Source organism: Oryctolagus cuniculus, chromosome 1, assembly GCF_964237555.1.
Source record: "Oryctolagus cuniculus chromosome 1, mOryCun1.1, whole genome shotgun sequence".
NCBI lineage: Eukaryota > Metazoa > Chordata > Mammalia > Lagomorpha > Leporidae > Oryctolagus > Oryctolagus cuniculus.
Window position 1 is genome coordinate 219470637 of NC_091432.1, and position 514490 is coordinate 219985126.

At 41.3% G+C, this 514490-nt stretch overlaps 2 protein-coding genes and 1 long non-coding RNA gene across 11 annotated transcripts in view; 1 reads left to right on the top strand and 2 right to left on the bottom strand.

Annotated features, from left to right (window-relative positions):
* Positions 1-209941: 209941 nt before the first annotated feature.
* On the bottom strand, positions 209942-211444 carry LOC138847498 (uncharacterized). The gene is made up of 2 exons (XR_011385335.1): positions 211268-211444; positions 209942-210088 (listed from the first exon to the last, which is right to left on the bottom strand). It is a non-coding gene; the product is annotated as an uncharacterized lncRNA (long non-coding RNA).
* A 613-nt stretch (positions 211445-212057) lies between these two features.
* Positions 212058-477756, top strand: PAPPA (pappalysin 1). The gene is made up of 22 exons (XM_051855823.2): positions 212058-212632; positions 252555-253617; positions 276398-276543; positions 280790-281083; positions 288280-288472; positions 295950-296071; positions 303956-304454; positions 335777-335905; positions 341568-341659; positions 370641-370834; positions 398914-399027; positions 399950-400085; positions 402310-402523; positions 412659-412827; positions 415445-415628; positions 424481-424691; positions 425406-425577; positions 436554-436701; positions 440899-441008; positions 450391-450462; positions 457048-457146; positions 472019-477756. Exons 1-22 carry the CDS (start codon positions 212212-212214, stop codon positions 472124-472126), a joined length of 4890 nt encoding a protein of 1629 aa, XP_051711783.2. The 5' UTR covers positions 212058-212211; the 3' UTR covers positions 472127-477756.
* A 25154-nt stretch (positions 477757-502910) lies between these two features.
* Positions 502911-514490, bottom strand: part of ASTN2 (astrotactin 2) — a 1032549-nt gene continuing 1020969 nt past the window's right edge. For all 9 annotated transcript variants that reach the window (XM_070066427.1, XM_070066421.1, XM_070066416.1 and 6 more), the window contains one exon: positions 502911-503758. In XM_070066427.1, coding sequence (XP_069922528.1) covers positions 503521-503758 — 238 coding nt within the window. In that variant the 3' untranslated portion in view covers positions 502911-503520. The remainder of the gene's footprint in view (positions 503759-514490) is intronic.

Genomic DNA, 514490 nt, shown 5'->3' on the forward strand with positions numbered 1-514490 from the left:
AAGAACCAAAGAAGAATATATAATCTTAATATACTATGCTTAAATAGAAAACAATAACACACTTTTTTCCCTCTGTATCCCACATACTTTTATACACATCATAAATAAGGAAGGAGCAAATGACATATATTCAATTTCTTTTCAAATGCCTATTATATTAATGAGAAATAATTAGTAAATTAAGAAACAAATGCACAAAGTGATATTAGGTAACAATAAATATTACTAAAAAAGACAAAGCAAGGTGAGAAGTAACAAGGTAACTGATAATGGACTCTATGTAGAAAAGTAATCAGAAAACCTTTCTGTGAGAAAATGATATTTTTAATTGCCTAAATTATGTTAGGAAATGAGGCAAGTTGGAAATCAGGGAAACATATTTCCATTTAGAAAGATCAACAAACACAGAGGACCTGTGGCAAAAATAAGCTTAATTGATGTTCAAAACTGCAAGATCAAAGTCTAATTGGTTTAGACTCTTAGAAGACAGAAGGTAAGAACCAAAGGGATCACATAAACAAGAATAGTGTCTGCAAATACTAGCTGATAGAATAAAAAAGGGAGAGAATGGTCCAACATGGGAAGTGAGATACACAGCAGACCCATAGAATGGCAAATGTCCTAACAGCACTCTGGCCTCATAATCAGCCCTTAAGGCATGCGGATCCGGCTGAAATGCCCATGAGAGTATTTCAGGCATGGAAAGCCAAGACACTCTGGGGGAAAAAAAAAAAAAAACCTAAATGAAAGATCTCCACGAGTGAGATCCCAGTGGAAAGAATGGGTCATCAAAGAAGGAGGTACCTTTCTCTGAAGGGAGGAGAGAACTTCCACTTTGACCATGGCCTTGTTTAAAAATGATCAGAGTCAGTGAACTCAGGGGGCTTCCATAGCCTTGGCAGCTCATGACAAGAGCCTAGGGTGATTACTGAGGCCATAAACAAGAGTGTCAATTTGTTAAGTCAACAACAGGAGTCACTGTGCACTTACTCCTCATGTAGGATCTTTGTCCTTAGAGTGCTGTACATTGAGATTTAATGCTATAACTAGTACTCAAACAGTATTTTTCACTTTATGTTTCTGTGTGGGAGCAAACTGTTGAAATCTTTACTTAATGTATGCTAAACTGATCTTCCATATATAAAGAGAATCGAAAATGAATCTTGATGTGAATGGAAGGGTAGAGGAAGTGGATAAGGGGAGGGTTGCGGGTTGGAGGGACGTTATGAGGGGGAAGCCATTGTAATCAATATTCTGTACTTTGGAAATTTATATTCATTAAATAAAAGTTAAAAAAAAAAGAAGACAGAAGGTAAGGAAGTGAAAATAGTGAACATTAATAATCTTTTGAGAATTTTCTTTAAAGAAATATAGAAAAATCAGTTGATAACTGAAGGAAGCAAAGGGTCAATGAAGGTGACACGATTTAATTTGCCAGGAAGCAGACATTCAGATAGAGACTGGCGTGTAGGGAGTTTACTAGGATGTGATTTTAGAATAAACATTGTGGACAGGAATGTAAGATTGGAAAGAGTAAGATCTAATGTGTCAAAGAAAAAAATCATAATGGAATTTAAAAAATATCTTGAGACAAACATCAATAGAATCACAATATACGAAAACCTATGAGATGCAGCAAAAGTGCATGTAAGAGGTAACTGTATAGCAATAAATGCCATATATAAAAAGAATAAAGTTCTCAAATTAATAGACCAACATTACACTTCAAATAACTAGAAAAAGAAAAACAAGTTAAACTGAAAGTTATCAGAAGAAAGGAAATAATAAAATCAGATAAGAATTAAATCAAGTAGGGAATAGAAAAAACACAGAAAATATCCATGAAACTAACAGATATGTTTTGAAAAAAAATGATAAAGCCTTACCTGTACCCACTGTGGAAAAAAAAAAAAAAGAGGACTGAAATAAATAAAATCAACAATAAAAATGGAGATATTATAATAGATGTCTCAGAATTTAAAAGAATCATGACTATTATGAACAATTATATGCCAACAAGTTGAATAACCTAGAGTATATGGATAATTTCCTAGAAAAATAAAACCCACCAAAAAAGAACCAAGGGCTGGTGTTGTGGTACAGTGAGTTAAGTTGCTGCATACAATGTTGGCATCCCATACCCGAGCACTGGTTTGAGTCCCAGCTGTTCTGCTTCCAATCCAGTTCCCTGCTAATGTGTCCGGAAAGACAGCAGAGGATAGTAGACCCCCGATGGAGCTCTAAACTTCTAGCTTCAGTCTGGACCAGCCTCTGCTATTGTAGCCAATTAGGAGTGAACTCAATGGGATGGACAATCTCTCTCTCTCCCTCTCTCCCTCTCTCTCTCTCTCCCCCCTTCAAATAAATAAATAGAAGTTTAAAAAGAAATTGAATCTATAGGAAGTAGAAAATATGAACAGAACAATAAGAAATAAAGAGATTGAAAAAAATATCAACTTCCTCTCAATAAAGAAAAGCTCAGATTAACAGATTAATTCTACCAAACAGTAAAAGAATTAATATCAATACTCTTGAAACCATTTCTAAAAAAAAATAAAGCTAGTGGGGACAATTCCAAATTCATGAAGCCAAAATATCTTTGAGAGCCAACCCTGATGAACAACACACAAGAAAATAAAACTACAAAGTTCTCCGATGATCATTGATGCAAAAATACCCAACATAATATTAGCAAGCTGAATCCAAATTCACATAAAAAACATAACACGTCATGACTGAATGGAATTTATCCTTAGAATGCAAGTCTAGTTTAACATATTCAAATCAAATAATGTAATATATCACATTAGCAGAATAAAAGGTAATAGCCACATGATCATTTTAATTGGCATTTGATGCAGAGAAAGCATCCAACAAAATTCAACACTCTCTCGGGTTTAAGTATAAAAGGAAAGTTTCTCCATGTAAGAAGGCATTTTTAAAAACCACTTCTGACCTTACAATCAATGGGGAAAATGGAAAGTCTATCTACTACGACCCAGTATAAGAGTACCTATTTTTTATTTATTTATTTATTTATTTATTTATTTTTAACTTTTATTTAATGAATATAAATTTCCAAAGTACGGCTTATGGATTACAATGGCTTCCCCCCCCCATAACGTCCCTCCCACCCGCAACCCTCCCCTTTCCCATTCCCTCTCCCCTTTCATTCACATGAGGATTCATTTTCAATTCTCTTTATATACAGAAGATCAGTTTAGCATACATTAAGTAAAGATTTCAACAGTTTGCTCCCACACAGAAACATAAAGTGAAAAATAATAGATGATTTTTTAAATGATGATGAAATCAGATCAGACCTATTGTCATGTTTAATCCCAGTGAGAGTCAAGTTGGGAATTGATAATTTCTTCTTTTTTTTTTTTTTTAACAGAAGATCAGTTTAGTATACATTAAGTAAAGATTTCAACAGTTTGCACCCCCATAGAAACACAAAGTGAAATATACTGTTTGAGTACTCATTATAGCATTAAGCCTCAATGTAGAGCACATTAAGGACAGAGATCCTACATGAGGAGTAAGTGCACAGTGACTCCTGTTGTTGACTTTACCAATTGACACTCCTGTCTATGGCATCAGTAATTTCCCTATGCTCCAGTCATGAGTTTCCAAGGCTATGGAAGCCTTTTGAGTTCACCGACTCTTATCTTGTTTAGACAAGGTCATAGTCAAAGTGGAGGTTCTCCCCTCCCTTCAGAGAAAGGTACCTCCTTCTTTGAAGACCTGTTCTTTCCACTGGGATCTCACTCACAGAGATCTTTCATTTAGGGTTTTGTTGTGTGTGTGTGTGTGTTTTTTTTTTTTTTTTTTTTTTGCCAGAGTGTCTTGGCTTTCCATGCCTGAAATACTCTCATGGGTTTTTCAGCCAGATCGGAAGCCCTTTATTTTTATTTATTTTTTTGACAGGCAGAGTGGACAGTGAGAGAGAGACAGAGAGAAAGGTCTTCCTTTGCCATTGGTTCACCCTCCAATGGCCGCCGCAGCCGGTGCGCTGTGGCCGATGCACCACGCTGATCCAAAGCCAGGAGCCAGGTGCTTATCCTGGTCTCCCATGGGGTGCAGGGCCCAAGCACTTGGGCCATCCTCCACTGCACTCCAGGGCCATAGCAGAGAGCTGGCACGGAAGAGGGGCAACCGGGACAGAATCTGGTGCCCTGACTGGGACTAGAACCGGAGATGCCGGCGCCGCAGGCAGAGGATTAGCCTATTGAGCCGTGGCGCCAGCCAAGGGTATGGTACTAGAAGTGTAATCAAGAGGAAAAGGTATAAAAATTGAAAAAAAGGTAAAATCATTTGTTTTCAAAGGACCTGATATTACATATAGAAAATCCCAAAGACTACACCAAAAAACTATAAGAATTAATATAAGAATTCAATAAAGCTGCAGGATACAAACCAACATACAAAATTAGTGGGCTTTTTATAAATATTTAATGACCTAGCTGAAACATGAATCAGTAAAATAATTCCACTTACAATTCCATCAAATACTGAAATGCTTAGGGAAACAATGAGCAAAGGAGGGAAACATCTGTACACCAAAAACTTTAAAACACTGATGAAAGAATTTGAAGAAGATAAAAATAAAGAGAAAAATACCCCATGTTCATGGATCAGAGAATCAATATTGATAAAAATCCATATTATCCAAACTAGATGCATATTCAATGCAATCCCTATCAAAATTACAATGATTTATTCAGAGAAACAGAAAAAAATCCTAAAACATGTTTGAGAGTACAAAAGACTCTGGATAGACAAGAAATTCTGAGGAAGAAATATGGCATTTGGGGCAGTACACTTATTGATTTAAAATCATTACAGGCAGCCAAGATAGTTGCTAAGTAGTAATATCCAGTGAACAACTCTCTGCAGTGACACCAATTTGAGCAGCTGTACATACACTAAGTCACCTTCACTTGAGCTACAAAAGTTAGGTGAGAGACCACAGTACCTTTTTTCTTTATAATCATAAGACAAGTATTGAAGAATGCAAGAATGAAAGAGTTGTCCTTGTCACTGCTCCCAAAGCTCCAAAGAATATAGTGTGGAATGATGGCTCCTGGTTGGGAGAGGGTGGGTAAACTGAATTCCAATTCCAAACCTACTGCAAAGATGAAAATTCAGTTGGGCCAACTCTACTGGTTCCTGCCTTGCAAACCTTTACCTGTAAAGTGAATATTTATAACATTGACAGTCAGGTAGCCTCTGCCACTTCTCCCCCAACATCTAGCCAAAAACAAAACTTTACATCTGTGGAGAGGCCAGGAGAAGGAGCTTAGGATGATGAATTGGAACCAAAGTAAGGCCTATTTTGCTGGAACCCAGCATCCTATAAAGCCCAAAGTCCTCTACCACTAAGCCACTGCTCACACACTGAAGCCCTATACTTGCATGGCAGAAGATGGACATGTGCATTCCTACAGGAAATGTTCATTTTGGTGTGTGTCACTGCCAGCCTTGGTGGGCCCGGAGGGCAATTCCAGGACTTTGTGGCAGAGACTATGGAATCCACATATAACCAGCTTGGAGCCAATCTGAGTGGTCAAGAACATCTTTTATCATCCAATTCCAAATTTGAGGATACAGCAAAGGGCAAAGGAAATATTACTATACTGGAAATAATTTCCAGGTTGCTAAAGCCAAATACATAGTAGATCCTTACATGGTAGATCCTAACAGTTTCTATCCCTAGGCCATTGCCTGTGGACACTCTCTGGACTTGTTCCAATGTCAAGCAGAGGCATGTGACCTAGGTAGACAAATTTGTGTATGTTGCACCTCCAGCCTATACCAGATGTGGCCCACCTAGGGTCTGCTGAATGGTAGAAAGGGCTAATTCTATCACATTCCTCCTACAACATTGGGAGGCAACAAGGTTTCACAGAACTGTTTAGGAACTCAGTTCTAAGCTAATGAAACCGAGCATTACATCTAATGGTCCCTATCCTGAGAGCAGTTCCTGCAGAAAAAGCAGGAACCTACCTCAGTGTCCAGTGAAGTTCCACGGTCCCAGGTGAGCAATCTTATTCAGTAATCAGCATTGTTAGTGGCTGATAAGTGCACAGTTGGGGAATGAGCCCACCTCCATAGTAGAATAGAGTCCTTAGAATTTCTAGAAGTATAGCCACAAAGTAAGCCAGATTGCTAAAATTAATCCTTCAATGTGCATATGACATTTTACTCTATCAAGCATCAGGAAGTCCCAGGGATTCATGACCTCACCTAGAGAGAAAAATGAAATGTCAGAGAGCAACCCTAAAGGACTTGAAATTTCCAAATACTAGATGAACATTTCAAAATAGCTATTTTATAAAAACTAAACAAAAGGTGCCAAAGCTCACTTGGCTAATCCTCCGCCTGCGGCACAGGCACCCTGGGTTCTAGTCCCTGTTGGAGCGCCGGATTCTGTCCCAGTTGCTCTTCTTCCAGTCCAGCTCTCTGCTGTGGCCAGGGAAGACTGTGGAGGATGGCCCAGGTGCTTGGGCCCCTGCACCCCCATGGGAGACCAGGGGGATGCGCCTGACTCCTGGCTTCGGATCGGTGCAGCGCACCGGCCATGGCAGCCATTTAGGGGGTGAATCAATGGAAAAGGAAGACTTTTCTCTCTGTCTCTCTCTCTCTCTCTCAATGTCTAACTCTGGCTGTCCAAAAAAAAAAAAAAAAATCAAGAGAATACACAGGAACAATTCAGTATTCTAACAGAGATGTGATATAGATGAAAGTAATTAAACAAAATCAAGCAGAAATCCTTCAAATGAAAAAAATACACTAAGTGAAATTTAAAACAGAATAGAATACATCAATAGCAGAACAGATTAAATAGAGTTAGTATTCTTAAAGACAGCTACTTGAAAATACGCAGTCAGAGGAGAAAAAGGAAAAAATCAAGAGGAATGAAGAAAGCTTATGGGAAATATGTGATAGCATGAAATGAGGAAATAAATAAGTTACAGAAATTCAAGATGGATTTGAGAATGCCAAAAAGATGGAAAGGATATTGAAAGAAAATGACAGAAAACTTCCCAAATCTAAAGAAAGATACAACTATCCTGAAATAGTAAGGTAAAAGTCACCAGTAAATTTCGACCCAGCCAAGTCTACCTGAAAACATATTATGTTCACGCTCTCTATGGCTAAAGGTAAACTGAGGAATCTCAAAGCTGCAAGAGGAAACAGGCAAGTAGCACATAAAGGGGTCCCAATATTCTTGGCTGAAAACTTCTCAACAAAAACCTAACAGGCCACGAGGGAATGGAATGGGACTTTGAGAGGACTGAATGAAATAAAAATGCCAAGACAATGTATACAGAAAAGCTCTCTCCAGAGATGAGGCAAAGATAAAATTGTTCCTAGACAAACAAGTTGAGAAAATCTACCATCACCTGACCTATCTTAAAATATATTAAAGGAGGCTGGCGCCGCGGCTCACTAGGCTAATCCTCCACCTTGAAGCGCCAGCATACCGGGTTCTAGTCCCGGTCGGGGCACCAGATTCTGTCCTGGTTGCCCCTCTTCCAGGCCACCTCTCTGCTGTGGCCAGGGAGTGCAATGGAGGATGGCCCAAGTGCTTGGGCCCTGCACCCCATGGGAGACCAGGATAAGTACCTGGCTCCTGCCGTCGGATCAGCGTGGTGCGCCGGCCGCAGCACGCCGGCCGCGGCGGCCATTGGAGGGTGAACCAACGGCAAAGGAAGACCTTTCTCTCTGTCTCTCTCTCTCACTGTCCACTCTGCCTGTCAAAAAAAATATATTAAAGGGGATCTTCAAACAGAGGGAAAGAGACACTAACAAGTGAAAAATAATCAAATGGTGGAAAACTCACTGGTATGGCTATCTCTGCCAAAAGGTTTAGAATTCTATTATATTGTAAAAATGATTTTCAAATCATTTATAACTTTACTGTGAAGCCTAAAAACATTGTAATTGCTACACTAAAATTATGAGAGTCTAGCAATATGGAAGGAGGTCTAGTGTAACAAGAAAATTTCAAAATATGAGGAATAGAGCACAAATATAGAGTTTTGTGAGGATTTCTTCTCCCTTTGCCTTTTGTCTGTCTCTTTTCACATTTTTATAATTAATGTTAAGTTGTTATCATTTCAAGCTAATTATAGCCAAAAAACGTTTTTATTTTCTAAGTCTCAAAGCAACCACAAAGCAAAACCTACATTTATGCAATTACCAAAACGAATAAGGAAGGAATCATAGAGTGAATAAATAAATTAAAGACTATGCCCCAACTATATGTTACTTAAAAGAAATTAACTTCATCTCAGGATACTCATAGGACATTGATAGGATGAGGATAAAAGGATGTAACAAGATAATCCATGCAAATTGAACCTAAAAGAAATAAAGAGTAGCTCTACTTTTATCAGATAGGATAAAAACTATTTTTAAAAAATCAATAAAAGAGACCAGGAAAGTCATTGTGTAAAGTAAAGGGTTTAATCAAGCCAGAGGATATAACACTTATAAATATGTGTGCACACAATATTGAAGCACCAACACACATAAAGCAAATATTAATAGACACAAAAGGAAAGACAGACTCAAATACAATAAGAGTTTGGGATTTTTAACATCCATTTTTATAATGGACAGAATATAAACAGAAAATCAATTTAAAAGCAGCATTGTTAAATTGCACCTTAAATTAAGTGGACCTAACAGATATCTATCTAGAGAACTTTCCATCGAGCAGCTGCAGCACACTTTCTTCTCAAAGCGCTTGAGATATTTTCCATGATTGATCATATGGTAGATCACAAAATAAGTCTCAACAAATTTAAAAGAACAGAAATAATGTCACATATCTTTCCTGACCACAAAGCAATAAAACTAGACATAAACAAGAAAAATCTCAAAATTATACACCTACATAGAGATTAAACAACTTACTCCAGAATAACCAATGAATCAAGGAAGAAATCAAGAGTAACTGTAAAAGTTTCTTGAAACATGAAGCACAACATACATCAAACCTATGGGATGCAGCAAAAGCAATACTAAGAAGCAAGTTTATAGCAGTGCTTGCACCAACAAAAATAAAACTAAATAGAAAGATTCCATATAAATAATTCATCACTGCACCTCAATGAGCTATACAACAAAATAAATCAAATGATAAATTGGTAGAAGGAAAGAAATAACTAATTTCAGAATACAGATAAGTGAAAAAAGATTTAAAAATACAAACGCAATGAAACACTGAGCTGTTTAAAAAAAATGGACAAACTCTCAGCTGCACTAAGAATGACAGAAATGTTCCAAATAGAATTAGAGATGAAATTGGAGGCATTGCGACTAACATAACAGAAACACAAAGATTTGTTAGAGATTACTGTGAACAATATAGCAATAAAATCAATAACTTAGAAGAAAGAAAGATTCTTAGAAACATGCACCTTACCCAGATTCATAAGAAAACAGAATACCTACACAGACCAACAATGAGTAATAAGATTTAATCAGTAGTGAATGATCTCCCATCAAAGAAAAGCCCATAACAACATGGCCTTACTTACGAAATGTACCCGATATTTAGAGAAGAATTTATACCAATCCTTCATAAATTATTTCAAAAAAGTTGAAGAGGAAGGATTTTTTCCAATTTCATTCTATGAGGTCAAGATTACCTTTATTAAAAAAAAAAAACAGACAAGGATCAACAAAAAAGGAAACAACAAGCCAATATATTTGATGAATATAGATGCAAAATCCTCAACAAAATACTAGTTAATCAAATCAATCAAATAGTTTGTATCCCAATTATTCAAGGATAGTTTTACATATGCAAATCAATACACTCATCAACAGAACAAAGGAAATATTGTATCATCATCTCAATAGATGTAGAAAAGGCTCTTGGTAAAATTGAACAATGATTCATGAGAGAAACTCAGACCAAATTAAATATAGAAAGAACATGCTTCAGCATAACAAAATTCATATGTAACAAGGCAATAGTTGGCATCATATTGAATAGGGACAAAATTGAAGGCTTTCTCTCTAAGCCTCTGGAACAAGAAAAGGATATCCATTTTCTCTGGTTGTATTCAACATAAGAGTGGAAGTCCAAGCTAGAGCAATAAAGCAAGAGAAAGAAATGAAGGTCATCCAAATTGAAAAGGAAGAAGTCAAATCATAAATTTTTGAAGTCTACGTAATCGTTTATATGGAAAACCACAAAGACGTCACCAACAGCTATTGGAACTAAAAAAATTCAGCAAAGTTGCAGGATACAAATTCAATGTACAAAATCAGTAACATTATTATACACTGAGTGAATCATCTGAAAAAAGAAATCAAGAAGGCAATTCTATTAACAACAGGTACAAAAAATACTTGAAATAAATTTAACCATATAGGTGCAATTTCTCTACAATGAAAACCATAAATCACTGAAAAACTAAATTGAATAGGACAGAGATAAGTGAATGGACAACCTATGTTCACGGATTAGAGGAATCAGTACTGGGGCCGGTGCTGTGGCTTGCGGTGCCAGAATCCCATGTGGGAGATGAATTAAGTTCCTGCTGCTCCACTTCTGATCCAGCTCCCTGCTAATGTGCTGGGGAAAGCAGCGAAGATGGCCCAAGTCCTTGAGCTCCTGCACCCAAGTGGGAGACCTGGAAGAAGCTATCGGCTCCTGGCTTCAGATTAGTCCAGCTCCAGCCATTGCAGCCATTTGGGAAGTGAACCAGCCATTGGAAGACCTCTCTCTCTCTTTCTCCTCCCCACTCTTTGCAACTCTGCCTTTCAAATAAATAAATCAAAAGTTCATATTACTCAAAACAATGTATAGATTCAGTGCAATTCCTATGAAAATCTCAGTAATATTCTTCACAGAAATAGAAAGGGCATTACTAAAATTTGTCTGGAACCGTGAAAGATTCCAAATACCTCAAATGATCTTGAGCAAAGAGTACAAAGCAAAAGGAATTACACTACTGAATTTCTAGTTTTTACTTGTTGAATATTATGGTTAATGGTGCACTAAGCCTGCAATTATAAAGTAAATTAAAATTATGCTTTTTCAAAAAATAAGGAAAAAAAGAAATGAAGGAAGGAGAGGGTTTGAAGGAGGGAGAGAAGTATGGTTGTCTTCTTAGATTAGTATGTATGTGGGGCCGGTGCTGTGGCATAGTGTGCTAAGCCTCTGCCTGTGGTGCTGCCATCCATATGGACACTGGTTGGAGTCCCGGCTGCTCCTCTTTATGATCCAGATCTATACTATGGGCTGGGAAAGCAGTAGAGGATGGCCCAATTGCTTGGGCCTCTCATCCTCATGGGAGACCCAGAAGAAGCTCCTGACTGCTGGCTTCATATTGGCTCAGCTCCAGTTGTTGCAGCCATTTGGGGAGTGACCTAATGTATGGAAGACTTCTCTCTCTTTCTCTCTCTCTCTGCTTCTGTCTGTAATTCTACCTCTCAAATAAATAAATAAAATCGTTAAAAATATTCAAAAAAAAGTATCATATGTGTGTATCTGTTGTCTTTATAATAATAAAAATTTTAAAATAGACCCAAAGACCAGTGGAGCAGAATCCATGCATCTGCAGCCAATTTATCTTTGACAAAAATGTTAAGATCATGCATTGGTAAAAGCAATTGGTAAAAAGTTTTAATAACTGGTTATATACATGTGGAAGAATAAAGCCAGAATCCTATCTTTCACCATATTTAGAAATCACTCAAGGTTTCAACATTGTAGCACATGGGGTTAAGCAGCCACTTGCAAGGTTAGTATCCCATATGGACACAGGTTCCAGTCCTGGCTGCTCCACCTCCAAACCAGATCCCTGCAAATGTACCTGAGAAAGCAACAAAAGATAGCCCAAGGCTTGGCCACAACTATACACATGGGAAACTCTGATAGGGTTCCAGACTGCTGGTTTTGGACTGCTCCAACCTTGAGCATTGCAGCCATTTGAGGAGTGAGCCAGCAGATCTCTCTCTCTCTAACTTTCTCTCTCCTCTCTGTAACTCTGCCTTTCAAATAAATAAAACATTTTTTAAAAAATAAATCAAGTTAGAGCCATTATTATGACACAGCAAGTAAAACTGCTACCTGTAACACAATAGCTAGGAAATGGAATCAACCTAAGTGCCCATAAACTGATGAATGGATAAATAAAATGTGGTACATATACACCATGGAATATTACTCAGCCATAAAAATGGATGAAATCTTATCATTTGCAATAATGTTGCTGGAACTGGAGATCATTATGTTAAGTGCAATAAGCCAAGTACAGAAAGAAAATATAGCATGCTCTCTTTCATATTTGGAGACTAAAATTAAAGGACAATACAGCTCACAAGAATGTCACCCTTCCCTCCCACCACCCCCCACCATAGGAGAGCTGCTCATGCTTTCTCTCTCTCTCTCCTTCTCTCTCTCTCTCTTTCTCTCGCCTGCAAAACAGCTTGCAAAACTGGATAAGCAATAGGCCTCCAAGGCTTCTGGAGAGCCCCTGGTGCCAAGTTCCCTTGGCAACCAGACCAGATTAAAAACCCAGCCCTACATGCACCCTGTGTTCAGTCTCTTCACAAGAATAGACTGTTGCTCCTCCTTGCTGCAATAAAGCAACCTGTCTCTGTTGAGGATAGCTTCGTCCCATTTTTCCATCTCTCTTCCTGGGGATTGTGAAAGGTCAGAACCCTGAACTATACTAAACTTAACAAAAATAATAAGTGATCTCATAGAGGAGTCACTGTGTACTTACTTCTCATGTGGGATCTGTCCTTAATGTGTTGTCCAATGTGAAGTAATGCTATAACTAGTACTGAAACAGTATTTTACACTTTGTGTTTCTGTGTGGGTGCAAACTGATGAAATCTTTATTTAATATATACTAAATTGATCTTCTGTATATAAAGATAATTGAAAATGAATCTTGATGTGAATGGAATGGGAGAGGGAGCGGGAGATGGGAGGGGCGTGAGTGGGAGGGAAATTATGGGGGGGGAGCCATTGTAATCCATAAACTGTACTTTGGAAATTTATATTTACTAAATAAAAAAATAAAAAAAATATAGTGATGGTTGCACAGACTGGGAGGGAAATGGGGAGGGGGAGTTGGGGAAATGTTGACTTATGATGCTAGGTTATAGCTAGATACAAATAAGAAGTTCTGGGGTTCCATTGAGAACTAGGGTAAAGATACGGTTAGTTTACTACAAATTTCTCTATAAAAATTGGGAGATGGGATTTTTGAATGTTTTTATTATAAAGAGATGCTAACTACTTGAACAGATAACTTTATTTACTCCAATTGGACATTATATAATGTATACATGTAAAGAAACACCACAGAGTTTCACATAAATGTGTATAATTTCATATCTATAAAATTGTTGAAATAAAGAATTAAAAAAATAAATAATATTACAAAATCATATGAGACTGGCATAAAAATTAATATAGTGATTGGTGGAATAAAATAAAAAACCTAAAAATAAGTCGAAACAAAAAACAAATATGGTCAACTAATTTCTGACAATGGTACCAAGAACACACAATTAGGAATTGATAGTCTCTTTATGTTTTAAAAAAACTTTGTTTCTTAATGTGAAATACAGAGAGGGAGGGAGCAAAAGATCTTCCATCCCCAAATGCATACAATAACCACAGCTAGTGGAATTTTACTGGATTTGGAGAAAAGCTGAAAGTAGCCAGTTTTACTGGACTGTTACTGATCCACATCAAAAGTAAGGTGTGAACATTGTAAAATGACAGTGGCTACTGAGCTTATCTATAAAATTTTAAAAAGGTGTAGTTGATTTAGACATGTTTTAATTGATACACCTCATTTTTTTTCACATTTTCATAAAGAGATTTTTTCCTGCCTGATTTTTCATTTTCATCTACATGGCATATGAAACACTCTTTGCAATTACAAAGGAAAATACACTTTTGGAGGCGGTTGATATGTTTGTCTATTGGGGTGATGGCTTCATGTTTATACGTATATATCCAAAATCACCTGGTTATGGCTGCAGTTCATTCCATGTCCACTACACCTAAAGAAAGCTGTTTAGAATTAATAATAACAAAATAATGCAAGGAAAAATCTTCTTTGGTAAACTTTCAAATAAATTTATTGATTTTTAAGCTTATTTATTTATTAATTCATTCATTTATTTGAAAGGCAGAGTGACAGGATAGAGACAAAGAGACAAAGAGAGATCTTCCATCTGCTAGTTCACTCTCCAAATGGTTATAATGGCTGGCTCTGGATCAGGCCAAAGCCAGGAGACAGAAATTCCATCCTGGTCTCCCACGTGGGTGGCAGGGGCCCAAGTACTTGGATCTGCCACTGGCATTTTGATATGGGATGCCAATGTTGGAAATGGCAGCTTAACTTGCTGTGGCATAAAGAGACTTTTTTCCTGCCTGATTTTTCAGTTGTATGTACATGGTATATAAAACATTCTTTTAAATTACAAAGGAAAACACCTTTTGGAGGTGGTTAGTATGTAAATGATTTGGTGAGAGTTACCCATCTCTCCTTGCATGATGAGAGTGAAGACATCAGCCAATGTTTTGTTGTATTGAGTACAAATAGTTCTCCCTACAATTTCTGTCACCTGGTTCTTGCTATATAGTCCCAGATAAGGATAATTTCTCTTTTACAAGAGTGTTTTTCAGATATATACATAATGTTCAGTCCATTTTCCCTACCTACCCTCAATATTCTTCTTCTGTTACCTAAATGTGTCCTCCATACTCATTACATTTAGTCAACCAACCCAATATTGAGTCATCTGCCCTAGCCTAACCACATGGTTAAATTTTTGGAATATATATAGTTATTTCAAAAAGTTTATGGAAAATACACATTTCATGAAAAAGTTATTCATGGATTTAAGAATTGTTTGCACCAAGATAAACTTATCTTTTAATTCTATTGTCCACAAATGTCTTGAAGTTCCCACATATATACTCAAGTATCAGGAACCAGTTTCTAGTGTTTCCATGATGCCAGTTGCTCTCTTTTGTCATTTCTAACTAAATAGGGTGCTTCCTCTTGGATGAGCATTTATTCCTTTTCACACTCATTCTCTTTATAGAAAAGCTTAGCCAACAGATATGTGAATGTCTACCTATAAAAGGTGCTACATTAAGCACTTTACAATAATTCATCATTTAATATTTAAAAACCTTGTGGTGAGTACTTTTGTCATCTCTTTTTAACAAGTGAGGAATCTAAGTCCTGAAAGCTTAGGCAACTTTCCCAATGTCTTAGCCATTGGTGGTGGAGTGGAGAGTCTATCACTTCTCTGTTTGATTCAGAAACTGTACTCTTAACCACAAGGTTATACTGCTGTGTTGTCTTATCTTCAAATAACATCCAAATATCAGGAACCTCCAGCTATAGATCTCTCTTGTTATGAGTTGAATTAGGGCGCTTCCAAAGAAGTCTTAACATTAACACCACTAATTTTTTTTTTTTGACAGGGAGAGTGGACAGTGAGAGAGAGAGACAGAAAGAAAGGTCTTCCTTTTCCATTGGTTCACCCCCCAATGGCCACTGCAGCCGGTGTGCTGCGGCCGGCACACCGCGTTGATCCAAAGCCAGGAGCCAGGTGCTTCTCCTGGTCACCCATGCGGGTGCAGGGCCCAAGGACTTGGGCCATCCTCCACTGCACTCCCAGGCCACAGCAGAGAGCTGGACTGGAAGAGGAGCAACTGGAACAGAATCCGGCGCCCCGACAGGGACTAGAACCAGGGGTGCCGACGCCGCAGGTGGAGGATTAGCCTATTGAGCCGCAGCGCCGGCCCATCACAGTATTTTAGGATGGGACTTTATTTGGAAATAGAATTGTTGCAGATGTAATCAGTCAAAATGAAGTCACATTATAAATAAATATATTATACACATTATAAATAAATGAAGTCACTGTGATAAAATAAAGGTCATTTGTAAGTCACTCAGTGTATGATACTTTATTATGGTAACTCTGGGAGATTAATACAACCCATGAAGCTCAACTTGGAGCTTCCAGTTCACATTTCCTACCATTCCTCAACACCTTTATCTGACAGCCTCCTAGAGAGATACCATTTTGCATGTTCTCTGCTGACTTCACCACCTTGCCCACCTGCCCCACCTCTGCTCAGTACATCGTGCCAACATTCACAGTTACCCACACATAGAAGACTGTCATTTACTTTCCATTCATGTTCATTCATTGGGTGGTTCTTATGTACTAGTCACTGGGAGAAGTACTAGGGACAAAGGAGAGAAGAATCAAAGTAGATATCACTATAGCACTGTTTGCTATAAATGGTTTTCTTTTAAGAGCTTCCCATATATTACTTAGCATATTTCTCATGAAGACCCCATGTGGTAGGACTAATACTATATCCATGTGATGAGTTAAGGAACTGAGGCACACAGAAATTCAGTAATTTTCATGTCATCATAAAGGAGGTGAGTAGTAGAATCAAGGTTTGAACACAAGAATTGTGACTCCAGAGTCCGTGTACTTCGTGGTTGAGATTTCCTGTCTCTCGGGAGGAAATAGTTCCTGTTGTAAGCGTTATATGGCACTGTAGGGTAGCCAAAATATTAAAGAAAGTACTTTAAGTGGGAATGAATATAATGCCATAAACTGTGAAAAGTGATACGAGGAAATTAAACAGCATTAGGGGAGAGGTCAGAGGATCAGGTTTCCCTGGAGAAGAGACATTCAAGCTGAGCTCTGATGAGGCAGTAACATTTTGCCTGCTAAAGAGAGGAGATAAAGGAATTTTAGGCCAAAGAAACAGCATATACAAGACCTTTGTAGGGAACTAGACACTCCCCTGCTACATCCATCCAAGTGATCACAAAGTATACTGTTGAACCTATTTTCTAAATAGTTCCCAATTTGTCCACTTGTCCATTGCCATTTCTAGACTTCAGTGCTTCCTAACTACTGTTTCTGCATACAGTCCTGACTCTCCAGATTGCCACAAGAAGCCATAGTTTGAATTCATGTGAAACTCTGATTAGATCTCTCTCCTGTCACAAACTCTTCAGAAGGTTCCCATTGCATTCATCATGAAATCCCCAGAATGTTCCATGATGTCATGAACATCTGCAATTTTAGTCTGTCTTGTATCCAGTCCTCAGCTCCAAAGAAAACAACCTCTTTATCTACCTGGGCCTTTGAAGAACATTTTTTTTCAAATACTTCTGAACATCATGGGGGCTCTATCAGATGTGGGACTTTGCTTTCCAGGTGACACAAGTAAGCCTGTCCTTAACGGTTTATCTAAAACAATGGTTTCAAACTCTAGCTGGTCCTCACCTCAGAGTTTCTCACCTAGTAAGCATAAGTGGGGCTGGATAATTGACATGAACAACAGTTTCCAAGGTGAGACTTCCTGGCTGATGTTGATTCTGATGATCAAGTATAGGTCAGAGGTCAGGCACTGAGGTTTACATGTTCATGCTAGAGAAGAGAGAAGTTTTTCCTTCCTTTGGAATCTGTAACAGGTGAATTGTAGAGCCAACAATGGCCAAAGTCTCTCAACCCCTAACATCTGAAAAAGTCCATGTGTAGAATGAGTTAACATGGATAAGTAAAAAGAAAAGCAGATGTGAGAGTTGAGATACTAGGTAAAAAGAAGTGGAGTCTTACATCTGGTTAAACCCAAGGCTGGTGTTGCACCTATGTTTTCTTTTTTAATTCCAACATTTTTGCTTTGTTGTTGAATACTTGGCCTTCTATGCCTTGTCTGATCTGTTCAGGACCTAGCCCACTTTGTTCCATCCAAATTCGGCAGCCTTTCCTATCTCCTTCACCTCCTTCATGGTCTTCACAGATCTGTGTGTTTGTCCTGAAAACCTCTCCCACAAAATCCCTTATACCTATGCCCACTTAATTCCTGCTTAACTAACCTTTGTATCCTTGGGAGGTCGTCCCTCTCCAAAGAGACAAAATATGTTTGTTCTATGCACCAACACCATTAGCTTTAATTATCACACAAGAAGATAATAATTTGTGCAATTACTTAAATTATGCATCTTCCACTAGAATGAATATTGTATACAGCCACCAATCTTACAACGTATTTAAAATTCAATCTGAAAAAATAGATAAAACATAGTTCATCAAAATATTTGATTCAAAGAACAGTACCAACAGTTAAAGTTGAATCTGCTAAAAACTAATTAGAAATTAAAGCAAATGTTTTTTTTTTGTTTTTTATTTTATTTTATTTATTTATTTATTTATTTTTTGACAGGCAGAGTGGACAGTCAGAGAGAGAGACAGAGAGAAAGGTCTTCCTTTGCCGTTGGTTTACCCTCCAATGGCCGCCGCGGCCGGCGCGCTGCGGCCGGCGCACCGCGCTGATCCAAAGCCAGGAGCCAGGAGCCAGGTGCTTTTCCTGGTCTCCCATGGGGTGCAGGGCCCAAGCACCTGGGCCATCCTCCACTGCACTCCCTGGCCACAGCAGAGAGCTGGCCTGGAAGAGGGGCAACCAGGACAGAATCCGGCGCCCCGGCCAGGACTAGAACCCGGTGTGCCGGCACCGCTAGGCGGAGGATTAGCCTAGTGAGCCGCAGCGCCGACCCGCAAATGTTTTAAAAAGGAAACAGGGGCCAGTTCTGTGTCATAGTAGACTAATCTTCTGCCTGCGGTACCAGCATCCCATATGGGTACCAGTTCGTGTCCTGGCTGCTCTTCTTTTAATCCAGCTCTCATTGCCTGGGAAGGTAATAGAAGATGGCCTAAGTGCTTGGGCTCCTGTACTTGCATGGGAAAGCCAGAAGAAGCTCCTGGCTCCTGGTTTCAGATCCACTCAGCTCTGGCCCTTGCAACCCTTTGGGGAGTAAGCCAGCAGATGGAAGATCTTTCTGTCTCTCCCTCTCTCTGTGACTCTACCTCTCAAATAAATAAGTAAAATCTTTTAAAAAAATATAAAAAGGTACAACCACATAACTAGACAGAATATTTAACAACCATATATTTGATTAGACATTAGTATGGGAATTAGTATTTAGGTATATAAAGAACTATAACTCAACAACAAAGAAATAACTTTATTAAAAAATGGCTAAAGATTTGAATGATTTCTCCAAAGAAAGTATACAAGTATCAATAAGCATGTGGAAAGATGTTCAATTTTCCTAATCTTTAAGAAAATACAAATAAAAACCATCCCTATTAAGATGACAATTATTTAAAAATAATAGAAAACAAGAGATGGTGAAGATGTGGATATTATTGGTGAGGGTAAAAATGCTACAGCTACAGTGGAAAACAACATGACTTCCTTAAAAATTGAACATAGAATAAACCTATTCAGTAATCCTATTTCTGGATATATACCCCCACAGTATTGAAACCAGAGAATGGAACAGATATCCATCACCCATGTCCTAGCAGCATTATTCATAACAGCCATTGTGGAAGTATCTCCAACATCCATCAGTTAATAAATGGATAAACAACATAGAATTGTATAAGAATAATAGGGTAATAGTCATCCTTGACAAGAAGTTCTTTTTAAAAAGATTAATTTATTATTTGGAAGTTAAAGTTACAGAGAGAGGAAGGGGCAGAGACATCTTCTATCCACTGGTTCACTCCCCAGGTGGCCACACAGCTGAGGCTGAGCCAGGCTGAAGCCAGGAAACAGGAGTTTCTTCCTGGTCTCCCATGTGGATAGCAGAGTCCAAAGCATTTTTGCCACCCATTGCATTTCTCAGGCCACCAGCAGAAAGCTGGATTGAAATGAAGCTGCCAGAACACAAACCGGTGTCCATATGGGATGTGGGCATTGTAGGAGGCTGCTTTCTCTGCTATACCACAATGCTGGCCCTTTTGAAAAGAAATTATGACACATGCTACAACATGGATGAACTTGAAGACATTAACCTAAGTGAAATAAACTGGAAACAAACAGGACAAATACTGTGTGATTCCACTTCTAGGAGATATCTAGAGCAATAAGGCTCATGGAGGCAACAATCAGATTTGTTGTTTTCAGGGACTGAGGTTACAGAGTGTCAGAGATGGTGTTTGTGATTTCACAAAGTATATACGCACTTAGTTACCATATATGTGTGTGTATGTATAAAAATGCCCCTATTGAATCAGCACATATAAAGGTTGGTGCATAGCAGGTGCTGAATAAATACTGTTGAAAATGAGAAAATCCAGGCTGACACTGTGGCGTAGCAGGTGAAGCCAGCCACCTGCGGAGCCAGCATCCCATGTGGGCACCAGTTCGAGACCCAGCTGCTCTCTTCTGATCCAGCTCTTTTCTATGGTCCGGGAAAACAGTGGAGGATGCTTGGGACCTTGACCCGCATGGGAGGTCCAGAAGAGGCTCCTGGGTCCTGTCTTCAGAACACTCCAGCTCTGGTAGTTACAGCCTTTGGGGAGTGAACCAGCAGATGCGGGATGTCTATCTCTCTGCCTCTGCCTCTCTATAATGCTGCCTTTAAAATAAATAAATACATATTTTACAAAAAGAAAATGAAAAAATAAAAACTGATAAAGCAATAAAAAATAAAAGTGAGTTTATAACTATTGAAGAGAAAGAAAACACAACTAATTTTAAAGTCATAACTAGACTATGTGTATTGTATATGTTAATGGAAACCTATTATCCTAAGGAAAGAAAATTAGATAGTGAAACATACCCAGAAGGAAAATCTGTAAATTCAATACATTAATCATGGTTATTTCTGGGTGGAATTATAGATGATGGACTTTTAGGTTTTACTTTTTATATTTTGGTCCTCTTTGAATGTCTTAAAATGAACATAAATTGCTTCTTATATTAAAGAACAATCAATATAAATATATTTTTCTTTTGAAAATGAAATAATGCAGAGCTTTAAATGAGGTGCAAAACTTTAGATGTAGCCTGACCAGAGCAGGTTGATGATGGCTATCACTTGCCAAGTTTGAGGAGCTGAGATTCTAATTTAAGATGAATATATCATATGCCAGGCTCCCAACAAGGTGTATTCTGGCTTCAGGTTAATTCTGGAAAGATAATTACTCCCACAACCTGGCAACCCACTCTCTGGCTATTTTTCTGGACAGAGTGTATTTTTTAATATAAAAGAAAGGATGAGGAGGTTGGGACTTAAGGAGACTAAGCTTAGAAGTAACCTTTTGTGGTTTGACTATTTTAACTCTCCTGCATCCATCCCACACATTGCACACAAGTTTGTCTAACCAGGAAACCAGACACAGGAAAATCAGGACTCAGGTGGAAAATGAGAGGTGGCACTCAGCTGGGAGGAAGGATGTTATGGTTGGTGAATCACATCCGATGGTAGTTTAAGGGGCAGCTGTGGCACCTCCCTCATCTTGACTTTGTCACTGATGTGACATGAAGTTCACAGTGGGATTCCTGGGACTGTTTTGGGGAAAATGACTATGCAGAGGAAGAGGAGCCTTCCTCAATTACGCTATGCTTTGTAGTAGATGGAAAGTGTGCTATGGACGTTGGCTTGGTTATGGATTTGCTTTGGAGAGAATATGGAGAAGAGTGGATAAGAAGGAGCCTCACCAGTAAATCAGATACAACTGTGCTAGTTCCACATCTGCATTAAGCTCTGGAGTTGTATGAAAATAATTTAATCTCCTGAACTTCTGTCTCCTCTATAAAAGGAGAAGATTAAACTGAAAAATTTCAAGATATATCTTGTAGAGAGAAAATCCTAATGGACTTTGTCTCCCAGCTGTGTCACTTATTAGCTGTATGTTCTAGAGTTAGTCCTCTTGCTTAATGAGGAAGCTCAGGCATGGAGCCTGGTTCACTGCAGGTGTGTGTGTTCACAGCAACACCCTTCACACAACAATGAATATTTTTATGTCTTACTTATGATGTTGACACATTCTTAGCATCGACACTTTTCACGTGTATTTGGGTAAATGGAGCCTACAAATTGCAGCTGGCCATGGGCATTAAATATAGACCTGCCTGTGATTACTCCTGTAGGAGTCATTCTAACTCATCAACTAAGTAATGCGCACAACGATAAATGAATTGCTCCAAAGTCACACAGCTCATGAACATAAAACTGGATTTGTTTTCCAAATCCCTTGTTCCTAACTACCATGTTATACTGCATCTTCTGAATAAAATGTATTGGAAATCAAGGGTAATTTGTTGTGAGGAAACAAACGTCAACTATCTTGACGCTTGCGCTACTCCAGATCTTTCTGAAAAGTATGCACACTCCATCCACTTTGGAATCATGCTGGATTGGTGTTTGCATTTAAGAAGCACCTGCTTGAGGGGACGGCGTTTTGGCATAGCAGGTTAACCCACCACCAACATGCCATATGGGCACCAGTCATGTCCTGGCTACACCACTTCTGATCCAGCTCCCTGTTAATGGTCTGAGAAAAGCAGTGAAATATGGCACCTGGTGTATGGGCCCTGCCACCCATATGAGAGATCCAGATAGAGTTCCTGGTTCCTGGTTTCAGCCTGGCCCAAAGCTGACTGCTGTGGCCACCTGGAGAGTGAACCAGGAGATGGAAGATTCTCTCTTCTCTCTCTCTCTCTCTCTCTCTCTCTCTCTCTCTCTGTGTGTGTGTGTGTGTGTGTGTGTGTAACTCAGCCTTTCAAAATAAATATTTAAAAAGAAGCACCTGCTTGAGTCATGGCACACATTCAGTGTGCATTTCTGAATATGTGGGTGCTTTTAAAATATTCTAAATCAATTTCCTAAGGAAAGAAGACAGGAAATGAACAAGTTGTTATGATTAATATTTGAACATAAACAATTATTAGGAAAGCGGGCAGTAAATTTGAACTGGAGAACACATTTGCCTCATCCATTGTGTTTCAGTCATGGAAGCTGGCTTTCCTTTCTATTTGCTATGTACCCTTATTTTGGTTTCCCTGCTGCCCCAGCCAAAGATTTAGAATTAATCTTCAACACAATGCCCTCATGATTGGTTTTCCCTCCTTTACTAGGCCAACATTGGTTGCTGTTGAATCCTTGGTTGTCAATTATTTGTTCCAGAGACAGCCACATTCCCCAATCTCTATAAATGCTTGATCTTTGACACTCAAGGTGTTTGTGATCTAGTCCCAAGTTAACAGTCTGTATGTAATATCTACCTATTTTTTTTTCTTTACCTATTCTTTGCTCCAGCAAAACTTGGTCATCTCTGTTCATCTAACATGTTATTTATCCTTTATGTTTGGTATATACTGTTTCTCTCCCTGAGAGAGCCCTCTAAGAGTGCTGTGCCTTATGTGGTCCCTTGTGAACAGGCTCTGCCACTGAGTGCATCTCTCAATATTCTATTTCCCAGTCCACTTGGCCAGTTCTCCTGACATAGCTCTTATAGTCTGTGTGTGCCCTAATTCTCCATCTAGCTGCAGTCCCCTCCCACACCCAAGGTAGAAAAGAGACCATGATAGTATCCAGGTAAACTGGACATAGGACACATAAATTTTGTTGTTGCTATCCCTGTATCAGGGAAATCTACTTATCATGCATTCAATACATACTTATTGAGTACCAAGAGCTGTTCTAGAGTCTGCTAATTCCCCTCGGACTAAAAGCCCAAGGACCTATACTGTCCTACAAAGTCACTGTTTCCCTGTGTGATCTGAGTATTATCTGCTCTGATTTATCTAGCCACAGGGCTTCCTTTCTGTTCCCTGAATACACATGTCATGCTCCCCATTCTGTTTTGTACTTGCACCTCCTACACTGGATAATCATCATCTAGTACCCAAAACTGCTTCATCCCTCAACTATTCCAAGTTTTCCCCTAAATGCCCCTTGAGGTCCTTTCTGACTACACAAGGTCCAATTTTAGTCACCTCCCGACCTGATATTCCCTATCTTATATTTGATTTCCTTTCCTCCATAATGCCTATTGTCTTCTGATTTATTCTAGATTTTGCCTATTTATTTTTTGTCTGATTCTTCCTCTAAAATATGGTTTGCTTTGTTCATTGTTGAACCCCTCTTGGCTAGAAAAGTATACTATGCATAATAGAATACCTATCAATATTTGTTGAATCAATAACTAAATTCAAAGTCAAGCTAGATATGCTAAGTCTCTACCCTCCTCTTGTTGCTCATGGATCACCAAGTGGGTGTGACTGACTCAACACCAAGTATTCTGGTAGGGAACAAGAGGCAACCAATTCAAATCAGGACGGCCAGAGCAAAGAAGCAAGTCACTTTCTCTGCCAATTAAGTCATAATTTTCCAGCAGAGCAAGTAGATAAATTAACAAATGAATAGATAATGACACAAAGTGATTTAATCAAAATATAAAACAAATTTTCTTTTTGTGTACATCTTACTCTTCCCACTTGTCTATAAGCTCATTGAGGACTTAATCCACAGCTAATGCATCATTTTACATTACTACCTCCCACTCCCAATTACAGGAGGTGCTTGAAGGAATGGATCCTGAAGCAATATGCAAGCTTTTGGTCCCTTTCCTCCTTAAGCATTATTAAGCCAATGGTGATTTGGCTGTAAGATGATTGTATTTTCCTGTTTATCCATTTGGCTGGCACAGTAAGGAGGGATTTCACAGCCATCCATTCACTAATATATGGTGTGATAAAAGCAGGCGTCTGTGAGGAGCCATTCTGAGAAATACAGGTCCAGTAAACTGAGCTCACACCCATTACTGGAGATGTCTCCAAATTTATTACTGGAAGTGATATTAAGAAGAGAGTTGACACAATCTTATCCTGGTCAATTTTGTCAATGGTGATTTGGAGAGCCTAAGACCATCTAAGTCATGGAAAACTTGTTGCCCTCATTCACCTACTGGTAGGCACAATGCAGGGTTCTGGATTTGGAGAGGACATTGTCTCCTTTAAGAATTTGTCTACAGAGCAATAGATGATAAAACTGGAACCCAGATGTGGAAAGTGCTTTGCTTAAAGTCACACAACTGTGTGACTTTAATATTCTTAAAGCTGTGTCAAGTATAACCCATGCCTGCATTCTCAGATTACAGGAGTTTGCTTCACCAATGTGCCTCTAGTTATAAGATTTTCAAAATAGCATATGACTTGCATTCTTTATTAAAAAATCCAGTTATATGATACTTGCATTAAATTTCCTTCCAAAAATAAAGATTATAATGATTTTTGAACTCATCTCTCACACCCTTACACACAGTCTCTAATAATACTGTCTTAAATCACTCTGGAGTCAACAACCAGGCCACCATATAGTGGTTCAGAATCATAGACTCTCATCCTCACAAAGGACAAACGTTAAGGTTATTTATTCTAAGTCACCATCTGGTATATATTAAACATGGCTTACTTATCTCCAAGGGTAGAACTTAACACCCACTGGAAGCTTCCAGTTTCTATACTGATGTGACCAATATAGTTATTTCTTAATATTTCATTGAAAGTCTCAAACAAGAGGTTAGAACAAAATAATGCAAGTACAGAAAAATAATTGAGAGAAGATCCAATGGCAGTGTGATATTAAATTGATCAATTTTTCTTTTCATCTATTCAACGTATGTTAAATATCTTGGAACAAGCATTCAGTATAACGGTTAAGATGTCACTCAGAAAGCCCACATTCCATATCCAAACACCTGGATTTAAGTCCCTGCCCCATTCCTCATTCTAGCACATCCTGCTAAAGCACACTCTGGGAGGTAGCAGGTGATGACTCAAGTAGTGGAGGCCTACATGGGAGACCTGGATTAAATTCCTGGTTCCCTTGCATTTAAGAAGTGAACCAGCAAATGGGAAATCTCTCTCTCTCTCTCTCTACCTTTCTTTCAAATAAAAAATACATAAAATTTAAAAGCCGATATTATATACCTACCATCGTTCTATTTCAGAGTTGAATCCCAACATACGTGTTTTAGACTTCAAGTGTCAATAAAAGGCAGACCCAAAAACTTATTGAGGGATGGAAAATCAAGAGTGATGTCTTGGAAGGGGTAGGGTTTGTGCCAGATTTTCACTCACGATGATCCTTCTCATCTCTTTGGTGATTTATAATGCATTTCTGTATCCACAGTGTCAGTCTAGCTCACAAACTGTGAAGTGGGCCAGGGTTATTCCTTACTCCTCTATTGGGGGCAAATGATCCTTGAAATGATTCACCCATACATGTGCCTCACTGCAGAATTATTTGTCCTTTCACAAGACCTATGCCATTAATATATTATTTCTTTTTTTAGTTTCATATTTTATTGGCTAATAAAAAGTACACTAGAGATAAAATTTTCCATTCAGGAATTAATTTAATGCCGTTTTAATATACATATATAATCATTCATAACTATGAGGAGCAATAAGGGACTTTGATTCATGTGTATTCTGTATGATGATAGAATCAAGGTAATTAACATCATTATTATCTTAAACATTTGTAATTTTTTTGTTGTGTGTTGTGTAGGTAGCCTCCCAGCTACCTGAAATATAGCTACCTGAAATATGTGATATATTATTGTTAGCTATAGGCCCTCTACTGTGCAATAAGAAACAAGAATTTATTCCTCCCATCTAATCATAACATTGCACCCATTTACTAGCCTGGCCCCATCTTCCCCTTTCTCCTATTCCCACCCCAACCCCCAGCCTCTGGTAACAACTATTCTATTCTTAACTTTTATGAGATCAATGTTTCTAGATTTCACAAATGAGTGAGGTTATAGTTCATTTGTCTTTCTGTTCCTGGCTTACTTAGCATAATGTCTTCCAGTTCCATTTTTGTCACAAATGACAGAGTGTCATCCTTTTATAGTTGAATAGTATTCCAATATCTTTTTACCACATTTTTCTTTATTCATTCATCTATTGAGGGGCATTTAGCTTGATTACATATCTTGGTTATTATGAACAATGCTTCAATAAACGTGGGAGTGCAGATGTTTCTTCAACATACTGTCTCAACTTTTGAATATATATCCAGAAACGGGATTGCTGGATCACATAGAAGCTCTATTTTTAATTTCTGGATAAATGTCTGCTGAACTAAAATAAATTTAACCTAAACCATCCTCCATACTTGAGTGGTAAAATTTAGATGAAAAGGACCTCCATATGTAAACTCCAAAATGAACTGTAACCTAATTAAATATGCAGACAGATCCTAATCCTTATAACAAAGAACCGAGCCATAGCCAATCACAGTAGCAGACTCCTCAGCCAATCACAAGCTGAAAACTCTCAACTTATGCACAAGTAAAGCAGACACTGAACTGTACCAATCAGAAAATTTCTGTATGTTGTGTCCTTTCTTTCTCACGAGAAAAATATTTCACCACATTGCAAGAAACGGATTCTGAACCATCTTTAGACTGGATTCTACCAGCTATAGAACCTTTTTCTTTCTCAAAAGAATGTTAAATTAAACTGGTTTCAATGTTTTTCTTTTTTTAAAATTTTAACACCCCCATAGTTGCGTTCCACAATGACTATACTAATTTATATTCCCCCCAATAGTATTTAAGAGCTCCCTTTTTTCCATATCCTCTCCAGCATTTGTCATTTTTATGTCTTTTAATAACAGCCATTCTAACAGAAATGAAGTCATTTTCATGGTGATTTTGATTTGCTATTCCCTGATAGCCAGTGATGTTTAAGTCCCCCCACCCCACCCCCCATATACTCTGTTTTCAAGAAAAAGCAATATATATGTGCATGTACATAATGTCTACATTTGAAATGAATGTGGAAAAAATGTTAAATAATTAATTATAATAATGGTTAGGGGCTGGCACTGTAGTGTAGTGTGTTAAGCTGCTATCTGTAGCGCAGCTCCCCTTATGACAACAGTTTGAGTCCCCACTGCTTCACTTCTGATCCAGCTACCTGCTTGTGCTTCTGGGAAAGCAGTGGAAGATGGTCCAGGTGCTTGGGTCCCTGCTCCCATCTGAGAGAACCTAAAGAATCTCTGGGCTCCTGGCTTAGGTCTGGCCGAGCTCTGACCTTTGAGGTCATTTGGGGAGTGAATCAGCAGATGAAAGATCTCTCTCCATGCTGGCGCCTCAGCTCACTAGGCTAATCCTCTGCCTGCAGCGCTGGCTGTCCGGGTTCTAGTCCTGGTTGGGGCGCCGGTTCTGTCCCGGTTGCTCCTCTTCCAGTCCAGCTCTCTGCTGTGGCCCGGGAAGGCAATGGAGGATGGCCCAAGTGCTTGGGCCCCTGTACCCGCATGGGAGACCAGGAGGAAGTGCCTGGCTCCTGGCCTCAGGGGATTGGCGCAGCAACGCGGCTGTGGCGGCCAACCGTTGGGGTGAACCAACGGAAGGAAGACCTTTCTCTCTGTCTCTCTCTCTCTCACTGTCTAACTCTGCCTGTCAAAAAAAAAAAAAAAAAAAAAAGTCTCTCTCCATCCCTCTATTTCTGTAATTCTGCCTCCCAAATAGAATAAATAAATCTTTACAAATTTTGAAAAGGTTAAATTTTAAAACTAAAAGAAATATTAAAAATAAAATAAATTTAAAAATAACTATCCAGATGTTGTGTTCATTTAAATTTCTTTTTGCTATTGAGTTGAGTTTCTTGTAGAATCTATATATGAACCCTTTGTCAAATACATAGCTTGTAAATAATTTCCTCCATTCTATTTGTTGTCTCTTTAATCTGTTTCATATGCTATTTAGAAACTTTTTAATTTAAGCAATTCTATTTATTTTTGCTTTTGTTGCTCATGTTTTTGAAATCTTGTCTAAAATAATTTTTGCCCAAATTGATGTCATGTAGCATTTCCCTTATGTAGTATTCTAGTAGTTTCATAAGTTTTTAATCCTTTAAATTAATTTTCACACATGGCTAAAGGTATAGGCTTAGTTTCATTTCTTTTCAGGTGGATATCCAGTTTTCCTGGCACCATCCATAAAAGAGATGGTCCTTTTCTTTATATTCTTAAAAGTTTGAAATTGAAAAAACATCAAACCATGTAGTAAAGAGTTTGCAAAGATAGTCACAATAACCCTATCACCCTTGTATGCTCACCCTTTTCAAAGTGCCCTTTTTAAAAAATGCTTTGTGGAAATACAGTATACATACTGAGAAATGCACATAAGTGTACAGATAAATCAGGTTTTTTGTCGTCTGATCACACTCATAACCAACACCCAAATTAGGAACAAAGCATTACTATTACCCCACGAGCCCCTCATTATTCCCCATTCCATTTGTTTTTTTTTAACCTGTGAAACAAGAGTATGTTACCATTTACATAGTATGATTCAGTGAAGCGCTGTTTATCACTGTTATCTAATGATATGACATCACACAATTTTTATATACTAACCATAACGAAAGCGAGAAAACACGTGGTAATTGTCTTTTGGGTCTGGCTTATTCGCAGTGCCTTTGCCGCAAACCGCTCTCTTGAAGAAATGGTTTGTTTCAGGGGCCAGCGCTGTGGCGCAGCGAGTTAACACCCTGAAGTGCCGGCATCCCATGTGGGTGCTGGTTCTAGTCTCAGCTGCTCCGCTTCCAATCCAGCTCTCTGCAATGGCCTGGGAAAGCAGTAGAAGATGGCCCAAGTCTTTGGGCCCCTACACCCATGTGAGAGACTCGGAAGAAGCTCCTGGCTCCTGGTTTTGGATTGGCACAGCTCCGGCCACTGCAGCCATTTGGGGGAGTGAACCATTGGACAGAAGACCTTTCTCTTTCTCTCTCTGTCTCTGTCTCTCTCTCTCTGCCTCTCCTTCTCTTTCTGTGTAACTCTGACTTTCAAATAAATAAATAAATCTTAAAAAAAATGGTTTGTTTCTCCACCTATAGATTTTGATCTTGGCCAAACTGCAAATCACTTTATCCAATAAAAAGTGAGTAAGTATAATAATAGCAGGGGCCTCAAAAGTGCTTTTAACAGCATATCACCTGCATGAAAAGGGGAAAACTTAATCTAAGACTTTCGTATGGCAAATTGGAGAAATCATGCAATTTTTTAATGAAAAAGCATAATTTGCAACTAACTACTGCATCCTTTTCATGGTCAGGCTAAGTAGGTGGATTAGTCTGGAAAAGCAGCCTCTTTTGCTGTTGGGAAGTCACCACAGCAAGTTATTTATGTAGGACCATTGTGGTTAGCATTCAATGAAACCCTCATTTCAGAGATTCTATTCAACCAGAAGTCTACAAACACAAGTTGGAATAGGGCAGGAGACAACATCTAGAATTGACTTGGGGGAAAACATGTTTAATTGCATCCACATTTGTCACCACAGATGGACCATAAATAAGTCTGGCCTTAAGATATAGCATAAACTGGTCAAAAAGATTGAAGAAAGGGGGTATTATATGAATGTGTCCCCCAAAGTGCATATGTAGAGAACTTAACCCTTAATGCAGCAGTGTTGAGAATTGGGACCTATACAAGGAGAACAGGTCACAGGGCTCTACATTCATGAGTGGACTAATGCTTTTATCACGATTGTAGTTTCATTATAAAAGTGAATTCAGTCTTCTTGTTCTCTCTCATCATGGGATGATGTAACAAGGAGATCTTCACCAAATGCTGGTCCCTGGATTTTGGACTTTCCAGTCTGCCAAACTTTAAGAGATAAATCTCTGTTCTTAATAAATTACACAGTCTCAGAAATTCTGTTACAGCAGCACAGAATGGACCAAGACAAAAGGCAAGGGGAGTTTGAATGGCAATAACCACATTGTTTACAGTGCTCTCTAGGACACTTCTGGGAACAAAAGGAACATTAAAACAATTGTATAAGTTTTAAAATATTTTATTTATTGCCTAGCAAATTCATTTTGTTACGTTGGTGAAGCAAAAAAAATGTTCTATATCTAAGTTGGTTCAAAAACCAATTTGTTTTAACAATAAGCTATTTATAGAAAAATATACAAGCTATATATATAAATATATATGTAAATAAAATAGAGAAAATTTTTAAGGTTTTATGTGTTGCTTATCTGGAAAAAGAAAACTAACTTTTATCAATAGATATTTTGCTAGTATAACAACTTTCTCAGTCATATCTAGATTTAACTTAATATCATGGGTTTTTTAAAGAAGTTTTTTTGTTCTCAGTATGACATTTTTATCCTTTTAAAAATTTTATTTTTTCATTTTTATTTTATTGGAAAGGAAGAGATACACGCAGAGAGAAAGACAGACAGAAAGAAAGAACATCTATTCACTTGTTCATTCCCCAAATGCCCTGCCAGGGCAGGAGCAGGCCAATCCAAGTGGAAGAAACTCAATCCAGGTTTCTTACAGGCAGAGGTGACTCAAGTACTGAAGCCATTATCTGCTACCTCCAGGGTGCACATCAGCAGGAAGCTGGATCAGAAGTAGAGACGGGACTTGAACTAGGCACTCCAATAATGAGACATGGGAATTCAAAATAGAATCTTAACCACTGAGCCCAATACCTCCTCCTAGTTTTGGTATATTTACTAAATTGTTTGCAATCATTCTCAAAATTCTGCAGTATAATCAAGAAATTCATAATTGGTTAAGCCTACAATTGAATCTTCTTATAGACCATGGATTAAGAAAATACTCTTTTCAGATGCTAAGGTATCTGGGAAGCTCAGAGTAATTAATGTAAACAGCAGAAATTATCAAGTCTACTTTTTTCACATTAAAATGTATAAGCTTTCCAGCTCAAATATGTTTTTTGTCTACTGTTTTCCCAGAACTTAATCAGATGTATCTTAACAGATATTTTCACAAGAAAAAAAACTCATAAAATCCTATTTAGGATGCTAAATGTAGATGCTAGAAAATCGTACATCTTCTTCAATCCAATCCAGGACAGAATATAAACTTACCCAATAATGATAGCTTCAGCTTCAACAGAGTGCTGTTACAAGTCTGTGTGCTCCAAAACGATACTTGACTTCATCCTCAGCAATTGTCCACGTTCAGCCGTCACCATCGAGTGAAAACAATCTTTTCAAAACAACCTTTAAAAATTCTTTGAGGTCAAATCTTTAGTCTTTGTTTTTTATGTTTTCCTTTAGTTTTTAAGAGGCAATGGCTGGAGCTGCGCCGATCCAAAGCCAGGAGCCAGGAGCTTCTTCCAGGTCTGCCACACAGGTGCAGGGGCCCAAGGACTTGGCCATCTTCAACTGCTATCCCAGACCATCACAGAAAGCTGGATTAGAAGAGGAGCAGCCAAGGACTAGAACCAGCGCCCATATAGGATGCCAGCACTTCAGGCCAAGACATTAACCCACTGCTCCACAGTGCCGGCCCCACTCATATGTTTTTAATAAGTAAATACATAAATGGATGAATGAGGCACTTGGACCAATTTAAAGAATCTTCAGAAATATAGTAGGGCGAGGCACATTATCCAACTTAAATGAGATCACATGAGCAAACTGCATAGAATCAGACTCAGAGATTCCCTCCCTCATCTCCCCAACACTTTGGCATCCTGTATCTCAGTGTATCACAGGAGAGAAGGACAAAAACAAAAGTCAGAAAGTGGCCCTGATCTCATATCATTTAATCATCCTTACATTGCTTCTGGAATGGGAATTTGGCATAACAGTGATGCAACTTTTGCTATTCACATCCCATGTAAGAATGCCTGGGTTTGGTACTTTAGCTCTGTTCAAGTTCTAGAATCTTGCTAATGTACACCTTAAGAGGCACAGGTGATGGATCATTTGGTTGGATCCCTGCCACCCATGTGGGAGATCTGGATTGAGCTCTTTGTTCCCAGCTTCAGCCTAGTCCAGTCCCAGCTGATATGGGCATTTGGGAAGTGAATCACCAAATGGGAACCACTCCCTTCCAAATAATACATAATATGAATAAAGAAAAAATACTTAAAAACTTAAAAAGCAGACAATGGTCTGATTATAAATGGCAAAATAACTAGTGGAAATCCATTCGATTTTAAAGGATAGCTTTAAGTGTCACCTCTTCCAGGAAACCTTCATACACAATCCCACTCCGAAATGTTGTGATTTCTCCTGCCTCTTTGTCCTGCACAGTATTTATATCCACTTTTATTTTATCATTTATTTATTATTATCTTGTGTTAATTAATTCATGGCCCCTTCTTGTCCTTATATCCTTTTGCATACTGTGAGCTGTCTGAGGACAGGGACAGGACTCATTTATGTTTTGCACCACAACATTTGACAACATTTCCTTCACATTCCATAATTAGATTGGAAAATCTAGTCTATCATTTGGATGCATTTTAGCTTAACCTCTTTCATCAATGCTGCAAAATGTAAAACTATTATTTCTTTTACATGGGCAAGGCTTTCCAGTCCCCTCTTGTCAGTCTTCAGCTACATCAGCCTCTGTTTGTTTCCTCAAATACACCAAACTCTTCATTTACTTTATATCTTTCACACAAATTAGTTCTTCTTTCTGAAACATCAGTCCTTTTTCCATGGTGTGTACAAATGCACACATACACACCACACACACCACACACACACCACACACACACACACACACACACACACACACATCCCTTCTGCATTCTGGCTTCCTCAGCCTTCAAATTTTAATTTAGGTGTCAACTCCTATGGTAGGCCTTTCTCTATTGCTCTATACAGATTCCCTACACTATTGTGCTACCCAGTGCCATGACACTCAAACCTCTTCAATACACTTTTTGGTTAACAAATATATAGTCAATTTAGGCCTCCATTATATACTATCTGTCTCCCCAGTTGTACTATAACTCCTATAGTAGCACATATGGATCTTTTATTCATCACTGTATATGTAGTGGTTTGCATAGTGTTTGTCTTACAGTTAGTGTTTAATGTATATAAGCATTTATAGGATGCATAAGCTTCAAGACACTTGTTCCATTCCTTGTAAATGGAATAAGAGACAGAGACATTTGTATTTCACATAGAAAGATGTTGAGCTGCAAAGGAATTAACATACTGCAATGAATCTAGGTAGAAGCTTTTTTACTCCTGACTTGTTGCTCTTCATCTATAAACCCAGGCCAGGTCTCATGCTGTGTCTCCAGCTTGTTTCTAGTTTGGAAACAAAGTTAACAAGTGCCTTTAGTATGACTTTGATCAAGGTCTTCTCAGGAGACATTCTGAGGGATCTCAAATGCCCACTTGGGCAAGCAGCCTTCAATCTGAAGCAGGCAAGCACTGCGGGCTCTGAAAGGGGAAACCTGCTCTGTGTCACAGCTGAAAGCACCACTCTGGATATTTAAAGCAAGCCCTCTTTTTAAAAATTAATGGCCTGAAAGGGGAGAGAAGAAGCTGCCTATGTAATGCAGAAAGAGGAGCTGAATGACCACAGTCCTGGTCCCTCTCCAGATGATGTCATCATTTGTCTAGATAATAAATTTGTAACAATGTGGCTGAAAGAGATGGGACACAATTCCAATAATCCGAAGAAGTTGGTAGCAGTGAACTTAAAGGAAGGAATTTTTTAAACCTAGCTGGTTTAGGAAGAAAGTACATTCATCTCTAATTCTGAGAGTATAGGTGTTCCCAGCCCAACAGAACAAGCAAGTGACAAATGGACCCATCTCCATTTTGTATCAGCTTTGTACAAACTTAAAGTTTTAAAGGAGGAAAATGAGAGGATTATTTTCTCTAGAAACCACTCACATGCATCACTATCTAGGCATTCTCATAGATCCTCATAATTATAACTTTAATGAGTAAAAGAAGGAGTTGATAGATCTGCAGGGCTGAGTAAATGAGTGAGGTGATGATATTAACACTGAAACACATATCATTCCCTCCTTCATGCTTACCACAACGTTCTCTGGGCTTTACCAAGCCCAAAGATAGACTGGAAGGCAGCAGATACATAAGCTAAGTTGGAGATTTGGTCTTAGCTGAACACTGCCTAAGGGATACTGACAAAGTTTACCCTTCTCTGTTGTCATCTTTGTCCAAGCCACTGTCACTTTCCTCCTGGCCAGTGTAAATAACCTTAGGACAGTTTTCCCACTGCCATATTTGGTTCCCTCCAAAACATTTCCTATAACCAATTTGATATTTAGAAACATTCATTTTTTTCTGTTTCCTTTCCTAAACACTTAAATAATTGTCCGCTGGTTTTTGGATGAAAATCAAAATCTTTCCATGGGTGGCCTATAAAATCCTGTGTATTCTGAATCTCCCACTTTTCCAATCTCCCCTTACACTCGCACACCTTTTTCACTTTCTTTAGTTGCATTGTCCTTACATTGTGTTGAAAATGCCACGTACTTTTTTAAAGAAGGATTCATTTTATTTCAAACGCAGAGTTACAGAGAGAAAGCAAGAGACCGAGAGATGACTTCCATCTACTGATTCACTCCCCAAATGGCCACAAAATCAGGACTGGGCCAGAACAAAGCCAAGAGCCAGAAGCTTCTTCCAAGTCCCCAGTATGGGTGCAGGGGCTCAACTACTTGGGCCATACTCCATCACTTTCCCAGGTACATTAGCAGGGAGCTGGTTCAGAAGTGGAGCCAGTGGGACTCAAATTTGCACCTATGAGATGCCTATTTGTCAGGAGTCAGCTTAAACTGCCATTCCACAGTGCAGCCCTAATTCCATGTACATTTTTTTTTTGACAGGCAGAGTGGACAGTGAAAGAGAGAGAAACAGAAAGGTCTTCCTTTACCGTTGGTTTACCCTCCAACGGCCGCTGCAGCTGGCGCGCTGCGGCCGGCACACCGCGCTGATCCAAAGCCAGGAGCCAGATGCTTCTCCTGGTCTCCCATGGGGTGCAGGGCCCAAGCACTTGGGCCATCCTCCACTGTACTCCCTGGCCAAAGCAGAGAGCTGGCCTGGAAGAGGGGCAACCGGGACAGAATCTGGTGCCCTGACAGAGACAAGAACCCGGTGTGCCTGCGCCGCAAGGCGGAGGATTAGCCTATTGAGCCGCGGGGCCGGCCCCATGTACTTTTAATCTCTGAGCCTTTACATTTACTGTTCCCTCCTTTCACCTCCTCACTCAAACCTAATTAATTCATGTTTCAGGCTTTAATTAAAAGTTATTATCTCAGCGAAGTCTCTTAACCCACTCTGTCAAAATTAGAGATGTAAACCACACACACACACACACAGTATCCTTTCTTGTAACAACCTAGCACCCACCTTCCACATGATAGAACATTTTGGATCTATAGCCATACGTTAGTTTCTATAACTAGTTGTCCCGTTAATTGTTCAGTCAAAAGAGTGTCATGTTCATTTTATGGACATTATTTATTCTTAGAGATGAAAGAAGAGGATATGGTCATCAAACACTGATTAAATAAGTTTAAGAATATTTACCAGGGCCAGCGCTATGGCCCAGCGGGTTAAAGCCCTGGCCTACAGTGCCTGCGTCCCATATGGGTGCTGGTCCGAGTCCTGGCTACCCCACTTCCAATCTAGATCTCTGTTATGGCCCAGTGAATGCAGTAGATGACCCAAGTTCTTGGGCCCCTGCACTTGCATTGGAGACCTGGAAGAAGCTCCTGGCTCCTGGCTTCAGATCAGTGCAGCTCCGGCCAATGTGGCTAGTTGAGAAGTGAACCATCAGATGGAAGACCTCTCTCTCTCTCTCTCTGCCTCTCCTCTCTCTATGTACCTCTGACTTTCAAATACATGAAACTTAAAAAAAAAGAATATTTACCTCCATTTTTATGATCCTGAGAAGTCAAAGACATGAATTCAATTCTGAGGAAACTTGGTGCATCCCAGATGTTATCACAAAACAAAGATGGTGTGATGATAATGATGATGATGACCACTTACAATTTCTTGAGCCCCTACTAAGCATTAGGAACTAAGGAGGTTGCTATGTATTTCTCAACTAACTGCCAAAAACTGCTGAGAAAATGGAGGTTCAGAGAAGTTGAATGGGTTATTTAAGGTAGTATAACTAGAAAATGTCAGAATTTTGATTTAGAACCAGATCTTCCCAACTCCACCATCTGCCTCTTCTGTAGTTCACTACAGGATATACCCTTCTGACTCTAGCAGTAGTTTCTTTGTTGCTTGGAATAGGACAAGAACATAACAGGCATAATCCATACTTCATGAATATATGGTAGAGAAAGGATTCTTATGGATGAAGAAGAGAAAGTTATGAGTAGGAAAACATCACAGGAGAAAGAAGTTCCTCTGTGATATTGCTTTCCCTCTGATGCCTAGGAGTAAACATGGTGTTCATAATAAAAAGAACCCCGAGTTATGACGGTGTGTTAACATTTAGAAATGTTATAAAAAGAGTGTAGTTTGTAAGAAAGGGATAGATATCTATCTTTTGAGAATCTTGCCAAATGACTGGTGGAGAAAAATCTAGCTGAAGGCAAACATCTGGTGGAACTTTCCTCTCATTTGTAGCCCTCCACTAACCACTCCCATCCAGAGTCAGAAAAGTTCCTCCCAATGTCCAAAATTGGGGAGAAATCAAGTATTTGAAAATAAAACAATAACCTTCCTTCTAGGCTATTTTTATTCCTCAAAAAGAGAACTTCATTAATTTATTTTTTCAATTTTTAATCTAAAATATGTATATGAGGTGTTCAATGAAGACTTGTGAATGAATGAAGTTTATCACCACACCCTTTAGAGACACAGAATTTGCTTAACCTTGATATCATTGGAAAGAACGTTAAAAACCATAAGAGAACAAGTTACTCTCAAGCAACTCTCATACCAACTACTGATAAACTTATTACGAATCACTCCTCTTTATTTACTAAGATATTTCCCTAGAGACACCTACTTGGCAGCTATAGTTTGAGTCAATTTGTCTTCTTTAAAAGATAATCTACATTTATTTTTATCTTGAGTAATTCAAAGCATTACAGATTTATAGCAATAGATCTGCATTTGTCAAAATTAGGAAAGCTTCAGAGTGTTTTCACAATGCCTTCCATTTGGGAGTCTAATGAGTGCTGTGACTCTGAAAGCTCTTTTTTGAAATTTTCTGTTTCCTTTATAAAGCACATATCATGTCTTACAGCTCAATTTTTAAGTTCTAAAAAAATGGGTTATCATTTTAAAAATCTTATCAGGATGTAGTGGTAAGCTGTACACCCTACTTTTTGCCACTGAAGAGAGATAAAGAAAATATAATGTCTCTACATTTTTAAAATCTTACTCTTAACAGGGAAACAAGATATTACTATGTATATGGAAATAAATAAGTGGGGATTTTGCCTCCCAGGGAGATTTGGCAATGTCTGTAGATACTCTTTGATTGCCTCAACTTAAAGAGAGGTATACTGACAATTAACAGATAGCAGTTAAAGGTACTGCGCAACGTCCTACAATCGCCAGGATGAATCCTCCCTCACCCCAACAACAAAGAGTTATGTAACCCAAACTGTTAAAGAGTGCTTAGGTTGAGAAATTTAGATATAGGTACAGATATAAATTCACAAAAATATGGTATCTTTAAGAGTGGGCTCTTTGTGGTCTTCCTTTGAACCAACAGAGTTACATAAAGAACTCCGCATATGTAAGCGACTATTAGGTGTTCAGTTGATGTATGAATGATTCAGTAAGTGGGTAAGGCATAGAAAGTAGGACCACTAGTCAATATTCTGTCTCCAAAAACTAGTGTAAGAGATTCCTTTTTGTATAAAGCTTAATTCCAGAACACTGTTCTTGTTACATCTTCCATGAGAACGGCTAACACCTTCAGTTGGAAGTAACTATTTGCCAGGTACTTTACACCATTTTCATCCTCATATAAAGAAATCCCAAATAACGAGCAACTCTCTCTATTTACAGTGAGAAAATTAAAATAAATTTAACTAACTGAAAAATATTAACTCTAGCGATCTAGATCAAATAGTTAAATTTCTACTTATATGAATATAATTTATTTGCTTAGTTACATAAATGTATAGTTATATTTTCTATAAAGCAATATATAAACATTCCTTTATTTTATTCAATTTTATGCATATTTTCATTACCACTTGATCTTCAGTGAATCATCTTTTTAAATACTTTGAATCTTAGTTGTTTGAGATACAATACTTTTTCAAAGTGTATATAATACTGTTCACTGTGATTTTTCCTAAGTCAAAAACATTCATATATGTGTGATTATGAAAGAGTGATTATTCAACTTTTGCACAGTGGCACCACTTAGTGTATTTTTAGATTGATTGATTTTTAAAGCATTTTTATTGCAAGTCTTGCTAGTATAAGGACATCTTCTCTTACACTCCCTTCTTCCACCTTCTTCCCCCCATCCCACCACAGATGTGGGCTTGTTATTAAATATTTGGTACATTTAATTGCCTTTAGAAACCTGTTTCTCTTTGATGACTTCTGTGAGCATTCAATCCTATAACTGATGGAGAAAATTTGGGAATAATGTTTCTTCCCCAAACTAAATTTTTTACTTGAATTGTGGGTTGTTGAAAGATTATTCTACCTTATAGGCTTCATTTTGAGGGAAAAACTTATTCCTGTTTTTGAGAATGTGGACTGCATTCCTTCATTGAATTCTAGCCATTTCTCTGTAGGTCACCCTGGTTATTCACATTATAACTTTATGAAGTTCATCAGTGCTGCAAAAGGACACAGTGAAAGCCATAAAGCTAAGAAGAATTCAAGCACAGCCCATACCTTTCTCCCAAGCTGCAAAGACCAACCTACTCACCTTTTACCTAAGTTTTCATTAGTGGAGACTAACTAGAAACGTAATGTAAAGGGAAAGTAAAAGCTAACCAAAAGAATGACTAAAATTTCCTGTTTTGAGCTTCACTTCCTTTGCTCCAATATCTAAGGCACTTGCTGAAATGAGTAACAGTTGCCTTTGCAGTTTTACAATGCATCTGATTCATTGAACAACCCTTAGAAGTTAAGAAAGAATCAGGGTGATGTTGTGGCACAGCCAGGTTAAGCTGCTGCCTTAGACGCTGGCACCACATATCAGAAGGCTGGTTCAAGTCCCAGTTGCTCTGCATCCCATCCTGTCCCTTGCTATTGAGCCTGAGAAAGCAGTAGAAGCTTGCCCAAGTGCTAGAACCCCTAGGATCCATGTGGGAGACACAAATGGAAATTCCAGATTCCTGTTTTGGCTTGATCCATTGCCTTGCCCCTCTCCCTCCCCCAGCCATTGTGGCTATTTTGGGAGTGAATCAGCAGGTGGAAGATACTCTTCCTCTGTCTCTCCTTTTCTCTCATTTTTCCTTTAAAATAAATTTTAAAATAAGTTATTAAGGACACATTGAACACTTAAGATATATTTACTAAAGTCCCCAAATCAATGTGAGGCAAAAATATTCAAAGTTTTCTTTTGTAAAAGAAAACAAGCGAAAGTAAAACATTTAAAACAAATCCAAGATACTAAAATGTTATGGTCATTAAATCATTTGGGTAATCTTTTTCCAATCATAATCCTATTCATTACAACCTCCCTAAATATAATTTTGGTTTGAGTTTTTCTCATCCATAAAATTCCTATACCACAATTCTACTGTGAGGGTTAGAGAAGATAAATGATTTGAAGCACATTGCGCTAGGCTGGTTCACAGAAGTCTTCAGTCAATGTTAGTGTCAACGTTTTTTTTGTATTGATTTCTGTTCATTTCAATGTTCCAACCAAAAATGCTCTTTGAATCTCAGTGGCAACAAATGAGGCTGAAGATAGTCTAATGGCTCCTGATGGAAACAAAATAATCAACATGAATGTGCTTTGTAAAGTTTCCATGAATGTTAGTCATCAGCCAGTGAGGATCTTAGAGGATCCCTGATAGAGAAGCCATCTCCACAGCCTCAGAGAATGGAGCTAACTCACTTAAGTTCATCAGCTGTTAAAGGGTAAAGCTCATGAAAACTTAGCTCTAAGATATTAATGCTGTCATAATTTTCTTGACAAGTCACTTTCAGAAGATCTACAGTGACCAAACACTTGATTGAAAATTATTATCTTGGATAAAAATTGCCACCTGAAAAATTCCCCTTCACCATTGGATTTTGGTTCCTGATTCCATGCTGCTTCAACCTGGCCATAATCAACCAGCAGAAGGTAACCCAGCTTCCTTTCTTCTAAATTCCATGATAGATTGGCATCAGTGTCAAACTTTGATTAATGCAGACCTGTCTTAGGCAGTGCTAATGAAAGACTGAATAGGTCCATCGATGACTAGTCATGCTTTCAGAAGGATTCATCAGTTCCTTAAAAAGAATGAAATCAATGTTACTTTCACCCATGATAATTAAGAAAACTAAGTTGATAAAAAAAAATCAGATTATGACACAGTCCCAGTGTAGATGGGAGAACTGATGTCTAGAGGAGAGATATAACTTGTCCAAGGTCACCTAATGAATCATTTCAGAGCAAGAACTAGAATTCATATCCCTTGGGTCTTAGTAACTGAATATGTATAAATACAGACATGCACACATACATAACCATTCCCCAAGAGAGCACTCATAGGACAGCCACAGTTTTACTTTACACTGTCTTTATACAAAGCCTGTTGTATTATCATGACCTGGATAGGAAAAAGTGACGTCACCTCTAGCACATCTTCCTCCAGTGGGAAGTATTTGAAATCCTAGCCAAGGACACCTCTGATCTACTTGGACATGCTTGTTCAGCTACTTGCTTGGCTGCCATCAGTCTGACTCACAGCTTCCGAAATGACAAGATGTGCACAGTAAGGAATGAAGCAAATTGGTGCCCAAACCTGGGTCAAATTTGCCAAAATCATCTCGAAATCCCTTTAGCTAATTGGAAATTTCTGGAGAGGACCTCCATTTTTCAGCTGAGCAACAAAAATGCCTCACCCGGAGGTGAGCTGAGATCATTTCTGGCACCGTAATACTCCTTATTTATTTTTAGATCAATAAAAGAAAAGTCATTGATTGACTGCTGGGCACACACACATTTAGAAGCTACAGCTCTAAAGAGGTCTTCCAAATGAATGCTCATTAATTTGTCCTTATTTACATTATTTTAAAAAGAGATTAGTATACCCACCAACTGTGTTTTGTTATTTTGCTCCACAAATAACAAAGGTACTGTAGAAAGTTCATGGAACATGAAATTAAAAGATAAATTTATTTTCATGCAAAAAATTAAAATCCATTCATACAAGAAGTGTTCAGAAAGTCCATAAAATTGCATATTATGAGAAAAGCTTTTTGACATGCCCTTGAATTTGTTGAATAATGTTCAATTTGCCAGACGCTTTGCTAGATGTTAGTGTATATAAGAAGATCATATTCAGTCTCTTCTATGTGTCTGTGGAGATGGATCTTTGATAATGCAGTTCTGTTCTTTGGTCTATGAAGAGGGGATCGTGGCAGTGCCACGAGAGATGAGAACACACAGTAGGATTACCAACTATTCTAGAGGGTGGTGGAAAAGATTTTATCATGAAAATAACACCCAGTATAAAACCTGCAGGGGAGAGTTAAGTGAAGAGTGTGGAAAGGAATGTTTCACCTTGGGGGGCAGGATATAAAAAACAAAAAACTTTAAAAATTCAAAGGTGAGAAAAGACCTGAAAATTTGGGGAACTGAAAGTTCTTATGCTCAAAGTAGTGAGAGAGATGGGGAAAAAAAGCAGGTACCAGATTGAATGAAACCTCGAAGGTCACACTAGAAACTTTTGACTAACTCTAAAGACAAATAAAGGTGAAGAATGGTGGAGTGAGGCATGGGGCTTGTGGTGTACTAATAACAATACCACTTGGTAAGCCCACAACTCATTTCAGAATGCTTGGGTTCTGTGTTTGAGTCCTGACTCCACTTCTACTTCTTGGGAAGCAGCAGGTGATGGCTCAAGTACTTGGGTTCTGACACCTATATGGGAGGCCTGGATGGAGATTTTGCTCCTTTCTCCCTCTCCTTCTCCCTCTCCCTCCCTCCCTTTCCTTCTCTTCTTCTCCCTCTCTCTCTCCCTCTTCTTCTCTCTCTCCATACACACACACACACACACACACAAAATAAATGATTAGAAGCTTGAGCAGTAGAATGTTCATTATGCAAAGGTCAGTTGAACTGCAGGGAGAGTTTAAACTGTCCAGCAAAGGACACCAGTTAGGAGCCCCTGCAGTCACCAGGGAGAGAAATGTCAGGCAGCACCCCCGGGACCAGGCATGCAGGGAGGATGACACCTCCAGGGTTCCTTCAGAGCCAGGCAGACAGGAAGAAGCCAGCTTCAAAGAAGAAGATTAAGACCAGAGAGAGGGAAGAGGAACTGGGGAAGCTTGCTGGCAGAGAGATGCTAGCATGGACCTCATGAAGCAAGGGAACAGAGGGGACTGGGAGCACATTACAAGCAGGGGAAGCAGGAAAAGATGTTCCACACTGTGCTTAGGGAGCAGCAAGTAGTGATGTTTTGGAAATGTTCTTAGATGCCAAGTCTAGAAACTTAGATGATAACTTAATAGATGATGAGTGGTTCATTTAATAATAAAGAAATAACAAATGATTTTGTTATTCTATTTCCTGTTTTCTTCCATGTGTTTTTGAGTTATTGGCAAATGTTTTGTCCAAAATTTATTTTTAGACTTTTTGAGCCACCTTAGTTAGGGCTAACTCTTGTAAACAGTATATTAATAAGCTCTCCTCTTTTTAAGTCAACTTGATAGTGCTTTGACTTTTTAAAATAATTTTTGAGGCTGCGGCATAACAGGTAAAGCTGCCACCTGCTACGGCATTCCATATGGGCACTAGTTCATATCCCAGCTGCTCCACTTCTGATCCAGCTCCCTGCTAATGCATCTGGGAAAGCAGTGGAAGATGGTCCAAGTCCTGGGTCCCTTGCACCTATGGGGGATACCCAGAGGAAGCTGCAGATAGATCTCTCTCTCTCTCTCTCTCTCCCTCAGCTTCCCTCCCTCTCTTTCTCTCTGTAACTCTGCCTTTCAAATAAACAATCTTTTATAAAAGAATTTATTCAAGCTGTACTACTGTCACATTTTTGTTTCTATATTTCTTTAAAATTTTATGTTCTTTTATTATTATTATTTATTTGACAGGTAGAGGTATAGACAGTGAGAGAGAGAGAAACAGAAAGGTCTTCCTTCCGTTTGTTCACTCCCCAAACGGCCACCATGGCCGGCGCTGCGCCCATCTGAAGCCAGGAGCCAGGTGCTTCCTCCTGGCCTCCCACGTGGATGCCCAAGCACTTGGGCCATCCTCCACTGCCCTCCCGGGCCATAGCAGAGAGCTGGACTGAAAGAGGAGCAACCGGGACTAGAATCGGCGCCCATATGGGATGCCAGCGCCACAGGCGGAGGATTGACCAAGTGAACCCCGGTGCCGGCCCCTAAAATTTTATGTTCTTTAGTGCTTATGTATTTTCTGAAAACTTAGTACAATGGAAAAATATGGGCATGTATTAAAATGATTAAGTTTATGTAATTCACACACCCAATATCACATTCAATGCTGCAGTGTTAATAGAATCATTTTAACTTCAAAGGATATACCCACTGTAAACACTACTGCTAACATTTTTGCAGCCTTTAAAATATATAATGAACTACTAAGATGACCAAAAAAATTTTTTCACACATTATATGATGGCTAACTTAGAAAATTCAAATTATCATGTTAGTAGTAAATTGGCCCCCTTTCATAAAACTCAGTTTGTTTAACTATTAGAAAAAAATAAAGTTAGATTCTGACTGTAATATTTAATAAAATATAATTAATTCCACTTGGATTTAAGATTTCACTGAAAAAATATGAACATGATAGAGGAAGGGAAGAATGAAAACAGGAGGGAGACTGGAAGGGAGCGGGCAATGAAGAGATGAGTGATTCTTACGATGTTTGCATTCTAAGACATTTTTCTGTGACACCAGTGGTAGAAATCATAAAAGGAAAGCATGATAGATATGGCCATATAAAATTTAATTTTCTTTATTGCTAAGAAAATACAAACTGTCCTCAACATACTTCAAAGACAACAAGTAGCTACTACTGATTAAAATTAAGAAACAACACTCAAAAATATGATCACATTTATAAAATAAAAATGCAGCATTTCAAAAAGTCTGGAAAGAATTTCAATAAACTATGAAAGAATTATCCTTAAGTTATAATATAATTAGTAATTAAAAAGAAAGTTATGTTTCCTGTCTTAGTCCATTGGGAATGCCTGAACAAAATGCCTTAGCTTGGGGAATCTAAAAACATTCTGGAGGATAGAAGTCCAGGGATCCAGCAGATTCAGTCTCTGGAGGGGACCCTGGCTGGTTCATGGATGGAAATGTCTCTGTGCATTGTGTAAGTAAACTATCTCAGGCCTCTGTTATACAGGCACTGACAAAAACGTCTGTGCCTTCAGACCTAATCGCCTCCTAGAGCCGCTTCATGAGAGCTTAATTGGAAGTTCTAGCAGGGGTGCACAGCTGCTCATTCACCCTTGACCAAAGATCTGTCCTCCTCTAGAGGGAAGGTCGTCCTCTTCAACGGAGTGTGCAGATTCTGGAGGGATGTGAATGGAGTGGTGAGGGAGGAACAGGACACCCTCCTAGCCAGCCAGATCAGCCAATCGACAGGGTGACAGATGAAGCAGCCAGATTGCCCCCACATTCCTACAGCCATTTCTTAATACCATCTCGCTAGGGATAAAATTCCAGCATAGGAATTTTGGAGAGAAACAAGTATTCACATCATAGCGTTCCCTGACCTGTATTTTCTATTGTATTTTCCAAAAAAAACCACTGTGATGTGAACTTTTGTATGTGAATCCTGGGCTGCTTCAGCAGGTTGAGATGATGTAGAGAAGAGAGATGGCTATATCTCTTGCATTCATTCATGAATTCATTCAGTTATGTAATAAATGACTACTATGTGCATTTCTTTTTCAAAAAGATTTATTGTATTTATTTGAAATACAGAGTTACAGAAAGAGAGGGAGAGACAGAAAGAGATCCTCTATCCACTGGTTCACTCCAAAAATGTCCGCTGTGGCTGGGAGCACAGACAGGAGCCTGAAATTCCGTATGCATCTCCCACATGGGTGACAGGGGCCCACCTACTTGGACAGTTCTCTGCTGTTTTCCCAAATTCATTAGCAGGGAGTTTGAGTCAGAAGTGGAGAAACTGAGCCTCAAACTGGCATTCCTATGAAATGCCAGCATCCCAGGTGGCAGCCCAATTAACTGTGCCACAATGCCAAATCCTATATATGCATTTCTCTATATGAGGTAATCAAGAGACATTAGCTAAAATACAATTTAAAAAGTCATGGGGCCGGTGCTGTGGCACAGTGGGTTAACGCCCTGGCTTGAAGCGCCGGCATCCTATATGGGCACCGGTTCTAGTCCCAGCTGCTTCTCTTCCAACCCAGCTCTCTGCTATGGCCTGGGAAAGCAGTAGAAGTTGGCCCAAGTCCTTGGGCCCCTGCACCCATGTGGGAGACCTGGAAGAAGCTCCTAGCTCCTGGCTTCGGAGTGGCGCAGCTCCAGTCGTTGCGGCCATCTGGGGAGTGAACCATCGGATGGAAGACCTCTCTCTCTGCCTCTCCTCTCTCTGTGTAACTCTGACTTTCAAATAAAATACATAAATCTTTAAAAAAATTTTAAAAAGCCATTGAATAATCCCCATAATTAATGAAACAAGCTTTTGCTAATCACTCTCTACATGACAGATGTTGCACTAAATTCAGGATATAATGATAAATAAGAGTTCCAGCAATGGAAGAGGGCATAATCTGGTGAGCGAGGCAGCTATGCAAAGAAAAAAAGCATAATACAATGTGGTAAGTGATAGAACAGAGGCTGCACAGTGTGCTGGGTGATCAGAGATTCATGAGGAATTACCTCTGCTTGGGGAAATTAGGGAAAGCTTTCTGGAGCAGGTGACAACTGGTCTTTGTTGTCCCACGAGGTTAGGAGGGACAAAAAGATAACAAAGAGCTTTTCAGGCAAAGGAAACAGATCTGCTTTTTTCTGGGGGGTGAAACTCTGGGGAGAGAAAATCTGAGAAAGCCCCTGAAGATAGCCTCCAGACCCATGACCTAAAAGGCAGCCCCTATGTTTCCAGCATTCTCCAACTGGGTGTCTCACACAAGTCTAGGAAGCACAGCTGTACGGGAATAAAAATAAGGAGCTAACATGGGTTTGGAAGGTGCTTTACTGCTGAATCACCACTCCACAACACCCAAGCAGAACCTCAGACAGACACACACGGGGTTTCCCTAGCTGGAGCCAAAATAAAGGCTTGTTCAAACCTAAACGTCAAAGAGGAAAAATGAAGACTTTGTATGTTTGGTGCTGCTATAATCAACCTCACCTTTTTCAATTCAGTGGTGCTGTTAGTACACCGATTTCAAAGGAGAGTAGTGTAGCTGGTGACCTTCCCAGAAGCAGGATTCCAGAATTAAGAAAGCTGTGAGTTGATCTCTAGACTGAGATTTTGGAGGTCTTTATTTTAATGTTGGTTAACATTTGCTCTAAACATCATTTTCTATTTCAAAAATGGTTTATACTTCCATTCGTTTTAGGTTTTTATTTATTTGAAAGGGAGTTGGGGTAGGGAAGGTGAAGAGATCTTCACAACTGCTTAACTCTTCAAATGCCCACAGTAGCTGGGTCTGGGCAAGGCTAAAACCCAAAGACTGGAACTCAACCAGGGCCTCCCACATGAGTAAGAGGGACCTAATAATTGGCTCCTCACTTGCTGCCTCCCAGGGTGCACAATAGCAGGAGGCTGGAAGCAGCAATGGAGTGAGAACTCAAACCCATTCCTCCAATATGGGATGTGGATGCCTCGCGCTGTGCAAACACTCACCACGCCTGTGCCTTGCATGACTCTTTTTTTTATTTTTTTATTTTTTTTATTTTCGACAGGCAGAGTGGGAAGTGAGAGAGAGAGACAGAGAGAAAGGTCTTCCTTTTTGCCATTGGTTCACCCTCCAGTGGCTGCTGCGGCCACGCTGATCCGATGGCAGGAGCCAGGTGCTTCTCCTGGTCTCCCATGGGGTGCAGGGCCCAAGGACTTGGGCCATCCTCCACTGCACTCCCTGGCCAAAGCAGAGAGCTGGCCTGGAAGAGGGGCAACTGGGACAGAATCTGGTGCCCTGACCGGGACTAGAACCCCTGTGTGCCGGTGCCGCAAGGCGGAGGATTAGCCTAGTGAGCTGCGGCGCCGGCTGCATGATTCTTTAAACTAGGATTCTAGGAGTCTGGGTGCATTGCAGAAATACTCACTAGGAGACCCAACCATTTTGGTCAGACCATGATGAGTCCTGGCTGTACAGGAGACTGCTGAGCTCCCAGGCACTGATATTAGACTGCATTATTTGTTCACAATTCTTTCCCTCCCTGTTCAGAGTGTGGCTCCTGTTCCAATCACTAGGATTGAGTCTGGTGTCTTATTTGGACCAGTAGAATGTAGGCAGAGGTAAGAATCCGTCAACTTCAACCTGAGACCTTAAGCGATATGGCTCATTTATGTTAGCATTTTTTCAGTTTTGTCCTCCAAGAGAACAGCTTGTCTCTAAGTACCTATTGCTTCTTCAGCCTGGATCCTGGAATGAAGACTTGTGAAGCTTACCTGAGCCCAACCCTAAGCACAGAGCCCAGGATAGCGCAGCCACACCAGCTGAGCCATGTGATGACATGCACACTGGTATATTTTGCAACTGAATTATAGAAACCTTGGTGCCTAACATGTATTTTCATTGCTGTGAATCATAGAGAGTTGAGGGTTGTCTGTGAAGAAGAAGAATTATTTTAGTGAAGTGCAGATTGAGGAAGTAATCCTTTTCAGATTAGACTCTATAGATTAATTACCCTATGGTCTTATAAAATAAGGCACAAGATTAGTTTTCTATTGCAGCTAAAACAAATCACTGCAAACTCATGACTTAACCAACATAAAGCTATTTTATTAGAGTTCTGGAGGCCAGAGGTTTGAAACTGGTCTCACTGGGTGAGAATAAGGTGTTCACAGAGCTGCATTCCTTCAATAGTTTCCAATGGAGAATGCATTTCCTTGAATTTTCCAACCTCTATAAACTACCTGTATTTCTTGGCTCCCTTCTTTCCATCTTAAAGTCCAGTAAAGTGCTTTTCTTTATATAGGTAGGTAGATAAATGGCTAGATATAGATATATGGTTTAATTTACTTTTCAAAACTTAAAAATATTATTATTAACTATAATTGTACATATTAATAGAGTACAGTGCAACATTTCTAGACATGTATACAATGTGTGCTGATCAAATCAGAATAGGTAACATTCATCCTCCTTTGTCATGTTAGGATGAAGCCTTGGAAATCCTCTCTTCTATTTGCTCAGAAAATCATAATAGATTATTGTGGAGTGTAATTTTTCCACTATGCTGTGTGACACTATGATCTTATTCCAACTGACCTTGATTTGATACCTGTTATCCAACCTCTATCTACCCCCTGTCATCTCTCCCAGCCTCTAGTAATGATTACTGTATGTTCAGATTTGAGGATTTTTAGCTTCCAAATATAATATTTATATAAAATATAAATAAGCTTCCTTTTCAACTTACCATCTAATTTTCTTCTGTCTTTGTCTCTCAGATATGAGAACACCCCTGATTATCTGGGTGGTTCAATAATTATTGCATCACAAGATCCGCTACCAATAACCTTAGTTTCATCTATAACATCAATACTTCTTTGTGGGGCCGGTGCTGCAGCATAGTGGGTAAAGCCACCACCAGCAGTGCCGGCATCCCATATGGGCGCCAGTTCGAGTCTCTGGCTTTTTGCTCTCTGCTATGGCCTAGTAAAGCAGTGGAAGATGGTCCAATCCTTGGGTCCCTGCACCTGTGTGGGAGACCCGGAAGAAGCTCCTGGCTCCTGGCTCCTGGCTGCGGATCAGCAAGCACAGCTCTGGCAGTTGCAGCCAATTGAGGAGTGAAGCAGCGGGTGGAAGACTTCTCTCTGCCTCTCCTCCTCTCTCTGTGTAACTCTTTCAAATAAATAAATAAATCTTTTAAAAAATACTTCTTTGAACTATCAACTCCCAACTTGACTCTCACTGGGATTAAACATGACAATAGGTCTGATCTGATTTCATCATCATTAAAAAAAATCATCTATTATTTTTCACTTTATGTTTCTGTGTGGGAGCAAACTGTTGAAATCCTTACTTAATGTATAATAAGCTGATCTTCTGTATATTAAGATAATCGAAAATGAATCTTGATGTGAATGGAAGGGGAGAGGGAGTGGGAAAGGGGAGGGTTGTGGGTGGGAGGGACGGTATGGGGGGGAAGCCATAGTAATCCATTATTCGTACTTTGGAAACGTATATTCATTAAATAAAAGTTAAAAAAAAATACTTCTTTGTGTATAACTTAACTCATTTGCAGGTTTAAGGAATTGGAAGGTAGACAAGTTTTTTGTTGTTGTTGTTGGGGAGGGGCATCTATTATTCTACTCACAGAGGAACCATGTAACTCCTGGAAAGACTCGAGTTTAAGAAGTATTTATTCTGGGGTTTCTGCTGATTTCTTCAGACCCCTGGCTATAAATCAAACCAAGCCAGATACAGAAAATTCTTTAAGTGCCTCATATTGTATAGTTGAGTCTATTTCTTTCCTTAGTGCAGCTATGATGGACGTTTAAAACGCACTCAAAATGCAACAATAATCAAAACTCACCTTTAAAGGTGTACCGCAGTAGCTTTCAACTTTTGCTCCTCGTGGTATTTTCTGGAACTGCAGGCACCTGCTCAGCTCCTTTGTGGGTACAATTTTGACCAGTTGGGTGGAATCTGATCTGATCAACAAATGCCCCAGTGGTGAGAGGGCTTGGATGGAGGCTTGGTTTACATTGTTCCTTCACGATATCATCAGGACCTCTTCTTCATTTCCTGTCTCTCACAACTCTAACTCTTACTTCCAGGAATCACCTCATTATTAAATTACCTGACACTCATACTTATCTCCAACACTGCCTTTGAAGGAAATCAAGCTAACACTCAAAACACTTGCTATTTACAGGACAACAATGTGTTTAAACATATTAATTCATTTATTTTGAAAGGCAGAGAGTGAGAGTGCTGTTCCATCTGCTGGTTCACTCCCTGCGTGGCTGCAAAAGCCAGGGTTAGGCCCGGCCAAAGCCAGGAGCCAGGAGCTTCATCTTCATCTCCCATGTGGGTAGCAGGGGCCCAGGCACTTGAGCCATCTTCTGATGATTTCCCAAGAACATTAGTAGGGAACTGGATTAGAAGTGCAATAGCCAGGACTTGAAAAGGTGCCAATATGGGATGACAGCTTTGCAGGTGATAGCTTAACTCACTGTGCCAAAACATTGCCTCAACCATGTCTTAAAAAACATCTAGGGGCCAGCGCCATGGCTCAATAGGCTAATCCTCCACCTGTGGCACCAGCACACCGGGTTCTAGTCCCAGTCGGGGCTGCAGATTCTGTCCCAGTGGCTCCTCTTCCAGTCCAGCTCTCTGCTGTGGCCTGGGAGTGCAGTGGAGGATGGCCCAAGTCCTTGGGCCCTGCACCTGCATGGGAGACCAGGAGAAGCACCTGGCTCCTGGCTTCGGATCAGCGCGGTGCGCCGGCCGCAGCACACCGGCTGTAGCGGCCATTGGGGGGTGAACCAACGGAAAAGGAAGACCTTTCTCTCTGTCTCTCCCTCTCTCTCTCTCACTGTCCACTCTGCCTGTCAAAAAAAAAAAAAAAGACATCTAGGGGCCAGCACTGTGGTACAGTGGATTAAAGCTCCATCCTGCAGTGCCAGCGTGCCATATCGGCGCTGATTCAGGTCCCAGCTACTCCAATTCAGGTACAGCTCCCTGCTGATGTACAAGAGGATGTCCCAAATTCTTGGGTCCCTGTGCCCACGTGGGAGACCCAGAAGAGGCTCCTGGCTCCAGGCTTCAGATCGGCTCAGCTCCGGCCTTTGCGGCCATATGGGGAGTGAACCAGCGGAAGGAAGACCTCTCTCTCTCTCCCTCTCTCTCTCTCTCTCTCTCTGTGTGTGTGTGTCTACCTACGTAACTCTTTCAAAATAAATAAATATCTTTAAGAAAAAAGACATATAGCCCAACTTCTACAGGCATATATGGTCCAGTTTGTATTATACAAGAGAGTTCCCTAGTCTGTAACATCTCTTCCCAGTGATTGTCTAGTCCCTGCTTATTTACCTTCAGGGCTGGAGAAATCATATTCTCAGGAGGCATACAATTCTAATGTAGGACAGCTTGTAATGAAAATTTGCTTCCTTGGCAAATGTTCTCTTTGCCCCCTCAATTAATCATATAAGCAGCATATAATGAACCCATTATGTCATATATTCTTCCTTATAAGTGCTCTGAGATTTAGAGAACAGAAAACAATGCAATCTAAAATGTTTCTTTTTAATACTTATATTAATGCCCCAGGACCTGTAAGTAAACCACACAAACACAAATGTTCTTACCCTTGATGGAATCCTCTTTGTCAATTTACATAAAAGCTCATAACTAAACAGACCATAATGCTTCATTTTGAAACAAAGAAAATTAATTAAGCAAGCTGAGTTCAGGTTTGGCTATGTCACTTGTCAGGTCTGTGTCCCTGCAGAAGTCAGTTTCACTCACTACACCTCAGTCTCTTCACCTATAAGTTAGGTTAAGGAGACTTACACCAGAAAGTTGTCACGAGATGAAAAATTGTTTACTCATGAAGAGTTTGGAAAAGCCCCAGAAATATTGCCTTGTTTGAATAAATGATTCAACTTTAGTTTAAACCTCTGTCTAAACAATGGAACATTTTCACAGTGAACATGGAAATAGAGGCCAGATTCACAATAACTTATGTCTTCACTATGAAATGACTAAGATATTCCTTATAGAAATGACAAAGGCCATGGTAAATTATAGTGCTAAATGTCTAATGTGTCTTTAAGTTTCATCTCATTATTTGACAATATGAATCACTTCTATTATATGGAAACAAAATGCTGTCTGTGTGCTGACCTTTTTGCAGTCTATAATTCTGGATCCTCTCCACACTTGTCTAGGTAGGCATTCCCCTTTATAATAGAAGTGTAGCAAATGTTCTTGGAGATTAACTTACAGAAGGGGAAAACTGAGGCTCAGAGAGAGAAAAGCACTTAATTGATTCAGAGAACTGGTGGCAAAAAGCCAGATGAGGATATGAGGCTAAGCAGTACTGGCCAATGGTGTAGCTTGTGTAAGACCCTAAAACAGACCTAATTCTGTTCAGAATAGCACAAACTCTGATATCTCTAGGCAAGTGAGCAAAGGGGCAATGACAATAGTTGAGCCAGAGAAGTCTTCAGGGGTTAGATTATATGGGACTTTTTAGGATTTAAGAAAAAGTTCATTTTTTTTCTTTTTAAAATAAGAAATCTTAGAAGGTTTCTGAAGAGGGGAGTTGCATGATCTGATTTCTGTTTTTCATATCATGCATTGTTGTTAATTGACTGCAGAGAGTGAGTATCTCCCAGAGAGACCAGTTACAAGGCAATCACAATCATGTATGTGAAAGACAATGACAGCTTGGAATAGGACTTTGGTGGTAAAAATGGTCAGATCAAGGACATATTTTGAAGGCAATGGAGTTAAATTAGACATAGAGTATTAGGGAATTAGAGGAATCAAGTATGACATTTTAGGACTGAGTAACGAGGAAAACAGTGGTACCATTCATTGAAAGTAGAAAAACTATGAAGAAATCATGAGGGGCTAGGAGGGGAGGACATGGAGGGAGTGAGTAGAAATCAGATGTTTGCCCATAGAGATAGTCCATTGGCAGTGTCTGTTACACATTATGTATATAATATATTTTATATTTATGTAAGTACATGTCATTTACATAATGAAGAATTAATCTGGAGATAATTGGTGAGATCACAGAAAGAGGAAAAAAACATGGAGTCATCAGCATATACAGAGCATTTAAGGCCCATCAAGCCAAGGTGACCACCCAGTGCATTGTGCTCCTAGTTTAGGGGAGGGACTGAGATCAAGGTCCTGTCTCTCCAGATGCGGAAGAGGAAGACAAAGCTAATGAATGATGCTCAGAGATGGTGGCCAAGAAAGGAGGAAGGGACAGAGGTTCTAACTGGAGACATTATTTCAAGGAGGGAGTGAGTGACGATGTTAAATGATGATGATAGAACAAATGAGAGAAGGACTGGAGTTGGATAATATTCATATAGTCAAGAAATGTGCCCATTAGGGGAAAAATAAAAACCTTTTTTACTTTATTAGACCCATATCCAAAATTTATTAGAATTTTTTCTTATTAATATCAATTGCTGTGCCTGAGAATATTCAGTGTGTAAAATGTTGATCTAGATATAAGAAAAAGGGAAGAGCTGATTACCTTTAACTTCCATTTCCACTTTTCTTTTTCTACTCTTCATAAAAGAGTCCCAGGGAAAATTATAAAAAAGATGTTTTGCCTTCTTGCAAATACGTGTGGCTTTTCTGTCTGATTTCGATTAGGCAAGGCCTGCTTTGTTGGGGATGAGACGATCTCACATATAAAAATTAAGCCACAAACAAAATCCAAACCACAGCACTCAAAGGTTTTCTTGCCACAAACCAGGTCTGAACCTTGGCAGTGGTACCCAAGTGGACTTCATAAAGAGTGGGCAAGACCTTGCCTCACCTCAGTGCTACTCTCTTTTCCCAAAGCCCCAAGTTCCACTCTTACTTAAAGAAAACTGTCAGGAAAGATTTTTCTTTCCCAGATCATTGGCAAATGTTTGCTCTGATCTATTTTGGGGGCATTAGCTCAACACTGCTGTGTTTTCTTACCAAGGAAGTAGAAAAGTATTTTAAAAACATTTTTATTCGTATGCTTCTTTTTCATCCTTCTGTGGCCCTCTGTTTTCTTTCCTCACTCTCTCCTTCTTTATTTTTTTACCTGTTGGATTCAACGTGGAGAAGGCCAGTGTAACTGAATACAAATTGTATACAAACAGCTATGGTGAGACAGGATCTTTGCTGAGGATCAAAGGAAAGGGGCTGGACAATTGTTGAAAATATAATGCCCAAATTTCCACATGGATTGCTGTAGGACCATTCTTATTGAACCCTTAAACGCACTCTGAAAGGTAGTTTAAGCACCATTAGCCCCATGTTAGAGTTAAACACATGGAGGCATATGGTGGTGAAGGGACTTGTCCAAAATCAATCAGACCCATCATCCCAGGTCTTTTCTTCTCTGTGGCTCAGTATTTCTACTTATGTTGCCCTATACAAAATAGAGAGGAGGAAAATAATTGCTCTCTTGCAAGAACATGCACAGGATACTTCATGAAGTTCATAAGGAAAAAATGATATTAAAAAATAAGTACAGGATTTTCATATTACAAAATTTCCAGGAACTTTTTTTTACTTTGTTTTTATTCTTTTTTTTATTTAATAAATGTGAATTTACAAAGTGCAACTTTTGTATTGTTGCGGCTTTCCCCACCCCAACCTCCCTCCCTCCCGCGGCCTTCCCCTCTCCCACGCCCTCTCCCATCCCGCCCTTCATCGAGTTTCATTTTCAATTACCTTCATATACAGAAGATCAACTTAGTATATACTAAGCAAGGATTTCAACAGGCTGCCCTCAAACAACCGCACAAGGTATAGGGTATTATTCAACTAGTAGTGTTGTTTTTAAGTTTCATAGTAAAACACATTAAGGACAAAGATCCTATGTGGGGAACCTGTACCCAATGACCCGTTGTTGATTTAACAATTGGCACTCTTATTTATAGCATCAGTAATCACCTGAGGCTCTTGCCATGAGCTGTCTAGGCTATGGAAGCCCCTTGAGTTCACCAACTCTGGACTTGTTTAGTCAAGGCCGTATCACAGTAGAGGTTCCTTCCTCCCTTCGGAGAAAGGCGCCTCCCTGCTTGATGGCCTGTTACTACCAGGAACATTTTTTTAAAGATTTATTTATTTATTTATTTATTTGAAAGTCAAAGTTACACAGAGAGAGGAGAGACAGAGAGAGAGGTCATCCATCTGCTGGTTCACTCCCCAATTGGCTGCAATGGCCGGGGCTGTGCCAATCTGAAGCCAGGAGCTGGGAGCCTCCTCTGGGTCGGTCTCCCATGCGGGTGCAGGGGCCCAAGGACTTGGGCCATCCTCCATTGCTTTCCCAGGCCATAGCAGAGAGCTTGATCAGAAGTGGAGCAGCCAGGTTTCGAACCAGCACCCATATGGGATGCTGGTGCTTCAGGCCAGGGCGTTAACCCGCTGTGCCACAGCTCTGGCCCCTCCAGGAACATTTTGAAGAATTCTCATATTTTAGAAGAAGTTTTAGAAGATTTATTATTTGAGAGTCAGAGTTGCAGAGAGAGAGGGAGTACAGAGAAACAAAGATCTTCTAACTGCTGATTGATTCCACAGATGGTTGCAATGGCCAACACTGGACCAGGTGGAAGCCAGGAGTCAGGAACTTCATCTGGGTCTCCCATCTAGGTAGCGGGGGCTACCTAACATTGGCCATCTTCCACTGCTTTTCCCAGCCCATTAGTAGGGAGCTGAATTGGAAGTGAAACAGCTGGGGCACAAACCAGTGCTGATGTGGTATGCCAGCATCCCTGGTGGCAGCTTTTCCCTACTATGCCAAAATACTAGCCTCCAGAGGGAGAATTTATTTAAATATATGAAATAATATAAGATGTAACACATATTACCATTTTGGCTGAAATAGAATTCAAGTACATCCTTCTATTTTTTTTTTTAATTTTTTCAATAGACGATTCATATATACTAGGTTCTATGCTGGATATATTGTATGATACCTGAAAGTCAAAAGAACATTGTTGTGTGATTATTTCGTGTAAAAAGAAAATGTATACTTTCTTCCTTATGATCTCATTCTTTTCATTAAGTTCCCCTCAAATGTCCTTCTCAGCATCATGGATTATATTCATGATCAAGCTGACCCTAGACAAACATATCCTAAAAGAATAGTCAGTGCTTATTCCCAAATTACTTTTCCCACATTGGAAAAACTCTCCACTATTCCAATCTAACACCTAAAAATATCAGGTGAAAATGACTTTTTTTTAAAAAAGTTGTATCACTGAAAATGGCACAAAAAGAACTTTTCATATCATCTTAAAGCATTTCTCCAGTGCTTTCCCTATTCCTGAGCCAAAAGGTCTCCCTAATTTGGCATCACAAAATGAACACAGATGGAGGAAGAAACTTTTATTTCTCATAACAAAATATGGTCTACTGATGTTTTGACTCACTTTAAACAATGGGACTTTTGGTCCTACAAAGTTGTGTTTCAACTGAGAAATGCAAGGATGTCACCATCCTGGTAAAGCACAGTAAATATTAGATTCTTTTGGCTGCCTTACTTCTCAACTCCCACCAGCAGCCTCAGTCCTGGGCCAAGCCATATTTTAATCTAAGGCTGTCAGCCACTGTTCCCTCCAGAGTGCCCACTCAGGCTACTCTACCCACCCAATCCCACAAAGGATAACACCTATGGTGAGTGTGTAATACCCTGTGCATTCCCTCTTGACTTCATAAATAAGGCAAGGGATTAGATATGACCATGGCATAAATGTGAAGTGGCCAAAGGAAGGAAGGGAGGGAGGGAGGAAGGTGGGAGGGAGAGAAGGAGGAAGAAGAAAGAAAGAGAAAAGAACAACAGTCCAAATTTCTGGTAAATTATAGCATCATGGGGCCAGTGCTGTGGTGCAGCTGGTTAAAGCCACGGCATGCAGCACTGGCACCGTAACTGCACCAGCTTGAGTCCTAACCACTCCACTTCCAATCCAGCTTCCTGATAATGAGCCTGGGAAAGCAACAGAGGATGGCCCAAGTCCTTGGGCCCCTGCACCCAAGTTGGAGCCCAGGAAGAAGCTCTTGGCTTATGGTTTGGCCTGGTCCAGCTTGGCTGTTACGGCCATCTGGGGAGTGAACCACCAGATGCAAGATATCTCTCTCTCTGTATCTCTCTCTCTTTATCTCTCTCTTCCTGTAACTCTGTCTTTTGAATAAATAAATAAATCTTTAAAAATTTAAATTATGACATTGCCACTTATCAAGAGATCCATTACACATATTGTTAGAAAGAAATGAAAATTGGAGCTAGCACTGTGGCACAGCAGGTTAAAGCCCTGGTCTGCAGTGTCAGCATCCCATATGGGTGCTGGTTCAAGCTCTGGCTGTTCCATTTCCAATCCAGCTCTCTGCTAATGGCCTGGGAAAGGAGCAGAGGATGGCCTAAGTCCTTGGGCTCCCGCACTCATGTGGGAGACCCAGAAGAAGCTCCTGGCTCCTGGCTTTTGATCAACTCAGCTCCAGCCTTTGCAGCCATTTGGGGAGTGAACCAGCAGATGGAAGACCTCTCTCTCTCTCTCTCTGTAAAACTGCCTCTCAAATACATAAAAAAAAAAAAAAAAGAAAGAAAGAAAGAAAAGAAAAGAATGAAAATCACTGGCTTACTCATTCAGGAGGAAGCTTATCTTCTTTAATGGCTGGTGCAAGGATTTGTTCCTCTCCCATAAGTTTTGGGTTCCACTGAATTATACTAGATGCATCAAATTAATTATATTAATCAGCTTATCCTAGAAACCTTTAACCAAATGCTAATGTATACACATTCACTGGCATAAAAGATGTCCAGCAATTTTAGATATTTCTCATTGGGGCTGTAGTTACATGGAAAAATGAACCAGTCTCTGATCTTTCTGCATTGCACAATGTTAAATAATCAGCTAAATAGTTGCAGCTTTTTTACGAAAAAAAAAAAAAAAAAAGATGCTGCCTTCTCTCTTATCCACGTCCTTCATCCAACTCTACTGCTAGTCTGGAATTTGCCTTCAAACCAATTGCAGAACCCACGAACTGACATGGGCAAAAGCAAGGGATGCAAGACACAAGATCTTACTGAAGACTAAACAGAAAGAAAATCCTGGACAAGCTGTGTGTGCCTCTCCCACTTCCTTTGCTGCCCCCTACTGGCTTCGCCCCTTCTCCCCTTGACCCCCTCACCTGCTGGGGCACGCATTTACCTTTCACCTTGCTCTCTAGGAGGCTTTCCCTGAGCATCTGCCACAGGTTTATTTATGTGTCTCTTTGTTTCCTTTCATCATATTGTGCTTACCTCTACCACAAACAATCATAACAGTAGCAGCTAGCATAGATTCCCTACAATGTTCCATATACTCTTTTTTTTTTATTTTATTTTTTTTGACAGGCCAGAGTCGAAAGTGAGAGAGAGACAGAGAGAAAGGTCTTCCTTTTGCCATTGGTTCACCCTCCAATGGCCGCTGCGCGCCGCGACCGGCGCACTGCGGCCGGCACACCGCGCTGATCCGATGGCAGGAGCCAGGTACTTATCCTGGTCTCCCATGCGGGTGCAGGGCCCAAGCACTTGGGCCATCCTCCACTGCACTCCCTGGCCACAGCAGAGAGCTGGCCTGGAAGAGGGGCAACTGGGACAGAATCCGGCACCCCGACCGGGACTAGAACCCGGTGTGCCGGCGCCGCAAGGCGGAGGATTAGCCTAGTGAGCCGCGGCGCCGACCTTCCAGATACTCTTGTAAGTGCCAGATATATATTAATTTACTTGATCTATGAATGATCCTACAAGATGGTATTTTTTCTTTAGTTTTTTTTCCCAGAAAACTTTTTATTTAAGGTATTTTATAAACTTCATGCATCTTATAAATACAACTTTAGGAACATAGTGATTCTTCCTACTGAACCCGCCCTCACAACCACACTCCTACTCTTCTTCCTCCTCCCTTTCCTATTCCCGTTTTTATTTTTTACTAAGATCTATTTTCAATTAACTTTATACACATAAGATCAACTGTATACCACATAAAGAGTTCAACGAGTAGTATGAAAAAGAAGTTCCTCAAACCAATTTATTAACCCAATTTATATGTAGGGAAATGGAGACTGAGAGTAGTCCAGTAACTTGCTCAGGAACATACTATTATATATTAATGTTAGCTGTCGCAAAACACACCGGACACCGGAGTAAGGGAAAAGGTTTATTGGGGAACACGTTACAGACCAGAGTGAAGGGGCAGCGAAGGAAAAAGAGAGAAAGAGAATATAAGAGAGAAACAGAGAGAAGAGGAGCCAGCAAGGAGAGAAGATAGAGCAGAGAAGAGGAGAGAAGAGAGCAGAGCCAAGAGAGAAGAACCAAGAGCCAAGAGAGAGGAGAGAGCCCAGGAGAGGAGAACCAAGAGCCAAGAGACCAGAGGAGGAGGCTAGAGAGGCACTGAGAGAGAAGAGTCAAGAGAGCATGTGTGCAGGAACAGGCCCCTTTAAAACTTCACCTGAGGGCGGGCAGGGAAACAGGAGCAGTGAATCCCATTAGGATGGGGGTGGAGCCTGGCTCAGGTAGCTGGGCCATGCGGCAACCTGGCTAAAACTGTGCCAGTTTCCTAACACATAACAATCGGTGGGTGGTGGAGTGTGGACTGGACTCACGCAGGCAACCTCATCCACTCATAAAAAATAAGGCTGCTGAGTGCTGCTTCTGAACAATTGTTAAGTTGTTTGTGTTCTTTATCTCATTTCATTTTCCTAGCACATTTGTGCATCAGATTTTAAATAGTAGACCCATTTTACAGACAAAAACATAAAATAATTTGCTTGAAACCATATACTGAACCATGCTAAAGCCAGGATTCAAAATCGGGCTCTCTGTTCCCAAAGCCCAGTCTCTTCCTCACTGTGTTTTAGTATACAGCTTTGGAGTTACTCATCTCTTTTCCCCTGGGATGTACTTGTGGGTGTTCACAATATAATTCATCCTCCTGTGCTGACCCTCTGCACAATACCTACAATGTGCCACTTTTTATAAATGCTACACACACTCACCACGACTGAATGTATTTTGAGACTTAACCCTGTAAATTTATCTCATCAAGAGAAAGAGAACTTTAAAGGATAGGAGATTATTTATTTTAGCTTTGTCTATGTGTTTTCTCTCTCCACCTTTATAACATCTCTTCTCCTCCCATGAGAGTGTGTAGCAGTGCTCCATCATATACTTACAGGACGAGACTCCTGTGGTGTGGCAGAGAAGTCTCTTGGGACTGACCTCCGGCACAGCAGGTTAAGCCTCTGCCTGCAGCACCAGCATCCCATATGGGTGCTGGCTCAGGTCCTGGCTGCCCCACTTCTTATTCAGCTCCCTGCTAGTGCATGAGGGAAAGCAGTAAAAGATGGCTTAAGTGCTTGGGCTAGTGCACTCATGTGGGAGACCCAGTTGGAGCTCCAGGCTAGTGGCTTTGGGCTGGCCTAGATCCAGCCATTGCAGCTATTTGAGGAGTGAACCAATGGATGGAAAAAATTTCTCTCTCTCTCTCTCTCTCTCTCTCTCTCTCTCTGTAACTCTGCCTTTCAAATAAATGATTAGATCTTTTCAAAAAATATCTGAATACCTAGGGGTGAACAATTATGCCAAAATTTCACCAAGAAGTCTCAGGAGACTTAAAGATCATTACAACAGACTTTAGAACAGCAAAGGCTGTAGAATCAGAAGCTCCTTCATCTGAGTCTATTCTCTGAGTCTATTAGATTCCTGATACAGATGTCTTACTCTGCATAAATCACTTACTTCACATGCTTTGATTGCCTTGTATTAGAAATGAGAATTGTACATATCTTATAATAATCCATGGAGCATAAATGAGATTACAGTCATAAAGCCCTTAACAAAGAGACTGGTACTTACTGAGCTCTGTATAAAGGTAACAACTATCACAATTATTCATAGCTAAGCTATCTTTTCTTTTCTCTGTCTCAACTCCTAGACACTTTCTCTGCTGCCATACACACAAATATATTAAAAGCACTAATTTTCATGTAGAGTGATTTATTTGTAAAAACAAGAAACTATTTTAATGATAGCCTTATGTTAACTGAACCCTTACTACGGGCCAGGCAATGTGCTGAGTGCTTCAAGTAGATTAACACACTTAATCCCCACCACACCCTCTAAGGTCGACACAGAAGTTATCATTCTCCCTTTTACAAATGGTAAAACAAAGGATGGAAGAATCTAAGCAACTTCCCCAAGGTTATGCATTTAGCAAGTAGCAGCAATAAGGTTCCAACTGAGGCAGTGTAGTTCCAAAGACAGGTCTCTCAAACAACCAAACGTTCTTCAATGTAATCCTGAGTTGAGTCTTTTGTTTTCAAAATGGGTGACAAAGAAGAACAAACACTTGGGCAGGTCAAATTTGCCCAGCTGTAAGCAACATTTGGGACTTGGCTTGCCAGTATGGAAATCTGTTTGTTTGCAAGCTTTTATGAGAAGGGTTGCTGAGCCTCTTCACTGGCTGTCTTCTGTGTATTCCTTACAGATGATCCTCAGTGAAATTCTGGGTTCTGGAAAGCAGCTGGAGAGTTCATGTAACTGCCTTTGCACTGTTTTGGCACAGATGTCAAACATTCTTCAATTGGACACAGATAAAATCTAGTGGCTATTGATTAGATCCTTGATACAGCGTGCTCAGGTTTTCTTTCCATCATATTTTACTTTATCTCACAAGTGATGTGGCTGAGGCTCTGAACTTTCTTTGACATAACATTGATCGTGTAATAAAAAGGCCTTCCAATGTATGTCAGAAATCAAATTTAGATGAAGCTCCCCCTGCCTACTTCATACATACTGTTTTGATCTTTAATTCCAGATAGATGCCCTTCTCTGTTCAACTGTCATGCTTAGAATGGGTACAGGGCTTGAAAGGATAAGTTCAGCATGGGTCAGAGCCTGCTTTACAGGAAACATGCCAGTATACATCTTCTCATATGTTTCTCCCATTTCCAGGAAAGCACTATTCTGATTTTTAAATAGTTCCACATTCAGAAGGCAGTCCAACTGGAACAAGAGACAAACATTCCAAAGTGGGCTTGCAACTTCTCAGAGGCATTTGTTCTTGCTCTACATGGCAATATGGCTTAGCGAGGAACCCAAAGGACCCAGGAGGAAACCATGGTTTGGAAGATGGTGAACATACACTGCCTTCCTGTTAATTATTGGGTATGTTACATGTTTCTACAAGGACTGTAAGGGGAGGAAAACACAGCAGTTAAGATGCTTTTGGGATGCCTGCATCCCATATCAGAGTGTGTGAGTTCAAGTCTCAGCTCTGCTCCCAATTCCAGCTTCCTGCTAATGTGTACTATGGGAGGCAACAGACAATGGCTTAAGTAGTTGAATCAAGAGATCTAGACTGAGTTTCTAGCTCCTGATTTTAGCCTGGCCTGGTCCCAAACATTACAAACATTTGGATAGTGAACCAGCAGAGTTAGGAAGATTCTCTTTCTCTCTTTCTCTCTCTTTCTCTCCCTTTTAAATAAATACAATAATAAATAAATTATTTTAAATAATTATAATAAATGAGACATGGTAAAGTAGGGAAAAAGAATCAGGAGTGTTATGAATTTTAGTCTGCCATAACTCCTTCTATAATACCTGTAGTTTAGTCATCTCAGGCTTTTGTAATAAAGTATAATATAGTGAGTGGCCTTAACAACAGACATTTATTTCTTACAATTCCAGTGGTTGGGAATTTCAGTGGGGTACAAGATACCAGAAAACTCCATCTGGTGAGTACCCAGTTCCTATTTGTGAGTGGTTACCTTCTTGTTGGATCCTCTTGTCTTGGTCTTCTTATGAGGACACTAACACCATTGCCAGTCTCACCTCATACCAATTATAAATCTAATCACCTCCCATAGACCCCCTTCTCCAAATGCCATTGCACTGGGGGGTTGAGATTCAACTTGTGAATTTGAGAGAAATACACTTCAATTCACAGCCGTTGTCAAGTCCTGCCCTCTTTCTGGAGCTCAACTTTACCACCTATAAATCAATAGCATGTGTCCTACAAAAATAAATGTTTTCTTCTGTATAAGGCCTCTGAACCCAGAACAACCCTCAGCAGGATGCAAACTCCATAATTACTAAGAATAAGGAAGAAAGGAATGACTTTCAGCTCTGTTTTCAAGGAGAATAACTTCACTACTCAGTGGCCCAAAAACAAAGCCCATGTTTCCCAAGGTCTGGTTGTAACTGATCTTAAAGCTGAACCCTTGTGAATTATACAGTCAATTATCCAATCAATTCCAACTGAAATTTAGGATGTTTCTTAGGGTCTGGTGAGCAGGCTGAGATGCAGAGCTACCAGAGTTAATTCTTATTGCCAAGTTCTGGACCCAGAGCAAGTCTTACTAATAAAATAAATAAATAAATAAAAAGTACTGGCAATATTGCAGAGTAAAAATAAGAGTAATCCAATCTGGACTTAAGGAATGCATTTAAGCTCAATTCCAAGTCAGAAACATGCAGGCAGAGTTCAATCCTTGATGTATTTTTAACATCTTATAAAAATCTATTGCATTTGGTATTTCAGTTGTTTTTTAAAAGAAGGGATATACACTTTGTGTATAATTCTAAAAAAATTTAAAAAAACAAGACTGGAAACAGGAGAGGGAAGAGGAAGAGGGGTAAGAGTGTGGGTGGGAGGGCAGATTAGTATGTATTTAAAGTTGTATTTATGAAATGCATGCAAAATAAATAAATAAATAAATAATGTTAAACGGAAATAATTCAAAATTAAAAGAAAGTTTAGGGACTGGCACTGTGTTGTTGCAGGTAAAGCCACCACCTACAGTGCTAACATCCCATATGGGCACTTGTTCCAGTACTGGCTGCTCTACTTCTTCTCTACTATGACCTGGGAAAGCAGTAGAGGATGATCTAAGTCTTGGGCCCCTGCAACCACATGGGAGACCCAGAAGAAGCTCCTGGCTCCTAGCTACAGATTGGCCCAGCTCCAGCTGTTGCAGCCATTTGGGGAGTGAACCAGTGGATGGAAGACCCCTCTGTCTGCCTCTGTCTATGTAAATCTGCCTTTCAAATAAATAAATAAATCTTTAAAAAGGAGGGGGGATTATACACACACAAGCAAGGGCAAAATTTTTCTCCAATGTGGAAATAAGTTACAAAGAGATTTCTGATGCTGGTACACTCAACTAGTAGTTAGTTTTGCCTTTTATTGCTGTTATTTAAGATTATTATTATTATTATTTAAAGATTTATTTATTTTTCCTAGAAAGTCAGAGTTACACATAGAGAGAAAGAGAGGCAGAGAGAGAAAGAGAGGTCTTCCAACTGCTGGTTTACACCCCAGTTGGCTGCAGCAACCTGAGCTGCGTCGATCCGAAGCCAGGAGCCAGGAGCCTCTTCCAGGTCTCCACATGGGTGCAGAGGCCCAAGGACTTGAGCCATCCTCCACTACTTTCCCAGCCATAGCAGAGAGCTGAACCAGAAGTGGAGCATCTGGGACTTGAACTGGCGCCCATATGGCATGACGTCACTTTAGGCGGTGGCATTACCCGCTATGCCATAGTGCTGTTCCCTATTTAAGATTATTATTTAGAAATTAAGACTCCCCAACATCATGTCAGTGCAGGGCAATTCAATAGCTCTTAGAAGCAGTTCAAAAAATCTATAGTTCTAGTAGTATAAACCAATAATTGAACACCTACTATTTATATATAATATATATAATATATAATATAATATAATATAATATAATATAATATAATATAATATAATAATGGTGGCCTTTTCATGTAGACCTCTCACTCCTTGGGACATCATGGATAGCTATTACTATCTTGTTTCATAGAAGAGGACAATGAGACTCCAAGTAGTTAATGTATCCATCCAAGAGCCTATAATGATAAATTTGAGATTTGAACTCAGTTATTTCTAATTCTGGAAATAATGGTGATTGTGGAACTCAATGCCATTCACTACAGAATGCTCTTTTCTGTGGTTATGAATCTGACTCCACATATGACTCAAGGAATCATCCATTAAGGCCAGCTGTTCACTTAGAAATGGGGCAAAAATAAAGTTATTGGACATTTGATTGATAAAGACAGATATGCCATCTGGAAAGTTTTGTTTCATTTAAACAATTTAAAATGTAATATATAAATAATATTTGTGGTTATACAAGCAATATGTACTCATTGATAAAATTTGGGGAAATCCAAAAATCACAGAGAAGAAAGTAAAAGTTATCCCTCATCCTACAACTATGAAGGAACTATTGTTATTATTTATTTTCCTGAATTACGTAATGGATAGATATTCAAATTCTGGAATCTGACAGGCTTAGGTTCAAATCCTAGCTCAGGTGATTAGTAGCTGAAGAGATTTGCACAGAAAGCATTTATCTTTTGTTCAATTTCTTTTAAACAGACACCCTAACGATTACTTCACTTTAAAAAAATAAATCAATAGTCAATACTTCTATAACATTTACTCTGTGCCAGATAATACCAACACCTTGGTCAGATGCAGAGGGAGATAGTGGGGGTGAATGAATGTTTGATGAGCAAATTGCTATCCATTCTAGAAAAGGCAAGGATTAGGAGGAATAGTGGAAGTGGAAGACTGGGAATTTTATTTGCAAGATGATAATCACTCTTTTATTTATTCATTAAATAGCTATTTATTGAGCATTTACTATATGCAGTCACTCTTTTAGAAGTTGGTAATACAATAGCAGACAAGAGAGAGACAAAAATCATATTCTCAGGGGTCTGACAAAGAATGGGTAAATGCAAAGAAACTTTCAAAAGCTTGTGGAAAAATTGAACTACATGGCAAGATTATTTTGGTGCAAAAAGATTGAAATTCATGCATAGATATTCCATTATATTTTTTTTCATTAACTTATTGATGATACCATCACATATACTGATTTCAGATTAGGGGCAGCAAAATAAACTTATCTTTTAAATCCATTTTCTGCACTTGTTTAAGTAGCCTCATATGTAAGTAAAGGGATTCATTTCAGATAGGAATAAATAGACCACAAAAATAAAATGATAGACATGACAGTACATGGCTGGGTAGCAAGCATGGATTGGGTTGTCAGAAAAAGCTTATCTGAAGAATAATCATGTGACCAGCAACCAGAAAAATGAGAAAAATGGAACTGTACTAAGATAGTGGAAGATTACTTCTGGCATGGGGAATAGCAGGAGTAAGATAAGCGCAAGCTCAGTATGATGATGGGATAGGAACAAAATCAGTGATGCTGAAAGATAGGAAATGAGAAGGAGAGGAGAGAGATATGAGGTTGCAAAGATGAACTAGATACATAAGCCTTATACAATGGAAAGTTATTTAAAGGTTATTAGTGAAGGAGTGATCCAAACTAGGGCTTTTTAGGCATACAGATATACAGAGTCATATAGAGCCTCAGAAACCAACATTCCATTCCCCATTGTACCATTTCCCAGCTTTTTTTATTTGAAAAGCAGAGTTACAGAGAGAGGAGGAGAGACAGAGAGAGAGTCTTTCATCCACTGGTTCACTCCCCAAATGACTACAATGATCAGGGCTGGGCCAGGACAAAGCCAGGAGCCAAGAGCATCTTTTAGGTTTCCCAGGTGGGTGCAGGGGCCCAGGCACTTACACCGTCTTTCACTCCTTTCCCAGCACATTGGCAGGGATCTGGATATTAAGTGGAGTAGCCAAGTTTCAAACCAGAGCGCATACTGGATGGTGGCATAGCAGGCAGAGGCTCACCTGCTATGCCACAACACCGGCGCCTATTTCCCAGGTTTATGATGAGAAAATCACCTTGTATATCTGTTACACACCAGCTTACGACTGGTGCTAGAGATACAGTAATGAAGAAAACAGACATTGTTTGTTTGTCCATGGAGACTTGTTTCTCTGAAGACTGGGACGTTCACCGAAAATTATGTTGATGATAATTATATAAAGATGTTATAATGATAGGACAGATAAGACAAATGACAAGAGTCAGATACCTACTTCAGTGCCTGGTGTTTAGAAAATTTTCAATAAATGTTGAGCGCTTCTGCCTTCCATGATGAAATCATCATTCATGAGGCCAGCCTGAGGCTTTTTTCTATTTTTAGCTAGTGGTATCTTAGCTCAGCTCAATTAAATTTTCAATAACAAATCCCCCAATTGATGAAATAAAACACTGATACATTGATACTTTTCTTACCCCCCTAGAGTTCCAATGGATGATAATTCAGTTCAACCCCGGATGTGATCATCTTAATTCTGCTTTTAAGAATTTAATTACATTGGAGTCCCCTGGTATGTTTCTAACTCTACCATTTGGGGCAAGTCAGCTTGAGCATGTCCCAAATTATATATCTCTTCCCTCTCTTATTCCTACTCTTATGTTTAACAGGGATCACATTTCAGTTAAATTTCAACACTTAAGAATAACTGTGTATTAATTACAGAATTAAATCAGTCATATTAAGTAGAACAGACAAAAAAACTACTAAGAGGGATAATGTATTAAGTTGTTCATTAACAGTCAGGGCTATGCTGATCAAGTCACCGTTTCCCATAGTGTCCCTTTCACTTCAACAAGTTTCCTTTTTGGTGTTCAGTCAGTTGTCACCGATCAGGGAGAACATATGGTATTTGTCCAAGGTGGCATGTACCAATGCCATCTCACTAGTCCAAGTGATCAATTTCAGTTCGCAATTGATCATAATGAAAGGACTAAGAGTCAAAGGGAGCACATAAGCAAGTCTAGTACCTGCTAACACTAACCGATAGAATAAATAAAGGGGAGAGTGATCCAACATGGGAAGTGAGATACTCAGCAGACTCATAGAATGGCAGATGCCCTAAATAGCACTCTGGCCTCAGAATCAGCCCTAAAGGCATTCAGATCTGGCTGAAAAGCCCATGAGAGTATTTCAGGCATGGAAAGCCAAGACACTCTGGCAAAAGATCTCTGTGAGTGAGATCTCAGTGGAAAGAACAGGTCTTCAAAGAAGGAGGTACCTTTCTCTGAAGGGAGGAGAGAACCTCCACTTTGACTATGACCTTGTCTAAATAAGGTAAGAGTCGGAGAACTCAAGGGGCTTCCATAGCCTTGGAAACTCATGACTGGAACATAGGGAGATTACTGATGCCATAGACAGGAGTGTCAATTGGTAAAGTCAACAACAGGAGTCACTGTGCACTTACTCCTCATGTAGGATCTCTGTCCTTAATGTGCTGTGCATTGAGATTTAATGCTATAACGAGTACTCAAATAATATATTTCACTTTGTGTTTCTATGGGGGTGCAAACTGTTGAAATCTTTACTTAATGCATACTAAACTGATCCTCTGTAAAAAAAAAAAAAAAAAAAAGAATAGAAACTATCAACTCCCAACTTGACTCTCACTGGGATTAAACATGACAATAGGTCTGATCTGATTTCATCATCATTAAAAAAAATCATCTATTATTTTTCACTTTATGTTTCTGTGTGGGAGCAAACTGTTGAAATCCTTACTTAATGTATACTAAGCTGATCTTCTGTATATTAAGATAATCGAAAATGAATCTTGATGTGAATGGAAGGGGAGAGGGAGTGGGAAAGGGGAGGGTTGTGGGTGGGAGGGACGGTATGGGGGGAAGCCATAGTAATCCATTATTCGTACTTTGGAAACGTATATTCATTAAATAAAAGTTAAAAAAAAAAAAAAAAAGAATTTAATTACAGGGGCGGGCACTGTGGTGTAGTGGGTAAAGCTGCCACCTGCAGTGCCAGCATCCCATATGGGCACCAGTTTGAGTCCCAGCTGCTCCACTTCCAATCCAGCTCTCTGCTAAGGCCTGAGAAAGCAGTAGAAGATGGCCCAAGCCCTTGGGCCCCTGTACCCACGTGGGAGACCCAGAAGAAGCTCCTGGCTGCTGGCTTCGGATCAGCACAGCTCCGGCAGTTGCAGCCATCTGGGGAGTGAACCATCGGATGGACGACCTCTCTCTCTCTCTCTCTCTCTCTCTCTGCCTCTCCTTCCCTCTCTGTGTAACTCTGACTTTCAAGTAAAATAAGTAAATCTTTTATTTAAAAAGAATTTAATTAAAAAGTTGGAAATATAAGGAGGGTGACCTATGGTCAGCAAGTCATCAGGCATCCTGGGTACTGATAGCCAAGAGCAGTGACACACACATGCACTCAGTGTAGAAGCTGAGGCTGAAGCAACTGGCAGATGAAGAAATTTGGTTCATCATTGCTGTTTACGCAGCATCTACTTAGCTTACTTCCTGGAACTGGAATTATGCAGGATCATGCACTCTATTCTAGTTATCAGCAAAGTTCACGTTACCAACTCTGTGCCTGAACCAGAGGCACAGCGTTTCCAAACGAAGCCATCTTTGTAGTCATGTCTTGCATTTGCTTCCTCATGTTCAAGAATTCTTTAAAAAAAATGAGTGATTAATGATAGAATTCAGAAGTTCTTCCACCTTAGGTAAACTCCAACAGCATTTAGAACTTTCTCCAGCCATGTAGGTTCTCAGCTTTGGAAATCTAGGATCATCAAGCAACCACTTCTCAAATCCTATTACGTGCCAGGTAATACAAGGCCAGGGAGTGGTTACAGAGATTATATGAGTTAGAAATCTACCTTCAAGTCATTTACATTCCAGGAAACATGGCTTCCCATGGCTTCAAGCTACAGCTCGAACCATTGAGTGAAGCCCAGGAGGCCCTTTCCAAGATGCCTCTCTTCCACCTTCACGCTTCCACTTCCTCTTCTTCCTCACCAAATAAAGGAGTTGTCCCTGGGACTTCTCTTGTCCTTTACAGACAATGAAATCATGTCTTTTGTGGAATTTGTCCCAGATGACTTCCCACATACTATTTGATGAAGTGAAAAATAAAACCACAAATATCAGGTCCAGGCTCTGCACCTCATTTTGCTGGGTATTTGTCAGCAGGTCAATTTCCTTCTCCGGGCCTCAGATTCCCTAGTTCTTACATGAATTAATGTGACTATTATCACCTCTGATTTTCTATATCTGATATTCTAGGATTATGGAACTAAACGTGGAATGAAAGGGACATGTCAAGGAACTTTGCAGGATGTCTGCTCAGATACATAGAGAAGGGATATTTTCCTTACGTTCATTCAATCCAATTTGCCTAGAGTGATAAACATGAGATCAGCAGAGCTGGTCCAGCACCCTGTTTATCTGCTTATATTTCCTAGTGGACTTTTAATAACACTTGTTGGAGACTTGCTCAGCACCCACATTCCTATACCAATACTGAGTAGTATAGATTATTATTTCCCGGTTACATGTGGATAGACGGAAGCTCAAGCAGAAGAGTTGATAGAGGCTGCACAGGAAAGTCATAGAGTGAAGATGCAAACCAGAGCTCTGGCTTCTTCCAGGGTAGCACAAAGCCTCCCCTATTCAGTCCAGGTCCAGTCTCCATGCAGATGCAGCTGCCTAAGGAGACCGCCTGAAAAGTCTTTGCAATGGGCTGCTGTGCCAGCACACGTTTACACAGACTGGCTTCCCTCTCCACAGGGGGGAGAGGCTGGCTCTGTATGTGATATAAGGAAACCACAAAAAGGCAATCCTTGGAACTATAAAATCAAATTAAATCATGGGTTCTGGCTGGGGATTTAAACATCTTAGCCGCTCTAATTTCTCTAGAGAAGCTAGAGAGACCAAGCCAACTCTCATCATGCACTCTCTCCCCAGTCATAGTATGTTTTTGCCCCAGGTTTTGAATCTGGTTTAAGTTGGCATTTGGAGGGGAGAGAGCTTCCTGGACTCAACAAAAAGAGAGCATTCTGAGAGTAAGGAGGAATTTAGTCAGCCAGTCTGTTATGCTAACCATGCTGAGAGAGCTGAGATGCTGTTGGGCTGTAAGGGTAAATGTGGAGGATGGCTCCTGTTTTCTGAGCATGGGCTACACCTGTTAATTTCCACAGCAATGCCAACCTTCCATAAGGTATGTGTTGTCTCCAGCCCCAACTAAAAGATGAGGGGACTGAGGCTCCGACAAATAAAGTAACTAATCTAAAATCACGCTGCTGGTAAAGATGGATCCATGATTAAAACTCTAGAGTGCATGACAAAAACAGCTCTTCTTTTCAATCACATGACAATATCACCTCCAGCTTCCTTCCGAGTATTGTCTGTGCCCATGAGGACAAACAAAAAGAACAAACTTACCACAAAGAAGACATTAGTTTTATAGTTATTTGATCTTGGAAGTGGGACAATTCACAAGTTTTCAGAATGACGCTAGCACTCATAATAAATAAAAACTACTACCACAAGCTATTTGGCAGAAGGAATTGAACAACCAGAGAGGAAAAGGGGACAAACTAGAGGAATTACATGTAGCATTTTGTAATTGATAAGAGATGATTCAATGTGGTAATTAAGCATGGAGATCCTGCACCAGTATAACAGGATTGGAATCTCAGCCTCATTTCTACTCAAATAACTTGTGCAAATATCTAGTCTTTCATCCTCTCCTTATTCAGGATGAAGAAACAAAAATATTGCTAGCTAACAGAGTTGCAATGAAAACTAAATAAATTTATATTTATAAAGAGTTTTTAAAAGTATTTGACATATTTAATTCTATGTGCCAATTATTTTAAATATTTGTATTGATGTGTAATTTATATTCTATATAGATCACCCATGCAAATTGTAAAAATTCAATGTTGTTTAGTATTCTAGTATTCAGTTTTTCATCAAAACCAATCTTAGAACAGTCTCATCACTCTGAGAAAAATTCTGCTTTCATTAGTAGTTATTGCCTATTTTTCACAACTTCTGGCCCTAGACAAAAACAAATTACATTCTATCTCTACAGATCAGTCTGTTCTGGATGTTCATATAAACAGAATCCTACAATATGTTTATTTTATATTGGCTCCTTTCATTTAGAATAATTTCTTCAAAACTTATCCATGTTGTAGTATGTCTTACTACTTCTTTCTTATTACCAAATCATATTCCACTCTGTAGATGTTGATGGGCATTTGGATAGCATTTGAGGTTATTATAAATAATACAGCTTAGAATGTTTGCATCCAAGTTTTTTGTGATTTTTAAAAAATGTTTTGTCTCTTAAAGATTCTTTTTACTTATAAGTCGAAATTAGAGAGAGAGGGAGAGAGATAGAGAGAAAGAGAATCTCCCATCTGCTAATTTATTCCCCAAATGGCTGCAAGGGTTGGGACCAGGCCAGGTCAAAGTCAGGAGCCGGGAGTTTCTTTCATATCACCCACATGTGTGCAGGGGCCCAAGCACTTGGACCATCCTCCACTGCTTTTCCAGATGCATTTGCAGGGAGCTGGATTGGAAGTGGAGCAGCTGGAGTTTGAACTGGTGCAGGGAACTACTTGGTCGTACAGCAATTCTAATTCTAAATTCAAGAGGAGCTACTAGACTATTTTCGTATATAAATTAACAACTACCTGCCAGTAATATATGAGGGCTCCAATTTCTACACATCCTTATCTACACTTGTTATTGCTGTTTCTTTTATTTTAGACATATCAGTTTGGAGAAAAGGGAGGGAAAGTTAATTGTGTTTCTATTTACATTTTTGTTAATAATGTTGAAGATATGTTCATGGTCTTATGAGTTATTTTTATAACTTCTCTAATGTAATGTATATTTAGATACTTACCCACATTTTTGAGTTGTTGTTATTATTGAAGTGTAATAACTTTTTATGTGTTTTTGTTTTAATTTTTATTAATATAAAGACAAAAGATTTCATGTATTTTATAGATAAAATTCTAAGAATATACAGATTCTTCTGTTCTTCCCTCCTCCCTTTCTTTATTTCTATTTTCGGGATAGCATATTTCACTCTACTTTATAATGACAGGCTTAAATCTCCACTAAATAAAGAATTCAACAAATAAAAAGTAGAAAGACCACTGTTCCACGGGAATATACATAAGGGCTATAAACAACAAAATAACAAGATGTCAATTCACTTATATACATTAAGGTTTTTTGTGTTAATGCATTAATTAGCTATAACAAATCAGAGAAAACATGTGATATTTGTCTTTTTCAATCTGGTTTATTTCACCAAACCGAATTGTCTCCAGTTGCATCTATTTTGTTGCAAATGACAGGATTTCATCCTTTTTATGGCTGAGTGGTATTCCATTGTGTATTTATACAATATCTTCTTTATCCAGTCATCAGTCAATGAACATCTGGGTTGACCTCATATCTTAGCTATCATGAATTGAGCTGCTATAAACATGGGGTACATGTAACTCTTTCATGTGCTGATTTGTTTTCCTTTGGGTACATTATCAGGAGTAGGATGACTGAGTCATAACCTAGATCTACTCTCAGATTTTTGAAGAATCTCCATATTGTCTAAAAAAGGTGTTGGGAAAATTGTATCTGCATGCAAAAGTATGAAACAAGACCTCTACCTTGCACTCTGTAAAGAAATCAGCTAAAATGGAAAAAGGAAAACATGTGAGAAGCACTGTAAGACACTGGTTTAGGGAAAGACTTCCTAGATAATATCCCAGAAACACAGACAACAAAAACACAAATAAACAAATGAAATTACAACAAGCTAAGACGCTTCTGCACAACAAAGGACACACTCAACAAAATGAAGAGGCATCTGAGAAAATGGGAGAAAATATTTGCAAACTATGCATCTTATAAAGGATTAATATCTAGAATATATAACAAACTGAAGAAACTCAACAACAACAGAGCAAACAATAGAGCTAAGAAATGGGCAAATGGGGGCCGGCGCTGTGGCTCAGGGGGTTAATGCCCTGGCCTGAAGCGCCAGCATCCCATATGGGTTGCTGCTCCACTTCCAATCCAGCTCTCTGCTATGGCCTAGGATAGCAATGGAAGATGGCCCAAGTCCTTGGGCCCTGCACCCGCATGGGAGACCCTGAAGAAGCTCCTGGTTCCTGGCTTTGGATCAGCACAGCTCTGGCCCTTACAGCCAATTGGGGAGTGAACCAGTGGATGGAAGACACCTCTCCCTCTCTCTCTTTCTCTTTCTCTCTCTCTGCCTCTCATCTCTCTGTGTAACTCTTTCAAATAAATAAATAAATCTTTTTAAAAAAAGGAAATGGGCAAATGACATGAACAGGCATTTTTCAAAGGATGAAATACCAATGGCCAACAGACACGTGAAAAAATGCTCATGATCACTAACCCTCAGGCAAATGCAAATGACAACCACAATGAAATTTCACTTCAATCCAGTTAGAATTGCTATCATCCAAAACTCAAAAAATAACAAATGCTTGTGGGAATGCAGAGAAAAATATACCCAAATACACTGCTGGTGGGAATATAAACTAGTACAATCATTGTGGGAGTCAGTATGGAGATTCCTCAGAATTCTGAAAATAGATCTACCATAAGAGTGTGTAAATATTTTATTCAATTGCTTGGAATGTCTCCACGTTCTTTTGGTTTTCTTTTTCTTTTTTGCCCAGAAACCTTTTATTCAAGGTATACAAACTTCAAGCATTGCATAAATACAACTGTAGGAACATAGTGATTCTTCCCTCTAAACCCACACTCTCAATCAAAATTTTTATTTTTGGTTTTAATTAAGTCCAATTTACATATCTTTTTCTTTTGTCATAGCTCAGAAATCATTATCTAACCCAAAGTCATGAAGATTTGCTCCTATATTTTCTCCTAAGAATTTTTACAGTTTTAAGAATTCCACTTATGTGTATAACTTACATCTAACTAAGTTTTGTGTATGGTGTGAAGAAAGGGTCCAACTCCTTTCTTTTCTAATTTGATATCCAGTTATTACCCTCGTGCATTTATTGGAAAGGCTATTGAATTGCCATGGTACCTCTATCAAAACCAAAATGAATATAAATACAAAAGCTTTATTCTGTATTTTAAATTTCCTTTCATTGGTCTGTATTCCTATTTTCATGCCAGTACTACAATGTCTTATTTGCTATAGCTTTCTAAGTTTTGAAATTGATTAGTATCAATCTTTCAACTCAAATATTTTCTTTTTAAACATTGCTTGACTTTTCTAAATCCTTTCAGTTCCACATTTTATATTATTGTCTGCTGCTGGGGTGTCGTATCTGTAGATCAGCTTGAGGAGTATTGCCATTATAACAGTAGTGTGTCTTCTAATCTATCAACATGTAACATCATGACATTTATTTAGTCACCTTTGATTTTTTTTTCAGAAAAAGTTCATTAAATAGGAAATAAGGGTAGATTATTATGTAAAGTGAAGATATTTATAATTTATAATATATTAACTTATATATTTATAAGTTTTATAAGTATATATAATATGTATTTGTATATATAATAATATGTCACATGTAAATATACACATGTGTGTATATATATAGTATTTATCCCAGTGGTTAAGAAAGACTTCCTAAATTGTTTAGAGCTGACACCCAAAAAAGAATACCCACCTCTAAATTCATAAATTTGGCATTTGTCTGTGTGGAAGGGTTTTTTATGTAATCTTCTGTCATGAATTACTGAAAGAAAAAGGAATTATTCTTATTCTTTTGATTTGTGAGCTATGGATTCAGTTCTAAGTTTGATATGTAATATTGCCAATTACTATTTGTCTGACTTTAGATTGATTATTTAATTTTTCTTTTGTAAAATGGGACTTCTAATTCTAAAGCCTCAGTTTCTGAGGATTAAAGGAGCTGATTATGTATATTGCAAATGGCTCATTGTCAAGCATATATGAGGCATACAACAACCAGGATCTGTAATCGCTGTATGGTTTAGCAGAGTTCAAAGCTTTTTTGTGATAATTGGCTCATTTTATTTTCAAGACAACAATGATATTCAATAATACATTGGTTATTACTAAGACTTTATAAATTAGGTCAGTTTTTTTTCAGGAGGTTAAGCAATACGCCAAGAAAGATAAGGGTTACACGATAAAAACAGCATTCAAATTCTTATCCTCTGACTTGAAATTTAACACTGTACTCAAAGGACTTGATGGAATGCACAATGTTTGCATGCATGGCCAGAGAACGGAAACATTTGGGAATTGAAGTAGTGTTCCAAATAGGCAGGCTGCAAGTAAATCAACAATCAATCAGTCAAAATCACTTCTGGCTACAATAGTGTCCATCCTTAATGCTATCTTAGAGTATCATTCCCTTATCAATAGGTAATGCTCATTCCCCTTCATTTAAAGCTGAGCTGGCCCTTTCATTTGATTTACCAACTGATGTAGTGTAACTTTCAAATCTCTTTGAAGAGCTCTATAGCATCTACCGTCATGGTTTTAAATTCTTTTTTCTAAGAAAATAGCCACCATCCTGTGAAAAAACCTACATGGCCACATATAATATCCCACACAGAAGAGATTAATGATTCTTACCTGATAGTTCCAGATGAGCTTCTAGCCAGAAGCCAACACCAACTCCCAGCCACATAAATGAGGACATTTTGAACCATCCTCAGCCATTACAAAGTGAAGCAGAAGAACCACACAGACAAATCAAGCCCAAAATCTTGATCTGAGTTATGTCAAAGTTACATTGTGAGGGAGATTGGCAGAGGGGGAGTGGGGAGGTTATTGCAATCATCTTTGAAAAACAACATTTTAAAACATATATCAAAGTACTGTTGTATTTAGATGTTCAAAAATAGGAAATATAATTTAAGTCCTTAATTATGTGATTTAAAATCACTCATATGCTGAAACCACTTAAAGATTTAAGTTTCTGTATCTCTCAGTTCCAAATTTCCTTGAGAAGCAGAGTTCAAGTCTAGTCAATAATAGAGGTCCTTCCTAAAAAAGGATCACGAAGGTCTGTCTCAGTAGTCTTGATGACACAATAGGACAATGGACTTTCTATCATAGCTCCTGAAAGAAAGCAACTATTCAAATTAAAAGATGAGTTTCCGTGAGAACATATACTTGAGGAATTCTGAAATATTAATAGGCCAAAAGGCATTACCGTAGATACATCAAATTTATCTTCAAGAAATCTTCTCAGCATGGCTTAGAGGGCTCAATTCTATGCCACTCACTAAACTTAGAAGTATCCATCCCCACCAAAGCATGTACCCAACACATTGTGATTGGCTTCTATTCATTTTCCTTCTCCATCAGTCTACGAGCACTCTGAATGCAGGGCCTAGGTCTTACAAAATACTAGATCCTCAACATCTAATTATCAGATTTCTTAGAAGGCAGTAGTATTTAATAAATATTTGCTAAATAATTACAGGATATTTTCAACATTAAACTTTTGAAATAATGGTAAATATTACATCCTGCTATCTTTTGCCACTAACTTTTGGATCCAAGTTCTACTAGCCATGATATGCCCAGTGAAAATTTTCCCACTAGGACTATCAAAATCATCAAAATTTCAAGGGAAAGAATAGCTGATTCTATAACAAAGACAAATAGTCAAATAGTATATAAGATTATTTTTGGAATATTCTGGAATGCCAGAAAGTAAGGAAGCACTCAAAATTTAAATCTCACAATGATGCAGGTGTGTAAAATGGATACAGAAGTCAATCGCAATGATCAAAGCTGTAACAATATGAGCAACAGGGGCCGGCACTGTGGTTCAGTGGGTTAAAGCCCTGGCCTGAAGTGCCAGCATCCCATATGGGCGTCGGTTCTAGTCCCGGCTGCTCTACTTCCAATCCAGCTCTCTGCTATGGCCTGGGATAGCAGTAGAAGATGGCCCAAGTCTTTGGGCCCCTGCACCCATGTGGGAGACCTGGAAGAAGCTCCTGGCTTTGGATCAGCATAGCTCCGGCCATTGCGGCCAACTGGGGAATGAACCAGCAGATGGAAAACATCTCTCTCTGTCTCTACCTCTCTCTGTAACTCTGTCTTTCAAATAAATAAAATAAATCTTTAAAAAAAGAAAATATGAGCAACAAACTAAAAAATGTAGTACTGGAGCATAACCCAAGTTTAAGATAAATATCCATGACTATATATTGGTGTAAATATTTTATCATATAAGACCGGTGCCGCGGCTCAATAGGATAATCCTCCAGCTGTGGCGCCGGCACACCAGGTTCTAGTCCTGGTCGGGGCACCAGATTCTGCCCGGTTACCCTTCTTCCAGACCAGCTCTCTGCTGTGGCCCAGGAGTGCAGTGGAGGATGGCCCAAGTCCTTGGGACCTGCACCCGCATGGGATACCAGGAGAAGCATCTGGCTCCTGGCTTCGGATCAGCACAATGCGCCAGCCGCAGCGCGCTGGCCGCGGCAGCCACTCGGGGGTGAACCAACGGAAAAAAGAATACCTTTCTCTCTGTCTCTCTCTGTCTCTCTCTCACTGTCCACTCTGCCTGTCAAAAAAAAATATTTTATCATATAAATAAATAAATTCGAGAGAAAAATTTCAAATAATTTATGTAGAACTGCTCTCAAGGAGATGATGTGTAATTCCTTCTTTTTAAATGTGTGCTAAAGGCCGGTGCCGTGGCTCAATAGGCTAATCCTCCACCTTGCGGCGCCGGCACACCGGGTTCTAGTCCTGGTCAGGGCGCCGGATTCTGTCCCGGTTGCCCCTCTTCCAGGCCAGCTCTCTGCTGTGGCCAGGGAGTGCAGTGGAGGATGGCCCAGGTGCTTGGGCCCTGCACCCCATGGGAGACCAGGATAAGCACCTGGCTCCTGGCTCCTGCCATCGGATCAGCGTGGTGCGCCGGCTGCAGCGGCGGCCATTGGAGGGTGAACCAACGGCAAAGGAAGACCTTTCTCTCTCTGTCTCTCTCTCTCACTGTCCACTCTGCCTGTCAAAAAAATAAATAAATAAATAAATAAATGTGTGCTAAAAAAAATAATGTGTTCTGTGCAAAGTGACTTCCTTCCAAAGAGTGCATATGAAAAGGGTGTAAACAAGAGAATAACTTTCCCATGATGAAACCTGACAAAAGGTAGATCAACGTTAATATCAATAGTAACATCATCTTAAGAGTATGTACCCGTGATGTGATGTGATGTGATGTGATGTGATGTGATGAAAATGACCCCTTACTTCTGTGAGTTTCCTCCCAAGTGATACATCTTGAGACAAATCATGAAAAAAAAAAAAACCTGGCACAAAGCCAAATTGAGAGACATTTCACAAAACTCCTAACCATCAATCCTCAAAATTGTCAAGATCATCTAAAACAAGGAAAGTGAAAAAGTGTCACAGTCAAGAGGAGCCTAAGGAGACATGAGGACTAAATGACATCACAAGTCCTGGATAGGAACCTGGAACAGAAAACACACATTAAGTAAGAACTACAGAAATCTGAATAAAGTATGGACTTTAGATTGTAATTATGTATTAATATTGGTTCATTAATTATAACAAATCAACTATACCAATGTAAGATGTTAATAATAGGAGAAACTGGTTGAGTGATATATGACACCTCTGTACTGTATTTCCAATTTTTTATAAAACTTCTAAAATTAATATTTTGATATCTGTGAAACCTTTTTTAAATTTTTATTTTAATTTTTAATCAGTTTTTAACAGATTGAATGTGATAGATGCAATTCTGAGAACATAACAATATTCTCTTCTTCTGTCTCCTTCTCTCTCCCTTTCCCCCTCACACTCTTTTCTTCTCATTCTTTTTTTTTAGTTTTTGAAATAGGATATTTTAAAATTACGTCACAATAAACTGACTTTGCCAAATAAGAAGTTTAACAAGTAAATAGCAGGAAAAAAAACCAGGATAGTGGGAATGTAGATAATAGCTATAAACAATAATTGAATGGAAAAATGAGAATTTCACCCATAGGCAGTAAATTTTAAAGTAATCACAGATCATTAAAACAATAATAGTATAACATTTTAAACCATTGGTTTGACAAAGTTATGGAACAGTTTTATAAAACTATTTGCAGCAATACTGATATACAGACATTTCTTTCTTATTTTATCTTTCTTTTTTGTTTGTTTTTAAATTTTAGCTCCAACATACAAGGGAGAATATTAGGTATTTGTCTTTCTGGGTCCAGCTTATTTTATTTTTTAAATATTTAAGGAGCCATATATATTTAAAATGCTGAGTTTTTCACTTGCTAACACAATCACATAAGCCAACCACATAGCAAAGCCAGTAAATAAAGTGCTCTTAAAGTTTTTGAAGATGATGAAGCACTGGCAGAATTTGCATTCATATTCTTATCTTGTTTGTTGAATGAATTGCAGCAGGAGAGAATAGAAGGTGGGCATGAAATTGTCTGAAAACCTTTGCCTTAAAGTCTGGTGCAAAGCTGTTGAAATCCTTACTTAAGGTATACTAAGCTGATCTTCTGTATATTAAGATAATCGAAAATGAATCTTGATGTGAATGGAAGGGGAGAGGGAGTGGGAAAGGGAAGGGTTGTGGGTGGGAGGGACGGTATGTGGGGGGAAGCCATTGTAACCCGTGAGTCGTACTTTGGAAATTTATATTCATTAAATAAAAGATAAAAAAAAAAAAAAGTCTGGTGCAAAAGATTGACTGAAGTCTGGGTGAAAAACAGTTTCAATCTATGTAAATATCAGGAAATTACATTCCATATGTTGCTTGCCAGATGCTTTCAGCTGTCACAGCTGTGCACAAATGGTGAGCAGGCAGCTTAGAATTGTCAAGCAAGAGAAGTGTCGTTCTTTGCAAAGAAGAAGGCCCTGGCTGCCAGCTGGGGGTCAAGGGGTAACATGTATGAGTGACTTGATTCCATCAATCTGACAAGTTAAATCACTGGACGATTGGGTATTCCACACGAAGCTTCAAGTTGGATGAAGTTGCTAAGGGTATCAGAGTCTTTGTAAACAAGGATTGCCTTTGAAATATGCTGTTCACTCAGAAATCATATCAAAGCAACAATGTGTATGATAAGGACAAAAATAGAGGGATACTTTTCATTGTAATTAAATGTGGATGGCCTTTGTAGAAAAAAAGAACACCATCAAAATATTTTTTAAAAAACATAATAAAACATGCCTATGGTGATAAGGTATAGGTAAAGTTGGTTCATATGGAGTAACTGTTAGCTTTCAATAGATGTCTCAACTCTCTCTAATTCCCGGCCATTTGTTTGTTTAAATGCTTCTTGAACCCAAAAAATAGCACAAAATATGGACGTTCTGAATGAAATGCTTCATAACTTAAATCAGGTATCCCACATTTATAACAGGGACTCAAGTACATTTATTTAACTGTAAGATTTTTTGTTTTAAAATTTAACAATTTTTAACAATTAACATTTTACTTCCTTCATTTATAATGCATACATTATATACATACACATACTATTTTTGAAAACAAATATTAATATCATAAAGTAAGGGGTTAGTGACAATGATCATAACATGGGGAAGGAAGGGTATATTGCCATATATGTGGTATGATTCAGGGAAGCAATTTTTGTAACTGTGTTCCAAATAATATAACTTCCACACAATTTTTATACTATATATATATGTGAACTTCCATAAATAAAAAAAAATTATGATGTTTGTCCTCTCTGAGTCTGACTTCTTTCACTTAGCCTAATAGTTTCCGATCCCACCCATTTTGTTACAAATGTCAGGATTTTATTCTTTTTATGGCTGAGTAATATTCCATCATGTATTTACTATCCAGAATATGAGGAGCTCAAAACACTCAACAATAATAAATAATCCAGTTAAGAAATGGTCAAATGATATTAACAGACATTTTTTCAAAGGATGAAATATATTTGGCTAACAAACACATGGATCTCTAGCCTTCAGAAAAACGCAAATAAAAACTACAGTGATGTATCACCTTACTCTTGTTAGAATGGTTATTATCCAAGAATCAAAAATTAACAAAAGCTCATGAAGTTCTAAGGAGTCCAGTACCTGAGTCGTCACTTGTTGGCTCCCTCAATGTGTAGATGTAGGGAACAGAATCTAGACTCAAACCCAAGCGCTCCAATTTGGGATGCAAGTGTCCTAAGTGGAGTCTTAACTGCTATGTCGAATGCCTGAGCCAGATCCTAGATTTAATGTGAAATAAATCAATATCACAAGGTCAGAATGGTTCTGTAGATTTGGGTATAGATAGCGAAATAAGAAACCTAAGTCAAAGTCACATTTCCAATGCCACAGTCACTTGATTACATTAATAGGGTGCCTGACCATTATACAGTCAGAATACACTCACATAATTGATTTTAACTTTCAATGTCTCATTTTAAAAGACATATTGAAAATATAGAGCCCCCAAAAGAGACTGAGATCATTAAAAATTATGAAAATCATGTTGCCTGAAATAGTTGCTAAACAAGTTTTATCAGGGAAAGCAGATGATTGATGGGGTACATGAAAATCTCCAAATTTTGGGAAGTATCTATGCAGACAATTATAAGAACAAGAAGAGGCACTTTCAGCAACACGTTTGGAATAAATACAAAACATCCTCCATATCCTATTTTCTCTTCTAAAATCTCCAGGCTGTCTTAATTCTTTCTCATTCTCAACTTGTATTCTTTCTTGCTACTTTATTGATAAAATAAAACCAATCAGGAGATGATTTTCACATCCATCCTTCTTCCTCTCCACATATGTACCAATAAAAGTTATAAAATTGGTTGTGTTCTAGCCCATGATGAACAGGTTGTCATCAGAGATCTTAGCCAAGTCAAAGATTTTCACCTATCCAATAGACTCTATTTTCTATTTCATCTGGTAGAAGACATTTCTCAAACAATTGTTCCTTCCTTTCTCCTGTACCATTACTTTTGTCACTCTCTGAAATTTCCATTAAGCACTCAAAAGTGCCACTCTGATTATAGGAAGAAAGAAAAAGGCTGTTTTACCATATTCTTTCTTCCGTCATCTACCCATTTGTCTGTTTCCCTTAATGAAAAATTTGAAAGTAACCAGTTTCTCTCCACTCATTCTCGCTTGAACTCACCTTAGTCAAACTTTTACCTTTACCACTCTACAAAAACAACTCTTAACAAAATAATCAATGATTGTCATGCCAGAACTCCAAGGATTGGCCCTACTCATCTTATTTTGCTTATCAGCAGAACTTGATAATGCTGATCTCTCTTTCCCAACCCTTTCTTCATTGTCTACCAAGGGATTCTATTCATCTGGTTTTCTTCCTTCCTTTTTTGCCACTCCTTAGCCTCCTTTGAAGATTTTCTGAATCACTCTGATTTCTAATCACTGAATAACCCAGGACTCAATTCTGGGAGTCTCTCTTTATCTATACTCATTCACTTCTTCATTGTATGCTATTTCAACCTGTAAAATGTCATGTCCATGAAAATTTGTACTTGCAGGCTGGCAATATTACACCTGAATGACAAACTTCTATAACCAAATGCCAATCCAACATCTTAACACAGATGTCTCATTTTGGATTTAAAATAAGCTTTTCAGGAGTGGGCATTTAGCCTAGCAATTAAGATGCTGGTTAAGACTCCAGTTAAGACACCTGTATCCCATATCAAAGTTCTGAGGTTGGCTATCTGACTCCAACACGTGAGTCCAAATTCAAGCTGATGTAGACTCTGGCGGCAGTAGTGATGGCTCAGGCAATTGGGTTCCTGACACTTGTACAGGAGACCTGGATTGAGTCCCCGTTTTTTGCCTTCAATCTGTTCCAGTCCCAGCTGTTGTGGACACCGAGTAGTGAACTACTAAATAAGGGAGCTAGAATTCTCTCTCTCTCCACCCCCCCACTTCCCATCTACTTCCCTCTCTCTTTTCTCTCTGACCCTCAGGAAAGTAAATAGCACAAATATAATAAATAAATGCAAAATCTACATTTAAAATAAATAAATAAATAAATAATATAAGCTTTTCAGAACTCAACTCATAATATTGCTCCACTATCCTTGTACTAAAACTACCTATCCATAATTTTCCACATTGCAATGCATGGAAACCATATCTTTTTCTTTTGTAAGACAAAAGAACTTACATAGTTGTTTCATATAGACGTTCATCTTTTCTCTATGTGTACCTCCCCTCACTTTCTAATCAGTTGTCTTGACTTTATCTTTAAAATATGACATCATGCCTCACCATTACCTGTCCTGTATCCTTGTTCCAAGCTGCCATATTACTCTCACCTGAATGATTCTTCATCTATTTATCCTGCCTCAATCCTTCGCTCTTTCAATATACACTCAAAGAATCACTGGGGAGTTGGGGGAGGAAGGTTGAAATTGGGTTGGAGGGAGGGAAGTCCCACTTTGTTCTTAAATCTATATATATGAAATACATGAAACTTTTATAACTTAAACAAAATTTTTTAAAAAGAGTAAAATAAAACTTTTCTTGTTAATAAACACTTATTGTATATATTGGCTGTATACAACATGACGTTTTGTAAAAAGTCATGTGATAGGTACATGGAGGTAATTAGCATATAAATCACCTCACAAATTTATCATCTTTTTGTGATAAGAACACCTAAAATCTACTACCTAAGCAATTTTAAATAATGCAATTCATTATTATTAAATATCAGCATCATGTGTATAATAACTCTCTTGATAATGTTGCTATGTAACTTAAATTTTTTGTCTTTCAACCAACACCTCCTCAACCCCCTGCTCCTGTCCCTCCAGCACTTGGTAATCACCTTTCAACTCTCTACTTCCATGATTTCAAATTTTTAGGGTCTACATATAAGTAATATCATGCAGTATTTGCCTTTCTGTGACTGGCTTGCATCTCTTAGCATACTATCACCTCTACCACCACCCACCCACACACACACACACACACACAAACAGGCTCTTCCATGTGTTAGCAAATGAGAATTTCCTCCTTTCTGAAGGCTGGATATTATTCTATGTCTTTATACATACTATGTTTTCTTTACCCATTAATCCACTAATAGACACCTAGGTTGACTCCATATCATGGCTATCATGATTAATGCTGCAGTCAACATGATAGCACAAAGTAGTATACTCTGGGGGCTGGCACTGCAATGTAGCAGGTAAGGCTGCCGCCTACAGTGCTGACATCCCATATGGGTGCCAGTTCAAGTCCTGACTGCTCCACTTCTGCTCCAGCTCTCTGCTATGGGATGGGAAAGCAGCTCTGGCTGTTGCAGCCATCTGGGGAGTAAACCAGAGGATGGAAGATCTCTCTCTTTCTCTCTCTCTCTCTCTCTCTCTCTGCCTCTGCCTCCCTGTAACTCTGCCCATCAAATAAATAAATAAATCTTTTTGAAAAATAGTCTACCATGGTCTGAATATGATTTGGTTCCTGAACTAATGCAGAATGTTAATCCCTAAAGTCATAAGTTAATAGTACAGCAGGGTGGGAATGTAATCTAATTACACTGTTTAGGAGGTGTGGCCAAATAGTAGTGCCTTAGGTGATTGGGAAAGTACCCTTGGAAAGTAGTTCTCACAAACAGGATGTTATAAAAGCCTGAGTTTGAGCCCAGCCTCCCTCTTTGATTCTTGGCTTAGCAATGTGTTTGTCTCTCTCCATATTCTCCCAGTTTTTTGCTATATAATGCCCTGTGCCACTTCAAGACTCTGTCAGCAAGCACAACATCACCAGAGGCTGAGCCAATGAGGGTAACTTGATCTTGGATTGTGAACCTCTAGATCCATGAGCCAAAATAAACCTCTTTCCTTTATAGAGTAGCCTGCTTCAGGTTTAGTTTTGTCATAGTATTGTTAAAAATGACTAATATAATGTTTTTTAAAAACATAATTCAAGGAGCTGGAGCTGTGGCTTAGTAAGTTAAAGCCCCAGCCTGCAGTGCCTACATTCCATATGGGCATTGGTTTGGGTTCTGGTTGCTCTACTTCTGATCCAGCTTCCTGCTAATGTGCCTGGGAAGGCAGCAGAAGATGGCCCAAGTTCTTTGGTCCCTGCACCCATGTGGGAGAGCTAAAAGAAGCTCTTGGCTCCTTCTGACTGTTGTGGCCATTTAGAGAGTGAACTAGCAGATGAAAGATTCTCTTTCCCTCCCTTTCTCTCTATCTCTAACTCTGCTTTTCAAATAAATAACATTTTTGAAAAAAATATATCAAATCATATTACTCCTTACTCAGAACCCTCCAGAGATGACCCCTCTCTTTCAGACTATGAAAGTCATTGGTCAGGGACTGGCACTGTTGCCCAGTGGGTTTAGTCAGTACTTACAATGTCAACATCCCATATCTGTGTGCAAGTTCAAATCCCAGTTGATCTGCTTATAATCCAGCTCACTACTAATGCACCATGGAAAGCAGCAGAGATGGCTCAAATAGTTGGGTGACTAATAACTATGCGGAAGACTTTGGCTATTGAAGACATTCAAGGAGTGAACCAATGGATGGAAGATCTCTCTCTCTCTATCTATCTCTATATCCCTTTCAAGTAAATAAATAAATCTTCAAAAAGAGAAAGAGGCCAATGGCCAAATCATGATCCACAGGGTTCTATATTGTATTCTCCTGCAATGATCCTTTGGTCTTTTATCCTAATACTCTATTCCTTTTCTCTTTCTACTTCAACCAACTTCTTTGACACATGAGTTATCTTCTGGCCTTTGTTTGCATTCATTGTTCCATATATTTTGAAAACATTTCCTCTAAAGAGTTTTATGGATGAACTTTAGATATTAAATCAATGGTATCACCTTAATTTCACCTTCTATAGCTATTTACTGCACACCATCTCCAACAATTCATCTCCTGCTTTCCTGCTATATTTTGTTTTCAATATTTTTTATATCACATACATTATGTGCTTTACTTACTTATCTCATGTACTATTTGGCCTTCCACTGGGAATATAAATTTAAGTGGGTAACAGGGATACTTCCTCAATACCAAAAACAGGCTTTAATATTTAGTATACACTCCATAAGTAGTTAATGAATAAATAAACAAAATATTTAATAAATGAATAACTGGAAGTTTGTATAGACCAGAATTCTTAAGGTGGTAAGATCCCTATCATCAAGAGAAACATCTTTGACTAGTGAAAAGGGTAGGTTCTTTTCAAATCTATAACTACATAATGATATAATCATTATGAAATTTGGATGCAGCTATGTGATATTGATGATTACAGAACATAGAAAAGCATATCATCAACAGAAAGCCAAATAGGAAATCTCTAGTCCATATCCTACAACAGAAACACTGACATGGCAACCACTGACAGACAGAAGTGTCTTTTTAGGAGAATTGGGATCTAGATGAGTGGTTGCAATATCATGGTTGAGCCCAAGACAACACAAAGCCAGGAAGCTGTATGCCTACTCTAGTAGCAGGCTTACCAGTTGCAGATACAATGATTAACCCAAAACAAATCCCATGGGTGACTCCAATCTCACTTGGCTGTAGCATTGGAAGGCCATCCACCAAGGAAAATTGCTTAAACACAAGGATACTGCTCCTTAAAATGTACCACTGCAAAACTACAAAGAGCAGGCAAAATGATCATTAGTACCAGGCAAAAATGATTCCACAAAGAAGCTAGTAATGTCCCAGTAACCAATTCTAAAGAAACAGACATCCATGAACTGCTTGACAAAACAAAATAAATTGTCTTAAAGAAGCTCAGTGAGCTAAAATAGAATATAGATAACTAATCAAATTCAGAAAAGCAATATGGAAACCATAAAAAGGAACAAAGAAGAAATCCTGAAGCTGAATACAATGAACTAAAAATTCGTAAAAGATTTTCAACAACTGACTTGAACAAGCAAAAGAATCAGTAAACTAGAAAGAGAGTTATTTAAATTAATCAGTTAGAGGAATATGAAGAAAAAATTGTTTAAAAGAGTGAAGAAATTCCATATATATTTTTCTATCAGTTAAGCAATATATATATTATGGAATCCCAAGTAATATCCAGTGACACAATATGCACATTACAGAGGCAAAAGTAAAACTACCTCTTTTAGCAGATGACATGATTCTATATGCAGAAAATCATATGAACTTCACAAGGAAACGATTAGAACTAATAAGCAAATTCAATAATTTTTTCAGGCTATAAAATCAAAATGTACATAATTCAATTGTGTTTCCTTACACTAATAATGATCCATATGAAAAGAAAATTAAGAAAATTACATGTATAATAGCATCTAAAAAAGTAAAATGCTTAGGAATACGTTTAACAAAGGAGATTAAAGACTTGTACACCAAAAACTATAAAATATTGATAAAATAAGAAATTTAGAACAGGAATAAATGTAAGAACATCCTATGTTCCCAAAGCTATTTATGGATCCAATGCAATCTCTATTGAAATCCCAAGGGATTTTTTTATAGAAATAGAAAGCATCAACCCTAAATTCATTTTGGACCACAAAAGATTCCAAGAAGCAAATTAATTTTGAAGAAGAAGAAAAAAGTTGTATCATATTACCTGATTTCATAATTTATTATAACATAGCAATAAAAACAGAAGGATCTAGGCTAAAAAAATAATTCTACAGGACAGAATAAAAGGCTTAGAAATAGAGCCATGAATATAAAGCAAACTGATTTTCAACAAGGTGCCAAGAATACATGATGGGAGGTAAAAGTCTCCTTAACAAATGGTGTTGGGAAAACTGCACAGCTAGAAAGCGAAACAATGAAATCAGTCCTTTACCACACAAAATAAGCAAAAACCCACTCAAAAATGATTTAAGACCCAACTATGAAACATAAAAGGTAAAACTCTTAAAGAAAATATATAGAAAATGGTTCTAGATATTGAATAGATATTGAACTCAGCAATGATTTCTTAGTTGTGATGCCTAATGCTCAAGCAAAAAAATGTAAAATAAGCAAATGGAATGGCATCAAAATAAAATGCTTCTTCCCAGCAAAGGATACAACTAACAAAATCAAAAGGCAACGTTGGGGAATGGAAATACATACTCACAGATCATATATACAAATAGGGGATTCATATCCAAATATATATCTAATTCCTCCAACTCAAAAGGAAAACACAAGTAATTCAATTTCTTTAAATGGGCAAAGAACTTGAACAGACATTTCTCAAAAGAAGACATATAAATAACCAACATATATATGAAAAAGTGCCCAACATTCCTAATCATTAGGGAAATGGAAATTAGCACTACAAGGAGCTATCACCTCACACCCTTTGGAATGACCACTATCGAAAGATCAAACAACAGCAAATGTTAGTGAGGATATGGTGAAAAGAGAAACTTTGAACACTTCGGTGGAAATGTGAATTGGTTGCAGCACTGTGGAAAACCACATATATATTCTTCAAAATAAATAAATAAGATAAGAATTATCATTTGATTAAGCAATCCCTATTCCAGGTATATATCAAAAGGAATTGAAATTTGTATATCAAAAAGATATCTGCATGCATGTGTATACTGCAGAATTATAGCCAAGACAAGGGAAGAAAACCTAAATATCTACTGACAATTATTGAATAAAGTAAACATGGTATGTAAATATAGTGGAATATTATTCAGGTTACAAAAGAAGGAAATCCTACCATTTGAGACAATGTGGTAAGGCCTATAGAATATTATATTAAGTTAAATAAGCCAGACACAGAAAGACAAATATTATATGGTCTCACTTATTTGTGAAATCTAAAATAGCCAAATTCATGATAGCAGTACATAGAATAATGATTGCAAGAGGCTTATGGGGGTGGTGAAATGGAAAGATATTGGTTAAAACTTACATTATATAATGCAAAATAAATTTTGGAGAGCTGCTATATAACATAGGACCTATGATTAGCAATACTGAATTGTAAACTTAAAAAGTTTCCAAGCTAGAAGATTTTATATGAACTACTCTAACCACAAAAGAATAAAAGAGTGAGCAGGAGGAAACTTTTGGATATAATGGGTAAGTTCACAACATTTACAATAATGATTATTTCAGGGATGTGTGCTTATCTACAAACACATGAAACTGTATACATTATATCTACAGCTTTTTGTACAAAAATGATACCTCGATTAAACTTCTTTTAAAAAGAAGCACAATATAATGTTTATATGTTAAAATAGCCAAGAAATCTAAGGATGGGCCTAACTCCATTTTATGGATTTGTGAATCACTTGTGTTTCACAAGTTGTAATTAATCTATATCATGGTACGTAACTAGCAAGAAACAGCAAAGGAAACTAAGGAACATAGCTTTTTTCAATAAGCCATACTTAACATTGGATGAAGTTTGCATTTGTGTAGAATCTTATAAAAATAATTTATTTGTTTACTTTTTGAATTATACTTGAAATTTAAGTAAAAGAAGTCTTACCTTCTTACCTTATTTTCTTTCTGCAGATGTATTTATTGAATAAGCACATGTACTTTTTAAATCTATGAAAACATTCATGGGTAGCATGCTTTATTTATTTTATATATGGGAATAAATTAAAAAGAGCATTTCAAAAACACTTTACAGCCATTATTTGAGAGGTAAAAGCTTGGTTCTGTGGAGTTTTTACTAAAGGTTATAGAGTTGGTCACAGGAAGGTGAGCAAATGAGAACCAAGGTGATGATGATTCAACAATCCAACCACAAACAGACCTTTAAAACTCCTGAATTGGAGACCAGAGTGCTTACTTTTTTTGTGGTGACAGGGAGCAACCTGGGGTTTGACTCACCAATGACTTGTCCCATGAGACTAAGTGAGGAGCACATGCAGCTGCAATTTTTGGTTAGCTAAACCCTGGCAAGGGAAGGAAAAACATCTTAGTCCTCATGTAGTGATTCCCCCTTTACATCCAAAGTATCTTCTGCTGATGCTTTGAAAGGGAAAGAAAGCCACATCTTCAGCTGTCAAGGGAAATCTTAAAAGTTCAGCATCAGGGATGGTCACATCCTGCTTGTTGCCTTGGATGTATTCTTCAGATTCAGTCCAGCCACGTGGCCCCCACTCCAGCCCTCACTAACACCCCAGTGATAATTTAAGAACTACATTTCAACCTACACTGTCCATGCTAAGATACAGTGACTACATCTGGCTCTGCTCCCGTTCTTGTACTTTTTTTTTTAACCTAAATGGAATTTTTTCTCAAAAAAAAAAATGAGACATCATTATGGACAGTGTGTATATCAGTGATGTGGGTTGTGTTGCATTTGCTTGCAGAAAGTTAAGAGGAAAGAGGTGTGTATCTGAATTACTCAACACAAGTTGAAAATATTGGTGGAAAAATCCAGCCACCTGATGACTCTAAAATTTATTTAAATATAGTATCCATGACCCATGTTTCCAGGGAATTTAAAACAGTGGTTTCCACTGACCACACAATCCAAATTCCAAAGAATCACATACTTAAATATTCTTTTATGGACTTAACGCCAGAAGAAGAGAGAGAAGGGACCAAAATAGTCCAGAAAGATGTGTAAATAGCTTAAGTGTGTGAAGAGTGTATGTGTGTACAGAAACTTGTTGGTCTCAAGGGGAAAACAAAATATTTTAGGCTTGCCAAAGTATATAGCTTCTTTTACATTACTCTATCACATTGGGAAATTTCTCCACCCCCAATCCCAGCATTCAAGACACAAGGGGCTTAAAACTCAAGTTTGCCAATAAAAACTACCGTTTCCAGTCGCACTCCTGTGGGGCCCAGCTCAACACTGCTTGTCAAAGTAGCTTCCCACACCCATTGCTCACCAAATGTTTTTGGCTTTGTAATACACTTGGATCACCGTTTTACAAGCCAACATTTTCTAACTGGGGCTTTTTGTTGATGTTGGGGACAGGGGTTGGGTAACACAACAAGGGTAGATTTCTTGAGTGTTTCTGAAGTTTGAGTCCACTCTGGTCACAGAACCTTGGGATTCTCCAGCTGGTTTTTGCAATCTTAGAGCTGTTTGCAAGTCTTACTTGGCCCTTCTCCAATTTTATCTTTATCTTGTTGGATGTGGGTGATCTGTTATGACACATGTTCACCATTTCCTCTTTTCCCCTTTCTCCATGGCATTCTAATACTATTTGTCCTTTGTATTTACCCCTTGCACACCATATTGGATTTAAGATTTCCTTTTCTGCTTTCTGGGTTCAAAATTTTAGAACTCATTTTTTTAAATCATATTTCATGCTGTGGTTTGCTTCTGAAGTTTTTTCAGACAATTGAGGTGGAGTTGGAAATGTAGTTGAACTCTCATAAAATGAAGTCATACCTTTATATACAGTTTATTTTTCTTTGGGACACTGTCCAGATAAGCCAATCTTATTATCCCCAAATGCTGACTTGCTCAAGGTGTTAATTATATGATTACTGGGTGCCTCCTTCACATGAAACACTATGTTAAGCATTCGGATAAAGGATCAGACACCATCCTTTTGCTTCAAGGGCCACAGTGTAGAAGAGGAGAACAAAAATCATGATAATGGCTGGAAAGCTGGAAAATGCTTTATTCTCATTAAAATTCAAAATATGCTGTCTTCCAATCTCTACTTAAATATTCCCTATGAATTTCCATCCCCAAATTTAAAGAACGAGGGTAGGGTTTAAAATGTAAAATGATGCAGGGACGGCGCTGTGGCACAGTGGGTTAAGGCCCTGGCCTGAAGCACCGGCATCCCATATGGGCGCCAGTTCTAGTCCCAGCTGCTACTCTTCTGATCCAGCTCTGTGTTGTGGCCTGGGAAAGCAGTGGAAGATGGCCCAAGTCCTTGGGACCCTGCACCCACGTGGGAGACCTGGAAGAAGCGCCTGGCTCCTGGCTTCTAATTGGCACAGCTTTGGCCATTGCAGCCATCTGGGGAGTGAACCAGCAGAAGGAAGATCTCTCTCTCTCTACCTCTCCTCTCTCTGTGTAACTCTGACTTTCAAATAAATAAATAAACCTTTAAAAAATGTAAAATGATGCATGTTAAAAGCCCCCTTTGCATTGTGTTGATCATCAGAATATATTGCTATTAACTTACCTTTATATTTGTTCCTCACCTATATATTCAAAACGAACCCTAATTTATAGGGGAAACTACCAGAAAACAAAGAGATAAAGTACTTACAAATGTTTAGCACCACAACTGACACACAGTAAACCAATACTAATGTTAATTCCTTGAACTGAATAATGCTCTCATTTGCAAAATACCTGTTAAGATCTTACCTTTGCATGGCATTTCTGGTCTCATGTATGTGTGTGTATTAGCTATAAAGTTTGGCATCTTGCTTCTGAAATCTAACTAACACCCCCTTAGAGATACATAATCAAGTGATTCTGGTGTGTGAAATACAAGACTGCAAATGTTATTGCTATGATTATTCAGCTGCCAGGATATTTTACAGTGATACTCAGATGATAGGTTACATGAGGAAATTCTGGGGTAAATAAAATGAGTTTCTGCAAATTTGTAAATGCTTCATTTAACTTTATTCTTAGAGAAAGGGAAGGAACCTTTCATCTTTCTCCCTTTGGAAAGAATTAATGCCAGCCAGAGTTTGCATTCAGCAACTCTATAAGTGACTTTTTTTTATTTTTATATTTTATTTTTTTCTGAAGCATATATATATATATATATATATATATATTCTTAGCCGCTGGATACATCCACAGAGATAAAATGAAATATTTCAGAGTTATATGGTTTTTACAAGTCTTTACTTTCTTTTTTTTTACTTGTTTAGGATTTTTTTAACTTTTATTTAATGAATATAGATTTCCAAAGTACAGTTTATGGACTATATTGGCTTCCCCCCCCCACGATGACTTCCCTCCCACCCGTAACCCTCCCATTTCGCACTCTCTCTCCCCTTCCATTCATATCAAGATTCATTTTCAATTTTCTATATATACAGAAGATCAGTTTAGTATACATTAAGTAAAGATTTCAACAGTTTGCACCCACATAGAAACACAAAGTGAAAATACTGTTTGAGTACTCGTTATAGCATTAAATCTCAATGTACAGCACATTAAGGACAGAGATCCTACATGAGGAGTAAGTGCACAGTGACTCCTGTTGTTGACTTTATAAATTGACACTCCTGTTTATGGCATCAGTGATCTCCCTATGCTCCAGTCATGAGTTTCCAAGGCTATGGAAGCCTTTTGAGTTCTCCGACTCTTACCTTATTTAGACAAGGTCATAGTCAAAGTGGAAGTTCTCGCCTCCCTTCAGAGAAAGGTACCTCCTTCTTTGAAGACCTGTTCTTTCCACTGGGATCTCACTCACAGAGATCTTTCATTTAGGTATTTTTTTTTTTTTCCAGAGTGTCTTGGCTTTCCATGCCTTAAATACTCTCATGGGCTTTTCAGCCAGATCCGAATGCCTTTAGGGCTGATTCTGAGGCCAGAGTGCTGTTTAGGACATCTGCCATTCTATGAGTCTGCTGTGTATCTCACTTCCCATGTTGGATCGCTCTCCCCTTTATTTATTCTATCGGTTAGTATTAGCAGGCACTAGACTTGTTTATGTGATCCCCTTGACTCTTAGTCCTTTCATTATGATCAATTGTGAACTGAAATTGATCACGTTGGACTAGTGTGATGGCATTGGTACATGCCACCTTGATGGGATTGAATTGGAGTCCCCTGGTATGTTTCTAACTCTACCATTTGGGGCAAGTCAGCTTGAGCATGTCCCAAATTGTATATCTCTTCCCTCTCTTATTCCCACTCTTATATTTAACAGGGATCACATTTCAGTTAAATTTCAACACTTAAGAATAACTGTGTATTAATTACAGAATTAAACCAGTCATATTAAGTAGAACAGACAAAAAAACTACTAAGAGGGATAATGTATTAAGTTGTTAATTAACAGTCAGGGCTATGCTGATCAAGTCACCGTTTCTCATAGTGTCGATTTCACTTCAACAGGTTTCCTTTTTGGTGTTCAGTCAGTTGTCACCGATCAGGGAGTACATATGGTATTTGTCCCTTTGGGACTGGACAAGTCTTTACTTTCAAAAGAATGTTTTGTAAAGATGGAAAGAGTACATATATTCTTCAATGTACTCTAACCAATAAATTGAACAAGAAGTCTTTCATAAAATAGTTGCTTGGGAACTTTTTTCATAAAATAATTTGTGAAATAGGATGATATTCTTATGTCAAGTAAGTATATTAGCAAATCAGTTTTCATTCTAATGACTGTTTTGTATGAGGTGGGGGAATGAAATAAAGGGACAGTTCTAGTGTTCAGACACACATGATTGAAGCTTACATCACAATATGTATTTTTAAAGAGCACAATAGAAATTGAAATGTCCAAAATAAGAGCTCTCAGTTAAACTATTAAATGAAGGAAAATGAAAGTATGGATAGATTCATTGACATGCTGACATGAAAACATTTATATAATAACATCACTTTTTTGTACTGAGATAAGGCTATCTGCATAGTTTTATTTCCTTTTCCTTGATTATTCTATATTTATAAATATAGCTTTTAAATAATTTGTTTACATTATATTAATTAGATAAGGCTTTTCCATTAAATGATCTTATCCTTTCAACTTACCATAAGTGAGTTTGCAATTGCAACAGTTCCACACTATTCCACCTCCACCAAAAACATCTTATTAACACACCCCATGAGTACTCTACTTTGCCAAAACCATCTTAATAGTTTCCTAATGTTTAGCTATTAATCAATTTTATTGGGTGGGCATAATACAGTTCTTTTTGTAAAAACTAATTTGAATACATGATATAGAATAAACCTGGATTGCTCCAACAAAATTCTTTAATTCTTTCTTTCTACCAACCCCAAACAACTCCCATTCTTTAGAGAGGTGATGATTCAAAATCTACATTGCTTCTAGGAAAGAGGGGGTGGAGCAGGATTATCTATTTGGCAGAAAATACGCATTATAGTAAGCATCCTAAATCTGTGTTTAGATCATCCAGATTTACAAAATAAATTTAAGGAAAGAATTTTTTTCTTGTGGCAAAAACACATTGTAATCTTAGTTGTTGGTGATGTTTATAAACAATAAGTAAATTCAACAAAAATTAAATGCTTGAGTTTGCGAGGTAAATAGGGAAAAATGTATCATCATCTTTATTTTTATAATAGTGTGGTGGAGACAGAATTGTCATATATTATTTGGTACATAGTTGTAAATATTGCTTCAGTGAATTATACCATGTACATGACAATATACTCTTCTTTCCTCACTTTATAATTGTCATGTATCTCACAGCTTTTATATATCAATATCCCTGTTTAGTCTGTGTGTGTGTGTTGTATGTAAAATATCTATATTGGAAGTAAGTATGACAAAAAGATAAAAATTCTTCAATCTTGTAAAATTTAAGTTAAGGGGCCAGCACTGTGGTGCAGCTGGTTAAAGGCCTGGCCTGAAGCGCTGGCATCTCATATGGGCTCCAATTCTAGTCTCGGCTGTTCCTCTTCCAATCCAGCTGTCTGCTATGGCCTGGGATAGCAGTAGAAGATGACCCAAATTCTTGGGCCCTTGCACCCACATGGGAGACCTGGAAGAAGCTCCTGGCTCCTGGCTTTGGATCAGTGTAACTCTGGCCATTGCAGCCATTTGAGGTATGAACCAGCGGATGGAAGACTTCTCTTTCTGTCTCTACCTCTCTCTATAACTCTGTCTTTCAGATAAATAAAGTAAATCTTTTAAAAAAAATAACAAATTTTAAGTTAAAAATTGACAGATAAGACAAAAAATGAGTGTGGAAAGTGGAAATCCAACAGTATAAACTTATACAGAAGGAGCCACAAAGAGAAAGCATGTCATTAGCTGGAAACAATTGTGGAATGCCTTTAACGAAAATGGTACTTGGAGTGGGCTTTGAAGGGTGAGTTCAATTTAAATGTAAAAATAAATTAAGGGTATATATTTATAAATATACAGCTTATGAAATAACAGCAAAAATTTGCAAGTTGAAATGATCTGTACCTGTAGGATATTTCAAATAAATGAGGAATAGTTTTAATTAAGCACAAAGTTTCAATTCTAGATAAATGAATTCTAGAAATCTACTGTACAACATTGCACCTATAGTTAATAAAATGGCATAATACACTTCAGAATTTGCTAAGAAAGTAAATCTTATGTTAAGTGTTCTTATCACTAAAGGGGAAAATGCCAAAAATTATTCAAAAATGAAGAGACAGAAAAACATTTTGAAACATGTTGGATATGCACAGCACCTTGACTGTGGTGGTGATACAAGGGTGCCTGAACTTGTTCAAACATATCAAATCATCTATATTTATACATGCAATTATTTTTTATAAATTAGTCCTCAGGAAACCTGTTTTAAAAAAAAATTATTTGAGGGAACCCAGCTTGGGAGTTACAGGACAAAAGAATGTGGTATAAATGAACTAAAGACAATGGTTCAAATGTGGCTGTGAAAGTGCTTCCTTCTAATGAAGTTTGAGCTTAATTGAGTAGACACTAGAGCATTTTGTAAAAATACATGCCAGAGTAATTGGAGGAAGAAGAGACTGGGGCATGAAAGGCATCTAAGGGGCAATTATAACCATCTGCACTGGAGCACACAAGACTGGCACTGACAGTGATGGTGGGAATTCATATTATAGAGGAATTTCTGGAAAATGTCAGTTCCATGTGTTTTTCGTTGAATTATATCCCTTTAGAAAAATACACTGAAGTTTAAACACCCAATACATCAGTATGTGACCTTATACTAAGGATCTGTGCAGTTATAATCAACTTAAAATTAGGTTATTAGGATGAGCTCTAAGTCCAATAATCAATAATATTGTAAGAGGTAGAAAAAGAGGCCAGCGCCGCAGCTCAATAGGCTAATCCTCTGCCTTCGGCGCTGGCACACCAGGTTCTAGTTCTGGTTGGGGCGCCGGATTCTGTCCTGGTTGCCTCTCTTTCAGGCCAGCTCTCTGTTGTGTCCCGGGAGTGCAGTAGAGGATGGCCCAAGTCCTTGGGCCCTGCACCCGCATGGGAGACCAGGAGAAACACCTGGCTCCTGGCTTCGGATCAGTGCGGTGCGCCGGCTGCAGTGCACCGGCCGCAGCGGCCACTGGAGGGTGAACCAATGGAAAGGAAGACCTTTCTCTCTGTCTGTCTCTCTCTCTCTCTCTCTCTCTCTCTCTCACTGTCCACTCTGCCTGTCCAAAAAAAAAAAAAAAAAAAAAAAAAAAAAAGAGGTAGAAGAAGAGAGGACATAGAGACACACAGAAAGGAAGGCTAAATGAAGGTGGAGGTACAGATTGGAGCAATGCACCTCCAAGAAAAGGCATGCCAAGGTTTGCCAGCACCCACCAGAGGCCAGAGAGAGAAGGCTGCAACGGATTTGCCCTTAGAGCTTTCCATGTAAGCAGTCATGAACTCCAGCCAAATCCTCACACTGCATATGTCTGATGTAATCCTTGGAGGTCATGTTTTCATTATAGAAAGATGTTAGGACACAGATAGAGTGAGCTTGCAGCAGGACACTTTGCTGTGCTGCCCAAATCCTTTTAGAACTCAATGACTTGCTTCCCAGATGCTGAAAGTGCTACTGACTGGCAGCCTGACTTGCCATCTTTCTGAAGGAACTGTCCTTAGCTGTGCAGGAAGTTCCTTTCCTCTGGCAGTGTGCATCTAGTGACTTATCTGTGCAGGAGTACAAAAGACTAGCCCTCAGCCATAACTCAGGATAACTCTGAAGAGCCATTCTAGCTCCAAATAAACATTGTTGAATTCCATTTTTCATAAATTTGTTGAAGTACACTCGTATAATAGAGACAATTCCTAGCGAATAAGAGTATAAACCCAGTCTTCTTCAGGAATCTCTCCTGTCTAGATGGACACTTTCATGAAACTCCTAAAGCATTTTGGAAAATGATTTGAAAAGCACTATTGCCATAACATTATTTCATTTTTCTCAAATAAGAATAGAATTTCCTGGGGAGGAGTTACATCATAATGTTAGTGCTGAAGTCCAAACTAGAACCTAGTCGTCCTCTCATTCATCATATTAAGAACTTCTCTCTTTTTAAATCCTTTATTAGGCCATTAACAGCAGCAATTAAATGAAACCTATTATGTTCTTCATATAGCTCATAGATAAACATTACAGAAGTTTTTAAATGAAGAGTTCTACTAAGGCTTAAATGAGAGTTGCAGATACATCTGTTTCTCAGTCTTGCAGAACATCCAGCAAATCTACCAGTGTAAAACTAAACCACTAAAAAAGGAAAAGTAAACATATTTTAAACAAAAAAAATGGAAAATTGGCAAATGTACCCTCCCCCAAAATGAAATGGAAAACAACGCTTTACCCTAGAGTAATCCCATTTATATCAGAATATGCATTTATTTCATTACAAAAGAAAGCACGGAATGAAGATGATGGTGATGATAATAAAATATAATAGTGATGTCAATCATCATGAGGATGAACACAGTGGTGGCTTTTGAAAGGATGGTTAAGAGAAAACCACGCTTGCATTGCCAAAGCCCTGGTTAGGCTTTTAAGTTATTAGGTTACATTTCAACCACCAGCATCTGATTTCTGGCACATATAATAAGATCACCTGTGCCATCTAGGAACATTTTTAAAATTAATGAAGCCTCACAATATGTACCCCAAATATATAAAAATCAGCAGCCATTTTTGAAGTAGAATTAACTCAAATAATTACACCAGAGAACTGGAATCTTACAAAGAGGGTTGGGGACCGTTTCTCCTGATAAGTTATGTCAAATTTATCATTTGGACGCACAAAGAATTATCGTGAAAAGACACATTGTGACAATGGAAGACTATTATTTGAGGGGTATGTGGTGTAGTGACAAGTATGTAATACTTGCAGAATAAACCTCTGCTTACTATCTGAGTAACCTTCGTCATTCATATTCTCTCTTCCTCTCTCCACTTTCTCTCCCCTCATCCCTCCGTCCTTCCACTCTCCCATTTAGCTCTTCATTTGATATGGGACTATATCTATTGCGCAAGATAGCTTTGAGGTTTGTTCTAAAAGGTACACTTTTTGGTTGTTCAGACAGAGGCTGGGAGATCTCAGAAGTAGGCTGTCCATCTGGCTTGCTGAGACAGTCCTAGTCTCTTTGTCACACCAATTTAATTATTAATAATTCCTCTTCCACTGTCAGAAATGTCCCAATTTGTACGATAAATTATATTTTTACCCTATTTATAGGGGATGTTGAAGATGAGATTTGGAGGTAAAATGAAGGCAACATTATTCAACTAAAATTTCAGCTGTAGTGGGGAAAGAAAGCAGAGAATGATTTTTGTAATGAAAGTATTTAGAGGGAAAGAAGAAGATTGTATTTTGAGTGATCTTTAGAATAGAAACAGCATGGGTCAAATCATTGGACAAAGAGAGAAGACAGAAAGTGATGCTGAAGGGCACAGGCATGGGGTGAAAGGAAAGAAGGAAGGGACAATCGGAGGAGACACTATTGCTCTGTGATATGCAGACAAAGACAGATGGAGAAATCTGGATGTTTCTTTTGTAAAGCAATGTCTCCTTTACAGGTCCATAAACTCATTCAAAGGAATGACCAACCTTATTCTTATAGCCTTTGGATTTCATCTGAATGCAACATAACCCTCAGACTGCGGACGGCACTGTGGTGTAGCGGGCAAAGGCCCTGCCTACAGTGCAGACATCCCATACAGGCACAGGTTCGAGTCCTGGCTGCTCCACTTCTGATCCAGCTCTCTGCTATGGCCTTGGGAAGCAGTGGAAGATGGCCCAAGTGCTTGGGCCCCTGAACCCGTGTAGGAGACCTGGAAGAAGCTTCTGGCTCCTGGCTTCAGATGGGCCCTGGCTATTGCGGCCATTTGGGGAGTGAACCAACAGATGGAAGACCTCGCTCTCTGCCTCTGCTTCTGCTTCTCTGTAACTCTACCTTTCAAATAAATAAATAAATCTTTTTAAAAAAAATCCTCAGCCTTCCCACAAAATTAACTCATGACTCTTCAGAAAGAAGGCATCTTTTCCCAGTGCTGGGATTCACATAAAAGGCATCATTGTCTATAGTCACAAAGGGAAGGAGGGTTGGGTGGGAAATATCATTATGCTCTTAGAACTGTATATATTAAATACGGGAAACTTTCCCCTTTTATATAAATATTTAAAAACTAAACAAAAAATGAAGCTGTCTAGAATTCCACTTAGGGACTTTTGACTTTTTCTAGAATACAAAGCAAAAACCAAACATGGATTTAAATCATGTTTGTATCACAGAAAGGCAGATCTTTTGTGATAAATAGGAATGCCTCAAAGAATGAGGGTTTATAAGATAGCTAACATTGTATAAGGTTGCCACATGAAAGAAACTGCATAAAAACGTATCTGTAAATTCTCATGTACTCTTCAAAATAGCCTTATTAGGTGCTATTACTAATTCTATTTTATGGAGGAGGGTAAAGAAATAGGCACAAAGAGCAAATTAATTTGGAAAGCTCCAAATGACTGACATATTTAAATCTATATTCTAATGAAGTATTTCTGGCTCAAGACAACAATATTGAACCTGTTTTCTCTTGAAATAGTCTTTAACAGATATGACCACAAGTTCAAACTGTAACATCAAGAAGGGAAGATTCAGGGCAGATGTGAAAATTGTCCTTCAATTTCAGAAGAACTGGCAAGGGAAGAAAATAATTACTCAGGACAGACAAGTTGGACGTTGTAGGAAGGGTTGCTATTCAAGATGAGAAGTTCTCCATCTCTCACAGTCATGGGGCAGTCACCCAGGTGGCCTCCACAGGCATACACTGAAGGCTGGAGAATCACTTATAAGGATGCCGAGACAAACATTTCATTGAGAGAAAGAATGGACACATTTAACTCCAAAATTCTTAGTTACTACAGAATCTCAGAGAGCTATCCAAGCGATCCCTCTGGAGTCTTCAATGGAGTAAACCAAAAGTAACTGGCCTATGGTAGACAACATTATTCAGTACTCAAAGGTAGCATTATACCCAGCTGCACAAATTTTGCTTCTGTCACCTGACACAATGTATTCTAATCCCATATTCTCGTGGAAATAAAATTAAATCATCACAGAAGGAGAACTCTGCATTTGGTGAAATCTCTTGGTAATAGAAAATCACAAATTTCCACGGAATCCTTTGGTAACACAATTTGGAATCACGTATTCTTCTTAGTCATCATTTCCTTTAAAGCGTTGTTGGGTTTCCCCAAACCCTGGAAATTCATTTTTCTCCTAGGGTTGAGGGTCTGCTATGTGCTACAACTCTGAGTAGAGAAATTGTGTGGAGTGGCTCCTCTCTCAAGGAGCTCCTACCTCCAGGGAAAGAATAAGTCAACAGCTCCCCCAACCACAATACATAAAAGGTCTGTGAAAACAGTAAATCCAAGGTTTATAAAATGTTGTCTCAGGCCCTACCAGAGGGATGTTGCTATGACTATGATGAAAAAAGGTTGTGTTATAAAGACCAAGGTAACACAGAAAAGAATCATATGTCCCAATGAGGTGGCTTCCATGGTGACTCAAACTTGGCAGTCAGGAGAGGGTCAAACAGATAATGGTTCCAGTCCTATCTCTGTCTCTTATTAGTAGGTGATTGGCCATAGTGTTGGCTGGAGAGAACTTGCTGCTATTTAAATGAAAGTGAGTGTATTTCTGCCCAACACCTCAAAACAGATGCAAACAGTATCCATACCAAACAAATAACTCCATGGAACCTTTCCAAAAATAGTTTTTCTCCTTTACTTAAGGTTGATAATGTGGAATTCACACTACATTACAATAAAAATGAAAACAATCTAGTAAAAAAAATAAACCTGGATTTGGTGCCAGCTCTGTCCTTGGAGGATCATTGATGGTAGGTGTGGCAATTAAACCCTACAAGTCTCCACTGATACACCTGGAAAATAATTATCTGACCCACATTTCTCAGGATTATTGATAATATTTAATATCATGCTGTTTGTAAAACTGCTTTGTACAACGTGAAATGTTAACACAGCAGTGAGACAGTACAACTGATACAAAACTAAACTGCTTGTTTTGTTTAAAAAAAAAAAGCAGCCTGTTTTGACCTGAGGGTACTAATAATTACTGTTAATGCGAATCACATTCATAAAAATTTGTCAACAACAAATTGAATGTAACCAACTCTAAGAAGCTCCCTATCATATTACTCCTTGATTTTCATTATAAGGCTGCTTGATGTTTCTTATTTATTATTTGGCCGTGTTTCTTTCCCTGCACTAGAATGACTGCCACATACGCGGTCACCCTGTCTATCATATTCAATGCTTTTTCTTCAGTGACTGAAATAGTTATGGTCACAGAGTCAGCACCTCACATGTGATTATGCAATAAATAAACACATGCACAAACAGACTGGAATTTTTAGGGCACTAGAATGTCTAAAGGAAGAACTTCATATTTTTATTGCACAGATAAGACACAGAGAACTTAAATCTCTCACTCAGGTAGAAGAAAAAAAAAACTAGTCTGACTCCTTATCCCCTGTGTTTTATAGCACATTGTGAATGGTTCTCCTCTTGGAAAGTTAGTTTGCCAAGTCTGCCATAAAAAAACGAATTTATTTTCTCAGTGCTCTTGAAGCTAGAGGTCTGAGATGAAAGTATTGATAGGGATGATTTCTTCCTTGGCCCCTCTCTTTTGACTGTAGAAAGCTGGCTTCTCCTTATGTCTCCTTATGATTCCTCTGCAACTATCTACACACATTTCTTTGTATAAGGTTACCACTCATTTTGGGTTTAGAACCAATTTATTTACATCATTTTAATTTAGCTACTTTTTGAAACTCTATCTCCAAATACAGTGGTATCCCAACGAACTGAGGATTAAGAGTTCAATGTATGAATTTGAGGGGATACATTTCAACCCATAATAGATGATGACATGAGATATCTCAGGATAGTCCTGGTCTGCACTGATACACCTTAGATGTGACTGTCTTACCATTTGGAAAGATTTGGAAAGGCAGGTTGTTTGAAACTATAACAGAAAGAAATTTGGCACTCTGTTGGTATATGGACAAAGGATGGTTAACAAGGATTTAGGATGGGGTGAGCAATCCAGGATGGGGTAATTTCTAAAGAGATTTGAGACACAAGTGGAGACATGTAGGTGAAGTTACTGGGAAGTAAGTATGGTGGACTGAACAGCACTTACCCAGAAATGTATTCACCAGCATCTTGAATCTGTCCTTATTTAGAATTGTGTATTCTATTTAGATTTATCCTGATTCTAATTCTTCTAAGAATCTTTGCAGGTATAACTAAGGTAAGCATCTAAAGATGAAAATTTCTGGGACTGATGGGTCTTCTATCCAATGATCAGTTAGAGGCACCAGTTAGAGGGAAAACGAGAAGACACAAGGACTTTCAGAGAGAATAAAAAAATATGAAGTCAAAGCTGGGGATTGTAGTAATGTGTCTACAAACCAAGTAAGGCCAAGGATGCCACCAGAATCCAAGACAAAGGCACAGAATGAACTCTCCCCCAGAGGACCAGAAAAAACAATCCTGCTGACACCTTGATTTTAGACATCTGGACTCCTAAACCTGTAAAAGAATAAATTTATATTATTTTTAAACCATCGAGTTTTATAGGAAAATGTTACAGCATTCATAGGAAATTAAAACAGTTAAGTATCTGAGATGAGGAATAGCACTGCAAAATTTTAGTGGTAAGGGTCTTAGTAGAGAACTACAAGAAATCTAGGTCACATAATGCAGTGTAGTTCGGAGTGTGAGAAATGAGCTCCTGTTAGATAAGTGTGAACTGGCTCCCGAAGAGAAAGTGCTTTGGAATAAGTCTCTTTGACAACTGAAGATAGGGATTTTCTTTTCAGTAGAATGAAATCATTGAACTCAATATTCTTTAAGAATCTTTAAATTAAAATAACTGTACTTCTATAAAATCAGATAAGCAAGATGAATTTGTATTTTTTTACTCCTAGAAGTTGATATCAAAAAGTCCAAAATAATCTAAAATCCACATTTTCACTAAGAAACTAAAATAATAACTGTGTCATCTTGCATTCATTTATTTGTCTCTCCATTAATCTATTCCACTTCTGCCCAGGTATTTGTTAACTCAGTGACTACACTGTAATAAGATTTAGGGTAGAAGACTAAAAAAGTCCCACTTGGGAGCTTTCTCTATTCCTTTTCCATTCATCATCCTCTGCAGAATTCCTAAGACATGGAAAGGAATGAAGTACTGCCATTGACTTGAAGGAGCTCACGATTTAAGAATGAAGACAGGCAAGAAAGAAAGAATCACAACATAAAGACATAGAGGTGGCACTGAGGAAAAACAGAGAAGGGACAGAAGGAATCCAAGAAGGCTTCCCAATAGAGGTGATCATTGAATTTGGAAACCATATGAACAAAGATACAGACGTTAAAGAAATGTAGTGAATTCCAGGAGCATCCAAGCAGGTATCTATCATAAGAAGTCACATGTACAGGGGAAGTTATGAGAAAGGGAAAAAGGATGGATTTCTCATTCTGTAATTAGCCTTTTCAAACATTCTGAAAACTTCCACTATCTCAACTGGCTCTTGGATTTCCATGAGACTTGTTGCTCTCATTAATTGCAGCTACCGTCCTGCCTTTGTTTCTGCAAAATTCACTCTAGAACCAGAGTCTCCTCACTCCATTTTCAGTCCACTTCATCTACATAATCAATGAGGACACTATTTATCCAGGGACAGGAAACAAGCTTGAACTGGCTTATGAAAAATGAGGAGGGTGTTACTTTGTTCGTGTGAGATTTAATTGAGAAAAATGGGAATTGAACTGGGAAAATGAAGAATGGTTTCTCCATGAAGATACTAGCCACTTTCAGGACCAACTGTTTCTAGCTTTAACACCAAGGAAAGGTGTTAAAGGTCTTTTCCTCCTGGTTTCAATTGAAAAAAATCATAATCCAGATTGTGATGGGTAGATATTAGGTCATATGTTCACTCTCAAAACCAATCATTGCTTGATGGATTCTGGTTCTCACAGCACTGCAGAAGTCACTATTTTCAGAGATATTGTTTCATAGAATGGTTATTAGTAAGGGGAGGGAGGCGAGAGTTGGGACACAAGAAGAATAGCTCAATGGTTGCCCAAGGAAAGGGGGGTGACAACATGGACATGGACATTGGTATGGTTGTCATGAGTTGGAGAACCATCTTAATCTGTGTCACTACAACATACCTCCCTTTTCCCACTCACAAGCTTCTCTTTTTACTTTTCTTATAGTGTACTCTATGCCTCTCAGGGCTGTGAACTATGGATCAAACCATGAACATTAATCTTGAAATCAAATCTAAATGAAGTTCCTAACCTATAAATCTAGAAAAACAAAGACTTTGAGATGCACAAAGCCAATGTCAGAAACTTGTGTGCATGTAATGCCTTGGGTTCTTACAGAGTCAGAACCCTTACTGAAAAACAATCCTCATGAGAATTTGTGGCTGATCTGTGTTAATGATGTATCAAGAGAAGACAACCAGAATTATGAGTGAGTAGGGAGGAAGGGGCGATACTGGAAGGTAGACATAGACATTGAAAGAGAAGGACAAGTCACCCCAAAAATGGAACCAGCTAATCTTCTAAATGGGTAACTACAGACTCCTCAGTAAAGTCTTAGGAATTCCACTGTGGTGCAGAAGATCTCTCCTGCGAAAGTGAACATTCGGTGAGACTTGTGCTCTGGTTCCAGAAGAAACAGCTGGGAAATCTCTTTTACTAGAGTATAGTGTCAGTGGCGGCTCTGAGGAAACCTCCACCAACATGGAAAGTAACAAAAATTAGGGATACCTTCTCCGTATGGTAACACAAGGTCATACTCTAGATTTTTGGAGTCAGGTGGTGTATATAGATATTTTTAAGCTATGAGACTCAATGTTACCAAATGAGCCAAACAGCTGAACCTTTCTTCAAGTTTCCAGAAGACACGTCACTGTACAGGTTTCAGTGAGGAATCTGTTCCTTTGGCCATCAGCCCAGCCCCTCTATGGCTCTGCCAGAGGTGGAGATGCGTGGGAGGACACAGCTCATTGTGGCAAACCTCAGCTCCCCGGCATGTCTGGCTCTGGCAACCACCAAAGGTTAAAATAATTTTAATAAAGTCTTAATGAACAGCTCAAAGCCTCAGAGTTATTCTTGGGTCAATGGAGTTTAAGGCAAAACTCTGGCATCAGAACATTTTGTTAGAGCCATTTACCATCATGGTTCATGTCAACCACTCATCTATGAAACATTTGCAGAGCACTAAAACGGGTATTTATAGTAAGTATAATAATATTAACCATTGGCCAAAAAAACTGCACCAGGTACTTTGCTTACATTATCTCATGTAATCTTCAAACAATACTATGAGTAGCTCGTATTACCCCTATTTTACAGATGAGCAAATTGGGGCTTAGCAAATTATGAAATTTCTCACAGCAACTAGGATAATGAATGGCAGTGAGTAGATTCCAAACAAGTTTATCTAATTCCAATGCTGTGTCTTTTTCTTGTTAGGTAATATGGAGACTTTGCATGTGGGTCAGACCCAATATTAATCATGTTCCTATCTTCAAACTTCTCATAGCCTGGCAGAAAAATAAGTAAATAACTACAATCACAGATGAATAATGTAGGCAAATGTTGCAAGGCTGTGAAAACACTGATGAAAGACAACTAATTCAGCATAGAGAGAAGGTTTCCTGGCAGAGATAACTCTAAGTAGAATTTTGAATATTGCATAGGGCTTAGTCATTGGAGTGAAGTAAGAATGGAGTGATCAAAACAAAATGAACCAAAATTTTGGTATATGTAGGGAAAATAGAAATCTTGCAAGTAATACAGAAAAGCTTGAACTTACATTATGCAATAGGAATCCAGGGAAGGAGTGTATTTGGAGAAATATGATAGCTTCTATTTGAAAATTCTTTCTTGTAGCACTTTGCTTTGTGTCTTGGGTTGGCAGTGATGAACTGAGGGTTAGGACTCCATTTAGGAGCTGGATAAGCATGCCTACACTTTCGCTTTTGGCATCAATGGGCACATTGCTTGTTTAAGAATTGGTACACATGGCCAGCTTATTTCATAACCCACTTGTTTTCCATCTGCTTTTTTGCACCTTGGATTTTAGATTAGTCCCCTGTGGATCCCTGCAAAGTTATTCAGGCATGGAAACTGAAAAAAAGTCCTAAAGTTTGGTTTTTTGTGGTCTCAGATGATTAAAACCACATTTGAAAAAGTGTAAGGAGGAAAATACCCCAGTACTTGAAGGCAGCGTGTCAGAAGGGACATGAACGATGAGGTGCCTTCCTCTGCATTACAATATTCTGTACTGATCCAGAAAACTGGCCTGCTGGAATTCGTCCTGATGCCAGGAATGTAAGTAAAGATCATTGCACATCATTGGAAGACCCTGGTCAAGCTCACTCCCACTCTGATGGGATAAACTCCCCATGTTTTCCCTGAGCTTACGTCTTTCTTTTCACACAACTCCTATGCATGTGGCAAAGTTTTGCATCCTGCTTTTCGTCCAATAATGAAAGAAATATAGAAAATAAATCACTCTGTTAAAGGGAGCTTCTGTGATTGATCTTTGGGATCTTTGGCAGAGAAAGGTTAAATGAACTGTTGTGTGTATAGTTGGACAAATACTTAAAGAAAACAACAAGAAAATTTGCATGTTTGGAGAACAGCCTGTGGGAAACATCAGACAAGGTAGTACAGATGATTGAAGACAGAATTCAAAGAAAAGAGAATAACTGATAGGTACTGTCTGCGGATGAGGAATTGTGTATCCATTGATTCTGTTATTCCTCATAACAATATCGTGAGGTAAATATCATTAACCCCATTTATGGAGGAGAAACTGAAACTCAGAGGAGTTAGATTATTACTTCAAACACACATAGTTATTAAGTGGTGCAGGTGGGTTTTGATTTCATGTCTGTTAGACTCCCAACTTCTTGTTCTTGAACTTACCATATAAGCAAATGAACTGTTTTTGTGTTTGGACCATGTAATCTGATACATCTGACCTTAATAGTTTTAGTGCCGTTGTCATTGTTTAATCAGAACTTTGGTACTTACCCTGGAGTTTGACCAAATAAAAAAAGAAATATCACCAGGGAATGAAGACAGGAGGAAATCAAACCATTCGTCCCAAAGACTCTTCACCACAAAATAATGAAAAACAGCCCAGGAATTATCAATCTCATCTTTTGGAAAAGTGATCACTGTTAAATATAAGAGTGGGAATAAGAGAGGGAAGAGATGTACAATTTGTGACATGCTCAATCAGACTTGCCCCGAATGGTGGAGTTAGAAATGTGCCAGGGGAATCCAATACAATCCCATCAAGGTGGCATGTACCAATGCCACTTCACTAGTCCAAGTGATCAATTTCAGTTCAAAATTCAATTCACAATTCAAAAAGGGAGAGAACGATCCATCATGGGAAGAGGTTTACACAGCAGACTCATAGAATTACAGATGTCCTAAATAGCACTCTGGCCTCAGAATCAGCCCTTAAGGCATTCGGATATGGCTGAAGAGCCCGTGAGAATATTTTAGGCATGGAAAGCCAAGACACTCTGGGAAAAAAAAAAAAAAAAGAAGACCTAAATGAAAGATCTCTGTGAGTGAGATGCCAGTGGAAAAAACGGGGCCATCAAAGAAGGAGGTACCTTTCTCTGAAGGGAGGAGAGAACTTCCACTTTGACTAGGACCCTGTCGGAATAAGATCGAAGTCGGTGAACTCAAAAGGCTTCCATAGCCTTGGCAACTCATGACTAGAGCCTAGGGAGATTACTGACACCATAAACAAGAGTGTCAAATTGTTAAGCCAACAACAGGAGTCACTGTGTACTTACTTCTCATGTGGGATCTGTCCTTAATGTGTTGTCCAATGTGAGGTAATGTTATAACTAGTACTGAAACAGTATTTTACACTTTGTGTTTCTGTGTGGGTGCAAACTGATGAAATCTTTACCTAATATATACTAAATCGATCTTCTGTATATAGAGATAATTGAAAATGAATCTTGATGTGAATGGAATGGGAGAGGGAGCGGGAGATGGGAGGGGTGTGAGTGGGAGGGAAATTATGGGGGGGGGGGCGGAAGCCATTGTAATCCATAAACTGTACTTTGGAAATTCATATTTACTAAATAAAAAAATAAATAAAAATAAGAGAGAAAGGTAAAAAAAGAAAAAGCATATAAAACAATAAAGTTAAGTTAAATTTAAAAGAAATTAAATTAAACAGAAAAATCAATACTGCATTTCCTTTAAAAACAAACAAACAAAAAGCAGCAGAAATGTGGAGAGGGTGGAAAGATGTGTGGATAAAAAAAATAGACTGGGGCCAGCCCTGTGGCATAGTGGGTAAAGCCACCATCTGTAGTGTTGGCATCCCATATGGGCACTTGTTCAAGTCCCAGCTGCTCCACTCCCAATCCAGCTCTCTGCTATGGCCTGAGAAAGCAGTAGAAGATGGCCCAAGTACTTGGGCCCCTGCACCCATGTGGGAGACCCAGAAGAAGCTCCTGGCTCTTGACTTTGGATCGGCGCAGCTCCGGACATTGTGGCGAATTGCGGAGTGAACCATCGGATGGATGACCTCTCTCTCTCTCTCTCTCCCTCTCTGCCTCTCTTTCTCTGTGTAGCTCTGACTTTCAAATAAAGAATAAAATACATCTTTAAAAAAACTAGATTTATATGTGTTATTTATTTTGGGTCAAGAGAGAATGTTTCCTATTTAAGAAATCATAAAACTATAGTTTAGAGAGATTGGATTAAACTAAAATTGACAATGTTGTGTCTGGATCCCAGGTCAGTTTTCAAATCCCTAGTTCCTTCCTGACGTTTATAACTTTTCCTTAGTGTGTCAGTCTTTTTTTCTTCCCAGGATTTGTATCATTTCTTCTTATTAGGAGACCGAATATATGCATTTACTGTGACTGGGACATTTCCCCTTCTTTCTTCACCTACTTAAATCCTGTTTGTCCTTTTCATCCTAGTTCCAATCATATCTTTCAATGAATATTTAATTCATATTCATTCTCCAACCCTGTGGACTATAAAGTTCACAAAGACAGCTGCAGATATGTTTTATTCAATGTTATATTTTGATGAATAGCTCAAGCCTGGAACATAATAAATGTTCAATAAATATTTGTGGGGGAAAAAATCAAAGCAGGAAGCTTTTGCCAGAATTTGCAAGCAAGGATTTGGACTTCATTTTCTCCCAGCATAGACAAGAGTGAACTGTGTATAATTTCCCACAAACTAAAGATTAATTTTTGCTGTGACAGCACAAGTCCATCCTGGTGGAAGAAAATAAAGTCACATGTTTGCCCCTGGCATAAAGTTATAGATTTTTGGCAGATGCATTCTGCCATTTGGCTGTTAAGTATTTGTGTGTGTGTGTGTATGTATTTTTTCTCTGACGGTTTCCTTCTGCTTCTGTCAAAAGATACCAAAGAGATGTCGAGGAGGAGATGACCAAAGAAAGAGACGTTCAATTTTTATTAGAAGCCATCCACAGAATTTATGGCAGCAAAAAAGACCCCTTTAGGAACAACAACAAAAAAATAACATTGGCAGGGGAAATAGTGGCAACAATAATAGCAATAATATAACCATTATTAAATTCTGTCAACATCATTGAAATCACTTGGCATTTATTGAGTACCTTCTGTAAGCCAGACCATGGTACTGGGTATTTAATTTTTACAAAATTCTTCCATTTAATTCTAATGACTGATGTATCAGGTAAGAAATATCCCTATCTTATAGGGAGAATAACTGAGTTAAGAGTGGACAAACTATAATGCAATTGAGATCACCCAAATTATATATTTTCAAAAGCCCTTTAGTTATTTGAGATACAGAAAGACAGCAGGAGAGGAACAAGCTTAGAAAGAGAGCTCTCATCAACTGATTCACTATTCAAATGCTTACAATGGTTAGAGCTGAGCCAGGGTCAGAATTGGAAGCCAGAAACTCAATCCAGATCTCACTTGTGTGTTAGGGACCAAAATTTTTGAGCTGTCACCATTGACTACCAGGTTCTGCATTGCAGCCAGGCATAGGAGCCAGAATTACAACCACGTGCAGTGATGTGAGATGTGGGTATCTTAACCATTAGGCTAAATGCCTGCCACTCATCCATGTTTAAAATGGAAGAGATATGACTTAAACTCAGGACAATATGGCATTCTACTTCTGTATTGTACCTGCTTTATTTTTTCTTTTTACTTTTTTTTATTTTTATTTTTTTATTTAGTAAATATGAATTTCCAAAGTACAGTTTATGGATTACAATGGCTTCCGCCCCCCCCATAATTTCCCTCCCACTCGCACCCCTCCCATCTCCCGCTCCCTCTCCCATTCCATTCACATCAAGATTCATTTTCAATTATCTCTATATACAGAAGATCGATTTAGTATATATTAGGTAAAGATTTCATCAGTTTGCACCCACACAGAAACACAAAGTGTAAAATACTGTTTCAGTACTAGTTATAACATTACCTCACATTGGACAACACATTAAGGACAGATCCCACATGAGAAGTAAGTACACAGTGACTCCTGTTGTTGGCTTAACAATTTGACACTCTTGTTTATGGTGTCAGTAATCTCCCTAGGCTCTAGTCATGAGTTGCCAAGGCTATGGAAGCCTTTTGAGTTCACCGACTTCGATCTTATTCCGACAGGGTCCTAGTCAAAGTGGAAGTTCTCTCCTCCCTTCAGAGAAAGGTACCTCCTTCTTTGATGGCCCCGTTTTTTCCACTGGCATCTCACTCACAGAGATCTTTCATTTAGGTCTTCTTTTTTTTTTTTTTTTTCCCAGAGTGTCTTGGCTTTCCATGCCTAAAATATTCTCACGGGCTCTTCAGCCATATCCGCATGCCTTAAGGGCTGATTCTGAGGCCAGAGTGCTATTTAGGACATCTGCAATTTTATGAGTCTGCTGTGTAACCGTCTTCCCATGATGGATCGTTCTCTCCCTTTTTGATTCTATCAGTTAGTGTTAACAGACACTAGTCTTGTTTGTGTGATCCCTTTGACTCTTAGACCTATCAGTGTGATCAATTGTGAACTGAAATTGATCACTTGGACTAGTGAAATGGTATTGGTACATGCCACCTTGATGGGATTGTATTGGAATCCCCTGGCACGTTTCTAACTCCACCATTCGGGGCAAGTCCGATTGAGCACGTCCCAAATTGTACATCTCCTCCCTCTCTTATCCCCACTTCTATATTTAACAGTGATCACTTTTCAGTTAAATTTAAATACCTAAGAATAACTGTGTGTTAATTACAGAGTTCAACCAATAGTACTAGAACAAAAAAAGTACTAAAATGCATAAAGTATTACATTGTACATCAACAGTCAGGACAAGAGCTAATCAAGTCACTATTTCTCATAGTGTCCATTTCACTTCAACAGGTTTCCCCTTTGGTGCTCAGTTAGCTGTCACTGATCAGGGAGAACATATGATATTTGTCCCTTTGGGACTGGCTTAATTCACTCAGCATAATGTTTTCCAGGTTCCTCCATCTTGTTGCAAATGACCGGATTTCATTGTTTTGGACTGCTGTATAGTATTCTAAATCTACTAAAAATAGATGCTGGAGAGGATGTGGGGGAAAAGGGACACTAACCCACTGTTGGTGGGAATGCAAACTGGTTAAACCACTATGGAAGTCAGTTTGGAGATTCCTCAGAAACCTGAATATAACCCTACCATAAAACCCAGCCATACCACTCCTTGGAATTTACCCAAAGGAAATTAAATTGGTAAACAAAAAAGCTGTCTGCACATTAATGTTTATTGCAGCTCAATTCACAATAGCTAAGATCTGCTGCTTTTTTAACATATGCATACCTGTGAGATTTTATCCTAACTGATTTTATCTCAGGAAAGTCTCTTCTGATGTTCTCAGACTAGTCTAGAGCCCTGTTTGACACATTCTGACAGCTCCACTCATTTAGGCTTTTCTGGCATGTATTACACTGATAATAGTATTTCATGATGGATTAAGTACATGGAAAAGTGAAATCAAAAGATAAGATTATTTTTGTAAAAAAAAAAGTTTAAAGTTTTTCTTACTAAGCATTTTGCATTAACTTTTATTAATAAATATAAATTTCCAAAGTACAACTTTCGGATTATAGTGGCTTTGTCCACCCATAACTTCTCTCCCACCCGCAACCATCCCATCCCACTCTTCATCAAGATTCATTTTCAATTATCTTTATATATAGAAGATCTACTTAGTATTTACTAAGTAAAGAATTCAACAGTTTGTACCCACAGAGACACACAAAGTATAGAGTACTGTTTGAGTAATAGTTTTACCGTTAATTCACATAGTACAACACATTAAGGACAGAGATCCTACATGGGGAGTAAGTGCACAGTCACTCCTGTTGTTGATTTAACAATTGACGCTCTTATTTTTGACATCAGTAATCACCCGAGGCTCTTGTCATGAGCTGCCAATGCTATGGAAACCTCTTGAGCTCACCAACTGTGCTCTTATTTATACAAGGTCATAGTCAAAGTGGAAGTTCTCTCTTCCCTTCAGAGAAAGGTATCTCTTCTTCTTTGATGGCCCGTTCATTCCACGGGGATCTCACACACAGAGATCTTTCATATAGTTGTGTGTGTGTGTGTGTTTTGTTTTGTTTTGTTTTGTTTTGTTTTGTTTTGTTTCTCCAGAGTATCTTGGTTTTCCATGCCTGAAATACTCTCATGGGCTTTTCAGCCATATCCGCATGCCTTAAGGGCTGATTATGAGGCCAGAGTGCTATTTAGGACATCTGCCATTCTATGGGTCTGCTGTGTATCTCACTTCCCATGTTGGATCGTTCTCTACCATTTTTATTCTATCAGCTAGTATTTGCAGACACTATTCTTGTTTATGTGATCCCTTTGGTTCTTAGTCCTATCATTATGATCAATTGTGAACAGAAATTGATCACTTGGACTAGTGAGATGGCATTGGTACATGCCACCTTAATGGGATTGTATTGGAATCCCCTGGTATGTTTCTAACTCTACCGTTTGGGGCAAGTCTGATTGAGCATGTCCCAAATTGTACATCTCCTCCCTCTCTTATTCCCACTCTTATATTTAACAGGGATCACTTTTCAGTTAAATTTAAATGCCTAAGAATAATTGTGTGTTGTTTAAAGAGTTCAACCAACGGTATTAAGTAGAACAAAAAAATACTAAAAGGAATAAAGTAGTAAGTTGTTCCTAGACAGTCAGGACAAGGGCTGATCAAGTCATTGTTTCTCATAGTGCTATTTCACTTCCACAGCAAACCTTGGTTTTAAACAGAATTTTTTTAAGATTTATTTTATTTATTTGACAGTGTTACAGAGAGAGTGAGAGCGAGAAAGAGAGGTCTTTCCATGCACTGGTTTACTCTCCAAACAGCTGCAAAAGCCAGAGCTGAACTGATCCGAAACCAGGAGCTGGGTGCAGGGGCCCAAGAACTTGGCCACAGCAGAGAGCTGGATAGGAAGTGGAGAAGCCGGGACTCAAACCCGTGCCCTTATAGGATGCCAGTACTGCAGACCAGGGCTTTAACCCACTGTGCCACAGCACCAGACCCCACACCCTTGATTTTAAACATGAAATAGAACCTCAATAAATATGTTTGGAATGAATATTGAACAAAGTCCCTAAAACTTGCCTGGTACAGTGTAAGCCCTCAAGTAAATGGAGCTATTGTTGTTACATTGATTGATATCAGTGATATCAATAATGTGATAGAATCATATTATATAACAATAATCTTTTTCAGTAACAATAAAGGGTAATCTTTACATAGGGTTCATGATGATAGCTCACATTTCTCTTGAAGGTCCCAACTTGTAGGCAAGCACTCCCTGAACATCCCAACCTGATTCTGTGTAGGATAGACCCTCAATTTCCTCAAGACAGAGACCATCCTATATGTTCCAATATTTCCAGTGCAAGTCTCAGTAAACTTAAGACAGTGAGTCTGAGTTACCCAAATTCACATCAATTACAATCTACTATACACTTGTACTTGCCTAAAATTTCAATGCTTCCAAACGATCATACACATTCATCTTCACATTAGGACCATTTGTCGATAGAGAGTCTGAGAATTATTGGTGAAAATGGAATGCCCATACAAATTCTTGTGGCAAAAGATTTAAATTTTAATCTCCAATCCTAATTGCCCTTGAGGATTACTTACTTGAATGCAGTGTGCTGTGGAAGGACTGGCGCTTCCACATTTAAAGGCGCATGGTTCCCATCAACTGCTAGCAGGCAATGTTGCCAGATACTCAACTTAAAAAACACACATACACACACAATAAGAAATCTGGATTCTGGATTTTTTTATGAATTTCACCAACTTTTAATATTGGCATTGATTGAAATTCTTTTAAAACACATCAGTGTCCAAACAAAACACGGCCACAGGTCAAATTCAACCCATGGACCACCAACTGTAAGATCCAACCTAAATTTCAGAATCTTCAAAAATAGTATGCATTGCCATCCCCAGAAAGTAAAATATCAGAGCTGGGCATCCTCGGATCTTGTAGGTGACTTAGAGATGTAGTGCATTGACCAGTAAAATAGAATAAAATGTAGTAGAAATTTTGTCAATGCTTGTTTGTATGTGTGTGTGTGTGTGTGAGAGAGAGAGAGACAGAGACAGAGAACCACAGAAAGAGACACACAGAGAGACAAATGGAGAGAAAGCTCCCACTCACTGATTCACTGCCAAAATGGCTACAACAGCCAGGACTCAGCCAGGGCCAAGGACAGATATTAGAAACTCAATCCAGGTGGCTGGCAGGAACACACTTATTTTAACAGCCACCACTACTTCCTGGGGTCCACATTGGCAGGAAGCTGGAGTGAGCAGTAAGAGCCAGGAATAGATTATAGGCAACTGATATGAAATGTACACATCAACCAGCACCTTAACCATTAGGCTAAACCCTCGCTCCTGTAGTTGACATTTTTTATGTTATAACTTTGCAAAATGAAAGATATGTTGTGCCCCACTCTTAATTTTCTTACATTTCTCTAGTTCATAAAATCCAAATGTCTGGAAGCCAATGATTGAGAATAATACTTTCAATTTATGCAAAAGGAGGGAGTGATCCAAGGTTTCTAACCAGCTCAGGCCAAACAATAAGTACAACAGGGCTCTTCTGCTAGCAGAGGAATGTCGCTTTACTGAGTGTCAGTCTGTTCAGAATTATTTACCTTCTGCCTCTCATCTCCCTAAGAACATGAGCAGACCCTACCTTGCCATGTGTCATCACATAGAGAGGAGCAGCAGGTGCTGTTACAGCACTTACAGCCCAGGTTCCTTCTCCCTCCCTCTTAGGAAACTCAACTTGAATGCTTAAAGATTTACAGAAAACTGCAGTACCTACAAGGTCTTTCCAATTCCCATCAGTTAAAATTAGGGTTTTGTCCTTCCCCATGCTCCTATAAAGAATTCAAGCTTCTCTATTATAACCCCAGCCTTGTGCTAGAATTGTGTTGATTTATCTTTTCCCACAAAAAGATTGGGAGCCAATGGTGAACAGTTTATTCCTATTTAAATCTACATCCCTCCCACAGCCATGAGCTCAGCACTTCCTCCAAACAAGGGGACTTTCAAAACATCCTATGGGAGTGCTTTCCTTCCTCATGGCTTTGACATAGCACTGGCATATAGTGGATCCTTAATTAATGTGCTTTGGTTGCTATTCCCCTTTATAATCTAACACAATTTCCCAAATGTGGTAGGCACTCAACAGAAGTTTTTGAATAGGTTATTGGTAGAAGTATTCGTCAGGCTGAACACAGATCCTTTTATTGAGAAACTCCAGGGAATTTCCAGAAACTTATAACCGCAGTCCATATGCCCCTGTGGAGAGGCTTGAGCAGGAACTTGTTGCTGGGCTGTCTTTTGGCAGTTGCCTAAGAGAAGGCCAAGACTAAGACAAAGCACTTAAGGCCTTTCTTTCCCAGGTCCTCCAAGTACTGCCACTGCCTTTGTCATGAAGAGAATGAAAGCCTCACCTTTCCCACCACCCCAGCACCTGAGGGATGTTATGAGCCTCCAGCTTCATCTACTAGGGCTAACCATAACAAAATACCACAAACTGGTGGCTTCAAGATTGACAGTTTGGTTTCCCACACATAGGGAGGCTGGAAGTCCAAGATCACAGTGTTGGCAGGCTTGGTTTCTCCTGAGGCCTCTCTCTGGTCATCTTCTAGCTGTGTACCAACGTGGTCATCTCTCAGTCTGTTGTCTGAACATGCTCTCCTCTTCTTACACAAACACCATTCTTAATCCTACCATTCGTGTAGGATTAAGATCCATTCATGTGACCTCATTGTAATTATCCTGTGAAAGACTGTATCTCCAAACACAGTCATATACTGAGGTACTGGGGAGGGAGAAAACACAGGACCTCACTATGTGCATTTGGTAGGACTAAGAACAAAATTCAGCCCAAGCACCACAGCTAGAAACTTTTTGTGGTCTCTTTCAGATGACTTTTACCTTGGAACATTGGCATTGGAAATGAAACCATTAATAGTGTCCATAAGAAGACAGTTTACATAGCTATTTATGCAACTTAACAGTATTTGCTCCCACAAGAGATAACAAAATCTTCCTATCATTCATCTTTATCTGATGACAGCACCCTCTCTCATATCCATCCCCTACCTATAGCATCAGACACAAAAAGTTTAATATGTGCTAGACATCTCTTTTTATGATATATGGCTATCTGTGATGTGAATAGACAGCGAGAAAGAGAGAACAGCTCAGAATCATTTATGTTGCCTATAAAGCACAGTTACAGACAGTACCTAAGTTTAAGTGCCCATAAATTCCTGTAAAAATGATTTAAATTACAACAACTCCAGAAATAACTTTAACTGAGGGATGACCAAATGTTTAATTCACTGGTGGAAGTTGTCTGTGGATTCTGGCAGGTTGAAAGAGAAAGAATTATTTAGTTAGATCATCTTTAACTTGAGTAATTGCTAACTATGCAAAAAAATCTTATTTTGAATGTAAGAACAGAAATGGGAACATTTTGAAGTTAAAGATTTATAACTCTATGCTGTTCAGAATATTCTAGAAACGTGTTGGCGTGCTTTCTTAGAACATGCATTATTATTTGAGTTGTTCAAGTAGTTCTTGGAATTTCTTCTGACTTTCCTAGCATCAGATTCACCACCTCTGCGCTGGAGGTTCTGCCACTTTTTGACAGGAAGAACACAATGGATTAAAAGAGCAATAAAGGCAATTTGATATGAAAAGAATGGCAAAAAGCAGGAGAGAGTATAGGGGTTAAGAAGGCTGAGGCATAGTGAAGCTTCCCAGGACCTAGCAGATAATCCACCTTCAAAGTTAAGCCCTGGAAACAGAGTTTCATGATAGGATACCCTCAGAGGGAACAAACAATGCAAGTTCCTTTTCTTACAAATTTGCTTTCATTTTTTTAAATCTTTAAATCACTGTGTTACATCCTGGGCAGCTTTCTAAAATTGCTTTCTGTTGTTGCAATTCTTTCTTCAGTTGTGTCTAAGCTGCTGCTTAAAACTACCTGTGGTCTTTGTAAATTTTAGATTATCAATTTATTTATTTTACTTATACTTGTTATTAGAGAGGCAGAAGGGGAGAGAGACAGAGAGAGCTTCCATCCACTGATTCACATTCCAAATTCCTGCAAAATCTAGAACAGACTGGGGTTAAAGCCAAAAGCTGGAAGCACTATCCATATCTCCTACGTGAGTGGCAGGAACCCAGTCACTTGAGCTATCATTGCTGCTCCCTGGGCTCCACATTAACTGGAATACTGAATCAGAAGCTAGAGCAAGGTATGGAACTGAGGCACTCTAACATGAGATGCGGGCATCTTAGCTGGCATCTTAACCACCAGGCCAAATGCCTACCTGTCTTTTTACCTCTTTGAAGATATGTATGTTTAATATGTGAATGGACTTCAAAAAGTTCATAGAAAATAGAACTAAAGCTAAGTTTATCTAGATGTAAAAAATTTTGAACTAAGGAAAGATCTTCAAAAGGTTTATGGAGAATGTGTATTATGAAAAAACTTGGCATATATTTTAAAATGTTAGTTTCTTTAAAAGGCAGAGAGACAGTTCACTCCTCAAATGTCGACAAGTAGTCGTAGGCCAGGCTCTCCACATCTCCTGTGTGGGTGGCAGAGACCCAAGCACTTGGGCCATTTCCTGCTGCCTCCCAGGGTGCTCATTAGTAGAAAGCTGGACTTGGTTGTGGAGCCAGGACTCAAATTTGAGCATTCCATATGGCATGTAGGTATCCCAAGTGGAGTCCTAACCACCAAATACCCAAATCCTCAAAAAATTTTTGCACCAAAATAAACTTATCTTCTTTTTGAAGTATTTCCGTAATATATATGTATATGTATGTGCTGATATAAAATATATGCATATTTTATGTATAAATCTTTATATGTATATATATATATAATTCAAACTGTGTGAATTATATAGTTTAATATACTTGGAGTTGTTACCTCATCTGTTTGTTGTCCTTGGTATTGAGTTATTTCCATGCATAATTAGTATTCTGTTTGGCCTCATCACTTATGGAGGTTTTATTTCTGGGTCTAGATAGGGAAAGAATTCTAATGGTGGAGCTCAGCACACAGGTAAAATTTCCAACAGCAATTTAGAAGAAGATTTATTCATGATGCTTATGTGGTTCTGAACCATGGATTTGATAGGAAGCATACTAAATACACTGGGCTATAGTTAAGGTCCCAGAAGATTCAACTGGTTAAGTTCAACAAGATGTAAGAAAACAGGCTACCAAGCTCCAGCGGTGAAAAGCTGCATTCAATTTACTGAACTTTCCAGTTGCATTTCTCCCTGTGGCATTTGGCACCCACTTGCTTTCCTTGTCCAACTGCACATTAACTTAGTTAATGCTGCTGGTCCTTTAGGTCTAAATCTCAAAGTCATTTCCTGTTCACCATCCCTGAGATTGGCATAGACATCCTTTTGCTATGACCCCACGATATCTTATACTTTCTTCCATCATAATATTCACTAAGCTCACTGATGTTTTCTGTCTCTCCCATTACTCAGCAAAATTCTTAAGGAGAGAGATTAAATTCTTTTCATTCTAAAATAGACACAATATTGAGCACCTACTGAATGCCAGAAACCTGCAGGAATCTTTTCACATATATTTTTTCTTTTATGACTGATGACAACCTTCCAAAGTTAGGCACTTGTAGCTTCACATTAAAGATGATAAAAAGGAGACTCAGAGAGATCAAGAAACTTTTTCAAGAAGATTTCATTGTTAATTAGCAGAGCTAGGACCTGAACCAAGAATTATCTACAAAGCTTTTGTTCTTAGTAATGCACTATATATCTTCTATACCCACATAGGTATAAAATGCATATTTAGTGAGTAAATCTATAGGAACTCCTGAGTGCTGAAATAGTGGATCTCGCCAAATTAGAAGAATAGCAAAAATATAATATTCTGTTATATACTACCATGTATGAAACTACTCCCAAATTTTAAAAACCAACTTTTTTATTATATTTCCCAATTTTGTGGATCAAAAATTTAAGCAACACTCAGTTGGGCAATTCTTCCACTCCACATGGTATCACCTGGGTGAGTGGATGATGTTCAGCTGGTGACTGGTCTGGTCTGCAGTGCAGATTGTTGGTGAAGACTTTGATCAGCTAGGGCCCGCTCTTTCTCCTATGAAGTCTCAAGGCTTCTACACATAGTCTCTCAAGCAGGATAGTGAGGTTTCATACACGGTGGTTCAGGGCTAAGAGACCAAAATAGAATCTATTGGTCATCTTCAAGCCTGGGTTTGGTATGGGCATAGTAACACATGAATCTCAGAGGGAGGAGTGTCAAAGAATTGGTGGCCATCTTTATTTCACTACGTACAATAAATTAGATGACAAAAGTAGTGTTGACCATTAAAAAGAGAAAAGCAGTTTCCCCATTATATTCTATCCCAACACTTTGACGATTTTTCAGATAATGATATTTCCCTTTAGATAACTGGATTAAAGTCTATTTCCTACTCTGGGCAGTTAGCCCTAAGAGAGCAGGGAGTATTTCTTTTTCTTTAAAGATTTATTTTATTTATTTGAAAGACAAAATTACAGAGAGAGAGAGAGAGAGAGAGAGAGAGAGAGAGTTCTTCCATCCGCTGGTTCACTCCCCAGATGGCTGAAGCCAGAAGCCTGGAGCTTCCTCCAGGTCTCCCGCATGGGTGCAGTGGCCCAAGGACTTGGACCATCCTCTACTGCTATCCAAGGCCATAGCAGAGAGCTGAATTGGAAGAGGAGCAGCCAGGACTCAAACCAGCGCCCATATGGGATGCCAGCACTTCAGGCCAGGGCTTTAATCCACTGCACCACAGCGCTGGCCCCATGAACATTTCTTTTCTATATTCCACTGTATACTCTGTATTTGGCAGAGATTTACACTCAATGGTGACTTAAGACATATTTTTGGATGGATAAATAAATGCTGAAAAGCATGTATGAATGGTTCAGCCACCCACAGAATGAGATGGCTTTATCTCAATTCACCCTTTTGTCAAAAATCATCTTCAGGCTTTCTTCTAGCTCTAACATATTATAATTCACCAATTTAGGTACATAAGGTGACTTAAAGGAAAGCATGAATCAATGATGGAATAAGGCTACTAAAAAAATAATGGCATCTGAGTCCAAGAAATTCTTCTGCAGAGTCCCTATCTGGTAAACACCTCTGCTTCTTCTGGGCACAGCACTTCTAGGAAGATATTGACAAGTTACCAGCTGTCAGGAAGCACTACACAGGTAGGTGAAGCAGTTCCACATGTCATAGAAAAATTGAATAAACCAGACTTAAACTCTTAATAAAGATATTTAAATGTTCACATTGTGGCCTCAAGGTAGAAGAAGTAGTCTTGTTCTATGTGAACTTTAGAGGGCAGAACTAGGAAATTTACATGAAACTTCTGTCCATTAGAAAGAAATTTCTAACTAAGGAGCTGCCTGATAAATTCTATAAAGTTTGGAAGATGTATGAATCCTTAGATACCAGAAGTACTCAAGGAAAGTCTTTGTTCTGTTTTAGTTCTGTGTCTCTAATAGTCTTTAATTGCAGACATGATCTCAGTATTTCCTTTTTGTAAATAAAGGTTTATTTCATTTATTTCAAAGGCAGAGTGAAAGTGAGAGAGAGAGAGAGAGATCTTCCATTTGCTGATTTATTCCCCACGTGGCTACAATACTCATGGTTGGGCCAGACTGAAGCCAGGAGCCAAAATCTCCAGTCAAGTCTTCCACGTGGGTGAAGGAATCCAAGCACTTGGTCCATCTTCCACTGTTTTCCCAGGCATATTAGCAGGGAGCTGGATCAGAAGTAGAGCATCCAGGACACAGTGGAACTCTGTTTCAAATTTATTTCAAGAGAAGATGATTCCTTTTTTTTTTAACTTTTATTTAATGAATATAAATTTCCAAAGTACAACTTATAGATTACAATGGCTCCCCCCCCCATAACTTCCCTCCCACCCACAACCCTCCACTTTCCCTCTCCCCCCCTTCCATTCACATCAAGATTCATTTTCAATTCTCTTCATATACAGATAATCAGTTTAGCATATATTCAGTAAAGATTTCAACAGTTTGCACCCACACAGAAACACAAAGTGAAAAAACACTGCTTGAGTATGAAATCGCAATGTACAGCACATTAAGGGCAGAGATCCTACATGAGGAGTAAGTGCACAGTGACTCCTGTTGTTGACTTAACAAATTAACACTCTTGTTTATGGCATCAGTAATCACCCTAGGCTCTTGTCATGAGCTTCCAAGGCTATGGAAGCCCCCTGAGTTCACCAACTATGATCATATTCAGACAAGGTCGTAGTCAAAGTGGAAGTTCTCTCCTCCCTTCAGAGAAAGGTACCTCCTTCTTTGATGACCTATTCTTTTCACTGGGATCTCACTTGCAGAGATCTTTCATTTAGGTGTGTTTTGTTTTGTTTTGTTTTGTTTTGTTTGCCAGAGTGTTTTGGCTTTCCATGCCTGTAATACTCTCATGGGCTTTTCAGCCATATCCGAATGCCTTAAGGGCTGATTCTGAGGCCAGAGTGCTGTTTAGGACATCTGCCATTCTATGAGTCTGCTGTGTATCTCACTTCCCATGTTGGATCATTCTCTCCCTTTTTTATTCTATCAGCTAGTATTTGCAGACACTAGTCTTGTTTGTGTGCTCCCTTTGGCTCTTAGTCCTATCATTATTATCAATTGTGAACAGAAATTGATCACATTGGACTAGTGAGATGGCATTGGTACATGCCACCTTGATGGGATTGAATTGGAATCCCCTGGTATGTTTCTAACTCTAACGTTTGGGCAAGTCAGCTTGAGCATGTCCCGAAATGCACATCTCTTCCCTCTCTTATTCCCACTCTTATATTTAACAGTGATCACTTTTAAGTTAAGTTTCAACACTCGAGAATAACTGTGTATTGATTACAGTATTCAACCAAAAGTATTAAGTAGAACAAACAAAAAAATACTAAGAGGGATAACGTATTAAGTTGTTCATCAACAGTCAGGGCAAGGGCTGATCAAGTCACCATTTCTCATAGTGTTCATTTCACTTTAGCAGGTTTCCTTTTTGGTGCTCAATTAGTTGTCACCAGTCAGGGAGAACATATGGTATTTGTCCCTTTGGGACTGGCTTATTTCACTCAGCATAATGCTTTCCAAATTCCTAATAGGGATCACTTTTAATTCTTATTTATAACTGTTCAATACTAGGCATCAAAAGCATACTATCCACAAAAATAAATATTTTAATATTTTTCTGAGTGAGTCTTAACCTATTCACTCAATCTGTACATGCAAAGAAGCCTCCTTCAAAGTTCATCTTTCTGTACTATCAATTCAAAAATTGGACAACTAAAGGTACTTTAAGGGACATGAGCTGTCTTTTGCTAATTATATGACTTTGAACTATTAAAGAACATGAGCTTGTCTTTTGCTATTATGACTTTGAACTATTAACAGCATTAAGACTTAGTTGTCCTATTTGTGGACAATGTATGATAAAGCCTGTCTTGCAACACCTTTTTGAAATTTAAATGAAGAAATACAAACATAGACACAATGTTGTATATTCATTTGTGGCAGAGAAGTGATCTTCATTCCCAAGCCTTTTATATCTAAGTGAGGGCATTGGTGACTAATCTATTCACAAGAGTAAGGTGCATGTGATATAGGCTGTGTTCTTCCCTGAACCTCAGAACCTCTGTGCTGATTCTTTCATAATGTTCAGCTGAATGCAAAAACAAAAAAATTAAAATCCTATAAAGGACTCAGGTCCTACAAAAAGCCTGAGATGAAAGATGCAAGTCAGAGAGAGGAATACTACTTCTACCTCCATTGGACCATGCTAACAGCAGTACGTAAATGTCTTCTTGCGGATTTTTTATTATAGAAACTAGCTTTTCTTGCCCTGACTTAATACAGCTAACAAATGAACCTCTCATGGCATCTGGAATGTATTAAGCAATCTGTAACTGCCTATGTCCTTGTTTTCCTTCCCATTTATTTAACACCACAAGATGTCAAAATAAGGACATTTTCTAACAGGAATATGACTGTAATTAATAAAGCTTCTCATCAATAGGTAAAAAAAATCTATTTATTTGGATTTTGCAACTCCCTATAATTGGCATGGAATTAGTATTCATTTGCAGTTAAAGAAACTCAGAAAACTTAGGGACAGATGCTCTTTCCTGTGTGAGCATTGTGTGTGAGCCCAATCACCAAGTAAGTGCTTCATTCAAAGTGTCTCTGGTAATACAAGTAGTTAATATTGTTAAAACATTTCAAATGAGGACATTGATACTCAGAGCAGGAGCCAAGCTCACATAGCTGATAAATTACAGTTAGAAAATTTAATTTGAGCCATGATGTCTCCAAAATCTGCACCCAAATGAACACACTGTCTAGTATCTTCAGTATCACACAAGCAGCCTGCCATAAAGCACAGTGAAAATACGAAAGTGCTGACTCTTCGCCCAGATTCTCTCTCACTTCCCCATGCCGTCTTCCCCTGTAGTCTGATGATCTGCTTTGCTTCCAGTAGTTTCCCAGTCATCCAGAATATAAGAATAGTTTCCACCTACATCTCTTATCAGTGAAAACAGCATTTTTTAACTGCATCAATCAGATTTCAAATATTTAATATTCACTGTGGGGGTCGGTGCTGTGGCACAGCATGTAAAGCTGTCGCCTGCAGTGACAGCATCCCATATTGGCGCTGGTTCAAGTCCTGGCTGCTCCACTTCTGATCCAGCTCTCTGCTATAGCCTGGGAAAGCAGTAGAAGATGGCCCAAGTCCTTGGGACCCTGCACCCATGTGGGAGACCCGGAAGAAACTCTTGGCTCCTGGCTTCAGATCAGCCCAGCTTTGGCTGTTGCGGCCATTTGGAGAGTGAACCAGCAGATGGAAAACCTCTCTCTCTCTCTCTCTCGTTCTCGCTCTCACTCTCTCTCGCTCTCTCGCTCTGCCTCTGCCTCTCTGGAACACTGCCTTTCAAGTAAATAAATAAATCTTTAAAAATGCACTGTGATTACCCCTTTAAAAAATCAAACAAATCAAAAGAAACATTCTTCTGACTTTGTATATACCAAGAAATAAATTTGTCTTCACAGGAGAAAACATGGGTGCCATTTGCCTTTGAGTAGTGTAGCGACAGATGGGCCTCCAGATGAGGCACAGAAATCCATGGGTGTTTCGTGGTTGAGACATCATTTGCCAGAAGAAAGCCAAAATGTGCGGCTGTTTTATAGCCATAAAAATAAACAACTTTATTCAAACATAATTAATCTTCCCCAAAATATTCTTCCTTCCTTGGTGTTTTTGTTCTTACCAGTGTTTGAGGGCTCCCTTCCCAAGTTTGAGTCACCAAATACCTATTTTGATTTTTAATGTTTTATGTTTAGATACAGACATGTCATTACCCTCTGAGAGCTTAGTCATCTTTTCTCAGGGTCACATCAGTGCCTCCACCCATCTCTGGGTCTAGCTTTCTGTCTCAGATACCCCTACATCCTTATGTGTACCTTCTACTATCACTCCTCCAGCTGCCAACTGATCCCTACATATGGCTTGTATCACCACATCTTTATCTCCATGTTCCCTTACTAATTTTCTTGGCTTCATAGTCACCTAAGAAAATCTCTTCATCTTCCCTCTGTTTTGCCTTCTGGAAAACTGCTGTTATTTATTAGTATTTTTGCTTAATAAATTTTTACTTGAAACATGGTTATAAATGCTCATTTACCTGAATTCTTTCAATTCCATAAAGTTTCTAAAACTGATTTATTTATTTACTTGAAAGGCATAGCAACATAAAGAGAAGGGGAGGGGGAGAGAGAGAGAAAGAGATGTCTATCCACTGGTTCACTCCCCAAATGGCTTTCACAGCCAAGGCTGTGCCAGACTGAAGCCGGGTTCCACGAGCTCTGTTCTGGTCTCTCATATGGGTGGCATGGTCCCAAGTCCTTGCAGCATCTTATGCTGCTTTCTCAGGGGCATTATCAGGAAGCTGGATCAGAAGCAGAGCAGCCAGGACAAAAATCGGCACTCTGATATGGTATGGCAGCACCACAAGTGAAAACTTAACAAACTGGGCCACAGTGTTGGTCCCAATTTGTTGAAAGTCGGAAGATAAGAAAGCAGAATCAAAATATCTTTGGTTTGGAGTGCTCTCTGTACTCCGTGCTACGTCATGTGCTTTACAGATCTTCAATGCTTATTAAATGCTCATGAAGACCCAGTGGAATGAACTGATGGGGTTTTTTTCTACTTAATAATTAGAAAACATAAGAATCAAAGAGTTTGAGGAATTTTTCTGAAACTTTCCCTGTCATGAAATAAGTGGTAGAGTGTAGAATTTGGAATAAAATTTATTTGACTTTGTAACTTCATGATTCCCAGGACTGTTATACTCAACTTCTTTCACTGAAAAAGCTAAAAACACAAAAATTCATAGGATTTTCAAAGAAAAGGGAAATGCAACATATTTGACTCTCAATTTCCATATGAATTGCATTATCTGTCCTTGGATTCATAGACATTTGGATCTGTATAATCCCTACATGACATATCAGAGTTGGTTGACAAGTCAGCCATCTCACTAGCTTTATTGTCTCTCTTGAGTTGAACACACACAACTTCAGATGTCGGTCGATTTAATGCCAATACGAGACCTTGAAAATCATCTCCCTCTCTGTCTTTCATGTTAGGTTAAATCCTAAATGAATTTTTAACATTCCATAAGCAAGATGAAAAAGGTGGAGGAGGAAGAGGAAGAGGGGAAGGGGGAAAGAATAAAGAAGAATAGGAAGAGAAGGAGGCAGAGAAGGTTCAGAAAGAAGAGCAGGAAGAAGATGAGGAAGAAGAGGAAAAGATGGCTGAGAAGAACAGTGTACTCTATCCCCAAATTCTTTTTTTAGTTACATAAGGAGCATAAATTTCATATATTTCATATACACAGATTTGGGAGCACACTGATACTTTCTACCCTACCTTCCCTACTCCCCATGCTCCCACCCTCCCTCCTCCTTCCTTTCTTATTCTTTCTTTTAATTTTCACATTGACATTTTTCAGCTTATTTTATAGTCATAAACTTAACCATCCACTAAGTAAAGAATTCAGAAAATTAGTAAGAAGAAAAAACAGTGTTCCTCAACAGTAGATTCAAGGGTTGTAAATAATCAATTCTCAAAATGTCTGTTTCACTTTTATGGATTACATATTTTGTACTCTATTAGTTACCACAGATTGGAGAAAGCATATGATACTTGTCTTTTTGGGAATTGCTGATTTCACTAAGTATAGTGATTTCCAGTTGTATCTATTTTGTTACCAAAAAAAAAAAACAAAACCCAGAATTTCATTATTTTTTTGTGGTTGAGTAGTATTCTATAATGTATATATGTCACATTTTCTTTATCCAGTCATTGGTTGATGGACATCTGGATTGATTCCATCTTAGCTATTGTGAATTGTGCTGCAATAAATATGGGAGTACAGATAACTCATATGCTGATTTCATTTCGCTTGTATCCTCAAATTCCTATAAAATACTTTCCCTTTCAGCTTTTTCTTGCTATAAGCGCTTTCCATCAACTGTGTGAAAGTTTATTCCTTTGGGAAGTACAAATATTTATGAAGAAAGAAGCCTCTTGTGTGCATATTCAGTTCTCAAGGAATATGTGTGTGGGCTTTTAATTTTTTTTTATTGTTTTGTCCCAAAACTCTTGCTTATATATTATATGAAAATGATATTGACATGTTTACTAAGTTCTAAGATTTTTTTCCAAGAACTTTATGTCCTCAAAGATTTAAAAGTCCGACTAAACTCTTCAAGTATATTTAGATCCATGGTAAATAGAACCCATTGGTCAACTTTACAGTAAGATAGAATTAAAAATCAATTCATTGTCTGGAAAACCAGTAAATAGAGGCCAGCATTTTGTCTTAGTAGGTAAACCCACTGCCTGTAACACCTGTACCTCATATGGGTACCAGTTCATATCCCAGCTGCTCCACTTACAATCCAGTTCCCTGCCAATTGGCTGGGAAAAGCAGCAGAAGTTGGGTCAAGTGTTTGGGTCTGTCACCCACATGGGAGACCTGGAAGAAGCTCCTGGCTCCAGACTTCAGCCTGTCCCAGCCTACATCATTATTGTCATCTGAAGAGTGAACCAGTTGATGGAAGATCTTTTTCTGTCTCTCCCTTCTTCTATCTCTATAACTCTTTCAAATAAACAAATAAATCTTTTCAAAAAAGAAAAGAAATTGGTAAATAAATGGAAAATTCAAGCAAATTTTCATGCCCAATCTATACCAACTGCATCACTGGGTTACAAAATACTGGGTTATGGAAATTGTCTCTCTGTTGATAAATGCAAAAGAAATTTAAAAAAAAAATTGTGCCCCATAAAGATGTATAACTATTACATCTTAACTCAGATTTTTTTAAAAAAATAATAAAAGAAAAGAAAAAATAGATTGATTTATAGCATCACTATTCTTCCCTACCTGGTAAATTGATCAGTCTGAACACTGATCATCAACAATTGCAGACACCACAAGAAAGAACGGTGGTTGTGATGCATTTGATAATGGAAGAACTCACTACGTCCAGTGTTACCAAAGGATTGAATTGAGTGTGATCAAGACTCAAGATTGTGCTGCCAATTCACAAGAAATAGAATGGACAATGGAGTATGTTCTGTGCCGGGAGCGTCTCAGGGAGTCTGGCCAGCAGACTCAACCCAGGGCCCGCAACAACAGTTTCTCGGGCGAGAAAAGAACGAATGACGTTTATCCGTCTTCATTAGACTTTTTATTAGAGAAAGTAAACGTGACAGAGGGAGGAGGAAAGGAGAGGAGAGAAAGAGAGCTTCCTCCTTACACCCGCAGCTTATATACAAAATGCGACCAATCAGGAGCAAGCTAGAGTCCATGCATCGGGCACACCAATCCGGTCTCTGTTCACGTGAAACGCACGCGTCGTTCGGCCAATCAGGTGAGGTGTCACGCAGCAGGCAGGCAGGCAGACTCACTGCGGGGGGTCCTGCCGCCATCTTGTTGTTTACCGAGATCTCGATCCCTCGGCCTCCGGAGAGCCCCGCTCGTAGGAAAGCCCCCAGGTCAAAACCGAAAGTAAAAACCTCCGCCTAGCGATACCGCCGTGGACTATTCCCCGACGCTTCTGTTGCATGAATTTGCAGCAAGCAAAATCTAGATCATAAGACACTTCTCAACTGGCCAGATTCTCCTGCAGATGAAGAGTAATTAAAAGCGGGGGATAGAAGGTAAACCTACAGGTTAAAAGATTCATCATTTTAAAAATATATATACAAGAAATATATTCTCTAAGGTTGCATACTTGTGTGACAAAATTATAAAGAAAGACAGGAAAAAGACCAGAAGGTTGTCAGGTTAGTTGCCAGTTTCATAGCTGAGGAATTGAGAGAGAGTTTGGATTCGGAACAGGATGTATGGCCAGGCTTCTTGAATAGTGAGTGAGGCTCTTTGTCTTAACCGGAGTGGTAGTCACAAAAATGTTTTAAAATAACTCATTACACTACACATTGTTCTGTGTAGTTTTCTGTGTTGGTGTTATATTTTGCAATTGGGAAGAATAAAATATCCAAGTAAGTATATGTCTGTGACTCCAACTGCATAACTGAAATTAATCTTAACCATAGATTGAACTCAATAATGGGAAAACATCAGCAATCTGCAAAAGACTAAAAGAAAAAAAGCAAGGTGATAAAATTTGGAGTCACACATTCCAGGATTCAGAGCATTTATTAGCTCTCTGATTTTAATTAGCTCACCCCTTGTGAGACTTATTTCTCATACTTAAAATGAAGAAAAAGTATTTTCTTCTAAGGCTTTTTGTAAGACTAAGTAACCTAATATGTAAAAATTAAATTTAAAAATATCTAAGATAATGCCAGCGCCGCGGCTTAATAGGCTAATCCGCTGCCTTGCAGTGCCAGCACACCAGGTTCTAGTCCCGGTCGGGGCTCCGGATTCTGTCCTGGTTGCTCCTCTTCCAGGCCAGCTCTTTGCTGTGGCCAGGGAGTGCAGTGGAGGATGGCCCAAGTGCTTGGGCCCTGCACCCCATGGGAGACCAGGAGAAGCACCTGGCTCCTGCCATCAGATCAGCGCGGTGCGCCGGCCGGTGCTGCGCCGGCCGCAGCGCACCGGCCGTGGCAGCCATTGGAGGGTGAACCAAGTGCAAAGGAAGACCTTTCTATGTCTCTCTCTCTCACTGTCCACTCTGCCTGTCAAAAAAAAAAAAAAAAAAATCTAAGATAAAACCGCCATGTAGGAGATCCCCCAATTTTGACTCTGCTGGTTAAAGACAAGATTACATTGTCCCATTTACTGAAACAGTTTCAAACAGGATGCAAGCTAGATATTAGCACACTTAAACACTTCAGTCCATGTTGCTTGTGAAGCACTAGTGCCCAAGTGCAGAATCAAAGAGTCAACAAGACCCTATAATTGTTGTCTTCAGTGGAAAATAGGCACTGTATGAGAAAGCATTACCCACTAGAAAAGGTATTGATATTGAAGAATAATGTTAAGTTTTATCTTCTAAGGAAGAGATTTGCATTTCTATCTAGAAAAAAAATCAAAATATATCAGGTCCTACTTAGCAAGGAACTTAGTTTTCTGTTCTTAGAATTTCATAAAATAACCATTCAACTAATAACCAAGGGTGTGGTTAAGATAACTCTTGCACTGGCAGAAAGTTAGCTCAGATGAACTAAGGTGATTTCAAACTCTGAGATGAATATTATTGTTCAGTATATACTAGATGTCAGATATCATGATATGCTTTAAACATGCATTACCTATTTTAACACATGCATATACTAAACCTAAGTTTCAGATATCATGATCCCCATTTGACATATGAAAAAAACTGAGGTTCAAGAAGTTTAGAATTCTTGTTCAATGATAGAATTAGTGACCAATGGGACTGGAGTTTATTTTTAAAATAAACATTTGTAGTGGCAATTTCTAGGGTACACTGCTTAACTTAACATCTCCAAAATACATATTATCAAATATAGATAATTTTTTTATGTATTTTTATTATTTTATTATTATTTTTATGTATTAAGATTCAACAAACCTTAATAACTAAATGGTAAATACAGAATTTTGATCCATGCAATGATATACACACTATCGTGATATCTCCAAATTGAATATCCTTGGGGACTTATTTTCCTTAGGAAATTGGGGAAGCTCAACTCCAAATGATGCACATGTTATACACGGGAGAGATAATAAGTACAAATCACAATTATTAATACAAATAAAATGAGATGAAACCTAGAGGAAAAATATAGCAACATAAAGGGGTGAAAAATAATGGTAGATACACTTTTGAATAGGATAGTTCAAATGGTCTCTTGGAGTAACTGAGGAAATTACATTGGCGTGAACACATGATTTCTCTTTTGTCTCCTCTCTACAGTATCTGAAAGTGCTAAAACACTTCCCCTTCATTCATGTAGATGTGTAGACACGTACTTTTATACACTTACACATAAAAATGTGCACGTACACATTTGCATGTGTACACATCTGTCATCCTCCTCTGACCCCAGTCATCAACCTTTGTTACTTTGGCATTCATATCATGAGATCACCAGCTGTCCAATCACTGTTCCTTTCATGAAGTACTCTTACAGAATAAGCAGCATTTGATCTTTATGATATTGATCACAAACATTTTATCTAAGAGTACATTAAAATGCAGATATATAAGACACAAGTTTATTTTGTTTATTCTTTTTCAAAGAATTTATTTATTTATTTATTTATTTGAGAGGCAGAGTTACAGACAGTGAGAGGGGACAGACTGGTTCACTCCCTAGATGGCCGCAACTGCCGGAGCTGCGCCGATACAAAGCCAGGAGCCAAGAGCCTCTTCCATGTCTCTCATATGGGTGCAGGGGCCCAAGAGTTTAGATGCCCTAAATCAGCAGCTCTGTGATGTAGCCCAGAAAGTATACTGTTAATTTAAAACCCCAGTGGACTGCGATGCAATATCATGGGCCTGGTGTCTCATCATTTGAACTCTTCTTCCTCTTGACACCTCAGAAAGAAATTATCCTCTTCTAGGTGAGTGGGGGTAGAATCACAGTTGACTTTGAGCCAGCAAGACTTGATTTTTAGATCCTCTTATTGAGTTATCCTAAGCCTTGCTTACATAACTTGTGAAATGTGGAAAACAATACTTACTTCACTGAGTTGCTAAAAAGATAAATGAAAGCATATATGTCAAACATGTAATAGAAAGTTTGAGAGGACCTTAGTAAATGTTAGTTTAATTCTTCTTCATTGCTCTCAGGACATTATCAAACAGGTTCCATCTACACCCCACCAGAGACTACAATGAAGGCCTGGAATGTAGGAGAATTTCAATAAACTTGTTGAGTAAATGAATTGTGGATAGGCTTCAAAAGAAACATAATTTTTGTAGTTTATAAAATAGTCTGGAACTGTTCCTAAAAGAAAATTATATTGACTTTCTTCCAGATCAAAAGTGGGAGATGAAATTAGAGGACTCCCAATAAAGGAAGGAACCCAATAAAGAAAAGCAACCAACCTAAGAAGACTCTACTACTTGGGAAGCTTTAGCAAGTTAACAATTCTCAATGAAAATATTTTTTTTCGATAAAAAAGTGCATCTACCTCTTTTATGCTTAACACAAGGAGAGACAATAGATGTTCATTCCTTGGAGAGATAGTACAACGAAGTGAGTAGCCTAGAGCAAAGTTATCAAGTCAGATTGCCCCAATTTAGTTCTGGCTCCACACTTCTTTCCAGTGTAAACTTGAGAAAGTTGCTTTATCTCTCTGAGCCTTCATTCTTTTATTTTTAAAATCTGAATTCAGAGGCCAGCACTGTGGGGTGAGAGTTTAAGCCTCCACCTGCAGTCTCAGCGTCACATATGGGCACCAGTTCATGTCCTAACTGCTCCTCTTCCCATCCCACTCTCTGCTTATGACCTGGGAAAGCAGTGGAAGATGGCCCAAGAATTTAGGACCCTGAGCCCGTGTGGGAGACTCAAAAGAAGTTTCTGGCTCTTAGCTTCAAATCAGCCCAGCCCTAGCTGTTGTAGCCATTTGGGGAGTGAACTTGTGGATAGAAGAACTCTCTGTCTCTCCCTCTCTCTGTAACCCTATCAAATAAATAAATAAATAATTTTTAAAAATCTGATTTCAATGGTACCTATCTGATAGGGTTATTGGGAGGAGCAAATGTCACAGCTCATGGGAAATACTCACATTGTGCCTAGCCAAAGACAGCATATTTCAAGATTTATTTTGATTTTATACAAGTTTTGATGTTTTATCTTCTCTTTCCCTTCTGGAATTATTTAGGTAAATTTTCAGCTCCATATTTTATCTACATAAAAGGGATTGCGAGCAAATTATCCGTGTGCAAAGAATAATCCATGTATATTTGCATGCCACCAATAGGAATGAACTCATGAGAACATGCAAGTGGAACACACTTCCTTCTCAAGAGAGAATGCATTCCATGTTGTGATCACACATAGCTAATAGTCAAGGTGTCTTGGCTTTGCTTAGTGGATAAATAGAAACTTTCTTTTTTACTTTTTATAAATATTCATCAATTTATAAATATTTATTTATATAAATATTATTTATTTAAAAGTTAGAGTTAAAGAAAGAGAAAGAGATTGATTCCTTTCTCTGGTTCACTTCTCAAATAGCCAGAGTAACCAGCTCTGGTCCAAGATAAATTGAGGAGCCTAAAACTCCATCCTGGTCTCTCACATGTATGACAGGGACCCAAGCACTTCGGCCATACTCTGCTACCTTCCCAGATGCATTATCAGGGAGCTGAATTGGAAGTAGAGCAGCTAGGACTTGAACCAGCAATCAGATATCTAAGCTTCAGTTTAACCTCCTGTACCATAACACCAGCCCCCAAGGAAACTTTTAAGTGGAATCCTGGATAAAAATCTGCTACAAACTTGTCTACCAGGAGTTGAGCCACAGAGATGACTCAGCATACAGAGTTTTATTCCAGTGACATCATATCTTTATAATTTTCCCTTCCCCAGCCATAACCCTATGCTGATCACAAATGGTAGCTACATTTTAAAGGTGCCTGTGGACACCTGCCAAACCTTTGGCTTTGTCTTGGACCTCTTAGGTGTCACTTAAGATATAGGCAGTTCATGCTTAATGTCTCATGAGAGTGCTTAGGCTCAACAAGAGACACCTTATTACCATCATCACTTTCCCTAGACTCTATACTTGCTTCACTGTACTAAGTTACACTTTCTACATCCCTCTTGTGTCAGTTAGGATGGGCTATGTTTAAAATGACAGACAGTTATTTCTTACTCATGAGTCCCTAAAGTGACATTAGGTTGAGAAAGCAACCACCAACTTTAATGTTCTTGTCTCTGAATTAGAGCATAAATGGTTCTGGATGGTCTCATGGTGGCAATTCATTTTCAACCAAAAATGAGACTCAAAAGTTCATTAGCCAAAACTAATTATTTGGCTCACTTCCCTACAAGGGACCAAGAAAATACATTTTTACATATGAATCAGAAGCATAGAGCAATTAACATTCTTTGAATAAAATGAATGATCATCAGTTCTCCTAAAATAATTAATAATTTATTTTCAAAAGTCTCTCTACTTAGGTCCTACTATGGTTCTAGAACTTTCAGTGAGAGAGAAAGACTGGTAGCTAGATACTAGTCTGCTCAAGGAAGCAGAGCTCTTCCAGAAGTGTAGCAAGGTGCAAGGGAATGAGGGCAGGTTTTCTTGGCAGGTGATACATTAGCAAATCTTGAAAGATGAGTAGAATTTAACTAGAATAAGGGTTAAGATGTGGTGTCCCAAGTGAAGGGCCTAACATCAGTAAAGTCATGGTCAGATGAGTGAGCATGGTCAGTTCAAGTAATTCAAATGTTGGATTTGAAGGGGAGACTGGTAAGACAGAAGGCTGAGGTAGGAAGAGAGGAACAATATGAAATGTCTTTCTGCTTACTTGAGCCAGCAACAGAGTGTGGTGTTTCTTCTAAGAGCAGTGGAGTGTCATTCAAAGGTTCTCAGGAAAAGAGTTCTTTGCCGTTTTGGAAGATCACCCAGGAAGAAGCATGGAATATGGGTTATTAGAAAGATCAAAGGCATAAAGGATAGTAAAAATGAAGATGGTGAATGATGGATGATGATGACCAAAAAGGAGGCAAACACACTGAAGACGGAAAGACGTGGATAGAGTCAGGAAGTATTAAAAAAAATTAAAGTCAATATCATGTCTTGATCACAATGAGATTTTTCTAAGATATGTTGAGGATAATTTTCCTAGAGCTTCTGCTTTAAATCCAGAAAATTAACAACTCAAATTCTACCAACAGTAATTAAAAGACAGTTACCTGTTCAAGAAGAAAAGAATTTGGACACCAATATTAAATTAAACACATTATTTATTTTTACAGTAAATTGCCTAGACTAGCCTCATGTTCTCTGAATATTGGACATGTGATCCCCCAATATGCACAGAAGTTTACCATACATCATAGCTATTTAGTGAGCAGAATAACATCAAGCCCAAGGAGAAAATCTTTGGGGCTGCTCTGATGCTAGTAGCATCCTGTGTGAGTCCCAGTTCTAGTCCCAACTGCTCCACTTCCAATCCAGTTCCTTGTCAACGTGCCTCAGAAAGCAGTGGAAGGTTACCTAAGTGCTTGAGCCCCTACCAACCATATGAAAGACCCAGATGGAATTCTAGGTTCCTAGCTTCAACTCGGTCCAGTCCTGGCCAATGGCATGCATTTGAGGAGTGAATCAGTGGACGGAAGATTCTCTCTCTCCCTCCCTCCCTCCCTCCCTCTCTCTCTCTCTCTCTCTATATATATATATACACACACACATATATCTCTCTCCACATATACATTTATATATATTTTTTATTTGAAAGGATATATATTAATATATATAAATATATTTTATATTTACAATATATAAATATATCAATATATATCCTTTCAAATAAATGTTTTCTTTTTAAAAAGCAGAAACCTTGAGTAATTCCTTTACTTATAAAACAATAAAAAAGAAATCCTGAACATTTGGACAATGACAAGACAAAAAGGGATTTCAAGATATAGTTCAAGACACAGATGTTCCTGGGCTCTCATCATTAACACATTCTTTGCAGACTTCTCTTTGAAAAGCCTTTCTCCTTGGATTGAGATGTGTAGGAAGAACTGGAAATTCTGTGCTAGCTTAAGTTTGGTCACATTATTCTAATTTTAAACTATTTCTCCTCCTTTCCATTTAGGGTTGTGTTGATTCATCATGTCCCCAGCCTTTACCTGTGACACTCTTTCTTCCAGAAACCCCTCCTTGTTTCCTGACTTGCATCTGCTTGATGATTAACTTTTTCTTTCTCTTGTGATCTAAAGAGGTTAAAGAAGAATCACTCCACTTGACCTTTATAGGTTTCATTCTTGTTGTTCTCTCGCTCAAACTTTGGTGCAACGCCTTCAAGGAGTTCCACCCTTAATGGCCTGTTCTCTTATCTCCACTACCCTCAAATATTGTTCCAGAACCAAAGACTCTGATCAACTCATTAACCATTTTTCAGTCACCTTTCTTAAGGTAGTGTGACATGTGTAAAATACATAGTGTTTGGACTCAAGCAGTCAAGTACAATTTTAGTTCTACCACTTCTAGTCCTGGGACTCTGGGTGAGCTTCTTACCTCTCTGAGCTTTCTTTTCCTCATCTATAAAATGCAGTCAATGGTTCAAAACCTTACTGAACTGCTGTGATAATTATAGAAGAGGATGACCCATAGGAAGTGAATATCAGTTCCTGTATCAGTTATCTATGACTGCATACCAAACCACCCAAACACTTAATCATTTAAGACAAAAATAGGGGCAAGGTGTTTTGGCTCAGTGGGTTAAGCCTCAGCTTTGGATGCCCACATTCCATACTGGAGTGCCTGGGATTGAGTCCCACATCTGCTTCTGATCCAGCTTCTTGTTAATGCACCTGGGGGGCAGCAAACAGTGGCTCAAGTATTTAGGCTCCTGCTGCCCACTTGGGAAACCCCAATGGAGTTCCTACCTCACGACTTCAGCCTGGTCTTGCCACAGCTATTGTGGGCTTTTAGGGAGTAACCCAGCAGATGGAAGATACCTCTCGAGCTCATTTTCTTTCTTGTTTCTTTTTTTCTCTTTCTTTCTATCTTTCTTTCTTTCTTTTCTTTCTCTCTCTCTCTCTCTTTATCTCTCTCTCTCTTTCAAATAAATAATCTTATAACAAAATAAAACAGAAGACATGAACAATTTACCATTGCCCGCAAGTCTTCAGGCCTGCTAGGAAGTTCTGATCTAAGCTTGGATGATCTCAGCGAAGATCCTATGTGTGTTTGTAGTCTGCTCTTGGATCACCTGAGGCTGGCTAATCTAGGACAGCCTCACTCACTGTTTGGCAGTTACTGTCAACTCAAGCAGTAGGGGTGGCTGGACCATGCACTTTTCACCATCTAGCTAGCTTGTGCTGTCCTCATGGCAGCTGGCACAAATCTAAGAGAGAAAGCCAAAGTATGTAAGGCCTCTTGGACCTGGGTTTAAAACTGGCACAAAGTTGCTCTGCCACATTCTATTGGCATAGCAAGCAACAAGGCTACACCAGATTTTAGAGTTAGTGAGATAAACTCCCCTTGATGGGAGTTGGGTAGCTGTCAAGTGACATTGAAAGGCTATAGATACAGAAATGAGTAGGGTATTGGGGTCATTCTACCATAGTTCCATTTTATGTCTTCCCCTCTCAAGTCTTTCCTCTCCTGCTTTGGTACTGGTCTGATGGATTGTGACCTGCCACAAGGCAGGGAATGCATTTTATGTGCTTCTATATCCCACATTTCCTGGGTATCTAATAATGACTCCCTCTATCATCATTATTATTTATTAAATACTGAATAGGGGGGCCTGTGAAAATTCATGAAAAATATGCCTCATGAAAAAACTTTAATCATGTTTATTGATTATTTAATATCTTTAACAGTTTACCATGTATGTGTGTGGATTTCAAAATTTTTTACCAAGATAAACTTAGAATTTCATTTCATTTTCCATGAACCCTTGTATATCTGAGTCTCTGCTTTAATAATTTTTTAAATATCACCTTGTCACTACAACTCTCTTTTCTTTGTATTTGTTACTTTGACCATATTCTCTTTTCCCTACACCTATCAGTTATTCCTCCCAAAAAATCTATTAAAGGAGTCTTTTCTAAATGCCCAAGATATTTTGTGGAGTTAGCATCTGTTTTGTGGTTCTAGGAGATGGGACCAGAAATGAAATGATGAGTCAATCATTCCCATATTTGACTTCTCAGAAACCCATTTCTGTGCCTCACCCATCTCACCTCCAATTCACCCAACAGACTTGTTATCCAGGATTTAATTCAGCCTCCCACAACCTCTTATAATACTTCTCATGCTCCCCAGTGTCTATATCACTCATCCTGGTCACCCACACACCTCCTACTGTGCTCCACTCACAACTTTGCCCACAGTGCTCCCAGCCCTTCGTTTATGTGGGTTTATCACAGATAATTTTCAGAGAACTACCACACCCCTTATTCTTAGTCATAGACAGCATTGGTAAAAGCAATATCTTTGTATTGCCAAGTACTTGTCTTGATACCTCATTTGATTTCTGAAACTACCCTGCTTGATATGAGAAGCAGGTATGAATAATAACTTCTAGGCATCAATACCAAAGCATGGAGAGGTTCAGTAGTTTGCCCAAAATAACACAATACATTGGTGTTAAGGATGAGAATACTCAAATTGTATGATTTATAGGAAGCAGTGGTAAACTATTTCAAAGTTTCTTACTTTTCCCTAGCTTTTCATTCTGTTGTACAGCAATGCTAACTCAATATAATCAGTGACAATCTAGTAGACTTCAACTGAATATTATGCATGCAATTGAAAAGTGAAAGCATGTGGAGTCTGCCAACCTAAGGAAAAACACTGGTGTGTTGGATATGACAGTGCTTTGTGTGTAGGCAGCCCTGGTTTCTGTGTCTCTATCCCTTGATCACTTTGAGATCTTGGATAAATTGCATAATTTGTTCAATCTTCAGTCTGTCAATTCCTTGAAGTGGTAATTAACCTTCACACCACAGATTTATTAGGAAGGTTAAATGAGATGATGCAAATAAGGCTCTGACACATTGGAGTCATTTTGCAAGCTATTACTATTATTGTTAATAAATATGAATGAGGTAAGAATGAGTCATGTTAGTCAGTTGCTCAAACCTCCCCTGTCCAACCTTCATCACATTTATGTCCCTGTTATTCATTCCATGTTTGTCTGTTAAAATATAAATTTTTTTGTCTTACATGCCAAATTCTGGGATAACCCTTCTAGCTCAGAGGGATATTTTGAAATACAAGTGACATATTCATTCCATTAAGTGATTTTTCCCCTTTTGTAAAGGTGACTATGAGCCGGAGTGAATGGCAGCTTATGAAAACACTGATATCTTAAAAATCTACAGACACAATCCAGAGACCTTGATCCCTGGATCTTTATATATCTTAGTTTCTGAATAGTAAACACAGCCACCTCAACTAGAGTGCTTAGGAGAACAATCTGATCAAATGTTCCCAATCTCAGTTTTTTGGTCAATTTCATAGGTATTGAAGCTTTTTAAATTGTTTTGGGTGTAGCAGAACTCACTAAAGTTAAAGATAAATTTAGACAAATGGTAAGTCTTTCCCTCCAGTGTTTCTGTGCTGTGATACATATTAGATATATGAAAAGATTTATATAGAGGTATGGGTATAATTATATTTGTGCTTCTTTATTTACAAGCAGGTTTTCATATATTTCTTTATATTTAACACCCATATGGGTTAGATAAATTCATTATTATACCTCATCTGCACAGTTGGAGAAGAAATTAGATTCAGAGAGGTAAAGTGGCATGTCCAAGGTTATGGAGCTAGTGATGCAAGAGTTGGAAGTTGAATTCATGTAGCCTGACACCAGTGCATATTCACTCTACCCCAGACACCTCTTTACCCCAGTCTATGAGTGGGAATAAGGTAGAATGGGTGCAGTGTGCATGCACATGCCGGCACATGTGGCTCCAACTTGGGGAGAAGACATTCATTCACTGATCAGTAAGCCCTGCAAAGCAGGGCTGCTCCTTCTCCCACACTGAGTCTCTTGATCTGCACGTACAATCGCAGGCAATTTGCAAGCACACACCCTGGAATCTACCACCCACTGCTTCCACGCCCATGAATCTGCCACTGCTTTGGGACCTACACCCCAGGGACTTTTCCTGCCACACACTCTGCTCTGCTCCTTGTGTGTCCTGAAGAGCGGGACCTGTGCTCTTGGGACTTTCCATGATGACTGAATAGATAAAAGATATGGTGCTTTTGAATGGGGGGAAATAGCAGTAGATAAATGAAGGAAGGCCATTTCCAGGGGAGAGATGGAGAGAAATTTGCAGTGGAAATTCTACAGAAGGAAGAGGGACGCCATGGAGCAGCATGTAAGATGCAGTCATACAGCAATGAGCATGGACACTGTACACTATCCCTGTAGCTAGGAGCTGGAGGAGACAACATCTTTGGAGAGTGGATTGAGGACAGACTGTAGTAGCCTGTGCCACTAGTGCTATTGCCTTAGAGAGAGCCTTGGGGCCTGGAGTTCTAGTGAGGGGCAGGGTACCTGCCTAATGCAGCAAAAGAAAAGCATGATTCTTTCTCTCCCTCCCCTAAAAAAGGCACCCAGAGACTTGTGGGGAGAAAGCACCATTTGACAACAGAAGAGACTGTCGTGGTGATTGTGCATGCCTGTGACCAGTGGATTTTACCAGAGGAAAAAAGTTATGTTCTGCACTGACTTTGAGTCTGGCTGGGAGGGTTGACAGGAAACTGGATATTCACAAAGGAATAGGAGGTGCCCCCATCCTCTCAACACACCACAGGCTCTGAGATCCAAACTGGCAAGGTATAGTACCAACAGGCAGCTGGCTTTGGGAATGTCTCTGCTCTTTCAGTGGATAGGGCAACCTTGCAGGGCTGAGCAGATGCCCTGTGCCCTGTGACTGTGGAAGCAATGGGTGCTGTGACTGTGGGAATTCTGTGGCTGCATGAAAAGGCACAGGATGTTTCTGGGTCTCTGGACAATCATTGTGTCTGGCATCAGAGCCTCAGATTTCCCTACAGCCTAAGGTGGACCATTGTAGAGGGTTCCATGCTCACATTGAGGACCAATAGATGTTTTGTGTGGTTCATGCACCAGCAAGAACGGAGGTTGTACACAATGTGGGCTAACCCCAGTGATTGATCACCTTGGAAGAAAAGAGGTAAGGTTGTGATTACACCAACATGTTGATCATAACCTCTCCCCTGTTGACAATAGAAGAAATCTACCACACACAACTTGGGTGTACCCTGGATTCTCATCCCACCCTCGAGCATTGACCAGAGCTCCCTGGCCACACCCAACGCACACCCCTGGGTATTTACTGAAAGAGTAGACACTCCACTAAGATACAGAGGAATAATCCAAAGATAACCAAAGATAAAAGCCATGAAAGAAGTAAACCAACAAGTATTTCCAAATGACTAAAAATAAACAAAGAAATTCAAGAAACAAGAATGTGGAAAACATCATGACTGTCTCAAAGCAACACAAAAACACTTCAATATCAGAAGGTTAAGAGGAAGAGTTTGATGAAATGCTGGAAATGAAATTTAAAAAAAAAATCATAGGATTACTCAGAACCAATGAGAAGCAAATTCATGTGTTAAAGAAGTTCATACATGATATGGAAGAAAAGCTTTATCATGACATTGAGATTTTGAAGAGATATCAAACTGAAATATTAGAAATGAAAAATTCAAAATGTCAAATAAACAGTGGAAAGTCTTAACAACAGACTTGGTGATGCAGAACAAAGAATATCTGAGCTAGAAGACAAATCTTTGGAAATATCACAAATCAAAAGCATAAATTAGAAAAATTAAAAATATTATTTGGGATTTATGGGATACTATCAAACAAACCAACGTACAGGTCTTAGGGGTTCTGGAAGGTGTGAAAAGAGAGAATGGATTAAAAGGCCTATTCAGTGAAATAATAACAAAAACTCCCTTAATTTGGAGAGAAAAGGGGGGACATACAAGCACAGGAAGCACATAGAACTCCTAATAGAACTGAACAAAAAAGATCTTCATCATGACACATCATAGTAAAATTTCAACAGTAAAACATTAAAAAAAAAAGATTGCAAAATGTGCATGAGAAAAATGCCAGGTTACTTTCAGAGGATCTCCAGTTAGACTCACAGCTGCTTTTCCATAAGAAACCCTATAGGCTAGGAAAGAATTGACTTAGTCCAAGTTTTAAAAGAAAAAACAAGTCAACCCAGAATACTGTATCATTCAAAGCTTTCATTTACAAATGAGGGTGAAATAAAGACCTTCCATAACAAACAGAAATTGAAAGAATTAGACACCACTAGCCCAGCCTTACATATGATGTTTAAGGATGTGTTACACACAGAAACAGACAATGACAAATCATCATTATGAAAGAATGTGAAGGCAGAAAATCTCCTAGAAAAAGTACAAAGCAAACCCAAAGCAAATAATAGGAATACTTATGGAAAAATGGTAGGGCAAATTTGTTACTTATCAGTAGTAACCTTGAATATAAATGGTCTAAACTCTCCCAGTAAAAGATACTGACTGGTTGAATGGATTAAAGAAAAGACCCATCTATTTGCTGTCTATGGAAAACACATCTCACCAACAAAGATACACAGATGGAAAAAAAAAAAAAAAGGATGGGAAAAGATAGTCCATGCTAACAGAAAGAAAAAAAAAAAAATCAAGGGCTGGCGCTGTGGTGTGGTGGGTTAAAGACCTGGCCTGAGGTGCCGGCATCCCATATGGATGCCGGTTCTAGTCCCAGCTGCTCCTCTTCCAATCCAGTTCTCTGCTATGGCCTGAGATACGAGTACAAGTTGGCCCAAGTGCTTGGGCCACTGCACCCACATGGGAGACCCAGAAGAAGCTTCCGGCTCCTGACTTTGGATCAGCGCAGCTCTGGCCATTGCGGCCATTTGGAGAGTGAACCAGCGGATGTAAGACATTTCCCTCTGTCTCTACCTCTCTTGGTAACTCTTTCAAATAAAAATAAAATAAATCTTTTAAAAAAATAATCATGTACATCCATCTTAATATCAAACAAACTTTAACATAAAAACTGTTAAAATAGATAAAGAAAGGCATTATGTAGTAATTAAGGGATCACTTCAACAGGAAGATATGACTATAATAAGTCATATACACACAATGTTAGAGTGCCTGGCTATTTAAAACAAATGTTAATGGATCTAAAAGGAGACATAGACTCCAATACAATAGCAATGGAGGACTTCAACACCCTGCTTTCATCAATGGACTTATCAACTAGACAGAAAATCAACAAAGAAAAAACAGAGCTAATCAACACTATGGACCTAACAAATATCAACAGAACATTTCATCCCACAGTTGAAGAATATACATTCTTTTGATAGGGGCATGGAAATTTCTCCAGGATTTACCATATGATAGGACATAAAGCAAGTCTAAGTAAATTCAAAAAAATTGAAATCATTCCATGAGTAACCAAAATGGCAATACAACATATCAAAACTTATGGGATACAGCAAAAGAAGTGCTAAGAGAGAAGTTGATGCCTACATCAAGAAATTGGAAAGGTATCAAATAAATGACCTACCAATGCATCTCCAGGACATAGGAAAACAGCAAATCAAACTGAAAATTAGTAGGAGGACTAAAATAATTAAAATTTTTAAAAATCAGTGAAATGAAGAGCTGGTATTTTTTAAAAAAAAATAAACAAAATTAATACACTGTTAGCCCAACTAACAAAAAATAGAAGAAAATGCAAATTAATAAAAATCAGAGACATAAAAAAGATGTAACAATGGATACCACAGTGAACCCAGGGGGCTTCCATAGCCTTGGCAGCTCATGACAAGAGCCTCGGGTGATTACTGAGGCCATAAACAAGAGTGTCAATTTGTTAAGTCAACAACAGGAGTCACTGTGCACTTACTCCTCATGTAGGATCTTTGTCCTTAGTGTGCTGTACATTGAGATTTAATGCTATAACTAGTACTCAAACAGTATTTTTCACTTTATGTTTCTGTGTGGGAGCAAACTGTTGAAATCTTTACTTAATGTATGCTAAACTGATCTTCTGTATATAAAGAGAATTGAAAATGAATCTTGACATGAATGGAAGGGGAGAGGGAGTGGATAAGGGGAGGGTTGCGGGTTGGAGGGACGTTATGGGGGGGAAGCCATTGTAATCAATATTCTGTACTTTGGAAATTTATATTCATTAAATATAAGTTAAAAAAAATAAAAAAAATTTTTTGAACCAAAATGAAAAAAAAAAGAAAAGAAATTTTTTAAAAAATCATTAGGAACTACTACAAACAGCTATGTGCCAACAAATTGGAAAATCTAGAAGAAATGGATAGATTCCTGGGCATATACAATCTACCACAATTGAGTCATGAAGATATAAAAAAACCTAATGACAAATAACCAAGATGGAGATTGAATCAGTAATAAAGACCCTCCCAACAACTAAAACCCCAGGAGCACATGGCTTCACTGCTGAATTCTACCAGATTTTAAAGAATTCTTCTCAAGCTATTCAAAACCATTGAAAGGGAGGCAATCCTCCCAAATTCCTTCTATGAGGCCAGCACACCTTAATTCCAAAACCAAAAAAAAGATACAACAAAGAAAGAATAGATCAAAATTACCAATAACATATATGTGAAATTCCACAATAAAATATAATTTAATCAAATACAATAACACATAAAAAATATCATTCACCTGGACCAAATGGGATTTATCCCTGGTATGTAGGGATAATTCAGCATTTGCAATTCAATTAATGTGATACATCACATTAACAATTTAAATAAAAACCATATGATTGTCTCAATTAATGCAGAGAAAGCATTTGATAAAAATACAACACCCTTTCATGATATAAATTTTAAGCAAATTGGAAGTAGAAGGAAAATTTCTCAACACAATCAAGGCAATTTATAACACACTTGCGGTCAGCATCCTATTGAGTGGGAAAAGTTGGAAGTATTTTATTCTAATATCCACACCAGACAAGAATGCCCACTTTTACTATTGCTATTCAATATAATATTGGAAGTTTTAGCCACAGCCATTGGGTAAGAAAAAGAAATCTAAGGCATACAAATTGGAAAGGAGGAAGTCAAATTATCCCTGTTTTCAGATGACATGATTCTATATATAAGAGAACAAAAACACTTTACTAAGAGAGTGTTGGAACTCATAGGAGAGTTTAGTAAAACAGCAGGATATAAAACACAAAAAAAGCAATAGCTTTGTGTACACAGACAATGCCATGGCTGAGAAATAACTGTAATATCAGTTTCATTCACAATAGCTACAAAAAATGTAAATAACTTGAAATAAATTTAATCAGGGAGGTGTAAGATCTCTACAATGAAAATTAGAAAACATTAATAAAAGAAATAGAAGAAACCACAAAAAAATGGAAAAAATAGTTTATGCTCATGGATTGAAAGAATTAATATCAGCAAAATCTCCATACTACTGAAAGCAATTTACAGATTCAGTGTTATCCCAACCAAAATACCAACACCTTTTTTTTCAGGTCTAGGAGAAATTATGCTAAAACCAATATGGAAACATAATAGACCCTGAATAGCTAAAGCAATCTTAAATAACAAAAACAAACCCAGAGGTTCAAAATATACTACAATACCAGATTTCAGAACATGCTACAGGGCAGTTATTAAAATATCTGGTACTGTCACAAAAGTAGACACGTAGGTCAGTGGAACAGAATAGAAACTCCACAAATCAATCCACACATCTACAACCAACCATCTTTGACAAAGGATCTAAAATCAATCCCTGGAGAAAATATAGTCTTTTTAACAAATGGTGCAGAGAAAATTGGATCTCCAATCACAGAAGTATGAAAAAGACCCCCAACTTAACAACTTATATAAAAATCCTCTGAAAATGGATCAAGGATCTGTATCTACAACCTGATACTATCAAATTACTAAAGCAGAACATTGGGGAAAATCTGGAAGACATTGACATAGGCAAAGATTTCTTGAAAAACACCCCAGAAGTGCAGACAGTCAAAGCAAAAATAGACAAATATGATTATACCAAGCTAAGAAGCTTATGCTCTGCAAAGGAAACACCTGATAAAGTGAAGAGGCACTCAACAGAATGGGAGAAAATATGTGCAAATTATGCAACTGATAAAGAACTAATATCCAGGTCCTATAAAGAGCTCAATGAACTCAACAACAATGAAACAATTGACTTAAGAAATGGGTGAATTCGGGCTGGTGCTTTGGCTTAATGGGTAAAGCCACCACCTACAGTGCTGGCATCCCATATGAGCACCGATTCAAGTCCCAGCTACCCTACTTCTGATCCAGCTTTCTGATAATGTGCTTGCAAAAGCAATAGAAGATGGCTCAAGTGCTTGAGCACCTGCACCCACATGGGAAACCTAGAAGAAGCTGCTGGCTCCTGGCTTCAGATCCATACAGCTGCAGCCATTGTGGCCAATTGGGGGAGTGAACCAGCAAACAGAAGACTTCTCTCTCTCTCTCTCTCTCTCTCTCTCTCTCTCTCTCCCTGCCTCTCTTTCTCTCTCTGTGTAACTCTGACTTTCAAATAAATAAATCTTTAAAAAATAAATAAATAAAAATAAAAAATAAGAAATGGGTAAATAACTTGAACAGGCATTTTTCAAAGGATGAAATTCAAATGACTGACACATGAAAAAATGCTTGGGATCATTAGCCATTAAGGGAAATGCAAATCAAAATCACAGTGAATTTTCACCTCATCCCAGTTAGAATGGCTGTCATACAGAAATCAACTAACAACAAATGTTAGCAAGAATGTGGGGAAAAATGCACCCTAATTCTCTGTTGGTGGGAATGGAAACTAGTACAGCCATTGTGAAAGACTTTATGGAGATTCCTTAGAAATCTGAAAATAGATCTACCATATAACCCAGCAATCCCATTCCTGGGAATTTACCCAAGTGAAATGAAATCAGTATATGAAAGAGTCATCTGTACCCCCATGTTTTCCGTAGCTCAATTCACAACAGCTATGATATGGAATCAACCCAGATGTCCATCAACTACTGACTAAAAAAATGTGGTATACATACATTATGGAATATTACTCAGCCATAAAAAAGAATGAAATTCTGTCTTTTGCAACAAAATGGATGTAACTGGAAACTGTCATACTTAGTGAAATAAGCCAGTCCCAAGAAGACAAAAACCATATATTTTCACTGATCTGTGGTAACTAATAGAGTACAAAATATGTGATGTATAGGAGTGAAATTGACATTTGGAAAATTGATTACTTTTTACAGCCCTTATCTCTACTGTTGAGGAACAGTGGTTTTTTTTTTTTTCCTTCTTCTTACTATTTGTCAAATTCTTTATTTAGTATAGGGTTAATCTTATGAGTATAAAATATAATGAGAGTAGATTATTATAAAAAGTAAAGGAAGAAATGAGAAAGAAAGGAGGAAGGAGAATGGTTGCATTGGTGGGAAGGAGGGTAGGGTCGAAAGTCTTACTATGCTCCTAAATCCACATATATGAATATATGAAATTTGTTCACCTTTACAAAATTTAAAAATAAATTAAAAGGCAAAAAAAATAATAGGTACAAAGCTAGCCTGATAAGGAATTTCCTTACATCTTAAGCTATGTGGCAAGAGTTATAAAGAATGGGGCTGGTGCCGTGACATAGCAGGTAAAGCCACTGCCTGCAGTGCCAGCATCACATATGGGTGCTGGTTTGAGTCCCAGCTGCCCCACTTCTGATACAGATCTCTGGTATGGCCTGGGAAAGCAATGGAAGATGGCCTGAAACCTTGGACCCCTGCACCTGCATAGGAGACCAGGAAGAAACTCCTGGCTCCTGTCTTTGGATTGGCTCAGCTCTGGCCATTGCAGTCATCTGGGGAGTGAACCAGCAGATAGAAGACTCTATCTCTCTCTTCCTTTCTCTCTCTCTCTCTCTCTCTCTCTCTCTCTCTGCCTCTGCCTCTCTGTAATTCTGCCTTTCAAATAACTAAATAAATCTTTAAAATAAAAAGTTATAAAATATCTCTTTCTTCTTGAGAATGAGATAACTGGAAAGAACTGAATGAAACCAGAGAAGACAGATTACTCTGTGAAACAGCAAGGAAGGGACTGAATAATTCAGTGAACAGTAATGGACTTTTCAGAACATGTCAGTAATCTGTTTCCATCCCATACCAAATGGCCACTGAGCCAGGAGTCCTTTGTCTGGTCCATTTGAGCAGCCTGGGTACTAATGAGGGTTATTCCTAGAAGGTAGAGTCCCCTCTAACAAATAGTTTGCCTTCTTAGAAACTCAGTGCAAATACTGGGAGAAGAGTTTCATGGATGTTGGTAAGAATAAAGGAGTTACCAAGAAACTTGAAAACTTCTCTCCTTTTGGATCCTTTATTATATCCCAGAGCAGCAGAGATATATTAGAGATTCTTGACTTTTCTACAGCTATCTCACATCATGATTTTGTCATGTCAAATTATGTTTCAAATGTCAACATCTTCCTTTTAAAAGAAGAGGGCTAGATTTCTGGCGATGAACTCCATTTGAATTCCTGAATTTCAAGGTCATTGATCAAAGTACACAGCTCTTGTCAGAATTCTTTTGGATTAGACAATCTACTTGTACGACCCATTTTGGGCATATTAACCAAACTGAAACTCAGTCTCTTAATCTGTTAAATGAGCATAAAAAGTTGACCTTTAATCTCACGGGCTGTAGAAATGATAAAAGCAGCTCTTTCATGTAAAATTCTTTATTGTGGGTGGGACTTAGCAGACAGTCCCAAATTTTAACTGCTATTGCTATCTTTATTGATGTGTCTTTATTCTGTGTTTTGTTCCTTTTCTGCTAACGCATGAGTTTGTGAAACCAAAGTAAAATGCAATATAAAATAGCATACTTATGGACTTCTTGGGCCTCCAAGAAAAAAGAATTCTTCATATCCTGAGTGCCACCAATTAACATTTTATATGGAATTATGGAAATCATTTCCCAAAAGAAAGAGAAGTATTTATTTTCAAGCATAATAAAAGACAAGGAAACAATGATTAGTCATAGCCCTAAAATGCTCAAACGCCATCAGTGTTATTATCTCAGCAGCCAGGTATCCAGTGCTTCTACAGTTATTTAGCATAATGGATAGTTGCTGACAAGCTGCTCAGTAGAGCTCTCACTTGCAGGTGTATAACCACAGTATTAGATGGGACTTTATTTGAAAAACATGCTCTTCTCATGGCTAAGTTGAAAGACTTTTACTTTCAGGGTGCAATAGCTGCTTAATATAGAAAAGTTGATTTTTGACTGCTCTTAAGTCTCTGCTAATATTTTTTCCACAAAGGTTCAGTTTTGCCACAAACAAAACATGGGGGTACAATATTCTATCAACAACTCTGGAACAGAGCCAAGTTCACTTTTGTTTAGTCTTTTCTCTCATTTTGCCTCATTTTTGCACCAGTCTCAGTTTCTCACTTGTCATATGTCCTTCTTTCAGAGGTGGAAATAGTGACCTGAGACTGTGTCTCTCCTTTATTCATTCGATTACAGACTTAAATATATGTACAGCTTTTCAGGAAATTCAGGCAGTCGTAAAAAGTATGTTCACAAAAATGTAGAACCTTTAGTTGACGGTATACTCAGTGCAGTACAAGTTCATATTCTGAAGATCATGACTATTAAGGGTGTGATGTGTACTCTTCCTTGTTTTGTCTATCAATTTATCATTATAATTAAATGGTGTTGCAGACTGAATGGGACTTGGCTTCACAAATACATGCAGATGTTTAAACTCTGAAGCTTTATTCTAGGGGTTGATGGATTAAGGGTGGAGAGGTGGGAGGTATTTAAGTCATTGGAGACTTGTCCACAGAAGGTAGATCTCATGTTAGGGTCAGTTATGTAATCTGAATTGGGCCTCACTTTCCCCTCTGCTTCCTGGCTCACATGGGATCATCCCTCCACATCGACTCCAGTATTGCCAACCTCAACCAGATGCAAGACTAATGAAACATCGATTTTGAACTGTGACCCTCAAACTGTGAGCTGCAACAAACTTTTCTTTCCCAAGAAGCTCCTCTTGGGTATTTTAGTTAGAGTGATGAAAAGCTGACTGATAAATGTAAAAGAAGTGTGTGTTTATTTATTGTATCCAGGATATTTTTGAGGATATGCATCAAAATGAGTTACCAAGTGAGATATGGGGACTCTAGTTTACCTAGACAGGTTTTAAGGTTACAAAAGCAAGAGTAAATTGTGAGTATGGAGGTGGCAGAGGGGAGAAGAGAGGGCTGGAGGAATGGGGAAGAAGTAACATTGAAGCCACCAGGACAGTAGAAGGCTAAGCTGTTTCAATGCCATCCCAATAGGCTCAATAATAACTCAACAAATTTGCAGCAATTGCCACAAAAATGAGGTAAGGGTTGAGTGTTCCTTCACTCTCAGAGACACAGATAAAGGATTGAGTTATATTTCCCAAATTCACAAAGTGGAATGGAAGCAACGTGAGTATATGCAGAAATATGGACACAAGAAAAGTGTGAAAGGAAAAGTATTCAGAGCTTGCAAGCACCGTGAGAAGACTTTAAATATTAAGCCCTGGAATTTGGCCATGGTTAACTGTGCTTCAAGTATCAGGGTTCACAAGTTTTATGTATTACATATATATATATAAATATATATGTGTGTGTTATATATACATATGTATATGCACATATAATGTATATACACATAAAATACATATGCTCATGTTTTGCAACATGCTTTGTTCACTTAGCAATATATCGTTGTATTGATTCATGCTATTTTAAAAATATTTAGTTGTTGTCTGAGTCAAGCACTTGGATACGGCCCTGAAGATTCTTTTCCTGTCAACACTATCAGATCTATATCGTTCTTTTTAATGACCACATTGAATTCCACTGTGGAAAATTTTGTTTTGTTCTGTTTTGTTTTGGTGAAAATCCCCTAGTGATAGACATTTACTTTGCTATTAATCTTTTGATATTACACACAATGTTCTGGTGTACTTGCGTATTTGTGCATATGAGCAAATATTTTCTAACTTAGCTTCCTTAGAGCAGATTGGAGGAGTCAGAACATGTGCATTTTTTTTAATATTGCACTGATTCTGCCAAATTCACCTTCTGAATGCCAGTGTCCTGAAAATGTTATTCTATGAAGTCTCAAATTACTTTAAAAATTATTGTAGAATCAGAAGCCCTACCAGATTTTATCTTCAATATCAATGATTGGTGATGATGATGATAATGGTGATGAGAATTATGAGGATAATAAATGATTGTTTTGGTTAACATTTATTACATTCTCATTATGCACCATGTATTATGTTTTTCAGACACGTGGGTTTTTAAAGAAAGTGAGGTGACTTACCCAAAAATGGATGGCTAGCAAATGTAGGGCCAGGATATGGGCTCTCTTCCTTTTGACTCTAAAATCTATTTTTCTACTTCAACACCACTCAAGAGTTTACCCTATATTTGAATTATAAGATGTTCCACTAGGAAAAACTGCATGGTAAATAGAAGAGTTCTATGACCAAATATATTTGGGAAACTTTTTACATAGCCTGTAGAATTTTGGAGATTCACAGTACTCATTTACTAAATATATGTTCTAAGAAGGTAAAAAACCAAACAAGAATTTCTCAAATTTATTTCATTGTGACACTCTTGCATTAAAATGTACATATTACAGGGAACAGACTGAGAAAAGCTGTTCTGGTTGAATAGAATCTCTATGATGCAGCCACAGAATTAAGATTGTTTAACGTCACCTACACTAAAATATTGACATGGCTTTGTTATTCTTAGACAGAATTTCCTGATCCATAAGGTAGGCTTTCAACAAAGCCTACCTTATGGATCAGGAAATTCTGTCTAAGAATTCCTCTGTTGTTATAAAATTGTTTCATAGAGGCAACCCTATACACATGTGAAATTTAATCATTGGCTTTAATTCTATCCACTGTAGTACACAGAAAACATTGAATCCGACTTTTCATGATTCTGAAGGCAATGACCAAATTTTAGTACATTCTTCATCATCTAATCCTCATATTTCATGGTCCATTTTTTAAGACTTACTTATTTATTTGAAAGTCAGAGTTACAGAAAGAGAGAGAGGCAGATATATATATATATATATATAGAGAGAGAGAGAGAGAGAGAGAGAGAGAGAGAGAGAGAGTGAAAGAGAGAGATCTTTCTGCTGGTTCACTCCCCAGATGGCTGCAACAGCCAGGGCTGGGCCAGGCTGAAGCCAGGAACCAAGAACTGAGAACTTCTTCAGGGTCTCTCACATGAGTGGCAGGGACCCAAGCACTTGGGCCAGCTTCTGCTGCTTTCCCAGGTACATTAGCAAGGAGCTAGATCAGCAGTGGCACAGCCAGGACAACCAGCATCCATACGGGATGCCAGCATCTCAGACAGTCCCTTAACTCACTATGCCACAATGCCAGCCCCTCATGGCCCAGTTTTTTTACCTGTTCTTACTTGCTTTGTTTTTTTCATCAACTCACTGTCAAAATGACACTCTAAGATGCTGCCATGATTCTGTGTTGCTGGAGAAGTGTGAGGCCTAGAACTAGACACCATTCTGGCTGTGGATTCCCGAGTACATATCAAGACAAAACTAGATTCCTCCCTTCTTTAAGAATTCCATTTCTGTTAATACATCCTAGTTAAGAACAAGCTAGTTTTATAGGTCCAGCACACAGGAAATGACCATTGACCTTAATAGCAATTCAATCCCTGAATTGTTGTCACTTGAAAAAGTTGATTGTGGCAACTTATGAAGAAAGTAAGGTCAGCACTCTAGCAGAGTGGTAAAGCCACCGCCTGTGGTGCTGGTATCCCACGTGGGCACCAGTTCGAGTCCCAGGTGCCCCACTTCCAACCCAGCTCTCTGCTATGGCTGGGAAATCAGTAGAAGATGGCCCAAGTGCTTGGGCCCCTTCAAAGACATGGGAGATCCAGAAGAAATTTCTGGCTTCTGGCTTCAGATGGACTCAGCTCCTGCCCTTGTGGCCATCTGGGGAGTGAACCAGCAAATGGAAGACCTCTCTCTCTCTCTCTCACACACACCTTGCCTTTCAAATAAATATGTAAATATTTTTAAAAAAAAGAAAAAGAAGAAGAAAGCAGATAATAAGTGATAATGAAATTTTTTCAGTATATCTCTGAACCCAAAGACATAGTCATATTTAACTTTGTGATATCCTGCCTAAAAGTTTCCTCTAGAGACAGGTATTGTGGTGCAGAGGGCTAAACTGTCACTTAAAACAGCAGTAACCCATATCCCAGCTCTCGTTAGAGCCATGGCTGCTCCACTTCTGAGCCAACTATTTGCTGATGTGCCTGGGAAGTCCGTCCCAATTACCCAAATGGGAGACCCAGATGTAGTTCTCGGCTCCTGACTGCAACCTGAACTAGATCCAGCAATTGCAGCCATTGGTGTAGTGAACCAGCAAACAGATCTCTCTCTATTTGTCTCCCCTCCTTCTGTTTCTCCCATTCTGCCTTTCAAATAATTAAATAATTTTTTAATAAAAGGGGGGATACTCTATATTGAGTGAGGTTGATAAGTTAAATTGGGAGAGGAGGGAGAGAAAAGCACAGAATAAATTATCACAATTAGTTTCACAAACATTACAAGGAAGACCAAATCTTGAAACTAAGTTCTTCAAGAAAATATAAACAGAACTACCATATGATCCAGCAACCCCACTACTGAGTATTTGTCCAAAGCATACGAAATTCATATATCAACATCTGCTATCCCATGTTTATTGCAAGATAAAAGCCAAAATATAAAACCAACCAATGTACCCATAGACAGATGAATGGATTTGAAAATGTAGTATATACAACAATGGAATACTGTTCAGCCACATAAAAAGATAAGATCCTCATTTATGTGGTAACATGAAGAGAAATGTAGATCATAATGCTGAATAAAATAAGACAGATACAGAAATAATGTCCTACATAACTTCATTTATATATGGAGTATAAAATGCTGAGCTTGGGGCTAGGGCTGTGGCATAGCGAGTAAAGCTGCCACCTGCAGTGCTGACATCCCATATGGATACCGGTTCAAGACTCAACTGCTCCACTTCTGATCCAGCTCTCTGCCTATGTGCCTGGAAAATCAGTGGAAGATGACCCAAGTCCTTGGGCCCCTGCACCTACATGGGAGACCCGGAAGAAGCTCCAGGTTCCTGGTTTTGGATCAGTCCAGATCTGGCCATTGCAGCCATTTGGGGAATGAAACAACGGATGGAAGACCTGCCTCTTTCTCTGCCTCTGCCTCTCTGTAGCTCTGCTTTTCAAATAAATAAATGAATCTTTTTTTAAAATGCTGAGCTCACAGAACTAGCGAGCAAAATAGTAACTACCAGGAGCCAAGGACAGGAGAGGAAGAAGGATTAGGAGGGATTGGTTCATGGGTACAAGGATACAGTGAGGTATGAGGTGTTTTATTACATAGAAGGTAATTATAGTTTACAATTTTGTATAATATAATCAAAAATAACTGGAAGACAGAATTCTGAATGTTCTCATCTCAAAGAAATGATAAATGTTTGAGATGACGGATAACCTAAGTAACTTGACTAAGTTTTGGAACTCTAGATTTCCAAGCCCTTTCCCTTAAAATCACTCTATGGATCCTGATCATGCTGAGGTAGAGCAGAAAAACCCATTGAAGTCTGCTCCTGAGATGTGCAAAGAGGAAAGCTGTAAAAGAAGCAACTTCCAGAGAATACAGTAATCATGGGTAATTGCAAATTAAATCAGCCTCTTCTAGGCCTATCAAATAGGAGCTCTCAAATTAATCCTGGAAACCAGAAGCCTTAGAGACCACATGCTGGAGGCCTCCTATTAGGATGCCTTGAACTTCAGTGGTTTGGTCTAGAATCTAGTCTCTCATTCTCCTGTGTGTAGGATTTGCCAAGTTATTTATCCATGACTTTGACATTATCAACAGTGTTAATAGGGAGCATTATTGTACAATTATGATCCATTAAATGTTTAGTATACAATATGTTTTTCAGTTATCAAATCATCCCTTGAAGTATTACTAAGCCCATTTTATTGACAGAGAAACTACAAAGTCAACGTGTCCAAATGCCATCATGAATAAGGATTGACAGCAAAATTTGAATCTAAGTGTTTCATACCAGAAGCTTCCCAGACATCAGATGCATTGTTACTGCCTAGTACCTAAACACACACACACACACACACACACACAGAGAGCCCAGATTCTGACTTAATGGATATGTGTCCACCAATCTACATTTTGAATCTACATTTTGGCAAGCACCATAAATAATTCTAAGTATAATATATTGCAAAGAAAACTTTATTAGGCTATTTTTCCTTTTAATGGATCATCTCCTTTCTCCAAAGCGTGAATCTATGTGTGCTTTTAATCAGAAACTTCAAAACTGAAAAACTAAATGCATCCATGTCTGGAAAGAAGAACAGTGAATAAGGCTGGGACAATGAAAGTCGATAAGATAATCAACCTTGAAATCATAACACTCAGTGCTTTCTGAGTATTTAGCTTGCCTAGTGGGTTCTAGTCCCACTGACTTCCTGTGCTTAATCCCACAGGCTTGCTGAAATGCTGATTGAAGCTCTCCTTTGACCAGAAACAACAAAGCACCCAAAGATAGGAAAGCAATGATGGGCCAAGGGCTTGGTTTCCAAGTCCATTGCCTTTCCCCTTCCCAGGTCCATGAACCCCAGGGGAGTAGACAAAACCATGAATGCAAGTGGCCAAAGAAGGAGCAGTTTCCTGTGGGATGTGAAATCTATAACTTATGCATTGACTGGAAATGCCATGAGAAATTCATCTTTGTTACAAAAACAGTGAGGTTGCATTAATATGTTAATGATGAATAAATATGTAATCCAAAACTCTGGTGGAAAGTGACAATACAACAGTGGCAAGCACAATTACATCACCCATTTGGAGATGATAATAATTCGTTGGTTTTGTTGGTAGTAATCATGCCACACAATGTAGCCATTTTACGTGCTCCTTTGAAATATTGGTAAGTCACTCCTCAAAATCAAAATCAGGACAAGTCTGCTATCCAAGAGGAACCAAGAAGCATTGCCTGGACCAAGTCTTTGAAGTAAGAAAGGCCTGGGGCCAGTGCTATGGCAGAGTAGGCTAAGCTTCCGCCAGCGGCGCCAGCATTCCACATGGGCATCAGTTTGTATACCAGCTGCTCCTCTTCTGATTCAGCTCCCTGCTATGGCCTGAGAATGCAGTGGAAGATGGCCCAAGTCCTTGGACCCCTGCACATGTGTGGGAGACTTGAAAGAACCTTCTGGCTCCTGGTTTCGGATCGGCTTAGCTCCAGCCATTGTGGCCATTTGGGGAGTGAATCAGCAGATGGCCAGAGGAGCAGTTTCCTGTGGGATATGAAATCTATAACTTATGCATTGACTGGAAATGCCATGACAAATTAATATTTGTTACAAAAACAGTGAGGTTGCATTAATATTTTAATGATGAATAAATATGTAATCCAAAACTCTGTCTCTCCTTCTCACTGTCTGTTGTTCTACCTCTCAAGTAAATAAATAAAATCTTTAAAAATGAAAAGAGAAAGGCATTGGGTCCCAGGTATGTAGTTTACTGGCTGTGCAACCATAAATAAATCCAATCACCTCTTTGAGCCTGATCTTCAAGATTAGATAAGCCTCTTCTTTTCAGACTTTTTGGTGGCATACATTGTTACCTCAATGCTTCCTTTTGGTTTCTCAGTATTTTTTGCAAAATGATAAAACAAAATGAAAATTAAAGGTGGCTAAAAGTATCTCTTAATTTTTTCCAAGCCTAGTTCCCAGAGACAGGCAGTGAAATTTTCATTTGTCTATTCCCTCTGGGTATTTGTATGTGTCTATCATTATTCCTCTTCAGTAGAATTTCAGTACAGTTTGGGGAAAACTATATTGTTAATTAAAAATCAAATTCTATGAGTCCTAAAATTAAATTAACAGTTATTTATATAAATGCATCAAATTGTCTCTATGTTTCCGCTATTAATAATGATGTTTGCAATAAATCGGTCTGCTATTTCGAGAAGAAATTCTCTTTCCTCCAAGGTTAGAATATTGCTTTGTAATACCTGGCCCCTCTCATCTCTCCTTTGTGGTCCTGATATACTTTATTAGCTTCTTTATTCTGCCCCTTGGGAATTTCTCTAGCTTAATAGTTAAATGAATCAGCTTTACAGCACAACAGTCCTTAGATACAAGTCTCCACTTGGTCTCTCATTAGCAGGATGGTTTTGGGCATGATGCATTCACAGGCCAAGTGGTCATCAGTTGTCAAATTGGGACAATGACTCCTACCTCTTTGCATGATGAATATCTATAAAACACATGCATGAAATAAAATATTTTAAATCATTTCTGTTTTCCAGATGAGGAAACAGATTCAGAGATCAAGTACCTTCCTCAAGGATACTTAGGGGGCCGCCGCTGTGGCAGAGCGGGTAAAGCTGCTGCCTGCAGTGCTTGCATCCCATATGCGTGCCAGTTTGAGTCCCGGCTGCTCTACTGTTGATCCTGCTCTCTGCTATGGCCTGGGAAAGCAGTTGATGATGACCCAAGTCCTTGGGCCCCTGCACCCATGGGGAAGACCCAGAGGAAGCTCTTGGCTCCTAGCTTTGGATGGGTACAGCTCCGTCCCTTGCAGACAATTGGGGAGTGAACCAGCAGATGGAAGACCACTCTCTCTCTTTGCTTCTCCTTAGCTCTCTGTGTAACTCTGACCTTCAAATAAATAAACAAATCTTTAAGAAATAAAAAAGTTTACTTAGTAAGTACTAAAACCAAGTATTTTCCCACACGATGTGTGCTAACTTTCTATAATATATTAAGAAAATACGTATATTTGAAGATTTATTTTATTTATTTATAAGTCAGAATTACAGAGAGAAAGAAAGAGTGAGCAAGAGAGAGATATTCTGTCCTCTGGTTCACTCCCTCACATGGTCGAAATGGCCAGGATTGGGCCAGACCAAAGCCAGAAGCCAGGAGCCAGGAGCTTCTTCCAGGTTTCCCACATGGGTGCAGGAGCCCAAGGACTTGGGCCATCCTCCACTGCTTATTAGCAGGGAGCTGGATCAGAAGTGGAGCACTCAAGACTCAAGGCAGTGCCCATTTGGGAGGTCAGCACTGCAGTTGATGGCTTAACCCACTGCACCACATTGCCCACTCAAAGAAGATATATTTTTAAGTGTAAGATTGCAAGCAAGCACTAGTAAGAACACTGCTATATGAGGTACCTTGAAAGCTTTAGTTTGTGATGCTTAAGTGCAGTGTGGTAGCTGCTCACCTCTAATGGCCCAATCTGGAGGAAAATCACTGAGTAGAACAGGCATTAACAAGAGCTAGAAGGACTCATTTTTACAGAGTTTATTTATTTCTTTGTTTAATAATCCAGGTGTTACTGAATTTATTAGTCCTTTATCTCATACTAAGTCTGAGTCAAATGTATTCTACTAGTTGGATGTTTCTCCAAGTTCTAGATAGCTGTCTATCTAGAAATGCATAATGATGACACCAGGTGCAGTTTAATCCTTACTTTCTTGAGAAATGCATTGACAGAAGGTATTAAAAACAAAATTATTGACAACAAAAACTCCTAGAACTATTAAGAGAGTTTAGCAAAGTTGCAGAATACAGTGTCAAAGGAAAAATCAGTAATATTTCTATATTTAGCAATGAACAATTTGAAGACCAAGCTAAAAACAAATGATTGCTTACAATAGGTCAAAAAGAAGCTGAAGTTTTAGTTATAAGTCTTAGCTAAAATCCAATAAAATATGTGAAGGATGTTTAATAGTTCTTGAAAACTATAAAGCACTTATGAAATACAATAAAAATATACTTCAGTGGAAAGCTACCATATTCATGGATTGGAAAACTCAACAAAATAAAAATGTCAATTCTCTCAAAATTGATCTGTAGTGCTAATTCTTAAATTAATCAAATTGATTTTTTTGCCCCAGCAGAAATTTTTATAGGTATGTGCAATCTGATTCTAAAATTATATAGAAGGTTAAGGAATTAGAATAGCCAAAATAATTTGGAAAAAGAGTAATAATGCTGGAGAGATTACACCACCTGATTTTAAATTTTTTTTTTTTTTTTTGACAGGCAGAGTGGACAGTGAGAGAGAGACAGAAAGAAAGGTCTTCCTTTTGCCGTTGGTTCACCCTCCAATGGCCGCTGCTGCCGGCGTGTTGCGGCCAGCGCATTGCGCTGATCCGAAGCCAGGAGCCAGGTGCTTCTCCTGGTCTCCCATGAGGGTGCAGGGCCCAAGGACTTGGGCCATCCTGTACTGCACTCCCTGGCCACAGCAGAGAGCTGGCCTGGAAGAGGGGCAACCGGGACAGAATCCGGCGCCCCGAATGGGACTAGAACCCGGTGTGCCAGCGCCACAGGCGGAAGATTAGCCTATGGAGCCGCAGCGCCGGCCTCTGATTTTAATTTTTTAAAGATATATTTCTTGGCCGGCACCGTGGCTCACTTGGCTAATCCTCTGCCTGCGGCACCGGCACCCTGGGTTCTAGTCCCACTTGGAGTGCCGGATTCTGTCCCGGTTGCTCCTCTTCCAGTCCAGCTCTCTGCTGTGGCGCGGGAGTGCAGTGGAGGATAGCCCAAGTCCTTGGGCCCTGCACCCGTATGGGAGACCAGTAGGGGACACCTGGCTCCTGGCTTCGGATTGGCGCAGTGCACTGGCCGCAGCGCGCCGGCAGTAGTGGCCACTCGGGGAGTGAACCAACGGAAGGAAGACCTTTCTCTCTGTCTCTCACTCTCTCTCTCTCACTGTCTAACTCTGCCTGTCAAAAAAAAAGAGATATATTTCTTTATTTGAAAGGCAGAATTATAGAAAGAAAAAAGTAAAGAGAGATTTTTCCACCCACTGGTTCATTCTCCAAATAGCTGCAATGACTAGGTCCAGAGCCAGGAGCCCAAAATTTTATCTGTGTGTCTGATGTGGGTGGCAGGCCCCGACTTGGGTCATCTGCTGCTGCTTTTCTAGGCACGTTAAGAGGGAGCTAAGTCAGAAGTGGAGCCACTAGGACTTGAATTATTGTTCAGATGGGATGTTGGCATCACAGGTGGCTCAGTCCATTATGCCATAGCACCAGTTCCATACCACATGATTTTCAGTCTTACTATGTAGTTGCATACTGGATACAGTGTAGCACAAGTGGCCTTATAGCTATAGAGGTCAACGGAACAGAACCCAGAACCCTGAAATGGACAAACACAAATATGTTCAATTTATTTGGGACAAAATATAGAGCAAGGTAAAACAGAAAAGCTATTCTTTCAAACAGTTTTGAAGTAATTGAACATCAATAGGCCTGGAAAAAAATTACCTTGAACTAAGTGACAGTTTGCACAAAAATTAACTCAAAGTGGATCATATATATCTAAATATAAAACTTTTAACCATAAAACTTTTAAAAGAGCACACAGGATAAAATCTTTGTAATATAAAGTTAGATGGAGAGTTCTTATGTGTAAGACCAAAAGCATGATCCATAAAAAAATTAAATTTTACATCACAACATTTTAAATATTTGTTCTGTTAAAGGCATTGTTAAGACAACAAAAATATAAGCTGTAGAGTATGAGAAAATATTTGGAAATCACTTAATCTGACAAAAGATTTTTATCTAGAAAATATCTATAAGAAAATAATCAGTGCCATTAGAAAATGGCAAAAACAAATGTGCACAGAATATATACAGAGAAGGCATATAATACATTAAAAGATGCTCAATATCATTTTCCAGGGGCTGGTGCTGTGGTGCTGCAGGTAAAGCCACCACCTGAAGCTCTGGCATCCTATATGGGCACCAAGTCAAATCCCTACTGCTCCACTTCTGGTCCAAATCCCTGGTAATATGCCTGGGAAGGCAGCAGAGGATGGCCCAAATGCTTGGGCCCCTGCACCCCTGTACTCATGTGGGAGACCCAAAGGAGGTTCCTGGCTCCTGGCTTCAGATCAGCCTAGCTCCATACCTTACAGCCATTTTGGGAGCGAAGCAACAAATGCAGGATCTCTCTTCTCTCTCTCTCTCTCTGTCTCTCTCCAACTCTGCATTTTAAATAAATAAATAAATGTTTTTCAAAAATAATCTTCCATTAGGGAAATACAAATTAAAGTCACAGTAAGATGCCAGCACACAATTAACAAAATTCCAAAAACAAAGATTTTTGCATTACCAAGTGCTGATGGATATCTCATCCATTGCTGGAGGGAATGTAATATGTTACAGACACATTGAAAAACAGCTTAGCAGTTTATTACAAAGTTAAACATATACTTATCATGTGACCAAACAATGGCACTTTAAGGTATTTGCCCTAGAGAAATGTTACAAGAGCCTATCAGTGAAGGTTTGTATGACCATTTTATCAAATGGATGTTTATGTTCCTCCATAAATACATATGTTAAAACACTAACCCCCAATGTAATGGCATCAAAGGTGAGGACTTTGGGAGTTAATTAAGTCATGAGACTGGAACCTTGAGGAACAGAGCTAATGTTGTCATAAGGGATTATGAGACCAGAGTTCTCTCTTTCCTCCATGTGTGAGTATGGGGAGGAATCAGAAGTCTGCAACCTGAAAGACAGCCCTCACAAACACTTGATGATGTTGGCACACTGATCTTGAACACACCCTTCAAAATGGTGAGACATATACACTTTTGTTTTTCAAGTTCAGTCCACTATATCCTGTTATAGTGGCCTGAACTAAGACATATCTGTAAATGCAATATGAACAAATTGAAAAAAAAACTTAAGTATTCTCCAACAAAACAGATAAACAAATTGTAGTACATCCATACAATGGAATGTAAAGCTGCCGCCTATAGTGCTGGCAAACCATCTGAGTGTCAGTTCAAGACCTGGCTGCTCCACTTCTGATCCAGCTCTCTGCTATGGCCTGGGAAAGCAGTAAGTAGAGGATGGCCCTAGTCCTTGAGTCCCTGCACCCACATGGGAGACCCTGAAGAAGCTCCTGGCTCCTGGCTTCGGATCAGCACAGCTCCAGCCGTTGCAGCCATCTGGGGAGTGAACCAGCAATGGAAGACTCTCTCTCTCTTTCTCTCTCTCTCTCTCTTTCAGTCTCTCTCTGTGTGTAACTGTGACTTTCGAGTAAAGTAAATAAATCTTTGAAAAAAAAGAAAACTTTAAAAAACATACAATATATTTAAATATTACATTAATATGTAACTATATTTATATAACAGCCTTGAAATGACAAAATTATAGTGATAGAAAACAGGTGCATGGTTATCAAGGGCAGGGGGTGTGACTACTAAGGGGTAGCAAGAGGAAGTTTTTTGGAGGAAGACACAGTTCTGTATCCTGATTATGGTAGAGCGTAAAGTAATCTATACAAATGTTAAAATTTCATACCAAAATAGTTGTGTATAAAAACTGGTGAAATATGAGTAAGATCAGTAGTTTAGGAGGGCTGTACTGTCAATTTCCTGGTTTTTATTTGTTCTGTGTTTATTACTAAGGAGACCAGGCGAATGGTACATTGGAACTCTGTACTATTATCACAACTCCTAAAATAAAAGAACAAAAGAAATGTGAACATCCTACTCATTGCTATTTAATTGATGTTTTTGATATTTCCTTATTGATTTTTTTCTTATTTCTCTGCATCTGAGACAATAAACTGCTGTGTACTGATGATCTCAGCAGTGCCCAACTCTATTTGCTGAAATAGAGACATTTTTAACAATAATAAAAAATGTTACTTTGAGTTAAAATTTGGTATTAGCTAAGCTAAAGGTCAGAACATTGCCTCCTACTAGTAGTAGATCGCTTCCTTTGATAAATGTTCATTGGATATCTATTATGTACAAAATGTTAGAGTATAGGTAAAGCTGAGAGTGGAGGCAGAGGGGGAGTATGCAGTTGGAGAACCAAGGAAGTGGGATAAGAGCACAAATTATTGTAATCCAAAACGTAGAAATCATTTTTGGCAAAGGATAAGAATACATTTCAAGGCAGAGACAAAGTAATGACGTAATTTTTAATTCATCTAGAGTTTCACCAAGAGAAAAGTGTCAACTAATAATAGAACAACAAAAGGGTCAAAATTCACTGTGATAAATGATGTCAATGAACTACAGCCAAATTTTGAACATCCATAGCTCTTCTTCTTCTGGATGGAATTAATTTACATAGAAAATGTCTATGAATGCTCACCTTTTTGTCTTTTCTAGAAAAATGAATGAGTATACGTGGGGGACAAGGCATGAAGGGTGAATGCAAGAAGGAGAAAAGCCAATAATCTCAATTTAGAAATAAGAGATGGCAGTCCAATTTTTAAAATTCTGTTTTGTTAACAAGAGTAAGGAAACACACATAGGATTACCTGCCAGATGCTGTACAAGATGCCCTACATATCTAATTTCATTTAATCCCCAAAGAACCTTAAGAACTGAGATTGTGTCAACAACAAGACAATTCACCTTTGCCTGCCTTCAGCAACAGACTGATGCTGTGAGACAGAGAGATTTGTAGGCCCCCACCATCGGGATGAAAATACCTGGATACCTCTAGCAAATGAGAATCCCCACTCCCTCATCTCTTCATATCTGAACAATTTACTCAACCTTCAAAGTCAAAGGTAGGATCACCCATTCAGGTCCATCCAACTTAATGCCTTTCAGACAAGGACACAACTTAGGATGCATATTCCCACATTAGCTTCCCTGCTTCCTTCTAAGACTCATAATGATGAAGTCCTCCAAATTGGGAGTAATACCAAAATGGTAGTTATCTATGATAGGTATTATCATCCGAATTTCGTAGATGTAGGTTTGAAGGCTCAGAGAAATACAAATATTGTCCAAAGACTACATGGCCAATTTTAAGGATTCTAGACAAGAAACTGTGTCTGACCACAAAATGCAGTCTTCCATCCATGATTTCCACACCAAAGATCTTATTTATATCTATTATGGTGCTTCTTAAATTTCCTTCCTTTGCACAATGTAGAAGATGACAATATCTTATGGCCTCACATTTATCCTTTTGCTTTTACTTTTTCCCATGGACAGTGACCTAATTTTTCAACTTTCATCACTGCTAGCCTCCTAATATATGTATAAGGGTTTTCTCTGCCTGCCAGAATCCACCTGCAGACCAGAAGTACAGTAAGAGAAATTAACCTTTTGAGAGTTTTCTTAAGCCAGTGACTGAAACTTTGTTATATAAATAAGCTAACTTTCACATTCCTCTCATAGGTTAATTTTTTGACTAAGGAAAACATACATGATATACAATTTAGTCCCTTAACCATCTTAAGGTTTCAATTCAATAGTATATTTAACACATTCATTGATGTCCAGTGTCCAGAATTTTTCATCTTACAAAATTGAAACTGTACCCATGGGACTCTAACTGTCCCATCATTCCTTCCTCCACCCCTTGACAAGTACCATTCTAGTTTCTGACTCTGGGAATTTGATCACTCTAGGCCCTTCATTTAAGTGGAATTATACACTATTTGTCCTTTTGTGACCGGCTTCTTTTGCATAGCATAACATCTTCAAGCTCCACTCATGGTGTTATAGTCAGAATTTCCTTTCTTTTTTACACTAAACAACATTCCATTGCGTTTATATACCACACTCTGTTTATCAAATCACTGACACTTGGTTACTTCCTTTTTTGGTGGTTGTGGATGATACCATTATGAACATAATTGCACAATAATCTGAGTGTCTCCCTTTAGGGTACAGAACTAGAATTAGAAATGTTCACTGTTTGAGGAATTGTCATACTGCTTTTTATAGTGGCTGTATCATTTTTACAAAACCACTAAGAGTGCACCAGAGTTCTAATTTCTTTACATCCTTGCCAATAATTGTTCTCTGCTTTTTGTTTATACTTTTAGACTTTCCATTTTAATAGATGTGCATCCTAATAGGTGTGCATGTGTATGTGTTGGGAGGTTCCCCAAAAGATAATTTAAAATGCATACTCAACACTGGTTTCCATAGTTCCCCAACAGGATAAGAGTTCGAGTTGATGTCCTTCCTTCTTGTCATATGTTCCTACTTCCTTATACTACCTCCTAAATAAACTAAACTATGACATTGGAACTTTTACCTCAAGGCCTGTTTCTGGGGATCTTGATCCAAGATACATATTTGAGATTATTCTTTACCTCTTATGGTAATTGTTGAGAGCACCTACCTTGATTTGTTATGTTAGAATAAATTACTTTCTGGCCTCACTTTACAAAAAGTTATCTGTTCTCAAAGCAGAAAAAAGCCATTGGAGGGTGAACCAACGACAAAGGAAGACCTTTCTCTCTGTCTCTCTCTCTCACTGTCCACTCTGCCCGTCAAAAAAAAAAAAAGGATTTTATCAATACTGTACCATTATATCATGACACAAATTTTCTTACTTTTATACTAATAAAGAAAATGAAAATATTAACTCATTTGCCCCAAAATTTATTTTTTTAATATTCATTTTGCTTTGTTGAATGTGGTATTTCTTTTTAAAGATTTATTTATTTTATTTGAAATACTGAGTTACAGAGAGGCAGAGAGAGAGAGAGAGGTTTTCCATCTGCTTGTTTACTCCCCAGATGGCCTCAATGGCCAGAGCTGTTCCAATCCAAAGTCAGGAACCAGGAGCTTCTTCCAGGTTTCCTACTTGGGTGTAGGGGCCCAAGGACTTGGGCCATCTTCTGCTGCTTTCCCCAGGCCATAGCAGAGAGCTATATCAGAAGAAGAGCAGCCAGGACCTGAACCAGTGCCCATATGGGATGCTGGTACTGCAGACAATGGTTCTACCTGCTAAGCCACAGTGCCATCCCTCCAAACTTATTACTCCTTTTATTCTTTTATACACTCTGGGGCTTCTAGTTAAGTTTTATTAAATATAAACAGGGGCTGTATTATGACACAGTGGGTTAAGCCATTGTTTACCATGCTGACAACCCATATTGGTGTGCCAGAATCCCAGCTACCATGCTACCAATCCTGCTAATGTGCCTGGGTAGGGAGGGAAAGATGGCCCAAAGACTTGGGCCCCCACTACTCATGTGAGAGATGAAGATGGAGTTCTTGGATCCTGGTTGTGGCCTGGCCCAAACCTGGCTGTTCAGGATGTTTGGGAAGTGAATCAGCAGTTGGAGGATTTCTCTCTTTGTCACTCCCTCTCTCTCTATCTCTCTGCCTTGCAAATAAATAAATAAATATTTTTTAAAATATATAAACAAACAGAAATTTTTCCAGTGCCCATAAAAGTTTGTGCAACCATAGATTTAGGTCAATCTTTTAGCTAATTTATAATGTTCCTTCACAGAATCTTGACCTCTGTACTTAAACATTCCCAGTGAAACAAAGATCCACCTTCTGGAGAGGACTAGATTATTTCAGGATGTTTCTAATTTATATGAATATTTCTGCTTTTCCCTTCTATTGTGCTGAAATTTGCCTTCTCGCAACTTCCACTCTTCAATTCAGGAGATATTTTGTCCCCTAAATCCTTCAAGGCAGCCTCCAGATCCTGTTGTGGTTTCCCAGTGTGACAATTAAGCAAGAACCATCACAATCATTTGAACTATGCCTTTTGGTGCCTAATAAGGACAGGGTTTCCTTTACGTTGGTCAGCAGGAAGACTTTCGCCCAGCCCTTCTGTAACACATAGAAAGTGATCGCAAAGATACAGATTTCATCAAACTGAATCATATCCCTAAGTGAATCAACTGGGATAGGGTTAGGAGGGCAGTTAAGGGTGTAGGAAAGAATTGGGCAATTTTCCAGTCCTAGAACATATGGCAGTAGTTTGACTAAACATTCAAGAAGGTATTTATTTCATGCAGTGGCATTACCCCAGAAGCACACAGGCCAAATTGCTAATATATGAACCCTAAATCTAATTTTTCAGAACTCTTTGTCTTCCTTGGATTTTCCTTCCCAAACCCCAACCTCCTGAAGGCTAGTTCCTCTTCCTTATTTGAAAAATATAAAAGAATCTCTTATTCTCCTTGAAAACTGGGGCAGTATGACTGGAATGTTTTGATTTCCTAAAGACCCTTGAATCAATTAATTTCTGCACATTCTGACATCTGAGGGATTGGGAGCAAAGGCTGAGAGGGAGCAATGGTTGGGTAGTGAGAGGTTAGTGTATAGCAGGGGGTGAGGAGAGTAGGATATCAGAGCTCCCTAGAGGGGTTTAGCCAGGGGAAGATAAATTACCCCTGTGCTTGGTGTTGAGAGAAAACAACTGGGAGAGAGTGGTATCTGAGATGAGCACACATGAGCACTGGGGGAGGGGAAACTGGCTGTCAATCAGAGGGTGAAAAAATATAAAAAGAAAAAACAACTTCACCCCGAAAACATAATGAATTGAAGAATTAGCAGGATTCACCTCCCTGCCTGCTTCCACCCTGTCCTGAGTTACCTGAAGCCATAATTACATGTTGTTGCTTGCCCATTCACTCCTGCAGGTGCATCTCCATACACGGTGGGAAATGGTGTTTCTCTGGAGCAAATACTCAACAATATGGAAAACACTGAAAAAGTAGCCTTTGTTTCCCTCCCTCCCTCCCTCTCTCCCTACTTCCTTCCTTCCTCCCTTCCTTCCTTTCTTCCTTCCTTCCTTCTTCTTTCCTCCCTCTCCTCCTGCCTTTCTCCTTCTTTCTGTTTTACATTCTTTCTCTTGATCATCCAGCCATGAATTCTTTCTAAATGAACCAAACAGTGAATCCATATGAGATTCTAGGTTAATTGTGAAATGAAATGCAAGACTTTCAAGATATGACACAATTTAATTTATTTTAGAAAGCTTTTATTTAATAAATATAAATTTCGTAGGTACAATTTTTGAATACAGCAGTTCTTCCTCCAATACCCACCCTCCCACCCCCAAACCATCCCACCTCCTACTCCCTCTCCCATTCCATTCTTCATTAAGATACATTTTTAGTCATCTTTATATACAAAAGATCAACTCTATACTAAGTAAAGATTTCAACAGATTGCACCCCCACAGACACACAAAGTATAAAGTACTTTTTGAAGACAAGTTTTACCATTAATTCTCATGGCACAACTCATTAAAGACAGAGGTCCTACATGTGGAGCAAGTGCACAGTGACTCCGTTGTTGATTTAACAATTGACACTCTTATTTATGACATCAGGGATCACCCGAGGCTCTTGTCATAAGCTTCCAAGGCTATGGAAGCCTTTTGAGTCCACAAACTCTGTCACTATTTAGACAGGGCCATAAGCAAAGTGGAAGTTCTCTGCTCCCTTCAGAGAAAAGTACATCCTTCTTTGATGGCTCCTTCTTTCCTCTGGGATCTCATTCACAGAGATCCATCGTATAGATAATTTTTTGCCATAGTGTCTTGGCTTTCCATGCCTGAAAGACACAATTTAATTTAAAAAGCACTCATTAGAGCAGACATTTATCCTGCTGTTTAAAAAGCCCACTTCTCAGGGGCCGGCACAGTGGCACACTAGGTTAATCCTCCACCTGCAGCGTGGGCATCCCATATGGGTGCCAGGTTCTAGTCCTGGTTGCTCCTCTTCCAGTCCAGCCCTCTGCTGTGGCCCGGGAGGGCAGTGGAGAATGGCCCAGGTGCTTGGGTGCCTGCACCCACGTGGGAGACCAGGAGGAAGCTCTGGCTCCTGGCTTTGGATCGGTGTAGCTCCAGCCATGGCAGCCATTAGGGAGTGAACCAACGGAAGGAAGACCTTTCTCTCTGTCTCACTCTCTCACTGTCTGTAACTCTACCTGTCAAATAAATAAATAAAAATCTTAAAAAAAAAAAAAGCCCACTTCTCACAACACAATACCTGGATTTGATTCCCAGCTCTGCCTCCTGAATCCGGCCAGACCCTGGTGTTCAGCAGTGAGATCTCAAGATACTGGATTTCAACCACACTGGTAGGAAACCTGAACTTTGTTCCCAGCTCCTGTATCACACCCCAGTCCTGCTCAAACCATTGCAGACTTTTAGGGACTGAACCAGTAGATAAGAGCTCACTGGCTCTCTCGCTCTCTCTCATCTCTGACATACATACTTAAATAAATATCTTTAAAATCATTGACTTATCAAGTGCTTTGCTAGACATTACAGATGCTGAATCAAAAATGATGAACACAGCACTGTGACCTCAAAAAACCCATTGTTATGTAGAGACACCGATATATCACTATTCCTTTGTTTACAAGGTGAAATGCTAGGACTATTGACTATTTTCTTAATCTGTAACATGTAGGACCGTGCCTGGCCTCTAGCTGACATGCAATAAATATTTAACAATAAAAACAAGTACATTTATTAGAACACCTGTGATGTGTCGAGTATTACACGTGTTTTATTGTTAATCCTTTTCCCAGTTTTGTAACAATAATACATCTAATCCCACTTTGCGGATGAGGAAAAGAGACACAAAGAGGTTAGGCAGCTTGCCAATGTTAAACACCACTAAAATATAAAATGAAAATGCTGATTCAAGTCGGCCTGATGCCAGTGCTGATTATTTTCCTACTCCTCCATGCTGTTTTTTAACAAAAATATGTGAATAGAAACCACTAGATGTTGTTCAGTCAAAATTTATAAACCAAGCCTTTCTAATTTAAGAAAGAACCAATTGTTCTAACTGGTAGTAAGTCTAAAGTATAGCACACGTTGCAACGCATGAATCTTAACAAATAAATAAGCAAGCATGAGTACAGCTGGCAATTCCCTATTATATTCCAGCTTGAGTTCTACATAGCATGAATACTTAAAAATATTTCTATTCCAGAGGTCCCCATGTGCAAGATTATATAACCTTATAATCCTTCAGCTGAAATTATTTTAATTTTTTTTGTATCCACGTACACTAAGTAAACTGTTGTTCTTCCGTCTTGATCCTGCCTTTGTATTGGAGCTCAGCTCTTGCCATTATGGCCATTTGAGGAGCGAACCAGAGGATGGAAGGCCTCTCTGTCTCTCCCTCTCTCTATAACTCTACCTCTCAAATAAATAAATAAAATATTTAAACAAAATCCAAGATGGATGAATAAGGCTCTGATCATGACGTAACTTGCTCACCACAAGCTCTCACCACCACAACAGTGAGAACTCATTGAATGCCCAAACCCTGTTGCTTTTGTGCAGTACACATTGCATCAGAACCAAGCTTTATTAGAGGCAGAAATGGGAAGACTGCTCCACTCCTCAATTCTGCATGACTCTTTATAACCCAGGTCTAAAAAATATGTGCTCATGAGGCTGGTGCTGTGGCGCAGCCGGTTAAAGCCCCAGCCTGCACCGCCAGCATCCCATGTGGATGCTAGTTTGTGTTCTGGCTACTCCACTTTCAATTCAGCTCACTGCTAATATGCCTTGGGCCCCTGCACCCACATGGGAGACCCAGAAGAAGCTCCTGACTTCTGGTTTCAGATCAGTTCATCTCCTGTCATTTCGGCCATTTGGGGAGGGAACCAGCAAATGGAAGACCTCTCTCCATGTCTCTACCTCTCTCTCTCTAACTCTGTCTTTCAAATAAAGAAAATAAATATTTTTAAAAAGAGAAATCATGTTTAAAGAAAAGAAAGAAACTGTGCTTATATGATATAGATTGTATCATTGGTTGGATAGTTTGCCCCCATAAAATCTCACAATGCAATTTGGTTGTCAGTGTAGCCATGTTGGAGGTTTAGAGCCTCCAGCCATGTTCTTGAACCTCCAGAACTATAAGCCAAAACAAATCTGTTCCCTTTGTCAAATACCCATGCCAAGGCATCCTTCCATAGCAACAGAAAATAGACCAAGACAGATTGGTTGTCTAAGGTTTGTGACAAATACACTAATATAAGATGTTATCGCTTCTTTGCCTTTTGGCTAAGATCAAGTGTCTAATATAAGATGTTAATAATAGGCGAAGATTGGGATGAGAATCTGTGGAATCTTTGTACAACTCTGCAATTTTTGTTTTGTAAATTTAAAATTTTCTGAAATTAAATAATTTTTAAAAGATTTTCACTCCTCCTTGAATTCATATTCCATTGATCAGAAACCCATGGACATAGGTTAGGCCATATGGCTGACTTTGTCCAATGGGATAATAGCAAATCTGATGTAAGCAAAGACTTGAAAGATTATTTGCAATAAAATGTCTGGACCAGACTGCTAGAGAGTGAAACATGTGAGGCAGAAGTAGCTGTCTCTACCAAGGCAATTTTAGATTCACCAACACTCAGCTGATCATGTGAGTCCCAGGAAGACCAAACTGTCCAACAAAACCAGACTGATTCAGCACAATCTCCCATTCAAGTTGCAGAGTTGTGAAAAATATCACGTGGTTGTTTTAAACTACTAGGTTATTGGGAACAGTTTGTATACAATTTTAGCTAACTGATACATTGTAACTTGTCTCACAAATTATCCCACAAAAACAGATTGTTTAGCTCTTACAGCTAACATTTCTTTCCAAAGGGTCAGAATGCACCTGAGAAAGAAACATCACCCTCGCTTTTTCCTTCTGTATTTTCCCTTTCCTCTCCACCTGCTTGCCCAAGAATCTCTTTACAAAACTAATCTATGGAGTTTTCAAAAAGCAGATAACCAAGAACTGTTATTTGTTCTCTGCTTTTATACTTCATTCCCTTACCTTCTGCCCACACAAGTTCTCTTCCCCTTTAAATAATGAGAAAAAAAAAAAACACAAGGCTCTCATATAAATTAATGCATTTGGATAAAAGCCTATAGTTACCAAATCTACCATTTTATTAGACATACACAGCCAATGCTAAATTCCCTTTAAACTAAACAAGGAGTTCACTCAAAATAAAAACAGTATGTGTAAATGTAATTGATGAACACTAGTGTATTATACACACACTCACACAAACACTTGAGTGTGACTTATAGCAAACACAGAAACAATAAAATTAAATCAATGTGGATAAATAAAAAGTTATGAAAGATGTCCACAGAGGCACCAAGATGGTGGAATAGGGAGGGAGCTTACTGCTCTAGTCTAAGGGGAAATAGTTTAAAAAAAAAAAAAGTAGAGGGCCAGCGCCGCAGCTCACTAGGCTAATCCTCCACCTGCGGTGCCGGCACACCGGGTTCTAGTCCCGGTTGGGGTGCAGGATTCTGTCCCGGTTGCTCCTCTTCCAGTCCAGCTTTCTGCTGTGGCCCAGGAAGGCAGTGGAGGATGGCCCAAGTGCTTGGGCCCTGCACCCCATGGGAGACCAAGAGAAGCACCTGGCTCCTGGCTTCAGATCAGCGTGGTGTGCCAGCCGCAGCCGCCACTGGGGGGTGAACCAACGGAAAAGAAAGACCTTTCTCTCTGTCTCTCTCTCTCTCTGTCCACTCTGCCTGTCAAAAAAAAAAAAAAAAAAGTAGAGAGAGTGCAATCTCAGGGAAGAGTTAGGGATAAAATGGCAAAGGAAAGTCCACACAAATTAGAGAGATACTGTTGATCTACATGGAGTGCAGGTACCATTTTGGACAACAACTCATGTCCAAGCACCCAGCAACTAGCCAGGATGATATGCCAAAGTCTGGCTTGGAGAATTGACAGGGGGCTGAGTGCTTTTGACTGTGGGAGCCTTATGTTCTGGAACTGTGAAAACACTGTGGCTGTGAGTGAGGGTGCAGGGTGTGGCTGAGTCTTTGGGCAGACAATATGGGAAGCTACACTTGCTTAGGCTCCCTGATTCCCTGGTGAGAGCCATTGCTGCAGGGTTCGTGCTCACAGCAAGGCCTGCATGGATCCTTTGTGTGATTCTTGTGGCAGCGTTGATGAATATTATACCCCCTGGGGCTAGCGCCCAGGCATTGGTCTCCTTTGAGAAGAGGAGGTTCAGCCAACAGAGCTGAACAAACCACCCCTCAGATTAAAACAACAGCAATAAAAAGATGAGATTTGCCACACACAATTTGGTTGTCGCCCTGGACACTCCCCTCACCCTGGCCACACCCAGCACATACCTCAGAGTATTCACTGAAAGAACAGATACTCCACTAATCCACAGAGGAATAGTCCAAAGTTAAAAGCCATCACAGGGAAAAAAATAATAAAGCAACAAGTATCTCCACAAATGCCTAAAAATAAATGCAGCAATTCAAGAAACAAGACTAAGGAAGACAATGTGACATCCTAAAGGAACACAATACACTTCAATACTAGCATGTGAAAATGAAGAGATTGAAGAAATGTCAGAAACAGAATTCAAAATATTAGTCATAGGATTACTTAGAAGTAATCTGAAGCAAATGCACTAACTAAAAAATTCCATAAATGACATGAAATAAAATTTTTCTCATGAAATTGAGATTTAAAAAAATAAATAAAATATTGGAAATGAAGAATTCAATAGAAAATAAAAATGCCCTGGAAAACCTTAAACAACAGAATTGGTGAGACAGAAGGAAGAATATCCAGGTTACAAGACAAATCTCTGGAAATTTTATAGTCAGACCAAAAAGAAGAAATTAGAAAACCAAAAAACAGTGATAATATCAAACGACCCAACATATGGGTCTTAAGAGTTCCTGAAGGCCTAAAAAGAGAGAATTTATTAGTAGGCCTTTTTTAGTGAAATAACAGAAAATTTCCCTAATTTGGAGAAAGAAAATTACGTCCAAGTACAGGAAGCACATAGAACTCCTAATAGATATGACCAGAAAAGATCTTCACCGTGACACATTGGAGTTAAATTCTGCACAGCAAAACATAAAGAAAAGATTCTAAAATGTGCACAAGAGAAATGCCGGATTACTTTCAGAGGATCTCCAATTAGACTCGCAGCTTACCTCTCATCAGAAAACCTACAGGCTAGGAGAGAACAGCGAGATATATTCCAAGTCTTAATAGAAAAAAAAAACTGTCAACCCAGAATACAGTACCCTGCAAAGCTCTCATTTATAAATGAAGATGAAATTAAGATCTTCCATAGCAAGCAAAAATTCAAAGAATTTGTCACCATTCATCCAGCCTTACAAAAGATGCTTAAGGATGTGCTACCCACAGAAACATGGCCATCACTATAAAAAAAAGGTAAAGGCAGAAAATCTCCCAGTAAAAGTACAAAGGAAATTCGAAGTTCAAAATAGGAATATTTATGGAGAAATGGCAGGGGCCAAGTCATTACTTATCAATAGTCACCTTAAATGTAAATGGCTTCAACTCTCCAGTTAAAAAATACATACTGGCTGAATGGTAAAAACAAACTAACAAATAAAACAAAACCCATCTATTTGCCGACTGCAAGAAACACATCTCACCAACAAAGATACATGCACAATGAAAGTGAAGGAATGGAAAAAAATATTCCATGCTAACAGAAACCAAAAAAGAGTTGGTGTAGGTATCCTAAGATCAGACAAAATAGAGACACCACATATGGGTCTTTAACACAAAAACTAAAGAGACAAAGGAGGGCACTATGCAATGATTAAAGGATCAATTCAATGGGAAGATGTGACTATAATAAATGTATACACATATAATTACAGGGCACCTGGCTATTTAAAAGAAATGTTAATGGATCTAAAGGAAGACACAGACTCCCATACAATAGTAATGGGGTTCTTCAATACCCCACCTTCAGATCAACCAGAAGGAAAATCAGCAAGGAAACAACAGTTAATTGACACTATAGACCAAATGGACCTAATGGATATCTACAGAACTTTTCATCCTACAGTTGCCAAATCCACATTCTTCTCACCACTGCATGGAACTTTCTCTAGGATAGATAGACCACAGGCCAGGCCAATAAAGCAAGTCTCAGCAAATTCAAAAAAATCAAAAGCATACCATGCATCTTCTCTGACCACAATGGAATAAAGCTAGAAAACAACAATTCAAAAATCTCTAGAACATATGCAAGCACATGAAGACACATGCTTCCTGAATGAACAGTGAGTCAAGAAGAAATCAAAAGAGAAATCAAAAAACTGTTGAGGAACAGCTTTTTTTTCATACTATTTATTTTTGCTCTTTACTTAGTATAGAGTTAATCTTCTATGTATAGAGTTAATTGGAAATAGATCATAGTAAAAAATAAGAATGGGAATAGGAGAGGGAGGCAGAAGAAGGGTAGGATTAGGGGTGGAAGGGTGGGTACAGTGCGAAGAATCACTATCACTATGTTCCTAAAGTTGTATTTATAAAATTAATGAAGTCTGTATACTTTAAATAAAAGGTTTCTGGGGGAAAACTTTTAAAAAAATAAATGATTATGAAGAGTGAAGTCAGAGAAGATTGCATTATGTAATAATACATTGTTACAACTAAGAGCAGGTAATATTTATTTTGGCCTCTATCATATATTAATAGCAAATATAGGGCGGGCGCCGTGGCTCACTAGGCTAATCCTCCGCCTTGCAGCCCCAGCACAGCGGGTTCTAGTCCCGGTCGGGGCGCCAGAGTCTGTCCCGGTTGCCCCTCTTCCAGGCCAGCTCTCTGCTATGGCCCGGGAGTGCACTTGGGCCCTGCACCCAAGCCTCTGGCTCCCCATTTGTAATGTAGAAATGACAGTCCCAGGGCTGGCGCCACAGCTCACTAGGCTAATCCTCCGCCTTGCGGTGCCGACACACTGGGTTCTAGTCCCGGTCAGGGCACCGGAGTCTGTCCCAGTTGCTCCTCTTCCAGGCCAGCTTTCTGCTGTGGCCAGGGAGTGCAGAAGAGGATGGCCCAAGTCCTTGGGCCCTGCACCCCATGGGAGACCAGGATAAGTACCTGGCTCTTGCCTTCGGATCAGCACGGTGCACCGGCCACAGCGCGCTGGCCGCGGCGGCCATTGGAGGGTGAACCAACGGCAAAAGGAAGACCTTTCTCTCTGTCTCTCTCTCTCACTGTCCACTCTGCCTGTCAAAAAATAAAAAAATTTTAAAAAAAGCAAATATAGACTTTCTTACTTACAGAAGATTTTAAATTTGAAGAGCATGAATTGACAACGTATTTGAGGTTTTGCCAAGGGCATTTTAGACTCTGACCTTCCAGAAACCTAGCACTTTTACATGTAAGAAACTAGCCTCAGCCTTGCCAGGCTAACCTGATGGCATCAGAGCAAATCAGTTCTGCTCTCGATGGTGGGATTCTAATTTCTTTCATTTTAGTCCCATCTCCCAGACACTCACATATAAGTCTTCTTTTTCCTTTGACTCATGTTCTTATTTTACCTATTATGATCCTCCATATCAAGAAAAATGTATCTTCTTATCTTAGCAAAAATGAGTGAATAAAATCCTGCATTTTGTGAGCAAAACTTTTTTTGTGAAATACTTGGCAAAGACCAATTCTCAGCATGTGAGTGCAGTACAAGGAACACTGGATCAGGTGTCAAAAGGCACAGATTCTAATCACAACTCTGTCTTCAACTTACTTTGTAAACTTACTTTGTAAACTGGGACAAGTTACACCAGTTTGGGTTTTTGTTTTAGTGCCTTTGAAATGCAGAGCTGTATTAAATGTTCTTTAGGACTATATCTAGCTTCAAATACTACATGAGTCAATCCCAAAATTCTCAAACACTACCACAAAGCTTGTAACTGTGCTGCTTGAAGGTTTAGATCTTAGACTTTACTATTACAATCCTTGTCAGGACACTATGATTTTTGCATAGATCACTGCAATCGATTCCTATTTTGTTTTCCAGTTTCCGCTCTTCACTACTACAATTAATTCCGCACATAAGTCCCAGAACAATGTTTCTAAACACAAATTAGTTCATGTTCCTTTCTGTATAAGCACTCCAATCATGTTTCATTCACATGACAATAGAATGCAAACATCTACCAGGCTCAAACTGGCCCTTACCTACATCACCAGTCTCATCTCTCATCACTCTCCCAGGCTGATATCCAACAGGAAAATAAGGCTTTGGTCTTAAAACCACAGGGCACTGAACGTTCCCAGCAAGCAGAATAAGCCTGGAAGTGAATTATCACCCAAGAGACTAGGTAAAAGAACATTGTCACTTATGACATCCGGATTTTGACAGTGTGAGAACGTAAGTGAAGTCTGCTGGACTTCTTGTGAGACCCTGCCAAGCCAAACTGAACTTAAGCTCTACGAGATTATAAGATTGTGTGTGTGTGTGTGTGTGTGTGTCTGTTTAAAGTTACTAATGTAGGAGCGACTTTTTTCTTCACAACAACAACAGAAAACTAATACAGCAAGTGACAGAGCATGTCTGAGAAGATTCTGAAGAAAGAAATTCCCATTCTCCTTCCACCTCTTATAACTCCTTCCCTTCTCTTGGAACATTTCACCCTTCTGTTAAGTAACACAAGTCATAGGATTCAAATTACTCTCAGCTCTTGTGACTGCTGACCTGCCATAAGGCCCAAAAGCCAGTCTGGCTCTGATTGTAGCACATTGGTTCCCCTGAAGTCCTGGGATCCACTCCTTGCCCCACATTGAAAGATGGTAAGGACAGAATGGGGAGTATCCAACATCAAAAAGAGTCTGGAAATTATGAAACAAGGGAAGTTGAGAAAAAACATGTCAGGAAAGGCATGTCTACTAGGCTCTCAGAGAGTTGAAGAAACAGATTGCCTTTACTACAGCCGACTGCCAAGGGAAACGTATTAGCCATAAAAGGTTTTCAGGACTGCCTTTGGAAGTGCTTAAGTTTAGAATGCTGTGTATTTGAAAGCCTGGCCAAATTGACAGCAGTTACAGCCCCCACCCACCCAGAATCTTCATCAAGTCTTTTAAAGCCTTATCACCATGAAATTATGTTTAAATTATTTTTATTTTACAAATTCTGCATGATCATCTCATTAAATGCATTTGGCAAAATTCAACATCTTTTCACAACAATAAAAAAAAAACTTTCTCAACAAATCAGATACAGAAGGGATGTATATCAATACATAAGGGCTATATATAATAAATTCTAACATGATACTCAGTAGGGAAATTTGAAAACACTTCCTACAAGGTCTGGTATAGAACAAGGATGCCCATCCTTGCCACTCCTGTTCAACATGAAGTACTATCCAGAGCAATTAGAACAACAGAAGGGGATGGGGGAAGCATTCAAATTGGAAAGGAAAAAGTCAAATTTTTCTTGTTGGTCTGTATCCTAAAAACTGTAAAATATTGATAAAATAAATTGAAAAAAAACTATATGGAAAGGTATTCCATGTTCAAGGATTGGAAGATTAATCTTAAATATCCACAATACCAAATTATCTATAGATTCAATATAACCCTTATTAAAATACCAAGTAAAATTTTACACATAGAAAAGAATCCTAAAATTCATCTTGACCAGGCCAGAACTGTGGCACAACACGTTAAGCTGCCATCTGCTGTGCCAGCATCCCATATGGGTGCCGGCTCAAGTCCCAGTTACTCCACCTCTGATGCAGTTCCCTGCTAATGCGCCTGATACAAGCACAAGAAGATGACCTAAGTCCTTAAGCTGCTGCATATACATGGAAGTGCTGGCGCTTCAGGCCAGGGAGTTAACCTGCTACGCCACAGCACCAGCCCCTAAACTTATCTTTTATTTTTTTAACTTTTATGTAATAAATATAAATTTCCAAAGTACAACTTTTGGATTATAGTGGCTTTTTCCCCCCATAATCACCCTCCCACTCACAACCATCCCATCTCCCATTCCCACGTTCATCCCATTCTTCATCAAGATTCATTTTCTTTCTTCGTTTTTATTTATTTATTTATTTATTTGACAGGCAGAGTGGACAGTGAGAGAGAGAGACAGAGAGAAAGGTCTTCCTTTAGCCATTGGTTCACCCTCCAATGGCCACCACGGCTGGCGCACTGCGGCCGGCACACCGCGCTGATCTGAAGGCAAGAGCCAGGTGCTTCGCCTGGTCTCCCATGGGGTGCAGGGCCCAAGGACTTGGGCCATCCTCCACTGCACTCCCTGGCCACAGCAGAGAGCTGGCCTGGAAGAGGGGCAACTGGGACAGAATCCGGTGCCCCTACCGGGACTAGAACCCGGTGTGCTGGTGCTGCAAGGTGGAGGATTAGCCTATTGAGCCACGGCGCTCGGGTAATGACTGACATTATAAATAAGAGTGTCAGTTGTTAAATCAACAACAGAAGTCACTGCGCACTTGCTCCCCATGTTGGACCTCTGTCCTTAATGAGTTGTACTATGAGAATTAACAGTAAAATCATCTTCAAACTGTACTTCATACTTTGTGTGTCTGTGTGGGTGCAAATAGTTGAAATCTCTACTTAGTATAGAGTTGGTCTCTGTATATAAAGTCAATTAAAAATGAATCTTAATGGAAAATGGAGAGGGAGTGGGAAGTGGAATGACATGAGCTGCTAAGGCTCTGGAAGCCTTTTGAGTTCACAAACTCCGTCAGTTTTTAGACAGGGCCGTATGTAAAGTAGAGGTTCTCTCCTCCCTTCAGAGAAAAGTACATCCTTCTTTGATGGTCCATTCTTTCCACTGAGGTCTCACTCACAGAGATCCTTCATGCAGAACTGTTTTTGCCACTATATCTTGGCTTTCCATGCCTGTAATGCTCTCATAGTGAGAGCATAGGCCTTAGGGGCTGATTCAGAGGTCAGAGTCTCTTTAGGGTGTTTGTCATTTTATGAGTCTGCTGTGTGGACTCTTTCCCATGTTGGAACTTTCAGTGAGGTGGATTTGAAGTTGAATAGGTAGGACTTAAACTGATGCCCATATGTCATATCAGTACTGAAGACAGTGGCTTAACCCTCTATGCCACAGTGCTGGTCCATAAGAGGCTATTAAAAAGTTCATAGAAAGGAACAGGTATTGTGGTGCAGCAAGTTAAGCCACTGCCTGTAGCACCAAGATCCCATATCTGGGTGTTGGTTTGAGTCTCAGGTGCTCTGCTTCTAAACCATCTTCCTACTAATGCACCTGGGAAAGCAGTGGAAGATGGCCAAGTACCTGGGCCCCTGACATCTTTGTGAGAGAGCTTTTGGCTACTTGTTAATCTAGGACTAAATTTGACTGTTGTGGACATTTGGGCAGTAAACTAGCAGACAAAAGATCCCTCTTAGTCTCTCCCTGTCTCTTTGTCGTATTGCCTTTCAAATAAATAAATAAATAAATCTTTTGAAAAAGCTCATAGAAAAAATGGAATTAAAAGATAAGTTTAATCACTAGCAATCAGAGAAATGCAAATCAAAACCACAATGAAGTTTCACCTCACCTCAGTTAGAATGGCTTACATACAGAAATCTACCAACAACAGATGCTGGTGAGGATGTGGGGAAAAAGGGACACTAACCCACTGTTGGTGGGAATGCAACCTGGTAAAGCCACTATGGAAGTCAGTTTGGAGATTCCTCAGAAACCTGAATATAACCCTACCATACAACCCAGCCATCCCACTCCTTGGAATTTACCCAAAGGAAATTAAATTGGCAAATAAAAGAGCTGTCTGCACCTCAATGTTTATGGCAGCTCAATTCATAATAGCTAAGACCTGGAACCAACCTAAATGCCCATCAACAGAAGACTGGATAAAGAAATTATGGGATATGTACTCTATAGAATACTACACAGCAGTAAAAAAAAAAATGAAATCCAGTCCTTTGCAACAAAATGGAGGAATCTGGAAAATATCATGCTCAGTGAAATAAACCAGTCCCAAAGGGACAAATATCATATGTTCTCCCTGATCTGTGACAACTAACTGTGCACCTAAAAGGAAACCTGTTGAAGTGAAATGCACACTATGAGAAACAATGACTTGATCAGCCCTTGCCCTGACTGTCTAGGAACAACTTACTACTTTATTCCTTTTAGTATTTTTTTTGTTCTACTTAATACCATTGGTTGAACTCTTTAAACAACACACAATTATTCTTAGGCATTTAAATTTAACTGAAAAGTGATCCCTGTTAAATATAAGAGTGGGAATAAGAGAGGGAGGAGATGTACAGTTCAGCACATGCTCAATCGAACTTACACCTAATGGTAGAGTTAGAAACATGTCAGGGGATTCCAATTCAATCCCATTAAGGTGGCATGTACCAATGCATTCTCACTAGTCCAAGTGATCAGTTTCACTTCATAATTAATCATAATGATAGGATTAAGTGTCAAAGGGATCACATAAACAAGAATAGTGTCTGCTAATACTAACTGATAGAATTAAAAAGGAGAAAACGATCCAACATGGGAAGCAGGATACACAGCAGGTTCATAGAATGGCAGATGTCCTAAACAGCACTCTGGCCTCAGAATCAGCCATTAAGGCCTGACTAAAAACACTATGAGAGTTTCTCAGGCATGGAAAGCCAAGACACTGGCAAAAAAAAAAATGACCTACATGAAATATCTCTGTGAGTGAGATCCCGGTGAAAAGAATGGGCCATCAAAGAAGGAGGTACTTTTCTCTGAAGGGAGGAGAGAACTTCCACTTTGACTATGGCCTTGGCTAAAGAAGATCAGAGTTGGGGAACTCAAGAGCCTTGGCAGGTCATGACAAGAGCCTTGGGTGATTACTGACGTCATAAATAAGAGTGTCAATTGTTAAATCAACAACAGAAGTCACTGTACACTTACTCCCCACGTAGGATCTCTCTCCTTAATGTGTTGTACTATGTGAATTAACAATATAACTAGTACTCAAACAGTACTTTATACTTTGTGTTTCTGTGTGAGTGCAAACTGTTGAAATCTTTACTTAGTATATACTAAATTGATCTTCTGTATATCAAGATAATTGAAAATGAATCTTGGTCAGCGCCGTGGCTCAATAGGCTAATCCTCCACCTTGCAGCACCAGCACACCGGGTTCTAGTCCCGGTCGGGGCACCGGATTCTGTCCCGGTTGCCCCTCTTCCAGGCCAGCTCTCTGCTGTGGCCAGGGAGTGCAGTGGAGGATGGCCCAAGTCCTTGGGCCCTGCACCCCATGGGAGACCAGGCGAAGCACCTGGCTCTTGCCTTCGGATCAGCGCAGTGTGCCGGCCGCAGTGCGCCAGCCGTGGTGGCCATTGGAGGGTGAACCAATGGCTAAAGGAAGACCTTTCTCTCTGTCTCTCTCTCTCTCACTGTCCACATGGGAGTCGGGGTGAGAGGGCAGAAATGGGAGGAAGAAACACTATATCCCTAAAAGCTGTACATATGAAAATTTGTATTCATTAAATAAAAACCTTCAATAAATCTACCTCTCTGCTAATGCACCTGGGAAAGCAGAGGAAGATGGCCCAAGTCCTTGGGCCCCTGCCACTCATGTGGGAGACCCATGTCACCATTAGTGAATGAATGTATAAACTAAGTTCTATCCATACCATGAATATTATTCTGTTTTTAGAAGGAAGGAAATTATGACACCTGTTATGAAGTGGTTAGATCTTGAGGACATATGTTAAACAAAATACACCAGTTGCAAAAAGCAAATAGCACAATTTCAATTATGTAAGAAACCTAGATCCGTCAAATTCATGGGGATAAAGTAGGAAAGTGTTTGCCAAGGGTCTGGGAGAAGGGAGAAATGGGAAATTAATGTTTAATGGGCACTGAGTTTCAACTGGGGGAAGACAAAAAGGCTCTGGAGATGGATGAGGGAGATGGTTGCACAACAATGAGAATGTACTTAATGCTGCAAAACTATACTCTTAAAAATGGTTAAAAAGGTAAATTCTAGGTTGTCTCTATATACATAAATATACATGACAAATAATACGTGTAAATATATACAACAACTCATATGTACATATATATGTTTGTGTATGTGTAAAAAGAGGCAGACTTCAAATGCAGTTCTGTTAGAATCCTGGGGTGGTAACCCATAACCTCCAGCTGGTTGATGCTTGTGTGGTCACTATCTTATCACATTTTCCTCTGGATTCCTTCCAAGCTATACTTTTCTCCTTAAAATGTGATGTTTGTTTTCTTCTGGCCCATATAAAACAGAGCAGTTCCACTGTTCATCAAAGTCAAAATGGCCAGGAAGCTTGTGAAATCATTTCAGACACCTCACATTTCTGGTTTGTACAGAGAGATACACCTTGTCCAGCTCTTATCCAATATGTTCTACTGATTTAGGGGAGTTTCATCTTTCTAATGGCATGTGGCCACACAGAAAAGGCTTCAAGTAGAGGAACAATCTGCCAGAAGACTGTCTGTCTCTTGCGTTCTTCTTATTTGGCTTCAGACCAAGGCTCTAGACATTTCCAAGGACAAGGAGAGGGAACACCTGCAAACTGATGCATCCCAGTGGCCTGAGTTAACCACTTTCAGTTAGAAACTGGAGAAGCCTACTGTACAGTAAGAGCTCAGGAACATGATTCTACTGAGATGGCACTAAAAGATGGACCATCTGAAAAAATGGGAGGTATCATCAGAAACCAATGTAATGAATTGTAAGACATACAATCCATACAAATGCTACAGAAAGGCAGGGCATACAAATGCTACAAAAAGGACACTTAGTTGGAGTTTCTCTTGGATTTGAGGAATTTCTCTTCATGTCTCTGAGTTGCAGGAAGGTTATTTGTAAGAAGAACACATTACCCCACCAAGTTATGATGCATTGTCAATGGAATGACAAAAGATTAAGTGTACATTGCTATAAATGCCTACAAATGTTAGCTCCCTGATTCTGGCATTACATCAAGAATTCAGTTCTACAAGTGTATACTGGTCTCTTCCCCAACAAACATCCATGATTCTTGCATGTAAAAGATTGCACCACTCATTTTCCCCAAAGTATTGTCACCATGTTACAAAATGCTTACTCTGTGCTGGAGTTCATGCTGATCTTGTACTTCTTAGCTCTAATACCAGTTTTTACTTCTGATGCATGAATGTTTTTGAGATTTCCCCATGACTTCTTTCCACTCTAACTTGCCTGGTGAATTTTAAACCACACCTGGAGCAGGAAGGCTGTTGGAGGTCTAACTAGGACTAGGTGACACTGAATGATGCTTCGGGTCTCCTAGAGCTCTTTCTTTCCTTACTTATACCTGGTATCCTTACAGGATAGTTTTTAAATGTTCGTTTTAGAATTGTTTATTATAAGCTGGCGCCGCAGCTCAATAGGTTAATCCTCCACCTAGCGGCGCTGGCACACCAGGTTCTAGTCCTGATCGGGGCGCCGGATTCTGTCCCGGTTGCCCCTCTTCCAGGCCAGCTCTCTGCTGTGGCCCGGGAGTGCAGTGGAGGATGGCCCAAGTGCTTGGGCCCTGCACCCCATGGGAGACCAGGCGAAGCACCTGGCTCCTGCCTTTGGATAGGCGCGGTGCGCCGGCCGCAGTGGCCATTGGAGGGTGAACCAATGGCAAAAGGAAGACCTTTCTCTGTCTCTCTCTCTCTCACTGTCCACTCTGCCTGTAAAAAAATAGAATAAAAAATTTAAAAAAATAAAAAAGAATTGTTTATTATACTGTAGAAAAAGTACCCAGCCATGATATTTGGTCCTCATTGCATCATATATCCAAGGACTGGCCTCCAAGTGTTTTAAATGTGGAAGAGACCTTGAATTTACATATTCACCAAGGCCATCCAGGAAAAGCAAAAGGATGCTACCAGTCAGGAGAGCAAACTGGAGAGACCAGGCTTCATCTAAAGGCACAGCTGCTACGAGGTTCCAAGGTTGATATCCTATGTGCTTACAGAAGTGCTCTAATACATCCAGAGTTTGATATGCTTGAAATTAATACTTTTTAAAATATTAATGTTGGAACTAAATGCAAGTGTACTAAACACATTACATAGACCAAACATAAAATTTATACATAGTTCAGGAGCTATCATTTTACAATTTGTGACTGTCCAAATTGCTCACTTGACAGAGACCTAGGAAGTAGAAATTAATTTTCCAAAGTCACATTGAATAGCCTTGGCAGAACTGAAATGAAAACTCAGTTCTGAGCCTGATTTAGAGTCCTCCCCTCCAACTATTTGGTCTTAATTATTCCATTATTCCATTTAGAAAGAAGGGGAAAGAGAGACGATGAAATGCGCTTAGAACAGGAAAGCAAAAACAAAGGGAGTGCCTGTGATAGAAAACGGGATACCCTTTTTAAAACTCATCAATTCAATGAAATTTTTGAGCAAGTGCAATCTGCTGACACTACACTACCCACTGAGGACAGCATGGCAAACAAGACAGAAAAGATTCTTGCCCATGTGGACATCTCTCCCTAAAGGGAAAGAATTTCAATTGTTTAAGCGGTTGTGAAACCATGTCGTGAGAGCCAGGATTAAGGAGTGAGAGCATTTGTGAAAAGCACATGGATGGGGATCCCAATCCAGTCTTACAGTCACAAAGTCTCCCAAGCCTGAGGAAGGGAATTACTAAGAATAATGGATTTATGAATGACAAAGAGCACAATATTCCCTGGAGTGTGTGACTTACACAATCAGTCCCAGGAGGAAAAGAAAGGCTATCTTCCATCAATCCCAATACAGTCATATTAAGTTTTGTCATACGGTTTCAAAAACAGTCACACATAGTACACTAGAACCTTTTTAAAATGCAGTGGATCTGATTTTGTTATTTTAGACATAGGAAAATTTATGTTTATAATGATCCCCTGACTGAGGCATAATTTTTCCTGGAACTTGTGCTTTTGGGGTCACAGTAACATGTTGTGAATGACAGTTGTATTTCTTTTTTTTTTTTTTCTTTTTTTTTTTATTTTTATTTTTTTTCTTATTTTATTTTTTTTTCTTTTATTTAATGAATATAAATTTCCAAAGTACGTCTCATGGGTTACAATGGCTTTCCCCCCCATACCGTCCCTCCCACCCACCACCCTCCCCTTTCCCACTCCCTCTCCCCTTCCATTCACATCAAGATTCATTTTCGATTATCTTAGTATACAGAAGATCAGCTTAGTATACCTTAAGTAAGGATTTCAACAGTTTGTTCCCACACAGAAACATAAAGTGAAAAATAATAGATGATTTTTTTTAAATGATGATGAAATCAGATCAGACCTATTGTCATGTTTAATCCCAGTGAGAGTCAAGTTGGGAATTGATAGTTTCTTTTTTTTTTTTTTTTTAACAGAAGATCGACAGTTGTATTTCTTAAAAAGAGACTTTCCTCCATGGCTTATTATTTCCAATCTTACTAAACTTAAATACATTGAATAAATGAAAAGATCCTTTGTTGAAATTGGTTTTTATTTGGTTTCATTTAAGAGACAGAGACAGAGAGAGCTCCCATCCGCTGGTTCACTGCTATTAAGCCAAAAATGGAGAATTCAATCCAGGTCTCTCATGTGAGTGGCAGAAACCCAATTACTTGAGTCATCATCATCACCTTTCTAGGACTGCTGAAGTCAGAAGCCAGAGCCAGAAATCGAACTCAGGAACTCTGATATGAGAACCAAGTGTCTTACCCTCTAATTACAAATTGAATTCAAATTGTTGTCATGGGGCCGGCGCTGTGGCACAGTAGGTTAATTCTCTGCCTGCAGCTCCCACATCCCAATCGGACGTTGGTTCTAGTCCCCACTGCTCTTCTTCCAATCCAGCTTTCAGATATGGCTTGGGAAGTCAGTGGAAGAAAGCCCAAGTGCTTGGACCTCTGCACCCATGTGGGAGACCTGGAAGAAGCTCCTGTCTCCCGGCTTTGGATCAGTGCACCTCTGGCCATTGCAGCCATTCGGGGAGTGAACCAGCAGATGGAAGACATTTCTCTCTCTCTCCCCCTCTCACTGTCTGTAACTCTATCTCTCAAATAAATAAATAAAATATTTTTAAAAATTGCTGTCATGGTTGACAATGTTAAACTCTGGAGAGAAACTCAGTATATGGTTCCTGTTTGAGTGAGTTGATTACTCTGTGCTTTTAACTTTTTCCTTCTGAAGTAAAAATCATAATAGTATCTGATGATATCTGATAACACTGTTGCTGTGAAGATTAAACTAAAGAATCACAAAATCAGTTGGAACAGGGCCTGGCACCTGTTATCTAATATTCTCACCTTTGTAACCATTAGAGAGAGTGGTTCAGTGATCTTTAAAGTCTCTACCAATGCTGGGTTTATGTGGCTCCACAGGAGATCTTTAAATAAAGAGGTGAAGAAGTCTGATTGCAATGATTGTACATATATTTACAGCAAGAATGGGTGGGTGGGAGAATGAAATTAAAAGTCAAAAGCAAGTGAGCAAGCAGTCCTTGGGAGACTTCCATTCCTGCTTTCAATGGACTTCCAGTCCTTTAGAGAAGTTAAGTGTTATTTGTATGAAAAATTGGAAAATAGAACGGGAAAAACAGGTGAAATTTTCCAATTTGAAAAACCAGAATTAGTTAGCTCATCTGGTTTTTCAACCATTTCCTGAGCACTTCTGATATGCCTGGAGTTATCCTAGGTGCTGGGATACATGAAGGATTTAGAGGGAGGAGAAATGCTAACACAAAAGGAAATTGGGAGAGACTAACGTGGCATTGAGAAAGGTCAATTATTTCTACCTGAGATGTGTCCCAGCACCTGTTATCTGTCACTTCAATTCCCAAAACAGACTTTGTTGATCTCCCTCTCTTTCTTCATGTCCCTCCCAACCCATTCTCCTCATTGCCCAGCAGAAACCTTTAGAAAAAGAAAGTTAGACAACACTCCACTGCTTACTTAGTGTTAACACTGTTTATAGGTTTTCCAGTGTTTTCAACTCTTTCTTTATGAGCCAGACTCACTTCTGGTCACCCCAGCTCTGCATCTTGACTCACTGTTCACCATTTCCCCCAAAACTAAACTTCCTTTTGTTTCTTGGAACTCTCATTATCTCAACTCCAGACTTTCACAATACCTTTCTCTCTATGGGAACAGTCTTCTCATGACACAGCTTGGACAAATCTTACTCATTCTTCAAGCCTCGGATTACATTTCACTTCTTCCAGGAAGCCTTCTAGGATGCCGCCCACCCTCACCCTACCACCCCAACACACACACATACAAGCACAAGGACAAGCACTCACAGGTCTGGATAAGATGACTCTCCAATGAGATATTTCAAAGCTTTCATGGCAAAAAAATAGAACTAAAAGATTATTTTGGTACAAAGAAAATCATCAAATGAATTATTTTTATTCTTCAAAAAGCTCATAGAAATGTGTACTATGAAAAAGCTATGCGTGTATTTCAAACTTTTTTGTACCAAAATAAATCTATCTTTTAATTCCATTTCCCACAAACATTTCAAACTATCCTCATTGTTCCCTTGAACCACATCAGGCACATGCCAGCATGTCACATAATCTATAGCATAGGGTTAGTACTCAGTTAAAGTTTGATGAAGTACTCTTGATAGAAATGGAAACCAAAGGCTACATGAAATCCTTAGTACCAAAATCCCTGATAAATCCAGCTCTGTCCTCCACCCCCGGTCGCCTATGAGCTTCTCAATTTCCCTCTACTAGGGCCCCCCTTTTCTACCCAAATTTTCCTCCCTCTCTCTTATTTCTCCTTCCACCACTGTGTGTTGGTTCTGGGAATCTGTCTTATTTTATTAGGCCTATTTTCACTTTGAAGCCACAGCTACACATGGCTGCATAAACCCTGGCATGTCGCCCTCCCAACGCCAAGATCCTTGGTGACCTGACAACCAAACATCTGGGCAACTGACTCATCTTGGTTTTCTTTTCATCTACATGACTTGGCTCTACTTAGGCAATGCCAGAAGGTCGGGCACCAAATCCCTGATGCCGTGACAATTTCCCTCTGGTCTCTTGAAATCATCAAGGGCTTGTATACATGGGTAAGACTTTTTTTAATCAGAGAACAGCTGGTTGTGGTAGGAGATTTATTTGTTGCACCCAATATTAATTAGTAACATTTTAGAAAGCAGAGCAAGAAGAGGAAAGTTTGTGACTGGAAGGGAAAATTGGAAGCCATATGTAAAAGCTATGGGTAATGAATATTTTATTAACATGCCATGACTGAAGGATTTTCAGGTGAAAGATGAAGATTTATTTCCTATGACTTGAAAGGATGAAGCAAGATTAGAAATTTCAGGAAAGAAAATTCTAGGCTTCACCCTTTTAACAAAAAGTCCAGATCAGAAGATAGCTTTTTCTGTTGTTGTTTTCCCAATATCTATTAAACACCAGTCCATGTATTGTGAACCATTCCATGAATGAGAGATAGGATGTCCAGTTATCAAACAGAATTCTTTTCTCCAGGAAGACTACCTTCAAATGGATGAAACTGACACATAATCAGAAAATTATGACCATGCAATATTTAATGCAATGAGAGATAAACACTGTGGAACGGTGTTTAAAACTATTCAAGGTTTCAAACCTGCTATTACCGACCACTTGCCAGTCAGATGATATTGATCAAATCTTTTAACTTAGCTGGATGATAGTGAACTTAAAAGGATTTAATATAGGCAAAAACATTTCGTAAAATAAAAGTTGATTAATGTATTTTCAAGTCCACCATTAAACTTTCCCAAATTCACATAGAATTATCTCCTAAGTCAATGAATTTCTAGTCTTTGGAAGTATTTAAAGAGGTCATGTTGCTTCCTGGATAAGGGATGTTTGAAGGCAAATTCCTTCAGTCAGGAAAAGTTTGTAAATACTGGGAACTCTTTTTGATTTATGATACATTTTTTTTCTTTTCTATTCCATTATTTTTTTTACTTTTATTTAGTAAATATGAATTTCCAAAGTACAGTTTATGGATTACAATGGCTTTTCCCCCCCATAACTTCCTTCCCACCCACACCTCTCCCATCTCCCACTCTCTCTGGAAGGGGAGAGGGAGTGGGAAAGGGGAGGGTTGCAGGTGGGAGGGACGTTATGGGGGGAAGCCATTGTAATCCGTAAGCTGTACTTTGGAAATTTATATTCATTAAATAAAAGTTAAAAAATAAAAATAAATAAAAGAAAGCATTAAAAAAAGATCTTGGAAGAAGAAAAAAAAGATTCATTTTCAATTATCTTTATATACAGAAGATCGATTTAGTATATATTAAGTAAAGATTTCATCAGTTTGCACCCACACAGAACATAAAGTGTAAAATACTGTTTCAGTACTAGTTACAGCATTAATTCACATTGGACAACACATTAAGGACAGAGATTCTACATGAGGAGTAAGTACACAGTGACTCCTGTTATTGACTTAACAATTTGACACTCTTGTTTATGGTGTCAGTAATCTCCCTAGGCTGTAGTCATGAGTTGCCAAGGCTATGGAAGCCTTTTGAGTTCGCCGACTTCAATCTTATTTAGACAAGGTCATAGTCAAAGTTATTCCATTATTTTTTTAAGAGTAGAAAGAGAGAGAAGGACAGATATCTCCCATCCACTGGTTCCGTTTCCAAATGCTCAAAACAGCAGAGGTTGGGCAAAGCCAGAAGCTGGAACTCAATATGGGTATCCATTATGGGTGGCAGGGACTCAACCATTTTAACCATCACTTTCTGCCTCCCATGGTGTGAGTTAGCCGGAAGCTGGAATCAGAAATGGAACCTGGACTCAAACCCAAACACTGTCATATGGGTTACAGGCATCCTAAGCCATGTCTTAACAACAGTACCAAATTCCTAACTCTGTACCTTGTTTTAATTAAGACTAATGAATTTGATTCTTCTGGTACATACAGAGCGTGTCAAAGGTAGGAATCTAGCAGCAATTGACACTTGAAACTGCCTGTGTCAATGAGAATGAGATGGTCACTCCTGCCTATGTCCTGGTCTTGTTTCCTGACGGAGATGTTCCAACCTGTATCATGTGCAAGCATGAGAAGTCAGTCAGCCCTTCATTCTTCAATGATCCTGGAATTTTGCTCCAGAATGTCTTTGTCCAATATTTTGCAGTCCTGCCTTCTGTCTCATTCCTTTGCCAAGTCCCATTTATTCTACTCCCTTAACATATTTTTGTTCATCCTTAGATATTTACTTTGTTTAGACTTTGTCATTTCTCCTTGGTTTTTAGTCCCTTTTCCTCGGCTGCAACATCCAGCCTTCACCCCTCTTCATGAGCAATCCTTCGAAAAGGAAAGTCACCTATCAGTCCTTTATATAAAATATTTGCTACCTCCCACTGGCTTCCAGATCAAGTCTACATATTTTTTTATGAATGTGCACATTATGATCTGGTCAGCCAAGTAAGTTGTACTTCTCAAAATTGTCTCTCTGGTTCCTTCCTTAGGACCAACATCATTACATATGATGGCCCCTGTGCCTGAAAAAGTTATCCTCTTCCTGTTTGACTGAATTCTGCCTTCAGAACTCTCATCAACTTGTGCACTCTATACCTCTTACTTAAACTAGAATTAACACTTCATCCCTTGCAGACCCCCAAGACTACGCATACACCTCTCCTAGAACAGTGTTACAAGTAATGCTTTATTGGAAGCATTGCTTTACATATAGATTGTGAAGTCTTTGAGAGCAAAGGCTGCAACCCATTGTTGGACATGGAATATTTCTTAATTTAAGAAGTTGAATTTGATGTTTAAAATAATCACCAAATTTATACATTCATTCTTAGTCTCTTTCATACTATAAGAAACTCCAAACACTATGCATTGACCCATAGATAAAATCAAGTAAATTTCAAAATTTGCCACCATTCTTCAGGTAGCTTACAACCTCCAGCTAGGAACCTACTAATTAGACTATATAATTAGTGCTATCGTGAAGATCTGAAGAATAATCAAGTGAGGTGAGATTTTTCATTTCCCTGTGCCATCTGGGGACATAGAAAGCATCACTATCAGATACCACATCATGAACAAAACATTTATTCCAGCAAGATACAGCCCTGTTTATGTTTCTATGGGACAAAGGCCCAGGGCTGCCAATCCTTAACAAAATCTCAAAACTCTCCATCAAGGCTCAAGTTGCACACACAAGGCACTCCCCAGCATATCCACTCTTCCCTGTGGAAGCTGCTAGCCAGTAGCTCTGTCTCATCAGGGACCTTATCATCACAAAGGAAGAGGACTCAAAGACCATATTCAGCCTTTGATGGGTCACCATCTGGACCTGTCATACTTCTTTCCCTCAGGCAAAGAAGGTGTTGTTTGGAGTTTATTAATCCAGAAAAACAACAACAACAAATACATATAATTACCTCAGGAATTTACCTAGGTGTAGTGGGAGTTGCAGTGTGTGTACATCATTTTCCTGAGAATATGACCATCCATTCAGGAAAGTTGAAGGGTACAGTAGTCACTCCTCAAGGACGAGGAATATCCACAGCAATGAGTACTTTAAAACCAGTGCATTTGTTTTTGCGCCAACCTCTTTTCTTCATTGTCCAGATGTACACTCCTTAGATTGGAATCACTTATGGCAGAAGGACATTATTCCTAACAGTCATGTTAATCCCTGATTGCGGCAATATGTTAGTTACAGAAAATTATGCTTCTTCAATGTCTTAATGAAATTTCTAGACCCTGAAAGTGCTTCATTAACATGTCAATCCAAAACAATTTAGCTGGACTAGTGGTATCCACAGGAATTCTGATGGAGTAAGCTGAGCACTTGTATAGGACTTGAAATACCTAGGATTTTGTCTCAGCAAAGCCCAGAATTAGTTTATATTCTCTGTTCCTTTATTTTCCTAACTCTAAAATGGATTGGTAGCTATTGGATAAAATAAACTTCTTACTAGTTTTGCATTTCTTGTGTGCATTTTTCCATAGATTTAATTAGCTCTACTACCCCTTTCTTAGTAATGGAACTGTAATAGAAAATACTAAGGAAAACACCAGGAAATTTTTGTTAGAACATCAAGATTTCCAAAGTAGTTGAGATCAGGGACACATAGTTCTGAATTATGGAACACTAACAAGAAGGACTTATAATCAACTCTTAGTGAGGCTTGATGTTCATTCAAGTACTGATAACATTCCTACAAATGACGGCAGATAGCCACATCACACCAGCTGATGAAAATATTCATTTCACAAGTACTATGAAAATAACATATTACATCAAGTTCACTAATTGTACTTAAAAAGACCAGTTGCCATCATGTTCTGTGTCAGTATTTAGTACTGGAAATAATAATTGTTACTATAATTGCTAACTGGCTTTACAATACTTCAGAAAAATTTTTGAAAAGATTTGTTAATTTATTGACTGGTTATTGATTTATTAATTTGAAAGACAGAGTTACAGGGAGAGACATGAAAGACACAGAGAGAAAGAGAACTTTCATAGGCTGGTTCACTCCCCAAGTACCTGCAATAGTCAGATCTGGGCCAGACTGAAGGCAGGAGTCTGGAACTTCATCCAGGTTTCCCTTATGTGAGATCCAGATATCATACAGTAAACTTGACAACTGTTATCCAACTAGTATTTGTCAGATCATACTCAACACTGAGTAGCTTGTTTCCTAAATGCTACTCTGAGAGGCCAGTGTTGAGGCACAGCCGGTAAAACTGCTGCCTGCAACATTGACAACCCATGTGGGCACCAGTTTGTGTTCTGGCTGCCCCTGCTCCAATCCAACTCTCTGCTATGGCCCTGGAAAGCAGTAAAAGATGGCCCAAGTGCTTGGGCCCCTGCATCCACATGGGAAACCGGGAAGAAGCACCTGGATCCTGGCTTCGGATTTGCACAGCTCCTGCCACTGTGACCATCTGGGGAGTGAACCAACGGAAGGAAGAGCTTTCTTGCTGTCTCTCTCTCTCACTGTCTGTAACTCTACCTCTCAAATAAATAAATAAAATCTTAAAAGAAGAAGAAGAAAAAGAAGCAGTAAGCAGCAGCTCCTGGCTCCTGGCTCCTGTCTTCAGTCTTGTTCAGCCCTGGCCATTTCAGCCATCTGGGGAGTGAATCAACTGATGGAAGATCTCTATGTCTCTGTCTCTGTCTTTGTCTCTTCAACTCTCTCTGGAACTCTGACTTTCAAATAAATAAAAGTCTAGAAAGAGGTAAAGGAAGGAAGGAAGGAAGGAAGGAAGGAAGGAAGGAAGGAAGGAAGGAAGGAAGGAAGGAAGAAGGAGCGGGCCATGGCTTTGGGTTCCAGCTTTGCCAGAGCTGTGGTGTAGTGGGATGAGCCTCTGTCTGTTGAGGCTGCATCCCATGTGGGCGCCAGTACATGTCCTGGCTGCTCCTCTTCCAGTCCTGCTCTCTGCTATAGCCTGGGAAAGCAGTAGAAGAGGGCCCCTGCATCCACACGGGAGACCCAAAGGAAGCTCCTGGTTCATGTCTTTGGATCAGCCCAGCTCTGCCTGTTGTGTTGTGGCCATTTAGGGAGTAAACCAGCAGATGGACGATCTCTCTCTCTCTCTCTCTCTCTCTCTCTCTCTCTCTCTCCTCTCCCCCCCACCCCGTCTCTGTCTTAGCTCTATCTCTCAAATAAATAAAATAAGTAAATAAAATATTTTTTTAAAAAGCACTGTTCCTCAACTGTAGAGACAAGGGCTGTAAATAATCATTGAATATCAAAATGTAAAAATAAATAAATAAACAAACAAACCAACAAATGGTACTCCAAAATGGGATGTGGTGGGCATTGCAAGTAATGGCTTAACCTACTGCATCACAACTCCCACTTCAGAAAACTTTTAAATCCATACATGTTGTCACTCAGTGGGTACAGGGAATAGGGTTGAGTACGGTCTGACAAATAAGAGTTGGATGACTTCAAGGCATAATGATTGCTGAGTCTGCAGTATGGTATATGGCACAAGGTGAGTACTTGGTCAATATGGGATTAATTGTGACTATTTGCCTGAGACCTCTGAGGTATGCAGGAGGAGGAATAGTTAGATACATGTCACAGGTGGCCTATTCACCAGGTCTGCTTCAGAACCTAGTTCTCTTTATTCCTAGATTTTGTTTCTGTATTTTTATATTATTTGAAAAGGAAGGAAAGAATGAGAGAACAAAGGAAGGAAGGAAACAGAGGGAGGAGAAATGGAAGAAGGGAGGAGAGAAAACAAAGAGAATCTTTGAGTCTAGTAACTCTCCCTTGCTGTTCACCTTGTTATGGTCACAAGTAAGCACCAATTCATTCTTCTTGTCTGAATATCAGCACCAATTGCAAAGATTCTATCGCCATTATCAAACAAATACTTAACCTCCTAACTTTTAAAAAAAAAAAGAACACCAGACCTGTATTTATGTGATAGTATGATGCCAGACCCTGCATCAAGGCCTGGGCAGGGCATTTGTGAGTAACTTCAAAAGACAAATCAAGTGCATACACTGAGCACCATTGCTAGGTGGCCACTCAGTCTTATTTCTGCTTGCCTGGCATGGCAGATACACACAATATGACACTGAGAAAATGACAGCTAGAGATCCATCAATGACATATGTATTCATTTATTACCTACTTTAGGTAATCTTCCTTAGTCTTTAAGTACTCTAAAACTAAAGTTAAGGAGAGAGAGAGAGAGAGAGAGAGAGAGAGAGAGAGAGAGAGAAAAGAAGAAGAAGGAGGAGGAGGAGGAGGAGGAGAGGAGGGGGGAGGGGAGGAGAGGGGAGGGGAGGGGAGGGGAGGGAAGTGAAGCAAAAAAAGAGAGGAGGGGTGGGGAGAATGAAGAGAAGAAAGGAAGGGTCCAATGAAAATAAAGAATGCCACTTTTCGGCCAGCACCCTGGTTCACTTGGTTAATCCTCCACCTGCTGCGCTGGCATCCCATATGGACGCCAGGTTCTAGTCCCGGTTGCTCCTTTTCCAGTCCAGCTCTCTGCTCTGGCTTGGGAGGGCAGTGGAGGATGGCCCAAGTGCTTGGGGCCCTGCACCTTCATGGGAGACCAGGAAGAAGCACCTGGCATCTGGCTTCGGATCAGTGCAGCATCGGCTGTAGCTGCCATTTGGGGAGTGAACCAACAGAAGGAAGATCTTTCTCTCTGTCTCTCCCTCTCACTGTCTTATAACTCTACCTGTCAAAAAAATTTTTTTAAAATAATTAAAAAAGGATGCCACTTTTCATCATGAAATATGGACTGAGGATAAGTGAGTCCTTTTGAGTAGAATGGAATCCCTTGGAATGGATATCTGTGGTTGGACTTGCTCCTGTAAAAGTTGTGTAACTGTCTGTCTATCATTCAGTGGGTTTTGAACATTGGCAATGGACTGGGTGTGGCAGGAGATACAGACACCTTATGCAGACAGCTACATCTCTGAGCACGTACCCAGTGCCAGGCATTGTGCCAGGGGCTTTACTGCAGTACCTCATTCATGCCTCACAATAGCACTGCAAAGTAGGTAAGTTTAAGCCTATTTACAGATGAGGAAGACCAAGAGAGCTGAGGTCATGTGCCCAGGGGCGTGCCATCTTGTAAGTGACAGAGCCAGAATTTAAGCCTACATTGTGCTCTCAATCCTGTTTCTAAGACACAAAACATCTTCTCTAGATCCTCACATCCGATTTGGCTAGAAAGGATGTTTATGTAAAGAGCTGCTTCATGGGGAGACTCCTTTGGGCAGGCACCTTGAGTGTTTATTGGATGACATCATCCTATGGCCATGCCTGCGAAATGAGTGAAGTGTTGTTATTTCCATTTCTCTGATGGCAAACTGAGGTGCAGCTGGAAAGAGTGCTTGGCAGAAGGGTAATGGCAGAAAAGCTGCTTGTGTGTTCAAAGAAGTTTTCCTCAGGTCTTGGCTTTGAGAATGAGGTAGTGTGGGTCTGTTTTCTCCTTTCTGGTGACTGACAGAGACAGGCATTAGTAGAGAGGAGTTAAAACAGAATCTCTGCAGTCAAACGACTTTAGTCGCAACCCTCATCTCCCTCAGTGAGTCAGTCAGCCTCTGTTGGTGAGCCTCTCGATCCCCACCAGAAAGTGTGGCCAAGTATCCAGCTTTTGCAAATGACTTCTGAAGAAATTTGATGTTTTAAAGCTTAGTGGACTCCATTGTTTCAGTGACTACCATAAAATTTGGTTATTCCATCATCATAGTCATTCCCGTCACCGTTGTCACTGCGCTGTGCTTTTTTGTCATCTAGCAGTGATGGGGACCTGCAGTAGCCAGCCAAGACGGTTTAGACTCATGAGTCGAGGTGTACACGAGAAATCTCAGGCTCACCATCGCTTATCTGCTTTACCCTAAGTCAGTCATTGGACTGTGCCCTGAATCTCCCTGTCCCCAAGAAGATTCAAAACACTCTTTTCTAAAGTAGAGGTCCTAAAGACTCCTGCTGTTTTCACACTCCTGCAGAGGAATCCTGATTTTCAAGTAAGATAATGGAAGAGAAAGCCTTTTTGCATACTCTAAAGGGGATTGAGTGTGTAGAGTGGTGTTGTTAATTCACCTTTAGTATCTGCCTCTTTTTTTAGTAACTAAAGTTATTGCATAAATATACAATCATTGTAAAGCAAAAGACAAAACAAAATAGACAAAGGAAAACTTTCAGATTTGGAAATTGGTTCCTACAGTTAAGACCCTACCTGGGCTGCCCATATTCCATAACAGAGTGTATGGGTGAAAGTTCTGACTCCACTCAGGATTCCAACTTCTGTTATTGCCCATCATGTGAGGCAGCAGGTGATGCTTAAGCACTTGGGTCCCTGTCATGCACTTGGGAGTTCCTGGTTCCTGGGTTGAGCCTGATTCAGCCCTGCTGGCTGCTTTGGGCATTGTGAGAATGAACCAGTAGATGGAAGCTCTCTCTCAGTCTCATTCCCTCCCTCTCTTCTCTTTCCCCTCTCGTGTGTGTGTGTGTGTGTGTGTGTGTGTTTGCTTTTCAAATAAACAAAATTAATTAATTGATTAATTAATCTTTTTAAAAATGTTGCTTGATTCATTCCTGTTTGTTTACCCTGGGCTCTCTCAATCTCTTCCCCCAGAGGTCACTTAATGTGCACAACTCCCAACCCCCATTTTTATTATCCTTGGTTTGTTGTTGCTAATGTTTTGCTTTTCCAGTGAAATATATGGCAGAATGGTTAAGGGTTGGGTTCAGGACCCAAACAACTTGAGTTTGAATTATTGCTTTATCATATTTTAACAATGCGAATAAATTGTTTATCCTCTTTAGGTTAATTTCCTTCTCTGTAATGTGGGGGCACTAATTCAGGACTTTGTTACGATGAAATAGGCTAACGCAGCACCCAACACTTAATGTTCATCCATGCATGTTCATGAGTATTATTAGACAAGCGAGCTTGTGATGGTGTGTGTGATACTTGAATCCTAGGCACCAAGGTTGATGGATAAATATTTCTTAAATTAGTAAAAGAATGCTACATTCATTTCTACCCAATGATGTCTCTAAGGGATGGGGAAAATTCAGTAGAAAGAATATTGAAATACTAATAGCTCACACTACTTGAACACACACATAATGCATATTCTTTTAATCCTCACAGAAACTGTAAACAATAGATCTTGTCATTATTGCCCTCATTTTACCAGTGAATGAACTGGAACAAGGGCAAGTTAAGTGTCCTGCACAGAATCATACAGCAGGGATTCCAACCCAGTCAGAGGGGCCATGGAAATTGGGGAGGGGCACATTTCCTTCCTGTCCAACCCCTTGCTTCTTTAGCCACAAAAGTTTGTTACCTGGGTTCCCAAGAAGGTTCTGAGTAATTTGGGCCAGTGACATCACTCTATTATTTCCACATCTATCTTTCTGAGCTGTCAGTGTTTGCTATCTCCCCTCTGAATCATGAACATCATGGTGTGGGACATGAAAATAAGCTGTTATAGATGGTCTTAGACATACACTTTGATAAAAACATTCTAAGTTGAAGATTCTATAAGACAATGCACTTAATCCACCTAAACTACTGAACCTCAAAGCTTAGTGTAGCCTACCTTAAGTGTTTGCCAAGCACAGTTGGGCAAAATCATGTAATGGAAGATGGAAAAGCCCAGTTTTATAATAAAGTATCAAATGTCTCTTGAAATGTATTGAATACTATACTGAAAGAGAAAAATACTGGTTGCACAGCTATCATCATAAAGTTAAAAAATAGTAAGTCAAACCGTTGTAAAATGCTTTTGAGAACATATGTGTAGGAGTGGTTCAGACTGTGTTAAAAATGCCTTGACATCATTTGGTGATTGAAGCCTGTCTGGATGAGTGAGGCTGCTGTCCTAACGATCAGTTCCAATCTCAGGGATCACTTGAGTTGAAGACCTAGCTCATCATTCTGAACTGTGCTAAACAGGAATATGTAATGACTCTAGAGTGATATTGATAAACAGGGAAGAATTGAATGGAAGGACTCTTACATCCAGCGTCCTAGTGGACTGCTCATAGAATCAAGATAGTGATTATCAATTCTATGATATTAAATGTGAAACCATATGTAAACCTGGGATAATATTCAGAATCACTCAAACAACTGGCAGATTGAAGGAGATCCCCAACCAGAAAGGACATCGGTGCTGCAGAACAGAAAGAACAATGGTCCTAGAGAACAGCTGTACCAAAAATTACCTGTTGGATACCAGACCATGGGCTGAAGAGTTTTCAGCCTCCAACATGTTGGTGGAGTCTCAAAGGCGAAGGGGAATAGGGAAGAACTTGCCTAAGGCAATGCAGAAATTAAGTGGCAGAAATGAGAACAAGCCAAGAGCTACTCAGTCGGTCTAGTTTACCCTGTGGTCCTTACTGCACACTACAAGAGCAGATCTAAACGTGAGCTGGTTATTTCTGAATAGAAATAGAACACTGCACAGTAAGTTTAAATATCTCTTTGTTCTGAGGAGGGCCAAGGCATCCAGTATGCTAGGGTCCTTGTCTAAGGTTATTGTTATTATTTATTAATTGTTTAATGCTTTTCTATGTGATCTAAATCAGTCCAGTGTCTGTATTCTCCCAGGATTAAATGCTGCCCATTAAGTGTTGCCCATTGACCTCTGTGTACAGGGCTGGTCTTTTCTGGTTCTTCATAGCAATGAATTGAAAGACTGGTTTGGAACACTGTACAGTAAATCTCCAGTTATCTTGAATGAACTTACACATTTCTCATTGCTTTAGTTTATCCTAAAGGTTAAGATCACAGACTTTGCAGCCAGTCACATCTAGTTTTTGGTTGTTACAAATCAATACATTGTCCTGGCCGGCGCCATGGCTCACTAGGCTAATCCTCCGCCTTGTGGCGCCGGCATACTGGGTTCTAGTCCCGGTTGGGGCACCGGATTCTGTCCTGGTTGCCCCTCTTCCAGGCCAGCTCTCTGCTGTGGCCAGGGAGTGCAGTGGAAGATGGCCCAAGTACTTGGGCTCTGCACCCCATGGGAGACCAGGAAAAGCACCTGGCTCCTGCCTTCGGATCAGTGCGGCGGCCATTGGAGGGTGAACCAATGGCAAAAGGAAGACCTTTCTCTCTGTCTCTCTCTCTCACTGTCCACTCTGCCTGTCAAAAAACAAAAAATCAATACACTGTCCTAAAGTTTTCTTTCTCCTGTATAAAATAATATAGTCATATTACCTGTCCTTAAGTGTTACTATAAAGATTCAATAATATAATACAGAAACACTACAAAAAAGCAAATTATAAATGTTAATTATTAATAACAATAATCATAATTGAACAATAAAAATCATGCAAGACAGCAGACAGACATAGCACAATAGCAGGCACAAAACTGATTCAAAAAATTGTCAAATGTATACATAAATTATCATCACCTGCAGTAAGAGAAGCAGCATTTTGCTAGGAAGCATATTGATTTGTGATCCAGAAAACTGTGGAATTCGCATTTTGGGGATGTTTGGATGTGTCACTTTAGGCCTATCATTTCTTCTTTGTGAGTCTTAATTTATAAAGAGAAAAGTGCAAGATTTAATGGTTTGCAAAGTGTTTCATGTTTAAAAAAAAATAGGCTGATGCGAAGCACACTAACATCACTGCCCCAGCCCCCATGTCCCCTAGCTTGGGTTATGACCACATGACAAGATAAGTGGAAATATAAGGCTGTGCTTGATAGCACTGGCTGGACATCTGGGGGTCTAAGCCTGAGAGAGTTTCAGAGAAGGGAGAGATTGATTCCAACTGCTGGAGGGCATGAGGGGGCTCTCCGAAAAATCTAAGCCTTTCTCCAAATATTTTTTTATTTTGCATTTTGTTCCTTTTTTTCTTTTTTTAAAATTTTATTTAAGTTATACAAATTTCATGTATCTCATATATACAGAATTAGGAACATAGTGACAATTCCCCCCCACCCTCCCTCCCACCCACACTTCAACCCATCCTCCTCCTCCCACTCACATTCCCACACTTCATTTTTACAGGGATCTATTATCAGTTTGCTTAATTATTATAGAATTGACCCTATACTAAGTAAATGATTTCAACAAACAGTATGAAGAAAAAAGAACAAAAACAAGACACTGTTCCTCAACAAAAGAGACAAGGGCTGTAAACAATCATCGAATCTCAAAATGTCTATTTCACTCTACTACACTACATTTCAGGTACTCTATTAGTTACCTTGGATCAGGGGAATCATCAGTTTTAAGAATTCAAAGGACACAAGATCAGGTGAGATGGGAGGCACACATAACAGCGGTTATGGAAGGCCTGTGGAGTTCACCAAATGCTCACTGAGCTCCTATTTTCCAGAAAACACAGAAGGTGACCTCCACAGAGGAACACAGAAGGTTAACAACTCAGGTCTCATCTTCAAGAAGCTTAAAGTCTAACATAGAAAGAAAGACGGAGATACATCCAACACTACAGGAGAAAGAAAAAATAAAACAGCTAAATATTCCTCTAGGGATGATTTATTTTAATGTTTAATCAAGAGCAATGTTACGGAGATGGCACTACATTGGCATAAAAACATATGTTATAGTTCTAGTTCAGACATATATTGCTAGGTGATGTAAGGTAAATTGCCACTCTTTTCTGAACTGAAGTTCATCATGTTTTCAAACAGAGCAAAATCAACCTAATTGAGATGTTGTGAGACTATAGATTAGGTCCATGCAGGGCATGTAGAAGACCCTCTGAAGTCATATCATTCTCCACTGACACAGGCTGAATTCGTCAGAAAGCATTGCTAGATTAGTTTCTTATGGAACAGTCTTCTCTGGAGAACAGTTAATTGCACATTTTCAATCTCAGTTGATAAAAAAAGGGGGGGGGCAATTGGAAAGTGATTCTGTAATTCTGGAAAAAAACAGAGTAGAAAGCATTGTCCATTATGTGACTCAAGGCCTCTTCTCAAATAAGCCACAAGATACAATTGTCCTGGAATTAAGCGGAAAGGGTTATCAAACGTTTTGTTTTCCACTTGACAAAACCAGCCGATACATACTGAACCAAGAAAACGCCCACCATTGCCTCTTCTGATTGCTCACAAAGCCTCCTCTTCCACAAGATTATTGAGATATTTTCCGGTTTCCAATGTAAAACAATAGAAAGATTAAGGGTGATTAAAGACAGCCCAGCCAAATAGTTAAGAATCTGAACTTTGGAGTGAGATAGACTTGGGTTCAAATGTGTCATAGAATCCAACCAACTTTTTTTCTTACCTCATTATTTTAAGCCTCTATTTGCTTTTAAATCTGCAAAGTGGTAATAATAATAAAAAGCTGTAATTATAGTTCTGATGACTTAATTAAATAATGTATATGACTATTCAAGATAATGTCTGTCATAATAAATTCTACCTAATTGTCATTCTTAAAGAAAATTCAAAAATCATAAAAATCACAGTGATACTCATTTTTAGGAATCACTGAAAAACAAAAATAAGCTGCAGTGTTTGGTGGTCTTCACCTTCAAGTAAAATTCTAAGCTTCAGAAATGCTTTGGACTACTGAGATGACCAAAATGGGGCTTTTATGTATGAGTCAAAGGATGATGGTTAGAATCTAGAAGTTTCTGTTCCAGCTTTCCAGTCATACGGCTGCAGGAAGAGTGTGACAGAACCTCAGTTGATTTTAGTCATTACTGGACACAAAAGACTCAAAATATACAGGAAACTTAAGAGTTCACAGAAAATGGAATTACAAGATAAGCTTATTTGGGGGCAGTACACATTTTCCACAAACTTTTTGAAGAATGACTACATTTATTGGGCGAATTTTTTTTGTACCGAATAAAATTTGTTTTTTACTTCCATTTTGCCATGAACTTCAAGGTTCAAACTCTCTCATACTGAGGAAAATACGAGCCTGCCAGCTTCAGTCAGCAATCCCAAATCCCCATCTCCACCTCGGCTAGAAGATATGATCACTGGCTCCCTTTCTTTGTGGCTCTGGACTCAGAGCAGCCATTATTCAATCCCAGATTATTTTTGGAAGGATCTTGGAAATGCTAAGAACTACTCTGGGCTGGGAATAAATATATTTTTAATATGACTTAAGAAGATAAAAGTATGGACTTTAGAGAAAAAAGAAAAACTATTGAACAATTCAGATGCACTGAATTCAAACCTACCTCCTAAGTCTTGTGATGAGAAAAGTTTAAGGCCTGGTATGGTATTGAGCACATAGTATGTGTTCAACATGGGGGAGTTATCACTACTGGCATGATTATTAGAATTGTCACTCTACTTAATGTGTTACATTAATATAATCCAACTACTAGAAAGTGATGATGCCCATTCAGTGAAAGCCAGCAGAGGTTAGGCAGCAAACTGGGTGCTTGAAGTCACAGAGGGAGGATGAGTTTTGGCACCAGTCCTCATTGCCCACCTCAATCCTACCCTGAATTTAGACAGAGGAAGGAGCTGGAGCAAAGAAGCTAATGTTTATCCAACACACACTGACATATGTACTTTTCACTGTGCAACATGATGTTCATCATCTTATTTAATCTCCTAGATATCCCTATGAAATCTATAAAACTCAAAACAAGGCTCAAATGGCTAAGTAATTTTCCTAGCCCCTGGAGCTAGTACACAGACTACTATATCTAGATTGGCTGACTTCTCAACAATTTATTTAGTCTCTTTGATTCTGCTTTTTTTTTTCCTCTACTAAAATGAGCTAATTATTAGACCTCCTCTGTAGGGTTGTTATAAATGTTGGATGGGATTTTTCCAATAGAACAGACTTAAATATTACTTAGAAAACAGTGCATATTCAACAAATATAAACTGTGACTATAACTGTTATTTAGCAAAGATAAACACATTTGTGTTTCCCCATGTGCCCAGCTTAGCACTTTGCTGATTTGAACTCTAGATTTGAACTCAGTGTATTCCATTCTGAAGTTCACAACCCTTCTAGGAACTTCTGTGTGAGTAGCCAGTGGATTGCACTAGGTCTGTCAGGATGTCCACAGATCCATCATCTGAGAGAGCCAAGGCTAAGGAAACTAAGAAATTAAACAGTATTTATTAAGAACCTAAAACAGGGGCTGGCATTGTGGAGTAACATGGTAAGCCGCTGTCTGCAACACCGACATCCCATATGAGTACCAATTCAACAGTTCAAGTTCAGGCTGCTCCACTTCTGACCCAGCTCCCTGCTAATGTGCCTGGAAAAGCAGCAGAAGATGGCCAAATACTCAGGCAGCTGCGCTCCAGTGGGAGACCTGGATGAACCTCCTGGCTCCTGACTTCACCCTGGCCCAGCCCCAGCCATTGTGGCATTTGGGGAGTGAACCAGTAGATGGAAAATACCTCTCTCTGTCTCTGTACTTGCTTCTTCTTTCTCTGTAACTCTGCCTTTCAAATAAATAAATAAAAATTGTAAAAAACCAAACCAAAACAAAAAACGTAAAACATCCATAGCATTGTGATGGGCACCACAGGAGAAACTGTATAAACTGAAGAAGTGTAATGCAGACAAAACTGCATATTTGAATGCAACAGTGGTCATGGACCAGAAGTTATATGCAAAGTGCTGAGCTAGGCACATGGGGAAACTCAAATGTGAATGTAACAGAGCCTCCATTCCAGTGGAAATGGAATTTGGGCAGATATGTAATTAAGTGATTGTTTACTTTGGGGATGTGGTGATGGAACTTCAGAGGAAGTTCTATGAGAGCCCAGTGGAGGGAGCCCTTCAGGCTGCTGAAGGAGGATTACAGTTAGTGGGAGGCTCTCTGAACAAATGGCCTTGAAGACCCTTGCCTGTGAAGGTTCTAATCTGGGAGGAAAGATGTAAACAGGACACCAAGAACAATGCAAGATCCTATCTCACACAGTACCAGATTCTGCCAGACGGACAATGATTGCCCTGGAATGCTAAGATGGGAATGATCTGTGCGACTCAAACAGTAGTTTGGATTCTGGCTCCAGAGGAAAACTGACAAAAAAGCCCAGAGGACCACAAAATTTAAATCTGTGGGAAAAAAGGAGGTTCATTTATTGAGCACCTACTAAGTCACGTAGCACACTAATTTAAACCTTATGAAAACTCAATGGTAAGGTCACTGAAACTCAGAATAATTAAGCAAGTTGCCGAAGGTCACAAGAACCCAGGTCACGATGACTTGGAAATGTGTACTTCAAACCATCTTCTCCCATTCAATTCTTTAGGACTCTATTTTGATGTTACTCTACTACATTCCTGTAGACCTTATACACTGGCAAAACACTTAGCTTTTAGTTATTACCAAAGAAAATGAATGTTGAAATAGTATATTCCAGGGGCCGGTGCTGTGGCTCAGCGGGTTAACACCCTGGCCTGTAGCGCCAGCATCCCATATAGGCACCGGTTCGAGACCCAGCTGCTCCACTTCTGATCCAGCTCTCTGCTATGGCCTGGGAAAACAGTGGAGGACGGCCCAAGTCTTTGGGCCCCTGCACCAGTGTGGGAGACCCGGAGGAAGCTCCTGGCTCCTGGCTTTGGATCAGCGCAGCTCCAGCCGTTGTGGTCAATTGGAGAGTGAATCATTGGATGAAAGACCTCTCTCTCTCTCTCTCTCTCTGCCTCTTATCTCTCTGTGTAACTCTGACTTTCAAATAATAAATAAATCTTAAAAAAAAAAAAAAGAAATAGTATATACCAGAGAGATGAGAGAGAGTAAAAGTAGTTTTGAGGATGACAATGTTCAGAAACTTAAGAGGAGTAGGAGTGGGTAGGATGGAACCAGTCAAACACAGGGTGATCATATAGAAGATGCCGTCATACTCTGATAATTGGGACTCCATTCAATTTCAGATTTGGAAGTTCTTAGGTTTCTTGGACTCGTGTCCTTTCATTTTACATAAGCTAAGTGAGATTCAAAGATCCCACACAGCTCAGAATTAAACCTCCAGTCAACTGACTCTCAGCTGATTGCTCCTCGACTACAGATGATGAAAAGAAAGGGAGGGGCACACATTTAACCTTACAGTTCAGAACTCATTGTGATACCTGTATCCCACATCAGAGTTCTTAGGTTTGATGCCTAGCTCCATTTGAGGCAGTCCCAGCCCCCCTATTATGGACATTTGGAGGATGAGCCAGCGGCATCTCTCTCTCTCATAAACAAATAAATAAGACTTTAAAAGATAAACAATTCATGAAAGATTACATGATAGAGTACAAAGAGCAGCATCTGCTGTATCACTATGTTATATATAAATAAGATCAAGCATGAATGATTAGGATGGGTGAGCCAATGGTTACAATTCATTTAATCTTACACGCAATTAAATACAAGAAAATACACACATACATGCACAAGGAATTTGTGCTTCTAAGACACAGGGGACAGAGTAGTAAATGTATGATCAATGAACAGGTGAGAAAAAGGTGTTGCCGAATGCCTCCAATGCATCGAAGAATGGAAGTCAAGGTGCTCAAAGATCCTTTGGCTTTTCCTTTCCCTGCCTGACACAGGAAAGAAATAACTGCCTCCTCAATGTTCTTTTTCTGTAACAAACCTAAGGAGCATTTTGTTCTTGACAGCAACAGTAGAATAAATGGTATTTATATGGCATTATTTACAAGTAGGATGCCCCAGAGCATATTTTATCCTGAAAATAAATTTGTGAAATAGATAATCCCATTTTAAAGGGAAGGATGTGGAAGGGAGAGTAGAGAAGTGACTCACTCATGGTCAAAGTTCTGGTATGTGTTGGAGGGGTGACTAGAACTAAAAGTCTCCTGTTTTGATTCCCAGTAGTGAAGCTGATAAAATCCCAAACATCTAGAAACATCGAAAACTATTATAGAGGTGGCCATTTGGTGCAGAAGTAAAGGCACTGATTGGGAGTCCATATCGGAGTGCCTGGGTTCAAGTCCCAACTCTGCTCCTGATTCCAGCCTCCTGCTGATGTGTGCCCTGGGAAGCAGCAGGTGACAGCTTAAGTAGTTAGTTCACTCCCATCCATGTGGGAAACCCAGATTGAGATCCCTGCTCCTGGGTTAAGACTCAGCTGTTTTGAGCATTTAGGAAGTAAACCAGAAGATGGGATATCTGGGTCTCTCTCTCCCCCTCTCTCTTTCTCACTCTCTCCTTTCCAAATAAAGTATTTAAAAACTATTTCATGCAAACACTTAAAAGTTCCCCAAAAGACAGACAATTTCCAAGTGCCTAATCGTCACAATTGAAGTGAATCAGTAGTCATATACCAAGTTTCATTGAGGGAAAGGAGGGGAGAATCTTGAATGATATCATTTAAGTGGTTCAGCATAGCTCTCTCTTTATTGAATGGAAACCTGCAGACTTTTATAGGCAACTTGGATTTGCAGACAGTGAAAGATTTCCTGAGGCAAATTCCTCATCCGTGGCATTGTGCATCCAAGATCCTCCTCTTTCCAGTCAGTCTCTGAAAACAGATTGAAGATACAGTGAAATTTTCATTTTATAACAGGACAAACTGAGTTCAAATATTCTTGGCCAGAGACCATATAGGAAGTCCTTCCCAGACCAGGAAGATCTGAATCTGGGATCTCCCATTTCCAGTAGGACCCTACAATCTGGACAAACCACTGTCAGACTTTTACAGATTTGCTCATCCTACAGATCTTCACATGCACTTTCACTGGCCCACATTCTCCACTGAAAAACTCCCTCTCCCTGAAGCATGTAGCAATGATCCCAGCTCTCAAGGATCTGGAGCAGCCTTGAGGAACGGAGCACATGGGAAAGAAAGTTGCAAATGAAGGAAGGCAGTTTCAGCTCAGACATCCAGTTCATTATCCACATGTAAACCTCACACAGTACATTTTTATCACTACATTATTTGAACTAATAATTTGTAATCCACCGCTGCTAATGCATTTTGACTTATTAAATACTTGGGAGGGGAAAAAGAATAAGAACTGTTTTGCCATAAGGGGGAGCCTTTGAGTTCTATAAAGAGGGGGAAAAGGGAGAAAAAAATATATTACATACATGTCCCTGTTCAAAACAAATCTACAAAGCAGCAGTGGTCAGATCCTTACCTGTGAGTTGAACAATGTCAGAGGACCTCAATTTCTTAGACTGAAAAAAGTAGGAGGCTTAAGCTTTTTCTCTCATGATTTATTAAAATAATTTCTTGCACCCCATAGAACATTTTGAAGCACATTCGGGGAAATCCAGAGACCCAGTTTTGCTAGGTCTACAGCCCTGAAAGACACATGCCTTGGAAAATGCCTTGTCTCTGTTTCCTTCTGCTGATTCCATGTCGGCTTTGCAAACAGCATTTGGGTTAGCTGAAGCCCGGAGCACGGGGGCTCAGGGAAGAGGAGCCCACATCATGGCACAACTTTAAGGGAATTCTAAGCAGGAGAAAGGGAGAAGGGACAGAGAAGCTAAAGGAGAAGAGAAAGGAGGAGGGGAAGAAGAAGAAAGAGGGAGAGAGAGGGAGAAGGAGGAAGAGGAGAGAGTGAGGAGAAAGAAAGGAGGGAGGGAGGGAAGAAGAGAAAGAGGGGAAGAGAGAGAGAGAGGGAGAGAAACATTTTTAAAAATCTGAGAATCAAGTTTCAGGACTTTATGTGCTACAGGAGAGGATGAGACTTACCATCAACGTTCAAAGGGGACACTGAAAGAAGAGAGATTTTTCTCCCGTCAGGAGGAAAATAAATATATATAAGGAGGTGTGTGTTTGCGTGAGGTGAAGTAAGGGAGAAAAAAAAGCAAGCAAAACAAAACAAAAAAACAGGAATGTGTGTTTTGAGCAGAAATGAGGAGAGCTGGGAGGACCGTAAGGGGGTGTGTACAGAATTTCATTAAATTGTTACTTTAAGATTGTCTTCTTAAAAAAAAAAAAAAAGGAGGGGGTGGAGAGGCGGGAGCGCGGGCAAGGAGGCAAGCGGCAAAGTGGAGGAAGGCTGGGCAGCTCGGCCTCTCCAAACTGATTGATTAGTCATGATCCGCGCAGTTTTAACAGGGACTCATTCAATTGGGAAGGTGGAGCGCTCGGGAGCAGATTAGCATACGCTTGTTTACTCATCTTCTGAGGGATTTTTCCCCCCTCTTTCCTTTCATTTTGTGAAGAAGGAGGGAGGGGAGGGGGACTAGGGGGGGAGAAGGGGGCTGTGGCTTGTGTTATAAAGGACGCAAAAAATAAATAAATTAGAGCATCTTTTTGGGGGGCGGGAATTCAGCGGATCAGTGTCTTAGAGGAGCTTTTTTTTTAAGAGCGAGAAATCATATAAAATAAAATGAAATAAAACAAGGAGGAAGGCAACCAGCTGTTGGAAGGGGGAAACAAGGCAGATAAAGGAGCGGGGAGGGAAATTAATCGCCAACCAGGAGGAGTTGGACTGTATTTTCCAAAGGTGGGGGCAGTGAGGCAAACACCTTGAGGAGGAAAGCGAGAAAGAACAGAAAAAAGCAAGTGGAAGGGGGGGCTCGCCCAAGAAGGGTGAAGAAGCGAAGAAAGTCGAGGCGCCGAGGCTCCCAAAGCTGGCAGCTCCGGGCGGCGGTGCAGGGGCGAAGGGGGGGCGGGGGGGACCGTCGGACATGCGGCTCTGGAGTTGGGTGCTGCGCCTGGGGCTGCTGAGCGCCGCGCTGGGCTGCGGGCTGGCCGAGCGCCCCCGCCGGGCCCGGAGAGACCCGCGGGCCGGCCGCCCCCCGCGCCCCGCCGCCGGCCCGGCCACCTGCGCCACCCGGGCGGCCCGCGGCCGCCGCGCCTCGCCGCCGCCGCCGCCGCCGCCGCCGCCGGGCGGTGCCTGGGAAGCCGTGCGCGTCCCCCGGCGGCGGCAGCAGCGGGAGGCGAGGGGCGCCGCCGAGGAGCCGAGCCCGCCGAGCCGGGCGCTCTATTTCAGCGGGCGAGGCGAGCAGCTGCGCCTGCGGGCCGACCTCGAGCTGCCCCGGGACGCGTTCACGTTGCAAGTGTGGCTGCGAGCGGAGGGGGGCCAGAGGTCCCCGGCGGTGATCACAGGTAGGCGAGGGCGTCCCGGGCGCGCGGGTGCCTGAGTGCGGGTGGCGGGCGGGCCGGGGGGTTGCGGGTGTGTCTGCGCCGGAGCTGCCCCGTGCGCGACACGGAGACACCCGGGACGGGCAGCGGACCTTACTTTGTCCCATCTGCGGAATGGGCGCACTTGGAAGGTGTGGCTGCCTGGCCTCCCGGGGGGAGCGTGGGGCGCGCTCCTGGTGGCCCGGAGACCCTCAGCCAGTGACGGCTGGTCCCCGGGGAGCCGCGTGCGCGCAGCGGTGCCCCTGCGCAGGGAGGACTTACGGTCTCCCTTTGGGAGGGAGGGGAGGATGACCTGACATGGATGCATGTGTAAGGAGCCTAGGGGACCGCAGACTTCCTTGAGTTTTCAGTGGGGGTGACCCCTCTTTCAGTTTTCCCCGTTACCCTGAAAGCCAGAGAGAACACGGTTGTTGTCATGCCCTGGGCTTAGAAGTACTGGGACTGCCCCAAAGTTGCTCTCGGCTGGAAGCCTGCCTCTGGGATTCACCCCATCCTGTGCTCGCTTTCTGACAAAGCCCCTAGCTTGTCACTCGGAGCCGGAGCGAGACCTCCCTAAAGCAAACCCCGCCTGCATCCCCGAGTTTCAGCTGCGAAACGGGGCGCCCTTCCCGTTTGGGACTTTTATGAGCCCGGGATGAATTTGCGTTCTCCCTGCGCCCCCCACCCCACTCCCCACTTCGCTGTTGCACCGCGAAGCCCGTAGTGAAACCGGACACTGCGCGAGGGTTGCGAGCCCTAGAAACGCACCCCCACCCTTGCCCCTCCAGCCCCCAAACGCGGCTGTGGAAATGCCTTTGACAAACTTGGGGGCGGAGGGGGCGGCGCTGGCGGGGAGAAGGAAAGTTTTCCTCTGCCGTCTGGGAGATTCCCTCCCTGCACAAACAGCCTTGCCATGCTCTGGTCCGTCTTAAAGTGAGAGTAGGGGTTCCCCCTTGGCTGCAGTCAGGAAACGTGCGAGGCGTTTTGCGATCCCACCCCCTTACACACACGTTCTTCGAAGGGAAAGCTCGCCGCTCTTCAGGCGGTGCCGTTTCGCTCTCTCAATCTCTCTCTCTCTCTCTCCCTCTCTCCCTCTCTCCCTCTCTCCCTCTCTCCCTCTCTCCCTCTCTCCCTCTCTCCCTCTCTCTCTTTGCCTGGGACTTTGTAAACGTTGCGCTGCTTGCCCTGTTTACCTGACAGTCACCTTTTGGGACCCAAACTCGCTGCTATACCAATAATATGCCTGCCAAAGCCCCACTTTCCGGCTACCCCAGGAAAGCAGTAGAGCGACTCCCCCCCCTCCCCAAACACACACACACTCACACTCACACGCACACACAGCTGACGTCATTGCGTGCTATTTTTCCTTTTTCCTCGGGAAGGAGGGGGCGAAGGAGCTCATTCACTTTTAGCTCCCAAGCCCTACTCACACGGAGGAGGCTATAATATGGAGCAGAGGAGACGGTATTCGAAATAGTAATGATGGTGGTGATAATTCAGGGCTGTGGTATGTTTACTTCTCTTTCCAAACATGTGAAAAGCACAGTCTGTTGTTTGGAGATGATACGGGGTGGGGGGGGAAATGAGTAGGTCTGGGCTTTCCTAATGTGTACCTGTCGAGCTGGTGATGTAGAGGGTTTCCCCTCCACAGAGGACAGCCCAGGGCTATACAGGTATCATTAATGGAAGAGGTATCGAATGCATCTTTAAAAATATATCTGTGCAACTCCTGGAATTCCACGGGAGACTGCTTTCCAAGTGTCTATAATTCAGACGAGAAGCCTCCTCACATGCGTTTGGCTGAGCACTCACTCTCTCGCACAAAGATTGTTGCCGTAAAATACTGTAATTGGATGGGGGACGTTAGGTTATTATTGCTTGTATAAAATGCCTGGTCCATTTTATGTGTGGAAATAGCATTCCCCTCAAAACGAGAAAGAAAAGAAAAAGAAAAAGAAAAGGCATTGCTGTCCTGTAGCACCAGAAAGCCAGGAGCTTTTCTCTGGAGGGTTCGGGTGGATTTTTTTCTCTCCCCTAGTTGAGTCGGAGCCAGATTTGGCGGTGTGTAAACACCTGGCCCTGAGCCAGAAAAGACTCATTCCGCAGTATCCTCCACACGGTACAGAGTGTTGGACTAAAAAGAACCTGCTTCTCCTTGAATTAAAAAGCAAACAAACAGAGGTCCTCTGCAGAAGTACTTTTTCAGCTCCCTCCTTCGTGTAAGTTCCGGCTGGGAGACGCAGGACCCAGAGGGCCATCGTCGAGGATCTGGTGCCCAGGCTCACTGTGTCGCTGCGACCTCAGGTGCCCAGTTTGCTGCCTGACCTCTGCTGGCTTTCCCTGGCTTTCCTCCGGCTGGGCGTCGCCACTTTCGGAGGAATCCCTGGTCACCTATCTTGAGAGCAGTCATCGCTCAGCGGGGACTGCACTGCTATTTCAGGCAGAGGGCTGCTGCCTTGCTGTCAGGCCAGGCTGCCTTACATCATTCTTTGCTGCAGGATTCAATTGGGTTTCGTAAAGGTCTAATTTTACGGTGCTGTTAACCGGGTCTGTCGTCTGGCAGAGGCAGGCTTTGCCGCTCCTGGTAGGCGGGCTGTGCTCCCAGATCCGCCCGGAATGCTATTTCTGCCCGGTTCAAACTTCACTGACACCAGTTCAGACAGGCGCTTGGAGAGGCAGGGGGAAGGACCGAAGAAGCCGTTCGCTTCTGAAGCTCAGAAAACATGCCTTGTATTTTTCTGAAAGGCAAGGAGAAAAAATACATTAATAAATATAATAAAAAAAAAAAAAAGGAAAGGCTTACGCAGGCAAAAACAAAGCCAGAGTTAGAAAGTGCCTGAGTGCAGGATTCTCGGGAGGGCCCACCAACGGTGGATGCTCTGTAGGCTCCAGGGGCTGCTTTGAGAAGGGAGTTACCCTAGCCATTCTCCCCTTGGCCAAATGGGAAGGAAGAGACTCAGAGAGGGCAGGGGTGTGTGCTGACTGACACAGGACCTCAGCGGCAGGAACTGGGATGCAATTCCTGGCATCCCGCCTTCCAGGCCTTGCCCCTGCACCATGGAGAGAGCTTGTCTCATAAACACCATCACCCCTCACCCCACGCACACCCACCACCCAGGCACAGCCTTCAGCCTTCCAGCTCCACACAGTGGGCTCCCTTTCAAGTCTGTGGAATGGATGGCGGGGGTTCTGACACATCCCTGTGCCTTTGTGGCACACCAGGCAGGATCTAGACCCCTGCCCCTCATCTCCAACCTCCTCCCCCACCCGTGCAGTTTGAAAGAAAGAAAAAGAAAACAATAGACTCAATTTGCTCCATTGAGCAGAGGCCCTGAGCAGCAGTTAATCTTGTTAAAGTTTCTCCTGACCTGTTAGATAAGTGAAACGTGGACCCCACAAGTGCTGCCCTCCTCCCACCCCAGTCCCCACTCCCCTTGCCTTAGTGATTCCTAGACTGTTCGGAAGGGAAAAGGGGTTTACCTGAATCCCGCCCAGCTCCTCCCCTTGCCAGCCTTTTTTTTTTCTTTGTTGTAATTGTGGGGCTGGATTGAGTTTGCTGGTTGCTCCCAGGAGTCCTTTTCTCCCTTCCTTCTTCAATCTCTGCTTTCTACCACCCACTCAACCCCCGACAAAGATTGCCACCTTTTCCCCACTTCAGAGTGGCTGCAACAAGGAAGGCTGGGCTGTAAGGAGTCCTTATATGAACATGGTGCTTGCTAACGTTCACAGTCCCACCTGGGATCTAGAACATGGCTACACAGAACCCAGCTGTAATAGCCCATATCACCTGAGTGTGAGTCCACCTCTTCCTCTACCTACCTGTGCTTCCTTGGAGCTAGCTGACCCCTCTGGGCTTCAGCCTCCTCATCTACAAAGTGATGATGGCACAAGCAGCTGTCCTGTAGAGTAGCATGGACATCAAGTAAATGCTTGGAACTGGAACTTGGTGTAGAGCAAGTGCTCAACAAACTTCACCCCATTATGAGACATGATTTTCCAAAGATCACCTTCTTGACCTTCTATTCTGAGGAAACTTAAAGTAGAATAGAAACCTGTTCCCTGGGTGCCTCCAAGAGGTCCATAATGGTGCCAGGTACTTGCCTCTGTGTGCATTTGCCTTCACAACAATGCTGGGAGGTGGGCCTCCTCGTGCATACTTGATAAAATAAGAAATGGAGTCTTCTATGGGGTTTAATGACCTGACCCAAATTCCCACAGGTCCTCAAGTGGACAGAACCCAGATGTGAACTCAAGTCCCAAGTGCCTGTTTCCTCTGTCTGCAGCCTTTTTGGAGAGAGAGCCAATGACTCACTTTCCCCTCCTCAATCTTGTGGCAGGATATGCCTGTTCCTTTGTGTCTCTGTATGCTGACTGTACACTCACAGATTAAAGAGGGTAAAAAATGGGTACAAATCGCAGCTGAAGCCTGGATTTCACCTACCCTATCTGGTTTTCTTTTCACATCAAATTAGCAACCAGACCAAGGTTGGAATTTCTCTCGCCAGTTCTTGCTGCATGCTTTCTAGTTAAGTTACTCAGTGCATCCTTTGGTGTTCTTTTTGTAAAGTGGGTATGATGGTATCAGGAAATTTCAATAAAATAGGTATGAAGATAGTACCTACTACAGCACCAGCTCATATGAGGGACTGCAGTCAAGGGTAGCTGTACTTAGCAGGTAATCATATCTCCTTCTTCCAGTTTGGTACTGTGGCCTTCTGAAAGTGAGGCCTGTTGTACTTTTAGGGCTTTGTTTCTCCAGTTGTTGGGTCATCTCTCTGGATGAGACAGTGTATCTTAGATGCCTTCAGTTCCTTCCTTTCATTTCAGTATCTTCTTTTTTGACCTGCTGGGATAGTTTCTTGGTGGCAAAAGCCAAAAGAAGTCCAGAGCCAGTGGACTTTTCTTTTTCTTTTTTTTTTTTTTAATTTATTTGACAGGTAGAGTTATAGACGGTGAGAGAGAGAGAGACAGAGAGAAAGGTCTTCTTCCTTCCGTTGGTTCACTCCCCAAATGGCTGCTATGGCCGGCACTGTGCCGATCCAAAGCTAGGAGCTAGGTGCTTCTTCCTGGTCTCCCATGCGGAGCACTTAGGCCATCCTCCACTGTCCTCCCGGGCCACAGCAGAGAGCTGGACTGGAAGAGGAGCAACCGGGACTAGAACCTGGTGCCCATATGAGATGCCGGCGCCGCAGGCAGAGGATTAACCAAGTGAGCCACAGCACTGGCCCCACCAGTGGACTTTTCTTTAAGTAAGAAAAGCAGTTTGCATTGACGGGACATGTGCACTCCTGGGAGTGGAGGCCAAATGGCAGTCCCAGATCTGCGGCGACATGCTCATTCTTCAGCTGCCCTCCCTGATCTCCATTTCCCCTGGATTACTATGCAGGGACAGATAAGAGGTGACGAGGCTGTGGGACCTGTAGGAACACTTCTCATTTTTGTACAAGGGAAGGCAAACCTGAGGCCGGCAGATGTGGAGCTCAGGAATGTGGGTGGTACATGACAGCCTGAACATGGACTTGGTGGTCATCTGGATCAAGAAGCTCACTGTGCAGTAGGGAAACTGAGGACCAGGGTCATACAGAATTAAACTTTGCTCATAGACTGCCCTCTCTCAAAGGAGCCTGGGAGATCATTTGGTCCAGTGGTTCCTATTCCTGGCTGCACCTTGAATCGCCAGCTTTTCAAACACCCTGCCCCCTGGGATACACCCCAGGGAGTTTGATGTCATAAGTCTGAGGTTAGCCCGGTCAAGGTGTTTTTCTAAAGCTTTTCAGGTAGTGTTGGAGGGCCACCCAGGGGGGCAATCACTGACTTAGTCTGACTTCCCCTTGTTCTGCAGGTGGGGAAAATGAGACCCAAAGGTCTGACATTTCCAGCTGGGTCTTTACAGAAATTCAGCTGTCGCAACTGAGTCCCCAGACATCAGGAGAGACCCCTCTTCCATCCTCCACTGCTCAATTTTACACTGGGTGCCAAGAGCCCTAACATTCCTAGTTTTCAGAATCATTCCTGTGCAGGAAGCTATATCCTCTCCTTCTGATGGCTCTTTTAAAGTGTGGACACTCCAGTAAGGAGGTCACACATTCAATTCTGTGCGCCTGATTTCAAATGAATCATTCAGAGCATTGGGAAAGGAGCCTCTCTCAGCAGGAATAAGGGGTGCAAGAAATCAGATCTGAGTCTCACTGCTTCTCCCTGGACTATTCCTGTAGGCAGATCAGTGTCCCTATTATTTCAAAACCCGTATCTTGAGATTCCTCTGAAACCAGCACTGACTGCAGGTGTCTCTGATGAGGAATACAGATGGCCCCCACATGCTGCAGGAGGGAGGGTCCCCTCAGTGGGCAGATTGTACATGGTCTACCTAGAGCCAAGGGCTTGGGAATCCAGCAGGCACCCATTTACCTATGCACACCTTCCCCTTCTCTAATTTATAGTTCCCTTTCCCTCAGTGTCCCCTCATCTCCCTTCTTGCCATGCAGAGATCTCTGTGGCATGACTTGATGCACTTACTGGGAATTCTCACCTGTGATTCTGGCACCTGCAGCTGGGAACTCACTGGCAAGATTCAGCTCCCTGATTCGCTTAAAGACATGGTGCTAGCAAACGTGAGATCAGAGTTCAGATCCTGTTTTTGCTTCCTCTGACTGAGCTGTGTTGCTTGGCACCTGAGGAACAGGATTTCAGGTGTGATTACAGTCCTGTCTCATGGGTTGTGCTAGGGACCAGGTGAGACAAGGGCAGAGGAAACATTTGGATGAGATCAGAACTCAGAATACATGTCAGCATGGCTTGGAGGAGCCAGAAGGTGAGAGATGTGAGGGACTTGGCAATCAAGGTCATTCCTGGAAAGGTGCCTTTATTATCATCGTTCACACTGGGGATGATAAATAGTGATGGAGTTAGCAAACCTTTTCATGCCTGTGACCTCACTGGAGTCCTTTGATGTGGGGACTTCACAAGTCTGCCAAACACTGCCACTTACTGCTATATGACCTTGACAGCTTACTTTGCTCCTCTCAGGGCCCCAGGGTTCTCATGATGCAAAGGAAGGTACAGGGGTAGAATGGGGAATTCCAGACTGTACCCCCCTAACCTTAGGAAGCCTCTGGGGAAAGGCAGCAGGGCAGAACTCTGCCTGCCCCCATTCTCCCTTTACCTTATTCTGCTTTAAAAAAAGTAACCTCAAATGTGATTCTATAGAATTTGAGTGGGTTTCTCCCTTGTAGAGAGTTTGAATGTACATGATGTGACATTAAGGGGTTATTGTTAATTTTGTGAGGTATGATAATGGAATTATTCGGTTTAATTCTTAAAGTCCCTAACCTATTAGAAATCTATTCTAAAGTATTCATGGGCAAAACCATATTATGCCATTTGTTTGTTTGGTTCATTATTTTTCAGAAATGTCCAGGAAAAAAGTTGAGGAAGGGGGTTAAAAGAAGATTGGTAAACTGATAATTGTTGAGATCAGGTTATGGAAGCACGGGGCTTCAATACATTTTTGTAAGTTCTTTTGTGTGTGATTGAAGATTTCTGTAATAAAAAGTTTGAAAAAAATTAAAAGGGTTTGAGAGCCACAGGAGGAGGTGACGTCTCAAATCCCTGTGTGTTCTGAAAGCTGACAGGATTGCAAATGGAGATGCTGCAGCTTGAAGGTGGTCAGGGACTCTCCCAAGGGCACTCGAAGATTTACTGAAAGTCATGATGCCCCCCCAGGCTGCAGCCATCAGGAGCCACCTCTCCCTGCCAGTCTGTACACTGGCAAACTCAGGTTAAAATGACCATGCAGGGAGAGCTTGATGGGAAGGAAAATAAAGAAGGAAGCTTTTGGAAGGATATGTAAAAGGGGTAAGTGGAAACTTGCAAAAGAAGTTTATGATTGAAAAAAAAATCTTTGCTATGGGTCTGCCCCACACATTGTGAAATGTTAAGAATCCTTGGCCCTGTGTGTAAGAGTCCCACAGGATCTACTGATCATTGTGACAATACAAAACATATTGTGACAACACACACACACACACACACACACACACACGCAAGCACACTTACATGTACCGCTAGTTCTTATTTCTCTGGATCATCATTTCCCTCCATTTACAACTGCCCAGGACACCTTCTAGAACATTTTAGGGCTCAAGAGGAATGACCTGCAGGAGTATGTGTTCTCTGAGCTCTTTGACAGTTGTTGATCATAATACTCAGGAATTCAATTGATTGGGTTTGTTTTCCTGAGTGTTGTACTTGCTAATTCCATGACCTTGGACAGTTATTTAATGTCTTCCAGATTCACTTTACCATCTGTAAAGTGTAGATAATATTAGTTTTTACTTCCCAGGATTGTTTTTTAAGATTAATTGGGCCTTCGTGTATAAAATTTTTAGTAATGGAATCAAAATCATGGGTAGCCCAACAAAAGTAAACTCATAGTGGTGATTTGTGTGTCTAGCCCTTGCCACACAAAATTTCTGATTCTCTTGACAACTAGAAATTGGACTTGCTTACCTCCTTTGGCAAAGCAAGGAACTGCCTTTTCCTCCCTGACCACTCAGGAAAGATTTATTGCCATAATTTTAACACACACACAAAAAATGTAAACTCAAATGAAAGGCAAACAAAATGAACAGGTTGCTATCCTTTCCTTGTACAGAAGCAATGTGTGCTCGTTGGATGAAATAAAAGGAATACAGATAAAAATAAATGACAAAGCAAAATTTGTCCTTCCCAAGCATTTGACAAGGTTTTTTGGTTTGTTTGTTTGTTTGTTTGTTTTTGTTCTTTCCATGTGCCAGGTATAGTTCTGAACCCTGAAAACAGAGCAGAGAACAGAGAGAAAAAACACTCCTGCCCTCAGGAATTTATATTCTGGACAGGGGCTAGATAGGGGGTGAGGACAGACTACACACAAATGAGCACATATGTCATACATGGGTTCAGGTAACTATTTATGAGAAAAAATTAAGTCAGGAACAGAGTTGAGGAGCACTGTGTGGAAGGCAAGCATGCAGGATGAGTAAGGATTGAATCGGGTGGTTGGGGTGGTTGACGGGAGCGGTGTCATAAGGAAAGAAAGAGGCTCAAGAGCACACCTGAGGCTGTCTTGAGAAAGCCATGGCGAATCAGAGGACAAACACTTCACTCTGAGCTGGCAGGTGTCTGTTCAGGCCAGTGCAGTCATTAGCTTGCTGGGTAAGTTACTTTATCTCTCTGAAAAATGGAGTTTATCTAGCTTGGTCTTACTAACAACAGTTCCTAGGATTCTGTTATCCTAATCAGGACTATCCTAAAACAAAATTCTGAAATTGGCAATAGTTCCAGTTTTCTTTCCTTTTCGATTCATTTTTCTCCACTAGGTGGTGCTTGTGCCTATCACCCTCAGGGGCCAAGTGCCTACCCACTTTCTGCTTTTCCCCACTCTTTGCAACACACTTCTTGAGAAAAGGACATGACTTGCCTTCTTGCTAAGGTAGGATTGACCGATAATGCCTTAGAAAATGACTCTTCCATTGACATATACACTTTACGATTACTCAAGTCACAAAGTAAAACAACAGGGGAAGCTGTTGCAGTATAGCAGTTAAGTTGTTATTTGGGATGCCTATATCCCATATTGGAGTTCTTGGTTCAAATCCTAAATCCTCTGCTTCCAATCCATCTTCCTGCTAATGTACACCTTGGGAGAGAGCAAGTGATGGCTCAAGTGCTTGGGTCCCTGCTACTCATGTGGGAAAGATGGATGGAATTTGAGGTTCCTGCCATGGGCTTGGCCCAGCCCCAGTTGTTGCAGTCATTTAGGGAAGGAACCAGTTGATGGAAGACCTGTGTGTGTATGTTGGGGAGGAGGTATGGTTCTACCCTTAGAATAAATAAATCAAAAGCAAAATAACAGCAGCAAAATTTCAAAGACTGACTGAAAACATTATTTAAGAAATATTGAGACATCCTAAAAGCTAGAAGTCATCTAATTAGTAATATAGCCAAGTATAACTTCCATCAGATTCAAAACCTCATTAAATTACAGTCCAAATGATCCTTACCATGCTAGTGGTTACAATTCTCAAATTTCATAATTTCTTACTTAACAAATTCCACTTCAGATACATTTGTGTACGTCACAATAGGTCATTGCGTTTTTAATCTTATCATTCGAATCATATCATTTCATGAAGAAAAATGCTTAAACTCTTGAGTCTATAGCCTATTTTCCTTCCTGGAACTTTTCAGTTCTGTAATCTCCGAAGCTCATCTCGTGTCCTCTTATTCCCATCTCACCCCTCTCGCTTCCTGCTCCACATGCTCACCACATTTATTTCGGCCAGTTAGATTTTTCTTCAAAGAAGAAAAAGAAAATGTGTTTAGTTTCCAACATTGTTTGTTACAAATCCAGGGTCTGTAGACTCTAGAGGAGTAGAAGTTGCCCTCTTTCACTTGTAGAGAACCTGGTAAGGTCCAAGGTTCCAGCCTATGTGGAGAAAACAGAGTCAGAAAATACGAGAGGTCACAGCTTGGGACTTCTGAGCATGTGAGTAGATGCAGCTTGTGACTAAATCCAGAGAGCTGGTTCAGCCTTTTGCCTTTTGGAGAGTGGTGGTCTAACCTGTACCTGTCACCCTTCTAACAAGAAGTTATTCCTCTATCCCACATTTGTCTTTCCTTAATTCCTGTTGCCTCATGAAGGGTGGCTGGGAAGAATGTGACCAAATGTGTTTGTGTAGAGGGCATTATTTTTTCTAATGACATTGTAGTTTATTCAGCAACAATGGCTAATGAGAAAAAAGCAAAGGGTGTGCTAACAGGCACAAAATAGCCTTGCTCCAACAGGTGCAAACCACACAGCCAGAAAATGTAAAAAAAAAAATAAATAAATACATGCTGCACTCAGTTTTATGAAGTAAAATCCATGTTAAGGACAAAGAACCAAGGTGTGCAAAGGTTGGAAGGACTCAGCTGAGCTGTTCATTCCATAGAAGAGGAACTAAGGATAGATGAGGAAAGTGGCTTGTCCAAGTCAGTGATCATGCCAGGTGAACTAGGGCCACTTGTCCACTGACTTTATAGCCTCTCCAAAAAGATTAGTTACCACCTGTCTTCTGGTGACAGTCATTTATCGCTGGGCTCATAGATCCATCATGTAAAACTAACTCAACACATACAAAACAGAACCATCTTTTCCCCAAAATTTCTTGGATCCTCTTGAAGGACTCCAGATATCTCATTCACCATATTCAGTTTGTCATCGATTCCTGCCTGTCTTGCTTCCTTGGCATTTTTGTAGCTAACCTGTCGTCTTCTTTTTTTTTTTTTAAAGATTTATTTATTTATTTGAAAGTCAGAGTTACACACAGAGAGAAGGAGAGGCAGAGAGAGAGAGAGAGAATGGGAGAGAAATGTCTTCCATGTGCTGATTCACTTCCCAATTAGCTGCAATGGCTGGAGCTGTGCCAAACCGAAGCCAGGAACCGGGAGCTTCTTTTGGGTTTCCCATGTGAGTGCAGGACCCAAGGACTTGGGCCACCTTCTATTGCTTTCCCAGGCCATAGCAGAGAGCCGGATTGGAAGTGGAGCAGCCAGGACTCGAACTGGTGCCTATATGGGATGCCGGCACTGCAGGCGGCGGCTTTGCCTGCTATGCCACAGCACCAGCCCCACTTGTCGCCTTCTTAATGTAAGCCATCTTCATTCATTGTTATGAATATTTCCCTGGTATAGTATTGGCCACTTCTTTCAATCTCAACACTTGCATCCCTTCAACCGATCCTCCAACGCCACACAGTCAGATCTTCCTAAAGTGCAAATTTGATTCTATCATCCCTAGCTAAAGATTCTTCATTAACAACTGAATTATTTTAAGTTCCTCACAATATATCTTTTTAGACATCACTTTTCAGAGTGAAAGACTCTTTTTTTAAAAAAAAATTTATTTATTTACTTGAGAGGTAGAGTTACAGACAGAGGGAGAGACAGAAAGAAAGGTCTTCCTTCCATTGGTTCACTCCCCAAATGGCCTCAACGGCCAGAGCTGTTGCCAATCTGAAGCCAGGAGCCAGGTGTTTCTTCCCGGTCTCCCACATGGGTGCAGGAGCCCAAGCACTTGGGCCATCTTCTACTGCTTTCCCAGGCCGCAGCAGAGAGCTGGATTGGAAGAGGGGCAGCCAGAACACAAACTGGGGCCCACATGAGATGCCAGTGCCGCAGGCGGAGGATTAACCTACTGTGCCATGGTGCCGGCCCCTAGAGTGAAAGACTTAAAATATCACTTCTTTTACTTGGCATGTCTCTTGCATTTCTGTGTTCAACATTGCATAATGTTTATGCTTCTATAAGGTTTATTTATTTATTTGAAATAAATAAACAGAGTTACAGATAGAGAGAGGGAGAGACAGAGATACAGAGAGACAGAGAGAGATATTGTCCAATCACTGGTTCACTCCCCTAATGGCTGCAACAGCTAAACCTGGGCTTCTCTGAAGCCAGGAGGAGCCTCTTGCAGGTCTCCCATGAGGGTGCAGGGGCCCAAGCACTTGGACCTTCTTCCACTGCTTTTCCAGGCCATTAGCAGAGAGCTGGATTTGAAGAACAGCAGCCAGGATATGATCTGGCACCCGTATGGGATGCTGGCACTGCAGACAGTGGCTTTATTCACTATGCCACAGCACCGACATCCCACTTCTACAGGGTTTTTCTCAAGATCCCCCTCCTATGAGAAGCCCTCCCTACCTTCCCAGTGTAACTTGCTCTCCATCTCCATTATCCACCTGTCTCCACTATATCTTCTGCATGCTTATTTCAAAACCCTTGGAATTCTTCATCATGTTTCACTGTGTGTTATTTAGGGTTATGCCATCTTAACTTCACCATTGCTCAGCACAGTGCCCTGCATATAAAGGAGCTATCTGTGTGTTTAGTGAACGGATGACTAAGTAAAAGAACCAGCTGAATTTCTAATGATTCTGGGAGAAAGAGCTCACGAACCTCAGGCATGTCCCATTACGTAACCAGAGCACATGACCTGGCATGTGCGTCACAGCCAGCAACATTACACAGTGGTTAATTCCATTTCCCAGTGAGCAAAGAAGTTAGAAGGGAAAAGAAATCTGGCTTTCCAAAGCAAAGGGGGTGGGGTGGGGTGGGGAGCAGTGTTTCGAAGGGCCTCTTGAACTCATATTGAAGCCTTTCTAATCCAAGCCACATTCTGGCCCTGGTCTTCCCCTCTGGGCCCTTTGCCTGTTTGCAAAGTGTTTCTTTTGTGTGTATACTACAGCTGTCTCCTAGATTCTCCTGCTCTGCCCCTTTTCAGTGTCTTACTAGCCCCAAATCCAGGCAATCATTTCTGTTGCTTGGGTTCTCATCCTTTTCCCTTCTCTGATAGGGGACCTTTGCATGCACCTCCCTTGATCTTGTGAGACCTTTTGGTGACCTCAGGATCTGGAATTCTCTGCTGTTTATATACCCTTGGGGGAGAATACACATTCTCTGCAGTAATGACAGTAATAAAAGTGGCTAGCTTATAATGAGCACTTACTATGTGCTGGAACTGTGCTGATTGCTACACTTGGAACTCCTGAAATTGGGTTAGAAAGTTACATGATTCACTGAAAGGCCCACAGCTAATGAGTGGTGGGTGGAACTGGAATCCAAACCCAGGCCCATTTAATTTTATCTGTATTCCTTTAAAAGGCCTGCCACATTGCTTGGCATATCCTAGTTATCCATCAAATTTTTATGTGAGGGTGAATATATGAATGAGTGAATGAATGAATGTGCCTCCAGTGGTTAATACAAGCATTTAAAGACTGCAGAGTGAAAAATGGAAATAAGGAAAAGAGGATAAGTTAGAGTGAGGGAGGGAGAAATGGGAGCAAAATCTCAATGATTATTATAAGATTTCAAAGAGGGGCTGGGAATGTGGTGTGGCAGGTAAAACTGCCACCTGTGCCACTGGCATCTCATGTGAACACCAGTTCATGTGTGGTTGATCTGTTTGGAATCCAGTTCTCTGCTAATAGCCTGGGAAAAACAATGGAAGATGGGCTAAGTATTTGGGCCCCTGCCACCATTGTAAGAGACCATGATAAAGCTCCTGGCTCCTGGCTTCAGCCTGGCCCAGCCCCAGCTGTTGTAACCATCTGGGAAGTGAACCAGTGGATGGAAGATATCTCTCTCTCTCTATCCCCCCTCCCCCCCCCCTTTTCCTCTGTGTGTGTATATGTGTGCGTGTCCCTCTTTGTAACTCTAACTTTCAAATAAATAAATCTTTAAAAAAAGGTTTCAAAGAGATTGACTAAGAAATATCTTTGATATGCAAAGTATATTTTATTTGAACAGAAAGATCACTTAGCATCCACCAGAGCATTTCTCACGTTTAAGTAAGTGATCTTCTGGGGCATATATTCTTAATTAAAACTTGCTGTCTTTGTCAAAATGTTTTTAGACTCCTCTTTTGGGGATCAGAGCCTGGGACATGTTCCCCCACTTATGCTCAATGCAGATACATTATCACCTTGTGACGAGGGCTGTGGTGCATTCTGAATCAAACTACAGGTGGATAGATCATACTGAGTAAACAAAGCGGTTCTAGAAGACCGACTGTAGAGCAACAAGGCTGACTTGTGTTGTGGGTATCATTGGAACTCACTAAGCCTTGATAGAGACTGTAGGAAGCACACAGAGTGATCCCTTTACACAGCCCAGTAGGCTGATTAGACCCAATCTCCTAAAAACCCATGCATTTCTTTCCCAAATTCTGAAGGTGGAACGATGTTAGGATCTACTTTACCAAATCTTCTCGGTATACAGATGGAGAAACTGCAGTCCAAGCAAGTTAATTTGTTGGTAAGCTAAGTTGAGTAAGGTTAAGCAGCAAATTGGCAGTAAAATTGAAATTAGAATTCAGGTCTCTTGACTCCCAGATCAGTGCCCTTTCCACTGGGTCTCTTTGTTTTCCTTTACAGTGTGGAATAATAGTTATAATTGTGGGTTCACATTGGTGAGCTTGTTAGAAAACACTGTGCAGCTGTTCAATAACCCTTCATAAGCATTTATGTGGCAAACCTTCATCTGAGGCATTACGTGAGGATAAATAGGAAGTGAAAGTTTATTATGAGAGTTAAATCTTCCTTCCTTCCTTAAATCTCTCTATTCATCTATTCAAGTATTTAATAGGTAGATATTGAGCAATTTTTATGTATAATACATTTAGCTAGGAGCTGGTGATTACAAAGAACAAGGCACACACAGTTCCATTCCCCCAAGGAGCTCCCAGCCCTGTGGTGGAAGTGTACTGGTAAACATATATGACATCATGGTAACTATTATAACCAAGCAATTAATAGAGTCTTGGGGAACACAGAAGCAGAAACACTGCACTCATGTTTATCATCAGACTAGAAAGTGCCCTGAGATGATTTCAAGGGCATAAGAGAGTCCTTTCCACCTGGAAGGATTGTGGCATTTGTTTGTGAAGTAGATGGCATGTATATGTACGTGGTGTGCATGCTCTGCTTTCCTTGTGTGTATAGTCATACATGTCATTTTAACTGTATAGTCATCAGTCAAAGGAGAATAGTCCACACTGCTAGATTCATGCCTCAGCTGTGGATGCTGAATGTAAGTAGCTCTTAGGAGTGTGATGCTAGGAAATGAATGGATAATTCATTCCATCACTCTCTGAATCGAGTCCAGATAGTTTCTTATGTTCACCCTCATAACATGTATTATATGCTGCTGATTGTCTTCATACCTATTGGGCTTCTCCTCTGAGCCCTTCAGGATCAGGGGCCATTTCAGTCTTTACTTCTGCATTATTCCTACCATTTAGCACAGTACTAGTGTAAGCTTTGTTAAGTGAAAGAATGGATTGAGATAGCTCTAAATACGAGTGAGGACAGGGTGATTAAAAATGATTGCAGTGGGGGCCAGCGCTGTGGCACAGTGGGTCAAAGCCCCAGTCTGAAATGCCGACATCCCATGTGGGCGCTAGTTCGAGTCCTGGCTGCTCTTCTTCCAATCCAGCTCCCTGCTAATGTGCTGGGAAAGCAGCAGAGGATGGCCCATCTTGGGCCCCTGCACCCACATGGGAAATCCAGAAGAACCTTCTGGCTCTTGGCTTCAAATCTGCCCAGCTCCAGCTATTATGACCATTTAGGAAGTGAACCAGTAGATGGAAGACCTCTCTTTCTCTTTCTCTTTCTCTCTCTCTCTCTCTCTAACTCTGTCTTTCAAATAAATAAAATAAATATTTAAAAAATGATTGCAGTGAATAAAAAGTGCTTTGAGGGTTCACAACATGGGTCTTAAGAAAGACCAAACAGTGAAAGCAAACACATTATGAATGATACTGACTATTAGATATGACTCTGTTTTGCCTGAGCTAATCAATAGTGTGTTGAAACATGTATTAGGGGCCGGCGTTGTGGTGCAGCAGGTTAAAGCCCTGTCCTGAAGCACCGGCATCCCATATGGGCGCTGGTTCTAGTCCCGGCTGCTCCTCTTCCAATCCAGCTCGCTGCTATGGCCTGGGAAAGCAGTAAAGGATGGCCCAAGTCCTTGGGCCCCTGCATCCATGTGGGAGACCTGGAAGAAGCTCCTGGCTCCTGGCTTCGGATCGGCACAGCTCTCGCCATTGCAGCCATCCGGGGAGTGAACCAGTAGATGGAAGACCTCTCTCTGTCTCTAATCTCTCTGTAACTCTGTCTTTCAAATAAATAAAATAATTTTTTTTAAAAAGGAAACATATATTATTGCTAACTTTTCCCCCTCACTATGCCTCCTCTTCTTCTGGTTAGCCAGTCTACTATCCCTGTTAACCCTAAATCTTTTCCCCATGGTCTTTCCTCAGTCTTCCAATCCCACCACTGAAAAGAGCTGCTAAAGAACTCGGTGTGATTGTGTGGGACATATCCATGCTCCTCCTGCAACCTTCATTTGTGGTTCAGTAATCTCCACAGAGAATCTGAGGGCAGAATAATATCTTCCATGATCAGAGACATCTTTTGGGGGGCTTGTCACATTGCAGGGTTCAGTTAATATTTGTGAGTCAATACCTGGATGGATGAATGATGTAAATTTAGAGCTTATGTAGTCCAGTCTGTTCAGTTCACAGATGGAGAATATGATATCCAAAAAATATAAATAAATGATCTCAGGTTCTACCCAAGTTAGGACCAAAAAAGGACTAGGGCTCAGTTTTTTGACCATTCCTTCTATTCTGCCATGTTGTCCCAGGGTTTAAACTCAGTTCTGAACTTAGACATGAAGATTTCTGATCATTGGATCCTATAATTGGATAGTACTTAAATTCTCCTTTTGCATTTAGGAAACCTGAAGTCCACAGAGGAAAGAGATTTGTTCAGGCTCCCACAGTGAAGTAGTAATAATACCAAACTTCCAAAAAAATCCCTGTAAGTCTTTATCTACTAATAAATGTATACCATGTACCCAGCACTTTTAGATTTAGTAAAGAACAAGACAGAATGAGCCTCTGCTCATGGGGATTTATAGTTTCATAATAGGTAATGAATAAATAAACAGTTGTAAGGAATTACATACTAATTGTAGTAAGTCCTATAAGAATTTAAAAGAGGATGCTATGGAGAATGACTGGAATACAAGGACATTGGCTTGTGTAGCCAGGCTCAAACTTAAATGACAGAGGATAAAGACAAAGTCGTGTGAAAAGATGAGTGACCGAGGTTAAAGAAAAAGAGACAGCCAGAAGAGCTAGTGAATAAACCATGACACAGGGCAAGTCCAGCACATCGAAGGAGCAGATGTGTAAGATGTTGAAAAATCTTTGTCAGATTGAGAGTAAAGACACCTGAAATCATAGAGTCTAGATTTTAATCTAGGTCTGCTGGGAAGTTCTTGAAGAGCTGCAAACAATGGAGCTATAAGATCTGGTATACATTTTTTAAAAATCACTCTGACAATGAATTGCAGGAGTCCAGAAGCAGCACCTCAACTGTAGAATTATCATAATGTGAATTGATTATTGACATTTTATTTAAGTTTTAGTGTTTTGGTCAATATTACTTATTTCCTTACTAATACTATTACCAACTAAAAGGCCTGTACAGCACTCATATTTTACACCAACAGACAAATAGGATGTTAAGGGGAACATTATGACATTTGTGAGCCCTAAGACATTTTCTGTAAAAACTTGAGGTGGCACAATTTTTATGCACTCCAAAGTTTTTGTCAGTTTCTTAAAGGGATCAATGGTCCTTACATGCTGGCAGAAGGCATATCAGCTCAGTTCCTGAACCTGTTTAAATTTCCAATATCTTAATGCTGTAGGAAGTCTATGGAAGTGAGAGTGTTGATACTGAGTTGCCTTGGGGAGTCTATGAAAGTGAGTGCTGATGTTGAGTTGCCACAAGGGATCTGAGAATGTTGCTGTTGGGTTGTCATAGGGGTCAGTGAAAATGATAGTGTTGATGTTCAGTTGCCACTGGGTGTCTGTGGAAGTAAGAGTGTTGGTACTAAGTTGTCACAGGGAGTCTGTGGAAGTAAGAGTGTTGGTACTAAGTTGTCACAGGGAGTCTGTGGAAGTGAGGGTGTTGATTCCAAGTTGTCACAGAGTCTGTGGAAGTGAGGGTGTTGGTGTTGAGTTGTAGCAGGGAGTCTGTGGAAGTGAGGGTGTTGGTGGTGAGTTGTCACAGGGAGTCTGTGGAAGTGAGATTGTTGATGCTGAGTTGTCATAGGGAGTCTGTGGAAGTAAGACTGTTGATGTTGAATTGTCAAATCAGACTAAGGGCACACTTTCTTTCATCTCTATCCTTGCTGGTGTCAATAGAATCAGAAATTTTTCCCTTCTAGGAGGGAAGATTTTGTTCCCTAGATATATAGTCTAAAAGTTTATTTATTCAAATCTGGTCTCTGAATTATTCTGAAATTTTATAAAGGCAAGTTTATTTCAAATATAGACAGGCATCCCTTCCACCCTTCATTGCATGCATCTACCCTTCCATTAATCCACCTCTTTATCCATCCATCCAGCTAACAACCCTTACTTTTTTCCGCCTTATTTTCCTTCTAGCCTTTCTTTCACCCATCTTCAATTCATTTAATCTTCTATTTATCAGGTTATATGCTAGGGTCAGAGTAAGATTTAGTAGACTCAAATTCTTAATTTTATGCCACTGTGAGTCTCTGTAAAAATCTCCTGAAACATTCCACCAAACCCTGAACTTTCAAAGAGTACAGTTTGAAAACACTCACTTGAGAAGCTGAAAACTATTTTGAAAAAAATAAAGTACTCTGCCTGCCTTGTTATATAATTATAAGTATTCCCAGTAGTTCTCCAAATCTGAATCTAGACTGCCAGTGGTTCCTTTATCAACAGTAATATTTTAGATCAATAACATTTTTTACCCTTAAATCAGCAGGTGGTGGAAAACCAATAGAAATTGTGAAACAGAGCCCTGCTCTTAGGAAAAGGGCAAACTTCATAGGTGGGAACAGAGAAGAGAACTGCCAGTCACTCAGCTCCAGGGACTCTCTTTGTCCACAGCCTCCCAAAGTCCTTGTTTAGTGATGCTGAGCTTTCACAATCCATGTGTGCCTCTAGATGTATGATGTAGCAGGAAGTCCTCGTGGCATGGGGTTGTTTCAGTTTCTGAAGCATTTTCAACATGTACCTATCATATTCCCACTCGCCTTGTAAAACAAGCATTTTCATTTAATACAGTGAGGTCTTTGTATTCTCAACAACAAACACATGGTCTAAGGCTCTCGGACACAACCTGCATTTTTCTCCAACCCTCATCCCCAGCCCCCACTCTGTCCACTCTTACAAAGCCCAATGTCAGTAGAAATATCTATTTACAAACAAGAGCTCCAAAAGAACAGTATCAGTAGTTCAAACAAGCCTCTAAAATATGCCCCCAATTTTGTCCTTGGAATCCCCATGAACAGTGTGTATCATTGGCAGCAGCTTTTGCGGAAGGCTTCCATTTTTCCATCTGTGCACATGTCTGGCTTTCTCTGTTTCCTTCCACTTATTCATTAAAACCATGAGGATCCTAGACAGGAGAAGCAGTCTGATGTTGGCCTGGGATTCATGGATATCTAGGAGACAAAGCTCATACAATTGCTTGCAAACAAAACAAACCAAAACACATTCAGTCTGCAGTGTCAAGGCAGAAGCTGATTGAAGGGATATTAGCTGTGTAGATGTAATAGCCACACCATGATCGTGAACTCTAAATCATTTTTCTAGAATTGTCAGCAACCAAGAGGACACTTTTGCTCCCTATGACCTACCCATAGTTGCAATAATGCCTCATGTATTTAACATGTAATGTGTGCCAAGCATTGTTCTAAGTCTTTTACATGCATTAATTCTTTAATCCTGATAACAATCCTCTGTAGTCACTAGTAGTGTCTCTGTTTTCCTGATGAGAAATTGTGAGTTTTCCAAGGTCAACAGCATACAAGTTGTTGAATCAGTCCCTGGGGTGGATATACTAGCCACTCCAACACAAACCTCTTTAGATAAGTCTAAATTTTTTAGTCTTATGTTCAACTTGCTCCTCAAACAGATGTCCTACCATAATACTCTTTGCAGTGTTGACACGCTAAAATGTATAATTCCTTGTCATGGACTTTTTCTTTTGTGCTGTAGGATCTTTACCAGCATCACTGGCCTCTACACATTAGTTTGCAGTCCCCACCTTCTCCCCTATTGTTATGATCACAAGTGTATGCAAACATTGACAAATGTCCCACAGAGGGCAAAAACCTCAGTGATTAAGAACCATTGGCTTAAATAAATTTCTGACTAAAGTAGTTGATATTCCCAGAACACATATTGCTTTCTCCTAGCTCTTTCATGTTTAATTTCCCACTTGATCTCTCCTTCCTCCTTGTTCTGCTCCCCAGCAGTCTCCTCTATTCCATAGTCTTTAATTATTCATCATCTTTGAGATAATTATTTATTTGTTTATTTTATTGAGAGAGAGAGAATCTTCTAGCCACAGGTTCATTTCCCAAATGCTGATAACAACCAGGGGCCTCAAACTCAATCTGGGTCTCCCATGTGTTTGGCAGGGATCTAACTACTTCGGCCATAGCCCACCACCTCCAAGGATGCAAACTGAAATCTGGAATTAGAAGCAGAGCTGGGATTAAACCCAGGGATTCTGAGATGAGATAAGGGCATCCCAAGGGATGGCCTAACCACTCTGCCAGATACCCTGCCCCCTCCTGAACATCTTTTACAGTAAAAAATGCAGTATTAGTTTGTCTGGATTAGTGAAGTGTTTTTTTGTGTGTTTCCTGTTTAACAAGTGGTCATCACTTGCAAATTTTCCATTTAAAATACTCTGAAGATTCCATAAGAGTCTTTAGTTAAAAACTCAATCCATTCTATGCATTCAACACTTTTTATTGAGTCTAGCATGTATCAAGTTCCAAGCTAAACACTAGGTGTAAAATCAAAAGGTATATATTTTCTTCCCTTCAAGAAGTTTATATGATAGACAGCCAAAGTTGGAAAGGGACTTTGAGATCAACTCTCCATCTTCTCCCAGTTGAATAAATGGATTAATCAAGAGACTGAAGGTAGGTCACATTTGATCAAGGTCAACTAGAAATCAGGATCAAAGCTAAACTTATCATCCTTTACTTAGAAGAACAAAATTTACCTTATGAAGTTCTAATGAGCATATAAATTCATCTAAAGCCATGTCATCACCAGCTAATAATCCCCATTCCCCATCGAATCCCATTTTCAAGAAATACCAAAGATTCCCTATCATTGTGGAATAAATTTCAGATCTCTTGGTTTGTCATTTGTGGCCCTTCATGCTCTAGCCTCAGATGGCCATTGTTACTTCATTCCCTCTAATCTTCGGTGTAACCTCAATTCCATCAAAAGAAGATATCTTCCTCATCTCTGGAGTTACCTTTAGGTGACTTCACAGCTCTCACCTTTGCTCATGATTCCATTCTCCTACATAGATGTAGTCTTTGCTCAGCTTTTCCCCACCCAAATTCTGCACCTCATCAAGGCTCAGCCCTTTGAGACTCATCCAGGGAAACTCCCACTGAGGTCTGTTTCCTTGTACCTGTAATATAGAACTTGCTTTATTACATTTTAAAAATGTATAATTAAGAACAGTACCCTTATCCACATGTATTAGTTCTTCCCTGGTTGGACAGCATATTCAGAAGTTAAGAACATGTACCCTGGAGTCCTATTGCCTGAGATTGGTCCTAAAATCTGTCACTTGCCAACAAACTACTCAAGCTTAGGCTAGTGTTTCAAGCTCTTTGAGTCTCAGTTTCTTTATCTTAAAAATGGAAAGAATAACAATGTCTTCCTGATTGAATTATTGCAAGGGCTACCTGAGCTGGTCTACACAAAGTGTTCAGCACAATGCCTAGCACCCAGTAAACACTTGGTAAATGTCAGTTATCCTTGCCCTCTCTTCCTGGGAGAGTAATTCTGGATGGCACCAGCCCTACAAAGTAGCGATCTGCTTGTCTGGCCTTGTCCTTCTATATCTCCCTTTGCCATCTCTCTCCCTGAAAGGCTCACCCCTGGCTGTGTGGGCCAAGATGAGGTGATGAGGCTCATCCAAGAGAAGAGCTTTTGTCTCCAGAGCTCAGCCCACACTGTCTGGTGTGCATTTTTATATAGCTTGCTGTGGGTCTGCATCAAGTATGAAATTTACATCACTTGGCTTACCCATGTGGGAACCATCCTCTTTCCTCTTGTCTCCCTAGTTTGGCTGCAGGTGCTCATGGCCTCTCCTGATGTTCTTTGGCAGATGAGAAGCAGAGGTCCAGAGATGGAAGCAACCTGGCTCATCCATTAGGAACTGTGGGCACAATATGTGAGGTCTCCTTTTCTTTTAGGGCCCCTTAAAATTGTTAAGTATTTTTTCAAATCAGAAGAAAAAATAATATAATAATACTATACATAAACATGATTCTAGCCACATAATTCCATTTGCTTTTATACCAATGCAATCATGATTGATGTTAGATAGGAAGGAAGGAAGGAAGGAAGGAAGGAAGGAAGGAAGGAAGGAAGGAAGGAAGGAAGAAGGAAGAAGGAAGGAAGGAAGGAAGGAAGAAGGGAGGAAGGAGGGAAGGAAGGCAGGCCTGAAGGCAAAAGAGCATATTGCCCACAAAAGTCATAATCCAAACATGGATGAAAAGGGATATTTTGCCAAAGGTCAATTCTATATGTCTTATTACCTCCAACTTAGAAATGTTTTCCTTCATTGTCAAGAAAATTTCTAGAAGTTACTTCTTCATAGTATTCTCCTTTCAAGGATGAGAAAAAGGACAGTAGAGAAGGAATATGGATTGCCAAAGATCATATAACTCCATCATACCAATGCACAACCCAGTTGTGTTTTCCTGACTTCCTGTTGTTAGTTTAACTATACTACATAACCACCCACAAATAACATTCAATGCCAACCTCCCATCGTATAGATAAAAAAAATTGAGAGCCAGAATGCAAAGAGCTTACCCAGTGTTAAACGGACATCCAATTATGCATCCAAGTACTGATTCAGAACATCAAGGATTAGTTGAAACCCCCCAAATTCTCTCAAACCAAGTTTCTGCACAAACCTTAGGCCCATAAATTTTTTTTTTCATTCATCCACTCAACAAATGTTTATTGAGTACTTATGTCCTAGGCACCATATGGTAGGACCAATATACAGAGTGGCATCAGGCAGGCTCTTTGCCTTCATGAAACTTTCAGAAGAGTAAGGGAGATAGTTTGAGGGTGATCTTAGAAGTGAATCATGGCCAGTGCCGCGGCTCACTAGGCTAATCCTCCACTTTGCGGTGCCAGCACACCGGGTTCTAGTCCCGTTCGGGGCGCCAGATTCTGTCCCGGTTGCCCCTCTTCCAGGCCAGCTCTCTGCTGTGGCCAGGGAGTGCAGTGGAGGATAGCCCAAGTACTTGGGCTCTGCACCCCATGGGAGACCAGGAGAAGCACCTGGCTCCTGCCATCAGATCAGTGCAGTGCGCCGGCCGCGGTGCGCCGGCCGCAGTGACCATTGGAGGGTGAACCAATGGCAAAAGGAAGACATTTCTCTCTGTCTCTCTCTCTCACTGTCCACTCAGCCTGTCCAAAAAAAAAAAAAAGTGAATCATACTGTCAACAGTGATATTCTCCATGCAAAAGAAAGCAGATCAGCAACCAAATAACCCAAAACAGTAAAACAGTACCAGGACCTGAAAAATACTCAGGAGAGTGAAGGCCCTTCCCTCAAAACTATCTGTGTAGACTATCAAGAAACATCCAAGTTTCCTTTGCTGATTCTGTGGCCAAAGACCACATCTGTTTTAGAGGATGACAGATGGCAGATGTCCATCAAAAATTATGGACAAGAATACTGAAGTTCTATCAGAAGAAATAATATTCATATTGGTCTAAAAAGCCAGAAAAGAGGAAAGACAGCCACAATAGGAAGCCATTTCCAGCTGCCAGAAACAGTGTGAGCCGAAGTGAGAATTTGTGCAAAGAAGGATAGGTTGAAACCAATGTCTGAGATACAAAGTCGGGGTTGGCCTTGACCCTTAGGACATCAGAGGAAAGTTTGTCTATTTGGGAAAATACAGGGAAGCAACATTTTAGGAAGATGAAGCTAGAGTCTGTATCAAGGAGATGATAGTATGGGGACATGAGTTAGTTAGGAGAGTGTTCCAAGCATGTTGATGAGGATATACCAAGTGGCAATGGCATGCTTTCCCATGCATGATATCACTAACACTTTATGGTGAGTTAATGGTATGATCATTTTACAAAGTAAGAAAAGAAAATATCAGACATGTGTGGTGACTCGCCCCAGTTTCACGTTACATGGGAGCAGAGCTGAGATTTAAAATCACAACTTGCCTGCACATCTTGGAAAAATAAATGCCCCTCTCCTTGTACACTTCTGGATCAAATACTATAGTGTCCACATAACTAAAAAGATCATTCATTCACTAAAAGTTTGTTGAGTATACCCCTTACATGCTGCCATTATGTTAAGCGATATAGAAGATATTCTTTGAAACTCTAAGCATGTATGCACACACACATAAACTCACACGTAGACACACAGATACACAGTTACTCACAAGGATAAAATTAGAGTTGTCAAGAGGAGCCAAGATCTGATTATAACAAAACTGAGGGGGAAACTCATTTCAAGGAACTTCTTTTCCTTCTCCAGCAATACAAAGAACCATCACTATCTCCCTCTCTGGAGTACTGAGAATACCAATATTATTGTTAGTGGCCCCAAATCGACATATCTCTGTGAATCTGAAGGGATATGTAAAAATATACTTCTGAGGTTATTAGCTCATTTCTTTTTCTTCTTCTCTTCCAATTCTGTCTCCTTTTTTGTGGCACTTCTCATGTGCATTTAATATTTCCTGCTGTCACATACATACATAATAATGTACATTTCTTGGGTGCTTATTTACACCAGACACCTTGCTAAATAGTCCCTGAGTGGTATAATAAGACAAACCTCCTAGCCAGAGCTGTGTTGAGGTTATTTTGGAGCCAAGACTTAACACAGCTGTGTTTGTTCCCAAATCGTGGTCTTAAGCACCAGAGTCTTCATTGTGCTTTCAATCATGCAAATACCCTCACAAGCACTCATTTATTTCCTCTTTCATACTTATGTGTATATAAGTATTTCATCAACATTAATCAGTGCTTTTTACTTACCGGTTATTGTGCTAACCCTAGAGATATCAAAAATGTTCCTTGCCCTCTGGGTCCTTCCGATCCTATGATAATGGCTTTTACAAAACAATGATCGTACTTAGACCAGTGTAGGAGCATCAGGAATGGAAGCTCCCCTTTCTTTCTTCTTTCCTTTATCGCTCACAAACTAGGTGAAATTGGCCAAGTCAATGTCCATTGTGAAGCCTCAGTTTGCCCCCTTTGTGTGAACAAAATCATCACCCCTCTTTTTCCTCATTTAAAGATTGTTGGGAGAAGTAAATGAAACAATTAAGATGGTTTGTACACTTTAAAATTTCAGGGAAAGCTAAGACGCTTCTATGTTGTTATAAGCAACAGCATACAATCAGTATTGGAGAAATTTTATGATGAACTATTTGAAGAAATAGTCAACTAACTTAAAAAGAACCCTGGCTTATATTTCCTGGGAAAATGTATGGCATTGGTGAAATCTTCACTTTAGATTCAGAGTCAGGTCTAATCCCACTTGTATTATTACAAATCTGCTGATCTTTGCCAAGTCACTGCAACTCTCTGACTTTTAATTTCCTCACCTGTAAAATGGAATCAGGATAGCTTATTTCATGGAGTAATTGTAATAATTTAGTAAGATAACACATATGAAGTTCTTGGCCTTGTACTTGACACATCATAAATGGCGGCTATGTTTTTTTTCAATAGGTTCATGTGGCTATGAGTGCCATTAGAACAAATCAAAGTAGAAATTCTGGGGACTGCGTGAGGAGGAGGACATGGTGATAATAGATCTTCCTAATTGTATGCTATCAACTCCTATTGTATCTATATTGCATGAGCAGGAGGACTGGCACTAGCATTATGGAATAAAGGTACAATCTGTGTTTGGTCATGGTCAATCCCTGGATGTCTACCCAGAACCTGATAGAATAGATGCTCCATAAAAATTTAATCAATCAGTGGATGGATAGATGCATGAGTCGGGCAGGAATTAAGGACAATAATGTGGGGCATGTAAGAGATCAAGGAGGACACATCAAAAGCCTCAGACTTCTCGAGGGCTGTTTTGGGTAAAGGGGCACAGCATCTTTCTAAGGATTCCAGAAATCAGCTCCTGGGTCACTGGGTAGAAAGGAAAGAAAAATGATTTATTTAAGAGAGCACTGAGAAATGCTCAAAGTATCTTCTCGCAGGGATGGATTCTCTGATTCTGCAGGTGTAATCAGTCACTGGTTGAGATGTTGTGATGGTTCAAACATGAAGTTAGGTGTTAAAGGGATGACTAAATGAGCATTGAGGGAACTTCCATGCCTGACTCCATGAAGGTGAAGGGGAATGGCTTAGGGGCTATTTGAAGGCTGTGGAGACTACAGAATGTTGGAATCTTTGACAATTTCCTGGGAAGTGGTCTTTGACTCTGAGATTTGTGTAGTGGCTGAAAAGAGAAGCTCATAGGTCCCTAAGTCATCAAAATGACAAAGGTAGGGCTTCTCCTTCAGGATAGATACAATATCAGCACCCCTTGGTTCGCTGGGATCCAATTTGTGCTATAAAAACAATTCTCTTTATCATCTCTCTCTTGTGTGCAGCAATTTCATTGACAGTGTATGGACAAGAACAATGAAAGTAGATCTCCAGAAAGAATAGAGTTTAACAGCACAGAAGAAAGGAAAAAACACATCATCCCAATTCTGAGGAAAGGGATAGTTTTTTAATGAAAGGCAATAAAAATTGTAATTATACAAATGAGTGTCTGTATTCTCTCACTAGATCATCAAAAAGGCAGTATGTGCTAAGTACTTGTTATCATCAGCTTACATGTAAGGAAAGTGTCAAAGAGGTTGAAGAGAATTTGCCCAAGGCAAAGCAGCAACCATGTAGCAAAGCAGGGTTCAAAACAGACCTGTCTGAACAGTCAGTGTCTTTTAACACTTGTTACGTTGCTAGTGAACACTTGCCAAGTCCTGGGACTTCATTATCTCAGGAGTCCCACTACAACTGTTGGAGGCAGATGCATCATCCCCACTTTACAGATGAGAAGAGCAGTACTAGGAGAGAGGCCCTTGCTTTCCCAACTCACATAGCTAGGAAATGATGGAGCTAGCATCTGGGTTCATATTTGTGGACCTGCAACACCCTGACCTTTCCATGTCCACACAGGCTACTTACATATGAGGAAAGGACATAGGATGGAGAGTCAAGAGCCAGAGGAGAACACAGGTGCCCCTCCATCTTTCAAGAGCATCCAAAGGCATGACATAAGTCTGTGTGTTAATAAAAGTTTTGGATTGTAGGAACCCTTATGCATAATCCTTTCAAATTTGCTTCCCATCTGGATAGCCTCCAATAGTTAACAAGAAAATATGCACATATTTATCTCCTTTCTCCCTCAAAAGAGCTCTATGTCATATATAAGATAAGGTTTTTTCATCCCTAGAGTACACATGGAGAAAAATGAGGTTCAGAGAGGTGAGTTAAATTGCCAGAGGCCACACAGCTAGTAAAGTAAAATAAGAATGTGAGACTATTGGAGTCAGGGGGCTTTCAGATAAGAGTTCTTGGCGGCCGGCTCTGCGGCTCACTAGGCTAATCCTCCACCTTGCGGGTTCTAGTCCCAGTCGGGGCGCCAGATTCTGTCCCGGTTGCCCCTCTTCCAGGCCAGCTCTCTGCTGTGGCCAGGGAGTGCAGTGGAGGATGGCCCAAGTGCTTGGGCCCTGCACCCCATGGGAGACCAGGAAAAGCACCTGGCTCCTGCTATCGGATCAGCGCGATGCGCCGGCCGCAGCACACTGGCCGCGCCGGCCACTGGAGGGTGAACCAATGGCAAAAGGAAGACCTTCCTCTCTGTCTCTCTCTCACTGTCCACTCTGCCTGTCAAAAAATAAATAAATAAATAAATAAATAAATAAATAATTAAAAAAAAAAAGAGTTCTTGGCAAGGAAAGAGACAGAAGAGCAGACACAGTTGCCAGTTTGGATGCTCATTCTACTGCTCCATACAGCCTTACAAAGGGAAATCTGGTCTTGCCTCTACACCTGTATGCCTAACATATATGAAACACTTAAGATCACCTTGGCCCTGTGAAGTGCCCAACGTGGTTACCTCTGATGCCCTTTCCTCTCTTGTAGGAGACAGGGCTCTCTGGAATTCAGTACAACTTGGATTGACCCTCCAGTCACTGTGATTGACTTTTAGCCTTCAGCTCCCACTGGGCCTGAGGGGATCCTTTGAGCCAGGGTGGGCCTACAAGGATAAAGATGCTGAGGGACCTTCCCTTAGGAGCCCTCCTCAGTGACATCCCAGCCTTCCTCTGAATGCCGGGTGCTGTGGAGTCCTCCAGGTCATTTTGGTGGGTCTCCCCCCCGACTGCACCAAGTGCAGGGACCATGGGTGTACTTAACCCAAATCTGTCTGTTTTAATCACTCTCCTCTGGACAGATAAAAGCTTTCCATAGGATTGCTCTCTCAAGCATTCCTCTGTGGCTTTGATACCAGCGATTAAATCATGGAAGAGAAAACAAAACAAAACAGAAAAGGGACTAGCTTCAACCTTTAGCTTTTAATTCTTTTAGCCTTCCGAAAGAAACTAGACTGTTGACCTAAATTCGCCCCTTTCATCCCCGTATCCTCTCACCTCTACTTATACTTTGCTGGCTGATGCCCCACAGCTAGTAGGCATTCTTCAGTTGGAAGACCTGAAACTGCCTTCCTCCCTGCACCACCACCCCCCTCCCATTCATGACCTTATGTGTCCTGCAGTGGGAACCAAGGCTGGGATATGTAATAAGCCACAATCCTAGAGTCACAGAGTTTGAAATGGAAGGGGCTTCCTTTACTGCCTGATAGGACTCCCCCATTTTACAGGGAGGGGGAGTGAGGAAGAACAGAGAGGGAAGCTATTTATCCAGTGGCCCATAGCACAGCAGCAGCAGAGCTGGACATGAGCAACTTGACTATGGCTTGACGGCTTCTCCAGTTGAAAGAAAGCATTCTGGGGTTGAGCTCTGCCTCTGGGGTCAAACAGATGAAACTTAGTATTGTGGTTTCCTCAGGCTTTCAAAACCTTTTTATTGTTATCATTATTTAAATTTTTAAAAGACAGAACTATCTGGGTACAGCTTCCTCCTATATCCACTCTCCCAATGAGAGAAAACAAACACTAATAGAAAATAGATATAAATTGTCATCCATTGCTAATCCTCCTCCTTAGTCAGTGATGATTTCAGAGCTAATTTTGTATTGAGTTAAAACCATCCTAAGACAACATCCTAGGAAAAAAGTCTACACGATGGAGACATGGTTGGGGCTTCTGTCAGCTGTGGAGGAATTGAATCTAAAATCAGAAGACTTGAAGTCCAGTTCTTTCTAATAGTTAGTGTTGTGTGACCTTGGAAAAAGGACCTTACTTTTCTGCATTACGAGTTTTCTCATCTGTAATTGTGCCTGGTTGCTGTGAGGATTACATGAGACACTTTGGATGGAAGCAGCTACCTTAGTGCTTGATATCAATAAGTGCTTCATAAAGGTGCATTCACATGGAAACACAGAAGTACTCCTGCCCGGTAGGGAATGTTTCCTGTATGTGGTGACACTGACACCAGATTTCATATCCTCCTAGTTAATATACCTTGCTATGCTCATAATAAGAATTGAGTCAGTGGAAACACTGTATCATTTCAAGTGAATGATTCTAACTGGGGAACAAGGCATTGGAAGATGGGATAGATTTTAGAGAATTTCAGTGAGGAAGCTTCAAAAATTTGTTGAATGGTTGTGTAATAGTTGTCAGGGTTGCCATAAGAAAGGACTTCAGTCTGGGTGGAATTAATGGCATGAATCTACTTATTTACTTAATTTTTACTATTTTGGCAACCAGAAGTCCATGGTCAAAGTGTCCAAAGAGTTGGTTTATTCTGAGAGCTGTCTCTCTCCTTGGCTTATAGATGAAATTTTCTGAGTCTCCACGTGGTCCTCCTATTGTACATTATCTGTGTCCTAATTTTCTCTTCTAGTAACGACAGCCATATTGGATTTGGACCCACCTAATGACTTCACTTTAGTTTAATCACTACTTTAAATGCCCTATTTCCAAATATAGTCATGTTCTGAGGTACAGGGGTTACAGCTTCAACCTAGAAATTTTGGAAAGACAGAATTCAGAACACAACAGATGGAAAGGGAGGGAGGAATAAACAAGGGTATGACAGTAATCTTGGAGTCAGGGGCAGGGGAATTAGTACAAACACTGAAAGTTGGAACAAACCGGGATCAGAAACCAACAGGCTCAGAAGCTAGGGATGTAAGTGTAGGTGCTGAAGGGAGAGCTTGGGAAGCCATTCTAAACTCTAGATAGACAGTGAGGCACAAGACAACCTGAGGTTCTTGTGGACTACAGTGTGCCTGTTAAAACAGGTTAGGCAATTTATTTGAGAGGCAGAGTTACAGAGAGACAGAGAGAGGGAGGGAGGGAGGAAGTGAGGGAAGGAGGGAAGGAGGGGGAGAGAGAGAGAGAATCTTCCATCCGCTGGTTCACTCCAAATGGCCACAATAGCTAGAGCTGGGCCTATCCAAAAGCTAGGAGTCAGGAGATTCTTCCAGATCTCTCACATGGGTGCAGGGCCCAAGGATTTGGGCCATGTTCTGCTGGTTTCCCAGGCCATCAGCAGGGAGCTGGATCAGCATTGGAGCACTAGTGCCCATATGAATGCCAGTGCCAGTTTTCAGGTGGAAATCCACTACACCACAGCCTGTTTTTCAATGTTTAAGTCCTAGACAGGAGAATAGCATGGGAAGCTGCCTCCTAGACTGTAATTTAATTCAGTTTGCTTGTATTGGTGCTATAAGACTTACAGAAATATTTCTGGAGAGTGTCATAACTTTAAACAGCCTACAATAAAATGTTTGGTACTTGGCACCTTAAGAAGTGACAAAACTAAGGACATGAGCATAAATCCTACAGCTCTGAGTTCTTTTTTTATTAATGTAAAGAGAAAAGATTTCACTTATTTCATAGGTACAGATCTAAGAAGATAACTATACTTCCCCCTCTCTCCCAAATCCCTTCTTCCCTCCCTGCTTTTCTTTTCATTAATTTTTGCAAAGACATAATTTTAATCCATTCTGTAATCATAGGTTTAGTTCATCACTAACCCTAATATTCACCAAGTAAAAAGTAGGAAGACCACAGGTCTAAAGGAGTATAAACAAGGGTTAAAATGACAATGATATCACAAGATGTTTGTTTCATTCCTATACATCTCCTGTCTTCTATATTAACTTCCACATTTCAGAGAAAATGATATTTGTCTTTTTGAGAATGGCTTATTTAGCCACTGCTCCTTCCTGAACCTCAGTTTACTCTGACAAATAGATAATGCTGATAGCTCCCTTGTGAAGACTGAGAGAACTACCATATTGAGAATACCGTGCATGGTATTCAGTAAGTACTAAATAAAGGATAGCACGCTCTGACAGAGACAGCAAATATAGGGAAGTGTCCCCCATCCTTTTCTTCCTTTATTTTTCTTTTTCAATGACAAACTCTGTGGAACACCTACAATATAGCAGGCACCATGCTGGATATTGAGCATTTATAAATTAACAAAATAGACACAGATGAAGGAAACACAGACATTGAATAAGTAATTATTTGAGTGAAGAGTGTTTGGACAGAAACAAGTATGATGAGTACTATAAGAGGAAGATTTGTCATGCCTGGTTGCCATGCCTTCTGGGGCTAGTGCCTTTTTCTATTTTAAAATATTTTTTTTTTACTTGCTTGCTAGGCAGCATGATAGAGAGGGAGAGACAGAAAGACAAAGAAATATATCTACTGGTTCACTCCCCAAATGGTCACAGCAGCCAGGGTGGACCAGGCAGAAGCCAGGAGCCTGAAACTCCATCCTAGTCTCACATGGGTGGCAGGGGCTCAAGCGCTAGGGCCATCTTCCATTGCCTTCCCAGGGGGACAGTTAGAACTCAAACTTGCATTCTGATATAGTATGCTGATGTAGCAGGGGGTGGCATAACTCACTGTACCACAACACTGGCCCAAGGTTGGCACATTGAAAGTAACCCCCCAAACCCAGAGTTTTCTCCCCCACAGCTCTGGCCGGGATTTTCAGAGCATCCCTACCTGCCTTCTGCCTTTGTTCTTTTCTCTCTCAAGGCTGTTCTTCCTCCCTCGTGGTTGTTCTTCCTCTTTGTGGTGAGAGTGAATGGGTAGATGAGATTAGACAATGCGTGTAAATAATTATGAAGCCTCTGGGGGCCTCTGAAACCCTTTTTACATCAAACCTTTGCTGCAGGAAGACACCCTCAACCACTCTCCCTGAGCAGTGCTGCACACCTCAGTGGCCAACCATAGGGCTCTTGCACCTTCATTGTCTAACTCTATATTTTATAGCATTGAGACAGATATATGTAATTTATATGTAGATTGTGTGCAGAATTGCTTGCGGCCTTCCCTCCTGCCATACAGGGAGGTGTCCCTTGGATCATCCTCTAGTTCCACGCAGATGGTGCAGACTTCAGACTAACTTGTACTGTTTTCTTTTCCTGTGTCTGTCGTGCTGAGGAACTGTGAGGAAGGGCAGTGCGGAGGTGTGAGGGTACTCTTGTGTCCTCTGGAGAATACTGTTCTGTGTCCTGTGTGTCAAGAACCAGAGCAGAAAGAACCCAAGCATGCAGAAATTGTGAATGACATAAGGCATCCGGTTCAAATCAACACATGTTTTTTGGGAACCTTCTATTTACAAGGAACCATTCTAACAGTGAACAAAAGAGCTTTTAAATTCTATCAGGGGATCATTTTATCCAGACCTTTCCTTTTACAGAGAAGGGAAATGAGACTCAGTAACACGAAAGGGGGTGGTGTGACTTGTCCCTGGCAAAGTTGCCTGGCAAGCCATGCTCAGATCTCTGGTGCCAAATCCCGGTTCTGGGATGGTGGCACAGGGGTTCTTACCCTCCAAGCCCCTGGAGTGTGATTACTGTTAAGTTATTTTTAGACAGAAATAAACCCCATCACCAAGCACTCTGCTCCCCCATTCCTACTGAAGCTCAGAATTTCCTTTTGCCACTTACTCTCCAGGTAAACATTTCCCTCTGAACTTCTAAAGCCACTGCTTCAAGGTTCTCATTTCCCTTCATGTGTTTCCTCTTGGTTCCACTGAAAACTTTCTCTTTGCCCTTCCCTTCTGCCTCCTGTGGCTGAGACACCCCTTATTCCTTAGCAGTATGTTGCAGGGTCTGGGGCTTTCTCATTCCTTCCCCCTTCTCTCTCAACTGCAAACAGAGGTGGCCTGAGCCAGGGTCCCCAGCCCCAGGAAAGTTCAGATCTGAAAGCATCCTGCAGTTGTGTAAACATCTTACCTTGCTAACCAAGGCCAGCTGCCTTCCAAAGGCAACAGGAAAACCAAAGACTGGGAGCCCCTGGCAAAATAAAACCTGCAGGTCAGGAGAGAGAAAAAGTGAGAGGTAAAAGGATCTTGTTTCAGATGTTAATTTTCTCATTAGAAGACCCATCATTTTCTTTTTTATGGGTGAAAGAACTAGATGGAGTGGGGGAGAGAAGAAGCGCTAAGAAGAGATGGAGCAAGCAGGGATATGGTGGTTCCAGGAGCTTTCACTCTGGTAATTCTTATAATAGGCACTGAAAGATATGTAATAAAGAAAATCAGACTTGGACTGAATTTATCATGGGCAATGTCATCCAGTTCCCTGCTTCACCAGTCTCTGGCAACTCATGAAATCTGGAGTCAGATATTTGGCTTTGCAGGGACCCAATGGGGTGGCAGCTTTTAATCTGTAGTCTCTTAATATCTAAGCTGACAAGGAGTTATGATTTCTAAGCAGCATTTGCAAGCGGGTTTGAGGATGGCTTGTGTTTTTTTTGAGCCTTCATCCTACTAACTCTTGATACATTAGGCAAGATGCCTTCAGGGTACCTTCTCTCTGTGGCTTTTCTGTATATTGTTTTCAGTCATTTCCTACTTTTCATCCTTGACATGACTCCTGGGCCCTCTGGCATTGTACAAATGAACTCCCATTTGGATAGCCATTGTACATGGAGGATGCTATATCCTCTAGATCTTTTAAGTATGACAACATATTTAAAGAGAGACAGAGAGCAGGGAATTCAGGTTCCCTGAGGTGAAGTGATTCACCCCAAATATACTGCTAGTAATTGCTGTCAAAGCAGACTACTACTCCAAGTTCAAAGATCCTTCTGTTTCTACCCTACCAAGAATACATTCTATTCTCTAAATCTTTCTGTCTTTTAGTCACAGACATAAATTAAAAGCTTTCATTCTGTTTATCCTCAAAGTCTCTACCTTTTCTCTCCCTCTGCTCTATTTATCATCATTCCTGTGCACATTCATGAGACACTAAGTGTGAGCTGTAGTAAGGTGCTGGTTCAGTTACAGAGATGTCCAGGATGCAGGTTGTGGCTCATAATTGAGAGGAGATAAAGACAAGGACACAAGCAACTACAAAACCAGAGAGTCAATGCCAAGTCTCCTAAAAGTAAAACAATGTCATACAAGAGAATGATCACTACTCATAGGAGCTTCTTGGAAAAGATATCTTGTGTGTGTGTCATTGGGAACCTGGAATAAAGAAAATCAGACTTGGACTGAATTTATCATGGGCAATGTCATCTAGTTCCCTGCTTCACCAGATTGGGAACCAAGACCCAAAGGAGTAGTTGATGTTTTGCTAAGGTCACCTAGACTCTAAGAGTAGGATAGGATGGCACTGTAAGGAGATTCTGGTAATTACCTGAAAAACTGTTTGGCACAGAGTAGGAAGAGAGGTGTAGGTAAGCTTCAGATGTTTGGCCAATACTGCTGGCCACATCAGCTGTGAACAGAGATATTTACATAAATTTTCAGGTCCCAGTGCCCACAAACAAGTAGACTGTGTGAAGCTCTTCTGTTGATTTTGCTGGAAGCTCTCCATGCTCATTTAATGAGCACTAATGATAGATGCATGCTCAGAGTTACGGTGACCGCAGTGATTCTCCAGCTCAGAGTAGGGACTGTCCTTCTAAATTATCATCTTTTATTCATTCTTGTCTCTCCCACTTTTTCCTCCCACCTGGCCTCATACATCATTAACTCTTAAAATATACTTTTAATTAGAAAGTCTTTTTCCCCACCCAAGAATTTATTCTATGCCAAGGACACTGGATATATTCCAGAAAGGCTAGAGAATATGAATTGATGAGTAGGAAGATAATGAGATCCAGAGAGGATCCACTAAGCTACTTTCTGAAGTTCTCAGAGTAAATCTAGAGATGCCTGGCTTGGAATTCCCCAAACAGTGAACTAAAACTTGTGACACTATGCCTCCCCACCTCCTGCGTCCCAGGTAGATGGTGTGCTCTAGATCTAGATTTTGGTTAGAGACAGGAAAGTGCTGTAAATTAGTGTACAGGACAGTGAACCTCAGGGGATGGTTGATCTAGGATCCACTGTCCAACCAGTTGACCTTGAGCTTGTCTTTTCAACTCTTTTAATTTCCATATCTTCCTCAATTAAATAAGAAACTTAATGCAAGGGTACTTGAAAAAGTTCATGGAAAAATGGAATTGAAAGATTAAGTTTAGGGTTGGCATTGTAGTGCAGCAGGTTAGGACACTGCTTGCAATAACAGCAATATCATATCAGAGTGCTGGTTCAAGTCCCAGCTACTCTGCTTCTGATCTAGCTTCCTGCTAATGCACCTGAAAAGGCAACCTATGTTGGGTCCCTATAAGCCACTTGGGAGACTAGGATGGAGCTCCTGGCTTCTGGCTTCAGCCTGGTCCAGATAAGGTTGTTGCAGCAATTTGTGGAGTGAACCAGTGAATGGAAGATCTCGGTCTCTGTCTCTATTTCTCTCTGTCACTGCCTTTTAAATAAATAAATAAATATTTAAAAGGATATATTTATTCTGGTAACATAAAATGAAATATATAGATATTTCATAATACACATTTTTATGAACTTTCTGAAGACCCCTTGTATCAGCATCATGGAGTGTAATGTGGATTAACTGAGTTAATGCAGGTACAGACTGTAGCATACTTCATGGTCTGACATGGAAGTTTGGTAGATTTTGTTTATTATTATTAACAATTATGCAGGAATCCCTAACATTTTTATATTAAGAAGGCACATGTTTTATAAATATGCATAATGCATACTATGAAAATACATATTATGAAAAAATGTATGGATTTCAAAATTTTTGTGCCAAAATAAACTTATCTCTTAATTTGATTTTTCATGAACTTTTGAAGTCTCCTTGTTAGACATTTCATGTTAAAGGAGACAAAATGAATTGGCTCCTTGTATATTTACCAGTAGCTATGTAACATGACAAATGCCTTCAATTCTCTCAGACTCACCTGCTAAATGAAGGAATTGGACATAATGACCTTCGAAAACTTTTCCAGCATGGCAATGAAGCATATCTGCCATTCCATATCCGGGCCAGCCAAGGTTCCTGTAAGAGACAGAAGGACTAACTTTTCATTCCTTGACTCTCATTTTTCTAGGTCAGTTTTTCTAGGCAATTCAACACCACAGACCACTTAATAACTGTTCATGACAGATAGACACTTAGTGATATGTTAGCTATAATAGGGAATTGCCCTTTACATGAACATCTTCCATTTGTTGTTGTTCTCTCCTACTGTTTCTCCTTTCAGCTCCCAGATAAACCTACACTTCAAATACACTCTTTTAAAAAAAAAACTTTTATTTAATAAATATAAATCTCGAAATTAGAACTTTCAGATTATAGCAGCTTTTCCTCCTATAACCTTCCTCCCACCCACAACCATCCCATCTCCCACTCCTTCTTCCATCCCACTCTTCATCAAGATTCATTTTAAATTATCTTTATATACAGAAGATCAACTTGGTATATACTAAGTAAAGATTTCAACAGTTTGCATCCACACAGATACACAAAGTATAAAGTACTCTTTGAGTACCAGCCCCACTGTTTATTCACATAGTACAACACATTAAGGATGGAGGTCCTACATGGGGAGCAAGTGTACAGTGACTCCCATTGTTGATTTAACAATTGCCACTCTTATTTATGACATCAGTAATAACCCAAGGCTCTTCTCATGAGCTGCCAAGACTATGGAAGCCTCTTGAGTTCACAGACTCTGACCTTATTTAGACAAGGCCATAGTCAAAGTGGAAGTTCTCTCCTCCCTTCAGAGAAAGGTACCTCCTTCTTCGATGGTCTGTTCTTTCTGCTGGGATCTCGCTCACAGAGATCTTTCATTTAGGTCATTTTTTTTTGCCACAGTGTCTTGGCTTTCCATGCCTGAGAAACTCTCATGGGCTTTTTAGCAGGATCCAAATGCCTTAAGGGTTGATTCTGAGGCCAGAGTGCTGTTTAGGGCATCTGCCATACTCTGAGTCTGCTGTGTATCCCGCTTCCCATATTGGATTATTCTTTTCTTTTCTTTTCTTTTTTTTTCTTTTTTTTTTTTTTTTTTACAGAGAGGAGAGGCCGGGGGGGGGGTGGGGGGTCTTCCATCCATTGATTCACTCCCCAATTGGCCTCAATGGCCGGAGCTGTGCAGATCTAAAGCCAGGGGCCAGGAGCTTTTTCCTGGTCTCCCACATGGGTGCAGGGGCCCAAGGACTTGGACCATCTTCTACAGCTTTCCCAGGCCATAGCAGAGAGCTGGATTGGAAGTGTAGCAGCTGGGACTAGAACCAGTGCCCATATGAGATGCCAGCGCTTCAGGCCAGGGCCTTAACCTGCTGCACCACAGCACCGGCCCCTGTTCTCTCCTTTTTAATTTTTTTTTTTATTTGACAGGTAGGGTTATAGACAGTGAGAGAGAGAGAGAGACAGAGAGAAAAGTCTTCCTCCCATTGGTTCATTCCCCAAATGGTGGCTACGGCCGGTGCTGCACTGATCCGAAGCCAGGAGCCAGGTTCTTCTCCTTGGTCTCCCATGCAAGTGCAGGGGCCCAAGCACCTGGGCCATCCTCCATTGCCCTCCCAGTCCACAGCAGAGAGCTGCACTGGAAGAGGAGCAACTGGGACTAGAACTTGGTGCCCATATGGGATGCCGGCACCGCAGGCGGAGGATTAACCAAGTGAGCCACGGCGCTGGCCCTTGCTTCTTAATTCTATCAGTTATTATTAGCAGACACTAGTCTTAGTTATGTTATCCCTTTGACACTTAATCCTACCTTTATGATCAATTATGAACTGAAACTGATTACTTTGACTAGTAAGATGGCATTGGTACATGCCACCTTGATGGGATTAATTTGGAATCCCCTGGATGTTTCTAGTTCGACCATTAAGGGTAAATCCAAGTGAGCATGGGCCAAACTGTGCTTCTCCTCCCTCTCTTATTCCCACTCTTACATTTAACAGGGATCACTTTTCAGTTAAATTTAAACACCTAAGAATAATTGTGTGTTAATTAAAGAGTTCAACCAAAGGCAAATACACTCTTTTTAAAATAAAAAGATTTATTTATTTATTTGAAAGGCAGAATTACAGAGGCCGAGGCAGAGAGAGAAAGAGGTCTTCCATCTGCTGGTTCTCTTCCCAAATGGCTGCAATGGCTGAAGCTAGGCCGATCCGAAGCCAAGAGTCTGGAGCACAGCTCCAGGGGTGCACATTGCAGGGGCCTAAGGACTTGGGCTATCTATCCCAGGCCACAGCAGGCAGCTGGACTGGCAGTAGAGCAGCTGGGACTCGAACTGGTGCGCATATGGGATGCCAGCACTGCAGGCGGTGGCTTTACCCACTGTGCCACAGCACCAGCCCCTCAAATACGCTCTTAATTAGAAAGCCTTCTTCCTCATCCACTAGTTTTCATGTCTTTATTATTACTGCTGTTCTTATTACATTTTCTTTAGGTGAGGTGCTATCCCAGAGAATCTCTTTTTGTGTGCTCCATATTCCAAATCAATAAAGGTCAAAGTACTTGGATTAATGTGGTGGTGAGAATGTTACAATCCCTACCAACAATGGTCCTGCCAATTCCTTGAGCCTTTGCCTTGCCCTTGGGGTGGTCCCAGAGGCACCATTGGTAACTGTTGGGATTCCACAGAGCAGTTTGAAAACCACTAGTCTAGAACATCCTGATACAAATTTTATCAGAGTAAAATTACTTAACTCCATCTTCTTCCATCCTTTATTCATTCATTTTTCTCTTTTGGGGTCACATAGGGCTGTATGACAAATGTTCTTATACCTCGCGTGACCGAGGATGGGTCATGGGCATTCACACCGTCAGTGACCAAGGCAACAGAGATCCACGCTACTTTTTCTCCTTGAAGACAGACCGGGCTCGGCAAGTGACCACCATCAGTGCCCATCGCAGCTATGTGCCAGGACAGTGGGCATTCCTAGCTGCTACCTATGATGGGCGGCTGATGAAGCTCTATGTGAATGGTGCCCAGGTGGCAACCTCGGGGGAGCAGGTGGGTGGCATCTTCAGCCCCCTGACCCAGAAGTGCAAAGTGCTCATGTTGGGGGGCAGTGCTCTAAGTCACAACTACCGGGGCTACATCGAGCACTTCAGTCTATGGAAGGTGGCCAGAACTCAGAGGGAGATACTGTCAGACATGGAATCCCATGGCTTCCACACTCCTCCACCTGAGCTCCTCCTCCAGGAGAACTGGGACAATGTGAAACGCACCTGGTCCCCCATGAAGGATGGCAAAAGCCCCCATGTGGAAATCAGCAATGCCCATGGTGTCCTGCTGGACACAAATTTGGAGCCCCCTCTGTGTGGACAGACCCTATGTGACAAAGCAGAGGTCATTGCAAACTATAACCAGCTTCCGAATTTCCGCCGGCCCAAGGTGGTACGCTACCGCGTGGTCAACCTCTGTGATGATAACCATGAGAACCCAACAGTGAGCCGCCAGCAGGTGGACTTCCAGCACCAGCAGCTGGCTGAGGCCTTCAAGCACTACAACATTTCCTGGGAGCTGGAGGTGCTGGAGGTGAGAAACTCCTCCCTGCGCCACCGCCTCATCCTGGCCAACTGTGACATCAGCAAGATTGGGGATGAGAACTGTGACCCTGAGTGCAACCACACACTGACGGGTTATGACGGCGGGGACTGCCGCCACCTGCACCACCCCAGCTTCATGAAGAATCAACAGAATGGTGTGTGCGACATGGACTGCAATTATGAATGGTTCAACTTTGATGGTGGAGAGTGCTGCGACCCAGAAATCACTGATGTCACTAAGACTTGCTTTGATCCCGACTCTCCACACAGGTAAGACCATCTTCATCAAAATATTCCCACTGAAATGTAAAGTCAATGTCCCTCATTTTTAATGGTTTTTATTTAACATAAACAAATTTCATGTAATTCATATATGCAGATTTAGGAACATAGTGATATTTCTCACCCTTACCCTCCCTCCCACCCACACTCCCACCCTTCCTCCTCCTTCCTCTCTTACTCCCTCTCTTAATTTTTACAATGATCTACTTGTTGTTTACTTTATACTCACAAGATTAACCCTACTCTAAGTGAAGAGTTCAACAAATAGTAAGAAGAAAAAACACTGTTCCTCAACAGTAGAGAAAAGGACTTTAAACAATCATTGAATCTCAAAATGTCAGTTTCACTCCTATACATTACGTTTTTACTACTCTTTTCATTACTACAGATCAAGGAAAACATATGGTGTTTGTCTTTTTGGGACTGGCTTATTTCACTAAGTATGATGGTTTCTACTTGCATGCAATTTGTCACAATAGACAGGGTTTCATTCTTTTTTATGGCTGAATAGTACTCTTTGTCCAGTCATCAGTTAATGAACATCTGGGTTGATTCCATATCTTAGCTATTGTAAACTGAGCTGCAGTAAACATGGCGTCTGATTTTCATATACTTTCATGTACTGATTTCATTTCCTTTGAATGTCTCTCATTTTATAGCTAAGGCAGTAGAAGTCCATAGGGATTCTGGGATTTTCACAGTTCATGCAGTGGCTTTAGGACCATGGCAAGTCTATCACTCAAGTAATCAAGGGGAACACTTATAAGCACTATTCATTTTTAAAATATTTAATGAGTACCTACTATGGGCTGTGAAGGAAGACTCAGAACCCTGTATTAAAGGGCTCAGAGCTTACAGTGTGTACATGAGTAGAGCCTGATGTATTGGTGTCTTGTATATAGTCCAGCAGGCTAGGGCACCATTGTCCAACACAATAGACCCTCGCTACATGTGATTGTTTCCATTTAGATCTGTTAAAATTAAATAAAATTTAAACTCCAATTCCTAAATTGTGATAACTGTTTTCAAGTACCTAGCCACATGGGGCTAATGGCTATCCTACTGGACACAGCAATATGGAAAACTTCATTGCAGAAAGTTCAGTTGGGCACTGCTGGCAAAACTGGGGTCAGCTGGAATCAGATAACCCGAGTCCAGACCTCATATCTACTACCTCCTCACTCTGTGAACTCTTAAAAGCTATTTCTTCATCTGTAACATGGGAATAATGAGAGTACCTGCTCTGTCAAGTTGTTCTGGAGATTGGGAAAGTGCACTTTCTCTTACTATGGTGCGAATAAGCATGTAATTAACTCTTAGTAAGTACATTGATTGTTCCTTGAGTAACAAAGATAGTGTGTGGTGTTTAGGGAGTGCCATAAGAGATAGGAGAGAAGAGGTTGACTTTTAGTTTAAATATATCAGAAAGATATCTTTGAGATAGGTGGCGTTTGAGCAAGGTCTTCAAGGATAGGTATAACTTGGAGTGTGATAGAACAAGTCTAGGAATCTAATGTGCATGAGAGCTACAGATAATACCATTATATTTTATTTGAGATTTATGCTAAATGAGAGAGCTTTAGTTGCTGTTGTTATGAAAACTAACAAAAAGGGGTAATTATGCGTGATGATGGATATGTTAATTTGTTTCATAGTAGTAACCTTTTTACTATATGTCTACCATAACATCAGGTTGTATAGCTTAAATATACACAATAAAATTTATTTTTAAGAAGGGATAGGTAAAATGTAGACATCCAAGATTGATTTGGGGAGAGGTGGAGACCCTCAAGGCAGAGGGTCTAATGCCTCACTTAACCCTGCTGTGGCTGTCAGCTAGAACCAGTAATCCCAAAATGTAACCCAAAGGTGAACTCAGGAATGAACTACATTAGATGTGGGACCTGGAGGAACCAGAGAGACAGTCAACATCCATTTTCCTGTTTTTCTCGGATTCACATTGAACTTTTCCATTCTGTCCACCACACAGGACCCTGAACTTGCTGATGGCCCGAGCACATTTGCCAACCTCTGCAGGTTTTCTGCTGACTGTCCTCTTTATGTCTCTCCCAAAAGAGCAAGGGGCTCCCGTGCACAGACAAAATACCTATGTGTAAGGGAATGACGATGCTGGCAGGAGATTGTCATGCTTGGCAGCAAGTCAGAAAGCACGTCAGCTCAGCCTCCTCGCTCTAGGAGAGGCCGTGGACTCTCACCTTGGCTCAGAGACATGAGCAGCCCATGCAAGAAAGGTCACAGTGCATTATTAGCTCTTTCCTTTGGGTTTTGCCAGAGTTTGGCAAGAGAGACAAGATAGGGACGAAAAATCCTAGGGAGTGAAGTGACTTAGCCAAGTTCACAGGTCAGGAACGCCATTAGGCTAAATCACAAATGCAACAAATCTGTTATCAGTGTAGTGTGTGGTGTACTGAGCTAACCCCTTAGAAGATACCTATGAGCCTAGGCAGAGTAGGCACGGAGAAAGAGGGGCATAGCTGGCAGTCAGTCATCCATTTGCAGATCCATTCATTTGCTCATTCACTCATTCATGCAACAAATGTTTATACAACACCTGTCAAATGCCCTCAACCCTATTTTGCTGAGGAAAATGCAGCATTCAGATAGGTAAAGGGATTTGTCCAAGGTCATCCTGCTAGTAAGCAGATAGCTTGGATTTAAACCCAGCCTTACTGACTCCAAAACTCCCACTGATTTTTTTTTTTTTTTTTTTTTGGACAGGCAGAGTGGACAGTGAGAGAGAGAGACAGAGAGAAAGGTCTTCCTTTGCCATTGGTTTACCCTCCAATGGCCGCCGCGGCCGGCGTGCTGCGGCTGGCACACCACGCTGATCCGAAGGCAGGATCCAGGTGCTTCTCCTGGTCTCCCATGGGGTGCAGGGCCCAAGCACTTGGGCCATCCTCCACTGCACTCCCGGGCCATAGCAGAGAGCTGGCCTGGAAGAGGGGCAACTGGGACAGAATCCGGCGCCCCAACCGGGACTAGAACCCGGTGTGCCGGCGCCGCTAGGTGGAGGATTAGCCTATTGAGCTGTTGCGCTGGCCCCCCACTGATGTTTTTAAACCTGAAAACAGTAAGAGGCAGAGTTAAATGATAGGGCTGACAGGGTAGTTTTACTAGAGGTTAGGGAGAAGAGAGATGAGTTTGATTGGATCAGAACCAAGGGTAGCTGGGTTTGTGGAGCTGCGTGCTGGTGTGGAGAGGCTGTGGGGCCCCAGGTTCCAGACACTTCTCAATCAGCAGACAATGCTGGCAGGCTCTAAAGCCCTCCTCTTTTCCAAGTCACGGGACTGCATGCCCAGAATGTCTGTGAGCGGCCTTGTGCCAGCACTGTGACCACTCATGCCAGGGCCTGTTTATTTGCTGGCTGGGAAAGCTGTGTGCCCTGAATGAGCCCCATCAGTCCATGCTGTCTCCTGATGAGGCTAGGGGTTACTGGGTTCTGGCCGAATCAGCACTCCTATATGCAGAGAGAAACCTGTGGAAGGTTGCAGAGAAATGCTTTGTGACTTTAAACAAAAAAGAGGAGGGAGTAAGCAAGGAGGGAAGGAAGGAAGGAAGGAAGGAAGGAAGGAAGGAAGGAAGGAAGGAAGGGAAGGGAAGGGAAGGGAAGGGAAGGGAAGGGAAGGGAAGGGAAGGGAAGGGAAGGGAAGGGAAGGGAAGGGAAGGGAAGGGAAGGGAAGGAGGGAGGGAAGGAGGGAGGAGGGAAAAAAGGTTTACATTATCTAGATTGTTTTTAATAAAGAGCCAAGGTTCATTCTGTCACTCTTGTCTATCATCTATGTATATCTTTCTTTTTTAAAAAATATTTATTTATTTATTTAAGAGTTACACAGAGAGAGGAGAGGCAGAGAGAGAGAGAAGTCTTCCATCCAATGGTTCACTCCCCAGATGGCCGCAATGGCCATCAGCTGCGCCGATCTGAAGCCAGGAGCCAGGAGCTTCTTCTGGGTCTCCCACATGGGTGCAGGGGCCCAAGGTCTTGGGCCATCTTCCACTGTTTTCCCAGGCCATAACAGAGAGCTGGATTGGAAGAGGAGCAACCGGGACTAGAACCGGTGCCCATATGGAATGCCGGCGCTTCAGACCAGGGCGTTAACCCACTGCGCCACAGCACCGGCCCCTATGTATATCTTTCTTAAGCATAAAGACAGTATTTAAATCACTACTTCTCAGTCTATAGCAAAGGGCCACTTTAGTTTTGTTTTTTCCTATTCCTTGAAAACCTCTATCAGCAACATAAATGAATTGATATAAACATGAAATGGCTCAGGAATGGTGCAGCACAGAGTTCTCTAAAAGGTTCCACATGCTGACTCTCCATTTCCACACTTACTCTGCCATGGACAAGTAAGAAACAGTTGTGGAGTCCCCACCTTGAGTAGCGCTGGTTAAAATTCATTATTCTGGGACGGCACCACAGCTCAATAGGCTAATGCTCCGCGTGCAGTGCCAGCACACTGGGTTCTAGTCCTGGTTGGGGCACTGGATTCTGTCCTGGTTGCCCCTCTTCCAGGCCAGCTCTCTGCTGTGGCCCGGGAGTGCAGCGGAGGATGGCCCAAGTGCTTGAGTTCTGCACCTGCATGGGAGACCAGGAGGAAGCACCTGGCTCCAGTCTTCAGATCAGCGCGGTGCGCTGGCTGCAGCGTGCTGGCCGCAGCAGCCATTGGAGGGTGAACCAACGGCAAAGGAAGACCTTTCTCTCTGTCTCTCTCTCTCTCACTGTCCACTCAGCCTGTTAAAAAAAATTCATTATTCTCACCACTTCTGTAGCTATTCCTTTGAGTATAGTAAGATCCACAGGTAGTGCAACTTGGCAAATTGGCAGACTCTCTCCAAAAAGTACCATCTCTTTTTGAACCTCTTATTTTGTACCTACTAGTCCTTGGGTCTGTTGGCTCATGCTTTCAGGAATGCATGTGTTGTACGAAAGGACTCAGTCCTAGCAGGGACATTGCAGAAGACATCAAAATGGTGTCAACTGGCAGACATGGAAACATCTGCAGAGATTGAGGAGTACAACCTCCTTATCTCTTCTAGAGGGAAACTGAGGCCAAAGTTCACACAGCCTATTAGTGGTAGAGGCTCCAGATTTCTGACCGCCAGTTATCCTGCTATGACTCAGTTCCCCAGCACCTCCCTGACATTTTTGTCAGCCACAAACTCTGGCTTCCTCACATTCTGTCCTTGCTGTCTCATTCCCAGCAAGTAGGGGAGTTTGTGAAGTGCTGAGTGGGGGAGTTTGGAAGAGAATTGGATAATGGCCTTGGGTTTCCACGAGCCACTTCAGAACTATCAGAGCTACACTGGCAGTGGGTGTCTTTTTTGAGAGGCACTGATCAGGTCAGCCAATGGAGGTTGTTGAAGGAGGCTATGCCAGTGAGGGTCTGAGAGCTGTCATGTAACCATTCAAATATGCTTAGCCTTGCAGAGAAGATTCTCACAGGACCAAGACCACAGGATCATGATGCATGCACTTCACATCTTTGAAGACCTATCTTGTGGAACAAAGAGCTGAGTGATTCTATATACTTTCCAAGCTTTGGCTGGAATCAGACTATTGCAATTACAGGAGGTAGCTTTGAACTGAGTAACGGAAGATTACATTTCCAGTAAGTAGAGTCCTTCTGGAGAGTGCTTCTCTGTGGGTGAGTGAGCTCACCATTACCAAAGCTATGCAATCAATGCTGATGACTATGCACAGTGAAGCTATGGCTGGGGTTATAACACTGATGGAGTTGTTCAGATTGAGCACTGCACAACCCAACTTTTAACTGATCTCTTTCCATGTCCTTTTAGGAAGCTACATAGTGACTGTTTCTCTTCTCTCTAATAGGCATTTATTGGGCATGTCTCTACTATTCACTGGGGGTGTTGTAATGATTTGGTCATGTTCTGCACCATTGATGGCCTTCCCCCTTACTGGGAAAGTCATACACAAACAGAAAAAACCCTAAACGGAGGGTCTAGAAACACAAAGTGAGGCAAGAGACCCAAGAAGCAGGATTTATTCTGACAAAGGAAAGCAAGGCAAACCAGGTGGAGGAGGCAGAAATTGAGTGGGCATCCAGGAATAGGCAGCCTATTGCGAGGTGGAGATGCAGACTGCATCAGTCAAGGTCTTAGCAGGAAGCAGATGGTTCGTTCAAACAGAATGAGAGGAAAGTTGAAGGGGGTGCTGTTTTGAAGGAGAGTCTATTTGCATTGATTTAGGCAGCGTTGTTTAGTACAACCAACAAGAGCTACCCCTATACTCTAGTGCAGGCAACTATGGGAGCCATTTCCACACATGGCCTCTAGAGGCAAGAAGAGGGAGTGGTTAGAAACCCAAAGACAGTGACTGTGTAGGGATGGTTTCCTGGCAGCCGCTGTGGCCCCACAGCAGATGGAAACAGTCAACCTACAGCCGTCTGATCAGAAGAGGACCAGGAGACTAAATTCTGTATTGTCACTCCCTTCTGCCTTCCAGTCTCTCATCAGTGCTTCCCTTTAGGTGTACCAAACTATAAGTCACAAGTCAAAGAATCTCATGGATGCCATTCATAGAGGCCAGCCTTCTTAGGGCAGAATGCAGGGTAGAGTGCAAGTGGATGAGTAAACAGAGGGTGTCCAGAGCACAGAGAAAGCCAGGATATGCAAATAGAAGGGCTAAGCAAGGCACTAGGAAAGGTAAGGACTAGGGTAAGGAAGGACATGGAGAACAAGGAGTCAAGCAGTGTGACTAGAATCAAAACCGTGAGCAGGGAGACCCTCAGTGTACCTCACAGGAAACTTTAATAGCAGATTTAATCCTCCCTCTCTCCTTCCTTCCCTCATCTCATCCCAGATTCCCTTCTGTTTCTAATTTTGTATATCTTTGTCTTGATAAATATTTTTTTAAATGTATTTGTTTATTTAGAAGGCAGAGCTACAGAGAGGCAGAGGTAGGGGGAGAGAGAGAGAGAGAGAGAGAGAGAGAGGTCTTCCATCCACTGGTTCATTCCCCAGATGGCCACAACAGCCAGAGCTGGGCCAATCCAAAGCCAGGAGCCAGGAGCCAGGAGCTTCTTCCAGGTCTCCCACTTGGGTGTAAGGTCCCAAGGACTTGGGCCATCCTTTACTGCTTTCCCAGGCCATAGCAGAGAGCTGGATTGGAAGAGGTGCAGCCAGGACTCAAACCAGTGCCCATATGAGATGCTGGCACTGCAAGCTGCAGCTTTACCCACTACACCACAACGCTGGCCCAAATTGGTAAACATTTGTTGAATACTCATTCTGTATCAGCCCAATCACTGCCAATTTGAAGCTCACCTTCTAGCAGGTAAGACAGACAAGTTAAACATCCATTGCAAACACTGATGTGAAGGAAGTGTCCACAATACCTGCCAGGACGAGTAGTCTGTGTGAGCAGTAAAAGCCTTTCTATGCAAGTGGCCATTTAGAAAAAGTTTTCCAGGTGAGTCTTGGTGATTCTCTACAGTGGTGGAGAAGAGTCAGGTAGGCAGCACTTCATCTGCCAGCCATCAGAGATGTCTACACACAAGTAGAATGCACTTCACATGCCCTTTCATAATAGAAATGAAAACCTAGATATTAATAGAAAGTCCTAGTGTCAGGAAATCCAGGGATAGCTGACACTCTGGGATGTAAGTACTTTACTGTAAGAGGATATTGCAGCAAACCCACTGAGTTCCTGTTTGGACCCCTCCAAACTGCAAGCCTGGGCACTATCAGGTGAACTTCACCTTTGTCCATAGAGAACTATTCATTTGGAATAGAAAGGCTGGGAAAACCAGAAACTTGCCCTACCCATGTTGTCTCATTGTCTCCTAAGGAAACAGTGTCTTTGTCTTTATTATTATTATTACCATCACTACTACTATTATTATTCAAAATGTAAAAAGGCCATTTCCTGAAGTTAGCTTTTGGGTTTTGCTATGTTTGTTATTGTGGGGTTTATTGTTGTTTTGGACTACCACGTTAACATTGCTAGATATCTCCAAAAGGGGAAGTAATAAGTCTCTTTTTTTTAAAGACTTATTCATTTTGAAAGTCAGAACTACAGAAAGAGAGAGGGAGAGGCAGAGAGAGAGAGAGCGAGCGAGCGAGCGAGCTGGCAGCTACAACTCTCCTCAGTATCTTCCTCTGCTGCTCTGCAGAGTCCATTAAGCGAGGTGTCCTACTTCTTTCATCGGATCATCTCATGGAATATATACTTCATACTCCCCAGATGCTTATATATATATATATCTGAAAAAGTTGCATGGAATCAGAGATTTCAAAGTTGAAAGGAGCAGAGGATGGATCTGCCTTCCTCCTGCTGTGGAGGAGAGACCAAGCTGTCAAGGAGAGGTTAGCATTGATGTTGGCCACACAGGAAGATAGAGGCCAAGCTGAGACCAAGGCTCACCTCCTGCTTCCATTACTCCTGTTCCATGTCAATCCCATATCCATTGCCTAAAAATCTTAGAAGCTGGCATTTTGGAACCTAGCAAAGTAACATTTAGTGTAGTCATGTTCTTAGTCATCATCCATACTTTGTTAAGACACTTAGTATCCAAAGCACTGTGGTAAATGCTATAGGGACCCAGGATTCCAGAACTTTTGTTTCAGAGAGTTTGCATGCTGTGGTTTAACGGCATTTTGTCATAGCCATTCAAGAAATGGCAAGAAGGGAGATGACTAATTTCCAAGTAAACCACACAAACTGTAAGGCTCACATGCATTATGAGAAAAGGCAAGCTCACTGTGGTTTAGAAAAGTTAGGAAAGGTATAGTGGTAGAGAAGGGGTGCAAACAGGCTTCTATTATGGGCATGCTTTATACTGAAAGCGAAAAGTTACCTCTGCAGGTCAGACAGGTAATGCCATGGGGCTTGAGGTGGGAAAGTGTTGAGGGTTTGTGTGCAACAAAAGGTAAGTCTGGTTTGGACTCCATACAAATCGGTGTCATGAATTCTTCTTCAGGTTATAGACTTCAAAGACTCAGACTGATTTAGAGTGGAGGAGTTGAGCGGAAATAGAGCCTAGCTTTGACTCGGCTGTTTCTTAGCTATACAATCTTGAGTAAGTCTTTTAATCTGACTGAACCTTCATTTCCACATCTATCAAAAGGGAATGATAATAATATCTGACTGTCTGGAACACATATTGTTTTATGTGGCCATGAGGGTCACATAAAATAATATCCCATGGAAGGGTTCTAGGAAGAGTTAACCAGCATGCAGATGAAAGGGACATTGTTTTTTCAGTAACTTTCTTCATTCTTTTCCAGTAATCATGTAAGAGAAACTGCTTGGAATTTTATAATCAGAATATCAGGGTTTATTTAACGTGACTAATATTCATTAAAGCAATAACAGGAGTCAGGCCTGGTGTAGTGGAAAAATTATGCATGTTGGAGACTGACCAGGGTTTGAATTTTGGCTCCACTATGCACTAGCTGTCTGACCTTGGCATGTTGCTCAATAAGAGTTGTCGGTTTCTCATCTGTAAAAATTGGGTGATAACAGCTATCCTGTGGCACGTCATGAAACTTAACCAGAGTCATCTGTGTGAAACACCTGGTCTCTGGTGTCTGGCACATAGTAGGTGCTGGAGCAAAGTGCCCTCCCTTCTCACATGCACACGTGGATACCATCACCTCCCTGTCAGCCTTGTTTTATGAAGCTGTCTTTCTCCAGCCTCTTAAAAAAGTCCTGGATGAAACTGCAATATACAAATTGAGAGCTTTACCCAGATTATACTCATTCTTAAAATACTAGCTCTTTTTGTTCCCCCTTATAACTGGTCACAGAATTGGTATTTTTAAATAAAGACCACATAGAATATCAACTCATTGAGTTTGCTCACTAGTTTATTTTTAAAATGACCCAAATGTCTAATTGTGTTAGAGGACATGTTTCCTCATGGAACCATCCCAGGCAGTGTTGGGATTAATCACATGGAGGAGGGACCAGTTTGGTTGAAGCCACTGGAGTTTTTGACCCTCTTCAGCCCTCATGTCTGCTTCAGTGTTGTTACACAGAGTCATATCCAGGCATACTTGTACATGTGGTCCCATTTTCTCCTATTCAGCCTGGTTTTCTTTTATACTTTTTCCTTCTGAACAAAGTGCACTTTGACTCACATGTTCTAGCCAGGAACCTTGTGCCCATGCCACCTTGATCTTTGAGAGTAGAATTTAGGGATGACTGGAATCAAGTGAAGAATTGTTCATGACCCCTAAAGATGAGGCTAATAAGGTGTTCACAGCAGTGGCCTAGAAGGAGTGGTGGAGGATCAGTGCAGTCAAGCAAATAAATAAGAATAAAAGTTTTAGAGACAGGATGTATTTCAGTAGAACTTGTGACCTTGCACAAGTCTCAGCCTTTGGCAAAGACTCATTTGCCTGCTCTGTAAGGTCAAGAATGAACGTAACAGTCTACTGCACTGAGTGTTTTAGAGGATTTGACAAAATAATACATAGTCAATCTTTTAGAACAATACTTGGTACATAGAAAGCACTGAAAAATAGCAGTTGTTATCAACATTGTTGTTTGGGGATTTCCCTTCTCTCTGAAGTCTTCTGACCTCTTATATCCCATGTCTTTGAATTCCTAGCCACTTCTCAACCTGAGCCCACTCACTAAATCTCTGGGCTGGAGTAAGAGTCAAAGATGACCTAATCAATCACTCTATTATCAAGAGTCCATTTATTTTCACTCTCACACATTCCATCTTTACTTTTAAAAAATTAGATTTCAAAAGCCATATAGAGTCGAAATGCTAATGTTTTCATTTTCCCAAGCATGCCACACTAAGATTGTGCTTTTTCAGCAAGAAGCAAAGGCATGTCTGAGATCCCTGGTTGGAACTCATTGAATGGTGAGCTAATAGGAAAAGAACCAGAAGATGAAGAGGTGTCCATGAGGTGCTTAGGAACACACTGAGCAAGTTCTCTCCTGGCCTGGAACACCCCCTATCCTCAAAATTGGCAAGCAAGTGTTAGGGAACTTTGGAGGAAATGCTGGGGAGCATGCCCTCATCATGCTCCCTCTGTCCTCCTTTCCTTAATGTGAATTCCCAGTACCCATTCCCTGGATGGATGGGCAAGAGCACTGGGTATCCTTTGGAAGGTCTTAGCAAGAAGCAGCTGGGTTTCTCCACCCTACGTTTGATATATTCAGCACCCTTGTTCTCCCTTTCCAACTGCCAGTGACCCAGACCACTCAAGACAGCCTCAGCACTTGGTTAAATTCCCTTCCAGGTTAGGAAACAAAGCCAGTGCAGGTGTGTGTGAAGGTTGAACTGACAGACAGCAGTACATTTTGTTTTAGTGAAATACATTTCTCTAAATCAATTACAACTCAGCTTGTTCCTTCAAACTCACAACTGGGCAGTTTTCCATCTCCTGAGAGGGAACCTCCACACCTCTGCTCTCACTTTCTGGAAACACAAAACTGGCGTGTGAACAGCAATGTGTTTTGTTCACATTTTGTTTGTATAAGAAGACCAGGCTCATGTTTTCCTGGGATTCTTTTGGGGGTTGGGAGTGTGTTTTCTATCTTTCTCTTTACCCTTTCGCTTCTCTGCTGTGTGGTCTTGGTTGTTTTAGCAATCTGCTGGTGATGGGTTGAGGATGGGGGAAGCACTGTCTCCATTTCAAGCTACTGATGTTTGTGATTTCAGACTTTTGTGAGTTCAGGTGGCCAACCACAGCTCTTAGCCTTGACTTTGACTTTTGACTACTGAACTATTTTTAAGACCACAGAGGGCAATGGTGACTATAACTCCACAGAAGCACAAAGTATCTCAGAATCTTGCAGAAGGAAGAAGAGACACAAGGAGATCCCTTTCCCAAGAGGATCCATGGTAGAAAAAACATAATTTGCTTGTGGTTTGACCAAGCATAAGGAAGTCACTGAATTATTCCAGTCACTTAATGGTCAACATGGAATAATCCACTTCCCTTCTCTTACTTCAAATTCTTTTTTTGTAAAATGGGAAAAATCTGAACTGTTTTCCTATTCATATTTTCTCAAAACAGACAATGGTAATCCTGGCTCCAAGCTTGAGGGGACTAGAGCTAGAGTACCAATGGAGAACTTGACATAATTAAAAGGAACAAATAAAGCCTTGCATCAGCTCTGGAGATAGCTAGAAAAATAAGACAGAATCTCTGTCTCCAAAGTATGTACCAGTCTGTACATCTAACTGGGTACAGTGTGTTCAGTGTAGCAATGAAGGAGAAAGCCCTACTCATATTACTCAGATCTGAGTGGCCTAGTGATGGTATGCTATACTTGAGGCGTCTGCCTGTGTGCTATTTTCATTCCCTGGAGCTTGCCATTCTGTCACAAAAATCAATCTGAATTTAATTCTACTTTCCATAGCCTGACATAACAGTGTCATACTTTCGAGCATCATGTCAGCACACTTGAATTCATTGATTGTCACATAACTCTGTAAGAGCTATGTCCATTTTAACCCATGAAAGTCAAAAGTTTGGAAAAGTTGTTAGACTTGTGTTAGGTCATCTACAGAAATCTACACCTACTGTGGTGATTCTGTTGTTCTAACTTCAAGCAAACATGATATTTGCCTTAAGTTAGGTGATTTTTATGGAGCTGTGATCCAGGCTAAAATCCAGGTGTTGCTATTTTGATGCATTTGATGATGATATACTTCTTGATCAATCTTTCTCAAGCTTAGTGTTGTTTAGTATTCACATGCATTATATGACCTACATGTCTGAAACTAAGACCAAACTACAGGCTTCCATGACTGTTACTACTTATAGAATAGATGTGACTTGTCTTTGTTAATTGTGTTTCATGCATAAAATAAGCCACAGGACTGTTGGTGAGCTGTGTGTATTGTACTCAGTGTGGTCAGTTGTATTATTTATTGATTGTGATTTTGATGTTCCATAGAAGAAGTGAGATGGTGGGAAGAGAATACTGTGAGCCCTTGAACACCATGATTCTGTTATGAAAGCAATGGTTTGCCACGAGATTGTCACATTAGGACTTCTGACCACAATATCACATTTCAATTACTGTACTTTATTATTCAGCAAGAGGTTCCTCATGCCTTAATGATTGCTCTGAAAATAAATGAACTCTGTGTCCCTGAGGCTATCAAAACAGAGATTGTAGAACTCCAAGTAAAGAGATTAGAGAAGTGACTGTTCATTCAGAAGTTTGTGATGGTGTGTTTGAGTATTCATATGTATGTGTCTATCAACTATATGCCAGGCATAGTACAAGGTGCTGGAGTACAACACTGAACATTCAGCAGGGCACATGTGATTCTGCCTTTCAGCATTTCCTGCACAAAGATAAGTAACTAGTTGCATAAGTGTTGCCAAGGAAAAGTGCAAGGTGTTGAGGAGCCTCAGAGGATGGCTACGTAACTCAGATGTAAGGGGTCAGAATCACCTTCAACCTGGGTCCTGAAGGATAAGTCATCTTGTGCAAGTGGTGTAGCTGAGCATGCCAGGAACCAGATGTTTTAATACTTTCCTTCTGCCCCGGCACTGTCTAAAATCCATTTTCAGAACTGCAAATGAGAAAAATAGCAGCAACATATTTCCTATCAAATTGTAGTCATTTTAAAATAGAGTCCTGTATTATGAGATTATTTTATTCTTTCCTTTTGAATACTACTCAAGTACCTTTTATGATATGAGGGGTATAATACAAGGCAGGTCTCTTCCCCTTTTGAATGTTTTTTTTTTCCATCAACATTAAAAGTTTCTACTCACTTCCACCTCAGTTTTTATAATGACCCAAAGACCTGACGCATCTCTACTGGCATCTCCTGCTTTTGGAATCCCTCCTTCTTCTGCTCTAATCCAAATCCTCAGGATCTTCTATCCCAAACATCACCTGCTCTCCATCTGCAGAGAGCTGCAGACCCATGACTTTCCTAAAGATTGGCCCTCTAAGTAACTCAGCATGAGGCACAACCTTGGGAGACACATTTCTTTCTGGATTTATAACAGCATTAGGAGGCTTTGTTGTGAATGTCTGCGGTGAATAAGGGGTGTCTACTACAGTGCACCAAATTGGAAACCACTTCAGCCTCTCTCACTCTCATCCCCACTAGCCTCAAATTGTTCGCCATGAATGAATACCATTGCCTCTTAGGTATTCTTAAATTCACCTCCTTTTTATGTATGACAGTGTCAATGCCTCCTTCCCAACTTTCCTACCTCCTATAGTCCATCTCCCAAATTCCTCCAGAAACTTCTCTGGAAGAAATATACCATATCACTTTATTTTTTTCCCATATAACCTACCAGGGTCTGCTCTTTTTTTCTCCATAAACTGATGTGAAGGACCCTTCCTGGGGGCACCCTTGCCGACCCATCTAGTCATCTTCTGAAGCTCCTCACATATTTCCAACTTTGCAACATTTCAGGTGGGAACTTGCATTTTCTCATATTTCTCATTCTCTTCGAGGCCTCTGGACTTCCTGGAACTTCTGATACTTTCTCGTTTTTCTGATGGAACCACAGTCCATCATGTGAAGGCCTCAGTGGTATATTACCCATCTTCAGCTGAACAGTATCATTGCTCTACACTCCCCCACAATTGGCACCCCCTTTATAATACACATATTGTTAGGTAATACAAGAGACTAAGAGTTAAGGATATGGTCTGCAGCATCCAACAGACCAGGGATCATATTCAGTGATATGTCAGACCTCTGATGCCTAAGAATGAAGAATCTTGGAAAACTGTGTCAACTCACTTAAACCAGCTTCTTCCCTTATAAATTAGAGCTGCTCATACATAACCCTGAGGGAGTTTGTTGAGCTTCAAAGAGACAATAAAAGTATTAAAAAGTACCTTAGCAGTACTAGTATCTAGTAAAGTCCTCTAAATGCAGATGTTATTAGTGTTATCACATTGTGTTGTGATTTGTTATTATTTGTGATTTGTCGTTATTTACTTATTTCACCACCTTCATAAAATTTGTAATTCTTTTGTAATGAAAAGTATTTCTCTTAATATTTGTATGGCTAGTTCTATGTGGTAGAATCTCAATAAATGTTGATGAATGAAAACAGAAAAGAATCAATGAATGAATGCTATGTGGGAAGGAAGAAGTTAGGAAGGAAGGAAAGGGTGAAGGCAGGCAGGAGGCAGGGAAGGAGTGAGGGAGGGAGGAAAGATGGGAGATAATATAAGAATGACTTATTCAATAAATGAAAGAAAGACCAATTTTTCAGTTGATCTTTCCCATGTGTGAAACTTCCAAACACAAACTGTTATTTCAGAAACTAAACATTCAGTATTCTAAGAATTTAATAACCATCCAAGCAATTTTTCTGTGTCTCATTTTACGGAGAAGAGAGGCAGATTTAGGCATTTCAGATAATGAAACTAAGCAAGAGAATAAAGTCCAGATCTTTAGGGCCCTTGGGATAAAATACAAAATTCAGGTTTTAGTACTGGTCACAGCTTGGAGGAAGCTTGTTATTTGGAACAAGGATATGTATGCAATAAACATTCTGAGGTTTATCTTGCTTTAATGATTTGCCTTGAGTGACTTTGATCTTTATATTTGATAATCATTTTCAAATGGTCTAGTGTGTTCTGAACATGGAGTCGTGGTTCATGGACTTGAGAGCCTCCTTGGGAATGACAAGCTGCAATCAGAATTTGGAAATGGGTAATGTTAGAGGACTTGTTCCATGAGCTGTAGAAACAGGGCAAACTTCCCCCCACCCCATGAGTGGAAGATAAGCACACTGGCCTAGCAAGGGGAAGGATTCAGTGAGGACTAGAGAATCCAAAAGGAGAGGGATCTCAGGTCAGTTTCTTCTAGCTCCATGATCAAACTTAAAAGATTGATGCATCTTGGAACTTTTTCATGAATTAGATACTCTTCTCATACATTGCTTCTTGGAATTTTTATATCCTCCTTTCTGGGTTAAATTTTATAACCCCCATTTTACAGATGAGCTCAGGAGAGACTGAGGGCTAACATTGTGGCATAGTAGGTTAATCTGCTGTCTGCAATGCTGGCATCCCATGTGGATGCCAGTTCTAGTCCTAACTGCTCCATTTCCCATCCAGCTCCCTGCTAATGCAACTGGGAAAGCAGCAGAACATAGCCCAAGTCCTTGGGCCCCTGCCACGGACATGGGAGACCCGGTTGAAGCTCCTGGCTCCTGGCTTTGGCCTGGCCCAGCCCTGGCTGTTGCAGCCATCTGGGAAGTGGACCCAACTCTGCCTTTCAAATAAATAAAAATAAATTTTTAAAGAGAGACAGAGACAGAGACTGAGTCATTTGGCCAAAGATACAGAGCCACTTGGTGAAAGAGAGAGAATTTGAACCTCGGATTTGAGTCTCTTAAATAGCACTGTGCTAGCTTTTCCTTTAACCTAACAGAATTGACACAGCTTGTAGCCTACAAGTGGCTCACTCTTGGTCAGTGTTTTGCTCAGACAAACCCTTCTGAAGTTGAAGGCCTGCACACATAGGCAGCAGCACACCTGTAACCAGCCTTCACTCATCAAGAGCCTAGGGAGTTTGGCACAACATTCTCACTTTCTGCATCAAGGAAATAGCTGAATGGAAACCTGCTTTGGCTGAGAATAGAGACTCATCAACCTTTGAACTGGACTCACTGCAAGCCCTACCTCTGACCAGACTTCTTTAAGATGGGAGAAACAGTGCACTCTGCTTCTAAGAATCGGGAAAACTCATATCTTCCCACCCTTTCCACATGATTTCATTTAAGGGTTTTGTAGTTGTTGTTTTGAATTTTGAATGTGGTTCCCTTTTGCTTCTCTTTCAATAAAACAGGCCCTGACAGCCCTCTCATTCAGATTATTACAGAGTTGTACCATCTCAGGCCAGTGCATTTAGGAAATATGTTGTTGGCACTCACCAGTGAGTGAGATGCATAAAGAAAATATTCTAATGACAGTTGAGTTGAGAGAGCTTTGATCTCCCTCCAGAACTGCACTCATGGCTTTGAAATGCAGTTCTGGCAAAGAGGTAAAGTCTGGGCGCCTTGGCAATAGGGCTGGGCCCCCTGAAATAGACATTCCAGGGGACCCACAACCTCCAAAGTAGAATCCAGGTGCATGGATTGCACAGGAAGAAAAGAGAGACTGGGACACCAGTCTTGAGAGGCAGACCTGAGAAGAGGATCTAAATTAGGAAGAACATTCCAATCTAGCTTGACATTTCTCAAACTGTGTGCTTTTACTAGGTTTTTGAAAGGTCGAGGTGGGGAGAGGATTGGGAATTATGGTCAAATATGTTTGGGATAATTTATTGTACTATCTGTTTTATTCCCATTTTGTATATTTCTTGCAATTAAGAAATGTATTTAAGTTTGTTTAGCAGCACATGTAATAAACCCATGTCCCTTGGAAACCTTTTTCATTTAAATGTTCATCTGCTTCTTAGCCTTCTGTAGACTAAGAATGGAAAACGCTGGGCTAGTTAACAAGCTCAATGAACAAATAGGAATTGTGAGCTGCCACACAGATGAAGGAGTGTAGTGGGAAGAGGGTAGATATCCAGGCATCACAGATTCTGTGCTGGGGTGCTCAGTGGAGGAAGAGAGTGGAGGCTGCCACCTTCCCCATGGTTAGCTCTCTAAGCTCTGCACCCTTGTAGGGACGTGTGTCCACCAGAAGGAAATGGTGACTTTACTAACTGATGCAAAAGTGCTATGATACACAAGTCACATAGCTACAGAGGTTCATCATCATGCCTATTTGTGCCCATTATTCAGTATATGACCTTGAGTTAAGTCCTTGAGTCTTGGAATTCTTCCTGTTTTGAAATTATAGCATTTGGCAGAGACATGCTCAATAGCTGCCAATCAGCGGGAGCTCTCTTCAAGGAAACTTTCAAGGAACAAAGCTAAATCCATAGCCTGATGGAGAAGACATGTGCTTGCACTGTAAATAAAACACAAAGCAAGAGCAAATGTTTAACCCAGCAGTTAAGTTGCCAGTCACACATCAGACTACCTAGGTTCAATATGCAGCTCCGAGATACTGACTCCAGCTTCCTGTCAGTGCAGCCCTTGGGAGACAGTGATGATAGCTCAAGTAGTTGGGTCCCTGTCACCCATGTGAGAGACCTAGTTTGAGTTCTTGAATGCCAGTTTCAACCTATCCCAACTCTAGCTGTTTCAGGTGATAGGGGAGTGAACTACCCAAGGGAAGCTCTCTCAATCTGTCTGTCTCTCTCAGTTTAATTTTCTCTGTCTCTCTGTTCTCCAAATAAGTACATAATTTTAAGAACCCATGAGCGGAGTGATAAGAATTACAATTAACAATAGGAGGCACAGGGTGAGAAGGCTCATTTTCAGATACAGGTTATGAAAATTTTCAGGTTGCTGATACTTATCATTGCCCATGCAGCAATGCAATACAAGTAGCCTACATGAATCAGCGAGTGCTTTCTCTGTAACAGCCACCATGCTAGACATATATCTGTATTGTCTCTCATCCTCCTAACACCCTCCAAGGGGTGGTCAGTACCATCCTTGTCTCACAGGAGAAGTGGTCAGGAGAGGATACACAGAACATATCACACAAAAGCTGGACTTTTCAGGGAGTTTGGATTTGAAAAGCTTACAATTCAAGAACAGAGATTGTGAGGCAGAGGAAGGAAACTAATGTGCATGGGTAGCTAACGTGTCTAACTGGGGAAATCTGGGCTTCTCAGGAGCAGAAAACCATAGGAACACAAGTGGCTGAAGCTTTAGGAGAAAGAAAATTGGATGATGGGGGAAGAGACATTGAAAGCTGAGACTTGTAGAGCCACATGGAGGCAGACTGTCAGTTCAGATTTTTTCCCAATAAGAGGAAATCAGAGTCTAGGACATGGAGAGGCACTCACATTTTTCTGGGTGTGTGCAGACACTGCTCAGCTGTCTCCTCTAATCCTCAGAACATAAGCAACTTGTCTATGGATATAGGTCTGTCTGTCCCACTCTGAGTTGTACTGATATATAAATTAATAAACATATGGTACTTTGGATTTGGATAGATTTTTCTTGGGGTGGGTGGATGACTAATGATTTTCTAAAATAAATTTGACTAATTTACAACTTATATGAGGGTTTTTCAAAAGTTCTTGGACAATGAAATTAAAAGTAAGTTTATTTTGGTGCAAAAAGTTTTTGCAATTCATTCATACAAAGGGTCTTCAAAAAGTTTGGGGAAACTGCACATTATGAAAAAAAAAAACTGTGGATTTCACAATTTTTGCATAAAAATAAATTGCCTTTTAATTCCATTTTTCACAAACTTTTTGAAGTCCGTGTGTATACAGAGCCAGCCTTCCCACAGTTGTAAAATGAAAGTCAAGTGGCCCTAAGCAAGCCCTTTTCTTTCCTTTATCAATATCCCTAGAATCTCATGTTCCTTCTGGCTTTGATATTTGTGCTTCCTCCTCCATCCATTGACAAGAGAAGAAAAAAACAAAACAAAACAAAACACAACTTTCAAAGGATGAGGGGGAGAGACAAATACCCACATGGACTTCTGCCTCCAAGGTTTCCCCTCTTATACACTTGGGAGACACCCAGCTTGGCTCTGAGTTGGTGGGAAGACCTCAGGCAGCATAAGGGAAACTTTTAGGCTTAGAGCTGTTTTTTCCCTTTGGGTGGATCCCCCCAGAGAGATGGGGAAGAGAGAAGCCAGTGGGGCCAGGGACCTGGCTAGCTGCCGTGGATTCTTCCCCCTTTGGGAAATGGAGGCTTCCCAAAGTATGAAACAAAACCCACATACAAGCCAGAGAGAGGTTCCAACATCCCACATCTCTGCTTTGGGCTAGGATGAATGCCACCCCCTGAAAAGACTGGCTTCTGCAATTAACCCTGAATAAACAGCCAATTAAAACCTCTCCCCTACCCCTGCCCTACCCTGTCTCTTCCTATCATGAAACCTTCTCATCCCAGAGCAATGGGGCAGAGGTGGCTTTCTCTAATAACATTTGTGTTTTTTGCCTGAGAGAACATTTGATGGAAATGGATGAATCAATTAGAAAATAATAAATAATGTGGAAAGGTTTGATCCAAGAAAATCTAGGCTCCTCTGTGTTTTTTTTTTTTCTCCTCCCATGAATTGTTTCCTTTTTTACCACAGGCCTGGATGAGCTTGGAAATTAGGTTGCTGTAAGAGTTGGACACATCAAGATTTGTACTTGGCCTTGTCCTGGTAGTATGATTTCTGAACCACTGTTCCTTCATCTGTAATATGAGGATAAATGATAGAATAGCTAAGCATGCTCTGAGGGTTTTCTACATATTCTAAACCCTTTACACAGCCATTATTAACCTTCTAATCCTCTGAACAACTCTATGTGTCAGGTACTTTTATCACCCTTATACCATGTAAAAAGCAACTGGGGCACAGGAAGTTAAACGAAATGCTTACTGTGGCCCAAACATCAAGAGGAAATGCCAAATTCAAACCTTAGACTCTAACTTGGGAATGAGCCAGCTTGCCCACTTTTCTGCAGTGCTTCAAATGCTGAACAGACACAAGACCACATGGGTACCTAACACAGGGGCTGGCATACAGGAAGTTCCTAGTAAATGTTGGATTTCTCTATTCTCTTTCCCCCTCTCTGATTAGGACTCCTCATGAGGCTTCCAGTCTAAGAAGCTGAATGTGGGTTCTTAAGAGAAAGAAAGGCTCAGTACTGGGCCTCCACATTTGGGATCGAGTTGTGTAGCCATCCCTGGAAGAATCAGCTTAACCTGGACATGTCTGCAATCTCCCCCAACTTTATGTCTCTAATGCAAGTTAACATTTTTGTTAAATGTCATAAAAATTATGTTAACATTTGGTCTCATGGTCTTGGGGCTCTCCATGACATTGGTCTCCAAAAGAACACTGTAGGTATCTGTCCTACCCTATTCATATTGGGGTAGAGATATCAGTGTGCAACCTACATAAATATTCTGTGGATAACCAGGCAGTTGTTAACTAATCCCAGTGTATTGATAGGAAAACTGAAGCATCATAATGAGGAATTGTTGAAGCTGAAATTGGGACGTAAATGTCTTGAGTAGACAAGTGCAGAAATGATAAAGGGGTGGGAGTGTGGTGGGAATCAGGGGAGTCTTCCTGGAGTAATGATACCAGAATGGACTCAAATTTGTTTACCAGAGGACAAAGTGCTAAGCAGAGTCTCAGTAGAGGAAAGCGTATGAAAGGATATTGCATCACATTGAATATAGGAAATTCTGCCTATTCCCAGAGGAAAGTCCTAAAGAGGCTGCACAGAGATGACATTGAAGAACAGGCACATTCTTGTAGGTCATGTTTGGAGGGAACTTAAGAGTTTACTCTTTTATAAATGGGGAAGCCCTTTTGTTACTACAAGAGGGAAAGTAAAGGGTACCATTGCTAATGGATACTTCTTATATGTCTTGTTAGGGAGAATTCCTAGGGAGAAAGAGTAGAAAACACTGCTAACTAGCTGTGTGACCTTAGCAAGGTGTGAAGACTCGCTAAAACTATTTCTGTTTCCTCCTCCAGAAAGTGTAAATACAAATACTACCTCCCTACTTGTTAATAAAAAAGAAATAGACATAATCATGTGAAGTCCAGCCCCATAGAAGAACCCAACAAACATGAAATGTCATTATTCATTGACTTTATCTCATCTACTGCATCAACTTGCCTACAACTTGCTTATTTATGATTTTATTCATTGATTCATGTCTAAACTTACTCAAGAATTATTGCCAGTTTCTCACAAGGACCCATAATATTTTAACAAAACAGCAACAAAATAGGGGCTGAAGTAAGCATGACAGAGGAGCAAGGTGCCTCTCTATTTAGAAAATGAACTGGTGAGTAATATGCCCTTGTCTGATCCAAAGCACAGGGCAGTGGCTCACATTTAGTGTTTTTGTTCTGATGAGAGACTCATATTTCTCAAGGCTCTGTCTATCTATCTCCCTCTCTCTCTATCTCTTTCTCTCCCCCCTCCATACCCACACAGAGAGAGAGAGAGAGAGAGAGAGAGAGGTAATTAATTCATTCTGAAGATATGTCAGCCTACAATAGCAGCAACCCCAAATGCAATATCCCTCTCTGATCTATTTTACAGTTTAAGAAATAGTCTTAAAGAAAGCAGAATTATCTATGGGAAACAGCATGATGCCTGAAAGGAAAAAAGGATAGACTTCCAAGTTAGCCAATATTAGCCTTGAACTCCAATTCTGCAACTTTAAGCCACCTACTTAATAACACTGGGACACCTGTACTCATCTGGACAACAGAGTAAATGCCTCTTGCCTGGTTAATGTAGTCAGGCAAAGTAGTGCTTCTACTTCAGCTCTGTATTCTCCAAATAGGTAGTCCAAGGTACCCATAATTAATGAATGAAAGAAGAGCCTAAGGCTATAATACATGATATTTTTCCGTGGTCTGTGTTCTTGATCTATATATATTCATGTTTTGTGGCCCTGTCAATATAGAAATATCCTAAGGTGTACAAATGTTAACTATGGATAAATTGTTCTTCAAAACTGAAAACCCACTATTTATAAACTGAGCAATATTGAAAAGTCTCTTAAAATCAAAAGGACTTAATTCTCTTGCCTGTAAAATGGGATTATTTTACTTACAACATTATCAGGGGAATACAATAAAGTGCTATTTAGAAAGAGGTTTGCAAAATGTCTGTCACATAATGGTAGCTCTTAATTATCTGGGGAATGGCATACCTATTATTTGAACAGTACTTTTGGGGGATGATGATAATAGCAAGGTCTCTTTCTATTTTAGAGCTTATCTGGATGTTAATGAGCTGAAGAACATTCTGAAATTGGATGGATCAACACATCTCAATATTTTCTTTGCAAATTCCTCAGAGGAAGAATTGGCAGGAGTAGCAACTTGGCCATGGGACAAGGAAGCCTTAATGCACTTGGGTAAGTCTTAGGAACTCCTTCAGGAGGAAATTGAAATAGAATAGAAATAAACTTAGTAGTAATGATGATCATCACCATCCTCATAGTGGGGGTGGGGTGAACAGCCCATGTATTCGTCACTTTTTAGTGGACAGAACTGTAGCACTCCTTTCTCATTTTGATCACCAGGCTATTTTCTGAAGGAATTAGCACCATAATATTAACATTTTTTTTAACCAATTGGAAAGCTGAGACACAGAGAAGAACTGAGGCTTATTCAAAATCACATATAAGTCAGTGGAAGAGCTACACTGGAATTCAAATTTTTAAATCTCATTGATTGCTTTCTCCTTATACCCCTTGTCTCCCAGTTCATGCAAATATCATCTCAGCCTGGTAACCACACTGTGTTGGTGTAACCAGTCATGAGCTGGCTTGAAAGACATCAAAGACACAAGAGAGAGTTTATTTGTAAGAACCCCTTGCTCCTGTAGGTTCCACCCAATGACAACACCAGGAACTCTTCTTACACTCAAATTATATATATCCATAAACGAGACGTAAGTTTATGCAAACCAATCACCAAAGGTCGGAAATGACAACAGTTTCTGAACTAGAGTCTCCAAACAAACAGTGTAGTTCTTTAATTTTGATTTTTCCATGTTCTCCTCCAGTCCATGTCTATATGTAGACAGGGATGTTTTTACTTGTGCATATTTTAAATCATAACATAGATGTAATTTTGTGTTCTCTTTTCACTTACTATTATGTTATCTCATTTTTCCATGTCACAGAAGTCTTATAATTACTTCCCATGCAGTTTTTTCCACTTGAAATCACAAGAGAAAACCATCCCTCTGGGTTATTTCCTCCTCTCTAAAGAGGAGATTTTTAATAACCACATAATACTCCATTGAACCAGGGCTCCACAATTCACTTAACCATTCTCCTCTTGGTGTAATGTTCTCATTATTTACAACAATGAATACTGATGACTCAGTGAGCATCTTCATCTAGAATGCTAGTGCTCAGCAAAGTGTCAGTGCTGAATGTACTGTCAGGGTCTGCCTGGTCCAGACTTCAGTGTTTGCTCTAAATCTATGGTATCTTGGAGAAAAGAGGTTCTGCATTTTCCAGTAATAGAAGTCATGCTGAGTCAAACCAGAGACTTTGTTCCTCCAAACTGCTCTCATTTCTCACTTGTTTTTAGGGAATGAAAACAATTTTTGTACGTGTTTGTGTGCTTTTATAAAGCTAAATACAAAGATAAACATCTAATTGTTCTCAAGTGAAGGATTCTGTTCTTTAGGAGGCATTTACCAATGTCTAGAGACATTTTTTGTTGTTACAGATGGGGGAATGCTACTGGCATCTAGTGGATAGAAGCCAGCGATGCTGCTGAATGTTCTGTATGGACACAGCAAAGAATTTTGCTGAAGTTGGGAAATGCTAACATAGATGATGGATGAGTAGACAGAGAGACTCAGACAGACAGGCGTTGGGCAAAATAGAGTGTGCAACTCAGACAAACTTGAAGATGAGGGCTTGTGTCACACGGGAATCACCCCACACCAAAGCCCAAAAACATGGGAGTGCTCAGCTGTGACTTTACTTAGGAGCATGGCTCCTGGAAAGTCTCTTTTTCCACTCAGCTCCCAGCTTCCTCAAAATAAGCAGGTTTGACTAGATGGTCTCCTAGGATCCTTCTCTGTTCTGAAATTCTATCCTATTGGAAAAGCAACCAAAAATACCATGATCAGAGTCTGAGAAGTGTTGAACAGCAGGTTTCCAAAATTAGAAAAAAATACTCCTGATAATTCCATGAATTTCACGGACTGGCTGAGGGCCAGGAATATAGGAGGCTATAAATCCATAGCATGTTATAGTATTTCAGGATGATGTCAGGCTCAAGCTATTTCATCTTGTAAGAGAAACAGTGAACAGGACTCTGGTGCAGAGTTGCCATTCTGTGGAAAGCGGTGAGATAGGAAGGGATGAGGTAAAACAAACAGGACCAGCCTGCACATTAAGTCTGGAATCTTAACATCATCCCTGAAATGGGGATACAACAGGGTCCTGCCCCCTGTTACTTCAGTGTGGAAGCTTCCTGGAGAGACAGAGAATCACTGACACTATTGTAGCTCCTTATTTTAGAGTATGCCATAGATGCAAAGTCCATGTTCCAAGATTACAGGACCAATATGAAGCAGAAAGAGAATCACAACCCATGTCAGGCTTGCTGAAGCTGACCTCCTGGCTGTCTCCTCCCCATCCTGGACGATGTTGATCATAAGCAATTCTTCTGCAGTAGCCCCAGTCGAACCCAATTTATTAGAACCATATTTTTTACCTTTCTTTTCTATGTTACACCATGATCCCTGGAAAAAGCCTTGGGTGGAAAGGGGATTATGTTTCATATTATGATTGACAGAAAATAATTGAGAAAGATTTCCTGTCTCAACTTTTCTTCCTCCCTCCCTCTGCCTGCCTCTTCTCATATCCACACATTCTCTCTCTCTCTCTCTCTCTCTCTCTCTCTCTCTCTCATACATCTTATCTTTGTGTTAGAAGATTTTTAGTAATTCAGAATTAATAGATTTTGTGACCCCCTTGACTGAGCAAGCTCACTACCCTGTCTGTGCAGTGAATGATAAAAGTCCCCCCCCCAACACCTGTTCTGGGCAAGCCAGTCCAAATCAACAAGGCCCAATATCCTCATGATTCCTTTATAAGTAGCTACTCTGCACTCTAAGTCCCTGTTTGCAAGGTTCTCACATCTGAGTTGTAACCTTTCCTTAAAAGTTTGTATTTTAAGGGCGCTGCGTTCTAGTCCCAGTTGCTCCTCTTCCAGTCCAGTCTGTGGTGTGACCCGGGAGGGCAGTGGAGGATGGCCCAAGTGTTTGGGCCCCTACACCCGAATGGAGACCAGGAAGAAGCACCTGGCTCTTGGTTTCAGATCGGCGCAGTACTGGCCATAGCGGCCATTTGGGAAGTGAACCAGCGGAAGGAAGACTTTTCTCTCTGTCTCTCTCTCTCTCACTGCCTATAACTCTATCTGTCAAATTAAAAAAAAAGTTTGCATTTTAAAATTTAACTGTCTTCTCCTAGCCTGCATGTCTTTCTGTTGCCCAAGTGAACATGGAACAAATATTACCCATTGATTCAGCTAAAATCTATTCCATCCAATTCTTCAAGTTAATCAATGCCCCATTTTCTTGGATGTACAGGACCATTGCTTCTCAAATGAGAATGTATCAAAAAAGTCATTCAAGGCTCTTAATAAAATAGTTCATGATTCTCTAGGCCTGGGGAAGGGCCTGAGATTCTGCATTTGTACTCAGAGTTACCAGGTGATGTTTATGCCGTTTGTTCTTGGGTGGATAGGGTGGTATTCCAACTGCTTAGTTAGACCTCACAAACTCTTTAGATGAGTCAGCATTCAGCAAATATTCATCACATGCTTAATGAAGTACTATACTCTGGTCCCTGTGATAGGAATTAGCAGTAGAACACAGATTAAGAGCCCTGGCTTTGGAATCCAAAGATCTTGGTCTGAAATTCTAGTTCTACACTTAACTCTTCAGCATAGATATTTTGCCTCTCTGTGAATCAGAGCCTCTCCCATTGAGTTTTGAGCTGATAACAGTGATTTTATCCATAAAATACTCAGCACACAGTTTGAGGATACATAGCAATTACTCAGGAAGCCCTAGCTCACAGGATCACTGTTAAAATGGTAAGCACACGATGGTGTTGGCCTTCAAACATGTTCACAAAGATGAAAAAATAGGATATAGAACTCACTAAATGTCATGGAATTAGTGGGGGGAAAGTAAGAACTGGAACCAAGGTGCCTGAGCTCTGGGGCTTCATTTAAACAAGAACATGCAAAGCCTGCCTTGCTTTCTAAAGAAATGATCACAGCAGAAATGCTTACTCCCCAGAAATCTGAGTCCCTGGATCCTAATGTCTCTTCTTTTAAATAGTTGGAAATTATCATGGGTAAGTGGCTTTACTTATTTAAACATGGGTATTTTAATCTGAAAAATGAAGGGATTGTACAAAATGACTTTTGAAACTCCTTTCTGCACTGATAATCCTTGATTTTATGTCACAGGTTATAATAGCCTTCAGGGAAGTGAAGTGATAGAGAAGAGATATCTTTTGATTTTTGGGCACCACTCCTTCATCCTTAACTGATTTGGGGATTCTTATACGAGGAACTGGAATGCCCAGCTTACCTAACACTCTGATTTTCCTCTTGCAGGTGGCATTGTCTTGAACCCATCTTTCTATGGCATTCCTGGGCACACCAATACCATGATCCATGAGATCGGGCACAGTTTGGGTCTCTACCACATCTTCCGAGGCATTTCAGAAATCCAGTCTTGCAGTGACCCCTGCATGGAGACAGAGCCCTCTTTCGAGACCGGAGACCTCTGCAATGACACCAACCCAGCTCCCAAACACAAGTTCTGTGGTGACCCTGGGCCAGAGAATGACACCTGTGGCTTTCATAGCTTCTTCAACACTCCTTACAACAACTTCATGAGCTACGCAGGTAGGGCTCTACACTCCATAGAGTGCCTGGCACTGGATGCCTGTTGTGGGCTGCAGTCCTGATTCATAGTAGTCTTGAGTAAGCTGCTTACTTTTTCTAACACTGGTCCTAAATATTCAGAATATTATTCCTTCCACGGGAACCTGAGGAGTTCAGGGAAGATGTTTTTCTCTCAAAACTCCTCAGAAAAACAAACTTTAAGAAAATGACGGGCCAGCGCCGTGGCTCAATAGGCTAATCCTCCACCTAGCGGCGCCGGCACACCAGGTTCTAGTCCCAGTTGGGGTGCCGGATTCTGTCCCGGTTGCCCCTCTTCCAGGCCAGCTCTCTGCTGTGGCCCGGGAATGCAGTGGAGGATGGCCCAAGTCCTTGGGCCCTGCACCCCATGGGAGACCAGGAGAAGCACCTGGCTCCTGTCTTCGGATCAGTGCAGTGTGCCGGCCGCGGCGGCCATTGGAGGGTAAACCAACGGCAAAGGAAGACCTTTCTCTCTGTCTCTCTCTCTCAGTCCATTCTGCCTGTAAAAAAAAATAAATAAATAAATAAAAAATAAAAAGAAAGAAAATGGCTGTGATCCAGAAATCCCAGGTAGAAGATCACACTCTGCTACTGGGGCCCCTAATACTTCTGAATCGTTCCCTCCCTGGGTCACTTTTCACAAGAAAATTGAATGTGTGGACTTGATCTCCCAGTTTAGGTTCTTTCTAGTTTTACAGCTGTATTTTTATAAGCTGGTGATTATTGAACCATTTTTAATTTAACTTACGTGTCCTTTACATAAATGTGAAATCGTCATCCTCTCCTTTGCAGCTTTTTTTTTTTTTTCACAAAAAACAAAATAATGCTTTGGTATTGCAAATAATAGAAAATTATTACATGATATTGGATATGTTTTTTCCCTAACTGTGTATATCTTATTATAGCCTTTTTATACCATTAGTAACTGTGAAGGGCTCTTTCTCTGGGCTCTAGGATTTCCTGCTCTTCTTTAAAACATGATACTCAAGGCCACTTTTTGCCCTGTTAGCACTTTGAAAAACTAAATCAAAACTCTCCTTTCTCAAACTAGTTAAAGATCTCTCCACTGGCCAGTTTAGTCAAGAGTCCTTGTGTAAGGCACACAAGAAACAATTGCAGGTGGTGGTCCAGCATCAAATCCTATTTCAATAACTTACTTTTCCCCACTGAGAACTAGCAAACTGCGTGAAAGTAGAGATTGCATCTAATACATTATTACATGCATATTCCCAGAACCTAGCAAAGGGCATGTTTCTCCCTATATGTCTATTAGGAAGGTGAAAGGAAAGAAAGGAGGGGAGAAAGAGAGGGAGAAAAAAGAATAAATTCTCATTACAGGAATATACAATTGATTCTTATCAATAACACTTTTTCCGCCACAGAACAATTTATTGACTATAAAGGACTTAAATATGCTCCATCTTATTTACTTCTCACTAAATCTATGAGATCTGTGCTATCCCTATTTTATAGATAAAAACTCTGAGACTACTGACGTCATTTGCCACAGTTCAGAAATCTGACTCCTAGAAGTTTCTTTTCTTCTCTTATGCCATTCTTCAGAAGAGAACTAGCTGTTGATTGCATGGGGAAAATGACCAACATGGATGGAGTCTGCACTCAGAGCCTTCGTGGCTGTGAGAGCGGATTCCAGGCACCCATTCTTGCAGGAACCAGAAAAGTTCCCTTCCAGCTGTTTTGGCTTTCTGATGGGGTTTTGCCTCCACTGCATTTTGTTACTGAAACTCAAAAGATTTGATGATCCTTGGGGTTCTTGCTTCCTATTTGGACTGATGACTTCTGGGGCTTCTCCAGGATAGGGTTCACACAGCCCATACTTGACACTTCTTGAAAGGTCATAAACCCAGCTCTGGTACCAGAAAGTCTTTATGTTTGGATCTCTAAAAAAAGACCAGGGTGCTGGGTATTTCCTCAAATGCAGATTCCCACTGGGCTTCCATTCCCAGCCAGTGCTGACACTCACATCCGGTGCTCCATCCCCTCAAACAGCCCTGCTTACGTTCCATTTCTATAGCACCTTTCCTTGGCCAGCTCAACACACATGGAAAATAAACAATAACATGAGTTTGGACGTTTGCCGGCCTCTTAGGGGCCTAGAAGCTGCCACTAGCTACCAGACCCCCATAAACTAAAAGTTTTTTTTTGTTCCTCTTTGTACAGATCTAAGAGGTGATTGATTTACTGTTGTTTTTTTAAAGGAACCCCTCAGCTCAGTGACCCATTAACAGCAGAACTAATTCACTGAGCTACGATAACAAACTTACACCCGCAAAAGCATATTCAAGGCAACCATGAGCTTTGAAATGTTTGTTTTCCTTAGGATCTCTGATAGATGAGGTGACAAAAGCAGCTGGATGAAATCCAAGATGCACAACAGAACTGGGTTCTCAGGACTAGAGAGAGCCATGCGTTGGGGCTCCCTCCATCAGGAAAAGAGGGTGGAGATATTGCTTGGCCAACTTCCTCCTGTTGCTTTTCCTTCCTGGATACGTCTTCCTTGAGCCTGTCACTAGTTGCATAAAAGGTCTAGTTAGTGTAGCCCTGTCCAATAGAACTTGCTCAAATATGACCATAGTCTGTGTCTGTGTTGTCCAGTAGCATAGCTACTAGCCAAATGTGGCTATTGAGCAACTAGTGTGACTGAGACCTTAAATTATTTTAACTTTTTCATTTTAATTTATGTGGCTTTCTCCTTACTGGTTAGTGCTTGCCTACAGTAATTCTTGGATGATTTTTACATGCCTGGCCCTGTGTGGAACTCTTCCTCAGCTTCTCTCATTGAATCTTCTAATTAATCTAAAGAGATAAGAGTTACAGATGCAGAAAGTATGGTTCAGATAGCTCAAGTAACTTGTCTGAGGATACACATACAAATCAAGACAAAGATGAGACTTAAAACCAATTCTTTCTTACTGCAGAGTCTGTGTTATTAACCAATGCCTTTCCAGTTCTGGGAAGACTAAGAAAAGGTGAGCGTTCAATTTAAGCAGGCATCAGACAAATGATGGGGGCAAGCAGAGGCCAGCAGGCCAGAGAAAGCACCAGAGAGCATGCAGTGCTGTGCTGTTGGCTATGCCCTTGGCATGTAGTCAGGCAGCAAGTCCGACTCCACTTCCTGAAGAGCACAGTCCATAAGGACTCCTCAGGGGGGACCCTTCAGTCAGGGCCTCCTAAAGAATGCAGGAAACTGATCATCTTTCTGTGTTCTTGGCATATTCTAGTGTTCTGCAGTGAGTATATGTAACTCTCATAATCATTTATCATTACCATTATCAATATTTTAAAAAGCAACAAAAAGAGACTTTTACAAAACGTCACTTAGTTTTCATGGGTTAGAAACATGAATTAGGTTGGTAGTTGTAGTCATCGGATTTCTAAGGCAAGTAACATCATTATTCCTCATTTTACAGTGGGTGAAAATGAGGCTGTTAGAGATCAGCTTGTTGCCCAAGGTGCTATTGGGAGTGGAAGCAGTGTTGCATGTCTTAACCTCTGTGCAAGGTGGCTTTCCAGCTACAGGTGGCGACTTGTTCTTGAAAACAAAGTCCAGATAGCAAGTTCGGGGCACTGATCAACAGCATGGGCTCCTCCCCTTGCTCCCAGTGAACTGCACAAAGTCCTTTCCACTTAGGAACAAGATGGGGACAGAGGAATGAGATGAGTTGGCTGATTGTGGAGACAGGAAGAAGCAGTCAGATATCAAGAGGAGGCAATTGTGGTCGGCGCCACGGCTCACTTGTCTCTGCCTGCGGCGCGGCACCCTGGGTTCTAGTCCCGGTTGGGGCGCTGGATTCCGTCCCGGTTGCTCCACTTCCAGTCCAGCTCTCTGCTGTGGCCCGGGAGGGCAGTGGAGGATGGCCCAAGTGCTTGGGTCCCTGCACCTGCATGGGAGACCAGGAGGAAGTACCTGGCTCCTGGCTTCTGATCAGTGCAGCGTGTCGGCCGTGGCAGCTATTTGGAGGGGGGTGAACCAACAGAAAAAGGAAGACCTTTCTGTCTGTCTCTCCCTCTCTCTCACTCTCTCACTCTGCCTGTCAAAAAAAAAAAAAAAAAAAAAAGGAGGCAATTGGAGGCAGGAAGCCAAGTGGGGCCGACTCTAGACATTAGCTAATTGAGACAGAGCATTTGTGATACGTGGAAATCATTTGGGATTTCACCTAAGATTCTGATAGCAGCTGAGTCTCTAGGAGATGTGCTCTGGAACAGACATTTTCTGACTTTAATCTTTCAAGTTCAAATTCATTTCTGATCCCCTAATAAATTCTATCACCTGTCAGTTTTCCGATATTTTTAATGACAAAATTTTCTCAGGAGAAAAGAGAACAAATATGTCAGAAGTTTGTAGAGGAAAAAGCCTTGCTGTTTATAACCTTGTTCATCTTGATAAATGCTTTATGTGACCCAGCTCATTGAATCTCCACAACTCTATTGGTTAGATTTTATATAAATGTCCCCCAATTTATACATGAGGGAGCTAAGTCTTAAAGTTAAGTCATTTCTAAGTAATATCCAATTCTTTTGTATTTACAACCATCCCCTGGTTAATGGATGGCTGTATTATTTCTAACATTTTTACTATGACAAGGGATATTTCAAGAAACATCCTTCACATATATTTTTCCCTGTATTTGTCCATGAGCAGCTATTGAATCCTTTGGTATTAGTAGACCAAAAAGAATGCGAGAGAGAGAGAGAGAGAGAGGTCTTCCATCCACTGGTTCACTCCCCAAATGGCCATAAGGGCTGGAGCTGGGCCAATCTGAAGCCAGGAGCCAGCAGCCAGGAGCTGCTTCCTGTAGGTGCAGGGCCCGAAGCACTTGGGCAATCCTCTATTGCTTTCCCAGGTACATTAGCAGGGAGCTGAATTAGAAATGCAGCAGCCGGGACTCAAACCAGCACCCATATGGGATGTCAGCACTGCAGGAGGCAGCTTTACTCAGTACGCCACAACATCGGCCCCAGACATTGTTCTTGATACGTGCCTTCATTTCAGCCCCATTCTTAGATAAGCACTCTTGTTATTATCATCATCTCCACTTTACAGATAAGGAAACTGAGGCACTGATGGCATAAAACCACCTCCAGATCGCGTGTGCACTAACTTAATCATAGGGCAATTCTTTCTTAGCCATCATATCCCTCTCCTGCATCTATTCCATGGCTCTTTCAGGCTTTCAGGGGTGAAGTGCAAAGTTCATATCAACAATGAGATATTTACCTGATGATCTGACCATTCTCAGACTGAGGTGTTTGGACTCCAGGCAATGCAGAGCCACAGAATATTTGGTATTCAAGGAGTTACATTGTGCATCTGGGCTTGAGAGAGATTTACTTGATTAGTCACTCTTATGCAGTGCTTGTTAAGGGACATCAGGCTCTTCTGCTTCCTGCAGACATAGTAAAGACTTTCCCCAGGGAGCTGTAATGGAGGCTGTCAAAAGTTACTAACGGGATCTGAGGCAGCTTCTGTGTAGCAATCTCTTGCACCCTCCTTCCTTCCCTAAGCTGGATTCTCAAGGTTGTATCCAACCATCCAGCACCTGCCCAAACTTTTTTTTCTATTTGATAAAGAGAAGCAGATTTGTGCTGCAGGATTCCCAGTAGTGGGTTTATTTTAAGATCTGGCAAGCCCTGAGCTCGTCTGTCTGGAGCCTAGTTGAAGAAACCCTGACCAGGAGGACACCTCCAAAAAGAGGTGTTTTGGGAATCCAAGCCAAAATGTGCCTTTCCCTATCCCTGGGGAAGCTGATAAAACAGTTGGAGGGAGAAATATGAGGCCAGCTTCTACCCTGGGAGCCAAGTCAAGAGGGGATAGGACTGAAGATCACTGCATCAGAAAACACCTGAGATTGTGTACTGAGCCCCCTCAGATTCAAGTGGAATTCCCATTTTTCAACACCTGTGGGAGCCTTTATCCATCCAAGGTCTCATTTGTGCTCACAGGGAAGTTCTCTTCTTGATTAGAATTGCTGTCGTGGCATCATCACAGCCTAGGTTAAAGTCCAGGGCACTGGATCAGTACCCTTAGCTCTGTGATCTTGGCAAAGCCACCCCACCTCCACGAGCTTGTTTACTCCTCTATAAGATGGGGGAAATAGTAGCATGCATTCCACAAATAACAGGTGGAGAGAGATTTAAATGTGATCAGGGCATGTTCCAATCTGTCTTGCTTGTACTAAGCACTTGGTGAATGTCTCAATGACAGTGCAGTGTGGGGAATGTTACTTCTCATCCTGCTATCAAGTACCTTGAGGTTGGATTGCTCCGGGGTCTGCCTGAGCCTCTGACTTGCACGGTCTGTATAGGACACTGTGTCTCTGGTTGCAGAGCTCCTTCTCTCCGATCCCACAACTGCCTTTCCCAGTCTTAGCTGTGTAATCTGGCTGACCTCAAGTACCTCCATCTTTGAAAGCCTTTTTGGTTCACACTCCTTTTCCTCACATACTTTCTCTCTCCATTCATCAGTGTTGGACTTCACAGACTTCAGCAGACTTGGAACAACCTTAATTCAGAATGAGCTGGCCTCGACTTCATAACTAGAAATAGCTTTTCAAGGGTATGGACTTGTTAAATTTTATTCTTCTACATCACTCGGCACATAGCAGAGAATATATAGTAGACATGCAGAAGGCTTTTTTGAAGGGCAGCATTGCCACATTGGTGAAAAGGGGAATTAATGAATGAGAGGGTGAATCAATGTGAAAAAATGAGTTAGGGGATCAGTGAGGCTGTAAATGAATAAATGGGCAGGTAAACAGTTGAATGAATGAGAGAGAGCTATCAAGTGGTTGGTGAAGGAGGGAAGCAGTAAAGGAATTGTTGATTTAGTGAACAATGGATTGGAGCCCATGGAAGGCAGCTGTCTTGACATTATCTTTAGCCATGACCTCTGGGCTACCCTCTCCACAGTCTCAGGCATAATTTTCCAGTTCTATGCACCCTCTCCTTCCTCCTGTCTCCTCTCACCTGTCTCCACAAGTGATGACTACACTAATTTGTTCACAGACCATTAACTCCTGAGCACTGGAACAGGCAGCCTTGGGTTGGCAAGGAAGGGCTGAGGTGCTGGTGCTCAGCTGTTGGAAGACGTCATCATTCTCTCACATGCCCGCCCGAGCACGAGCTCCTTGCTTATCTCTCCCTCTGCCTGCTTGCAGATGACGACTGTACGGACTCCTTCACGCCCAATCAAGTCGCCAGAATGCACTGCTACTTGGACCTGGTGTACCAGGGCTGGCAGCCCTCCAGGAAGCCGGCGCCTGTTGCCCTTGCACCCCAGGTTGTGGGCCACACTACAGACTCTGTGACGCTGGAGTGGTTCCCACCCATCGACGGCCGCTTCTTTGAAAGGTGAGTGTGTCCTATGAAGTGTTGATTCCGTCCCTTTCTCTCCTGCCAACAAGAGGGAAACTTGGCCGGGAAGCAACCTTGGAAAGGGTTTATGCAGTGTTTCTTGTTCTTGCTCAGTTCTTGTTCTTATCACTCAGCACAGTAGCTTGTATATATAGGAACCTTGCAAATATTGATGCAGGGACTAAATGAATGTTTGCCAATTACAAATGAATAATGATTGATACATATTTTTAATGATTGGATGTTTAGATTTGCTTTTTTATTAGAAATTTGGAAACTCTATTACTAGAAATTGCTGAAATGGAATGGAGGTACTGTTCTCATCTTTAAGAGCTCAGAAGTTGAAATTGTCTCTGGTTAGTGAGCAGCAACCTTCCTATTTTTTTGTATATAATTAAGATTATTTATGTAAAGGTATACATGTGCATATAGTTCTATACTTGTAGATGCATACACATATATAAGGATACTTCAAAGGCTTATAGGAAATGCATTTAATAATAAGTTTATTTTAGTGTGCTAAATTTTGAAATACATGCACATCAGAGTTCTTCAAAAACTTGATGAGAAATGAGTACTATAGAAAAGTATTCATAGCTTTCCAAAAAATTTTTACACCAAAATACAATTTTTACTTCCATTTTTTTCCATACATGTTTGAAGCATCCTCATATATACAATATATAATCACAGTCATGACTGTGCCTAGTGTTTCTTTGTAGAATTGAAGGTAGAAGACAAGGGAATGATAACTAAAGCACAAGGTACCTCAATTCTGCTCCCCTGCCTGTCACTAATTAGTTATATTACCTCAGGCAGCTTGCTTTCCCTCCCTGTGTCTTATTCTTCTCCCCTGAAAAGTAAATTTAATGATACCACAGTGGCTTAAAGGTGGAAACCTGAATTACATGATCTTTTATGGGACCTTTCAGCAAGAAGACTCCTCAGGGAACTCAAACTTTCAGGGGATCATGAAGAAAGAACAAGGTGTCTACATCTATTGTGGAGCTTTGATATAATTCAGGAAAGACCAGTCTAGCCTTTCATGGGGACATTTCATTCAGTAACAGTGACAGAACATTGATGACGTTGAAAATAAAAACCATGCTAATAACTAATTAGTGGTACTCTCTTGTGGTTGCTGCTGTGGATCAAGTGCTTGCTATGTGGATGAATTGTGTAAATGTGCAGAGCCTTGTTTAATCTTTTCACTAACCCTGTCAAAAAGGGATTGCCTCCCTCATCTTCCAGAAAAGGAGGAAAGTGGAGCTGAAAGTGGCTAAGAGATTTGACCCAAAGCCCAAAGAAAGTGGTAGAGGCTAGGCTCCAACTGATATTCAGGAATGTCTGGTCTCAGAATCTCACATGCTTTCATTAAGCTGTTCCAGAACTAGAGTTACAAGGGAGGTGTTACACCTCCTCCCAAAAGTGCCACAAAAAGATGACAAGGAGCTCTAATTACAAGTGTGTGTGTGTGTGTGACCGTATTAGTGTGTATGTGTTAAAACATTTAGACAGAGGACAAAAACAGACACTTCTTTTTTTTTAGAAAACTTTTATTTAATAAATATAAATTTCGAAAGTACAACTTTTGGATTATAGCGGTTTTTCCCCCATAACCACCCTCCCACAGGCCAAGCATCCCATATCCTATTCCTTCTCCCTCCCCATTTTTCATTAAGGTTCGTTTTTAATTATCTTTATATACAGAAGATCAACTTAGTATATACTAAGTAAAGATTTCAAAAGATTGCACCCACACAGACATAAAAAGTATAAAGTATTGTTTGAATACTAGTTTTACTGTTAATTTGCATAGTACAACACATTAAGGACAGAGAAAGGCCAACAAGTATATAAAAAAAAGTTCAACATCACTAATTATCATGAAAATGCAAATGAAAACCACATTGAGATGTTACTTCACACTTGCTAGAATGAACATTATCAAAAGGATAAAGATAAGTGTTGACGAGGATGAGGAGCAAAAGGGAACAGTGGTGCACTGTTGGTGGAAATGTCAATTAATAAAGCCAGCATGGAAAACAGTATGGAGAGCCCTCAGAAAACTAAAACTAGACTTACTATATGATCCAGAGAGTTCACTTTTATGTATATATCCAAAGGAATTGAAATTGCATGCCAAAGAGACATCTTCACTCCCATGTTCACTGTGGATTTGTTCACAGCAGGTAAGATGTAGAAAATACCTAGGTATCTAACCACCAGATGAATGGATGAGGACAGTGTGATATATACACACAATGGAATACTATTTGGCCTTATAAAAAGGGGAAATCCTCTTGTTTGAAACCAAATGAGTGAACCCAGAGAACACTGCTAAATTAAATCAGCTAGGCACAGAAAGAAAAATATCACATGATCTCTTTCATATATGAAGTCCAGAGTAGTTAAATCATTGGAATAGTGGGTAAAATGAGAGCTACAAGAGGCTGAGGGAGGTAGATGGCAAAAGGCAAGATGTTAATCTAAGAATAGAAAGTCTCATTTAGACAGGGAGTATAAGCTTTAGTGATCTATTGAATAGAAGGTCAGTATAACAAATTATAATGAGAGACTGCCACGGTGGTGTAGTTGGTAAAGCCACCCCCTGCCATGTCAGTGTCCCATATGGGTGCCAGTTCAAGACCTGGCTGCACCCTTTGCAGTCCAGCTCCCTGCTAATGTGCCTGGGAAAGCAGCAGAAGATGCTCCAAGTGCTTGGGTCCCTGCATTGACATGGGAGACCTGGAAGAGGCTCCAGGCTCTGGTCTTCAGCCTGGCATAGTTCCGGCTGTTGCAGCCATTTGGAGAGCGAACAAGCACATGGAAGACCATTCTCGCTCACTCTCTCTCTCCCTGAGTATTTCAGGCATGGAAAACCAAGACACTCTTTCTGTAACTCTTTCAAATAAATAAACTTTAAAAAATAAAAATAGTGTATCATATAGTTCCAAATTGCTTAGGAAGTAGATTTTAAATGTTTCATCACAACAAAAATAAGTATGAGAGGTGACAAATTTGTTAATTAGCTGGATTTAATCCTTTCACATTGCAATCATGTATCAAAATGTCACAATGTATCCCATAAATACATAAAAATATTGTATTCCATTAAAAATGAAAAATTTTAAATTTTCATAAAGCATAGTAGATCATGGTTTCACCTTAAATCTGGACTCTAATTTTCCACATTACCCTCGGTCCTAGAATCTAGAACCTCCATCTGGCATCTGGATCAACCTGGTCACTGAGGAGGAAATGCACTCCTGAGTCTCTCTGTAGAAACTCCCCTCCCCTGCCCAAGCCACCCTCACTGTGAGCTCAGAGCTCAGTTTGGGAAACCTCATGTGACACTTCAGAGCAGGCTTTCCAGCAGCCTGTGGGTTTATTTATTTTTTCTGTGGTGATGAGAAGTATCAGACTTTTGGTCAAGCCTTGGCCTCAATTCCACTTAAAAATGGAAGTTTTTAAAATGAAGCTTCCTGTGTATGTATTCAATTTGTATTTCATAAAGCAGTTATTGTCCATTAAATAGATACCATCTGATTGTTGGAAACCTATTGGAGGGTTAATTGTTGTGTAATGAGATATGTCTCTATTACATAGTGCTCTCAGCTTCAATCAATATGTTTTTAATAACTTATAGTCAGTTAGTACTTTAGGCTCATACAATAGCTATTCTGTTCAGTCTAAGATTTCATAATGGAGTTATCATATGTTAAATTAAAACTGACATTTTTGAAACATGTCTAATTAGGGTTAACAGCTATATAGACCATAGTCTATAACTAGAGGAAGCCAGTGCACAAGTTCAATAAACTGTTGTAAAGAAATAGAGCAACATTTTATGTATATCACTCTTCCACGCACATGGATTTTATATTCCTGCAAATTGGCTTAATATAACGTGTGCAAGCTTTGATGTTGGACATCCATTTTCCATTCTCAGTTTTATAACTTGAGTTGATGGGATCTTAGCCCAGCCATCTCACCTTTCTGACCCTCTAAGTCTTCTTTCATGTAAAGGTGTTAATTATGCCCCACTGGGTTTGTGGGGAATTCAACAAAATAACATCTGTAATAAGCCAAGCACACAGGCTATATGTTCACGAAATATTCTCTCCCATTTTTGCAATGTTTTCCAGAGCTTTATAGCTACTTGAAAATTCCCTTTCCCTGAAAAACCTCTAGTGTTTTCCACTACATCCATCAATGCCAACATCTTGCCCCTGGCCATGCTCATGTCCTCCTGCTGTTCTCACATCTGTGGTCTAAGAGAATACAAGGGTTTCCCTTAAAAAAACATATTCAGATCCTCCCACAGCCTGTATCTTCACACATGGGCAACTGAATAAATAATTCAAGGCCACCCCTGGTTTTTCTAACTTCTTTATTTTTATCAGCCTTGCAAACATGTGTTGACTGGATGGTTTCAGTTATCTGAACAAGTAGCTATGGAGTATTATTGTCAAGAGTATTGGACTGTGAACCAAGACCTGGGTCTGAAATCTTTGTGACCTTATCAATTCCCTCTTTCTCTTGGACCTCAATTTTCCAAAACTTTTTCAACCAAAGTCCCTTTTCCAAATTCCAGAACACTGAAAATGATTTGAGTGACTGTTTTCTCAATTCTCTTAAAGATGGTACATATACTATTCTATTTGCATAGGACAGAAGGTAATATATGCTGCACAGTGGATGCCTTAGCAGCACTGTCCAATTGGATTTTCTCAACAGTAGAAATATCCTATATCTGTACTGTCCAAGATGGTAGCCACTTGCCAACTGTGGCTGCAGAGCACTTAAAAAGAGACAACATATGTGATATGTGTTAGGAACCAAATGTTTAAGTTTATTTAATTCTAATTATTTTACATTTAAATAGTTACATATGGATGAAAGCTACCATATTGGACAGTGCAGACTTCAAATTTTAAACTGAGTAAGAAAGATAATCTCTCCTAGCATTAGAATTCTGTGTGTCTATGATTTCATTGTGTGCGTGTGTATGTGTGTTACATACAAGTGCCCATGAAAATGAAATAAATACCGAAGGTAGGAAACACATATTGTACATTCCCAGGATGTATAACATACAACACATTTGCTGTCAAGTGGATAAAGATTTGTCCATTCATCAAAGTATTTACTGGGATTATTTATTTGCTCATTAATGAAGTATTTACTAAAAATGTCAGGAGTTTTGTGAAGCTCAGGTGACTTCATGTCTTGTCACTCAAAACAAAACATTGAAAGGAAGCATAAAGAATTACACTGTGGCTATTAAGGTCAGTGTGGTTCCTAAATCCATCGTGACAGTTGTAATCTCATTGTTATTACAAAGCTGGTCATGAGGCTCAGAGCTGCAGTTCTGGGATTGTGTTCTTTGGAAAAGATCTCTTCCCACAACAGCAGTGCTAAGGAAATCTCTTTCTGTCCAGGATGACCTACCTACAAGAATATTTGTGTAATTATTAATAACTTCAGTAGTAACTCATATTTATTTAAAATATGTAGAAAATTCAGAAAACCAGAAAAAGTAAACATAGAGAGTAAAATCAATTACCAAAGGTTCCACCTCTCAGAAATCATTGCCAATAATATTTCATCACTAAAGTTATTTGGTCAACATTGAGATATTGTTATATACTCAGTGTTTAATATTACTTTTTAAACAATGTTATAGCTTACATTTTTTCCATGAAGTTGTATAATGTTTATTATTATTTTTTGTGATAACTGCTTACCACTCCAGGAAGCAGTTTAATTATTCTCATACCATTGAGTGTTAGTGCTCTTGCAAATTTTTATATGTGTATGCTTTCACATTTACAATGATAAGGCTAATGATGCAAAATCTGCAATTAAAAGGTCTGGACTAGGTTAGTCATGGATATTACCAATGTGTCTGAGTGACAGTTATTCATTCATTGTCCACCCACCTAATCAACCATCTATCCATCCATTCATCCAGTGATAGATACTGACCAACACTATGAAACAGGGTATGTGTTGGACCCTAAGAGAAAAGAAAGCATCATAAGACACGGACATTGTCTTTAAAAATCTCACAATCTGTGGACAGAAACTCACCTGTGTACAGAAAAGAGTCTTTGTAGAGGAAATAATTTCCAAAATGTACCTGGAAGGATGAGAAACATCAAACAGGTGAAAATTGTGGAAGATGAGGTTAACATAACACACCACAATCATTAGATATAGCCCAGAGTGAAGAGAACCAAAACTGGCATGACAAGAGGGATACTTTACAAGTCCTGTGAATGCCATGTCACAGGACATTAGGGGCTAGAGCCACTACAGCAGGTCAGCAGGGCATGGCCTATTCAGACAGAGGTTTGATCATTTCCTGCAGCTGTGCGGAAGGAGAGTGGGACATATCAGCATATTTTGATAGTAGGCATGCTTATGAGCATGCTTATCCTGACCATGTGAGCTCAGAGGCATAAGAAAGCTCCCCTTTAAGGATAGACTCCTGAGATTTGAGATTGGAGTCCTCTGCCTTCAGATAGCCAAAGCATATAGATTCTTCTAGGAATCATTCATAATGTTTCAACAGGGTCATTACATTCTTGTGAAATCATGGTTTGGGATTGGGACCTTTCTTGACACCTTCCCATGATTAATTTTCCAGTCCTCCTGCAAAGATTGCTCAGATTTGCAGAGTTTGGGGTTCCACATTAGTACAGGAGAAAAGGACTCATCACTCTCCCTTACCCACAACTGCCTCCTAAGCAGATGCCAAATCCAGAGAACAAGTAGGATCCCAGATGCTGTTATGGCCAAGGGGAGATTGAATCCAGATACACAAGACAGAAGGGGAAGCCATCATAATATTCCGCTTCTGGGGCTGGCCCCATTGAGGGATTGGCTAACCCCTTGGAAAGCTGCTAAAATGAATTAGATGGCATGGTAAGGAAACTGCTTTTGACTGTTAAAATTAAGGACTGACTCATCTATCCCCAGAATGTCAGGACTGGGTGGTTCCTTAGGCATCATCTAATCCAGCCCACTCATTTTCAGATGAAAGAGATGTGCCTTCTTCATAGTCAATGCCTAGGATACAGAATGGCACCCAGCTCTTAGTATCCATCTGATCAATATTGCTAAAGGAGAAGATAAAATGGGGTAAACAGTTTGTTCACAACCACTTAGTGGAATTTTTCATGTGTGGTGAAATTTAAACTATTGCACGTGGTAAGTCTTTGACCTGTTGTTCCCGTGCTGCTTGAAATCAGAGAAATGTGTACCATCAGAGCAAAAGGTGCTTAGGCATGGGCCATGTCCTTGCTGAGCAACGGGGAAGAATTTCACCTACAGACGTGTTTCAGAAGGCTTGGCATGTGGAGGGAGGAGATGGGCCACTGTAGCAGATGCCAGTGCCTACTCCTGTCAGTTGCTCATTCAACTGTTCCTAAGTCGGTGCGTGTTCCCTCTTTCCTTGGCCTCCTAGAGAATTGGGATCAGCATGTGACCTGTGCCTGGAAGGGAGAATCTTGGTGCAGTATGCTTTCAACGCCTCCTCCCCAATGCCCTGTGGCCCCTCGGGACACTGGAGCCCTCGGGAAGCAGAAGGTAAGCTGGTCTTCTGGAAGCACTTTCCCAGGTTGCATGTGCAGAGGAACCACTCTTTCAGTGTCTCTGGAGTTTTATGATGTTTACTTGTCTTTCCCACATACCACCTCCATTGATCTAAAGAGTACTCTGGAAGGATAATGTTCGCGCAGTCATTTGAAAGATTTGTTTTCAGCAATTGCACTGTGCTGGGCATGTTACTCCCACACAAAGAAAGGCAACTAATATCCATTAAGTACCCAAAGCCTCTCCTGGTAAGGACACAGTGTGTAAGGGTGCATGTAACCTCCAGACCACAGCTAGAGTCCACTTAGGCAACTTGAATCTCCAAACCATCAGTAGTCTTTGATTCTTCTTTAGTTATTCCTGAGCCTATCCACGGCACTCATATGTATCACACTAATCCTTTCATTTCTTCCATGCATGTTCCTTTTTAATATCCATTTACCTGCAAGACACTTGAGGAAAGCACCTCACAGTAGTCATTTTGTGGACTCTATCCACAATCATACCTTTCTCTGTCTAGAGGGTGTCTACCAGCGCCCCCAAGAAGCCAACAATCCTGTGCTTCCTGCAGCATTATTGTTTTCTGTAGCAATTAAGAGATCACCTTTTGCTAAATGCTTATTGTTGTACTTTATCAGTTGGTCCTGAAGCCAGATGAACAAGCACCCTAAGCCTTGTCTTTCATCCTCTCTCCACTGGCCCTAGGAGACATACACGTATACTGTGCCCTTGCCCAGTGCTTTTTCTCCTGTGCAGGTCTGCTCATGCCCACAGTCACTGGATGAGGACACTGTTACACTAGCTAACTGGAGAGAGTGGAATCAGTCCCCTCACTGAGCATCAGAGTGAACTCTGCTATCCTCTATATTTTTAGAAAGAAGGTTAGAGAGAAAAAGGCCAGAGATAGACTAAAGTAAGGAAGAGAGATCAGAGGGGAAAGTGAATTTGAAAAATGATAGTACTGTACTTTATTTTCTAACGTAGCTTAAAATAAAAATGAGAGTCAAACTTGGGAACTCTAAACAAATCCATCTGGAATGTAAAGCGAGAGGGATGTCTGGGAGAAACCCTCAATTCGGCCTCACAGGATCACAGGCTGTCAGACTTGGAAGGAATGCCTAGGGTCAGGCAGCCCCAGGTCACACCCAGGGCAGGAATCCCCTCTATGCACTTCCTCACTGAGGTGTCCTGGCACCCTGTTCCATCGCCATTGTTTAGAAAGTTCTTCCTGAGGTTTGCAATCATAATTTTTCCACCCAAACTGGATCTGCTTTCAGTTTTCATAAAAGAAATCTGTCTCTTCCACCTGACAACACCTTGCACACTTAAATAGAGTAAGCTCATCTCATCTGTGACCCCCTGTAGGGACTATGTGCTGGGCACTTTCCTGGAGATGCAAGGCCATCTGGTAGGCCCTTGTGGATAAATAAATGAACAGTTGTCTTTCAGTATGAAGAGACACAATTGAATAGAAGTATAGTGTGTTGGGGATCAGTAGAAAAAGGATCCCTCTCCTAACTGCAGACTCTGGCTTCCCACAAAATGTCTCAACATCAGTGAGCAAGGTGCTTTTCAGAATGTGAGAAGACTTTAATATGTTTACAGCAGTGGCTTTCTAATTATGATCCAGAAAATAATGGGGCTTCTTGAGGGTTTTTCAACCTATCCTTAATGTCAAAATAATTTTCATAATATTAAGTGGATACTTCAATTGTTAGTGGAAAACAGAATTAAAAAATAAGTTTAGGGACCAGCATTGTGGCACAGCAGGTTAAGCCATTGCCTACAATTCCAACATGCCATATTGATTACAGCACACCAAGATTTCAAGCCCCAACTATTCTGCTTCTATCCAGCTCCCTATGCCTGAGAAGTCAGTGGATGATAGCCCTCATGTCTGAGCCCTTGCCACCAATGTAGGAGACCAGGATGGAGTTTCTGGTTCCTGGCTTCAGCCTGGGTCAGATACAGTCTTAAATATTGTGGCCATTTGGGGAGTAAACCAGTGGATGGGAGATCTCTCCTTCTTCTCTCTCTCTCCCTTTCAAATAAATTATTTTTAAATGATTAGTTTATGGGGAGGATGTTGTTAAGACACCACTTGGGATGCCCATATCCTGTACTGGAGTTCCTGGGTTTGGTCCCTGGCTCTGCTACTAATCTTAACTTCCGGCTAATACAAACCCTGGGAGGCAGCAGGTGATGGCTCATGTGGAAGACCTGAATTGAATTTTGAGGTCCCAGTTTCAACCTGGTTCAGCCCTGAATGTTTAAAACATTTGGAGAGTGAACCTGCAGATAAGAGAGACATTCATTCATTTTCTCCCTCTCTCTCAAGTAAGTAAATAAAAAATTTTAAAAAGCAAAGATAAGTTTATTTGGGTGCCCCAAATTTTGAAATCTCTGCATAGTATTTTCACAATACAAATTTTCAAAAACCTTTTTGAAAACCCCTCAAATGTAATTTCTAAAATTTTTGTACCAGCATAAATGTATCTTTTAATTCAAGTTTTCCATGAACTTTTTGAGGTAGCCTCATAATGTGAGATCATTTGCCCTTTTCCCCCTCATTCTCTCCTGAGAGTACAGTGGAGTTTCCCATTGGGTGTATGACGTGTGATGTTAATGCTCTGGTAGCTAACAGATCACACTCTTACTTATTCTTGAAGTTTAAAATTTCTTTGTTTTAGTTGTGGTTGCAATTTACATATTTAGTTTACAATTCACATATTGTAACAATTGGGGTACAGTATATTAACTACCAGTAGATACAGCTTCACTAAGCATAAACTACTCAATAATGTTGTACAAGTTTAAATGGGTTTAGAACATGAAGATGGAAGTGGCAAAGGTTGGACAGGTGAGGTGGATAATGACCAGGTGAGTGTGGATTTGGATTTATGCTGAATGTAGTGGGAAGACGTCATGTGCTTGGTGGGGGTATGGTATATGATAAGATGTGGTTGTTATAGAGATTACATGAACTTTTCTGTAGAAAAGAGATTGGGCAGGTGGATACTAATGGAAAAGCAGCAGCCAGGTAACTGTTGCCATAATCCAGGTGAAGGATGGTGGTGGCCTGGGTGAGATCAGAGTAAGAAGAAGGGAGGGGACTTGGTAGATCTGAGTTACATTTGGAAGGTAGAGGAAGGTAGGACTTCTGCTTGAGAATTCTCTGGCTAAAATCTTCTTGGTTTGTTCTGTCATTTGTTTGAATGACCTAATTTCCAGACATTTCCCAATACCTTCGTCTATCCCAATGCCAGTTGGTGAAGTCTGTTCCTGATTTGTCCCTGACCCTCTTAAAGTACAATATGCAGTATGGAGTTCAATGAGAGTCACTGAGCCCATACTCTGGGATGACTCAGGCATGCCAAGGATATCCACCCACCCCGGGTTTCCCTCCTATGTAAACTGAGCACACAGAGGCCAGGAAAAGACACTGTTCTTTTTTTGGAGCATCCTATTACAGACTCTGTGATCCTTTTGGCTCAGACCCTTTTAATATCCTTGAAGAAATAAACTTTTCCATGAACCAAACTCTGAAATTTATTTCTCAACTCATTTTCATCCTATTTATCTTTGTGTGTTTAAGTTGTTGGACTTCCCAAACTAACATAAAACTCCCAACTTCATGAGCGATGCCAGACGTGTCTGTGGGGTTGGGGAAAGAGCACAGTGTGGGGTGGGGCAGATGAGTACAATTGGACCTCCATCCCAGAACTGCCATCAGTTGACTCTGTGCCCTTGCCCAAGGTGCTCAACCTCTCTAAAGATGGCATCTAATCCACAAAATGAACACTAGAAACATTATCCTTCCTAGCCTGTTCTTCCATGGAGCCATAACTTCTTTTTGCAACTCCATATTTACAAGATAGAATATTCTTCATTTAACGCATGTTTATTGGACATCCACTATGTTTCATTAACTTGATTTCAAAAAAGAACTCCTTGCCTTTGCTCACATGAAGCAGTATGCTCTTATCTGTTGAGCAAAAATGAGATTTCAAAGGATTATAACCTGGATTATGAGTATAGCGTAATCCAGGTTAGATAGCTGAATCCGACCACCTCAAACCCCAGTTTAGAACATGTATACAAGCATATATTATATTTCAATTGTTGGGTTTTCTATGAGAGATTACCACATGACACTAGCTGTTTTCATTTTCTTTTATTTGTATGAGTGTCTTCTCCATTTTCCTGCCCAGAATACTTCAGGTGTGCTGAAACATTTATATGGAAAAAAGCTTGGCACAAAATTTCAGAACCATATTCAAGTCAATAACTGCAATGTATACACATGTAGATACATGATAGCTGTCCATATAGATCTTCATAAATGTAAATTAGATTAACATAAGAATGTCTAAATCTATTTCTGCACACATATAAAACTATCTGCTTGCTGATCATATAAAACTAAATGCTTCATGAGATCTGAGACCATGTCTGGGAACCTGTTTCCTAGGGAATTGGCTCAACTGTGGACACAGATCTGCAATTCAATAAATAGCCTTTGAATGCATGGATGGATGAATGGATGAATTGGTGGATGGATCAGTGGATAGATGGATAGGTAGATGAATAGATAGATTGATGATATCTATCTGTCTTGGAACAGTGATTTTTCTAAAAGACAAATCTATGCCACTTATTTGCCAGAAAATCTTCAGTAGCTCTCCAACTATCTCAGTACAAAGTTCAGTTTCCTAGGGGCCAGTGCTGTGGCACAGTGGGTTAAAGCCCTGGTCTGAAGCACTGGCATCCCATATGGGCACCAATTCTAGTCCTAGCTTCTCCATTTCCGATCAAGCTCTCTGCTATAGCCTGGGAAAACAGTAGAAGATGGCCCAAGTCCTTGGGCCCCTGCACCCAAGTGGGAGACCTGGAAGAAGTTCCTGGCTTCAGATTAGCATAGCTCCAGCTGTTGCGGCCATCTGAGGAGTGAACCAGTGGATGGAAGACATCTCTCTCTCTCTCTCTCTCTACCTCTCTCTGTAACTCTGTCTTTCAAATAAATAAAATAAATCTGTTTTAAAAAGGTTCAGTTTCCTTACTTTCATAGAAGATACTTCATAATCTTCTAAGCCCCAGTGTTTGATGGGCTCCCACTACCCTCAAAACCATCTTAACCCACCTTCTCTCTCAACTGTTATTTTCACTTGAAATGCCTCCTACTAAAATTTTCCTTGTTAATCCTTCTTACTTTTTGAAACAGAGCTAATATATTTGTGAAAATCCATTAGAGATTTCATCTCATTTTCATTTTACAGCGACACTATGAGGTAGGTAACATTACAGTAGATGACATAATGAGAAGCTGTATGGCTGACATTTTAACCCAACTTTCATTGCTTCAAAGCCTGGCACACTGCCTGGACTAACAGTATCACATAATATTCTACTCCCCACCAGGGAATTACTTAACCATCCGAGTCTCAGTTTCCTCTTCTGTAAAATGAGTTTCATAAGACCTGCATCATAGACTAACTGCCAGGATAAAAAGAGCTGAGGCATGTAATGTGCTTGGCACACTGCCTGCACATAAAGAGTGGTCAGTTCATGAAGCCTGCTGCTATAAAGGGACTGCTGCTTTGGTAATGGGCTGCACTCAATGACCTCTGGAGGTCTTTCTGTGTCTAAGAGTTATCTCTAATAACCAGATATGTACAGCTTTGCTAAGATTTCTGCTGCTGTTTACTGACTTCAGTGTATTGGCCAGACTCACCTTCCTGTCCTCTGGAAAGGGTTTGATCTCTCTGTTGATTAACAAGAAACCAGGGAGCAAGGATGAGCCAAACAGATTTGTCATTTTTGCTGTCCTGTGGCTTCTCACTACTGACAATCATTTTCTCCAAGGAAGAGAGAAAGATGGGTTTCTTCATTGCCAACTTCAGGAGAAAGTCCATGAGGGATAAAGTGTTCACCTGGCACCAGCCATCAGGTGTCAGGCTCCAATATCCCAGGCTATAACTACTTTTTCAATTCTGTGGTAACAAGATAGAAATTCCTTCATTTAACAAGTAATTATTGGGTTTCTACTATGTGCAATCTTTATAGACTAGGCATTGTATTAGGTAAAGGCCATATAACATTGTGTGAAACAGAGTTCTGAATTAGCAACAAAAATGATTAACTGTCTTACAAGATTTTGCTGACAATCAGGTGGGTTAACTAATGATTCAAGAATATGCGTCATATACTGTAAAGTGCTCCACTCAGTTGCTGAATAAATATAAGTGATACATGTGTACAGCAACCTACAAAGAGGGTTGGAACTCAGTGGATGGAGAGTAGATGTCTAGGTGAGGACTCTTATTTGTATTGTTTACTTAAAATGAGGATCAGGTTGAGCCAGCAGTTGCTGTCAGTGTTGAATGAAATTACCCAAGAAGGAGTGGAGGAATCTTGTGATTATATCCATCTCTCCTATTCTGACATATATCTAAAAAGTCTGGGAAATTCCTCCTTACCACCTCCTTTTTTTTTTTTTTCTTTTTCTATTCTCTATCTTCTTTGGGTGGCTTCTCTATTCTCCCTTGCTTGGCTGGGCAGAAGTATGGAGCTTAGAGGCATTTACAGTCTTCAGTGGAATGGGTTTTCCTCTCCAATGGCTTTCTAGTGTTCCTGTTACCTTGTTAACATTACCATGATGCATTTACAAAGATAGCTTTTTCCTTTACACATGTCCCGCTTGCCCCCTGCCAATCACTGATTATGAAGAAGAAAAGCATGAGGCTAATGACACAACTTGAGCTTCTCCAACCTACCCTCACTAGATGAGCTGAGTCTCTCCCTAGACTCCTTTAAACACATTGGAGCCAACTACTACATGGCATCCTAATTACTTTTCTATGCAGTGCAAGAGAGAGCTTTTTGAGGGACTGAATGTGATCTCAGCAGAGAAAAATTCAGAAGTCACTTAAGGCTGAGATCAGTAGGGAAGAGGCATCATCTCCCTGGGGACAGACTGAAAGAATCCCTCCTTCTTTCTCCCTGCTCCTTACCCAGCCCTCCCCTTCCTGAATCAGACTGGACAGAGCACGGAGAAGCTCGGTGGTATGCAGTGACATCATGTAGGGAAGGGGAGGAGGAGAGAGAGATAAGATGGCTCCAGAGCTGCTCTTCCAGCTTTGCCTCTCATGATTCAGTTTCCTTCCAGATCCTCCGTACAAGGGCACTGCTAACCATGCTCACCTCCTCTTTGTCAGTCTAAGCAGTCTGTCAGTCTAAGCAGGTTGCACCAGCAAAAATACCACAAGATTTCTAATTTATGTTTGTGGCTATTGCATCCAATGGGATTAAGAACAAAAAGTAGAGATTTCAGAATCAGAAAAAAGTGGGTTCTAAGGCAACCTTTACACTTCAAAACTGCCTGACTTTGATCAATTCATTCTATATTTCTCAAGCTTTCATCTTCTCCTCTGTAAAATAAGTTCTTGCAAGAATTAAAAACAAGTTCATGGGATATGGGGAATGCTTAGCAGGTCCAAAGGGCTTCAAAAAGTTTGTAGAAAATTGAATTAAAAGATAATGCAAATTTTCCATAAACTTTTTTATGGTCTATATTGCTTCCTTCTTAACATTTTTCACAACCAAATCTTCGAATGGAAGATGAGTAAGAAAAGGTTCACCATCAACTCAAAAGCAAGACACTTAGTTGAATGTAGTTTTGACAAAATGTCTTGTGATTTATCTGAGGTCTTGGTGCTGTGTATGCAACAAAATCTCTAAGACAATGAGAATGCCCCTGCCCTTTTCCCTTCTAAGTTCTCATTAGACCAATCTCTTCTGATGTTTGTAGGAAACTCTGAGAATCAGATGAAGGTGTTTCCTCGAAATCCTTTCCATGCTCACTCCCTCTCTTTTCCACAGGTCATCCAGATGTTGAACAGCCCTGTAAGTCCAGTGTCCGCACTTGGAGCCCAAATTCAGCTGTCAACCCACACACAGTCCCTCCAGCCTGCCCTGAGCCACAAGGCTGCTACCTCGAGCTGGAATTCCGCTACCCTTTGGTCCCTGAGTCTCTGACCATCTGGGTGACCTTTGTCTCCTCTGACTGGGACTCTAGTGGAGCTGTCAATGATATTAAACTATTGACAGTCAGTGGGAAGAACATCTCGTTGGGCCCTCAGAACATCTTCTGCGACATCCCACTGACCATCAGACTCCAAGATGTGGGTGAAAAGGTGTATGGCATCCAGATCTACACACTGGATGAGCACCTGGAGATTGATGCAGCTATGTTGACCTCAGTTGCAGACTGTCCACTCTGCCTAGAGTGCAAGCTCCTGCAGTATAAGGTGGTCCGAGACCCTCCTCTCCAAGTGGACAAGGCCTCAAGCTTCTACTTCAACAGGAGATTTGTGGACACGTAAGTGGACTCTCTGGGTATGGTGATGATGAATTGGGTGATCTGGGGAGGCTGTTGCGGGGGTCAGAAGGGCCTGGACTGGAAAGAGAAGGTTCAACACCCCCAAATTTACTCCTAGGGATTTTAGCTCAGTTTTGACTGTAGAATTTTCTTCATTTAAGATGGATTTATTTATTTGAAAGGCAGAGTTACAGATAAAGAGACAGAGAGAGGGAGAGGGAGAGAGAGAGGGAGAGAGAGAGAGAGAGAGAGAGAGATCTTCCATGTGCTGCTTCACTCCCCAGATGGCTGCAATGGCCAGAGTTAGGCCAGTTGGAATCCAGGAACCAGGAGCTTCTTCCATGTCTCCCACATGGTTTCAGGGGCCCAAGCACTTGGAGCATCTTCCACTGCTTTAGCAAACACATTAGCAGGGAACTGGATTGGAAGTGGAGCAACCAATACTCGAACCAGTGCCCATATGGGATGCCAGCATCGCTGGGCGGCTTTGTCTGCTGTGCCACAACACTGGCCCAGAATTTCCTTAATGAAAGCAGAATAAATGAATGATAAGATTTCCATTTTGATTCAGTTGAAGAAGATTCCTGCATGCTGGTTGTGTTTTCAGTGAATGAAAAAGGGATGAAGTTCAGCAGGTTGGCTGGGAATTATGCATGCTCTTAAACATTTGCATGAAAAGTTTGCTGGAAGGTGAACATCACCAGCCACAGTCATTGTTTTTTGTCTTCTTTCCTGAGGCAGAGAAGAAGTTAAAACCCTTTTGAAACTTAGGTGCCTTTTTATCTCTAAGTCTCCTGGAGTCCTTTTGGCTGCATTCTGGTTTTTTGTGAGGTAGTGACTATCTTTAATATTTAATTTCCAAGTCCCTTCTCTATCCCTTTTCCCCAAAACATTGACAGGATTTGTTTCCCAAAGAAGACTACCTTATAATAATTCATGAGTGTCTTTTCCACGTATAATAAAATGGGCTGTCTTTGCATCTTTTACTTACTCCATCCTCTCCACAACCACAGCACTATTATTATTCTCATTTTACAAAGAAGGAAACTGAGGCTTAGAATGTGAAACGTCTAAGATCATGCAGTCTTGATGAGATGAGATCAGGGTTGGAATTCTGTCCTGAATCCTAAGCCAGAATTCTCAGACAATGTTCAGTTAAAGATGTGATGAAACTTCTGCTTTAATCAAAAAAAAATGATGGAGCTTTAGCCAAATAATTTGGATACCAGGAATCTGTGTAGTCAATCATTGAACATTGTCAATGCCTAATATGTGCAAGGGACATTGGTAGAGCTGATCCTTTGTGTCTAGCCCTAACCAGTACACTTACTTACATTAGATAAATCACTTGGTGTCTTTGAGCCTCAATTTTTTCCTCTGCATGGCAAAAATTTTTAAGTCCATGATTTCTATAAGCCTTTTGTGACTCTTTATTTGGTTCTAAGATGATATAAGGCACAATCTCTGCTCTGTCGACTTGAAAATATTTACTAAGCCCATCATTAATGGAAACCAAGTTCTGGAGGAAACTTTTAATCTTTTTAAGAGACAGAACCACTTTCAAACACTTTACCAGCACTTCCTTTTACATGCCAGCAATTAATGTGCACATCACAAGCAAACTCTTGCCCATTCATTGAATCAGAGATGAAGAACATCTGTTTAAGAACTCAAAAGGAGCACTTGGTTTGTGTTTGAGAATGTACTTAAAATTTAAAGGATCATCTTGCCTTGAAAATATTCCATAACCCTGTCTCTTCCGTCTCCTCACTTGTCTAAAGTGGTAACATTCTATAAATATGCATCTACTTAAATTTTCTTCATAAAACAATGGAGAGAAGAAATAATAGTTGTTTTAAAACCTCTGTTTAAACACAGCTTTCATTTTGTGAAAGTTGTTGGTCTGTGAGAGCTGACATGGTTTGATAAATGTAGAATGATGGAAATTAAGCTGACTTTCAAGCCAATGAGTAACAAATGCCCTGAGTCTTATTCTCAGCTAAGGTAGTCACTTTCTCTGTGATCTTAAGTGACTCACTTACCCTTTCTGGTCTTCAAATGTCTCAGCTCTACAAGAATGAAATTATACTAGGGTAGGGGTTCTCATACTCAATTATACACTACAGAAACTTGGAACAGTTTAAAGTGGCCCAAATCTGAAGTTCACCTTCTCTCTATGCTCCATCCTTCTACCCCCAGGTATTGATTTAATTGGTAAGAAGAAGGCCTGATCACCAGGACTTGTACAATCTTACCAAGTGATTATAGTGTACAACCAAAATTCAAGAACTGCTGCCCTAAAACCAGCCTGAATCAGAAACTGTGAGTGCAGGTCCTCTCCTGATAATTCTGCCATTGGCTAAGGCTTAGTAGCCACTGCTGTACATGATGTCTAAAGCACAGGCATCTCTAAGGTCTTTCACTCATCTGTCAAGTGACTCAATTTACAAGTATGCCCTGAGAACATTCTATATGTCAGAGTCTGCACTAGGAACTGAGGATTATAAAGATGATCCAGTCAACTCCCTTACCTAAAAGTTCTCAACTTTGGCTAAAGACATTACCCACTTGGGAGAAATGCAAAATACTATGCCAGTTTGCTTACAAAATCATTGCTATTCAGGTCCATATTTTGTGCACCATTTTTTTCTTCCATTTACCCAACAAATATGTCTTTAGTCCCTACAAGTGCTAGACTGGAGCATTAATTTACTTTCGTCTTTGTTTCTTGAATCCCAAGAAAATTATTGGAGACTTGGCCTGAGCTGAGCTGGGCTGGGGTTCCTGCTCTGAATGTCCTCGGAGGCTCTGAAAAAGGGAAAAACATCATTCTAAGTCAACCTACCATTTCAACTTCTTTATCTCCTGGTATTTTGAGTTCTGAACCCCACCACAAGTAGTGCTGTGTGTGTGTGTGTGTGTGTGTGTGTGTGTGTTTCTGCTTTCACATTTTTTCCATATCAAATAAGTTGGCTCCTATACAAGTTCTATATAAAGACTGTTTTGGAGGAAAAGAGGATAGAGGAAAAAATGCTTTCTTTTTCTTGCCTTACTCAACCCATTACATGATTCCCTTTGACCTTAGTCTTCATTTTTTTCTCTCAACAAAAATATTTATTCTTTCTGTTATCTGCACTGGAGATAGTTTCCCAAGGTATGACATTGATGAAGGGAGAGCCTTCTATGCTTACCCATGGAAGCTTGGAGTAGACTGATTACTTTAGGCCAAGACAAGGAAGAAATGTGGAGTATCTCCATCTCCCTTAAGTGGAAATCCCTCCCATTGAATCAGAACTGACACCTTCAAAAAGAAAGGAGACCAGTTCTCTCATAACTAACACAACACACGATGTCAAGACATGTCACATCCCCTATTTGGACCTTTGTTTCTATAATTGTAACATGAAGGGACAACACATTAAACTCTTCTCTGTTGGTAGACACAGAGGTGTCTTAGATGACACTTGATTTACTTTTTGTCGTAAAATGAATTCAATAGGGATTGTCTAATAAAATCAGTTCCCAAGGAACCCTCACTCCCTCTGGATGCCCTCCTGAAACCTGTAGTCCGTGGACATTAACATTAGCCCCTGAGGTAGGTGACCATATCTCCAGATTATATATGCTGACTTAAAACTCAGAAAAGTGAGGAGAGTGACAGAGTTTACACAATATCAAGTGGCAAATCTGGGGTTTGTACCTGGATTCATCACCTCCTAAGTTAGTGTTCTTGTTCATTCATCCTCCAATTAAGTAAGTGCCCACCTTATGCATTTCTCTTAGTCGTATCTTGCAACACTTTGCGTATCCCAACTTGTTATCCTTTTAGTTTGTCTCACTTTCACACCTTGTAGCTACCAACACAATCTCAATCTATTTTACCTTACTTCCTTGGCATCCTCAATAAAATTCTTGGGGGAAGAGGCTGTCATTCCACAGTGGATAAAGCTGTTCCTTTGATGCCTGCATCCCATGTGTGCACCAGCTCATGTTCTGGCTGCTGCACCTCCCATCCAGCTCCCTGATAATGTAATGGGAAAAATAGCAAAAGATGGCCCAGTGTTTGGTCTCCTGCCACCCACATGGGAGACTGGGAAGAAGCATCTGGCTCTTGGCTTTGGCCTGGCCCAGAGCTGGCCACTGAGGCCATCTGGGCTGTGAACCAGTAGATGGAAGATCAATCTGTCTCTCTCTTTCTCCCCATTCCTCCCACCCTCCCTGTTCCTGTGTGTGTGTGTGTGTGTGTGTGTGTATGTGTCTCTCTCTCTGTGTAACTCTTTCAAAAAAAAATGCTTGGGGAAAATGAAATGTAAGAAAAGGATATATTCATATGCTCTAGATGGACATTCTTGGTGTCCAGATCTTTTCCTCTGGACTGCAAACACGAAGGACCTCATTCAATCAAAAACATCAGTTCATTTGTTCAGCAGATATTTATTGATTCCAACCATGAACCCAACTACTTTTTAGTAATGAGAATGTAGTAATGAACAGAGCAGGAAAAAGTCCTTGTTTTCACTGATTTTTACAATGTAGATGGGGGAGACTAAAATGAAATATGTTAATTGGATAATATGCTCTTTGGGTAGGATTGATATCTGATGCCATATTCAGTCTCAGAGGATTTGGAAAGGTTTACCCAAATCAGGGTCAGCTGAAAGCACAGTTGGCTCTTACCTGCTGTTTCTATGGATCTTAAACTGAGTCACAACTTCATATGTTTTTTCTGAGCCACATTTCTTTTTTGTGGCTTTTTCTATGCCTCCCCCAGTTACCCAGTTTTTCTTCTTGTATATGTAAATTTGTTCATTCACTCATCAACCAAAAAGTGATAATATAATACAAGAATTTTCAGTGATACTTGTTTCTTTTTAACAAGTGTTTGTGCCATGCACTGTGTTGGGACTAGGCATATAGCTCTGATTAATGCAGACGTGATCCCTGGTCTCATAAACACAGTTAAAAGATGGGAAACAGATGAGGAATCAGGTGCTTACACTACAGCATGAGAAGTACCATGGTGTGAGAAACACAAGGGGGCTGTAATAAAGCATAGGGTGGCCAGCACTGTGGTGTAGCGGGTAACGCTGCCGCCTTCAGTGCTGGCATCCTATATGGGTGTCAGTTCAAGACCCAGCTGCTCCACTTCCAATCCAGCTTTCCACTATGGCCTGGGAAAGCTGTAGAAGATAGCCCAAGTGTTTATTCCGTGCAACTTTGTGGGAGACCTGGAGGAAGCTCCTGCCTCCTGGCTTTGGATTGGCTCAGCTCCAGCCATTTTGGCTATTTGAGGAGTGAACCAGTGGATGGAAGACATTTCTCTTTCTCTCTCTCTGCCTCTGCCTCTGTCTCTCTGTAGCTCTGCCTTTCAAATAAATAAATAAATCCTAAAAAACAAAAGAGGAAATATAGGAAGAGTGTGTAACCTCTTTGAGTGGATAAGGAAGGCTTCCTGGAGGAAGTGACCTTCAGGAGAATTGATCACAGAAGAAGCTTTCCACCATGAAAATGGTTGAAATTAAGTGGCTGTTTGTAAACATTGATAAATGGATGAATAGATAATGCATATGCTGTAGTTCATAACAAGAATACATTCTCAGTCCTCAGACCAAATGTAGAGCTTGTAGATGAGAAATTTAGTAATTTGGGATATCTATCCACTTTACTTCTTAAATATATTTCATTTCTTTTAACAACTATTCCATAGAATGAATTGATACAGATTATTTAGTCAGGTCCTCAATGAAGAGCATATAAGGTAATTTCACACATTTTTCCTATTACAAAAAAATATACCAGCAGCAAGCATTTTTGTACAGATCTCCTTGTGGGCACATGTATGCAAACATTACTCCAAGGTTGATGCTGAGGAATGGAATGGTTGGATCATTAGCTATTAGCTATGGTCTTTTTCTTTTCTTTTTAAAAAGATTTATTTTATTTATTTGAAAGGCCGAGTTACAGGAAGGGAGGGGAGAGAGAGGAGAGAAAAAGAGAGAGAGAGAGAGAGAGAGAGAGAGAGAGAGAGAATATCCCATTCTTTGATCCACTCCCCAAATAGCTGCAACCTGCCAGGACTGGGCCAGAGGGAAACCAGGAGCCAGAAGATTCATCTAGGTCTCCCACTTGTGTACAGGAACCCAAGCACTTGGCCCATGCTCTGTTTCTTCCTACGCATGTTAGCAGGGAGCTATATCAGAAGTGGAGCAACCTGGACTAGAACCAGTGCCACATGGGATGCTAAGGTCACAGGCAGCGGCTTTACCCACTATGCTACAATGCTGGCCCTCAGTGGCCTTTTTCACTGAAGTGGACACAACATTGACATTCTGAAAGGGTAAATTAGCTTTGACCCCACAAAAAATCTGTAACAATGTTTGCTATTCCACATCACCATTACTTACTATTTCTCACATGAGAAGTGTTTGTCTTAGTCCATTTGATGGGTGAGACAGACATGACTCCACATTGATATTCTTAAGATATGTTCTTGCATAAACATCTTTGCAAATATTTACTGGGTATTTACATCTTCTGTTGTATAGCTTATCTCTTAATATCCTTAAAATAGATCTGGTCTTCAGGAATTCAGGTCTTCTCTTCACACCTCGATTTTCCTCTTTGAGGAAATGAGATTTTAATGTCAGTTCTCCTGCATACTCATCAAAGTTCTTGGAATCCAAGGAAAAACAGAGTCAAGAGGGAACTGGCATTTACGAAGTTATTCTGAGTCATCATTAAAATTGACATATTTATCTGGTGCTAACTCAGTACCCTCCCTGTGCTGGGAACCATGCCACCTCTGAAGATATGATAGGTAACAAAAATAACCTGGTCTGTGCCTTCAATAGAACCTAAAGTTAGTTACAGAGATAACTATCCCCATGTGTGTTAATTAATGCTATTTGTATCTACTCATAGTAGTATTAAAATCAGTACTAATAATAAGTACCATGTAATTGATATCTCATACATGCTTCGTATTTTATAAGTCTATAAGTGAGATGTAAATATCAATATGCCTGGTTTTCCGATGGGGGAGCTGAGACTCAAAGAGGTAAAAGTCATTTATGTAATGTCTCAGAGATAACAGATATTAGAGACAAGCTTTACATATTTTCTTGAGCCCCATAGGTATGCCTGGTAAGTTATAATCATTGCTATGAACAAAAGGACAAGGTAGTATCTTGATGGATAGAGAAATGGGTTTTAAAACATATTTTTCTTGTTTCCAAAAGCAATGAAATAAACATAGAAAAGAGATATCAAGGTTTTTTTTTTCCTCATTTTTTTAATACTTTAGCAGATGAGGAGGAGGGAGAGACTTAGGAAGAGGTGGACATTGTGAGATCCACATGGTTTCCAGTATTCTGTTGCTGAAATTCATGACACAGGTTGGACCCCTTCCTGGGCAGTCTTCTCCCACGCCTGCCTGGCATGGTTTTGCCTGCATTCTGATGTCCTGCCCATCAGGGAAGATAAGTAGCATCAGTAGAGAGCTATTTCTCGAAGCCCAGTATGGATACTACTGTTTTTAGTTAAGATCAGTAGGGCACAAAGTCAGCACAACTTCACTCTATTTCTGGGAGCTGGGCATCATCCACCTATGACCCTCTCACCAGTCTTAGGCCAAGTACCTCTCAGAATGAAATATGGGTTCTGGGAATATTAGGATAAGCATAAGGCTTGGCCATGAATCTCCAGGGTCAGCTGCAGCAATAGAAGTGCTGACTGTCTCCCAAGAGGTTCAGAATTTTGAAAACATGAAGGGCCTCTGTTGAGCACTCACACCACCAAAATCATTTATCTAAATTTTGGTGGATCAGTCTGATGGACACTATGCTATAACGTGAATAGGTTATTACAGTCTGTCTTTTACAAGTGAGGAAACTGATGCTCACAGAAGTTAAATGACAAGTCTATAGCTCTGTTGGTAAATGTATTCATTTGTATATGCATCCACTCATGCATTAATACATCCACTTCATAAGAAATGCCTACTATATGTCAATCTCTGCTGGCACAGTAATTATGAATCCTGTGTTCTGGTAGGAGAACCAGACTGAATAATAGCACATATAAACATAGAATTACAAACTAAAGAGTATTATTACAAGAGACTACATTAGAGTTTAATTCCTCTTTAAAATTAAGGGAGAGTATATGGAAGATGAGACTACAGAGATAAATAGGGGCCATATTTTGCAGGAGTGTGTGGTTTGTATTAAGAAGTTTAGACTTACTCATTTTGAAATAGAGGAATGGAATCAATCAGATCTATGATTTTTATAATATATCTGTGGGTGCTCTGTGAAAAAAAATAATTGAGAAAAGGTGAAAGAGTCTAGTTATGGATTATTGCTAAGATCCACATGAGAGATTATAGTTACTTGCTTAAGGAGGTGAATGAATTGGAAATACTTCAAAACCTTCTCGGAAAATGGAATTAAGAGATAAGTATATTTTGAAATTCATGCATAGCAAGGGATCTTCAAGAAGTTCATGGAAATATATATTATTACAAAACCAGCACAGGCTTCAAAATTTTTGCACCAAAATAAACATCTGTTAAATTTTTTATGTATTTTTTAATCTATTTGACAAAGATACAGAGGCAGAGAAAGGCAGACAAGCAGAGATCTCCCATGGAATGGTTCACTCCACAGATTTCCATAACAACCAGAGCTGGGCCAGGCCAAAACCAGGTCTTCCATGTGAGTAGCAGGATCTATCTAGCTAAGCCATCACATGCTGTCTCCCAGAGTACACATTAGCAGGAGGCTGGAGTAGGGAGCCTGGGCTGAACTCAGGCACTCTGATATGAGGCACGAGCATCTCAACTGTTTAGGCCAAATGACTGCCCAAGAGGCAAGATCCTTCACTGCAAACATGTGCCTCTCACTGTGTGAACAAATGGGGTGGAAAGAAACTTACCATCAAGCAGGACCCTTTTTTAGAGTTAAGATAGCCTTCCTCAGAGATGATCTGATCCCAGCCATTCAAATCAAGCTTAACATGCAGCATTATAATTTGGAGAGAAAATGTATGTTATTATCTTAGGAAAGGGGATGATGGGCCTAACAGAGCAGCAATGCCATGTTGCTGGAGGAAAAATGTCTACAACTGATAGCAGAAAAAAACAAATAAGAGTACTGTTCTGTGTGCACATTTTCTTATAGTATAATAGTTTCTTGAAATGCCAACAGCAGTTTTAAGGAGGAAAGGAAGGGTCTATGAGTTTTCATGGAATAATAGTTTAAACACCTTTAAGAGGTATTGTTCTGCAGACCTTAACAGGACATGCAACCATTCATTGTGAATCTCCCAAAGGTTTCAGAAAGCTGTATGCAGTTTGTGCTGACATTGTATGATAAAGGAACCCTGTTTCCTTGTCACATATCAGAGGACCAGCATTCCTGAGAAGCTGCTTTGAGAAATGATGAGTTCATGAAACAAGGTTGCAATGAATGTCCTGGTGTCACCTACTTCTTTGTTATTTTCTGTCACCCTGGGGATAGATGGGATGGATTGGACTGGCTTGTGCTGCTCTAATTCCTGACTTTTTAAGAAAACAAATAAATGAAAAGGGAAGAGAAAGAAAATAACAGCTGTCAGAGCAATTACAGATGTGAGAAGAATGGAGGAATTTATCTCACACTGGGCATTGGCAGGAAAAGTGGACAAAATCCATTCAGTCTGTGCCTGGAGACACTGAGAATCATGAGGGCAAGTCTTGGTAGGTTTATGTTGTGTCTGTTAAAACAGAAAACCTCAGACATCACCTTAGGGATGCTGAGTTTAGAAACCAGAGATCTGACTCCAAGAACAGTACACAAGTGCCTTGCCAGGCAACCTTGACCAACTTCAGTTGTTTTATTCTAAGCTCCTTCCTCCAGATAGAGTGGGTCACGATTCTTGTCCATACAGCTCCACAAGAGGTGGTGGGGAAAACCAAGCTGCAAGAACATGACACAGTCTGGAGAGCTATAAAGAATTTAAGTGTTCATGATTCTTTCTGTTGCTTGGTTTCCATTAGGCTTGCTCCTAGCCAACAGCACCCCAGAGAGTGTCTATAAGAGTCGGAAGCTGACATGCATATACACACATGAAACATTTTCCCATAAACTCTACAAAGGTTTGGATTACAACATAGGAAAGATAAAGTGCATTGTAGTACTTGCAGCAGAGAGACAGAGAAATGGAGAAACAAGCAAATAAAACTCACTAGGTGCTATCCCTGGATCAAGGTACTTGAATAACTGTAGTGATATCCTGAAATTTCACTGTGCTCCTGGTCAGTTGGCTTTTCCCTTGTGAGCCCAAGTTCCTTGTCCATAAAAATGAATGTATAAGTAAATACCCTTGAAGGTCATTTCTAGGTCTGACATCCTCTTCAAAATGTCCTTGAGCTCCCCCTACACTGAGTGCATCTAATTCGGTAAGGATAGAGGCAACAGATTGCATGCAACTTTGTCACTCTTGGGGACTGGCCATCTAGATCTAAACAGAGCCTTCTAGGAACAGTGTGATTCTCAAGGTTCCTGCTAGAACTCTGCTCTCTGTTGGGGCTAACAAAACTCTGCCTTTGTGATAATTTCTGAATATTCTGCTGTGTTTTTCCTGAGTCGCATTTTGACTTGACAGTGAGGCAGCAGAAGTGGGGGTTGAGGTTATGTTTGCCACATTATCCTGTATCCTCAGCTTCCCATGCAAGACGAGGCATCATGTAAATGGTCAATAAGTCCAGGCAAATCCATACAACACCCTTGAATGAATCAGTGAACCCACTGACACATCAGTGGGTAATCAGAAAGTCATGGTAATGCAGGTGATATCTGGTGCATTGGAGATCTGTCTTATGAATTCTAAAATGGGCTAGTTATTAGAGGATTAAAAGAAAAACTTAGAATCTTGAAGAATAGTAGTCCTGTCTCCTCTTGGGGGTCTCAGTAATCTTCTCTTTAAGGTGAAGGGATTGGACCTGAAGATGTAATCGGTGTTTCATTCATTCAGCAGGTGTTTATTTAGCATGGTACAAGACAGTGGAGATAAACTAGAGAATAAGGCAGAGTACCAGCCTTTGGAGAGCTAAATTAGTTGCTATAAAAAGTGGACAAATCAACAAGTGATAACAAAGTAGTGAAAAAGATGTTTTTGTACGGGAAGTGCATGTACTAGGAGTTCCTCGCTCAGCTTAAAAGGTCCCTGGGAAACTCTTGGAAGAGGTGGTATCTAGGAGAAGGACAAAAGGACTTAGTCAAACAAAATGAGACTCCCTGTTTATTTTGACTAAGGGGTAACATTTAAGGAGGAGAGAGGAAACAAACAGGATAGAGAAGGCAGGTCATGATGGTTCCTTAGTGGCAACTAGAGTTCAATGCCTGAGGGTTGCAGAGAGCCATCAAATGTCTTTGAGTATGTGAAGATCTTGAGTATATTTGGTGTTAAGACATCCCAGTCTATCTGTTGATATTGATGTGTCTAGATGTAAGGATGGAGGCATTGAGCATAAATGGTCAGGAAGTAAGACAGTGTTGCCAAAACTGAAGTAAGAGATGATGACACTGGTTTAGGATCGTCAGGATTGGAATATTAAGCTGTATGGGACTGAGTGATACTAAGGAGACAGAAGTCCTTGATTATCAGTCAGAAAGAGAGGCAGATGAGTGGGTCAAAGGAGATGCCCAAGTTACCAGCATCATTGAAACAGAATAAATGCAGTGACAGAGGCATAGTTCGGGATGAGAGCGGGAATAGGAGTTCCAGAGTGCCTTCCAGTTGCTGTTTTGAATCACTTGCAGACATACAGCTTCACTTTGAACCAAAACTTTTTTCTGCTGAAGAGAGATATGAGTCAAATGAATTTGTTCGTGTGTGTGTTTAATATACACATGTATGCATGCATGAGCATCTGCATGTGCATGTGTGCATACATGTATGCATGATGTTGGGGGTGGGAAGACAGGACCTCTGAGACCACCTGTTTTTGTCAGTCATTGATTCTTAAAATGTAATCCAGTTTTCTGAAAAGATCCCATGGGGGGCAGTGGGGTTAATCTTCTATGGCACTAATACCTATAACGTTACAAGGCACCGGCTTTGTTTTCTACCCGGGATTAATCATTCACTCATGGACTTTTAATACAAGCCAGACACCACCTCACTGTGCCTCATGCAACCCAGTGCCAGCTCTCTTTCCCTTCTAATGCTGCCTTCGCATTCTTGTTGTCAGAGAGGGAAGTAAGATTTTTTTCCCCTCCGGCTTCAATAGCCTATGAACTGCAAAGTTTGGAAACTTCAGTCCAAAGATGTTACTCAAAAATGTTGGAAAGCTAGACTCTGCCATTAATTTGCTGTGGCAAATTAACTTGGGGCAATTTATTCCCCTTCTCTGGGCTTTAGTGTTCATCCCACAATGAGAAACTTGGAGTCAATGATATCTGAAGTCATCCAGCTCTGATTTCTACATTTTTGTCTCCTTCCTCAGCTAAGCCCCTTATGTGCAAACTCAGTCTAAAAATTTTGTAAGTGGAGAAAATTTTGAGATGCCTAAAACCTCCCAGTGTTAAAGAATTAGACATAAAAGTTCTCAGATCTGAATGGAACATTGAAGATCATTTAGGCAAGCAGTGATATTTTACAAATGAGAGAAATGAGCCCAGAAAGGGGAGGCCACTTCTTTTGAATCACACAGCCGTTTGATGACAGAACAAAGAATTAAGCATGAGGTGTCTGACTTCTAACCCAGGTGTTCCTTCCTCCACTTAACAGCATGCTAAAGTTTATCAAGACCTTGGTACTCAAGTTTGGACTCTGCTGTCTCTGATCATGGAGAAGTGCCCTTCATTTGCTCAAAGTGAAGTCATAGAGAGCTGGTATGGGTGAGGGTGTGCAATAGGAAATGAGAGAATGCATTTGGCCAATCTCAGGGTCCATGTGACCCTCCAAAAGCCCTCATTTCAAAACAAACTCAACCTTTCAGGTTCAAGTTCTCTGTTTCATCAGAAATGTGACTTCCTGCTTCTAAGAAGTAAGACTTACAAAAGGGCTCAGAAGGCTTCGTGAACATCAAATAGCTCTTACAAAATCGTGTTTTGATGAGTTAAGTGTAAATGAATCAGAAACATAAGGATTACATTTTCTCCAAGTGCACATGGGTTTCAAAATTGAGGGGAAACGTAGTTTGCTAACTGCATGCCGGCTTTCACCGAACCCAACGCATTCATGGGGAGGGTGGGAGCAGAGAAGAAAGAGAAGCCCAGCCCCCAAATGGTTTTAGATGTGGTGCCAAATTCAGAAATGCTGTTGGGCTCACCCTCTGCCAGTAATAAAATTGCTGGCCACCCAGAGAGGCCACAGGGAGGAGAAAGGAGATTGCTTTCCCCACTGGCCCCCGGTCCTCAACAACTGGGTTCAGTTAGTGCCGCTCAATCACCAGCTGTCACTGGGTCCCTCCACTCAACTCATTGGCCCCGACTTGGCCTCGATTTTCACACTGTGCAGCATGCCTTGTTTACCTCTAACTGTATCTGGTGTTTTGGCTCCCAGAGTCCTTGGCGACCGGTCAGCTTGTCACAAGCCCCTGCTCTATAATCAAGTGACCTGTCCATCACCAGTAGAATGTTTGGGGAAGCTGTCACACATCTCCTTTGGTTGCATTAAGGAAAAACAAGAGTCCCTTGTAGATCTTTTCCTCTCCCCTTTCTTTAATGCTATCCAGGTGTGGAGTTTCCTCTGAACTGGTAAATGTCTTTCCTTCAAATCTCAGCCTGACACAGATAGCCAGTTAAATCTCAGGACTGCTGTTACCTTATGCTGGGATTTGAAGTTCTGGACCTTTTACAATTTCTACATTGTCTCTCTGTTCTTTCCCTTGCATTTCTATTCATTGCACCAAGAAAGTAGAAAATCATTTCAATTGGTGGTAAAAGATGATTGAAACAAAATAACAAAGGCCTTGGCTGCAAACTGTTAGTTTTATTAAATTTGCTACTGTGTTTTAAATTGGTACCAGGGCAAATCTTTGCACAATTATATATCAAAGGCTGCTGGAATTAATCAGTTGCATGTATATAGTTGTTCCTTTTTGAGCCTTATACAGAGTGAGGGTGATGTTGTCAGTGTGAAAAGATTGAGTTTTGCAGTGTGTGAGAGGGACACACCCTAATCCTAGTGGAAAGGAATCCAAATGCCCAGTGGATTCTCAGGTCCCTGCCATCTCATTCTGCTATTGTTTAATCTAGGCCTCGTGTTAAGCACACAGTGGACAAGGAAGTAAGTGATGGCTATTGCAAGATAAATGACAGTTTTCCCAGAGATCCTATCATGTCAATGGACCTCAGCTTTATCACTTTGCATCTGAAGTTGAAAGACACTTCCAGAAGGAGGGAAGATGGTGTAGGGAGTGCCTGGGCTGAGCAAAGACTAAATGATAATGCAGTATCTCAACTGGTTAGCAACATTTAAGTTCTAACTCCACAGCTAGAGGTAGGGAAGAGGCTTGAGAAATTGTTGCATCTGGTCTGTGCTTTTTAAAATGGTTCTCTCTCACCTGACGATTCAAGCTCCAACATCTTGCTTCATCTACTTCACACTCTCTATCTGGACCATTTTAGTAAAAATTTACCACATCCTTTGCTTACCCAGATGTTCAGTCTAAATGATCTGTTCTGTATCTAAATATTCACCTATGCTCAGTTTTGTGCTCTTCAAGCTAGAACACCATACTCATAACTGAACTATTTGACATTTTCCCCATGCCTACTGTCTCAAACTACTCATTCAAGAGATTTTGTTAGGGAGAAGGTGGGACTTGGTACAGCAGTTAAGACACCATTTGGGACACCCATATCACATATTAGAGTCCTTGGCTGAATCCCTTCCAATTCCAGTTTCCTGTTACTACACACCATTTGGAGTCAGCAGGTGATGGCTAAAACACCTGGGTCCATACCACCTACATGGGAGAACTGGATTGAGTTCTGGTCTCCTGGCTTCAACCTGGCCCAGCTCCAGCTGTTATAGAAATTTGGAAAGTAAACCACTAACTGGGAGATCTCTCTTTGGGTGGGTTATGTCTGTGAGTGTTTTCCTTTCAAATAAATAAATATTTTTGAAGAGATTTTACTTAAAACCTTGTATATGTCAGGTGTTGTGCTAGGCACAGAAATAGTAATAAGGGCTAATGTATTCTCTATTCTTGAAGCACTTAACATATACCAGGGTAGATGGGCATTCAATATCTGATTGCAGAAAGTGTTCTTAGTTTTATAATAAAGTAGGAGATGCTAAAGATACCTGTACAAGGAAATGATCCTAATACAGATGCCAAAAACCAAAGTTTCTCTAATCTTTCTCATCCTTCCAACCTATTTTCACCTCCTTTCTGCTATTGCCCTTCAAAATCTACCTTGTAGCCTAGCCATTCTGTACTTGGCTTATCCTTCCTTTTATCTTTAAACTGTTTAAGACCACTTATAAGCTCACCCTTCTCTTTGTCCTAACTCTACACATTTATAAAAGAGTATTGAAGGTGAGTCCAAAGAGGAGAACAACTAACTTGTCTCAAATCACAATGAAAGTTAAAGGAAGCACCAAAGCCTTTTCCCGACATGTATTGCTATGTTGGCCTGCCTTCCAAGATACTGCTTTTCAAGGATATACAACACTTTTTGTCCCAAATCCTGAGCAATCACATCATCATCACCACCACCAATAACAATTAAGCTTAAAACAGAAATAAGGGGTTTCCTTAAGAATTCAGGATAATGGACAAAATTGAATTCAAAGAATCTAAGGTTATCATGTGTAGGAAAAAACAGTATATGTGACCTTAATGTATGAATAATAAGAAATAAAATATTTCAAGACTAATCACAATTCCAAGTCATTCATTGTGGAAGGATATTTTGTTGTATGTTTTAGTTATTTAAGAAGAAAATAGAATAGGGAAACATCTAAGATATTGCCAAAGCTTGGTAGATACTCTATTTATTCCTGCGTTCTGTATCTCACAGAGACTATTCAATCTCTCTGTTATCAAGGACTGATTTCCCCTTAAAACTGGTTATCTATATTTCTACCAGAATGCTTTCCCATAACCAACATGTGTTATTTGCCTAGAAAGTCAATTCTCTCCTCCTTTTCTTGGCTTCACTTCTCCTTACCTTTCTCCAGTCTGCCCAGTGCAACTCCTTTAGGAAATTGCAGACTCTCTCCATCAGCCAGGGAAAGGTACCAATCTTTCATGCCTCCACAGCCCAGACATACTTTAGTCTGTGTTGAAGCCATCATCTTAATGTCTTCTCTTTCCCGTTAACCTGTGACCATACCAAAGGCAGGCCCATATTATCTTCATTTTCACATCCCCAGACACCTAGGAGAAGCTGGAATGACTGAATGCTATCTAGAACAAGTGAATGAAACAATGAAAGGACACAAATATATTTATTCAGAATTTTCAAAAAGTCAAGAATCATAAATATAATTAGCTAGCATAAACTAACTTGATTTACTTCTCTGATACTCTTTTACCATGAACACTAAAGATGAGACAGTATTTCAAATTTGCAATCTTAAATTTAACAAAAGCATGTGTTTGTGATTATACATAAATATATAGATGAAAAGATAGTGGTTTGACAGCTATCTCAGAGTGGCAGAATTTTAACATGATTTAAATTTATTTTCAATTATTTTATATAGTTAATGAATTTGTTATAATAAATATGGATGATTTTTGTGATAAAAAAATTAAGCACCTGTGATAATTACTATCTTCTCCTAATTAAGAAACAAACGCAGCCTAGAGCAGGCATTTAATCTAGAAGTTATGATGTCCACATCCCACACTGGTACTTGGGTTCAAGACCCAGCTTCGGCTCCTGACTCCAGCTTGTTGCTAATGGCTACCCTGGAAGATAGTGGTAATGATTCAAGTAATTGAATCCCTGCCACCCACACAGGAGACCTGAGTTGAGTTCTCAGTTTCTGACTGGCCCAACTCAGACTATTGTAGGCATTTGGGGAATGAATCAGTGGATGGATCTTTCTCATCTGCCTATCTCTCAAATAAATTTTTTTTCAAGATTTTATTTATTTATTTGAAAGGTAGAGTTACAGACAGTAAGAGGTCTTCCATCCACTGGCTCACTTCCAAAATGGCAGCAATGACCAGAACTGGGCCAGTTGGAAGCCAAAAGCTTCTTCCAGGTCTCCCATGAAGTTGTGGGGGTCCAAGGACTTGGGCCATCTTCCTCTGCTTTCCCAGGCCATCAACAGAGAGCTGGATCAGAAGAGAAGCAGCTGGGACATGAACTAGCACCCATATGGGATGCCTGTGCCACTGGTGAAGGCTTAGCTAACTACGTCACAGTGCCAGCTCCTCTCAAATAATTTTTTTTAAATTATTTCCCACTGTAAGGACATTAGAGTTGAAACTAGTTTTTCTACATTTCCATATAAAATATAAATATACCTTAGCCTTATTAAAACTCCCCAAAAGACTTTAGAATTATGAAGAAGAGTTTGCCTTGTCTTCATGTAGTTTTAGGATTCTGCATTTAATTGGTAGTTAATGCATGGCTCACTGGTGTGTGCTCATTCAAGCTCATTATCATGGAAAATCAAGGGTTTCAAACAGTAATTGTTATTGTCTCTATAATCTCAAGCAGATCACTGGACTACACTAAGCCTCCAATGAACAGTGGAAATAAATTCTAACTTTGAGGTTTATGTTAGAAATAATATATGAAAATTTGGTGAACTAACTCTAAAAACATTTCCAATACGAGGTCTATTGAGACGTTCTAGTTAAAACGTAACAGATATAACTACCTCCTTTAAAAATATATGAATGCATTCAGAAAAACAAAAAAAGGACATTGCCAGGGGCAAGACATGCAAGAAATAAAATAGAATAGTGAGCTAAACAGATAAGCCTTGGATCTAATGTTTTGTTGGTGTAGTTTGGGAAAGGGAGAGCCATAGGTTTGACAAACAAGTGGTTTCAGTATTCATGCTTGGTCCAAGGGAGGATATTTGGTCCTGCAACTCAGATCGATGATGAATTGGAACAGGCACTTTTAAAAAATAAGGTTAGGAATCCTGAAAGTCTGTATGCTTAGTCAGAGTTTGCCAGGGAGGAAAGTGTGTACATATGTTTATGCTTAGCTACTTATCTTATTAGCATGATAATTAAGACCCACTTTCCTTATCTAGGATTTTAGTGTAGTTTTAAAACCACTGCCTTATACCTCACAAAGATTTAAGGTTTGTGTTTGTACTGCTCACCATGAGTTGGGAATACCTGAGCTAAGAAATTAAGGGGAACAAAAATGGCCCCAGGTTAGAGATGTTCCAAAGCTACCTAGAAAGTTGCATAAAACCACTCAGAGGAGCATGGACTGGACTGAGGGGACGTATGATTGCCACAGATTAAAGCACACTGAATATAAATTGACATGTCAAAATTTAAAAAACTAAAAATGTGAACAAGGCATCATGGGCCAACAAGCAGCATCAGGATTTTGTTTGTTTGTTTTATTTTTGACAGAGTTATACAGTGAGAGAAAGAAATAGAGAGAAAGGTCTTCCCTCCGTTGGGTCACCCCCCAAATAGCCGCTATGGCTGGTGCGCCACACCAATCCCAAGCCAGGAGCCAGGTGCCTCCTTCTGTTCTCCCATGCTGGTGCAGGGGCCCAAGCACTTGGGCCATCCTCCACTAACTTCCCAGGCCACAGCAGAGAGCTGGACTGGAAGAGGAGCAACCAGGACTAGAACATGGCGCCCATATGGGATGCCGGCACCATAGGCAGAGGATTAACCAAGTGAGCCACAACGCTGGCCCCTGAGAACCTTTCTAAATTATGGAGAGTATGAAGGGATCTCAAAAAATTAAAAATAGAACTACCATATGATCTAGCAGTTTGACAGCTGTGAATCTATCTATCTCCAAAGGAAATTAAAGAATTCTGTCAACAAGACATCTGCCCATCTGTGTTACTGCAGCAGTTTTAACAGTAGCCAAGAAGTGGAAACAACCTAAGCATCATCCATTGGTGAAGGGATAAAAATATGCACAATGAAATACTATTTAGCCACAAGAAAGAATGAAATCTTACTTAGAACACTGCTAAGTGAAATAAGTCAGGTGCAAAAAGACAATTTGATGAATGATCTCATCAAATCTAAAAAAGGTAATCTCATGGAAGTTGAGAAGATAATGGTGGTTACCAAAGTACAGGAGAGATGGAGTTGGGAAGGATTACTTAAGGGTACTAAATCATAGTGAGACAAGAGTAAGAAGTTCTGGTGTTCTCTTGCACATTAGGGTCAACACAGATAATACTAATGTACTGTATATTTTTATGGAAAAAAGGAGAAATAAGTTTGAATGTCTGTCTTCTTCATAAGTAAATGATAAATGAGGAAACAGATAACATTTACCCTGATTGGATATGATACATGTATAAATATCTTGAATTATCACATAATACCCCAAAATATATACAACTTTTATATGTCAATTAAAAAGTTTTTAATTTAAAAAAGTATACCAAATAATATGACCTGAAAACATGAAAATCAAATGATAACTCCTACCTTAAAAGAATTGGCAAATTGTATAATTTGTACATCATAAATGTATACCATACATTTGGTGTTATAACTCACCTTTCTCAAGTTTCATGGGTCAAACCAAATAAATATAGTAATGACCTAGAAAATGTTGAACTACACAAAAATATTTAATCTGGTAGAATATAGAGAGAACATGAATTTTTCTAGACAGATATGTAGAATATTTTAAAAGTTTTCTATCATGCCTTAGGACATAAAGCTTATATCAACAAATATCAAAGAATCGACATCACAAAGAACATGATTTCTGCCCACTCTGTATCACATCCACAAACAAAATGCATATAAGTACATAAAAACATCACTTTTCAAAAATCTTACATAAAATATTTCTAATAATTCATTAATGTGTAAAATCCACACACTCACACAAACATAAACATTGAGCCAAACCTAAAATACCTGAGAATAAGTGAATCCCACATGATATCTATGAGTGTAATTCACAATCTTGGCTTAGTAAATGATTTTTGTACAGAAATTTTTTTACTAGACGCAGAAGAAAAAAAAAAAAACCTGGATCCAAAGCTAGATCCCCTCATGTGGAAGAAAAGTTGGGGGTGGGTAAAATGCAAAAATATATTCTTTTTAATCCCAGGGTAAAAAACCAAGAAACCACAGCAGTACAACTGTTTCTATCTAGTGTAGCTGGGCAAGAAACAGACATCTAAAAATAATTGAAGATTAAAAAGGCAGAAACAAAATCATCCTCATTCCTCATTGTTAAGAGATTACATAGAAAAAAATTAATATTGGGGCCGGTGCTGTGGCGCAGTAGGTTAAGCTGCCATCTGTAGCACTGGCATCATATATTAGCACCAGTTATTGTCCTGGCTGTTCCACTTCCAGCTCCTTGCTAATGCACTCGGAAAGCAGCAAAAGATGCCCCTGCACCCACATATGCCCATGCAGGGGGTAGCTCTTGGCTTCAGTGTGGCCCAGCCCTGGCCAATGTGGCCATTTGGGGAGTGAAACAGTGGATGGAAGATCTTTCTCTCTCTCTCTGTGTCTCTCCCTCTTTCTTTGTAATACTGACTTTCAAAAAAAACAATTTTAAAAGTCATTTAAAAAAAGAAAAATTAGTATCCATAAATTATTATAACTAATAAAGAAGCCTAGGATTTCTAGATATGTTAATTTTTTATCAGCCTCAAACTATTATAGTATAGCTATGCATACACACAAATGTGTGTGTGTCTGTGTCTGTGTGTTTGTAGGGAGACAGTACCATTTACAACACTGACACTTATAAAATGCTTAGAGTTAGAAATATATTCCTAATAAAAATTATCATAATTTTTATGAAGATGGCTTTAAAACTTTACTGAACCATAAAAGAAGACCTAAATAAATAGAAAGATAAACTGTGTATAAATTGGTGGAAGTAATACATAAAGATGCCATTTCTCCTCATATATATCTGTACATTCAATGAAATTGGCATTAAAATCCCAAAAGGCTTTTTTAAAAAAATGAAACTGAAAATTCACATGGTAGAACAAAGGGTTCTTTTGAAGGAGAAAACCAAAATACAGAATGAACTCATAACATAAACCAGAACATTGATATGGACATGGGAATTAAGATAGACTGCTCTTGATGAGATGATAGAAAACAAAATTGACCAATGAAAGAAATTAATCCAGGAAAAGAACTCATAGAAACACTAAAATGACAAAGGCAGTATTACAATTTAGTAGTGAAATGATTAGCTGTATTATTTTGCTATACAAATAGTTCAGTTATGTTTGGGGAAAACCAATCCTTACCTATTTTTTAAACTATGCTGCAAGTGATTTAAATAGTACATTTGTTTAAAATCTTAAGTCTTAAATCTTCATATTATAAGGAAATAGAAGAGACTATTTTATGACCTCAAAGTAAAGAAACATTTATTCAGCAAGGCCTAAAATCCACAAAACACAAAGTAAACAGTTTTTGTATTTGGGCAGGTATTTGATCAGAAAAATAAAAGTAATCCAATTTAAAATAGGCAAAAGAATGGTTTGCTGTAAAATAGCATTTTAAATGGTATAGGAGGTATGTTGTAAGGAAAGTAGAGCCAACAGTTACTTGTAAATCATGAACAGGCAATTCAATAGCTAGACAGCTATGTGGTCAAAAAATGTATGAGAAGACATGCAAGCATGTTACTAGTCAAGGAAATGTAAAATAACACAATATTTAAATATCACTTCATAGCCATCAGATTGGCAAAAAAAAATTAAATATTCGGCAGAATCAACTGCCAGCAATGACCTGAAGTAATGGGGAATCTATTGGTAGACTTGTTAATTGGTACAACTATTTTGGAGTATAATGTGGCAATAGGTAATTACATTGAAAATGCAAATATGCTCCTCCTAACAATACTATTTTAGCTATATATCCTTGAGAAAACTCAGTCTGTGCACAAAGGAACATGAACACAAATGTTTAAAACAATATTGTTGGAAATAACAAAATATGAAATAAAAATAATAGCAATAATAAAGGATTGACCCAAGTGTCTGTCAAAAGAAGAATGGCTAATTAAAGTGTGATGTATTCATTTGGTAAATTACATATGTAAATGAAAATTAATGAGCTAGGCATACTTGCATCAATATGTATGATCTCAAAACAATCCTGAGGGGAAAAACTCAGCTGCATAATGAGAAGCATACTATCAAAACATAAAATTTAAAATATACAAGATGACATATATGTATAAAAAAGTGTTAAAATGTGCATTGAAGGGAAATGGTTTCAGGAAGGGTACACAGGTAGATTCACACATTACTAGGATTTTTTTTTCCTTATACCAACAAAATAATATGAAGAAAATACAGATAGTACTATCATTTGACAAAGCTGGGCCATAAATCTATGAACATTTAGTACGATGCTCTTGTATTTTTCTACATAATTATAACATTATCCAATTCAACAACAATAATAATAGTCTGCATGTGTGTCTACCACATCACTCAGTCTCAGAAATTGACTCTTCCCTTTCCTACAACTACTAACTGGAAGCTGGTATACAGAGTGCCCAGATATAACCCTCTGACTTCTAGCCAAGGCTGGACTGGAATACTGGGTCTTACTGGGCCAGAGTCATCTTACGTGGTCTCATCATGGTATCTGCTACCTCTGACATACTGGGTGGTAGGTCTTGACCTATCCACATTCTCAGTGCAGAGTTCTGCTTCCATCCTGCAGAAAAAACTCAAAACAGAAAGAAACAACAGTGCATTGCTCACAACTATGAATTGCAGAGATGATCCTCTAATCTTTCCCTTACCTCCATTGCATGGAGGCAGAAATGCAAGGACAGAGAGAAGAAATGGCTTAGCCATGCTCACTAATTCAGTGGTAGTATTTAAAAGCGAACTTGTGGTGTGGGCATTTGGTGCAGTGGTTAGGTTGCTGCTTGGCTGGCCAGCATCCCATTTTGGAGTACCTGGTTTAAGAAAGTGCTGACTGTTTGGCTTCAGATCCAGCTTCCTGCTAAGGAACATCCTGGGAGGCAGGAGGTGACAGCTCCAGTACCCGAGTCCCTGCCACTCGTGCGGGAGATCCAGCCTTGGCTGTTGCGGACACTTTAGAAGTGAACTAACAGATGGAAGCTCTCTCTGTCTCCCTCTCTTTCAAATAAAATGAAAACAAATAAATAAATAACTTTAAAAATGAATAATGGCCGGCACCACAGCTCAATAGGCTAATCCTCCGCCTGCGGCGCCGGCACACCGGGTTCTAGTCCTGGTCAGAGCACCGGATTCTGTCCCGGTTGCTCCTCTTCCAGGCCAGCTCTCTGCTGTGGCCAGGGAGTGCAGTGGAGGATGGCCCAAGTGCTTGGGCCCTGCACCCACATGGGAGACCAGGAGAAGCACCTGGCTCCTGGCTTCAGATCAGCCTGGTGCGCCGGCCGCAGCGCGCCAGCCACAGCACGCCGGCCGCAGCAACCATTAGGGGGTGAACCAACAGTAAAGGAAGACCTTTCTCTCTGTCTCTCTCTCTCTCACTGTCCACTCTGCCTGCAAAAAAATAAAAAAAAAAAAAAAAAATAGAGAACTTGTGGTTCTTATCTTCCAGACCTTTCCAACTAGTCTTTTAAAAAATTTTATTTATTTTCATTTTATGTGAAAGACAGAACCAGACAGAGTGATCTTCCATCTGCTGATTCTCTCCCCAAATGCCTGCAACAGCTGGGCTAGACTGAATCCACAATCCTGAAACTCACTGCAGGTCTCCCATTTGGGTGGCAGGGACTCAAGTACCTGAACAATCACCTGTTACCCCAGGGTGTGCGTTATCAGGAAGCCAGAATAGGAAATACAGTCAGTACTTAAACTCAGGCACTCAGATACGGTATGTGAGAATCCTAACTAGCATCTTAACTTCAAATGCCTCCTTCTCTAACTCCTCTTTGTATGTAGACTCTTCTTGGCCCAAAACTAGGTGTTTTGGTTTGTGTACTTCTGCACTTTCTAGTCATAACAGCTGAGGTTCCCAGCTTTGGGAAGCACTGTCTTGGTATAGAGTTAGAACTAGTTCAAGCTTCTGTCCCATGTTGAAAGCAGTGCAGTTATATGCAGGTAGTTTAGTCTCACTAAGGGTTGGTTTCCTCATGTGTAAAGGAGATATAAATTATTATTATTCAAAGGAGTGTTGTTCTGATTGATTCTACATGTAAAGTATGAGGCATAGTGCCTAGCATATGATAGAAAACAAATTGAAATTATAATTGCTAATGTTGCTTCAGAAGATGGAGTTTTAAAGAAGTATAGCACAGTTCAGTTACAGAGGCTATTTGGAAAGATAGACCATGATAAATGAAAGCTATGATAGCGAGACAATAGGAGATCAATGAGGAATAATCGAGAGGCTCAGAGAAGGTTTCCTGGAAGAAGGAAAATCTGATGTGTCCATGGTGTAGTGAGGCTTTTCTCTTTCTTTCCTCTAAAAGCACTTTGATATTTATCATTTTATCTTCACATTGATATGGCACAAAAGTCATATATCCTAATTAAAAGAAAAACAGAAACAAAGGAGTATAGCAACTTGTCTATAGGTTTCAATTAGTTTTAATTGACCTATTGTGACTATCTGTAATGCAAGCTCTTTAAAAATACATATTTCAAAATGTATAATTAAGTATTTGAGCAAAAAGTCTTAAGGTACTTGGCTTCCTTATGTATATATTAATATTTATAAGATAAGGATGTCATAATCCATAACTAAATTTTTGCATAAGATTGTGGTCTGCATTTGATACACATTTACCCTCTCTATGACATTTGTGAGGAAGAATAGTAAAGAAAGCATGTCAACCAGAAAAGCCAGCATTTTTGTCCTGAACTGCCAAAAATACAAACCTACAACAGACATTTCATTTGAGACATCTGAGGAAGAATGATGGCTAAATGATGGAAAGGTTAAAAAGAAAAACATGTAGCAGATCCACAAAACAACCCTTCAAAACTAGCTAAGCAATCTGATCACATTTAAATCTATCAACTAGAAACATAAAATTAATCAGAGATGCAGTTTAAAGAATTGATGATTAAGTACTAACGATAGTTAACAGTTTGAGAGAAAAAAATGGCATTCAGTATTCTATGTCATAGCTCGGATGTGGTCGAATGGTCAAATCTCAGATGGAATGTTAAAGTTCAGTTTCAGAGTGAACAGAAAGTCTCAGCTCAGTAACAAGTTCTTTTTTTTCACAAATGACTTTTGTTTTTTTTTTTAATATTTATTTATTTACTTGAAAGTCAGAGTTACACAGAGAGAAAGAGAGGCAGAGAGAAAGAGTGGTCTTCCATCTGCTGGTTCACTCCCCAGATGTCTGCAATGGCCAGAGCTGCGCCAGTCTGAAGATAGGAGCCAGGAGCTTCTTCCAGATCTCCCACGTGGGTGCAGGGGCCCAAGGACTTGGGCCATCTTCCACTTCTTTCCCAGGCCATAGCAGAGAGCTGTGGATCGGAAGTGGAGCAGCCAGGTCTCTAACTGGCGCCCACATGGGATGCCGGCGCTGCAGGACAGGGCATTAACCCACTGTGCCACAGCGCTGGCCCCCATTAGCAAATTTTCATAAAAGAAGCAACAAGTTATTCTCACCGTTTAAGTGAGAAGATTTTGAGCTGAAGAGCAACTCTGAATCTAAGAACATTCTAATGGTGTTGGCAAGACTGAGAATGGGAGATGCTAGAGGCTGGCTCTATCAGCCCTCAAGGTTGAGATGCAGGCGGCAGCAGAAATGAAGATATTGAAGAAATGAAGGTATTGATGAGGTAGCTTTTGGCTGGGGAGAATCGAGAGGGCTTTGGGTCTGACTTGACATAGGGACAGACTGACAGTGTAAGGCTTTCTAAGTGGCTTTAGGAGTAGCTAAAAGGAGCAGCCTGACATAAATGTCCTACTTTTAGAATAACCATGAAACCGATTCTAACCTCCAGCAAAACCTTGGGAGGCCATTGGCTGGTTGCACTGAAAGAATTCTGTTCTACTTAAGGTTCTTGAGAAAAGTACCCTTATTTAGCATTCATTTCAACTTTAACTTGGAGAAAATGTTTTATCACAAATATGTCAGTGGATAAGTGCCATCTTTTTAGTAGCGGTTGCACCATTCCCCCTTCCTCGTCTTTTACTAGCAGAGTGACTTGGGATTCCCTTTCCCTATCTGAAAACTTGGAATAACAACTCCTTACCCAAAAGCTGCTGTCAGTCTTCTGTAAAATAGTGGGAAATAAGCCTTGCACCCAGAGTTGGAAGAAGGATCATCATGGTGTATCCACCAATCAGAGGCATCCTTGTGGTAGGATGCAAGTTACAGGGGGACAGATTTTGCCACAGGGTAAAGCCAAACCTTCTGGGATCCAGAATTTTCAGAAGTTGAATGGACCATATGGGGAGAGAACAGCTTTTAGGCACCCTGGGCACCCTGGGCACCCTGGGCAAGTAATGTGATACAAAAATTTATCATCAAACCCTGACACACACGGTTGTTTGTGGCCCCATCTTCATGAGTTTACATAACCAAAGTTACATGTAGTTATCCATCACTCCAGCTTGTCTTAAAGATTGTGGCATCACTCCATTGAATGAGAAGGTTGACAATTCGCCATTACTAGGAATAGGTTAACACCTATTAACTATTGTTCATAGGCTGAGATATGTTCTCCCTGATCGGTGACAACTAACTGAGCACCAAAAAGGAAACCTGTTGAAGTGAATTGGATATGTTCTTGCATTCCACTTGTGGGAAAGTGTCTGAGACCAAGTTTATAAGTGATTTGAAATTAGGCTCAGGAAGGTAAAGCACTGGTCCATGACTCTCCAGCTAGTATGTGATGAAGCCAGGGCAGAAACATGTTTGCTCGCCTCTCAGTTAGTGTTTACTGAGGAGGAGGAGATAGAAGAAGAGGGGAGGATGGGGGTCACCGTAGGGTGGAAGGGAGAAAATATTCACAAATATTAGCCAACCACCTTAAATATTATTGGCCACAAATCACTGTGACACACACCACAAATGAAAAACCAAGTGTAGAGAAGTAGTTTTTACACATGCATGATTTTCCACAGAAGTGCGCCATCTACCTACTGACCCTAAGAACCCCATACCCTAGAATGTCACCTGAAGCAAATTTCTTATTTTATTCTATAAGATAACCATAATATTATTATTTTTAAAGGTTTATCTATTTGAAAGGCAAAGCAATGGAGGTAGAAGGAGACACACAAACACACACACACACACAGAGAGACAGACAGGCAGACAGACAGAGGAGAGCCTTCATCTCCCGGTCCCCTCCTCAAATGGTTGCCATAGCCAGATCTGGGCCAGGCTAATGCCAGGAGCCAGGAACTTCATCCTGGTTTCCAACATGGCTAACAGGGACCCAAGCAATTATGCCATTTTTTTCTGTTTTCCCAGGGGCATTAGCAAAAAGGTGGATTAAAAGCAGCGCAGACAGGACTCAAATTGCACACCAATATGGGATGCCAGCATCACTAGAGGTGACAATCTACTGCATCATAATGCTGGACCCAATACTATTCTTAATATAAAGTAGACCTCCATATTTTAGAGCAAAATGGATGTGTAATAAAATGCATGTAATATTTATCTTGTGCCTTCATGTGCCCCCTGAAAATACTCCTCCCCCATCCTGTGCCAGTTTTAGAAACATCACCAAAGTTTAAACTCATTATTCTAGAAGTAGATAAGATAGCCAATAAGCTTGAAGACATTGTGAAGCCTGTAATTCTTTCAATAAATTAGCATTCTAGGAGTTTACAAGATAACCATTATTCATACATACAATATGTCATTTGTTATGCATTCACTTAATTAGTCTATTGATAAAATACTAGCTGAATATCTATGGATTTCTGGTCTACCTCTGATATTAGTGGTTCCTCCAGAAGTACTAAAACAAACTCACTTTGCGGGTAATGCATCCAACATTCTCAACAGAGGCCTTCAGCACTCATAAACTGCAACTCATTATCGCATTGCAAATCAGAAGACATTCGCTGTCCATTGCGCCTGCACCTGTTATCTTGGTCTTATCCAAACAGCCCCAGCCCTAACAGCAGCTGTAATAACAGATGGACAGCAGAACATGAGATTTTATTTTACATCATCCTTTTGTTTATGAAATCCTCCCCCCATCTCAACTCTGGGATCTGACTGGAATTCTCTTCATTATCATTGTGTGAGTTTTTCCGTAATATTTTTTATTATTAAAAAATAAATAATTGGTATATAGAGAGAAAAATGAAAGAAATGACATCTCTCGTTGAAAATGGTCAATGGGGGCTGGAGCCATGGCGCACTTGGTTAATCCTCCACCTGCAGCGCCAGCATCCCATGTGGGCACCGGTTCTAGTCCTGGTTGCTCCTCTTCCAGTCTAGCCCTCTGCTGTGGCCCGGGAGTGCAGTGGAGGATGGCCCAAGTGCTTGGGCCCTGCACCCGAATGGGAGACTAGAAGGAAGCATCTGGCTCCTGGCTTCGGATCGGCGCAGCGCCAGGCATGGCGGCCATTTGGGGAGTGAACCAATGGAAGGAAGACCTTTCTCTCATCTCTCTCTCTCTCACTGTCTATAACTCTACCTGTCAAATAAATTAAAAAAAAAAAATAGTAAAAAATTAAGGGTAGAGATTTGGTCATGTGGAATTGGCATACTTTTTTAAGATTTATTTTATTTATCTGAAAGAGTTATAGAGAGGGCCGGCGCCATGGCTTAATAGGCTAATCCTCTGCCTACAGCGCCGGCACACCGGGTTCTAGCCCTGGTCGGGGCGCCGGTTCTGTCCCACTTGCTCCTCTTCCAGTCCAGCTCTCTGCTGTGGCCAGGGAGTGCAGTGGAGGATGGCCCAAGTCCTTGGGCCCTGAACTTACATGGGAAACAAGGAGAACCCCCTGGCTCCTGGCTTCGGATTGGCGTGGTGCGGTTGGCAGCGCGCCAACCGCAATGGCCATTGGAGGGTGAACCAACAGTAAAGGAAGACCTTTCTCCCTGTCTCTCTCTCTCACTGTCCACTCTGCCTGTCAAAAAAAAAAAAAAAAAAAAAAAAAGAGTCACAGAGAGAAGTAGAGACAGAGAATGAGAGTTCTTCCATCCACAAGTTCACTCCCAAATGCCCACAATGGCCGGAGCTGAGCCATTCTGAAGCCAGGAGCTTCTTCTGGGTCTCCCACATGGGTGCAGGGGCCCAAGAATTTGGGTCATATTCTTCTGCTTTCCTAGGCTTATTCGCATGGAGCTGGATCAGAAATGGAGCAGTCAGGACTCGAACTAGCACCCATATGGGATAATGGTGCTACAGGCCAGGGCTTAAACTCACCGGCTCCAACGCCTACACATATCTTTGCCTTGAAGGGTAACTAGCAGTCACCATATTAATTTTGTGGTTTCAGGAATTCTTCAGGACAGAAATATATGCAATCTAGGAAAATTAAAGTCCTGACAGGGACAAACCCCTGGTATTGCAATTCCAGGACAACACCCTGAGACAGGATACAAACAGGATTTGGCTGAGAAATCAAGCTCCTCCATTCCAGACCATATTTCCGTCCCTGACTGGACCTGCTGCAACCACAGACCATCCCACTCAACTACCAGCCAATTAGGAGCAAGAAATTCCTAAACTACAAGCCCAAAAGGCCCTCATCAGGGCTGTTAGGGACTTCCCGAACCCAAGGGCATGTCCAGAATAGCCTCATATGACCAATCTATGACCTTCCTGGGGAGACAGCGATGAGCACACTGCTATTTTGAGCATGCCATGTGCAGAAGGAGCAACATCACCTGTGCAGAACATGAACTGAGTGCAAACTAAAGTGCCACGTGGCAAAAGGACTAAGTCAGAGCACAGCAACACCTCCCCAGTCCAATAAAAACCATGGCTCAGCTTTCTTTGGAGAGCCCGCCAGTGAAACCTCTCTTTGCTGTTCTGTCTCCCCTGTGCTAGAGCATTAAGCCCTCGATAAACATTGTCTGGGTTAAAAGTGTGACCACTTGTCAATTTGTATTACTAGTGTATCAGAACAAAAATCTAGTTGGTAGCAAACCCACAGTGCAAGGGATGTGAACACTGTATCAGGACCAAAACAGGGATAACAGAAACAAGATATAGTATATTGCTCAACAGCATATGTACAGTTGCTTAACCTCTCTCTGCCTCAGGCTCAACATATGAAAAATCAACGTGAAAATACTAGTTTCTGTGTAGGATTGTTTTGATTCTCAAATGACAAAATTTATGCAAAGTGCTTATCCATGCATGTCCAATTTTCAAGTAATGGATGCTGCTGTTATTATTTCAGTCAAGAGTGAGGGACATAGGCAGGACCAGGTGGTGGGGAGGTGGGAATCACTGTACAGGTAGTGTAAGGAAAGGGTTTCTGTCTAGGTCCTTAAACAAGGGGACTCAGTCAGATAATCCCAAGAGAATCTGAAGAGATAGTTTCCCACCTTTAAACTTTTGCTTTTTCTATTTATTTTTATTATATGGCTTCTCCCAGACACCTTTATTGTGGGTCACATGATATATGATACTTTTCCACCAGGAAAATTTTGTTATAAAAATTAAAGGTAGGGGCCAATACTGTGGCATAGCTGGTTAACTACCAACTGCTGTGCCAGCATCTCATACGACCTCTGGTTCGAGTCCCGTTTGCTCCACTTCTGATCCAGCTCCCTGCTAATGGGCCTGGGAAAGCAGTAGAAGATGATCCAAGTGCTTGGGCCCTGCATTCATGTGAGAGCCCCAGAAGAAGCTTCTGGTTTCAGATCAGCCTAACTCCAGCCATTGCGGCCATTTGGGCAGTGAACCAGAGGAAAGAAGATCTCTGTATGTGTGTGTGTGTGTGTCTGTAACTCTGCCTTTCAAACAAATAAATAAATCTTTTTAAAAATTAAAGGTAAAAATCATCCAGTGCTGTATGTGGTTATCAGTCCATTGGTGCTGCTTTTTATTGCAATACATCCTAGTGCAGTCCATCATGTTTACCAGAGTAACTTAACCACAGTAGATAATAATAATTATTGGGATAAATGTGCTTTAATTTCAAAAATGAGCAAGACTGATAGGATATATCCAAAAGGATCAATTTTTCATGCTATTCTTGTCTGCCTTGCCAGCATTATATTTGTAGAGCTAACAGTCTTCTTTTTGCTTTCCAGGGATCTAAAACATGGCAGTATGTACCAGTACCAGGTCATCACCATTTCAGGAACTGAAGAGAGTGAACCATCACCTTCTGTCAAATATATCCACGGAGATGGGTATTGTGGTGATGGCATTATTCAGAAGTAAGTAGATCTAGCTCAGGAAAAAAGGAGGAGAGAGGATGCTAACTAGGATGGGGATATTCAGTGTGCTTACTGAAGAGAAGAGTTTATGATATACCCTTCAATATATGAGCTATGAATTGCCAGGGAACCCCAGCAGTTTCTCAACTGGTCTTCCAGCAGTTTCCTGGCTTCAGAAGAAAAACAATAACTCTTTTTTGGACACATACATTTCTCAAGTATATAATACAGTAGGTGAATTAAACAGAGTTATCATAATGTACTTACTACCACTTTGCTACTTACTACCACTTCACTACTGTTCTTAATTGTTTTATGCATGCCACATGGATTCCACTAGTCTCTTCTGCAATACCCTACACTCAGTAGTTAGGGAACAGTCCATCTAGGTTAAACCACTTCCACATTCCATGCCAGTTACTATCTACATTTGTTAAAACTGTATGCTTATTTGCTCTTTCTGTGTATTGTGTTATATCACAATGTAAAAAAATGCATCAAAGGCTCATAGAAATAGCAAGGTATTTCACTGTAGTGTTGAAACTATAAATAATAAACAGTGATTCAGAACGGGTGCTGAATATGAATATGAGTCTGAGGCAAATAAGCCAGTGAGTATAAATATTTCAGTCCAAAAGGAAAATGATGACTAGAAAATAGAAAGGTGAATATCTGAAAAAATGGATTCTATTGGATTATCAGTGCATTCATGCCCTTGTCCTCAGGGCAAGATGTTATGCAACTGCCAGACAGGGACAAGAAGTCATGAAGACTTTTGCATTGTTTAAAAAACATAAATAAGTAAGCTTTTTAGTTCTTCTCCTCCAGAATAAGCACAAAATGCTTTCTGGCAAAAAAAATTAAGAGATTTGTCCACAGATATGGATATAAGAAAAAGTAGTCATTCAAAATTAAGTTCCTTATTGCTAAAATTATATTCTCGATTGCTAGAGTATTTGTTTGCAAGTCACATTATTGCTAAGAGACTTTAAAGCTATTGACAGATTCCATGATAAGCGTTATGTGCAGAGATGATAAAACAAGCTATTGGCAAAATTCTTTCATTAAATGCACTGTTGGGTGTCACATAATATCTGTGCTATGTGGAATTGCAATTACTATTTCTGTGTGGGGAGGGGCTGTATAAAGAGAGAATTTGCTTCAAAGTTGGATGAATCCACTGATGTGCAGAATATGAATCAGCTCATTGGTGTAGGCCATATCTGAAAAAGAAGTGATTGGTGACTCTTTTTATTCATCACTAACACTGATGCTTGAGAGGAAGAGCAATTTAATTTGTTACTGATGATTTAGTGTGCATAATGTAAACTGGAACCTCTGTTTCAAGGTGAAGGAACTAAGTAGGAATACAACAAGGGTGATTCAGTTCTGCAAGTAAAAAGAGTTTGCACACATGAATATCTGTCCACATAGACATCAGGAATTATCCAGAAATACGTTTTCTGATCATGACTTAGCATTGAACAAAATAGTAAGTGTTGCAAATATGATCAAATGAGGCCCAGTGGGTTACATCTTTTCCAATTACTCTACAAAAAGGTAGTAGTGCATATAAGATTCCATCCTCCTGCCCCACTGAAGTATTCCAGTGAAATTATACCAATCCAAATGTTTAAAGAAGGAATGACATTAAAATCATTGGCACTGGCAAGGCCACTAATAATTATCTGCAGAATTTTAAGTGACTTACTGAAGAATTGTATCTCAGGGATATATATTTATGTCTTAAATTTTCTGTACCTATAATTTCACTTCCAAATTGTCAAGATTTTAACATTGAAGAGATAATGCAAAAGGTTTAAGTTTTTAAGTGAGATAAGGTACGAATCAGCTAATTGCCAACAATTTGACTCCTCAGACCTTGACTATAGAGCCCCTCATTTGTTCAAGAATGCAACTGATATGTGTTCTTGTGTGTGTCTAAGATCCACACTGAAATGCCACAGCAGAAAATAGAGATATAGCTTTCAGTGCTACAAAATCAGGGGGAAATGAAACCATTTACTATTCTCTCCCTTGTTTAAACACCAACTTAGCACCCTTTGGTGCAACTGTTGTCTGAAGGAACCCTAAACAATGCAGCAGAGCTGTCTCTAGGGAGAATGTGCCCTTCATTTGCTAGTCCAAGACTGGGCTGCATATCCAGGGAACATCAGCAGTCATTACTGACCACTCATAATTTTTCAAGTTAGCACAAAGAAAAATAAAAAAGAAACTCACGAGATTTGAAGCCTGGTATACAAATCAGTCTATTCATTTTGGAGCCTGGCATATAGATGCATTGTTAAAATACTGACAACCATACTATCCTTCTCTCTGATCTAAAATTATTAATACCATTATTATCATCATTAATTTTAAACAGAATTATTAATTTAGTATTTTTTAAATTATTTTTACTTAGAATCAGTATCCTAAGTAGGGTTCAAATACCTGATAATTTGCCTGCAGACATCAAGTACTCATTGACATATTTTATGCAAAACTGAATGTAGCTTTTGAATGTTTCCCTAAAGAAAAAAGAGAAGAAAAGGGAAACTTTGGGGGAGAAAAGAGAGATAACAGCTACCAGGATTTTTCTTGGGGCAATATTTGCTCATTTGGTATCTATGTAGGAGAATTTGCAAAGAAAAACCTACCCACACTCAATGAGGCCCCTAGTGGAAGAGTGATTCACAGCAGCAGATTCTTCCAATTTCATCTGTAGCGTAAATGTGAAAGCACTGGGTGAATATTATCGTAATTACTATAGGATTATAAGTATTTCCTAAGCCTCTGCTATGCATATGACACTGTGCTACATTATCTCCTCGAGTCCTCCTTATAAAGAAGGAGAACTTAAGAAGTATTGCCATACTTTACTGAAAAGACAACTAGTGCAAAAGAGATTAAAGAGGTTTCCTCAGGTTTACACACCCCTAAGGAGTAGAACCAATGTGTGAACTGAGGGCCCAGATCTCATCTGAATGCAGCAATGCATTGCAACCTGACAACCCTGCAAAACTGACTGGTAAAAGAACGACTGCATGCTGTCTACCGAATCCCAGGCTTATGCCAGGCAGGGGATGCTGGGATGATGAAAATTCTGTCACTTCCTTTGGCATCTAACTGCCTGGTATGGGAGATTTTCAAGGAACAATCAAAACCAATCAGTTTGACAAGTGCTGTGATAGATGGAGCTAGGTATCTATGAGCACAAAGAAGAACGGCCACCCACCCCAGTCTGAGGTCAAAGAAGGTTTCTCAGAACCTCACTATCTAATGATAGATCTGTCATGCCTAGAAGATATTTGTGGTGACCCTAATGTTTTGGTTAAACCATTAGAACATACTGTTTGGGTGGTGGTGGAAGGCAGGTTGGAAATATTCTTTGTGGCTTAGGCAATCAGCCCAGGTTTAAGGGGGAAAAAAAAGTCTCTCCCCAGATAACCCATGAAATAGCTAAGAAGCAGAAGGTCACCAGCAATTTCCAGTCTGTAAGGTTCACTGGCAGAGATTGATGGGACAAACTAAAAATGTGGACTTCTTTGCCGTGGGTTTGCAGACAGAAGAGGAACTTGGGTGGCTCTTTAGAGATCAATGCAATGTCCTAACCATCTTAAAGATTGATTATGAGGCACCCCACTGCTACTCTGACACCTCCTAAAAGCAACAAACATTGCCTAGTGTGAATTGCCTGAGTGAAAGGAAAAGTCTGAGACCTCCTCCATGCTGTGACAGTTCCTAACTGGCCTCTAGGGAGGGAGGGACCACTGCCACACACCCTGGAGAGACCTCCCAGGGCTAAGTAGGAATGGGAGCTGTGAGTCCCTGAGCATCTACTATGGGTCACACACTGTGCCAGCCACATTAATTATATTCTTGCACCAAACTCTCAGGAGTAGGCTTAATCACCTCCTGTTTAGGAGGAGGCTGAGGCTCAGCACTGTTCAATGGAATTTTCTGCAATGATGGAAATGTGTTCTGTGCTTTCCAATACAGTAGCCACTAGCCACATGTGCACTTTGCGTATTTGAAATGTGGCCACTGTGACTGGGGAATGGAATTTTAATCTGTTTCTTTTTAATTGACTTAAATTTATATTGTCACGGATAGAAAGATCAGATACAAAGGTCAGATGGCTTACCCATGATCATGCAGCATATTTGGAAGATGGATTCTAATTCCAAGTTTTCTAGTTCTAAAAGGATAGGAATTTTCCAGAAGGCAATGATCCATCCACTCTTACTGTTTTTGCCCCCTCCTTGCTTAAGCCCAACTCAGAGAGCATTGCTCATTCTCTGCTTATCCCAACCTCTGCAAAATCCCCCTTATATAATGCAAATGATTCCAACAAAAGCAAGATGGAGACATTTTTATTTTTCTTTAAAGATTTATTTATTTATTTGAAACTCAGAGTTACAGAGAGGCAGAACCAGAAAAAGAGAGGAGAGAGAGGAGAGACACCTTCCATCCATTGGTTCACTCCCCAAATGGCCGCAATGGCGGGAGCTGAGCCAGACGTGGGCCAGACAGAAGCCAGGAGCCAAAAGCTTCTTCTGGGTCTCCCACATGGTGCAGGGGCCCAAGCACTTGTGTCGTCTTCCAGTGTTTTCCTAGGCCATAGCAGAGAGCTGGATCGGGAGTGGAGCCACAGGGACTGGAACCAGCGCCCATATGGGATGATGGCACTGCAGGCAGCGGCTTTTTCCGCTACACCACAGCACCGGCCCTGACATTTTTATTTCTTAACAGCAGAATCCCACAGGCCTTGGAGTTCTTGATGCTATGAAATGACACACCAATGGAGAAAGCAAAACTTTCCAATGAAAAAGACCACTAAACTGGAACAAGTGAAAAATCCTCACCATGTAGGGTATCAGCGGAGTAGAGAGGGTGCCAAGTAAAGAATATCAGTGATTTTATAGAACTTCCAAATTTTCCTTCAACTCCACCATCTTAAAATCAAATCATGAAAGTGACATGAGATTTCTTAAGACACAGAGGGAACAGGCCCTTTCATGTATGTGTTCATTCATTCATCCATTTCTCACATGCACCTGACTTGTTAACTGACTTGAGATCTCATATACTGCTCTTGAATAGGAATTCCACTTTGTCATCACCAACACAACATAAGGCAAATAGAACAGTATCTTATAAATGTAAAGCTTTAGGGGTAGGCATCCAGCATATCAATTAAGATGCTGGGGAGCTCTGGCTCCTGATTGCAGTTTCCTGCTAATGCAGACCCTGGGAGGCAGTAGTGATGGCTCATGTTATTAGGCACCTGCCACCCCCATGGGATCCCCAGATTGAGTTCTGATTCCTGACTTCAGCCCTGGCCCAGCATTGGCAATTTTAGGCATCTGAAGAGTGAACTGGCAGATTGACTTTCTGTCTATATATCTGGCTATCTGTCTCTTTCTTTGTATGTGTGTGTGTCTGCCTCTAAAATAAATGCATAAATAATTTCTACAAAATCTACACCTCTTCTTAACCTCAGTTTTAAAAATGAAGATACAGACTCAAGCAGGAAAGGGACTTGCCTGAGGTCTCACAGAAAGTTCATGGCCTGGGTTGGAGGATAAGGGAGTTTTCCATGTCCAGCCATGATGCTGAAGCTGATCTGCCAAATTTCTCTTCTACATCTGTTCTGCAGAGACCAAGGTGAGGAATGTGATGATATGAATAAGATCAATGGTGATGGCTGCTCTCTCTTCTGCCAACAAGAAGTCTCCTTCAACTGCATTGGTAAGTCTTTGTCATGTCTGCAGTCATGTGGTTGGACAATTACAATAACAACAACAGTTATGACTAGGTGATGATTTACTCCTTGATGTTGCACATGTGCATAGAATGCCTCCTATGTGCCAAACGCTGTTTTAGACTGCATGAAATGCGGCAATAAAAAAAAAAAAACCACCACCAAAAAGCTAGCAGATATAACTACCACTGAAAGCTTAGGTTCTTATAGATGATGACCATGCCATGGAATTTTTTAAAAATTAAGCGTTATCTTATAGGCATCATTATTGCTCTTCATCACACCAACTCCCTATGGTGGCTATTCCTATAGAGGTGCAAGGCTTTTTTCTTTTTTCTTTTTTTTCTTTTTTTGCCTGTGTTAAAAGAAAAAGCAAAAGTCAGAGAGGTGCCAGAGCCGCGGCTCACTAGGCTAATCCTCCGCCTTGCGGCACCGGCACACCAGGTTCTAGTCCCGGTCAGGGCGCCGGATTCTGTCCCGGTTGTCCCTCTTCCAGGCCAGCTCTCTGCTATGGCCCGGGAGTGCAGTGGAGGATGGCCGAAGTGCTTGGGCCCTGCACCCCATGGGAGACCAGGATAAGTACCTGGCTCCTGCCATTGGATCAGCGCAGTGCGCCGGCCGCAGCACCCTGGCCATTGGAGGGTGAACCAATGGCAAAAGGAAGACCTTTCTCTCTGTCTCTCACTGTCCACTCTGCCTGTCAAAAAAAAAAACAAAAACAAAAACAAAAACAAAAACAACAGAGAGGCTATACAACTTCAGAGTTGCACAGGTCAGAAGTGATTGAAGACAGAAGTGGGACTTGAACCTGATTTTATCTGATTCTCAAGCCCATTTTTTGGCATAATCTCTAATCAGGATCCAGGAACCTCCAAGGTCACCTCGGCAGGCTCAGAACCTTGGGCAGTCTCCCTGACGTGAAGAAGGAGAAATAGCAGACCGGCCTGTGTTTAGAAAGCAAACGTCCTTTTCCCACCTTTCCCGAGTCAGATGGGAAATGTGTTTTCCTCTGCCTTCTCAGAGTCTGGCTGATCTGGCTGTTTCAGCCCCACTTGGGAGGCCCTGGTCAGCCCGGGGCTGGTAAACAGACAGGGGTTGGGGGGCAGGGATGGAATTTTGAGCTGGCCCAGATGAGATCATACTTCCTTTAAGATGCAAATCGATACCTGAAGATCAAAGGTCCTCCAGCTAATCCCTAGGGCTGGAGGTGAAAACTAATCGCAATTCATTTGCAAGTACAAAAGACAGAGGTGCTCTATCTGAAAAAAGGAAGGGGCAGCTACAGAGGGGATGAAAACCCTGGTGGGAAGATTTCTCACTGAAAGGCAATTTTCTAGAAGGACTAAAGGGAAGGAGATGTCATCGCATCCTCGCATCTGCAGCGAGTTACAGGGGTGCGGTGTTAGCCCCTCTCTTTTCCCAAAAGATTGTGAGCTCAGAGAAGGTAAAGATCATTAGCCATTTCATTTTCCTTCAATTCCCACTGCACATTTATTGAGAACGTACTATCTCCTTGGCAAGGAGTGAGGACAGAGCAACACCATAGAGATTCTCTGAAAATGGGGATTGGAAAACGGGAGGAGGCAGACAAAGGACAGGGGAGTTTCTAGACAAGGCTTGGAAGTTTTAATTAAAGGAGATCACCCCCCACTTCTATGTTGATTTGAAAAAATCTTGATACTACTCTAGCATTCTGGTAGAAAGTACTTTGGACTAATATTAACAAAACCATAGTCAGGTCCCAGCTGTGCTCAGAACTTGCTTAAAGCTGTTCAAGTTGCTTTCCTCACCTGACCTTCAGTTTACCTTATGTAGATGGAAATGATTAGATTAGGTGGTCTCTAGGAACCTGCCTTTCTGTTGTGTGATCTCCAAGGCAAGTGACCAAATTTCTTAGTTTTGAGCTCAGTTTGAACCAAATCCCAGCCCTCACCATAATCCTCCTGGCAAATAATGTTACTGCCACACCACCGTGTTAGAAAATGCATGCCTATGTTACTCACGCTAATGTGGCAGGTAAGCAAGTACTTCAGGGAAGAAGGTAGGATGTGGTGAAGGTAGGATATGGTACCCCACAAGAGATACCTTGGCCCTGATCTCTATGTGCTATGTAGCTTTAGAACTTCGCAACAATAAAAGTCTCTTACAGATAGAAGGTCATCATCCATGGAAATCACCTGCAAACAGTAGTCCATGAGGCAGAATCCTCTTACTACCTGTGTTTGTAAGCAAGGCTTTCTTGGAAAATAGCTCTCCACTCATTCATTGACATCGTCAATTGCTACTTTCTCAGTAAAATGGAGTGCTTGAAACAGGGGCCCTGTGGTCCTAAAAACCTAAAATATTTACTGTCTGTCCCTTTCCCTACAACAGTAGTTAATCCTTGGTCCACGGATGTGGGGTGTATTCCTACCCTGGCCTTTTGGAACCTGAAGAAAAGAATAGGTGAAAATCAGGATGTTGTTCACCAAATCTTAGGAAAAGAACTGAATTCTCAGCATTTAGTCCTGGGGACTGTAGGAAATACCACCAGACTGCAAGTCCAGCCCCAGTTTGCCTTACTTCTTCCTCAGATCTTGCTTCTTCTATTGTGTTTTGGCGAAAATGATTATATTTGACCAGATGAGTGGTTTTTCAAACTGTGTTAACTGGAGTGTTTAGAGGAAAAGAAAAAGCTGAGGGTATTAGCAAGAGGATGAGACTCATAGATCCATCTTTATATAGTCTGTTACTCTCTACCAGATTTTAAGTGTTCTGATACTGCTATTTACTGAACACCTATAATATACCAAGCATATTTATAAAATCTTCTTCTCATAATAATTCTTTTGTTGTACTGCTTTTGCAAAAGAGAAAACTGAGGCATGTGGGTGGTAAATTAAGAATACTAAGTTAAGTAGTAGAGCTTGGACTTAAACCCAAAGAGACTGACACTAGGGTGGGTGCTTGGCACAGTGCTTAAGATACTGTTTTGATGCCCTCATCTCATAGTGGAGCGCCTGGGTTCGAGTCCTGCCTCCACTTCTGATCCAGCTTCCTGTAAGTACACACTCTGGGAAGCAGCAAGTAAGAGTTTCAGTACTTGGGTCCATGCCATCCACCTGGGAAAACCAGATTGAGTTTCAGGCTTCTGGCTTCAGTCTGGCCCAACCATGACAATTGCAGGCATTTGAGAAGGGAACCAACAGATGGAAGATTCTCTCTCTCTCTCTCTCTCTCTCTCTCTCTTTCTCTCTCTCTCCTTCCCTCCCTTCCTCCCTCCCCCCCTTCCTGTCTCTGTCTTTCAAATAAAATAAAAATAAGTATGTTAAATAAAAATAAGAGACTGACTCCAGAACTCACTAGATAAAGTTACCTGGTTTTGTAAGGGTTGGGGGCAGGAGCAGGTAGTGAATGATGAACTTTCATGTAGCCAATTAATGAAATAAGATACAAAGCTGTTGGTGGTATAGACAGGAGATTCCTCTTTACTCTCCCTGGGTAATGAGTGGTATTTGTATAGGAAGAATGACCTCAACTATGCCATTTGCTGTCCATTCAGAATCCCATTATGTGCATACACAGAGGCATAGGTATTCCAGGAAGAATGGGGTCTGTTCAGAGATTTGAGTTTCCTGGGACTCCGTTCCAAGGACAAACTCAATAGCTGCACTCTACAAAACTCTGTTCCTCTAAGGGGGACAGCTGAAGAATTGACAGTGGGTGTTGGCTCCCAGCAGATCCCACTTAAATGAGTCAGAGAAATGACGACTGAGTGTGGGAGGCTTTGCTGAGGTGAATGTTGTTCTTGTTATCACATTTGTTGGGACAGCGGTCAAGAGAATAGACCTGGCTCATGTGCCAATGGCTAGGCCTGAATGTTCTCATATAGAAAATAAAGTCCCAGGAACCAACTGTGGGTGATGTTTACCAATATTTTGGGATGCTTACTAGTCAGCTTTCCTTCCTACATCTAGGGAGCAGAACCCAACCTGACCCCATTACAGCTGTTGATAATGCAAGCATCCATTCTCCCAGTCTCCCCTTTTCCTGAGTGGCACCTGGTCAGGACTTTCTCTCTGCCTCCCAATCAGGCTTACCAATCCAAGTCTTTGCAGCAGTAGCTAAGGGGGATAAGACGTGGAGACCCTGTAGAAACCATTTTTTATGAGGGGGCTGGGAGTGGCTGCAACCCATGTCAGCTTTCAGGGGCCGACCTAGCACCATGGGAACAGTACCAAGGACAGACCTGGCACTACAGAGACAGTCCCAGGGACAGACCTAGAATCACAGCTAAGTGTGCAGAGAGCACTCTGGATCTCCTCACAAGACCACTGTGTGGCCTCATTGGAACTTGAAATTGGGCTTCAGACCCTGTGAGCCTGGCCTCCCAGCCTTCCCACATAGTCTCCCATAGGCACAATATTCTTTGTATAGATTTTATGTGTCTGAGGGGGTTTGGGTTGTGTGTCCTTGTGTATGCATGTGCATTTGGTGAAGTTCTGTCAAGCTGGTTTCTGTTCATCGTCATTTAGAATCCTGGATAAAATTATCATTCTAAGATACTGTTAGGCTAGCCTCATTCCTGGCAGGTTGGGTGTTCTGGATGCGCATTAATTATTGCTTTTCTCAGTGTGTGTGTTGAAGGGGTTGAGAGGGAGAGGCAAGGTATGAACAACCACCACCCTTTGTCAACACCCATAGGTGGTATGCTCTGTATTATGCACCTTTGTTTAAGGTGAGCTTATGTGAGGTTTCCTATTGCCATATGTGGGTCTCCTATTTCCTGTTTCCACTGGTGTCTTAACATGACCAAGTTCATACAGCTCAAAGCAGTGTGATCCATACTGAATAATGGGCCAAGGAGGGTACCTACCTTTACTCCCCATGTGAATGTTTTTTCTATTCTATTTCCCCATTAGAATCACTTCCTCCCATCCTCCCTACCCCCTTTTCCACTTCCCTACCCTACCTTCCTCCCTTCTTTTTTTCTTCCTCTTCCCCTCCTCCTTTTTTCACCTCCTCATCTTCAGTCTCTACCCCCCACCACTCCTCCCTCTTCCTCCCTCTTCATCATCATCATCATCATCATTTTCTTCTTCTTCATCATCATCACTACTGGCCATTGAGAAGGGCTGTTTTCCCCAGGTCAGTAACAGCAGTCCGAGGAGGGAGGGGCAGGTTTTTGGTGCCGTTCCCAGTCACTTTTCAGAAGCCCACTCATGGGGAAGTATCCCCAAGGTGCCAGTGTGTTATTACACAACACCCTGGGAACTTTACTTTCCCACCTCACCACCCCCAGCCCCCCAGCCCACAGTGTATAGTAAGTTGCTTATTCAAGCAAACACCACCCACAAGGATTCTTAGGTAATGCCAGCTATATCCCCTTGCAATGTGGAAATTATCTTGTCCTTTCCCCCCTTTTAAAAATATAACATATACCAGGCCTGAGATTCCAGTTAAAACACGTGGTATCAGTAAAATGATAATTCCCCCCAACAGGCACTGGCTGGAGGCATTGTTCAGAGTGCTGGAAATTCTGTTGCCAAAGCACTGAGTCATGAACCACAGACAGGCTGCTGATAAAAGCTGAAGGAGGGAAGGTAATGGTCAAATTAGTCAGACAAAATGTGAAGGATCCCCAACAGGGGTTACACTTGGTAATATATCTCGAGCCAGTACTAGAAGCATGCTGCTCTCTGAGAGTCCATTTAACCCATTACAGGAGACCCATGCTCCCTTCAGATTTCACCAACTGTGTTTTTCCTGGCAGCTGGGTCCAGGTGCCAATTTAAATGTAGATTCCTCCTGCCTGCTGCTTGGAGTTTTGGAGCCTCAGTTTCTCTTTCTGTGAAACGAGGGTGACTGGGCTTCTATGCCTTCAGACACCTAGGAGTCCCTGATTTGTCAGGCAGCTATGTAGAGGCACTGGGGTTTCAAGTCCTGCTTGATGCTGATATATAGTTGGGAAAACAAAGGAAGAGAGACCCCCACACCGTGTTTCACAGACGTGCAAACATTCCCTGCTTGTCTCTATCTCTTCCTCCCTCCCTCCCTGCTCTTCTCCACTCCCCCATTTGCTGCCATCAGCATCACTTTGTCTCTGATCCTTGACACAGCATCCCCAGCTCTGTGTTAGAGCCAGGCAGGGCCAGTAACTCAATTAGCACCCCCTCCAGCCAGCTCCCTCCCTTCTAGTGTGTGAGGCAGATAAGGGGGAGGACCAGGGATCAATCTGCCTCTCCACCAGTTACCGCAAAGGGCAGGGGGGTCACCAAGCCTAGTGGCACCTCTGTCAGGCTGCCCTGGCTGCTCTGAGCCAAGGCGAGAAAGGAAAACAAGAAGATGAATCGCCAGACCTTCTTGGTGCATGTTCCAAGGAGACTTTAGAACAACAGAGGCTGAAAAGGAAAACAGCATCTGCTGGTGGGGAGGGGGAGAGGGTAGAGAAGAATGGGCTCTGCTGGGAACTGCATTTATTATTATTTTTCTTTCTAACCACGTGAAATCATAATAGATGATCCACCTCTCACCTTACAAAAAAATTAAAATTTAATAAAAAAATTAGAACTTCTCCTGGCTGCATGCATTCATTCAGACCTTCCCTGTGGAAAACATAGTAACTTTCCCCAAAACACTTTCATGAAACAAAGCTTTCTTTGGCTTGAAGATAGACTTAAAAAAAAAAAAAAAAAGAGGGAGAGGCACTGGTACTGTGGTATGGCGGGTTAAGCTTCCACCTGTGATGCTGGCCCATTGAAGTCCTGGCTGTCTCATTCTGATCCAGCTCCCTGCTATTGCATCTGGGAAGGCTGCAGAAAATCGCTCAAGTACTTGGGCCCCTGTGCTCACGTGGGAGACCCAAATGAAGCTCCTGGCCTCTGGGTTTGCCTGGCCCGGCCCTGGCCATTGTGGCCTTTTGAGGAGCAAAACAGTGAATGGTATCTCTCTCTCCTTCCCTCTCTCTCACTCTCTCTCTCTCTCTCTCTCTGCCTCTCCTCTCTCTGTAATTCTGGCTTTCAAATAAGTAAATGAATAAATAAATCTTTAAAAAAAGAGGGAAAAACGTGAGTGGGGGGTTTGGTGGTAGTGATAAAGGCAGCAATGGTGATAATCAATCAACTGGGATAGGTGTGGTGCTCAGCACCGGCAGTGTGATAGATGGCATTGGCTCAGAAAATGGATTCAAGGTGGAAAGCTTGGCCTAGAGGGCTCAGTTTTTCCATCAGTAAAAAGGGTTGTATGTGTTTGCTACTACTGCTATCATTATAATTGTTAATTAATTTACATTAATAATTTATATTATTAATAATATAATTAAACCTCTTGAGAATCCTATGAGACAAATAATGGTATGATCTCAGCTTTGTAGAGGAAAAGACTGTGATTCAGAGAGGTTCAGTTACTTTCCCAAAGCCACACAGCTCAAAACAGCAGAAGTGGGATTTGCAGTGCATCTGCAAAGTCTGCTTGCTTAGCCATGAAGTGCTTCTGTCTACTAGGCACCCGATTATGCCAGTTCTGGGCTAAGAACTCTTTTTTAAAGAAATGATTTCAATCATTCTCCTAGCAACTCTGTAGAGTCAAAATAATTATACCCACTTTGCTGCTTAGGAAATTGAGGCACTGAGGGTTTAAATGCATAGTTCATAGCCTGGTAGGTCAGAGAGGAAGACTTCAGATCCTATCTGCCTGACCCTAACTCTCCATAAAACAAGAGACAGTTTCTCTTTTCCACTCTTTCTGTTTGGTGCCCTTGAGTCACAGCAAGAAACAAAAGTGAGCACGTATTTCCTTCTTGTGCCCTTTCATGAATCATGAAAAGCAGTAGGTTCCCATTATTATCACCCTATAAAGGTTCTACTGCATAAAGCCTATGCACTCAATGCAGTCATTCTGTGTTTGGGTCTGTATTTTAAATTTTAACAGATCACCATTGTCAGGAGCCTCATTGCTTTTTAGCATAGAATGAGTTTGGCACTTACTCCTACACTTCTGGCAGAGTGCCTTGGACAGAGAGCCTTGCTTTGTCCAGATGTCTGTCGGTTGCAGTCACTACCCAGGCCGTCTTGCACGTCTCCCAAGCTCTCTCTCTGTCCCAGTTTCTTCTTCTGTAGACCTGTAGTTCTGTCTGTTCTTCCTCTAGAAGGTTTAGCACAGTGCCCCGTAATTAATGGAGACTCAAGGAGCTCTGTCACTAGGACACCGTCTTCCCCTCCCTCACTCTGCACCCAGAGAGGAGCCAAAACCCTTCCCTGACAAGAATGATTCTCCACTGGGTTCTGCCACTAAATTCCTGTAGTGCCTTTTACAAAGTGACTGCACCTCCTTGTTCTCCCGTGATGTGTGTGAATTAGAAGCACTCCCTGAGCCCTTTTTGGGGCTCTGATTTCTAGAATTTAAATCCCAGATTGTTATTGTTTTAAAAACTGTGCATTTTAAAAGAAACGAGGGCTTGGGGAGGATAAAGGAATTCCATTCACCCAGAGGGGTCAAAGGGGGTCACAGAGGGGACAAAAGAGCAGGAAAAGGAGGCGATGGGGCGGAAGGCTGAGTGCGGGCTGGACCAAAGATCTGAGGTCTCCGCAGGGAGGTCTCATGGATGCATTCAAACACCCTTGAGTCAGCACCGTTAGGATCAAGCTGCCCATCGTGCCCCAGACGAAGGGTTTACCACCTCCTTTGCAAACCTGGGAGGCCTACCCCACAGAGAGTCAGGGCTGGAATGAAAAGAAAGGAGCCGGCCTCTGACGCCAGAAAGCAGGGATTCTAGCCCTCAGCCCAGGTCAGCTTCCTGACTGTCAGGAAGGGGTCAGGCTCAGGGAACCCATTTGGAACTTGCTTGAATGTGAAGAATCAAGACCAGACTTTGATGTGGACCTTTGAAAGGCAGCCAGAGTCCAAGGCAGGTGAATTTGGGTAGCCAAGCACCAAGGACTTCTTTATGGCATTCGAAGTAACCAGAAACGTATCTGTACATACGTGTGTCTTGATGTGTATCTGTGCCAATTATGACTGAGGTAGACTGGGAGAGGGAAGAGGCCTTTGGGCTGGGTGTTGGGGCCTTTTCCTAGCTCCTAGCTCTCTGCTGTTTCTTGGAGTCCATGTTGGGTTAGAAGAGATATTTAATATTCATGAGCTGTGATCTCCACTTGAAGGGAGTGCCCTGGGGGAAATTGAAATATTAAGCAAGTGAGGGATATAGACCTAATTGTATCCTCCTTTTCTTTTTTGGACAGAGCTGTAATGTGCTTAAAATAAAATGATGGATGGGCAGTCAGGATTGTGTGAAAACCTCACTGTGAGAGCCTGCAGGAAATTCAGCTGCTTACTCTCACATGTGCAGCCAGGCACAAGCAGAAGATGGTACAAATTGGCTACTGGGCTCTGTCAGTTGGTCAGTCAGTCAACATTTATTGATGCCTGCTGTGTGCCAAGCACTGTGCTGGTTTCAAGAGAAACAGTAGTGAAGAAGGAAGAACAGAGAGATTGGGAAATTGATACCAATAATTGTTTAAATGTTGTGATTGAGAATGCCACTAAGTAGAAATACTTGGAAGTGTGTAGCCCAAGAGCTTCTTTAACATGCTGGGCACACAGAGTCTTCCTTTAACCTGAAATGGGAAGGTTAAGTAGGAAGTGGACATATTAGGGGTGTGTGGAGCAGGATGACAGCGTGGTCTTCAAGACTGTTCGGTCTTCAAGACAGGGACGAGCTTTGGAAGATGGAAAGCAAAGTCAGCATTCTGGCACACAATACCAGTCAGCAAACTATTGTTCACAGCCAAACCTAGCCTGCTGCTTGCTTTTGTAGATAAAAGTTTTCTTGAAACACAGTTATGCCGTTTTGTTTACATATTTGCCACTGTAAGGGCAGAATGACATGGTTCTACCGAGACCTTGTATGGCCCACCAACCCAGAACACTTACTTACTGACGCTGTATGGGATATGTTGCAAAACTATTGGCTTAGGTGGATGAGAGTATGGGAGGATAAAGGAATAGTCAATGAGACAGATCAAGTCAGATGGGAGGTATGAGAGAGAGGGAGTGGTGAGGAAGTAGCTTCTCTCTCTCACTGCTGGGCCTACACTATCATGAGGGTAGGTAATCCTATTAACTCCTCACATGTTCCATTTACACATCCATATTCTTCACCCTGGAAGGAAGTTATCTTGTCCATCTCTGTGTCCCCAGCAAACAGTCATCAAGTCCATCTATTGTCTGATGCACTGAAGCAAATGACACTCAGGCAGAGTGCAGAGTACCTAGAAGAATGCAAACATCTGACCTTCTAGCAGGCACAGGCAGCATCCCGAACGCTTCTTGCACTTACTGAAGGAGTGCGTTGATATTTACAGGGAAGCCACAGCACCCAGCAACCAGGATTTGTTACCCCTACTCTCCACCTGACACAACAGAACCCTACTTCCCACCACCACCCCCATCAAGGCTCAAGTGACATTTGAAAAAGTGGCCTCCACTCAATAAGTATGTATTGAGCTGGGAGAACCAACCCTCTCTGGGTGCCACATGCCCTGCCAGGCCAGCTGTAGCACATGCCACTTCCCTCCCCTGATGCAAACAAGGCTGCAGGAAGCTGAGCCGCCACCCTCATTCTGCACAGGAAGAGTCTAAGTAGGTGATTATTAAGTGGCAGAGTTGCGATTTGGACCAGGATCTGTATGCCCGACTGCAAAATGACAGTAACTGGACGCCCTCCTCCAAGTATTAGGTCTTCAGAACAAGTAAGACGGGTATTACATACACAAGGGTATTGCACACACAGTGGTGTTTCAAAAAGCTTGAGGAGAATGGAAATTAAGATAAGTTTATTCTAGTGCAAAATTTATTGAAATCCATGCTTAGGAGGGGTCTTCAAAGATTCATGGAAATGCATATTATATAAAAACTATGCATCGATTTTAATTTTTTACACCAAAATAAAATGTTCATTTTTTTCTCAAATTTTCTGAAGTACCCTAATAAACATATATACCTACTTGAGTGTTTTTGCATAAATATGTATATATATTTACATGTATATACACACTACTTCTTATCAAATCAGATAATAGTCATAATGCTACAAATAATGCCCTATTCATTTACTTAAATTAATAGAGTTTAATTAATTCAATGCTCTTTATTAACTCCTTTGATTAATTACATTGCATCTATGAGATGGCTTTCCATTATACAGGCTTTATAGATAAGAAAATCCAGCACAGAGATGTTAAGACACTTACTCAATAGGGTCTCTAGCCCTGGAAGTGTGGCTGTTAAGCCCTCAGGCTTAACTACTAATTTATGCTACTACATTTCTACCATTAAGGTTATCTAATAAAATGTGTACTCTCAAGAGCTGAACAGCCAGGCAGCAAACAGATAATGAGAAAGGAAACAGCTTAAGAATGAAGGAAATCTTCACATAACAAAAGAATCCTGGGGTCTCTTTAAGAAACACTGTCTGAAGTGTTTGTTTACAGATCATTAAATACTTAACAGAGGGAGAAACTGAAAGCCAGCTATCTCTAGGTTGATACTGGTGAAGTACCAAAGAGAAATTAGCATAAAGCAAACCCAAAATTATAGTGATTATTAAAGGACTAGGTTTTCTATTTTAATTTCCCAGTCCAACAAAATGCCCCTGGCCAGGGTGGCAGCTCTGTTCTGAAGTGCCATGGTCACCTTCTCCGCCCTCCATGCAGTGGCCATGGTGGTGTAGCAGACTTATGGAAATAAATGCAACCTGCTTATCTCATGCAAGGGTTAGTCCATATAAAGTACCTGCTGCATACAAAGCCCTGGGCTGTGCAGAATGCAGATGGAAAGAACAGTAGAATATCCTCTCTGTAGGGCTTCCAAAGACAGTATCATTAAAGAAATGAAGGCAGGGCCAGCATTGTGGCTAGTGGGTTAAAGCCCTGGCCTGCAGCAGCGACATCTAATATGGGCACCAGTTCTAGTCCCAGCTGCTCCAGTTCCAATCTAGCTCCCTGCTAATGCACTTGGGAAAACAGCAGAAGATGGCCCAAGTCCTTGGGCCCCTGCACCCATGTGGGAGACCCAGAGGAAGCTCTTGGCTCCTGGATTCTGATTGGCTCAGCTCTGGCCGTTGTGGCCATTTGGGGAGTGAACCAGCAGATGGAAAACCTTTTTCTCTCTCTGTCTCTGCATCTCTCTGTAACTCTGTCTGTCAGATAAATAAGAATAAATCTTAAAGATAAAATAACATAAAGATATGAAGGCATGAGTGTGAGAGGACACCAGGGGCTCTGTAAAACCCCTGGTGTGAGGTTGGTGAGCATGTGAAATGTTTTCTGGGCAGCTGGACTCGGATAAGACCAGGCGCAACACTCCAGGGTTCTTTCACAGGTACAGTTAGTTGTCCTAAAGAACGCTACTGCCGCAGCAGAGATGAGTGACTGCATCTGATACTGTAACAAATGGTGGCTTCTGGGCAGAAGCAGGATGTTCTGGGAGCAGGCTGTTAAGATCAACCTCCCTGCTCTTCAAGGGCCAAAAAAGTACTCTTGGCAAACTGACCCGAAGAGAAATCAGAGTGATTCTAGCTTTCAACACCAGTCAGCAACCAGGTCCAAATTATCCATAAGGTTCAACAAAACTATCAACCTCCGTTGGCAGGACTAAGAAGGTTCTGGCTGGAGCTGGCCCCTGAGTTGTGAGTCCAAAACCATGCATGTAAGCTGAGTTCAGCCTCATTACCAAGAAAAGGGCTGCATGAGCTTCTGAAGTCCCTCAACTTTCCCATTTGCATTTATGCCTTTTGCCAAGAGAACTCTTAAATGGACAGAGTGGGAGGAACAGCCAGTGGACCTGCTCCTGAAGCTCAGGGACCAATTCTCTGCTCCAGACTTCCTCCTTGAATATCATAAATCCTTCTCCATGTGAGAAATGAAAGCAAAATTCTTACATCATAGGATTGCTACGAGATATCCTTCCCTTCATTTATGAATTTATTCATCACATAAGCTTTTATTTATTGAAGACCTCTTTTGTGCCAGATTCATAGCAGGCACTGAGGATGCCATGTTTGTAATGCTTGAGCGGCTTCTTACCCTTCAGATAATGAATATAATTATGATGGTAACTGAAAATAATAATTGAGTTCTTACAAGTAGAGAGCACCCCATTCCTGGAAGAGATCTGACAGAAATTTGAGACTCATCATTCAAGAAAAGTATGAGGGTGATTTGATTAAATAACATGACAAAGCAGACATATTTCAGTGTTTTTCTTGCTTGACTTCATCTGGCTCTTTCTTGAAATTCTGAACTCCCAGAGCCTCTGAAGTGTTAGCCTCCTCCTGTTTTCCTTAACTTCTCTGAAGATTGCTCACCGACCTCCTTCTTTTGCCCATCTTTTAAATATCACCACTCCCCCAGGGAAATATAATGGGCACACTTCTCATTCTATAATCTCTCCCTGAGCTCATCATTTAAAACTAAAGACTTCAAAATATCTGTCTTCACCCTGGGCCTCTCTCTTGACCTAAGGACTTGCGTATCTTGCTGCTGTCCATCGGTGCCTCACAGGTGTTCACATGCAATACACGGAACAGGAAGCTGTCTCCCCACATCTGCTGCAACTGACAGTGAGACCAACTGATGTGCGATTGAAAGAAGAGTGGGAAACATCTTCAATACTTCCTTCCTTGTCATTCCCCACATCCAAACAACCACCATTCTTCCAATTCTCCTTTCCCGCAATCATTCTCTCTGCACTCTTCCTATTATATTCAAAGCTACCTTCAGCTCCTGCCTAGATTATTGCAAGAAAACTCTCAACAAGCTCCTGGTTCACCATCTTTGCCTGCCATTAGTCACTCTCTATTTGAAAGTGCCAGGTGGCTCCACAGGGCCATTTAGATAAATCTAAATTCTTTACTATGTCATTCAAACTTTTCATGGTCTGCTCCTGTCATTTACATTTTGTGCTCCAGCATCTTCTGTGGTTTACACCTACTTCCTTGTTTAAAGCGTCTTTTTTTAAAGGCTTATTTATTTATTTGAAAGTCAGAGTTACACAGAGAGAGAAGGAGAGGCAGAGAGAGAGAGAAAGAGGTCTTCCTCTGTGCTGATCCAAAGCCAGGATGTTTTTTCTGGTCTCCCATGTGGGTGCAGGGGCCCAAGGATTTGGGCCATCTTCCACTGCTTTCCCAGGCCATAGCAGAGAGCTGGATCAGAAGTGGAGCCGCTGGGACTAGAACTGGTGCCCATATGGGATGCCGGCCCTGCAGGGGACGTCTTTACCCATTTGCCATAGCGATGGCCCCTAAAACATCCTTTCATTTGTTCCAGTCTCCCTGCCTGGAATATGTTCCCCATCATGTACCCATTCCTCTTCTGAGAAATTCTGCTCAATTCTGCTAAGGGAAGCCTTCTCAAATCTGCACATGATTTCGTTGGGGGTCCATCCTGTGTGCTCCTGCAGCCTCTGGTATGTCAGAATAAAATAGTGTGCAGTCATATTTTATGTATTCCCTTGTCACTAAAGACTGAGTCCTGGAGTGCTCAGACTCCCTTAAATTCATCGGATTTCCTAGGATTTAGCCCAAGACGTGGCAAATAATTTGCAGCTCAGAAAATACAGAATGAGTGAAAGATGGATATATTTCTTCAGAGAAAGTTTTATTTTTCAGGCAACTAAGTGTAGACGAGCTTCACTGGTCTTCAGAGGCAGACAAACCTCGGTTTGAATATGACACTTGCTTTTTTCTAGCTATCATTGTAGGCAGGAAATCCCAGTTCTGCCGCCTCAGGATGGTGGTGATGCCAGAGTCGGATTGCTTTCATCCAGATCCTAGATCTGCAGCAAAAGTGATGGGCACTACCTTGGTTTCCTCATCAATAAAACAGCAACATTATTATATTGATATGCCTCAGGGCTAGAAAGTACTGTACAAATGCTTACCATTAATGCTCTTTTGACCCTTATCTTACCTCTGCATTGAGACAGTCTTAAATAGTAACCCTCGTCTGTCTGTACTGACAGTAGCCATAACTCTTTGGCATGGACCAGGCACTTTAGAATCCTAGAAGCAGGGGTGTGCAGAACCAGTGATTTGAGTGGTTATTTAGATCACCCCTGTAGAACTCTCTTATCACCCTAAATTGAGCTGCTTTTGAATAGCACACCCCAGTCCTAGAGGACTAGCATCCTTTTGGGATGGGAGCCTAATTAACTAATAGTGGGGAAGAACTGCAGGTATGCTACCCCCCAGGCTGAGAATTCAAAAGAAAGTGGATCACTCTGTAAATAACACCGCTTTAAGGGGGCATTTAAGCCAATGCTCTTTGTTAAGGAAATTGATGGCTTTGTAAGTATTGTGTCTGAAGGGAGTACTTGAGCTCAAGGTCCCCCTCTCGCCTCGTAAACTCCCTAATGGACTGTGGGCCCCGAGGCTGGGCCCCGCTTGTTCAATCACTTGCCAACAGCAACTGGGATTCCACTTCTAAAAAATTGAAAACGTTTAACCAAAACATAAGTTACTAAGACCGTGCAGTTTAAACTGTGGCTCAAGATAGCAGAGTTGTATTATTTCCAATGCTAGGAATACAGCTATTTGCTTTCTATACAGCTTCGCACATCCTCCTAATGTCTGGGAAGGTAGTTGTTATTTCAGCAGTTTGCTGAATAGGAAACTGGAGGCTCGGGTGCAAGTGTGCTGCTCAGAGGCACCCGGCTAATTAGTAAAAGTCAAGATGTGACGACAGCTCCATCGGACCCCTATGCCCCCAAGTAGCACAAAATCACCAGGCATCCCAGAGAGAATCTGATCAACTTCTCTCATTAGAGCCTCCTCAGTGTCTCCATCCACACAAAAGATGTGAATAGGGCAGCATGGGTAGAAGACAGGTATGGATTTGGGGGTCAAACTACTCCGGATTTGATTCTTGATGTTGGCACTTGCAAAACCCTGAACAAAGACTTAACCTGTTTCTTGTCTGTAAAATGGGGATAATAATAGCATCAAACACACAGGGCTCTTCTAGGATTAAATGATTTTATGTAGCAGATTTGAAACATTTAACACAGCACCCAGCATGTAGCAAGTCATCCACATATTCATGTATCAAATACTGAATGAGGTTATAGGAATACATAGGGAGGAGCAACTAGTTCTGTTGGAGGTGGATTTGCAGAGCGCTTTCCAGGAGTATCTGGTTAAACTATGAATATAGTATAAATGGGTAATAGTCCTAGGAAAGCACATGGGAAGGAGGGGAGATAGAGGGAATATGGTACATTTAAGGAAGAGCCACAACGTTCAGTTTGCCTGGAGCTTGGACTACAATGTTTTAGACAAGAAGAAAACAGGTGGCAAAGGTAAGCAGGGACAAGATTACACCTTGTAAATCCTCATCCAACCTCTGCTGGAAAATGTTGAATGAAAAACTCACTAGCTTCTGAGGCATCCAGTTTCCTTTCCGATCAACCATAGTTTCTGAGCTTTTTCTCCTTCAAGTTAACCATCTCTACACCTTTATGAGCATTGCTAGTGGGTATCCAGGGCCCCACCCTATCCAAGGTCCCACTTTTAGAACATATTCCAGCTCCCGAGTATTGATCTGCTCAGCCATGTTTGGTCCAGGTAGGACCAACGAGACATCTCCAGCCTATGTTCTAGAATCTACAGCCAGGAATGCAATCTATAATCTCCAGCATGTGTTTGGGCAAATACCTCTTCCAGTTGTTGGAAACTGACCTCAGAGTGACACAGTTCCTTGGAATTGTTTTTGAAGATGAAAAGTTATGATGACATTTATCATCTCTGATCAAAAGAATGGTTTGGATTGAAATTTTCAGATGTCCCAGCTTAACTCAAAAGATTTAGAACCAATTTTACCTCCTTTTCCTCCTCCCTTCCTTTCCTTCCTTGCCTCTTCCCTCTTTCCCTCTCCTTCTCTCCTCCTTTTCTTGTTAGCAGAGAGTAAATACATGGGGGTTGGGGGGAGGGTTGAGACATATAAACACATGCCTCAAAGAACAAAATATAGTTTCAGAATACAAACCAACTAACAAGGAGATTCAAAATCACATAAAATCTATTCCGAGGGCTGAAAAATGTAGCCTACCAATCACAAACCAAGGATCTCCAAAATGTTAATAGAAAATGTACATTTTAAAAATGATCCATGGATTTGAAAATTTTTGCACCAAAACAGACTTCTTTTAAATTTTTCATTAACTTTTTGAAGTCATCTTAAAGAGAAAGAAAACTTACCCAGGCGTAATCCTGCCCATTGCCTGATCTCTGCCCTTCACAGCATTGCAATGTATGACACCAACTTGGAAACTAAAGATGCTGTGTGACTTGAATGCTTCATCTTTTCCAGCGTCTCTGAACCATATGGCAGGAGATCTTTGTAGCAGGCCAAACCAATCAGAGCACAAGGTGGGAGGGATCTATCTTGACCCTCTGGTTTCTGCATGGCAACCCAATGAAGAACCAGGCACACTGAGGTCATCTTAGTCATGACCAGCTATGCCAGACTGTGCTAACTGGCTTGGTTTTCATGTGGTACCCTTATTTATCCTCAAGTCCTTGGCCCACTGGTAGCACAGTATCCACTTGTGCTAAAGACTGTCTTGGGCCGGCGCCGTGGCTCACTAGGCTAATCCTCTGCCTGCGGTGCCGGCACCCCGAGTTCTAGTCCTGGTCGGGGCACTAGATTCCGTCCCGGTTGCTCCTCTTCCAGTCCAGCTCTCTGCTGTGGCCCGGGAAGGCAGTGGAGGATGGCCCAGGTGCTTGGGCCCTGCACCTGCATTGGAGACCAGGAGGAAGCACCTGGCTCCTGGCTTCGGATCCCAGCCTTTCTCTCTGTCTCTCTCACTGTCTAACTCTGCCTGTCCAAAAAAAAAGACTGTCTTGGTTGGAATCTTATGAATAACTTAGCAGAACAATGGCAGCTTGCTTTACTGGGTTGAAGAATAGATATTCATATGTGTATATACAAACTTTCAAATGCACAGATTACTTTTTAGGCTCACATGAGTGCATTTTTGCATATATCCAATTCTATTTGACATTACATTCCAATATTTATATATAATGAGCTCTAATTAGCCAGTTAGAATTTGGCCTCCAACAATTAATTTTTCAACATTCAGTGAGTTATTTCACCTTTCTTTTTCTCAAATGAAAAATTGGCAAATAGAAACATGTAGACTAAATTGTTCCTAAAGATCCTAGCAGTGCTAAACTTTCTTTCACCCATTCAACAAATATTTGCCAATTGTCTTCTATGTAATAGAATCTGAATGCAACAATAGACAAAAACAGCCTATGTTTCTCCTCTCATGGAGTTACCATTCTGTATTAGAGAAAATACACTGACCATGTAAACATTTGCAAAGAAAGATAATGCTATGAATAAAATAAACTAATGGGGTAGAGAAAAAGTAGAATGAAGATAGGAATATTTTGAATAGTATGGTTAGAAAAAGCCACACTGGGCAGGTGATGGTTGAAATGAGACCTAAACAAAGAATTGGAAGAGCCTGTAATGATGTGGTAGATGAGTTCTAAGGTTTTTTGTGTTTGTTTTTTTTTTTTTTTTCAGCCGAGACTTGAACTTATGCCCATATGGGATGCCAGCATTGCAGGTGGTGGCTTAACCTGCCATACCACAAGGCTGGCCACAAGTTCTAAGAATTATTTGATATAATAAAATGTATAAACAATACCGCTTCTAGGTTTTCACATGTTTTAATATTTCCCTAGTATTGTCTTACCTAATCATTGCAGCTACTTTCCAAAATTGGTAGGAAAAGTAATATTGTAATATTGTTAATACTTAAAGAGTGAGATGATGATGTACATTGCCTGATAACAAAGAGTAAGTTAGTGAAGGACTTGAGGTTCAAATTTTGATTTCTGGTTCATTATTCCATCTACTTTTCATTCTGGTCCTTGCCTATGTTTTTGAGAATGAACTCTTCTTCTGTACTTTTCTCATTCTTCATTGTGCCAATCAGGTTTGCCATTTTTAGTCTTAGACCTGGCTTAATGATTAAAGGGGGAAAATCAAGAACCAAATACATATGAGAGTGATAATTGAAAAGCATCACAAAGCGACTTGATTTAACTGTCTTTCTAAACTGCAGTCCACAAAGGGAAAGTGACTTGTCCAAAGTCTCCTAGTAGATTAGTGGGCATCTATTACAGTCTCCAGTTCCCTTGAATCACTTTTTCATGATTGTACCAGACTATGGATTTTGAGGAAGTACCCTATCTCGTTTATTCTCCTTCTCCTCTTCCTCCCCCTCTTCCTCCTCTTTTCCCTCTTTCTCCTTCTTCTTTTCTCTCTCTCTTATAAAAATGAGATTACATACAAACTACTGTCCCTCCTTTTATAGTTTACTATCTTTTGTTACCCTTTGTTTTGCACATCCTCTGCATATCAATATTTTGGATTGCTTTTCTCCATTTATTAGCTTATAAAAAAACAAACCAAATTTCATTTATTATTTCTTTCTCATGCTTAGAAAGACCACTAATATCACTGTTGCTCCTGTTTGTGCCTAGATTGTGTGCCTATTTCATAGCTGTTCTGTTATTTGTGTGATATTGAATTTTGCTCTCTCTTCCATATCGAGAGAGATCATTAGCAACCCCCCCTCCTCCAAGACCTGGCTGAAACTCACTTGGGGTTTTGAATATTCTGCTTTATTGGGTATATTGTCATTTATAAGGATACTTATCCTTGCTTATAATCTTTTCAGGCCACTCAAATAACTATACTAAATTCAAAGTGATGTAAATTCATTTCAAGTTCCAATTAATAAGATTGTCAAATTGCTTTATTAAATTTCAGTGTAGTGTATGCCACTCTTTCCATCAAGATAATATATTTCTTTCAAATTCAGTTAAGATAGAAAATAAAACAGTATTTAAGACAGATGATGAGGCATGATATCTCATAGCAAGAAAATATTATTATGGGCTAGTTTACGTAGAATTGGATTTCTCTCTAAATGTTATCTTGAACTTGTAGTTAAAATCACATATCAATTAAAATATAAAAATATATATAATGAAATCTTCTAAAACAGATTTAAATCAAATTTGAAACATCTTCAATACAATCAATAACAGGAATTCCAAAAGTACAGAAGAATGTTGTTAATTCATCATTGACTGAGTACCTGCTATGAGTTTGGTTCCATCCTAGGAATTAGAACTATAACTAGAAGTAAGACTTGGGCCAGTCCAAAAATATCTCAGTATCCAAGAACTGCATATAATTATCTATTCATTTATTTAATATTAAGTATAAGTCACAGAATATAGCCAGGGAGTCTTCTTAATTCTAAAGAAAATGATACACTTTACACATGGTTCTGTAAGATTTATATCACTATAGGGACAGAGAACAATAACAAATAAAAATATTTTTCAAGATTATTTTTTACATGATAAATAACGCTGAAGAAAAAAAGACAAAATGGCATGCAACTCTGTAATAGATATGGAAAAATAAAATATAACAATGAAAATATGGTTATTTGGGGAAGTATAATTTGAGCTGACAATAATGAGAGGTAATGAGAAAAGCCAGGAAAAATGCATTTTATGGAAAGTAAACATCTTGAGTAAATAACAAATTTGGCTTATTGAATAACTAGATACTTGTTGACGGATACATGTCTGTCAGGATGAGTGAATTAAAAGGTAGGGAACAAGAGGAATAGTAGTAGTACATGATCAAAAGAAGTAGACTTGTTGGCCACGACATAGACTTTGGATGTTGCTCCGTGTGAGATGAGAAGCCATTGAGCAGTTTTAGGTAGAGAGGCAGCATGGCATAGTTTGTTTTAAGAGAGGTCTGTACCTAGGTTCCAGAGGAGAGAGAGATGGTAAAGGAACCAATATAGAAGAAGCAGAGACATTTCAAGTGAGCATTTCAGTAGTGATGATGGCTTGGATTAGGGTAGAACTGATGGAGCAACATGGATATATTTGGAATTTCCTGGGGTAAAAGAGCCTGTAGAATGGCCATTTGGAGAGTGAACCAGTGGGTAGAAGCTCTTTGTCTCTGTCTCTTCCTTCCTGTAACTCCACCTTCCAATAAATAAATAAATCTTAAAAAAAAAATTGAAAAAGAGCCTGTAGGATATATTAATGGATTTCATGGGCTGAAAAACAGGAGAAATGGCCTGGTGATTTGACCATTATTTGGCAGTAGTATTGTCATTTACTTAGGTGGATTTTCCCCCACCCCCATTCCCTTGCAATTGTGGCACACACTTGGTAGGTAAGTGAACTGGCAAATGGGAGCTTTGTCTCTCTCTCTCTTCCTCCCTCCCTCCCTCCCTCTTCCTCTATCAAATAAATACATAAATAAATAATTTATATACTCTATGTGGGAGTCAAATATTCTCAACATGATGAGATTTACATTTTAGATTAGTCACTCATAGGCTGCTTTGTGACAAGGAATTGAAGTAGGGGAAGATCCAAAATCCACTATGAGAATGTTGTAAGGGCTGGGTAGGTGTAGGCTGTTCTGTGCCTGCTGCCTATGATGGGTCTGTATGGAGTTGGAGTGACAATGTGACTATGTCCAGGGGTGCTGTTCTTTGCTAGTGCTTTTACTTTGTTAGCAGATGCCTGGTTGTCCCAATGGCATACAGTAAGGAATTTGTGGCCCATGTTGGTAAGTGGCCAATCCTTGAAGAAGCCAGAAAGCAACGCAAGCTCCTTGGCTTCAGTAGACCCAATCAGCATCTGAAGTTTGTTAGTGGGTTCGTGATTCTGTAGGAGCCCTTTACCACCCTGACTGTTGTGCTCTGGGTAGGCTGATCTGGTTGAGGGAGGTTAAGAATAAACCTTGGCTTAAATAGAATTAAATGAGGTCAGCAATGTGGGTTTGACATGAAATCTTTGGAAGGCAGACAATACAAAATCAAGATATTCCTTTTCCAGAGGAAACATATGCCAACATAGTCACCCCCACCACCACCAATCTTCCCCCTTATAAAGATTCAGAGGTCAGAACACCACTACCTTGTTCCAAGAAGCTATTATTTAGTTACAAAGATTTTCTATTTTTTTCTTTTGTTGTTACTGCTTGGATGAATTTTTTAAAAAAATACTATTTTTCTGTTCTTTAGAAAAAAGTAAAAGATATTAATCATTGGAATATTATAATGTCAATCACTGTTCCTAAAATGGCTAAAAATAGAAACAGGGAATACTTAAAAACTGACCCATCTCCACAAACAAACAAATTTAGAAGGGCACATAAATCTACGCCTCCTTTAGAAGGCAGTCCATTTCGGCAGAGTATGAGTTCAGAGTCTTTGCTTCCTCCTTGAGCCCTAAGTCAGCTCCATCTCCTGTGACTGAAAGCTGTCATTTCCCCATCTGCAGGAAGTGCTTTTTTGTTTGTTTTTGAATGGACTAGAAGCTTGGAAACCACAGTAGCTTCTCAAACTAGTTATATTTAGCCCATAAGTGGACATCATGAAAAGTTAAATCAGAGATTCTCAAAAGTAATATTGAAATTTGCAAATGAGGAAGAAATTATTTTGTTCCCAGAATTATAAACACTGAAAATTGACACTGATAAGGTACCATGGTGCAATAGAAAGTATTATGAGTTCAAGAACCAACATTAAAGTCTATTCTGCACTAGAAATTTTCTCTAAAGGCTTCAGAAAATCACTTAAATTATCTGAACCTCAGTTTTCCCAGAGGGGCAATGAAGTAACTGCTGTCATTTCCAAGATCATTATCATCATGATAGACTATTGATCATCTATCATATATTAATGTTTTATTTGGATTATCACTAGATTGTAAGCCCCATGGAGGAAGAAGTCATGGATGTTTCATTTACTACTCTAGGATTACTATTTATCGTAGTACCTGGCAAACAGTAGCAACTAAGTAAGCACTTTGGTTATTATATACTTACTTTTACTATCCAGTGTCCTTTGGATGTACTCAGGAATGCATGACATGTAATCTTGATGTTCCAGACAGTTAAAAATTAGGCCAGTGAGAAACAGCATTAGCTATGTGTGTTCACTTACAGAATGTCCACCTGTCTTGGGCTTGTGAGTTAAGCTCATTTCTTCCAAAAGGAAAAGAAAATTCTGGCATGGGAAACTCAACTGGGGAAGATGGATTTTGCTAATAACTGCCCCCCACCACACACACATCAAATCTTCTAGCTGAATAGAATAGATTTCTAAGTGAAACATGAAAGATAAAGAATCTGAAATGAAGAATTCCCTTATGCTAGGGGAAGATGGAGTGAGATGGGGAAGTCATACTGCCCATGCAATCCCAATGGAAGCCGGTCACCACCGGTACACAGTACCACAGTACACCGGTACCACCCTTGCAACTTTTTCTTCACCCTAAAGCATAGTCTAAAGAAGGTTTTCAAAGGGTACAGAGTCTAAACTGTATTTGGACAAAAGTATATCCATCAGGGATGCCAAATCCTAGTCATTCATTCATTCATTTGTTACAACAATATCTGATGTAAGTTGATTAGATCTTCAGAATATGTGTTCACACACGCACGCACACACACACACATGCTCACACACATACAATATGTATAATTTCACAATAACCTCTCAGTAGAATACATTATTAATACCACCTAGTTACTTCATGTAAGGTAGGACGATAGGATGATGGCTTGACTTTGCTATTGACTTCTAACTCTTTTCACTACAACCTGTTCAATGCCTAGGATAAAGCATTCAAGAAGTACCAAGCAAATTGATGTAATGAAAACAAGAAAGCCAGTTTTGTTTTATTGTTTTGTTATTGCTGTCTTTGTTTTTCCTGGCCACACATTTGTATTCCATTCCTTACCCTGTTCTGTTCAGTGCTTGGGGCATAGGGAGTGGAGAGGGAGAAGAGAAATCCCCAGACGAAGACTGGCAGATGTAGCTGAAGGGCCCTTGGGACATTAGTAGCAAAAGAAACTGAATAGCAGAATCCAAGGATGTTATTTGAAAAAGGAACTCACAACAGCTTTGTCAGCAGAATCTTGGATAAGAAACCAGGTCTCTTTCCCTCTCCCTCTCCCTCTCCCTCTCCCTCTCCCTCTCCCTCTCCCTCTCCCTCTCCCTCTCCCTCTCCCTCTCCCTCTCCCTCTCCCTCTCCCATCTCCATCTCCATCTCTTTCTGTCACTCTCACTGTTGCTCTGTCTCCACCCCCTTTCCTCCCTCACTCCTGGTCCTCCTCTCTCCTCTATTTTCTCTTTGATCTCTGCCCATCTATCTATGTATCGTCGACCTATTTATCTACCTATGTGTAGTCTACCTCCTCTCTAGTAACAAGCAAATAGGTTTATTATGATCATAATTATAATCAGAAGAAATTAGTCTTCATGAGAATCCAACTGTAGCCCCAAATTCCTGACACCCTAATAGGTTTTTGCTGAAGAAATGAATTAATCATCTTAGATAACAAATCTTACTGTTATTTTGTTCTGTTTTTCATAATGTCGGAGATGGAAATAGGAGGTACCAAGAGTCAGATAACCCCAAGATTGTATCCTCAGGAGGGTATGTTTACATCATTTTAAAGAAACTTCATGGAGGGGGAAAATCTCTGCTACATATAAAAAGCCCAGCTCCTGTTACCAGCCCTGCTGCCAACTCTTACTGTTCTCAGGAAGCAGATGTCTTACCTGCTCCAGCTCTCAGTTTTCCATTAAGTAAAATGGGTGAAGGCTCTGGCATAGTACACATTGTCTCACATACCCACTGCAAAAACACTAGGTGAGTATTCTCTCCAGTTTTCCTTTGGATGAGGAAAGTGAAGTTCAGAAAGGTCAGGTTGTTTTATTTTATTTGAGTCCTATATAGCTTATATATGGTAAAGTTAAGGTTTGAAAACTTACCTTTGCCTGCTCAAAACCTTTGCTCTTTGCAGTGCCCTTTATTGGGTTTCTAAAGAGAGGTCAGGGTTTATGGCAGGTCACTCTTGGATTGGGTGAGCTTTATTATATCTAAGTTGGCCATATTTACCAGAGGTCGGAGCTACTGAGAAGTGCTGAGCTTGTGTTTCTTTTGTGCTTGAACTGCCAGGCATGCTAGTGGTCACTGGAGTCCTCAGCTGGCTCAAACCCATCCTTAAATAATTGAATTATAATGAATTGATTTATTCTGGCTCTTTTGATAGTATTTCACTATGTAAACTGTTTGCAGAAATAAACAAGGGATTTTGGAGCTTGGAAAGAGCTCAACATTCTGTTGCCCCTGAATTCAATGACTCCTTTTCAGTCAGCAACAGAGAAATCCAAGTCATTCCTCCTTGATCTCGGCTCTTTCTAGAGGGGGGAATATTGCTTGAAGCTGTTTGAAATGAGTGCTGACTTCACAAGCTGACTTAATGCAGCCACCAAGGAACAAACTGGCCCCTCAGAAGAAGAATTTTTTTTTCTTGATGATTACTTTGGAATATACCAAGCTCACTTACGTTCATTTCCTGGGAGAATTCAATGGTTATCCTGAGAGGGTATCCTGGTAGGGACTCTCATTTCTTTTTTTCTTTTCTTTTTTTTTTTTTTTTTTTTTTTTTTGACAGGCAGAGTGGACAGTGAGAGAGAGACAGAGAGAAAGGTCTTCCTTTGCCATTGGTTCACCCTCCAATGGCCGCAGCCGGCACACCACGCCTATCCGGAGGCAGGAGCCAGGTGCTTCTCCTGGTCTCCCGTGGGGTGCAGGGCCCAAGCACTTGGGCCATCCTCCACTGCACTCCCTGGCCACAGCAGAGAGCTGGCCTGGAGGAGGAGCAACCGGGACAGAATCCGGTGCCCTGACTGGGACTAGAACCCGGTGTGCCGGCGCCACAAGGCGGAGGATTAGCCTACTGAGCTGCGGCGCCGGCCCTGGGACTGTCATTTCTACATTACAAATGGGGAGCCAGAGGCTGAGAAATAAAACTCATTGTCCAAAGTTAAATAGCTAATACATGTGACAGAAATCAGACCCTGGCCTTTGGCCCTACACAGATTTCCACTCCATTGTACTTGAGTTTATAGAAGAAGAATGTCTTTCAACACACAATACCCTTATGGTGACTAAATGTTCTGATTTGCATAGGGCATAAAAATTTTTTACCAGGATATGTGCTTATTGTCTGAACATATTTTTTGAGAGGTTTAATTGCTTATTTATTTGAACAGGCAGAGAGAGAGAGAGAAAGGAGAGAGAGAGAGAGAGAGAGAGAGAGAGAGAGAGAGAGAGAGAGAGAAATCTCTCCACTGGTTTACTTCCCTAATGGCTACAATGGTCTGGGCTAGTCCAAACTGGAACTCCATCTGAGTCTCCTACATTGGTGTTAGGGGCCCAGGTACTTGGATAATCTTCTGCCGCCTTCCTAGGTACACAAGCAGGGATCTGGATCAGAGGTGGAACAGCCAGGACTCAAATTGTATAGGATGCTGGCATTGCAAGCAGAGGCTTAACCCACTGCACTATCATGCTGGTCCCTGGATATAATTTTCAGTAGCATCACTATCACTGTCAAAGTACTGTAGTTTGGATGACAGTTTATGATGTAACTGTAAGATATTGGAAAGGAACTATATTTCAAGGAGTTTGAGATCTTTCAGAGGAGCTATATCATGTAGGCATGATAGCAGCACAATGTGATAAATCTTAAGGTGGAAGTCTTTATGAAATAGGCACACACAATAGAGGGGATATTTAGCTTTGCCTAGAAAAGTTGAGGAAATAGTAAAGAAGTGGTGACAGTTGCTAAAAGGTGGACAGGGCGATCTTTTTCAGATGGCCACATCCAGATTTCTTCTCATGTTGTTTGGTGCTGAAATTCTGAGAAACATGCATAGATCACACCTGCTCAGTAGGCATCTTGCTACTGGCTCTGTGTTTCTGTGATCCTCATCCCTGCAGCAAAGTGGGAATCAATGCAGCCAGCTGCAGCTTTAAATCATGCCAACCAGAAACCCTTGCTGTGGTTTGAATTACATGGGAGCTTGAATTCACTTGGTCTTTAACTAAAATTCCTAAGGTATCCAACAAGCCCTCAGAAGCCTAGGGCATTAGACAGGAAGGGCTCCTGGAGTCCCAGTAATCTAACCCCTCCTCTGCTCTAAGAAGGAAAGAGACTTGTTTAAAGGAACAGAGAAATTTGGTTTCATAGCTGGGACTGAAGCCAGCTTGTGTATCAGTTCACTCTTTATGCAAAACTTAAATTCTCTTTGGAGTTAAATAAACCCATTTGTGACTGTGAAGCTCTGTGGTGTCAAGTAATGTATCCAGTACTTAGAAATTGAAAGCCTGATTTGAAGACCCGGATCTGGCATCGACCCATTGCGTGACCTTGGGTGGGTTATTAAAGAGGTGTGCAATCTCAGGTTCCTCATCTGGAACACTAAAACCATAATGAGAATGATGAACATACCTTTCTCATGAGATTGCTGTAAGGTTCACTTGAGGTAATGAAGGCAGAAGTGTCTAGGAACTTTTCTTTATTGTGGTAAAAAAATATATATACAACATGGGATATACCCTCTTAATAAATTTTTTTTAAATTATCTAAGGGGCCAGCACTGTGTCATAATACACTAAGCATCTGCTTGTGGTGTTGGCATCCCACATGGGCACTGGTTTGTGTCCCGGCTGCTCCTCTTTTGATCCAGCTCCCTGCTATGGCCTGGGAAAGCAGAAGATGGCCCAGGTGCTTGGGCCTCTGCACCTGAATGGGAGACCTGGAAGAAACTCCTGGCTCCTGGCTTTGGATAGTCCTAGTTATAGTCGCTGTGGCCAATTGGGTGAGTGAACCAGTGGATGGAAGACTTTTCTCTCTGTCTGTAACTCTACCTCTCAGATAAATAAATAAAGTCCTTAAAAATTATTTAAGATGGAGAGAGATATACAGAAAGAGTGAGAGAGAGAGAGAGAGAGAGAGAGAGAGAGCACTCCGTTCTCTGGGTACATTCCTCTAATGTCTACCATGGCTGTGCTGAGACTGGAGCCAGGGGCCAGGAACTCAATCCAGGTCTCCCATGTGGTGACAGGAACACAATTATTTAAGCCATCACAACTGTCTCCTAGTGTCTACTTTAGCAGGAAGCTGGAGTCAGCAATCAAAACCAGGAATTGAACCCAGGTACTCTGATGTGTAATGCATGCATTTTTAACTGATAGGCCAAACACCCACCCTTCTGAGCACATTTTTAAAATGTACAGTAAGTACTTCTAACTATAGCAATTTTGCATTATATATTTTCTAGAATTTTTTCATCTTTCATAGCTGAAACTCCTTACCCATTGAACAGCAATTCTCCCTTCCCCTCCCACAGACCCTGGCAAGCACCCTTATACTTTCTGTTTCTATGAGTTCCAAAATAAATACTCATGTAAGTGGAACTATGGGCTTATTTGTCAATGACTGGCTTAATTGTCTCAGCATAATGTCCTCAAGGTTCCTCTACATTGTTGCAAATGGCAGGATTTCCTTATTTTTAAAAGATTTATTTATTTATTATTTGAGAAGTAGAGTTACAGACAGAGAGAGGGGGAGACAGAGAAAGCTCATCCATCCACTGGTTCACTTCCCAAGTGGCCACAATGGCTAGAGCTGAGCTGATCCAAAGCCAGGAGCCAAGAGCTTCTTCTGGGTCTCCCACATGGGTGTAGGGGCCCAAGTATTTGGGCAATCTTTGATTGCTTTCCCAGGCCATAGCAGAGACCTGGATTGGAAGAGAAGCAACCGGGATACAAACCAACACCCATATAGGATGCCAGCACTGTAGGCAGAGGCTTTAGCCCACTGTACCACAGCACCAGCCCTGGGATTTCCTTGTTTTTAAAGGCTGATTAATATTCCATGGTGACTAAAGATGATGGGCTTGTCTGGGCTGATGGTTTTGATAGTATAGTTCCATAGCTACTGGATAGCTGAGGCCAAGGAATAAATATCTACCTTTTCTCTCCCTCTCTATGTCCATCTCCTGCAGATCAACCCAGTCGGTGCTATTTCCATGATGGTGACGGGGTATGTGAAGAGTTTGAACAAAAAACTAGCATTAAGGACTGCGGTGTCTACACACCCCAGGGGTTCCTGGATCAGTGGGCATCCAATGCTTCAGTGTCCCATCAAGACCAGCAGTGCCCAGGCTGGGTCATCATTGGGCAGCCAGCAGCATCCCAGGTAAGATCTCAGCCATGTGTGACATTTCCTGCAGACATTCAGCATCTCTGCTCTGCCTCTCAAAGCTGCCCTCTTCGAAGCCAGCATCACTGGATGGCGCCACTGAAGCATCTTTTGAGCCACATGTGATTTTTATGGCTTCATGAGTACCATTTGTGATGGGTTAGGCATGGAATAGTTAAAGGTAGGAAACATTGTTCGAGTAATGACTGCAACTCCTATTTGGGACAAGAAGTCCATTGTGGCTGTAACACTGAAATTTAATTGGGTAAAAACAAATTCATTTTGGGAAGTCCTACTTTTGGGGGGAATGTCAAATTGTGTGCTGCCTGAATTAATGGATAATTACCATGAATTTGTTGTGTGGCCTTGGATTACTCCCTACCTCTCTGGGCCCCATCCCTCCTGACTCTATCTTTTAAAAGAGAGAGTAGTTAAGTTTTATGGTCTCCAAGGACTTTTCCAATTCTAAGAAGCTGTAACTTATTCTTCAGTCTCCTAATGTGCTATTTATGTGCCGTGGTTCTTCCCCTGAGGACTGACAGCTTAGTTGTGGGAGCAGGAGTTTTGGGGCCACCAGAGCTTGTATGATTCTAGGGATGGCCAAGCAGTCTCCAGGGCCTCCTTTCCAATTATCCTGCAGAGCAAGCACCTGCCTTCTTTGGAGACTCCCATTTCCCAGAGACACTCCTTAGTGTCTCTGCTGCCTGGCCCAGTGGCCATTTCTGAACCCAGCCTGCCTGCTGACCTTGCAGATAAGCAGTGATCCCATGCAGTTCTGTGTTGATTCATGGTACTCCTTAATGCAGATTTACTGGGGTAAGCTTGGTGCCTGGATGAGGGAGGGACAGGGCCCAGGAAGAATCACTGGATGAGACACAAGATGAAAAGGACCACCTCACTTGTTAGTTATAGCATTTGTTTTATAATTTATCCATTCATCTTTTTGCTTAGGCTTATATGATTAGATCTTTTATTTATTCATTTGCATTTATTTCTGAATGCCCTGAGGAGAGTGGAAAGAAATGGGAATATGGCATTCTTTGGTGCCTCCCTGTACATATTGTGCCAGTCAGGTGAGCAAATGAATGACTGCATGTGAGTCTGACTAGTGTTCATTCTCCCTGTGCCTCCTCTGCACTTGGTGAACTCACGTGCATGGTACAGTTTATCACTCTAAGGATCTGTTTGTGTGTTTTGTTTTCAAATCAGGCTCCTAGCTCTTTGTGGATAGGTTTGAGTTTTATTCATCTTTGTCCTTCAAGAACACGATTTAGATAAAACTAGGTGCTCATGAAATGTGTATTTAATTTACTCTGGGTACAACCACAAACATGTACATATGAAGGCACTTCAAAAATTTGTGGAAAATGAAATTAAAATGATAAGCTTTCTTTGGTTTGAAGGATTGGAAATCCTGACATCCAAGAACATACAGGTTGCTACATGGACAGTAGCAATGTAACGTGGAGGATCAAGCCTCTCTATCACAAGGAAAGTCTTGCTTGGGTTACCAGGAATTCCTAACTCATTGCTAGCATCCAGTTCTTAGAAATGTTTTTAAAGCATCATTCAAAGAAGGGAGTTATTAACCCCTTGGAAACTCACCTGAACAAGAGTTGAGGTAGCAGCTGTGCTTTAAAAAATCACCCAATGGTTATTCCTACTAATGTGAGAAAAGGAGAGAGAGAATTTTCAGGTCTTAACATTTGAAAGGAGACTTCAATGGGGGCAATTACTCCAATCTTGTAGGGAGGGGCTATCAGGAATTATGGGTGATTATCTCTTCCTAAACAAAAATCCAATTAAAAAAATCATTATAAATACTAGCTCTTCGATCTACAAAGAGGAGATGAGGAAACAAAATCAGCCTATTGAATTATTCATTGTAACCAATTTTATTTTAATGAAATCGACTAGGTTCCATTACTCTGGGCTTGGACATAATCTTTGTTACAAGGAGACTTCAGCTGTAACTAAATTTGCCATAATGAGATCAGCTCCCTAGAGAATACAGGGTCAAAGGAGGGGATATGCATGCAGGCTGGGTGCAGGACCAGGCAGAGGGTGGCCTAGAGGGTGCAGAACAAAAGTCTCGTGTGTTCCTCATCTGAAAGCAAATGCCTGGAAGTCATGCACACATGTTCATGCAATGCACATGCACACAACCATGCACATATTTACACGCAAACACCACTGTGAACCCATTTACATGCCTATGTACACATGTACCACCACATACACAGACATGCACACATACCCCATGCACACATGTGCAGGTGCACACAAAAACCCACCATGCATAATTTGCATACACATGCCTATATGCATACATACACACTAGGATGCACACATACACCCCACCACTCACATGTGTACATGCACGTGCACACACTCATTCACATGTACATGCACATATACAGCACACCACCATGCACAGACATGCACACACACAGAGCCTTTATATTTTGGCATAAAGGCTATTCTTGAAGTAGAAATACAGTTCTCTTCCTACAACAGAGGAGGATGTGTAACCCTGTCCTTCATTATTTTGTGCAGTGATTAAGGGAGACTAGTGGTTAATTTTCACCCTGTCAGGATCTCCAGTGAAGATGTTGATGGCTTGAGATGAGGAGCTGGGAGGTTCTTAGAAGTTGGGATTAAGAATAATATGGGACAATTTAGCATGCACCCCTCGCATTCCCCCAGAACAATTATACTCTGCCCTTCTCTCTTTCTCTCTCTCTCTTTCTCTCTCTCTCTCTCACTCTCTCTCTCTCTCTCACACACACACTCACACATACATTCACACAAAAATTCAAACATGAACAGGCCCTGGAGGAGCATGGATCCAGACAGTGAGTATGAAAACAGATGGAGAAGAACAGCCACACTACACTGTACTGGACACCTCATAGCCAGGTCCTTCACCCAACATCATGGTAGATATCATTATCTACCTTGGGGAAACTATGAATTACAGTGGCTTCTCCAATAAGTCACGGTACTTGTAAATAGGGAATCTAGGAACAGAAGGATCTCATGGAAGATGACTGAGTGTTTGAGAACAGAGTTGGAAGTAATTGAATTCCTAGTTGACTTCACGGGGAAACACGCAGGGAGTCCTGGAGGGACAGATGGTGGGGCTGAGTATCAGTGAGCAGAACCCCTGAGGTGCTTGAATTCTCCAGTAGCAGACTCGTTGTCACTGGGTGTGCCTTCGGATTCAGGCTATTTCTATTCCTTGCCAAGGTGGCCTTATTCTGCCATCTCCTAGGTTCATTAGGATAAAATGTTAACTTGGGGAATGGTGGAATGACAAGTTTTCCTGTTTCCTCTTTAAAATCCAGTATTGTCTCATTCTCTGTCTTTGCCTGTAAAACTGATAAATGCAGGTGTTTGCTGGAGGTTTGTGCCTATCTCTGTGCTAGAGCCTGTGGAAGAAACCCAAGTTTAAGACCCAATCTCTATCCTAGTAAATGTGCAAGGCCTAGGTGTGAGAACTCTGTCAAGTGGCATGGCGCTAACAGAGCAAGTCCACAGCCTCTTGTGACTAGTTTGAAGACAGACTCATGAAATATTGATTAGCACTTCAGTTGTGATTTCATGTAGCCCATGACTTCTATGGTTTCCAGTCTCTCTTGGTCATCCCCCTCAAACAAGATTCCCAAATTTGGTTAAGGCAAAGCTAACCCTGAACATCCAGTTTTGTATCCAATCGTTATCAGAAGTATCAAAACTTCCTTGTTGTGCAAATTGGGCTGAACATTCTATAATAAGAGACATTCTTTGGATGTTTTGGTCATGCACCTTTCTGGCCCAGCTAGAAGCAAGAAGTTCCTGAGACAGAACAAAAATGGAAATGAACTGAAAGAATCAAGTTCTCTCTCTTCTGGGAACCTCAGACATGGTTTGGTTTTAAGTGCTTGCAAAGATCTTGTCTTGTTTTGTCTCCATGTTTTGCATTTCTCTAATGCTTTACACCAAAGGCTGCCAAAATGAGACGCAGATATTCCTTCCTTCTGCCTTCACCCCTAACGTTTTCGCTGAAACCCATTTCTTCCTGTAAAAACAAGCACCTCCCCCCATTGCAGTGGCCTGAGGAGGACGTGGAAACACTAATACTATCTGGAATTCACAGTGCTGTCCTGGGACTTCAGACCTTTAAGCAACAAACCAATTTATTTGGCTAATCCTTTGAGGGCAAAACTTAAGACTAAGCATTTCTGGGGCAGTTGTTTAATGGCCAAAGTATAGCAAACCTTTATAAGAAAGAGAACTATCTCCAGCGGAGTGGATGGCCTTGTGATCAAGCAAGCTCCCCATCATGAGCCATTTAAGTTGGGTTATTAATTGAATAGGAGATTCCTGCATCAGAAGGCAGGTGAGACCTAGGCATCTGTTCTTTATCTGTAATTGATTCTCTGACTTCATATTACATTAACCCATTACCAAGTGTCTCAGTCCTTTGGCACTACACTTTGAGTTGCTATTATCTATTCTTTTACATATCCATACTACTCATTCTATAAACCATAATGTGTCATGTGTCACAATAATTTATGTATTGACTGATTATTTCATAAAACATATATATATATTTGAGTCCTGTGCTGAGGAATGTGAAGGGAAAGGGAATGAAGTGAAGGGGAAATCATGGAGATACAGCTTTGCCCTCTCAACTTCTGTTTTTTCTTGGGAACCTTGAATAAGTAGCTCCAGTGGGAACCTCAGTGTCATCTTCTAGAATGTGGGAATGATAACGTGTACCTAGTGAAAATGAGGTGGATAACATCTACTTGGTGCAAGTTAAGGATTCAGAGAAAAATCTCAGTCTTGTTTTGTTTTGTTTTGTTTTGATTGTCACTTATTGGGTAGTGCAGATATTAATTCCTTGTCTCATTCATGTGAGGCTCCCCTTTGTACTTTCACCCCAAAGCGGGCCACAGTGACTCACACAATCCCAAAGCTCAATAGTCCCTTGAGTTAGACAATCAAATCAGCGAATACTTGCTGCCTGCTCAGGCACTTTGAGAAACTCCAAACAAACAAACAAACAAACAAACAAACCTGGTCTTTTTTCTGCCCTCAGAGAGCTTACCGTTGCCTCAGAAAGCTGCACACACTAGAAATAGTAATGAAACCCAAAAGTGTGAGATCCAGAGGGAGTTCCCCTGAGGAAGAAATCAGGCTACTCTTAGTTTACTCAGTGAGCAGGGATGAGAGCCAGTGTGTAGGATGGAAAAGACTTTTTCCCATTTTCAGAAGGACCTGGACAAATTATAAGAATAACACTTACCAAGTCCCTCCAGGCTCTGCACCAAATTCCTCGAATCCTACTAAAGCTGCTACAGAAATAGGCATCAGTGTTGTCACTACAGATTCAGACACTAAGGCTCAAATAGGTGAGCAGCTTGCTTTGGAGCGCATGCCTGCAAGAAGGGCAAAATCAGGATGCAGGCCACTGTGATCATAATAGAAGCCCAGGTGAGTTAGCCGATGCCTACTTCAGTGGCTAATGGAGAGAACAAGCTAGGAGAGATGCTATCTTTCGAGTCTTTTTATCATTTGGAGCTTTTTTCATATGTGCTATGCACTGAAGGAAAACCAAGAAAGTAGGAGCTTCCCCTCTCCAGTACTCCATAGACCACCCCGCTGTTTCTGCCTCAGTGCCCAGACTTTCACCTTTTGGCACTTGTTCATTTAGGCTGAGCATTGCTTTCTCCAGAGGGTCTTCTAAAATATGTACAGTAAATGTAAATAGGAGAGAAACACAGGAAGTGTTATAAGTTGCCAGCTACCACATGTAAGAAAGATTTCTCAGATTCTGGAATGTATACCTAATTATTCCTGGGATATGGGAGCAAATGAAGAAAAGCACAAATAGAATAATTATAGATGGAAGAGGAAACTTAGCTCAATTTATGGTTTTGTCACAAGCCATGTGCTATACACAGGAAACCTTAAAATGCCTGTGAGTGAGAATTGCAAGATGTGTGCGTTTTTTGATGACCTCTGAGTCTGAAGCAGGAGAACAGGGGCCTTTCATCCATGTCTTTTTCATCCTTGTCTTCAGAACAAGGCACCAGACATCCGAAGAGCTCTCTGGACACAAGACCTAGAAATCTTCCTGTATACTAATGATATGATGCATGGTAGACAGGAGAACCTAGAAGAGGGCAAAGAGATGCAAGTACACTTCAAAATGCCCAAGGAAAACTAGGATTGAAATATAAGTTTCTTTTAGTGGAATTTTTTTTTGAAATTTTATGTACACCAGATCTTCAAAAAGTTCCTAGAAAATATGTTATGGAAAACCAATACATGGATTTCAGAACTTTCTTCACTAAATTTCACCAATCACTTAATTCCATTTTCCACAAACTTTCTAAAGTACTTTTTGTATTTCCTGGGGAAGTGAATGCTAAGCTTTTTCAGAAGGGTAAGCTGGGGAATGGACAAGGGTGTGTGTACAGAAAGAGGGTGAGAGTGAGTGCAAGAGTCAGAGAGAGAGAGAGACAGACAGACAGACTGACATGGACACACACACAGATACATGCATATACACATACAAGAAAATCCCAGTAAGAAGCAAAGAAGAAATCAAAAGAGATGAGCTAGGAAAGATGATTGGGGAAATGGACTTTCCTACTTGTCCTGAGGGCAAGGGAGAGCATTTCTGAGTTTTTGAGCAGGATGCTCACATGGTCAAATGTTCCCTGGAAGAAGAGTGACATCTATTGAAATCTTCTGCATGACAGACCTTGTGCTAGAAGTTGCAGGCACAAAATTTCTCATTGATTTCACAACAACTCTACAGAGAAAATTTTACTCATCATCTCTGAAAAGAAAGAAACTAAGTCTCACGGAGATGAACTGCCTCATCTATTGCACTTTTTATTCCATTCCTTCTCATCATATAGCAGACTACTGGTATCACATCAAAACAGCCCCACTTGGAAATTTTGTATTGACAAACAATTCTCCAGCAAAATTTAGCTAACACTGTTTGCAAAGAGCAGGAAGAAAACATGGACTTAATACCAGTGCTGAGGTCACTTCTAAAGGCTACCTGTCCTTTCTCCACCTGTTCTGCCTCCCACTATGTTCACCAAAATATTCAACTCTCCTCATTAGTGAAAAGGGACTGCCTCTGCCAATGGTGATAGAGGAGAGACAAAGGGAGCTTGCTGGAATGCCAGAGAAGATTCCAAGCAGTTTTCCCAAATACCCAAGGGATCTGCTTTCTCCTGGTGGTTTCCGGATAATTTTTCAAGAACACATGTGCAAGTCATCTAAGGAGACAGAACAGAAAGTACCATGCTCTATTACATCCTGACCCATTGGTATAGGGCACTCAAAAGTCACCTGAAACTTGTCATGGAAACTTGGGGCTGGGGTAACTAAACCTACCAAATCTATAGGATCCCAATCAAGGGATCTGTCAGATGCTTCTCCTGATCCTCCCTTCCCTCCATCTTTCACTCATTCACTCCTTCTCCAGTGATTGAAGGTGATGAAACTCCAGAAGCTGCAATTGTAACTGGAATTAAACCTGACAATTTTGAATGATGGGTGATTGAAAGAGAAATGAAATAGAATTGGAAACAAATCCATGTAGTTCCCAGTTCTAGGGTCTAGCACTGATTAGCTACATGACTTTGGGCAAGTCAGTTAGTTCTCTTCAACTCAATCCAATTTTTTATCTGTACAGTAAGAACATCTCCATGGCAAGTGCTCATCAGGGATGAAATAGTTGATCTAGAAATGTGGTTTTGCTTCTGGTAGCAACCGACAGTTTCTTCGGAAGTGCTTCTGTTTGCCTGTGAAATTTTGGCAACTGAGAGATAAATCCAATTAGAAGCAATATGTGTTTTTTTTTTCTTAAGGCGTAGCTTTTGAGGCACAAAAATCCAAGCAAAGAGTCACTGAGAGAGTCTCTTGGTCTTATTTCACTTAATTAAGATTTGACTTTGATTAAACAACTTCCCTGAACCCCTTTGTGTCCTGTATATTATGGGATGGGTCTACTGTTTAGATTCAAAGTCAACAGAATGTTACTGTGAACCTGCTATATCAAAACCATCATTTTCAGACAAGGAGGACCCTTGCAGGAAAGACGAGACTGAAGTAAGTTCTGGAATTTGAAATAGATTTTCTAGTAAGAGCACAAATGTTGGTAAAGAGCTGTGCTACAAGGAGTTAACCTTAGAGTGATGTATGTTGAAGAGGCAGGATGAGCATAATGGGGAGGTTATCTATGAAGTTACTATTTTTTTCAGTTGGACATTTTGGGTAAATAAGACTATAATGTGGCCCTGTTGTTTCATGCAGAGAGAAGCATATTAGAGACAGAAAGACCAAGTTTGAGTACTGTTTCTTACGGGCTGTGTGACACCTGGCAATGATTTCATTTTTCTGAGCTTTGGTTTTCCCTATTTGTATAATGGGCTGGCCATCATCTGTGGGATGGTCATGAGGATCCAGGGAGCTAACATATATAGAGTACCATGCATGCCTACCTCTTACTAGGCATCAAGTTTACACAGGTTCACCTTCCTACCACAGCGTGCTATCTTATTATTATTTTTTTTTTGACAGGCAGAGTTAGAGAGTGAGAGAGAAACAGAGAGAAAGGTCTTCCTTCCATTGGTTCACCCCCCAAATGTCCGCTACAGCTGGCGCACTGCACCGATCTGAAGCCAAGGAGCCAGGTGCTTCTCCTGGTCTCCCACGCTGGTGCAGGGCCCAAGCACTTGGGCCATCCTCCACTGCCTTCCTGGGCCACAGCAGAGAGCTTGACTGGAAGAGGAGCAACCGGGACAGACTTCAGCGCCCCAACCGGGACTAGAACCCAGGGTGCTGGAGCCACAGGTGGAGGATTAGCCTAGTGAGCTGCAGCACCGGCCACAGCGTGCTATATTTATGTGAACTGAATCTGAGGGAAGAACAAAAATTTGTAAGAGAAGAAAGCAATGGGGAAGAGGGAGGGATGGGCCTAACATTTGTGGGCGTTCGACAGACATGTGTTGATTGATGAGGGGAGGTGCCATGTGGAGCGGAGAGGGCATGGTTTGAAGAGTGAGTCTTCATTGCTCATTTTCCAGTTGACTCTTGACTTGAAGCCCAAGAGCAAGGAAGGTGTTGTGGTTTGGGACTGCTACAACTATTTCTCCCTGGAGAGCAGACCTGTCACTGCCAACCCTCTCCACGGCCCATCCAGGATGGTTCTTGGCCTTGGTCTTCCCTGTCCTCCCAAACGGAGCTATGGCTATCTCATTGCTCAATTCTCCACGTCCTCTTTTCCTTAGTCTCAAGAGCAGACACCTTCCTTCCATCCCTGCTATTAGCTCAGGCTCCCTTAAGCCCCTTCTCCATTCTTCTCTTTCATTCCCTCCCCCTCTTTTTTTCTTTTTATTATTGCTTTGCTTTAAGTGGGGTCACCGGCATGTAGCCAGCATGGCCTTCGCTGTGTAATTTAGTTTCATGTTCTGTGCCCAAAAAACATGTAAGAAATGTAAACAGTGTTCACTCTGGGGCTGCAATGCACGTAGGAAGCAAAAGTCAGTCAAGCTTGCTGAGCCCACTGCTTTGGCAGTATTGAATTCTGTCCCCAAAACCACAAGCTCATTTCTCCAAGTCTGAAAGTAAACTTTCTCAAGCCAGGCCCAAAGCAGGGGGTTTTGAGGGGAGTTGGGGCTTGGCTGTGCACAGGATGTTGTTTTGTTTGTGTGTGGTGTTCACTTGTTTGTGTTTACTTTTCAAGCCCTGTATTCGCCTTTCTGTATCCCTCTACATCCTTATTTTTTTAATTAGTCTGGATGTGTTACTTGCAGAACCAGGGCTAAGAAAGGCTTTCTACTGCTTTGTCCATCCCAGCCATGGATTTCTTAAAACTTGTCTAATTCTTCAGCCAGACCCAAGTGCCAGGAGGCCCTGGGCACATGTGCCTGCTACTTTTCTAAGAAGAAAGAGACTGAGAGAGGCTTGTGTGAGGGGCCCCTGCTGAGAGACACATTTCTGTGCCAGGGCAGCCCAACAGAGATTTCCCTGGGGTCTCTGCCTCCCTGGGCCCCTTGCCCAAATGGTATCGTATGTATAGCTGGTGGACGGGGACATTTGGCTGATGTCTGCATTTCTCTCTCCTTGGAGATGGGCCCTAGGGGGAGGCAGAGGCTTGGAAGGATCCTGTCTGTTGGCAGGATACTGTTTTTAGGAACAGGAATGCTACTTAGGTGATGCTCCTGTCTGCAGTGTGGGTGCCTGCCAGCCAGGGATTCAGGCACAGAATGTCAATGCTGTGTGACGGAGGATATAAACTGAGATGCACCAGGGAATGGTGGTCTAGAGCTTATGTTCAGAGAAGGCAGAACTGTGTCAATGTTAAGAGGGCAGGCTGCAGACCAGCTACCCAGTAGAATTGTGTGGGATTGTGAAAATGTTCTGCACCTGAACAGTCCCATACTGTAGCCTTGAGTCACCTATAAATTTTAACTCATTTAAATGTAGATAGCACATGAAGATTGTGCCTGCCCTAATGGGCAAAGCAGTTCTCGAGTCTAAAGCATCCCAGTGCTGCCACTTTCAGGAATATCTCCAGCAAACCATTCAGCTTTTCTGTATCACAGTCTCCTCATCTGAAAAATGGGATAATTATGGCCAGCGCCGTGGCTCACTAGGCTAATCCTCCGCTTGCAGTGCCGGCACCCCGGGTTCTAGTCCTGGTCGGGGTGCCGGATTCTGTCCCGGTTGCCCCTCTTCCAGGCCAGCTCTCTGCTGTGGCCCAGGAGTGCAGTAGAGGATGGTCCAAGTGCTTGGGCCCTACACCCACATGGGAGACCAGGAGAACCACCTGGCTCCTGGTTTCGGATGAGCACAGTGCGCTGGCCACAGCTCACCAGCCGCAGCGGCCATTGGGAGGTGAACCAATGGTAGAGGAAGACCTTCCTCTCTCTGTCTCTCTCTCTCTCACTGTCCACTCTGCCTGTCAAAAAAAAAAAAAAAAAAAAAAAGAAAAAAAAAGAAAATGGGATAATTATGTGATAATTATTGTGAAGATTTCATAAGATAGTACCTAGAAGCACCTGGGGCAGTGTTCATCATAGAGTCAGTGCTTCCTAAATTCATTTGATTCAGTCATCACATTAAATCCCTATAACTAACACGTTACTGGGAACTGTGTGCCCATTTCCCAGAAAGGGAAGCAAAAGTTCAAAAATGACCCCTGCTATAAGTGGTGGGAAAGGAGTATGTTTCGTTCCTTCTAGCTTCAAAGCCCATGTACTTATTATTACACCACATCACTCGTTCCAAGTATATTTGTTTTTTCTTTGTTTTTAAAAATATTTTTATTTGAATTTGAAAGGAAGAATGACAGAGACAGAAAGACACCTTCCATCTGCTGGTTCACTCTTCAAATGCCCCTCATAGTCAGGGCTGACTCAGGCTAAAAAACCAGGAGCCTGGTACAGCATCCAGTGACCCATATGGGTGACAGGGACCTGAGTACTTGGGCCATTTTCTCAGGTGCATTTCTAGGGAGCAGGATCTGACGTGGAGGAGCCAGGACTCAAAACTGGCTCTCACTGTCATATGGGATGTGGCATCCTAAGCTTAATCCACTGTGCCACAACACCCATGCCAGAAATATTTTTTTTCTGATAACACTTCCCACTTTCTCAGATTGAGATCTGATATACTAATAAATTGGTGATTCTCTGTCTTACACCTTTCAAGTCTCACGGATTCTCACTGAAGAGATTTTGCCTTTGGAGCACATTCTTTATCATTCATGAGAAGTATTGATCTCAGTGATCACTCACCTGGGAAGCTTTCCTTGTTATTCTCCATTGCCTGTGAAATCCAGAATCTTTAATGGGCAAGGCCTTGTGCAATCTGTAGCAATTTCCCCTTACAGCCCGTCTGCTAAGGCACGTGTTCCAGGCAGAGTGCAGCAGCTTGCAGACCCCTCACACACCTTGGGGTTTCCCTTTCTGCTGCCAGGAAACACTGTCATTTGACCTTTCACCTCTTTAAGGGTTAACCATCCTTTAGGGTCTAGCTCCAGTGGCTCCCCTTCCATAGCACCTCCTCTGACAACCTCAGCACATGAACAGTCGTCACTCTACTGTTGTCTCAGTGCACATCTGGAATCATCCTTTGGGTCTGAGCACAGCTGGCTTTTAGCTTGCATTGCCTGTGTCCACGGCTTTCATCCCAAATGATCTATAACCGGCTGCGGGTTTGGGCTCCTTTCTACCTTTTGGTATCTCCCGTGCCTAGCTACTAGGAGAATATTTAGAAGGTGTTTAGATAGTCATGAACAATGGTGTTAGAAACAATAGGTGCTGAGTGACAGCTCCTTAATGATTGGATTAGATGTGCAAAGCAAGTGGTCCCCTTATGTTGCCAGAGTAAAGTTCCCTGCTAATACCATAGGTGACCAGAGTAGGCAGGACCTTCTGAAAGCTCCTTGTTCATCTCTGTGCATTTACATGAAGCTAGTGCCACTGTACAATTCAGGGCAAGAATAGGCCCCTGCCAACCCGCACTGAGCCCCAACCTGTGTTCTTGCTGCTGCTCTGGGCCTCTGTAATCTGGCCCCACTCCTGAGTATTGTTCCTGTGTTTATGTGCTCACCGTTGTGTATTCCAGCACCAGGAACAGGGTCTGGCACAGTGTAGGCCCATGTTAAATATTCATGAATAAATCTTCCTTTCACTGTGCCAACTTCTTCACACAGAATGTAGGCAATAGCTTCTGGAAGCTGGGCAAAGGGCTTTTCCCTTTTGCCTCTTGCTTTGGGAACATCTGGACTCTCAGTGGTATCCCTGTGATTAGCTTCCTACACGGATGAATGGAAACATTAAGGGGTACCTTTCTGGCTTGAGAGTGTGGTTCACCTTCAGAGAGATCTTGTCGTGAGGGGCCCAGCACAGGACAGTGTGAAGGAGTATGAAAAGGAAGGAAGAGGCGAAGTCGAAGAGGAAGTAAAAAGGAAGTCAGAATATAGAAATAAAGGAGTGAGGATAAGGAATGACTATACAATAATGAAAAATGATAGTCGCAATAACAATAGTAACGATGATAATGGCTGGAGCAAAGTGAAGGGCATGGTTATCAGGATAGACTCTTAATGTCAGGAACTCTACACTGTTTTCACACATTTCAACCTGTCACCTACTCAGTAAGGTAGATGTAGTTTTTCCACTGGCTCAGTTGGGGTAAATTGAGTCTCACAAAGGATAAGCTACTTATCCAAGTTTCTGCAGTTAGTTCAGGGGCTGGCCAGGGAGGCTTAGAATTGGAACTCAAAGGTGTCTCCCACTAGCAGCAGTAAGACACAAGGAAGAAGGTACTGTGTATTTTTCCTGTGCAGGGTGTATATGAACATTTGCATGCACAAGAGTCCTTTTGGTCCTCCCAAAGGCCCTTCAGATCAGACACTATCATCCCATTCCCCAGGGAAGGAATGCAGCCCAGAGCGCTTCAAGGCCGTGCCAACTTGATTCCAGTCTATGTACCTTTGAATTTAAAATATTTGATGATTTTCCACAGCTCAATGGAAGGTCTGGAGAAATGCCAGGTGTAGAGGTTGTTGAGGAGTTGACATTATGGATCACAGGTCTAGCTGAAGTTTTTCCCAGGGACTGTGTCTCAGAACAGCTGCTTCAACACCCTGCTTTTGCACAGATGTGTGCTTCCCTGGCCAAGTCTGCCACTTGGGGGAAAGCATCACTCTGGAAGGTCCCTGTCCCTCAGAGGACTCTGCTGATGGGATGGTGGACACATAAATTACCAGTGTCCATGGGACACCTGGTGGAGAAAGCCCTGCAGTTTGCACAGCACAGTTACTGTCTCTACCTGACATCTGGAGGGGCAGAAGAGGGAAATGACGCCTTTGTCCTTAAGAATGAGAATCCTTGCCTGAGCTGAAAGATCAGCAGGACACTGCTGAAAACATAAGCATCTTCTATCCTCTTGCTCCTTGTGTACCTTGCATTACTTCCTTTGGAGCCTCTTCCTTGGAGAAACCAAACAAGGCAGCCAAGGCAGGAGTGATGTCTCCTCTTCAAAAGCAAATAGGAGGAGGTCAATCACACAGTGATTCCCAGCCCTTAACATCTGTGGTGACAGCAGGACCTGGGACCATTGTGTCCTGTGTGGTTGTCTTGGTATCTAGTCGGGCTCCCTGCAGGTAACATGCCTTATGTGTCATCCTGGACACACTTTGTAACCCATGCATCTCAATTTGGAAAGCTGGAGAAGAGGAGAAAGAGGGAGAGGGGACAGAACAAAAACAACAACCTGCAAACTTCTCATTTTATGAACTTGAAAATGTCTTGTTCTTTCAAGCCACAGATGTTTTTAAGTGAAAAATCACTCATCTGACCTTTTTGAATAGGCCAGTGTGGTCAAGACTGCCATTAACCACTGCTCAATTATTCCTGACCAAGGTGACCAGGCACCCAGCTTGGATGTGGTCACTGCCTTCCTTATTAACCCATGAAGGCTCAGGGGCTCCCAGAAAAAATACAGTAGACAGTCAGGGTGCTTTGGAAGACAGTGGCTCCCTGTTCCAGTGCTTTCTCTAGGGTTGATCGTGGTTCTCAATCCACTATAGATCCAGATGAAGGAACTGACTTTGGAGAAAGTGATCTGGATTTGTGGCTTTGGTCATTAATGTCTGGATCTCAAACAGGTGGTTTTGGAGTGTTGGGGATATAGAAATGCCCAATCTTGATCTGGAATTATGGTGCCTTGGGAGCCTGGCCTAGAAATGAAAGTGTTTTGGTACTCAGTGTACTGCTCTAGAACTGACAATGCCTCTGGATTCTAGAAGAGAATCTATGATGTCTCTGGATTCTGACCCAGAGCTGACAGTGCCTCTAAAACCCCATCTACTGCTGGCCACAGCTTTGAGTCCTTCTTTAAGCTGAGTGCACATTCTGGTGGATGCTGCCATTGCCCTCCTGATTGGATCTAGAATCTATACTGCTTTCTTGTCCTGATTTAGAGTTCATGAAATGTCATTCATTGCTTTCAGTACAAGTGTAAAAAAGAGAGATGCTTCAAAATGCAGAAACTCAGCAATGTATTTTTAATAGCATGCTCAGAACTGCGCTTGTAGCAGGTCTCAGCATCTCTAAGTTTATCCTTCATGCCTCTGCTGGTGACATCATCTGGGGAGCTGGGCTTGTCACGGCTCAGCTGTGGCCCAGTTTTCCCCCTTCCCTGGCCTTCTTTTCTCCTGCTCCTACTCTCCAGGGCCCACTTGACATGAAGACTTTGTGTGTCAGACCTGGCCTTCAGAATCAGATTGCCTCAGAAACTTCCTTCTGCATGCCTCTCTCTCTGCCCACACAAAACTTGAACACAGAACCTAGCACGTTTCTGCTATGGGCAATCCTTTGCTTAATTTTCTCCCTTTCTGCCCCCATGGGTCTGGGAGCTCAGCATTGCTGCTTCCCTCTGGGATCTCTCTTCTGCTCACGTGGACCATGGGAATAAAGAACCTAGTAAGTGCTAAGTAGGTGTTTGTTGAGTGAATGAGTGGAAGGATAAGTGAATGATGGAGACATAAAAGAGAAATATCAGACTTGCAAGTGAGAAACAAATAACTCTTCCCAAAGAGTACTGAGGTCCCTGGGAGCCCTTTCCCGTCAGCTCAGGAATGCAAGGAAGGCCCTGCATCCCACTCTCCCAAGCCCGTCAGCCGCTCACGCTGGAGGTGGCGTTTGTGCCGTGGAGTCACCCACGGACCATCTGGCCAGGATCCCAGGCTCCTCCTCTGCTGCAGGAGATTGCGTAAGCTGGACGGCAGCCTCCAGATGTTAGCAGTTTCTGCTCATTTTTTCCCTCCCTTTTCAACAACAATAGTAATAATTAAAACAAACACAGGCCTCATCCCCCACTCGCACCCCTGAAATTAAAAACAGGTGGGCCCAGATGCCCTGGCCTTTCCCGTCCAAGGTCTTCCTCCTCTCCAGGCCTGCCCTGAGCGGAGCTGCCCAGCTGTGCCCGCTGCCTGGTGGCTTGGACCTCAGGCTGCAGAGAGGAAAGATGGCCGCGTCGTGAGAAGGGCCTGTGCCGGACTCTCTTCTGCCTGCCTCCCACCCCCAAAGCCTTGGCCCCAGCGTAAATGGATGTGTTTTGGAGGACTAGGTGGCTTAAGAGATTAGTAATGAGATCCCAAGTCTTTCACTGCTGGGTCAGGAGTTCAGAGGCGGGCCTGGGTGTTGAGTCAATGGCATAATTAGGGAGCCCGGGAGCAGGTCTGTGGAGGGCCCCTGTGAAATGAGCCCGGCCAGGCCTTTAATGGCAGCGGCTGTCAGCAGCACAAAAGCCGACCTCCACATCCGACACTAATCACTCTCCCTTGTTAGAGGATTTACTAGCTGGAGGAGCCCGAGACCCTGCCCATCGCCTCCTATATGCCAGTATCCAGGAACAAGCTCAGCCCAGTGCCTGGCTCTACCATCTGTGCAATGCAGAGAAAGCTAGCACTGCAAATAATAGTGAATAGCATCATTGGCATCCTCACCTGCTACGGCTTTTGTGATTATTTCCTTCACCTTCACAATGATGGTCATGTATCACCGTCACTGCTGCTATCACAGTCTTCATTGTGATCATCGCATTCACTGTGGACTTCAGTTTCCTCATCTGTAGCATGGGCTGGGAATAGGAGACAGACTTGGAGTCATGCAGACCCAGACGTCACCATGCTCTCCTGACAGGGATAGCCTGGGCATGCTGTTTGTCTCCTCTGAGCCCTGTGCAGGAGGACTGCCAGTGGCTTCTCAGGAATGTGGGAATTCTGTACCTGTCCATAGAAGTCAACAAATGAAGGCAAAGACAACACTGGCACCACCTTCATGGATGGTTGTCTTAGGCCTCTGGCATAAGCTTCTCCTTAAAAAGAAAGCTGAGACACCCAGTTTCCATCCCTCAGAGACCCCGGGCTTCTGTCTGGAAAATTAAGCCATTGAATGAGTAGCCCCCAAGAATCCAGTCTATGATTCTAAACCACTTAGCCTCTAACAAGCCCAGTTTTCCCCACCTGTAAATGTGGCAGCTTGATATCTGTACTCCCTTCCCATAAAGGCCTAGTGTTCCCCCATGATTATTTAATCAGTCCAGAGGTTTGCACCCCAATCTCAGATTTGCATGGGAAAGTACAGAGCTCTGCAAGATGTTAGACTCCTAAGGAGTGTGGAATGCCTAACAGGTTAGAGCCTGGGGATGGGGAATGGGATAGGCAATGAGGTGCTAATCAACCCAGAGCTGAGCCTCCAGGCACGAGGATGGCCAAGCCAGGTTATCTTATCTCTTGGTGTCTCCGATGTGGAGGTCCTGAGATCGCTATTTCCAGAACTCTAGGAGCCAAAAAGAGGCATCTCTCCTGCACACAGGAAATGCTTCTTTGCTTGATTGTCTGTCCATGCCAAATAATAAATCCTCAAATTGAAAGAAAAACAACCCACCCCTCCCCCTCCCCTCTATCTCTTTAAGGCAGGCATCAAAGGGAAAGCTGCTCTGGAGGCCTGGAGAAAGTGATAATTGTTTCTAATGGTCGGGGAAAGAAAGCCCGGCTCCCCCTTCTTCTCCCCCCTCCCCGCCCCCATTGCTATTAAATGTGTAAAAAGGAGGTTGGAGGAGGGGTTGGAGGTGTGTGTGTGTGTGCCTGTGTGTGTGTGCACATGTTGTGCTGTGTATCAGTTAACCCTTGGTTACTCTTAAAGTTTTTCTGTTCAGGGTCAGTTTGGAAAAAGGGGCGTAGGAGGCAAGCAGAGAGGATATAGGTAGGAGAGGTCTACCATACTCTGTAATCAGTTGGAGAGGCCCTGAACTTGAATTTGCACCTTTGCATTGCATTTGTTCTCTATGTGCAATAATTCAGAAAAGGCTTTTAAAGTGTTCTTAGCTTGTTCTTTAATTTCACCAATATTTGCTCATCACCTACTTTGGGCTCTCAGCTTTTGATACTGAAGGTTTCACAGGCAGTACTTTATTCTTGTCCTCAGTGAACTAATTGGTCAAGTTCAAAGACTGAAAATAGGATTCATCTCCTAGGCATGTTCTGACCAATTGTGAGTGGCTATTTAGTGTTTTCTTGAAATGGATTTAGAGGCTTATACTCAAGGAGAAAGGATTCAAGGTTTAATTGGTTATAACTTTCCTGGGCAAGAATGATAGTACTGATGGCATAGATTTGACTCAACGGCAGCTAGTGGGCTCAAGGGTTCTTTGCACTTCCTATAGGCGCCAGCCTCAATTTCTTACCAGGGAAATAGGGGTAATGCTAATAACTTCTCATAGTGTAGTTTTTAAGGATTAAATAAAATAATGGATTTAAACAGGTTCTGGAGCACATTATACTAATTGGAGAAATCATACTGTATACCAGTTACCATTGTCATCATCATATTAATAAATAACAACTCTGCCTGGTCCTGGAGTAGTGGGTTGTCTGGAGCAATGCTTTATAGCTCAGAATGAACCCTGGGTTTCCTGAACCCTTCTCTGTATCACATGGTTATCATCACTTCTGCACATTGGTTTAAGTCTATGCAGATCTGAGTTTCCAGATCAAATTTATCACCAATGATCCAAATATACAGCCTTGGAAAAGCCACATTAGTTCAGCATGGGCTGAGCCCTGTCCAGTAAGCTTCATTTGATGCAGATGAAAAGGGAAAATAAAGGAAGCAAAGGCACTGTTCTTTATTTTTTAAAGATTTATTTATTGATTGATTTAAAAAGCAGTGTTACAGAGAGGCAGAGGCAGAGAGAGAGAGAGAGAGGTCGTCCATCCGCTGATTCACTTCCTGGATGGCCACAACGAGAGAGCTGCACTAATCCAAAGCCAGGACCCAGTAGCTTCTTCCGGGTCTCCCATGTGGGTTCAGGGGCCCAAGGATTTGGGCCATCTTCTACTGCTTTCCCAGGCCATAGCAGAGAGCTGGATCAGAAGTAGAGCAGCTGAGACTCAAACTGGCGCCCATATGGGTTCCCAGCACTGCAGGTGGCGGCTTTACCCATTATGCCACAGCACCAGCCCCAGGCACTGTTCTTGAGCTCATCCACAAGAAACAGATGGACAGATTGGAACCCATATGCAATGGCATTATAAAAAGGATATAGACTAGGAGTAAGTGGGAGGTCAAGTCATGGGGTGGAAAGAGGCTGGGCTTTGAGTCAGTCCAGATTGGTTTGACTCCCAAACCCCTGGGGAATGACCAAACCCTGTCCAAATCCCAAAGTTCTTATCTCTCAAATGGGTATGAAAGTCCTTTTTCCTCAGGGTTATCAAGAAGGTGAAATGGCACTAGACACAGGCAGTACCCTGTTCTAATAAACCATCTTCAAGAATCAGTGCCCTTCTCATCCTCCATGGGAACACCAAATAGAGAGCAACATGTCCTGATAGGAAAAGCAAAACTAAGTTTATGGAGGCAGTATTTCCACCCCTGCCACTCTGCATCCAGGTTTCCCAAGGCCTTTTATAGCCACAGTCTAATGGGCTGCCTCCTAACAGGTTTTCTCTTGTGCAGTTTTCAGGCCCTGAAATCTTGGTGATTTATATCAAGGAACCAGCATCTACACCTCTTGCTACCTTGCAATTCTTAGGGAAATAACTTGCATTGGAATTGCATGGCTGCAGTTACATGATGGCCTAAGGAGAAATATTGGGAAGCACGTCTTGGTTGTCTGTGTGTACATGTGCGTGCATGCATATGGGTACAACCATGGATGTGTGCATGAGTGTGCAGTTGAACTTTTATGTGTTGTTATGTGCATTCCCACACAACCCCTCCCTGCTCCTTTCCCTGTTTTTTCTATGGGACCCATTCACAAGTCCCTCTGGATGGAAAGAGGAAATTGGAGAGGATGGGCAAGAGATTTGAGGAGCACCTCCTCCCTCCCCTGATTGACAAAGGGCATGTAAATCTGTAAAACTGAAATCAATAGAAACCTCATGGCATGTCCCTGTGTGGGAAAATACCAGAACCCCTGCTCTCCTGTTCTCCTTCTGTCCCCCTGCCTTTGTGTACATCGTGTGTGGGTGGAAGATAAACTGGATTTAAAAAACCCTTTGAAAGCGAGACATCGTTAACTCCTCTAATTGAAAGCAGCCTTTTGCAAAGGAGGGGGAGTTGGAGGCAGGCGCGGGAGGTAGTGGCTGGCACTGCATCCTAGTCTCCAGGTCCTGGAGACATAGACGGGCAACCCCAGTCACCGATACCCTAGAGGCCATGCAGATTACTATGTGTCTTCAAGCCAGTCTAGCTCTGTTTCCCCACATATCAAACGTGATGGTTGGAGTCAGGATTTCTGAGGTCCCTCCCAGCTCAGACATCCAAGATCTCAAAGCTCCAGATGGAGAACCTTCCCACCTCTTTAGCAGCACACAATTGCAGGCAGAAATAAATAAATAAATAAACCAGAAAACATGTTGCTGGAATTATAGCAAGTAGACTTCTATGTTACTCTTCTGATTGTCTTTGCCAGACAAGGTTGCTGGGAAATTAGCCTTCAGCCTTAGAGTATGAGTGACATGTCATTCAGGAATCTCAGATGTCAACTGTTCACCTGGGACACAGAAGGGTTTGTTTTTGTTGTTGTTGTTGTTGTTGTTATAAGCTGCATTTCAGAGGCAGCCTCTCTTCTGCAGCATTCACTTGGAAGAGACTGAAAACCAAGAACTGACAGAATGTCAGAGCTGAAAATCCTTTGTGGAGATGAAGTCATCTTACTCTGTCTTCCCATAAAGTGGGAAGGGTGAGGATCAGAGAAAAAGTGAGCAATTGAGTCATTTCCTGGGAGCAGGTCCCTTGCCTGCAATCCTGGGCTCTGTATGCCATATCACTTTGCCCTAGAGCAGACCTGCGTCAGCTGCTATTTCAGGAGCCCCAGGAGAAGGCTGCAAGGAGAAACTCAGAGTCCACCCTCTATAGAAGATCCCTCCAGCACAAATACCAGGACACTTCAAAAAGTTTGTGGAAAATGGAATTAAAAGAAAAGCTTATTTTGGTGCAAAAAGTTTTGAAGTCCATGCACCTGAGAAGTCTTCAAATTTCATGAAAATGCATATTATTGAAAATCTGTGCATTTCTTTTTTGTTTGCCCCAAAACAAACATTTTTTAATTCCATTTTCTGTGAACATCTTGAAGTACCCTTATAGAGCTATTTTCTTATTGGATCCTCTTAACACCCCTAAAGAATATGTTTGCAGGCCCTTACATGTTAAAATCTGTGTACAGGCTGATTTTGTGCCTGGATTTGAATCTTGATTCTACTACAAACCAGCTGTGTGACCTTAGATAAGTTTATTGGGCCTCAGTTTCCTTGCCTGTAAAATGTCTATGAAAACAATGCTTCTCTCACAGAGTTTCCTTGAGAAATGCAAGATTCAGTAAATACAGAAGCTTTAAAACAGCACCACCTATGGAATAAACACTCAATATAATTTCCTGGTATTGCCATTGTCTTGTTCACTGGGTACCTTTTATTTCTTACGTGCTGAGAAATCTGTAGGGATTTATTTAAGGTTACATAATGCATGCTTCTCACCTTGGAAATCTTCAGAGTTTAAAGGGATAGGACTGGACTCTAAACAACAATGATCTAACTTGACAAGTACTCTAACTGGGGTATATATAAAAACCTATATAGACATATAAGAGAGCACAATTAATTATGCCCTGGGAGTGAGCAAAGGCTTTCAGAATAGGGGTGATATTTGAGAGTGGCTTTGAAGTGTGTGTAGTATTTCACAAAATGAGTAGTGCAGGGGTTGGAGGTGGGATGTGTTTGGGCACAAGCTTGGTGGCAGGGGAGCCCGTGATGTATGGGAGAAACCCTTGTCCAACAAGAAGGGAGCACCACTGATGCCTGTCTGCTAAGTGGGGAGGGAGAGCAGCCAGCAATGAAGTTGGTGGAAGAGACTGAAACCAGCTGCCCACAGCCTTTGTAAGCTGTGGGACCTTTCCATCCTGAAAGCCAAGGGCAGCTGTGGAAGGGTTGATGAGTAGCAGAGTGATGCAATTTGGTTTTTGCTTTGGAGCATAGAATGACTGTCAAGGGATCTGGGGCAAGAGTAGTCACCAGTGTCTCATCTTCATCTCTAGAAGCCAAGGTTTCCATCAAACCCAAGGAGCAATCACGTGGTTTTGTGACTGAGTACAGGTGCTGAGATGAAGGTGACAGGCAATAAACCACTACATTCCCCAAAATACACGGGGCTGGAATTCCTCAAGAAAACACGAATATTTCTTCTGCTACTTCTGTCGTAATTTCTTGAGTAAATTGGGAAATTTCACTGGAGATAGTTGAATACAGTGAAGGTATAAAACATTGGTGAGAAAAGTACATTAATTCTGGGAGAAAAGTGCATTAATTCTGGTAGACAGAAATTTTCCATTTTCATAATTTTGCCCCTTCCTGGCCATGTGTCATTGAGCAAGACACCTCCCCCATCTTGACCAATGAAAAGGGCATGGTCTCAATAGAAAACCTATTCAAGTTCCCTGTAACACTAAAATAAAATAGCTTATAGGCATAACTACTTAGAGGAAAGAGATCGAGAAAGTATAGCCGATCATCTCTCCCTCTGGCTGTTGGAAAGCATGGCCCAGAAGTAAATTAGGCTGTCCATAAATGGAAGTAAGTTTTTTGTCCAGGACATAATCAAAAAGATGCTGGGTACTCCTTTCTCCAAACATGAGAGGACCTAAATTAGGGTGTTTGCCAGCTGAACTGCATTTGCTCTTTGCCAAGCAGCATTATATTATTTTTCTCCTTTCATTTGATCATTTATCCATTCACTTAATGTCAAAATCTTATTCATTCAAAATAATACTTAACCATTTTCAAAATTTTATTGTGGAATGAACACATCTCAAGCTCTATCTTCAACAACTTTTCCAAGCATACCACCCAGTACTGTTGACCAGGGATGCATGGTGAACTTGCTTATCTTGCTTCACTGAAAATTTGTGCACATTAACTTGGCAATCTGCTGTTCACTCTTTCCTGCAAGCTCTGGCAACCACCATTCCATCTTTGCTTTTATGAATTTGACAGTTTTCAATGCCTCACATAAGTGGAACCACACATTATCTGTCCTTGGGTGACAAGTTTTAAAAACAATTTAGCATGATATCCACAGGTTAATTCTTCTTGATGCAGAGTTTTCCTTCTTTTTTAAAAGCTGAATAATATTCTGTTACATGTATATACCACAGTTGCTTTATCCATTCATCCATTGATGGATGCATAGATTCTTCCCAGCTCTTGAATATTGTGAATCATGTGGCAGTGAACATGGGAGTAAGCAGCACAGAATAATGGACTCAACCATATGGAATCTCCCATTTATCTCCCACAGAAGCCAAATCCCAGAGGCTGCAGTGTTTCTAGAGTGTCCTTGATGTGTTTCACAAGGCAGTGAGTGATGTGAAGGGAGAGAACAGATCTTGTCATGTCAATCAGTGGAACACAGGGGAGAAAAACTTGCCATATTCAGCCCCTGACATCCCTTAGAACTGGATGCCTTGGAAGGGCCTCAGCATTGTTAAGAGACTTTGCAGTACATGAGTGCAGAATAGGAGAGAGAACAAAATGGCTCCACAGGAGATTGAAAGATGGGTAGTTTGGGAAGAGGTAGCAGGCTGGAAAAGACTGAGAAGGTGACTTGAGCCAGTGACACCAGAGAAGGTGAAGAAAGGGAGATGATGAGCAAAGACAAACTCAGGGTGGTGGCATGGAGAGCTTAAGAACACATCAGAGCAGGTGATGTGACCCTCCTGTGGGTCCCCTCCCGAACAATGTTCCATGATGCTCTGTGGAGCTGACTTGCTGTTTTGGAAAAGACAACAAATGGGTGTTGTAAACAGAGCATTCCCATAGTATACAGGTGTGTGCGGTTCATACTTGTGTCCTTAGTGACCAATCTCATCGTTTTGGCAAGGCTGTTCATTTTCTCAGCTCCCTGGAGTTCAGTGCCATACGCCTTCAATACACAGCTGCTGAATGAACAAATTTATGCAATGTCTATAAAAGCAGGAGGCTTTGCTCCCTCCTCCTCCAATCTCCCCAGGAACATAGATGCTTTTTAAGATCAACTAGGGCTTTGGGCAAAGGTTCAGCTGGATTTGTTCATTCCTCTCTGATCTGCTTTGACTGTCCCTGGTTAGGATCCCAGCCAGCCTGAAACAAACACAAAACTAAATAGAAAAACAGAAGAATAAAATAACAACGGCATGTTCCTCTAAGCCCTGTCTAGTGCTGATAGAGCTGACAGAGATAAGAAGAAATTGTATTTAAGCAATCAGGAGGCTTTGTTCATTTTGGAGACTTCTCTGACCATGAATGCTTTAGATGCAGAGATAAGACCTCCAGCCAGTGCTGAGAGGTGAGCTCCACCATGCTCTGCTGGGGGACAGGCAGCTAAGAACGTAAGGGAAAGAATTCCAAAATGATACATGTCTAATTGCTGGCCCAGATTTCAAATGCCATAGATAGTTTATGCAAAGTCTTGCACTGTTGTAGAGTGTAACACAATCCATTGGCAGATCTGCCTAAGCTCAGTCTTATTGTTTTTGAGAAAAATAAACAAACTTGAAAACCTCTTCCAGCCCATGGAAGTGGCTACATCTTACTCTTTGTCTCCTTGGTATTAGGCTTCTTAAAAATTTGAATAATGGAAGCCATCATCTAATTCCTGGACAATGGGATTGCTGATTCTCTGTGACCTCGATCTCTTTACAAATTTATTTGTGACATTCAGTGTCTAATATCATATTTGCAGGACCTGATTCCTAGAGCTAAGATGAGAGGGACTTTGGCAGTTGACCCTTTTCAATGTTGTTAATGCAGTGAAGTGCTTTGCTTAAGTGAAATGTTACAAGGCAGCTCCATGTATCAAACAAATGAGCGGAGATTCTCTGGTAGAAATGGCAGAACCAAAACTAAGCAGAACTTCTCTGCAGTCTGAACCCTCCCCAACTGACATCTCCATCTCCGTGGAATCCTAGGAACCCATGAAAGTTTCTTGAAAAACCTATGACCCCAGGCAACATTCAATGTACAACATAAGCTGAAATCCAAAGAGAAGAGGCAGTTCGTCCATAATTTCATATCACATTTGAGTGATCAAGGACCAGAACCAGCTCTCCATGGTGCAAAGCCATCTTACCACCATAAAACTTCCTGGGTGACATTTGGAGATTTTCCAAAGTTGGTTAAGCAATTTTATTTTTCTCTGTTGATGCTTCAAAAATGAATCAATGAAAATGTTTACATGAAGGGAAATTGAGTGAATGATGTATGGAGTTTTCTGTATTATCTTTACAATTTTACCATAAAATGTCTAAATTTATGAAAAGGTTAATTTAAAAATAAAATCATTGATGTTTGAGATTTTCAATCACAATGCAACTTGACTTTGATTCATGCTTCATTGTTACTAAGAAAATTGAGACTTGGCATTTTCTGAGAGTTTCTAGAAGCCAGAAGTACCACAAGTGGCAGAGAGAAGGACATTTGAGCTTTAGAAAAATTTATAGATGGGATAATTGGCATGTTAAAAGGAGCCCTTGAGGATGCCCAGAATAAGAAGGGTGACTGTCATAGAAGAGTCAAATCTGATGCACCTCATTGAATCCCTCTGTCTAGCAACTCATTTTTAGGGGAATTGATGCTGATGGTTTTACATCTATCTTTGATGTTTATAAGCCAATATTTCATAGTTTTTTCCTTTACTTAATAAATGTACATAGAATAGTGTCAGTCAAAACATTTATGTATACCAGGTATATGCACTACCTGGAATTGACACCTATGCAAATTTTGTCAAATTTGCTTCAACATCTCTTTCTCTAAGAAATATAACACCCTGCAGATAAGTTGAAATATTACTTGTTCCTAACTCTCAGTATCATTCCTCTTCCTTGATATCCAGAGATAACTACCATGCTGATTTTGATGTACACTTTTCTATTCCATTTTTTTCTAATGGAAGCATTGCTTTAAAATATTTATTTTACTGAGGGGGGATCAAAATCGAGATCAACAGGCAGATACCTGGACAGAGAGAGCTCCTCTCACTGGTTCATTCCCCAGATGCCTGGGAGCCAGGAACTCCTATGTGGATGGCAAGGATTCAACCACTTGTGCATTAAAAGGAAGCTGGAGTCAGGACTTAAACCCAGGCTCTCTTCTGTTGTGAGATGAGGGCATCCCAAGCAGCATCTTAACTGCAGCACCCAATATCCACTCCTCTACTCCATTTTTAGCTTCTTTAAAAAAAATGATTTTGTATTTATTTATTTGACACTCAGAATGGCAGGTAGAGGAGGGAGAGGCAGAAAGAGATTTTCCATCAGCTAATTCACTCCACAGATGACCACAACAGCCAGGTCTGAGCCAAACAGATGCCGAGAACCAGGAACTCCATTCTGGTCTCTCACATGCATTTTCCGCTGCTTTCCCAGGCACATTAGCAGGAAGTTGGATTGAAAACAGAGTAGCCTGGACTTGAACTAACACTATGATATGGGATGCTGGTGTCACAGGTTACAACTTAACTTGCTGCACCAAATTGCTGGCCCCAACTCCATTTTTAATTCATGTGAATCCCTGGGTAGTTAGTTTTTCTTCAAGTGATTTTTATAAATGGCATATAAATTATCCATTTGCACATTGTTTCTTTTTTTCACTCTCTTATGTTCCTGAAATCTCTCCATGTTGCAGCCCAAGAACTTACCAGTGGGTCTTCTGTTTTGATTGGCCAGGATCCATACTGAAACAAGGGTTCAATATTTTAGTATCATCCTTGTTTAGCAATCTAGTTCATACCTCTTCATATTTTTGATGTATAGAATTTTATCAGGTGAATATTTGGTATTTCCTGTATGCTTTCTCCAACAGATGAACAGGTGGATTATTCCCAATCTTTATATACCATTTTTTGCAGGAATAAATAACCTTGATCTTTACATTTTTTATTTTTTCCTTTCACTTTAGCATTTGCTTGCTTTATGTGTTTGTTTAGTCTGGTTGAGAATTTACCATCTCATTTTTCTCCATATCTTGCAACATCCCTAGAGCTTTCTAGATCAACCCTGCTTTGCAAATGAGTAGCTTGCAACCTGGATGTGTGATATGACTTCACAGGGAAGTGTTGAGAGGTGAGCCACCTTAGAGAGAAAAGAGAAAGCACAAATTCTGAGACAACATCTACCAGCTGTCTCACCAACCCCAAGAACAATTCAGTTGTTCCTATCCCTTCTCCTCACCAAAATTTTCTCAGTTTACAATAATGAGGCAATTTCAAAATATTTGTCAAAAAGTGGAATGAAAAGATTACTTTTATGCAAAAAACATTTAAAATGCCTGCATATTTTTCCTCTTTATGATTTGTTTGTTTATTTAATTTGCAAAGCAGAGTGATACACAGAGACAGAGGTTGTGCATGTGTGTGTGTGTGCGTGTGTGTGTGAGTGGGAGAGAGAGAGAGAGAGAGGTGACGTGGATGGAATTTCTTTGATTTGATGATTGTGAAGCAAATGTTCATGCTCTCAGAGTCTTCTTTGTCGTTAATATAGCTCTGAGCACGATTTGAAGATTTGTTCTCAAATGGTCTGTTGACATTCAATTCCTGAACTTGCCTTTCCTGTCAATTTCCCCAAAATCTAATAATTGGTAGTTTATGACGACCTGAACATTCTGGCTTTCCTCTGAACGTTTGTTTCTTTTTCCACGTCTGTAGTGCTTGTCCTCTTATCTATCCTGCTCTTCCAGATGCAACCCAAATGTTCACTCCTCTGGAATGTGTTCCAATGAGAATATCTATCACCAAAATATCTGCTTTCTTCTTTCCTTAACAGCACTGAGGATTATCTCTTTCACACTAGGCTACGAGCCCCGGAATTAATTTTTGTCTGTTCATCACCATTTTCTCTTGATGCACCAAGAACAAACTAGGTGGATAGATAACAACGTTTTGAAACTGAACTTCATGGACCTTCTGAGATTCTCTAATCACTCCCAACTTTCCTTTGTCTTTTTCCAGGTGTGTCGAACTAAGGTGATAGATCTCAGTGAAGGCATTTCCCAGCATGCCTGGTACCCTTGCACCATCAGCTACCCATACTCCCAGCTGGCTCAGACCACTTTCTGGCTCCAGGTAAGCCCAAGACTTGCTGTTCTTGAAATTTGTAGCAGTGGCCCCCAAGAAGCACCAATTCCCAGGGCCCTTTCCCAAGATGGACTGTCTACCCATTGGAGCCCTAACATGTAGGACAGGGAACAACACAGTAGTGAAATGCTTCCTGAAATGAAATCCCTTAATTGCTCTTGGAAGGTTCCCCACTCATCTATGTTTTGTCAGGGTTTGGATACCTTTTGTCTGCCTAGAACCTCCTATTCATTATTCAACATCTTTTAAAATTACCTTCTTTGAAGTCTTTAATGATCCTCATAGAAAGAAGTGACTATCCTTTCCTTCCTACTTCTGCATATTTTTGTTCACCTGTTGAATGACACTTGTCACATGACATTAGCTGTGTGTGAGCCCATATTTCTGACTAAGGACTGAAAGCTGTATTGCTTTTGATTTGTGTGTCATTGACCTCCTTTGGGTCGCACAGTTCTACGAAAGCAAGGGCTGTGATTTATTTACCCTTGTCTCCTTGGTGCCTAGTGCAGAGGCTGTCATGGAAAAATGACAGGTAACTACCATTTTTATGGTTTCCTTGTGTGCCAGACCCTGTGCTAGACACTTCACTTCCAGTATCTTATTATAGTCTCACGGTGATACTGTGATGCAGGTGTTGTTTTACTAGCCACCATTTAGAATAAAGGGCAGTTAGGCCCAAAGTGGTCTAGCTGTCCACTCTGTAGGTAAGAACAGGGCCAATATTGGGGCAGCTTTCTGACCTCAGAGCCTGTGCTCTTCCCTGCTAGGTTTTACCAACTTCTCCTTCCCATATGGGACCCCTCTTAAACAGCCCATTTCCTGAAATGGAAGATTCTCCTACAGTCCACCATAATGTGGCTGCTCCTCCCCAACATGACTGATCTATCTTCCTATGTCTTCTCCATTTCAGGCATATTTCTCTCAGCCAATGGTTGCTGCAGCTGTCATTGTCCACCTGGTGACCGATGGGACATACTATGGGGACCAAAAGCAGGAGACCATCAGTGTCCAGCTGGTTGATACCAAAGATCAGAGCCACGACCTAGGCAAGCATTTTTCTTGAGCCTGGCTTGCTCTTGGTGCCTGCTTCCACATCTTCTGCATGGGTGGTTGTGAGAACTGGCTTGGAATGGGCTCTTCCCTCCCTTCTTATCCATCTTGCTTCTTCTCTATTTGGGATTCTGGTGACCTTCAAATCAAGGTGTGAGATATGGCAGGTACAGAGACAAGGGGTCAATGTGCAGACTTTGCTTCAGCAGTTTCCTTTTGTTGCAGGTCTTTAACCTCAGATACCCCATAGGATCTTCAGAACACCTGGGAAGAAGTTAGCAAAAGCCATTTCTCCATTGTGTGTGCCAGAACCTGAGACCCAAAAAAAGGCACTGGGAGAGGTCTCATGGCATTCCAGGACTGAGTAACCCAGCTCTCAGTTCATTGCTCTTTAACCTATACTCTGTGGTGTTTAAAAAAAACCTTCAAGTACTGACTGTGTTTCCAACACAACCTCCAGAGAAGATGCTATGGGAGTAGGAATAAGAAAATATTCTATCAGTTTCAGGAGTGAGAAGCAGGAAAAGAATCTGATCCTACCTACTGAGAAGCATCCATGAGTGTGGGGCCAGATGGGAGGACAAGGGCCAGAGTTTTACATACACCACCCCTCTGTATGTCCAGGCCACGGTACACAGACTCCAAAGCTGATGGCCAAGGTTTGAATCCTGTGCTTGCCACTCACTCAGTGAAGAGCGTGAGCACTTTTCTCAGCCTCTCAGAGCCTCACTCATCAGTTTGGTGTCCTCATGTGCAAAATGAGGACAATGATGCCATCTCACAATCAGAGGGAGATATTCCTTAACCTATCATGACCATACTCAGCACAAGAGCTGCCCCATGAAATCCCCAAGGGCAGTAAGAAATTCCCATATTCCCTGTCATTTCCACTCTACCCCACATTGAGCCAGGTACCCGTGCAGCATGTTTGGAATTCGGCACCAGCACTGCAGCCTGGAGCGTTCACTCCATCCCAAAGAGTGCCCAATTCAAAGGTCCCTACACTGAAAGTGGACAAGGGGTCACTTCAGGGTCAGATAGAAGCCCAGGGAGAAGCAAGTGTATTTTCATTTTGTTTCTATGTTTATTTATTTAGTTAGTTTTCAAGGCTAAGGGGAACATATTAATAAGGAAGAGAAAGAAAACCCCTCTGGATTTATCTGAATTCCTAGGAAATTTCCCTAAGTGAGAAGCAAATATTTTCACAGTCTTCCTGGCTCTGAGGAGTGAGTCTTCAGCAGAGTGAGGACAATTCTAGCTCCACGGAAGGTCCTTGGATGCTGCCACTAATGCCCCAGGCTTCCACATCTCCCTGCCCCTCAGCATCTCAGCATCACCCACAGAGTCTCCACAGCTCTAGGAGGGGCACCTGCTGGGCTCTGAGTGTCATGCCTCCACAGGGAGAACTCTCCCAGCAAGGCAAGCCTGGCAGGACATGGTTAGGATTAGACCAGGTTTTTAGATGTGGAAACCAAGCTTTAGTCCCATGATGGGAAGTGGCTAAACCGGGTTTACCAGGCACCAAAGCCAGCATCTGTCTCACGAACCCAGCTGCCCCCGTCATTCCCTTCCCTCTCCCTTCTCTCTTGAGGCCTGGGGACCTGTTGACCATACCAGAAAGTGCTAAGAACTCTTGAGTGGGGTGAGCTTGTGTTCTGCTAGGACTTTGTGTGGTGGCAGGGCTGTGTCCCTCTGAAGAACCATCTCCTGCCACCAACACTGGGTTCCCTTCTCTGTCCATGGGGAGTCGAAGTCCTCACCTCTCAGGGCTGCCCCCGGGTTTGCAGAGGGCAGATGAGAGCCCCTGGGAAGAGGCTGTTGCTGTGAATTACTTCCATCACCTTTACGACTCGCCAGGCTGGCAGCCTGAACACTAGCGGCTCAGACCAGCAAGCCCTAAGGCAACGTGGGAGGGAGCCAGGGGCCAGGGATGCTTGACTGAGGGGTGGCCAATGGGGGGAGGGAGAGGGGCTGTGGGCGCTAGGTGAAGGGAAAGCTTAGGGGGCAGGGAGGCAGGGGGATTGGAAAGATTTGGAACCAAGGAAAAAAGGCAGACAAAGAATCTTTCAATCAAACTCAAAATCCCCACCGACTGCCCAATGGTGCTTTTGTGCAGTGACATGAAAGAGTTTGGGGGCTTCGGGAAGAGCCCGTTGGGGAGGGCGTGACTGGCCTTGAGTAATGAGCCTGGCCCCTCGGCCCCTCTGTCTCCCCTGACAGGCCTCCATGTCCTGAGCTGCAGGAACAATCCCCTGATTATCCCTGTGGTCCATGACCTCAGCCAGCCCTTCTACCACAGCCAAGCGGTGCGTGTGAGCTTCAGTTCACCCCTCGTCGCCATCTCGGGGGTGGCCCTCCGCTCCTTCGACAACTTTGACCCCGTCACCCTGAGCAGCTGCCAGAGAGGAGAGACCTACAGCCCTGCCGAGCAGAGGTAAGAGACCCTGGGCCTACTCGCCCCCCGGGCCATTCATAGCCAAGCGGAGGTGATGGGATGTGAAGCCCGGTAGCCATGCGTGTTGTCTTGGAAAGTCTGTTTGTTTCTCTCTTCTCCTTCCTCTGACCTCTGGCTGGCTCTGCCTTTGGACTTGAGAGGCCACTAGGTCTCTGAATTGCTGGCCTACTCAGGGAAGGAAGGATGGGAGGTGGGAAGAGACCCTTCGCACCTGGCTTTTACCTGTGGCGTTGACAGTAGCTTGTAGGGTCATCCTAGAAACATTCGGCTTCCTTTCCTGGGCTCAGTGTCCCCTGCTGAACAGAGAGGGAAGATGGATGAGTTCTTACTTAGCTCTGTAAAACGGGAACGTTATGCTCTATAGAATACCTTTTCTAAGTCGAGAGGGATGGACTGGGGCTGGTATTCACTCCGTCACAGTTTCCTGTGGATTTCAGTGATGGGCGGAATTTCTATATCCTCTGCAACCCAGCTGCTGAGATGCCTCGAGCATTCTAGGAGCTTCACTCCATCAATGCTTTTGACCTTGCGTCTGTTACTGCACCTCATTTTGGAGCTAAAAAGGGGATGGTGTTTTCCAGAAAGAAGAGCTCTGGTAGTACTCTCTCTTGGATTTGCACCTCCACATTACAATCTCTCTAATTTGTGTCCTTGCACACGTCACTTCATGTTTCTGAGTCTCTGTTTATTTTGGAACGAGTAGATAATAGTATCTGTCCCACAGGATGACTGTGAGGTTAAGAATCTCGCCATGGTTGTAAGTGTTCTTGGCATTGTGTGAAGATAATGTATTAGTAAAGATTATGGCCACTATCTAGGACAGTGATGCTTCTCTGCATAGAATTCTGTGCAAATCTCTTCACGTCAGAGCTAGAAGAATCCTTAGAGACGACCTAGGATACACAATTTGTCCAAACTTCTGTGCTACCATCTGGACTCCAGGGCCCAGAAAGGGGAAGAAAAAGTGGTCCAGAGTTTCATAGCATCTTCCAGTGTGCTTCATGGAATCCAAACAGAGAAAGAGCTGTCATCTGAGTGGGTTCCTGCAAAGTGATGCCCCCTGAGATGCAGCTCACCCTGCCTTGTACACCTGGGGGCAAAGAGAGGGGTGGGGTGTGCAGGGAGACACCAGCCTTTCCCACGCCTCTGCTACCACAGAGGACACAAAAGGTGGTTGCAAAATCCACATTGTTTTGCACCCACTGTCTCTAGCTTCTGTTGTGCAAAGTCTGTCGCAATCATTCCAAGGCAAGAACTCCTTAAATATCACTCATTGTCATATTTCTCTCTAAGAGGGCTTTTTATCCCCAGCTCTCCAGACTCTATAAAAAATAAGCTAATTCTCAGAACCCAGGAAAACAATGTCGATGGAAATTACAAATCCATCAGACCTTTCCCCCAATGTTTTCTCATCCTTCACCAACCATCCGAACCATCCACAAGTTGACTGGAGCCAGCACTGGCTTCTTTGAATTCTTAATTAATAGTTCCTGTGCCCTAAGAAAACATTAAGGAGTGTTTGACCTCTGCAACAAATCAATCGATATGTATTGTTGACGTTTGTCCTGAATCATTTTACTGTGGATCAGTCATTCCCCATCTCTGGGCCTCAATTTCCCCATTTGTAAAATGATGATGGTGTGTTACATGTTATCTGCATTCTCCCCCTAGTTCTGTTCAGTTTTCTGATTCCCAAGGCTGGGGGTCGGGGTGGAGGGAGGGACAGGCAAACATTTGTTGAGCCCCTGTTAGGAGCATTGTCTTAGTTCATTATCACTCCTGTTCTGGGAAATGTGACTCAGAGAAACAGGGTAAGTGAGTCAAGAACATCAAAGCAGGAAGAGGCAAAATCCTGCTTTGTCTTCCCCTGAAAGCAGTGCTGTGCCCACTGGAGCAAAGCGTGTGTAGGAGAGAAGAAGAATTTTCAAGACGTGTCACACATGAGTGTTGACTCTGGGAAACAGTGAAGGCATGAGGATGTGGCCCTGGGGGCTTTGGCTGTCTTGCCTCTGAGCTTGGACAAGGCTAGGATGGGGGCTGGGGCTGCTGGGCTGCAGGATCTCCTCCTGAATGCCCCCATGGGGGAAAGGACAGCAGCTGTTCATGGGGAGCTGAAGAGGCATTTCCCAAAACACTCTGGACTCTCTGCAGACGCATTCACACAAACAACAAGTAGGAAAGACAGGAAAAATAAGCAACAACTCTAAAAAGCCACGGGGTATTTTTCTTCATTCTCAAAATTACCAAGGTCAACAGCATGACTTTTTATAGCATGGATTTCAGCTGGTTGCAGTAGGAACATCCCTCTTGACGCTCAGCTAGCTGCCAAGTAGTGAAAGGTGCTGTTCCCCTCCTCTGCCCCTCCCTTCCACATCCTTTCCTCTCTCTCCAGCTCTCCCTCTCCTCCACCCTATCTATTGCCTTCTTACTTCTTTCTCCTCCTCCCCTTTCCCCTCTTTCTCCTCCCTCCCCCCTCCCCTTCTTTCTTCCTCATTTTCCTTCTCTTCTCCTGAGAGCAGTGTGATATCCAGGGGTCTGCCAGGGGAGAAGCATTGCTTTAGGAAAATCAATTCAGGCCATGTGTTCTGACCTAGATTCAAGGGTCTCCGGTCCCCGTGGTACTTGGTATAAATTCAGAGGCCCAAGAAAACAGCATCAGGTTTCAAATGAGAGGTCCGGTTGTGGAATTCTAGCCAAATCACAGCTCCACACCAAGTGCAGAAAGGGGGAGAAAAAAGGTGGGGGGAGGGCTCATAGGAGGCTTCTTCAGTGAGAAAAATTACAGTTATGATTTTGAGGCCCTCTTGTGCCTATCACACACACAGCACATTCAATGCACACACCACATCCATCCATCCCTGTGGTTCTAAACAGAAATTGAATAGTTTATTAGCAAATTTAGACTTGTGCTCAGTTAATTCACTTCTTTCCCTCCTGCCTGCCTCCTTTCTTCTCCTTCATCCTCTCTCCCTCCCTCTCACCTTCCCTCCCTCCCTCCCTCCTACCCTCCTTTCCTCTCCCCTCCCCTCCCTCCACTTTATTGCTTTGTATTCCCTTTCTTCTTTTACCTCTCACACACTAGTTTTTTGAGACAGGCCTTTCGGATGGCTCACTTTTAGAAGACAAACTTTGGGAGGGGAAATAAGTTCTTCCTGTGCCTGGATTAACTCTTTCCAGCCAGAGTTGGTTTAGACTGGTTTGCAGGGTGTGCCTACAGGATGGACGGAGCTAAACATCGCTAGAGTCTGCAGAGATAGGATCCCATGCTTGGAATGTCCCATTAAACAACCATATAGGAATTCATGGCTAGGATTTAGAATCTTTTTTTTTTTGAAGATTTATTTATTTATTTGAAAGTCAGTTACACAGAGAGAGAAGGAGAGGCAGAGAGAGAGAGAGGTCTTCCATCCGATGGTTCACTCCCTCAATGGCTGCAATGGCCGGAGCTGTGCCGATCCGAAGCCAGGAGCCAGGAGCTTCTTCCGGATCTCCCATGCAGGTGCAGGGGCCCAAAGACTTGGGCCATCTTCCACTGGTTTCCCAGGCCATAGCAGAGAGCTGGATCAGAAGTGGAGCAGCCGGATCTCGAACCAGCGCCCATATGGGATGCCGGCTCTTCAAGCCAGAGCTTAACCTGCTGCACCACAGCACCGGCCCCATGGATTTAGAATCTTGAATGAAGCTGCTCATGGCCAAAGACCAGAGGACTCCTATTGCTGCCCATAACCTCATCCAATCTCCCCAACACACAAAGGGATTAGTGCATCTTAGCATATGGATTAGAAATCACTAGTCTGAGGGATATATTTGCAAAATGGAACTGCTGTGGCTAAGCGGGTGTGTGCCTTTGACCATAATGGATACTGGCTGACTATTTTCCAAACTTTATCCAACTCCAATCCTCTGGGACCTTTTTTGGCTGCATATCCTTGTCAAAGCTTGGGTTGATAAGGCCTATTTTTTCCTATTGTAAAGGACTCTGGAATTATATACTTCTGATGTTTTGTCTTGGTAAAACCATGACACCTGAAAGTGGAGAAGTCTCTCAAAGACTTACTCATTCTGCATCCTCACCTGAGGATGGAAAACCTAATGTCCAGGACACAGAGGTTGATCCAGGCTGCCTGGAGTTACCCAGCAAATGAGAGCAGAACCATAATCTGAATCTAGTTTTCAGGAACCCCTTTCTCTCCTCTTCATTAGAAGTTTCAAATCTGGTGTCCCGTAGGACTGATGGGCCCACAAACAATTTCCGTTTAACTTTTTAAAATAGTTGTCAACATTTAAATATCAGGAGAGTTCCTATTAAAAACTGGAGCTCTTCTTCTTGGAGCTCTAATTGACAAATGGGAGGCCCCCATCCCAGTAGGCAGCCTGGGACAGCACAGGAAGATTGCTGCTGCCCTGGCCCACAGGGCACTTGCTCCCTGCCAGACACCCCCCCACCCCCAGCAAACCTTGACATTCAGGTTGTCTGCTTGAACCCTGCAGGGACCTGACTTTGCATTGCCTAGTCTTCAAAATCTCACTGTTCACACCTCCCTACTACACTGGCTCCTGGAAACCCTTAGTAGGGAGTAGTCATTTAGGGTTACTTCCCAACAACCTAATTTCTGCACAGAAATGAGATCTTATAGTTGTGACTATTCTTTCGTCTCACTTCCCAACTGATTCTTCACAGCTGATGTGTTGATGCTTAGAGTAGTTTGCCCTTTGTTTTCCAGGGTTGAGCATGCTATCTTTTTTGTTGTCCGCATCTGAGTAACTTAGAATGATTTATAAACAACCTGCCTGTTATTATCTTTGCTTCTCCATGGTGTAATTGCCCCTAAGTACAGGGCCACAGGAGTTGAGCCATGAGTGCACAGAAGGAACCAGGAAAAAACTTCCCCAACCCTTTAACTTCTAGCTATGTGGGCTTGAGTACTACCCAGGAGTCATCTGTTGTGCACAATTAGGGTCCGTTTCTTTCTTTTTAAAGAGTTTCTTATTTATTCGAAAGGCAAAGTGACAAAGAGAGACAGGGAGAGAGAGGGGGGATGGGAGAGACAGAGATCTACCTTTTGACTTACTTCCCAAATGGCTGTAACAGCTAGATCTGGCCATGGCTGATGCTAGGAGCCACAAACTCCATCCTGGTCTCCCACATGAGGACCAGGGACTCAAGTACTTAGGCCATCTTCTGCTGCCTTTTCAAGAGCATTATCAGGAAGTTGGATCAGAGATAGAACAGCTCAGTCCTGAAACAGCACTCCAATACAGGATGCTGGTGTCCCAAATAGCGGCTGTGCCACAAAGCCTACATGGAATCCATTTCAGCTGACAGTGGGGACACCAGTTCTGAGACTGGCTGTCAGATCACCAAGGTTCTACCTTCAGTCAGAACTTAAACATGTATACATACTGTATAGATCAAGAAAAGCAAAATACTTTAATATCTAGTCAGCTGTTTATTTAGGGAGCCTTGCACCTTTTCCCAGGTGTGAGAATTTGGCTGATGAAATCACCTGTGTCCCTTTGCCATCCATTCAATCACCTTCCTCCTTTCAGAGAAGTATTTAGTTGTTTTCCCTTCTGTTGTTACTTTGATTGATAGTCCATTGTTGGTTGTAAATCTTCTCCCCTCCCCTCCCCTCCCCTACCCTCCCCTCCCCTCCCCTCCCCTTTCCTTCACCGCCCCTCCTCTACCCTCCCCTCCCTTCCCCTCCTCTCCCTCCCCTCCCTCCCTTCTCCTCTCCTCTCCTCTCCTCTCCCCTCTCCTCTCCTCTCTTCTCCTCTCCTCTCCTCCCCCTCCTCTCCCCTCCATTTCTTTCTCTTCTCCTCCCTTCCCCTCATTCCTGTCTTCATAAAGCAGAGCCTTTTGTTTTCTTCTTCTGATTTTTGTTTTTGTGTTTCAGAAATGACAGGGCTGTGTCAGGGAGTTATTTGGGAGGATCGGTTGGGGCGATGTTTTTCATTTTCAGACAGTGTGTTCACACAACCTTTTGCAACCAATAGTGTAGCAAAGGAAAGAGCAGGGACTTAAGAGACAGACTGGAAGATCTCCACTGAAATTCTGTTGAAGTTATGTGCCCTTGGGGGAGCAATTTAAAACTCTTAGTTCAAGTTTCCTATTCTTGAAAATGGGAATGTTATCACTCTCACAAGGAGTTACTGTGTGGAGGCAAGTAAGGTGAAGCAGGTGAAACATAGTGGCCAATGCCTCAGACACATTGCCTCTCTTCCCTCACTTTTTCCTGTTTGAAAGCTGGGTGCAGATAATCGTGCTGGAAAACCAGAGATGTCTCACCCCCAACGGTGTATTTCAGACTAGAATGGTCTTATCAGATGAGCATCTTAGCCCTTTTTGGAAATCTTCACCATGCACTAGAACATTCAAGGTTCAGAGAAGCCCTGCAATAGAGAAAGCTGTTGGTCTCATTAACCCAGTGATACCCATTCTCATCTAATCATGGGACCTTTGGTCAGGTGATTCATGTGAATATTTTTCTTCTACAAGAGGGAGGGAGGGAGGGAGGGAGGGAGGGAGAAAGGGAGGGAGAAAGGGAGGGAGGGAAGGGGGGGAGAGAGAGAGAGAGAGAGAGAGAGAGAGAGAGAGAGAGAGAAAGGAAGGAGACATCTTCTTATGGAACTTTGTTGTTTCCAAAATCCATACATTGGACTTTGTATTCTACAAACACATCAAACTCCATCCTGTCCTGGGCCTTTGCAGATGCCGCTCACTCTACCTGAGGCTCCCTCTGCCCACAGCTGCATATAACCTATCTTTTAGTTTGATCCAGGTCTTATCCAGATGCCGTTTACCTGTGGATCTTTGGATGCATGTGCTGCCGAATAGCTACCCTCTATAATTTCACCTTGTTTCAGTGTCCTTACTTCACTCATCACTGTCTGAAATGGCCTCTTTTGGTACTTTTCCTTGGCGCATTTCCTACCTCCTCAAATAGGGAGGCAGCCTCTTAATTTTTCCCTTCCTCCACTATATCCCTGGTGTGTAGACGTGCCTGCTATTCAAGAAGTCCCACAGTCAAGATCTGTTAAATATTTACATGAGTGGTTGACATTCCACCCTTTTGATAATTCTAAGATAGATCATTATTTTTCCCCACTTTACAGATGGGGAAATTGAGACTCACAGGATGTTATATACATTTTCAAACTCACATGGCTGAAAAGTGGCAGAGCTGAAACTTAAATTTAGATAGCCCCAATCAATAAGCCCTGTGTTCTTTACATTCTAAGAAATGAGTGTCTCTGTTTTTCATTTTCCTGTGAAGAAGAACTTTAGCAAGTACAGAACAATAGGGCAGGGTACTGATTTTACCTTAATAGCTTTTCAGCACAGAGAAGGAAACTATCTTTCCCTCTAGGTCTTCATAAGATGGGAGCTCAGGTGCCTTCTGGGAGTGCAAAGGGAGAATGGCCAAGCTGCAAGGTGCAGGTCAGAAGATCAGCTTGGGAGCTGAGTTCACAGAGTGCATCCATTGCAATTGGAACCATGTAGCTGGTTCTCCCAGGGCTTACCCAACCTGAACAGAGGTATTGTTTGGGTTCAAAGCCCTGGTGTTGGCTGCGTGGTTGTAGCCTCTTCAGGCCTCCATGTGGTGCAACACTGAGGCTGGCAGGGCTGGAAAGAAAGGCAGAGGATAGGAGCACATCAGCAAGTCTCAGTACCAGGCTCCCTGCATTCCCAAAGACAGGGATGCGCAAAGTCCTCATCTCAGTGAGGGGCTCAGAACTGAATGAAGTGCTTGCCCTTTCCTGGGTATTTTTAAAAGTAAAAGTGAGTTTCTTTTACATGATTTGGAGGCTTTTGAATGTTCAATATCTCTCACTTTATTTCCCACTCTACTTTAGATCAGTAAAGCGGAGTGTAGGAATGAGAGACCTGGTAAAACCTCTAGCACAGTATCATGAGACTGGCACCAAGAACAAAAATTGTTAGGTTCTTCTGAAACTGGTTAGGCTAACATTTCTCCCTGTCTCTCACATACAATAAGGTAAATAACAGCCTTGAGGTTCTAGATGCCCATCTATCCATCTGTGCATACTGTGGCCAGGTGTTGGGGTAGACACAATCAGAGAAGCAAGTGGGAGAAAATAGCCCCCGAGGAGATTTCAGTGTTAGGAATCAACATTCCTACCTCGGTAAAACACTTACGAGCCACTACAAGGCACTACTGTAGTTTGTTTCTTGCTATTTAGGAAAGAACTGCTATGCAAGGCACAGCAAGATGAAACAGTCATTATCTCCATCCTCAAGGATGTTCTAGTTTAGAACCATGGGGCAAGGTTAACCACAAGGACACTGAGCTCACACATCTGGATAGGAACACAAACAAGTAACTTAACCTTCCTGGTTCCCCATTTTCCAACTGTAAAATGAGTAACACTTACCTCATAGGGTTGTTGTGAGGATGGTGTGAGTTCATTCATATAAGCAATGAATAGTAACTCATGTTACTGGGTTTCTGCTTAACTATAACATAAGGGGAAAGATCTTCGAAGCACAGGGTTTTCTGTTGTTTCTGTTTGCATCCTTAAGAAATAGTGTGCATTGCAGTCCACAGTAAGTACTTGCACCTGTGTTTTCATTATATTCAGGAAAAAGGGAACAGGCATTAGAGAAAGTTGGGCACCAGAAAGTGAGGGTGCTCTCCTGGGTGTACAAGGAAAAGCTTTTGATGGAAATTTACATACAGCTGAGGTTTTAAGGATGGGTCAAATTCAGATTGGCTGATGAATGAGGAGAACAGCTTCAGTAAGATGCAAGGCAGGTATCTGTATAATTCACTAACAATCTGTAAGGCACTTTACAGTTCATAAAAGGCTTCCATATCCATCACTTCAGTTGAATTTTATGGCTCTGTGATGTTGACTAAATTTGAGACTACACTGAAACTCAGACAGGTAATGTGCCTTGCTCAAAGTCACGCAGCTTCTAGGTAGTAGGGCCTATATGTATTGTAACACTGATTGAGTGCATAGCATTCTCTGATTCTGCTGTATGCTTTTCCTGAGTTAACTGATTTATTTCACACAATGGCCCTTAGAAGGGGGTACTTTCAAAAGCTATGAAGAGACTCAACCTTGTGCTGGCAGATAGGGAATAATAAATACTTCTTGCAGAGCAGATGTTAGCATGCTTGCATCCCATATCAGGATGCCTGGGTTCAATGCCTGGCTACAATTCCTCATTCCAGTTTCTGCCAATTCAGACTCTGGAAAGCAGCAGATGATGGCTTAAGTAATTGAGTTCCTGCCACCCATGTGAAAGACCTGGATCACATTCTTAGCCCTCAACTTTGTCCTGAGCCTAATCCCAGCATTTATGGCATTTGGGGAGTGAACAAGTAGATGAGTGTGCTCGCTTGCTCACTCTCTCTTTTTTTTCTCTCTTTCTCTCCATGTTTCTGTGCCTTTCAAGAAATTTTTTTAAATACTTGTTGTAATTATAATGTTCTCCATTTCATAAGTGGGGAAATGAGGTACAGCAAGATTAGAAACTTGATAACATACAAAGCTTTTAAGTAGCAAGACTTGAATCCTGATTTGTCTGTCTCCATAGCTTGTGCTATTTTTTTAAAGATTTATTTATTTATTTGAAAGTCAGAGTTACACAGAGAGAGGATAGGCAGAGAGAGAGAGAGAGAGAGAGAGAGGTCTTCCATCCAATGGTTCACTCCCAGTTGTCCAAGCTGCGCCGATCTGAAGCCAGGAGCTAAGAGCTTCTTCCAGGTCTCCCAAGTGGGTGCATGGGCCCAAGGACTTGGGCCATCTTCTACTGCTTTCCCAGGCCATAGCAGAGAGCTGGATTGGAAGTGGAGCAACCAGGTCTCGAACCGGTGCCCATATGGGATGCCGGCACTTCAGGCCAGTGGCACTTAAAAAGCACCTGCTGCGCCAAAGTGCCGACTCCAGCTTGTGCTCTTTAAGATCAACTTTGTCCATTGGCTCCAGAATCATCTTCCCCCCAGCCGGCACGCTGCCTTCTCCTCTGTCTCAGCCTCTTGAACTTTTTGGGAGAGAGATTCTTAGTCTTTATCTTCTAGCCAGAGTGCTGTAGTCCTGTGAGAAAGCTCCCTCTCACTCTCTTGCTTTTTTGCCTCCTCAGCTGTGTGCACTTTGCATGCAAAGCCACTGACTGCCCAGAGCTGGTTGTGGAGAATGCATCGCTCAATTGCTCCAGCAGCGACCGCTACCATGGTGCCCAGTGTACTGTGAGCTGCCAGACAGGCTATGTGCTCCAAATACAGCGGGATGATGAGCTGATCAAGAGCCAGGTATGTACAAGTGTTGACCTCAGAACCCCTCTTCAACACAAGAAGTCTGAGTGGATGGGGACCATGGTCTCTGCTGGATTCCCAGCGCTTAAAATTGTGTTGTTACATAGTAGGTGCTCAACAAATATTTATTGAATCAGTCAATTAACCAAGCAATCAATCCATAACCTCCAAGAGGACAGTTCCTTTGCAGAGTAGTATTCCATGCAATAGTGTTTGTGGAGTGTCGCTCCCCCATTCACGGAGGAATGACACAGGACCCTGCGCTGTTCTTTCGTCTGCTCGGCCCTCCCCGGGTTTGCTGCTGGTTCTTCCCGGGTTGGCTACCGACCCTTCCACCTCCGTGGAAGGGCGGTTCCCCCTGCCACTTTCCCCACTTTCGCGGGGGAGTGGCACACCGCCGGCCGGCTCTCTCGGGGGCTGCTCAGATGTTCCTCAGGTGTTCCCTCGTGCATGTTGTCTCTCTCCTCCTTTGTAGTCCTCTTCCACCAATCCCAACTCTGCTACCCACACGCCGAGTATGCTGCTCTCCTCCAATCAGGAGCAGGATCAGCTCCTGCAGCTTATCAAACTGATGAGGCAGCTGCGTAGAGGTTGTTTGGTCTCTTTCTCCCAGCGCCATATTGTGGGAGAGCAGATGCATAGAATAAGTCTTAATTCCAGTAACTTAGTCTAGTCTGAGTTGCTCCCCACAGTGGAGGTTGCATTCATTCACCACAAAGCATCTGTTCACTGTAAATCAGATGCTGTACTGGGTGCTAGAGTAAAAGAAATCATTAAGGTGACCTTGTCCCTCCTCTCAAGAATCTAAATGGCTAGTGGGAGATGTGGGGCAGATAATTCACAGTAAAGGGAGCTATAGGGTGTAATGGAAGCAAAGGGGAGCACTGGGAAGGTACCTAGGAAGTAGCACACAAATGAGAACTAAACACAAAAGCAAAGGGATGTGTATTGGGGAGAAGGGAAAAGTACGGGTATATATGATTTCAAAACTTTTGTACAAAAATAAGCTTATTTAATTCCATTTTTCCATGAACTTTTCAAAATACACTTACATACTCTCAGAAGAGGCCTGCTGAGGAGAAAGAACTTGGCCACAGTCAGAGACGTTTCTTTCTCTGAGCCCGCCCAGATTTGGAAGGGCAAGCTGAGTTCACTGCTGCAGGGTCCTACAAGCTTACTCAGAATGCCTAGGGCTTATCTAGGGTAACAAGGAGCTGAGGAAGGGCGTAACATCGTCAGACCATGGTTGACAAAGGCTCCTCTGGCTGCCCACATGGGTGTAACTTAGAGCCTGGCAGTAAGATCGGCAGAAGGGAGGCCCTCAGGAAGTCATCAGGGAGCTCCTGAAAGATAAATGTGTCCTGCACAAGATGAATGGGAACGGAGGATTTGAGCAATGTGGCAGAATGTTGCTTCATTCGAATGTCACCGTGAGGTCTCCAGTGGGACAAGGTGGCAGTTAGAGGGTCTTTCCAGCTCTGGAGTTTGAGGCCTGGAGAGCTCTGCCAGTAGCTGTGGCTTTTTTTAGTGCCCCACCAGTGGACTTTGCTTTTGTACTGCCAGCACTCAGGGCACAATCTTTGCTGCTGGAAATGCCTGTTTGTCCAGAGCTCCTGGGCTTGCTTGTGTTGGAGACCTGCTTTCCATGTGTCAGACATGACAGGTCTGAACTCCTGTGGAAACAATTAGGCTGTCTTGGCAGCAGAGAGCTCTGGTCCCTTTGATGTGTGCTTAAGAGAAGAGAAACGTCCTTTGGTGTTAAACTCCTGATCAACATTGGGCTTCCCAATCCCCTGGGATTTGGCAGCTTCCTCCTTGAATGGAAGCCTGCAGGCTGCCAATGACGGTCCTTCTCTTGGCTCCTTAGCAGGACCTCGCCCCTCACAGCTACACAGACCCACCATCTTCTAGTTTGGTTTAAATCCCTCTACACCTTCCATTTTCCCCAGCCTTGTCCCTTCATCATGTCTTTCTTGACTCTTGAGGTATCAAATTTCAGGGAAGGGAGTCCCTCCTGGAGCAGTCTTTGGGTCCAATGCACTTATTTTGCCAATGGGAGAACTCAGGTAGGAACAGGGACTCCCAGTGGTCTCATAAGGTAGAGGGCAAACATCACAAGGCAGTGCCTACTGTGGATCAAGCACTACTGGTAGCCTCCTGTGGAGCCAAGACAAGACACAGGGATCAATACTTGCTATCATACCATTGTACCATTTCAAAGTCTGCTTGTGAAAGAAGTTCATGCCCTGTGACATGAGACCTGAGATCTCGAATCTCAAGATTCTCCTGAGCAAAACGGGCATAGTGACTTGAGAGACTACAATCAAGCAATTAAGGACACTGTCATTGGGTTTACTCTCTTTCCAACTGGATACCTTGGGGTTCTAACCCTCAGTTTCTCCGCCATCACATGGGAACTAAAACATTAGTATTTACTACGTGCTATCTAACCTATCAAGTTAATGGAATCATTAAAAGTGAATCAAAGGTAAACATTAGGCATGTGTCTTCTGACAGCTGGAGAAGAGTCAGCTGTTGGCTGGGGTGAGGAGGGCTTTTCCTGCACCTGGGTCTCTGTCTGGTGTCCCTCACAGTGCCCGTCTCTACATTTCAGGTGGGACCCAGCGTCACAGTAACCTGCTCAGAGGGCAAGTGGAACAAGCAAGTGGCATGTGAGCCGGTGGACTGTGGGCTCCCAGACCACCATCACGTCTATGCCGCCTCCTTCTCCTGCCTCGAGGGCACGACCTTTGGCAGAAAATGCTCCTTTCAGTGCCGTCACCCTGCACAGTTGAAAGGTAACATGGGTCCTTGCCACAGCTCGGCTCCCTTTTGTCTAGGGAACACCAAGAGGCTGCTTCCAGGCCCTCCTTTGAGGTCTCAGACACCAAGGTTATGCCAGGTTTCATTTGTACTCTTGATTTTTTCCTATCAATTGTAATTAAGTAAACTGCACCTGATGTGCAGCTAAAAAACAAAACAAAACAAAACAAAAAAAAAAAAAACAAAAAAAAAACAGGGTATAGATAAGAATGATGGTGAAATCTCCTCCAAGACCTTGCATACTCTGATAAAACTGAAAAAGAGAGGCAGGGAGGGAGGGAAAGACCAGAGAGTTACATTTGGAACTAATATGAGTAGTTTATTCAGTATTATTAGGGTTCAAGGAGCCTCAAGAGGTGTTGTCAGTATTTCTACTTCAGAGAGGAGGAAATCCAGCCTCAGTGTGTTTGAGAACTTGCCCAAGGCATCTTTATTGGTGGTTGGAACCGTACTGGAGCCTGGGTCTGTCTTTCTTCAACACCAACTGCTTCTCCTTAAGAAGGGCTTGGCCGGGGTCCGGTGGAGGCGGCAGGAGTGAACAGGAACCACCTGGCATCCTGCTGGGCACGGCACTGTAAACGTGAGGGTGTGCAGGGCAGTAAGAGAAAGTTTTGCACACTAGATAAGAGGAAAACTTTTGGAAATAGGGAAGAGACTGGTCTGGGAATCCTGGAAAGTCAGGACTGGAAAGGTTCTTAGAGTTTAGCAGGAACGACTGTGTTATTGAGAATATTGGGAACCCTGCATCCAGCAATATCAAGGAGGGAACTTGTATAAAACCACAGAGCAAGTTAGCAGCACTCTCAAGACAAAGGCTTCTGGCTTCTAGTTGAGTACATATGGAATGTTGACGTTAACCCAATTTTCTGAAATATTAGGGCCTTTTTCTTAGTTCACCAGGGAACTAGTGCCCCTTTATCAAATACCTAAAATAACATTTCACATGAACTTCTTCATCTCTCTCCAATATAAATCTTCCTAGTAACTCAAATGAAATGTCTGTAGCTTTTAAATCATATTTTCTTGAGTTAAAAATGATTTGCAGATGGGAGTTGTCATGCAGCAGGTTAAGCTGCTGCTGTTATGCCAGAATCCCATATTAACACTGGTTCAGGTCCCAGCTGCTACTTTCAATCCAGCTCCCTGCTGATGTGCCTAGGAAAGCAACAGAAGATGGCCCAATAGCTTGGGCCCCTGTCCCTCGTGTGTGAGAACTGGGATGGAGTTCCAGGCTCTTGGTTTCAGCCTGACCTAGCCCTGGCCATTGTGGCCTTTTTGGCCATTTGGGGAGTGAACCAGCAGATGGAAGATTCTCTCTCTCTCTCTCTCTCTCTCAACTCTGCCTTTCAAATAAATAAATACATCTTTTAAAAATTATTTGGTTTGGAGAGAGATGAGAAGACCAGTGGAAATTGTAAACCTTCTAACTTGTAGACAACCAAAGACTGTTGCTTGGTCCCATTTTTCCAGATGTGGGATGTATGAATGACTCAACACTAGGAAATCAGGCCCTTGGGAAAGGGGAGTGTGTAAATTAGCATTGATAATTATAGCATTGTGACTAATAATAATCTTTAATCAAAGTGATGCCAATCCTTCTATCACTGCTTCTCAGCTGAGGATGGTTGTGGGGAGCAGATCCCACATGGAGCTGAGGCCTCAGGACGATCATTATATTGATGGTTGTTGATCCCAGGGTTGTTCTTCCCTTCCAAAGCAGGAAAGCGTCTCTCCATTTGCTGTAATGACCCCACCAGGACCAACTGATATTCATGCCCCTTGGTTGTCAGCATCTTCTGGCACTCAAATTCCTCTTCTGAGGCTTCTGCTTGGACCTGCTGGCAGCAAGGACTGGACAAAGCTCCTGCTGACTCTCTCTGAGCTTGTTAATGCCACCTCCTTTGTCTCTTTTCTCAAGTCAGGAGGTAAAGAGATGACGAAAACAACTTTTCCCCATTCTTTTGCTTGCGTCCCTATTCTTTCTTCCACTCTTTGTTTTCCCTTTGCTCACAGTATGGTATAAGCAAAAAAGAAATAGCTTTAGAATCAGAAAGACCTGGTTCCACTCCTGGCTCTGCTCTACCAACTATTGGAACTCAGATGAGCAATTTCATATCTCGGAGCCTCAGGAGTGTCATTTATAAAATAGAGTTACAAGTGCCCATGTTGAAGGGTCATGTTGAGGACTAAGAGACGGTGTTTATTAGTAAATACTCATTGGTTAAAAGAGGCACTATCATAAAGAACTGTGCAGTGGCTGATTGCCCAGGCTCCTTGTGCTTCAGAGTCCCAAGCTACAGATGTCAGTGTTTTCAAAGAGCAATCACCACTCAGGATGATCAGTTGCGTTTACTCCATAGAAATGTAACATAATGCAAGCAGTTCCGCAAACACACTTGCCCTCTATATTCCAGGCAAACATCTATTGCCTATCTTGACTTTCACTTACATTCCATCCTCTCTTAAAGATGTATGAAAAATATCCTGAGAATCCACAATATTTTTTCAAAGATTTATTTACTTGAAAGTCAAAATTTCAGAGAGTGAGAGAAAGATTTTCCATCTGCTGGTTTACTCCTATAGACAGTCCCAATGGCCAGGACTGAGCCAGGCTGAAGCCAGGAGACAGGAGCTTCATCCAGGTCTCCCCCATAGATGGAAGGGGCCCAAGCACTTGGTCCATCTTCTGCTGCTTTTCTCAGGCCACTAACAGGGAGCTGGATCAGAAATAAAGCATCTGGGACAAGAACCAGCACCCATATGGGATGCCTGCATAAAGGAGGCAGCTTTACCTACTATGCCACAACACTGGTCCCAGAATTCACGTTATTAAAATCACTTATGCCAGGCTTCTTTATAAAATGAGCACAATAAGCAGAGGCAGAACCTACAAAAATGCATAAAGACCCATTTTCAAAAAAGACAACTTCAAAATAAAAATCAGAAATGTAAATAGCTAAGAATGAAAGATTACTTCCTTCACTTAGTCAACTCCAACTGAACTCAACTATGTCAAGTGCATTTAATATTTATTATGAAGTGGGACTTCTAAAATAAGAATGCCCCATTTTACAAAGCTCTTTTTAAAAGGCCTGCTTTCTACTTTTAGCTCTTACTGTTGCCTTTTCCATCTCAACTTTGCCTATTTTACATCTCAGTGTATTCACTAGTTTCTATTAGATGTCCAATTCCTTTGAGCATTTTCTGATTTCTTAGACTTTACTGAAGATAGGGTGAGAGCTGGGTGGAGACGGAAAGTGGCCACATCCTGTAACAATAACCTGCTTGCTTGCCCCGAACAGTCTAATTTGTGTTCATCATTTAACTATTCCTGTTCCTGCCTGCATGGTAGTGTCAACATTCAAGCCTCTTTCATCCTTTTCTTAGGAAGGTACTGCATCAGTTAAGCCTAAACATGAGTGCATCTTAGAACACTTTATTTTCTTCAGGTCTAACAGTTGAGATGATACATAAAGCTTCTTAGTAAAGACATCTGGAAGTGGGGGACACCATAATGGACAGTGGAGAGGTCATGAGGGGGGTGATATGTTATTATGTGGCTGATCATTGATTCCTGGATACTCTGCTGGTTGATACTCCTGACCAGAGACTTTCTCTGAACAACAGTTCTTTGGCCATGCTCAGGAGTAGGGGTCACCTGAACTGAGGTGACCTGAACTGAGCCCCTAACTCTAGTTTGAGCAACAACAGTTTGACCCTCTCAGGATCTCAGTTTTTCCACCTACAAAACTGGGTTAACGATGAATTGAGTTGCTAGAAAGGATCATCAAAATGACTCTGCTCATGCTTTTTAGGTCAGCCCCATGGACTCAATTTTCAGACACTCTTTGGTAGAATTTGCTTTAGACATTTAGGAAATGATTGGACAACTAAACAAACAAAATATAACCTAAGTCACTCTGTCTGAAGCTGGAAAAGCGCAGTTTGACCAAGCAGTTGGTATTCATCTGACCTGCCATACCCAGCCCAGTTGTGCTCTTTAACTCTATAGGATTGAGGAGCCTAGTGATGTGCTTCCAGAACTAAAATCAGTAGAGGATCAAAAGTGTCTCTTGGTGGGTGCCTCAATTTCTTCTGCATCATCTTTGTCTTTACTTCCAATACTAGGTGACGTTCTAGTGGCTTATTTTTGGGGAAACAACCAGCCTGAAATCTTTTCTGCCCACACTTCTTGCCTCACCTAGATATTTCCTCTGTTTGTCCCTCTTATCCCTTTAAAATCTTATTTCTGTAACTCTTGTTAAGATCTGTTCACTACCCAGAACAATGAAATTGAATCTCCTTGCAATCCCGCCTATCTAAGCCCTTGGCTAACATAGCCCCCAAGTGCTTGCTTGTCGTTCCAGTCTCACTAGCTGCATTTTTTCCCCAAACAATACAGTGCTCAATATCCTTTACTATCCTACAAACTAGGAAGGAACTCAGAGATAGCTGTGGCTTAAGTCTGGACATTTTAGATGACCTGTTCAAGGTCACAAGAAGATTCATAATACTTTATGCATTCAACAAATTGATATCAAAGACCTATTGTGCATTTGACAATAAGCTGACATATGGGAACAAAGAGTGAACAAGATGTAGCATCTTGTCTTGTGGTCCAAACATTACTAACCAGACTGATATTCCTCTCTTTGGGTTCTGCTCTATGCTAATTTAAATCATTTTTAAATTTACATATAGTAATTGTACAAATGTATAGAGCACAATGTAATGTTTTGATGTATGTATATATTGCATAAAGATAAAATCAGAGAAACCAGTGTATCCATCACCTTAAAGAGTTGTTATTTTGTAATGAAAAGATTCATAATCTTCTCTTTTAGTTATCTGAAATATGAAATACATTATTGTTGACTGTAGCCACCCTACTGTTTACTTAGAACTTGTTTCTCCTTAAGGACTCTCCAAAGAGACTTGGTCTTCTGAGCAATCTTTTAAATGAAATAACAGGTATTACTTTTGATATTACTACAGAATTAAAATTATTTTGGGGGACAAAATTGTGCCGCATCATGTTAACTGACTAGTTGAATGCTGGCATCCTATATTGGAGTGCCAATTCAACTCCTAGCTGCTCTGCTTCCAATCCAGCTGCCTGCTAATGTAGGTGGAAAAGCAGTGGATGGTAGCCCAAGTGCTTGGAAACCTAGGCTTCTGGCTTCAGCCTGGCCCAGCATCCATTTGTATGAAAGATCTCTCTCTGTTTCTCTCTCTTTTTCAAATGAATAAATAAATATTTTTAAAAAACTTGAATACTCATTAGAGCTTGAAATTTCAAAAGTCAGATTGTAGATAGGAAAAGCAAGATTTATTTCCCTGATTTTAAAAATACAAGTAAGTGGCCAGCATTGTGGCACAGGGGGTTAAAGCCCTGGCTTGCAGCAATGGCATCCCATATCAGCACCGATTTGAGTCCTGCTTGCTCCACTTCTGATTCAGCTCCCTGCTAATGCTCCTGGGAAAACAGCTGAGAATGGCCCAAATCATTAGGCCCCAGGACCCACGTGGGGAATCCAGAAGTATCTCCTTGCTCCTGGCTTCGGATCGGCTCAGATCTAGTCATTGCAGCCATTTGGGGAGTGAACCAGTGGATGAAAGACCTCACTCTCTGTCTGTCTGTACCTCTCTTTGTAACTCTGTCTTTCAAATAAATAAAATAAACCTTAAAAGAAATAAAAAATACAACCTAATCTCTAGCATAAACACCCTTACCTTCCACCAGGAGCTCCAAGCCTAAACACACTCTTACCTTGTGTTTTGACTCATGTTCTGCCAAGAAACATGGCTAGAGAGATGAGGACAAGAGAAATAGAATTGACAAGAGTCAACAAGGGTCTGTTCTAAAGCTGGTTACTATTGTGGGCTATTAGAGCATAGTCCTTCGGGGGGAATGCCGAGAACCAATGATGTGCATGCCTCAGAATTATTGCAACTCCAGACTCTGGTACACGCATCTGCCAGCTCCATCACTGGATAAGTGCTGTTTCCATGGGCACTAAGTCCTCAGGCATGGAGGATAAAGGTCAGTGCCAGTGGGCTAAGAGAAGGAACTAGACAGACTCTGTCATACTCTACTTTCTTCAAAGCCACATGTTGAATGCAATAGAGTAGCTCTGGCTGGGACATGGAAATTCTTATTCTGCCCCCTTATAGTATCTGCATCTCCTGGAGTTAGTTCGCTGTGGGGTTGGAGGACATATCCATGGTCCTGAATCTCCAGTTCCTGCATGACTGTGATTCTTCCTTGTCCGAGGTGCACTGCTAACTGCTGTTTACCCTTTCTCTGCATGTACTTTCTGGTTTTTTTTTTTGTTTGTTTTTTGTTTGTTTTTTGTTTGTTTTTTGTTTTGTTTTGTTTTGTTTTGTTTTTGCTTAACATTTTGCAATTTTGATGTTATTGGGTCACAGAAGAAACATGACTTCCCAATTTCACAGTTGATAGGTACATTTTAAGAATCCCAACATTCTTTTATAGATATTTTCTCTCTCTTAAGCCATGCAAAACGGTATGCTCCCTGCACCATCTTTGATAGACCCTTTGATTGAACCCTTTCCCACTAAGCTTATTCTGTGCTTCAGTAGCCCAAAGCACTGACTACCCCAAACACAAGAGCAATGAAAAAAATAAATAACTAGGTAGTCCCTGGTTTTCTGGGATCCTCTATGCTTCTATGGAAGACAAATAAGTCACCCTGTCACACCCTTTACTCTTTTTATTGCATGAGAAAATGCTGATAGCTTACACATTCACAGTTCATCAACATGAAATACTCTGTGGGATTTACAGACACCCTATTCTCTTATGCTAATGAGGTGAATCACACAACAAGAGAAGAAGATGAATGAAGATAGAAAAAGTAGCGGCACCTACATAAAATTGCAGTTTTCTCTCCCCTCTCCTTTTTTTATCCTGCTTTATTTTTCTCCATAGTACTTGGAGAAACTGGATCATACTAAATACATTACTTTTTAATTTAATGTATTATTTTCCTCCCTATCTCGTTAAATTATAAATTCCAAGATGACAGGATGATTGTTGTTTAATGTTGTTTTGTTTTGTTCACTGCTTTCACCCTAACATACAAAAGTATCTGCTCATAGTAAGCACTAAATTGAAGCTTGTTGAATGAGTGAAGGCTTCTGTGCTACTCACAGGGTCCTCTCAGATCTGCTCTTGAAGGCTAAAGGTTAAAGAAAGGGAAGGGCCGGCGCCGTTGCTCACTAGGCTAATCCTCCGCCTTACAGCGCCGGCACACCGGGTTCTAGTCCCGGTCTGGGCGCCGGGTTGCCCCTCTTCCAGGCCAGCTCTCTGCTGTGGCCAGGGAGTGCAGTGGAGGATGGTCCAAGTCCTTGGGCCCTGCACCCATGGGAGACCAGGATAAGTACCTGGCTCCTGCCATTGGATCAGCGCAGTGTGTTGGCCGCGGCGGCCATTGGAGGGTGAACCAACGGCAAAGGAAGACCTTTCTCTGTCTCTCTCTCTCACTGTCCACTCTACCTGTCAAAAAAAAAATTACATAAAGAAAGGGAAGAAGGGACGAAGGAAAGAAGTTAGGGAGCAAACCAGGACTTTGATATAACATTTCCTAAATATCATGCATTTGATCTCAATATGTTGAAAGATAGGCGCACTTGTTTTGTTCCTATAAGGAAAGTTGAGATTTAACACTCCCAGAATGGATGGCAAGTCCTCTGCTGAGAATACATAGCCAATATCCCATTAAAAACAACCATTTCTGTAGTTGGACAGAACTGGTTCTGAACCTCAGTTTTGTCTTTTACTAATCATGACAACCTGGTCTGGTGACATCATCCTCTGAGTCTCTGTTCTGCAGAGAATTATATTAGGTGCATTGTGTGATGAGAACAAGTGAGATTGCCTATCAGGAGTACTCAGTACACAGTAACTGCACAATAAATGTCATGTTCCTCCTTGTCACTCCGCCCTTCCAACCTTCGAATCCCAAAGCCTCACACATACTTCCAGGCCTGGTTGTCAACACCATTCAGCAATCACCAGGAAGAGGAGAGTTTGGTGAAGCAACACAAGTTTCAGGTCCTCCTCTAATTGTCTCAGGGAGGTTTGGGGCAGGCTGTGCCTTGATAATATATGAGCTGGCAGTGAAAAGCCTAACTCCCTTGTTTTACTTTTACTTGCAATGTTCCCCATCAGGCCGGCTTCCCGATGGCAATCAGCACTTCTGTCAGAGCTGGCACGGGCTGCGGGGAAGTGCTGTTCTCTCAGCTGCTTTGGCAAAGCTTCACTGAGCTCTGGGGCCTGAACAGAAAATCAAACCTCCTGATAACACGATGCTGTTACTTCCAGGCACTGGGAGGCCAGGACAGATACAGGAGCCCAGAGCCCAGGGGAAAATGGCAGCTTGAGGTCACACAGTACATTGATACCAGAGCGTAGAATAGCTTCTGAGAGGAGCCATGCTGCTGACTATCAGAAGGCAAGCCCCTTCATCTCTGGGTAAGGATTCCCACCTGAAAAGCAAGGAGGCTGGATTAAAGGATGGTGAAGGTCTGTCTTTACAGTTCAGAGTCAGGAATCAGAAGCATCGATTTCAATTCACTACAGACACAAGGAAGCTGACTCCCAAATGGGAGTTTCTTCTCAGTGACAGCTCTCTTGAGCCCCCACCCCACATCCTTGGCTCCTTCCTTGTAAATAGAAGGGGTCAGAATGCCACAGAGGGTTCCCTTGGTCCTTCAAGTCAGGTAAAATCTAGTAACCTATGTAGTAAGTCAGTGGTAGATGCTACTTCTACCCCTGCTAATCCTGCATTTTTGTGTCCCCCAGGCAACCACAGCTTCCTTACTTGCATGGAGGATGGACTGTGGTCCTTCCCAGAGGCCCTGTGTGAGCTCATGTGCCTGGCTCCACCCCCAGTACCCAATGCAGAACTCCAGACTGCCAGGTGCAGAGAGAACAAACACAAGGTGGGCTCCTTCTGCAAGTACAAGTGCAAACCTGGATACCACGTGCCCGGCTCCTCCCGGAAGTCAAAGAAGTAAGTGGGGCTGGAAACACAATCTCACAGGTTTCGGGAGGAGAGGAGTTGGATCTGAATACTTTATTGGAAGGCAGCACTCATTTCTTCTTTGGAGAAAGTACTCGCCATTCTTTCTCATCTCTTCTGACCTGTTGGAAGCTCAAGGACATTTTTGATAATATGAAGTTTTGGTCAAACAAAGCTGCCTTTAAGTTCCAGGTTGGCTGCCTACTGGCTACATGATCTCATGCAAATTATTTCATGCAAATTCATTTCTCTGGGTTTCTACTTTTTCAGCAGTAAGATGAAAATTATATTAAGAGTTTCTATAACAGGGTTGCTGTGAAGAATCAATGAGGATGTGTATGCAAATGCTTCCAAAGTGTTTGCACATGGTGGTTGCTCAATATATGGTAGATATTAATATAATTATGGTGCCAACACTTATCAGGACATTATGAATGGAAGGAAGAGAAGGGGACAGCAGGGTTTGTGTTTTATATCAATCCACAAGTTACTGAGAGACGGTATGACATTCCTGCCTGTCCTTGCTCAAAGAGTTCTATAAGTGAATTCTTCTTAATCCCTTATACATGACACTCACCACCACCTAGGACAAGTAGGGAATCAAGACTGGGAAAGAGAAATATAAGGACAAGTTTGTGTTTTGGAAGGACACGGGTCTAGCCATTTGGTCCTAGAGCTTTCTTTTCTTTCATCTCTTCCTCGAAGACGAGCCTTCAAGACACAGTGTACCCAAGATGGCAGCTGGCAGGTGGGAGCTTGTGTTCCTGTGACCTGTGACCCACCTCCACCAAAATTCCACGGGCTCTACCAGTGCACTAATGGCTTCCAGTTCAACAGCGAGTGTAGGATCAAGTGTGAAGACAGTGACACCTCCCAGGTAAGCCCCCTGGAATTAGAGATTAATATTTTGGTCCCTGTCCTCTCTGCTTACCAAAATAAACACTGTATCTTAAGAACCACTTTCTCCAGGAGACTGTCTACATATGCCCAGATTATAAGGGCAATATCACCATAGCAGAAGTTAAGAAATGGCCTCTAATTACCTTCCTTTGTAAGCTCTTTGATCCACATTTTCCTTCCTAAACTGTATTTTGTTCAGAGATTCTTGGCTTACAAACTTTCTTTAACATTGGTACCCTTACAATGGAAATCACAGATTGAATCCCATTGTATGAAACTGATGAAAGTTAAGTTACTCTTGTAGGAGACACTGAATGGTTTTGCCAGTTTTCTACCACCATCACTGCTGATGTTGGTCCTTGAAGTCTTTAAAATCACAAGAGTACCACTAGCTTAAAAAAAAATCAGTTGGTACCTGAAGACTAAGAGGCCATATTTTGATTTCAAGGACTTTTTTTTTTTTTTTTTTGGCAGGCAGAGTGGACAGTGAGAGAGAGAGACAGAGAGAAAGGTCTTCCTTTGCTGTTGGTTCCCCCTCCAATGGCCACCGCGGCCAGCACGCTGCGGCTGGCACACCGCGCTGATCTGATGGCAGGAACCAGGTACTTATCCTGGTCTCCCATGGGGTGCAGGACCCAAGCACTAGGGCCATCCTCCACTGCACTCCCTGGCCACAGCAGAAAGCTGGACTGGAAGAGGGGCAACCGGGACAGACTCCGGCACCCCGACCGGGACTAGAACCCTGTGTGCTGGCGTCGCAAGGTGGAGGATTAGCCTAGGGAGCCATGGCGACGGCCAAGGGACTGGTTTTGAGAACAGTGGAAGAAAAGGAAAATAGAAGAAGCTAGCAGGGTTTATATTTTATCTCAAGCCACAACTAGCAGAAAGTACAAAACTGCTATCTCTGCTGACAGAGTTGTGAGAATGAATTTTCTTTCATCCCTACACATGCCCCTCACCATCCACTAGGGCTGGAAAGCAATAAAGTATGCAAAAGTGAAATGAAAGACAGTTGTTTCAAAAGATACCTTGAGTTCACAAGAAACTCCATCTTAATAGAACCAACCAATTTAAGGTTGATAACCAAAGCCCAAGTTTCTCAGATGTGTAAAAATCATCAGCTGTATGAGGCCAGAGTTCAGTTTCCCAGATCCTGCTGCATCCTCCATGGTCAGTCTTTATTAGTTAGTACTCATTTCCAATCATCAGATATTAGCAAACCACTATCTTCAACTCCTCTATTCCCTCTCCCCACATCTAAGCAATCACCAGGTCTTGCCCTTCCTCCCTCCAAAATACCCAAAGCTATCATCTTCTGTCTGCAGTGCCACCACCCTAACTCAGGCCACCATTCCTCTTTCTAGGTTTGCAGCTTCTTGGTTGTTTCCCTACTCTAATTCCCTTACTGCTCTGCAGTAAGTAGATTCTCACATTTCAGCCAGAGTGATTTGTTTGAAACATAACTCTAATCATGACAATCCCCCTGCTCACAGCCCTTCATCAATTAGCAGCTGCCATTTCCACTAGGATAAAATTCCAGCTTGTAAGGATGGAATTTAAGGCTTCTACCCCATCACCAGGAATACTGACCTCCCTCTGCCCTCTGCATTCTCTACCTTAGAGAGTTCACTTACCTTTCCAGCTGGTTGACTCCTCATCACCCTTCACTCTTCAGCACAGGCATTTCTTTCTCCAGGAACTCTTTCTCAATGTCTCATCCACTGTTGGGCTCAGCATCACTCCCCAGGATTACCCCCATTGCATTATAATTGTCTGTTTCTATGTCATGTTCCTACAGTAGGCTGTGAAATTCTTCACTGATCTGAAATCGTCCCAGTGACTTCAGCACTTTGGACAGTGCCAAGCACCTAGTAGGTGCTCAGGAAATGATGGCTGCACTAAGGCACAGGAAAGGATAGCAGTGAACATCAAAGTCAGTTTCCTCATTTCCAGATGAACAGATGAGGACCAAGAGTGGTTACTTAATCTCCCGGGGTGGCACAGCTGACATTGGCTGAGTCAAAACCAGAACCTGGGTCCCTCCAAACAGTGGGTAGACCGACCCCAATTAGCACCACCTGAAAATCTTTGGTAGTTTACACTCATGGTCCTCTGTGTACACTCAGGAGGGGAGTCATTCCCATCCCTGATTGCCAGGGAAGCAGAAGCCAGTGCCGGAACAAGCAAATGCCAGAGATTACCATGGCCTCTCGCAGGCTGATCAACTTCCCTCTCGCTCCCTTACATAAAACTGTTGCTAACAGTTACTCAAACTGCTGAGCCAAATAATATTTTGGCTGTGGTCATGTTATCAAACTGAAACCCAGTCTGCCTGGGGCCTGCCAAGTAACTTTCATGGCCAGTTTGTATTTAAAGGGGAGGAAAATGTAAATGCATCAGACGACTCGAGCAGTTCTGTTTGGCAACTGGCAGGGAGGCTAGACGCAAAGGAGCAGGGTATTGCTTGTCAGTGCAGAGAAACGGGAAGTGCATGCCAAATGGGCTCCTAATACAATTGACGTTTCTAGTTTGTACTGAAAATGAATTTCCTCTACCCTCAGACCAGGGGCCCTAGAGCCAAAGCTAGTATTCACCTCAGATCCCCTCTTGCTGCCTGTAAACATAGCAGGAATGCACGGCTCAGAGCATCTTGAATCAAATGGCTTGTATGAAGCAGGAATTCTTTGCTTTCCAAGCAATTCCAGATTTTGGCAAGGAAGGATGGGGGCTTTTTTTTTTAAAAAAAGAATTATTTATCTATTTGAAAGTCAGAGTTACACAGAGAGAGGAGAGGCAGAAAGAGAGAGGAGAGAGAGAGAGAGAGGGAGAGAGAGAGAGAGAGGGAGAGAGAGCGAGAGAAAGAGAGAGAGAGAGAGAGAGAGAGTTTTCTTCCATTTGCTGGTTCACTCCCCAAAAGGCCGCAATGGCCGGAGCTGCACTGATCCGAAGCCAGGATCCAGGAGCTTCTTCCAAGTCTCCCACATGGTTGCAGGGTCCCAAGCACTTGGGTCATCTTACACTGATTTCCCAGGCCATAACAGAGAGCTGGATTGGGAGTGGAGCAGCTGTGACTTGAACTGGCACCCATATGGGATGCCAGCACTGCAGGCAGCGGCTTCATCTACTACACCACAGTTAGCTCCAGGATGGGGGCTTTTATAGGGGAAATTCATACACTCCCTCTCACTGCCACTGAAAGCAAATGAACAAATAAAATTCCAACTCCATTCGTTCTTTGGGAGCCAGTCTGATGCTGAATCTGAAACCCTGAGTTCAAATCCGGATTTTGCTGCTTATTAACTGGAGTACTTCACTTTTTGAGTTTTAGTTTCCTTGTCTGTAAAATGGGAGGGTAGAAATAATACTACCTACCTCATAGTTTGTGAGGACTAAGTGAAGTAATGAAAATAGGGTTTGTCTATGGGTACCCCCTGGAGTTGTGTAGTGCACAACCTATACCACCATGCATGGCAGCCCCAGGGAAGACACATTTACATGTTTACACTGACCTGCCTTTCAGCTCCTTCCAGTTGAGAGACTCTCATGTACTTTCTGAGCTTTTCAAGCACTTGGAAACTAAGGTGGCAGATTGACACCTAGCCTTCTGCTGGCTAGCTCCAGACAGTCAGAGACAGGGACACCTCTGCTACATGAGGCCTGGGTATGGGGTAGCGACACTAGAAGGAGCTATAGGGAAGCCCAGTCTCTTGATCAAATAAACAAATAGAATAAATAGTCCTCTGATCCATCTGCATCTGCTGTAATTAAAATGTTCCACATCTGCACTGTACAATTTGATGGTCACTGCCCATGTGTGGCTGTGTGGCACCTGAAACCTAGTTACAGAGACTGAGCATCTAAATATGAAATTTTATATAATTACATTTTAATGTTAATAGCCACACTTCCACCTACCACACTGACAGTTCAGCTCTAGAATTTCCAGTGTTTTTGCTGCTCTGAACAATCAGAAAACATTAATAATCACAAAAGTTTTCTTTTTTTTGAGTGATGGGTGTCAAGTTGGTGTTGCAGATTTCCTCTCACTTTGACAACTCCTAAAAATCCTTTGAAAAAGAAACAATGTCCCAGTTTTGCAGAGATGGACCCAGGTCCGGGGAGGATGGTTCTTGCCCTGGCTTCCAAGTCAGCAGGTGGTGTTCTGTCTGACTGCAAAGCCCTGCTCCTTCCACTGCTCCTAGACTTTTCAAGAGGACAAGGATCCCATCCTCAGGTGGCTGGGGAGAAGTGCTAATTGTCTCAGGATTCAATCTAGCTCTGATGCCTCTGAGCTATTTGAGGTGATAACTCAGGCCTGGCTTCTAGTAAGGAACACTGTGGGGGCTTGGCAGGTGAATAGGGGGCAACCACCCTCAGAACTGGGACAGTATCAACACAGGACGCCTGCAGCTGGAGAGGATAAAGGCTAGAAGTGCACTCTGGACAAAGTCATCTTCTTTGTGGTGGATTTCAGCAATGCAGCAAAGCAAGGCAGGAACGATCGAAGCAGAGTCAGCAACACAGCCAGCTCATTGCACAGACTGTAGAGGATGATTCTAAGTTTCTTCCGCCAGTGACATGGGGCTGGGCTCTGCCTGTGGGCTCTGCCATGGACAAAGCACAGCTTTCACAAGAGGCATGCATAGGAAGGCATTTCCTAAAAACACAGGCAAATGATTAACAGCAGTGGTAATTTAATAAGCACTTGGTCATGTCCATCTCTGGGCTGAGTGCTTTATGCTGTTCACTTTGTTTAAGACTCACAACATCTGGCACTGCTGTCCTATTTTACAGATGAGGAGGCTAGCATTCACTCAGTGAGGCAAAGCAGTTTGTGCCATGTTACATACTTAGGAAGTGGCAACGCTGAGGCTTCTGATGAAGTCAGGCTTAACCATCCATCTCCTGTAACACAGGGTTTGGTTCTGACTTGCTTGGACGTCACTATGTTTCCCTCTGTCATTGTTTAGTTTATTTTCACTTAGACCAGGAGAAGTAGAATCCTCCCTCTCCCTCACCCTTCCTTCTTTCTCTCTTCCTGTCCATTATAGCAAAGGGAAAAAGGTGGTTCTGGCATAGGCAACTTCTATGACCGTGAAGGCCACTGCCTTCTGTTTGTAGCTGCACTTCCCCTAGAGAGTGCAGTAGAACCTGTAAGAGCCTCAGCTAACACTTAGCTAGCCCAGTGTGTGTGTGTGTGTGTGTGTGTAAAACACTCAGTTCTCATAATGATGCTCTCATGTTGTGGACTCCATACCCTTTTACAGCTAAGAAAATGGAGACAGAGCAGCTAAGGAACTTCCCTAAGTCCACACTGCTAGCAAGCTGCAGAGCTGGGATTTGAACCTAAGCATTATAACTGAAGCCTATGCCTTTAATCATTACACTAAATCATTCAAAATTCACTTTTTCACTTTCCAACTGAACCTAAGTCTCCAAATCTCTTAAAAGGAGACAATTTCTACTCTGTTACATTGTAAAACTGGGCATGTATTAGGTGATTGTTAACTGTGATACACCTTCAGCTCACTATAGATCTGTGCAGCTAAAATGGTAGGGGAGTTAGAGCACACCATGCCTTTTTAAATGCTCTGTTTGTTTGCGTATTTACTTGTTTGAAAGCCAGAGAGAGAAGGTGGGAGAAAAAGGGAGGAGAAAGAAAGAAATCTCCCCCATCCTTTGGCTCATTCTTCAAATGCCCAGAATAGCCAGAGCTGGGTTGGCTCAAAGCTGAGATCCAGGAACTCCATTTGGTTCTCCCACATGGGTGTCGAGATCCACGTACTTAAGCCATTGCCAGCTGCCTTTCAGGGTGTGTGTTAGCACGTGGCTGAGATCAGAAGCAGAGACTGGAACTCAGGTTCTCTGAAATGGGCTGCAGGCGTCCCAAGTGACATCTAGCCTCTGCACCAAATGCCTGCCCTTGTAGCATGCCTTTATACAGACAGATGTGCAGACATAGAAAGGCAAACTGCATCCATGAAGGATGCTTGTGAGATATTTTAAGAATATATATTTATTTTATTTCTTTGAAAGTCAGAGTGACGGAAAGAGGGAGAGAAAGAGAGAGAAAGAAATCTTTCATCCTCTAGGTTACTCCCCAAATGCCCTTGATGGCTGGGGCTAGGCCAGGTCAAAGCCAGGAGCCAGGAACTCCTTCCTGGTTTTCCATGTGTATGGCAGAGGCCCAAGTACTTGGATCATCTGCTGCTTCCTTCCCAAGCACATTGGGAGGGAGCTAGATTGGAAGTAGAGCAGCCAGGATTCAGACTTGTACTCTGAAACAGGATGCCAGTGTCACAGGTGGTGCCTAACCTGCTGCAACACAGTGCCAGTGCTCTCTTGTGAGAGATTTTAACTTTCCCATACAACATCGTGAATTTGAAGCCAAACCACTTCATTGGCTCAGTTCACTAACACTACCTCTAAAATAGTCCCTGCTCTTTCCAAATTGGGTCCTCAATAGCATCAGGTCTTTTCAATTGGCACAGATGCACCCTGAGGGTGTGCACCAGGTGGTAAGCAAACACTGAGGGCACCAACATCAGTTCCCAGGAGGATTTGAAAATACAGAGTTTTCTGAACACCTGTGTAGAGGGCACAGCGTGGGTGGAGGAGTGGAAGGGGATGGAAGAGAAATGTGCAAGAGAGACTAGGAGGATCACTGGGCTAGGATGAAAGATATGTGCATAAGAAGAGGTGGAGCTAGAAATGTCATCTGGATTCCACTGTGGAAGCCCTGGAGTGCCAACCCATGACCATACCTTGTTCTGAAGCCTGAGGTGACCTAGCATAAGGGTGCTATTTTTTTAAAAAAGGTTTATTTATTTACTTGAGAGAGAGAGAGAGAATCTTCCATCTGCTTCCATCTGGTTCATTCCCCAAATGATTGCAACAGCTGGGGCTAGGCCAGGCTGAAGCCAGGAGTCAGGAGCTTCCTCTGAGTCTCCCGCATGGGTGGCAGGCGCCCAAGGACTTGAGCCGTGTTCCGCTGGTTCCCAGGTACATTACAGGGAGCTGGATGGAATGTGTACCTACATGGTATGCTGGCGCCCCAGGCAATAGCTTGACCCGTTGTGACACAATGCCAGCCTAGGGCACCATATTTTTTTTTTAAAGCAGATTTAGCATGAAAAAGTTCCAGATGGCCTGGGTAAGGGAGACAGAGAGAGAGAGAGAGAGAGAGAGAGAGAGAGAGAAAGAGAGAGAGGAGAGAGAGACCAGAGGCAGCAAGATGAGTGATTTATTGTCCCACCTTGTATGGTGAGGCCTCCCCTTTTGAATTCCCCAAACAGATTCCAGCTAGTTCTAATACATCTTCCACTACACACCAAGCTCTCCAGCCAGCACTGGCCCACATAGTGCTGAGGTCTGCAGCCCTTTCAGGGGCTGGAGGCCAAATGCATCACAGACCCAGGCCAAGGCTCCAGGAAATAGGGGTCAATTTCCTGCTCCCTTGAGGGCTCAGCAGAATCATGGGGCCTGGAGCCTGGGGCTCCAAGAGGGAGAGTCTGGGTTCTCTAAAGATTCACGAAGCTGTATAATTTGTCATGAGCCTGCACAGAGCCTCGAGGAGGGCACTCTCCAAGGCATCGCACAGCTGCATGTTCAGGATGGGTCACCCTTTGCGCATGGCCAGAGAGGCCTCCACTGTAACTGACCCTTTCTTCTGCTGGCCCAACCAGAACCAGAGAGGGGCCCATTTTCTCTACTGAATCCTGTCTTCCTGCAGCTGTTCGCTGAGACAGGGAAGCTCCAGCCCCATTCAGCCCTTGTACAGTTCACTCATTCCTCGATGCATACACTCATCATATTCTATCATTCAGTCATCTATTTGTTTACTCACTTACATCTTATTTCCTCATCTATGCATTCACTTAGTTTTTATTAAAGAAATTGATTTCCTCCCCTTCTCCCTCTTCACCTTATCTGAAACAAATAATTCTTCAATTAAAAAGAAAGACCTCTGTGGGTGGTGCATGAATAGACCAAGTGGCCAAGTGTGATGCCCTGAGGGGCCGGTGTCGAAGCTTACTAGGCTAATCCTCCGCCTGCGGTGCTGGCACACCGGGTTCTAGTCCCGGTCGGGGCGCCGGATTCTGTGCCGGTTGCTCCTCTTCCAGTCCAGCTCTCAGCTGTGGCCCGGGAGTACAGTGGAGGATGGCCCAAGTACTTGGGCCCTGCATCCACATGGGAGACCAGGAGGAAGCACCTGGCTCCTGGCTTCGGATCAGCGCGGTGTGCCGGCTGTAGAGCGCCAGCTGTGGTGGCCATTGGAGGGTGAACCAACGGCAAAAGGAAGACCTTTCTCTCTGTCTCTCTCTCTCTCTCACTGTCCACTCTGCCTGTCAAAAAAAAAAAAAAAAAAAAAAAAAAAAAAAAAAGAGGCCCTGAGGACACAGAGATGAACAGGGCACCTTGCTGGGCCTTGAGGGTCTCATCATCTAGTTGGAGAACATGATCAACAGAGAGGGAATGCAGTGTCAGAGACATTACGGTGGTGCCTCACACAGAATGGGGTAGCATCAGGAAGTACGGGTCATGCCACAGAAGGTGTTTGCCAGGGAGACAAGTGAGGGGGAAGCAACACAGCAGACAGGAGAAGCCAGCACCAAATTAGGACATATGGTGCCTTCAAGACTGCAGGTAATGGAGACCAAATTTCAGTGTTGATGGTGCCATGGAAGGCAGGGACTTGACGACTTGGCAGAGATGAAGCCGGGAGGGCTGCAGGGCACAGGAGTCTGAATGGGAACTGTGTAGATGTTTGCTCTGATAGAGCACAGTCCGTGCCTCTAACCTCACTGTGAACTTCTCATTGTAAGTTTCAAAGAAGGGGTAGCATAGATGGCTTTGCTCGGAACTTTCAGAGATTTTCCCCAAATAGAAACTACCTATGGCTCTTCATTTCCTTTGGGGTACAGTCCCAGCTCTTAGGCTGGCATCTAAGGCCCCACAACTTCTCCGCTTTCCCTGCTCATCTTCCCCTACACCCTCCCCTGAGTCACAGAACTAGAGCCACACCAGCCTATCAGTGCTCACTGTACTTCCCTATGTACATGCCTGCCTGGAAGACAGAAACATGCTTCTATTCCTTTCTGCCTGATTCTCTCCATCCTTCAACACCGTTTTCCATAGATGATTTCCTCTAAGAGGCTTTCCCTGGTTGCCTCCTCACAATCAGTTATTCTTCGAGAAGACTCAAAGGACTGGGGCAGCCTTTGCCTTTTGAGCGTGAGAGCAGTCACACTAGCATGGCTGGCTGTTCACACGACTGCATTTCACACACACTCACTGGAGAAGATATGGCTCTCTTCAGTACTCCACAGAGCTGGGCACAGACTGTCATGAAAAAATATGCTGGCTTTTCAAGGAGTTCACAGAAATGTGTATTACCTATGCATGGGTTTCAAGATTTTTGCACCAAAATAAAGTTACTATTTAAAGTGGGTTTTTTTAACTTTTATTTAATGAATATAAATTTCCAAAGTACAGCTTATGGATTACAATGGCTCCCCCCCCCCCCCATAACGTCCCTCCCACCCGCAACCCTCCCCTTAATTTAAAGTGTTTTTAATTTATGTTTTTAAGTGAGAGAGTGCTCATCTACTGATTCACTCTTAAAGTGCCTATAGTGGCTGGACTGGGTTGGCCAAAGCGGAGAACTGGGAACTCTAGGCGAGTGGCAGGAACCTAATTACTTGGGCCATCACTGAGACCGCCCAGGACCTGCATTATCAGGAAGCTGGAGTCAGAAGCCAGAGTCAGTATTGAGTCCCCATACTCAGATATGGGACTCTGATATCTCAATAACTATGCTAAACAATCACCCTAATAAGCTTACACTTTAATCCCATTTTCCACAAACTTTTTGAAATACGCTCACATTACTTGAATTCAATGGTATTTTTGAGACATCTACAAAGGACCTCCCACTGAATCTTGGAAGTTAGAAAGGAATTGCAGTAGGGAATATATCTTCAAGCTGCATTTATCTAATACTTTGCAGAAAATTGAGAAACTACATATGTTATATTTTAAAGAATTGGAGGGAGGAGCTGGTGCCATGGCATAGCGGGTAAAGCTGCCACCTGTAGTGCTGGCATCCCATATGGGCACCAGTTCAAGTCCCAGCCACTCCACTTCCAATCCAGCTCTCTACTATGGCCTGGGAAAGCAGTAGAAGATGGCCCAAGTCCTTGGGCCCCTGCACCTGTGTGGGAGACCCAGAAGAAACTCCTGGCTCCTGGCTTTGGATTGGCACAGCTCTGGCCAACACACTTGGGGAGTGGACCAGTGGGTGGAAGATCTCTCTCTCTCTCTGCCTCTGCCTCTCTTTAACTCTGCCTTTCAAATAAATAAATAAATCTTAAAAAAATTAGAGGGGAGAAGCAAAGATGTAAGTATCCACACATTGAATTGTGTTTTGGTGCCATTGTTTCTGAGAAGGGAGCAAAAAGCACGAAGAAGGGAAAGGAATCTCCTCCATTAGGCAAGTGCCACTTAACAACCATTCTTGCTCCAAGTCCCCTGCCGATATCCATGGCTGATTCCAATGGGAACTCCTTCCTTATGGGTGCAGAATCTGATGCTGGGTCCTACTTTCTCAATTAAAAAAAAATTGCGACAACAAACAGCACAAGTGAAAACCAGAATTTCTCTCATTGAAAAATTTCTGTAAGTCCTTTAAACTTAGAGTTGGGCTGCTGGAAAGGCTTCAACAAGGCTCATCCTGCTCTGAATTTTTAGTCTCTCCATCTGTAAAATGGAAACACTAATAATATTTCCTCTCCTTCAGGGTGCTTGAGTCTTGACCATTGTTAAAAAAATTATTTTGAAACACTTTTCAGAGGTGTGGGGAGATGAGAGAATTTTTCCTCTGTTACCCTGAACGGCTTACCCTGTTGAGATCTGCATGCTTCTTGGTCCTGATCGTGTGTTTGTGTTACTCAGGGACGTGGGAGCAATGTCATTCACTGCCGAAAAGATGGCACCTGGAGCGGCTCTTTCCACCTCTGCCAGGAGATGCAAGGACAGTGCTCAGTCCCAAACCAGCTCAACAGCAACCTAAAGCTGCAGTGTCCAGACGGCTATGCCATAGGTACCATGGGCCCATGAAGGGAGCAGCGGGGAGGGGACAGTGCTTCCAGGAACCCGGGATTAGTGCCTGAGCAGGTCGTTGAGCACCTCTGCTGTGTGAGGCCCTCACAGGCATCAGGAAACAGAGATGAGTGAGACTAGATCCTGACCCCCAAGGAGAGTCTGGGACAGGCGTACTGGTGAAGCAGCAGTGAGAGAGTGTGCATCATGAAAGCACAGGAAAGCTGTGGGATGCCTAGGGAAGCACTGAAGGCTCCCAGGGGAAGGGATGCTTACACAAGGATTTGGAAAAGCTTGTCAGGCCGGAATGGGATTGCAGACAGAAAGAACCATGTGACCAAAGAGCATGAAAGCACAAGTCACATTCAGGAGAGCCACAGCTGCCCAGTGTGACTGCCTGTTCTTACCAGTCTTAAGACTTGCATCATCGTAAACATTCAGAGCACCTGCTATGCATCACGTTCTGCATCGAGCGCTTGAACTGCATCGTATCTTACCCTCTCAGTAATCTTTAACTGATTGGGAAATTGCAAATTGTAGGGTCAGTGAACCATGTTCCCAAATCCTGTCTCACCTAAAGCCTGGCTTTTTTTTTTTTTTTCTCATCTCACCTAGTTATCCTCATCCTAAATATTGTCTGTGTTGGGAAAGGACAGCTCAAGAAATGCACACAGTGAGAGGAGACAACCTGGGATGTGATGCCAGACATTTGCCTGGTTGAAACCAGGAGTCTGGACAGATGCATTAATTGTAAGCTCCATGGTTTCTTGGGAACTTGGAGTACTTGGAGTCTGACCTCATTTAAGGCCAGTGGTGCTGACCTCTTGGGCTGATTTCCTAATTGACGATGATGAAAAGCCCAGGGAATTGAATGTCCTTTCTCATGGCTAATATGATGTATGGGGCCATGGCCAGGGATGGCTAGTGCAGAAGATTATCTGAGTCCGCACAGGGCCAATATGTTCTTCACCCAGCACACCAAAAGTTATCACAGCATTCCCACGAGCAAGGTCTGTGGTTGGAGAGTAGAAGTGTTTGACTGATCACCTCCTTTTGAAAATGGAAACATGTAACCCTAGAGAGCAGAAGTTCTTCACCTGCACATAGAGTAGGAATCCACACTCTTGCATTTAGTCAAGGCACTTGCTCCCACATGACTTGGAAAAACTTAAGCATGTGGTTGCTTTGTCTGATGACTCAGAAAGGACCTGAAGGTCTTACAGAGCCACCCAGCCAAGGGGCCTGCAAGGAAGAAGGTTGCAGAAAGAGAGGATCTTACAAGACCTATAAGTATAGTTATTCTAGAATGTTGGGGCAACAGCTGTTGTCATAGCGAGCAGCAGTGGCTGCTGCATCCACAAGCCAAGACTTTCTCCTCTCCATCATTCTTGTTGGACATGCATGGCTATGGACACTTGTATCTATAATAGGCCCTTACACTCAACCCAACCAGAATGTATCAGTGGATATTGTCATACTAATGACTGGCATAGAGTCACCCTCTGAGAAAAATTCTGATTGAGAGACCTGTGTTTAAAAACCTATAGAAAGATTTGCTGCATATCCATGTCCACTAGCACATTCACATATATTCACACATACTTATATTAACACGTAATAGGCAGAAATGCTTCATAATCAAACATAGCATCAAGCACACACATCAAACAGTGCAATCATGGCTGGTCCTTGTGCATCAGACCAATATCATTCAGATGCATCTCACATACACACACATAGCACATAAACCTACACATTGCCCACTCACACACAGGTAGCAGGTAAACCTTCACATAGCACACATGCAAAGCACAAGCACAAATGCAACCATGGACACAAAAACAAGTCAGACACATGGAAGAAAGAGGCACAAAAGGCAAACAGAGCTCACACACATTTACTCAAATTGTCACATGGCCACATCATGCATATATTGCATTCACATATGTAAATGAGCCACAGTACCTACTAGCTCTCTGCTGTGAGAACCATCAAGAGACAGGGGAAGAGGTGTGACATAATACCCCTGCTATCTCTACCCACTGGACTTTTCCATGGTTCGAGGTGAAAGGGCAAGAAATCTATGTTGTTAGGACTGAATCACATTTCCCTCTCCCACACCCTGTGTCCCATCTTGTCAGTCTGGTAATCCTGAGTGGATGATGGGTGGATGTGGCTCATGGGAAGAGAACAGGAAAAGGGAAAGCAACAGAGGGAGGCTGAGGGCGACAGAGAGAAGGAAGAGGGGAAAGCAGCTCTCCCTAGTCCTTAGCTCACTTCCAAATGCCCTTCACATCTACCTCCCAGGCCAAACCCCTCCCTGGGAAGAACTCACTTCACTCAGGAGAGGGACTGGACCAAGGCTTTGTAAGCAGGGGCGAGGCGTGGATAGGGTTTTAATGGGGCCTAGAGGTTACATTCTGGTGTCATGCTGCCTGGGGACGCTTGCACAACAGCTTACTGGCCCTCAGGAAGTTAGTGCTGCTGCTGCTGCTGCTGCTGCCGCCGCCTCCATGGCTGCCACACTCTCCGTGCCTGCCTCCCAGGAAGGAGAGGTGGGGGCCTGGTGAGATCACCACTCTGTAATGATGCCAATTATGGCTCATATATCACAACATAGCAGCCTCCTCCTGAAGCCCAAGAACCCTGGCGTGGGGGAAGGGAGCCCCGAGAGGGGAGAGGCAGAGCTGGAGAAACGAAGCTCTGACTGCTGCAAGGACAACCAGTGCCCTGTGTGTTTTTCTTTCTTTCTTTCTTTTTTTTTTTTTTTCCTTTCCTTTCCCCCCTCTCTTGGGATAAGAAAGTCTTTGCTTATCTCTCAGAGGCTGCATCTTTCATTTTTTTCTTTTGCAAAAGCATTTTATCATCCCAGACCTGTCTCATCTTTGCTCCCTGAAATGCCTTTGGACCAGGCCTCACGATGAAACAAGCACCCCTGACTGCATTTCTCAGAATGCATAGGGATCCTTCTCATTGTCTCATCACTCATCTTTTAGTCTTTTGTCTCCTGCATTTCTGTTCTGTCCTCTGGACCTTCTCAACCTCCGCCCTTTCCATCATCACCTGCTTTTCCCTATCTGCTCTCCGTACAGCTCCCTTATCCATGCCTAGGCCTGCAAGTCAGAAAAAGTGGTTTTTAAGCCATGGTCCTCCTCTCACCAGCTTTGTAACCTGGGATGTGTGCCCTTTGGGTCCCTGATCTATGAAATGGGTGCGATGCCATCTGCTCACATGGCTGGATTTGCAGGGAAATGAGGTGACATGGGAAAGCCACCTGCAAAGGAAGGAAGCTCTCACCTTCTGGACTCAGTGGCCAGAAGAGGTTCTAGGCATTTTTCCTGATGGCCTTCCCACCTGTGAGTCTCATAGGCTGAAGATGATGATAAGGTGGCATCAGGAAGGGCACTGAATAGAATCCATACATATCTATGGCTAGTATCTGCCAACTCTCTATGAGGTGTCAAGCACTTGTTAGGTTTAGAGGTGAATAGACCTTATCTTTCCTTTCTAGGGCAACACTCTGAATGTCCAGAGGAGACACAAGAGGATAAGGTCAGCAGCAGAGTGAGACTCATGAGTGAGCAGAGATAGAGAGCAAATTCAGTAGGCATCCAGAAGATAGAGGGATCTTACTCAACTGCAGAGTGGTGGGCAGGCTTCTTGGAAGAGTCCAACTGGCCATGGTAGAAAGAATAGGAGTTGGTCATGGGAAAGCGTATGGCTGAGGTGCGGGGGTACATGTTTCAGGAAACAGAGTGACAGTAGCAGAGCGCAGAGGAGGGGAAGAGTGAGAAACGGATGGAAAACTAAGTTTACTCAATGTGATTAGACCAACAAAAGCATGAAAGTCTTTATAGGTAAAGGAGATTGTCCAGGCCATGGGAGGCATTGTAGCAAAGGGTAATGTACTTTTTCTTACACCTGGAGAGAGTCTTAGAAAGATTTCTGAACACAGAATGAGCGTGACAAAAGTAAGTTCAGGGACAAAAGCATGGCAGTGGGTGCCAGCTGGATTGGAAAGAGGTGAGTGGAGTTGGGGAGACCAGAGATGGCTCTACCAAGAGAACTTTTTCTTTTCCACTGTCCTGCCAGTCCACTGGGGACCAGGAAGCAGCAGAGTCCACCCAGTGGAAGGGCAGCTTGTGGGCTTTGGGAGACTATGGAATAAGCCAACACCTCACTCTGTGCTTTCCCTCAGGGTCTGAGTGTGCCACCTCATGCCTGGATCACAACAGCGAGTCCATCGTCCTGCCAATAAATGTGTCTGTGCGTGACATACCCCACTGGCTGAACCCCACACGCGTGCAGGTGAGTGACCACCTTTACTAATGGGGTAGGAAATGACATTGTTGAACACTTAGTATGTCCTGATCCCAAGTTAATCCTTTTGCATTTATTATCTCATTTAACCATTACACTCTCTGTGGGGGTGGGGACTTGTTCACAATCATTTCTTCAATTCTTAATTATTTGATTCTTTATTTCTGCCAGGTACTGTGCTAAGTGCCTTTCACTTATTGTCTCACTACTAAAAGCTAACAACAGCCTGGGACCAAGAATATTAATGAGGCTTGTTTACAAATGGGGAACCTGAGACATTGGGATCAGGGGTGTAGAGCCAGGCACAGCTCCATGTTTGCCCAAATGGAAAGTCCATGCTCATAAATATGGTGCTATTTAGCTCCTCGGATGCCCTCCTCTTGGCCTTCCATAGCCTAGGTTTTTGATATCATTCTCCATAGTGTGCCTGTTTGGTGGAAAGCAAACCATGTGTGATACAGGGAATCCCTATTGAATATGGAGCACCTGCTGTGTTCCTAGGCTTTGTACTCAGCACACAGGACTATGATCAGTGATGTGAGTGGGGAACCTTGTCTGCATTCTCTAGTCATAGGCACTGTTAGAATCCACCTGACAGACCCAGAGTGAGGACTGAAACCAAAACCTGAGTTCAAGCCTGTGTGTTTCCCATGATGCAGGAGTGGCATGCCCCTGGCCAGATGACTGTGGGGCCCCCATCGTGTGGCAGTGTGAATTTCACTAAGATTGGCTGTTCCAATTTCCCATGTCAGGGTCCCCAGAGTTGACTTGTGACTCCACTCTCGTCCTCCAGGGCAGCATAGCTCTCGGGCCTCATGTGTAGCTCTAGGCACTGACTCCTTATGCTGGAGAAAGTAAGAGTGAGTTTCAGCTGTTGCTGTCTCTCCCCCAACCTCTCTGCCTGTGTGCTAGGAGCTTCCCTGCCATCTGACTACTTGTTGCAGATCCCACTGCAAAGGGCTGGGCAGAACCCGACTCCAGGTGTGCTGTTTCTCAGATGAGCTGAGGGTACGCTTGCAAGGGCTCACTCAGCACTCTGAACAGAAAGACTTGGCTAGACTCCTGTCCCTCCTGGTGTACTGTGGCATTCCTCCACCCCACCCCTTTCTCAGTCCTGTTTCTTTTCTTTTCCCTCTATTTCCTTGTCTCTCTCCCTGTCTCTCCAACTTTACTTCCTTTTTTTCCTGTCTGTTTTCACTCCATCTCTCTCTCTTCCATCTCCTGACCTCTCTTGCAGCTTGCTCTGCCTCCCTCCCTCCATACTCACCCCCTCGCTCGCTCTGCACTCACTCTGCTGTGTGACTCAGACTCCCAGGTACATCCACAAGACAGGCCAGTTTCCCTAATCTCATCTTCTTCATCTGTTTTCTCCAACGACAGCATGCTGTTCCCCATGCCAAACCAGACTCCCCACATGGTTCCCCCAGAGCTATCCAGGGTATGGGATGTGCTGAACACACCCAAGAGCAGGCACAGGGCCTCTCAGACTCTCTAAGCAGTTGTGCATCATCAACTGCAAGCCCCTCACTGTAGGGATCAGAGAGGGAGGATGTTGGCCTAGGGTCACGGGGTTAGTACATCTCGACCTACCAGCCAGGTTCCTGAGCCACAGCTTCTTCCTCCCTATCACCCCCTTCCCTCTATCCATCTCAGATCCCACACACCCAAAAGCAGGTGAGTGTTGTTCACACATGGAGCACACACAGGAGATCTCTCTCACCCCAGTTCTTGGCCTGGTCCAGCTCCCATCTGAGGCCTTATCCATCCCCTGGAAAAATTCCCACCCTTCCCTTGCTGAGCCCCAGGCACTAAAGAGTTCAGTTATAATTCACTGTGAAATAAATCCAGGGATTTGAAAGCCGGTGAGCCACCCTCCCCCCAGTCGCCCACCCGCTGCCTGCCCACCCCAGCCCCCACCCAGTCCCCTGGCCTCCCTGCCTTTATTGATGCCGGCCTGCCAAGAGAGCCTAACGAGGTTCAGACCTCCACCAGTCTCTGGAGGCCTCATTATCCAGGAGGAAAAAAACGTAGAAAAAGGGAGGAGGGCGAAGGGCAGAGATTGATGATTTCCAGGAATAAGGCAGAAAAGCTGGCCTCTGCTGCACCCTTGCCCCTTGTGCGGAAAAAGCTGCAGAAACAGAGCTGCCAGTGCAGGCCTTCCCAGACCCAAAGATGCCTTCGAGAGCCCCCTGTGCTTTCTGAGGGTCCATGGGTCTGCCTCTGAGCACTGGGCAAGGTAGATGGTCAGGGAGGAGGCTCTCCTCAAACTCGTGCCACCTTTGGCATCAGGATGAGAGGGAGAGGTGACAAATGGCATTTAGTGGATACCTACAGTGGTCAGGCCCTGGGGCAGGCACTTCCCATCCTCCTTTCCCTCTGTGTGCACACACGCATGCACACACACACACACACACACATGCATCCAATCCAATGAGGTGGGTGGGCACCAGGCTGCTCACATTTCCAGAGAGGAAGTAGAATATTAGAGATGGACGTCACTTGCCTGAGAGGGATTCAAGGGCGACCGAGGTCAGTCTGACACCACGATTTACTTCAGCTTCCCCTGAGGCCCCTATGGAATGTAGAATAATAATAATAAAGGCAAAATATTTTCTGATCCATCACCAGGGATGTGCTGGCAAACATTTAACCACTGGCTGCCCGCAAGAAATTCACTCTGATAGGTAGCATTTGCCAGTTTTCATGGTATAAATACTCCCCTCTGTGGCAAATTTGAAAGTGTCCAAATGGCAATCACTGGACACAAGGTTGGGAAGATGGGAAGATTCAGGCACTGCTGGCTCTCAAGAGTCTATGCAGTCTGCAGCATGTGGCCATGACAAGCTCTGTTGCAAGCATTTTAAACATCAGGACATGGATGGAGAGAATTCTGACCACACAGAAGAGTAGAGTGCCAACATAAAGGCCATGTGCCATGATTAATGCACCAAACAGTGCCATCTTATTCACCATGGTATCTCCCTTACTGTCTAGCATGCAGTAGATGATCACTAAATACTTACAGTTGCTGAACCAGGTGACCAGTTCCCTTGCTCAACCTCCAGCACCTTCTTGCTGTATATTGTACTTCCAGCACCAGGCTGCAGTTTCCACATTTGTGAGATGAGAGATGGGCCTAGAACAGGGATCCCAAACCTCAAATACCTCAAACCAGGCAAGCGGCATAGGTGGGTGAAACAGATCAATCATTTGTTTTGTCTGTTACACACCTAACCATGTTATTACTACTATTATAGTCATGGTATTTCGTATAAATATTCCAGAAATATAGACTCACCGAAAAATAAAACAACCAACTGCTCCCCAACATAAGAAATAAAATTTTACAGAGTTGAGATTCTTTTCTTTTTCTCGAGAGATAGCTCATGCTTTTGTACACTCTTGAAGCCACTACCACATCAGGATGTGGGCTTTGTCGTTTCTCTGGAGAGTCCTTCTTTCTCCTCCCTGTGGCCAGCAAAGCTTCCATCACAGTGTTTTGGTCTCTGTCACTATAGATTTGTTTTTATTATTTCTGAACTCCACATAACTGGAACGATCAGGCTTAGGTCTCATGAGGCTCTTTAATTGGCATATTTTTAACTTCCACAAAGAAAATCTCCTCTCTCTACATGTACTTTTGAAGGAGATATAGGCACAGAGAACTCGTCCTCTCGTCTAACAAGTGAGGTGATACAGACTCAGTGAGAAATGACTCGATGCTGCAGAGACTGTAGTCAATGGTAGAGACCATGAAAAACAAGATTTTTTGGCAGGCCCCACAGGAGAATGACTTTATCCAAGTGCAGCAATTTGGAACTGTGTACCTAGTATGGTCACATTTCTCTGTTTCTTTTTTCCCTTTGGGTAAAAGAAATTTGAAGTTTTAAAAAAATTGACATCTACTTAAAACTTGTAAAAATGTATTTTATGAAACAGAGAGAGAGAGAGAGAGAGAGCGCACTGGAGAGAGAGCTCCCATTCACAAATGCCTGGGAGACTGACACTCGATTCAGGTCTCCCTTGTGGGTGGCAGGCACCTGGCTGATTGAGCCATCATTTGCTGCCTGTCAGGGTATACTCACAAGAAGTTGGAATCAGGACTTGAACTCAGGCACACTGATATGGAATGTCAGTGTCCCACGTGGCATCTTAGTGACTGTGCTAGATGCCTGTCCTGAAATGTCTTTTTTTTTTCATTGGCAACTAATTTTGACTTTTGCTAGGCACTTGTATGCCATACCGAGCATTTTTGTAGGTGGTGTAACCCAGAAGCTCTTGGGTTGCAAACTTTTGCTAAAATAGACTCTTCCTCCATTCTGAGTATCTAGAAGTGTGAGGTAGCAGCCCAATCCTACCAGCTCCTAAGAAGTGTGTCAAATCTTTCCCTGTGATCCCCCTTGCTCAGGGGTGCCAGGGCAGTTTCATAATAGAAATTGCAGCTTCCAGACTCAAAACATGGGTTCTGTAGGTAGCTGCAATCTTGACTTTTATAATGGCTTCTGAGAAAAGAATGGAAGGAGGAAAGAGAGGAAGGCAGAAAGGGAAGTAATGAATTAAGGAAAAAAGGGATGAGAAATTTTTATATGAGACTAGTGTGATATATAAGCACTGTTTGGGAGGCACCTTACATATGACACCTCACATTGTCTCCTTTGCATACAAATAATGTCAATGATATCATCATTTTAAGACTAAAAAAATGCTGAGTTTGAGAGTTTGTCACTGTCCAATTCACATAACTAATGTAGTTGAATGAGCTAATTCTGTAGTCCATCCTACAAAGGAAGTGCCTACACATTCTGAAAAATGAACAATGGGACACATGCAGACAGCACATACAGAATTTATTCCTTGAAAAGAAGGCAACAGCATCCATCCATTTTCTTTTACTGTCATGATATATCTGAGGCAGGCTAACTTTATAAAGCAAAAAGGATTATTTAGCTCACAGTTCTGGAATTTCAAGGACATGACACCTGCATCACCTGGGCTCAAGTAAGGACCTCATGGCAGATAGCAAGAACATGTTGAAAGAGAAAGAGATCAGGTTACTAAACAGGAAACCAGGGAGGTACTGGGGCCCCATAATCCTTTTGGAAGGCACATTCTCTCTCTTTTTTAATAGAAAGCTTTTATTTAATAAATATAAATTTTGAAAGTACAACTTTTGGATTTTAGTGGTTGGAAGACACATTCTCAATTGACTTCAGGACCTCTCTCCACTAGGCTTCACCTGTTAAAGGTCCCATCACCACACTGAGGAGCAAGCTTCCAACACATGAAACTTTGGGGTACAAAACACAACCAAACCAAGGCAGGAACATCACTGAAAATCCTGCCAAGTGTCTAATGGTCAGGGGTAGAAGAATTCTGGGTGGCCATTAACTCCAGTTTATCAGATATATCAGTGGAGATACCAAGTGCTCTTGAGGGGAAGCCCAAAGACAAAGAGGTGGGCAGAATCTACTGATTTCTCTCTCATTCACTCATGGACACACTCCTATATTCACTCATTTATTCATTTGTTCATTCCCTCATTCAGTAAACTTTGATTATGTACCTCAAAATGGCAGGCATTCTTTGAACACTAGCAATATAAGGAGGGTACCTATGTTTATAAACAGCTTACCCAAAAGAAAGTCAATAGCTCAATTACTGATAGAAAAAGGAAATATAGATAGATAGATAGATAGATAGATAGATAGATAGATAGATTCACTTATAGTGGGTCCTACAATCAAGCAAAAAGGTTGGCTCTTTGTAGAAGACATCCAGAAGGGTGTTTGATCTGGGATTCAGGAGGAGGAGGTTTTCTTAAGATGCCTTTTTCTGTCTGACTCTGCCCATCTTCTCTGTGATTCATCTTGTAGATCTCTCCCCCTGCCTGCATTTGTCACAAAGCCTGTCCACCTTTCTGAACCTTGGTCTTCCCATTTGCCTAAGAGTAAGATACTTTATGCTTGCACTTCAAGGGCTATCAGCCTTTCAAGCAGAGTGTGATGTTCAAAGCATAGACCTTGATTTCCAGCTGGTATAAGTTTGTTAACTGTCACTAGCTGTGTGTACAATTTGGGGGGGTTGTTTTAATTATCTGTGCCTCAGTTTCCTCTTATATAAAGCAGAATCAAGAACAATGTCTATCTCAGAGTTTTAGAAAGAATGAAATTAGATGAAAACACTGAGCACAGACTTTGGACCTAATGTTCATTTCATAGAGGGTTTAGTTCTGATGAGGATGAGGGTGGTGATGATGGTGGTGGTGGTAGTATAGTTCTATGATAATGAAGATAAAGAGGAAGAGAATGATAGTGACGGTGGACACGATGGTGGTAGTGTTGATGGTTTTAATGATGGTGGAGGTTGAAGTGATGCTGATGGGTAGTAATTTTATGCAGGACAAAAGACAGTCTATTCTTACCCACCAAGGCAGGAAATGAAAGACCTCTCACAAAACCTGACTTGAATGGGCTCTGGCTGGGCTACATGCTTCACTGGCATCAAGAGGTACAGGCTGACATTTGCGGGACCCCATTTGGATCTCCCAACCTGTGGTGTAGACAGCCCAGCCTTTCCTTCAGCTTCCACTGCCGGTCCCTTTCCCAGTTCCTGTTGCACACAGAGAGGCCCTGTAGTAAGACAGGTGGGGTTTGCAGCCCTGAGTAGTAGTGGAAAATCCAAAAGCTTTGGAAAGATAAATAGCTCATGCAGATGCTATAAAAGTTCTTTTCTGAATTCACATCAGGTAAGCTTCAACTGACAGATACTTGTGTGACCGTACCAAGACACTCCTACAGAGGGACTAAATTAGCTCTCAGATAAACAGAACAGGGATGGCATCAAATCCCTGGTGTATCCTAACCTTGCTATTTTACACTTCTTGAAACTTTACCAATGCCCTCCAATACCCCCGGGTTTTGGCCAGGAACAAACTCAGAATCTGAAATGAAAGCCTGGTTAGTTTCTCAGAGAACGAAAGCAGGCAATCCTGTCTACTCTAGCCCCATGACTGTGAAGCAGAGGGGAAGAACATAGCTTAGCTGGGAGGAAAAAATACTGAAGCTACTAACATTTCCTCATTTGTGTTTTTACCACACTGTGCTCTGTGCTTCATCCTGGAGACAGACAGAGGTGTCTGAAAACAAGGACCTGCTCTCAAGAAGCTTAAAGAATCCATCCTTAACTATTTCCACACAGTTTATCTCAATGCACTATCACAACAATCCCAAGGCATCTTCAGTGCCCATTTTACACTTGTGAGAGCCAAGCCTCACAGTGGAAATGTATTAAAGCAATTTCATGTCAGGATTGCAACCACACCTGTCCTCACACAAAGCCCATAGAATGCACTGTATGTATTTTGGGGTTAGGTAGACCAGGTCAAGAGGCAATATGAGCTACATAGCCAATCTCCCATTGTGAGACTGATTGGTAGATCATCAGAATATGTTCTTTGTTTAAGAGCTTTAATTTAATTCAGTCTACACTAAGTTGTTCCTCTAGACATTGTGCTTGGCTTTCGAAGCTCTTCTCAAGCTCTATAAGAGAGGACAAATGAAGAAATTATTGACTATTAGTAAAATTTCTCTCTTTTTTGGATATGGATCCTTTCTCTCATAAATTAAGTATTTGTTGAGCATTTTCTTTTATGCCAGGCATTGTTCTAGACATGTAAGATCCAACATGAACCAGAGCAGTGAAGAAAGACACCCAACCCAATTTTAGCCTGGAGACATTTGATTCCCTTGTCACAAGCTCACCAAGAAACCTAACGGTTTGGCTTCTACATTGATCTGCCCTCAGGGGAATGATGGGCTGGTCACATGGATTTCCCATGTTCTGGCCCATGTAATTGTTCATTTCTTAATTAAAATTTATCAATGGCAGTCATCCAGGGGAGCAGCCCCTCATCATTTTGGATTTGCATGACTGATCCCTGACTCAATTACTTCTCACTGCAAATTTAAGCATTGTTGTTGCATTGTGTTGTGTTTCTCAAAGAAATAATTGTAATCTGGCGTGAAAACCAAGGCATCTATGGAGAACAAAAAAGAAGGCTTCTAGAATTTTTGTGGTAGCCCATTCCTGACACTATTTTATCCTACTAGTTTTATCTTCCTTCACTTATTTTTTTTAAAAAAATACCATCCTGTTGAATTTTATGTTACGAACTGCTTTAAATCATTTCTGGAACAACTGATTGTTTCAAATCCTGGTTTCTCCACTTAACAGCTCAGGAGCTTGGGGAATTTATTCTCCTATGGCACAAGATTAATGCCCATCTCACAGCATGGCAGCAATAAATAAATAAGATATTGCATAAAGTAATTAGCACCACAAATGCACTCAATATATTTCAGTTGTCATTATCATCATCATCGATATTACTACTAAAGGAGGCTATAAATAAGTACATATAAGCATAGCTTAAAGCTCTGCCTGAGGGGGTTGGGCAGAGCACTACCGAGGGCACAAGTCAGGAGCAGATCTTTAGAAGACAGCTTAGGATTCCCCTGGTGACTGTAGATGGATTCCATGTATTTCACACATTTTAGCCCTTGTGACTGTTCATTTCTTAACCCAAAGGGAATTTTGTTGAAGGTGAACATACCAAGAAAAAGTTTCCGAACATTCAAAAGTGTGGGTGACCTCAGGGAATTGTGAGCAGACTCTTATGGCATGGTGGCAGATGATAGCAGGGCGAGTTCTCTGCCCCTCTAGAGTTCCCAACCAGAGGTTAGTTCATTCTTCCTCTAGCCCATTTGCTCTTAAACTGTAGCATGCACAAGAATCATCTTGGAGCCTTTGCTTTAAAGGCAGAGTCTCAGGCCTGCCCTCCAAGATTCAGACTTATTAAGTCCAAAGCAAGGCCAAGGAAACTGCTTTTTTAATGTGCTCCTGTAGGGATCTTGGTGAAAGTGGTTGTCAGCTCATGCTTTGAGAACAACCTGGTCCACACCTTTGTCCTATTTTCCTGGTGTAGATGCACACATGTATGCACACATGCATCTACATGCACACACACACATACACACATATCGCCTAGCCTTCTTCCTTCCATCTTATCCCCAACTATACCAATGGGTCAAAGAAAGAATTTTCTGAAGGATCTTTCTGATCATGTTTCCATTTCCCAATTCTGATTTACCCCAGCCATTGTTACTGCCAGAGAAGTACAGAATCATGACACATACAGTGAACATAAACTTTATTTTAATCATATGGCTCCTGTTATTGCAAGTAGATGGGCAAGTTCTCTATGTAAATGCCAGAATGAGGTCAAAACGTGGAAGATCCAAGAAGAGGGGGTGGTTGAATGTGGTGCAACCCCAAACTCATCTGATCTCCCTCTCTCTCCATTTCTCTGCAGAGAGTTGTCTGCACTGCTGGCCTCAAGTGGTATCCTAACCCTGCTCTGATTCACTGTGTCAAAGGCTGTGAGGTGAGTCACAAAGAAACTCTACAACTTACTAGAAGCGATCTTACCGTTATTATTTTTATTGTCATATTAATGGTGGTTACCATTTACTGTATCTACTAAATGTTACACACATATATATACATATGTGTATATATATATATACACACACACACACTTCCCATAAAAAGATCAACTATCCTATTTTACAGATGAACAAATTGAGTTAAAGAGATATGAAGAAGCATACTCAAAAATGTATCTATTAGGTAACAATTGGGATTCCAAGCCAGGCTTCTCTGGATGCAAACCCATGGTGTACATAATATTGGATCTCCAAGAAGAAAGAGGGAGGTGGGGAGGCTGTATTGATTTACCACCTATCATATGCCAGGAATTTTACCAGCATCATCACATTTATCCTTTATAAAGCTACATTAGGCAGTTTTAATTTTTGCTACTTTACGATGCCCAGATCACTTCCATCTGCCCAGCATTTAATTATTTACTTCTTCTTCAGCCTCAGAAGTAAGAATGATGCCTTAAGTTCTACTATTGAGCTGAAGTGTGAGATACTTTCTGACCATTAAATTCTCTGACTTCACAGTTGAACCATTCTCTGGAGCATGGAATTATGAAAATCTGGCTGTGTGTCAGTGATAAGCTTTTGAAGATATGTGTGCAGGGAACAGGGTTCTTGGGAAATCAGCTGTGTTCCCTAGGAAAGGCTGTCCATGGAACATTTCTGTGTATCACTATGCCCCATGTGGTTCTTCTCAGCTGTCAGTGAAAGAGATGCCAAATCCATTGCAGGTGGATGCTCAAATCTCTGTGGACCCCAAGAGCCACCAAAGAAAATGCAGGCAAAAAGTATCAGATCACACCCTAGAAAGATTTGTATTTGATAAAACTCTTAGGATATGGAAAGCAGAAAGACTCTTTTGGATAATCTAGAAACAATATTTTTTTAAAGATATTTATTTGAAAGCCAGAGTTACAGAGAGTAAGAGACAGAGAAATAGGTCTGGCCGCTGCCGCGGCTCACTAGGCTAATCCTCCACCTAGCGGCGCCGGCACACTGGGTTCTAGTCCCGGTCGGGGCGTCGGATTCTGTGCCGGTTGCCCCTCTTCCAGTCCAGCTCTCTGCTGTGGCCCGGGAGTGCAGTAGAGGATGGCCCAAGTACTTGGGCCCTGCACCCCATGAGAGACCAGGATAAGCACTTGGCTCCTGCCTTCGGATCAGCGCGGTAAGCCGGCCGCAGCGCGCTGGCCGCGGCGGCCATTGGAGGGTGAACCAACGGCAAAGGAAGACCTTTCTCTCTGTCTTTCTCACTGTCCACTCTGCCTGTAAAAAAAAAAAAAAAAAAAAAAAAAAAAAAAAGAAATAGGTCTTCCATCTGCTTATTTACTCCCCAAGTAGCAGCAACAGCCCAGGAACAGCCAGGCCAAAGCCTGGAGTCAGGAGCTTCACCCATGTCTACCATGTGGGTGCAGGGACCCAAGCAGCTGGGCTATCTTCCATTGCATTTCCCAGGATATTAGCAGGGAGCTGGATCATAAGTCAAGCAGCTGGGACGTGAACTGCCACCCATTTGTGATGTTGGTTTTGCATACAGCATCTTTACCCATTATACCATAACACCGGCCCCAACCTTTTATTTTAAAGATTTGGTGGGCCAGCACTATGCATAACACATAAAGCTACCACCGTCAATGCTGGCATCCCATATGGGTGCCAGTTCAAGTCCTGGCTTTTCCACTTCTGATCCAGCTCTCTGCTATGGCCTGGGAAAGCAGTAGAAGATGTCCCAAGTCCTTGGGCCCCTGCACCTGTGTAGGAGACCCAGAAGAAGCTCCTGGCTTCAGATCAGCACAGCCCTGGCCATTGTGGTGATTGGGCAATGAACCAGTGGATGAAAGACCTCTCTCTGCCTCTGTTTCTCTCTCTGTCTGTAACTCTGACTTTCAAATAGAAAAAAATCTTTAAAAAAAAAATAAAGATTTGGAAATGGATCCAGCCAGTGGCCAGGACTAGAACTGGATGGTATGTCCAAACTGGGAAGGCTCTAGAAGGATCTGGCTCTTCTTGTTGTTGCATAGATTGGAAAATAAAGGTCAGAGAGGGAATGTAGTGGTCCAAGGTTGCTCAGTATGAAAGCCACAGAGCCAAAGCACCAGCCCAGGTCTCCTGACTTCCAAACAAGTAGTTTTCTTCCCCCTATGCTTTCTCTTGCCTGTGTGTAGGCCAAAACAATTCCTGGGTCACACAGTTATTTCTTTGCATTGGTGAGGGACCCCTCGTGAGACTCTAATATCAAGGTTATTAGTGATGTTTTAGCCTTGAATAATCTGCATTTTTCCAAAATTCAGCTAGAAATTGTAGAACCAAGGCTAACATGGCTGTTGCTTCCTTCTATCTCCCTAGTTCAGTCCAACATTTTGGGAAAAGGAAGCTTGAGTTACCTGGGCACTCATTCTGCTGAGTTGTCAGTCTGGGTAACTAGTGACAGCAGAATTTGATCCACCCTTTGACTCAGCAGTGAGGCCCCAGAGACCCTCACCTGTCAGCATGTGAATCCTGACAGTGATGTTTATCACCTTCTCCCTTGCAGGTGTCCCTCATCTTGTCCTTCTCCCTTAGCTAAGAGCTAATATCTTGCATTTTGTCTGGAACTGTAAAGCATGCTTAGAAGAGATACAAAATCTGGGACTAGAGAGGAGTCATCAGCCTTGAGTGTCTAAGAGTAGCTGAGATAGAGTTTGGGATCCCTGAGATGCTGCCCTATCACCTTAGGCTGTGTCCATAGCAATCAATTATTCACTTTCATCAAAACATCACTGAATGCTTATGACATGGGGTACTTCAAAAGTTTGTGGAGGGCCGGCGCTGCGGCTCACTAGGCTAATCCTCCACCTAGCGGCGCCAGCACACCGGGTTCTAGTCCTGGTCGGGGCGTCGGATTCTGTCCTGGTTGCTCCTCTTCCAGGCCAGCTCTCTGCTGTGGCCAGGGAGTGCAGTGGAGGATGGCCCAAGTACTTGGGCCCTGCACCCCATGGGAGACCAGGATAAGCACCTGGCTCCTGCCTTCAGATCAGCACAGCGCACCAGCCGTGGCGGCCATTGAACCAACGGCAAAGGAAGACCTTTCTCTCTGTCTCTCTCTCTCACTGTCCACTCTGCCTGTCAAAAAAAAAAAAAAAGTTTGTGGAAAATGGAATGAAAAGATAAGTTTATTTCGCTGCAGTAAATTTTGAGATCCATCCATACAAGTGGTAATTCAAGAAGTCCATTGACATGTATATTATGAAAAACTATGTATATATATGTTTCAAAATTCTTTTTAATCAATATAAACTTATATTAATACCACAGACTTTTTGAAGTACCCTTGTATACCAGTCACTATTCTAGGTTCTGTGAACACAATTGTTTTAGTCAAGTGAAAATAGTAAGTATGCTTTCCTGAGTCATCTGTTATATCATGTTGCCCCCCATCCATCCATCCATCCATCATCTCACAAAATAAACATTTAGTGAACTTAGAATCATTTTTCTCTCAAGTTTCCAGACATTTATCCTAGGAAATCTAGGATACAAATATGGGTGACACATATCCTTTGTCCATAAGGAATTTGCAGTAAAGTAAATGAGGTAAACAATTAGAGAGAGAATTCTAAAACAATGCATCAAGAGCTGTAACCAAAGCAAGTACAAGAAGCTGAATAAGCACAGAACATCTCAGAGCTTTTAGTGCAGCATTTTGGATGGGTGACTTTTGACCTATTTTAAAAATAGGTTGTTTGCCTAAATGCACTGCTAGTTGAAATAATAACATAAGAAATACTGGAAATGAAGAATCTTGAAGTAACAAAGCTTCTCTCATGCTGTTCCCTTTCCCTATCTCTATAAATTCCCCCTCCATATAACTAACCGCTGCTTGTTGTTACCTCTCCTGAAACATCATTTCCTTAGGGACACCTTGATTGAGCTCCTTGACTAGATCAAACCTTCCTACTCTTTGAAAGTATCCTGTAGCTCTGCTCCATACTTCTTATCATAGCTGAAATTGGCTACTTAGATGTTTGCTTATTTGATAAAGTCTTTTTCTTCAGTAGAGTAGAAGGTCTAAAGGTAGGGTTATATCTATATTGACTCTGCTGTATCTCTTGTCTTTGCACAATGTGTAACATGTAGTAGACATTCAGTAACTAGGGTTGAATAGAGGATGAATGGGTGGATGAGAAGGAAAGCAAAAAATAGTGATGTGACAGGAGAGTTTTTTTCATGAGTCAAAGAAAAAGGAATCACTTTCATTTGTTTTTTTTTCTCTTCTTATTCCCAGCTACTCTTTAACAAGTCAGTTCTTTTCATTCTAAGGGAGAGATGATTGGTCAACTTCATTATTCTGGGCATATATGATGAAGAACATAAAGAACATAGTTCGCAACAAACCTCCCGAGGCATAGCGAAAAGGAAAAGGCTTAGTCCTTATTTGCTCATTGTGTTCATCCCTTTGCTCTAATATGAATTATGATAATGTGCTCAATATGCTAGTCACAGCTGTGAGCACACACACTCACACACCTGAATTTGGTTCTTACTGGTTCTTAGCTCCATCATGATAAGAAATTTTTAGACTTCAATAGGGTGGTGATAATGGAATCTGGAATAAGAAGTTAGAAGCACAAAGGTTCTATTGATAAGAATTTGGAGCATAATATGCAAAAGATTGGTATGCCACATACAAGGACGTTTGTGAGCTTTGTTCTCTCAGAGCAGTAGAATGGGTAAGAGAGACTATTGGTTTATCAAGGTGTGCATCCTGGAGTGAGTGGAGTAGACTCAACAATTCCCTGAGGTAGTACGCTATTGTGGTTAGGCTCTCTCTTTTTTCTCAAGGCTATGATGGTCCCACAAATTATGACATATTCCTTCTTTTGAATGAGTCACTAAGCATTAGCAACCTGAATCAGTACTCTAATCAGACTGGTTTCACTTTCTTCTGTTTTTCTATGTTAAAATGTCTTGCAATGTTGCATTTGAAGGGGGAGATACGTGTTCATTGCCTTGAGAAAACATGGACGAATCTGGTTTCTTTATTCCACTCTTGGGTGTCTTGAGAGCCAGAGAGATAAGCCACTTAACCAAAATCACCAATTAATTGGCCAGTTGGCTGACGTTTGAAGGACCAGAACCCTGCCAATTTCTTTTTCCACTGTGCCAGTACAATTACCTTCCATCTCAAAAACATTACTAAGGGCCAAAATTGTGCATAGCATTAAACTAGGTGACTGTGAAACAAAGATCAACTGGACATTGCTCATGTCTTTGAGGAATGTACAATCTTGGACCAACCATGGAAACAAACATGCCATCAAATAGGGTGTGAGAAGTGCTGGGATGGGGCAGTACAAGTGGTAGGGAACAAAGAGGCTCTTGGACGCTCCACTAAGATAGCTCTGGGTTTATAACTTGGCTCCATCATCTTTTCCTCACCTTTGGAGCATCACAATGTTGGAGGAACACAGTGAGGACAAAAATAATAAGTTAATGTAAGCTAGAACAGGCAAGCATGAAGAAAAAAAAAACATGGAACCAACTTAGATTTAAACCACTACTCTGTTTCTGCCAGTGTGATTTTAGCCAAGTTCTATTCTTACTCTGTAAAGTGGGAATAACAATTTCTACCTCACATGTTGTTTGAAGAACAGAAAAAGAAAACAAACATATAAAATATATGACATCAAATATATCCATACTCCTTTTTAGAAAAGACAGCACCATTTTACACAGACTGTTGTGGCAAATTCCTATTAATACTCTGTTTTATTTTTATAATTCATGGTCAGTTTACATTCAAGTTTCTAATGTTTGCATATATTTTATTTAAAATTATATTTTAATTACTCAATACCAGAAAAACTAGCAGAGGAGAGTTCAAGTTTTCTGATTTTTTTTCTTTTTTTTTTCTTTTTTTTTTTTTTTGATAGGTAGAGTTAGACAGTGAGAGAGAGACAGAGAGAAAGGTCTTCCTTTTTTCATTGGTTCACCCCCTAAAGTGGCTGCTATGGCTGGTGTGTTGCAGCCGGCGTGCTGCGTGGATCCAAAGCCAGGAGCCAGGTGCTTCCTCCTGGTCTCCCATGCGGGTGCAGGGCCCAAGGACCTGGGCCATCCTCCACTGCACTCCTGGGCCACAGCAGAGAGCTGGACTGGAAGAGGAACAACCGGGACAGAATCCGGCGCCTGACCGGGACTAGAACCCAGGGTGCCAGCGCCACAGGCGGAGGATTAGCCTAGTGAGCTGTGGCGCTGACCCTGATTATTTTTAAAATAAAATAGGCCCTTTATTCAGGAAGATGTAAGTGATCTATCCTGTGGCTTCACATACACCATTTGTCTCTCAGCATAATCAGGCTCTAGTTGGGGAAAACGTGGCTAGGTAAGAGTCTTTGTAAATCGTGGCAGTGGTGAGTTGTTCAATGGAGTATTGGAAGTAGAAGCCAGATAGGTTGACTGTAGAGCCTTGAGAAAAAAGAGAGAGCCCAACCACCATAGCGTACTACCTCACTCCAGGATGCTAACAAGGTCTTGCTTCCGTCCCTTTATAGCCCTTCATGGGAGACAATTACTGTGATGCCATCAACAACCGAGCCTTCTGCAATTATGATGGAGGGGATTGCTGCACCTCCACGGTGAAGACCAAAAAGGTAAGCCAGTATGCAGTCCTCAACTACTGCCTCCCACATACCTCTGCATCTTCCTGGGCACAATCACTCCCACATGCTGCATGACCCGTCATCCTGATTGTGTTAGTGCTCTGTATCCAAGCTTAATTCCACTTGACGCTTTGACTTTGAATTTCATTACTATCTTTAAAAATCTAAGCTGATAGTTAAAATTTGTCAGCCACTGAGCCAGTGTCATGTGCAGTGCCCCAGATGATCTTTATAGATGTGGTCCTCCAAGTTTAGATCAGATATCAAAGCAGATCACTAGAAGTGCAATAAAGTTCTTTTAGAAGTGAGGACAAAGTAATGTCAGGGTCCAGCTCAGTTGTCAGAGGAAGCTCTTCAGAGCAAGTGGCAGCTGCCATGAGATTTGAGGGATGAGGACAAGGAGGATGTATGAGGAGTGATCCAAGTGTTTGTAATGATCATAGCATTCGACTACAATGATCATCAACCGCTTACAAAACGTGATCACCTCCATTTTCCTCCTGTCCAGAGCAGGGAGCAGCACTGGGAGGGGGGTAGGACTCTCCTCTAACCTTAGCTAAGAAGCGTTTTTGTGATGAATGAGCCAATGGGAAATAATTTTTATTTTTATCCGCATTTACAATCGGAGCTGAAAAATCAGTTGATTTTAAAGATCATTTATTCTAATTCTTTTCAAGAAGGGGAAACTGAGTTCTTGAGACAGGAAAGGCAAAGAATCAGAGTCAGCCATGGGTGATGAGTCCTCTGGAATTATCTGTAGCAGAGTAAGTAGTGGAAGCAGAGCAAAGTTCCTGGTTTCCAAGGAACCAAACCAAATGCCTTTGTATTACAACATCCTGAAGAGGGTTAGTTCATTCCAGAAAGACACTGAAACCCTAAAATTCAGAGGTGAATAGGGAAAGGCCCATGCAATACATTCAAATTGAAGGACTCTTACTATAGCTTTTTGTGGATGAGTAAGGGTGCTAGGTTCTCTGGAATCAGTCAGTCCTGCACAGACAACACTTTGCAGCATGCTTACCTACTTTTGGTTTTTATTTTTATTTTTTGATACAACTTTGAAGGCATACATTATTGCTTAAATACAGGAGAATATAACTAATTTTTGTTGATGAAATTTATCTTTTTCCTAACTGTGAAGCAATACATGTTCTATTCTTTGGAAAATCCAGAAAGAAGGGAACAAAATAATCACTTTGGCTTACATATTCAAATATAACCACTGCTTTACTTTTTGGTGTATTTTGGCCTGTGTATTGTGATCGGTGCAAAGATGTGTGTTTCTATGTATATATCTCTGCATTTGCAGTTTGGAATCTTATTTTCTTTGGCTTTGTTTACTTAGTACAGGAAACATTATGCAAAGGCATCATCTCATGCTGATATAAACTTAGATGTATTAGCTGTATATTTTTGATATATTCTTATTTATTATGTGGATGTGATGTTTGATAATTTATGTGGCCATTTACCTCAGCTTTTATTTTTTACATTTGGGTTACTTCAGTGTCTTACAATTATACATAATGATGATCATGAGCATCTTTGTACATACTTTAATATCTCAGTTATTTTAAAGTTGACAGAATTAAAATGACTGAAATAACAGGTGTAAAAATTTTTAAGCCTTTTGATACCTGTTTCTAAATGAACACAGTCTATAATAATATCTATTTCACACTGCTGGAGTATGCTAGTTTTGAAAATGAATGGACAATGAAGTTTGTCTTTTAAAGAAAAATTTAGGTAGAATGGTGACATCATCTGGCACTATCATTTGGAGATAGAACATCTCTGATTAAAATAATTCTTCAACCTACTGTAACTTATGTACTAAAACATTAAAAAAAAAAGGTTGGTTTTTCTTTTCTTTTTTTGGCATTGTTGGGAGGAGATGAGAGAGACTTCCTTAAATGTATGACTCTTTCTACAGAGTACATGGCATGGAGATAAAGACATTAGATTAAAGTTCAGGTGCAGATTCCAAATTATTATACTAACTTTAGTTTCTTTATGTAGACATATGTGTATGTGTGAGGGAAGTCTCCTTTTTGACTCTGTATTCCTATACCAGGTTTAGTTGCAGCAAGTTCAGACTCCAGGCCTCTGAGATAAGTGCTGAATCTTCTCAAAGGAACTCCAGAATCAGTTTGGTTGCCAGTTCTGGATGTGTTGCCTAATCTGAAACTACATCATAAATGCAGCTTGTTTGGGCTTTTTGTGTTAAAAGATTCTCTCCTGTTTTAAATTATTATTGCCTGTGTTGGATGGGGTTCCTGTTTTCTTCCTTCAAAGAAGTCAATGTCATTTAGCATCTCTGCATGCCCAGCACTGGACCAGGCCTTGTGCACACAGTGGGATTCTGACAGACACAGCAACTGCCCTTGTGTCAGGGGAGCCTTCTGTTGAACAGTGAGCTCCACAACTATGAAATTCATTGCATCTCCTTGGAAAGGGCAGCGAAGGAAAAGGTCTCATAGATAATAGCCTGCAAGTCAAGAATCATTGACATTGAGACCTAATGAAGGAGTAGGAGTCTTCTTGGTGAAGAGGAACAGTGGCTGGAGCAGAAGAGGGAGATCCTGTAAGACCGCTATGTGAAGTGTGAATTAGAGAGACTAAAGACCTCTCTTGTGGCAGACAGAACTTTATCATAACTATTTCAGTTATTCACAGATGTTTGCAGCCTTTCAGATTCAAGATTTCTGGAAGTCTGACTTCTAGAAAGGAAAGGTGTCTCAAAGTCACATTTGCTACAGTTTACACCTCCCAGTTTAGCACCTAAATAAAATTCAACATCTTGAAACTTTTTTCCTCTTTCTGGTATAACACAACTCCTCTTTGCAGTAGAGTGAGTGGTGAATAATAAGTGGAAAAAATAAATAATAACACAAGACACCCCTAAATTAATTACAGCTTATGTCATACACTCTGCCAGATGCTTGGCTTTTTTTATCTTCCAGAATCCTCCCCTCAACCCTCACAGGTTGTGATTACTATCCCCATTGCACAGATGACCCAGTTGGTCTCAGAGTGCCTTTGGGACTTGCCCAAGTCGGCTAGGCTAGTAAATCATAAGGCTTGAATTTGAACCCAGTTTTCTGACTCCCACATCCTGCTCCTTTTCCTACATGAAGCTGAGTCTCAGAAGAGGAAAGCTCATGGAGATAGGACCTTGCCCTCACCACACTTGGCAATGACCCTACCAGTTCTGTTTGGAGACATTTCCTGTGAGCCCAGACTGCCAGGGAGTCTTGGGTGTGGGACCCTCCCCTTGGCAAATGGGAAAGCAATTTTTCCCAACAGCAAAGACAGGGTGGGGAGCAGTTCAGACTCCTAGGCTTGCCAGTCATCTCCAGCGCAGGCAGTCCAGACAGCAGTTTCCCTTGGGCGTCCACAGGGCAGAAGGAAGTTCTGCTTTCTGTCTTGAGTTTCCACAGAGGGAAGCCTCTTAGAGCCAACAGAGAGCTTTTCTTCCTTTCATCTCCTCCCCTTATCTATTGTATCAGTTTAGTTCTCATCTGTCCTCTTGTACTCAGTCCTATATCATGGGAAATCCCCTTCCCCTAAGCATCTAGGTGGACATTCAGAAATTCATCTTTAGAGTATAAATATGCAAACCCCTTCCTAAATCATATGGATTCCATTAATGGAGCACTTACTTTGTGCTGGACTGTGGCTAGGATCTCTGTGCATGGATTCCCACTTCTACTCTAGGACAGTCTAGTAAGGTAAAACATTGAGATGCAAGGAGGTGGGGTCATCTGTACAAGGTAGCAGAGTGTTGTGTGGGGTATAGGGTTTCCTAACTCCAAACAACTCACAATAGCTAATATCTGTTGAGAGCTGACTCTGCCAAGTACAGTGTTAACTGCTTTTACATGTCATTTCATTAACACAACAGCCCTGTTGTAGGTGTTGTCTTGTTATCTTCATTTTTAGATGATGGAACTGCAGCTTGAAAAGGAGACCACAGGGCCAGTAAGTTGTATAAATGAGATGCAAACCTGGAGAGTTAAAATGTCATAACACCTGCTTTTAACCCCTTTGAACATCTTGTTGCAATGGACTTGGGTTTTGCCCTCCCTGTTGTAGGTGAGCTTCTTGTGTGTCCAGAGATTTATTCATTTCTTCTTGATCTTCCAATTTGTTGTCATATAGCTGTTTGTAGTAGTTCCTGATGATTCTTTTGAGTTCTCTGGTATATGTGATAACATCTCGTTTTTCATCTCTGATTTTATCATTTGAGTCTTCTCCATCCTCTTTTTTTTTTGATTAGTTGGGCCAATGGCATATGATTTTTTATTTTTATTTTTTGGAAAAAAAAAAGCTCTTCATTTCACTGATCTTTTGTGTGTTTTTTTTTTTTTTTTAGCTACAATTTTATTTATTTCTTCTCTAAATTTAATCATTTCTTTCCTCTTGCTAATTTTGGGTTTGGTTTGTTCTTGTTTCATGAGTTCCTTGAGATGTACTATTAGATCATTTGTTTGGTGCATTTCCAATTTCTTGATGTGGGCACTAGTTGCTATAAACTTCCCTCTTAATGTTGTTTTAGTTGTATCCCAAAAGTTTTTTGTTTTTTAATTTATCTAGTTGATTTGAAAGAGTTACAGAGAGAGGTAGAGACAGAGAAATAGTAAGGTCTTCCATCCACTGGTTCACTCCCCAAGTGGCCACAATGGCCAGAGCTGAGCCAATCCAAAGCCAGGAGCCAAGAGCTTCTTATGGATCTCCCATGTGGGTGCAGAGGCCCAAGAACTTGAGCCATCCTATGCTGTTTTCTGAGGCACTTTAGCAGGGAGTGGGATTGGAAGTTGAGCAGCTAGGATTCAAACTGGTACCCATATTGGATGCCATCGCTGCAGGCTGGGTCTTTAACCTGCAGAACCACAGTGCCAGCACCTTCTGTAAATGTTGATAAGTGTGTTATTATCTTCATTCATTTCTAGGAATTTTTTTAACTTCCCTTTTGATTTCTTCTATGACCCCGTGTTCATTTAGGAGCATATTGTTTAGTCTCCATGTGTTTTCATATGTTCTAGAGATTCTTAAGTGGTTAATTTCCAGCTTCATTCCAGTATAGTCAGGAAAGACACATAATACGATTTCAACTTTCTTTTAATTTGTTGAGACTTGCTTTGTGGCCTAACATATGGTCCATCCTAGAGAAGGTTCCCATGCACTGATGAAAAAAATGCATATTCTACAGCTGTGGTTGAAATGTTCTGTAAATATCAATTAAATTCATTTAGTCCATAATGTAGATTAGTTCTTTGTTGATTTTTTGTCCAGTTGATCTGTCCATTGAAGAAAGGTGGGGTGTTGAAATCCCCCATTATTATTGTATTGGAATCTATGTGTCCCTTTTAAACCGTTAACATTTGTTTTAAATAGCCTGGTACCTTGGTGTTGGGTGCATATACATTTATTATAGTCACATCTTCCTGTTGAATTTCTCCCTTAATCAATACATAATACCCTTCGTTGTCTCTTTTAACAGTTTTTATGGTAAAGTCTATTTTGTCTGATATTAGGATGGATACTCCTGCTTTTTTCCCCTTTTTGTTAGAATGGAATATCTTTTTTCATCTTTTCACTTTCAGTCTGTGTGTGTCTTTGTTGGTGATGTGTATTTCTTGTAGGCAACAAATAGATGGGTCCTGTTTTTTAACCCAATGAGTCAGTCTGTATCTTTTAATTGGAGAATTTAGGACTTTTATATTCAAGGGTATTGTTGATAAGTAATGACTTGCTCCTGTCATTTTTCCATAATTATTCCTGTTGTTTGTTGTGGATTTCCTTTTTACTTTACTAGGAGATTTTCTACCTCCACATTTTTTCATAATGATGCCTATTTTTCTGTGTGTAGCACATCCTTATGTAAGACTTGGGAAATGGTGACATATTTTTCAGTTTCTGTTTGTTTAGGAACTTCTTTATTTCACCTTTATTTATAAATGATTACATTGCTGGGTATTGTATTCTGGGTAGATAGATTTTTTTCTTATTTTACAAGTTGGATTATGTCACTCCACTCTTTCCTAGCCTGTAGGATTTCTGATGGTTAATCAGCTGTCAGTCTAATTGGGGATTCACTGAAGGTAATCTGGAGTTTCTGTGATGCACATTTTAGAATCTTTTCTTTATGTTTTACTGTTAGATCTTGACTATAATATGTTATAGTGAAGATCTTTCCTGGTCATGTCTATTAGGAGTTCCATGTACTTCCTGTACTTGGATGTCCCTTTCTTTCTCCAAATTTCTGAAAATTTCTATTATTCACTGAATAGCCCTTCTAATCAATTCTCTCTTTCCACACCTTCAGGAACTCTTACAACCTGTATGTTGGGTCATTTGATAGTATCCCATAAATCTCTAAAACTGTTTTAAGTTTTTCTTTAAGATTTGTTTACTAGCTTGGATATTTTTACTTCTGCCTCTCCAAGCCTATTGTTAAGGCTTTCCACTGTATTTTTTATTTGACATATTGAATTCTTCATTTCTAATATTTCAGATTGATTTCTCTTCAATATCTCTATCAGCATAATTTTTCACCCATGTCATGTATGGGTTTCTTTAACTCATGAATTCGCTCCTCATTGTTGTTGAGCAATCTTATGAGCATCCTTTTGAATTCATTTTCAGGCATTTCATCACTCTCTTTGTCTTCACATTTTAATATCAAAGTATTGTCGTGTTCCTTTAGAGGAATCATATTATCTTCCTTGCTCATGTTTCTCATATTTCTACATTTATTTTTAGGCATTTTTGGAACTACTTGTTGTTTTTCTCCTCTGATGGCTTTTATCTTTGAAATATGCCTCTGTGCCTTAGTGGAGTGTCTGTTCCTTCAGTGAATATTCAGAGATGTGTGCTGGGTGAGGACAGGAGCGCCAGTCAGTGCTTCAGAGTGGTGCAAGAGTCCAGGCTGACACCCAAGTTGGGCGTGGTAGATCTCCTTTAATGTCAGCAGGGGAGGAGGGTATGATCACATCATCTGGTGGATCACTGCCTTCCCTTCTCTCTGCCAAGGTGATCAATGCCCAGGGAGAGCCCACAATGGCTACACACCCCACCCACACAGGCACATGAACCACACAAATGATCTGTACAGCCCTCAATGTGAGGCCAGAGCCTTCTGCAATGACCTACCCCAAGCACTCAGAGAACTTTGAGATTCTAAAGCCAGACACAGTGATTTTCCAAAGACCCAGCTATACCCCACACCCCATTGTGCAGTCACAGAATTCAAAAAATCATAGCATGCAGTGCTCCTACAGTCAGTGGGAGCAGGATATCCACTCTCAGCCCCATGAGCCTATTCCTTCCATGGAGAGAACTGAGGCATTCCCAAACCCTGCTGCCTGTTTGTGTTCTCCCTTAGTGTTCATGGAGGGAAATTCTCAAAAGCTTAAGTGGGGTACCCCACCCCCTGCCAACCCTCCAGGCAAGACTCAAAGTCAGTAGGGACTGTGGATTTATTCTCAGATAAAGTCCCTTACTTGAGGGTGCATGAGCTGTGGCTGCCTGCACTTGATTTATCAAGATGGTACCACTTCCCTGGTTGTCACTGTGAGCCCTTGCATGGGGTATGGGAAGCAGGTGATGTGTTCTGTATTCAGGGAGTTAGGTGAGGCCTCTATCTCCAGGTATTGCTCCTGGCTGAAATCAAAGTCAGTGTGGTCTGCAAGGTTCTCCTGAGGCAATATCACCAGTGACATTGGGTTTCCACAGACTATATATAGTCTGTAGACTATATAGACACTGCTCTATAATAAGCTGGCATCTCCTGACTGTTAGACTTTTCACTGCAGAGTATGGTGCTCTGCAGGAGTGGGGAGGTGAAGGAAGCAAGGCGGCTTCCCTGCTCCAAACGTAGTAGTTCCTTGGACTCCAGTCAGCTCCCCTGGCTGAAGCCATTGGACGACTGTGGAATTCCCTTTCAGCTAAAACTCTAAATGGTAGGGTGCACAACAATTTCTTTCTACATTGATAATGGAAGATAGCGGCTCCCCATTGGTAGCTGGCTGCAGCAGTATCTCTTCTCTGTTCTTATCCCAGGGAATCTTCTTTATTTTGTCACTTCTTTTTTTTTTTTTTTTTTTTTTTTTTTTTTTGACAGGCAGAGTGGACAGTGAGAGAGAGAGACAGAGAGAGAAAGGTCTTCCTTTTGCCGTTGGTTCACCCTCCAATGGCCGCCGCTGCAGCCGGCGCACCGCGCTGATCCTGGCAGGAGCCAGGAGCCAGGTGCTTTTCCTGGTCTCCCATGGGGTGCAGGGCCCAAGCACCTGGGCCATCCTCCACTGCACTCCCTGGCCATAGCAGAGAGCTGGCCTGGAAGAGGGGCAACCGGGACAGAATCCGGTGCCCCAACCGGGACTCGAACCCGGTGTGCCGGCGCCGCAAGGTGGAGGATTAGCCTATTGAGCCACGGCGCCGGCTCTATTTTGTCACTTCTTCACTGAAAATTTCCATCAGTCAGGCCTCTGGAAATGTGGTTCCTCCTTCATTCTTTTCATATCCCAGAGCAGCTGGAGTTAGTGCGGCTACACTATTCAGTCATCCGATTTTAATTTTTTGAACTAGGATGATTGTGAAGAGATAAACTAACCATTGATGGTCATTTTCATGAGACATTCCAAAAGGATGATTCCTCACTGTGGGAACGCTACATATTCTCTATCTTTCCAAACAAGATACCTCTCTACTTATCAAGACAAGATAGCAGAGCTGCAGAGAGCAGCCACTTACACTTGGACCATCATCATCATTTATTGAACACATATTTCATGCTATATACTATGCTAAGTTATTTACCTGAATTTTATTTTTATTTACTTCTACTTTTTATTTTATTTGAAAGACAAAGATCTTTCCTCCACTGGTTCACTCCCCAAATGCCAACAACTTCCAGGACTGAACCTGGAAACTAAACCAGGTCTCCCACAAGAGGGGTAGATACTCAGATGAATGAGTCATCACTTGCTGCCCTCCAGAGTGTACATTAGCAGGAAATGGAAGCAGAGGTGGATGTGGGACTTGAACTCACATATTCTGACACGCAATGCAGGCATCCAAAGCAGTGACTTAACTGCTGTGCTAAACACCACCTCAAGAAAGACTTTAGCACTGGTGGGATTAAGTTTTACACTTCATCCAAAATACAAGGGTACTTAAAATGTGTGTGGAAAAGTGGAATTGAAAATCAGTTTATTTTGGCACAAAAACTTTTGAAGTCCATTTGTAGTTTTATTTTTAATAGAACATAGTTCCTTAAATTTGTATATGTGAAATACATGAAGTTTGTATACCTTAAATAAAAGATTTCCAGGTTTAAAAAAACTTAATTTCCATGAACTTTTTGTAGGTGGTTCATAGGCTTGGATTTTAATTTTTTTGCAATAAAACAAACATCTTTTAATTCCATTTTCCCCAAACTTTATGAAGTACCTTCAGACTTCTCTGTAGCACAACTATTATTTCTTCCATTTTGAAAACAAAACAAAACAAAACAAAACACTGAATACCAGAAAAGGGGAGTACATTGCCTCATAGTAAAAACTAAACAAGCAACAAGGCAAGGACTCAAACCCAAGTCTGCTTCTCCTATAGGCCAGTGCTTTTCTCCACTTGAATCCCATTTATTTCCCTTCACTTTATTCTCCATTTATCCAAATGAAAAATTTATCCAAAAATAAATCTCTCTATTTATCCATTGTTCCATGCTTTATGTGAGGCAATGGATCCACACTGAGACCACGGTGCTAACAGGAGAGTCCTCATACTTGACATGACACCTTCATCTACTTAGCCTCATTAAGTCTTTCCATCAACACTGCAAAGACCCAGAGTCAGTTGGGGGAAGTGACTTGCCCAGGGTCCCACAGCCAGTGAGTGGTTTGGCCAAGGATTTCTGACATTCAGCACAGGATACCTTTTGTTTATTCACCACAACCACCGCCAGACACACACTACTTTCTGCGTATTACCTCCCTGTTGATTCTGAGTCAGAATCCAGCCCCTGCCTGTCTCCCAGCCCCAGACAAGATTTGCAGCCAGGGGCTTGCGGTATGTTTGCCTCCACTGCATTCCTGAACTACACACACAGATGAAGGTGTTAGCCTGGGCAACTCACCCAGAGAGAGAAAAACCCCTGTGCTTAAGCATCATCTTCAATCCAAAGGGGAAAATATGGGGAGCGCCTCCTAGCATTTAGTCATTGACCAACACTTGTTAACAGATTGCTAGAGTGGGTGGCCAAGCCATTTATGGGACAGCCTAGCCACATGGTTCTGGGAATTTCCAAATGTAAACTGGCCACTAGCATTTGTGCTGTGGGAGGTATATTTTCTTGGAAGACTGGAGGAGAAAGTGGGAAGCAGCTTGGGGAATCAGGGGATCTGGGAATTGGGCTTAGAGCTCTGGGTTTATCAGGATGTGAATATCCTTACCATGCCTCAGCATCTTTGTGAAGAGAGAACCCTGACTTGCTCTGCTGATTACCAGTCGGGGGATGATTGCAAACACCAATGCAGATTCCAGGCCTCCTGCCAACCAGTGACTCACCTGTTTGCATCTTAGTTTGCTCTAAGACATAAAATGGGCACAGTAAGAATAGCTGCCTGCTTAGCGTTGCTGGAAAGAGTGAGTAAGATAATGCACATACAGCGTAGCCTGGTGCCAGGTGCATCATAAGGGATAAAAGCTATTGGCTATTGAAAGACAAAGCAGCAGTCAGCCCTGCCAGAAGGAAAATGCCTTCCTTCTGCTCTCACCTGCTGAAAAGCTCTCAATGTTCACAGTGAGGTTTAGAAACCTGTATCATCAACGTATTGACTGGCACCAAGGCTTGGGGCAAGTTGGTTTTCTTTAAAATTCTTGAGCCTCTATTGTCTTGTCTGTAAGATGGGCAGCTAGAAATGGCAGCTTTGCAAGGTTGTGCAGAGTCAACAAGCCTGCACATATAAATCTGGCACAGAGCAGGCCCTCCAGACTCACTACTGTTTGTTTACCATGGTGTTCCCTGCTTGAATCTGCATGAACAGACTTCATCAGGTCTCTTCCAAATCAGAACTAGAAACATCTGGGAATCTCCACCCTTCTGCTCCCAGCTTTAGACTCTTGATTAGTGAGAGAGCTTGTGATGACAGGACCTCAAGGCAGGTTCCTAAGAGGCAGTTCACAAAGTGGAGGGAATCAGACACTGTGCACCTTGGGCACTCTTAGTGCTGATTGGAGATGACATGATTGCATATCCCGATCCCTAGAATCCTGTGAGACATTTAAGAAGACCTCTGCTTTACAAATGGGAAAAATGGTGTCTACAGGGTGCCAAAGTCTTACTGGAAATCGTGCAGTTCCTGTGTGGAGCCTACAAGTGAACCTCGGACTCCTTGCCAGTGTTCAGTGAATGCAGTGACACTTTTAGGCATGTGAGGAAGACAAGGGAACTCTGGTTTGCCTCCTGAGACCAAATCTTCTAGACTTCATCATATTTCAGTTGGGTTCCCTTCTTGTAGTTTCTCTGGAAAATAATGAAGCTACCTGGGCTTACCTTGGGAGGGAAGAGAAGGTGACACCATCCCAAAAAATAGAGTTGCCAGACAAGCCTGAGATGACTACTGGTGGCAAGAAGCTGCTAGCTATGATGTTGGAGAAGCCAGTGAAACCGGGGAAGGTAGAGAGAGGAACATGCAAGACAGGGGTAACAGGGAAAGTCTATGCTTGCTATTCCTTTCTGGCCAGAGCTTTTCATGCATTCATTTGTCCATCCACTTGTTAGTCCATTGAATGTCTATTGTTTGATTCACAAAGGTTCAGTTCAACACAGACATGGTCCCTGTCCAGACTGAGCTGACATACAAGTGCAGAAGTAATTTAGTATTAAAAAGGTATAAAAAAAAGCATGTTGGGATATGGCGTGAAGGTGATGGTGCCATCTTTGGCCATACCAACAAAGCAGCAGCTAATACTTGATCTAAGACCTGAAGAATGAAAAGGAACTGGCCAAGGAAGAGCAGCTAGGGCAAAGGAACAATAATAGCTAAAGACTTAAAAGAAGAAGACACTTGGAGTATTTGAGGGGCCAATACCTAAATAATAACCCACAGAGAGTGAGGGAAAGAAGGGATTCAGGTAAGATCTGAAAAGTGTGTAGTGATCAGATCATTTAAGGCCTTGTGGATTTTATTTTATTTTGGATTTTATTCTAAGATAGACTTTGAATTTTATTCTAAGAATCATTTGATATTTACCTGTGCAACATGCATCAGAATGAACAAGAGATAAAGCAGATGTAAAACTGTCCAAGACGGACACTAAAGCTGAATAGGAAAGAGTTACAACAAAAGTCATAGGGAAGACATTAAAGATAACTGGATCATTCTAATGGTAGAATATGAGCCAGAGGAGGAGAAAGGGATATAAAGATGGGTGCGTTAAGGACAGAGTTTTTCCAAGTCTGGGAGGTGGGAGAGAGGAGACAAAAGACAGGGAAGATAGTGAAATATGAGTCAGTGAGAAATTTGATTCAGCGCATACATATTTAGCATTGAGCCTTCCTAGGTGTTCAGCTGTGTGCTGGGACTTTTGCCTGCTTCTTCTTGTTTGATCTTCACAGCCATATGAAATACACTATTTGTTTAAAAGAAATCAAGAAATGGAGCTCCATGACAGTGAAGGTATTTTCCTAAAATTCTTCAATATGAGGGAAGCAAGAATCCCACCCAGGTCTCCTGGCTGCCACCATGGCTCCTTTACCTGCTAGGACAATTGTGGGATTTTTCACTTGGCTCCTCATTCTGTTTCCCAACTTGAACTGGTAGAGTTTCTCTCTGTGTCTCTTTTAGTTCTAACATCCTGTGTTTCTTTTGAAGGTGAAGACTTTGTAGGAAAGTATCCTGGAGATTATGGAAAAATATTATAGGTTCTAGATGGAATATTCTAGATTTATTCCACAAAGTTAGTGGGGGCTAGAAAGTAAGTGTGCTAAAAAGGGAACAGCAAGTGATAGTAAATAGGAATAAAGGTACTGCATAGAAAAAGAATCTGAATTGGGTGACTCCAGTGTCAAGCATCTATGAATTTAATTTGAAAAGAGAAATCAAGAAGTGTGTTAGCTGTTGGAGAGAGATGGAGAAATGAATGGAACAACATCCATTCTATGGTTTAGGCCTTGAACAAATAAGAATGAACAAAATGGACATGGTCTCTGCTTATTAACCACAGAATTGTTGGGAACATAGATCCCCAAAATAATATAGAGAGAGACTCATGTGTGCATGCATCTATGTATAATGTGTATGTTTATAATGGAGCACTTTTCACCTCTTAAGTACTGTGCTAGGTATTTTTCATGAATTATTTCACTCATCTCTCATTATGGCCTCAAAGAAGAGTCATTTCACACTATTCCCATTTAATGAGTTAGTCCACTAAATATCAGAGAAATTGTCATATACTTAGGTCACACCTGAAGTAGGTGAAAGAGCCAGGGTTCATATTTAAATCTTCCTGCTGTTGAAGCCTATGTTTTAAATTATTACAAGATTTCAGGATGGAAAGAGAAAGGGAGGAAAAGGGGGAGGGAAGGAAGGAAGGAAGGAAGGAAGGAGGGAGGCAAGAAGGGTGGAAGGGAGGGAAGGGGCCGGGCAAAGAGGCAGTGAGAACAGAAAATAGCCGGATATGGAGAATGAGTTCACAAGGACACAAGAGAGAGGGAGAGGAGTGAAGATGCTTTTTTCTGAGATTGTGTGAACACTTGAGACCCTGCCCAGGCAGGAGGCGAATGAGGTCATTAAATTCATCTGCGCAGATGGGGGACCCTCTGGGGAAAGTTATAAGCAAATGACATGATGCAATGAGGTGAAATCTACTTGCGTTAGTTCAGGCTGGGACTCAAGCAGGGCCTGTACTGTGCTCTTTGAAAAGATAGATCATCTGCTGCTCTGTTGGTCTCTTCCTATCCATTTCTAGAAAGGGAAGCTTGCCCAAGGTCACAGAGCACATAAATGGTTGGACTGGGAACTGGACCACAGGCCTCTCACTTTTTGTTAGGATTCTACAGTCTGTTCCAAGGCCCTTCATACAAATTTTGTACTGAACTTGTATGGGAAACGTTCCACACCTACAATTTTGGGTCCCTCAGAAGGCAGAGTGAGCTTGCCTAAGACATGCACTCCCAAAACTGAAATTACCCATCTGTGCAGAGTTGTGTTTTCTTAAAGAATAGCTTCATATCTTTTATTGATTATCACCACATCTCATGTGTTAGATATTCCTTGGCAGGATTATATTAACCAGCTTTGGTATAGTACCCCCAATTCTTTACTTACTATTTTATACAACTCTTTTAGCTAACAGTGTACAAAAAGTCTTTTTCTGCCATTTCTACACACAGGAGCCTGAGGCTCAGAGAGAAGTAGCTTATCTTACTTTAAGCACAATATTTGCCACTTACTACTTAAGGCAAAATGCTTGTTCCTTTATGAGCTTCTGTTACCCAGTCAATAAAAGGGTGCTTATTGTAGAACCTGTTTTGCAGAATTGTCAAAAGGACTCAGTATTTTCCTCTGGAAAGCGTTCAGCACATTGCCTGGCCAATAACAGGTGGCTCTGCAAATGGAAACGGCTGTGATCATGACCATGGTGTTCTTGGTAAAAGTTATCACAGTGCAGACAGGAAGCAGAGTCATGACTTGAGTGTAAAACTTCTGCTCCCCAAACCCAGGGATTTACTGCTGGCCTGCACGCTTATCTCATAATTATTGCATAATTATTGCACATTGCATAATATTGCATATTGCATAATTATTGCTTCAGAAAAAAAATCACCTGATTCATTCCTTCTCTTTCTCTGCAGGTCACTCCCTTCCCTATGTCCTGTGACCTACAAGGAGACTGTGCTTGTCTGGACCCCAATGCCCAAGAACACAGCCGGAAAGACCTCCGGGGATACAGTCATGGCTAAGGAAGGACAAAGAGTTGTCAGAGAATTCCCAACGCCAGGACCCGCATCCCTTTGGTATTGATTTCACAGTCAGCTGCTCAATGGAATGGCCTCTCCACACCAGGGATCCTTAGCACCCAACCGGTCTGCCTTTAATTTCATCTAGGAAGGACTTACAGTGGGGCAAATGAACCCAATCTCACCATGTTGAATGATGGAATGGAGTTCCATCCCAAAGCCTGAAATGGATTGCATATACAGCAAGCAGTCCTGGAGCCTCCTAAAATTCTAGCCACTTGTCACACGACTACAGAGAGAAACATGTTCTATATCTAGGAGTGTGCACATCTTTGGTTAGTACACATGCATGCATATGCACCCATACAGACATTTGTATGAAAGCAGTTCTGGAGACTGAGCAGAGAGAGACTGGAAAGAAATCCTTCCTTTTCCAAGCTTCCAGCCAACACAACCTTGGGAGAAAGAGAGTTGCAGAAACTGCTAAGACCAAGTATTGAGATGCCAACATAATTCACACCCTGAGGCTTGGAATATGTAGGGCATGCACAGTTGTGCAGCCCTTTGGGATTGGAAGAGAAGTGGTCTAAGATCACCTATCTTTTGGGTAATTAAAGCCCAGGAAGAGGTAAAGATTCCAAGGTATGCAAAGATCCTCAAATTCTTCTGCTACCCTGGGAACTTTACCCTAACTCCAGGGTTTGAATCCAAGATGGAAATGGTTTAGGATTATAATGTCAAGGTATTATACCAGCCCCCTGCTTGAGGCTTGAGAGGTCATAGTATCCCTACAGAACACACCCATTCCTCAAATCTTGCCTTGGGACCACATTTGCTGCTACTTTTCCTGCTGCTCTATCCTATACATTGAATACCCCAAAATGATAGAAATAGGTTAGGAAAAACCCCACACAATCAAACAGTCTGCCTTACAAATAACCCTCATTTCCCCACTTCTCACTTCTTATCCCTCCTACAGGAGGAAACCCCTCATGGGTAGATTTATTGTCCTGAAAGGGAGTTGAGGGACTTCAGATGCTGGGGCCCTCCCTGAGAGTCCGCAGTGTCTAAGCCAGTGTTCGGTTCGGTAACTAAATGGAACAGTGTTAAATCTCTGTGATGTTGGAGCCATCCAGAGGCCACTGGACTTGTCAGGACTCTTGGGTTATTATCCTCATACTACTCTTCCTGGCCCTTCAGACTGTAGTAGGTTTTAATCTTGGAAACCTCACCACTGCTCTGATTAGGTATAATTTTGAAACAGAGAATCATCTTGGATATGATCAATATGGATTGTGTTCTAGAAGTCATCAGAGGGAAGTTAGAGTTCACAGCCTCAGTACTCAGCATAACCATCAAGTTTTCCATATATTTTCCCAGGTGCCAGTACTCACTCCCATATCTGTGGCTGGGAAACTCTTCCCTCTCTTCCATGTTCAGCCTCCAAAAGCTAAGTGGAAGCTATTCAGCTGTGCATGGAAGCCCCAATTTCTTTGTGAGCCCCTTTACCTGTTTTCAGTCAGTCACCTGTTCATTCCCTTTGAATTAGTATGGACCAAGAATATGACAGGATGCAGTGGGGAGAACAGTTAAGTTTGACATCTTTTCTGAAATCTGAAGCTAGGAGTGAGAAGGTAGGAGGGTCTAAACTAGAGATAGCACATAAAGATTACTGAAAATCAAGTCATCTCAAGTCTAGTGAAGACAACCAAGGAAACAGTCTAGCATAGGAATGGAAAATACCAGACATCTGTGCAGCCCCTAGAAATTCCTGCATCCAAGGCAGTCCTTGTTAATCCATCACAGCTCCTTCTCCTATTGGGACCAAAAACAACTTCAGAAACCATTTTACTGTATCATTCCAAACAGCATTTACCTGATGATCAAGGACACTTGAGGACATTTGTTGGCTCTCTGTGATCAGTTATATTAAGAAATATATCGAGGTGCTTTTTACACAGGTGCCCACATGCAAGGATGCAGTGCACAAATAGTTCCTATGGCTTGTACCATATTACAGAATGGAGAGACTTCAACCATTGTTGTAGCCCAGCTCAAATCTTTTGTTTCTTCCTCACGAAATAATGTTACTAATATTCAGGGCATTTTTTTCCTGTGTTAACCAGGGCCAATCCTTAGCAAAAAATAAGAATGAAATTAGAATTGTTCCAATTTTGTACCTCTCTCCAATGTCTTAGAATTCTTTATAACTTGTGAGGCCTTTCTTTTGCCCTTACTGAGAGGGTACAAGCTAAGGACAGTAACAGTGTCAGCCCTGTTAGTAGCCTATCAAAACCCATAAGTAATAATTAAAAAAAAAAACTTTGTAAAATCCAAAGATGACAGAACAAAAGGTGGGATTGCAGGGACCACAGAACCTCACTCCTTAAATCACTCCTCATCATCTTTCTACCTCCCCTACTGACTTCCAACTCCTGACTCACAAATTGAATTGAGCCCTTCTGGGTAAAGACTTACCAAGTCTCCTTCTTATTATCATTCCAGCCTCTTACCAACAATTTCATGTTTGCCAAGGATATTAGGCAAAAGAGGCTACCTGACTGGCAGCCAGCCTCATGCCCACATGAGAAGCCGTCTAAGTAAGAAGCTCTTCTCAAACAGTGCAGAAGGGCCGGCTCTAGTCAGGCAATGCACTGATTCCCAGGTCCTTTTTTTATTCCTGGGAATTAACTCATTGTCTCATCTCTTCAGTCATCTCCTGCTTAGAACAATGGAATGCCCACTGTTTATTGGCAGCTCAGGGGCCCTAAAACACTTGGGGGTTCTGCATCTGAAGAAGTATTAGCCATTTAGCAGCAAGAATGGAAAAGATGAGGTGGGCAGTTTTCAAAGTCCCATCTTAGAAAGCCTTTTGAGGCCACATCCCTCATTGCCTGCCCAGAGGATTTGCATTATCCTAAATTTTGTGCCAACAATTGTGTAAGTAATACAGTCCTTGGGAAGTCAGTTTTTGTGGGTGAATTGGAGTGCTGAAGAAGGGAGTGATTAATGGGCATGAATAGTATGTCTTTGAAGATGGAGGGTATCAGCTGCTGTTCCTGGCTTCAGCATATTGATTCACTGCCTAGACAGTTCTCTTGGTCTTATTCCCACCTTGGCTTGATTCATGCATGCTAGTTGTGGAAAATAATTCTTTGAGACAGATCTCAGCTACCTCCCTTCCAGGTTCAATTTAACTTGGTTGTAACTGTCAGTTTGTTATAGGTCTTACCTGTGTTTTAAAAAGAGAGAGAAAAAGAAAAGAAAGAAGAAAGAGGAAGGAAAGAAGGAAGGAAGGAAGGAAGGAAGGAAGGAAGGAAGGAAGGAAGGAACGAAGGAAGGAAGGAAGGAAGGAAGGAAGGAAGGAAGGAAAGGAGAGGAAATGAAGGAAATAAAAATCAAGTTAACAGTTTTGAGATTTTTATGTTTTTTTTTCTGGAACTACTTCAAGTGGGAAAATAAAAAGAAGAAATTGGTGGTGACAAAAGTGTACAGATACAGAGTAATAGGAAGACAAAGAGATTAAAATGAAATAAAAATGCATGATTTAAAATTAAGAATAAGAAATCTGTTGTTATGTTTCCCAGAGGAAATTACTTATTCTACAGACTGAGTAGGTAGAGACAAGCATAAATAATTCCTTAGTGGACACAGAGTAGATTTTTGTAGCATTGTCTGTTATTTTCTGTACATTGTGGTAGGTCCAGAAAACATGACATTTTCCCCCTTGATATGTTGGTGGTGGTGTTGGGGTGTTTTGTTTATTTGGTGGTAATCAGTTGTAGTCGGGAGTGGGTGGGCTTGATATTTGTTTTCTGAATATTAAGGGGACATATTGTGTCATTGTGCTTTTCACATTATAAAATGCTTCTATTTACCAGTATAGCACTGGGTTTTATAAAGACTGCACTCAGAACTACACTGCACAGCCCAATTCCCTACAACGCTGCTACATGACCAGACAGGTAATTCCAATGAGTTTTGAGAAACAGAACAAGCTAAGAACAAGCAAACCAAGCAAAAACCTACATAGCAAATGAATACAACTGTATTCTTGTAATTTATTCCAGTTTTGCCAAATTCCTATCAATGATTTTCTTTTCAGAGTAAATGTGTGATAGCCAAGAAAGGAATTACGTCCCCAGCATATAGAATTTTAAGTCCAGGCAGCAGTTTGATCAATGATTTTAAACAAGTTATTAAATTGCCTCTACATTTGACTCAATTCCTTTAGCTGCAGAACGGGGATAATAATACTTACCTACCTCACAGTGGGAGGGCAGGGGATGGTGAGGCCTTGAGGTTCAAATGGCCTGTGGCAATATGTGAAGGCCAAGGTTGACATGAATTATTTCTCAAAAATGCACAGGCATAGTAGCCTTTCAAGAAAGACAGGGAGTGCTCATTTGATATTTCAAGGAATAATGCTGGAGCTCCTGGATGAGAGTCCACCCTTTGAGAAAGTCCCGTATTGGGGGGATATTTCACTTTGTATGTCAGTTCAATTTTTCCCCCTTACTCTGGCCTTTCCTAGTTTAATGATTTGCTTAAAAACCAATTCTTTGCTACAGTATAAAAGTCAGTTTACTGTCATCTATTCAAGACTTCCAGGCCATTTCCAACTTTCAGAGGAAGGGAGTCTCTGAAATCCCTTCTTCACCTCACTTCTCAGACTTCAAATTCCACATCAAGTGTTCCATGAAAAGAAGACATGGCATTCTGAGTGCAAACAGCTCGGGGCCTCTTAAACCACACACCAGCAGTCAGTGAGGAGACTTTTGAACAATTACTGAGTTGCTTTCTTGGGTCTCTGTAATCAATAACCTGTCCGCAGATATCTATCTATATAAAGATATTATATATAAATATAAATTTACATATATATGCACATGTATATATAGTTGTACATATATGTGTGTATATATATACTTAAATGTAATATTTACAAATAAAACTGTGATCTCATCTAGAGAAAATGTAATCATATTACAAACTGCTCTTCCATATTTATGTACCATATTATACCTTTTTATTATTGTTATAATTATTATGGGTATTTCTAATTATTCTGAGGTTGAAATCTGTTTGGCACCTTCTGGAAGCTACCAAAAAATGAATTCATTGAAGTGCTTAAAATCTGTACTCATAAGAAATCTACTGGCCTACTGTAAAAAAGGAAAACAAAGAGAAACAACTCAACACCAAAAACCAAACACAATTCCAATCCTTTCTCTGTACCTCACATGCATAAATTTGCTGCTCCTATTTTGGTTTTATGTTTCTCCCCCGTTTATGTGTTTTTATGGATCTAAGTTAAGTCTTTCAGCAATATATAAAAATGTAAATAGTAAACTTTTATTTATTAAGAATGTCATCTTTTTTAATTTATATTTACACAATTGTTCATCTAATTTATTTTTTCTATACGGTTTTAAATACTCAGACATATTTTGCTGTTCATGATATTTTTATCCCGTTCTCATGAATTTGTTTTTCCATATTGTTTTCTCTGGTCTCAATTACAGGTTGGATCTCACAAAAATAATGTCAAAGACAGAAATATTTTGCCACTGTTGATTACTATATGTTAAAGTTCTATATTATGAAAATATATAATAGCTTGTATGCTTCAATGTGACTTTGTGTGGTTTTTGTCTGTCATGGAACATGCCAGGATAGTCATGTCAACACACTAACATGGAGGAGAACCCCAGGACTAAGAATGAGAAGATCAATAACAGCACAAGACTGAATCCAATATACATCCAATCTTCTACATAATTAATTCCTGAATGGTATCAGCATTTTGCATATGCAAAAGTTGAAAATCATTTTTATTTGTTATAAGAAATTTCCATTTTGAGGAGCTAAAATGTACATCAGTTATATCTTGCCTTTAGATGTGGTCTTCATCAATATATTCCTAGAATATTCTTAAAATAGTCTTTGTTTTAGTTTTTGCTTGTTTGAACCCTGAATGATCCCGTTCCTCCAATGAATGTGCAGCTGAACCTGCAGTTTTGCTGCCTTTGATCTGTCTGGAGCTCATTGTTCATATTATCACCATTTAGTAACTATGTGAGCTTTGGGAAGTTTGTTTCCTCAAGATTTAGTTTGCCCATCTGTGAAGTGAAAATAATAAAAGTACCCACCTAATGATGGCTTTGCAGTGCTTATAATGGTGCTGGACACAAATTATATTAGCTCTTATCATGAGTCTTATGTGACGTGGCCTACTTACAACAAGTATTGGTAATAGAGTAATTTTTATTTAAAAAAATGATTGATTGGAGCTGGCATTGTGATGTAGTTGGCTAAGCCTCTAACTGTGGTGCTGGCATCCCATATGGGTGCCAGTTTGTGTCCTGGCTGCTCTTCTTCTGATCAGCTCTCTGCTAATGGCTTAGAAAAACAATGGAAGTGCTTGGGTCCCTGCATCCACATGGGAGACCCAGAAGAAGCTCCTGACTCCTGGCTTTGGCCTGGCTCAGCTCTAGCCATTGCGGCCAACTGGGGAGTGAACCAGCAGACAGAAGACCTCTTTCTCTTTGTCTCTCCCTCTCTCTGTAACTCTATCTTTCAAATAAATAAATAAAATATTTTTAAAATAAAAAAAGCTTTAAAAAAGATTAATTTGTTCATTTGAAAGGCAGAGCCACAGGGAGGGAGAAAGAAGAGAGAGAGAGAGACAGAGAGACAGAGAGAGAGAGATCCTACATCTGCTGGTTCATTCCTCAAAGGCTGGGCTGGGCCTAGCAGAAGCCAGGAGCCTAGAATTCCATCCAGGTCTCCCAAACAGGTGGCAGGGGCCCAAGTACTTCACTCATCTGCTGCTGCTTTTTCAGGCATGTTAGCAAGGAGCTAGATCAGAAGTGGAGCAGTTAGTGCTCATATGGCATGTTGACATTGCAGGCAACTGTTTAACTTGCTGCACTACAACACCAGCCCCACTAAAGGTTCTGATATTTACTTTTTGTAAAGAAAAAGAATAAGATGTGCTAAGGCACTCAGGCATCTATATGGAGTAAACTTAGCAACGTTATACACTGTGGTGTTGTCTGGTAGTGCTCACTCTAAGGCAGATCAAAATATGTGTCCATCTGCTGTCCCCTGAAATGTTAAATTTTGCAACAATAACCAAAAGGTAGTTTGGGGACACCAATGTGAATAATGTATAAGGGCAGGAACAGGAAATCAAGAACTTCCTATAATGGATTTTTTGCACTCTTTATAAACAAAACCCATTGAGAGACATGAGGGAAACAACCATCACCCCCCGCCCCCGCCCCGCCAAAGTCATTGCTAAATTCTTCTAGTTGTTTTCAAAGTAAGATAAATGATGAGAAGAAATGCTTTATGTAGTTCTATTCAATTTATGATTGAAACAATATTTAAAGAATAGGCTCAGGAAAAGAGTCAAACATTTCCTGCATACAAAAATTGAGAGTTTTAATATGGCTTTTTATACTCATTTTTATCTGCAAAACTCAGGGGAGAAAGACCTTTCTCATGGAAGATCTTAGTCATAATGTCTTCTTCCTTTATCCAACCTACACACACACACACACACACACACACGAGTCATATGTGCACACACAATAGTTGTTCATTTTAAAGTAGGCTTTAGTTGCATAATCTGTGAAATAAACGTTGTTACTTCAAGGCAGGCAAAAATGTTCTGCATTCAGATCTACTTATCATCAAAGTTTTAGGGTTTATCTAAACAAACAAAATAACACGAAAGTAAACAATAATTGGAGGGCCAGGCATTTGGTGCAGCAGTTGAGCCACCACTTGCTATACCTCATCTTTCATATCAAGAGCCCTGGGTTCAAGTCTGGGGTCCCTTTCTAATCCAATTCCCTGCTAATGTGCTCCTTAAGAAGCAGCAGGTGATAGCTCAGTAGCTGAGTCCCTGCCACTCACATAGAATATCTATCGCTATACTGAATCCCAGGCTCTTGGCTTTGGCCTAGACAAGCCCTGGGTGTTGCAGGCATTTGCGGACTGATCCAGTGGATGGATGATTTTTTTCTGTATATATTCACTCTCTCTGTCTCTCTTCAGTAAAATAAATTTTAAAACTTGGAGAAGAGTATTCTATCATACTGCACTAGTATAGGTAAATCTATTCAGTGCTTAACCTTTAGAGATAGAAATAAGAACCTAGGACAAAAGTACAACTGAGGAGAAGCCACAATTCTTTGAGTTAATGCTGTAAATTCTAAGGAATGAGGTTTGGAGTGAAAAATAGAAATTTTTTACAAAGACAGGGGTTCGGAATAGAGGGAAATATGGAAGGAAAATACCATCTGCTGTGTAACCTTGAACAAGTCACTAACCTCTGCTAAGACAGGCGGATTTGGCAATAAGAAAAAGCATGCAGTGTGTTTAAGCAAGTGGAACCAGCACTTGCATTATCCTTAGTAAGAAAAAGCAAGGCATTTTTAAGTTGACCAAAGGCCAACACGCTTAGACAGTAGAGAGGGCAATAGTGTTTCTACCAGAAGAGGGAGAGTTTGGTCAGACTAAAGATTTCAGACTGTGTATTAACAGCATTGAACAGCTGCTGAATTCAACTTACTTGGTGAGATTTGTGGTTGGGAAAGACCTATCAGATGGCTGTGTGAAGGAGAAAATGGAGGGATGATCAGATACATCTCAGGTATTAAGGGTACATTATGTCATCAAGAAAGATAATGAAGCTTCTTTGGATGCAAGTGGTGATAGTGGATGGGAAAAGGATATTTTTTTCATTCTTATTTAATGGGGAGATTGGATGGAATAATCATTACATTCTCTAACATTGTGCAATTCTAGAAACTCATCACATTCCACTGCTATTAACTAATTTTAGATTTCCTTTTAATCAACAGACGTAAGAGTAGTTTTGGGTTTGCAGAAAAAGCAGAGCAGACAATAAACTTCCTATTATATGTATTTATAAATAATATCAAAACAGAATAACTTAGTTATATTCTGGGTCCAGATATCAGAGAAATATATAAACTAAGATCCTGTGATCAGATGTGTAGGATTGGAAATTCACTAATATCCTTGATCCCTCTTCAGTGGTTTTGCTATGATACAATATCAAGAAGAGATAGGAAGGCTGCAGGAAGGGGGTTAGAATGTTGTCAGGTGGAGTCTGGCAGCGTAGGCATATGCATTCGTATTATCCTGAGCAGTTCCTTAGCTTTTTGAGTTTCAGTAGCATTTTCTGTAGACTGAGGTTCAAAATTATTCTCTGAAATGGGCTGCTCTAAGCCAAATGTGTTATGATTTAAATATAGCACCCAGCAGAGGGCTATTACATGCAGGTGCACAGTAACTGTTGTTTGTGGCCACTTTCCCCTCTTCCATCTCTTCACCTCACCTTTGACTCACATAGCAAGCTGTAGCAGAAATGGAGTGGTAAAGGGTAGAGACACAACCACCAAGTTTAGCCCTCTAGTGTTTACATGGGAACAATGGTGTCACTTACATCACCAAGACTGAGGTTCTGCAATCCACTGATCATCTATCTCCTGAAACTAGATAAATCTTGGTTGCACATGCAAGACATTGAACAAGTTCAGAGTTAAATCAAACTTTAAAAGTAAAATATGCACAATTCTATTTTTTTGGTTTATTATTCATAAGTGGAACAATAAGAACAGGGGTAGGAGAGGTGTATCTTTCCTAAAGACGTGGAAGTGGATCAGTTTCTCTTTTGATTCTCACAAAAATACTGTGTTATATGGATCATGAGTGCCACTTTTGCAGGTAAGAGAGACTGAGACTCAGAATTCAGTGATTTTTTTCATAGTGTAGGATCCAAGCATCACACCCCAACCTCTAAAATCTGCACACTTTGCATTGATTCTGTCTTTTTATGATTGTCTTGAGCCTGCTTGAGCCAAAGGCACAATTTTGTAAATCCTTAAGCAATGGAAACTGTTTCATCTCAACATGGATTGGCTGGTAGTGTTGCAGTGCTTGGTTGAAAAAATCTTTATAACATAGTCAATCTCCAGAGGAAGAGGCAAGGTGACTTTTGGCAAGTCTTCCAGCTTTAGTTTCTGCATCCACAGCTGACTGTAACATAATAAAATATATATTTGGCCTTTAAGAGCTCCTAGTTTCTGACATACAGCTAGTAAATCTGTTGGCATTTCCTGGGGATAGGCACATCGTTTGCTCCAATGATGTCACTCGTGATGGGTTCCTAGTTGTGGGTTGGTCATCAGGTCATGATAGAAGCTGGGAACTTTCCATCTTCCAAGCATGGAAGAACTGGAGATTGAGTTAATAACCAATGATGCCTCCATAGTGCTGTTTCCATAAAAATCCATAAAAGGGTAGACTTTAGAGAACTTCTAGACTGGCGAACACATCTATGTGCCAGGAGTATGCACATCCCAACTCCATGGGTGAGTAAACTTCTGCACTTGGGGGGCCGGCATTGTGGTGTAGCAGGTAAATCCTCTGCCTGCAGCACCAGCGTCCCATATGGGTGCCGGTTCAAGTCCTGGCTACTCCACTTCCAATCCAGCTCTCTGCTATGGCCTGGGAAAGCAGTAGAAGATGGCCCAAGTCCTTGGGCCTCTGCAACCACGTGGGAGACCTGGAAGAAGCTCCTGGCTCTTGGCTTCAGATTGGTGCAGCTCTGACTGTTGCGGCCAATTAGGGAGTGAACCAGTGGATGGAAGACTTCTCTCTTTCTCTCTCTCTCTCTCTCTCTGCCTCTTCTTCTCTCTCTGTATAACTCTTTCATATAAATAAATAAATCTTTAAAAAAAAAAAAGGCTTCCGCACATGAGACCTCCCATACCTTGCCTGGTCTATCTACTCATGGAATTGTTCACATGTATCCTATAAAATGTCCTTTGGAGTAAATTAAGCTCTACTCCTGAGTTCTGTTAACCACACTCACAAATGATAGAGACTGTAAGAAATCAATTAATAGCTAAATTGGACAGAATACAAGAAAACTGGAGACTCATTATTTGTAATTGACATCTGAAGCAGAGGGCAGCTTATGGAACTTAGTCCATAACCTATGAGACCTGTGCTAATTGTCAGAATTGAATTGATCTGCAGGATACTCAGCTGTTTTCAAAGCATTGGTCAATGTGAAAAAAACTCTTGTTTTGGTAGCAGAAGCACTGGGCTTAAGTATAGAAGGAACAGCAGTTTGCTTTCTCCTATAGTGTGCATAACTGGAAATGGAAAGAGTAGTTGGTAGTACAGATATTATACTTTCTCATCTGTGTTTATTTTAATTTCTTTATTTGTAAAATAATCAGTTGAAGTTTGGCTTAGGGAAAAGATTCCTCAGGGATATGCATTATGTGGGCCAGAAAACCCTGATACTGCCTTCCTGGCCAGTACTCTTACTCCTTCATCACAAAGCCTCTTGCCCAACTTGATTAATGATATCACTCCAATATACTTAAAAGGATAAATTTGTACTCATTCTTTTGTCTATTCACACTCTGCCCATGAATCATACTACAAATAGTTCTTTCCATATACACCACCTTGTACTTCACAAAACACATAAAACAACTTTAGTTGTTGGCTGATAAATTGCATATTGAGCATTACTGTGTGCAATGCATTGGTCTAAGCACTGATAAGAGTGGTGACCAAGACAGACATTCACAGACACTGGTTTTAGAGAGTATTATGCAATTTGTGAGGTGTTATAAATGGAGAAAGCACCCCAGAAGGAAAATGTTAAATGTTGCATGCAGCAATAGCAGCACATGAGAAAATCAAGAGGGTGAAGTTGGACATGGCTTGTGTGGGAAATTCAGAGTATTCAGGCAAGTGGGATCTGGATTGGTAAGAAGGGGAAATGAGGAACCACTGTGGAGGAAGAAAGATGCCAAGTATTGTCGAGTTTTATAGAGAACAAATTGACAAGAGCTTTGTAAATGCATCCCTTCATTTAGGCTTCTTCTGAAGCCAACCTAGAAACAAAGATTCAAGTGCAGGCAATTTTTCTGGGGTATGATTCCAGTACTTACCCAGTAGAAGATATGGCATGTAAAATGAGGATGGGAAGGTAGACAAATAAGGGTGTAATATCAAGCATACTGCTACAGTGAACACCTGCAGCTTGATCCTCTTTGAAACACTGTCAGTCAGTGGAGAACACTCTAGGCTTGCCAACCACCTGTGATACTAGGGAGTTAGGGTATTTATCCAATCAATGCCATCAGTCACTAATTGAGGGATTCCACTAGGGTATAATCCTCCAGTATACCTGCATTTCATGTTGGTGAACAGAGTGGGCTCAAGCCACCAGAAATAGCTCTCAGGGTAGCTGATGTGGATATTGCCTATGGGAAGTCAGATTAGTACACAGAGTGGTAAGAGATATGGGCAGGGATTCAGTAGGTCTACTGCAGCAATGAGGTGATTGGTCTCTAATGCTGAGGATGATGGACAACCATGGAAGTTTTCAGGGGAAGGGATGTCAGGGACAAATTTCAATTTTTAGATAGATTCCTTTGTGTAGGGACCAACATCACAGTTGTAAGCCAAGGTTTATTAGCACCAAATTGGAAGCTGGTGTGGTAGTCTAGGTGAGAGATGGCCCCATGGTGCTGGGGCAGTGATGGACAAAAGACGTTGTTATCAAGAGAGTTATAGGAAATAGTACATATTAGTAGTTGGTTTGGTATTGCAGACTAAGGAAAAATAAATGGTATGATTTAGTTAAATGCACATACTTGCAGTGGACAACCATATATTTCAGAATGTTTAGGGACCAAAAAGTAGTCAGGAAAGGTATAAGACATGATGGTATAATCCTTACCAATTTATTTATTTTTTCATAGTCAAGAGTAAATGAGCGCAGGGAACATAAGCCATGACAGACCTGTATGGTTTCATGAGTCGTAACAGTTTAAGGGAATCTAATTCCTTAATAAAGAACTTTGTGTCCATAGATTATGTTGTTTGGGGGTTTTATTGAAGCTGTTCTCAATAGAACCTCTTATCACAGAGGTTCAGCCCCTTCTTGTACACCAGTAGTTCTCTTTTAGCTTGCATCCAAACCCTCTGGATAGCTCACTGAAACATAGATTTATCCCAAAGTGGCTGATTCAATAGTTGTGGAATGGGGCCCACGAATCTACGTTTCTAAAAACTTTCTCCACAATGTGGTTGTTAATAATCTGGCAGATGATGGGGACACTTTGAAAACTAGATTCCAATCCCTCCAACAAACCATGTGCTCATATACATACTAGCTAGGTCATAGTGATTCCTGAAGAAATTAAAAAAAAAAAAAAAACTGCATGACCCCTGCCCTTGGGAAATTTTCTATATACTGTTAGAGACATGAGAGTGAACAAAATTTAAAAGTCCAATGCCAATGACCAAGCCAGACAAGGACTCAGCCTTGGGGGTAGGAATGTGATGCTAAGAGGCGTTTGTACATAAATAGAAACTAGGTAGATGAATAAGGGAGAGATGGGTGTTCCAGACAGAGGGACTAACCTAGACAAAAGCTGGTGGGTAGGAGAATACTTGGTAAAGCATTTAGAGAACTCCAAATCATGAAGTGTTCTCACAGCATTGTCTATACATAGGTAATTGCAGGAGATTTCTTCTAGAGAAAAGCCCAGGAGGCTTCATGGAGGTAGCACTTAAGATCATTCTTGAAGAACAGGGATCCCTCACTTCTCTTCCTCTTCCAAACGTCTGAGGGAGCCTAGAAGTGGTGTCCTTTGACATGGATTTTTCTACAAAGGTCTTGGTACAACTCTTCCCAGAGGCCCGTTCAGGCTTTGCACAGAAAGGAGCAGCTCATTCTCCTTGTTTTCCTTGCACCATACGGAACACATTTCTTTCCAGGATTAAAAACACGTCAAGGTAACACAGACCACATGGAGCAAGGGAAGTGACCAGACGTCCCATTTTCTCCATTCCCTAAAACAGAGATATACACAATGCATCTATCCACCTATTCATTGGTATACACACACACACATCCTCTCTACCAGCAAAGACCAGGGAGGTGAAATTTCCAAGCACCAATTTCCAAAATCTCTTTCCAAGGATACAAAGAGAGAACTTGGTTTCCAGACATTTAGTGCACCATCCAAGACATAAACGCAAACCTTGATGTTTCTCTTCTACTAATAGAATGGTTTTCCCTCCAGTTGTTATAAATATTCCTGTGTTGATACTTTAAAAATTTTCCACAAAGCTCCCTGCCAAATGCTTGTATCTCAAACATCTGCAGTTCTGCAACTCATGTTAACATTTACAAAGTACCAGTTGTTGGGACCCTCTTCACCTGTAAATTTGAATTGTCTTCAAAATAAGAAATCTGTAAATAGACTCCCTTCTTCAGGAAAATTGCTGTCCTGGGGTAGGCACTGGGCACAGTGGTTAAGATGCTGACTGAGATACCCACGTCTCATATCAGAGTGCCTGATAAAAGCCCCCTCTTTCTGCTCATGTACACCGTGGAAAGGCAGAAGATGATGGCTCAAGTACTTGAGTCCTTGCCATCCATGTGGGAGGCTGTGATTGAGTCCCTGGCTCCTGGATTTGGGCCTCACACAACTCTGGCTGTTAAAGGCATTTGGGGAATGAACCAATGGATAGGAGACCTCCTTTCTCTCTGTTTCAAATGAAATTAAAATAAATAATTTTTTTAAAAAAGAATATTGCTGCCCAAAATTTCCTCTGACCTAAATTCCTCAATGTAGATTTCACTATCTTGCTAGACCTGTCTTTTGCTACCTCACCTCTGCTCATATATGGTCCTGTCCAACAGAATTTCCTTTACTTACCTGAGCCTGCCATGATCCCTTAATTCTGAGCATTGGATGAAGGTTGTTCCCCCTACTGGGAATACCTTCCTTATCTTTGCAGTCTTTATTCAGTCTTTATTTTCCAACTTGAATAACTCACTTCTTAAATATACAAAATAACCTATTATGGTAGATAAAATGATCAGTGTTCTCATTTAATAAATGATGCAATTGAGGCAAGACATTTTAAGTGCCCTTCCCAATATCATTTTACTAGTCGGGAGGTGAAATCTGAATCTGAACCCAGGCAATCAGATTCTGAATGCCCAAACACAGCTATGTCTGATACTCCTCAAAGCATTCTCTGAGACTACCCAAGCCCATAAGTTCTGTGAGTCTCCATCAGCCCTCATTTCCTCCACAACTGCTTTAATGCACTAAGATAATTGTTTGTTTGCTTCTCCCATTCCTCAGAAATACACAGACGCTGCCTCTCATTCAATCTGTATCACCTGGCACACAGTAGATCTTTTGCAATTATTTGAGGAAGATAGAAATAAATTTGGACAGAGCCCAAGTTGAGCACCATCCATGACGAACATCCATTATATAATTAATGATATAAACTCCATTCAGTAAGTAAAAAAGTAAAGAGAACAAAGTTTTTCAGCATTTTGGAAACATCTGTCAACACACAAAAAAATTATCTATCAATTACCAAGCTTTATTATTTTTCTCCTAAAGAGTTCAATTGCTAAGGCTTCCTGAGATAAGCATGCATTTAGAGATAGAAAATCCAACTAAAAACAAATAATAATTCTAACACTTAGTACATCCTAATTGCCCATATTTGGATAACAATCAAATAAGAAGAGTTTTGGTGACTAAGTAAAGTGCTAATATTTAAAGTTTTGATGCCAGGCAGGAGATTGCAACAGAGAGAACATTTGAGCAGCTGAGAAAGGGTACCTATGACCAAAACTAGCATCCTCACCTAGTAAGTCCAATGAATTACAAGTGGAAAATGGGCCTTAGCTTTCACAGGGTTGAGGTGAGGGGTTGCCAAACTGTTTCACAGGCTGGGATGGTTTCTATAACTGGAACCTCTAACTGACAGCAAGGAAAATGAGGTCACTTTCTGGGTTGACCTATCTGTCTCCTCTTCACACCCACAAGTTCTGAATGACTGGGTTGCTGTTTAACAAGTTGGCTGATGATTAGCCAGACTTCTAGACTTAGAATTCACTGCATGACCAGGATCACTTAGAAACCCGACTTCTTGACAGCCACCTGTTTAGATCAGTTAGAAATATGGTTCCATTATTTCCAGTTTTCATGGGTTTTCTGATAAAGCAATATACTTCTGCTTCCCATTCAAAGTTGTTAATTCCTTCTTCTTCTTCTGTTTTTTTGTTTTTGTTTTTGTTTTTTTGCTTTACTTCTTTCAGTTTCCCACCCCAATATAATTACCCAGAAGGAGACTATCAACTTATAATAGATTATCCTACTACCAGAATAAGGCTTTAAAATTCCATTACACTGATGCCAAATCACAAGCTGCACAAGTGGTCTTCATGGACCTCGATGACCTAGGCTGGCACTGTCCAGTCCAGTAGTCATTGGCCACATGTGACTACTGAACAGTTGAAATGTGGCTTAGTCTGAACTGAGATGCATGATAAATGGAAAAAAACAGAATAGAGTTCAAGGATTTCATACAAAAAAAAATAAAATCCTAACAATCATATACTTAACGTATTGAGGTTACAATATTTTGGAATAAATAAATATATTATTAAATTTAATTTCACTTGTTTCTTCTTAATTTTCAAAATTTGACTACTAGATCACTTAAAATTACACATGCAGCTCACATTTTATTTCTACTGGGCAGCACTGATTTAACAGATGCTTAACGTTACACTTCAATTCCTGCCCCTCTTCCTCTCACAATCAATGCTCCAAGTAGGCTGTCTTTTATTTTATATATGTTTTTCAATTTTCCAAAATTTAAATAAGTACCCAGCAAGACCTTTATCACTATCAAGCTTTTATGTATGGGGAACATTCTTTCATTTCACCTACTTTTACTAATCCTGTAGGTCAGAGTTCAGATACTTCTTCCTCAGCATAGGATGATGTGTACCTCAGCCTTTCAAATTTGGTGTCGGGGCCCCTTTTTTTGACTTCATGACTCCCTTTGTTCCCATTCATCACACACATATCAGACTGCTGTAACTGACTTCTTCTGTCTCTCATGACTATAAGCAATGAGTGAAGTTATTGTCTTCTACATGGTGCATAACATGTTTTTAATAAGCACATAAAGAAGGAAAATTAATTTAATCAGAGAGTGTCAATGGCAGCTGATATCCTACAGAAGAGATCAATAAGCTATAGCCACAGGCCATATCTGGCCCACTGTTCATAAATAAAGTTTTATTAGAACACAGCTACATTCATTCATTTACATACTATCAGTGACTGCTTTTGTGAAGCAGAGATGAATAGTTGAGACAGAGATCTTATTACACACAAAACCCAAATGACTTATTATGTGGACTTTTAAAGAAAAAAGTTTCATGACCCATTCCCTATAAGTTAGTGTTTAACCTTGCAGAACATGTCCTGGATTGCCTGTCCAGGTATATCTGATAAGATACTCTACCACAGGGGCTGGCACTTGGTGTAGCAGGTAAAGCCATCGCCTGCAGTACTGGCATGCGATCTGGGCACAGATTCAAGTCCCAGCTGCTCCAATTCCAATATAGCTCTCTGCTATGGTGGCCTAAGTTCTTGGGCCCACACACCCATGTGGGGTACCCGGAAGAAACTCCTGGCTCCTGGCTTTGGATTGGTGTAGCTCCAGCCATTGTGGCCATCTGGGGAGTGAACCAGCAGATGGAAGATCTCGCTCTCTCTGCCTCGGCCTCTCTGTAACTCTGCCTTTCAAATAAATAAATCTTAAAAAAAAATACTCTACCACAATAATCTTACTTTTGGTATATTGAACTGTTGACAGATCCAGGAAACGTCCCACCCTCTTACGCTCATTCATTCCATCTCCAGACCATACTGTGGCTCTCAACACTGTTATACCAATTATACCATTATTGCTATATGACATACAATAAAAATGAATATATATTCACTTATAAGTCTCCCTCCTCTAGACCATGGACTGCTCAATAGTAGGGATAATCCATTCATTCAAGTCATGTTTATTAAGTGCCCCAAATGTGTCATGCACACACCAGGAGACAGAGGTAGCATAGTCACCATGTTCATGGCAGTTATCACCAAACAGAATAGGGTGGTACAACCATTACCCCTCAACCCTGTATCTCCACTGACCAATCCATTGCCAGGTATGTGGTCACCCAACATGTGTTTGAAATGAACAAATGTCACTACCAAAAATCACACTTTTACCTTTATATAGTGCTACAATCAGTGAAGTAAGATTACAAGTTAGATTTGCTTCTATTCCCAACCTCAATAAAGATGCAGGCAGGCAGAAAATAAAGGTTAATAACATTCTGAAATCAAACTACCTGGGTTTGAATCCAGGCTTTCCCATTGGTTTCCTGTGTGATCCTTGTGTGATTTGTTATCCTCTTTTGTAAAGTGAGGTAAAAAGATCCCTCTTACTTAGATTAAATGATCGCATAGTATAGAATGCTTACACCAGTACCTAGCCAACAGTGAGTGATTCATTAATGCTGGATATAATTATTATCATGGTCATTTACACTATTATCACTGCCTAAGCAAGGGTATGTGGCAGTTTTGGGAGTCTCATTGGTAAAATGAGGACAATGACATCTCTTAAAGAAATCCAATTAGATATGCCAATGATGGGACTTCATAACCTGCAAGGTGCTCCCCACATGAGAGCCATGGTCATGATATCTCTCATATGCATGGGCTCAACCTCTGAGGCTCATCCACAAGAAGCAAGCATCTGGAACTCTGGCAGGCCGTCATGTTATCCCCTACTTTCCTTTTCCTTCACATCCCCTTCTCCCACCCAGGGGCAGCTTGCCAGTTCCAAAGTTGCAGTAAGAATAACATTCTTCTGTTCCATATCCAGTGTGGAAATTCCATCTCTTTGCAGTTTCCACCATGTCATATTTGACTGAGGGTCCTGTAAGGCTTCTTAGAGGAAAGGAGGAGGTGGGGAGAGAGAAAATGGGAATCTCCTTTACTGGGATTTTTACTAGCATCCTCAAATGAAATCTTTCCATCCAGTCACCAAGGAGCTTACTGGGTCATGGCTACTGCTAGATGCTAATTTTTCAAAAACAAGCCAACAGCAAAAGAATGTCTTATTGAATCAAAGCACACAACCACTGCAGTTTTCTTCCCAACCACTTTTTCTCTTTGTTTTCCTAAACACTAAAGTGTCTGGGTTAGTTCTACAAGCAATTCAGGATTTAAGGCTGAGACAACTTTGTAGGGAGTTCCCAAAAGGTAATCCAGTTCAGTGAAACATACATTTATCTAGCAATTATTTGTCAGGGCCCATGCTGGGTACTAGAGATCTGGAGGGGAATAGAGCATTGTGCTGTTGTTGAAGATCAGAGGCTTAGGAGGCGGCAAGTCTATAAACCCAGAGCTTTCCAATATGTTATCTCAGGACTAACATGGAAGTGATCCCTGGCACTTGGGAATCTTAGAGAAGGGGTGTAGGAAAAGATATCTAGGCTTTGTGTTGGCTGAACCTGCACCAAACAAGCACAAAGTAGATCCTCCTTAAAAATAAGTGAGTCCTATAACTGAGGGTTCAAGGAAAGCTTCCCAGGAAAGTAGTCTTGTATTGACTTTCACTGTATGTGTCAAGGTTCATAGGTTGCAGGAGACAGCAATAGAGTTTGGCCTTAAAAGCGACTTATTGCAATCATTTAGGAGAACTTTGCTCACAGGTTTCCATCTGGGGGTGGGGAGGCTAAACAACAAGACTTGGAAGAGTTGGAAAGTCAGGTTGATTCAGGGGCTGAGTACCCAGAAGAGCTCCCTACTCCCTGGCAGGCTCTACATCTCAACAGACTCCAATTGTTTCTTTCCTGCATCACTTTGCTTAAGATTCAGATTCCTGGGAGTGAGACTTCAGCTGCCCACATGCAGTTCATAGGGAAATCATCTGGAATGGGAGAATGTAACACCTTAAGTTCCATAAAGACTATACCCAGCGGAGCAGAGGTGGTTCTCCTGTGTTTCCCTCTAAAAGTCAGTGGGTTGCTGGAAAAAAAAAAAAGAACAACTGCTGCTGAATATCTGTAAGAGAAATCGCTACTGTCCACTACAGTAAGAGTTAGGAAGAAGGAAATATGATGGCTAGAATATGCATGCGAATGGCAACAGATTGAAACAATGGTACTGAAGTCTGACAAAACAAATAGTGGACTGGACATTTTAAGAAGCTTGGCACTATTTGGGTATAAGGCATAAGTCCAAAAGGTCTTAGGGTATGGATAGGAACAGAGAATGGTAATACCCATACTTGATTCTTCATTGTGGTGTGATTGGGATAATTAAGCGGGCTATGGAATCCAGTGCCACTCTTGCTTGTGTCACTGCTGTTTGGAAATACTCTGTGGTTTTTTTTTTTACTCAGCATAAAGAGCTACAGTGTGTTCTGTGACTGTTACATCCCACTGACAGTAGGATAAATAGATTAAAGAAGTCCAAATACCATTAACCTAATTACAGATGTGCAGAGCAGGCTCTGAGCTTGGCCCATCCCCAACTGGGAAGTTTCACTTGAAGACTTGAAAGAAACAAGGGCAGAAAATTTTCATCTGTGGCCCATGCCCCTTGGCCCCAGCCAACCATGGAAACCCCTACTGCCCCCAAATTATCCTTTGTTCTGTTTTTGTTTGTTGAATTGGTTTTTAGTACAAGCCACAGTATCTTATGTAACAGAACAAGAGGTTGGGTGAGAAGCTCTTTCTCCCTGAAGTTAGATTTTGTGGGAAATAATAGTGATGCCAAGGGAATGGGCAAGAGACAACTAAAGAAAATGCAAACCACAACCCTTCCTTGAGCACTTACTGCATGCCAGGCTCTTTCTTATTTATTTATATTGTCTTCCTTACAATGCCCTAGTGAGGTAGATGAATCTGGTGATTCCTGTTTTTCTGGTGGGAAAATTGAGTTACAAATCTGTAAAGTTCCCATGTTTGAGAAAGCTGGGATTTGAACTCAAGCTTTTCTGACTCCAAAGATCAATAGTAATCCCTCAGAATTACTCTATCCCTTGACAATTTTTTCTACAGATCTTTTGTTCCTTCTCATATGAACCAGCACCTCAACTTGGGTGCTTCTCAATTTGTGCCTGTTTAGTGATGGAGCATTCATCAGGACTCCCTCCCCACAAAGTACAAACTCTCCTGAGTAAGTCACCTCTATTCTCTTAAACCCTAACAAAAGAGTCCATTCACTCAGCAGCATGCCTACTATTGCAGTATCTGAAAATGGCATTGGGCCTCCGCCTCCTCATATTCTCCATGTAAACTCACAGATTTTGAGTTCTAGTTGGCAAGTCTGTTGCACATTACCTAGATATGTGGTCCTCACACATGATGTGCAGCAAATCCACACTGGGAAACTTGCAAAAATATAGATTACTAGGTCTTTTCCAAGACTTACTGATTTGAATCTCAATGATGGAGTCTCAAGAATCTGCATTTTCATCTAAGATCCCAGGCCATTTGCATGTTTCACTCCAATTCTCTGTTAACATTGCATGGGCAGTCGATATCCAAAGAAGGGAAGAAATCTGCCTGAAGCTACACAGCCAAGTGGTCATGTTTTTATTTTCTGATAAAGCAAAGCCTGCTTTGCTGGTCCCCACAGACAGTCTGTCTAAGCACTTGCTTCTTGTTCTGCTTCAGGAAGGCTATTTGTTGACTGTGAAGTTCAATAGCTTACATGTGAATGAAGAAACTATGTCATTTTTGATCATAAAACCTAGCAAACCATATCTAGGCTGGTATTTTTGCTATGAACCTGCCTTGGGATCCTGGCCCAACTTGGCACTTGCATTGATTCTGAGAAGAGGTAAGGCTTTCTCCCTGCCTTTCCCTACCTGCCAGAGGTCAGGAAAAGGGATGGGCTTGGTGACACTACAGGCTAAGAATGCACTGGAAATAAAATCAGGGAATATTATACTCTTGATTCTGCCACCTGTGTGACCCTGGACAGGTACATTTTTTTTCTTTCTGGCTCTCAATATGCATTTATGGGCTCTGAAATGGTTATGTGAATGCAGCTGTGGAGTTTCTGTGTCTTAAGTTAAAACTATGTCCTGACTCCTTAGTAATGGCATGAGTCAAGACCAAACACCTAAACTTCCTGAGCCTCAGGACCTGTTTTGTGAAATTAAGTTGTTGACAACCACTGTTTGGGGTGTGTATGGTGACTAACTAAGATGCTGCCACTAAGGTGCTGGGCACAGACTCTATGAAAAGTGCTCATCACAATTAATGCTTTTGTTATTAACGAAATTTGTCCCTCTAATTTGGATCCCAGCTAGCCTCCCTAAGAGGAGAGTGCTGAAGACTTACATTTGAATAGACTTTTCTAGTTGCTGTCTTCAGTCCTTCAGTGGTTCCTGAGCAAGTCCATGAATGGGTCTCCTGGCAGACTCCTTAAGGAATGGGTCTAGAAGCTGGGTTTGGAATCTGAATTCTTAATTACCGTCTTGGGGTGCCTGCTGCTACCTGAACTGACAACCTCCCCGGTCTTCTCGTCTCTCATACACCTAGGCACATATGCTGGCTTGTCCAGCAGAGCACACCTGTGGCCCCTCACCCTTCCCTGCTGCCAGCTCTTGTAAAACATGAAAACAGAACAGCTTGGCTTTGGCTGTAATGGGTACAAACACATGTAGCAGAGTTTCCAAAGGGAGACAGACACTGAATGCCTTTCAGGGTCTGGCAGTTTTATGGGCAGAGGCCAATTAAAAAGCACACCCCACACAAAGCCTGTGGGTTTTGTTTGGCTGAAGCCTTCTCTTCAGGCTCCCAGTGTATGGCAATGATGGCACAAATTGGAAGGGACATTGATCTCAAGGGATCCTGGACATGCAAGATTCTACTGGGGAATATTTCTCAGGGTTCTCTCAGTGTAGGGATCAGGCTCCATTTTCTTGAATTTAGCTGTGAGCTGGGCATTGTGTAAGGCTCCAAGGCCTAAATAGAACCATATCAAGACCATGTCCCTGTAATACTCATAGTCGAGTTGTGGAAAATGACACTGAATGAGGAAAGTGCTTATATGATACTCCAGAGGAAAGAGTTATCAGCTCCTTCTGGGAGAGGCAAAAGATCTCAGGGAGCTGGTGAATGACATTTAAGTTGGATGCATCTAAGCTGGAAGGCCATTCCAAGAAGAGAACAGCATATGCAGAGGTGGAGAGGGCTGCATTAGCCGACATGTTTTAGAGTTTTGTATGACTGGAGAGTAGGGTGTTGAGTGCAAGAATGACAATAACAATTAATGATAGATAGTACTTGCCACATGCTTGGCACTGTTCTAAATATCTGACATAATATTAAGCCATTTAATCTTCACAAAAATCTTATGAAAGTGACTACTGTTTCCTCTCATTGGCAGATGAGAAAATCAAGGCACAAAGGGGTTGTCATTCAACCAGGACTATTGGACCATTAGCAACCAATGGTGGGTATGACCATGACTAGGGCTGAGGTTGTCTCTAGGACAGTAGACTTGGCTAAGGATGTGTTGATTTGAAAAAGCAGAGTCCTGGAACCCTAGTCTTCCATGACCTGCCTCAACCTTAGTGAGAATAGGACCCTGCCTAGATTGGCCAAATTAAGATAATAATTCTGCAATTGTCAAGCACAAAAGGAGGCAGAAAAGATAAAAAGGAAGGAGAAGTAAAAAACATGCTTGTACGTGAATCATCATCTTGTAAAATCCCTCATGTTATGACAGATATATATATATTTTATGGTGTGTGTATATATATATATATATATGCATATATATGTGTGTATATATATCTTCAGTATTGTGAAGGCACTGGAGAACCTAGAGCCTGCAGAGAGTTAATGGTTTTTTCAAGGTCACACAGTCAATCAACTAGACAGGCCAGAGTAGAACCCAGATCTCTTCAATGTAGGAGACAACAAAGTACAGTAGTTAAAATTCTGAAGCCAGATGAAATCTTCACTGAAATTTGGTTCTGCTAAAATAAATACAAACTGCCTGAGACCAAAATGTATCTTAGGGTGAGAATAGTGGTGCAATGGGTTAAGCCATCAATTGGGATGCACACATTCCATATTCAAGTGCCTGGTTCAAATCCCAGCTACTTATCTTCCAATCCAGGTTCCTGCTAATGTGCCTTGTGGGAAGCAGAAGTTGATGGCTAAAGTATTTGAGTCCCTGCCACCCATGTTGGAAAACAAAACTGAGTTTAAGGCTCCTTGCTTCGGCTTGGTCCAGCCCTATCTAGTGCAAGTATCTGGAGAGTGAATTACTGGATGGAAAATCTCTCTCTCTCTCTCCCCCTCCGTCTTTCTCTCTTTTTCTCAAATAAATAAAACAAGAAAATTTAGAAGTTTCTTGAGTTTTCTGAGGCTCATTTCTTTTTTTCTTTTGTCTATAAAATGGGGATTATAATTTATACATCATAGGCTGGTTGTAAGGAGCATATGAAACAGTATATATGTAAAGAATCTGACATATAGTAAGTAGTCAATTAAGTAATGATGTTGATGAGGATGAGGAAGAGGAAAATAGAAGAAAGAGTAGAAGGAGAAGGAAGAAGAAAGGAGGAGGGAGAGGATGAAGAAGAGAAAGAAGAAAACCCAAGATTCTTCTTGAGTCCAGCGTTTCATTCTTCCACAAAATTCTACACTGGCTCTCCACAAGTCCTGACTATGGTTCACATACTTGTATTTTGAAGTCACGTCACATTTGTGCATATTTACATATGGGTCCAGGTATGGTTCCAGAGAATCTAAGTGATTTCTTGTCTTTCTAATGTTACCAATTACTCAAACTACCTGGTAGAAATCATGCCTCATTTATGCACAGTCCATTGAATCCATGTGGTTCATTATCCTTTTCATGTCTCAGCTAGTTCTGTCCATCCTAATACTCAGACATCAGTGGGGAAAGACAAAACCCACATCACTGGGGCTGTTAGCAATTCCTGCTGAGTCAACTTCTTTAGGTCTCTCAGCCTCACCATTGCAATGGCCCTGGTTCAAGTTCCTTATCTCCCTTCTAAACTATGCCTACCATCCCTCACCTAGTTTCTATGGCCTCAGATTCTCTCCTTTCCACCAAGTCTTCCACTCTGAAGCCAGAAAGTTCTTTTAAAAATGCTTTTCTGTGCCTGACACTGTGGCGTGGCTGGATAAGCCACTACCTGCAGTGCCAGCATCCCATATGGGCACTGGTTCAAGCCCTGGCTGCTCCACTTCTAATCCAGCTTCCTAGTAATGTACCTGGGAAAGCATTGGAGGATGGCCCAAGTTCTTGGGCCCCGGAAATCACAATGGAGACCTGAAAGAAGCTCCTGGCTCCTATCTTAAACCAGGCCAGCTCTGACCAATGTGGCCATCTAGGAAATGAACCAGCAGACCAGCAGATGGAAGATTTCGCTCTCTCTCTGTATCTTCCTCCCTGCCCACTCCCTCTCTGTAACTCTGCCTTTCAAATATTTCTTCTTTTTTTGAAACATTTATTTATTTATTTGAAAGGCAGAGTTACACAGAGAGAGGAGAGGCAGAGAGAGAGAAGTCTACCATTCGATGGTTCACTCCCCAGATGGCGGCAATGGCCGGCGCTGCGCTGATCCAAAGCCAGGAGCCAGGAGCTTCTTCCAGGTTTCTCATGCAGGTGAAGGAGCCCAAGGATTTGGGCCATATTCCACTGCTTTCCCAGACCATAGCAGAGAGCTGGATTGGAAGTGGAGCAGCTGGGTCTCGAACTGGTGCCCATATGGGATGCCAACACTTCAGGCCAGGGCATTAACCCACTGCGCCACAGCACCGGCCCCTCAAATATTTCAAAATGCTTTTCTGTCCATGTCAGAACTCTTCTTTCAATGCATTGTCTTCGAATAGCCAAAATGATGCAGCTCTGACAACCTCATTATAAATATACTCCATCTCTGCCCACCCCAGTTCTTCAACAACCCTCAAACTTGGCACACTGTGTCACTGATACATTGGTCTCTGCCTATAATGCCCCTTTTCTACTACTCTACTTACTGAATTCTTTTCCTTCCTTCCACTATAAAGATTTTCTTGGTGACATTTTGCCTTCCAATGAGAAAATCTATTGCTACCACCTTTTCTTGTGTAAGTAAATCAGTTTAGTAACTTCTTATTGACAGACTTTGTCTTCAAGCACTCAATGAATTTACAGACATAATGGAATTTATTCTTCTCAACAGTATTTTTAAGCAGTTTATCCTCTTCACAGAAGAGGAAAATGAGGCTGAGAGAGGTTAAGTTAATGTCAATTAACTTGAATGTTTTAATTAGTGGGAGCTGTTGAGTTTGCCTTAGAAATGTCTCACGTGGTCTAGCCCTTCTTCGCTGTGAACTGCATAGTCAATATTTAAATTCAAATCAGTTTGACTTCAAAGTGTCCAATTTTATCACAATATATTTAGCTAAGTTCTTGGAGTTCCTTAGCAGTAAGGGCTGGGTTCTTTTCATCTCAGTATCCCAAAACAGAAGTCAGTACTCAGGTATAAGCTGGAAGTAAGACTTAGCTTTTGACTTGAGATGGAGAAAGGAGGCATTTCACCCATCTATCCTCTGAAGTTGGAAGCACAGTCTTCATCAGTTTGAACTACTTTGTCCCAGTTTAAAGCTCTGTATTGGAACATGATTACTTCCTAACTGCAGCATTCAAGGGAGGTTATTAGGTTTGCTGAAACCAGTTTTTTTTTCTCATTGTAGTCATGACAACACACAGCCATTTTGCACATGGTTAAGTGATATAAGCAAGGGGAGTCACTGACACCATGAGGATTCCCAAGTGCTAGTTATAAGCATTTGTCTGTGTGGTGAACTCTGTCATGAAGCCTGTATGCAGAACATGCTTCTTGCCATATTGAAGCAATAGATCATTTAGGAAATGGGTGATTTCCTGTGTACCCATAACACACACCTATGTGTGTGCACAATTTCTTTACCCGAGTAGGAGTTGGAGACCACTTTAGCATCCCATCCTCACCAGCCTAGTGGGACATGAGCTCTCCTGACATTTTCTGTGGTAGGACGCGAATCAGTGACTATGCGGAAGCCAGGGTACCTAATTTAACAGCATAATTTGCACTTGAAAAACTTTCTTTTCCTTTTTAAATAAAACACCTCAACAAATACTGGTTTGACTTCCTTTCCTGCAATGGCAGGGCATTCACACACACACATACACACACACACCTGTCTTACTAGGCTTCTGGCTTCCTGCTCTTGAGAATCTTCTGAGCACTCAGAAGGGCAAATGGACTCCACAGAACCAGATAAAGAAGCTGATGCAAGAGAGGCACAGATTGGGGAATGAGGTGAGGACACTCTGATGGCAGATATTCTCAGGTGTCACAGCGTTTGTGAAAGCTTCAGAGAAAGCCAAGACTTCTCCTTGGGGCTCTTGCCATGCGGTTAAATTACACCATCATGACTACTTCTGAGTTAAATTTTGGATACTATTACAATTGATAGACCTCATAGAACAGTTATTAATTTCTTCTCTTAATCAAAATTCTCTAGGTCGTTCCAACTCAAATTTTCCCAGTCCTCTTCCTAGATTCAAGCTATTATTCATATTAACTCTATTAGGAGAGAAAAAAATAAACTCTACCACATACTTCTGTGTGTATATGTATACATACTGTATTCATCACAGCTACTGTCACACTTCAAGTGGCACAACAGCTCCACAAGGTGGGAATGTCACCGACCCTATTTTCTTGATCAGAAAACTGAGGTTCGGATGGCAATTTACTCACTGAAAAGAATCAGTTGGTGAACAACATTGAAGCCAGTATGACCCTGTCCGAATAAGATCGAAGTCGGTGAACTCAAAAGGCTTCCATAGCCTTGGAAACTCATGACTAGAGCCTAGGGAGATTACTGACGCTATAAACAAGAGTGTCAAATTGTTAAGTCAACAACAGGAGTCACTGTGCACTTACTCCTCATGTGGGATCTGTCCTTAATGTGTTGTCCAATGTGAATTAATGCTATAACTAGTACTCAAACAGTATTTTACACTTTGTGTTTCTGTGTGGGTGCAAACGGATGAAATCTTTACTTAGTATATACTAAATTGATCTTCTGTATATAAAGAGAATTGAAAATGAATCTTGATGTGAATGGAATGGGAGAGGGAGCGGGAGATGCGAGGGGTGCAAGTGGGAGGGAAATTATGGGGGGGGGGAAGCCACTGTAATCCATAAGCTGTACTTTGGAAATTTATATTTACTAAATAAAAAAAAATCTATCAAAAAAAAAAAACATTGAAGCCAGAATGAAATTTAATCAAGATCAGATCACTGACAAAGCCTATTGGGTAGTTTAATTAGCTGTGACTGTTGAGTGAAAATTTTCCTCAGAGTGGGCCAAGAAAATGGAAAGCTCTAGCAATGGAGTGGTTTTGAGAGGGGCTGGGACCCAGGGATCAAGAAAGGGTACTCAGAGAGGCGCTCAGCATAGGCCTTGGCTCAATGCAAGCACTCACTGAAGGTAAGATTATTTTCTTTTGATAAAATGTTGTTTCCTCTCTGGATACACTATCCCTGGGACCAACACATAGGAAGAATTTGTCCACTTAAAATGCACCCATTTAGGGGAGAGAATTGTGACATAGTGGGTAAGCCACTGCTTGGGAAAACTGCATTCCCATATTGGAGTGTCAGTTTGAGTCCTGACTGCTCTGGTTCCAATTCAGCTCCCTGCTAATACTCTGGGGAAGCAGCAAATGATAACTCAAGTACTTGAATTCTTGCCACCCATGTAGAAGACCCAGATGGAGCTCCTGGTTTCTGACTTCAACCTGGTCTACCCCAGCTGTTGCAGTCATTTAGGGAGTGATCCAGTGGATGGTAGATCTATTATCTATATCTGTATTTTTTTCAAATAAATAAATAGATCTTTTTAAGAATGTCCAACCATACCCTTTTGCAGAAATATAAACCCAGCAATGATAAAATTTCTTGAAAGAGAAACTTGAGCTTATATTGTTGGAAGTTGAGATCTCAAACACTTAAGTTGTGTGGAAGATTCTCTCTCTGCTTTGTTTAACTTTGCATTACCTGTTCTCCTAGTGTGGATTGGAGTCCTGGAGGGGAAAAGTTCTGCAAGGTTTTCAGGAAGGGGATTCTTTTTTTGTTTTTTTTTTTAAGATTTATTTGAAAGTCAGAGTTACATAGAGAGAAGGAGAGGCAGAGAGAGAGAGAGAGAGAGTGAGAGAGAGAGTGAGAGAGTGTCTTCCATCCATTGGTTCACTCCCCAGTTGGCCGCGATGGCTGGAGCTGCACCGATCCGAAGCTAGGAGCTTCTTCCAGGTCTCAGGAAGGAGATTCTTAATCTCATCAGTACTCATCCAAACTGAGAATCACATAAAGCTTGGGCTTCCTCTATTTCACTAATATTCAGGATCTTTTCCTCTTCTGAATTCCCACAGTGCCCTCCTCTACTCTCATTAACCGGTATCACCCTTGTATTATGATATACTTGCCTTACACATCCTATTTCCTCCAGCAAGCTAGCTTATCTGAGCTAATTCCAGGGTGTTTAGAATGTATAATGCCTCTTGGTACTCATTACCCTCCTGAGAAATGCACTGGTGACAGTATAATAGCCACTGAAAAGGAAATTCCATTTATACCCCAATTTTGTTGCTTAAAAAATAAATAGGTAAAAGGAAATTCTAATATTTGTATGCATTCCCCGTGACTCCAGGATCCAAGCTGTCTTCACTTTTTGCCTGGAAAATGATACTTTACTCTCTCATCTAGCCTTTCCCCAGGCTATCTTTCACCATGTAACTTTTTCTTTAAGAGCATGGTGACTATTTTATTCCTTTGTTAAAGTCCTGCAGTGGCTCCTGGTTATTTCAAAATAATGTTAGATTTCCTGTCCAAGGGATTCCAATGCCCAACATCACCTCCTGTCACTTCCTACTTCAATCCTTCTTTTTTATTTGAAAGGCAGAGTTATAGAGAGAGGAGGAGGAGGTGGAGGAGGAGGAAGAGGAGGAGGAGGAGGAGGAGGAGAAGAGAGAGAGAGAGAGAGAGAGAGAGAGAGAGAGAGAGAGAATCTTTCATCTGCTGGTTCATTCCCCAAATGACCACAATGACCAGGGCTGGGCCAGACAGAAACCAGGAGCCATGAGCTTCTTCTGGGTCTCCCACATGGGTACAGGGTCTCAAGTACTTGGGCCATCACTTGCTGCTTTCCCAGACATATTTGCAGAGAGCTAGATACAAAGTGAAACAGCCAGGACTTGAACTGGTGTCTGTATGGGATGCTAACACTGCAGACAGCAGCTTGACCAGCTTTGCCACAGTGCCAGCCCATCAATTCTTATTCTAACTAAAGTGCTTTCAGACCTCCAAAGAGATACACTTTCTTTCATCCTGGGGTTGATTTCTTTTCTGTTCTGTTCTGTTCTTTTCTTTTTTTCATGGATTCCCTTCTGCCTGGAACAAACCCACTTTTTCCACCTCTGTCTGGATTATTCTTCCTCATCCTCTGGGCTTAAGTATCATTTCAGAATTCCTCCAGTGTGTTTCAGGACCCAACAATGAGTGCAGAGACCCTTCATTATTTCTCCTCAGAAGCTGAAGCCACCAGACTGCTTCTCTGTAATAATCACTGGGCCATAAGTTCCTTGAGGGCAGGAAGTTTTTCTGTCTTTAGTTGCATGCTCTGTTGCAGGCATAGAGTAGACACTCAGTAAATGTTTGTTGAGTGAATAAAAACAGAGGTCCCTGGAATGTATATCATTGGTAAGAAAACCACCCAAACAGAAAGAGAGACAATAGGAATTTTTAATGCATGGATAGGTCTGCGGGGACTCTGAGCAGACCCACAGGTAGCAGGAAGAGACGGGGTCCTGCAAACTCAGTCTGAGAGAGAGAGAGAGAGAGAGAGAGAGAGAAAGAAAGTCCTTAAAGACCCGAGCTTCCTCACTGCAACAATCCTCTGGACTGGGCTTCCTTCCTGAAGCTGAAGGTCAAACTGTCTTCCTTAGGTCTCCTCCAGGGGTCCATCCAGGAAGGAAGCTGAGTGTGGCAGGAGGGATGAAGGAGAGGAAAGGCCGCTTGGTCTCCACCTGAAAGCTCCTGCCTTGAGACTGACCGCCATCCATACGAAAAGGTTTAAAAAGGAGAGACTTTTGATAGAGTCAAATAATAATATCTTAGAAAAAATAAAGGATAGAGAAAAATGAATAATTCCATTGGTTACAAAGTTCTCTGCTATCCACAGGAGAAACAGTTTGCTTTGGCCTTGCTGGCAAGCTTCCTCTGCCAGGCCCGTCCTCTGCTGTCTCCCAGCCCACCCAGGCCCCAGGATCCACGAGAGTGCTGCTCCCCTTCCCATGGAGAGTCTCTGTGCTCATGGAGGGCAGTTCCCTCCCTCACCGGCCCTTAGATTCTCCGTACGTGTTTCGGGTCATGGACACCATCTTCTCCTCACACGTGATTTTGGTGTCTTTGAGGATGCTGTACCACACCATGCCTGCGGGCCGGACCTCCTCGCTGCGGCAGAAAAGGTAGGGCACGGTGTCCACGCGGCTCTGGATATAGGCGCTTCGCAGGAGGCTGGAGCAGTGGCTGCTCACCCTCTCTAGCCGCCGCAGGATCAGGTGAGCCTTCCTGAAAGGTAGGATGAGACAACAGCAGGTAAGGAGGACGCCCAGATCTGGGGTGAGGTGTGCGAGGTGGTGAACCAAGGGCAACAGACAAGTGACAACATCTTGTCCTAACAATATCTTATCCATTTCTGACCTGTGTGTAGTACAGTAGTCCCCTTACCCATCATTTCACTTTATGTGGTTTTAGGTACCTATGGACAAGTACAGTCCAAAAATATTAAATGGAAAACTTCAGAAATTAAGACTTCTTAAGTTTGAAATTGCATGCATGCTAATTAGTATGCTGAACTCTCATGCAATCCTGCTCCATCCCTCCCAGGATGTAAATCATCCCTTAGTTCAGCATTTCCAAGCAGTATATGCTACCCTCTTTTTTCCATTAGTCAAATAGTAGCTATCTCATTTATCAGACTGTCACAGTAATGCAGTGCTGTTATCCAAGTAGCCCTTATTTTACTTAATAATAGCCCCACAGTATAAAAACAGTGATACTGGCAAGTTTATTACAGTACAGTTTTATTTCCAGAACAAGTTCATGGAAAATGGTATTTAAAGATAAGTTTGTCTTGGTGCAAAAAGTATGGAAATCCATGCATACAAGAAGTCTTCATAAACTTTGTGGAAAACTACCTATTATGAAAAAAAACTATGCATGGATTTCAAAACACTCTGTACCAAAATAACTTTACTTTTGAATTATATAATTTTCAACAAACTTTAAGAACTAAAATTCTGCAACATTAAAAAAATTCTGCATATTTATGTATTGGTTTAAGAGGCAGGGGGAGAAGGGAGAGAGAGGGAGAGACTGGGAGAGAGAGAGTGCTCTGCCACCTGCTGGTTCATCCCCCAAATGTCCACAAGGGCCAGGTCAAAGCCAGGAGCTGTGAACTCAATCCATATCGCCCATGTGGGTGGCAGGAGCTCAATTACCTGATCCATCGCTGCTGCCAACCAGGAGCCATATTAACAGGAAGTTGGATTCAGGACCTGGAGCTGGACATTGAACCCAAGCTCTCTGATCAGGCATCTTACCCACTCAATCAAAAGCTTGCACTTATAACAAACTCTTAAAAAATACTCTTGTATATTGTTTATAATTATTCTACTTTATTATTATGTATAGTTTTTAATCTCTTACTGTGCTAATTTAACTGTGTCAAATTAAACTATCAAAAGTATGTATATATAGTTTAAAAATCACAGTATATATGGGGCTCAGGATTATCCATGCTTTCAGGATCCACTGGAGGTCATGGTATGTTTCCTGTGCAAGTTAGGAGGGACTATTGTATTTCAGATACCTATTCAAAGATTACCTTAAAACCTCTCCTCTTCGATTGTGCAATGTGTAAAAAAATGAATGAGGAGTGTAACCTTTGACTTAACATTTTCACTTCTAGGAAGTGGAGCTCTAGGATTAGAAAGACATTATTAGCCTTGGGGCTCTATTCAAATAAGACTTATTATAATAATGATTTTAAAAATCCAATAGTAATAGTGACTAAAATTTGACATGTACCTACCATGTGCTAGACGCTGGAAGTATATTTTACCTACATCTTTAAAATCTTATATAACCTTCAGAATAGTCCTAAACATATTGTTCTTCACACTTCCATTTTTTTTTTTTTATTTTGACAGGTAGAGTTATAGACAGTGAGAGAGAGAGAGAGGGAGAAAGTTCTTCCTTCCGTTGGTTTACTCCCCAAATGGCCACTACGGCTGGCGCTGTGCCGATCCGAAGCCAGGAGCCAGGTGCTTCTTCCTGTTCTCCCATGCAGGTGCAGGAGCCCAAGCACTTGGGCCATCCTCCACTGACCTCCCAGGCCACAGCAGAGAGCTGTGACTGGAAGAGGAGCAACCGGGACTAGAACCCAGTGCCCATATGGGATGTCGGCAGCATAGGCAGAGGATTAGCCAAGTGAGCCACGGCGCCGCCCCCCCCCGCACTTCCATTTAATAGGTGAGGAGCCCAAGCAAAGCTGAGAGCAATGGCATCCTTGACCAAGGTCAAACATCAAATTGCCCACTGGAGTTGGGCGTGTAAACTGAAGTTTAAACCCACAAAGACCCTCTCCAACTGCTACCCTGCTTCTCTAACTCTCCCACTCTTTTATTCTAGTCAGGAAATCTAGAAATTTTGCATTCCATGCTTGTCTTTTGTCAATGCCTAAAGACATATGACCACAAATTAGCACTATTCTGTATGTCTCATTTTTTCCTCTTTCTAAAATAGTGATGATGTTCTCATCATAGTTGGAAATTAAGTATGAGAAATGCCTAATGCCTAACACAGAGTAAACTTCCAATAGGTGATAGATGCTGCTATATAGAATTCTGAATAAAAATTTCTCAAAAGATATACAAACAGCTAACAAGTATGTGATAAAATGCCTAGCATCAGTAGTTATCAGGAAATGAAAATCAAAACCACAATGAGATAGCATCCCATAGTCAGAATGGCTATTATCAAAAAAAAAAAAAGGCAAAAAAAATTCTGGGAATGATACAGAGAAAAGGTCACTCTCATATACTGTTTGTGGGAATGTAAATTAGTACCACCACTATTGGAGAACAGTATTGGGGGTGAGTTCTTCCAGATCTACCATATGATGCAGTTGTTCCACTTCTAGGTATGAACACAAAGGAAATGAGATAAGCATATCTATGAGATTCTTGCACCCCTATGTTTAAGTCAGCTTTTATTCACAGAATACAGATTCAACCAAGGTGTCTACAGCAGATGAACTGATAAAGAAAATGTAGTACATATAAACAATTGAATACTTTTAAGCCATAAAACACAATCAAATCTGTCATTTAAGTGAAAATGGATGAATCTGGAGGACATTATGTTAAGTGAAATAAGGTAGACATAGAAAGACAAATACCACATGTTCTCAGTCATAAAAGGAGCTTAAAAAGTTGATCTCAGAGAAGTGGAATAGTGACTACTAGAGACTAGTAAGGGTATGGCAGAGGAGACATAAGTAGGCAGCTGGATAATGGGTCCCCAAGTATAGTCAGATAGAAGGAGTAACTTCTATAGCACAGTAGGGAGACTATAATGAAAAACTGGAGAAACAGAATTTGAACACTCCAGATACAAAGAAATGATGAGGTGATGGAAATGCTGATTATTATGATTTGGTCATTACATATTGTATGCATGTATTGAAGTTATCACACTGTACCTATGCCCCACAAATAGGTACAACCATTATGTGTCAATTTAAAAAAGAAAATTGGGGCCGATGCTGTGGCTTAGTATGCTAAGCCTCTACCTATGGCGCCAGCATCCTAAATGGGCACTGGTTTGCTTCCTGGCTGCTTCTCTTCTGATCCAGCTCTCTGCTATGGCTTGGGAAAGCAGTGTAGGATGGCTCAGGTGCTTGGGCCTCTGCACCCATGTGTGATACATGGAAGAAGCTCTTGGCTGCTGGCCCAGCTTGGATTGGCCCAGCTCCGGCTGTTGTGGCCATTTGGAAAGTGAACCAGCAGATGGAAGATCTCTCTCTGTCTCTCCCTATATCTTTCTGTAACTCTATCTCTGAAATAAATAAATAAATTTTTTTTAAATTAAGAACATATTGGGGGGACATAATAATGATGCCTCAGGATCAAGGTTACCTGAACACTAGTCTTAGCAAGAATTATTCTGTACTATGGTGGTCATCATTAGGAATTTATCTAGAAGCCTTTTCTTCAGTACCAAAGCGAAGATCCAAGAGAGATCTGATGGCTGCAAAAATAAAGCTAGAAGGCATCTTTGAGATCACCCAGTGTATTGTTTAAAATCAATGGCACTATTGGCACTTGGGGCTGAATAATTCTTTGTGATGGGCACAATCCTGCAGGATATTTAGCAGCATGACAGCCTCAGTATGTCACATGCCAATAGTACCTCCACTACAGTCATGGCAATAAAACTGTCTCCATACATTTCCAAATGTGCTTTGGGGTGCAAAATCACTGCACTTGAGAACCTCTAACCTCGTCTGACATACTTTCATTAAAAATGTGGAAATTTTCCCAGGCCACACTGTAAGTCAGCTCCATTGTCAAGGTGTGCCTCTGTGTGGAACCCAACTCCATCTACCTCCCAGCATCTTCAAGACTCCTGAGCATCCTGCAAGGCCAGATGAGAGACTCCCTCTCCTGCTGTCCTCTCTATGCCCCTCTGATACCCTGGGAGGGAAAGAGTTTTATGACAACAGGCTCCATAAATGGGAGACTGTGTTAGGCACCTGTGTGGAGGCTGGAAAAGGACTGGGCTTATGTGTGAACGTTTTGTGGGCACGATTTATGAGGTGCCTTTCAAAAAGTCCTCTTTGTATAGTTCACCACTTGGGTGGAATATTTCCTGAGGTGCCAAGAATTCATCACTTATAATCACACTCTATCCACAGTCCTCTCTCCTCCTGGGCAAGTGTCCCCTCCCCTCCACCACACACATACACGAAGAGAAGCCTGTGGAGTTTAATTTTCACCCCTTCTTGTTTGAGTTCTTACTGTGTTCCCTAATAGCTCTACACACTTGGGGAAGTCACTTAACAACTCTAAACCTGTTTCTGCATTTGAAAAATGGGGCTGTTGTGAAGTCAAAAAGATAGAGTCACTCCTTACTGATGATTTGGGCATTCATTATAAGGAGGAGTTTCCATTCTGTGGGAAGACAGGCAAGTGGAGATTACAATGCAGGTAACAACAGTAGTGATAAAAGAAGTCACAGGATCTGTGTGAAGACAGAGAAAGATGCTTAAGTAGGACTGCAGATGCCAAGGTGTCCTAGTGAAAGGAGAACTTATGTTGACTCTCATAAGAGAACAGGAGCTGGATAAAGAAAAGTAGCCAAGGCATAACAGTGTAAGTAAAGGCATAGAGATAACATGTTACATAAAAGTTCTGGGGCATGGCTGGAATACAGAAAACACTTGTAAAACTGGAGAAATGGACAGGATCCAAGCTGCTGGAGCCTAGAAATGAGGTGCTATGGAGTACTGGTGTACCTACAGGCTCCCAGACACTGGCTGTTCAAGTCCAAAACCCAGTTCACCCTCTTACTAGCCATGTGAGACTGAGAAGATTTCTCCACCATTTGTGCTTCAGTTTCCTAACCTTTCCCATAAGATGGGAACAATAACTGTATCTACCACAAAGTATTATTTAAAGAAAAAAATGAACCTGCAAGTTTTAATAAGTATGATCTAGGGTTATTGAGTCAAGAGTAAGTAGGGGAGTTACTGAAAGGTTTAAGAAGCAAAGCAGCTGATTTTGGACTGGAGTGTTTGAAAATATTTCTGGCTGTCTTGAGAAGAACTGAGTGGGGGTTGGACCAAAATGTCATCAAGAAACAGGTCGAGGTGTTGTTTCCCCGTGATTGCAGTTAGGGGTATTGTGTTGTTTTCCTTTCTGTGCTGGTGTGAAGTTACTTATTGTCTCTGTTTCCTCATCTATGAAAAATGAGTAGTTCATTGTTCACCTCATAGGGTTATAGTGACGACTAGGTAAAACATACAGAAAGGTGTTTGGTACATAGTAAGCACCTGGTATACACAAGCAAATATTATCGTCATTGCCACCACCACTGCCACCATCATGATGATGGCATTAGGCATCCTTTGTGTACCAGGCACTAGAGGTAGACATGAACTGGTTTAAACCTTGAGTGTCTTTATAAGTCAGAAGAGGAGATGAGCAGACATAAATACTAACAGAACATTGACAGTTTCTAATTCAGAGGCAGAGAACTAGGATGGAGAATAGTCAGGGTGCTATGGGAGTACATAAGATGAATGCCTAAAGCCTCCCCAGAGGCTGTATTAGCCGATCTAAGTATTCAGTGATGAAACAAAATTTTTTCCAGTAAATGAGAAAACAGAGGAAGCAGCCCATAATAAGTTAGACAGAAGGCTAAAACTGCCAGTTGTTGGAAACAGCAAGTGTCAAGAACAGATAAAAGACTAGTGAACTTGCCAGAGACTAGCTCATCCACAGTCTTGTAGACCATGCTGAAATATCTGGATTTCATTCTTTGGGAAGTGGAGAGCCATTGTCTGATCCAGGGAATCACAAAAATAGGTAATAAATCAAAATGAGTTTGGAGAGGGCAATTCTTCCAGCATTCCCTGATGCTTTGTCTGCAGAGGTTCAGCCTTTGCCTCAGAGAATCTTAGAACTCATAGGAATAGTCTCCTAATCTAAGTCTCATAATCAGCCCTTAAGGCATGTGGATCTGGCTGAAATGCCCATGAGAGTATTTTAGGCATGGAAAGCCAAGACACTCTGGGGGAAAAAAAAAACCTAAATGAAAGATCTCCACGAGTGAGATCCCAGTGGAAAGAATGGGTCATCAAAGAAGGAGGTACCTTTCTCTGAAGGGAGGAGAGAACTTCCATTTTGACCATGGCCTTGTCTAAATATGATCAGAGTCAGTGAACTCAGGGGGCTTCCATAGCCTTGGCAGCTCATGACAAGAGCCTAGGGTGATTACTGATGCCATAAACAAGAGTGTCAATTTGTTAAGTCAACAACAGGAGTCACTGTGCACTTATTCCTCATGTAGGATCTTTGTCCTTAGTGTGCTGTACATTGAGATTTAATGCTATAACTAGTACTCAAACAGTATTTTTCACTTTATGTTTCTGTGTGGGAGCAAACTGTTGAAATCTTTACTTAATGTATGCTAAACTGATCTGTATATAAAGATAATTGAAAATGAATCTTGATGTGAATGGAAGGGGAGAGGGAGTGGATAAGGGGAGGGTTGCGGGTTGGAGGGATGCTATGGGGGGGGAGCCATTGTAATCCATATTCTGTACTTTGGAAATTTATATTCATTAAATAATAGTTAAAAAAAAGGCTTCCATAGCCTTGGCAACTCATGACAAGAGCCTAGGAAGATTACTGACACCATAAACAAGAATGTCAAATTGTTAAGCCAACAACAGGAGTCACTGTGCTCTTAACTCTCCATGTGGGATCTCTGTCCTTCATGTGTTGTCCAATGTGAATTAATGCTATAACTAGTACTCAAACAGTATTTTACACTTTGTGTTTCCGTGTGGGTGCAAACTGTTGAACTCTATACTTAATATATACTAAATTGATCTTCTGTATATAAAGAGAATTGAAAATGAATCTTGATGTGAATGGAATGGGAGAGGGAGCTGGAGATGGCAGGGTTGCAGTTGGGAGGGAAGTTATGGGGGGGAAGGGGGGAGACCAATGTAATCCAAAAGCTGTACTTTGGAAATTTATATTTGTTAAATAAAAGTTTTTTAAAAAAATTTTGTTTTAACTTTGAGATGAAGAAAGTGAGATAGAGAGAAGGGCAGACAAACAGAGAGAGTTCTCATCCACTGGTTCACTACCCAACTGCCTGCAATAGCCAGAGCTGAGCCAAGCAGAAGCCAGGAGCCAGGAACTCCAACCAGGTCAGGGAGATAACTATTTGAACCATTACATGCTGCTTCCTAGGGTGTGCTTTAAAAATAAACTGGAATATGAAGCATAACAGGGAATCAAATCCAGGTACTCTGATTTGGAATGTGGATGTTTGACCACTAGGCCAACCATCTGCCCCACAACGTCTCTTTCTACAGGGACGGGGAAACTGAGGTTTGAAGGAAATGATTTGTCTTTACAGGGATACCATATGTTAGTAACAGGCAATGTTAGAATAAGGGTTCCTGATTGCTTAGAATTAAGATGAAGTGTTTGGCATTGCTGTGCCAGACTCAAATCCTAGGTCTATAACTTAATAGCTGTTTGGATCATAAGCATATTCACCAATGGCACTAGCTCTTCATGATCACATCAGTGACATGGGAATAACAGTGTTGTTGGGAGGATGAGATGCTATCTATATCAGTATTAGTCATGATTTAAAGCAGCATATTGCAGCAGAAAGGATGCAGGCTTTAGAGCCTCTTAGGACAAGTCACTTCTATTCTCTGAGACTTCCTCATTTATAAAATGGAAATAGAAACAGACTTATTTTGTAGGGCTGTTAGGCTGAAATGAAATGACTGCCACAGGTACATAGCACAGAATTTTGTACATCATGGGCACCAAAGCAACGTTTGCATTTACACAACAGAGACAGGAGAACTCAGAAGGTGAAGTCATGGAGAGAAGTGTTGGAGGTGCTCAAAGGCTGGATAGGCGGATGGAGAGAAAGAGAGAGAGATCCAACACGAAAGTGCTGGGTAATAAACTGTAGCAGCGGAGATCCATAAATCAAGGGTCAGTCATGCTTCAAGCTTTCCCTGGAGGGGAAATCATGGGTCAGAGTGACCACTCTTCTCAAATGCCGGAAATGAAATCTTCCTCATTGGAGACAGGACTCAGGCCTGCTGGGATAGGAAGCAAGAGGTGAAAGAGGGACACCACACACTAATTCATCGTTGTATCAGCAGATAAGAATGAGCTAGGGATGGCTTGCAAAGGAGTCAAGGGTGAGCCCGGAAGCCACTTCTCCGGGAATTACAGAAACTTTGACCTACGGTTCTATTCCCAGCACCATTACCCAATCAGATGCTGACACAGTTATCGGACAGAGTCCGAATTTCTAAAGGGCCCTTGAAACGGACAAAAAGATGAGAGGCAGTAAAGAAGTACTCCCTCCTCCTTTGAGCTTATATGTCTGTGTTAGCTGACCCCAAGCTTAATGAGAATGTAGGGCATGACGTGATTGCAAAAAAAACGAAACACAACCTCTAAAAGTAGAGAGGGTAGATTAAGGGAAGCAATGACTTCATTTATGCTGCCCTGGTCAGGCCACATCTGGAAAACCCCAGTCACTTCTGGTAAAAGGGACATTTGCAAACTATAGCCAGATCATGATGTTGAAGGGTGTCTTAAGAGCAAGCCTTCTGAGCTGAAAGTGAGAATGGAGTGTGCCCACAGAAGAGGGGTCTGGCAAATGGTTATCTTGTGCTAGCAACTGATGACACCTGGGTGGAAAACAGGGTCAAGGACAATAATGCCTACAATTGATTGATCCACTACCATGTGCTAAAAATGGAACTATGCAGCAATCAACTTAAATGTAATCCTCAGCCCAAATCTGCAGAGTTTAGTTGAATCTCTTTCTACAAGTGATAAGAATGAGCTTTTAGCCAACCACATGACTTTACCAGTGTGACAGAATGACAGAACCAGGTCTTAACTCTCTGCTGCCAAGCATTATTGCAAGTTCACCCAAAAATTAACAAAAAGCAAATTTGCTTCAACATAATTTAAGAAATCTTTAAAACTACAGTCCTGTAAATATAGCATGGTATTGGGTTCTCCATTACTGGAGGTGATCAAATGAAATGTGGCTTGGAAAGCAGTCAGCTGGTAGATGGAATTGGAGCAAGTTTTCATTGTTCAAGGAATGGAGGACTTGTTACACAGAGAAAAGCCACTGGATGCGTGCCACGTCAAGAGCAGTTCACAACAAAACCTGCTGTGACGTAACTGCCAAAGCATTGAGCTCCTAGGATGACAGGCTCACATCACTGAGGTTTCATTCATGCTTCAGGTTGGTCTAAGATTTCATCTTCAGGAAGTCTTTTGAGTCACCTCAGCTATCTTAAGGCAGCTTTCCCCCATTGTTGCTGAAGCATTTTATTTTTCTGTAGAAAACTATATGACATCCTCTTTTAATGTTAAACCTAACAGGACACTGATTTGATATCATAAGATACTATTTTGAATTTGGACTCAAGTCTTAATAGCTGTAACCTTTAGCAAATTATATAACTCCATTGATTGTGTTGCTTAACCTTAAAGTCTATTGTTTAGGAGATAAAGTAAGATGTAAATGACTGGGCCCATAATGGGTGCTCAATTCATCTTTCTCACCTGTTTCTTGAGCAGTGTGTGGTTCTTTCAGTGTTTAGCTCCTGACTGTTCAAGAAGGAGGGATTAATAAGTGTGACTGGATTTGAACTGGAGGATTTTTCCATTCCTAGCTTTCAAAGTACAGCAATGTTCTAGTGGGGGTAAATAAAGAGAATTAAATGGCACAAGATTATCATGTGGGCCAAAGGTATATGTATATTTGTTTATAATCACAAAGAAATTTAAAGAAATCTATCTACTGGTCTGATAGAGAACTAGACTAATGTGTGAAAAAGTCATATATAAATGCATGACTAAATAGTTCTTTATAAAGATAACACATTTATCTGTGTATCCACGAGGATACTAAAAAGTATACTTAGTGAAAACAGATAACAGAATATAATATATATATTTGTTATAGATGGTAGAGCTCATGGAGACGGAGACAGAGATGTGTTTGTAGAGCTAGACATAGTCTTAAGCCTGTATCTGTTTCCCCTTTCGCATGAATGTCCGTGGCAATATCACATCTGCATATGTAAAGGTATATGCCCTCTGTTGACCATTTTACCTCTGGGGTATGATGGGGAATATGGGGCTTGGAGGCATAAAATTTTCACTTTATATTTTATATATTCATGTATCATTTGGAAATTATAGAATGAATAATAATTATTTCAGAACAAGATACATTAAAATTATTTGCATGTTGTCAAAGAAAAAAAAGTATATTATCACAAAATTAAAAGAAAAATAAGAAAGGAAGTAGGAGGAGGATAGGAGGGATGGAGGGAGGGAGGATGGGACAGGAAGTGTCATTATGTTCTTAAAACTGAAATTTGTTCCATTCATATAAATAAAAAATTGAAACAAAAAATTAAAAATGAATGTATATG

Coding starts and splice junctions, on each gene's coding strand:
- PAPPA (XM_051855823.2), top strand. CDS start 212,212: ATGCGGCTCTGGAGTTGGGTGCTGCGCCTGGGGCTGCTGAGCGCCGCG. Junction 402,524..412,658: donor TACAGCCCTGCCGAGCAGAG/GTAAGAGACCCT, acceptor TTGCCTCCTCAG/CTGTGTGCACTTTGCATGCA. Junction 441,009..450,390: donor TGAACCCCACACGCGTGCAG/GTGAGTGACCAC, acceptor ATTTCTCTGCAG/AGAGTTGTCTGCACTGCTGG.